We start from the raw sequence: 576,716 nt of genomic DNA, 5'->3' as shown, positions 1-576,716 counted from the left end.
TATATCTCGAAAACTACGCTTCTGACCAAAAAATATCATAGAAAATAAATTGTACGAAACATAATTCTCTACAAAAAAGGTCTCTTAACATTTTGCCATAGCTCGCTTCGTTTCCGAGATATTTGCAGATATATCTCAAGGGAAGGGGCCTGACGGACATATTTCGAGATATTTCTTCTTCTTGTTGTTCTTCTTCTGCACAGCTCAGCTGGAAGTGGCATTTGCGGCTCGCACTAGTGCAGAGTTATCTCAACGAAAGGGGCCACGGTGTTTCTGTATCTCTATTATGTTGGTGCGGCTTCGGAACTTTTAAATATCTCGATATATCTCGAAAACTACGCTTCTGATCAAAAAATATCATAGAACATAAATTGTAGGAAACATAATTCTCTACAAAAAAGGTCTCTTAACATTTTGCCATAGCTCGCTTCGTTTCCGAGATATTTGCAGATATATCTCAAGGGAAGGGGCCTGACGGACATATTTCGAGATATTTCTTCTTCTTGTTGTTCTTCTTCTGCACAGCTAAGCTGGAAGTGGCATTTGCGGCTCGCACTAGTGCAGAGTTATCTCAACGAAAGGGGCCACGGTGTTTCTGTATCTCTATTATGTTGGTGCGGCTTCGGAACTTTTAAATATCTCGATATATCTCGAAAACTACGCTTCTGATCAAAAAATATCATAGAACATAAATTGTAGGAAACATAATTCTCTACAAAAAAGGTCTCTTAACATTTTGCCATAGCTCGCTTCGTTTCCGAGATATTTGCAGATATATCTCAAGGGAAGGGGCCTGACGGACATATTTCGAGATATTTCTTCTTCTTGTTGTTCTTCTTCTGCACAGCTAAGCTGGAAGTGGCATTTACAGCTCGCAATAGTGCAGAGTTATCTCAAAGAAAGGGGCCACGGTGTTTCTGTATCTCTATTATGTTGGTGCGGCTTTGGAACTTTTAAATATCTCGATATATCTCGAAAACTACGCTTCTGATCAAAAAATATCATAGAACATAAATTGTAGGAAACATAATTCTCTACAAAAAAGGTCTCTTAATATTTTGCCATAGCTCGCTTCGTTTCCGAGATATTTGCAGATATATCTCAAGGGAAGGGGCCTGACGGACATATTTCGAGATATTTCTTCTTCTTGTTGTTCTTCTTCTGCACAGCTAAGCTGGAAGTGGCATTTACAGCTCGCAATAGTGCAGAGTTATCTCAAAGAAAGGGGCCACGGTGTTTCTGTATCTCTATTATGTTGGTGCGGCTTCGGAACTTTTAAATATCTTGATATATCTCGAGAACTACGCATCTGATCAAAAAATATCATAGAACATGAAAAGTAGGAAACTTAATTCTCTACAAAAAAGGTCTCTTAACATTTTGCCATAGCTCTCTTCGTTTCCGAGATATTTGCAGATTTATCTCAAGGGAAGGGGCCTGACGGACATATTTCGAGATATTTCTTCTTCTTGTTGTTCTTCTTCTGCACAGCTAAGCTGGAAGTGGCATTTGCGGCTCGCACTAGTGCAGAGTTATCTCAAAGAAAGGGGCCACGGTGTTTCTGTATCTCTATTATGTTGGTGCGGCTTTGGAACTTTTAAATATCTCGATATATCTCGAAAACTACGCTTCTGACCAAAAAATATCATAGAACATAAATTGTACGAAACATAATTCTCTACAAAAAAGGTCTCTTAACATTTTGCCATAGCTCGCTTCGTTTCCGAGATATTTGCAGATATATCTCAAGGGAAGGGGCCTGACGGCCATATTTCGAGATATTTCTTCTTCTTGTTGTTCTTCTTCTGCACAGCTAAGCTGGAAGTGGCATTTACAGCTCGCAATAGTGCAGAGTTATCTCAAAGAAAGGGGCCACGGTGTTTCTGTATCTCTATTATGTTGGTGCGGCTTCGGAACTTTTAAATATCTTGATATATCTCGAGAACTACGCATCTGATCAAAAAATATCATAGAACATAAAAAGTAGGAAACTTAATTCTCTACAAAAAAGGTCTCTTAACATTTTGCCATAGCTCGCTTCGTTTCCGAGATATTTGCAGATATATCTCAAGGGAAGGGGCCTGACGGACATATTTCGAGATATTTCTTCTTCTTGTTGTTCTTCTTCTGCACAGCTAAGCTGGAAGTGGCATTTGCGGCTCGCACTAGTGCAGAGTTATCTCAACGAAAGGGGCCACGGTGTTTCTGTATCTCTATTATGTTGGTGCGGCTTCGGAACTTTTAAATATCTCGATATATCTCGAAAACTACGCTTCTGATCAAAAAATATCATAGAACATAAATTGTAGGAAATATAATTCTCTACAAAAAAGGTCTCTTAACATTTTGCCATAGCTCGCTTCGTTTCCGAGATATTTGCAGATATATCTCAAGGGAAGGGGCCTGACGGACATATTTCGAGATATTTCTTCTTCTTGTTGTTCTTCTTCTGCACAGCTAAGCTGGAAGTGGCATTTACAGCTCGCAATAGTGCAGAGTTATCTCAAAGAAAGGGGCCACGGTGTTTCTGTATCTCTATTATGTTGGTGCGGCTTCGGAACTTTTAAATATCTTGATATATCTCGAGAACTACGCATCAGATCAAAAAATATCATAGGACATAAAAAGTAGGAAACTTAATTCTCTACACAAAAGGTCTCTTAACATTTTGCCATAGCTCTCTTCGTTTCCGCGATATTTGCAGATTTATCTCAAGGGAAGGGGCCTGACGGACATATTTCGAGATATTTCTTCTTCTTGTTGTTCTTCTTCTGCACAGCTAAGCTGGAAGTGGCATTTGCGGCTCGCACTAGTGCAGAGTTATCTCAACGAAAGGGGCCACGGTGTTTCTGTATCTCTATTATGTTGGTGCGGCTTCGGAACTTTTAAATATCTTGATATATCTCGAGAACTACGCATCAGATCAAAAAATATCATAGAACATAAAAAGTAGGAAACTTAATTCTCTACAAAAAAGGTCTCTTAACATTTTGCCATAGCTCTCTTCGTTTCCGAGATATTTGCAGATATATCTCAAGGGAAGGGGCCTGACGGACATATTTCGAGATATTTCTTCTTCTTGTTGTTCTTCTTCTGCACAGCTAAGCTGGAAGTGGCATTTGCGGCTCGCACTAGTGCAGAGTTATCTCAACGAAAGGGGCCACGGTGTTTCTGTATCTCTATTATGTTGGTGCGGCTTCGGAACTTTTAAATATCTCGATATATCTCGAAAACTACGCTTCTGATCAAAAAATATCATAGAACATAAATTGTAGGAAATATAATTCTCTACAAAAAAGGTCTCTTAACATTTTGCCATAGCTCGCTTCGTTTCCGAGATATTTGCAGATATATCTCAAGGGAAGGGGCCTGACGGACATATTTCGAGATATTTCTTCTTCTTGTTGTTCTTCTTCTGCACAGCTAAGCTGGAAGTGGCATTTACAGCTCGCAATAGTGCAGAGTTATCTCAAAGAAAGGGGCCACGGTGTTTCTGTATCTCTATTATGTTGGTGCGGCTTCGGAACTTTTAAATATCTTGATATATCTCGAGAACTACGCATCAGATCAAAAAATATCATAGGACATAAAAAGTAGGAAACTTAATTCTCTACACAAAAGGTCTCTTAACATTTTGCCATAGCTCTCTTCGTTTCCGCGATATTTGCAGATTTATCTCAAGGGAAGGGGCCTGACGGACATATTTCGAGATATTTCTTCTTCTTGTTGTTCTTCTTCTGCACAGCTAAGCTGGAAGTGGCATTTGCGGCTCGCACTAGTGCAGAGTTATCTCAACGAAAGGGGCCACGGTGTTTCTGTATCTCTATTATGTTGGTGCGGCTTCGGAACTTTTAAATATCTTGATATATCTCGAGAACTACGCATCAGATCAAAAAATATCATAGAACATAAAAAGTAGGAAACTTAATTCTCTACAAAAAAGGTCTCTTAACATTTTGCCATAGCTCTCTTCGTTTCCGAGATATTTGCAGATATATCTCAAGGGAAGGGGCCTGACGGACATATTTCGAGATATTTCTTCTTCTTGTTGTTCTTCTTCTGCACAGCTAAGCTGGAAGTGGCATTTACAGCTCGCAATAGTGCAGAGTTATCTCAAAGAAAGGGGCCACGGTGTTTCTGTATCTCTATTATGTTGGTGCGGCTTCGGAACTTTTAAATATCTTGATATATCTCGAGAACTACGCATCTGATCAAAAAATATCATAGAACATAAAAAGTAGGAAACTTAATTCTCTACAAAAAAGGTCTCTTAACATTTTGCCATAGCTCTCTTCGTTTCCGAGATATTTGCAGATATATCTCAAGGGAAGGGGCCTGACGGACATATTTCGAGATATTTCTCCTTCTTGTTGTTCTTCTCCTGCACAGCTAAGCTGGAAGTGGCATTTACAGCTCGCAATGCTGCAGAGTTATCTCAAAGATAGGGGCCACGGTGTTTCTGTATCTCTATTATGTTGGTGCGGCTTCGGAACTTTTAAACATCTTGATATATCTCGAGAACTACGCATCTGATCAAAAAATATCATAGAACGTAAAAAGTAGGAAACTTAATTCTCTACAAAAAAGGTCTCTTAACATTTTGCCATAGCTCGCTTCGTTTCCGAGATATTTGCAGATTTATCTCAAGGGAAGGGGCCTGACGGACATATTTCGAGATATTTCTTCTTCTTGTTGTTCTTCTTCTGCACAGCTAAGCTGGAAGTGGCATTTGCGGCTCGCACTAGTGCAGAGTTATCTCAAAGAAAGGGGCCACGGTGTTTCTGTATCCCTATTATGTTGGTGCGGCTTCGGAACTTTTAAATATCTCGATATATCTCGAAAACTACGCTTCTGATCAAAAAATATCATAGAACATAAATTGTAGGAAACATAATTCTCTACAAAAAACGTCTCTTAACATTTTGCCATAGCTCGCTTCGTTTCCGAGATATTTGCAGATTTATCTCAAGGGAAGGGGCCTAACGGACATATTTCGAGATATTTCTTCTTCTTGTTGTTCTTCTTCTGCACAGCTAAACTGGAAGTGGCATTTCCAGCTCGCAATAGTGCAGAGTTATCTCAAAGAGAGGGGCCACGGTGTTTCTGTATCTCTATTATGTTGGTGCGGCTTCGGAACTTTTAAATATCTTGATATATCTCGAGAACTACGCATCTGATCAAAAAATATCATACAACATAAAAAGTAGGAAACTCAATTCTCTACAAAAAGGGTCTCTTAACATTTTGCAATAACTCGCTTCGTTTCCGAGATATTTGCAGATGTATCTCAAGGGAAGGGGCCTGACGGACATATTTCGAGATATTTCTTCTTCTTGTTGTTCTTCTTCTGCACAGCTAAGCTGGAAGTGGCATTTGCAGCTCGCAATTGTGCAGAGTTATCTCAAAGAGAGGGGCCACGGTGTTTCTGTATCTCTATTATGTTGGTGCGGCTTCGGAACTTTTAAATATCTTGATATATCTCGAGAACTACGAATCTGATCAGAAAATATCATAGAAGATAAAAAGTAGGAAACTTAATTCTCTACAAAAAAGGTCTCTTAACATTTTGCCATAGCTCGCTTCGTTTCCGAGATATTTGCAGATTTATCTCAAGGGAAGGGGCCTGACGGACATATTTCGAGATATTTCTTCTTCTTGTTGTTCTTCTTCTGCACAGCTAAGCTGGAAGTGGCATTTGCGGCTCGCACTAGTGCAGAGTTATCTCAAAGAAAGGGGCCACGGTGTTTCTGTATCTCTATTATGTTGGTGCAGCTTCGGAACTTTTGAATATCTTGATATATCTCGAGAACTACGCATCTGATCAAAAAATATCATAGAACATAAAAAGTAGGAAACTTAATTCGCTACAAAAACGTCTGTTAACATTTTGCCATAGCTCGCTTCGTTTCCGAGATATTTGCAGATTTATCTCAAGGGAAGGGGCCTAACGGACATATTTCGTGATATTTCTTCTTCTTGTTGTTCTTCTTCTGCACAGCTAAGATGGAAGTGGCTTTTGCAGCTCGCATTAGTGCAGAGTTATCTCAAAGAAAGGGGCCACGGTGTTTCTGTATCTCTATTATGTTGGTGCGGCTTCTTAACTTTTAAATATCTTGATATATCTCGAGAACTACGCATCTGATCAAAAAATATCATAGAACATAAAAAGTAGGAAACTCAATCCTCTACAAAAAAGGTCTCTTAACATTTTGCAATAGCTCGCTTCGTTTCCGAGATATTTGCAGATTTATCTCAAGGGAAGGGGCCTGACGGACATATTTCGAGATATTTCTTCTTCTTGTTGTTCTTCTTCTGCACAGCTAAGCTGGAAGTGGCATTTGCAGCTCGCAATAGTGCAGAGTTATCGCAAAGAAAGGGGCCACGGTGTTTCTGTATCTCTATTATGTTGGTGCGGCTTCTTAACTTTTAAATATCTTGATATACCTCGAGAACTACGCATCTGATCAAAAAATATCATAGAACATAAAAAGTAGGAAACTCAATCCTCTACAAAAAAGGTCTCCTAACATTTTGCAATAGCTCGCTTCGTTTCCGAGATATTTGCAGATTTATCTCAAGGGAAGGGGCCTGACGGACATATTTCGAGATATTTCTTCTTCTTGTTGTTCTTCTTCTGCACAGCTAAGCTGGAAGTGGCATTTGCAGCTCGCAATAGTGCAGAGTTATCGCAAAGAAAGGGGCCACGGTGTTTCTGTATCTCTATTATGTTGGTGCGGCTTCGGAACTTTTAAATATCTTGATATATCTCGAGAACTACGCATCTGATCAAAAAATATCATAGAACATAAAAAGTAGGAAACCTAATTTTCTACAAAAAAGGTCTCTGAACATTTTGCCGTAGCTCGCTTCGTTTCCGAGATATTTGCAGATTTATCTCAAGGGAAGGGGTCTGACGGACATATTTCCAGATATTTCTTCTTCTTGTTGTTCTTCTTCTGCACAGCTAAGCTGGAAGTGGCATTTGCAGCTCGCAATAGTGCAGAGTTATCTCAAAGAAAGGGGCCACGGTGTTTCTGTATCACTATTATGTTGGTGCAGCTTCGGATCTTTTAAATATCTCGATATATCTCGAAAACTACGCTTCTGATCAAAAAATATCATAGAACATAAATTGTAGGAAACATAATTCTCTACAAAAAAGGTCTCTTAACATTTTGCCATAGCTCGTTTCGTTTCCGAGATATTTGCAGATATATCTCAAGGGAAGGGGCCTGACGGACATATTTCGAGATCTTTCCTCTTCTTGTTGTTCTTCTTCTGCACAGCTAAACTGGAAGTGGCATTTCCAGCTCGCAATAGCGCAGAGTTATCTCAAAGAAAGGGGCCACGGTGTTTCTGTATCTCTATTATGTTGGTGCGGCTTCGGAACTTTTAAATATCTTGATATATCTCTAGAACTACGCATCTGATCAAAAAATATCATAGAACATAAAAAGTAGGAAACTTAATTCTCCACAAATAAGGTCTCTTAACATTTTGCCATAGCTCGCTTCGTTTCCGAGATATTTGCAGATTTATCTCAAGGGAAGGGGCCTGACGGACATATTTCGAGATATTTCTTCTTCTTGTTGTTCTTCTTCTGCACAGCTAAGCTGGAAGCGGCATTTGCGGCTCGCACTAGTGCAGAGTTATCTCAAAGAGAGGGGCCACGGTTTTTCTGTATCTCTATTATGTTGGTGCGGCTTCGGAACTTTTAAATATCTTGATATATCTCGAGAGCTACGCGTCTGATCAAAAAATATCATAGAACATAAAAAGTAGGAAACATAATTCTCTACAAAAAAGGTCTCTTAACATTTTGCCATAGCTCGCTTCGTTTCCGAGATATTTGCAGATTTATCTCAAGGGAAGTGGCCTGACGGACATATTTCGAGATATTTCTTCTTCTTGTTGTTCTTCTGCTGCACAGCTAAGCTGGAAGTGGCATTTGCGGCTCGCACTAGTGCAGAGTTATCTCAAAGAAAGGGGCCACGGTGTTTCTGTATCCCTATTATGTTGTTGCGGCTTCGGAACTTTTAAATATCTTGATATATCTCGAGATCTACGCATCTGATCAAAAAATATCATAGAACATAAAAAGTAGGAAACTTAATTCTCTACAAAAAAGGTCTCTCAACATTTTGCCAAAGCTCGCTTCGTTTCCGAGATACTTGCCGATTTATCTCAAGGGAAGGGGCCTGACGGACATATTTCGAGATATTTCTTCTTCTTGTTGTTCTTCTTCTGCACAGCTAAGCTGGAAGTGGCATTTGCAGCTCGCAATTGTGCAGAGTTATCTCAAAGAGAGGGGCCACGGTGTTTCTGTATCTCTATTATGTTGGTGCGGCTTCGGAACTTTTAAATATCTTGATATATCTCGAGAACTACGAATCTGATCAGAAAATATCATAGAAGATAAAAAGTAGGAAACTTAATTCTCTACAAAAAAGGTCTCTTAACATTTTGCCATAGCTCGCTTCGTTTCCGAGATATTTGCAGATTTATCTCAAGGGAAGGGGCCTGACGGACATATTTCGAGATATTTCTTCTTCTTGTTGTTCTTCTTCTGCACAGCTAAGCTGGAAGTGGCATTTACGGCTCGCACTAGTGCAGAGTTATCTCAAAGAAAGGGGCCACGGTGTTTCTGTATCTCTATTATGTTGGTGCGGCTTCGGAACTTTTGAATATCTTGATATATCTCGAGAACTACGCATCTGATCAAAAAATATCATAGAACATAAAAAGTAGGAAACTTAATTCGCTACAAAAACGTCTGTTAAGATTTTGCCATAGCTCGCTTCGTTTCCGAGATATTTGCAGATTTATCTCAAGGGAAGGGGCCTGACGGACATATTTCGAGATATTTCTTCTTCTTGTTGTTCTTCTTCTGCACAGCTAAGCTGGAAGTGGCATTTGCAGCTCGCAATTGTGCAGAGTTATCTCAAAGAGAGGGGCCACGGTGTTTCTGTATCTCTATTATGTTGGTGCGGCTTCGGAACTTTTAAATATCTTGATATATCTCGAGAACTACGCATCTGATCAAAAAATATCATACAACATAAAAAGTAGGAAACTCAATTCTCTACAAAAAAGGTCTCTTAACATTTTGCAATAGCTCGCTTCGTTTCCGAGATATTTGCAGATGTATCTCAAGGGAAGGGGCCTGACGGACATATTTCGAGATATTTCTTCTTCTTGTTGTTCTTCTTCTGCACAGCTAAGCTGGAAGTGGCATTTGCAGCTCGCAATTGTGCAGAGTTATCTCAAAGAGAGGGGCCACGGTGTTTCTGTATCTCTATTATGTTGGTGCGGCTTCGGAACTTTTAAATATCTTGATATATCTCGAGAACTACGAATCTGATCAGAAAATATCATAGAAGATAAAAAGTAGGAAACTTAATTCTCTACAAAAAAGGTCTCTTAACATTTTGCCATAGCTCGCTTCGTTTCCGAGATATTTGCAGATTTATCTCAAGGGAAGGGGCCTGACGGACATATTTCGAGATATTTCTTCTTCTTGTTGTTCTTCTTCTGCACAGCTAAGCTGGAAGTGGCATTTGCGGCTCGCACTAGTGCAGAGTTATCTCAAAGAAAGGGGCCACGGTGTTTCTGTATCTCTATTATGTTGGTGCGGCTTCGGAACTTCTGAATATCTTGATATATCTCGAGAACTACGCATCTGATCAAAAAATATCATAGAACATAAAAAGTAGGAAACTTAATTCGCTACAAAAACGTCTGTTAACATTTTGCCATAGCTCGCTTCGTTTCCGAGATATTTGCAGATTTATCTCAAGGGAAGGGGCCTGACGGACATATTTCGAGATATTTCTTCTTCTTGTTGTTCTTCTTCTGCACAGCTAAGCTGGAAGTGGCATTTGCAGCTCGCAATAGTGCAGAGTTATCGCAAAGAAAGGGGCCACGGTGTTTCTGTATCTCTATTATGTTGGTGCGGCTTCTTAACTTTTAAATATCTTGATATACCTCGAGAACTACGCATCTGATCAAAAAATATCATAGAACATAAAAAGTAGGAAACTCAATCCTCTACAAAAAAGGTCTCCTAACATTTTGCAATAGCTCGCTTCGTTTCCGAGATATTTGCAGATTTATCTCAAGGGAAGGGGCCTGACGGACATATTTCGAGATATTTCTTCTTCTTGTTGTTCTTCTTCTGCACAGCTAAGCTGGAAGTGGCATTTGCAGCTCGCAATAGTGCAGAGTTATCGCAAAGAAAGGGGCCACGGTGTTTCTGTATCTCTATTATGTTGGTGCGGCTTCGGAACTTTTAAATATCTTGATATATCTCGAGACCTACGCCTCTGATCGAAAAATATCATAGAACATAAAAAGTAGGAAACTTAATTCTCTACAAAAAAGGTCTCTTAACATTTTGCCATAGCTCGCTTCGTTTCCGAGATATTTGCAGATTTATCTCAAGGGAAGGGGCCTGACGGACATATTTCGAGATATTTCTTCTTCTTGTTGTTCTTCTTCTGCACAGCTAAGCTGGAAGTGGCATTTGCAGCTCGCAATAGTGCAGAGTTATCGCAAAGAAAGGGGCCACGGTGTTTCTGTATCTCTATTATGTTGGTGCGGCTTCGGAACTTTTAAATATCTTGATATATCTCGAGAACTACGCATCTGATCAAAAAATATCATAGAACATAAAAAGTAGGAAACCTAATTTTCTACAAAAAAGGTCTCTTAACATTTTGCCGTAGCTCGCTTCGTTTCCGAGATATTTGCAGATTTATCTCAAGGGAAGGGGTCTGACGGACATATTTCGAGATATTTCTTCTTCTTGTTGTTCTTCTTCTGCACAGCTAAGCTGGAAGTGGCATTTGCAGCTCGCAATAGTGCAGAGTTATCTCAAAGAAAGGGGCCACGGTGTTTCTGTATCACTATTATGTTGGTGCAGCTTCGGATCTTTTAAATATCTCGATATATCTCGAAAACGACGCTTCTGATCAAAAAATATCATAGAACATAAATTGTAGGAAACATAATTCTCTACAAAAAAGGTCTCTTAACATTTTGCCATAGCTCGTTTCGTTTCCGAGATATTTGCAGATATATCTCAAGGGAAGGGGCCTGACGGACATATTTCGAGATCTTTCCTCTTCTTGTTGTTCTTCTTCTGCACAGCTAAACTGGAAGTGGCATTTCCAGCTCGCAATAGCGCAGAGTTATCTCAAAGAAAGGGGCCACGGTGTTTCTGTATCTCTATTATGTTGGTGCGGCTTCGGAACTTTTAAATATCTTGATATATCTCTAGAACTACGCATCTGATCAAAAAATATCATAGAACATAAAAAGTAGGAAACTTAATTCTCCACAAATAAGGTCTCTTAACATTTTGCCATAGCTCGCTTCGTTTCCGAGATATTTGCAGATTTATCTCAAGGGAAGGGGCCTGACGGACATATTTCGAGATATTTCTTCTTCTTGTTGTTCTTCTTCTGCACAGCTAAGCTGGAAGCGGCATTTGCGGCTCGCACTAGTGCAGAGTTATCTCAAAGAGAGGGGCCACGGTTTTTCTGTATCTCTATTATGTTGGTGCGGCTTCGGAACTTTTAAATATCTTGATATATCTCGAGAGCTACGCGTCTGATCAAAAAATATCATAGAACATAAAAAGTAGGAAACATAATTCTCTACAAAAAAGGTCTCTTAACATTTTGCCATAGCTCGCTTCGTTTCCGAGATATTTGCAGATTTATCTCAAGGGAAGTGGCCTGACGGACATATTTCGAGATATTTCTTCTTCTTGTTGTTCTTCTGCTGCACAGCTAAGCTGGAAGTGGCATTTGCGGCTCGCACTAGTGCAGAGTTATCTCAAAGAAAGGGGCCACGGTGTTTCTGTATCCCTATTATGTTGTTGCGGCTTCGGAACTTTTAAATATCTTGATATATCTCGAGATCTACGCATCTGATCAAAAAATATCATAGAACATAAAAAGTAGGAAACTTAATTCTCTACAAAAAAGGTCTCTCAACATTTTGCCAAAGCTCGCTTCGTTTCCGAGATACTTGCCGATTTATCTCAAGGGAAGGGGCCTGACGGACATATTTCGAGATATTTCTTCTTCTTGTTGTTCTTCTTCTGCACAGCTAAGCTGGAAGTGGCATTTGCAGCTCGCAATTGTGCAGAGTTATCTCAAAGAAAGGGGCCACGGTGTTTCTGTATCTCTATTATGTTGGTGCGGCTTCTTAACTTTTAAATATCTTGATATATCTCGAGAACTACGCATCTGATCAAAAAATATCATAGAACATAAAAAGTAGGAAACTCAATCCTCTACAAAAAAGGTCTCCTAACATTTTGCAATAGCTCGCTTCGTTTCCGAGATATTTGCAGATTTATCTCAAGGGAAGGGGCCTGACGGACATATTTCGAGATATTTCTTCTTTTTGTTGTTCTTCTTCTGCACAGCTAAGCTGGAAGTGGCATTTGCAGCTCGCAATAGTGCAGAGTTATCGCAAAGAAAGGGGCCACGGTGTTTCTGTATCTCTATTATGTTGGTGCGGCTTCGGAACTTTTAAATATCTTGATATATCTCGAGACGTGCGCCTCTGATCGAAAAATATCATAGAACATAAAAAGTAGGAAACTTAATTCTCTACAAAAAAGGTCTCTTAACATTTTGCCATAGCTCGCTTCGTTTCCGAGATATTTGCAGATTTATCTCAAGGGAAGGGGCCTGACGGACATATTTCGAGATATTTCTTCTTCTTGTTGTTCTTCTTCTGCACAGCTAAGCTGGAAGTGGCATTTGCAGCTCGCAATAGTGCAGAGTTATCGCAAAGAAAGGGGCCACGGTGTTTCTGTATCTCTATTATGTTGGTGCGGCTTCGGAACTTTTAAATATCTTGATATATCTCGAGACCTACGCCTCTGATCGAAAAATATCATAGAACATAAAAAGTAGGAAACTTAATTCTCTACAAAAAAGGTCTCTTAACATTTTGCCATAGCTCGCTTCGTTTCCGAGATATTTGCAGATTTATCTCAAGGGAAGGGGCCTGACGGACATATTTCGAGATATTTCTTCTTCTTGTTGTTCTTCTTCTGCACAGCTAAGCTGGAAGTGGCATTTGCAGCTCGCAATAGTGCAGAGTTATCGCAAAGAAAGGGGCCACGGTGTTTCTGTATCTCTATTATGTTGGTGCGGCTTCGGAACTTTTAAATATCTTGATATATCTCGAGAACTACGCATCTGATCAAAAAATATCATAGAACATAAAAAGTAGAAAACCTAATTTTCTACAAAAAAGGTCTCTTAACATTTTGCCGTAGCTCGCTTCGTTTCCGAGATATTTGCAGATTTATCTCAAGGGAAGGGGTCTGACGGACATATTTCGAGATATTTCTTCTTCTTGTTGTTCTTCTTCTGCACAGCTAAGCTGGAAGTGGCATTTGCAGCTCGCAATAGTGCAGAGTTATCTCAAAGAAAGGGGCCACGGTGTTTCTGTATCTCTATTATGTTGGTGCAGCTTCGGATCTTTTAAATATCTCGATATATCTCGAAAACTACGCTTCTGATCAAAAAATATCATAGAACATAAATTGTAGGAAACATAATTCTCTACAAAAAAGGTCTCTTAACATTTTGCCATAGCTCGTTTCGTTTCCGAGATATTTGCAGATATATCTCAAGGGAAGGGGCCTGACGGACATATTTCGAGATCTTTCCTCTTCTTGTTGTTCTTCTTCTGCACAGCTAAACTGGAAGTGGCATTTCCAGCTCGCAATAGCGCAGAGTTATCTCAAAGAAAGGGGCCACGGTGTTTCTGTATCTCTATTATGTTGGTGCGGCTTCGGAACTTTTAAATATCTTGATATATCTCTAGAACTACGCATCTGATCAAAAAATATCATAGAACATAAAAAGTAGGAAACTTAATTCTCCACAAATAAGGTCTCTTAACATTTTGCCATAGCTCGCTTCGTTTCCGAGATATTTGCAGATTTATCTCAAGGGAAGGGGCCTGACGGACATATTTCGAGATATTTCTTCTTCTTGTTGTTCTTCTTCTGCACAGCTAAGCTGGAAGCGGCATTTGCGGCTCGCACTAGTGCAGAGTTATCTCAAAGAGAGGGGCCACGGTGTTTCTGTATCTCTATTATGTTGGTGCGGCTTCGGAACTTTTAAATATCTTGATATATCTCGAGAGCTACGCGTCTGATCAAAAAATATCATAGAACATAAAAAGTAGGAAACATAATTCTCTACAAAAAAGGTCTCTTAACATTTTGCCATAGCTCGCTTCGTTTCCGAGATATTTGCAGATTTATCTCAAGGGAAGTGGCCTGACGGACATATTTCGAGATATTTCTTCTTCTTGTTGTTCTTCTGCTGCACAGCTAAGCTGGAAGTGGCATTTGCGGCTCGCACTAGTGCAGAGTTATCTCAAAGAAAGGGGCCACGGTGTTTCTGTATCCCTATTATGTTGTTGCGGCTTCGGAACTTTTAAATATCTTGATATATCTCGAGATCTACGCATCTGATCAAAAAATATCATAGAACATAAAAAGTAGGAAACTTAATTCTCTACAAAAAAGGTCTCTCAACATTTTGCCAAAGCTCGCTTCGTTTCCGAGATACTTGCCGATTTATCTCAAGGGAAGGGGCCTGACGGACATATTTCGAGATATTTCTTCTTCTTGTTGTTCTTCTTCTGCACAGCTAAGCTGGAAGTGGCATTTGCAGCTCGCAATTGTGCAGAGTTATCTCAAAGAGAGGGGCCACGGTGTTTCTGTATCTCTATTATGTTGGTGCGGCTTCGGAACTTTTAAATATCTTGATATATCTCGAGAACTACGAATCTGATCAGAAAATATCATAGAACATAAAAAGTAGGAAACCTAATTTCCTACAAAAAAGGTCTCTTAACTTTTTGCCGTAGCTCGCTTAGTTTCCGAGATATTTGCAGATTTATCTCAAGGGAAGGGGCCTGACGGACATATTTCGAAATATTTCTTATTCTTGTTGTTCTTCTTCTCCACAGCTAAGCTGGAAGTGGCATTTGCAGCTCGCAATAGTGCAGAGTTATCTCAAAGAAAGGGGCCACGGTGTTTCTGTACCTCTATTATGTTGGTGCAGCTTCGGAGCTTTTAAATATCTTGATATATCTCGAGAACTACGCATCTGATCAAAAAATATCATAGAACATAAAAGGTAGGAAACTTAATTCTCTACAAAAAAGGTCTCTTAACGTTTTGCAATAGCTCGCTTCGTTTCCGAGATATTTGCAGATTTATCTGAAGGGAAGGGTCCTGATGGACATATTTCGAGATATTTCTCCTTCTTGTTGTTCTTCTTCTGCACAGCTAAACTGGAAGTGGCATTTCCAGCTCGCAATCGTGCAGAGTTATCTCAAAGAAAGGGGCCACGGTGTTTCTGTATCTCTATTATGTTGGTGCGGCTTCGGAACTTTTAAATATCTTGATATATCTCGAGAACTACGCCTCTGATCGAAAAATATCATAGAACATAAAAAGTAGGAAACTTAATTCTCTACAAAAAAGGTCTCTTAACATTTTGCCATAGCTCGCTTCGTTTCCGAGATATTTGCAGATTTATCTCAAGGGAAGGGGCCTGACGGACATATTTCGAGATATTTCTTCTTCTTGTTGTTCTTCTTCTGCACAGCTAAGCCGGAAGTGGCATTTGCAGCTCGCAATAGTGCAGAGTGATCGCAAAGAAAGGGGCCACGGTGTTTCTGTATCTCTATTATGTTGGTGCGGCTTCGGAACTTTTAAATATCTTGATATATCTCGAGAACTACGCATCTGATCGAAAAATATCATAGAACATAAAAAGTAGGAAACCTAATTTTCTACAAAAAAGGTCTCTTAACATTTTGCCGTAGCTCGCTTCGTTTCCGAGATATTTGCAGATTTATCTCAAGGGAAGGGGTCTGACGGACATATTTCGAGATATTTCTTCTTCTTGTTGTTCTTCTTCTGCACAGCTAAGCTGGAAGTGGCATTTGCAGCTCGCAATAGTGCAGAGTTATCTCAAAGAAAGGGGCCACGGTGTTTCTGTATCTCTATTATGTTGGTGCAGCTTCGGATCTTTTAAATATCTCGATATATCTCGAAAACTACGCTTCTGATCAAAAAATATCATAGAACATAAATTGTAGGAAACATAATTCTCTACAAAAAAGGTCTCTCAACATTTTGCCATAGCTCGCTTCGTTTCCGAGATATATGCAGATTTATCTCAAGGGAAGGGGCCTGACGGACATATTTCGAGATATTTCTTCTTCTTGTTGTTCTTCTTCTGCACAGCTAAACTGGAAGTGGCATTTCCAGCTCGCAATAGTGCAGAGTTATCTGAAAGAAAGGGGCCACGGTGTTTCTGTATCTCTATTATGTTGGTGCGGCTTCGGAACTTTTAAATATCTTGATATATCTCGAAAACTACGCTTCTGATCAAAAAATATCATAGAACATAAATTGTAGGAAACATAATTCTCTACAAAAAAGGTCTCTTAACATTTTGCCATAGCTCGCTTCGCTTCCGAGATATATGCAGATTTATCTCAAGGGAAGGGGCCTGACGGACATATTTCGAGATATTTCTTCTTCTTGTTGTTCTTCTTCTGCACAGCTAAGCTGGAAGTGGCATTTGCAGCTCGCAATAGTGCAGAGTTATCTCAAAGAAAGGGGCCACGGTGTTTCTGTATCTCTATTATGTTGGTGCGGCTTCGGAACTTTTAAATATCTTGATATATCTCGAGAGCTACGCATCCGATCAAAAAATATCATAGAACATAAAAAGTAGGAAACTTAATTCTCTACAAAAAAGGTCTCTTAACATTTTGCCATAGCTCGCTTCGTTTCCGAGATATTTGCAGATTTATCTCGAGGGAAGGGGCCTGACGGACATATTTCGAGATATTTCTTCTTCTTGTTGTTCTTCTTCTGCACAGCTAAGCTGGACGTGGCATTTACAGCTCGCAATAGTGCAGAGTTATCTCAAAGAAAGGTGCCACGTTGTTTCTGTATCTCTATTATGTTGGTGCGGCTTCGGAACTTTTAAATATCTTGATATATCTCGAGAACTACGCATCTGATCAAAAAATATCATAGAACATAGAAAGTAGGAAACTTAATTCTCTACAAATAAGGTCTCTAAACATTTTGCCATAGCTCGCTTCGTTTCCGAGATATTTGCAGATTTATCTCAAGGGAAGGGGCCTGACGGACATTTTTCGAGATATTTCTTCTTCTTGTTGTTCTTCTTCTGCACAGCTAAGCTGGAAGTGGCATTTGCAGCTCGCAATAGTGCAGAGTTATCTCGAAGAAAGGGGCCACGGTGTTTCTGTATCTCTATTATGTTGGTGCGGCTTCGGAACTTTAAAATATCTTTATATATCTCGAGAACTACGCATCTGATCAAAAAATATCATAGAACATAAAAAGTAGGAAACGTAATTCTCTACAAATAAGGTCGCTTAACATTTTGCCATAGCTCGCTTCGTGTCCGAGATATTTGCAGATTTATCTCAAGGGAAGGGGCCTGACGGACATTTTTCGAGATATTTCTTCTTCTTGTTGTTCTTCTTCTGCACAGCTAAGCTGGAAGTGGCATTTGCAGCTCGCAATAGTGCAGAGTTATCTCGAAGAAAGGGGCCACGGTGTTTCTGTATCTCTATTATGTTGGTGCGGCTTCGGAACTTTAAAATATCTTTATATATCTCGAGAACTACGCATCTGATCAAAAAATATCATAGAACATAAAAAGTAGGAAACGTAATTCTCTACAAATAAGGTCGCTTAACATTTTGCCATAGCTCGCTTCGTGTCCGAGATATTTGCAGATTTATCTCAAGGGAAGGGGCCTGACGGACATTTTTCGAGATATTTCTTCTTCTTGTTGTTCTTCTTCTGCACAGCTAAGCTGGAAGTGGCATTTGCAGCTCGCAATAGTGCAGAGTTATCTCGAAGAAAGGGGCCACGGTGTTTCTGTATCTCTATTATGTTGGTGCGGCTTCGGAACTTTAAAATGTCTTTATATATCTCGAGAACTACGCATCTGATCAAAAAATATCATAGAACATAAAAAGTAGGAAACTTAATTCTCTACAAAAAAGGTCTCTTAACATTTTGCCATAGCTCGCTTCGTTTCCAAGATACTTGCAGATTTATCTCAAGGGAAGGGGCCTGACGGACATATTTCGAGATATTTCTTCTTCTTGTTGGTCTTCTTCTGCACAGCTAAGCTGGAAGTGGCATTTGCAGCTCGCAATAGTGCAGAGTTATCTCAAAGAAAGGGGCCACGGTGTTTCTGTATCTCTATTATGTTGGTGCAGCTTCGGATCTTTTAAATATCTCGATATATCTCGAAAACTACGCTTCTGATCAAAAAATATCATAGAACATAAATTGTAGGAAACATAATTCTCTACAAAAAAGGTCTCTTAACATTTTGCCATAGCTCGTTTCGTTTCCGAGATATTTGCAGATATATCTCAAGGGAAGGGGCCTGACGGACATATTTCGAGATATTTCTTCTTCTTGTTGGGCTTCTTCTGCACAGCTAAGCTGGAAGTGGCATTTGCAGCTCGCAATAGTGCAGAGTTATCTCGAAGAAAGGGGCCACGGTGTTTCTGTATCTCTATTATGTTGGTGCGGCTTCGGAACTTTTAGATATCTTGATATATCTCGAGAACTACGCATCTGATCAAAAAATATCATAGAACATAAAAAGTAGGAAACTTAATTCTCTACAAAAAAGGTCTCTTAACATTTTGCCATAGCTCGCTTCGTTTCCGAGATATTTGCAGATTTATCTCAAGGGAAGGGGCCTGACGGACATATTTCGAGATATTTCTTCTTCTTGTTGTTCTTCTTCTGCACAGCTAAGCTGGAAGTGGCATTTGCAGCTCGCAGTAGTGCAGAGTTATCTCAAAGAAAGGGGCCACGGTGTTTCTGTATCTCTATTATGTTGGTGCGGCTTCGGATCTTTTAAATATCTCGATATATCTCGAAAACTACGCTTCTGATCAAAAAATATCATAGAACCTAAATTGTGGGAAATATAATTCTCTACAAAAAAGGTCTCTTAACATTTTGCCATAGCTCGCTTCGTTTCCGAGATATTTGCAGATTTATCTCGAGGGAAGGGGCCTGACGGACATATTTCGAGATATTTCTTCTTCTTGTTGTTCTTCTTCTGCACAGCTAAGCTGGAAGCGGCATTTGCGGCTCGCACTAGTGCAGAGTTATCTCAAAGAAAGGGGCCACGGTGTTTCTGTATCTCTATTATGTTGGTGCGGCTTCGGAACTTTTAAATATCTTGATATATCTCGAGAACTACGCATCTGATCAAAAAATATCATAGAACATAAAAAGTCGGAAACTTAATTCTCTACAAAAAAGGTCTCTTAACATTTTGCCATAGCTCGCTTCGTTTCCGAGATATTTGCAGATGTATCTCAAGGGAAGGGGCCTGACGGACATATTTCGAGATATTTCTTCTTCTTGTTGTTCTTCTTCTGCACAGCTAAGCTGGAAGTGGCATTTGCAGCTCGCAATAGTGCAGAGTTATCTCAAAGAAAGGGGCCACGGTGTTTCTGTATCTCTATTATGTTGGTGCGGCTTCGGATCTTTTAAATATCTCGATATATCTCGAAAACTACGCTTCTGATCAAAAAATATCATAGAACCTAGATTGTGGGAAATATAATTCTCTACAAAAAAGGTCTCTTAACATTTTGCCATAGCTCGCTTCGTTTCCGAGATATTTGCAGATTTATCTCGAGGGAAGGGGCCTGACGGACATATTTCGAGATATTTCTTCTTCTTGTTGTTCTTCTTCTGCACAGCTAAGCTGGAAGCGGCATTTGCGGCTCGCACTAGTGCAGAGTTATCTCAAAGAAAGGGGCCACGGTGTTTCTGTATCTCTATTATGTTGGTGCAGCTTCGGATCTTTTAAATATCTCGATATATCTCGAAAACTACGCTTCTGATTAAAAAATATCATAGAACATAAATTGTAGGAAACATAATTCTCTACAAAAAAGGTCTCTTAACATTTTGCCATAGCTCGTTTCGTTTCCGAGATATTTGCAGATATATCTCAAGGGAAGGGGCCTGACGGACATATTTCGAGATATTTCCTCTTCTTGTTGTTCTTCTTCTGCACAGCTAAACTGGAAGTGGCATTTCCAGCTCGCAATAGCGCAGAGTTATCTCAAAGAAAGGGGCCACGGTGTTTCTGTATCTCTATTATGTTGGTGCGGCTTCGGAACTTTTAAATATCTTGATATATCTCGAGAACTACGCATCTGATCAAAAAATATCATAGAACATAAAAAGTAGGAAACTTAATTCTCTACAAATAAGGTCTCTTAACATTTTGCCATAGCTCGCTTCGTTTCCGAGATATTTGCAGATTTATCTCAAGGGAAGGGGCCTGACGGACATTTTTCGAGATATTTCTTCTTCTTGTTGTTCTTCTTCTGCACAGCTAAGCTGGAAGTGGCATTTGCAGCTCGCAATAGTGCAGAGTTATCTCGAAGAAAGGGGCCACGGTGTTTCTGTATCTCTATTATGTTGGTGCGGCTTCGGAACTTTTAGATATCTTGATATATCTCGAGAACTACGCATCTCATCAAAAAATATCATAGAACATAAAAAGTAGGAAACTTAATTCTCTACAAAAAAGGTCTCTTAACATTTTGCCATAGCTCGCTTCGTTTCCGAGATATTTGCAGATTTATCTCAAGAGAAGGGGCCTGACGGACATATTTCGAGATATTTCTTCTTCTTGTTGTTCTTCTTCTGCACAGCTAAGCTGGAAGTGGCATTTGCAGCTCGCAATAGTGCAGAGTTATCTCAAAGAAAGGGGCCACGGTGTTTCTGTATCTCTATTATGTTGGTGCGTCTTCGGAACTTTTAAATATCTCGATATATCTCGAAAACTACGCTTCTGATCAAAAAATATCATAGAACCTAAATTGTAGGAAACATAATTCTCTACAAAAAAGGTCTCTTAACACTTTGCCATAGCTCGCTTCGTTTCCGAGATATTTGCAGATTTATCTCAAGGGAAGGGGCCTAACGGACATATTTCGAGATATTTCTTCTTCTTGTTGTTCTTCTTCTGCACAGCTAAACTGGAAGTGGCATTTCCAGCTCGCAATCGTGCAGAGTTATCTCAAAGAAAGGGGCCACGGTGTTTCTGTATCTCTATTATGTTGGTGCGGCTTCGGAACTTTTAAATATCTCGATATATCTCGAAAACTACGCTTCTGATCAAAAAATATCATAGAACATAAAAAGTAGGAAACTTAATTCTCTACAAAAACGGTCTCTTAACATTTTGCCATAGCTCGCTTCGTTTCCGAGATATTTGCACATATATCTCAAGGGAAGGGGCCTGACGGACATATTTCGAGATATTTCTTCTTCTTGTTGTTCTTCTTCTGCACAGCTAAGCTGGAAGTGGCATTTGCAGCTCGCAATAGTGCAGAGTTATCTCAAAGAAAGGGGCCACGGTGTTTCTGTATCTCTATTATGTTGGTGCGGCTTCGGAACTTTTAAATATCTTGATATATCCCGAGAACTACCCATCTGATCAAAGAATATCATAGAACATAAAAAGTAGGAAACATAATTCTCTACAAAAAACGTCTCTTAACATTTTGCCATAGCTCGCTTCGTTTCCGAGATATTTGCAGATTCAGCACAAAGGAACTGGCCTGACGGACATATTTCGAGATATTTCTTCTTCTTGTTGTTCTTCCTCTGCACAGCTAAGCTGGAAGTGGCATTTGCAGCTCGGAATAGTGCAGAGTTATCTCAAAGAAAGGGGCCACGGTGTTCCTGTATCTCTATTATGTTGGTGCGGCTTCGGAACTTTTAAATATCTTGATATATCTCGAGAACTACGCATCTGATCAAAAAATATCATAGAACCTAAATTGTAGGAAACATAATTCTCTACAAAAAAGGTCTCTTAACATTTTGCCATAGCTCGCTTCGTTTCCGAGATATTTGCAGATATATCTCAAGGGAAGGGGCCTGACGGACATATTTCGAGATATTTATTCTTCTTGTTGTTCTTCTTCTGCACAGCTAAGCTGGAAGTGGCATTTACAGCTCGCAATAGTGCAGAGTTATCTCAAAGAAAGGGGCCACGGTGTTTCTGTATCTCTATTATGTTGGTGCGGGTTCGGAACTTTTAAATATCTTGATATATCTCGAGAACTACGCATCTGATCAAAAAATATCATAGAACATGAAAAGTAGGAAACTTAATTCTCTACAAAAAAGGTCTCTTAACATTTTGCCATAGCTCTCTTCGTTTCCGAGATATTTGCAGATTTTTCTGAAGGGAAGGGGCCTGACGGACATATTTCGAGATATTTCTTCTTCTTGTTGTTCTTCTTCTGCACAGCTAAGCTGGAAGTGGCATTTGCGGCTCGCACTAGTGCACAGTTATCTCAAAGAAAGGGGCCACGGTGTTTCTGTATCTCTATTATGTAGGTGCGGCTTCGGAACTTTTAAATATCTCGATATATCTCGAAAACTACGCTTCTGATCAAAAAATATCATAGAACCTAAATTGTAGGAAACATAATTCTCTACAAAAAAGGTCTCTTAACATTTTGCCATAGCTCGCTTCGTTTCCGAGATATTTGCAGATTCATCTCAAGGGAAGGGGTCTGACGGGCATATTTCGAGATATTTCTTCTTCTTGTTGTTCTTCTTCTGCACAGCTAAGCTGGAAGTGGCATTTGCAGCTCGCAATAGTGCAGAGTTATCCCAAAGAAAGGGGCCACGGTGTTTCTGTATCTCTATTATGTTGGTGCGGCTTCGGAACTTTTAAATATCTCGATATATCTCGAAAACTACGCTTCTGATCAAAAAATATCATAGAACATAAATTGTAGGAAACATAATTCTCTACAAAAAAGGTCTCTCAACATTTTGCCATAGCTCGCTTCGTTTCCGAGATATTTGCAGATTTATCTCAAGGGAAGGGGCCTAACGGACATATTTCGAGATATTTCTTCTTCTTGTTGTTCTTCTTCTGCACAGCTAAACTGGAAGTGGCATTTCCAGCTCGCAATCGTGCAGAGTTATCTCAAAGAAAGGGGCCACGGTGTTTCTGTATCTCTATTATGTTGGTGCGGCTTCGGAACTTTTAAATATCTCGATATATCTCGAAAACTACGCTTCTGATCAAAAAATATCATAGAACATAAAAAGTAGGAAACTTAATTCTCTACAAAAACGGTCTCTTAACATTTTGCCATAGCTCGCTTCGTTTCCGAGATATTTGCACATATATCTCAAGGGAAGGGGCCTGACGGACATATTTCGAGATATTTCTTCTTCTTGTTGTTCTTCTTCTGCACAGCTAAGCTGGAAGTGGCATTTGCGGCTCGCACTAGTGCACAGTTATCTCAAAGAAAGGGGCCACGGTGTTTCTGTATCTCTATTATGTTGGTGCGTCTTCGGAACTTTTAAATATCTCGATATATCTCGAAAACTACGCTTCTGATCAAAAAATATCATAGAACATAAATTGTAGGAAACATAATTGTCTACAAAAAACGTCTCTTAACATTTTGCCATAGCTCGCTTCGTTTCCGAGATATTTGCAGATTCATCTCAAGGGAAGGGGTCTGACGGGCATATTTCGAGATATTTCTTCTTCTTGTTGTTCTTCTTCTGCACAGCTAAGCTGGAAGTGGCATTTGCAGCTCGCAATAGTGCAGAGTTATCCCAAAGAAAGGGGCCACGGTGTTTCTGTATCTCTATTATGTTGGTGCGGCTTCGGAACTTTTAAATATCTCGATATATCTCGAAAACTACGCTTCTGATCAAAAAATATCATACAACATAAATTGTAGGAAACATAATTCTCTACAAAAAAGGTCTCTTAACATTTTGCCATAGCTCGCTTCGTTTCCGAGATATTTGCAGATTTATCTCAAGGGAAGGGGCCTAACGGACATATTTCGAGATATTTCTTCTTCTTGTTGTTCTTCTTCTGCACAGCTAAACTGGAAGTGGCATTTCCAGCTCGCAATCGTGCAGAGTTATCTCAAAGAAAGGGGCCACGGTGTTTCTGTATCTCTATTATGTTGGTGCGGCTTCGGAACTTTTAAATATCTCGATATATCTCGAAAACTACGCTTCTGATCAAAAAATATCATAGAACATAAAAAGTAGGAAACTTAATTCTCTACAAAAACGGTCTCTTAACATTTTGCCATAGCTCGCTTCGTTTCCGAGATATTTGCACATATATCTCAAGGGAAGGGGCCTGACGGACATATTTCGAGATATTTCTTCTTCTTGTTGTTCTTCTTCTGCACAGCTAAGCTGGAAGTGGCATTTGCAGCTCGCAATATTGCAGAGTTATCTCACAGAAAGGGGCCACGGTGTTTCTGTATCTCTATTATGTTGGTGCGGTTTCGGAACTTTTAAATATCTTGATATATCTCGAGAACTAAGCATCTGATCAAAAAATATCATAGAACATAAAAAGTAGGAAACTTAATTCTCTACAAAAAAGGTCTCTTAACATTTTGCCATAGCTCGCTTCGTTTCCGAGATATTTGCAGATATATCTCAAGGGAAGGGGCCTGACGGACATATTTCGAGATATTTCTTCTTCTTGTTGTTCTTCTTCTGCACAGCTAAGCTGGAAGTGGCATTTGCGGCTCGCACTAGTGCAGAGTTATCTCAAAGAAAGGGGCCACGGTGTTTCTGTATCTCTATTATGTTGGTGCGGCTTCGGAACTTTTAAATATCTCGATATATCTCGAAAACTACGCTTCTGATCAAAAAATATCATACAACATAAATTGTAGGAAACATAATTCTCTACAAAAAAGGTCTCTTAACATTTTGCCATAGCTCTCTTCGTTTCCGAGATATTTGCAGATTTATCTCAAGGGAAGGGGCCTGACGGACATATTTCGAGATATTTCTTCTTCTTGTTGTTCTTCTTCTGCACAGCTAAGCTGGAAGTGGCATTTGCAGCTCGCAATAGTGCAGAGTTATCTCAAAGAAAGGGGCCACGGTGTTTCTGTATCTCTATTATGTTGGTGCGGCATCGGAACTTTTAAATATATTGATATATCTCGAGAACTACGCGTCTGATCAAAAAATATCATAGAACATAAAAAGTAGTAAACTTAATTCTCTACAAAAAAGGTCTCTTAACATTTTGCCATAGCTCGCTTCGTTTCCGAGATATTTGCATATTTATCTCAAGGGAAGGGGCCTGACGGACATATTTCGAGATATTTCTTCTTCTTGTTGTTCTTCTTCTGCACAGCTAAGCTGGAAGTGGCATTTGCGGCTCGCACTAGTGCAGAGTTATCTCAAAGAAAGGGGCCACGGTGTTTCTGTATCTCTATTATGTTGGTGCAGCTTCGGAACTTTTAAATATCTTGATATATCTCGAGAACTACGCATCTGATCAAAAAATATCATCGAACATAAAAAGTAGGAAACTTAATTCTCTACAAAAAAGGTCTCTTAACATTTTGCCATAGCTCGCTTCGTTTCCGAGATATTTGCAGATTCAGCTCAAAGGAACTGGCCTGACGGACATATTTCGAGATATTTCTTCTTCTTGTTGTTCTTCCTCTGCACAGCTAAGCTGGAAGTGGCATTTGCAGCTCGCAATATTGCAGAGTTATCTCACAGAAAGGGGCCACGGTGTTTCTGTATCTCTATTATGTTGGTGCGGCTTCGGAACTTTTAAATATCTTGATACATCTCGAGAACTAAGCATCTGATCAAAAAATATCATAGAACATAAAAAGTAGGAAACTTAATTCTCTACAAAAAAGGTCTCTTAACATTTTGCCATAGCTCGCTTCGTTTCCGAGATATTTGCATATTTATCTCAAGGGAAGGGGCCTGACGGACATATTTCGAGATATTTCTTCTTCTTGTTGTTCTTCTTCTGCACAGCTAAGCTGGAAGTGGCATTTGCGGCTCGCACTAGTGCAGAGTTCTCTTAAAGAAAGGGGCCACGGTGTTTCTGTATCTCTATTATGTTGGTGCGGCTTCGGAACTTTTAAATATCTCGATATATCTCGAAAACTACGCTTCTGATCAAAAAATATCATACAACAGAAATTGTAGGAAACATAATTCTCTACAAAAAAGGTCTCTTAACATCTTGCCATAGCTCGCTTCGTTTCCGAGATATTTGCAGATATATCTCAAGGGAAGGGGCCTGACGGACATATTTCGAGATATTTCTTCTTCTTGTTGTTCTTCTTCTGCACAGCTAAGCTGGAAGTGGCATTTGCGGCTCGCACTAGTGCAGAGTTATCTCAAAGAAAGGGGCCACGGTGTTTCTGTATCTCTATTATGTTGGTGCGGCTTCGGAACTTTTAAATATCTCGATATATCTCGAGAACTACGCTTCTGATCAAAAAATATCATAGAACATAAAAAGTAGGAAACTTAATTCTCTACAAAAAAGGTCTCTTAACATTTTGCCATAGCTCGCTTCGTTTCCGAGATATTTGCAGATTTATCTCAAGGGAAGGGGCCTAACGGACATATTTCGAGATATTTCTTCTTCTTGTTGTTCTTCTTCTGCACAGCTAAGCTGGAAGTGGCATTTGCGGCTCGCACTAGTGCAGAGTTATCTCAAAGAAAGGGGCCACGGTGTTTCTGTATCTCTATTATGTTGGTGCGGCATCGGAACTTTTAAATATCTTGATATATCTCGAGAACTACGCGTCTGATCAAAAAATATCATAGAACATAAATTGTAGGAAACTTAATTCTCTACAACAACGGTCTCTTAACATTTTGCCATAGCTCGCTTCGTTTCCGAGATATTTGCATATTTATCTCAAGGGAAGGGGCCTGACGGACATATTTCGAGATATTTCTTCTTCTTGTTGTTCTTCTTCTGCACAGCTAAGCTCGAAGTGGCATTTGCAGCTCGCAATAGTGCAGAGTTATCTCAAAGAAAGAGGCCACGGTGTTTCTGTACCTCTATTATGTTGGTGCAGCTTCGGAACTTTTAAATATCTTGATATATCTCGAGAACTACGCATCTGATCAAAAAATATCATCGAACATAAAAAGTAGGAAACTTAATTCTCTACAAAAAAGGGCTCTTAACATTTTGCCATAGCTCGCTTCGTTTCCGAGATATTTGCAGATTTATCTCAAGGGAAGGGGCCTGACGGACATATTTCGAGATATTTCTTCTTCTTGTTGTTCTTCTTCTGCACAGCTAAGCCGGAAGTGGCATTTGCAGCTCGCAATAGTGCAGAGTGATCGCAAAGAAAGGGGCCACGGTGTTTCTGTATCTCTATTATGTTGGTGCGGCTTCGGAACTTTTAAATATCTTGATATATCTCGAGAACTACGCATCTGATCGAAAAATATCATAGAACATAAAAAGTAGGAAACCTAATTTTCTACAAAAAAGGTCTCTTAACATTTTGCCGTAGCTCGCTTCGTTTCCGAGATATTTGCAGATTTATCTCAAGGGAAGGGGTCTGACGGACATATTTCGAGATATTTCTTCTTCTTGTTGTTCTTCTTCTGCACAGCTAAGCTGGAAGTGGCATTTGCAGCTCGCAATAGTGCAGAGTTATCTCAAAGAAAGGGGCCACGGTGTTTCTGTATCTCTATTATGTTGGTGCAGCTTCGGATCTTTTAAATATCTCGATATATCTCGAAAACTACGCTTCTGATCAAAAAATATCATAGAACATAAATTGTAGGAAACATAATTCTCTACAAAAAAGGTCTCTCAACATTTTGCCATAGCTCGCTTCGTTTCCGAGATATATGCAGATTTATCTCAAGGGAAGGGGCCTGACGGACATATTTCGAGATATTTCTTCTTCTTGTTGTTCTTCTTCTGCACAGCTAAACTGGAAGTGGCATTTCCAGCTCGCAATAGTGCAGAGTTATCTGAAAGAAAGGGGCCACGGTGTTTCTGTATCTCTATTATGTTGGTGCGGCTTCGGAACTTTTAAATATCTTGATATATCTCGAAAACTACGCTTCTGATCAAAAAATATCATAGAACATAAATTGTAGGAAACATAATTCTCTACAAAAAAGGTCTCTTAACATTTTGCCATAGCTCGCTTCGCTTCCGAGATATATGCAGATTTATCTCAAGGGAAGGGGCCTGACGGACATATTTCGAGATATTTCTTCTTCTTGTTGTTCTTCTTCTGCACAGCTAAGCTGGAAGTGGCATTTGCAGCTCGCAATAGTGCAGAGTTATCTCAAAGAAAGGGGCCACGGTGTTTCTGTATCTCTATTATGTTGGTGCGGCTTCGGAACTTTTAAATATCTTGATATATCTCGAGAGCTACGCATCTGATTAAAAAATATCATAGAACGTAAAAAGTAGGAAACTTAATTCTCTACAAATAAAGTCGCTTAACTTTTTGCCATAGCTCGCTTCGTTTCCGAGATATTTGCAGATTTATCTCAAGGGAAGGGGCCTGACGGACATATTTCGAGATATTTCTTCTTCTTGTTGTTCTTCTTCTGCACAGCTAAGCTGGAAGTGGCATTTGCAGCTCGCAATAGTGCAGAGTTATCTCAAAGAAAGGGGCCACGGTGTTTCTGTATCTCTATTATGTTGGTGCGGCTTCGGAACTTTTAAATATCTTGATATATCTCGAGAACTACGCATCTGATCAAAAAATATCATAGAACATAAAAAGTAGGAAACTTAATTCTCTACAAAAAAGGTCTCTCAACATTTTGCCATAGCTCGCTTCGTTTCCGAGATATATGCAGATTTATCTCAAGGGAAGGGGCCTGACGGACATATTTCGAGATACTTCTTCTTCTTGTTGTTCTTCTTCTGCACAGCTAAACTGGAAGTGGCATTTCCAGCTCGCAATAGTGCAGAGTTATCTGAAAGAAAGGGGCCACGGTGTTTCTGTATCTCTATTATGTTGGTGCGGCTTCGGAACTTTTAAATATCTTGATATATCTCGAAAACTACGCTTCTGATCAAAAAATATCATAGAACATAAATTGTAGGAAACATAATTCTCTACAAAAAAGGTCTCCTAACATTTTGCCATAGCTCGCTTCGCTTCCGAGATATATGCAGATTTATCTCAAGGGAAGGGGCCTGACGGACATATTTCGAGATATTTCTTCTTCTTGTTGTTCTGCTTCTGCACAGCTAAGCTGGAAGTGGCATTTGCAGCTCGCAATAGTGCAGAGTTATCTCAAAGAAAGGGGCCACGGTGTTTCTGTATCTCTATTATGTTGGTGCGGCTTCGGAAATTTTAAATATCTTGATATATCTCGAGAACTACGCATCTGATCAAATAATATCATAGAACATAAAAAGTAGGAAACTTAATTCTCCACAAATAAGGTCTCTTAACATTTTGCCATAGCTCGCTTCGTTTCCGAGATATTTGCAGATTTATCTCAAGGGAAGGGGCCTGACGGACATATTTCGAGATATTTCTTCTTCTTGTTGGTCTTCTTCTGCACAGCTAAGCTGGAAGTGGCATTTGCAGCTCGCAATAGTGCAGAGTTATCTCAAAGAAAGGGGCCACGGTGTTTCTGTATCTCTATTATGTTGGTGCGGCTTCGGAACTTTTAAATATCTTGATATATCTCGAGAGCTACGCATCCGATCAAAAAATATCATAGAACATAAAAAGTAGGAAACCTAATTCTCTACAAAAAAGGTCTCTTAACATTTTGCCATAGCTCGCTTCGTTTCCGAGATATTTGCAGATTTATCTCGAGGGAAGGGGCCTGACGGACATATTTCGAGATATTTCTTCTTCTTGTTGGTCTTCTTCTGCACAGCTAAGCTGGAAGTGGCATTTGCAGCTCGCAATAGTGCAGAGTTATCTCAAAGAAAGGGGCCACGGTGTTTCTGTATCTCTATTATGTTGGTGCAGCTTCGGATCTTTTAAATATCTCAATATATCTCGAAAACTACGCTTCTGATCAAAAAATATCATAGAACATAAATTGTAGGAAACATAATTCTCTACAAAAAAGGTCTCTTAACATTTTGCCATAGCTCGTTTCGTTTCCGAGATATTTGCAGATATATCTCAAGGGAAGGGGCCTGACGGACATATTTCGAGATATTTCTTCTTCTTGTTGGTCTTCTTCTGCACAGCTAAGCTGGAAGTGGCATTTGCAGCTCGCAATAGTGCAGAGTTATCTCGAAGAAAGGGGCCACGGTGTTTCTGTATCTCTATTATGTTGGTGCGGCTTCGGAACTTTTAGATATCTTGATATATCTCGAGAACTACGCATCTGATCAAAAAATATCATAGAACATAAAAAGTAGGAAACTTAATTCTCTACAAAAAAGGTCTCTTAACATTTTGCCATAGCTCGCTTCGTTTCCGAGATATTTGCAGATTTATCTCAAGGGAAGGGGCCTGACGGACATATTTCGAGATATTTCTTCTTCTTGTTGTTCTTCTTCTGCACAGCTAAGCTGGAAGTGGCATTTGCAGCTCGCAATAGTGCAGAGTTATCTCAAAGAAAGGGGCCACGGTGTTTCTGTATCTCTATTATGTTGGTGCGGCTTCGGATCTTTTAAATATCTCGATATATCTCGAAAACTACGCTTCTGATCAAAAAATATCATAGAACCTAAATTGTGGGAAATATAATTCTCTACAAAAAAGGTCTCTTAACATTTTGCCATAGCTCGCTTCGTTTCCGAGATATTTGCAGATTTATCTCGAGGGAAGGGGCCTGACGGACATATTTCGAGATATTTCTTCTTCTTGTTGTTCTTCTTCTGCACAGCTAAGCTGGAAGCGGCATTTGCGGCTCGCACTAGTGCAGAGTTATCTCAAAGAAAGGGGCCACGGTGTTTCTGTATCTCTATTATGTTGGTGCGGCTTCGGAACTTTTAAATATCTTGATATATCTCGAGAACTACGCATCTGATCAAAAAATATCATAGAACATAAAAAGTCGGAAACTTAATTCTCTACAAAAAAGGTCTCTTAACATTTTGCCATAGCTCGCTTCGTTTCCGAGATATTTGCAGATTTATCTCAAGGGAAGGGGCCTGACGGACATATTTCGAGATATTTCTTCTTCTTGTTGTTCTTCTTCTGCACAGCTAAGCTGGAAGTGGCATTTGCAGCTCGCAATAGTGCAGAGTTATCTCAAAGAAAGGGGCCACGGTGTTTCTGTATCTCTATTATGTTGGTGCGGCTTCGGATCTTTTAAATATCTCGATATATCTCGAAAACTACGCTTCTGATCAAAAAATATCATAGAACCTAGATTGTGGGAAATATAATTCTCTACAAAAAAGGTCTCTTAACATTTTGCCATAGCTCGCTTCGTTTCCGAGATATTTGCAGATTTATCTCGAGGGAAGGGGCCTGACGGACATATTTCGAGATATTTCTTCTTCTTGTTGTTCTTCTTCTGCACAGCTAAGCTGGAAGCGGCATTTGCGGCTCGCACTAGTGCAGAGTTATCTCAAAGAAAGGGGCCACGGTGTTTCTGTATCTCTATTATGTTGGTGCAGCTTCGGATCTTTTAAATATCTCGATATATCTCGAAAACTACGCTTCTGATTAAAAAATATCATAGAACATAAATTGTAGGAAACATAATTCTCTACAAAAAAGGTCTCTTAACATTTTGCCATAGCTCGTTTCGTTTCCGAGATATTTGCAGATATATCTCAAGGGAAGGGGCCTGACGGACATATTTCGAGATATTTCCTCTTCTTGTTGTTCTTCTTCTGCACAGCTAAACTGGAAGTGGCATTTCCAGCTCGCAATAGCGCAGAGTTATCTCAAAGAAAGGGGCCACGGTGTTTCTGTATCTCTATTATGTTGGTGCGGCTTCGGAACTTTTAAATATCTTGATATATCTCGAGAACTACGCATCTGATCAAAAAATATCATAGAACATAAAAAGTAGGAAACTTAATTCTCTACAAATAAGGTCTCTTAACATTTTGCCATAGCTCGCTTCGTTTCCGAGATATTTGCAGATTTATCTCAAGGGAAGGGGCCTGACGGACATTTTTCGAGATATTTCTTCTTCTTGTTGTTCTTCTTCTGCACAGCTAAGCTGGAAGTGGCATTTGCAGCTCGCAATAGTGCAGAGTTATCTCGAAGAAAGGGGCCACGGTGTTTCTGTATCTCTATTATGTTGGTGCGGCTTCGGAACTTTTAGATATCTTGATATATCTCGAGAACTACGCATCTCATCAAAAAATATCATAGAACATAAAAAGTAGGAAACTTAATTCTCTACAAAAAAGGTCTCTTAACATTTTGCCATAGCTCGCTTCGTTTCCGAGATATTTGCAGATTTATCTCAAGGGAAGGGGCCTGACGGACATATTTCGAGATATTTCTTCTTCTTGTTGTTCTTCTTCTGCACAGCTAAGCTGGAAGTGGCATTTGCAGCTCGCAATAGTGCAGAGTTATCTCAAAGAAAGGGGCCACGGTGTTTCTGTATCTCTATTATGTTGGTGCGGCTTCGGATCTTTTAAATATCTCGATATATCTCGAAAACTACGCTTCTGATCAAAAAATATCATAGAACATAAATTGTAGGAAACATAATTCTCTACAAAAAACGTCTCTTAACATTTTGCCATAGCTCGCTTCGTTTCCGAGATATTTGCAGATTCAGCTCAAAGGAACGGGCCTGACGGACATATTTCGAGATACTTCTTCTTCTTGTTGTTCTTCTTCTGCACAGCTAAGCTGGAAGTGGCATTTGCGCCTCGCACTAGTGCAGAGTTATCTCAAAGAAAGGGGCCACGGTGTTTCTGTATCTCTATTATGTTGGTGCGGCTTCGGAACTTTTAAATATCTCGATATATCTCGAAAACTACGCTTCTGATCAAAAAATATCATAGAACATAAATTGTAGGAAACATAATTCTCTACAAAAAAGGTCTCTTAACATTTTGCCATAGCTCACTTCGTTTCCGAGATATTTGCAGATATATCTCAAGGGAAGGGGCCTGACGGACATATTTCGAGATATTTCTTCTTCTTGTTGTTCTTCTTCTGCACAGCTAAGCTGGAAGTGGCATTTACAGCTCGCAATAGTGCAGAGTTATCTCAAAGAGAGGGGCCACGGTGTTTCTGTATCTCTATTATGTTGGTGCGGCTTCGGAACTTTTAAATATCTTGATATATCTCGAGAACTACGCATCTGATCAAAAAATATCATAGAAGATAAAAAGTAGGAAACTTAATTCTCTACACAAAAGGTCTCTTGACATTTTGCCATAGCTCGCTTCGTTTCCGAGATATGTGCAGATTTATCTCAAGGGAAGGGGCCTGACGGACATATTTCGAGATATTTCTTCTTCTTGTTGTTCTTCTTCTGCACAGCTAAGCTGGAAGTGGCATTTGCGGCTCGCACTAGTGCAGAGTTATCTCAAAGAAAGGGGCCACGGTGTTTCTGTATCTCTATTATGTTGGTGCGGCTTCGGAACTTTTATATATCTCGATATATCTCGAAAACTACGCTTCTGATCAAAAAATATCATAGAACATAAATTGTAGGAAACATAATTCTCTACAAAAAAGGTCTCTTAACATTTTGCCATAGCTCGCTTCGTTTCCGAGATATTTGCAGATTCAACTCAAAGGAACTGGCCTGACGGACATATTTCGAGATATTTCTTCTTCTTGTTGTTCTTCCTCTGCACAGCTAAGCTGGAGGTGGCATTTGCAGCTCGCAATAGTGCAGAGTTATCTCAAAGAAAGGGGCCACGGTGTTTCTGTATCTCTATTATGTTGGTGCCGCTTCGGAACTTTTAAATATCTTGATATATCTCGAGAACTACGCATCTGATCAAAAAATATCATAGAACATAAAAAGTAGGAAACTTAATTCTCTACAAAAAAGGTCTCTTAACATTTTGCCATAGCTCGCTTCGTTTCCGAGATATTTGCATATTTATCTCAAGGGAAGGGGCCTGACGGACATATTTCGAGATATTTCTTCTTCTTGTTGTTCTTCTTCTGCACAGCTAAGCTGGAAGTGGCATTTGCGCCTCGCACTAGTGCAGAGTTATCTCAAAGAAAGGGGCCACGGTGTTTCTGTATCTCTATTATGTTGGTGCGGCTTCGGAACTTTTAAATATCTTGATATATCTCGAGAACTACGCATCTGATCAAAAAATATCATAGAACATAAAAAGTAGGAAACTTAATTCTCTACAAATAAGGTCTCTTAACATTTTGCCATAGCTCGCTTCGTTTCCGAGATATTTGCAGATTTATCTCAAGGGAAGGGGCCTGACGGACATTTTTCGAGATATTTCTTCTTCTTGTTGTTCTTCTTCTGCACAGCTAAGCTGGAAGTGGCATTTGCAGCTCGCAATAGTGCAGAGTTATCTCGAAGAAAGGGGCCACGGTGTTTCTGTATCTCTATTATGTTGGTGCGGCTTCGGAACTTTTAGATATCTTGATATATCTCGAGAACTACGCATCTCATCAAAAAATATCATAGAACATAAAAAGTAGGAAACTTAATTCTCTACAAAAAAGGTCTCTTAACATTTTGCCATAGCTCGCTTCGTTTCCGAGATATTTGCAGATTTATCTCAAGGGAAGGGGCCTGACGGACATATTTCGAGATATTTCTTCTTCTTGTTGTTCTTCTTCTGCACAGCTAAGCTGGAAGTGGCATTTGCAGCTCGCAATAGTGCAGAGTTATCTCAAAGAAAGGGGCCACGGTGTTTCTGTATCTCTATTATGTTGGTGCGGCTTCGGATCTTTTAAATATCTCGATATATCTCGAAAACTACGCTTCTGATCAAAAAATATCATAGAACATAAATTGTAGGAAACATAATTCTCTACAAAAAACGTCTCTTAACATTTTGCCATAGCTCGCTTCGTTTCCGAGATATTTGCAGATTCAGCTCAAAGGAACGGGCCTGACGGACATATTTCGAGATACTTCTTCTTCTTGTTGTTCTTCTTCTGCACAGCTAAGCTGGAAGTGGCATTTGCGCCTCGCACTAGTGCAGAGTTATCTCAAAGAAAGGGGCCACGGTGTTTCTGTATCTCTATTATGTTGGTGCGGCTTCGGAACTTTTAAATATCTCGATATATCTCGAAAACTACGCTTCTGATCAAAAAATATCATAGAACATAAATTGTAGGAAACATAATTCTCTACAAAAAAGGTCTCTTAACATTTTGCCATAGCTCACTTCGTTTCCGAGATATTTGCAGATATATCTCAAGGGAAGGGGCCTGACGGACATATTTCGAGATATTTCTTCTTCTTGTTGTTCTTCTTCTGCACAGCTAAGCTGGAAGTGGCATTTACAGCTCGCAATAGTGCAGAGTTATCTCAAAGAGAGGGGCCACGGTGTTTCTGTATCTCTATTATGTTGGTGCGGCTTCGGAACTTTTAAATATCTTGATATATCTCGAGAACTACGCATCTGATCAAAAAATATCATAGAAGATAAAAAGTAGGAAACTTAATTCTCTACACAAAAGGTCTCTTGACATTTTGCCATAGCTCGCTTCGTTTCCGAGATATGTGCAGATTTATCTCAAGGGAAGGGGCCTGACGGACATATTTCGAGATATTTCTTCTTCTTGTTGTTCTTCTTCTGCACAGCTAAGCTGGAAGTGGCATTTGCGGCTCGCACTAGTGCAGAGTTATCTCAAAGAAAGGGGCCACGGTGTTTCTGTATCTCTATTATGTTGGTGCGGCTTCGGAACTTTTATATATCTCGATATATCTCGAAAACTACGCTTCTGATCAAAAAATATCATAGAACATAAATTGTAGGAAACATAATTCTCTACAAAAAAGGTCTCTTAACATTTTGCCATAGCTCGCTTCGTTTCCGAGATATTTGCAGATTCAACTCAAAGGAACTGGCCTGACGGACATATTTCGAGATATTTCTTCTTCTTGTTGTTCTTCCTCTGCACAGCTAAGCTGGAAGTGGCATTTGCAGCTCGCAATAGTGCAGAGTTATCTCAAAGAAAGGGGCCACGGTGTTTCTGTATCTCTATTATGTTGGTGCCGCTTCGGAACTTTTAAATATCTTGATATATCTCGAGAACTACGCATCTGATCAAAAAATATCATAGAACATAAAAAGTAGGAAACTTAATTCTCTACAAAAAAGGTCTCTTAACATTTTGCCATAGCTCGCTTCGTTTCCGAGATATTTGCATATTTATCTCAAGGGAAGGGGCCTGACGGACATATTTCGAGATATTTCTTCTTCTTGTTGTTCTTCTTCTGCACAGCTAAGCTGGAAGTGGCATTTGCGGCTCGCACTAGTGCAGAGTTATCTCAAAGAAAGGGGCCACGGTGTTTCTGTATCTCTATTATGTTGGTGCGGGTTCGGAACTTTTAAATATCTTGATATATCTCGAGAACTACGCATCTGATCAAAAAATATCATAGAACATGAAAAGTAGGAAACTTAATTCTCTACAAAAAAGGTCTCTTAACATTTTGCCATAGCTCTCTTCGTTTCCGAGATATTTGCAGATTTTTCTGAAGGGAAGGGGCCTGACGGACATATTTCGAGATATTTCTTCTTCTTGTTGTTCTTCTTCTGCACAGCTAAGCTGGAAGTGGCATTTGCGGCTCGCACTAGTGCACAGTTATCTCAAAGAAAGGGGCCACGGTGTTTCTGTATCTCTATTATGTTGGTGCGTCTTCGGAACTTTTAAATATCTCGATATATCTCGAAAACTACGCTTCTGATCAAAAAATATCATAGAACATAAAAAGTAGGAAACTTAATTCTCTACAAAAAAGGTCTCTTAACATTTTGCCATAGCTCGCTTCGTTTCCGAGATATTTGCATATTTATCTCAAGGGAAGGGGCCTGACGGACATATTTCGAGATATTTCTTCTTCTTGTTGTTCTTCTTCTGCACAGCTAAGCTGGAAGTGGCATTTGCAGCTCGCAATAGTGCAGAGTTATCTCAAAGAAAGGGGCCACGGTGTTTCTGTATCTCTATTATGTTGGTGCGGCTTCGGATCTTTTAAATATCTCGATATATCTCGAAAACTACGCTTCTGATCAAAAAATATCATAGAACATAAATTGTAGGAAACATAATTCTCTACAAAAAACGTCTCTTAACATTTTGCCATAGCTCGCTTCGTTTCCGAGATATTTGCAGATTCAGCTCAAAGGAACGGGCCTGACGGACATATTTCGAGATACTTCTTCTTCTTGTTGTTCTTCTTCTGCACAGCTAAGCTGGAAGTGGCATTTGCGCCTCGCACTAGTGCAGAGTTATCTCAAAGAAAGGGGCCACGGTGTTTCTGTATCTCTATTATGTTGGTGCGGCTTCGGAACTTTTAAATATCTCGATATATCTCGAAAACTACGCTTCTGATCAAAAAATATCATAGAACATAAATTGTAGGAAACATAATTCTCTACAAAAAAGGTCTCTTAACATTTTGCCATAGCTCACTTCGTTTCCGAGATATTTGCAGATATATCTCAAGGGAAGGGGCCTGACGGACATATTTCGAGATATTTCTTCTTCTTGTTGTTCTTCTTCTGCACAGCTAAGCTGGAAGTGGCATTTACAGCTCGCAATAGTGCAGAGTTATCTCAAAGAGAGGGGCCACGGTGTTTCTGTATCTCTATTATGTTGGTGCGGCTTCGGAACTTTTAAATATCTTGATATATCTCGAGAACTACGCATCTGATCAAAAAATATCATAGAAGATAAAAAGTAGGAAACTTAATTCTCTACACAAAAGGTCTCTTGACATTTTGCCATAGCTCGCTTCGTTTCCGAGATATGTGCAGATTTATCTCAAGGGAAGGGGCCTGACGGACATATTTCGAGATATTTCTTCTTCTTGTTGTTCTTCTTCTGCACAGCTAAGCTGGAAGTGGCATTTGCGGCTCGCACTAGTGCAGAGTTATCTCAAAGAAAGGGGCCACGGTGTTTCTGTATCTCTATTATGTTGGTGCGGCTTCGGAACTTTTATATATCTCGATATATCTCGAAAACTACGCTTCTGATCAAAAAATATCATAGAACATAAATTGTAGGAAACATAATTCTCTACAAAAAAGGTCTCTTAACATTTTGCCATAGCTCGCTTCGTTTCCGAGATATTTGCAGATTCAACTCAAAGGAACTGGCCTGACGGACATATTTCGAGATATTTCTTCTTCTTGTTGTTCTTCCTCTGCACAGCTAAGCTGGAAGTGGCATTTGCAGCTCGCAATAGTGCAGAGTTATCTCAAAGAAAGGGGCCACGGTGTTTCTGTATCTCTATTATGTTGGTGCCGCTTCGGAACTTTTAAATATCTTGATATATCTCGAGAACTACGCATCTGATCAAAAAATATCATAGAACATAAAAAGTAGGAAACTTAATTCTCTACAAAAAAGGTCTCTTAACATTTTGCCATAGCTCGCTTCGTTTCCGAGATATTTGCATATTTATCTCAAGGGAAGGGGCCTGACGGACATATTTCGAGATATTTCTTCTTCTTGTTGTTCTTCTTCTGCACAGCTAAGCTGGAAGTGGCATTTGCGGCTCGCACTAGTGCAGAGTTATCTCAAAGAAAGGGGCCACGGTGTTTCTGTATCTCTATTATGTTGGTGCGGGTTCGGAACTTTTAAATATCTTGATATATCTCGAGAACTACGCATCTGATCAAAAAATATCATAGAACATGAAAAGTAGGAAACTTAATTCTCTACAAAAAAGGTCTCTTAACATTTTGCCATAGCTCTCTTCGTTTCCGAGATATTTGCAGATTTTTCTGAAGGGAAGGGGCCTGACGGACATATTTCGAGATATTTCTTCTTCTTGTTGTTCTTCTTCTGCACAGCTAAGCTGGAAGTGGCATTTGCGGCTCGCACTAGTGCACAGTTATCTCAAAGAAAGGGGCCACGGTGTTTCTGTATCTCTATTATGTTGGTGCGTCTTCGGAACTTTTAAATATCTCGATATATCTCGAAAACTACGCTTCTGATCAAAAAATATCATAGAACCTAAATTGTAGGAAACATAATTCTCTACAAAAAAGGTCTCTTAACACTTTGCCATAGCTCGCTTCGTTTCCGAGATATTTGCAGATTTATCTCAAGGGAAGGGGCCTAACGGACATATTTCGAGATATTTCTTCTTCTTGTTGTTCTTCTTCTGCACAGCTAAACTGGAAGTGGCATTTCCAGCTCGCAATAGTGCAGAGTTATCTCAAAGAAAGGGGCCACGGTGTTTCTGTATCTCTATTATGTAGGTGCGGCTTCGGAACTTTTAAATATCTCGATATATCTCGAAAACTACGCTTCTGATCAAAAAATATCATAGAACGTAAATTGTAGGAAACATTATTCTCTACAAAAAAGGTCTCTTAACATTTTGCCATAGCTCGCTTCGTTTCCGAGATATTTGCAGATTCATCTCAAGGGAAGGGGTCTGACGGGCATATTTCGAGATATTTCTTCTTCTTGTTGTTCTTCTTCTGCACAGCTAAGCTGGAAGTGGCATTTGCAGCTCGCAATAGTGCAGAGTTATCCCAAAGAAAGGGGCCACGGTGTTTCTGTATCTCTATTATGTTGGTGCGGCTTCGGAACTTTTAAATATCTCGATATATCTCGAAAACTACGCTTCTGATCAAAAAATATCATAGAACATAAATTGTAGGAAACATAATTCTCTACAAAAAAGGTCTCTTAACATTTTGCCATAGCTCGCTTCGTTTCCGAGATATTTGCATATTTATCTCAAGGGAAGGGGCCTGACGGACATATTTCGAGATATTTCTTCTTCTTGTTGTTCTTCTTCTGCACAGCTAAGCTGGAAGTGGCATTTGCGGCTCGCACTAGTGCAGAGTTATCTCAAAGAAAGGGGCCACGGTGTTTCTGTATCTCTATTATGTTGGTGCAGCTTCGGAACTTTTAAATATCTTGATATATCTCGAGAACTACGCATCTGATCAAAAAATATCATCGAACATAAAAAGTAGGAAACTTAATTCTCTACAAAAAAGGTCTCTTAACATTTTGCCATAGCTCGCTTCGTTTCCGAGATATTTGCAGATTCAGCTCAAAGGAACTGGCCTGACGGACATATTTCGAGATATTTCTTCTTCTTGTTGTTCTTCCTCTGCACAGCTAAGCTGGAAGTGGCATTTGCAGCTCGCAATATTGCAGAGTTATCTCACAGAAAGGGGCCACGGTGTTTCTGTATCTCTATTATGTTGGTGCGGCTTCGGAACTTTTAAATATCTTGATACATCTCGAGAACTAAGCATCTGATCAAAAAATATCATAGAACATAAAAAGTAGGAAACTTAATTCTCTACAAAAAAGGTCTCTTCACATTTTGCCATAGCTCGCTTCGTTTCCGAGATATTTGCAGATTTATCTCAAGGGAAGTGGCCTGACGGACATATTTCGAGATATTTCTTCTTCTTGTTGTTCTTCTTCTGCACAGCTAAGCTGGAAGTGGCATTTGCCGCTCGCACTAGTGCAGAGTTATCTCAAAGAAAGGGGCCACGGTGTTTCTGTATCTCTATTATGTTGGTGCGGCTTCGGAACTTTTAAATATCTTGATATAACTCGAGAACTACGCATCTGATCAAAAAATATCATAGAACATAAAAAGTAGGAGACTTAATTCTCTACAAAAAAGGTCTCTTAACATTTTGCCATAGCTCGCTTCGTTTCCGAGATATTTGCATATTTATCTCAAGGGAAGGGGCCTGACGGACATATTTCGAGATATTTCTTCTTCTTGTTGTTCTTCTTCTGCACAGCTAAGCTGGAAGTGGCATTTGCGGCTCGCACTAGTGCAGAGTTATCTCAAAGAAAGGGGCCACGGTGTTTCTGTATCTCTATTATGTTGGTGCGGCTTCGGAACTTTTAAATATCTCGATATATCTCGAAAACTACGCTTCTGATCAAAAAATATCATACAACATAAATTGTAGGAAACATAATTCTCTACAAAAAAGGTCTCTTAACATTTTGCCATAGCTCGCTTCGTTTCCGAGATATTTGCAGATATATCTCAAGGGAAGGGGCCTGACGGACATATTTCGAGATATTTCTTCTTCTTGTTGTTCTTCTTCTGCACAGCTAAGCTGGAAGTGGCATTTGCGGCTCGCACTAGTGCAGAGTTATCTCAAAGAAAGGGGCCACGTTGTTTCTGTATCTCTATTATGTTGGTGCGGCTTCGGAACTTTTAAATATCTCGATATATCTCGAAAACTACGCTTCTGATCAAAAAATATCATATAACATAAATTGTAGGAAACATAATTCTCTACAAAAAAGGTCTCTTAACATTTTGCCATAGCTCGCTTCGTTTCCGAGATATTTGCAGATATATCTCAAGGGAAGGGGCCTGACGGACATATTTCGAGATATTTCTTCTTCTTGTTGTTCTTCCTCTGCACAGCTAAGCTGGAAGTGGCATTTGCAGCTCGCAATAGTGCAGAGTTATCTCAAAGAAAGGGGCCACGGTGTTTCTGTATCTCTATTATGTTGGTGCGGCTTCGGAACTTTTAAATATCTTGATATAACTCGAGAACTACGCATCTGATCAAAAAATATCATAGAACATAAAAAGTAGGAGACTTAATTCTCTACAAAAAAGGTCTCTTAACGTTTTTTGCCATAGCTCGCTTCGTTTCCGAGATATTTGCATATTTATCTCAAGGGAAGGGGCCTGACGGACATATTTCGAGATATTTCTTCTTCTTGTTGTTCTTCTTCTGCACAGCTAAGCTGGAAGTGGCATTTGCGGCTCGCACTAGTGCAGAGTTATCTCAAAGAAAGGGGCCACGGTGTTTCTGTATCTCTATTATGTTGGTGCGGCTTCGGAACTTTTAAATATCTCGATATATCTCGAAAACTACGCTTCTGATCAAAAAATATCATACAACATAAATTGTAGGAAACATAATTCTCTACAAAAAAGGTCTCTTAACATTTTGCCATAGCTCGCTTCGTTTCCGAGATATTTGCAGATATATCTCAAGGGAAGGGGCCTGACGGACATATTTCGAGATATTTCTTCTTCTTGTTGTTCTTCTTCTGCACAGCTAAGCTGGAAGTGGCATTTGCGGCTCGCACTAGTGCAGAGTTATCTCAAAGAAAGGGGCCACGTTGTTTCTGTATCTCTATTATGTTGGTGCGGCTTCGGAACTTTTAAATATCTCGATATATCTCGAAAACTACGCTTCTGATCAAAAAATATCATAGAACATAAAAAGTAGGAAACTTAATTCTCTACAAAAAAGGTCTCTTAACATTTTGCCATAGCTCGCTTCGTTTCCGAGATATTTGCATATTTATCTCAAGGGAAGGGGCCTGACGGACATATTTCGAGATATTTCTTCTTCTTGTTGTTTTTCTTCTGCACAGCTAAGCTGGAAGTGGCATTTGCGGCTCGCACTAGTGCAGAGTTATCTCAAAGAAAGGGGCCACGGTGTTTCTGTATCTCTATTATGTTGGTGCGGCTTCGGAACTTTTAAATATCTCGATATATCTCGAAAACTACGCTTCTGATCAAAAAATATCATAGAACATAAATTGTAGGAAACATAATTCTCTACAAAAAAGGTCTCTTAACATTTTGCCATAGCTCGCTTCGTTTCCGAGATATTTGCAGATATATCTCAAGGGAAGGGGCCTGACGGACATATTTCGAGATATTTCTTCTTCTTGTTGTTCTTCTTCTGCACAGCTAAGCTGGAAGTGGCATTTGCAGCTCGCAATAGTGCAGAGTTATCTCAAAGAAAGGGGCCACGGTGTTTCTGTATCTCTATTATGTTGGTGCGGCATCGGAACTTTTAAATATCTTGATATATCTCGAGAACTACGCGTCTGATCAAAAAATATCATAGAACATAAAAAGTAGGAAACTTAATTCTCTACAACAACGGTCTCTTAACATTTTGCCATAGCTCGCTTCGTTTCCGAGATATTTGCATATTTATCTCAAGGGAAGGGGCCTGACGGACATATTTCGAGATATTTCTTCTTCTTGTTGTTCTTCTTCTGCACAGCTAAGCTGGAAGTGGCATTTGCGGCTCGCACTAGTGCAGAGTTATCTCAAAGAAAGGGGCCACGGTGTTTCTGTATCTCTATTATGTTGGTGCGGCTTCGGAACTTTTAAATATCTCGATATATCTCGAAAACTACGCTTCTGATCAAAAAATATCATATAACATAAATTGTAGGAAACATAATTCTCTACAAAAAAGGTCTCTTAACATTTTGCCATAGCTCGCTTCGTTTCCGAGATATTTGCAGATATATCTCAAGGGAAGGGGCCTGACGGACATATTTCGAGATATTTCTTCTTCTTGTTGTTCTTCCTCTGCACAGCTAAGCTGGAAGTGGCATTTGCAGCTCGCAATAGTGCAGAGTTATCTCAAAGAAAGGGGCCACGGTGTTTCTGTATCTCTATTATGTTGGTGCGGCTTCGGAACTTTTAAATATCTTGATATAACTCGAGAACTACGCATCTGATCAAAAAATATCATAGAACATAAAAAGTAGGAGACTTAATTCTCTACAAAAAAGGTCTCTTAACATTTTGCCATAGCTCGCTTCGTTTCCGAGATATTTGCATATTTATCTCAAGGGAAGGGGCCTGACGGACATATTTCGAGATATTTCTTCTTCTTGTTGTTCTTCTTCTGCACAGCTAAGCTGGAAGTGGCATTTGCGGCTCGCACTAGTGCAGAGTTATCTCAAAGAAAGGGGCCACGGTGTTTCTGTATCTCTATTATGTTGGTGCGGCTTCGGAACTTTTAAATATCTCGATATATCTCGAAAACTACGCTTCTGATCAAAAAATATCATACAACATAAATTGTAGGAAACATAATTCTCTACAAAAAAGGTCTCTTAACATTTTGCCATAGCTCGCTTCGTTTCCGAGATATTTGCAGATATATCTCAAGGGAAGGGGCCTGACGGACATATTTCGAGATATTTCTTCTTCTTGTTGTTCTTCTTCTGCACAGCTAAGCTGGAAGTGGCATTTGCGGCTCGCACTAGTGCAGAGTTATCTCAAAGAAAGGGGCCACGTTGTTTCTGTATCTCTATTATGTTGGTGCGGCTTCGGAACTTTTAAATATCTCGATATATCTCGAAAACTACGCTTCTGATCAAAAAATATCATAGAACATAAAAAGTAGGAAACTTAATTCTCTACAAAAAAGGTCTCTTAACATTTTGCCATAGCTCGCTTCGTTTCCGAGATATTTGCATATTTATCTCAAGGGAAGGGGCCTGACGGACATATTTCGAGATATTTCTTCTTCTTGTTGTTTTTCTTCTGCACAGCTAAGCTGGAAGTGGCATTTGCGGCTCGCACTAGTGCAGAGTTATCTCAAAGAAAGGGGCCACGGTGTTTCTGTATCTCTATTATGTTGGTGCGGCTTCGGAACTTTTAAATATCTCGATATATCTCGAAAACTACGCTTCTGATCAAAAAATATCATAGAACATAAATTGTAGGAAACATAATTCTCTACAAAAAAGGTCTCTTAACATTTTGCCATAGCTCGCTTCGTTTCCGAGATATTTGCAGATATATCTCAAGGGAAGGGGCCTGACGGACATATTTCGAGATATTTCTTCTTCTTGTTGTTCTTCCTCTGCACAGCTAAGCTGGAAGTGGCATTTGCAGCTCGCAATAGTGCAGAGTTATCTCAAAGAAAGGGGCCACGGTGTTTCTGTATCTCTATTATGTTGGTGCGGCTTCGGAACTTTTAAATATCTTGATATAACTCGAGAACTACGCATCTGATCAAAAAATATCATAGAACACAAAAAGTAGGAAACTTAATTCTCTACAAAAAAGGTCTCTTAACATTTTGCCATAGCTCGCTTCGTTTCCGAGATATTTGCAGATATATCTCATGGGAAGGGGCCTGACGGACATATTTCGAGATATTTCTTCTTCTTGTTGTTCTTCTTCTGCACAGCTAAGCTGGAAGTGGCATTTGCGGCTCGCACTAGTGCAGAGTTATCTCAAAGAAAGGGGCCACGGTGTTTCTGTATCTCTATTATGTTGGTGCGGCTTCGGAACTTTTAAATATCTCGATATATCTCGAAAACTACGCTTCTGATCAAAAAATATCATAGAACATAAAAAGTAGGAAACTTAATTCTCTACAAAAAAGGTCTCTTAACATTTTGCCATAGCTCGCTTCGTTTCCGAGATATTTGCAGATTTATCTCAAGGGAAGGGGCCTAACGGACATATTTCGAGATATTTCTTCTTCTTGTTGTTCTTCTTCTGCACAGCTAAGCTGGAAGTGGCATTTGCGGCTCGCACTAGTGCAGAGTTATCTCAAAGAAAGGGGCCACGGTGTTTCTGTATCTCTATTATGTTGGTGCGGCTTCGGAACTTTTAAATATCTCGATATATCTCGAAAACTACGCTTCTGATCAAAAAATATCATAGAACATAAAAAGTAGGAAACTTAATTCTCTACAAAAAAGGTCTCTTAACATTTTGCCATAGCTCGCTTCGTTTCCGAGATATTTGCATATTTATCTCAAGGGAAGGGGCCTGACGGACATATTTCGAGATATTTCTTCTTCTTGTTGTTCTTCTTCTGCACAGCTAAGCTGGAAGTGGCATTTGCGGCTCGCACTAGTGCAGAGTTATCTAAAAGAAAGGGGCCACGGTGTTTCTGTATCTCTATTATGTTGGTGCGGCTTCGGAACTTTTAAATATCTCGATATATCTCGAAAACTACGCTTCTGATCAAAAAATATCATAGAACATAAATTGTAGGAAACATAATTCTCTACAAAAAAGGTCTCTTAACATTTTGCCATAGCTCGCTTCGTTTCCGAGATATTTGCAGATATATCTCAAGGGAAGGGGCCTGACGGACATATTTCGAGATATTTCTTCTTCTTGTTGTTCTTCCTCTGCACAGCTAAGCTGGAAGTGGCATTTGCAGCTCGCAATAGTGCAGAGTTATCTCAAAGAAAGGGGCCACGGTGTTTCTGCATCTCTATTATGTTGGTGCGGCTTCGGAACTTTTAAATATCTTGATATAACTCGAGAACTACGCATCTGATCAAAAAATATCATAGAACACAAAAAGTAGGAAACTTAATTCTCTACAAAAAAGGTCTCTTAACATTTTGCCATAGCTCGCTTCGTTTCCGAGATATTTGCAGATATATCTCATGGGAAGGGGCCTGACGGACATATTTCGAGATATTTCTTCTTCTTGTTGTTCTTCTTCTGCACAGCTAAGCTGGAAGTGGCATTTGCGGCTCGCACTAGTGCAGAGTTATCTCAAAGAAAGGGGCCACGGTGTTTCTGTATCTCTATTATGTTGGTGCGGCTTCGGAACTTTTAAATATCTCGATATATCTCGAAAACTACGCTTCTTATCAAAAAATATCATAGAACATAAAAAGTAGGAAACTTAATTCTCTACAAAAAAGGTCTCTTAACATTTTGCCATAGCTCGCTTCGTTTCCGAGATATTTGCAGATTCAGCTCAAAGGAACTGGCCTGACGGACATATTTCGAGATATTTCTTCTTCTTGTTGTTCTTCCTCTGCACAGCTAAGCTGGAAGTGGCATTTGCAGCTCGCAATATTGCAGAGTTATCTCACAGAAAGGGGCCACGGTGTTTCTGTATCTCTATTATGTTGGTGCGGCTTCGGAACTTTTAAATATCTTGATACATCTCGAGAACTAAGCATCTGATCAAAAAATATCATAGAACATAAAAAGTAGGAAACTTAATTCTCTACAAAAAAGGTCTCTTCACATTTTGCCATAGCTCGCTTCGTTTCCGAGATATTTGCAGATTTATCTCAAGGGAAGTGGCCTGACGGACATATTTCGAGATATTTCTTCTTCTTGTTGTTCTTCTTCTGCACAGCTAAGCTGGAAGTGGCATTTGCCGCTCGCACTAGTGCAGAGTTATCTCAAAGAAAGGGGCCACGGTGTTTCTGTATCTCTATTATGTTGGTGCGGCTTCGGAACTTTTATATATCTTGATATATCTCGAGAACTACGCATCTGATCAAAAAATATCATAGAACATAAAAAGTAGGAAACTTAATTCTCTACAAAAAAGGTCTCTTAACATTTTGCCATAGCTCGCTTCGTTTCCGAGATATTTGCATATTTATCTCAAGGGAAGGGGCCTGACGGACATATTTCGAGATATTTCTTCTTCTTGTTGTTCTTCTTCTGCACAGCTAAGCTGGAAGTGGCATTTGCGGCTCGCACTAGTGCAGAGTTCTCTTAAAGAAAGGGGCCACGGTGTTTCTGTATCTCTATTATGTTGGTGCGGCTTCGGAACTTTTAAATATCTCGATATATCTCGAAAACTACGCTTCTGATCAAAAAATATCATACAACAGAAATTGTAGGAAACATAATTCTCTACAAAAAAGGTCTCTTAACATTTTGCCATAGCTCGCTTCGTTTCCGAGATATTTGCAGATATATCTCAAGGGAAGGGGCCTGACGGACATATTTCGAGATATTTCTTCTTCTTGTTGTTCTTCTTCTGCACAGCTAAGCTGGAAGTGGCATTTGCGGCTCGCACTAGTGCAGAGTTATCTCAAAGAAAGGGGCCACGGTGTTTCTGTATCTCTATTATGTTGGTGCGGCTTCGGAACTTTTAAATATCTCGATATATCTCGAAAACTACGCTTCTGATCAAAAAATATCATAGAACATAAAAAGTAGGAAACTTAATTCTCTACAAAAAAGGTCTCTTAACATTTTGCCATAGCTCGCTTCGTTTCCGAGATATTTGCAGATTTATCTCAAGGGAAGGGGCCTAACGGACATATTTCGAGATATTTCTTCTTCTTGTTGTTCTTCTTCTGCACAGCTAAGCTGGAAGTGGCATTTGCGGCTCGCACTAGTGCAGAGTTATCTCAAAGAAAGGGGCCACGGTGTTTCTGTATCTCTATTATGTTGGTGCGGCTTCGGAACTTTTAAATATCTCGATATATCTCGAAAACTACGCTTCTTATCAAAAAATATCATAGAACATAAAAAGTAGGAAACTTAATTCTCTACAAAAAAGGTCTCTTAACATTTTGCCATAGCTCGCTTCGTTTCCGAGATATTTGCAGATTCAGCTCAAAGGAACTGGCCTGACGGACATATTTCGAGATATTTCTTCTTCTTGTTGTTCTTCCTCTGCACAGCTAAGCTGGAAGTGGCATTTGCAGCTCGCAATAGTGCAGAGTTATCTCAAAGAAAGAGGCCACGGTGTTTCTGTACCTCTATTATGTTGGTGCAGCTTCGGAACTTTTAAATATCTTGATATATCTCGAGAACTACGCATCTGATCAAAAAATATCATCGAACATAAAAAGTAGGAAACTTAATTCTCTACAAAAAAGGTCTCTTAACATTTTGCCATAGCTCGCTTCGTTTCCGAGATATTTGCAGATTTATCTCAAGGGAAGTGGCCTGACGGACATATATCGAGATATTTCTTCTTCTTGTTGTTCTTCTTCTGCACAGCTAAGCTGGAAGTGGCATTTGCCGCTCGCACTAGTGCAGAGTTATCTCAAAGAAAGGGGCCACGGTGTTTCTGTATCTCTATTATGTTGGTGCGGCTTCGGAACTTTTAAATATCTTGATATATCTCGAGAACTACGCATCTGATCAAAAAATATCATAGAACATAAAAAGTAGGAAACTTAATTCTCTACAAAAAAGGTCTCTTAACATTTTGCCATAGCTCGCTTCGTTTCCGAGATATTTGCATATTTATCTCAAGGGAAGGGGCCTGACGGACATATTTCGAGATATTTCTTCTTCTTGTTGTTCTTCTTCTGCACAGCTAAGCTGGAAGTGGCATTTGCGGCTCGCACTAGTGCAGAGTTATCTCAAAGAAAGGGGCCACGGTGTTTCTGTATCTCTATTATGTTGGTGCGGCTTCGGAACTTTTAAATATCTCGATATATCTCGAAAACTACGCTTCTGATCAAAAAATATCATACAACATAAATTGTAGGAAACATAATTCTCTACAAAAAAGGTCTCTTAACATTTTGCCATAGCTCGCTTCGTTTCCGAGATATTTGCAGATATATCTCACGGGAAGGGGCCTGACGGACATATTTCGAGATATTTCTTCTTCTTGTTGTTCTTCTTCTGCACAGCTAAGCTGGAAGTGGCATTTGCGGCTCGCACTAGTGCAGAGTTATCTCAAAGAAAGGGGCCACGGTGTTTCTGTATCTCTATTATGTTGGTGCGGCTTCGGAACTTTTAAATATCTCGATATATCTCGAAAACTACGCTTCTGATCAAAAAATATCATATAACATAAATTGTAGGAAACATAATTCTCTACAAAAAAGGTCTCTTAACATTTTGCCATAGCTCGCTTCGTTTCCGAGATATTTGCAGATATATCTCAAGGGAAGGGGCCTGACGGACATATTTCGAGATATTTCTTCTTCTTGTTGTTCTTCCTCTGCACAGCTAAGCTGGAAGTGGCATTTGCAGCTCGCAATAGTGCAGAGTTATCTCAAAGAAAGGGGCCACGGTGTTTCTGTATCTCTATTATGTTGGTGCGGCTTCGGAACTTTTAAATATCTTGATATAACTCGAGAACTACGCATCTGATCAAAAAATATCATAGAACATAAAAAGTAGGAGACTTAATTCTCTACAAAAAAGGTCTCTTAACATTTTGCCATAGCTCGCTTCGTTTCCGAGATATTTGCATATTTATCTCAAGGGAAGGGGCCTGACGGACATATTTCGAGATATTTCTTCTTCTTGTTGTTCTTCTTCTGCACAGCTAAGCTGGAAGTGGCATTTGCGGCTCGCACTAGTGCAGAGTTATCTCAAAGAAAGGGGCCACGGTGTTTCTGTATCTCTATTATGTTGGTGCGGCTTCGGAACTTTTAAATATCTCGATATATCTCGAAAACTACGCTTCTGATCAAAAAATATCATACAACATAAATTGTAGGAAACATAATTCTCTACAAAAAAGGTCTCTTAACATTTTGCCATAGCTCGCTTCGTTTCCGAGATATTTGCATATTTATCTCAAGGGAAGGGGCCTGACGGACATATTTCGAGATATTTCTTCTTCTTGTTGTTCTTCTTCTGCACAGCTAAGCTGGAAGTGGCATTTGCGGCTCGCACTAGTGCAGAGTTATCTCAAAGAAAGGGGCCACGGTGTTTCTGTATCTCTATTATGTTGGTGCGGCTTCGGAACTTTTAAATATCTCGATATATCTCGAAAACTACGCTTCTGATCAAAAAATATCATAGAACATAAATTGTAGGAAACTTAATTCTCTACAAAAAAGGTCTCTTAACATTTTGCCATAGCTCGCTTCGTTTCCGAGATATTTGCATATTTATCTCAAGGGAAGGGGCCTGACGGACATATTTCGAGATATTTCTTCTTCTTGTTGTTCTTCTTCTGCACAGCTAAGCTGGAAGTGGCATTTGCGGCTCGCACTAGTGCAGAGTTATCTCAAAGAAAGGGGCCACGGTGTTTCTGTATCTCTATTATGTTGGTGCGGCTTCGGAACTTTTAAATATCTTGATATATCTCGAGAACTACGCATCTGATCAAAAAATATCATAGAACATAAAAAGTAGGAAACTTAATTCTCTACAAAAAAGGTCTCTTAACATTTTGCCATAGCTCGCTTCGTTTCCGAGATATTTGCAGATTTATCTCAAGGGAAGGGGCCTGACGGACATATTTCGAGATATTTCTTCTTCTTGTTGTTCTTCTTCTGCACAGCTAAGCTGGAAGTGGCATTTGCGGCTCGCACTAGTGCAGAGTTATCTCAAAGAAAGGGGCCACGGTGTTTCTGTATCTCTATTATGTTGGTGCGGCTTCGGAACTTTTAAATATCTCGATATATCTCGAAAACTACGCTTCTGATCAAAAAATATCATAGAACATAAAAAGTAGGAAACTTAATTCTCTACAAAAAAGGTCTCTTAACATTTTGCCATAGCTCGCTTCGTTTCCGAGATATTTGCATATTTATCTCAAGGGAAGGGGCCTGACGGACATATTTCGAGATATTTCTTCTTCTTGTTGTTCTTCTTCTGCACAGCTAAGCTGGAAGTGGCATTTGCGGCTCGCACTAGTGCAGAGTTATCTCAAAGAAAGGGGCCACGGTGTTTCTGTATCTCTATTATGTTGGTGCGGCTTCGGAACTTTTAAATATCTCGATATATCTCGAAAACTACGCTTCTGATCAAAAAATATCATATAACATAAATTGTAGGAAACATAATTCTCTACAAAAAAGGTCTCTTAACATTTTGCCATAGCTCGCTTCGTTTCCGAGATATTTGCAGATATATCTCAAGGGAAGGGGCCTGACGGACATATTTCGAGATATTTCTTCTTCTTGTTGTTCTTCCTCTGCACAGCTAAGCTGGAAGTGGCATTTGCAGCTCGCAATAGTGCAGAGTTATCTCAAAGAAAGGGGCCACGGTGTTTCTGTATCTCTATTATGTTGGTGCGGCTTCGGAACTTTTAAATATCTTGATATAACTCGAGAACTACGCATCTGATCAAAAAATATCATAGAACATAAAAAGTAGGAGGCTTAATTCTCTACAAAAAAAGGTCTCTTAACATTTTGCCATAGCTCGCTTCGTTTCCGAGATATTTGCATATTTATCTCAAGGGAAGGGGCCTGACGGACATATTTCGAGATATTTCTTCTTCTTGTTGTTCTTCTTCTGCACAGCTAAGCTGGAAGTGGCATTTGCGGCTCGCACTAGTGCAGAGTTATCTCAAAGAAAGGGGCCACGGTGTTTCTGTATCTCTATTATGTTGGTGCGGCTTCGGAACTTTTAAATATCTCGATATATCTCGAAAACTACGCTTCTGATCAAAAAATATCATACAACATAAATTGTAGGAAACATAATTCTCTACAAAAAAGGTCTCTTAACATTTTGCCATAGCTCGCTTCGTTTCCGAGATATTTGCATATTTATCTCAAGGGAAGGGGCCTGACGGACATATTTCGAGATATTTCTTCTTCTTGTTGTTCTTCTTCTGCACAGCTAAGCTGGAAGTGGCATTTGCGGCTCGCACTAGTGCAGAGTTATCTCAAAGAAAGGGGCCACGGTGTTTCTGTATCTCTATTATGTTGGTGCGGCTTCGGAACTTTTAAATATCTCGATATATCTCGAAAACTACGCTTCTGATCAAAAAATATCATAGAACATAAATTGTAGGAAACTTAATTCTCTACAAAAAAGGTCTCTTAACATTTTGCCATAGCTCGCTTCGTTTCCGAGATATTTGCATATTTATCTCAAGGGAAGGGGCCTGACGGACATATTTCGAGATATTTCTTCTTCTTGTTGTTCTTCTTCTGCACAGCTAAGCTGGAAGTGGCATTTGCGGCTCGCACTAGTGCAGAGTTATCTCAAAGAAAGGGGCCACGGTGTTTCTGTATCTATATTATGTTGGTGCGGCTTCGGAACTTTTAAATATCTCGATATATCTCGAAAACTACGCTTCTGATCAAAAAATATCATAGAACATAAAAAGTAGGAAACTTAATTCTCTACAAAAAAGGTCTCTTAACATTTTGCCATAGCTCGCTTCGTTTCCGAGATATTTGCAGATTCAGCTCAAAGGAACTGGCCTGACGGACATATTTCGAGATATTTCTTCTTCTTGTTGTTCTTCCTCTGCACAGCTAAGCTGGAAGTGGCATTTGCAGCTCGCAATATTGCAGAGTTATCTCACAGAAAGGGGCCACGGTGTTTCTGTATCTCTATTATGTTGGTGCGGCTTCGGAACTTTTAAATATCTTGATACATCTCGAGAACTAAGCATCTGATCAAAAAATATCATAGAACATAAAAAGTAGGAAACTTAATTCTCTACAAAAAAGGTCTCTTCACATTTTGCCATAGCTCGCTTCGTTTCCGAGATATTTGCAGATTTATCTCAAGGGAAGTGGCCTGACGGACATATTTCGAGATATTTCTTCTTCTTGTTGTTCTTCTTCTGCACAGCTAAGCTGGAAGTGGCATTTGCCGCTCGCACTAGTGCAGAGTTATCTCAAAGAAAGGGGCCACGGTGTTTCTGTATCTCTATTATGTTGGTGCGGCTTCGGAACTTTTAAATATCTTGATATATCTCGAGAACTACGCATCTGATCAAAAAATATCATAGAACATAAAAAGTAGGAAACTTAATTCTCTACAAAAAAGGTCTCTTAACATTTTGCCATAGCTCGCTTCGTTTCCGAGATATTTGCAGATTTATCTCAAGGGAAGGGGCCTGACGGACATATTTCGAGATATTTCTTCTTCTTGTTGTTCTTCTTCTGCACAGCTAAGCTGGAAGTGGCATTTGCGGCTCGCACTAGTGCAGAGTTATCTCAAAGAAAGGGGCCACGGTGTTTCTGTATCTCTATTATGTTGGTGCGGCTTCGGAACTTTTAAATATCTTGATATATCTCGAGAACTACGCATCTGATCAAAAAATATCATAGAACATAAAAAGTAGGAAACTTAATTCTCTACAAAAAAGGTCTCTTAACATTTTGCCATAGCTCGCTTCGTTTCCGAGATATTTGCATATTTATCTCAAGGGAAGGGGCCTGACGGACATATTTCGAGATATTTCTTCTTCTTGTTGTTCTTCTTCTGCACAGCTAAGCTGGAAGTGGCATTTGCGGCTCGCAATAGTGCAGAGTTCTCTTAAAGAAAGGGGCCACGGTGTTTCTGTATCTCTATTATGTTGGTGCGGCTTCGGAACTTTTAAATATCTCGAAATATCTCGAAAACTACGCTTCTGATCAAAAAATATCATACAACAGAAATTGTAGGAAACATAATTCTCTACAAAAAAGGTCTCTTAACATTTTGCCATAGCTCGCTTCGTTTCCGAGATATTTGCAGATATATCTCAAGGGAAGGGGCCTGACGGACATATTTCGAGATATTTCTTCTTCTTGTTGTTCTTCTTCTGCACAGCTAAGCTGGAAGTGGCATTTGCGGCTCGCACTATTGCAGAGTTATCTCAAAGAAAGGGGCCACGGTGTTTCTGTATCTCTATTATGTTGGTGCGGCTTCGGAACTTTTAAATATCTCGATATATCTCGAAAACTACGCTTCTGATCAAAAAATATCATAGAACATAAAAAGTAGGAAACTTAATTCTCTACAAAAAAGGTCTCTTAACATTTTGCCATAGCTCGCTTCGTTTCCGAGATATTTGCAGATTTATCTCAAGGGAAGGGGCCTAACGGACATATTTCGAGATATTTCTTCTTCTTGTTGTTCTTCTTCTGCACAGCTAAGCTGGAAGTGGCATTTGCGGCTCGCACTAGTGCAGAGTTATCTCAAAGAAAGGGGCCACGGTGTTTCTGTATCTCTATTATGTTGGTGCGGCATCGGAACTTTTAAATATCTTGATATATCTCGAGAACTACGCGTCTGATCAAAAAATATCATAGAACATAAATTGTAGGAAACTTAATTCTCTACAACAACGGTCTCTTAACATTTTGCCATAGCTCGCTTCGTTTCCGAGATATTTGCATATTTATCTCAAGGGAAGTGGCCTGACGGACATATTTCGAGATATTTCTTCTTCTTGTTGTTCTTCTTCTGCACAGCTAAGCTGGAAGTGGCATTTGCGGCTCGCACTAGTGCAGAGTTATCTCAAAGAAAGGGGCCACGGTGTTTCTGTATCTATATTATGTTGGTGCGGCTTCGGAACTTTTAAATATCTCGATATATCTCGAAAACTACGCTTCTGATCAAAAAATATCATAGAACATAAAAAGTAGGAAACTTAATTCTCTACAAAAAAGGTCTCTTAACATTTTGCCATAGCTCGCTTCGTTTCCGAGATATTTGCAGATTCAGCTCAAAGGAACTGGCCTGACGGACATATTTCGAGATATTTCTTCTTCTTGTTGTTCTTCCTCTGCACAGCTAAGCTGGAAGTGGCATTTGCAGCTCGCAATATTGCAGAGTTATCTCACAGAAAGGGGCCACGGTGTTTCTGTATCTCTATTATGTTGGTGCGGCTTCGGAACTTTTAAATATCTTGATACATCTCGAGAACTAAGCATCTGATCAAAAAATATCATAGAACATAAAAAGTAGGAAACTTAATTCTCTACAAAAAAGGTCTCTTCACATTTTGCCATAGCTCGCTTCGTTTCCGAGATATTTGCAGATTTATCTCAAGGGAAGTGGCCTGACGGACATATTTCGAGATATTTCTTCTTCTTGTTGTTCTTCTTCTGCACAGCTAAGCTGGAAGTGGCATTTGCCGCTCGCACTAGTGCAGAGTTATCTCAAAGAAAGGGGCCACGGTGTTTCTGTATCTCTATTATGTTGGTGCGGCTTCGGAACTTTTAAATATCTTGATATATCTCGAGAACTACGCATCTGATCAAAAAATATCATAGAACATAAAAAGTAGGAAACTTAATTCTCTACAAAAAAGGTCTCTTAACATTTTGCCATAGCTCGCTTCGTTTCCGAGATATTTGCAGATTTATCTCAAGGGAAGGGGCCTGACGGACATATTTCGAGATATTTCTTCTTCTTGTTGTTCTTCTTCTGCACAGCTAAGCTGGAAGTGGCATTTGCGGCTCGCACTAGTGCAGAGTTATCTCAAAGAAAGGGGCCACGGTGTTTCTGTATCTCTATTATGTTGGTGCGGCTTCGGAACTTTTAAATATCTTGATATATCTCGAGAACTACGCATCTGATCAAAAAATATCATAGAACATAAAAAGTAGGAAACTTAATTCTCTACAAAAAAGGTCTCTTAACATTTTGCCATAGCTCGCTTCGTTTCCGAGATATTTGCATATTTATCTCAAGGGAAGGGGCCTGACGGACATATTTCGAGATATTTCTTCTTCTTGTTGTTCTTCTTCTGCACAGCTAAGCTGGAAGTGGCATTTGCGGCTCGCAATAGTGCAGAGTTCTCTTAAAGAAAGGGGCCACGGTGTTTCTGTATCTCTATTATGTTGGTGCGGCTTCGGAACTTTTAAATATCTCGATATATCTCGAAAACTACGCTTCTGATCAAAAAATATCATACAACAGAAATTGTAGGAAACATAATTCTCTACAAAAAAGGTCTCTTAACATTTTGCCATAGCTCGCTTCGTTTCCGAGATATTTGCAGATATATCTCAAGGGAAGGGGCCTGACGGACATATTTCGAGATATTTCTTCTTCTTGTTGTTCTTCTTCTGCACAGCTAAGCTGGAAGTGGCATTTGCGGCTCGCACTAGTGCAGAGTTATCTCAAAGAAAGGGGCCACGGTGTTTCTGTATCTCTATTATGTTGGTGCGGCTTCGGAACTTTTAAATATTTCGATATATCTCGAAAACTACGCTTCTGATCAAAAAATATCATACAACATAAATTGTAGGAAACATAATTCTCTACAAAAAAGGTCTCTTAACATTTTGCCATAGCTCGCTTCGTTTCCGAGATATTTGCAGATGTATCTCAAGGGAAGGGGCCTGACGGACATATTTCGAGATATTTCTTCTTCTTGTTGTTCTTCTTCTGCACAGCTAAGCTGGAAGTGGCATTTGCGGCTCGCACTAGTGCAGAGTTATCTCAAAGAAAGGGGCCACGGTGTTTCTGTATCTCTATTATGTTGGTGCGGCTTCGGAACTTTTAAATATCTCGATATATCTCGAAAACTACGCTTCTGATCAAAAAATATCATAGAACATAAATTGTAGGAAACATAATTCTCTACAAAAAAGGTCTCTTAACATTTTGCCATAGCTCGCTTCGTTTCCGAGATATTTGCAGATATATCCCAAGGGAAGGGGCCTGACGGACATATTTCGAGATATTTCTTCTTCTTGTTGTTCTTCCTCTGCACAGCTAAGCTGGAAGTGGCATTTGCAGCTCGCAATAGTGCAGAGTTATCTCAAAGAAAGGGGCCACGGTGTTTCTGTATCTCTATTATGTTGGTGCGGCTTCGGAACTTTTAAATATCTTGATATAACTCGAGAACTACGCATCTGATCAAAAAATATCATAGAACACAAAAAGTAGGAAACTTAATTCTCTACAAAAAAGGTCTCTTAACATTTTGCCATAGCTCGCTTCGTTTCCGAGATATTTGCAGATATATCTCATGGGAAGGGGCCTGACGGACATATTTCGAGATATTTCTTCTTCTTGTTGTTCTTCTTCTGCACAGCTAAGCTGGAAGTGGCATTTGCGGCTCGCACTAGTGCAGAGTTATCTCAAAGAAAGGGGCCACGGTGTTTCTGTATCTCTATTATGTTGGTGCGGCTTCGGAACTTTTAAATATCTCGATATATCTCGAAAACTACGCTTCTGATCAAAAAATATCATAGAACATAAAAAATAGGAAACTTAATTCTCTACAAAAAAGGTCTCTTAACATTTTGCCATAGCTCGCTTCGTTTCCGAGATATTTGCAGATTTATCTCAAGGGAAGGGGCCTAACGGACATATTTCGAGATATTTCTTCTTCTTGTTGTTCTTCTTCTGCACAGCTAAACTGGAAGTGGCATTTCCAGCTCGCAATAGTGCAGAGTTATCTCAAAGAAAGGGGCCACGGTGTTTCTGTATCTCTATTATGTTGGTGCGGCTTCGGAACTTTTAAATATCTTGATATATCTCGAGAACTACGCATCTGATCAAAAAATATCATAGAACATAAAAAGTAGGAAACTTAATTCTCTACAAAAAAGGTCTCTTAACATTTCGCCATAGCTCGCTTCGTTTCCGAGATATTTGCAGATTTATCTCAAGGGAAGGGGCCTGACGGACATATTTCGAGATATTTCTTCTTCTTGTTGTTCTTCTTCTGCACAGCTAAGCTGGAAGTGGCATTTGCGGCTCGCACTAGTGCAGAGTTATCTCAAAGAAAGGGGCCACGGTGTTTCTGTATCTCTATTATGTTGGTGCGGCTTCGGAACTTTTAAATATCTTGATATATCTCGAGAACTACGCATCTGATCAAAAAATATCATAGAACATAAAAAGTAGGAAACTTAATTCTCTACAAAAAAGGTCTCTTAACATTTTGCCATAGCTCGCTTCGTTTCCGAGATATTTGCATATTTATCTCAAGGGAAGGGGCCTGACGGATATATTTCGAGATATTTCTTCTTCTTGTTGTTCTTCTTCTGCACAGCTAAGCTGGAAGTGGCATTTGCGGCTCGCACTAGTGCAGAGTTATCTCAAAGAAAGGGGCCACGGTGTTTCTGTATCTCTATTATGTTGGTGCGGCTTCGGAACTTTTAAATATCTCGATATATCTCGAAAACTACGCTTCTGATCAAAAAATATCATATAACATAAATTGTAGGAAACTTAATTCTCTACAAAAAAGGTCTCTTAACATTTTGCCATAGCTCGCTTCGTTTCCGAGATATTTGCATATTTATCTCAAGGGAAGGGGCCTGACGGACATATTTCGAGATATTTCTTCTTCTTGTTGTTCTTCTTCTGCACAGCTAAGCTGGAAGTGGCATTTGCGGCTCGCACTAGTGCAGAGTTATCTCAAAGAAAGGGGCCACGGTGTTTCTGTATCTATATTATGTTGGTGCGGCTTCGGAACTTTTAAATATCTCGATATATCTCGAAAACTACGCTTCTGATCAAAAAATATCATAGAACATAAAAAGTAGGAAACTTAATTCTCTACAAAAAAGGTCTCTTAACATTTTGCCATAGCTCGCTTCGTTTCCGAGATATTTGCAGATTTATCTCAAGGGAAGGGGCCTGACGGACATATTTCGAGATATTTCTTCTTCTTGTTGTTCTTCTTCTGCACAGCTAAGCTGGAAGTGGCATTTGCGGCTCGCACTAGTGCAGAGTTATCTCAAAGAAAGGGGCCACGGTGTTTCTGTATCTCTATTATGTTGGTGCGGCTTCGGAACTTTTAAATATCTTGATATATCTCGAGAACTACGCATCTGATCAAAAAATATCATAGAACATAAAAAGTAGGAAACTTAATTCTCTACAAAAAAGGTCTCTTAACATTTTGCCATAGCTCGCTTCGTTTCCGAGATATTTGCATATTTATCTCAAGGGAAGGGGCCTGACGGACATATTTCGAGATATTTCTTCTTCTTGTTGTTCTTCTTCTGCACAGCTAAGCTGGAAGTGGCATTTGCGGCTCGCACTAGTGCAGAGTTATCTCAAAGAAAGGGGCCACGGTGTTTCTGTATCTCTATTATGTTGGTGCGGCTTCGGAACTTTTAAATATCTCGATATATCTCGAAAACTGCGCTTCTGATCAAAAAATATCATACAACATAAAAAGTAGGAAACTTAATTCTCTACAAAAAAGGTCTCTTAACATTTTGCCATAGCTCGCTTCGTTTCCGAGATATTTGCAGATTTATCTCAAGGGAAGGGGCCTGACGGACATATTTCGAGATATTTCTTCTTCTTGTTGTTCTTCTTCTGCACAGCTAAGCTGGAAGTGGCATTTGCGGCTCGCACTAGTGCAGAGTTATCTCAAAGAAAGGGGCCACGGTGTTTCTGTATCTCTATTATGTTGGTGCGGCTTCGGAACTTTTAAATATCTTGATATATCTCGAGAACTACGCATCTGATCAAAAAATATCATAGAACATAAAAAGTAGGAAACTTAATTCTCTACAAAAAAGGTCTCTTAACATTTTGCCATAGCTCGCTTCGTTTCCGAGATATTTGCATATTTATCTCAAGGGAAGGGGCCTGACGGACTTATTTCGAGATATTTCTTCTTCTTGTTGTTCTTCTTCTGCACAGCTAAGCTGGAAGTGGCATTTGCGGCTCGCACTAGTGCAGAGTTATCTCAAAGAAAGGGGCCACGGTGTTTCTGTATCTCTATTATGTTGGTGCGGCTTCGGAACTTTTAAATATCTTGATATATCTCGAGAACTACGCTTCTGATCAAAAAATATCATAGAACATAAAAAGTAGGAAACTTAATTCTCTACAAAAAAGGTCTCTTAACATTTTGCCATAGCTCGCTTCGTTTCCGAGATATTTGCAGATTCATCTCAAGGGAAGGGGTCTGACGGACATATTTCGAGATATTTCTTCTTCTTGTTGTTCTTCTTCTGCACAGCTAAGCTCGAAGTGGCATTTGCAGCTCGCAATAGTGCAGAGTTATCTCAAAGAAAGAGGCCACGGTGTTTCTGTACCTCTATTATGTTGGTGCAGCTTCGGAACTTTTAAATATCTTGATATATCTCGAGAACTACGCATCTGATCAAAAAATATCATCGAACATAAAAAGTAGGAAACTTAATTCTCTACAAAAAAGGTCTCTTAACATTTTGCCATAGCTCGCTTCGTTTCCGAGATATTTGCAGATTCAGCTCAAAGGAACTGGCCTGACGGACATATTTCGAGATATTTCTTCTTCTTGTTGTTCTTCCTCTGCACAGCTAAGCTGGAAGTGGCATTTGCAGCTCGCAATATTGCAGAGTTATCTCACAGAAAGGGGCCACGGTGTTTCTGTATCTCTATTATGTTGGTGCGGCTTCGGAACTTTTAAATATCTTGATATATCTCGAGAACTAAGCATCTGATCGAAAAATATCATAGAACATAAAAAGTAGGAAACTTAATTCTCTACAAAAAAGGTCGCTTAACATTTTGCCATAGCTCGCTTCGTTTCCGAGATATTTGCATATCTATCTCAAGGGAAGGGGCCTGACGGACATATTTCGAGATATTTCTTCTTCTTGTTGTTCTTCTTCTGCACAGCTAAGCTGGAAGTGGCATTTGCGGCTCGCACTAGTGCAGAGTTATCTCAAAGAAAGGGGCCACGGTGTTTCTGTATCTCTATTATGTTGGTGCGGCTTCGGAACTTTTAAATATCTCGATATATCTCGAAAACTGCGCTTCTGATCAAAAAATATCATAGAACATAAATTGTAGGAAACATAATTCTCTACAAAAAAGGTCTCTTAATATTTTGCCATAGCTCTCTTCGTTTCCGAGATATTTGCAGATTTATCTCAAGGGAAGGGGCCTGACGGACATATTTCGAGATATTTCTTCTTCTTGTTGTTCTTCTTCTGCACAGCTAAGCTGGAAGTGGCATTTGCAGCTCGCAATAGTGCAGAGTTATCTCAAAGAAAGGGGCCACGGTGTTTCTGTATCTCTATTATGTTGGTGCGGCTTCGGAACTTTTAAATATCTCGATATATCTCGAAAACTACGCTTCTGATCAAAAAATATCATAGAACATAAATTGTAGGAAACATAATTCTCTACAAAAAAGGTCTCTTAACATTTTGCCATAGCTCGCTTCGTTTCCGAGATATTTGCAGATTTATCTCAAGGGAAGGTGCCTGACGGACATATTTCGAGATATTTCTTCTTCTTGTTGTTCTTCTTCTGCACAGCTAAGCTGGAAGTGGCATTTGCGGCTCGCACTAGTGCAGAGTTATCTCAAAGAAAGGGGCCACGGTGTTTCTGTATCTCTATTATGTTGGTGCGGCTTCGGAACTTTTAAATATCTCGATATATCTCGAAAACTACGCTTCTGATCAAAAAATATTATAGAACATAAAAAGTAGGAAACTTAATTCTCTACAAAAAAGGTCTCTTAACATTTTGCCATAGCTCGCTTCGTTTCCGAGATATTTGCAGATTCATCTCAAGGGAAGGGGTCTGACGGACATATTTCGAGATATTTCTTCTTCTTGTTGTTCTTCTTCTGCACAGCTAAGCTCAAAGTGGCATTTGCAGCTCGCAATAGTGCAGAGTTATCTCAAAGAAAGAGGCCACGGTGTTTCTGTACCTCTATTATGTTGGTGTAGCTTCGGAACTTTTAAATATCTTGATATATCTCGAGAACTACGCATCTGATCAAAAAATATCATCGAACATAAAAAGTAGGAAACTTAATTCTCTACAAAAAAGGTCTCTCAACATTTTGCCATAGCTCGCTTCGTTTCCGAGATATTTGCAGATTCAGCTCAAAGGAACTGGCCTGACGGACATATTTCGAGATATTTCTTCTTCTTGTTGTTCTTCCTCTGCACAGCTAAGCTGGAAGTGGCATTTGCAGCTCGCAATATTGCAGAGTTATCTCACAGAAAGGGGCCACGGTGTTTCTGTATCTCTATTATGTTGGTGCGGCTTCGGAACTTTTAAATATCTTGATATATCTCGAGAACTAAGCATCTGATCGAAAAATATCATAGAACATAAAAAGTAGGAAACTTAATTCTCTACAAAAAAGGTCGCTTAACATTTTGCCATAGCTCGCTTCGTTTCCGAGATATTTGCATATGTATCTCAAGGGAAGGGGCCTGACGGACATATTTCGAGATATTTCTTCTTCTTGTTGTTCTTCTTCTGCACAGCTAAGCTGGAAGTGGCATTTGCGGCTCGCACTAGTGCAGAGTTATCTCAAAGAAAGGGGCCACGGTGTTTCTGTATCTCTATTATGTTGGTGCGGCTTCGGAACTTTTAAATATCTCGATATATCTCGAAAACTACGCTTCTGATCAAAAAATATCATAGAACATAAATTGTAGGAAACATAATTCTCTACAAAAAAGGTCTCTTAATATTTTGCCATAGCTCTCTTCGTTTCCGAGATATTTGCAGATTTATCTCAAGGGAAGGGGCCTGACGGACATATTTCGAGATATTTCTTCTTCTTGTTGTTCTTCTTCTGCACAGCTAAGCTGGAAGTGGCATTTGCAGCTCGCAATAGTGCAGAGTTATCTCAAAGAAAGGGGCCACGGTGTTTCTGTATCTCTATTATGTTGGTGCGGCATCGGAACTTTTAAATATCTTGATATATCTCGAGAACTACGCATCTGATCAAAAAATATCATAGAACATAAAAAGTAGGAAACTTAATTCTCTACAAAAAAGGTCTCTTAACATTTTGCCATAGCTCGCTTCGTTTCCGAGATATTTGCATATTTATCTCAAGGGAAGGGGCCTGACGGACATATTTCGAGATATTTCTTCTTCTTGTTGTTCTTCTTCTGCACAGCTAAGCTGGAAGTCGCATTTGCGGCTCGCACTAGTGCAGAGTTATCTCAACGAAAGGGGCCACGGTGTTTCTGTATCTCTATTATGTTGGTGCGGCTTCGGAACTTTTAAATATCTCGATATATCTCGAAAACTACGCTTCTGATCAAAAAATATCATAGAACATAAATTGTAGGAAACATAATTCTCTACAAAAAAGGTCTCTTAACATTTTGCCATAGCTCGCTTCGTTTCCGAGATATTTGCAGATTTATCTCAAGGGAAGGGGCCTGACGGACATATTTCGAGATATTTCTTCTTCTTGTTGTTCTTCTTCTGCACAGCTAAGCTGGAAGTGGCATTTGCGGCTCGCACTAGTGCAGAGTTATCTCAAAGAAAGGGGCCACGGTGTTTCTGTATCTCTATTATGTTGGTGCGGCTTCGGAACTTTTAAATATCTCGATATATCTCGAAAACTACGCTTCTGATCAAAAAATATTATAGAACATAAAAAGTAGGAAACTCAATTCTCTACAAAAAAGGTCTCTTAACATTTTGCCATAGCTCGCTTCGTTTCCGAGATATTTGCAGATTCATCTCAAGGGAAGGGGTCTGACGGACATATTTCGAGATATTTCTTCTTCTTGTTGTTCTTCCTCTGCACAGCTAAGCTGGAAGTGGCATTTGCAGCTCGCAATATTGCAGAGTTATCTCACAGAAAGGGGCCACGGTGTTTCTGTATCTCTATTATGTTGGTGCGGCTTCGGAACTTTTAAATATCTTGATATATCTCGAGAACTAAGCATCTGATCAAAAAATATCATAGAACATAAAAAGTAGGAAACTTAATTCTCTACAAAAAAGGTCGCTTAACATTTTGCCATAGCTCGCTTCGTTTCCGAGATATTTGCATATGTATCTCAAGGGAAGGGGCCTGACGGACATATTTCGAGATATTTCTTCTTCTTGTTGTTCTTCTTCTGCACAGCTAAGCTGGAAGTGGCATTTGCGGCTCGCACTAGTGCAGAGTTATCTCAAAGAAAGGGGCCACGGTGTTTCTGTATCTCTATTATGTTGGTGCGGCTTCGGAACTTTTAAATATCTCGATATATCTCGAAAACTACGCTTCTGATCAAAAAATATCATAGAACATAAATTGTAGGAAACATAATTCTCTACAAAAAAGGTCTCTTAATATTTGGCCATAGCTCTCTTCGTTTCCGAGATATTTGCAGATTTATCTCAAGGGAAGGGGCCTGACGGACATATTTCGAGATATTTCTTCTTCTTGTTGTTCTTCTTCTGCACAGCTAAGCTGGAAGTGGCATTTGCAGCTCGCAATAGTGCAGAGTTATCTCAAAGAAAGGGGCCACGGTGTTTCTGTATCTCTATTATGTTGGTGCGGCTTCGGAACTTTTAAATATCTCGATATATCTCGAAAACTACGCTTCTGATCAAAAAATATTATAGAACATAAAAAGTAGGAAACTTAATTCTCTACAAAAAAGGTCTCTTAACATTTTGCCATAGCTCGCTTCGTTTCCGAGATATTTGCAGATTCATCTCAAGGGAAGGGGTCTGACGGACATATTTCGAGATATTTCTTCTTCTTGTTGTTCTTCTTCTGCACAGCTAAGCTCGACGTGGCATTTGCAGCTCGCAATAGTGCAGAGTTATCTCAAAGAAAGAGGCCACGGTGTTTCTGTACCTCTATTATGTTGGTGCAGCTTCGGAACTTTTAAATATCTTGATATATCTCGAGAACTACGCATCTGATCAAAAAATATCATCGAACATAAAAAGTAGGAAACTTAATTCTCTACAAAAAAGGTCTCTTAACATTTTGCCATAGCTCGCTTCGTTTCCGAGATATTTGCAGATTCAGCTCAAAGGAACTGGCCTGACGGACATATTTCGAGATATTTCTTCTTCTTGTTGTTCTTCCTCTGCACAGCTAAGCTGGAAGTGGCATTTGCAGCTCGCAATATTGCAGAGTTATCTCACAGAAAGGGGCCACGGTGTTTCTGTATCTCTATTATGTTGGTGCGGCTTCGGAACTTTTAAATATCTTGATATATCTCGAGAACTAAGCATCTGATCAAAAAATATCATAGAACATAAAAAGTAGGAAACTTAATTCTCTACAAAAAAGGTCGCTTAACATTTTGCCATAGCTCGCTTCGTTTCCGAGATATTTGCATATGTATCTCAAGGGAAGGGGCCTGACGGACATATTTCGAGATATTTCTTCTTCTTGTTGTTCTTCTTCTGCACAGCTAAGCTGGAAGTGGCATTTGCGGCTCGCACTAGTGCAGAGTTATCTCAAAGAAAGGGGCCACGGTGTTTCTGTATCTCTATTATGTTGGTGCGGCTTCGGAACTTTTAAATATCTCGATATATCTCGAAAACTACGCTTCTGATCAAAAAATATCATAGAACATAAATTGTAGGAAACATAATTCTTTACAAAAAAGGTCTCTTAACATTTTGCCATAGCTCTCTTCGTTTCCGAGATATTTGCAGATTTATCTCAAGGGAAGGGGCCTGGCGGACATATTTCGAGATATTTCTTCTTCTTGTTGTTCTTCTTCTGCACAGCTAAGCTGGAAGTGGCATTTGCAGCTCGCAATAGTTCAGAGTTATCTCAAAGAAAGGGGCCACGGTGTTTCTGTATCTCTATTATGTTGGTGCGGCTTCGGAACTTTTAAATATCTTGATATATCTCGAGAACTACGCATCTGATCACAAAATATCATAGAACATAAAAAGTAGGAAACTTAATTCTCTACAAAAACGGTCTCTTAACATTTTGCCATAGCTCGCTTCGTTTCCGAGATATTTGCAGATTTATCTCAAGGGAAGGGGCCTGACGGACATATTTCGAGATATTTCTTCTTCTTGTTGTTCTTCTTCTGCACAGCTAAGCTGGAAGTGGCATTTGCGGCTCGCACTAGTGCAGAGTTAGCTCAAAGAAAGGGGCCACGGTGTTTCTGTATCCCTATTATGTTGGTGCGGCTTCGGAACTTTTAAATATCTCGATATATCTCGAAAACTACGCTTCTGATCAAAAAATATCATAGAACATAAATTGTAGGAAACATAATTTTCTACAAAAAACGTCTCTTAACATTTTGCCATAGCTCGCTTCGTTTCCGAGATATTTGCAGATTCAGCTCAAAGGAACTGGCCTGACGGACATATTTCGAGATATTCCTTCTTCTTGTTGTTCTTCTGCACAGCTAAGCTGGAAGTGGCATTTGCAGCTCGCAATAGTGCAGAGTTATCTCAAAGAAAGGGGCCACGGTGTTTCTGTATCTCTATTATGTTGGTGCGGCTTCGGAACTTTTAAATATCTTGATATATCTCGAGAACTACGCTTCTGATCAAAAAATATCATAGAACATAAAAAGTAGGAAACTTAATTCTCTACAAAAACGGTTTCTTAACATTTTGCCATAGCTCGCTTCGTTTCCGAGATATTTGCAGATTTATCTCAAGGGAAGGGGCCTGACGGACATATTTCGAGATATTTCTTCTTCTTGTTGTTCTTCTTCTACGCAGCTAAGCTGGAAGTGGCATTTGCAGCTCGCAATAGTGCAGAGATATCTCAAAGAAAGGGGCCACGGTGTTTCTGTATCTCTATTATGTTGGTGCGGCTTCGGAACTTTTAAATATCTTGATATATCTCGAGAACTACGCGTCTGATCAAAAAATATCATAGAACATAAAAAGTAGGAAACATAATTCTCTACAAAAAAGGTCTCTTAACATTTTGCCATAGCTCGCTTCGTTTCCGACATATTTGCAGATTTATCTCAAGGGAAGGGGCCTAACGGACATATTTCCAGATATTTCTTCTTCTTGTTGTTCTTCTTCTGCACAGCTAAGCTGGAAGTGGCATTTGCGGCTCGCACTAGTGCAGAGTTATCTCAAAGAAAGGGGCCACGGTGTTTCTGTATCTCTATTAAGTTGGTGCAGCTTCAGGACTTTTAAATATCTTGATATATCTCGAGAACTACGCATCTGATCAAAAAATATCATGGAACATAAAAAGTAGAAAACTTAATTCTCTACAGAAAAGGTCTCTTAACATTTTGCCATAGCTCGCTGCGTTTCCGAGATATTTGCAGATTTATCTCAAGGGAAGGGGCCTGACGGACATATTTCGAGATATTTCTTCTTCTTGTTGTTCTTCTTCTGCACAGCTAAGCTGGAAGTGGCATTTGCAGCTCGCAATAGTGCAGAGTTATCTCAAAGAAAGGGGCCACGGTGTTTCTGTATCTCTATTATGTTGGTGCGGCTTCGGAACTTTTAAATATCTTGATATATCTCGAGAACTACGCATCTGATCAAAAAATATCATGGAACATAAAAACTAGAAAACTTAATTCTCTACAGAAAAGGTCTCTTAACATTTTGCCATAGCTCGCTTCGTTTCCGAGATACTTGCCGATTTATCTCAAGGGAAGGGGCCTGACGGACATATTTCGAGATATTTCTTCTTCTTGTTGTTCTTCTTCTGCACAGCTAAGCTGGAAGTGGCATTTGCAGCTCGCAATTGTGCAGAGTTATCTCAAAGAAAGGGGCCACGGTGTTTCTGTATCTCTATTATGTTGGTGCGGCTTCGGAACTTTTAAATATCTCGATATATCTCGAAAACTACGCATCTGATCAAAAAATATCATAGAACATAAAAAGTAGGAAACTTAATTCTCTACAAATAAGGTCTGTTAACATTTTGGCATAGCTCGCTTCGTTTCCGAGGTATTTGCAGATTTATCTCAAGGGAAGGGGCCTGACGGACATATTTCGAGATATTTCTTCTTCTTGTTGTTCTTCTTCTGCGCAGCTAAGCTGGAAGTGGCATTTGCAGCTCGCAATAGTGCAGAGATATCTCAAAGAAAGGGGCCACGGTGTTTCTGTATCTCTATTATGTTGGTGCGGCTTCGGAACTTTTAAATATCTTGATATATCTCGAGAACTACGCGTCTGATCAAAAAATATCATAGAACATAAAAAGTAGGAAACATAATTCTCTACAAAAAAGGTCTCTTAACATTTTGCCATAGCTCGCTTCGTTTCCGAGATATTTGCAGATTTATCTCAAGGGAAGGGGCCTAACGGACATATTTCCAGATATTTCTTCTTCTTGTTGTTCTTCTTCTGCACAGCTAAGCTGGAAGTGGCATTTGCGGCTCGCACTAGTGCAGAGTTATCTCAAAGAAAGGGGCCACGGTGTTTCTGTATCTCTATTATGTTGGTGCGGCTTCGGAACTTTTAAATATCTTGATATATCTCGAGAACTACGCATCTGATCAAAAAATATCATAGAACATAAAAAGTAGGAAACCTAATTTTCTACAAAAAAGGTCTCTGAACATTTTGCCGTAGCTCGCTTCGTTTCCGAGATATTTGCAGATTTATCTCAAGGGAAGGGGCCTGACGGACATATTTCGAGATATTTCTTCTTCTTGTTGTTCTTCTTCTGCACAGCTAAGCTGGAAGTGGCATTTGCGGCTCGCACTAGTGCAGAGTTATCTCAAAGAAAGGGGCCACGGTGTTTCTGTACCTCTATTATGTTGGTGCAGCTTCGGAGCTTTTAAATATCTTGATATATCTCGAGAACTACGCATCTGATCAAAAAATATCATAGAACATAAAAAGTAGGAAACCTAATTCTCTACAAAAAAGGTCTCTTAACGTTTTGCAATAGCTCGCTTCGTTTCCGAGATATTTGCAGATTTATCTCAAGGGAGGGGTCCTGACGGACATATTTCGAGATGTTTCTTCTTCTTGTTGTTCTTCTTCTGCACAGCTAAACTGGAAGTGGCATTTCCAGCTCGCAATAGTGCAGAGTTATCCCAAAGAAAGGGGCCACGCTGTTTCTGTATCTCTATTATGTTGGTGCGGCTTCGGAACTTTCAAATATCTCGATATATCTCGAAAACTACGCTTCTGATCAAAAAATATCATAGAACATAAATTGTAGGAAACATAATTCTCTACAAAAAAGGTCTCTTAACATTTTGCCATAGCTCGCTTCGTTTCCGAGATATTTGCAGATTTATCTCAAGGGAAGGGTCCTGATGGACATATTTCGAGATATTTCTTCTTCTTGTTGTTCTTCTTCTGCACAGCTAAACTGGAAGTGGCATTTCCAGCTCGCAATCGTGCAGAGTTATCTCAAAGAAAGGGGCCACGGTGTTTCTGTATCTCTATTATGTTGGTGCGGCTTCGGAACTTTTAAATATCTTGATATATCTCGAGAACTACGCCTCTGATCGAAAAATATCATAGAACATAAAAAGTAGGAAACTTAATTCTCTACAAAAAAGGTCTCTTAACATTTTGCCATAGCTCGCTTGGTTTCCGAGATATTTGCAGATTTATCTCAAGGGAAGGGGCCTGACGGACATATTTCGAGATATTTCTTCTTCTTGTTGTTCTTCTTCTGCACAGCTAAGCTGGAAGTGGCATTTGCAGCTCGCAATAGTGCAGAGTTACCTCAAAGAAAGGGGCCACGGTGTTTCTGTATCTCTATTATGTTGGTGCCGCTTCGGAACTTTTAAATATCTGGATATATCTCGAGAACTACGCATCTGATCAAAAAATATCATAGAACATAAAAAGTAGGAAACTTAATTCTCTACAAAAAAGGTCTCTTAACATTTTGCCATAGCTCGCTTCGTTTCCGAGATATTTGCAGATTTATCTCAAGGGAAGGGGTCTGACGGACATATTTCGAGATATTTCTTCTTCTTGTTGTTCTTCTTCTGCACAGCTAAGCTGGAAGTGGCATTTGCAGCTCGCAGTAGTGCAGAGTTATCTCAAAGAAAGGGGCCACGGTGTTTCTGTATCTCTATTATGTTGGTGCGGCTTCGGAATTTTTAAATATCTTGATATATCTCGAGAACTACGCATCTGATCAAAAAATATCATAGAACATAAAAAGTAGGAAACTTAATTGTCTACAAAAAAGGTCTCTTAACATTTTGCCATAGCTCGCTTCGTTTCCGAGATATTTGCAGATTTATCTCAATGGAAGGGGCCTGACGGGCATATTTCGAGATATTTCTTCTTCTTGTTGTTCTTCTTCTGCACAGCTAAGCTGGAAGTGGCATTTGCAGCTCGCAATAGTGCAGAGTTATCTCAAAGAAAGGGGCCACGGTGTTTCTGTCTCTCTATTATGTTGGTGCGGCTTCGGAACTTTTAAATATCTTGATATATCTCGAGAACAACGCATCCGATCAAAAAATATCATAGAACATAAAAAGTAGGAAACTTAATTCTCTACAAAAAAGGTCTCTTAACATTTTGCCATAGCTCGCTTCGTTTCCGAGATATTTGCATATTTATCTCAATGGAAGGGGCCTGACGGACATATTTCGAGATATTTCTTCTTCTTGTTGTTCTTCTTCTGCACAGCTAAGCTGGAAGTGGCATTTGCGGCTCGCACTAGTGCAGAGTTATCTCAAAGAAAGGGCCCACGGTGCTTCTGTATCTCTATTATGATGCTGCAGCTTCGGAACTTTTAAATATCTCGATATATCTCGAGAACTACGCATCTGATCAAAAAATATCATAGAACATAAAAAGTAGGAAACTTAATTCTCTACAAACAAGGTCTCTTAACATTTTGCCATAGCTCGCTTCGTTTCCGAGATATTTGCATATTTATCTCAAGGGAAGGGGCCTGACGGACATATTTCGAGATATTTCTTCTTCTTGTTGTTCTTCTTCTGCACAGCTAAGCTGGAAGTGGCATTTGCGGCTCGCACTAGTGCAGAGTTATCTCAAAGAAAGGGCCCACGTTGCTTCTGTATCTCTATTATGTTGGTGCGGCTTCGGAACTTTTAAATATCTCGATATATCTCGAGAACTACGCATCTGATCAAAAAATATCATAGAACATAAAAAGTAGGAAACTTAATTCTCTACAAAAAATGTCTCTTAACATTTTGCCATAGCTCGCTTCGTTTCCGAGATATTTGCAGATTTATCTCAAGGGAAGGGGCCTGACGGACATATTTCGAGATATTTCTTCTTCTTGTTGTTCTTCTTCTGCACAGCTAAGCTGGAAGTGGCATTTGCGGCTCGCACTAGTGCAGAGTTATCTCAACGAAAGGGGCCACGGTGTTTCTGTATCTCTATTATGTTGGTGCGGCTTCGGAACTTTTAAATATCTTGATATATCTCGAGAACTACGCGTCTGATAAAAAAATATCATAGAACATAAAAAGTAGGAAACTTAATTCTCTACAAAAACGGTCTCTTAACATTTTGCCATACCTCGCTTCGTTTCCGAGATATTTGCAGATATATTTCAAGGGAAGGGGCCTGACGGGCATATTTCGAGATATTTCTTCTTCTTGTTGTTCTTCTTCTGCACAGCTAAGCTGGAAGTGGCATTTGCGGCTCGCACTAGTGCACAGTTATCTCAAAGAAAGGGGCCACGGTGTTTCTGTATCTCTATTATGTTGGTGCGTCTTCGGAACTTTTAAATATCTCGATATATCTCGAAAACTACGCTTCTGATCAAAAAATATCATAGAACATAAATTGTAGGAAACATAATTCTCTACAAAAAACGTCTCTTAACATTTTGCCATAGCTCGCTTCGTTTCCGAGATATTTGCAGATTCAGCTCAAAGGAACTGGCCTGACGGACATATTTCGAGATATTTCTTCTTCTTGTTGTTCTTCTGCACAGCTAAGCTGGAAGTGGCATTTGCAGCTCGCAATAGTGCAGAGTTATCTCAAAGAAAGGGGCCACGGTGTTTCTGTATCTCTATTATGTTGGTGCGGCTTCGGAACTTTTAAATATCTTGATATATCTCGAGAACTACGCGTCTGATCAAAAAATATCATAGAACATAAAAAGTAGGAAACTTAATCCTCTACAACAACGGTCTCTTAACATTTTGCCATAGCTCGCTTCGTTTCCGAGATATTTGCATATTTATCTCAAGGGAAGGGGCCTGACGGACATATTTCGAGATATTTCTTCTTCTTGTTGTTCTTCTTCTGCACAGCTAAGCTGGAAGTGGCATTTGCGGCTCGCAATAGTGCAGAGTTATCTCAAAGAAAGAGGCCACGGTGTTTCTGTACCTCTATTATGTTGGTGCAGCTTCGGAACTTTTAAATATCTTGATATATCTCGAGAACTACGCATCTGATCAAAAAATATCATCGAACATAAAAAGTAGGAAACTTAATTCTCTACAAAAAAGGTCTCTTAACATTTTGCCATAGCTCGCTTCGTTTCCGAGATATTTGCAGATTTATCTCAAGGGAAATGGCCTGACGGACATATTTCGAGATATTTCTTCTTCTTGTTGTTCTTCTTCTGCACAGCTAAGCTGGAAGTGGCATTTGCAGCTCGCAATAGTGCAGAGTTATCCCAAAGAAAGGGGCCACGGTGTTTCTGTATCTCTATTATGTTGGTGCGGCTTCGGAACTTTTAAATATCTCGATATATCTCGAAAACTACGCTTCTGATCAAAAAATATCATAGAACATAAATTGTAGGAAACATAATTCTTTACAAAAAAGGTCTCTTAACATTTTGCCATAGCTCTCTTCGTTTCCGAGATATTTGCAGATTTATCTCAAGGGAAGGGGCCTGGCGGACATATTTCGAGATATTTCTTCTTCTTGTTGTTCTTCTTCTGCACAGCTAAGCTGGAAGTGGCATTTGCAGCTCGCAATAGTTCAGAGTTATCTCAAAGAAAGGGGCCACGGTGTTTCTGTATCTCTATTATGTTGGTGCGGCTTCGGAACTTTTAAATATCTTGATATATCTCGAGAACTACGCATCTGATCAAAAAATATCATAGAACATGAAAAGTAGGAAACTTAATTCTCTACAAAAAAGGTCTCTTAACATTTTGCCATAGCTCTCTTCGTTTCCGAGATATTTGCAGATTTATCTCAAGGGAAGGGGCCTGACGGACATATTTCGAGACATTTCTTCTTCTTGTTGTTCTTCTTCTGCACAGCTAAGCTGGAAGTGGCATTTGCGGCTCGCACTAGTGCAGAGTTATCTCAAAGAAAGGGGCCACGGTGTTTCTGTATCCCTATTATGTTGGTGCGGCTTCGGAACTTTTAAATATCTCGATATATCTCGAAAACTACGCTTCTGATCAAAAAATATCATAGAACATAAATTGTAGGAAGCATAATTCTCTACAAAAAAGGTCTCTTAACATTTTGCCATAGCTCGCTTCGTTTCCGAGATATTTGCAGATATATCTCAAGGGAAGGGGCCTGACGGACATATTTCGAGATATTTCTTCTTCTTGTTGTTCTTCTTCTGCACAGCTAAGCTGGAAGTGGCATTTACAGCTCGCAACAGTGCAGAGTTATCTCAAAGAAAGGGGCCACGGTGTTTCTGTATCTCTATTATGTTGGTGCGGCTTCGGAACTTTCAAATATCTTGATATATCTCGAGAACTACGCATCTGATCAAAAAATATCATAGAACATGAAAAGTAGGAAACTTAATTCTCTACAAAACAGGTCTCTTAACATTTTGCCATAGCTCTCTTCGTTTCCGAGATATTTGCAGATTTATCTCAAGGGAAGGGGCCTGGCGGATATATTTCGAGATATTTCTTCTTCTTGTTGTTCTTCTTCTGCACAGCTAAGCTGGAAGTGGCATTTGCGGCTCGCACTAGTGCAGAGTTATCTCAACGAAAGGGGCCACGGTGTTTCTGTATCTCTATTATGTTGGTGCGTCTTCGGAACTTTTAAATATCTTGATATATCTCGAGAACTACGCGTCTGATCAAAAAATATCATAGAACATAAAAAGTAGGAAACTTAATTCTCTACAAAAACGGTCTCTTAACATTTTGCCATAGCCCGCTTCGTTTCCGAGATATTTGCTGATATATTTCAAGGGAAGGGGCCTGACGGGCATATTTCGAGATATTTCTTCTTCTTGTTGTTCTTCTTCTGCACAGCTAAGCTGGAAGTGGCATTTGCGGCTCGCACTAGTGCACAGTTATCTCAAAGAAAGGGGCCACGGTGTTTCTGTATCTCTATTATGTTGGTGCGTCTTCGGATCTTTTAAATATCTCGATATATCTCGAAAACTACGCTTCTGATCAAAAAATATCATAGAACATAAATTGTAGGAAACATAATTCTCTACAAAAAACGTCTCTTAACATTTTGCCATAGCTCGCTTCGTTTCCGAGATATTTGCAGATTCAGCTCAAAGGAACTGGCCTGACGGACATATTTCGAGATATTTCTTCTTCTTGTTGTTCTTCTTCTGCACAGCTAAGCTGGAAGTGGCATTTGCAGCTCGCAATAGTGCAGAGTTATCTCAAAGAAAGGGGCCACGGTGTTTCTGTATCTCTATTATGTTGGTGCGGCTTCAGAACTTTTAAATATCTTGATATATCACGAGAACTACGCGTCTGATCAAAAAATGTCATTGAACATAAAAAGTAGGAAACTTAATTCTCTACAAAAACGGTCTCTTAACATTTTGCCATAGCTCACTTCGTTTCCGAGATATTTGCAGATATATCTCAAGGGAAGGGGCCTGACGGACATATTTCGAGATATTTCTTCTTCTTGTTGGTCTTCTTCTGCACAGCTAAGCTGGAAGTGGCATTTGCGGCTCGCACTAGCGCACAGTTATCTCAAAGAAAGAGGCCACGGTGTTTCTGTACCTCTATTATGTTGGTGCAGCTTCGGAACTTTTAAATATCTTGATATATCTCGAGAACTACGCATCTGATCAAAAAATATCATCGAACATAAAAAGTAGGAAACTTAATTCTCTACAAAAAAGGTCTCTTAACATTTTGCCATAGCTCGCTTCGTTTCCGAGATATTTGCAGATTTATCTCAAGGGAAGTGGCCTGACGGACATATTTCGAGATATTTCTTCTTCTTGTTGTTCTTCTTCTGCACAGCTAAGCTGGAAGTGGCATTTGCGGCTCGCACTAGTGCACAGTTATCTCAAAGAAAGGGGCCACGGTGTTTCTGTATCTCTATTATGTTGGTGCGGCTTCGGAACTTTTAAGTATCTCGATATATCTCGAAAACTACGCTTCTGATCAAAAAATATCATAGAACATAAAAAGTAGGAAACTTAATTCTCTACAAAAACGGTTTCTTAACATTTTGCCATAGCTCGCTTCGTTTCCGAGATATTTGCAGATTTATCTCAAGGGAAGTGGCCTGACGGACATATTTCGAGATATTTCTTCTTCTTGTTGTTCTTCTTCTGCACAGCTAAGCTGGAAGTGGCATTTGCGGCTCGCACTAGTGCACAGTTATCTCAAAGAAAGGGGCCACGGTGTTTCTGTATCTCTATTATGTTGGTGCGGCTTCGGAACTTTTAAGTATCTCGATATATCTCGAAAACTACGCTTCTGATCAAAAAATATCATAGAACATAAAAAGTAGGAAACTTAATTCTCTACAAAAACGGTTTCTTAACATTTTGCCATAGCTCGCTTCGTTTCCGAGATATTTGCAGATTTATCTCAAGGGAAGGGGCCTGACGGACATATTTCGAGATATTTCTTCTTCTTGTTGTTCTTCTTCTGCGCAGCTAAGCTGGAAGTGGCATTTGCAGCTCGCAATAGTGCAGAGATATCTCAAAGAAAGGGGCCACGGTGTTTCTGTATCTCTATTATGTTGGTGCGGCTTCGGAACTTTTAAATATCTTGATATATCTCGAGAACTACGCGTCTGATCAAAAAATATCATAGAACATAAAAAGTAGGAAACATAATTCTCTACAAAAAAGGTCTCTTAACATTTTGCCATAGCTCGCTTCGTTTCCGAGATATTTGCAGATTTATCTCAAGGGAAGGGGCCTGACGGACATATTTCGAGATATTTCTTCTTCTTGTTGTTCTTCTTCTGCGCAGCTAACCTAGAAGTGGCATTTGCAGCTCGCAATAGTGCAGAGATATCTCAAAGAAAGGGGCCACGGTGTTTCTGTATCTCTATTATGTTGGTGCGGCTTCGGAACTTTTAAATATCTTGATATATCTCGAGAACTACGCGTCTGATCAAAAAATATCATAGAACATAAAAAGTAGGAAACATAATTCTCTACAAAAAAGGTCTCTTAACATTTTGCCATAGCTCGCTTCGTTTCCGACATATTTGCAGATTTATCTCAAGGGAAGGGGCCTAACGGACATATTTCCAGATATTTCTTCTTCTTGTTGTTCTTCTTCTGCACAGCTAAGCTGGAAGTGGCATTTGCGGCTCGCACTAGTGCAGAGTTATCTCAAAGAAAGGGGCCACGGTGTTTCTGTATCTCTATTAAGTTGGTGCAGCTTCAGGACTTTTAAATATCTTGATATATCTCGAGAACTACGCATCTGATCAAAAAATATCATGGAACATAAAAAGTAGAAAACTTAATTCTCTACAGAAAAGGTCTCTTAACATTTTGCCATAGCTCGCTGCGTTTCCGAGATATTTGCAGATTTATCTCAAGGGAAGGGGCCTGACGGACATATTTCGAGATATTTCTTCTTCTTGTTGTTCTTCTTCTGCACAGCTAAGCTGGAAGTGGCATTTGCAGCTCGCAATAGTGCAGAGTTATCTCAAAGAAAGGGGCCACGGTGTTTCTGTATCTCTATTATGTTGGTGCGGCTTCGGAACTTTTAAATATCTTGATATATCTCGAGAACTACGCATCTGATCAAAAAATATCATGGAACATAAAAACTAGAAAACTTAATTCTCTACAGAAAAGGTCTCTTAACATTTTGCCATAGCTCGCTTCGTTTCCGAGATACTTGCCGATTTATCTCAAGGGAAGGGGCCTGACGGACATATTTCGAGATATTTCTTCTTCTTGTTGTTCTTCTTCTGCACAGCTAAGCTGGAAGTGGCATTTGCAGCTCGCAATTGTGCAGAGTTATCTCAAAGAAAGGGGCCACGGTGTTTCTGTATCTCTATTATGTTGGTGCGGCTTCGGAACTTTTAAATATCTCGATATATCTCGAAAACTACGCATCTGATCAAAAAATATCATAGAACATAAAAAGTAGGAAACTTAATTCTCTACAAATAAGGTCTGTTAACATTTTGGCATAGCTCGCTTCGTTTCCGAGATATTTGCAGATTTATCTCAAGGGAAGGGGCCTGACGGACATATTTCGAGATATTTCTTCTTCTTGTTGTTCTTCTTCTGCGCAGCTAAGCTGGAAGTGGCATTTGCAGCTCGCAATAGTGCAGAGATATCTCAAAGAAAGGGGCCACGGTGTTTCTGTATCTCTATTATGTTGGTGCGGCTTCGGAACTTTTAAATATCTTGATATATCTCGAGAACTACGCGTCTGATCAAAAAATATCATAGAACATAAAAAGTAGGAAACATAATTCTCTACAAAAAAGGTCTCTTAACATTTTGCCATAGCTCGCTTCGTTTCCGAGATATTTGCAGATATATCTCAAGGGAAGGGGCCTGACGGACATATTTCGAGATATTTCTTCTTCTTGTTGTTCTTCTTCTGCACAGCTAAGCTGGAAGTGGCATTTACAGCTCGCAACAGTGCAGAGTTATCTCAAAGAAAGGGGCCACGGTGTTTCTGTATCTCTATTATGTTGGTGCGGCTTCGGAACTTTCAAATATCTTGATATATCTCGAGAACTACGCATCTGATCAAAAAATATCATAGAACATGAAAAGTAGGAAACTTAATTCTCTACAAAACAGGTCTCTTAACATTTTGCCATAGCTCTCTTCGTTTCCGAGATATTTGCAGATTTATCTCAAGGGAAGGGGCCTGGCGGATATATTTCGAGATATTTCTTCTTCTTGTTGTTCTTCTTCTGCACAGCTAAGCTGGAAGTGGCATTTGCGGCTCGCACTAGTGCAGAGTTATCTCAACGAAAGGGGCCACGGTGTTTCTGTATCTCTATTATGTTGGTGCGTCTTCGGAACTTTTAAATATCTTGATATATCTCGAGAACTACGCGTCTGATCAAAAAATATCATAGAACATAAAAAGTAGGAAACTTAATTCTCTACAAAAACGGTCTCTTAACATTTTGCCATAGCCCGCTTCGTTTCCGAGATATTTGCTGATATATTTCAAGGGAAGGGGCCTGACGGGCATATTTCGAGATATTTCTTCTTCTTGTTGTTCTTCTTCTGCACAGCTAAGCTGGAAGTGGCATCTGCGGCTCGCACTAGTGCACAGTTATCTCAAAGAAAGGGGCCACGGTGTTTCTGTATCTCTATTATGTTGGTGCGTCTTCGGAACTTTTAAATATCTCGATATATCTCGAAAACTACGCTTCTGATCAAAAAATATCATAGAACATAAATTGTAGGAAACATAATTCTCTACAAAAAACGTCTCTTAACATTTTGCCATAGCTCGCTTCGTTTCCGAGATATTTGCAGATTCAGCTCAAAGGAACTGGCCTGACGGACATATTTCGAGATATTTCTTCTTCTTGTTGTTCTTCTTCTGCACAGCTAAGCTGGAAGTGGCATTTGCAGCTCGCAATAGTGCAGAGTTATCTCAAAGAAAGGGGCCACGGTGTTTCTGTATCTCTATTATGTTGGTGCGGCTTCAGAACTTTTAAATATCTTGACATATCTCGAGAACTACGCGTCTGATCAAAAAATGTCATTGAACATAAAAAGTAGGAAACTTAATTCTCTACAAAAACGGTCTCTTAACATTTTGCCATAGCTCACTTCGTTTCCGAGATATTTGCAGATATATCTCAAGGGAAGGGGCCTGACGGACATATTTCGAGATATTTCTTCTTCTTGTTGGTCTTCTTCTGCACAGCTAAGCTGGAAGTGGCATTTGCGGCTCGCACTAGCGCACAGTTATCTCAAAGAAAGAGGCCACGGTGTTTCTGTACCTCTATTATGTTGGTGCAGCTTCGGAACTTTTAAATATCTTGATATATCTCGAGAACTACGCATCTGATCAAAAAATATCATCGAACATAAAAAGTAGGAAACTTAATTCTCTACAAAAAAGGTCTCTTAACATTTTGCCATAGCTCGCTTCGTTTCCGAGATATTTGCAGATTTATCTCAAGGGAAGTGGCCTGACGGACATATTTCGAGATATTTCTTCTTCTTGTTGTTCTTCTTCTGCACAGCTAAGCTGGAAGTGGCATTTGCGGCTCGCACTAGTGCACAGTTATCTCAAAGAAAGGGGCCACGGTGTTTCTGTATCTCTATTATGTTGGTGCGGCTTCGGAACTTTTAAGTATCTCGATATATCTCGAAAACTACGCTTCTGATCAAAAAATATCATAGAACATAAAAAGTAGGAAACTTAATTCTCTACAAAAACGGTTTCTTAACATTTTGCCATAGCTCGCTTCGTTTCCGAGATATTTGCAGATTTATCTCAAGGGAAGGGGCCTGACGGACATATTTCGAGATATTTCTTCTTCTTGTTGTTCTTCTTCTGCGCAGCTAAGCTGGAAGTGGCATTTGCAGCTCGCAATAGTGCAGAGATATCTCAAAGAAAGGGGCCACGGTGTTTCTGTATCTCTATTATGTTGGTGCGGCTTCGGAACTTTTAAATATCTTGATATATCTCGAGAACTACGCGTCTGATCAAAAAATATCATAGAACATAAAAAGTAGGAAACATAATTCTCTACAAAAAAGGTCTCTTAACATTTTGCCATAGCTCGCTTCGTTTCCGAGATATTTGCAGATTTATCTCAAGGGAAGGGGCCTGACGGACATATTTCGAGATATTTCTTCTTCTTGTTGTTCTTCTTCTGCGCAGCTAACCTGGAAGTGGCATTTGCAGCTCGCAATAGTGCAGAGATATCTCAAAGAAAGGGGCCACGGTGTTTCTGTATCTCTATTATGTTGGTGCGGCTTCGGAACTTTTAAATATCTTGATATATCTCGAGAACTACGCGTCTGATCAAAAAATATCATAGAACATAAAAAGTAGGAAACATAATTCTCTACAAAAAAGGTCTCTTAACATTTTGCCATAGCTCGCTTCGTTTCCGACATATTTGCAGATTTATCTCAAGGGAAGGGGCCTAACGGACATATTTCCAGATATTTCTTCTTCTTGTTGTTCTTCTTCTGCACAGCTAAGCTGGAAGTGGCATTTGCGGCTCGCACTAGTGCAGAGTTATCTCAAAGAAAGGGGCCACGGTGTTTCTGTATCTCTATTAAGTTGGTGCAGCTTCAGGACTTTTAAATATCTTGATATATCTCGAGAACTACGCATCTGATCAAAAAATATCATGGAACATAAAAAGTAGAAAACTTAATTCTCTACAGAAAAGGTCTCTTAACATTTTGCCATAGCTCGCTGCGTTTCCGAGATATTTGCAGATTTATCTCAAGGGAAGGGGCCTGACGGACATATTTCGAGATATTTCTTCTTCTTGTTGTTCTTCTTCTGCACAGCTAAGCTGGAAGTGGCATTTTCAGCTCGCAATAGTGCAGAGTTATCTCAAAGAAAGGGGCCACGGTGTTTCTGTATCTCTATTATGTTGGTGCGGCTTCGGAACTTTTAAATATCTTGATATATCTCGAGAACTACGCATCTGATCAAAAAATATCATGGAACATAAAAACTAGAAAACTTAATTCTCTACAGAAAAGGTCTCTTAACATTTTGCCATAGCTCGCTTCGTTTCCGAGATACTTGCCGATTTATCTCAAGGGAAGGGGCCTGACGGACATATTTCGAGATATTTCTTCTTCTTGTTGTTCTTCTTCTGCACAGCTAAGCTGGAAGTGGCATTTGCAGCTCGCAATTGTGCAGAGTTATCTCAAAGAAAGGGGCCACGGTGTTTCTGTATCTCTATTATGTTGGTGCGGCTTCGGAACTTTTAAATATCTCGATATATCTCGAAAACTACGCATCTGATCAAAAAATATCATAGAACATAAAAAGTAGGAAACTTAATTCTCTACAAATAAGGTCTGTTAACATTTTGGCATAGCTCGCTTCGTTTCCGAGATATTTGCAGATTTATCTCAAGGGAAGGGGCCTGACGGACATATTTCGAGATATTTCTTCTTCTTGTTGTTCTTCTTCTGCGCAGCTAAGCTGGAAGTGGCATTTGCAGCTCGCAATAGTGCAGAGATATCTCAAAGAAAGGGGCCACGGTGTTTCTGTATCTCTATTATGTTGGTGCGGCTTCGGAACTTTTAAATATCTTGATATATCTCGAGAACTACGCGTCTGATCAAAAAATATCATAGAACATAAAAAGTAGGAAACATAATTCTCTACAAAAAAGGTCTCTTAACATTTTGCCATAGCTCGCTTCGTTTCCGAGATATTTGCAGATTTATCTCAAGGGAAGGGGCCTAACGGACATATTTCCAGATATTTCTTCTTCTTGTTGTTCTTCTTCTGCACAGCTAAGCTGGAAGTGGCATTTGCGGCTCGCACTAGTGCAGAGTTATCTCAAAGAAAGGGGCCACGGTGTTTCTGTATCTCTATTATGTTGGTGCGGCTTCGGAACTTTTAAATATCTTGATATATCTCGAGAACTACGCCTCTGATCGAAAAATATCATAGAACATAAAAAGTAGGAAACTTAATTCTCTACAAAAAAGGTCTCTTAACATTTTGCCATAGCTCGCTTGGTTTCCGAGATATTTGCAGATTTATCTCAAGGGAAGGGGCCTGACGGACATATTTCGAGATATTTCTTCTTCTTGTTGTTCTTCTTCTGCACAGCTAAGCTGGAAGTGGCATTTGCAGCTCGCAATAGTGCAGAGTTACCTCAAAGAAAGGGGCCACGGTGTTTCTGTATCTCTATTATGTTGGTGCCGCTTCGGAACTTTTAAATATCTGGATATATCTCGAGAACTACGCATCTGATCAAAAAATATCATAGAACATAAAAAGTAGGAAACTTAATTCTCTACAAAAAAGGTCTCTTAACATTTTGCCATAGCTCGCTTCGTTTCCGAGATATTTGCAGATTTATCTCAAGGGAAGGGGTCTGACGGACATATTTCGAGATATTTCTTCTTCTTGTTGTTCTTCTTCTGCACAGCTAAGCTGGAAGTGGCATTTGCAGCTCGCAGTAGTGCAGAGTTATCTCAAAGAAAGGGGCCACGGTGTTTCTGTATCTCTATTATGTTGGTGCGGCTTCGGAATTTTTAAATATCTTGATATATCTCGAGAACTACGCATCTGATCAAAAAATATCATAGAACATAAAAAGTAGGAAACTTAATTGTCTACAAAAAAGGTCTCTTAACATTTTGCCATAGCTCGCTTCGTTTCCGAGATATTTGCAGATTTATCTCAATGGAAGGGGCCTGACGGGCATATTTCGAGATATTTCTTCTTCTTGTTGTTCTTCTTCTGCACAGCTAAGCTGGAAGTGGCATTTGCAGCTCGCAATAGTGCAGAGTTATCTCAAAGAAAGGGGCCACGGTGTTTCTGTCTCTCTATTATGTTGGTGCGGCTTCGGAACTTTTAAATATCTTGATATATCTCGAGAACAACGCATCTGATCAAAAAATATCATAGAACATAAAAAGTAGGAAACTTAATTCTCTACAAAAAAGGTCTCTTAACATTTTGCCATAGCTCGCTTCGTTTCCGAGATATTTGCATATTTATCTCAATGGAAGGGGCCTGACGGACATATTTCGAGATATTTCTTCTTCTTGTTGTTCTTCTTCTGCACAGCTAAGCTGGAAGTGGCATTTGCGGCTCGCACTAGTGCAGAGTTATCTCAAAGAAAGGGCCCACGGTGCTTCTGTATCTCTATTATGTTGCTGCAGCTTCGGAACTTTTAAATATCTCGATATATCTCGAGAACTACGCATCTGATCAAAAAATATCATAGAACATAAAAAGTAGGAAACTTAATTCTCCACAAAAAAGGTCTCTTAACATTTTGCCATAGCTCGCTTCGTTTCCGAGATATTTGCATATTTATCTCAAGGGAAGGGGCCTGACGGACATATTTCGAGATATTTCTTCTTCTTGTTGTTCTTCTTCTGCACAGCTAAGCTGGAAGTGGCATTTGCGGCTCGCACTAGTGCAGAGTTATCTCGAAGAAAGGGCCCACGGTGCTTCTGTATCTCTATTATGTTGGTGCGGCTTCGGAACTTTTAAATATCTCGATATATCTCGAAAACTACGCTTCTGATCAAAAAATAACATAGAACATAAATTGTAGGAAACATAATTCTCTACAAAAAAGGTCTCTTAACATTTTGCCATAGCTCGCTTCGTTTCCGAGATATTTGCAGATATATCTCAAGGGAAGGGGCCTGACGGACATATTTCGAGATATTTCTTCTTCTTGTTGTTCTTCTTCTGCACAGCTAAGCTGGAAGTGGCATTTGCGGCTCGCACTAGTGCAGAGTTATCTCAAAGAAAGGGCCCACGGTGCTTCTGTATCTCTATTATGTTGGTGCGGCTTTGGAACTTTTAAATATCTCGATATATCTCGAGAACTACGCATCTGATCAAAAAATATCATAGAACATAAAAAGTAGGAAACTTAATTCTCTACAAGAAATGTCTGTTAACATTTTGCCATAGCTCGCTTCGTTTCCGAGATATTTACAGATTTATCTCAAGGGAAGGGGCCTGACGGACATATTTCGAGATATTTCTTCTTCTTGTTGTTCTTCTTCTGCACAGCTAAGCTGGAAGTGGCATTTACAGCTCGCAATAGTGCAGAGTTATCTCAAAGAAAGGGGCCACGGTGTTTCTGTATCTCTATTATGTTGGTGCGGCTTCGGAACTTTTAAATATCTTGATATATCTCGAGAACTACGCCTCTGATCGAAAAATATCATAGAACATAAAAAGTAGGAAACTTAATTCTCTACAAAAAACGTCTCTTAACATTTTGCCATAGCTCGCTTCGTTTCCGAGATATTTGCAGATTTATCTCAAGGGAAGGGGCCTGACGGACATATTTCGAGATATTTCTTCTTCTTGTTGTTCTTCTTCTGCACAGCTAAGCTGGAAGTGGCATTTGCAGCGCGCAATAGTGCAGAGTTATCTCAAAGAAAGGGGCCACGGTGTTTCTGTATCTCTATTATGTTGGTGCGGCTTCGGAACTTTTAAATATCTTGATATATCTCGAGAACTACGCCTCTGATCGAAAAATATCATAGAACATAAAAAGTAGGAAACTTAATTCTCTACAAAAAACGTCTCTTAACATTTTGCCATAGCTCGCTTCGTTTCCGAGATATTTGCAGATTTATCTCAAGGGAAGGGGCCTGACGGACATATTTCGAGATATTTCTTCTTCTTGTTGTTCTTCTTCTGCACAGCTAAGCTGGAAGTGGCATTTGCAGCGCGCAATAGTGCAGAGTTATCTCAAAGAAAGGGGCCACGGTGTTTCTGTATCTCTATTATGTTGGTGCGGCTTCGGAACTTTTAAATATCTTGATATATCTCGAGAACTACGCATCTGATCAAAAAATATCATACTACATAAAAAGTAGGAAACTTAATTCTCTACAAGAAAGGTCTCTAAACATTTTGCCATAGCTCGCTTCGTTTCCGAGATATTTGCAGATTTATCTCAAGGGAAGGGGCCTGACGGACATATTTCGAGATGTTTCTTCTTCTTGTTGTTCTTCTTCTGCACAGCTAAGCTGGAAGTGGCATTTGCAGCTCGCAATAGTGCAGAGTTATCTCAAAGAAAGAGGCCACGGTGTTTCTGTAGCTCTATTATGTGGGTGCAGCTTCGGAACTTTTAAATATCTTGATATATCTCGAGAACTACGCATCTGATCAAAAAATATCATCGAACATAAAAAGTAGGAAACTTAATTCTCTACAAAAAAGGTCTCTTAACATTTTGCCATAGCTCGCTTCGTTTCCGAGATATTTGCAGATTTATCTCAATGGAAGGGGCCGGACGGGCATATTTCGAGATATTTCTTCTTCTTGTTGTTCTTCTTCTGCACAGCTAAGCTGGAAGTGGCATTTGCAGCGCGCAATAGTGCAGAGTTGTCTCAAAGAAAGGGGCCACGGTGTTTCTGTATCTATATTATGTTGGTGCGGCTTCGGAACTTTTAAATATCTTGATATATCTCGAGAACTACGCATCCGATCAAAAAATATTATAGAACATAAAAAGTAGGAAACTTAATTCTCTACAAAAAAGGTCTCTCAACATTTTGCCATAGCTCGTTTCGTTTCCGAGATATTTGCAGATATATCTCAAGGGAAGGGGTCTGACGGACATATTTCGAGATATTTCTTCTTCTTGTTGTTCTTCTTCTGCACAGCTAAGCTGGAAGTGGCATTTACAGCTCGCAATAGTGCAGAGTTATCTCAAAGAAAGGGGCCACGGTGTTTCTGTATCTCTATTATGTTGGTGCGGCTTCGGAACTTTTAAATATCTTGATATATCTCGAGAACTACGCCTCTGATCGAAAAATATCATAGAACATAAAAAGTAGGAAACTTAATTCTCTACAAAAAACGTCTCTTAACATTTTGCCATAGCTCGCTTCGTTTCCGAGATATTTGCAGATTTATCTCAAGGGAAGGGGCCTGACGGACATATTTCGAGATATTTCTTCTTCTTGTTGTTCTTCTTCTGCACAGCTAAGCTGGAAGTGGCATTTGCAGCGCGCAATAGTGCAGAGTTATCTCAAAGAAAGGGGCCACGGTGTTTCTGTATCTCTATTATGTTGGTGCGGCTTCGGAACTTTTAAATATCTTGATATATCTCGAGAACTACGCCTCTGATCGAAAAATATCATAGAACATAAAAAGTAGGAAACTTAATTCTCTACAAAAAACGTCTCTTAACATTTTGCCATAGCTCGCTTCGTTTCCGAGATATTTGCAGATTTATCTCAAGGGAAGAGGCCTGACGGACATATTTCGAGATATTTCTTCTTCTTGTTGTTCTTCTTCTGCACAGCTAAGCTGGAAGTGGCATTTGCAGCGCGCAATAGTGCAGAGTTATCTCAAAGAAAGGGGCCACGGTGTTTCTGTATCTCTATTATGTTGGTGCGGCTTCGGAACTTTTAAATATCTTGATATATCTCGAGAACTACGCATCTGATCAAAAAATATCATACTACATAAAAAGTAGGAAACTTAATTCTCTACAAGAAAGGTCTCTAAACATTTTGCCATAGCTCGCTTCGTTTCCGAGATATTTGCAGATTTATCTCAAGGGAAGGGGCCTGACGGACATATTTCGAGATGTTTCTTCTTCTTGTTGTTCTTCTTCTGCACAGCTAAGCTGGAAGTGGCATTTGCAGCTCGCAATAGTGCAGAGTTATCTCAAAGAAAGAGGCCACGGTGTTTCTGTAGCTCTATTATGTGGGTGCAGCTTCGGAACTTTTAAATATCTTGATATATCTCGAGAACTACGCATCTGATCAAAAAATATCATCGAACATAAAAAGTAGGAAACTTAATTCTCTACAAAAAAGGTCTCTTAACATTTTGCCATAGCTCGCTTCGTTTCCGAGATATTTGCAGATTTATCTCAATGGAAGGGGCCTGACGGGCATATTTCGAGATATTTCTTCTTCTTGTTGTTCTTCTTCTGCACAGCTAAGCTGGAAGTGGCATTTGCAGCGCGCAATAGTGCAGAGTTGTCTCAAAGAAAGGGGCCACGGTGTTTCTGTATCTATATTATGTTGGTGCGGCTTCGGAACTTTTAAATATCTTGATATATCTCGAGAACTACGCATCCGATCAAAAAATATCATAGAACATAAAAAGTAGGAAACTTAATTCTCTACAAAAAAGGTCTCTCAACATTTTGCCATAGCTCGTTTCGTTTCCGAGATATTTGCAGATATATCTCAAGGGAAGGGGTCTGACGGACATATTTCGAGATATTTCTTCTTCTTGTTGTTCTTCTTCTGCACAGCTAAGCTGGAAGTGGCATTTGCAGCTCGCAATAGTGCAGAGTTATCTCAAAGAAAGGGGCCACGGTGTTTCTGTATCTCTATTATGTTGGTGCGGCTTCGGAACTTTTAAATATCTTGATATATCTCGAGAACAACGCATCTGATCAAAAAATATCATAGAACATAAAAAGTAGGAAACTTAATTCTCTACAAAAAAGGTCTCTTAACATTTTGCCATAGCTCGCTTCGTTTCCGAGATATTTGCATATTTATCTCAAGGGAAGGGGTCTGACGGACATATTTCGAGATATTTCTTCTTCTTGTTGTTCTTCTTCTGCACAGCTAAGCTGGAAGTGGCATTTGCAGCTCGCAGTAGTGCAGAGTTATCTCAAAGAAAGGGGCCACGGTGTTTCTGTATCTCTATTATGTTGGTGCGGCTTCGGAACTTTTAAATATCTTTATATATCTCGAGAACTACGCATCTGATCAAAAAATATCATAGAACATAAAAAGTAGGAAACTTAATTCTCTACAAAAAACGTCTCTAAACATTTTGCCATAGCTCGCTTCGCTTCCGAGATATTTGCAGATTTATCTCAATGGAAGGGGCCTGACGGGCATATTTCGAGATATTTCTTCTTCTTGTTGTTCTTCTTCTGCACAGCTAAGCTGGAAGTGGCATTTGCAGCGCGCAATAGTGCAGAGTTATCTCAAAGAAAGGGGCCACGGTGTTTCTGTATCTCTATTATGTTGGTGCGGCTTCGGAACTTTTAAATATCTTGATATATCTCGAGAACTACGCATCCGATCAAAAAATATCATAGAACATAAAAAGTAGGAAACTTAATTCTCTACAAAAAAGGTCTCTTAACATTTTGCCATAGCTCGCTTCGTTTCCGAGATATTTGCAGATATATCTCAAGGGAAGGGGCCTGACGGACATATTTCAAGATATTTCTTCTTCTTGTTGATCTTCTTCTGCACAGCTAAGCTGGGAGTGGCGTTTGCAGCTCGCAATAGTGCAGAGTTATCTCAAAGAAAGGGGCCACGGTGTTTCTGTATCTCTATTATGTTGGTGCGGCTTCGGAACTTTTAAATATCTTGATATATCTCGAGAACAACGCATCTGATCAAAAAATATCATAGAACATAAAAAGTAGGAAACTTAATTCTCTACAAAAAAGGTCTCTTAACATTTTGCCATAGCTCGCTTCGTTTCCGAGATATTTGCATATTTATCTCAAGGGAAGGGGCCTGACGGACATATTTCGAGATATTTCTTCTTCTTGTTGTTCTTCTTCTGCACAGCTAACCTGGAAGTGGCATTTGCGGCTCGCACTAGTGCAGAGTTATCTCAAAGAAAGGGGCCACGGTGTTTCTGTATCTCTATTATGTTGGTGCGGCTTCGGAACTTTTAAATATCTCGATATATCTCGAAAACTACGCTTCTGATCAAAAAATAACATAGAACATAAATTGTAGGAAACATAATTCTCTACAAAAAAGGTCTCTTAACATTTTGCCATAGCTCGCTTCGTTTCCGAGATATTTGCAGATATATCTCAAGGGAAGGGGCCTGACGGACATATTTCGAGATATTTCTTCTTCTTGTTGTTCTTCTTCTGCACAGCTAAGCTGGAAGTGGCATTTGCGGCTCGCACTAGTGCAGAGTTATCTCAAAGAAAGGGCCCACGGTGCTTCTGTATCTCTATTATGTTGGTGCGGCTTTGGAACTTTTAAATATCTCGATATATCTCGAGAACTACGCATCTGATCAAAAAATATCATAGAACATAAAAAGTAGGAAACTTAATTCTCTACAAGAAATGTCTGTTAACATTTTGCCATAGCTCGCTTCGTTTCCGAGATATTTGCAGATTTATCTCAAGGGAAGGGGCCTGACGGACATATTTCGAGATATTTCTTCTTCTTGTTGTTCTTCTTCTGCACAGCTAAGCTGGAAGTGGCATTTACAGCTCGCAATAGTGCAGAGTTATCTCAAAGAAAGGGGCCACGGTGTTTCTGTATCTCTATTATGTTGGTGCGGCTTCGGAACTTTTAAATATCTTGATATATCTCGAGAACTACGCCTCTGATCGAAAAATATCATAGAACATAAAAAGTAGGAAACTTAATTCTCTACAAAAAACGTCTCTTAACATTTTGCCATAGCTCGCTTCGTTTCCGAGATATTTGCAGATTTATCTCAAGGGAAGGGGCCTGACGGACATATTTCGAGATATTTCTTCTTCTTGTTGTTCTTCTTCTGCACAGCTAAGCTGGAAGTGGCATTTGCAGCGCGCAATAGTGCAGAGTTATCTCAAAGAAAGGGGCCACGGTGTTTCTGTATCTCTATTATGTTGGTGCGGCTTCGGAACTTTTAAATATCTTGATATATCTCGAGAACTACGCCTCTGATCGAAAAATATCATAGAACATAAAAAGTAGGAAACTTAATTCTCTACAAAAAACGTCTCTTAACATTTTGCCATAGCTCGCTTCGTTTCCGAGATACTTGCAGATTTATCTCAAGGGAAGGGGCCTGACGGACATATTTCGAGATATTTCTTCTTCTTGTTGTTCTTCTTCTGCACAGCTAAGCTGGAAGTGGCATTTGCAGCGCGCAATAGTGCAGAGTTATCTCAAAGAAAGGGGCCACGGTGTTTCTGTATCTCTATTATGTTGGTGCGGCTTCGGAACTTTTAAATATCTTGATATATCTCGAGAACTACGCCTCTGATCGAAAAATATCATAGAACATAAAAAGTAGGAAACTTAATTCTCTACAAAAAACGTCTCTTAACATTTTGCCATAGCTCGCTTCGTTTCCGAGATATTTGCAGATTTATCTCAAGGGAAGGGGCCTGACGGACATATTTCGAGATATTTCTTCTTCTTGTTGTTCTTCTTCTGCACAGCTAAGCTGGAAGTGGCATTTGCAGCGCGCAATAGTGCAGAGTTATCTCAAAGAAAGGGGCCACGGTGTTTCTGTATCTCTATTATGTTGGTGCGGCTTCGGAACTTTTAAATATCTTGATATATCTCGAGAACTACGCATCGGATCAAAAAATATCATACTACATAAAAAGTAGGAAACTTAATTCTCTACAAGAAAGGTCTCTAAACATTTTGCCATAGCTCGCTTCGTTTCCGAGATATTTGCAGATTTATCTCAAGGGAAGGGGCCTGACGGACATATTTCGAGATGTTTCTTCTTCTTGTTGTTCTTCTTCTGCACAGCTAAGCTGGAAGTGGCATTTGCAGCGCGCAATAGTGCAGAGTTATCTCAAAGAAAGGGGCCACGGTGTTTCTGTATCTCTATTATGTTGGTGCGGCTTCGGAACTTTTAAATATCTTGATATATCTCGAGAACTACGCCTCTGATCGAAAAATATCATAGAACATAAAAAGTAGGAAACTTAATTCTCTACAAAAACGGTCTCTTAACATTTTGCCATAGCTCGCTTCGTTTCCGAGATATTTGCAGATTTATCTCAAGGGAAGGGGCCTGACGGACATATTTCGAGATATTTCTTCTTCTTGTTGTTCTTCTTCTGCACAGCTAAGCTGGAAGTGGCATTTGCAGCGCGCAATAGTGCAGAGTTATCTCAAAGAAAGGGGCCACGGTGTTTCTGTATCTCTATTATGTTGGTGCGGCTTCGGAACTTTTAAATATCTTGATATATCTCGAGAACTACGCATCTGATCAAAAAATATCATACTACATAAAAAGTGGGAAACTTAATTCTCTACAAGAAAGGTCTCTAAACATTTTGCCATAGCTCGCTTCGTTTCCGAGATATTTGCAGATTTATCTCAAGGGAAGGGGCCTGACGGACATATTTCGAGATGTTTCTTCTTCTTGTTGTTCTTCTTCTGCACAGCTAAGCTGGAAGTGGCATTTGCAGCTCGCAATAGTGCAGAGTTATCTCAAAGAGAGGGGCCACGGTATTTCTGTATCTCTATTATGTTGGTGCGGCTTCGGAACTTTTAAATATCTTGATATATCTCGAGAACTACGCATCTGATCAAAAAATATCATAGAAGATAAAACGTAGGAAACTTGATTCTCTACAAAAAAGGTCTCTTAACATTTCGCCATAGCTCGCTTCGTTTCCGAGATATTTGCAGATTTATCTCAAGGGAAGGGGCCTGTCGGACATATTTCGAGATATTTCTTCTTCTTGTTGTTCTTCTTCTGCACAGCTAAACTGGAAGTGGTATTTCCAGCTCGCAATCGTGCAGAGTTATCTCAAAGAAAGGGGCCACGGTGTTTCTGTATCTCTATTATGTTGGTGCGGCTTCGGAACTTTTAAATATCTTGATATATCTCGAGAACTACGCCTCTGATCGAAAAATATCATAGAACATAAAAAGTACGAAACTTAATTCTCTACAAAAAAGGTCTCTTAACATTTTGCCATAGCTCGCTTCGTTTCCGAGATATTTGCAGATTTATCTCAAGGGAAGAGGCCTGACGGACATATTTCGAGATATTTCTTCTTCTTGTTGTTCTTCTTCTGCACAGCTAAGCTGGAAGTGGCATTTCCAGCTCGCAATCGTGCAGAGTTATCTCAAAGAAAGGGGCCACGGTGTTTCTGTATCTCTATTATGTTGGTGCGGCTTCGGAACTTTTAAATATCTTGATATATCTCGAGAACTACGCCTCTGATCGAAAAATATCATAGAACATAAAAAGTAGGAAACTTAATTCTCTACAAAAAAGGTCTCTTAACATTTTGCCATAGCTCGCTTCGTTTCCGAGATATTTGCAGATATAACTCAAGGGAAGGGGCCTGACGGACATATTTCGAGATATTTCTTCTTCTTGTTGTTCTTCTTCTGCACAGCTAAGCTGGAAGTGGCATTTGCAGCGCGCAATAGTGCAGAGTTATCTCAAAGAAAGGGGCCACGGTGTTTCTGTATCTCTATTATGTTGGTGCGGCTTCGGAACTTTTAAATATCTTGATATATCTCGAGAACTACGCATCTGATCAAAAAATATCATAGAACATAAAAAGTAGGAAACTTAATTCTCTACAAAAAAGGTCTCTTAACATTTTGCCATAGCTCGCTTCGTTTCCGAGATATTTGCAGATTTATCTCAAGGGAAGGGGCCTAACGGACATATTTCGAGATATTTCTTCTTCTTGTTGTTCTTCTTCTGCACAGCTAAACTGGAAGTGACATTTCCAGCTCGCAATCGTGCAGAGTTATCTCAAAGAAAGGGGCCACGGTGTTTCTGTATCTCTATTATGTTGGTGCGGCTTCGGAACTTTTAAATATCTTGATATATCTCGAGAACTACGCCTCTGATCGAAAAATATCATACAACATAAAAAGTAGGAAACTTCATTCTCTACAAAAAAGGTCTCTTAACATTTTGCCATAGCTCGCTTCGTTTCCGAGATATTTGCAGATATATCTCAAGGGAAGGGGCCTGACGGACATATTTCGAGATATTTCTTCTTCTTGTTATTCTTCTTCTGCACAGCTAAGCTGGAAGTGGCATTTACAGCTCGCAATAGTGCAGAGTTATCTCAAAGAAAGGGGCCACGGTGTTTCTGTATCTCTATTATGTTGGTGCGGCTTCGGAACTTTTAAATATCTTGATATATCTCGAGAACTACGCATCTGATCAAAAAATATCATACTACATAAAAAGTAGGAAACTTAATTCTCTACAAGAAAGGTCTCTAAACATTTTGCCATAGCTCGCTTCGTTTCCGAGATATTTGCAGATTTATCTCAAGGGAAGGGGCCTGACGGACATATTTCGAAATATTTCTTATTCTTGTTGTTCTTCTTCTGCACAGCTAAGCTGGAAGTGGCATTTGCAGCTCGCAATAGTGCAGAGTTATCTCAAAGAAAGGGGCCACGGTATTTCTGTACCTCTATTATGTTGGTGCAGCTTCGGAGCTTTTAAATATCTTGATATATCTCGAGAACTACGCATCTGATCAAAAAATATCATAGAACATAAAAAGTAGGAAACCTAATTCTTTACAAAAAAGGTCTCTTAACGTTTTGCAATAGCTCGCTTCGTTTCCGAGATATTTGCAGATTTATCTCAAGGGAGGGGTCCTGACGGACATACTTCGAGATATTTCTTCTTCTTGTTGTTCTTCTTCTGCACAGCGAAACTGGAAGTGGCATTTCCAGCTCGCAATAGTGCAGAGTTATCCCAAAGAAAGGGGCCACGCTGTTTCTGTATCTCTATTATGTTGGTGCGGCTTCGGAACTTTTAAATATCTCGATATATCTCGAAAACTACGCTTCTGATCAAAAAATATCATAGAACATAAATTGTAGGAAACATAATTCTCTACAAAAAAGGTCTCTTAACATTTTGCCATAGCTCGCTTCGTTTCCGAGATATTTGCAGATTTATCTCAAGGGAAGGGTCCTGATGGACATATTTCGAGATATTTCTTCTTCTTGTTGTTCTTCTTCTGCACAGCTAAACTGGAAGTGGCATTTCCAGCTCGCAATCGTGCAGAGTTATCTCAAAGAAAGGGGCCACGGTGTTTCTGTATCTCTATTATGTTGGTGCGGCTTCGGAACTTTTAAATATCTTGATATATCTCGAGAACTACGCCTCTGATCGAAAAATATCATAGAACATAAAAAGTAGGAAACTTAATTCTCTACAAAAAAGGTCTCTTAACATTTTGCCATAGCTCGCTTCGTTTCCGAGATATTTGCAGATTTATCTCAAGGGAAGGGGCCTGACGGACATATTTCGAGATATTTCTTCTTCTTGTTGTTCTTCTTCTGCACAGCTAAGCTGGAAGTGGCATTTGCAGGTCGCAATAGTGCAGAGTTATCTCAAAGAAAGGGGCCACGGTGTTTCTGTATCTCTATTATGTTGGCGCGGCTTCGGAACTTTTAAATATCTCGATATATCTCGAAAACTACGCTTCTGATCAAAAAATATCGGAGAACGTAAATTGTAGGAAAGATAATTCTGTACAAAAAAGGTCTCTTAACATTTTGCCATAGCTCGCTTCGTTTCCGAGATATTTGCAGATTTCTCTCAAGGGAACGGGCCTGACGGACATATTTCGAGATATTTCTTCTTCTTGTTGTTCTTCTTCTGCACAGCTAAGCTGGAAGTGGCATTTGCAGGTCGCAATAGTGCAGAGTTATCTCAAAGAAAGGGGCCACGGTGTTTCTGTATCTCTATTATGTTGGTGCGGCTTCGGAACTTTTAAATATCTTGATATATCTCGAGAACTACGCATCCGATCAAAAAATATCATAAAACATAAAAAGTAGGAAACTTAATTCTCTACAAAAAAGGTCTCTTAACATTTTGCCATAGCTCGCTTCGTTTCCGAGATATTTGCAGATTTATCTCGAGGGAAGGGGCCTGACGGACATATTTCGAGATATTTCTTCTTCTTGTTGTTCTTCTTCTGCACAGCTAAGCTGGAAGTGGCATTTGCGGCTCGCACTAGTGCACAGTTATCTCAAAGAAAGGGGCCACGGTGTTTCTGTATCTCTATTATGTTGGTGCGGCTTCGGAACTTTTAAATATCTCGATATATCTCGAAAACTACGCTTCTGATCAAAAAATATCATAGAACGTAAATTGTAGGAAACATTATTCTCTACAAAAAAGGTCTCTTAACATTTTGCCATAGCTCGCTTCGTTTCCGAGATATTTGCAGATTCATCTCAAGGGAAGGGGTCTGACGGACATATTTCGAGATATTTCTTCTTCTTGTTGTTCTTCTTCTGCACAGCTAAACTGGAAGTGGCATTTCCAGCTCGCAATCGTGCAGAGTTATCTCAAAGAAAGGGGCCACGGTGTTTCTGTATCTCTATTATGTTGGTGCGGCTTCGGAACTTTTAAATATCTTGATATATCTCGAGAACTACGCCTCTGATCGAAAAATATCATAGAACATAAAAAGTAGGAAACTTAATTCTCTACAAAAACGGTCTCTTAACATTTTGCCATAGCTCGCTTCGTTTCCGAGATATTTGCAGATTTATCTCAAGGGAAGGGGCCTGACGGACATATTTCGAGATATTTCTTCTTCTTGTTGTTCTTCTTCTGCACAGCTAAGCTGGAAGTGGCATTTGCAGCGCGCAATAGTGCAGAGTTATCTCAAAGAAAGGGGCCACGGTGTTTCTGTATCTCTATTATGTTGGTGCGGCTTCGGAACTTTTAAATATCTTGATATATCTCGAGAACTACGCATCTGATCAAAAAATATCATACTACATAAAAAGTGGGAAACTTAATTCTCTACAAGAAAGGTCTCTAAACATTTTGCCATAGCTCGCTTCGTTTCCGAGATATTTGCAGATTTATCTCAAGGGAAGGGGCCTGACGGACATATTTCGAGATGTTTCTTCTTCTTGTTGTTCTTCTTCTGCACAGCTAAGCTGGAAGTGGCATTTGCAGCTCGCAATAGTGCAGAGTTATCTCAAAGAGAGGGGCCACGGTATTTCTGTATCTCTATTATGTTGGTGCGGCTTCGGAACTTTTAAATATCTTGATATATCTCGAGAACTACGCATCTGATCAAAAAATATCATAGAAGATAAAACGTAGGAAACTTGATTCTCTACAAAAAAGGTCTCTTAACATTTCGCCATAGCTCGCTTCGTTTCCGAGATATTTGCAGATTTATCTCAAGGGAAGGGGCCTGTCGGACATATTTCGAGATATTTCTTCTTCTTGTTGTTCTTCTTCTGCACAGCTAACCTGGAAGTGGTATTTCCAGCTCGCAATCGTGCAGAGTTATCTCAAAGAAAGGGGCCACGGTGTTTCTGTATCTCTATTATGTTGGTGCGGCTTCGGAACTTTTAAATATCTTGATATATCTCGAGAACTACGCCTCTGATCGAAAAATATCATAGAACATAAAAAGTACGAAACTTAATTCTCTACAAAAAAGGTCTCTTAACATTTTGCCATAGCTCGCTTCGTTTCCGAGATATTTGCAGATTTATCTCAAGGGAAGAGGCCTGACGGACATATTTCGAGATATTTCTTCTTCTTGTTGTTCTTCTTCTGCACAGCTAAGCTGGAAGTGGCATTTGCAGCGCGCAATAGTGCAGAGTTATCTCAAAGAAAGGGGCCACGGTGTTTCTGTATCTCTATTATGTTGGTGCGGCTTCGGAACTTTTAAGTATCTTGATATATCTCGAGAACTACGCATCTGATCAAAAAATATCATACTACATAAAAAGTAGGAAACTTAATTCTCTACAAGAAAGGTCTCTAAACATTTTGCCATAGCTCGCTTCGTTTCCGAGATATTTGCAGATTTATCTCAAGGGAAGGGGCCTGACGGACATATTTCGAGATGTTTCTTCTTCTTGTTGTTCTTCTTCTGCACAGCTAAGCTGGAAGTGGCATTTGCGGCTCGCACTAGTGCAGAGTTATCTCAAAGAAAGGGGCCACGGTGTTTCTGTATCTCTATTATGTTGGTGCGGCTTCGGAACTTTTAAATATCTCGATATATCGCGAAAACTACGCTTCTGATCAGAAAATATCATAGAACATAAATTGTAGGAAACATAATTCTCGACAAAAAACGTCTCTTCACATTTTGCCATAGCTCGCTTCGTTTCCGAGATATTTGCAGATTTATCTCAAGGGAAGGGGCCTGACGGACATATTTCGAGATATTTCTTCTTCTTGTTGTTCTTCTTCTGCACAGCTAAGCTGGAAGTGGCATTTGCGGCTCGCACTAGTGCAGAGTTATCTCAAAGAAAGGGGCCACGGTGTTTCTGTATCCCTATTATGTTGGTGCGGCTTCGGAACTTTTAAATATCTTGATATATCTCGAGAACTACGCATCTGATCAAAAAATATCATAGAACATAAAAAGTAGGAAAATTAATTCTCTACAAAAAAGGTCTCTTAACATTTTGCGATAGCTCGCTTCGTTTCCGAGATATTTGCAGATTTATCTCAAGGGAAGGGGCCTGACGGACATATTTCGAGATATTTCTTCTTCTTGTTGGTCTTCTTCTGCACAGCTAAGCTGGAAGTGGCATTTACAGCTCGGAATAGTGCAGAGTTATCTCAAAGAGAGGGGCCACGCTGTTTCTGTATCTCTATTATGTTGGTGCGGCTTCGGAACTTTTAAATATCTTGATATATCTCGAGAACTACGCATCTGATCAAAAAATATCATAGAACATAAAAAGTAGGAAACTTAATTCTCTACAAAAAAGGTCTCTTAACATTTTGCCATAGCTCGCTTCGTTTCCGAGATATTTGCAGATTTATCTCAAGGGAAGGGGCCTAACGGACATATTTCGAGATATTTCTTCTTCTTGTTGTTCTTCTTCTGCACAGCTAAACTGGAAGTGGCATTTCCAGCTCGCAATAGTGCAGAGTTATCTCAAAGAAAGGGGCCACGGTGTTTCTGTATCTCTATTATGTTGATGCGGCTTCGGAACTTTTAAATATCTTGATATATCTCGAGAACTACGCATCTGATCAAAAAATATCATAGAACGTAAAAAGTAGCAAACTTAATTCTCTACAAAAAAGGTCTCTTAACATTTTGCCATAGCTCGCTTCGTTTCCGAGATATTTGCAGATTTATCTCAAGGGAAGGGGCCTGACGGACATATTTCGAGATATTTCTTCTTCTTGTTGTTCTTCTTCTGCACAGCTGAGCTGGAAGTGGCATTTGCAGGTCGCAATAGTGCAGAATTATCTCAAAGAAAGGGGCCACGGTGTTTCTGTATCTCTATTATGTTGGTGCGGCTTCGGAACTTTTAAATATCTCGATATATCTCGAAAACTACGCTTCTGATCAAAAAATATCATAGAACGTAAATTGTAGGAAACATTATTCTCTACAAAAAAGGTCCCTTAACATTTTGCCATAGCTCGCTTCGTTTCCGAGATATTTGCAGATTTATCTCAAGGGAAGGGTCCTGATGGACATATTTCGAGATATTTCTTCTTCTTGTTGTTCTTCTTCTGCACAGCTAAACTGGAAGTGACATTTCCAGCTCGCAATCGTGCAGAGTTATCTCAAAGAAAGGGGCCACGGTGTTTCTGTATCTCTATTATGTTGGTGCGGCTTCGGAACTTTTAAATATCTTGATATATCTCGAGAACTACGCCTCTGATCGAAAAATATCATACAACATAAAAAGTAGGAAACTTCATTCTCTACAAAAAAGGTCTCTTAACATTTTGCCATAGCTCGCTTCGTTTCCGAGATATTTGCAGATATATCTCAAGGGAAGGGGCCTGACGGACATATTTCGAGATATTTCTTCTTCTTGTTATTCTTCTTCTGCACAGCTAAGCTGGAAGTGGCATTTACAGCTCGCAATAGTGCAGAGTTATCTCAAAGAAAGGGGCCACGGTGTTTCTGTATCTCTATTATGTTGGTGCGGCTTCGGAACTTTTAAATATCTCGATATATCTCGAAAACTACGCTTCTGATCAAAAAATATCATAGAACATAAATTGTAGGAAACAGAATTCTCTACAAAAAAGGTCTCTTAACATTTTGCCATAGCTCGCTTCGTTTCCGAGATATTTGCAGATATATCTCAAGGGAAGGGGCCTGACGGACATATTTCGAGATATTTCTTCTTCTTGTTGTTCTTCTTCTGCACAGCTAAGCTGGAAGTGGCATTTGCGGCTCGCACTAGTGCAGAGTTATCTCAAAGAAAGGGGCCACGGTGTTTCTGTATCTCTATTATGTTGGTGCGGCTTCGGAACTTTTAAATATCTCGATACATCTCGAAAACTACGCTTCTGATCAAAAAATATCATAGAACCTAAATTGTAGGAAACATAATTCTCTACAAAAAAGGTCTCTTAACATTTTGCCATAGCTCGCTTCGTTTCCGAGATATTTGCAGATATATCTCAAGGGAAGGGGCCTGACGGACATATTTCGAGATATTTCTTCTTCTTGTTATTCTTCTTCTGCACAGCTAAGCTGGAAGTGGCATTTGCGGCTCGCACTAGTGCAGAGTTATCTCAAAGAAAGGGGCCACGGTGTTTCTGTATCCCTATTATGTTGGTGCGGCTTCGGAACTTTTAAATGTCTCGATATATCTCGAAAACTACGCTTCTGATCAAAAAATATCATAGAACATAAATTGTAGGAAACATAATTCTCTATAAACAACGTCTCTTAACATTTTGCCATAGCTCGCTTCGTTTCCGAGATATTTGCAGATTCATCTCAAAGGAACTGGCCTGACGGACCTATTTCGAGATATTTCTTCTTCTTGTTGTTCTTCCTCTGCACAGCTAAGCTGGAACTGGCATTTGCAGCTCGCAATAGTGCAGAGTTATCTCAAAGAACGGGGCCACGGTGTTTCTGTATCTCTATTATGTTGGTGCGGCTTCGGAACTTTTAAATATCTTGATATATTTCGAGAACTACGCATCTGATCAAAAAATATCATAGAACATAAAAAGTAGGAAACTTAATTCTCTACAAAAAAGGTCTCTTAACATTTTGCCATAGCTCGCTTCGTTTCCGAGATATTTGCAGATATAACTCAAGGGAAGGGGCCTGACGGACATATTTCGAGATATTTCTTCTTCTTGTTGTTCTTCTTCTGCACAGCTAAGCTGGAAGTGGCATTTGCAGCGCGCAATAGTGCAGAGTTATCTCAAAGAAACGGGCCACGGTGTTTCTGTATCTCTATTATGTTGGTGCGGCTTCGGAACTTTTAAATATCTTGATATATCTCGAGAACTACGCATCTGATCAAAAAATATCATACTACATAAAAAGTAGGAAACTTAATTCTCTACAGGAAAGGTCTCTAAACATTTTGCCATAGCTCGCTTCGTTTCCGAGATATTTGCAGATTTATCTCAAGGGAAGGGGCCTGACGGACATATTTCGAGATATTTCTTCTTCTTGTTGTTCTTCTTCTGCACAGCTGAGCTGGAAGTGGCATTTGCAGGTCGCAATAGTGCAGAGTTATCTCAAAGAAAGGGGCCACGGTGGTTCTGTATCTCTATTATGTTGGTGCGGCTTCGGAACTTTTAAATATCTTGATATATCTCGAGAACTACGCATCTGATCAAAAAATTTCATAGAACATAAATTGTAGCAAACAGAATTCTCTACAAAAAAGGTCTCTTAACATTTTGCCATAGCTCGCTTCGTTTCCGAGATATTTGCAGATATATCTCAAGGGAAGGGGCCTGACGGACATATTTCGAGATATTTCTTCTTCTTGTTGTTCTTCTTCTGCACAGCTAAACTGGAAGTGACATTTCCAGCTCGCAATCGTGCAGAGTTATCTCAAAGAAAGGGGCCACGGTGTTTCTGTATCTCTATTATGTTGGTGCGGCTTCGGAACTTTTAAATATCTTGATATATCTCGAGAACTACGCCTCTGATCGAAAAATATCATACAACATAAAAAGTAGGAAACTTAATTCTCTACAAAAAAGGTCTCTTAACATTTTGCCATAGCTCGCTTCGTTTCCGAGATATTTGCAGATATATCTCAAGGGAAGGGGCCTGACGGACATATTTCGAGATATTTCTTCTTCTTGTTATTCTTCTTCTGCACAGCTAAGCTGGAAGTGGCATTTACAGCTCGCAATAGTGCAGAGTTATCTCAAAGAAAGGGGCCACGGTGTTTCTGTATCTCTATTATGTTGGTGCGGCTTCGGAACTTTTAAATATCTCGATATATCTCGAAAACTACGCTTCTGATCAAAAAATATCATAGAACATAAATTGTAGGAAACAGAATTCTCTACAAAAAAGGTCTCTTAACATTTTGCCATAGCTCGCTTCGTTTCCGAGATATTTGCAGATATATCTCAAGGGAAGGGGCCTGACGGACATATTTCGAGATATTTCTTCTTCTTGTTGTTCTTCTTCTGCACAGCTAAGCTGGAAGTGGCATTTGCGGCTCGCACTAGTGCAGAGTTATCTCAAAGAAAGGGGCCACGGTGTTTCTGTATCTCTATTATGTTGGTGCGGCTTCGGAACTTTTAAATATCTCGATACATCTCGAAAACTACGCTTCTGATCAAAAAATATCATAGAACCTAAATTGTAGGAAACATAATTCTCTACAAAAAAGGTCTCTTAACATTTTGCCATAGCTCGCTTCGTTTCCGAGATATTTGCAGATATATATCAAGGGAAGGGGCCTGACGGACATATTTCGAGATATTTCTTCTTCTTGTTATTCTTCTTCTGCACAGCTAAGCTGGAAGTGGCATTTACAGCTCGCAACAGTGCAGAGTTATCTCAAAGAAAGGGGCCACGGTGTTTCTGTATCTCTATTATGTTGGTGCGGCTTCGGAACTTTTAAATATCTTGATATATCTCGAGAACTACGCATCTGATCAAAAAATATCATAGAACATAAAAAGTAGGAAACTTAATTCTCTACAAAAAAGGTCTCTTAACATTTTGCCATAGCTCGCTTCGTTTCCGAGATATTTGCAGATTTATCTCAAGGGAAGGGGCCTAACGGACATATTTCGAGATATTTCTTCTTCTTGTTGTTCTTCTTCTGCACAGCTAAACTGGAAGTGGCATTTCCAGCTCGCAATAGTGCAGAGTTATCTCAAAGAGAGGGGCCACGGTGTTTCTGTATCTCTATTATGTTGGTGCGGCTTCGGAACTTTTAAATATCTTGATATATCTCGAGAACTACGCATCTGATCAAAAAATATCATACTACATAAAAAGTAGGAAACTTAATTCTCTACAGGAAAGGTCTCTAAACATTTTGCCATAGCTCGCTTCGTTTCCGAGATATTTGCAGATTTATCTCAAGGGAAGGGGCCTGACGGACATATTTCGAGATATTTCTTCTTCTTGTTGTTCTTCTTCTGCACAGCTGAGCTGGAAGTGGCATTTGCAGGTCGCAATAGTGCAGAGTTATCTCAAAGAAAGGGGCCACGGTGTTTCTGTATCTCTATTATGTTGGTGCGGCTTCGGAACTTTTAAATATCTTGATATATCTCGAGAACTACGCATCTGATCAAAAAATTTCATAGAACATAAATTGTAGCAAACAGAATTCTCTACAAAAAAGGTCTCTTAACATTTTGCCATAGCTCGCTTCGTTTCCGAGATATTTGCAGATATATCTCAAGGGAAGGGGCCTGACGGACATATTTCGAGATATTTCTTCTTCTTGTTGTTCTTCTTCTGCACAGCTAAACTGGAAGTGACATTTCCAGCTCGCAATCGTGCAGAGTTATCTCAAAGAAAGGGGCCACGGTGTTTCTGTATCTCTATTATGTTGGTGCGGCTTCGGAACTTTTAAATATCTTGATATATCTCGAGAACTACGCCTCTGATCGAAAAATATCATACAACATAAAAAGTAGGAAACTTAATTCTCTACAAAAAAGGTCTCTTAACATTTTGCCATAGCTCGCTTCGTTTCCGAGATATTTGCAGATATATCTCAAGGGAAGGGGCCTGACGGACATATTTCGAGATATTTCTTCTTCTTGTTATTCTTCTTCTGCACAGCTAAGCTGGAAGTGGCATTTACAGCTCGCAATAGTGCAGAGTTATCTCAAAGAAAGGGGCCACGGTGTTTCTGTATCTCTATTATGTTGGTGCGGCTTCGGAACTTTTAAATATCTCGATATATCTCGAAAACTACGCTTCTGATCAAAAAATATCATAGAACATAAATTGTAGGAAACAGAATTCTCTACAAAAAAGGTCTCTTAACATTTTGCCATAGCTCGCTTCGTTTCCGAGATATTTGCAGATATATCTCAAGGGAAGGGGCCTGACGGACATATTTCGAGATATTTCTTCTTCTTGTTGTTCTTCTTCTGCACAGCTAAGCTGGAAGTGGCATTTGCGGCTCGCACTAGTGCAGAGTTATCTCAAAGAAAGGGGCCACGGTGTTTCTGTATCTCTATTATGTTGGTGCGGCTTCGGAACTTTTAAATATCTCGATACATCTCGAAAACTACGCTTCTGATCAAAAAATATCATAGAACCTAAATTGTAGGAAACATAATTCTCTAGAAAAAAGGTCTCTTAACATTTTGCCATAGCTCGCTTCGTTTCCGAGATATTTGCAGATATATCTCAAGGGAAGGGGCCTGACGGACATATTTCGAGATATTTCTTCATCTTGTTATTCTTCTTCTGCACAGCTAAGCTGGAAGTGGCATTTACAGCTCGCAACAGTGCAGAGTTATCTCAAAGAAAGGGGCCACGGTGTTTCTGTATCTCTATTATGTTGGTGCGGCTTCGGAACTTTTAAATATCTTGATATATCTCGAGAACTACGCATCTGATCAAAAAATATCATAGAACATAAAAAGTAGGAAACTTAATTCTCTACAAAAAAGGTCTCTTAACATTTTGCCATAGCTCGCTTCGTTTCCGAGATATTTGCAGATTTATCTCAAGGGAAGGGGCCTAACGGACATATTTCGAGATATTTCTTCTTCTTGTTGTTCTTCTTCTGCACAGCTAAACTGGAAGTGGCATTTCCAGCTCGCAATAGTGCAGAGTTATCTCAAAGAGAGGGGCCACGGTGTTTCTGTATCTCTATTATGTTGGTGCGGCTTCGGAACTTTTAAATATCTTGATATATCTCGAGAACTACGCATCTGATCAAAAAATATCATAGAAGATAAAAAGTAGGAAACTCAATTCTCTACAAAATAGGTCTCTTAACATTTTGCCATAGCTCGCTTCGTTTCCGAGATATTTGCAGATTCAGCTCAAAGGAACTGGCCTGACGGACATATTTCGAGATATTTCTTCTTCTTGTTGTTCTTCCTCTGCACAGCTAAGCTGGAAGTGGCATTTGCAGCTCGCAATAGTGCAGAGTTATCTCAAAGAAAGGGGCCACGGTGTTTCTGTATCTCTATTATGTTGGTGCGGGTTCGGAACTTTTAAATATCTTGATATATCTCGAGAACTACGCATCTGATCAAAAAATATCATAGAACATAAAAAGTAGGAAACTTAATTCTCTACAAAAAAGGTCTCTTAACATTTTGCCATAGCTCGCTTCGTTTCCGAGATATTTGCAGATTTATCTCAAGGGAAGGGGCCTGACGGACATATTTCGAGATATTTCTTCTTCTTGTTGTTCTTCTTCTGCACAGCTAAGCTGGAAGTGGCATTTGCGGCTCGCAATAGTGCAGAGTTATCTCAAAGAAAGGGGCCACGGTGTTTCTGTATCTCTATTATGTTGGTGCGGCTTCGGAACTTTTAAATATCTTGATATATCTCGAGAACTACGCATCTGATCAAAAAATATCATAGATAATAAAAAGTAGGAAACTTAATTCTCTACAAAAAAGGTCTCTTAACATTTTGCCATAGCTCGCTTCGTTTCCGAGATATTTGCAGATATATCTCAAGGGAAGGGGCCTGACGGACATATTTCGAGATATTTCTTCTTCTTGTTATTCTTCTTCTGCGCAGCTAAGCTGGAAGTGGCATTTACAGCTCGCAATAGTGCAGAGTTATCTCAAAGAAAGGGGCCACGGTGTTTCTGTATCTCTATTATGTTGGTGCGGCTTCGGAACTTTTAAATATCTCGATATATCTCGAAAACTACGCTTCTGATCAAAAAATATCATAGAACATAAATTGTAGGAAACAGAATTCTCTACAAAAAAGGTCTCTTAACATTTTGCCATAGCTCGCTTCGTTTCCGAGATATTTGCAGATATATCTCAAGGGAAGGGGCCTGACGGACATATTTCGAGATATTTCTTCTTCTTGTTGTTCTTCTTCTGCACAGCTAAGCTGGAAGTGGCATTTGCGGCTCGCACTAGTGCAGAGTTATCTCAAAGAAAGGGGCCACGGTGTTTCTGTATCTCTATTATGTTGGTGCGGCTTCGGAACTTTTAAATATCTCGATACATCTCGAAAACTACGCTTCTGATCAAAAAATATCATAGAACCTAAATTGTAGGAAACATAATTCTCTACAAAAAAGGTCTCTTAACATTTTGCCATAGCTCGCTTCGTTTCCGAGATATTTGCAGATATATCTCAAGGGCAGGGGCCTGACGGACATATTTCGAGATATTTCTTCTTCTTGTTATTCTTCTTCTGCACAGCTAAGCTGGAAGTGGCATTTACAGCTCGCAACAGTGCAGAGTGATCTCAAAGAAAGGGGCCACGGTGTTTCTGTATCTCTATTATGTTGGTGCGGCTTCGGAACTTTTAAATATCTTGATATATCTCGAGAACTACGCATCTGATCAAAAAATATCATACAAGATAAAAAGTAGGAAACTCAATTCTCTACAAAAAAGGTCTCTTAACATTTTGCCATAGCTCGCTTCGTTTCCGAGATATTTGCAGATTTATCTCAAGGGAAGGGGCCTGACGGACATATTTCGAGATATTTCTTCTTCTTGTTGTTCTTCTTCTGCACAGCTAAGCTGGAAGTGGCATTTGCGGCTCGCACTAGTGCAGAGTTATCTCAAAGAAAGGGGCCACGGTGTTTCTGTATCCCTATTATGTTGGTGCGGCTTCGGAACTTTTAAATATCTCGATATATCTCGAAAACTACGCTTCGGATCAAAAAATATCATACAACATAAATTGTAGGAAACATAATTCTCTACAAAAAACGTCTCTTAACATTTTGCCATAGCTCGCTTCGTTTCCGAGATATTTGCAGATTCAGCTCAAAGGAACTGGCCTGACGGACATGTTTCGAGATATTTCTTCTTCTTGTTGTTCTTCCTCTGCACAGCTAAGCTGGAAGTGGCATTTGCAGCTCGCAATAGTGCAGAGTTATCTCAAAGAAAGGGGCCACGGTGTTTCTGTATCTCTATTATGTTGGTGCGGCTTCGGAACTTTTAAATATCTTGATATATCTCGAGAACTACGCATCTGATCAAAAAATATCATAGAACATAAAAAGTAGGAAACTTAATTCTCTACAAAAAAGGTCTCTTAACATTTTGCCATAGCTCGCTTGGTTTCCGAGATATTTGCAGATTTATCTCAAGGGAAGGGGCCTGACGGACATATTTCGAGATATTTCTTCTTCTTGTTGTTCTTCTTCTGCACAGCTAAGCTGGAAGTGGCATTTGCGGCTCGCACTAGTGCAGAGTTATCTCAAAGAAAGGGGCCACGGTGTTTCTGTATCTCTATTATGTTGGTGCGGCTTCGGAACTTTTAAATATCTCGATATATCTCGAAAACTACGCTTCTGATCAAAAAATATCATAGAACATAAATTGTAGGAAACATAATTCTCTACAAAAAAGGTCTCTTAACATTTTGCCATAGCTCGGTTCGTTTCCGAGAGATTTGCAGATATATCTCAAGGGAAGGGGCCTGACGGACATATTTCGAGATATTTCTTCTTCTTGTTGTTCTTCTTCTGCACAGCTAAGCTGGAAGTGGCATTTGCGGCTCGCACTAGTGCAGAGTTATCTCAAAGAAAGGGGCCACGGTGTTTCTGTATCCCTATTATGTTGGTGCGGCTTCGGAACTTTTAAATATCTCGATATATCTCGAAAACTACGCTTCTGATCAAAAAATATCATAGAACATAAATTGTAGGAAACATAATTCTCTATAAACAACGTCTCTTAACATTTTGCCATAGCTCGCTTCGTTTCCGAGATATTTGCAGATTCAGCTCAAAGGAACTGGCCTGACGGACATATTTCGAGATATTTCTTCTTCTTGTTGTTCTTCCTCTGCACAGCTAAGCTGGAAGTGGCATTTGCAGCTCGCAATAGTGCAGAGTTATCTCAAAGAAAGGGGCCACGGTGTTTCTGTATCTCTATTATGTTGGTGCGGGTTCGGAACTTTTAAATATCTTGATATATCTCGAGAACTACGCATCTGATCAAAAAATATCATAGAACATAAAAAGTAGGAAACTTAATTCTCTACAAAAAAGGTCTCTTAACATTTTGCCATAGCTCGCTTCGTTTCCGAGATATTTGCAGATTTATCTCAAGGGAAGGGGCCTGACGGACATATTTCGAGATATTTCTTCTTCTTGTTGTTCTTCTTCTGCACAGCTAAGCTGGAAGTGGCATTTGCGGCTCGCACTAGTGCAGAGTTATCTCAAAGAAAGGGGCCACGGTGTTTCTGTATCCCTATTATGTTGGTGCGGCTTCGGAACTTTTAAATATCTCGATATATCTCGAAAACTACGCTTCTGATCAAAAAATATCATAGAACATAAATTGTAGGAAACAGAATTCTCTACAAAAAAGGTCTCTTAACATTTTGCCATAGCTCGCTTCGTTTCCGAGATATTTGCAGATATATCTCAAGGGAAGGGGCCTGACGGACATATTTCGAGATATTTCTTCTTCTTGTTGTTCTTCTTCTGCACAGCTAAGCTGGAAGTGGCATTCGCGGCTCGCACTAGTGCAGAGTTATCTCAAACAAAGGGGCCACGGTGTTTCTGTATCTCTATTATGTTGGTGCGGCTTCGGAACTTTTAAATATCTCGATACATCTCGAAAACTACGCTTCTGATCAAAAAATATCATAGAACCTAAATTGTAGGAAACATAATTCTCTACAAAAAAGGTCTCTTAACATTTTGCCATAGCTCGCTTCGTTTCCGAGATATTTGCAGATATATCTCAAGGGCAGGGGCCTGACGGACATATTTCGAGATATTTCTTCTTCTTGTTATTCTTGTTCTGCACAGCTAAGCTGGAAGTGGCATTTACAGCTCGCAACAGTGCAGAGTTATCTCAAAGAAAGGGGCCACGGTGTTTCTGTATCTCTATTATGTTGGTGCGGCTTCGGAACTTTTAAATATCTTGATATATCTCGAGAACTACGCATCTGATCAAAAAATATCATACAAGATAGAAAGTAGGAAACTCAATTCTCTACAAAAAAGGTCTCTTAACATTTTGCCATAGCTCGCTTCGTTTCCGAGATATTTGCAGATTTATCTCAAGGGAAGGGGCCTGACGGACATATTTCGAGATATTTCTTCTTCTTGTTGTTCTTCTTCTGCACAGCTAAGCTGGAAGTGGCATTTGCGGCTCGCACTAGTGCAGAGTTATCTCAAAGAAAGGGGCCACGGTGTTTCTGTATCCCTATTATGTTGGTGCGGCTTCGGAACTTTTAAATATCTCGATATATCTCGAAAACTACGCTTCTGATCAAAAACTATCATAGAACATAAATTGTAGGAAACATAATTCTCTATAAACAACGTCTCTTAACATTTTGCCATAGCTCGTTTCGTTTCCGAGATATTTGCAGATTCAGCTCAAAGGAACTGGCCTGACGGACATATTTCGAGATATTTCTTCTTCTTGTTGTTCTTCCTCTGCACAGCTAAGCTGGAAGTGGCATTTGCAGCTCGCAATAGTGCAGAGTTATCTCAAAGAAAGGGGCCACGGTGTTTCTGTATCTCTATTATGTTGGTGCGGGTTCGGAACTTTTAAATATCTTGATATATCTCGAGAACTACGCATCTGATCAAAAAATATCATAGAACATAAAAAGTAGGAAACTTAATTCTCTACAAAAAAGGTCTCTTAACATTTTGCCATAGCTCGCTTCGTTTCCGAGATATTTGCAGATTTATCTCAAGGGAAGGGGCCTGACGGACATATTTCGAGATATTTCTTCTTCTTGTTGTTCTTCTTCTGCACAGCTAAGCTGGAAGTGGCATTTGCGGCTCGCACTAGTGCAGAGTTATCTCAAAGAAAGGGGCCACGGTGTTTCTGTATCCCTATTATGTTGGTGCGGCTTCGGAACTTTTAAATATCTCGATATATCTCGAAAACTACGCTTCTGATCAAAAAATATCATAGAACATAAATTGTAGGAAACAGAATTCTCTACAAAAAAGGTCTCTTAACATTTTGCCATAGCTCGCTTCGTTTCCGAGATATTTGCAGATATATCTCAAGGGAAGGGGCCTGACGGACATATTTCGAGATATTTCTTCTTCTTGTTGTCCTTCTTCTGCACAGCTAAGCTGGAAGTGGCATTTGCGGCTCGCACTAGTGCAGAGTTATCTCAAAGAAAGGGGCCACGGTGTTTCTGTATCCCTATTATGTTGGTGCGGCTTCGGAACTTTTAAATATCTCGATATATCTCGAAAACTACGCTTCTGATCAAAAAATATCATAGAACATAAATTGTAGGAAACATAATTCTCTACAAAAAAGATCTCTTAACATTTTGCCATAGCTCGCTTCGTTTCCGAGATATTTGCAGATATATCTCAAGGGAAGGGCCTGACGGACATATTTCGAGATATTTCTTCTTCTTGTTGTTCTTCTTCTGCACAGCTAAGCTGGAAGTGGCATTTGCGGCTCGCACTAGTGCAGAGTTATCTCAAAGAAAGGGGCCACGGTGTTTCTGTATCCCTATTATGTTGGTGCGGCTTCGGAACTTTTAAATATCTCGATATATCTCGAAAACTACGCTACTCATCAAAAAATATCATAGAACATAAAATGTAGGAAACTTAATTCTCTACAAAAAACGTATCTTAACATTTTGCCATAGCTCGCTTCGTTTCCGAGATATTTGCAGATTCAGCTCAAAGGAACGGGCCTGACGGACATATTTCGAGATACTTCTTCTTCTTGTTGTTCTTCCTCTGCACAGCTAAGCTGGAAGTGGCATTTGCAGCTCGCAATAGTGCAGAGTTATCTCAAAGAAAGGGGCCACAGTGTTTCTGTATCTCTATTATGTTGGTGCGGCTTCGGAACTTTTAAATATCTTGATATATCTCGAGAACTACGCATCTGATCAAAAAATATCATAGAACATAAAAAGTAGGAAACTTAATTCTCTACAAAAAAGGTCTCTTAATATTTTGCCATAGCTCGCTTCGTTTCCGAGATATTTGCAGATTTATCTCAAGGGAAGGGGCCTGACGGACATATTTCGAGATATTTCTTCTTCTTGTTGTTCTTCTTCTGCACAGCTAAGCTGGAAGTGGCATTTGCAGCTCGCACTAGTGCAGAGTTATCTCAAAGAAAGGGGCCACGGTGTTTCTGTATCTCTATTATGTTGGTGCGGCTTCGGAACTTTTAAATATCTCGATATATCTCGAAAACTACGCTTCTGATCAAAAAATATCATAGAACATAAAAAGTAGGAAACTTAATTCTCTACAAGAAAGGTCTCTAAACATTTTGCCATAGCTCGCTTCGTTTCCGAGATATTTGCATATTTATCTCAAGGGAAGGGGCCTGACGGACATATTTCGAGATATTTCTTCTTCTTGTTGTTCTTCTTCTGCACAGCTAAGCTGGAAGTGGCATTTGCGGCTCGCACTAGTGCAGAGTTATCTCAAAGAAAGGGGCGACGGTGTTTCTGTATCTCTATTATGTTGGTGCGGGTTCGGAACTTTTAAATATCTCGATATATCTCGAAAACTACGCTTCTGATCAAAAAATATCATAGAACATAAAAAGTAGGAAACTTAATTCTCTACAAAAAAGGTCTCTTAACATTTTGCCATAGCTCGCTTCGTTTCCGAGATATTTGCAGATTTATCTCAAGGGAAGGGGCCTGACGGACATATTTCGAGATATTTCTTCTTCTTGTTGTTCTTCTTCTGCACAGCTAAGCTGGAAGTGGCATTTGCAGCTCGCAATAGCGCAGAGTTATCTCAAAGAAAGGGGCCACGGTGTTTCTGTATCTCTATTATGTTGGTGCGGCTTCGGAACTTTTAAATATCTCGATATATCTTGAAAACTACGCTTCTGATCAAAAAATATCATAGAACATAAATTGTAGGAAACATAATTCTCTACAAAAAAGGTCTCTTAACATTTTGCCATAGCTCGCTTCGTTTCCGAGATATTTGCAGATATATCTCAAGGGAAGGGGCGTGACGGACATATTTCGAGATATTTCTTCTTCTTGTTGTTCTTCGTCTGCACAGCTAAGCTGGAAGTGGCATTTACAGCTCGCAATAGTGCAGAGTTATCTCAAAGAAAGGGGCCACGGTGTTTCTGTATCTCTATTATGTTGGTGCGGCTTCGGAACTTTTAAATATCTTGATATATCTCGAGAACTACGCTTCTGATCAAAAAATATCATACAACATAAATTGTAGGAAACATAATTCTCTACAAAAAAGGTCTCTTAACATTTTGCCATAGCTCGCTTCGTTTCCGAGATATTTGCAGATATATCTCAAGGGAAGGGGCGTGACGGACATATTTCGAGATATTTCTTCTTCTTGTTGTTCTTCGTCTGCACAGCTAAGCTGGAAGTGGCATTTACAGCTCGCAATAGTGCAGAGTTATCTCAAAGAAAGGGGCCACGGTGTTTCTGTATCTCTATTATGTTGGTGCGGCTTCGGAACTTTTAAATATCTTGATATATCTCGAGAACTACGCATCTGATCAAAAAATATCATAGAACATGAAAAGTAGGAAACTTAATTCTCTACAAAAAAGGTCTCTTAACATTTTGCCATAGCTCGCTTCGTTTCCGAGATATTTGCAGATTTATCTGAAGGGAAGGGGCCTAACGGACATATTTCGAGATATTTCTTCTTCTTGTTGTTCTTCTTCTGCACAGCTAAGCTCGAAGCGGCATTTGCAGCTCGCAATAGTGCAGAGTTATCTCAAAGAAAGAGGCCACGGTGTTTCTGTACCTCTATTATGTTGGTGCAGCTTCGGAACTTTTAAATATCTTGATATATCTCGAGAACTACGCATCTGATCAAAAAATATCATCGAACATAAAAAGTAGGAAACTTAATTCTCTACAAAAAAGGTCTCTTAACATTTTGCCATAGCTCGCTTCGTTTCCGAGATATTTGCAGATTTATCTCAAGGGAAGTGACCTGACGGACATATTTCGAGATATTTCTTCTTCTTGTTGTTCTTCTTCTGCACAGCTAAGCTGGAAGTGGCATTTACAGCTCGCAATAGTGCAGAGTTATCTCAAAGAAAGGGGCCACGGTGTTTCTGTATCTCTATTATGTTGGTGCGGCTTCGGAACTTTTAAATATCTTGATATATCTCGAGAACTACGCATCTGATCAAAAAATATCATAGAACATGAAAAGTAGGAAACTTAATTTTCTACAAAAAAGTTCTCTTAACATTTTGCCATAGCTCGCTTCGTTTCCGAGATATTTGCAGATTTATCTGAAGGGAAGGCGCCTAACGGACATATTTCGAGATATTTCTTCTTCTTGTTGTTCTTCTTCTGCACAGCTAAGCTGGAAGTGGCATTTGCGGCTCGCACTAGTGCAGAGTTATCTCAAAGAAAGGGGCCACGGTGTTTCTGTATCTCTATTATGTTGGTGCGGCTTCGGAACTTTTAAATATCTCGATATATCTCGAAAACTACGCTTCTGATCAAAAAATATCATAGAACATAAATTGTAGGAAACATAATTCTCTACAAAAAAGGTCTCTTAACATTTTGCCATAGCTCGCTTCGTTTCCGAGATATTTGCAGATTTATCTCAAGGGAAGGGGCCTGACGGACATATTTCGAGATATTTCTTCTTCTTGTTGTTCTTCTTCTGCACAGCTGAGCTGGAAGTGGCATTTGCAGGTCGCAATAGTGCAGAGTTATCTCAAAGAAAGGGGCCACGGTGTTTCTGTATCTCTATTATGTTGGTGCGGCTTCGGAATTTTTAAATATCTCGATATATCTCGAAAACTACGCTTCTGATCAAAAAATATCATAGAACGTAAATTGTAGGAAACATTATTCTCTACAAAAAAGGTCTCTTAACATTTTGCCATAGCTCGGTTCGTTTCCGAGATATTTGCAGATTCATCTCAAGGGAAGGGGTCTGACGGACATATTTCGAGATATTTCTTCTTCTTGTTGTTCTTCTTCTGCACAGCTGAGCTGGAGGTGGCATTTGCAGGTCGCAATAGTGCAGAGTTATCTCAAAGAAAGGGGCCACGGTGTTTCTGTATCTCTATTATGTTGGTGCGGCTTCGGAACTTTTAAATATCTCGATATATCTCGAAAACTACGCTTCTGATCAAAAAATATCATAGAACATAAATTGTAGGAAACATAATTCTCTACAAAAAAGGTCTCTTAACATTTTGCCATAGCTCGCTTCGTTTCCGAGATATTTGCAGATTTATCTCAAGGGAAGGGGCCTGACGGACATATTTCGAGATATTTCTTCTTCTTGTTGTTCTTCTTCTGCACAGCTAAGCTGGAAGTGGCATTTGCGGCTCGCACTAGTGCAGAGTTATCTCAAAGAAAGGGGCCACGGTGTTTCTGTATCCCTATTATGTTGGTGCGGCTTCGGAACTTTTAAATATCTCGATATATCTCGAAAACTACGCTTCTGATCAAAAAATATCATAGAACGTAAATTGTAGGAAACATTATTCTCTACAAAAAAGGTCTCTTAACATCTTACCATAGCTCGCTTCGTTTCCGAGATATTTGCAGATTCATCTCAAGGGAAGGGGTCTGACGGACATATTTCGAGATATTTCTTCTTCTTGTTGTTCTTCTTCTGCACAGCTAAGCTGGAAGTGGCATTTGCAGCTCGCAATAGTGCAGAGTTATCTCAAAGAAAGGGGCCACGGTGTTTCTGTATCTCTATTATGTTGGTGCGGCTTCGGAACTTTTAAATATCTTGATATATCTCGAGAACTACGCATCTGATCAAAAAATATCATAGAACATAAAAAGTAGGAAACTTAATTCTCTACAAAAAAGGTCTCTTAACATTTTGCCATAGCTCGCTTCGTTTCCGAGATATTTGCAGATTTATCTCAAGGGAAGGGGCCTGACGGACATATTTCGAGATATTTCTTCTTCTTGTTGTTCTTCTTCTGCACAGCTGAGCTGGAAGTGGCATTTGCAGGTCGCAATAGTGCAGAGTTATCTCAAAGAAAGGGGCCACGGTGTTTCTGTATCTCTATTATGTTGGTGCGGCTTCGGAACTTTTAAATATCTCGATATATCTCGAAAACTACGCATCTGATCAAAAAATATCATAGAACATAAATTGTAGGAAACACAATTCTCTACAAAAAAGGTCTCTTAACATTTTGCCATAGCTCGCTTCGTTTCCGAGATATTTGCAGATTTATCTCAAGGGAAGGGGCCTGACGGACATATTTCGAGATATTTCTTCTTCTTGTTGTTCTTCTTCTGCACAGCTAAGCTGGAAGTGGCATTTGCGGCTCGCACTAGTGCAGAGTTATCTCAAAGAAAGGGGCCACGGTGTTTCTGTATCTCTATTATGTTGGTGCGGCTTCGGAACTTTTAAATATCTCGATATATCTCGAAAACTACGCTTCTGATCAAAAAATATCATAGAACATAAATTGTAGGAACCATAATTCTCTACAAAAAACGTATCTTAACATTTTGCCATAGCTCGCTTCGTTTCCGAGATATTTGCAGATTCAGCTCAAAGGAACGGGCCTGACGGACATATTTCGAGATACTTCTTCTTCTTGTTGTTCTTCCTCTGCACAGCTAAGCTGGAAGTGGCATCTGCAGCTCGCAATAGTGCAGAGTTATCTCAAAGAAAGGGGCCACGGTGTTTCTGTATCTCTATTATGTTGGTGCGGCTTCGGAACTTTTAAATATCTTGATATATCTCGAGAACTACGCATCTGATCAAAAAATATCATAAAACATAAAAAGTAGGAAACTTAATTCTCTACAAAAAAGGTCTCTTAACATTTTGCCATAGCTCGCTTCGTTTCCGAGATATTTGCAGATTTATCTCAAGGGAAGGGGCCTGACGAACATATTTCGAGATATTTCTTCTTCTTGTTGTTCTTCTTCTGCACAGCTAAGCTGGAAGTGGCATTTGCAGCTCGCACTAGTGCAGAGTTATCTCAAAGAAAGGGGCCACGGTGTTTCTGTATCTCTATTATGTTGGTGCGGCTTCGGAACTTTTAAATATCTCGATATATCTCGAAAACTACGCTTCTGATCAAAAAATATCATAGAACATAAAAAGTAGGAAACTTAATTCTCTACAAAAAAGGTCTCTTAACATTTTGCCATAGCTCGCTTCGTTTCCGAGATATTTGCAGATTCATCTCAAGGGAAGGGGCCTGACGGACATATTTCGAGATATTTCTTCTTCTTGTTGTTCTTCTTCTGCACAGCTAAGCTGGAAGTGGCATTTACAGCTCGCAATAGTGCAGAGTTATCTCAAAGAAAGGGGCCACGGTGTTTCTGTATCTCTATTATGTTGGTGTGGCTTCGGAACTTTTAAATATCTTGATATATCTCGAGAACTACGCATCTGATCAAAAAATATCATAGAACATAAATTGTAGGAAACATAATTCTCTACAAAAAAGGTCTCTTAACATTTTGCCATAGCTCGCTTCGTTTCCGAGATATTTGCAGATTTATCTCAAGGGAAGGGGCCTGACGGACATATTTCGAGATATTTCTTCTTCTTGTTGTTCTTCTTCTGCACAGCTAAGCTGGAAGTGGCATTTGCGGTTCGCACTAGTGCAGAGTTATCTCAAAGAAAGGGGCCACGGTGTTTCTGTATCCCTATTATGTTGGTGCGGCTTCGGAACTTTTAAATATCTCGATATATCTCGAAAACTACGCTTCGGATCAAAAAATATCATAGAACGTAAATTGTAGGAAACATTATTCTCTACAAAAAAGGTCTCTTAACATCTTGCCATAGCTCGCTTCGTTTCCGAGATATTTGCAGATTCATCTCAAGGGAAGGGGTCTGACGGACATATTTCGAGATATTTCTTCTTCTTGTTGTTCTTCTTCTGCACAGCTAAGCTGGAAGTGGCATTTGCAGCTCGCAATAGTGCAGAGTTATCTCAAAGAAAGGGGCCACGGTGTTTCTGTATCTCTATTATGTTGGTGCGGCTTCGGAACTTTTAAATATCTTGATATATCTCGAGAACTACGCTTCTGATCAAAAAATATCATAGAACGTAAATTGTAGGAAACATTATTCTCTACAAAAAAGGTCTCTTAACATCTTACCATAGCTCGCTTCGTTTCCGAGATATTTGCAGATTCATCTCAAGGGAAGGGGTCTGACGGACATATTTCGAGATATTTCTTCTTCTTGTTGTTCTTCTTCTGCACAGCTAAGCTGGAAGTGGCATTTGCAGCTCGCAATAGTGCAGAGTTATCTCAAAGAAAGGGGCCACGGTGTTTCTGTATCTCTATTATGTTGGTGCGGCTTCGGAACTTTTAAATATCTTGATATATCTCGAGAACTACGCATCTGATCAAAAAATATCATAGAACATAAAAAGTAGGAAACTTAATTCTCTACAAAAAAGGTCTCTTAACATTTTGCCATAGCTCGCTTCGTTTCCGAGATATTTGCAGATTTATCTCAAGGGAAGGGGCCTGACGGACATATTTCGAGATATTTCTTCTTCTTGTTGTTCTTCTTCTGCACAGCTGAGCTGGAAGTGGCATTTGCAGGTCGCAATAGTGCAGAGTTATCTCAAAGAAAGGGGCCACGGTGTTTCTGTATCTCTATTATGTTGGTGCGGCTTCGGAACTTTTAAATATCTCGATATATCTCGAAAACTACGCATCTGATCAAAAAATATCATAGAACATAAATTGTAGGAAACACAATTCTCTACAAAAAAGGTCTCTTAACATTTTGCCATAGCTCGCTTCGTTTCCGAGATATTTGCAGATTTATCTCAACGGAAGGGGCCTGACGGACATATTTCGAGATATTTCTTCTTCTTGTTGTTCTTCTTCTGCACAGCTAAGCTGGAAGTGGCATTTGCGGCTCGCACTAGTGCAGAGTTATCTCAAAGAAAGGGGCCACGGTGTTTCTGTATCTCTATTATGTTGGTGCGGCTTCGGAACTTTTAAATATCTCGATATATCTCGAAAACTACGCTTCTGATCAAAAAATATCATAGAACATAAATTGTAGGAACCATAATTCTCTACAAAAAACGTATCTTAACATTTTGCCATAGCTCGCTTCGTTTCCGAGATATTTGCAGATTCAGCTCAAAGGAACGGGCCTGACGGACATATTTCGAGATACTTCTTCTTCTTGTTGTTCTTCCTCTGCACAGCTAAGCTGGAAGTGGCATCTGCAGCTCGCAATAGTGCAGAGTTATCTCAAAGAAAGGGGCCACGGTGTTTCTGTATCTCTATTATGTTGGTGCGGCTTCGGAACTTTTAAATATCTTGATATATCTCGAAAACTACGCATTTGATCAAAAAATATCATAGAACATAAATTGTAGGAAACACAATTCTCTACAAAAAAGGTCTCTTAACATTTTGTCATAGCTCGCTTCGTTTCCGAGATATTTGCAGATTTATCTCAAGGGAAGGGGCCTGACGGACATATTTCGAGATATTTCTTCTTCTTGTTGTTCTTCTTCTGCACAGCTAAGCTGGAAGTGGCATTTGCGGCTCGCACTAGTGCAGAGTTATCTCAAAGAAAGGGGCCACGGTGTTTCTGTATCTCTATTATGTTGGTGCGGCTTCGGAACTTTTAAATATCTCGATATATCTCGAAAACTACGCTTCTGATCAAAAAATATCATAGAACATAAATTGTAGGAACCATAATTCTCTACAAAAAACGTATCTTAACATTTTGCCATAGCTCGCTTCGTTTCCGAGATGTTTGCAGATTCAGCTCAAAGGAACGGGCCTGACGGACATATTTCGAGATACTTCTTCTTCTTGTTGTTCTTCCTCTGCACAGCTAAGCTGGAAGTGGCATCTGCAGCTCGCAATAGTGCAGAGTTATCTCAAAGAAAGGGGCCACGGTGTTTCTGTATCTCTATTATGTTGGTGCGGCTTCGGAACTTTTAAATATCTTGATATATCTCGAGAACTACGCATCTGATCAAAAAATATCATAAAACATAAAAAGTAGGAAACTTAATTCTCTACAAAAAAGGTCTCTTAACATTTTGCCATAGCTCGCTTCGTTTCCGAGATATTTGCAGATTTATCTCAAGGGAAGGGGCCTGACGGACATATTTCGAGATATTTCTTCTTCTTGTTGTTCTTCTTCTGCACAGCTAAGCTGGAAGTGGCATTTGCAGCTCGCACTAGTGCAGAGTTATCTCAAAGAAAGGGGCCACGGTGTTTCTGTATCTCTATTATGTTGGTGCGGCTTCGGAACTTTTAAATATCTCGATATATCTCGAAAACTACGCTTCTGATCAAAAAATATCATAGAACATAAAAAGTAGGAAACTTAATTCTCTACAAAAAAGGTCTCTTAACATTTTGCCATAGCTCGCTTCGTTTCCGAGATATTTGCAGATTCATCTCAAGGGAAGGGGCCTGACGGACATATTTCGAGATATTTCTTCTTCTTGTTGTTCTTCTTCTGCACAGCTAAGCTGGAAGTGGCATTTACAGCTCGCAATAGTGCAGAGTTATCTCAAAGAAAGGGGCCACGGTGTTTCTGTATCTCTATTATGTTGGTGTGGCTTCGGAACTTTTAAATATCTTGATATATCTCGAGAACTACGCATCTGATCAAAAAATATCATAGAACATAAATTGTAGGAAACATAATTCTCTACAAAAAAGGTCTCTTAACATTTTGCCATAGCTCGCTTCGTTTCCGAGATATTTGCAGATTTATCTCAAGGGAAGGGGCCTGACGGACATATTTCGAGATATTTCTTCTTCTTGTTGTTCTTCTTCTGCACAGCTAAGCTGGAAGTGGCATTTGCGGTTCGCACTAGTGCAGAGTTATCTCAAAGAAAGGGGCCACGGTGTTTCTGTATCCCTATTATGTTGGTGCGGCTTCGGAACTTTTAAATATCTCGATATATCTCGAAAACTACGCTTCGGATCAAAAAATATCATAGAACGTAAATTGTAGGAAACATTATTCTCTACAAAAAAGGTCTCTTAACATCTTGCCATAGCTCGCTTCGTTTCCGAGATATTTGCAGATTCATCTCAAGGGAAGGGGTCTGACGGACATATTTCGAGATATTTCTTCTTCTTGTTGTTCTTCTTCTGCACAGCTAAGCTGGAAGTGGCATTTGCAGCTCGCAATAGTGCAGAGTTATCTCAAAGAAAGGGGCCACGGTGTTTCTGTATCTCTATTATGTTGGTGCGGCTTCGGAACTTTTAAATATCTTGATATATCTCGAGAACTACGCATCTGATCAAAAAATATCATAGAACATAAAAAGTAGGAAACTTAATGCTCTACAAAAAAGGTCTCTTAACATTTTGCCATAGCTCGCTTCGTTTCCGAGATATTTGCAGATTTATCTCAAGGGAAGGGGCCTGACGGACATATTTCGAGATATTTCTTCTTCTTGTTGTTCTTCTTCTGCACAGCTGAGCTGGAAGTGGCATTTGCAGGTCGCAATAGTGCAGAGTTATCTCAAAGAAAGGGGCCACGGTGTTTCTGTATCTCTATTATGTTGGTGCGGCTTCGGAACTTTCAAATATCTCGATATATCTCGAAAACTACGCATCTGATCAAAAAATATCATAGAACATAAAAAGTAGGAAACTTAATTCTCTACAAAAAAGGTCTCTTAACATTTTGCCATAGCTCGCTTCGTTTCCGAGATATTTGCATATTTATCTCAAGGGAAGGGGCCTGACGGACATATTTCGAGATATTTCTTCTTCTTGTTGTTCTTCTTCTGCACAGCTAAGCTGGAAGTGGCATTTGCGGCTCTCACTAGTGCAGAGTTATCTCAAAGAAAGGGGCCACGGTGTTTCTGTATCTCTATTATGTTGGTGCGGCTTCGGAACTTTTAAATATCTCGATATATCTCGAAAACTACGCTTCTGATCAAAAAATATCATCGAACATAAATTGTAGGAAACATAATTCTCTACAAAAAAGGTCTCTGAACATTTTGCCATAGCTCGCTTCCTTTCCGAGATATTTGCAGATATATCTCAAGGGAAGGGGCCTGACGGACATATTTCGAGATATTTCTTCTTCTTGTTGTTCTTCTTCTGCACAGCTAAGCTGGAAGTGGCATTTACAGCTCGCAATAGTGCAGAGTTATCTCAAAGAAAGAGGCCACGGTGTTTCTGTACCTCTATTATGTTGGTGCAGCTTCGGAACTTTTAAATATCTTGATATATCTCGAGAACTACGCATCTGATCAAAAAATATCATCGAACATAAAAAGTAGGAAACTTAATTCTCTACAAAAAAGGTCTCTCAACATTTTGCCATAGCTCGCTTCGTTTCCGAGATATTTGCAGATTTATCTCAAGGGAAGTGGCCTGACGGACATATTTCGAGATATTTCTTCTTCTTGTTGTTCTTCTTCTGCACAGCTAAGCTGGAAGTGGCATTTGCAGCTCGCACTAGTGCAGAGTTATCTCAAAGAAAGGGGCCACGGTGTTTCTGTATCTCTATTATGTTGGTGCGGCTTCGGAACTTTTAAATATCTCGATATATCTCGAAAACTACGCTTCTGATCAAAAAATATCATAGAACATAAAAAGTAGGAAACTTAATTCTCTACAAAAAAGGTCTCTTAACATTTTGCCATAGCTCGTTTCGTTTCCGAGATATCTGCAGATTTATCTCAAGGGAAGGGGCCTGACGGACATATTTCGAGATATTTCTTCTTCTTGTTGTTCTTCTTCTGCACAGCTAAGCTGGAAGTGGCATTTACAGCTCGCAATAGTGCAGAGTTATCTCAAAGAAAGGGGCCACGGTGTTTCTGTATCTCTATTATGTTGGTGCGGCTTCGGAACTTTTAAATATCTCGATATATCTCGAAAACTACGCTTCTGATCAAAAAATATCATAGAACATAAATTGTAGGAACCATAATTCTCTACAAAAAACGTATCTTAACATTTTGCCATAGCTCGCTTCGTTTCCGAGATATTTGCAGATTCAGCTCAAAGGAACGGGCCTGACGGACATATTTCGAGATACTTCTTCTTCTTGTTGTTCTTCCTCTGCACAGCTAAGCTGGAAGTGGCATCTGCAGCTCGCAATAGTGCAGAGTTATCTCAAAGAAAGGGGCCACGGTGTTTCTGTATCTCTATTATGTTGGTGCGGCTTCGGAACTTTTAAATATCTTGATATATCTCGAAAACTACGCATCTGATCAAAAAATATCATAGAACATAAATTGTAGGAAACACAATTCTCTAGAAAAAAGGTCTCTTAACATTTTGTCATAGCTCGCTTCGTTTCCGAGATATTTGCAGATTTATCTCAAGGGAAGGGGCCTGACGGACATATTTCGAGATATTTCTTCTTCTTGTTGTTCTTCTTCTGCACAGCTAAGCTGGAAGTGGCATTTGCGGCTCGCACTAGTGCAGAGTTATCTCAAAGAAAGGGGCCACGGTGTTTCTGTATCTCTATTATGTTGGTGCGGCTTCGGAACTTTTAAATATCTCGATATATCTCGAAAACTACGCTTCTGATCAAAAAATATCATAGAACATAAATTGTAGGAACCATAATTCTCTACAAAAAACGTATCTTAACATTTTGCCATAGCTCGCTTCGTTTCCGAGATGTTTGCAGATTCAGCTCAAAGGAACGGGCCTGACGGACATATTTCGAGATACTTCTTCTTCTTGTTGTTCTTCCTCTGCACAGCTAAGCTGGAAGTGGCATCTGCAGCTCGCAATAGTGCAGAGTTATCTCAAAGAAAGGGGCCACGGTGTTTCTGTATCTCTATTATGTTGGTGCGGCTTCGGAACTTTTAAATATCTTGATATATCTCGAGAACTACGCATCTGATCAAAAAATATCATAAAACATAAAAAGTAGGAAACTTAATTCTCTACAAAAAAGGTCTCTTAACATTTTGCCATAGCTCGCTTCGTTTCCGAGATATTTGCAGATTTATCTCAAGGGAAGGGGCCTGACGGACATATTTCGAGATATTTCTTCTTCTTGTTGTTCTTCTTCTGCACAGCTAAGCTGGAAGTGGCATTTGCAGCTCGCACTAGTGCAGAGTTATCTCAAAGAAAGGGGCCACGGTGTTTCTGTATCTCTATTATGTTGGTGCGGCTTCGGAACTTTTAAATATCTCGATATATCTCGAAAACTACGCTTCTGATCAAAAAATATCATAGAACATAAAAAGTAGGAAACTTAATTCTCTACAAAAAAGGTCTCTTAACATTTTGCCATAGCTCGCTTCGTTTCCGAGATATTTGCAGATTCATCTCAAGGGAAGGGGCCTGACGGACATATTTCGAGATATTTCTTCTTCTTGTTGTTCTTCTTCTGCACAGCTAAGCTGGAAGTGGCATTTACAGCTCGCAATAGTGCAGAGTTATCTCAAAGAAAGGGGCCACGGTGTTTCTGTATCTCTATTATGTTGGTGTGGCTTCGGAACTTTTAAATATCTTGATATATCTCGAGAACTACGCATCTGATCAAAAAATATCATAGAACATAAATTGTAGGAAACATAATTCTCTACAAAAAAGGTCTCTTAACATTTTGCCATAGCTCGCTTCGTTTCCGAGATATTTGCAGATTTATCTCAAGGGAAGGGGCCTGACGGACATATTTCGAGATATTTCTTCTTCTTGTTGTTCTTCTTCTGCACAGCTAAGCTGGAAGTGGCATTTGCGGTTCGCACTAGTGCAGAGTTATCTCAAAGAAAGGGGCCACGGTGTTTCTGTATCCCTATTATGTTGGTGCGGCTTCGGAACTTTTAAATATCTCGATATATCTCGAAAACTACGCTTCGGATCAAAAAATATCATAGAACGTAAATTGTAGGAAACATTATTCTCTACAAAAAAGGTCTCTTAACATCTTGCCATAGCTCGCTTCGTTTCCGAGATATTTGCAGATTCATCTCAAGGGAAGGGGTCTGACGGACATATTTCGAGATATTTCTTCTTCTTGTTGTTCTTCTTCTGCACAGCTAAGCTGGAAGTGGCATTTGCAGCTCGCAATAGTGCAGAGTTATCTCAAAGAAAGGGGCCACGGTGTTTCTGTATCTCTATTATGTTGGTGCGGCTTCGGAACTTTTAAATATCTTGATATATCTCGAGAACTACGCATCTGATCAAAAAATATCATAGAACATAAAAAGTAGGAAACTTAATGCTCTACAAAAAAGGTCTCTTAACATTTTGCCATAGCTCGCTTCGTTTCCGAGATATTTGCAGATTTATCTCAAGGGAAGGGGCCTGACGGACATATTTCGAGATATTTCTTCTTCTTGTTGTTCTTCTTCTGCACAGCTGAGCTGGAAGTGGCATTTGCAGGTCGCAATAGTGCAGAGTTATCTCAAAGAAAGGGGCCACGGTGTTTCTGTATCTCTATTATGTTGGTGCGGCTTCGGAACTTTCAAATATCTCGATATATCTCGAAAACTACGCATCTGATCAAAAAATATCATAGAACATAAAAAGTAGGAAACTTAATTCTCTACAAAAAAGGTCTCTTAACATTTTGCCATAGCTCGCTTCGTTTCCGAGATATTTGCATATTTATCTCAAGGGAAGGGGCCTGACGGACATATTTCGAGATATTTCTTCTTCTTGTTGTTCTTCTTCTGCACAGCTAAGCTGGAAGTGGCATTTGCGGCTCTCACTAGTGCAGAGTTATCTCAAAGAAAGGGGCCACGGTGTTTCTGTATCTCTATTATGTTGGTGCGGCTTCGGAACTTTTAAATATCTCGATATATCTCGAAAACTACGCTTCTGATCAAAAAATATCATCGAACATAAATTGTAGGAAACATAATTCTCTACAAAAAAGGTCTCTGAACATTTTGCCATAGCTCGCTTCCTTTCCGAGATATTTGCAGATATATCTCAAGGGAAGGGGCCTGACGGACATATTTCGAGATATTTCTTCTTCTTGTTGTTCTTCTTCTGCACAGCTAAGCTGGAAGTGGCATTTACAGCTCGCAATAGTGCAGAGTTATCTCAAAGAAAGAGGCCACGGTGTTTCTGTACCTCTATTATGTTGGTGCAGCTTCGGAACTTTTAAATATCTTGATATATCTCGAGAACTACGCATCTGATCAAAAAATATCATCGAACATAAAAAGTAGGAAACTTAATTCTCTACAAAAAAGGTCTCTCAACATTTTGCCATAGCTCGCTTCGTTTCCGAGATATTTGCAGATTTATCTCAAGGGAAGTGGCCTGACGGACATATTTCGAGATATTTCTTCTTCTTGTTGTTCTTCTTCTGCACAGCTAAGCTGGAAGTGGCATTTGCAGCTCGCACTAGTGCAGAGTTATCTCAAAGAAAGGGGCCACGGTGTTTCTGTATCTCTATTATGTTGGTGCGGCTTCGGAACTTTTAAATATCTCGATATATCTCGAAAACTACGCTTCTGATCAAAAAATATCATAGAACATAAAAAGTAGGAAACTTAATTCTCTACAAAAAAGGTCTCTTAACATTTTGCCATAGCTCGTTTCGTTTCCGAGATATCTGCAGATTTATCTCAAGGGAAGGGGCCTGACGGACATATTTCGAGATATTTCTTCTTCTTGTTGTTCTTCTTCTGCACAGCTAAGCTGGAAGTGGCATTTACAGCTCGCAATAGTGCAGAGTTATCTCAAAGAAAGGGGCCACGGTGTTTCTGTATCTCTATTATGTTGGTGCGGCTTCGGAACTTTTAAATATCTCGATATATCTCGAAAACTACGCTTCTGATCAAAAAATATCATAGAACATAAATTGTAGGAAACATAATTCTCTACAAAAAACGTCTCTTAACATTTTGCCATAGATCGCTTCGTTTCCGAGATATTTGCAGATTCAGCTCAAAGGAACTGGCCTGACGGACATATTTCGAGATATTTCTTCTTCTTGTTGTTCTTCCTCTGCACAGCTAAGCTGGAAGTGGCATTTGCAGCTCGCAATAGTGCAGAGTTATCTCAAAGAAAGGGGCCACGGTGTTTCTGTATCTCTATTATGTTGGTGCGGCTTCGGAACTTTTAAATATCTTGATATATCTCGAGAACTACGCATCTGATCAAAAAATATCATAGAACATAAAAAGTAGGAAACTTAATTCTCTACAAAAAAGGTCTCTTAACATTTTGCCATAGCTCGCTTTGTTTCCGAGACATTTGCAGATTTATCTCAAGGGAAGGGGCCTGACGGACATATTTCGAGATATTTCTTCTTCTTGTTGTTCTTCTTCTGCACAGCTAAGCTGGAAGTTGCATTTGCGGCTCGCACTAGTGCACAGTTATCTCAAAGAAAGGGGCCACGGTGTTTCTGTATCTCTATTATGTTGGTGCGTCTTCGGAACTTTTAAATATCTCGATATATCTCGAAAACTACGCTTCTGATCAAAAAATATCATAGAACATAAATTGTAGGAAACATAATTCTCTACAAAAAACGTCTCTTAACATTTTGCCATAGCTCGCTTCGTTTCCGAGATATTTGCAGATTCAGCTCAAAGGAACTGGCCTAACGGACATATTTCGAGATATTTCTTCTTCTTGTTGTTCTTCCTCTGCACAGCTAAGCTGGAAGTGGCATTTGCAGCTCGCAATAGTGCAGAGTTATCTCAAAGAAAGAGGCCACGGTGTTTCTGTACCTCTATTATGTTGGTGCAGCTTCGGAACTTTTAAATATCTTGATATATCTCGAGAACTACGCTTCTGATCAAAAAATATCATAGAACATAAATTGTAGGAAACATAATTCTCTACAAAAAACGTCTCTTAACATTTTGCCATAGATCGCTTCGTTTCCGAGATATTTGCAGATTCAGCTCAAAGGAACTGGCCTGACGGACATATTTCGAGATATTTCTTCTTCTTGTTGTTCTTCCTCTGCACAGCTAAGCTGGAAGTGGCATTTGCAGCTCGCAATAGTGCAGAGTTATCTCAAAGAAAGGGGCCACGGTGTTTCTGTATCTCTATTATGTTGGTGCGGCTTCGGAACTTTTAAATATCTTGATATATCTCGAGAACTACGCATCTGATCAAAAAATATCATAGAACATAAAAAGTAGGAAACTTAATTCTCTACAAAAAAGGTCTCTTAACATTTTGCCATAGCTCGCTTTGTTTCCGAGACATTTGCAGATTTATCTCAAGGGAAGGGGCCTGACGGACATATTTCGAGATATTTCTTCTTCTTGTTGTTCTTCTTCTGCACAGCTAAGCTGGAAGTTGCATTTGCGGCTCGCACTAGTGCACAGTTATCTCAAAGAAAGGGGCCACGGTGTTTCTGTATCTCTATTATGTTGGTGCGTCTTCGGAACTTTTAAATATCTCGATATATCTCGAAAACTACGCTTCTGATCAAAAAATATCATAGAACATAAATTGTAGGAAACATAATTCTCTACAAAAAACGTCTCTTAACATTTTGCCATAGCTCGCTTCGTTTCCGAGATATTTGCAGATTCAGCTCAAAGGAACTGGCCTAACGGACATATTTCGAGATATTTCTTCTTCTTGTTGTTCTTCCTCTGCACAGCTAAGCTGGAAGTGGCATTTGCAGCTCGCAATAGTGCAGAGTTATCTCAAAGAAAGAGGCCACGGTGTTTCTGTACCTCTATTATGTTGGTGCAGCTTCGGAACTTTTAAATATCTTGATATATCTCGAGAACTACGCATCTGATCAAAAAATATCATCGAACATAAAAAGTAGGAAACTTAATTCTCTACAAAAAAGGTCTCTCAACATTTTGCCATAGCTCGCTTCGTTTCCGAGATATTTGCAGATTTATCTCAAGGGAAGTGGCCTGACGGACATATTTCGAGATATTTCTTCTTCTTGTTGTTCTTGTTCTGCACAGCTAAGCTGGAAGTGGCATTTGCAGCTCGCAATAGTGCAGAGTTATCCCAAAGAAAGGGGCCACGGTGTTTCTGTATCTCTATTATGTTGGTGCGGCTTCGGAACTTTTAAATATCTTGATATATCTCGAGAACTACGCATCTGATCAAAAAATATCATAGAAGATAAAAAGTAGGAAACTTAATTCTCTACAAAAAAGGTCTCTTAACATTTTGCCATAGCTCGCTTCGTTTCCGAGATATTTGCAGATTTATCTCAAGGGAAGGGGCCTAACGGACATATTTCGAGATATTTCTTCTTCTTGTTGTTCTTCTTCTGCACAGCTAAACTGGAAGTGGCATTTCCAGCTCGCAATAGTGCAGAGTTATCTCAAAGAAAGGGGCCACGGTGTTTCTGTATCTCTATTATGTTGGTGCGGCTTCGGAACTTTTAAATATCTTGATATATCTCGAGAACTACGCATCTGATCAAAAAATATCATAGAACATAAAAAGTAGGAAACTTAATTCTCTACAAAAAAGGTCTCTTAACATTTTGCCATAGCTCGCTTCGTTTCCGAGATATTTGCAGATTTATCTCAAGGGAAGGGGCCTGACGGACATATTTCGAGATATTTCTTCTTCTTGTTGTTCTTCTTCTGCACAGCTGAGCTGGAAGTGGCATTTGCAGGTCGCAATAGTGCAGAGTTATCTCAAAGAAAGGGGCCACGGTGTTTCTGTATCTCTATTATGTTGGTGCGGCTTCGGAACTTTTAAATATCTCGATATATCTCGAAAACTACGCTTCTGATCAAAAAATATCATAGAACGTAAATTGTAGGAAACATTATTCTCTACAAAAAAGGTCTCTTAACATTTTGCCATAGCTCGCTTCGTTTCCGAGATATTTGCAGATTTATCTCAAGGGAAGGGGTCTAACGGACATATTTCGAGATATTTCTTCTTCTTGTTGTTCTTCTTCTGCACAGCTAAACTGGAAGTGGCATTTCCAGCTCGCAATAGTGCAGAGGTATCTCAAAGAAAGGGGCCACGGTGTTTCTGTATCTCTATTATGTTGGTGCGGCTTCGGAACTTTTAAATATCTTGATATATCTCGAGAACTACGCATCTGATCAAAAAATATCATAGAACATAAAAAGTAGAAAACTTAATTCTCTACAAAAAAGGTCTCTTAACATTTTGCCATAGCTCGCTTCGTTTCCGAGATATTTGCAGATTTATCTCAAGGGAAGGGGCCTGACGGACATATTTCGAGATATTTCTTCTTCTTGTTGTTCTTCTTCTGCACAGCTGAGCTGGAAGTGGCATTTGCAGGTCGCAATAGTGCAGAGTTATCTCAAAGAAAGGGGCCACGGTGTTTCTGTATCTCTATTATGTTGGTGCGGCTTCGGAACTTTTAAATATCTCGATATATCTCGAAAACTACGCTTCTGATCAAAAAATATCATAGAACGTAAATTGTAGGAAACATTATTCTCTACAAAAAAGGTCTCTTAACATTTTGCCATAGCTCGCTTCGTTTCCGAGATATTTGCATATTTATCTCAAGGGAAGGGGCCTGACGGACATATTTCGAGATATTTCTTCTTCTTGTTGTTCTTCTTCTGCACAGCTAAGCTGGAAGTGGCATTTGCGGCTCTCACTAGTGCAGAGTTATCTCAAAGAAAGGGGCCACGGTGTTTCTGTATCTCTATTATGTTGGTGCGGCTTCGGAACTTTTAAATATCTCGATATATCTCGAAAACTACGCTTCTGATCAAAAAATATCGTCGAACATAAATTGTAGGAAACATAATTCTCTACAAAAAAGGTCTCTGAACATTTTGCCATAGCTCGCTTCCTTTCCGAGATATTTGCAGATATATCTCAAGGGAAGGGGCCTGACGGACATATTTCGAGATATTTCTTCTTCTTGTTGTTCTTCTTCTGCACAGCTAAGCTGGAAGTGGCATTTACAGCTCGCAATAGTGCAGAGTTATCTCAAAGAAAGAGGCCACGGTGTTTCTGTACCTCTATTATGTTGGTGCAGCTTCGGAACTTTTAAATATCTTGATATATCTCGAGAACTACGCATCTGATCAAAAAATATCATCGAACATAAAAAGTAGGAAACTTAATTCTCTACAAAAAAGGTCTCTCAACATTTTGCCATAGCTCGCTTCGTTTCCGAGATATTTGCAGATTTATCTCAAGGGAAGTGGCCTGACGGACATATTTCGAGATATTTCTTCTTCTTGTTGTTCTTCTTCTGCACAGCTAAGCTGGAAGTGGCATTTGCAGCTCGCACTAGTGCAGAGTTATCTCAAAGAAAGGGGCCACGGTGTTTCTGTATCTCTATTATGTTGGTGCGGCTTCGGAACTTTTAAATATCTCGATATATCTCGAAAACTACGCTTCTGATCAAAAAATATCATAGAACATAAATTGTAGGAAACATAATTCTCTACAAAAAACGTCTCTTAACATTTTGCCATAGCTCGCTTCGTTTCCGAGATATTTGCAGATTCAGCTCAAAGGAACTGGCCTGACGGACATATTTCGAGATATTTCTTCTTCTTGTTGTTCTTCCTCTGCACAGCTAAGCTGGAAGTGGCATTTGCAGCTCGCAATAGTGCAGAGTTATCTCAAAGAAAGAGGCCACGGTGTTTCTGTACCTCTATTATGTTGGTGCAGCTTCGGAACTTTTAAATATCTTGATATATCTCGAGAACTACGCATCTGATCAAAAAATATCATCGAACATAAAAAGTAGGAAACTTAATTCTCTACAAAAAAGGTCTCTCAACATTTTGCCATAGCTCGCTTCGTTTCCGAGATATTTGCAGATTTATCTCAAGGGAAGTGGCCTGACGGACATATTTCGAGATATTTCTTCTTCTTGTTGTTCTTCTTCTGCACAGCTAAGCTGGAAGTGGCATTTGCAGCTCGCACTAGTGCAGAGTTATCTCAAAGAAAGGGGCCACGGTGTTTCTGTATCTCTATTATGTTGGTGCGGCTTCGGAGATTTTAAATATCTCGATATATCTCGAAAACTACGCTTCTGATCAAAAAATATCATAGAACATAAAAAGTAGGAAACTTAATTCTCTACAAAAAAGGTCTCTTAACATTTTGCCATAGCTCGTTTCGTTTCCGAGATATCTGCAGATTTATCTCAAGGGAAGGGGCCTGACGGACATATTTCGAGATATTTCTTCTTCTTGTTGTTCTTCTTCTGCACAGCTAAGCTGGAAGTGGCATTTACAGCTCGCAATAGTGCAGAGTTATCTCAAAGCAAGGGGCCACGGTGTTTCTGTATCTCTATTATGTTGGTGTGGCTTCGGAACTTTTAAATATCTTGATATATCTCGAGAACTACGCATCTGATCAAAAAATATCATAGAACATAAATTATAGGAAACATAATTCTCTACAAAAAAGGTCTCTTAACATTTTGCCATAGCTCGCTTCGTTTCCGAGATATTTGCAGATTTATCTCAAGGGAAGGGGCCTGACGGACATATTTCGAGATATTTCTTCTTCTTGTTGTTCTTCTTCTGCACAGCTAAGCTGGAAGTGGCATTTGCGGCTCGCACTAGTGCAGAGTTATCTCAAAGAAAGGGGTCACGGTGTTTCTGTATCTCTATTATGCTGGTGCGGCTTCGGAACTTTTAAATATCTCGATATATCTCGAAAACTACGCTTCTGATCAAAAATATCATACAACATAAATTGTAGGAAACATAATTCTCTACAAAAAAGGTGTCTTAACATTTTGCCATAGCTCGCTTCGTTTCCGAGATATTTGCAGATTCAGCTCAAAGGAACTGGCCTGACGGACATATTTCGAGATATTTCTTCTTCTTGTTGTTCTTCCTCTGCACAGCTAAGCTGGAAGTGGCATTTGCAGCTCGCAATAGTGCAGAGTTATCTCAAAGAAAGGTGCCACGGTGTTTCTGTATCTCTATTATGTTGGTGCGGCTTCGGAACTTTTAAATATCTTGATATATCTCGAGAACTACGCATCTGATCAAAAAATATCATAGAACATAAAAAGTAGGAAACTTAATTCTCTACAAAAAAGGTCTCTTAACATTTTGCCATAGCTCGCTTCGTTTCCGAGATATTTGCATATTTATCTCAAGGGAAGGGGCCTGACGGACATATTTCGAGATATTTCTTCTTCTTGTTGTTCTTCTTCTGCACAGCTAAGCTGGAAGTGGCATTTGCGGCTCGCACTAGTGCAGAGTTATCTCAAAGAAAGGGGCCACGGTGTTTCTGTATCTCTATTATGTTGGTGCGGCTTCGGAACTTTTAAATATCTCGATATATCTCGAAAACTACGCTTCTGATCAAAAAATGTCATACAACATAGAAAGTAGGAAACTTAATTCTCTACAAAAAAGGTCTCTTAACATTTTGCCATAGCTCGCTTCGTTTCCGAGATATTTGCAGATTTATCTCAAGGGAAGGGGCCTAACGGACATATTTCGAGATATTTCTTCTTCTTGTTGTTCTTCTTCTGCACAGCTAAGCTGGAAGTGGCATTTGCAGCTCGCAATAGTGCAGAGTTATCTCAAAGAAAGGGGCCACGGTGTTTCTGTATCTCTATTATGTTGGTGCGGCTTCGGAACTTTTAAATATCTTGATATATCTCGAGAACTACGCATCTGATCAAAAAATATCATAGAACATAAAAAGTAGGAAACTTAATTCTCTACAAAAAAGGTCTCTTAACATTTTGCCATAGCTCGCTTCGTTTCCGAGATATTTGCAGATTTATCTCAAGGGAAGGGGCCTGACGGACATATTTCGAGATATTTCTTCTTCTTGTTGTTCTTCTTCTGCACAGCTGAGCTGGAAGTGGCATTTGCGGCTCGCACTAGTGCAGAGTTATCTCAAAGAAAGGGGTCACGGTGTTTCTGTATCTCTATTATGCTGGTGCGGCTTCGGAACTTTTAAATATCTCGATATATCTCGAAAACTACGCTTCTGATCAAAAAATATCATAGAACATAAATTGTAGGAAACATAATTCTCTACAAAAAAGGTCTCTTAACATTTTGCCATAGCTCGCTTCGTTTCCGAGATATTTGCAGATATATCTCAGGGCAAGGGGCCTGACGGACATATTTCGAGATATTTCTTCTTCTTGTTGTTCTTCTTCTGCACAGCTAAGCTGGAAGTGGCATTTGCGGCTCGCACTAGTGCAGAGTTATCTCAAAGAAAGGGGCCACGGTGTTTCTGTATCCATATTATGTTGGTGCGGCTTCGGAACTTTTAAATATCTCGATATATCTCGAAAACTACGCTTCTGATCAAAAAATATCATAGAACATAAATTGTAGGAAACATAATTCTCTACAAGAAACGTCTCTTAACATTTTGCCATAGCTCTCTTCGTTTCCGAGATATTTGCAGATTTATCTCAAGGGAAGGGGCCTGACGGACATATTTCGAGATATTTCTTCTTCTTGTTGTTCTTCTTCTGCACAGCTAAGCTGGAAGTGGCATTTGCAGCTCGCAATAGTGCAGAGTTATCTCAAAGAAAGGGGCCACGGTGTTTCTGTATCTCTATTATGTTGGTGCGGCTTCGGAACTTTTAAATATCTTGATATATCTCGAGAACTACGCATCTGATCAAAAAATATCATAGAACATAAAAAGTAGGAAACTTAATTCTCTACAAAAAAGGTCTCTTAACATTTTGCCATAGCTCGCTTCGTTTCCGAGACATTTGCAGATTTATCTCAAGGGAAGGGGCCTGACGGACATATTTCGAGATATTTCTTCTTCTTGTTGTTCTTCTTCTGCACAGCTAAGCTGGAAGTGGCATTTGCGGCTCGCACTAGTGCAGAGTTATCTCAAAGAAAGGGGTCACGGTGTTTCTGTATCTCTATTATGCTGGTGCGGCTTCGGAACTTTTAAATATCTCGATATATCTCGAAAACTACGCTTCTGATCAAAAATATCATACAACATAAATTGTAGGAAACATAATTCTCTACAAAAAAGGTCTCTTAACATTTTGCCATAGCTCGCTTCGTTTCCGAGATATTTGCAGATTCAGCTCAAAGGAACTGGCCTGACGGACATATTTCGAGATATTTCTTCTTCTTGTTGTTCTTCCTCTGCACAGCTAAGCTGGAAGTGGCATTTGCAGCTCGCAATAGTGCAGAGTTATCTCAAAGAAAGGGGCCACGGTGTTTCTGTATCTCTATTATGTTGGTGCGGCTTCGGAACTTTTAAATATCTTGATATATCTCGAGAACTACGCATCTGATCAAAAAATATCATAGAACATAAAAAGTAGGAAACTTAATTCTCTACAAAAAAGGTCTCTTAACATTTTGCCATAGCTCGCTTCGTTTCCGAGATATTTGCATATTTATCTCAAGGGAAGGGGCCTGACGGACATATTTCGAGATATTTCTTCTTCTTGTTGTTCTTCTTCTGCACAGCTAAGCTGGAAGTGGCATTTGCGGCTCGCACTAGTGCAGAGTTATCTCAAAGAAAGGGGTCACGGTGTTTCTGTATCTCTATTATGCTGGTGCGGCTTCGGAACTTTTAAATATCTCGATATATCTCGAAAACTACGCTTCTGATCAAAAATATCATAGAACATAAATTGTAGGAAACATAATTCTCTACAAAAAAGGTGTCTTAACATTTTGCCATAGCTCGCTTCGTTTCCGAGATATTTGCAGATTCAGCTCAAAGGAACTGGCCTGACGGACATATTTCGAGATATTTCTTCTTCTTGTTGTTCTTCCTCTGCACAGCTAAGCTGGAAGTGGCATTTGCAGCTCGCAATAGTGCAGAGTTATCTCAAAGAAAGGGGCCACGGTGTTTCTGTATCTCTATTATGTTGGTGCGGCTTCGGAACTTTTAAATATCTTGATATATCTCGAGAACTACGCATCTGATCAAAAAATATCATAGAACATAAAAAGTAGGAAACTTAATTCTCTACAAAAAAGGTCTCTTAACATTTTGCCATAGCTCGCTTCGTTTCCGAGATATTTGCATATTTATCTCAAGGGAAGGGGCCTGACGGACATATTTCGAGATATTTCTTCTTCTTGTTGTTCTTCTTCTGCACAGCTAAGCTGGAAGTGGCATTTGCGGCTCGCACTAGTGCAGAGTTATCTCAAAGAAAGGGGCCACGGTGTTTCTGTATCCCTATTATGTTGGTGCGGCTTCGGAACTTTTAAATATCGCGATATATCTCGAAAACTACGCTTCTGATCAAAAAATATCATAGAACATAAATTGTAGGAAACTTAATTCTCTACAAAAAAGGTCTCTTAACATTTTGCCATAGCTCTCTTCGTTTCCGAGATATTTGCAGATTTATCTCAAGGGAAGGGGCCTGACGGACATATTTCGAGATATTTCTTCTTCTTGTTGTTCTTCTTCTGCACAGCTAAGCTGGAAGTGGCATTTGCGGCTCGCACTAGTGCAGAGTTATCTCAAAGAAAGGGGCCACAGTGTTTCTGTATCCCTATTATGTTGGTGCGGCTTCGGAACTTTTAAATATCTCGATATATCTCGAAAACTACGCTTCTGATCAAAAAATATCATAGAACATAAATTGTAGGAAACATAATTCTCTATAAACAACGTCTCTTAACATTTTGCCATAGCTCGCTTCGTTTCCGAGATATTTGCAGATTCAGCTCAAAGGAACTGGCCTGACGGACATATTTCGAGATATTTCTTCTTCTTGTTGTTCTTCCTCTGCACAGCTAAGCTGGAAGTGGCATTTGCAGCTCGCAATAGTGCAGAGTTATCTCAAAGAAAGGGGCCACGGTGGTTCTGTATCTCTATTATGTTGGTGCGGCTTCGGAACTTTTAAATATCTTGATATATCTCGAGAACTACGCATCTGATCAAAAAATATCATAGAACATAAAAAGTAGGAAACTTAATTATCTACAAAAAAGGTCTCTTAACATTTTGCCATAGCTCGCTTCGTTTCCGAGATATTTGCAGATTTATCTCAAGGGAAGGGGCCTGACGGACATATTTCGAGATATTTCTTCTTCTTGTTGTTCTTCTTCTGCACAGCTAAGCTGGAAGTGGCATTTGCGGCTCGCACTAGTGCAGAGTTATCTCAAAGAAAGGGGCCACGGTGTTTCTGTATCTCTATTATGTTGGTGCGGCTTCGGAACTTTTAAATATCTCGATATATCTCGAAAACTACGCTTCTGATCAAAAAATATCATAGAACATAAATTGTAGGAAACATAATTCTCTACAAAAAACGTCTCTTAACATTTTGCCATAGCTCGCTTCGTTTCCGAGATATTTGCAGATTCAGCTCAAAGGAACTGGCCTGACGGACATATTTCGAGATATTTCTTCTTCTTGTTGTTCTTCCTCTGCACAGCTAAGCTGGAAGTGGCATTTGCAGCTCGCAATAGTGCAGAGTTATCTCAAAGAAAGGGGCCACGGTGTTTCTGTATCTCTATTATGTTGGTGCGGCTTCGGAACTTTTAAATATCTTGATATATCTCGAGAACTACGCATCTGATCAAAAAATATCATAGAACATAAAAAGTAGGAAACTTAATTCTCTACAAAAAAGGTCTCTTATCATTTTGCCATAGCTCTCTTCGTTTCCGAGATATTTGCAGATTTATCTCAAGGGAAGGGGCCTGACGGACATATTTCGAGATATTTCTTCTTGTTGTTGTTCTTCTTCTGCACAGCTAAGCTGGAAGTGGCATTTGCAGCTCGCAATAGTGCAGAGTTATCTCAAAGAAAGGGGCCACGGTGTTTCTGTATCTCTATTATGTTGGTGCGGCTTCGGAACTTTTAAATATCTTGATATATCTCGAGAACTACGCATCTGATCAAAAAATATCATAGAACATAAAAAGTAGGAAACTTAATTCTCTACAAAAAAGGTCTCTTAACATTTTGCCATAGCTCGCTTCGTTTCCGAGATATTTGCAGATTTATCTCAAGGGAAGGGGCCTGACGGACATATTTCGAGATATTTCTTCTTCTTGTTGTTCTTCTTCTGCACAGCTAAGCTGGAAGTGGCATTTGCGGCTCGCACTAGTGCAGAGTTATCTCAAAGAAAGGTGTCACGGTGTTTCTGTATCTCTATTATGCTGGTGCGGCTTCGGAACTTTTAAATATCTCGATATATCTCGAAAACTACGCTTCTGATCAAAAAATATCATAGAACATAAATTGTAGGAAACATAATTCTCTACAAAAAAGGTCTCTTAACATTTTGCCATAGCTCGCTTCGTTTCCGAGATATTTGCAGATATATCTCAGGGGAAGGGGCCTGACGGACATATTTCGAGATATTTCTTCTTCTTGTTGTTCTTCTTCTGCACAGCTAAGCTGGAAGTGGCATTTGCGGCTCGCACTAGTGCAGAGTTATCTCAAAGAAAGGGGCCACGGTGTTTCTGTATCCCTATTATGTTGGTGCGGCTTCGGAACTTTTAAATATCTCGATATATCTCGAAAACTACGCTTCTGATCAAAAAATATCATAGAACATAAATTGTAGGAAACTTAATTCTCTACAAAAAAGGTCTCTTAACATTTTGCCATAGCTCTCTTCGTTTCCGAGATATTTGCAGATTTATCTCAAGGGAAGGGGCCTGACGGACATATTTCGAGATATTTCTTCTTCTTGTTGTTCTTCTTCTGCACAGCTAAGCTGGAAGTGGCATTTGCGGCTCGCACTAGTGCAGAGTTATCTCAAAGAAAGGGGCCACAGTGTTTCTGTATCCCTATTATGTTGGTGCGGCTTCGGAACTTTTAAATATCTCGATATATCTCGAAAACTACGCTTCTGATCAAAAAATATCATAGAACATAAATTGTAGGAAACATAATTCTCTATAAACAACGTCTCTTAACATTTTGCCATAGCTCGCTTCGTTTCCGAGATATTTGCAGATTCAGCTCAAAGGAACTGGCCTGACGGACATATTTCGAGATATTTCTTCTTCTTGTTGTTCTTCCTCTGCACAGCTAAGCTGGAAGTGGCATTTGCAGCTCGCAATAGTGCAGAGTTATCTCAAAGAAAGGGGCCACGGTGTTTCTGTATCTCTATTATGTTGGTGCGGCTTCGGAACTTTTAAATATCTTGATATATCTCGAGAACTACGCATCTGATCAAAAAATATCATAGAACATAAAAAGTAGGAAACTTAATTCTCTACAAAAAAGGTCTCTTAACATTTTGCCATAGCTCGCGTCGTTTCCGAGATATTTGCAGATTTATCTCAAGGGAAGGGGCCTGACGGACATATTTCGAGATATTTCTTCTTCTTGTTGTTCTTCTTCTGCACAGCTAAGCTGGAAGTGGCATTTGCGGCTCGCACTAGTGCAGAGTTATCTCAAAGAAAGGGGCCACGATGTTTCTGTATCCCTATTATGTTGGTGCGGCTTCGGAACTTTTAAATATCTCGATATATCTCGAAAACTACGCTTCTGATCAAAAAATATCATAGAACATAAATTGTAGGAAACAGAATTCTCTACAAAAAAGGTCTCTTAACATTTTGCTATAGTTCGCTTCGTTTCCGAGATATTTGCAGATACATCTCAAGGGAAGGGGCCTGACGGACATATTTCGAGATATTTCTTCTTCTTATTGTTCTTCTTCTGCACAGCTAAGCTGGAAGTGGCATTTGCGGCTCGCACTAGTGCAGAGTTATCTCAAAGAAAGGGGCCACGGTGTTTCTGTATCTCTATTATGTTGGTGCGGCTTCGGAACTTTTAAATATCTCGATACATCTCGAAAACTACGCTTCTGATCAAAAAATATCATAGAACCTAAATTGTAGGAAACATAATTCTCTACAAAAAAGGTCTCTTAACATTTTGCCATAGCTCGCTTCGTTTCCGAGATATTTGCAGATATATCTCAAGGGAAGGGGCCTGACGGACATATTTCGAGATATTTCTTCTTCTTGTTATTCTTCTTCTGCACAGCTAAGCTGGAAGTGGCATTTACAGCTCGCAATAGTGCAGAGTTATCTCAAAGAAAGGGGCCACGGTGTTTCTGTATCTCTATTATGTTGGTGCGGCTTCGGAACTTTTAAATATCTTGATATATCTCGAGAACTACGCATCTGATCAAAAAATATCATAGAACATAAAAAGTAGGAAACTTAATTCTGTACAAAAAAGGTCTCTTAACATTTTGCCATAGCTCGCTCCGTTTCCGAGATATTTGCAGATTTATCTCAAGGGAAGGGGCCTGACGGACATATTTCGAGATATTTCTTCTTCTTGTTGTTCTTCCTCTGCACAGCTAAGCTGGAAGTGGCATTTGCAGCTCGCAATAGTGCAGAGTTATCTCAAAGAAAGGGGCCACGGTGTTTCTGTATCTCTATTATGTTGGTGCGGCTTCGGAACTTTTAAATATCTTGATATATCTCGAGAACTACGCATCTGATCAAAAAATATCATAGATCATAAAAAGTAGGAAACTTAATTCTCTACAAAAAAGGTTTCTTCACATTTTGCCATAGCTCGCTTCGTTTCCGAGATATTTGCAGATTTATCTCAAGGGAAGGGGCCTGACGGACATATTTCGAGATATTTCTTCTTCTTGTTGTTCTTCTTCTGCACAGCTAAGCTGGAAGTGGCATTTGCGGCTCGCACTAGTGCAGAGTTATCTCAAAGAAAGGGGCCACGGTGTTTCTGTATCTCTATTATGTTGGTGCGGCTTCGGAACTTTTAAATATCTTGATATATCTCGGGAACTACGCATCTGATCAAAAAATATCATAGAACATAAAAAGTAGGAAACTTAATTCTCTACAAAAAAGGTCTCTTAACATTTTGCCATAGCTCGCTTCGTTTCCGAGATATTTGCAGATTTATCTCAAGGGAAGGGGCCTGACGGACATATTTCGAGATATTTCTTCTTCTTGTTGTTCTTCTTCTGCACAGCTAAGCTGGAAGTGGCATTTGCGGCTCGCACTAGTGCAGAGTTATCTCAAAGAAAGGGGCCACGGTGTTTCTGTATCTCTATTATGTTGGTGCGGCTTCGGAACTTTTAAATATCTTGATATATCTCGGGAACTACGCATCTGATCAAAAAATATCATAGAACATAAAAAGTAGGAAACTTAATTCTCTACAAAAAAGGTCTCTTAACATTTTGCCATAGCTCGCTTCGTTTCCGAGATATTTGCAGATTTATCTCAAGGGAAGGGGCCTGACGGACATATTTCGAGATATTTCTTCTTCTTGTTGTTCTTCTTCTGCACAGCTAAGCTGGAAGTGGCATTTGCGGTTCGCACTAGTGCAGAGTTATCTCAAAGAGAGGGGCCACGGTGTTTCTGTATCTCTATTATGTTGGTGCGGCTTCGGAACTTTTAAATATCTTGATATATCTCGAGAACTACGCATCTGATCAGAAAATATCAGACAAGATAAAAAGTAGGAAACTTAATTCTCTACAAAAAAGGTCTCTTAACATTTTGCCATAGCTCGCTTCGTTTCCGAGATATTTGCAGATTTATCTCAAGGTAAGGGGCCTGACGGACATATTTCGAGATATTTCTTCTTCTTGTTGTTCTTCTTCTGCACAGCTAAGCTGGAAGTGGCATTTGCAGCTCGCAATAGTGCATAGCTATCTGAAAGAAAGGGGCCACGGTGTTTCTGTATCTCTATTATGTTGGTGCGGCTTCGGAACTTTTAAATATCTTGATATATCTCGAGAACTACGCATCTGATCAAAAAATATCATAGAACATAAAAAGTAGGAAACTTAATTCGCTACAAAAAAGGTCTCTTAACATTTTGCCATAGCTCGCTTCGTTTCCGAGATATTTGCAGATTTATCTCAAGGGAAGGGGCCTAACGGACATATTTCGTGATATTTCTTCTTCTTGTTGTTCTTCTTCTGCACAGCTAAGCTGGAAGTGGCATTTGCAGCTCGCAATAGTGCAGAGTTATCTCAAAGAAAGGGGCCACGATGTTTCTGTATCTCTATTATGTTGGTGCGGCTTCTTAACTTTTAAATATCTTGATATATCTCGAGAACTACGCATCTGATCAAAAAATTTCATAGAACATAAAAAGTAGGAAACTCAATTCTCTACAAAAAAGGTCTCTTAACATTTTGCAATAGCTCGCTTCGTTTCCGAGATATTTGCAGATTTATCTCAAGGGAAGGGGCCTGACGGACATATTTCGAGATATTTCTTCTTCTTGTTGTTCTTCTTCTGCACAGCTAAGCTGGAAGTGGCATTTGCGGCTCGCACTAGTGCAGAGTTATCTCAAAGAAAGGGGCCACGGTGTTTCTGTATCTCTATTATGTTGGTGCGGCTTCGGAACTTTTAAATATCTCGATATATCTCGAAAACTACGCTTCTGATCAAAAAATATCATAGAACATAAATTGTAGGAAACATAATTCTCTACAAAAAACGTCTCTTAACATTTTGCCATAGCTCGCTTCGTTTCCGAGATATTTGCAGATTCAGCTCAAAGGAACTGGCCTGACGGACATATTTCGAGATATTTCTTCTTCTTGTTGTTCTTCCTCTGCACAGCTAAGCTGGAAGTGGCATTTGCAGCTCGCAATAGTGCAGAGTTATCTCAAAGAAAGGGGCCACGGTGTTTCTGTATCTCTATTATGTTGGTGCGGCTTCGGAACTTTTAAATATCTTGATATATCTCGAGAACTACGCATCTGATCAAAAAATATCATAGAACATAAAAAGTAGGAAACTTAATTCTCTACAAAAAAGGTCTCTTATCATTTTGCCATAGCTCTCTTCGTTTCCGAGATATTTGCAGATTTATCTCAAGGGAAGGGGCCTGACGGACATATTTCGAGATATTTCTTCTTGTTGTTGTTCTTCTTCTGCACAGCTAAGCTGGAAGTGGCATTTGCAGCTCGCAATAGTGCAGAGTTATCTCAAAGAAAGGGGCCACGGTGTTTCTGTATCTCTATTATGTTGGTGCGGCTTCGGAACTTTTAAATATCTTGATATATCTCGAGAACTACGCATCTGATCAAAAAATATCATAGAACATAAAAAGTAGGAAACTTAATTCTGTACAAAAAAGGTCTCTTAACATTTTGCCATAGCTCGCTCCGTTTCCGAGATATTTGCAGATTTATCTCAAGGGAAGGGGCCTGACGGACATATTTCGAGATATTTCTTCTTCTTGTTGTTCTTCCTCTGCACAGCTAAGCTGGAAGTGGCATTTGCAGCTCGCAATAGTGCAGAGTTATCTCAAAGAAAGGGGCCACGGTGTTTCTGTATCTCTATTATGTTGGTGCGGCTTCGGAACTTTTAAATATCTTGATATATCTCGAGAACTACGCATCTGATCAAAAAATATCATAGATCATAAAAAGTAGGAAACTTAATTCTCTACAAAAAAGGTTTCTTCACATTTTGCCATAGCTCGCTTCGTTTCCGAGATATTTGCAGATTTATCTCAAGGGAAGGGGCCTGACGGACATATTTCGAGATATTTCTTCTTCTTGTTGTTCTTCTTCTGCACAGCTAAGCTGGAAGTGGCATTTGCGGCTCGCACTAGTGCAGAGTTATCTCAAAGAAAGGGGCCACGGTGTTTCTGTATCTCTATTATGTTGGTGCGGCTTCGGAACTTTTAAATATCTTGATATATCTCGGGAACTACGCATCTGATCAAAAAATATCATAGAACATAAAAAGTAGGAAACTTAATTCTCTACAAAAAAGGTCTCTTAACATTTTGCCATAGCTCGCTTCGTTTCCGAGATATTTGCAGATTTATCTCAAGGGAAGGGGCCTGACGGACATATTTCGAGATATTTCTTCTTCTTGTTGTTCTTCTTCTGCACAGCTAAGCTGGAAGTGGCATTTGCGGCTCGCACTAGTGCAGAGTTATCTCAAAGAAAGGGGCCACGGTGTTTCTGTATCTCTATTATGTTGGTGCGGCTTCGGAACTTTTAAATATCTTGATATATCTCGGGAACTACGCATCTGATCAAAAAATATCATAGAACATAAAAAGTAGGAAACTTAATTCTCTACAAAAAAGGTCTCTTAACATTTTGCCATAGCTCGCTTCGTTTCCGAGATATTTGCAGATTTATCTCAAGGGAAGGGGCCTGACGGACATATTTCGAGATATTTCTTCTTCTTGTTGTTCTTCTTCTGCACAGCTAAGCTGGAAGTGGCATTTGCGGTTCGCACTAGTGCAGAGTTATCTCAAAGAGAGGGGCCACGGTGTTTCTGTATCTCTATTATGTTGGTGCGGCTTCGGAACTTTTAAATATCTTGATATATCTCGAGAACTACGCATCTGATCAGAAAATATCAGACAAGATAAAAAGTAGGAAACTTAATTCTCTACAAAAAAGGTCTCTTAACATTTTGCCATAGCTCGCTTCGTTTCCGAGATATTTGCAGATTTATCTCAAGGTAAGGGGCCTGACGGACATATTTCGAGATATTTCTTCTTCTTGTTGTTCTTCTTCTGCACAGCTAAGCTGGAAGTGGCATTTGCAGCTCGCAATAGTGCATAGCTATCTGAAAGAAAGGGGCCACGGTGTTTCTGTATCTCTATTATGTTGGTGCGGCTTCGGAACTTTTAAATATCTTGATATATCTCGAGAACTACGCATCTGATCAAAAAATATCATAGAACATAAAAAGTAGGAAACTTAATTCGCTACAAAAAAGGTCTCTTAACATTTTGCCATAGCTTGCTTCGTTTCCGAGATATTTGCAGATTTATCTCAAGGGAAGGGGCCTAACGGACATATTTCGTGATATTTCTTCTTCTTGTTGTTCTTCTTCTGCACAGCTAAGCTGGAAGTGGCATTTGCAGCTCGCAATAGTGCAGAGTTATCTCAAAGAAAGGGGCCACGATGTTTCTGTATCTCTATTATGTTGGTGCGGCTTCTTAACTTTTAAATATCTTGATATATCTCGAGAACTACGCATCTGATCAAAAAATTTCATAGAACATAAAAAGTAGGAAACTCAATTCTCTACAAAAAAGGTCTCTTAACATTTTGCAATAGCTCGCTTCGTTTCCGAGATATTTGCAGATTTATCTCAAGGGAAGGGGCCTGACGGACATATTTCGAGATATTTCTTCTTCTTGTTGTTCTTCTTCTGCACAGCTAAGCTGGAAGTGGCATTTGCGGCTCGCACTAGTGCAGAGTTATCTCAAAGAAAGGGGCCACGGTGTTTCTGTATCTCTATTATGTTGGTGCGGCTTCGGAACTTTTAAATATCTCGATATATCTCGAAAACTACGCTTCTGATCAAAAAATATCATAGAACATAAATTGTAGGAAACATAATTCTCTACAAAAAACGTCTCTTAACATTTTGCCATAGCTCGCTTCGTTTCCGAGATATTTGCAGATTCAGCTCAAAGGAACTGGCCTGACGGACATATTTCGAGATATTTCTTCTTCTTGTTGTTCTTCCTCTGCACAGCTAAGCTGGAAGTGGCATTTGCAGCTCGCAATAGTGCAGAGTTATCTCAAAGAAAGGGGCCACGGTGTTTCTGTATCTCTATTATGTTGGTGCGGCCTCGGAACTTTTAAATATCTTGATATATCTCGAGAACTACGCATCTGCTCAAAAAATATCATAGAACATAAAAAGTAGGAAACTTAATTCTCTACAAAAAAGGTCTCTTATCATTTTGCCATAGCTCTCTTCGTCTCCGAGATATTTGCAGATTTATCTCAAGGGAAGGGGCCTGACGGACATATTTCGAGATATTTCTTCTTCTTGTTGTTCTTCTTCTGCACAGCTAAACTGGAAGTGGCATTTCCAGCTCGCAATAGTGCAGAGTTATCTCAAAGAGAGGGGCCACGGTGTTTCTGTATCTCTATTATGTTGGTGCGGCTTCGGAACTTTTAAATATCTTGATATATCTCGAGAACTACGCCTCTGATCGAAAAATATCATAAAACATAAAAAGTAGGAAACTTAATTCTCTACAAAAAATGTCTCTTAACATTTTGCCATAGCTCGCTTCGTTTCCGAGATATTTGCAGATTCAGCTCAAAGGAACTGGCCTGACGGACATATTTCGAGATATTTCTTCTTCTTGTTGTTCTTCCTCTGCACAGCTAAGCTGGAAGTGGCATTTGCAGCTCGCAATAGTGCAGAGTTATCTCAAAGAGAGGGGCCACGGTGTTTCTGTATCTCTATTATGTTGGTGCGGCTTCGGAACTTTTAAATATCTTGATATATCTCGAGAACTACGCATCTGATCAAAAAATATCATAGAACATAAAAAGTAGGAAACTTAATTCGCTACAAAAAAGGTCTCTTAACATTTTGCCATAGCTCGCTTCGTTTCCGAGATATTTGCAGATTTATCTCAAGGGAAGGGGCCTAACGGACATATTTCGTGATATTTCTTCTTCTTGTTGTTCTTCTTCTGCACAGCTAAGCTGGAAGTGGCATTTGCAGCTCGCAATAGTGCAGAGTTATCTCAAAGAAAGGGGCCACGGTGTTTCTGTATCTCTATTATGTTGGTGCGGCTTCGGAACTTTTAAATATCTTGATATATCTCGAGAACTACGCATCTGATCAAAAAATATCATAGAACATAAAAAGTAGGAAACTTAATTCTCTACAAAAAAGGTCTCTTAACATTTTGCCATAGCTCGCTTCGTTTCCTTGATATTTGCAGATTTAGCTCAAGGGAAGGGGCCTGACGGACATATTCCGAGATATTTCTTCTTCTTGTTGTTCCTCTTCTGCACAGCTAAGCTGGAAGTGGCATCTGCAGGTCGCAATAGTGCAGAGTTATCTCAAAGAAAGGAGCCACGGTGTTTCTGTATCTCTATTATGTTGGTGCGGCTTTGGAACTTTTAAATATCTCGATATATCTCGAAAACTACGCTTCTGATCAAAAAATATCAGAGAACGTAAATTGTAGGAAACATAATTCTCTACAAAAAAGGTCTCTTAACATTTTGCCATAGCTCGCTTCGCTTCCGAGATATTTGCAGATTTATCTCAAGGGAAGGGGCCTGACGGACATATTTCGAGATATTTCTTCTTCTTGTTGTTCTTCTTCTGCACAGCTAAGCTGGAAGTGGCATTTGCAGCTCGCAATAGTGCAGAGTTATCTCAAAGAAAGGGGCCACGGTGTTTCTGTATCTCTATTATGTTGGTGCGGCTTCGGAACTTTTAAATATCTCGATATATCTCGAAAACTACGCTTCTGATCAAAAAATATCTGAGAACGTAAATTGTAGGAAACATAATTCTCTACAAAAAAGGTCTCTTAACATTTTGCCATAGCTCGCTTCGTTTCCGAGATATTTGCAGATTTATCTCAAGGGAAGGGGCCTGACGGACATATTTCGAGATATTTCTTCTTCTTGTTGTTCTTCTTCTTCACAGCTAAGCTGGAAGTGGCATTTGCAGCTCGCAATAGTGCAGAGTTATCTCAAAGAAAGGGGCCACGGTGTTTCTGTATCTCTATTATGTTGGTGCGGCTTCGGAACTTTTAAATATCTTGATATATCTCGAGAACTACGCATCTGATCAAAAAATACCATATAAGATAAAAAGTAGGAAACTTAATTCTCTACAAATAAGGTCTCTTAACATTTTGCCATAGCTCGCTTCGTTTCCGAGATATTTGCAGATTTATCTCAAGGGAAGGGGCCTGACGGACATATTTCGAGATATTTCTTCTTCTTGTTGTTCTTCTTCTGCACAGCTAAGCTGGAAGTGGCATTTGCAGCTCGCAATAGTGCAGAGTTATCTCAAAGAAAGGGGCCACGGTGTTTCTGTATCTCTATTATGTTGGTGCGGCTTCGGAACTTTTAAATATCTTGATATATCTCGAGAACTACGCATCTGATCAAAAAATATCATAGAACATAAATTGTAGGAAACATAATTCTCTACAAAAAACGTCTCTTAACATTTTGCCATAGCTCGCTTCGTTTCCGAGATATTTGCAGATTCAGCTCAAAGGAACGGGCCTGACGGACATATTTCGAGATACTTCTTCTTCTTGTTGTTCTTCCTCTGCACAGCTAAGCTGGAAGTGGCATTTGCAGCTCGCAATAGTGCAGAGTTATCTCAAAGAAAGGGGCCACGGTGTTTCTGTATCTCTATTATGTTGGTGCGGCTTCGGAACTTTTAAATATCTTGATATATCTCGAGAACTACGCATCTGATCAAAAAATATCATAGAACATAAAAAGTAGGAAACTTAATTTTCTACAAAAACGGTCTCTTAACATTTTGCCATAGCTCGCTTCGTTTCCGAGATATTTGCAGATTTATCTCAAGGGAAGGGTCCTGATGGACATATTTCGAGATATCTCTTCTTCTTGTTGTTCTTCTTCTGCACAGCTAAGCTGGAAGTGGCATTTGCGGCTCGCACTAGTGCAGTGTTATCTCAAAGAAAGGGGCCACGGTGTTTCTGTATCTCTATTATGTTGGTGCGGCTTCGGAACTTTTAAATATCTCGATATATCTCGAAAACTACGCTTCTGATCAAAAAATATCATAGAACATAAATTGTAGGAAACATAATTCTCTACAAAAAACGTCTCTTAACATTTTGCCATAGCTCGCTTCGTTTCCGAGATATTTGCAGATATATCTCAAGGGAAGGGGCCTGACGGACATATTTCGAGATATTTCTTCTTCTTGTTGTTCTTCTTCTGCACAGCTAAGCTGGAAGTGGCATTTGCAGCTCGCAATAGTGCAGAGTTATCTCCAAGAAAGGGGCCACGGTGTATCTGTATCTCTATTATGTTGGTGCGGCTTCGGAACTTTTAAATATCTTGATATATCTCGAGAACCACGCATCTGATCAAAAAATATCATAGAACATAAAAAGTAGGAAACTTAATTCTCTACAAAAACGGTCTCTTAACATTTTGCCATAGCTCGCTTCGTTTCCGAGATATTTGCAGATTTATCTCAAGGGAAGGGGCCTGACGGACATATTTCGAGATATTTCTTCTTCTTGTTGTTCTTCTTCTGCACAGCTGAGCTGGAAGTGGCATTTGCAGGTCGCAATAGTGCAGAGTTATCTCAAAGAAAGGGGCCACGGTGTTTCTGTATCTCTATTATGTTGGTGCGGCTTCGGAACTTTTAAATATCTCGATATATCTCGAAAACTACGCTTCTGATCAAAAAATATCATACAACGTAAATTGTAGGAAACATTATTCTCTACAAAAAAGGTCTCTCAACATTTTGCCATAGCTCGCTTCGTTTCCGAGATATTTGCAGATTTATCTCAAGGGAAGGGGCCTGACGGACATATTTCGAGATATTTCTTCTTCTTGTTGTTCTTCTTCTGCACAGCTGAGCTGGAAGTGGCATTTGCAGGTCGCAATAGTGCAGTGTTATCTCAAAGAAAGGGGCCACGGTGTTTCTGTATCTCTATTATGTTGGTGCGGCTTCGGAACTTTTAAATATCTTGATATATCTCGAGAACTACGCATCTGATCAAAAAATATCATAGAACATAAATTATAGGAAACATAATTCTCTACAAAAAAGGTATCTTAACATTTTGCCATAGCTCGCTTCGTTTCCGAGATATTTGCAGATATATCTCAAGGGAAGGGGCCTGCCGGACATATTTCGAGATATTTCTTCTTCTTGTTGTTCTTCTTCTGCACAGCTAAGCTGGAAGTGGCATTTACAGCTCGCAATAGTGCAGAGTTATCTCAAAGAATCCGGCCACGGTGTTTCTGTATCTCTATTATGTTGGTGCGGCTTCGGAACTTTTAAATATCTTGATATATCTCGAGAACTACGCCTCTGATCAAAAAATATCATAGAACATAAAAAGTAGGAAACCTAATTTTCTACAAAAAAGGTCTCTTAACATTTTGCCGTAGCTCGCTTCGTTTCCGAGATATTTGCAGATTTATCTCAAGGGAAGGGGCCTGACGGACATATTTCGAAATATTTCTTATTCTTGTTGTTCTTCTTCTGCACAGCTAAGCTGGAAGTGGCATTTGCAGCTCGCAATAGTGCAGAGTTATCTCAAAGAAAGGGGCCACGGTGTTTCTGTATCTCTATTATGTTGGTGCGGCTTCGGAACTTTTAAATATTTTGATATATCTCGAGAACTACGCCTCTGATCGAAAAATATCATAGAACATAAAAAGTAGGAAACTTAATTCTCTACAAAAAAGGTCTCTTAACATTTTGCCATAGCTCGCTTCGTTTCCGAGATATTTGCAGATTTATCTCAAGGGAAGGGGCCTGACGGACATATTTCGAGATATTTCTTCTTCTTGTTGTTCTTCTTCAGCACAGCTAAGCTGGAAGTGGCATTTGCAGCGCGCAATAGTGCAGAGTTATCTCAAAGAACGGGGCCACGGTGTTTCTGTATCTCTATTATGTTGGTGCGGCTTCGGAACTTTTAAATATCTTGATATATCTCGAGAACTACGCATCTGATCAAAAAATATCATAGAACATAAAAAGTAGGAAACTTAATTCTCTACAAAAACGGTCTCTTAACATTTTGCCATAGCTCGCTTCGTTTCCGAGATATTTGCAGATTTATCTCAAGGGAAGGGGCCTGTCGGACATATTTCGAGATATTTCTTCTTCTTGTTGTTCTTCTTCTGCACAGCTAAGCTGGAAGTGGCATTTGCGGCTCGCACTAGTGCAGAGTTATCTCAAAGAAAGGGGCCACGGTGTTTCTGTATCTCTATTATGTTGGTGCGGCTTCGGAACTTTTAAATATCTCGATATATCTCGAAAACTACGCTTCTGATCAAAAAATATCATAGAACATAAATTGTAGGAAACATAATTCTCTACAAAAAACGTCTCTTAACATTTTGCCATAGCTCGCTTCGTTTCCGAGATATTTGCAGATATATCTCAAGAGAAGGGGCCTGACGGACATATTTCGAGATATTTCTTCTTCTTGCTGTTCTTCTTCTGCACAGCTAAGCTGGAAGTGGCATTTGCAGCTCGCAATAGTGCAGAGTTATCTCTAAGAAAGGGGCCACGGTGTATCTGTATCTCTATTATGTTGGTGCGGCTTCGGAACTTTTAAATATCTTGATATATCTCGAGAACGACGCATCTGATCAAAAAATATCATAGAACATAAAAAGTAGGAAACTTAATTCTCTACAAAAACGGTCTCTTAACATTTTGCCATAGCTCGCTTCGTTTCCGAGATATTTGCAGATTCAGCTCAAAGGAACGGGCCTGTCGGACATATTTCGAGATATTTCTTCTTCTTGTTGTTCTTCTTCTGCACAGCTAAGCTGGAAGTGGCATTTGCGGCTCGCACTAGTGCAGAGTTATCTCAAAGAAAGGGGCCACGGTGTTTCTGTATCTCTATTATGTTGGTGCGGCTTCGGAACTTTTAAATATCTCGATATATCTCGAAAACTACGCTTCTGATCAAAAAATATCATAGAACATAAATTGTAGGAAACATAATTCTCTACAAAAAACGTCTCTTAACATTTTGCCATAGCTCGCTTCGTTTCCGAGATATTTGCAGATATATCTCAAGGGAAGGGGCCTGACGGACATATTTCGAGATATTTCTTCTTCTTGTTGTTCTTCTTCTGCACAGCTAAGCTGGAAGTGGCATTTGCAGCTCGCAATAGTGCAGAGTTATCTCCAAGAAAGGGGCCACGGTGTATCTGTATCTCTATTATGTTGGTGCGGCTTCGGAACTTTTAAATATCTTGATATATCTCGAGAACCACGCATCTGATCAAAAAATATCATAGAGCATAAAAAGTAGGAAACTTAATTCTCTACAAAAACGGTCTCTTAACATTTTGCCATAGCTCGCTTCGTTTCCGAGATATTTGCAGATTTATCTCAAGGGAAGGGGCCTGACGGACATGTTTCGAGATATTTCTTCTTCTTGTTGTTCTTCTTCTGCACAGCTGAGCTGGAAGTGGCATTTGCAGGTCGCAATAGTGCAGGGTTATCTCAAAGAAAGGGGCCACGGTGTTTCTGTATCTCTATTATGTTGGTGCGGCTTCGGAACTTTTAAATATCTCGATACATCTCGAAAACTACGCTTCTGATCAAAAAATATCATAGAACGTAAATTGTAGGAAACATTATTCTCTACAAAAAAGGTCTCTCAACATTTTGCCATAGCTCGCTTCGTTTCCGAGATATTTGCAGATATATCTCAAGGGAAGGGGCCTGCCGGACATATTTCGAGATATTTCTTCTTCTTGTTGTTCTTCTTCTGCACAGCTAAGCTGGAAGTGGCATTTACAGCTCGCAATAGTGCAGAGTTATCTCAAAGAAACCGGCCACGGTGTTTCTGTATCTCTATTATGTTGGTGCGGCTTCGGAACTTTTAAATATCTTGATATATCTCGAGAACTACGCCTCTGTTCGAAAAATATCATAGAACATAAAAAGTAGGAAACTTAATTCTCTACAAAAAAGGTCTCTTAACATTTTGCCATAGCTCGCTTCGTTTCCGAGATATTTGCAGATTTATCTCAAGGGAAGGGGCCTGACGGACATATTTCGAGATATTTCTTCTTCTTGTTGTTCTTCTTCTGCACAGCTAAGCTGGAAGTGGCATTTGCGGCTCGCACTAGTGTAGAGTTATCTCAAAGAAAGGGGCCACGGTGTTTCTGTATCTCTATTATGTTGGTGCGGCTTCGGAACTTTTAAATATCTCGATATATCTCGAAAACTACGCTTCTGATCAAAAAATATCATAGAACATAAATTGTAGGAAACATAATTCTCTACAAAAAAGGTCTCTCAACATTTTGCCATAGCTCGCTTCGTTTCCGAGATATTTGCAGATATATCTCAAGGGAAGGGGCCTGCCGGACATATTTCGAGATATTTCTTCTTCTTGTTGTTCTTCTTCTGCACAGCTAAGCTGGAAGTGGCATTTACAGCTCGCAATAGTGCAGAGTTATCTCAAAGAAACCGGCCACGGTGTTTCTGTATCTCTATTATGTTGGTGCGGCTTCGGAACTTTTAAATATCTTGATATATCTCGAGAACTACGCCTCTGTTCGAAAAATATCATAGAACATAAAAAGTAGGAAACTTAATTCTCTACAAAAAAGGTCTCTTAACATTTTGCCATAGCTCGCTTCGTTTCCGAGATATTTGCAGATTTATCTCAAGGGAAGGGGCCTGACGGACATATTTCGAGATATTTCTTCTTCTTGTTGTTCTTCTTCTGCACAGCTAAGCTGGAAGTGGCATTTGCGGCTCGCACTAGTGTAGAGTTATCTCAAAGAAAGGGGCCACGGTGTTTCTGTATCTCTATTATGTTGGTGCGGCTTCGGAACTTTTAAATATCTCGATATATCTCGAAAACTACGCTTCTGATCAAAAAATATCATAGGACATAAATTGTAGGAAACATAATTCTCTACAAAAAACGTCTCTTAACATTTTGCCATAGCTCGCTTCGTTTCCGAGATATTTGCAGATTCAGCTCAAAGGAACGGGCCTGACGGACATATTTCGAGATACTTCTTCTTCTTGTTGTTCTTCCTCTGCACAGCTAAGCTGGAAGTGGCATTTGCAGCTCGCAATAGTGCAGAGTTATCTCAAAGAAAGGGGCCACGGTGTTTCTGTATCTCTATTATGTTGGTGCGGCTTCGGAACTTTTAAATATCTCGATATATCTCGAAAACTACGCTTCTGATCAAAAAATATCATAGAACATAAATTGTAGGAAACATAATTCTCTACAAAAAACGTCTCTTAACATTTTGCCATAGCTCGCTTCGTTTCCGAGATATTTGCAGATTCAGCTCAAAGGAACGGGCCTGACGGACATATTTCGAGATACTTCTTCTTCTTGTTGTTCTTCCTCTGCACAGCTAAGCTGGAAGTGGCATTTGCAGCTCGCAATAGTGCAGAGTTATCTCAAAGAAAGGGGCCACGGTGTTTCTGTATCTCTATTATGTTGGTGCGGCTTCGGAACTTTTAAATATCTTGATATATCTCGAGAACTACGCATCTGATCAAAAAATATCATAGAACATAAAAAGTAGGAAACTTAATTCTCTACAAAAACGGTCTCTTAACATTTTGCCATAGCTCGCTTCGTTTCCGAGATATTTGCAGATTTATCTCAAGGGAAGGGTCCTGATGGACATATTTCGAGATATTTCTTCTTCTTGTTGTTCTTCTTCTGCACAGCTAAGCTGGAAGTGGCATTTGCAGCTCGCAATAGTGCAGAGTTATCTCAAAGAAAGGGGCCACGGTGTTTCTGTATCTCTATTATGTTGGTGCGGCTTCGGAACTTTTAAATATCTCGATATATCTCGAAAACTACGCTTCTGATCAAAAAATATGATAGAACATAAATTGTAGGAAACATAATTCTCTACAAAAAACGTCTCTTAACATTTTGCCATAGCTCGCTTCGTTTCCGAGATATTTGCAGATATATCTCAAGGGAAGGGGCCTGACGGACATATTTCGAGATATTTCTTCTTCTTGTTGTTCTTCTTCTGCACAGCTAAGCTGGAAGTGGCATTTGCGGCTCGCACTAGTGCAGAGTTATCTCAAAGAAAGGGGCCACGGTGTTTCTGTATCTCTATTATGTTGGTGCGGCTTCGGAACTTTTAAATATCTCGATATATCTCGAAAACTACGCTTCTGATCAAAAAATATCATAGAACATAAATTGTAGGAAACATAATTCTCTACAAAAAACGTCTCTTAACATTTTGCCATAGCTCGCTTCGTTTCCGAGATATTTGCAGATATATCTCAAGAGAAGGGGCCTGACGGACATATTTCGAGATATTTCTTCTTCTTGTTGTTCTTCTTCTGCACAGCTAAGCTGGAAGTGGCATTTGCAGCTCGCAATAGTGCAGAGTTATCTCTAAGAAAGGGGCCACGGTGTATCTGTATCTCTATTATGTTGGTGCGGCTTCGGAACTTTTAAATATCTTGATATATCTCGAGAACGACGCATCTGATCAAAAAATATCATAGAACATAAAAAGTAGGAAACTTAATTCTCTACAAAAACGGTCTCTTAACATTTTGCCATAGCTCGCTTCGTTTCCGAGATATTTGCAGATTTATCTCAAGGGAAGGGGCCTGGCGGACATATTTCGAGATATTTCTTCTTCTTGTTGTTCTTCTTCTGCACAGCTGAGCTGGAAGTGGCATTTGCAGGTCGCAATAGTGCAGAGTTATCTCAAAGAAAGGGGCCACGGTGTTTCTGTATCTCTATTATGTTGGTGCGGCTTCGGAACTTTTAAATATCTCGATATATCTCGAAAACTACGCTTCTGATCAAAAAATATCATACAACGTAAATTGTAGGAAACATTATTCTCTACAAAAAAGGTCTCTTAACATTTTGCCATAGCTCGCTTCGTTTCCGAGATATTTGCAGATTCAGCTCAAAGGAACGGGCCTGTCGGACATATTTCGAGATATTTCTTCTTCTTGTTGTTCTTCTTCTGCACAGCTAAGCTGGAAGTGGCATTTGCGGCTCGCACTAGTGCAGAGTTATCTCAAAGAAAGGGGCCACGGTGTTTCTGTATCTCTATTATGTTGGTGCGGCTTCGGAACTTTTAAATATCTCGATATATCTCGAAAACTACGCTTCTGATCAAAAAATATCATAGAACATAAATTGTAGGAAACATAATTCTCTACAAAAAACGTCTCTTAACATTTTGCCATAGCTCGCTTCGTTTCCGAGATATTTGCAGATATATCTCAAGGGAAGGGGCCTGACGGACATATTTCGAGATATTTCTTCTTCTTGTTGTTCTTCTTCTGCACAGCTAAGCTGGAAGTGGCATTTGCAGCTCGCAATAGTGCAGAGTTATCTCCAAGAAAGGGGCCACGGTGTATCTGTATCTCTATTATGTTGGTGCGGCTTCGGAACTTTTAAATATCTTGATATATCTCGAGAACCACGCATCTGATCAAAAAATATCATAGAACATCAAAAGTAGGAAACTTAATTCTCTACAAAAACGGTCTCTTAACATTTTGCCATAGCTCGCTTCGTTTCCGAGATATTTGCAGATTTATCTCAAGGGAAGGGGCCTGACGGACATATTTCGAGATATTTCTTCTTCTTGTTGTTCTTCTTCTGCACAGCTGAGCTGGAAGTGGCATTTGCAGGTCGCAATAGTGCAGGGTTATCTCAAAGAAAGGGGCCACGGTGTTTCTGTATCTCTATTATGTTGGTGCGGCTTCGGAACTTTTAAATATCTCGATATATCTCGAAAACTACGCTTCTGATCAAAAAATATCATAGAACGTAAATTGTAGGAAACATTATTCTCTACAAAAAAGGTCTCTCAACATTTTGCCATAGCTCGCTTCGTTTCCGAGATATTTGCAGATTTATCTCAAGGGAAGGGGCCTGACGGACATATTTCGAGATATTTCTTCTTCTTGTTGTTCTTCTTCTGCACAGCTGAGCTGGAAGTGGCATTTGCAGGTCGCAATAGTGCAGAGTTATCTCAAAGAAAGGGGCCACGGTGTTTCTGTATCTCTATTATGTTGGTGCGGCTTCGGAACTTTTAAATATCTTGATATATCTCGAGAACTACGCATCTGATCAAAAAATATCATAGAACATAAATTATAGGAAACATAATTCTCTACAAAAAAGGTATCCTAACATTTTGCCATAGCTCGCTTCGTTTCCGAGATATTTGCAGATATATCTCAAGGGAAGGGGCCTGCCGGACATATTTCGAGATATTTCTTCTTCTTGTTGTTCTTCTTCTGCACAGCTAAGCTGGAAGTGGCATTTACAGCTCGCAATAGTGCAGAGTTATCTCAAAGAAACCGGCCACGGTGTTTCTGTATCTCTATTATGTTGGTGCGGCTTCGGAACTTTTAAATATCTTGATATATCTCGAGAACTACGCCTCTGATCAAAAAATATCATAGAACATAAAAAGTAGGAAACCTAATTTTCTACAAAAAAGGTCTCTTAACATTTTGCCGTAGCTCGCTTCGTTTCCGAGATATTTGCAGATTTATCTCAAGGGAAGGGGCCTGACGGACATATTTCGAAATATTTCTTATTCTTGTTGTTCTTCTTCTGCACAGCTAAGCTGGAAGTGGCATTTGCAGCTCGCAATAGTGCAGAGTTATCTCAAAGAAAGGGGCCACGGTGTTTCTGTATCTCTATTATGTTGGTGCGGCTTCGGAACTTTTAAATATCTCGATATATCTCGAAAACTACGCTTCTGATCAAAAAATATCTGAGAAAGTAAATTGTAGGAAACATAATTCTCTACAAAAAAGGTCTCTTAACATTTTGCCATAGCTCGCTTCGTTTCCGAGATATTTGCAGATTTATCTCAAGGGAAGGGGCCTGACGGACATATTTCGAGATATTTCTTCTTCTTGTTGTTCTTCTTCTTCACAGCTAAGCTGGAAGTGGCATTTGCAGCTCGCAATAGTGCAGAGTTATCTCAAAGAAAGGGGCCACGGTGTTTCTGTATCTCTATTATGTTGGTGCGGCTTCGGAACTTTTAAATATCTTGATATATCTCGAGAACTACGCATCTGATCAAAAAATACCATAGAAGATAAAAAGTAGGAAACTTAATTCTCTACAAATAAGGTCTCTTAACATTTTGCCATAGCTCGCTTCGTTTCCGAGATATTTGCAGATTTATCTCAAGGGAAGGGGCCTGACGGACATATTTCGAGATATTTCTTCTTCTTGTTGTTCTTCTTCTGCACAGCTAAGCTGGAAGTGGCATTTGCAGCTCGCAATAGTGCAGAGTTATGTCAAAGAAAGGGGCCACGGTGTTTCTGTATCTCTATTATGTTGGTGCGGCTTCGGAACTTTTAAATATCTTGATATATCTCGAGAACTACGCATCTGATCGAAAAATATCATAGAACATCAAAAGTAGGAAACATAATTCTCTACAAAAAAGGTCTCTAAACATTTTGCCATAGCTCTCTTCGTTTCCGAGATATTTGCAGATTTATCTCGAGGGAAGGGGTCTGACGGACATATTTCGAGATATTTCTTCTTCTTGTTGTTCTTCTTCTGCACAGCTAAGCTGGAAGTGGCATTTGCAGCTCGCAATAGTGCAGAGTTATCTCAAAGAAAGGGGCCACGGTGTTTCTGTATCTCTATTATGTTGGTGCGGCTTCGGAACTTTTAAATATTTTGATATATCTCGAGAACTACGCCTCTGATCGAAAAATATCATAGAACATAAAAAGTAGGAAACTTAATTCTCTACAAAAAAGGTCTCTTAACATTTTGCCATAGCTCGCTTCGTTTCCGAGATATTTGCAGATTTATCTCAAGGGAAGGGGCCTGACGGACATATTTCGAGATATTTCTTCTTCTTGTTGTTCTTCTTCAGCACAGCTAAGCTGGAAGTGGCATTTGCAGCGCGCAATAGTGCAGAGTTATCTCAAAGAACGGGGCCACGGTGTTTCTGTATCTCTATTATGTTGGTGCGGCTTCTGAACTTTTAAATATCTTGATATATCTCGAGAACTACGCATCTGATCAAAAAATATCATAGAACATAAAAAGTAGGAAACTTAATTCTCTACAAAAACGGTCTCTTAACATTTTGCCATAGCTCGCTTCGTTTCCGAGATATTTGCAGATTTATCTCAAGGGAAGGGGCCTGTCGGACATATTTCGAGATATTTCTTCTTCTTGTTGTTCTTCTTCTGCACAGCTAAGCTGGAAGTGGCATTTGGGGCTCGCACTAGTGCAGAGTTATCTCAAAGAAAGGGGCCACGGTGTTTCTGTATCTCTATTATGTTGGTGCGGCTTCGGAACTTTTAAATATCTCGATATATCTCGAAAACTACGCTTCTGATCAAAAAATATCATAGAACATAAATTGTAGGAAACATAATTCTCTACAAAAAACGTCTCTTAACATTTTGCCATAGCTCGCTTCGTTTCCGAGATATTTGCAGATATATCTCAAGAGAAGGGGCCTGACGGACATATTTCAAGATATTTCTTCTTCTTGTTGTTCTTCTTCTGCACAGCTAAGCTGGAAGTGGCATTTGCAGCTCGCAATAGTGCAGAGTTATCTCTAAGAAAGGGGCCACGGTGTATCTGTATCTCTATTATGTTGGTGCGGCTTCGGAACTTTTAAATATCTTGATATATCTCGAGAACGACGCATCTGATCAAAAAATATCATAGAACATAAAAAGTAGGAAACTTAATTCTCTACAAAAACGGTCTCTTAACATTTTGCCATAGCTCGCTTCGTTTCCGAGATATTTGCAGATTTATCTCAAGGGAAGGGGCCTGACGGACATATTTCGAGATATTTCTTCTTCTTGTTGTTCTTCTTCTGCACAGCTGAGCTGGAAGTGGCATTTGCAGGTCGCAATAGTGCAGAGTTATCTCAAAGAAAGGGGCCACGGTGTTTCTGTATCTCTATTATGTTGGTGCGGCTTCGGAACTTTTAAATATCTCGATATATCTCGAAAACTACGCTTCTGATCAAAAAATATCATACAACGTAAATTGTAGGAAACATTATTCTCTACAAAAAAGGTCTCTTAACATTTTGCCATAGCTCGCTTCGTTTCCGAGATATTTGCAGATTCAGCTCAAAGGAACGGGCCTGTCGGACATATTTCGAGATATTTCTTCTTCTTGTTGTTCTTCTTCTGCACAGCTAAGCTGGAAGTGGCATTTGCGGCTCGCACTAGTGCAGAGTTATCTCAAAGAAAGGGGCCACGGTGTTTCTGTATCTCTATTATGTTGGTGCGGCTTCGGAACTTTTAAATATCTCGATATATCTCGAAAACTACGCTTCTGATCAAAAAATATCATAGATCATAAATTGTAGGAAACATAATTCTCTACAAAAAACGTCTCTTAACATTTTGCCATAGCTCGCTTCGTTTCCGAGATATTTGCAGATATATCTCAAGGGAAGGGGCCTGACGGACATATTTCGAGATATTTCTTCTTCTTGTTGTTCTTCTTCTGCACAGCTAAGCTGGAAGTGGCATTTGCAGCTCGCAATAGTGCAGAGTTATCTCCAAGAAAGGGGCCACGGTGTATCTGTATCTCTATTATGTTGGTGCGGCTTCGGAACTTTTAAATATCTTGATATATCTCGAGAACCACGCATCTGATCAAAAAATATCATAGAGCATAAAAAGTAGGAAACTTAATTCTCTACAAAAACGGTCTCTTAACATTTTGCCATAGCTCGCTTCGTTTCCGAGATATTTGCAGATTTATCTCAAGGGAAGGGGCCTGACGGACATATTTCGAGATATTTCTTCTTCTTGTTGTTCTTCTTCTGCACAGCTGAGCTGGAAGTGGCATTTGCAGGTCGCAATAGTGCAGAGTTATCTCAAAGAAAGGGGCCACGGTGTTTCTGTATCTCTATTATGTTGGTGCGGCTTCGGAACTTTTAAATATCTTGATATATCTCGAGAACTACGCCTCTGATCGAAAAATATCATAGAATGTAAAATGTAGGAAACTTAATTCTCTACAAAAAAGGTCTCTTAACATTTTGCCATAGCTCGCTTGGTTTCCGAGATATTTGCAGATTTATCTCAAGGGAAGGGGCCTGACGGACATATTTCGAGATATTTCTTCTTCTTGTTGTTCTTCTTCTGCACAGCTAAGCTGGAAGTGGCATTTGCGGCTCGCACTAGTGTAGAGTTATCTCAAAGAAAGGGGCCACGGTGTTTCTGTATCTCTATTATGTTGGTGCGGCTTCGGAACTTTTAAATATCTCGATATATCTCGAAAACTACGCTTCTGATCAAAAAATATCATAGAACATAAATTGTAGGAAACATAATTCCCTACAAAAAACGTCTCTTAACATTTTGCCATAGCTCGCTTCGTTTCCGAGATATTTGCAGATTCAGCTCAAAGGAACGGGCCTGACGGACATATTTCGAGATACTTCTTCTTCTTGTTGTTCTTCCTCTGCACAGCTAAGCTGGATGTGGCATTTGCAGCTCGCAATAGTGCAGAGTTATCTCAAAGAAAGGGGCCACGGTGTTTCTGTATCTCTATTATGTTGGTGCGGCTTCGGAACTTTTAAATATCTTGATATATCTCGAGAACTACGCATCTGATCAAAAAATATCATAGAACATAAAAAGTAGGAAACTTAATTCTCTACAAAAACGGTCTCTTAACATTTTGCCATAGCTCGCTTCGTTTCCGAGATATTTGCAGATTTATCTCAAGGGAAGGGTCCTGATGGACATATTTCGAGATATTTCTTCTTCTTGTTGTTCTTCTTCTGCACAGCTAAGCTGGAAGTGGCATTTGCAGCTCGCAATAGTGCAGAGTTATCTCAAAGAAAGGGGCCACGGTGTTTCTGTATCTCTATTATGTTGGTGCGGCTTCGGAACTTTTAAATATCTCGATATATCTCGAAAACTACGCTTCTGATCAAAAAATATGATAGAACATAAATTGTAGGAAACATAATTCTCTACAAAAAACGTCTCTTAACATTTTGCCATAGCTCGCTTCGTTTCCGAGATATTTGCAGATATATCTCAAGGGAAGGGGCCTGACGGACATATTTCGAGATATTTCTTCTTCTTGTTGTTCTTCTTCTGCACAGCTAAGCTGGAAGTGGCATTTGCAGCTCGCAATAGTGCAGAGTTATCTCCAAGAAAGGGGCCACGGTGTATCTGTATCTCTATTATTATTGGTGCGGCTTCGGAACTTTTAAATATCTTGATATATCTCGAGAACCACGCATCTGATCAAAAAATATCATAGAGCATAAAAAGTAGGAAACTTAATTCTCTACAAAAACGGTCTCTTAACATTTTGCCATAGCTCGCTTCGTTTCCGAGATATTTGCAGATTTATCTCAAGGGAAGGGGCCTGACGGACATATTTCGAGATATTTCTTCTTCTTGTTGTTCTTCTTCTGCACAGCTGAGCTGGAAGTGGCATTTGCAGGTCGCAATAGTGCAGAGTTATCTCCAAGAAAGGGGCCACGGTGTTTCTGTATCTCTATTATGTTGGTGCGGCTTCGGAACTTTTAAATATCTCGATATATCTCGAAAACTACGCTTCTGATCAAAAAATATCATAGAACGTAAATTGTAGGAAACATTATTCTCTACAAAAAAGGTCTCTCAACATTTTGCCATAGCTCGCTTCGTTTCCGAGATATTTGCAGATTTATCTCAAGGGAAGGGGCCTGACGGACATATTTCGAGGTATTTCTTCTTCTTGTTGTTCTTCTTCTGCACAGCTGAGCTGGAAGTGGCATTTGCAGGTCGCAATAGTGCAGAGTTATCTCAAAGAAAGGGGCCACGGTGTTTCTGTATCTCTATTATGTTGGTGCGGCTTCGGAACTTTTAAATATCTTGATATATCTCGAGAACTACGCATCTGATCAAAAAATATCATAGAACATAAATTATAGGAAACATAATTCTCTACAAAAAAGGTGTCTTAACATTTTGCCATAGCTCGCTTCGTTTCCGAGATATTTGCAGATATATCTCAAGGGAAGGGGCCTGCCGGACATATTTCGAGATATTTCTTCTTCTTGTTGTTCTTCTTCTGCACAGCTAAGCTGGAAGTGGCATTTACAGCTCGCAATAGTGCAGAGTTATTTCAAAGAAACCGGCCACGGTGTTTCTGTATCTCTATTATGTTGGTGCGGCTTCGGAACTTTTAAATATCTTGATATATCTCGAGAACTACGCCTCTGATCGAAAAATATCATAGAACATAAAAAGTAGGAAACTTAATTCTCTACAAAAAAGGTCTCTTAACATTTTGCCATAGCTCGCTTGGTTTCCGAGATATTTGCAGATTTATCTCAAGGGAAGGGGCCTGACGGACATATTTCGAGATATTTCTTCTTCTTGTTGTTCTTCTTCTGCACAGCTAAGCTGGAAGTGGCATTTGCGGCTCGCACTAGTGTAGAGTTATCTCAAAGAAAGGGGCCACGGTGTTTCTGTATCTCTATTATGTTGGTGCGGCTTCGGAACTTTTAAATATCTCGATATATCTCGAAAACTACGCTTCTGATCAAAAAATATCATAGAACATAAATTGTAGGAAACATAATTCTCTACAAAAAACGTCTCTTAACATTTTGCCATAGCTCGCTTCGTTTCCGAGATATTTGCAGATTCAGCTCAAAGGAACGGGCCTGACGGACATATTTCGAGATACTTCTTCTTCTTGTTGTTCTTCCTCTGCACAGCTAAGCTGGAAGTGGCATTTGCAGCTCGCAATAGTGCAGAGTTATCTCAAAGAAAGGGGCCACGGTGTTTCTGTATCTCTATTATGTTGGTGCGGCTTCGGAACTTTTAAATATCTTGATATATCTCGAGAACTACGCATCTGATCAAAAAATATCATAGAACATAAAAAGTAGGAAACTTAATTCTCTACAAAAACGGTCTCTTAACATTTTGCCATAGCTCGCTTCGTTTCCGAGATATTTGCAGATTTATCTCAAGGGAAGGGTCCTGATGGACATATTTCGAGATATTTCTTCTTCTTGTTGTTCTGCTTCTGCACAGCTAAGCTGGAAGTGGCATTTGCAGCTCGCAATAGTGCAGAGTTATCTCAAAGAAAGGGGCCACGGTGTTTCTGTATCTCTATTATGTTGGTGCGGCTTCGGAACTTTTAAATATCTCGATATATCTCGAAAACTACGCTTCTGATCAAAAAATATGATAGAACATAAATTGTAGGAAACATAATTCTCTACAAAAAACGTCTCTTAACATTTTGCCATAGCTCGCTTCGTTTCCGAGATATTTGCAGATATATCTCAAGGGAAGGGGCCTGACGGACATATTTCGAGATATTTCTTCTTCTTGTTGTTCTTCTTCTGCACAGCTAAGCTGGAAGTGGCATTTGCAGCTCGCAATAGTGCAGAGTTATCTCCAAGAAAGGGGCCACGGTGTATCTGTATCTCTATTATGTTGGTGCGGCTTCGGAACTTTTAAATATCTTGATATATCTCGAGAACCACGCATCTGATCAAAAAATATCATAGAGCATAAAAAGTAGGAAACTTAATTCTCTACAAAAACGGTCTCTTAACATTTTGCCATAGCTCGCTTCGTTTCCGAGATATTTGCAGATTTATCTCAAGGGAAGGGGCCTGACGGACATATTTCGAGATATTTCTTCTTCTTGTTGTTCTTCTTCTGCACAGCTGAGCTGGAAGTGGCATTTGCAGGTCGCAATAGTGCAGAGTTATCTCAAAGAAAGGGGCCACGGTGTTTCTGTATCTCTATTATGTTGGTGCGGCTTCGGAACTTTTAAATATCTCGATATATCTCGAAAACTACGCTTCTGATCAAAAAATATCATACAACGTAAATTGTAGGAAACATTATTCTCTACAAAAAAGGTCTCTCAACATTTTGCCATAGCTCGCTTCGTTTCCGAGATATTTGCAGATTTATCTCAAGGGAAGGGGCCTGACGGACATATTTCGAGGTATTTCTTCTTCTTGTTGTTCTTCTTCTGCACAGCTGAGCTGGAAGTGGCATTTGCAGGTCGCAATAGTGCAGAGTTATCTCAAAGAAAGGGGCCACGGTGTTTCTGTATCTCTATTATGTTGGTGCGGCTTCGGAACTTTTAAATATCTTGATATATCTCGAGAACTACGCATCTGATCAAAAAATATCATAGAACATAAATTATAGGAAACATAATTCTCTACAAAAAAGGTATCTTAACATTTTGCCATAGCTCGCTTCGTTTCCGAGATATTTGCAGATATATCTCAAGGGAAGGGGCCTGCCGGACATATTTCGAGATATTTCTTCTTCTTGTTGTTCTTCTTCTGCACAGCTAAGCTGGAAGTGGCATTTACAGCTCGCAATAGTGCAGAGTTATCTCAAAGAAACCGGCCACGGTGTTTCTGTATCTCTATTATGTTGGTGCGGCTTCGGAACTTTTAAATATCTTGATATATCTCGAGAACTACGCCTCTGATCGAAAAATATCATAGAACATAAAAAGTAGGAAACTTAATTCTCTACAAAAAAGGTCTCTTAACATTTTGCCATAGCTCGCTTCGTTTCCGAGATATTTGCAGATTTATCTCAAGGGAAGGGGCCTGACGGACATATTTCGAGATATTTCTTCTTCTTGTTGTTCTTCTTCTGCACAGCTAAGCTGGAAGTGGCATTTGCGGCTCGCACTAGTGTAGAGTTATCTCAAAGAAAGGGGCCACGGTGTTTCTGTATCTCTATTATGTTGGTGCGGCTTCGGAACTTTTAAATATCTCGATATATCTCGAAAACTACGCTTCTGATCAAAAAATATCATAGAACATAAATTGTAGGAAACATAATTCTCTACAAAAAACGTCTCTTAACATTTTGCCATAGCTCGCTTCGTTTCCGAGATATTTGCAGATTCAGCTCAAAGGAACGGGCCTGACGGACATATTTCGAGATACTTCTTCTTCTTGTTGTTCTTCCTCTGCACAGCTAAGCTGGAAGTGGCATTTGCAGCTCGCAATAGTGCAGAGTTATCTCAAAGAAAGGGGCCACGGTGTTTCTGTATCTCTATTATGTTGGTGCGGCTTCGGAACTTTTAAATATCTTGATATATCTCGAGAACTACGCATCTGATCAAAAAATATCATAGAACATAAAAAGTAGGAAACTTAATTCTCTACAAAAACGGTCTCTTAACATTTTGCCATAGCTCGCTTCGTTTCCGAGATATTTGCAGATTTATCTCAAGGGAAGGGTCCTGATGGACATATTTCGAGATATTTCTTCTTCTTGTTGTTCTTCTTCTGCACAGCTAAGCTGGAAGTGGCATTTGCAGCTCGCAATAGTGCAGAGTTATCTCAAAGAAAGGGGCCACGGTGTTTCTGTATCTCTATTATGTTGGTGCGGCTTCGGAACTTTTAAATATCTTGATATATCTCGAGAACTACGCATCTGATCAAAAAATATCATAGAACATAAAAAGTAGGAAACTTAATTCTCTACAAAAACGGTCTCTTAACATTTTGCCATAGCTCGCTTCGTTTCCGAGATATTTGCAGATTTATCTCAAGGGAAGGGGCCTGACGGACATATTTCGAGATATTTCTTCTTCTTGTTGTTCTTCTTCTGCACAGCTGAGCTGGAAGTGGCATTTGCAGGTCGCAATAGTGCAGAGTTATCTCAAAGAAAGGGGCCACGGTGTTTCTGTATCTCTATTATGTTGGTGCGGCTTCGGAACTTTTAAATATCTCGATATATCTCGAAAACTACGCTTCTGATCAAAAAATATGATAGAACATAAATTGTAGGAAACATAATTCTCTACAAAAAACGTCTCTTAACATTTTGCCATAGCTCGCTTCGTTTCCGAGATATTTGCAGATTCAGCTCAAAGGAACGGGCCTGACGGACATATTTCGAGATACTTCTTCTTCTTGTTGTTCTTCCTCTGCACAGCTAAGCTGGAAGTGGCATTTGCAGCTCGCAATAGTGCAGAGTTATCTCAAAGAAAGGGGCCACGGTGTTTCTGTATCTCTATTATGTTGGTGCGGCTTCGGAACTTTTAAATATCTTGATATATCTCGAGAACTACGCATCTGATCAAAAAATATCATAGAACATAAAAAGTAGGAAACTTAATTCTCTACAAAAACGGTCTCTTAACATTTTGCCATAGCTCGCTTCGTTTCCGAGATATTTGCAGATTTATCTCAAGGGAAGGGGCCTGACGGACATATTTCGAGATATTTCTTCTTCTTGTTGTTCTTCTTCTGCACAGCTAAGCTGGAAGTGGCATTTGCGGCTCGCACTAGTGCAGAGCTATCTCAAAGAAAGGGGCCACGGTGTTTCTGTATCTCTATTATGTTGGTGCGGCTTCGGAACTTTTAAATATCTCGATATATCTCGAAAACTACGCTTCTGATCAAAAAATATCATAGAACATAAATTGTAGGAAACATAATTCTCTACAAAAAACGTCTCTTAACATTTTGCCATAGCTCGCTTCGTTTCCGAGATATTTGCAGATTCAGCTCAAAGGAACGGGCCTGACGGACATATTTCGAGATACTTCTTCTTCTTGTTGTTCTTCCTCTGCACAGCTAAGCTGGAAGTGGCATTTGCAGCTCGCAATAGTGCAGAGTTATCTCAAAGAAAGGGGCCACGGTGTTTCTGTATCTCTATTATGTTGGTGCGGCTTCGGAACTTTTAAATATCTTGATATATCTCGAGAACTACGCATCTGATCAAAAAATATCATAGAACATAAAAAGTAGGAAACTTAATTCTCTACAAAAACGGTCTCTTAACATTTTGCCATAGCTCGCTTCGTTTCCGAGATATTTGCAGATTTATCTCAAGGGAAGGGGCCTGACGGACATATTTCGAGATATTTCTTCTTCTTGTTGTTCTTCTTCTGCACAGCTGAGCTGGAAGTGGCATTTGCAGGTCGCAATAGTGCAGAGTTATCTCAAAGAAAGGGGCCACGGTGTTTCTGTATCTCTATTATGTTGGTGCGGCTTCGGAACTTTTAAATATCTCGATATATCTCGAAAACTACGCTTCTGATCAAAAAATATCATAGAACGTAAATTGTAGGAAACATTATTCTCTACAAAAAAGGTCTCTTAACATTTTGCCATAGCTCGCTTCGTTTCCGAGATATTTGCAGATTTATCTCAAGGGAAGGGTCCTGATGGACATATTTCGAGATATTTCTTCTTCTTGTTGTTCTTCTTCTGCACAGCTAAACTGGAAGTGGCATTTCCAGCTCGCAATCGTGCAGAGTTATCTCAAAGAAAGGGGCCACGGTGTTTCTGTATCTCTATTATGTTGGTGCGTCTTCGGAACTTTTAAATATCTTGATATATCTCGAGAACTACGCATCTGATCAAAAAATATCATACTACATAAAAAGTAGGAAACTTAATTCTCTACAAGAAAGGTCTGTAAACATTTTGCCATAGCTCGCTTCGTTTCCGAGATATTTGCAGATTCAGCTCAAAGGAACTGGCGTGACGGACATATTTCGAGATATTTCTTCTTCTTGTTGTTCTTCCTCTGCACAGCTAAGCTGGAAGTGGCATTTGCAGCTCGCAATAGTGCAGAGTTATCTCAAAGAAAGGGGCCACGGTGTTTCTGTATCTCTATTATGTTGGTGCGGCTTCGGAACTTTTAAATATCTCGATATATCTCGAAAACTACGCTTCTGATCAAAAAATATCATAGAACATAAATTGTAGGAAACATAATTCTCTACAAAAAACGTCTCTTAACATTTTGCCATAGCTCGCTTCGTTTCCGAGATATTTGCAGATATATCTCAAGGGAAGGGGCCTGACGGACATATTTCGAGATATTTCTTCTTCTTGTTGTTCTTCTTCTGCACAGCTAAGCTGGAAGTGGCATTTGCAGCTCGCAATAGTGCAGAGTTATCTCTAAGAAAGGGGCCACGGTGTATCTGTATCTCTATTATGTTGGTGCGGCTTCGGAACTTTTAAATATCTTGATATATCTCGAGAACCACGCATCTGATCAAAAAATATCATAGAACATAAAAAGTAGGAAACTTAATTCTCTACAAAAACGGTCTCTTAACATTTTGCCATAGCTCGCTTCGTTTCCGAGATATTTGCAGATTTATCTCAAGGGAAGGGGCCTGACGGACATATTTCGAGATATTTCTTCTTCTTGTTGTTCTTCTTCTGCACAGCTGAGCTGGAAGTGGCATTTGCAGGTCGCAATAGTGCAGAGTTATCTCAAAGAAAGGGGCCACGGTGTTTCTGTATCTCTATTATGGTGGTGCGGCTTCGGAACTTTTAAATATCTCGATATATCTCGAAAACTACGCTTCTGATCAAAAAATATCATAGAACATGAAAAGTAGGAAACTTAATTCTCTACAAAAAAGGTCTCTTAACATTTTGCCTTAGCTCTCTTCGTTTCCGAGATATTTGCAGATTTATCTCAAGGGAAGGGTCCTGACGGACATATTTCGAGATACTTCTTCTTCTTGTTGTTCTTCCTCTGCACAGCTAAGCTGGAAGTGGCATTTGCAGCTCGCAATAGTGCAGAGTTATCTCAAAGAAAGGGGCCACGGTGTTTCTGTATCTCTATTATGTTGGTGCGGCTTCGGAACTTTTAAATATCTTGATATATCTCGAGAACTACGCATCTGATCAAAAAATATCATAGAACATAAATTGTAGGAAACATAATTCTCTACAAAAAACGTCTCTTAGCATTTTGCCAAAGCTCGCTTCGTTTCCGAGATATTTGCAGATTCAGCTCAAAGGAACGGGCCTGACGGACATATTTCGAGATACTTCTTCTTCTTGTTGTTCTTCCTCTGCACAGCTAAGCTGGAAGTGGCATTTGCAGCTCGCAATAGTGCAGAGTTATCTCAAAGAAAGGGGCCACGGTGTTTCTGTATCTCTATTATGTTGGTGCGGCTTCGGAACTTTTAAATATCTTGATATATCTCGAGAACTACGCATCTGATCAAAAAATATCATAGAACATAAAAAGTAGGAAACTTAATTCTCTACAAAAACGGTCTCTTAACATTTTGCCATAGCTCGCTTCGTTTCCGAGATATTTGCAGATTTATCTCAAGGGAAGGGTCCTGATGGACATATTTCGAGATATTTCTTCTTCTTGTTGTTCTTCTTCTGCACAGCTAAGCTGGAAGTGGCATTTGCAGCTCGCAATAGTGCAGAGTTATCTCAAAGAAAGGGGCCACGGTGTTTCTGTATCTCTATTATGTTGGTGCGGCTTCGGAACTTTTAAATATCTCGATATATCTCGAAAACTACGCTTCTGATCAAAAAATATGATAGAACATAAATTGTAGGAAACATAATTCTCTACAAAAAACGTCTCTTAACATTTTGCCATAGCTCGCTTCGTTTCCGAGATATTTGCAGATTCAGCTCAAAGGAACGGGCCTGACGGACATATTTCGAGATACTTCTTCTTCTTGTTGTTCTTCCTCTGCACAGCTAAGCTGGAAGTGGCATTTGCAGCTCGCAATAGTGCAGAGTTATCTCAAAGAAAGGGGCCACGGTGTTTCTGTATCTCTATTATGTTGGTGCGGCTTCGGAACTTTTAAATATCTTGATATATCTCGAGAACTACGCATCTGATCAAAAAATATCATAGAACATAAAAAGTAGGAAACTTAATTCTCTACAAAAACGGTCTCTTAACATTTTGCCATAGCTCGCTTCGTTTCCGAGATATTTGCAGATTTATCTCAAGGGAAGGGGCCTGACGGACATATTTCGAGATATTTCTTCTTCTTGTTGTTCTTCTTCTGCACAGCTAAGCTGGAAGTGGCATTTGCGGCTCGCACTAGTGCAGAGCTATCTCAAAGAAAGGGGCCACGGTGTTTCTGTATCTCTATTATGTTGGTGCGGCTTCGGAACTTTTAAATATCTCGATATATCTCGAAAACTACGCTTCTGATCAAAAAATATCATAGAACATAAATTGTAGGAAACATAATTCTCTACAAAAAACGTCTCTGAACATTTTGCCATAGCACGCTTCGTTTCCGAGATATTTGCAGATTTATCTCAAGGGAAGGGGCCTGTCGGACATATTTCGAGATATTTCTTCTTCTTGTTGTTCTTCTTCTGCACAGCTAAGCTGGAAGTGGCATTTGCGGCTCGCACTAGTGCAGAGTTATCTCAAAGAAAGGGGCCACGGTGTTTCTGTATCTCTATTATGTTGGTGCGGCTTCAGAACTTTTAAATATCTCGATATATCTCGAAAACTACGCTTCTGATCAAAAAATATCATAGAACATAAATTGTAGGAAACGTAATTCTCTACAAAAAACGTCTCTTAACATTTTGCCATAGCTCGCTTCGTTTCCGAGATATTTGCAGATATATCTCAAGAGAAGGGGCCTGACGGACATATTTCGAGATATTTCTTCTTCTTGTTGTTCTTCTTCTGCACAGCTAAGCTGGAAGTGGCATTTGCAGCTCGCAATAGTGCAGAGTTATCTCAAAGAAAGGGGCCACGGTGTTTCTGTATCTCTATTATGTTGGTGCGGCTTCGGAACTTTTAAATATCTTGATATATCTCGAGAACTACGCATCTGATCAAAAAATATCATAGAACATAAAAAGTAGGAAACTTAATTCTCTACAAAAACGGTCTCTTAACATTTTGCCATAGCTCGCTTCGTTTCCGAGATATTTGCAGATTTATCTCAAGGGAAGGGGCCTGACGGACATATTTCGAGATATTTCTTCTTCTTGTTGTTCTTCTTCTGCACAGCTGAGCTGGAAGTGGCATTTGCAGGTCGCAATAGTGCAGAGTTATCTCAAAGAAAGGGGCCACGGTGTTTCTGTATCTCTATTATGTTGGTGCGGCTTCGGAACTTTTAAATATCTCGATATATCTCGAAAACTACGCTTCTGATCATAAAATATCATAGAACGTAAATTGTAGGAAACATTATTCTCTACAAAAAAGGTCTCTTAACATTTTGCCATAGCTCGCTTCGTTTCCGAGATATTTGCAGATTTATCTCAAGGGAAGGGTCCTGATGGACATATTTCGAGATATTTCTTCTTCTTGTTGTTCTTCTTCTGCACAGCTAAACTGGAAGTAGCATTTCCAGCTCGCAATCGTGCAGAGTTATCTCAAAGAAAGGGGCCACGGTGTTTCTGTATCTCTATTATGTTGGTGCGGCTTCGGAACTTTTAAATATCTTGATATATCTCGAGAACTACGCATCTGATCAAAAAATATCATACTACATAAAAAGTAGGAAACTTAATTCTCTACAAGAAAGGTCTGTAAACATTTTGCCATAGCTCGCTTCGTTTCCGAGATATTTGCAGATTCAGCTCAAAGGAACTGGCGTGACGGACATATTTCGAGATATTTCTTCTTCTTGTTGTTCTTCCTCTGCACAGCTAAGCTGGAAGTGGCATTTGCAGCTCGCAATAGTGCAGAGTTATCTCAAAGAAAGGGGCCACGGTGTTTCTGTATCTCTATTATGTTGGTGCGGCTTCGGAACTTTTAAATATCTCGATATATCTCGAAAACTACGCTTCTGATCAAAAAATATCATAGAACATAAATTGTAGGAAACATAATTCTCTACAAAAAACCTCTTAACATTTTGCCATAGCTCGCTTCGTTTCCGAGATATTTGCAGATATATCTCAAGGGAAGGGGCCTGACGGACATATTTCGAGATATTTCTTCTTCTTGTTGTTCTTCTTCTGCACAGCTAAGCTGGAAGTGGCATTTGCAGCTCGCAATAGTGCAGAGTTATCTCTAAGAAAGGGGCCACGGTGTATCTGTATCTCTATTATGTTGGTGCGGCTTCGGAACTTTTAAATATCTTGATATATCTCGAGAACCACGCATCTGATCAAAAAATATCATAGAACATAAAAAGTAGGAAACTTAATTCTCTACAAAAACGGTCTCTTAACATTTTGCCATAGCTCGCTTCGTTTCCGAGATATTTGCAGATTTATCTCAAGGGAAGGGGCCTGACGGACATATTTCGAGATATTTCTTCTTCTTGTTGTTCTTCTTCTGCACAGCTGAGCTGGAAGTGGCATTTGCAGGTCGCAATAGTGCAGAGTTATCTCAAAGAAAGGGGCCACGGTGTTTCTGTATCTCTATTATGTTGGTGCGGCTTCGGAACTTTTAAATATCTCGATATATCTCGAAAACTACGCTTCTGATCAAAAAATATCATAGAACGTAAATTGTAGGAAACATTATTCTCTACAAAAAAGGTCTCTTAACATTTTGCGATAGCTCGCTTCGTTTCCGAGATATTTGCAGATTTATCTCAAGGGAAGGGGCCTGTCGGACATATTTCGAGATATTTCTTCTTCTTGTTGTTCTTCTTCTGCACAGCTAAGCTGGAAGTGGCATTTGCGGCTCGCACTAGTGCAGAGTTATCTCAAAGAAAGGGGCCACGGTGTTTCTGTATCTCTATTATGTTGGTGCGGCTTCGGAACTTTTAAATATCTCGATATATCTCGAAAACTACGCGTCTGATCAAAAAATATCATAGAACATAAATTGTAGGAAACATAATTCTCTACAAAAAACGTCTCTTAACATTTTGCCATAGCTCGCTTCGTTTCCGAGATATTTGCAGATTCAGCTCAAAGGAACGGGCCTGACGGACATATTTCGAGATACTTCTTCTTCTTGTTGTTCTTCCTCTGCACAGCTAAGCTGGAAGTGGCATTTGCAGCTCGCAATAGTGCAGAGTTATCTCAAAGAAAGGGGCCACGGTGTTTCTGTATCTCTATTATGTTGGTGCGGCTTCGGAACTTTTAAATATCTTGATATATCTCGAGAACTACGCATCTGATCAAAAAATATCATAGAACATAAAAAGTAGGAAACTTAATTCTCTACAAAAAGGTCTGTTGACATTTTGCCATAGCTCGCTTCGTTTCCGAGATATTTGCAGATTCACCTCAAAGGAACGGGCCTGACGGACATATTTCGAGATACTTCTTCTTCTTGTTGTTCTTCCTCTGCACAGCTAAGCTGGAAGTGGCATTTGCAGCTCGCAATAGTGCAGAGTTATCTCAAAGAAAGGGGCCACGGTGTTTCTGTATCTCTATTATGTTGGTGCGGCTTCGGAACTTTTAAATATCTTGATATATCTCGAGAACTACGCATCTGATCAAAAAATATCATAGAACATAAAAAGTAGGAAGCTTAATTCTCTACAAAAACGGTCTCTTAACATTTTGCCATAGCTCGCTTCGTTTCCGAGATATTTGCAGATTTATCTCAAGGGAAGGGTCCTGATGGACATATTTCGAGATATTTCTTCTTCTTGTTGTTCTTCTTCTGCACAGCTAAGCTGGAAGTGGCATTTGCAGCTCGCAATAGTGCAGAGTTATCTCAAAGAAAGGGGCCACGGTGTTTCTGTATCTCTATTATGTTGGTGCGGCTTCGGAACTTTTAAATATGTTGATATATCTCGAGAACTACGCATCTGATCAAAAAATATCATAGAACATAAAAAGTAGGAAACTTAATTCTCTACAAAAACGGTCTCTTAACATTTTGCCATAGCTCGCTTCGTTTCCGAGATATTTGCAGATTTATCTCAAGGGAAGGGGCCTGACGGACATATTTCGAGATATTTCTTCTTCTTGTTGTTCTTCTTCTGCACAGCTGAGCTGGAAGTGGCATTTGCAGGTCGCAATAGTGCAGAGTTATCTCAAAGAAAGGGGCCACGGTGTTTCTGTATCTCTATTATGTTGGTGCGGCTTCGGAACTTTTAAATATCTCGATATATCTCGAAAACTACGCTTCTGATCAAAAAATATCATAGAACGTAAATTGTAGGAAACATAATTCTCTACAAAAAACGTCTCTTAACATTTTGCCATAGCTCGCTTCGTTTCCGAGATATTTGCAGATTCAGCTCAAAGGAACGGGCCTGACGGACATATTTCGAGATACTTCTTCTTCTTGTTGTTCTTCCTCTGCACAGCTAAGCTGGAAGTGGCATTTGCAGCTCGCAATAGTGCAGAGTTATCTCAAAGAAAGGGGCCACGGTGTTTCTGTATCTCTATTATGTTGGTGCGGCTTCGGAACTTTTAAATATCTTGATATATCTCGAGAACTACGCATCTGATCAAAAAATATCATAGAACATAAAAAGTAGGAAACTTAATTCTCTACAAAAACGGTCTCTTAACATTTTGCCATAGCTCGCTTCGTTTCCGAGATATTTGCAGATTTATCTCAAGGGAAGGGTCCTGATGGACATATTTCGAGATATTTCTTCTTGTTGTTCTTCTTCTGCACAGCTAAGCTGGAAGTGGCATTTGCAGCTCGCAATAGTGCAGAGTTATCTCAAAGAAAGGGGCCACGGTGTTTCTGTATCTCTATTATGTTGGTGCGGCTTCGGAACTTTTAAATATCTTGATATATCTCGAGAACTACGCATCTGATCAAAAAATATCATAGAACATAAAAAGTAGGAAACTTAATTCTCTACAAAAACGGTGTCTTAACATTTTGCCATAGCTCGCTTCGTTTCAGAGATATTTGCAGATTTATCTCAAGGGAAGGGGCCTGACGGACATATTTCGAGATATTTCTTCTTCTTGTTGTTCTTCTTCTGCACAGCTGAGCTGGAAGTGGCATTTGCAGGTCGCAATAGTGCAGAGTTATCTCAAAGAAAGGGGCCACGGTGTTTCTGTATCTCTATTATGTTGGTGCGGCTTCGGAACTTTTAAATATCTCGATATATCTCGAAAACTACGCTTCTGATCAAAAAATATGATAGAACATAAATTGTAGGAAACATAATTCTCTACAAAAAACGTCTCTTAACATTTTGCCATAGCTCGCTTCGTTTCCGAGATATTTGCAGATTCAGCTCAAAGGAACGGGCCTGCCGGACATATTTCGAGATACTTCTTCTTCTTGTTGTTCTTCCTCTGCACAGCTAAGCTGGAAGTGGCATTTGCAGCTCGCAATAGTGCAGAGTTGTCTCAAAGAAAGGGGCCACGGTGTTTCTGTATCTCTATTATGTTGGTGCGGCTTCGGAACTTTTAAATATCTTGATATATCTCGAGAACTACGCATCTGATCAAAAAATATCATAGAACATAGAAAGTAGGAAACTTAATTCTCTACAAAAAAGGTCTCTTAACATTTTGCCATAGCTCGCTTCGTTTCCGAGATATTTGCAGATTTATCTCAAGGGAAGGGGCCTGACGGACATATTTCGGGATATTTCTTCTTCTTGTTGTTCTTCTTCTGCACAGCTGAGCTGGAAGTGGCATTTGCAGGTCGCAATAGTGCAGAGTTATCTCAAAGAAAGGGGCCACGGTGTTTCTGTATCTCTATTATGTTGGTGCGGCTTCGGAACTTTTAAATATCTCGATATATCTCGAAAACTACGCTTCTGATCAAAAAATATCATAGAACGTAAATTGTAGGAAACATTATTCTCTACAAAAAAGGTCTCTTAACATTTTGCCATAGCTCGCTTCGTTTCCGAGATATTTGCAGATTTATCTCAAGGGAAGGGTCCTGATGGACATATTTCGAGATATTTCTTCTTCTTGTTGTTCTTCTTCTGCACAGCTGAGCTGGAAGTGGCATTTGCAGGTCGCAATAGTGCAGAGTTATCTCAAAGAAAGGGGCCACGGTGTTTCTGTATCTCTATTATGTTGGTGCGGCTTCGGAACTTTTAAAAATCTCGATATATCTCGAAAACTACGCTTCTGATCAAAAAATATCATAGAACGTAAATTGTAGGAAACATAATTCTCTACAAAAAACGTCTCTTAACATTTTGCCATAGCTCGCTTCGTTTCCGAGATATTTGCAGATTCAGCTCAAAGGAACGGGCCTGACGGACATATTTCGAGATACTTCTTCTTCTTGTTGTTCTTCCTCTGCACAGCTAAGCTGGAAGTGGCATTTGCAGCTCGCAATAGTGCAGAGTTATCTCAAAGAAAGGGGCCACGGTGTTTCTGTATCTCTATTATGTTGGTGCGGCTTCGGAACTTTTAAATATCTTGATATATCTCGAGAACTACGCATCTGATCAAAAAATATCATAGAACATAAAAAGTAGGAAACTTAATTCTCTACAAAAACGGTCTCTTAACATTTTGCCATAGCTCGCTTCGTTTCCGAGATATTTGCAGATTTATCTCAAGGGAAGGGTCCTGATGGACATATTTCGAGATATTTCTTCTTGTTGTTCTTCTTCTGCACAGCTAAGCTGGAAGTGGCATTTGCAGCTCGCAATAGTGCAGAGTTATCTCAAAGAAAGGGGCCACGGTGTTTCTGTATCTCTGTTATGTTGGTGCGGCTTCGGAACTTTTAAATATCTTGATATATCTCGAGAACTACGCATCTGATCAAAAAATATCATAGAACATAAAAAGTAGGAAACTTAATTTTCTACAAAAACGGTCTCTTAACATTTTGCCATAGCTCGCTTCGTTTCAGAGATATTTGCAGATTTATCTCAAGGGAAGGGGCCTGACGGACATATTTCGAGATATTTCTTCTTCATGTTGTTCTTCTTCTGCACAGCTGAGCTGGAAGTGGCATTTGCAGGTCGCAATAGTGCAGAGTTATCTCAAAGAAAGGGGCCACGGTGTTTCTGTATCTCTATTATGTTGGTGCGGCTTCGGAACTTTTAAATATCTCGATATATCTCGAAAACTACGCATCTGATCAAAAAATATCGTAGAAGATAAAAAGTAGGAAACTTAATTCTCTACAAAAAAGGTCTCTTAACATTTCGCCATAGCTCGCTTCGTTTCCGAGATATTTGCAGATTTTTCTCAAGGGAAGGGGCCTGTCGGACATATTTCGAGATATTTCTTCTTCTTGTTGTTCTTCTTCTGCACAGCTAAGCTGGAAGTGGCATTTGCGGCTCGCACTAGTGCAGAGTTATCTCAAAGAAAGGGGCCACTGTGTTTCTGTATCTCTATTATGTTGGTGCGGCTTCGGAACTTTTAAATATCTTGATATATCTCGAGAACTACGCATCTGATCAAAAAATATCATAGAACATAAAAAGTAGGAAACTTAATTCTCTACAAAAAAGGTCTCTTAACATTTTGCCATAGCTCGCTTCGTTTCCGAGATATTTGCAGATTTATCTCAAGGGAAGGGGCCTGACGGACATATTTCGAGATATTTCTTCTTCTTGTTGTTCTTCTTCTGCACAGCTAAGCTGGAAGTGGCATTTGCGGCTCGCACTAGTGCAGAGTTATCTCAAAGAAAGGGCCCACGGTGTTTCTGTATCCCTATTATGTTGGTGCGGCTTCGGAACTTTTAAATATCTCGATATATCTCGAAAACTACGCTTCTGATCAAAAAATATCATACAACATAAATTGTAGGAAACATAATTCTCTACAAAAAACGTCTCTTAACATTTTGCCATAGCTCGCTTCGTTTCCGAGATATTTGCAGATTCAGCTCAAAGGAACTGGCGTGACGGACATATTTCGAGATATTTCTTCTTCTTGTTGTTCTTCCTGTGCACAGCTAAGCTGGAAGTGGCATTTGCAGCTCGCAATAGTGCAGAGTTATCTCAAAGAGAGGGGCCACGGTGTTTCTGTATCTCTATTATGTTGGTGCGGCTTCGGAACTTTTAAATATCTTGATATATCTCGAGAACTACGCATCTCATCAAAAAATATCATAGAACATAAAAAGTAGGAAACTTAATTCTCTACAAAAAAGGTCTCTTAACATTTTGCCATAGCTCGCTTCGTTTCCGAGATATTTGCAGATTTATCTCAAGGGAAGGGGCCTAACGGACATATTTCGAGATATTTCTTCTTCTTGTTGTTCTTCTTCTGCACAGCTAAGCTGGAAGTGGCATTTGCGGCTCGCACTAGTGCAGAGTTATCTCAAAGAAAGGGGCCACGGTGTTTCTGTATCCCTATTATGTTGGTGCGGCTTCGGAACTTTTAAATATCTCGATATATCTCGAAAACTACGCTTCTGATCAAAAAATATCATAGAACATAAATTGTAGGAAATATAATTCTCTACAAAAAACGTCTCTTAACATTTTGCCATAGCTCGCTTCGTTTCCGAGATATTTGCAGATTCAGCTCAAAGGAACTGGCCTGACGGACATATTTCGAGATATTTCTTCTTCTTGTTGTTCCTCCTCTGCACAGCTAAGCTGGATGTGGCATTAGCAGCTCGCAATAGTGCAGAGTTATCTCAAAGAAAGGGGCCACGGTGTTTCTGTATCTCTATTATGTTGGTGCGGCTTCGGAACTTTTAAATATCTTGATATATCTCGAGAACTACGCATCTGATCAAAAAATATCATAGAACATAAAAAGTAGGAAACTTAATTCTCTACAAAAAAGGTCTCTTAACATTTCGCCATAGCTCGCTTCGTTTCCGAGATATTTGCAGATTTATCTCAAGGGAAGGGGCCTGACGGACATATTTCGAGATATTTCTTCTTCTTGTTGTTCTTCTTCTGCACAGCTAAGCTGGAAGTGGCATTTGCGGCTCGCAATAGTGCAGAGTTATCTCAAAGAAAGGGGCCACGGTGTTTCTGTATCTCTATTATGTTGGTGCGGCTTCGGAACTTTTAAATATCTCGATATATCTCGAAAACTACGCTTCTGATCAAAAAATATCATAGAACATAAATTGTAGGAAACATAATTCTCTATAAAAAACGTCTCTTAACATTTTGCCATAGCTCGCTTCGTTTCCGAGATATTTGCAGATTCAGCTCAAAGGAACTGGCCTGACGGACATATTTCGAGATATTTCTTCTTCTTGTTGTTCTTCCTCTGCACAGCTAAGCTGGAAGTGGCATTTGCAGCTCGCAATAGTGCAGAGTTATCTCAAAGAAAGGGGCCACGGTGTTTCTGTATCTCTATTATGTTGGTGCGGCTTCGGAACTTTTAAATATCTCGATATATCTCGAAAACTACGCTTCTGATCAAAAAATATCATAGAACATAAATTGTAGGAAACATAATTCTCTATAAAAAACGTCTCTTAACATTTTGCCATAGCTCGCTTCGTTTCCGAGATATTTGCAGATTCAACTCAAAGGAACTGGCCTGACGGACATATTTCGAGATATTTCTTCTTCTTGTTGTTCTTCCTCTGCACAGCTAAGCTGGAAGTGGCATTTGCAGCTCGCAATAGTGCAGAGTTATCTCAAAGAAAGGGGCCACGGTGTTTCTGTATCTCTATTATGTTGGTGCGGCTTCGGAACTTTTAAATATCTTGATATATCTCGAGAACTACGCATCTGATCAAAAAATATCATAGAACATAAAAAGTAGGAAACTTAATTCTCTACAAAAAAGGTCTCTGAACATTTTGCCATAGCTCGCTTCGTTTCCGAGATATTTGCAGATTTATCTCAAGGGAAGGGGCCTGACGGACATATTTCGAGATATTTCTTCTTCTTGTTGTTCTTCTTCTGCACAGCTAAGCTGGAAGTGGCATTTGCGGCTCGCACTAGTGCAGAGTTATCTCAAAGAAAGGGGCCACGGTGTTTCTGTATCTCTATTATGTTGGTGCGGCTTCGGAACTTTTAAATATCTCGATATATCTCGAAAACTACGCTTCTGATCAAAAAATATCATAGAACATAAATTGTAGGAAACAGAATTCTCTACAAAAAAGGTCTCTTAACATTTTGCCATAGCTCGCTTCGTTTCCGAGATATTTGCAGATTTATCTCAAGGGAAGGGGCCTAACGGACATATTTCGAGATATTTCTTCTTCTTGTTGTTCTTCTTCTGCACAGCTAAGCTGTAAGTGGCATTTGCGGCTCGCAATAGTGCAGAGTTATCTCAAAGAAAGGGGCCACGGTGTTTCTGTATCTCTATTATGTTGGTGCGGCTTCGGAACTTTTAAATATCTCGATATATCTCGAAAACTACGCTTCTGATCAAAAAATATCATAGAACATAAATTGTAGGAAACATAATTCTCTATAAAAAACGTCTCTTAACATTTTGCCATAGCTCGCTTCGTTTCCGAGATATTTGCAGATTCAGCTCAAAGGAACTGGCCTGACGGACATATTTCGAGATATTTCTTCTTCTTGTTGTTCTTCCTCTGCACAGCTAAGCTGGAAGTGGCATTTGCAGCTCGCAATAGTGCAGAGTTATCTCAAAGAAAGGGGCCACGGTGTTTCTGTATCTCTATTATGTTGGTGCGGCTTCGGAACTTTTAAATATATTGATATATCTCGAGAACTACGCATCTGATCAAAAAATATCATAGAACATAAAAAGTAGGAAACTTAATTCTCTACAAAAAAGGTCTCTGAACATTTTGCCATAGCTCGCTTCGTTTCCGAGATATTTGCAGATTTATCTCAAGGGAAGGGGCCTGACGGACATATTTCGAGATATTTCTTCTTCTTGTTGTTCTTCTTCTGCACAGCTAAGCTGGAAGTGGCATTTGCGGCTCGCACTAGTGCAGAGTTATCTCAAAGAAAGGGGCCACGGTGTTTCTGTATCTCTATTATGTTGGTGCGGCTTCGGAACTTTTAAATATCTTGATATATCTCGAGAACTACGCATCTGATCAAAAAATATCATAGAACATAAAAAGTAGGAAACTTAATTCTCTACAAAAAAGGTCTCTGAACATTTTGCCATACCTCGCTTCGTTTCCGAGATATTTGCAGATTTATCTCAAGGGAAGGGGCCTGACGGACATATTTCGAGATATTTCTTCTTCTTGTTGTTCTTCTTCTGCACAGCTAAGCTGGAAGTGGCATTTGCGGCTCGCACTAGTGCAGAGTTATCTCAAAGAAAGGGGCCACGGTGTTTCTGTATCTCTATTATGTTGGTGCGGCTTCGGAACTTTTAAATATCTCGATATATCTCGAAAACTACGCATCTGATCAAAAAATATCATAGAACATAAAAAGTAGGAAACTTAATTCTCTACAAAAAAGGTCTCTTAACATTTTGCCATAGCTCGCTTCGTTTCCGAGATATTTGCAGATTTATCTCAAGGGAAGGGGCCTGACGGACATATTTCGAGATATTTCTTCTTCTTGTTGTTCTTCTTCTGCACAGCTAAGCTGGAAGTGGCATTTGCGGCTCGCACTAGTGCAGAGTTATCTCAAAGAAAGGGGCCACGGTGTTTCTGTATCCCTATTATGTTGGTGCGGCTTCGGAACTTTTAAATATCTCGATATATCTCGAACACTACGCTTCTGATCAAAAAATATCATAGAACATAAATTGTAGGAAACATAATTCTCTACAAAAAACGTCTCTTAACATTTTGCCATAGCTCGCTTCGTTTCCGAGATATTTGCAGATTCAGCTCAAAGGAACTGGCCTGACGGACATATTTCGAGATATTTCTTTTCTTGTTGTTCTTCCTCTGCACAGCTAAGCTGGAAGTGGCATTTGCAGCTCGCAATAGTGCAGAGTTATCTCAAAGAAAGGGGCCACGGTGTTTCTGTATCTCTATTATGTTGGTGCGGCTTCGGAACTTTTAAATATCTTGATATATCTCGAGAACTACGCATCTGATCAAAAAATATCATACAACATAAAAACTAGGAAACTTAATTCTCTACAAAAAAGGTCTCTTAACATTTTGCCATAGCTCGCTTCGTTTCCGAGATATTTGCAGATTTATCTCAAGGGAAGGGGCCTGACGGACATATTTCGAGATATTTCTTCTTCTTGTTGTTCTTCTTCTGCACAGCTAAGCTGGAACTGGCATTTGCGGCTCGCGCTAGTGCAGAGTTATCTCAAAGAAAGGGGCCACGGTGTTTCTGTATCTCTATTATGTTGGCGCGGCTTCGGAACTTATAAATATCTCGATGTATCTCGAAAACTACGCTTCTGATCAAAAAATATCATAGAACATAAATTGTAGGAAGCATAATTCTCTACAAAAAAGGTCTCTTAACATTTTGCCATAGCTCGCTTCGTTTCCGAGATATTTGCAGATTTATCTCAAGGGAAGGGGCCTGACGGACATATTTCGAGATATTTCTTCTTCTTGTTGTCCTTCTTCTGCACAGCTAAGCTGGAAGTGGCATTTACAGCTCGCAATCGTGCAGAGTTATCTCAAAGAAAGGGGCCACGGTGTTTCTGTATCTCTATTATGTTGGTGCGGCTTCGGAACTTTTAAATATCTTGATATATCTCGAGAACTACGCATCTGATCAAAAAATATCATAGAACAGGAAAAGTAGGAAACTTAATTCTCTACAAAAAAGGTCTCTTAACATTTCGCCATAGCTCGCTTCGTTTCCGAGATATTTGCAGATTCAGCTCAAAGGAACTGGCCTGACGGACATATTTCGAGATATTTCTTCTTCTTGTTGTTCTTCCTCTGCACAGCTAAGCTGGAAGTGGCATTTGCAGCTCGCAATAGTGCAGAGTTATCTCAAAGAAAGGGGCCACGGTGTTTCTGTATCCCTATTATGTTGGTGCGGCTTCGGAACTTTTAAATATCTCGATATATCTCGAAAACTACGCTTCTGATCAAAAAATATCATAGAACATAAATTGTAGGAAACATAATTCTCTATAAAAAACGTCTCTTAACATTTTGCCATAGCTCGCTTCGTTTCCGAGATATTTGCAGATTCAGCTCAAAGGAACTGGCCTGACGGACATATTTCGAGATATTTCTTCTTCTTGTTGTTCTTCCTCTGCACAGCTAAGCTGGAAGTGGCATTTGCAGCTCGCAATAGTGCAGAGTTATCTCAAAGAAAGGGGCCACGGTGTTTCTGTATCTCTATTATGTTGGTGCGGCTTCGGAACTTTTAAATATCTTGATATATCTCGAGAACTACGCATCTGATCAAAAAATATCATAGAACATAAAAAGTAGGAAACTTAATTCTCTACAAAAAAGGTCTCTTAACATTTTGCCATAGCTCGCTTCGTTTCCGAGATATTTGCAGATTTATCTCAAGGGAAGGGGCCTGACGGACATATTTCGAGATATTTCTTCTTCTTGTTGTTCTTCTTCTGCACAGCTAAGCTGGAAGTGGCATTTGCGGCTCGCACTAGTGCAGAGTTATCTCAAAGAAAGGGGCCACGGTGTTTCTGTATCTCTATTATGTTGGTGCGGCTTCGGAACTTTTAAATATCTCGATATATCTCGAAAACTACGCTTCTGATCAAAAAATATCATAGAACATAAATTGTAGGAAACATAATTCTCTACAAAAAACGTCTCTTAAGATTTTGCCATAGCTCGCTTCGTTTCCGAGATATTTGCAGATTCAGCTCAAAGGAACTGGCCTGACGGACATATTTCGAGATATTTCTTCTTCTTGTTGTTCTTCCTCTGCACAGCTAAGCTGGAAGTGGCATTTGCAGCTCGCAATAGTGCAGAGTTATCTCAAAGAAAGGGGCCACGGTGTTTCTGTATCTCTATTATGTTGGTGCGGCTTCGGAACTTTTAAATATCTTGATATATCTCGAGAACTACGCATCTGATCAAAAAATATCATACAACATAAAAAGTAGGAAACTTAATTCTCTACAAAAAAGGTCTCTTAACATTTTGCCATAGCTCGCTTCGTTTCCGAGATATTTGCAGATTTATCTCAAGGGAAGGGGCCTGACGGACATATTTCGAGATATTTCTTCTTCTTGTTGTTCTTCTTCTGCACAGCTAAGCTGGAACTGGCATTTGCGGCTCGCACTAGTGCAGAGTTATCTCAAAGAAAGGGGCCACGGTGTTTCTGTATCTCTATTATGTTGGTGCGGCTTCGGAACTTATAAATATCTCGATGTATCTCGAAAACTACGCTTCTGATCAAAAAATATCATAGAACATAAATTGTAGGAAGCATAATTCTCTACAAAAAAGGTCTCTTAACATTTTGCCATAGCTCGCTTCGTTTCCGAGATATTTGCAGATTTATCTCAAGGGAAGGGGCCTGACGGACATATTTCGAGATATTTCTTCTTCTTGTTGTCCTTCTGCTGCACAGCTAAGCTGGAAGTGGCATTTACAGCTCGCAATCGTGCAGAGTTATCTCAAAGAAAGGGGCCACGGTGTTTCTGTATCTCTATTATGTTGGTGCGGCTTCGGAACTTTTAAATATCTTGATATATCTCGAGAACTACGCATCTGATCAAAAAATATCATAGAACATGAAAAGTAGGAAACTTAATTCTCTACAAAAAAGGTCTCTTAACATTTCGCCATAGCTCGCTTCGTTTCCGAGATATTTGCAGATTCAGCTCAAAGGAACTGGCCTGACGGACATATTTCGAGATATTTCTTCTTCTTGTTGTTCTTACTCTGCACAGCTAAGCTGGAAGTGGCATTTGCAGCTCGCAATAGTGCAGAGTTATCTCAAAGAAAGGGGCCACGGTGTTTCTGTATCTCTATTATGTTTGTGCGGCTTCGGAACTTTTAAATATCTCGATGTATCTCGAAAACTACGCTTCTGATCAAAAAATATCATAGAACATAAATTATAGGAAACAGAATTCTCTACAAAAGAGGTCTCTTAACATTTTGCCATAGCTCGCTTCGTTTCCGAGATATTTGCAGATATATCTCAAGGGAAGGGGCCTGACGGACATATTTCGAGATATTTCTTCTTCTTGTTGTTCTTCTTCTGCACAGCTAAGCTGGAAGTGGCATTTACAGCGCGCAATAGTGCAGAGTTATCTCAAAGAAAGGGGCCACGGTGTTTCTGTATCTCTATTATGTTGGTGCGGCTTCGGAACTTTTAAATATCTTGATATATCTCGAGAACTACGCATCTGATCAAAAAATATCATAGAACATAAAAAGTAGGAAACATAATTCTCTACAAAAAAGGTCTCTTAACATTTTGCCATAGCTCGCTTCGTTTCCGAGATATTTGCAGATTTATCTCAAGGGAAGGGGCCTGACGGACATATTTCGAGATATTTCTTCTTCTTGTTGTTCTTACTCTGCACAGCTAAGCTGGAAGTGGCATTTGCAGCTCGCAATAGTGCAGAGTTATCTCAAAGAAAGGGGCCACGGTGTTTCTGTATCTCTATTATGTTTGTGCGGCTTCGGAACTTTTAAATATCTCGATGTATCTCGAAAACTACGCTTCTGATCAAAAAATATCATAGAACATAAATTATAGGAAACAGAATTCTCTACAAAAAAGGTCTCTTAATATTTTGCCATAGCTCGCTTCGTTTCCGAGATATTTGCAGATATATCTCAAGGGAAGGGGCCTGACGGACATATTTCGAGATATTTCTTCTTCTTGTTGTTCTTCTTCTGCACAGCTAAGCTGGAAGTGGCATTTACAGCTCGCAATAGTGCAGAGTTATCTCAAAGAAAGGGGCCACGGTGTTTCTGTATCTCTATTATGTTGGTGCGGCTTCGGAACTTTTAAATATCTTGATATATCTCGAGAACTACGCATCTGATCAAAAAATATCATAGAACATAAAAAGTAGGAAACTTAATTCTCTACAAAAAAGGTCTCTTAACATTTTGCCATAGCTCGCTTCGTTTCCGAGATATTTGCAGATTTATCTCAAGGGAAGGGGCCTGACGGACATATTTCGAGATATTTCTTCTTCTTGTTGTTCTTCTTCTGCACAGCTAAGCTGGAAGTGGCATTTGCGGCTCGCACTAGTGCAGAGTTATCTCAAAGAAAGGGGCCACGGTGTTTCTGTATCCCTATTATGTTGGTGCGGCTTCGGAACTTTTAAATATCTCGATATATCTCGAAAACTACGCTTCTGATCAAAAAATATCATAGAACATAAATTGTAGGAAACATAATTCTCTATAAAAAACGTCTCTTAACATTTTGCCATAGCTCGCTTCGTTTCCGAGATATTTGCAGATTCAGCTCAAAGGAACTGGCCTGACGGACATATTTCGAGATATTTCTTCTTCTTGTTGTTCTTCCTCTGCACAGCTAAGCTGGAAGTGGCATTTGCAGCTCGCAATAGTGCAGAGTTATCTCAAAGAAAGGGGCCACGGTGTTTCTGTATCTCTATTATGTTGGTGCGGCTTCGGAACTTTTAAATATCTTGATATATCTCGAGAACTACGCATCTGATCAAAAAATATCATAGAACATAAAAAGTAGGAAACTTAATTCTCTACAAAAAAGGTCTCTTAACATTTTGCCATAGCTCGCTTCGTTTCCGAGATATTTGCAGATTTATCTCAAGGGAAGGGGCCTGACGGACATATTTCGAGATATTTCTTCTTCTTGTTGTTCTTCTTCTGCACAGCTAAGCTGGAAGTGACATTTGCGGCTCGCACTAGTGCAGAGTTATCTCAAAGAAAGGGGCCACGGTGTTTCTGTATCCCTATTATGTTGGTGCGGCTTCGGAACTTTTAAATATCTCGATATATCTCGAAAACTACGCTTCTGATCAAAAAATATCATAGAACATGAATTGTAGGAAACATAATTCTCTACAAAAAACGTCTCTTAACATTTTGCCATAGCTCGCTTCGTTTCCGAGATATTTGCAGATTCAGCTCAAAGGAACTGGCCTGACGGACATATTTCGAGATATTTCTTCTTCTTGTTGTTCTTCCTCTGCACAGCTAAGCTGGAAGTGGCATTTGCAGCTCGCAATAGTGCAGAGTTATCTCAAAGAAAGGGGCCACGGTGTTTCTGTATCTCTATTATGTTGGTGCGGCTTCGGAACTTTTAAAAATCTTGATATATCTCGAGAACTACGCATCTGATCAAAAAATATCATAGAACATGAAAAGTAGGAAACTTAATTCTCTACAAAAAAGGTCTCTTAACATTTCGCCATAGCTCGCTTCGTTTCCGAGATATTTGCAGATTTATCTCAAGGGAAGGGGCCTGACGGACATATTTCGAGATATTTCTTCTTCTTGTTGTTCTTCTTCTGCACAGCTAAGCTGGAAGTGGCATCTGCGGCTCGCACTAGTGCAGAGTTATCTCAAAGAAAGGGGCCACGGTGTTTCTGTATCCCTATTATGTTGGTGCGGCTTCGGAACTTTTAAATACCTCGATATATCTCGAAAACTACGCTTCTGATCAAAAAATATCATAGAACATAAATTGTAGGAAACATAATTCTCTACAAAAAACGTCTCTGAACATTTTGCCATAGCTCGCTTCGTTTCCGAGATATTTGCAGATTTATCTCAAGGGAAGGGGCCTGACGGACATATTTCGAGATATTTCTTCTTCTTGTTGTTCTTCTTCTGCACAGCTAAGCTGGAAGTGGCATTTGCGGCTCGCACTAGTGCAGAGTTATCTCAAAGAAAGGGGCCACGGTGTTTCTGTATCCCTATTATGTTGGTGCGGCTTCGGAACTTTTAAATATCTCGATATATCTCGAAAACTACGCTTCTGATCAAAAAATATCATACAACATAAAAAGTAGGAAACTTAATTCTCTACAAAAAGGTCTCTTAACATTTCGCCATAGCTCGCTTCGTTTCCGAGATATTTGCAGATTTATCTCAAGGGAAGGGGCCTGACGGACATATTTCGAGATATTTCTTCTTCTTGTTGTTCTTCCTCTGCACAGCTATGCTGGAAGTGGCATTTGCAGCTCGCAATAGTGCAGAGTTATCTCAAAGAAAGGGGCCACGGTGTTTCTGTATCTCTATTATGTTGGTGCGGCTTCGGAACTATTAAATATCTTGATATATCTCGAGAACTACGCATCTGATCAAAAAATATCATAAAACATGAAAAGTAGGAAACTTAATTCTCTACAAAAAAGGTCTCTTAACATTTCGCCATAGCTCGCTTCGTTTCCGAGATATTTGCAGATTTATCTCAAGGGAAGGGGCCTGACGGACATATTTCGAGATATTTCTTCTTCTTGTTGTTCTTCTTCTGCACAGCTAAGCTGGAAGTGGCATTTGCGGCTCGCACTAGTGCAGAGTTATCTCAAAGAAAGGGGCCACGGTGTTTCTGTATCCCTACTATGTTGGTGCGGCTTCGGAACTTTTAAATACCTCGATATATCTCGAAAACTACGCTTCTGATCAAAAAATATCATAGAACATAAATTGTAGGAAACATAATTCTCTACAAAAAACGTCTCTTAACATTTTGCCATAGCTCGCTTCGTTTCCGAGATATTTGCAGATTCAGCTCAAAGGAACTGGCCTGACGGACATATTTCGAGATATTTCTTCTTCTTGTTGTTCTTCCTCTGCACAGCTAAGCTGGAAGTGGCATTTGCAGCTCGCAATAGTGCAGAGTTATCTCAAAGAAAGGGGCCACGGTGTTTCTGCATCTCTATTATGTTGGTGCGGCTTCGGAACTTTTAAATATCTCGATGTATCTCGAAAACTACGCTTCTGATCAAAAAATATCATAGAACATAAATTGTAGGAAGCATAATTCTCTACAAAAAAGGTCTCTTAACATTTTGCCATAGCTCGCTTCGTTTCCGAGATATTTGCAGATATATCTCAAGGGAAGGGGCCTGACCGACATATTTCGAGATATTTCTTCTTCTTGTTGCTCTTCTTCTGCACAGCTAAGCTGGAAGTGGCATTTGCGGCTCGCACTAGTGCAGAGTTATCTCAAAGAAAGGGGCCACGGTGTTTCTGTATCCCTATTATGTTGGTGCGGCTTCGGAACTTTTAAATATCTCGATGTATCTCGAAAACTACGCTTCTGATCAAAAAATATCATAGAACATAAATTGTAGGAAACATAATTCTCTATAAAAAACGTCTCTTAACATTTTGCCATAGCTCGCTTCGTTTCCGAGATATTTGCAGATTCAGCTCAAAGGAACTGGCCTGACGGACATATTTCGAGATATTTCTTCTTCTTGTTGTTCTTCTTCTGCACAGCTAAGCTGGAAGTGGCATTTACAGCTCGCAATAGTGCAGAGTTATCTCAAAGAAAGGGGCCACGGTGTTTCTGTATCTCTATTATGTTGGTGCGGCTTCGGAACTTTTAAATATCTTAATATATCTCGAGAACTACGCATCTGATCAAAAAATATCATAGAAGATAAAAAGTAGGAAACTTAATTCTCTACAAAAAAGGTCTCTTAACATTTTGCCATAGCTCGCTTCGATTCCGAGATATTTGCAGATTTATCTCAAGGGAAGGGGCCTGACGGACATGTTTCGAGATATTTCTTCTTCTTGTTGTTCTTCTTCTGCACAGCTAAGCTGGAAGTGGCATTTGCGGCTCGCACTAGTGCAGAGTTATCTCAAAGAAAGGGGCCACCGTGTTTCTGTATCTCTATTATGTTGGTGCGGTTTCGGAACTTTTAAATATCTTGATATATCTCGAGAACTACGCATCTGATCAAAAAATATCATAGAACATAAAAAGTAGGAAACTTAATTCTCTGCAAATAAGGTCTCTTAACATTTTGCCATAGCTCGCTTCGTTTCCGAGATATTTGCAGATTTATCTCAAGGGAAGGGGCCTGACGGACATATTTCGAGATATTTCTTCTTCTTGTTGTCCTTCTTCTGCACAGCTAAGCTGGAAGTGGCATTTACAGCTCGCAATCGTGCAGAGTTATCTCAAAGAAAGGGGCCACGGTGTTTCTGTATCTCTATTATGTTGGTGCGGCTTCGGAACTTTTAAATATCTTGATATATCTCGAGAACTACGCATCTGATCAAAAAATATCATAGAACATGAAAAGTAGGAAACTTAATTCTCTACAAAAAAGGTCTCTTAACATTTCGCCATAGCTCGCTTCGTTTCCGAGATATTTGCAGATTTTTCTCAAGGGAAGGGGCCTGACGGACATATTTCGAGATATTTCTTCTTCTTGTTGTTCTTCTTCTGCACAGCTAAGCTGGAAGTGGCATTTGCGGCTCGCACTAGTGCAGAGTTATCTCAAAGAAAGGGGCCACGGTGTTTCTGTATCCCTATTATGTTGGTGCGGCTTCGGAACTTTTAAATACCTCGATATATCTCGAAAACTACGCTTCTGATCAAAAAATATCATAGAACATAAATTGTAGGAAACATAATTCTCTACAAAAAATGTCTCTTAACATTTTGCCATAGCTCGCTTCGTTTCCGAGATATTTGCAGATTCAGCTCAAAGGAACTGGCCTGACGGACATATTTCGAGATATTTCTTCTTCTTGTTGTTCTTCCTCTGCACAGCTAAGCTGGAAGTGGCATTTGCAGCTCGCAATAGTGCAGAGTTATCTCAAAGAAAGGGGCCACGGTGTTTCTGTATCTCTATTATGTTGGTGCGGCTTCGGAGCTTTTAAATATCTTGATATATCTCGAGAACTACGCATCTGATCAAAAAATATCATAGAACATAAAAAGTAGGAAACCTAATTCTCTACAAAAAAGGTCTCTTAACATTTCGCCATGGCTCGCTTCGTTTCCGAGATATTTGCAGATTTATCTCAAGGGAAGGGGCCTGACGGACATATTTCGAGATATTTCTTCTTCTTGTTGTCCTTCTGCTGCACAGCTAAGCTGGAAGTGGCATTTACAGCTCGCAATCGTGCAGAGTTATCTCAAAGAAAGGGGCCACGGTGTTTCTGTATCTCTATTATGTTGGTGCGGCTTCGGAACTTTTAAATATCTTGATATATCTCGAGAACTACGCATCTGATCAAAAAATATCATAGAACATAAAAAGTAGGAAACTTAATTCTCTACAAAAAAGGTCTCTCAACATTTTGCCATAGCTCGCTTCGTTTCCGAGATATTTGCAGATATATCTCAAGGGAAGGGGCCTGACGGACATATTTCGAGATATTTCTTCTTCTTGTTGTTCTTCTTCTGCACAGCTAAGCTGGAAGTGGCGTTTACAGCTCGCAATAGTGCAGAGTTATCTCAAAGAAAGGGGCCACGGTGTTTCTGTATCTCTATTATGTTGGTGCGGCTTCGGAACTTTTAAATATCTTAATATATCTCGAGAACTACGCATCTGATCAAAAAATATCATAGAAGATAAAAAGTAGGAAACTTAATTCTCTACAAAAAAGGTCTCTTAACATTTTGCCATAGCTCGCTTCGTTTCCGAGATATTTGCAGATTTATCTCAAGGGAAGGGGCCTGACGGACATATTTCGAGATATTTCTTCTTCTTGTTGTTCTTCTTCTGCACAGCTAAGCTGGAAGTGGCATTTGCGGCTCGCACTAGTGCAGAGTTATCTCAAAGAAAGGGGACACCGTGTTTCTGTATCTCTATTATGTTGGTGCGGTTTCGGAACTTTTAAATATCTTGATATATCTCGAGAACTACGCATCTGATCAAAAAATATCATAGAACATAAATTGTAGGAAACATAATTCTCTACAAAAAACGTCTCTTAACATTTTGCCATAGCTCGCTTCGTTTCCGAGATATTTGCAGATTCAGCTCAAAGGAACTGGCCTGACGGACATATTTCGAGATATTTCTTCTTCTTATTGTTCTTCCTCTGCACAGCTAAGCTGGAAGTGGCATTTGCAGCTCGCAATAGTGCAGAGTTATCTCAAAGAAAGGGGCCACGGTGTTTCTGTATCTCTATTATGTTGGTGCGGCTTTGGAACTTTTAAATATCTCGATATATCTCGAAAACTACGCTTCTGATCAAAAAATATCATAGAACATAAAAAGTAGGAAACTTAATTCTCTACAAAAAAGGTCTCTTAACATTTTGCCATAGCTCTCTTCGTTTCCGAGATATTTGCAGATTTATCTCAAGGGAAGGGGCCTGACGGACATATTTCGAGATATTTCTTCTTCTTGTTGTTCTTCTTCTGCACAGCTAAGCTGGAAGTGGCATTTGCGGCTCGCACTAGTGCAGAGTTATCTCAAAGAAAGGGGCCACGGTGTTTCTGTATCCCTATTATGTTGGTGCGGCTTCGGAACTTTTAAATATCTTGATATATCTCGAGAACTACGCATCTGATCAAAAAATATCATAGAACATAAAAAGTAGGAAACTTAATTCTCTACAAAAAAGGTCTCTTAACAATTGGCCATAGCTCGCTTCGTTTCCGAGATATTTGCAGATTTATCTCAAGGGAAGGGGCCTGACGGACATATTTCGAGATATTTCTTCTTCTTGTTGTTCTTCTTCTGCACAGCTAAGCTGGAAGTGGCATTTGCGGCTCGCACTAGTGCAGAGTTATCTCAAAGAAAGGGGCCACGGTGTTTCTGTATCCCTATTATGTTGGTGCGGCTTCGGAACTTTTAAATATCTCGATATATCTCGAAAACTACGCTTCTGATCAAAAAATATCATAGAACATAAATTGTAGGAAACATAATTCTCTACAAAAAACGTCTCTTAACATTTTGCCATAGCTCGCTTCGTTTCCGAGATCTTTGCAGATTCAGCTCAAAGGAACTGGCCTGACGGACATATTTCGAGATATTTCTTCTTCTTGTTGTTCTTCTTCTGCACAGCTAAGCTGGAAGTGGCATTTGCGGCTCGCACTAGTGCAGAGTTATCTCAACGAAAGGGGCCACGGTGTTTCTGTATCTCTATTATGTTGGTGCGGCTTCGGAACTTTTAAATATCTCGATATATCTCGAAAACTACGCTTCTGATCAAAAAATATCATAGAACATAAATTGTAGGAAACATAATTCTCTACAAAAAAGGTCTCTTAACATTTTGCCATAGCTCGCTTCGTTTCTGAGATATTTGCAGATTTATCTCAAGGGAAGGGGCCTGACGGACATATTTCGAGATATTTCTTCTTCTTGTTGTTCTTCTTCTGCACAGCTAAGCTGGAAGTGGCATTTGCGGCTCGCAATAGTGCAGAGTTATCTCAAAGAAAGGGGCCACGGTGTTTCTGTATCTCTATTATGTTGGTGCGGCTTCGGAACTTTTAAATATCTCGATATATCTCGAAAACTACGCTTCTGATCAAAAAATATCATAGAACATAAATTGTAGGAAACATAATTCTCTACAAAAAAGGTCTCTTAACATTTTGCCATAGCTCGCTTCGTTTCCGAGATATTTGCAGATATATCTCAAGGGAAGGGGCCTGACGGACATATTTCGAGATATGTCTTCTTCTTGTTGTTCTTCTTCTGCACAGCTAAGCTGGAAGTGGCATTTACAGCTCGCAATAGTGCAGAGTTATCTCAAAGAAAGGGGCCACGGTGTTTCTGTATCTCTATTATGTTGGTGCGGCTTCGGAACTTTTAAATATCTTGATATATCTCGAGAACTACGCATCAGATCAAAAAATATCATAGAACATAAAAAGTAGGAAACTTAATTCTCTACAAAAAAGTTCTCTTAACATTTTGCCATAGCTCGCTTCGTTTCCGAGATATTTGCAGATTTATCTCAAGGGAAGGGGCCTAACGGACTTATTTCGAGATATTTCTTCTTCTTGTTGTTCTTCTTCTGCACAGCTAAACTGGAAGTGGCATTGCCAGGTCGCAATAGTGCAGAGTTATCTAAAAGAAAGGAGCCACGGTGTTTCTGTATCTCTATTATGTTGGTGCGGCTTCGGAACTTTTAAATATCTTGATATATCTCGAGAACTACGCGTCTGATCAAAAAATATCATAGAACATAAAAAGTAGGAAACATAATTCCATACAAAAAAGGTCTCTTAACATTTTGCCATAGCTCGCTTCGTTTCCGAGATATTTGCAGATTTATCTCAAGGGAAGGGGCCTGACGGACATATTTCGAGATATTTCTTCTTCTTGTTGTTCTTCTTCTGCACAGCTAAGCTGGAAGTGGCATTTGCAGCTCGCAATAGTGCAGAGTTATCTCAAAGAAAGGGGCCACGGTGTTTCTGTATCTCTATTATGTTGGTGCGGCTTCGGAACTTTTAAATATCTTGATATATCTCGAGATCTACGCATCTGATCAAAAAATATCATAGAACATAAAAAGTAGGAAACTTAATTCTCTACAAAAAAGGTCTCTCAACATTTTGCCATAGCTCGCTTCGTTTCCGAGATACTTGCCGATTTATCTCAAGGGAAGGGGCCTGACGGACATATTTCGAGATATTTCTTCTTCTTGTTGTTCTTCTTCTGCACAGCTAAGCTGGAAGTGGCATTTGCAGCTCGCAATTGGGCAGAGTTATCTCAAAGAGAGGGGCCACGGTGTTTCTGTATCTCTATTATGTTGGTGCGGCTTCGGAACTTTTAAATATCTTGATATATCTCGAGAACTACGAATCTGATCAGAAAATATCGTAGAAGATAAAAAGTAGGAAACTTAATTCTCTACAAAAAAGGTCTCTTAACATTTTGCCATAGCTCGCTTCGTTTCCGAGATATTTGCAGATTTATCTCAAGGGAAGGGGTCTGACGGACATATTTCGAGATATTTCTTCTTCTTGTTGTTCTTCTTCTGCACAGCTAAGCTGGAAGTGGCATTTGCAGCTCGCAATAATGCAGAGTTATCTCAAAGAAAGGGGCCACGGTGTTTCTGTATCTCTATTATGTTGGTGCGGCTTCGGAACTTTTAAATATCTTGATATATCTCGAGAGCTACGCATCCGATCAAAAAATATCATAGAACATAAAAAGTAGGAAACTTAATTCTCTACAAAAAAGGTCTCTTAACATTTTGCCATAGCTCGCTTCGTTTCCGAGATATTTGCAGATTTATATCGAGGGAAGGGGCCTGACGGACATATTTCGAGATATTTCTTCTTCTTGTTGTTCTTCTTCTGCACAGCTAAGCTGGACGTGGCATTTACAGCTCGCAATAGTGCAGAGTTATCTCAAAGAAAGGGGCCACGGTGTTTCTGTATCTCTATTATGTTGGTGCGGCTTCGGAACTTTTAAATATCTTGATATATCTCGAGAACTACGCATCTGATCAAAAAATATCATAGACCATAAAAAGTAGGAAACTTAATTCTCTACGAATAAGGTCTCTTAACATTTTGCCATAGCTCGCTTCGTTTCCGAGATATTTGCAGATTTATCTCAAGGGAAGGGGCCTGACGGACATTTTTCGAGATATTTCTTCTTCTTGTTGTTCTTCTTCTGCACAGCTAAGCTGGAAGTGGCATTTGCAGCTCGCAATAGTGCAGAGTTATCTCGAAGAACGGGGCCACGGTGTTTCTGTATCTCTATTATGTTGGTGCGGCTTCGGAACTTTAAAATATCTTTATATATCTCGAGAACTACGCATCTGATTAAAAAATATCATAGAACGTAAAAAGTAGGAAACTTAATTCTCTACAAATAAAGTCGCTTAACATTTTGCCATAGCTCGCTTCGTTTCCGAGATATTTGCAGATTTATCTCAAGGGAAGGGGCCTGACGGACATATTTCGAGATATTTCTTCTTCTTGTTGTTCTTCTTCTGCACAGCTAAGCTGGAAGTGGCATTTGCAGCTCGCAATAGTGCAGAGTTATCTCAAAGAAAGGGGCCACGGTGTTTCTGTATCCCTATTATGTTGGTGCGGCTTCGGAACTTTTAAATATCTCGATATATCTCGAAAACTACGCATCTGATCAAATAATATCATAGAACATAAAAAGTAGGAAACTTAATTCTCCACAAATAAGGTCTCTTAACATTTTGCCATAGCTCGCTTCGTTTCCGAGATATTTGCAGATTTATCTCAAGGGAAGGGGCCTGACGGACATATTTCGAGATATTTCTTCTTCTTGTTGGTCTTCTTCTGCACAGCTAAGCTGGAAGTGGCATTTGCAGCTCGCAATAGTGCAGAGTTATCTCGAAGAAAGGGGCCACGGTGTTTCTGTATCTCTATTATGTTGGTGCGGCTTCGGATCTTTTAAATATCTCGATATATCTCGAAAACTACGCTTCTGGTCAAAAAATATCATAGAACGTAAATTGTGGGAAACATAATTCTCTACAAAAAAGGTCTCTTAACATTTTGCCATAGCTCGCTTCGTTTCCGAGATATTTGCAGATTTATCTCAAGGGAAGGGGTCTGACGGACATATTTCGAGATATTTCTTCTTCTTGTTGTTCTTCTTCTGCACAGCTAAGCTGGAAGTGGCATTTGCAGCTCGCAATAGTGCAGAGTTATCTCAAAGAAAGGGGCCACGGTGTTTCTGTATCTCTATTATGTTGGTGCGGCTTCGGAACTTTTAAATATCTTGATATATCTCGAGAGCTACGCATCCGATCAAAAAATATCATAGAACATAAAAAGTAGGAAACATAATTCTCTACAAAAAAGGTCTCTTAACATTTTGCCATAGCTCGCTTCGTTTCCGAGATATTTGCAGATTTATCTCGAGGGAAGGGGCCTGACGGACATATTTCGAGATATTTCTTCTTCTTGTTGTTCTTCTTCTGCACAGCTAAGCTGGACGTGGCATTTACAGCTCGCAATCGTGCAGAGTTATCTCGAAGAAAGGGGCCACGGTGTTTCTGTATCTCTATTATGTTGGTGCGGCTTCGGAACTTTAAAATATCTTTATATATCTCGAGAACTACGCATCTGATTAAAAAATATCATAGAACGTAAAAAGTAGGAAACTTAATTCTCTACAAATAAAGTCGCTTAACATTTTGCCATAGCTCGCTTCGTTTCCGAGATATTTGCAGATTTATCTCAAGGGAAGGGGCCTGACGGACATATTTCGAGATATTTCTTCTTCTTGTTGTTCTTCTTCTGCACAGCTAAGCTGGAAGTGGCATTTGCAGCTCGCAATAGTGCAGAGTTATCTCAAAGAAAGGGGCCACGGTGTTTCTGTATCTCTATTATGTTGGTGCGGCTTCGGAACTTTTAAATATCTTGATATTTCTCGAGAACTACGCATCTGATCAAAAAATATCATAGAACGTAAATTGTGGGAAACATAATTCTCTACAAAAAAGGTCTCTTAACATTTTGCCATAGCTCGCTTCGTTTCCGAGATATTTGCAGATTTATCTCATGGGAAGGGGTCTGACGGACATATTTCGAGATATTTCTTCTTCTTGTTGTTCTTCTTCTGCACAGCTAAGCTGGAAGTGGCATTTGCAGCTCGCAATAGTGCAGAGTTATCTCAAAGAAAGGGGCCACGGTGTTTCTGTATCTCTATTATGTTGGTGCGGCTTCGGAACTTTTAAATATCTTGATATATCTCGAGAACTACGCATCTAATCAAAAAATATCATAGAACATAAAAAGTAGGAAACTTAATTCTCTACAAAAAAGGTCTCTTAACATTTTGCCATAGCTCGCTTCGTTTCCGAGATATTTGCAGATTTATCTCGAGGGAAGGGGCCTGACGGACATATTTCGAGATATTTCTTCTTCTTGTAGTTCTTCTTCTGCACAGCTAAGCTGGACGTGGCATTTACAGCTCGCAATAGTGCAGAGTTATCTCAAAGAAAGGGGCCACGGTGTTTCTGTATCTCTATTATGTTGGTGCGGCTTCGGAACTTTTAAATATCTTGATATATCTCGAGAACTACGCATCTGATCAAAAAATATCATAGAACATAAAAAGTAAGAAACTTAATTCTCTACAAATAAGGTCTCTTAACATTTTGCCATAGCTCGCTTCGTTTCCGAGATATTTGCAGATTTATCTCAAGGGAAGGGGCCTGACGGACATTTTTCGAGATATTTCTTCTTCTTGTTGTTCTTCTTCTGCACAGCTAAGCTGGAAGTGGCATTTGCAGCTCGCAATAGTGCAGAGTTATCTCAAAGAAAGGGGCCACGGTGTTTCTATATCTCTATTATGTTGGTGCGGCTTCGGAACTTTTAAATATCTTGATATATCTCGAGAACTACGCATCTGATCAAATAATATCATAGAACATAAAAAGTAGGAAACTTAATTCTCCACAAATCAGGTCTCTTAACATTTTGCCATAGCTCGCTTCGTTTCCGAGATATTTGCAGATTTATCTCAAGGGAAGGGGCCTGACGGACATATTTCGAGATATTTCTTCTTCTTGTTGGTCTTCTTCTGCACAGCTAAGCTGGAAGTGGCATTTGCAGCTCGCAATAGTGCAGAGTTATCTCAAAGAAAGGGGCCACGGTGTTTCTGTATCTCTATTATGTTGGTGCGGCTTCGGAACTTTTAAATATCTTGATATATCTCGAGAACTACGCATCTGATCAAATAATATCATAGAACATAAAAAGTAGGAAACTTAATTCTCCACAAATAAGGTCTCTTAACATTTTGCCATAGCTCGCTTCGTTTCCGAGATATTTGCAGATTTATCTCAAGGGAAGGGGCCTGACGGACATATTTCGAGATATTTCTTCTTCTTGTTGGTCTTCTTCTGCACAGCTAAGCTGGAAGTGGCCTTTGCAGCTCGCAATAGTGCAGAGTTATCTCAAAGAAAGGGGCCACGGTGTTTCTGTATCTCTATTATGTTGGTGCGGCTTCGGAACTTTTAAATATCTTGATATATCTCGAGAGCTACGCATCCGATCAAAAAATATCATAGAACATAAAAAGTAGGAAACTTAATTCTCTACAAAAAAGGTCTCTTAACATTTTGCCATAGCTCGCTTCGTTTCCGAGATATTTGCAGATTTATCTCGAGGGAAGGGGCCTGACGGACATATTTCGAGATATTTCTTCTTCTTGTTGATCTTCTTCTGCACAGCTAAGCTGGACGTGGCATTTACAGCTCGCAATAGTGCAGAGTTATCTCAAAGAAAGGGGCCACGGTGTTTCTGTATCTCTATTATGTTGGTGCGGCTTCGGAACTTTTAAATATCTTGATATATCTCGAGAACTACGCATCTGATCAAAAAATATCATAGAACATAAAAAGTAGGAAACTTAATTCTCTACAAATAAGGTCTCTTAACATTTTGCCATAGCTCGCTTCGTTTCCGAGATATTTGCAGATTTATCTCAAGGGAAGGGGCCTGACGGACATTTTTCGAGATATTTCTTCTTCTTGTTGTTCTTCTTCTGCACAGCTAAGCTGGAAGTGGCATTTGCAGCTCGCAATAGTGCAGAGTTATCTCAAAGAAAGGGGCCACGGTGTTTCTGTATCTCTATTATGTTGGTGCGGCTTCGGAACTTTTAAATATCTTGATATATCTCGAGAACTACGCATCTGATCAAATAATATCATAGAACATAAAAAGTAGGAAACTTAATTCTCCACAAATAAGGTCTCTTAACATTTTGCCATAGCTCGCTTCGTTTCCGAGATATTTGCAGATTTATCTCAAGGGAAGGGGCCTGACGGACATATTTCGAGATTTTCTTCTTCTTGTTGGTCTTCTTCTGCACAGCTAAGCTGGAAGTGGCATTTGCAGCTCGCAATAGTGCAGAGTTATCTCGAAGAAAGGGGCCACGGTGTTTCTGTATCTCTATTATGTTGGTGCGGCTTCGGATCTTTTAAATATCTCGATATATCTCGAAAACTACGCTTCTGATCAAAAAATATCATAGAACGTAAATTGTGGGAAACATAATTCTCTACAAAAAAGGTCTCTTAACATTTTGCCATAGCTCGCTTCGTTTCCGAGATATTTGCAGATTTATCTCATGGGAAGGGGTCTGACGGACATATTTCGAGATATTTCTTCTTCTTGTTGTTCTTCTTCTGCACAGCTAAGCTGGAAGTGGCATTTGCAGCTCGCAATAGTGCAGAGTTATCTCAAAGAAAGGGGCCACGGTGTTTCTGTATCTCTATTATGTTGGTGCGGCTTCGGAACTTTTAAATATCTTGATATATCTCGAGAACTACGCATCCGATCAAAAAATATCATAGAACATAAAAAGTAGGAAACTTAATTCTCTACAAAAAAGGTCTCTTAACATTTTGCCATAGCTCGCTTCGTTTCCGAGATATTTGCAGATTTATCTCGAGGGAAGGGGCCTGACGGACATATTTCGAGATATTTCTTCTTCTTGTTGTTCTTCTTCTGCACAGCTAAGCTGGACGTGGCATTTACAGCTCGCAATAGTGCAGAGTTATCTCAAAGAAAGGGGCCACGGTGTTTCTGTATCTCTATTATGTTGGTGCGGCTTCGGAACTTTTAAATATCTTGATATATCTCGAGAACTACGCATCTGATCAAAAAATATCATAGAACATAAAAAGTAAGGAACTTAATTCTCTACAAATAAGGTCTCTTAACATTTTGCCATAGCTCGCTTCGTTTCCGAGATATTTGCAGATTTATCTCAAGGGAAGGGGCCTGACGGACATTTTTCGAGATATTTTTTCTTCTTGTTGTTCTTCTTCTGCACAGCTAAGCTGGAAGTGGCATTTGCAGCTCGCAATAGTGCAGAGTTAACTCAAAGAAAGGGGCCACGGTGTTTCTGTATCTCTATTATGTTGGTGCGGCTTCGGAACTTTTAAATATCTTGATATATCTCGAGAACTACGCATCTGATCAAATAATATCATAGAACATAAAAAGTAGGAAACTTAATTCTCCACAAATAAGGTCTCTTAACATTTTGCCATAGCTCGCTTCGTTTCCGAGATATTTGCAGATTTATCTCAAGGGAAGGGGCCTGACGGACATATTTCGAGATATTTCTTCTTCTTGTTGGTCTTCTTCTGCACAGCTAAGCTGGAAGTGGCATTTGCAGCTCGCAATAGTGCAGAGTTATCTCGAAGAAAGGGGCCACGGTGTTTCTGTATCTCTATTATGTTGGTGCGGCTTCGGATCTTTTAAATATCTCGATATATCTCGAAAACTACGCTTCTGATCAAAAAATATCATAGAACGTAAATTGTGGGAAACATAATTCTCTACAAAAAAGGTCTCTTAACATTTTGCCATAGCTCGCTTCGTTTCCGAGATATTTGCAGATTTATCTCGAGGGAAGGGGCCTGACGGACATATTTCGAGATATTTCTTCTTCTTGTTGTTCTTCTTCTGCACAGCTAAGCTGGACGTGGCATTTACCGCTCGCAATAGTGCAGAGTTATCTCAAAGAAAGGGGCCACGGTGTTTCTGTATCTCTATTATGTTGGTGCGGCTTCGGAACTTTTAAATATCTTGATATATCTCGAGAACTACGCATCTGATCAAAAAATATCATAGAACATAAAAAGTAAGAAACTTAATTCTCTACAAATAAGGTCTCTTAACATTTTGCCATAGCTCGCTTCGTTTCCGAGATATTTGCAGATTTATCTCAAGGGAAGGGGCCTGACGGACATTTTTCGAGATATTTCTTCTTCTTGTTGTTCTTCTTCTGCACAGCTAAGCTGGAAGTGGCATTTGCAGCTCGCAATAGTGCAGAGTTATCTCAAAGAAAGGGGCCACGGTGTTTCTGTATCTCTATTATGTTGGTGCGGCTTCGGAACTTTTAAATATCTTGATATATCTCGAGAACTACGCATCTGATCAAGTAATATCATAGAACATAAAAAGTAGGAAACTTAATTCTCCACAAATAAGGTCTCTTAACATTTTGCCATAGCTCGCTTCGTTTCCGAGATATTTGCAGATTTATCTCAAGGGAAGGGGCCTGACGGACATATTTCGAGATATTTCTTCTTCTTGTTGTTCTTCTTCTGCACAGCTAAGCTGGAAGTGGCATTTGCAGCTCGCAATAGTGCAGAGTTATCTCAAAGAAAGGGGCCACGGTGTTTCTGTATCTCTATTATGTTGGTGCGGCTTCGGAACTTTTAAATATCTTGATATATCTCGAGAACTACGCATCTGATCAAAAAATATCATAGAACATAAAAAGTAGGAAACTTCATTCCCTACCAAAAAAGTCTCTTAACATTTTGCCATAGCTCGCTTTGTTTCCGAGATATTTGCAGATTTATCTCGAGGGAAGGGGCCTGACGGACATATTTCGAGATATTTCTTCTTCTTGTTGGTCTTCTTCTGCACAGCTAAGCTGGAAGTGGCATTTGCAGCTCGCAATGGTGCAGAGTTATCCCAAAGAAAGGGGCCACGGTGTTTCTGTATCTCTATTATGTTGGTGCGGCTTCGGATCTTTTAAATATCTCGATATATCTCGAAAACTACGCTTCTGATCAAAAAATATCATACAACCTAAATTGTGGGAAACTTAATTCTCTACAAAAAAGGTCTCTTAACATTTTGCCATAGCTCGCTTCGTTTCCGAGATATTTGCAGATTTATCTCGAGGGAAGGGGCCTGACGGACATATTTCGAGATACTTCTTCTTCTTGTTGTTCTTCTTCTGCACAGCTAAGCTGGAAGCGGCATTTGCGGCTCGCACTAGTGCAGAGTTATCTCAAAGAAAGGGGCCACGGTGCTTCTGTATCCCTATTATGTTGGTGCAGCTTCGGATCTGTTAAATATCTCGATATATCTCGAAAACTACGCTTCTGATCAAAAAATATCATAGAACATAAATTGTAGGAAACATAATTCTCTACAAAAAAGGTCTCTTAACATTTTGCCATAGCTCGTTTCGTTTCCGAGATATTTGCAGATATATCTCAAGGGAAGGGGCCTGACGGACATATTTCGAGATATTTCCTCTTCTTGTTGTTCTTCTTCTGCACAGCTAAACTGGAAGTGGCATTTCCAGCTCGCAATAGCGCAGAGTTATCTCAAAGAAAGGGGCCACGGTGTTTCTGTATCTCTATTATGTTGGTGCGGCTTCGGAACTTTTAAATATCTTGATATATCTCGAGAACTACGCATCTGATCAAATAATATCATAGAACATAAGAAGTAGGAAACTTAATTCTCTACAAATAAGGTCTCTTAACATTTTGCCATAGCTCGCTTCGTTTCCAAGATATTTGCAGATTTATCTCAAGGGAAGGGGCCTGACGGACATATTTCGAGATATTTCTTCTTCTTGTTGGTCTTCTTCTGCACAGCTAAGCTGGAAGTGGCATTTGCAGCTCGCAATAGTGCAGAGTTATCTCAAAGAAAGGGGCCACGGTGTTTCTGTATCTCTATTATGTTGGTGCGGCTTCGGAACTTTTAAATATCTTGATATATCTCGAGAACTACGCATCTGATCAAAAAATATCATAGAACATAAAAAGTAGGAAACTTCATTCTCTACCAAAAAGGTCTCTTAACCTTTTGCCATAGCTCGCTTCGTTTCCGAGATATATGCAGATTTATCTCAAGGGAAGGGGCCTGACGGACATATTTCGGGATATTTCTTCTTCTTGTTGTTCTTCTTCTGCACAGCTAAACAGGAAGTGGCATTTCCAGCTCGCAATAGTGCAGAGTTATCTGAAACAAAGGGGCCACGGTGTTTCTGTATCTCTATTATGTTGGTGCGGCTTCGGAACTTTTAAATATCTTGATATATCTCGAGAACTACGCATCTGATCAAATAATATCATAGAACATAAAAAGTAGGAAACTTAATTCTCTACAAATAAGGTCTCTTAACATTTTGCCATAGCTCGCTTCGTTTCCGAGATATTTGCAGATTTATCTCAAGGGAAGGGGCCTGACGGACATATTTCGAGATATTTCTTCTTCTTGTTGGTCTTCTTCTGCACAGCTAAGCTGGAAGTGGCATTTGCAGCTCGCAATGGTGCAGAGTTATCTCAAAGAAAGGGGCCACGGTGTTTCTGTATCTCTATTATGTTGGTGCGGCTTCGGATCTTTTAAATATCTCGATATATCTCGAAAACTACGCTTCTGATCAAAAAATATCATAGAACCTAAATTGTGGGAAATATAATTCTCTACAAAAAAGGTCTCTTAGCATTTTGCCGTAGCTCGCTTCGTTTCCGAGATATTTGCAGATTTATCTCAAGGGAAGGGGCCTGACGGACATATTTCCAGATATTTCTTCTTCTTGTTGTTCTTCTTCTGCACAGCTAAGCTGGAAGTGGCATTTGCAGCTCGCAATAGTGCAGAGTTATCTCAAAGAAAGGGGCCACGGTGTTTCTGTATCTCTATTATGTTGGTGCGGCTTCGGAACTTTTAAATATCTTGATATATCTCGAGAACTGCGCATCCGATCAAAAAATATCATAGAACATAAAAAGTAGGAAACTTAGTTCTCTACAAAAAAGGTCTCTTAACATTTTGCCATAGCTGGCTTCGTTTCCGAGATATTTGCAGATTTATCTCGAGGGAAGGGGCCTGACGGACATATTTCGAGATATTTCTTCTTCTTGTTGGTCTTCTTCTGCACAGCTAAGCTGGAAGTGGCATTTGCAGCTCGCAATGGTGCAGAGTTATCTCAAAGAAAGGGGCCACGGTGTTTCTGTATCTCTATTATGTTGGTGCGGCTTCGGAACTTTTAAATATCTTGATATATCTCGAGAACTACGCATCCGATCAAAAAATATCATAGAACATAAAAAGTAGGAAACTTAGTTGTCTACAAAAAAGGTCTCTTAACATTTTGCCATAGCTCGCTTCGTTTCCGAGATATTTGCAGATTTATCTCGAGGGAAGGGGCCTGACGGACATATTTCGAGATATTTCTTCTTCTTGTTGGTCTTCTTCTGCACAGCTAAGCTGGAAGTGGCATTTGCAGCTCGCAATGGTGCAGAGTTATCTCAAAGAAAGGGGCCACGGTGTTTCTGTATCTCTATTATGTTGGTGCGGCTTCGGATCTTTTAAATATCTCGATATATCTCGAAAACTACGCTTCTGATCAAAAAATATCATAGAACCTAAATTGTGGGAAACTTAATTCTCTACAAAAAAGGTCTCTTAACATTTTGCCATAGCTCGCTTCGTTTCCGAGATATTTGCAGATTTATCTCGAAGGAAGGGGCCTGACGGACATATTTCGAGATATTTCTTCTTCTTGTTGTTCTTCTTCTGCACAGCTAAGCTGGAAGCGGCATTTGCGGCTCGCACTAGTGCAGAGTTATCTCAAAGAAAGGGGCCACGGTGTTTCTGTATCCCTATTATGTTGGTGCAGCTTCGGATCTGTTAAATATCTCGATATATCTCGAAAACTACGCTTCTGATCAAAAAATATCATAGAACATAAATTGTAGGAAACATAATTCTCTACAAAAAAGGTCTCTTAACATTTTGCCATAGCTCGCTTCGTTTCCGAGATATTTGCAGATTTATCTCAAGGGAAGGGGCCTGACGGACATATTTCGAGATATTTCTTCTTCTTGTTGTTCTTCTTCTGCACAGCTTAGCTGGAAGTGGCATTTGCAGCTCGCAATAGTGCAGAGTTATCTCAAAGAAAGGGGACTCGGTGTTTCTGTATCTCTATTATGTTGGTGCGGCTTCGGAACTTTTAAATATCTTGATATATCTCGAGAACTACGCGTCTGATCAAAAAATATCATAGAACATAAAAAGTAGGAAACTTAATTCTCTACAAAAACGGTCTCTTAACATTTTCCCATGGCTCGCTTCGTTTCCGAGATATTTGCAGATATATCTCAAGGGAAGGGGCCTGACGGACATATATCGAGATATTTCTTCTTCTTGTTGTTCTTCTTCTGCACAGCTAAGCTGGAAGTGGCATTTACAGCTCGCAATAGTGCAGAGTTATCTCAAAGAAAGGGGCCACGGTGTTTCTGTATCTCTATTATGTTGGTGCGGCTTCGGAACTTTTAAATATCTTGATATATCTCGAGAACTACGCATCTGATCAAAAAATATCATAGAACATGAAAAGTAGGAAACTTAATTCTCTACAAAAAAGGTCTCTCAACATTTTGCCAGAGCTCGCTTCGTTTCCGAGATATTTGCAGATTTATCTCAAGGGAAGGGGCCTGACGGACATTTTTCGAGATATTTCTTCTTCTTGTTGTTCTTCTTCTGCACAGCTAAGCTGGAAGTGGCATTTGCAGCTCGCAATAGTGCAGAGTTATCTCGAAGAAAGGGGCCACGGTGTTTCTGTATCTCTATTATGTTGGTGCGGCTTCGGAACTTTTAGATATCTTGATATATCTCGAGAACTACGCATCTGATCAAAAAATATCATAGAACATAAAAAGTAGGAAACTTAATTCTCTACAAAAAAGGTCTCTTAACATTTTGCCATAGCTCGCTTCGTTTCCGAGATATTTGCAGATTTATCTCAAGGGAAGGGGCCTGACGGACATATTTCGAGATATTTCTTCTTCTTGTTGTTCTTCTTCTGCACAGCTAAGCTGGAAGTGGCATTTGCAGCTCGCAATAGTGCAGAGTTATCTCAAAGAAAGGGGCCACGGTGTTTCTGTATCTCTATTATGTTGGTGCGGCTTCGGAACTTTTAAATATCTCGATATATCTCGAGAACTACGCATCTGATCGAAAAATATCATAGAACATAAAAAGTAGGAAACTTAATTCTCTACAAAAGAGGTCTCTTAACATTTTGCCATAGCTCGTTTCGTTTCCGAGATATTTGCAGATATATCTCAAGGGAAGGGGCCTGACGGACATATTTCGAGATATTTCCTCTTCTTGTTGTTCTTCTTCTGCACAGCTAAACTGGAAGTGGCATTTCCAGCTCGCAATAGCGCAGAGTTATCTCAAAGAAAGGGGCCACGGTGTTTCTATATCTCTATTATGTTGGTGCGTCTTCGGAACTTTTAAATATCTCGATATATCTCGAAAACTACGCTTCTGATCAAAAAATATCATAGAACATAAATTGTAGGAAACATAATTCTCTACAAAAAACGTCTCTTAACATTTTGCCATAGCTCGCTTCGTTTCCGAGATATTTGCAGATTCAGCTCAAAGGAACGGGCCTGACGGACATATTTCGAGATACTTCTTCTTCTTGTTGTTCTTCTTCTGCACAGCTAAGCTGGAAGTGGCATTTGCGGCTCGCACTAGTGCAGAGTTATCTCAAAGAAAGGGGCCACGGTGTTTCTGTATCTCTATTATGTTGGTGCGGCTTCGGAACTTTTAAATATCTCGATATATCTCGAAAACTACGCTTCTGATCAAAAAATATCATAGAACATAAATTGTAGGAAACATAATTCTCTACAAAAAACGTCTCTTAACATTTTGCCATAGCTCGCTTCGTTTCCGAGATATTTGCAGATTCAGCTCAAAGGAACGGGCCTGACGGACATATTTCGAGATACTTCTTCTTCTTGTTGTTCTTCTTCTGCACAGCTAAGCTGGAAGTGGCATTTGCGGCTCGCACTAGTGCAGAGTTATCTCAAAGAAAGGGGCCACGGTGTTTCTGTATCTCTATTATGTTGGTGCGGCTTCGGAACTTTTAAATATCTCGATATATCTCGAAAACTACGCTTCTGATCAAAAAATATCATAGAACATAAATTGTAGGAAACATAATTCTCTACAAAAAAGGTCTCTTAACATTTTGCCATAGCTCGCTTCGTTTCCGAGATATTTGCAGATTTATCTCAAGGGAAGGGGCCTGACGGACATATTTCGAGATATTTCTTCTTCTTGTTGTTCTTCTTCTGCACAGCTAAGCTGGAAGTGGCATTTACAGCTCGCACTAGTGCAGAGTTATCTCAAAGAAAGGGGCCACGGTGTTTCTGTATCTCTATTATGTTGGTGCGGCTTCGGATCTTTTAAATATCTCGATTTATCTCGAAAACTACGCTTCTGATCAAAAAATATCATAGAACCTAAATTGTGGGAAATATAATTCTCTACAAAAAAGGTCTCTTAACATTTTGCAGTAGCTCGCTTCGTTTCCGAGATATTTGCAGATTTATCTCAAGGGAAGGGGCCTGACGGACATATTTCCAGATATTTCTTCTTCTTGTTGTTCTTCTTCTGCACAGCTAAGCTGGAAGTGGCATTTGCAGCTCGCAATAGTGCAGAGTTATCTCAAAGAAAGGGGCCACGGTGTTTCTGTATCTCTATTATGTTGGTGCGGCTCCGGATCTTTTAAATATCTCGATTTATCTCGAAAACTACGCTTCTGATCAAAAAATATCATAGAACCTAAATTGTGGGAAATATAATTCTCTACAAAAAAGGTCTCTTAACATTTTGCCGTAGCTCGCTTCGTTTCCGAGATATTTGCAGATTTATCTCAAGGGAAGGGGCCTGACGGACATATTTCCAGATATTTCTTCTTCTTGTTGTTCTTCTTCTGCACAGCTAAGCTGGAAGTGGCATTTGCAGCTCGCAATAGTGCAGAGTTATCTCAAAGAAAGGGGCCACGGTGTTTCTGTATCTCTATTATGTTGGTGCGGCTTCGGAACTTTTAAATATCTTGATATATCTCGAGAACTACGCCTCTGATCGGAAAATATCATAGAACATAAAAAGTAGGAAACTTAATTCTCTACAAAAAAGGTCTCTTAACATTTTGCCATAGCTCGCTTCGTTTCCGAGATATTTGCAGATTTATCTCAAGGGAAGGGGCCTGACGGACATATTTCGAGATATTTCTTCTTCTTGTTGTTCTTCTTCTGCACAGCTAAGCTGGAAGTGGCATTTGCAGCTCGCAATAGTGCAGAGTTATCGCAAAGAAAGGGGCTACGGTGTTTCTGTATCTCTATTATGTTGGTGCGGCTTCGGAACTTTTAAATATCTTGATATATCTCAAGAACTACGCATCTGATCAAAAAATATCATAGAACATAAAAAGTAGGAAACTTAATTCTCTACAAAAAAGGTCTCTTAACGTTTTGCAATAGCTCGCTTCGTTTCCGAGATATTTGCAGATTTATCTCAAGGGAAGGGTCCTGACGGACATATTTCGAGATATTTCTTCTTCTTGTTGTTCTTCTTCTGCACAGCTAAGCTGGAAGTGGCATTTGCAGCTCGCAATAGTGCAGAGTTATCTCAAAGAAAGGGGCCACGGTGTTTCTGTACCTCTATTATGTTGGTGCAGCTTCGGAGCTTTTAAATATCTTGATATATCTCGAGAACTACGCATCTGATCAAAAAATATCATACAACATAAAAAGTAGGAAACTTAATTCTCTACAAAAAAGGTCTCTTAACATTTTGCCATAGCTCGCTTCGTTTCCGAGATATTTGCAGATTTATCTCAAGGGAAGGGGCCTGACGGACATATTTCGAGATATTTCTTCTTCTTGTTGTTCTTCTTTTGCACAGCTAAGCTGGAAGTGGCATTTGCAGCGCGCAATAGTGCAGAGTTATCTCAAAGAAAGGGGCCACGGTGTTTCTGTATCTCTATTATGTTGGTGCGGCTTCGGAACTTTTAAATATCTTGATATATCTCGAGAACTACGCATCTGTTCAAAAAATATCATAGAACATAAAAAGTAGGAATCCTAATTTTCTACAAAAAAGGTCTCTTAACATTTTGCCGTAGCTCGCTTCGTTTCCGAGATATTTGCAGATTTATCTCAAGGGAAGGGGCCTGACGGACATATTTCCAGATATTTCTTCTTCTTGTTGTTGTTCTTCTGCACAGCTAAGCTGGAAGTGGCATTTGCCGCTCGCAATAGTGCAGAGTTATCTCAAAGAAAGGGGCCACGGTGTTTCTGTATCTCTATTATGTTGGTGCGGCTTCGGAACTTTCAAATATCTTGATGTATCTCGAGAACTACGCATCTGATCAAAAAATATCATAGAACATAAAAGGTAGGAAACTAAATTCTCTACAAAAAAGGTCTCTTAACGTTTTGCAATACCTCGCTTCGTTTCCGAGATATTTGCAGATTTATCTCAAGGGAAGGATCCTGACGGACATATTTCGAGATATTTCTTCTTCTTGTTGTTCTTCTTCTGCACAGCTAAACTGGAAGTGGCATTTCCAGCTCGCAATAGTGCAGAGTTATCCCAAAGAAAGGGGCCACGGTGTTTCTGTATCTCTATTATGTTGGTGCGGCTTCGGAACTTTTAAATATCTTGATATATCTCGAGAACTACGCCTCTGATCGAAAAATATCATAGAACATAAAAAGTAGGAAACTTAATTCTCTACAAAAAAGGTCCCTTAACATTTTCCCATAGCTGGCATCGTTTCCGAGATATTTGCAGAGTTAGCTCAAGGGAAGGGGCCTGACGGACATGTTCCGAGATATTTCTTCTTCTTGTTGTTCCTCTTCTGCACAGCTAAGCTGGAAGTGCCATTTGCAGGTCGCAATAGTGCAGAGTTATCTCAAAGAAAGGGGCCACGGTGTTTCTGTATCTCTATTATGTTGGTGCGGCTTCGGAACTTTTAAATATCTCGATATATCTAGAAAACTACGCTTCTGATCAAAAAATATCAGAGAACGTAAATTGTAGGAAACATAATTCTCTACAAAAAAGGTCTCTTAACATTTTGCCATAGCTCGCTTCGTTTCCGAGATATTTGCAGATTTATCTCAAGGGAAGGGGCCTGACGGATATATTTCGAGATATTTCTTCGTCTTGTTGTTCTTCTTCTGCACAGCTAAGCTGGAAGTGGCATTTGCAGCTCGCAATAGTGCAGAGTTATCTCAAAGAAAGGGGCCACGGTGTTTCTGTACCTCTATTATGCTGGTGCAGCTTCGGAGGTTTTAAATATCTTGATATATCTCGAGAACTACGCATCTGATCAAAAAATATCATAGAACATGAAAAGTAGGAAACTTAATTCTCTACAAAAAAGGTCTCTTAACATTTTGCCATAGCTCGCTTCGTTTCCGAGATATTTGCAGATTTATCTCAAGGGAAGGGGCCTGACGGACATATTTCGAGATATTTCTTCTTCTTGTTGTTCTTCTTCTGCACAGCTAAGCTGGAAGTGGCATTTGCAGCTCGCAATAGTGCAGAGTTATCGCAAAGAAAGGGGCCACGGTGTTTCTGTATCTCTATTATGTTGGTGCGGCTTCGGAACTTTTAAATATCTTGATATATCTCGAGAACTACGCATCTGATCAAAAAATATCATAGAACATAAAAAGTAGGAAACTTAATTCTCTACAAAAAAGGTCTCTTAACGTTTTGCAATAGCTCGCTTCGTTTCCGAGATATTTGCAGATTTATCTCAAGGGAAGGGGCCTGACGGACATATTTCGAGATATTTCTTCTTCTTGTTGTTCTTCTTCTGCACAGCTAAACTGGAAGTGGCATTTCCAGCTCGCAATCGTGCAGAGTTATCTCAAAGAGAGGGGCCACGGTGTTTCTGTATCTCTATTATGTTGGTGCGGCTTCAGAACTTTTAAATATCTTGATATATCTCGAGAACTACGCCTCTGATCGAAAAATATCATAGAACATAAAAAGTAGGAAACTTAATTCTCTACAAAAAAGGTCTCTTAACATTTTCCCATAGCTGGCATCGTTTCCGAGATATTTGCAGATTTAGCTCAAGGGAAGGGGCCTGACGGACATATTCCGAGATATTTCTTCTTCTTGTTGTTCCCCTTCTGCACAGCTAAGCTGGAAGTGGCATTTGCAGCTCGCAATAGTGCAGAGTTATCTCAAAGAATGGGGCCACGGTGTTTCTGTACCTCTATTATGTTGGTGCAGCTTCGGAGCTTTTAAATATCTTGATATATCTCGAGAACTACGCATCTGATCAAAAAATATCATAGAACATGAAAAGTAGGAAACTTAATTCTCTACAACAAAGGTCTCTTAACATTTTCCCATAGCTGGCATCGTTTCCGAGATATTTGCAGATTTAGCTCAAGGGAAGGGGCCTGACGGACATATTCCGAGATATTTCTTCTTCTTGTTGTTCCTCTTCTGCACAGCTAAGCTGGAAGTGGCATTTGCAGGTCGCAATAGTGCAGAGTTATCTCAAAGAAAGGGGCCACGGTGTTTCTGTACCTCTATTATGTTGGTGCAGCTTCGGAGCTTTTAAATATCTTGATATATCTCGAGAACTACGCATCTGATCAAAAAATATCATAGAACTTAAAAAGTAGGAAACTTAATTCTCTACAAAAAAGGTCTTTTATCGTTTTGCAATAGCTCGCTTCGTTTCCGAGATATTTGCAGATTTATCTCAAGGGAAGGGTCCTGACGGACATATTTCGAGGTATTTCTTCTTCTTGTTGTTCTTCTTCTGCACAGCTAAACTGGAAGTGGCATTTCCAGCTCGCAATCATGCAGAGTTATCTCAAAGAGAGGGGCCACGGTGTTTCTGTATCTCTATTATGTTGGTGCGGCTTCGGAACTTTTAAATATCTTGATATATCTCGAGAACTACGCCTCTGATCGAAAAATATCATAGAACATAAAAAGTAGGAAACTTAATTCTCTACAAAAAAGGTCTCTTAATATTTTGCCATAGCTCGCTTCGTTTCCGAGATATTTGCAGATTTATCTCAAGGGAAGGGGCCTGACGGACATATTTCGAGATATTTCTTCTTCTTGTTGTTCTTCTTCTGCACAGCTAAACTGGAAGTGGCATTTCCAGCTCGCAATCGTGCAGAGTTATCTCAAAGAGAGGGGCCACGGTGTTTCTGTATCTCTATTATGTTGGTGCGGCTTCAGAACTTTTAAATATCTTGATATATCTCGAGAACTACGCCTCTGATCGAAAAATATCATAGAACATAAAAAGTAGGAAACTTAATTCTCTACAAAAAAGGTCTCTTAACATTTTCCCATAGCTGGCATCGTTTCCGAGATATTTGCAGATTTAGCTCAAGGGAAGGGGCCTGACGGACATATTCCGAGATATTTCTTCTTCTTGTTGTTCCCCTTCTGCACAGCTAAGCTGGAAGTGGCATTTGCAGCTCGCAATAGTGCAGAGTTATCTCAAAGAATGGGGCCACGGTGTTTCTGTACCTCTATTATGTTGGTGCAGCTTCGGAGCTTTTAAATATCTTGATATATCTCGAGAACTACGCATCTGATCAAAAAATATCATAGAACATGAAAAGTAGGAAACTTAATTCTCTACAACAAAGGTCTCTTAACATTTTCCCATAGCTGGCATCGTTTCCGAGATATTTGCAGATTTAGCTCAAGGGAAGGGGCCTGACGGACATATTCCGAGATATTTCTTCTTCTTGTTGTTCCTCTTCTGCACAGTTAAGCTGGAAGTGGCATTTGCAGGTCGCAATAGTGCAGAGTTATCTCAAAGAAAGGGGCCACGGTGTTTCTGTATCTCTATTATGTTGGTGCGGCTTCGGAACTTTTAAATATCTCGATATATCTCGAAAACTACGCTTCTGATCAAAAAATATCATAGAACATAAAAAGTAGGAAAGTTAATTCTCTACAAATAAGGTCTCTTAACATTTTGCGATAGCTCGCTTGGTTTCCGAGATATTTGCAGATTTATCTCAAGGGAAGGGGCCTGACGGACATATTTCGAGATATTTCTTCTTCTTGTTGTTCTTCTTCTGCACAGCTAAGCTGGAAGTGGCATTTGCAGCTCGCAATAGTGCAGAGTTACCTCAAAGAAAGGGGCCACGGTGTTTCTGTATCTCTATTATGTTGGTGCGGCTTCGGAACTTTTAAATATCTTGATATATCTCGAGAACTACGCATCGGATCAAAAAATATCATAGAACATAAAAAGTAGGAAACTTAATTCTCTACAAAAAAGGTCTCTTAACATTTTGCCATAGCTCTCTTCGTTTCCGAGATATTTGCAGATTTATCTCAAGGGAAGGGGCCTGACGGACATATTTCGAGATACTTCTTCTTCTTGTTGTTCTTCTTCTGCACAGCTAAGCTGGAAGTGGCATTTGCAGCTCGCAATAGTGCAGAGTTATCTCAAAGAAAGGGGCCACGGTGTTTCTGTATCTCTATTATGTTGGTGCGGCTTCGGAACTTTTAAATATCTTAATATATCTCGAGAACTACGCATCTGATCAAAAAATATCATACAACATAAAAAGTAGGAAACTTAATTCTCTACAAAAAAGGTCTCTTAACATTTTGCCATAGCTCGCTTCCTTTCCGAGATATTTGCAGATTTATCTCAAGGAAGGGGCCTAACGGACATATTTCGAGATATTTCTGCTTCTTGTTGTTCTTCTTCTGCACAGCTAAGCTGGAAGTGGCATTTGCGGCTCGCACTAGTGCAGAGTTATCTCAAAGAAAGGGGCCACGGTGTTTCTGTATCTCTATTATGTTGGTGCGGTTTCGGAACTTTTAAATATCTTGATATATCTCGAGAACTACGCATCTGATCAAAAAATATCATAGAACATAAAAAGTAGGAAACATAATTCTGTACAAAAAAGGTCTCTTAACATTTTGCCATAGCTCGCTTCGTTTCCGAGATATTTGCAGATTTATCTCAAGGGAAGGGGCCTGACGGACATATTTCGAGATGTTTCTTCTTCTTGTTGTTCTTCTTCTGCACAGCTAAGCTGGAAGTGGCATTTGCGGCTCGCACTAGTGCACAGTTATCTCAAAGAAAGGGGCCACGGTGTTTCTGTATCTCTATTATGTTGGTGCGTCTTCGGAACTTTTAAATATCTCGATATATCTCGAAAACTACGCTTCTGATCAAAAAATATCATAGAATATAAATTGTAGGAAACATAATTCTCTACAAAAAAGGTCTCTTAACATTTTGCCATAGCTCGCTTCGTTTCCGAGATATTTGCAGATATATCTCAAGGGCAGGGGCCTGACGGACATATTTCGAGATATTTCTTCTTCTTGTTGTTCTTCTTCTGCACAGCTAAGCTGGAAGTGGCATTTACAGCTCGCAATAGTGCAGAGTTATCTCAAAGAAAGGGGCCACGGTGTTTCTGTATCTCTATTATGTTGGTGCGGCTTCGGAACTTTTAAATATCTTGATATATCTCGAGAACTACGCATCTGATCAAAAAATATCATAGAACATAAAAAGTAGGAAACTTAATTCTCTACAAAAAAGGTCTCTTAACATTTTGCCATAGCTCGCTTCGTTTCCGAGATATTTGCAGATATATCTCAAGGGAAGGGGCCTAACGGGCATATTTCGAGATATTTCTTCTTCTTGTTGTTCTTCTTCTGCACAGCTAAGCTGGAAGTGGCATTTACAGCTCGCAATAGTGCAGAGTTATCTCAAAGAAAGGCGCCACGGTGTTTCTGTATCTCTATTATGTTGGTGCGGCTTCGGAACTTTTAAATATCTTGATATATCTCGAGAACTACGCATCCGATCAAAAAATATCATAGAACATGAAAAGTAGGAAACTTAATTCTCTACAAAAAAGGTCTCTTAACATTTTGCCATAGCTCTCTTCGTTTCCGAGATATTTGCAGATATATGTCAAGGGAAGGGGCCTGAAGGACATATTTCGAGATATTTCTTCTTCTTGTTGTTCTTCTTCTGCACAGCTAAGCTGGAAGTGGCATTTGCGGCTCGCACTAGTGCAGAGTTATCTCAAAGAAAGGGGCCACGGTGTTTCTGTATCTCTATTATGTTGTGCGTCTTCGGAACTTTTAAATATCTCGATATATCTCGAAAACTACGCTTCTGATCAAAAAATATCATACAACATAAATTGTAGGAAACATAATTCTCTACAAAAAACGTCTCTTAACATTTTGCCATAGCTCGTTTCGTTTCCGAGATATTTGCAGATTCAGCTCAAAGGAACTGGCCTGACGGACATATTTCGAGATATTTCTTCTTCTTGTTGTTCTTCCTCTGCACAGCTAAGCTGGAAGTGGCATTTGCAGCTCGCAATAGTGCAGAGTTATCTCAAAGAAAGGGGCCACGGTGTTTCTGTATCTCTATTATGTTGGTGCGGCTTCGGAACTTTTAAATATCTTGATATATCTCGAGAACTACGCATCTGATCAAAAAATATCATAGAACATAAAAAGTAGGAAACTTAGTTCTCTACAAAAAAGGTCTCTTAACATTTTGCCATAGCTCGCTTCGTTTCCGAGACATTTGCAGATTTATCTCAAAGGAAGTGGCCTGACGGACATATTTCGAGATATTTCTTCTTCTTGTTGTTCTTCTTCTGCACAGCTAAGCTGGAAGTGGCATTTGCAGCTCGCAAGAGTGCAGAGTTATCCCAAAGAAAGGGGCCACGGTGTTTCTGTATCTCTATTATGTTGGTGCGGCTTCGGAACTTTTACATATCTCGATATATCTCGAAAACTACGCTTCTGATCAAAAAATATCATAGAACATAAATTGTAGGAAGCATAATTCTCTACAAAAAAGGTCTCTTAACATTTTGCCATAGCTCGCTTCGTTTCCGAGATATTTGCAGATTCAGCTCAAAGGAACGGGCCTGACGGACATATTTCGAGATACTTCTTCTTCTTGTTGTTCTTCCTCTGCACAGCTAAGCTGGAAGTGGCATTTGCAGCTCGCAATAGTGCAGAGTTATCTCAAAGAAAGGGGCCACGGTGTTTCTGTATCTCTATTATGTTGGTGCGGCTTCGGAACTTTTAAATATCTTGATATATCTCGAGAACTACGCATCTGATCAAAAAATATCATAGAACATAAATTGTAGGAAGCATAATTCTCTACAAAAAAGGTCTCTTAACATTTTGCCATAGCTCGCTTCGTTTCCGAGATATTTGCAGATATATCTCAAAGGAAGGGGCCTGACGGACATATTTCGAGATATTTCTTCTTCTTGTTGTTCTTCTTCTGCACAGCTAAGCTGGAAGTGGCATTTACAGCTCGCAATAGTGCAGAGTTATCTCAAAGAAAGGGGCCACGGTGTTTCTGTATCTCTATTATGTTGGTGCGTCTTCGGAACTTTTAAATATCTCGATATATCTCGAAAACTACGCTTCTGATCAAAAAATATTATAGAACATAAAAAGTAGGAAACTTAATTCTCTACAAAAAAGGTCTCTTAACATTTTGCCATAGCTCGCTTGGTTTCCGAGATATTTGCAGATTTATCTCAAGGGAAGGGGCCTGACGGACATATTTCGAGATATTTCTTCTTCTTGTTGTTCTTCTTCTGCACAGCTAAGCTGGAAGTGGCATTTGCGGCTCGCACTAGTGCAGAGTTATCTCAAAGAAAGGGGCCACGGTGTTTCTGTATCTCTATTATGTTGGTGCGGCTTCGGAACTTTTAAATATCTCGATATATCTCGAAAACTACGCTTCTGATCAAAAAATATCATAGAACATAAATTGTAGCAAGCATAATTCTCTACAAAAAAGGTCTCTTAACATTTTGCCATAGCTCGCTTCGTTTCCGAGATATTTGCAGATATATCTCAAAGGAAGGGGCCTGACGGACATATTTCGAGATATTTCTTCTTCTTGTTGTTCTTCTTCTGCACAGCTAAGCTGGAAGTGGCATTTACAGCTCGCAATAGTGCAGAGTTATCTCAAAGAAAGGGGCCACGGTGTTTCTGTATCTCTATTATGTTGGTGCGTCTTCGGAACTTTTAAATATCTCGATATATCTCGAAAACTACGCTTCTGATCAAAAAATATCATAGAACATAAATTGTAGAAAACATAATTCTCTACAAAAAAGGTCTGTTAACATTTTGCCATAGCTCGCTTCGTTTCCGAGATATTTGCAGATATATCTCAAGGGAAGGGGCCTGACGGACATATTTCGAGATATTTCTTCTTCTTGTTGTTCTTCTTCTGCACAGCTAAGCTGGAAGTGGCATTTACAGCTCGCAATAGTGCAGAGTTATCTCAAAGAAAGGGGCCACGGTGTTTCTGTATCTCTATTATGTTGGTGCGGCTTCGGAACTTTTAAATATCTTGATATATCTCGAGAACTACGCATCTGATCAAAAAATATCATAGAACACAAAAAGTAGGAAACTTAATTCTCTACAAAAAAGGTCTCTTAACATTTTGCCATAGCTCGCTTGGTTTCCGAGATATTTGCAGATTTATCTCAAGGGAAGGGGCCTGACGGACATATTTCGAGATATTTCTTCTTCTTGTTGTTCTTCTTCTGCACAGCTAAGCTGGAAGTGGCATTTGCGGCTCGCACTAGTGCAGAGTTGTCTCAACGAAAGGGGCCACGGTGTTTCTGTATCTCTATTATGTTGGTGCGGCTTCGGAACTTTTAAATATCTCGATATATCTCGAAAACTACGCTTCTGATCAAAAAATATCATAGAACATAAATTGTAGGAAGCATAATTCTCTACAAAAAAGGTCTCTTAACATTTTGCCATAGCTCGCTTCGTTTCCGAGATATTTGCAGATATATCTCAAGGGAAGGGGCCTGACGGACATATTTCGAGATATTTCTTCTTGTTGTTGTTCTTCTTCTGCACAGCTAAGCTGGAAGTGGCATTTACAGCTCGCAATAGTGCAGAGTTATCTCAAAGAAAGGGGCCACGGTGTTTCTGTATCTCTATTATGTTGGTGCGTCTTCGGAACTTTTAAATATCTCGATATATCTCGAAAACTACGCTTCTGATCAAAAAATATCATAGAACATAAATTGTAGGAAACATAGTTCTCTACAAAAAACGTCTCTTAACATTTTGCCATAGCTCGCTTCGTTTCCGAGATATTTGCAGATTCAGCTCAAAGGAACTGGCCTGACGGACATATTTCGAGATATTTCTTCTTCTTGTTGTTCTTCTTCTGCACAGCTAAGCTGGAAGTGGCATTTGCAGCTCGCAATAGTGCAGAGTTATCTCAAAGAGAGGGGCCACGGTGTTTCTGTATCTCTATTATGTTGGTGCGGCTTCGGAACTTTTAAATATCTTGATATATCTCGAGAACTACGCATCTGATCAAAAAATATCATAGAAGGTAAGAAGTAGGATACTTAATTCTCTACAAAAAAGGTCTCTTAACATTTCGCCATAGCTCGCTTCGTTTCCGAGATATTTGCAGATTTATCTCAAGGGAAGGGGCCTGTCGGACATATTTCGAGATATTTCTTCTTCTTGTTGTTCTTCTTCTGCACAGCTAAGCTGGAAGTGGCATTTGCGGCTCGCACCAGTGCAGAGTTATCTCAATGAAAGGGGCCACGGTGTTTCTGTATCTCTATTATGTTGGTGCGGCTTCGGAACTTTTAAATATCTCGATATATCTCGAAAACTACGCTTCTGATCAAAAAATATCATAGAACATAAATTGTAGGAAACATAATTCTCTACAAAAAACGTCTCTTAACATTTTGCCATAGCTCGCTTCGTTTCCGAGATATTTGCAGATTCAGCTCAAAGGAACGGGCCTGACGGACATATTTCGAGATACTTCTTCTTCTTGTTGTTCTTCTTCTGCACAGCTAAGCTGGAAGTGGCATTTGCAGCTCGCACTAGTGCAGAGTTGTCTCAACGAAAGGGGCCACGGTGTTTCTGTATCTCTATTATGTTGGTGCGGCTTCGGAACTTTTAAATATCTCGATATATCTCGAAAACTACGCTTCTGATCAAAAAATATCATAGAACATAAATTGTAGGAAGCATAATTCTCTACAAAAAAGGTCTCCTAACATTTTGCCATAGCTCGCTTCGTTTCCGAGATATTTGCAGATATATCTCAAGGGAAGGGGCCTGACGGACATATTTCGAGATATTTCTTCTTCTTGTTGTTCTTCTTCTGCACAGCTAAGCTGGAAGTGGCATTTACAGCTCGCAATAGTGCAGAGTTATCTCAAAGAAAGGGGCCACGGTGTTTCTGTATCTCTATTATGTTGGTGCGTCTTCGGAACTTTTAAATATCTCGATATATCTCGAAAACTACGCTTCTGATCGTAAAATATCATAGAACATAAATTGTAGGAAACATAATTCTCTACAAAAAACGTCTCTTAACATTTTGCCATAGCTCGCTTCGTTTCCGAGATATTAGCAGATTCAGCTCAAAGGAACTGGCCTGACGGACATATTTCGAGATATTTCTTCTTCTTGTTGTTCTTCTTCTGCACAGCTAAGCTGGAAGTGGCATTTGCGGCTCGCACTAGTGCACAGTTATCTCAAAGAAGGGGGCCGCGGTGTTTCTGTATCTCTATTATGTTGGTGCGTCTTCGGAACTTTTAAATATCTCGATATATCTCGAAAACTACGCTTCTGATCAAAAAATATCATAGAACATAAAAAGTAGGAAACTTAATTCTCTACAAAAAAGGTCTCTTAACATTTTGCCATAGCTCGCTTCGTTTCCGAGATATTTGCAGATTCAGCTCAAAGGAACTGGCCTGACGGACATATTTCGAGATATTTCTTCTTCTTGTTGTTCTTCTTCTGCACAGCTAAGCTGGAAGTGGCATTTGCAGCTCGCAATAGTGCAGAGTTATCTCAAAGAGAGGGGCCACGGTGTTTCTGTATCTCTATTATGTTGGTGCGGCTTCGGAACTTTTAAATATCTTGATATATCTCGAGAACTACGCATCTGATCAAAAAATATCATAGAAGGTAAAAAGTAGGAAACTTAATTCTCTACAAAAAAGGTCTCTTAACATTTCGCCATAGCTCGCTTCGTTTCCGAGATATTTGCAGATTTATCTCAAGGGAAGGGGCCTGTCGGACATATTTCGAGATATTTCTTCTTCTTGTTGTTCTTCTTCTGCACAGCTAAGCTGGAAGTGGCATTTGCGGCTCGCACTAGTGCAGAGTTATCTCAAAGAAAGGGGCCACGGTGTTTCTGTATCTGTATTATGTTGGTGCGGCTTCGGAACTTTTAAATATCTCGATATATCTCGAAAACTACGCTTCTGATCAAAAAATATCATAGAACATAAATTGTAGGAAACATAATTCTCTACAAAAAAGGTCTCTTAACATTTTGCCATAGCTCGCTTCGTTTCCGAGATATTTGCAGAATTATCTCAAGGGAAGGGGCCTGACGGACATATTTCGAGATATTTCTTCTTCTTGTTGTTCTTCTTCTGCACAGCTAAGCTGGAAGTGGCATTTACAGCTCGCAATAGTGCAGAGTTATCTCAAAGAAAGGGGCCACGGTGTTTCTGTATCTCTATTATGTTGGTGCGGCTTCGGAACTTTTAAATATCTCGATATATCTCGAAAACTACGCTTCTGATCAAAAAATATCATACAACATAAATTGTAGAAAACATAATTCTCTACAAAAAAGGTCTGTTAACATTTTGCCATAGCTCGCTTCGTTTCCGAGATATTTGCAGATATATCTCAAGGGAAGGGGCCTGACGGACATATTTCGAGATATTTCTTCTTCGTGTTGTTCTTCTTCTGCACAGCTAAGCTGGAAGTGGCATTTACAGCTCGCAATAGTGCAGAGTTATCTCAAAGAAAGGGGCCACGGTGTTTCTGTATCTCTATTATGTTGGTGCGGCTTCGGAACTTTTAAATATCTTGATATATCTCGAGAACTACGCATCTGATCAAAAAATATCATAGAACATAAAAAGTAGGAAACTTAATTCTCTACAAAAAAGGTATCTTAACATTTTGCCATAGCTCGCTTCGTTTCAGAGATATTTGCAGATTCAGCTCAAAGGAACGGGCCTGACGGACATATTTCGAGATACTTCTTCTTCTTGTTGTTCTTCCTCTGCACAGCTAAGCTGGAAGTGGCATTTGCAGCTCGCAATAGTGCAGAGTTATCTCAAAGAAAGGGGCCACGGTGTTTCTGTATCTCTATTATGTTGGTGCGGCTTCGGAACTTTTGAATATCTTGATATATCTCGAGAACTACGCATCTGATCAAAAAATATCATAGAACATAAAAAGTAGGAAACTTAATTCTCTACAAAAAAGGTCTCTTAACATTTTGCCATAGGTCGCTTCGTTTCCGAGATATTTGCAGATTTATCTCAAGGGAAGGGGCCTAACGGACATATTTCGAGATATTTCTTCTTCTTGTTGTCCTTCTTCTGCACAGCTAAACTGGAAGTGGCATTTCCAGCTCGCAATAGTGCAGAATTATCTCAAAGAGAGGGGCCACGGTGTTTCTGTATCTCTATTATGTTGGTGCGGCTTCGGAACTTTTAAATATCTCGATATATCTCGAAAACTACGCTTCTGATCAAAAAATATCATAGAACATAAATTGTAGAAAACATAATTCTCTACAATAAAGGTCTATTAACATTTTGCCATAGCTCGCTTCGTTTCCGAGATATTTGCAGATATATCTCAAGGGAAGGGGCCTGACGGACATATTTCGAGATATTTCTTCTTCTTGTTGTTCTTCTTCTGCACAGCTAAGCTGGAAGTGGCATTTACAGCTCGCAATAGTGCAGAGTTATCTCAAAGAAAGGGGCCACGGTGTTTCTGTATCTCTATTATGTTGGTGCGGCTTCGGAACTTTTAAATATCTCGATATATCTCGAAAACTACGCTTCTGATCAAAAAATATCATAGAACATAAATTGTAGGAAACATAATTCTCTACAAAAAACGTCTCTTAACATTTTGCCATAGCTCGCTTCGTTTCCGAGATATTTGCAGATTCAGCTCAAAGGAACGGGCCTGACGGACATATTTCGAGATACTTCTTCTTCTTGTTGTTCTTCTTCTGCACAGCTAAGCTGGAAGTGGCATTTGCAGCTCGCACTAGTGCAGAGTTGTCTCAACGAAAGGGGCCACGGTGTTTCTGTATCTCTATTATGTTGGTGCGGCTTCGGAACTTTTAAATATCTCGATATATCTCGAAAACTACGCTTCTGATCAAAAAATATGATAGAACATAAATTGTAGGAAGCATAATTCTCTACAAAAAAGGTCTCCTAACATTTTGCCATAGCTCGCTTCGTTTCCGAGATATTTGCAGATATATCTCAAGGGAAGGGGCCTGACGGACATATTTCGAGATATTTCTTCTTCTTGTTGTTCTTCTTCTGCACAGCTAAGCTGGAAGTGGCATTTACAGCTCGCAATAGTGCAGAGTTATCTCAAAGAAAGGGGCCACGGTGTTTCTGTATCTCTATTATGTTGGTGCGTCTTCGGAACTTTTAAATATCTCGATATATCTCGAAAACTACGCTTCTGATCGTAAAATATCATAGAACATGAATTGTAGGAAACATAATTCTCTACAAAAAACGTCTCTTAACATTTTGCCATAGCTCGCTTCGTTTCCGAGATATTAGCAGATTCAGCTCAAAGGAACTGGCCTGACGGACATATTTCGAGATATTTCTTCTTCTTGTTGTTCTTCTTCTGCACAGCTAAGCTGGAAGTGGCATTTGCGGCTCGCACTAGTGCACAGTTATCTCAAAGAAGGGGGCCACGGTGTTTCTGTATCTCTATTATGTTGGTGCGTCTTCGGAACTTTTAAATATCTCGATATATCTCGAAAACTACGCTTCTGATCAAAAAATATCATAGAACATAAAAAGTAGGAAACTTAATTCTCTACAAAAAAGGTCTCTTAACATTTTGCCATAGCTCGCTTCGTTTCCGAGATATTTGCAGATTCAGCTCAAAGGAACTGGCCTGACGGACATATTTCGAGATATTTCTTCTTCTTGTTGTTCTTCTTCTGCACAGCTAAGCTGGAAGTGGCATTTGCAGCTCGCAATAGTGCAGAGTTATCTCAAAGAGAGGGGCCACGGTGTTTCTGTATCTCTATTATGTTGGTGCGGCTTCGGAACTTTTAAATATCTTGATATATCTCGAGAACTACGCATCTGATCAAAAAATATCATAGAAGGTAAAAAGTAGGAAACTTAATTCTCTACAAAAAAGGTCTCTTAACATTTCGCCATAGCTCGCTTCGTTTCCGAGATATTTGCAGATTTATCTCAAGGGAAGGGGCCTGTTGGACATATTTCGAGATATTTCTTCTTCTTGTTGTTCTTCTTCTGCACAGCTAAGCTGGAAGTGGCATTTGCGGCTCGCACTAGTGCAGAGTTATCTCAAAGAAAGGGGCCACGGTGTTTCTGTATCTCTATTATGTTGGTGCGGCTTCGGAACTTTTAAATATCTCGATATATCTCGAAAACTACGCTTCTGATCAAAAAATATCATAGAACATAAATTGTAGGAAACATAATTCTCTACAAAAAACGTCTCTTAACATTTTGCCATAGCTCGCTTCGTTTCCGAGATATTTGCAGATTCAGCTCAAAGGAACGGGCCTGACGGACATATTTCGAGATACTTCTTCTTCTTGTTGTTCTTCTTCTGCACAGCTAAGCTGGAAGTGGCATTTGCAGCTCGCACTAGTGCAGAGTTATCTCAAAGAAAGGGGCCACGGTGTTTCTGTATCTGTATTATGTTGGTGCGGCTTCGGAACTTTTAAATATCTCGATATATCTCGAAAACTACGCTTCTGATCAAAAAATATCATAGAACATAAATTGTAGGAAACATAATTCTCTACAAAAAAGGTCTCTTAACATTTTGCCATAGCTCGCTTCGTTTCCGAGATATTTGCAGAATTATCTCAAGGGAAGGGGCCTGACGGACATATTTCGAGATATTTCTTCTTCTTGTTGTTCTTCTTCTGCACAGCTAAGCTGGAAGTGGCATTTACAGCTCGCAATAGTGCAGAGTTATCTCAAAGAAAGGGGCCACGGTGTTTCTGTATCTCTATTATGTTGGTGCGGCTTCGGAACTTTTAAATATCTCGATATATCTCGAAAACTACGCTTCTGATCAAAAAATATCATACAACATAAATTGTAGAAAACATAATTCTCTACAAAAAAGGTCTGTTAACATTTTGCCATAGCTCGCTTCGTTTCCGAGATATTTGCAGATATATCTCAAGGGAAGGGGCCTGACGGACATATTTCGAGATATTTCTTCTTCTTGTTGTTCTTCTTCTGCACAGCTAAGCTGGAAGTGGCATTTGCGGCTCGCACTAGTGCAGAGTTATCTCAAAGAAAGGGGCCACGGTGTTTCTGTATCTCTATTATGTTGGTGCGGCTTCGGAACTTTTAAATATCTCGATATATCTCGAAAACTACGCTTCTGATCAAAAAATATCATAGAACATAAATTGTAGAAAACATAATTCTCTACAAAAAAGGTCTGTTAACATTTTGCCATAGCTCGCTTCGTTTCCGAGATATTTGCAGATATATCTCAAGGGAAGGGGCCTGACGGACATATTTCGAGATATTTCTTCTTCTTGTTGTTCTTCTTCTGCACAGCTAAGCTGGAAGTGGCATTTACGGCTCGCAATAGTGCAGAGATATCTCAAAGAAAGGGGCCACGGTGTTTCTGTATCTCTATTATGTTGGTGCGGCTTCGGAACTTTTAAATATCTTGATATATCTCGAGAACTACGCGTCTGATCAAAAAATATCATAGAACATAAAAAGTAGGAAACATAATTCTCTACAAAAAAGGTCTCTCAACATTTTGCCATAGCTCGCTTCGTTTCCGAGATATTTGCAGATTTATCTCAAGGGAAGGGGCCTGACGGACATATTTCGAGATATTTCTTCTTCTTGTTGTTCTTCTTCTGCACAGCAAAGCTGGAAGTGGCATTTGCGGCTCGCACTAGTGCACAGTTATCTCAAAGAAAGGGGCCACGGTGTTTCTGTATCTCTATTATGTTGGTGCGGCTTCGGAACTTTTAAGTATCTCGATATATCTCGAAAACTACGCTTCTGATCAAAAAATATCATAGAACATAAATTGTAGGAAACATAATTCTCTACAAAAAACGTCTCTTAACATTTTGCCATAGCTCGCTTCGTTTCCGAGATATTTGCAGATTCAGCTCAAAGGAACTGGCCTGACGGACATATTTCGAGATATTTCTTCTTCTTGTTGTTCTTCCTCTGCACACCTAAGCTGGAAGTGGCATTTGCAGCTCGCAATAGTGCAGAGTTATCTCAAAGAAAGGGGCCACGGTGTTTCTGTATCTCTATTATGATGGTGCGGCTTCGGAACTTTTAAATATCTTGATATATCTCGAGAACTACGCATCTGATCAAAAAATATCATAGAACATAAAAAGTAGGAAACTTAATTCTCTACAAAAAAGGTTTCTTAACATTTTGCCATAGCTCGCTTCGTTTCCGAGATATTTGCATATTTATCTCAAGGGAAGGGGCCTGACGGACATATTTCGAGATATTTCTTCTTCTTGTTGTTCTTCTTCTGCACAGCTAAGCTGGAAGTGGCATTTACAGCTCGCAATAGTGCAGAGTTATCTCAAAGAAAGGGGCCACGGTGTTTCTGTATCTCTATTATGTTGGTGCGGCTTCGGAACTTTTAAATATCTTGATATATCTCGAGAACTACGCATCTGATCAAAAAATATCATAGAACATGAAAAGTAGGAAACTTAATTCTCTACAAAAAAGGTCTCTTAACATTTTGCCATAGCTCTCTTCGTTTCCGAGATATTTGCAGATTTATCTCAAGGGAAGGGGCCTGACGGACATATTTCGAGATATTTCTTCTTCTTGTTGTTCTTCTTCTGCACAGCTAAGCTGGAAGTGGCATTTGCAGCTCGCAATAGTGCAGGGTTATCTCAAAGAAAGGGGCCACGGTGTTTCTGTATCTCTATTATGTTGGTGCGGCTTCGGAACTTTTAAATATCTTGATATATCTCGAGAACTACGCGTCTGGTCAAAAAATATCATAGAACATAAAAAGTAGGAAACATAATTCTCTACAAAAACGGTCTCTTAACATTTTGTCATAGCTCGCTTCGTTTCCGAGATATTTGCAGATATATCTCAAGGGAAGGGGCCTGACGGACATATTTCGAGATATTTCTTTTTCTTGTTGTTCTTCTTCTGCACAGCTAAGCTGGAAGTGGCATTTGCGGCTCGCACTGGTGCACAGTTATCTCAAAGAAAGGGGCCACGGTGTTTCTGTATCTCTATTATGTTGGTGCGGCTTCGGAACTTTTAAATATCTCGATATATCTCGAAAACTACGCTTCTGATCAAAAAATATCATAGAACCTAAATTGTAGGAAACATAATTCTCTACAAGAAAGGTCTCTTAACATTTTGCCATAGCTCGCTTCGTTTCCGAGATATTTGCAGATATATCTCAAGGGAAGGGGCCTGACGGACATATTTCGAGATATTTCTTCTTCTTGCTGTTCTTCTTCTGCACAGCTAAGCTGGAAGTGGCATTTGCAGCTCGCAATAGTGCAGAGTTATCTCAAAGAAAGGGGCCACGGTGTTTCTGTATCTCTATTATGTTGGTGCGGCTTCGGGACTTTTAAATATCTTGATATATCTCGAGAACTACGCATCTGATCAAAAAATATCATAGAACATAAAAAGTAGGAAACATAATTCTCTACAAAAAAGGTCTCTTAACATTTTGCCATAGCTCGCTTCGTTTCCGAGATATTTGCAGATTTATCTCAAGGGAAGGGGCCTGACGGACATATTTCGAGATATTTCTTCTTCTTGTTGTTCTTCTTCTGCACAGCTAAGCTGGAAGTGGCATTTGCGGCTCGCACTAGTGCAGAGTTATCTCAAAGAAAGGGGCCACGGTGTTTCTGTATCTCTATTATGTTGGTGCGGCTTCGGAACTTTTAAATATCTCGATATATCTCGAAAACTACGCTTCTGATCAAAAAATATCATACAACATAAATTGTAGGAAACATAATTCTCTACAAAAAACGTCTCTTACCATTTTGCCATAGCTCGCTTCGTTTCCGAGATATTTGCAGATTCAGCTCAAAGGAACGGGCCTGACGGACATATTTCGAGATACTTCTTCTTCTTGTTGTTCTTCCTCTGCACAGCTAAGCGGGAAGTGGCATTTGCAGCTCGCAATAGTGCAGAGTTATCTCAAAGAAAGGGGCCACGGTGTTTCTGTATCTCTATTATGTTGGTGCGGCTTCGGAACTTTTAAATATCTCGATATATCTCGAAAACTACGCTTCTGATCAAAAAATATCATAGAACATAAATTGTAGGAAACATAATTCTCTACAAAAAACGTCTCTTAACATTTTGCCATAGCTAGCTTCGTTTCCGAGATATCTGCAGATTCAGCTCAAAGGAACGGGCCTGACGGACATATTTCGAGATACTTCTTCTTCTTGTTGTTCTTCCTCTGCACAGCTAAGCTGGAAGTGGCATTTACAGCTCGCAATAGTGCAGAGTTATCTCAAAGAAAGGGGCCACGGTGTTTCTGTATCTCTATTATGTTGGTGCGGCTTCGGAACTTTTAAATATCTTGATATATCTCGAGAACTACGCATCTGATCAAAAAATATCATAGAACATAAAAAGTAGGAAACTTAATTCTCTACAAAAAAGGTCTCTTAACATTTTGCCATAGCTCGCTTCGTTTCCGAGATATTTGCAGATTTATCTCAAGGGAAGGGGCCTGACGGACATATTTCGAGATATTTCTTCTTCTTGTTGTTCTTCTTCTGCACAACTAAGCTGGAAGTGGCATTTGCAGCTCGCAATAGTGCAAGGTTATCTCAAAGAAAGGGGCCACGGTGTTTCTGTATCTCTATTATGTTGGTGCGGCTTCGGAACTTTTAAATATCTTGATATATCTCGAGAACTACGCGTCTGGTCAAAAAATATCATAGAACATAAAAAGTAGGAAACATAATTCTCTACAAAAACGGTCTCTTAACATTTTGTCATAGCTCGCTTCGTTTCCGAGATATTTGCAGATATATCTCAAGGGAAGGGGCCTGACGGACATATTTCGAGATATTTCTTTTTCTTGTTGTTCTTCTTCTGCACAGCTAAGCTGGAAGTGGCATTTGCGGCTCGCACTGGTGCACAGTTATCTCAAAGAAAGGGGCCACGGTGTTTCTGTATCTCTATTATGTTGGTGCGGCTTCGGAACTTTTAAATATCTCGATATATCTCGAAAACTACGCTTCTGATCAAAAAATATCATAGAACCTAAATTGTAGGAAACATAATTCTCTACAAGAAAGGTCTCTTAACATTTTGCCATAGCTCGCTTCGTTTCCGAGATATTTGCAGATATATCTCAAGGGAAGGGGCCTGACGGACATATTTCGAGATATTTCTTCTTCTTGTTGTTCTTCTTCTGCACAGCTAAGCTGGAAGTGGCATTTGCAGCTCGCAATAGTGCAGAGTTATCTCAAAGAAAGGGGCCACGGTGTTTCTGTATCTCTATTATGTTGGTGCGGCTTCGGGACTTTTAAATATCTTGATATATCTCGAGAACTACGCATCTGATCAAAAAATATCATAGAACATAAAAAGTAGGAAACATAATTCTCTACAAAAAAGGTCTCTTAACATTTTGCCATAGCTCGCTTCGTTTCCGAGATATTTGCAGATTTATCTCAAGGGAAGGGGCCTGACGGACATATTTCGAGATATTTCTTCTTCTTGTTGTTCTTCTTCTGCACAGCTAAGCTGGAAGTGGCATTTGCGGCTCGCACTAGTGCAGAGTTATCTCAAAGAAAGGGGCCACGGTGTTTCTGTATCTCTATTATGTTGGTGCGGCTTCGGAACTTTTAAATATCTCGATATATCTCGAAAACTACGCTTCTGATCAAAAAATATCATAGAACATAAATTGTAGGAAACATAATTCTCTACAAAAAACGTCTCTTACCATTTTGCCATAGCTCGCTTCGTTTCCGAGATATTTGCAGATTCAGCTCAAAGGAACGGGCCTGACGGACATATTTCGAGATACTTCTTCTTCTTGTTGTTCTTCCTCTGCACAGCTAAGCGGGAAGTGGCATTTGCAGCTCGCAATAGTGCAGAGTTATCTCAAAGAAAGGGGCCACGGTGTTTCTGTATCTCTATTATGTTGGTGCGGCTTCGGAACTTTTAAATATCTCGATATATCTCGAAAACTACGCTTCTGATCAAAAAATATCATAGAACATAAATTGTAGGAAACATAATTCTCTACAAAAAACGTCTCTTAACATTTTGCCATAGCTCGCTTCGTTTCCGAGATATCTGCAGATTCAGCTCAAAGGAACGGGCCTGACGGACATATTTCGAGATACTTCTTCTTCTTGTTGTTCTTCCTCTGCACAGCTAAGCTGGAAGTGGCATTTACAGCTCGCAATAGTGCAGAGTTATCTCAAAGAAAGGGGCCACGGTGTTTCTGTATCTCTATTATGTTGGTGCGGCTTCGGAACTTTTAAATATCTTGATATATCTCGAGAACTACGCATCTGATCAAAAAATATCATAGAACATAAAAAGTAGGAAACTTAATTCTCTACAAAAAAGGTCTCTTAACATTTTGCCATAGCTCGCTTCGTTTCCGAGATATTTGCAGATTTATCTCAAGGGAAGGGGCCTGACGGACATATTTCGAGATATTTCTTCTTCTTGTTGTTCTTCTTCTGCACAACTAAGCTGGAAGTGGCATTTGCGGCTCGCACTAGTGCAGAGTTATCTCAACGAAAGGGGCCACGGTGTTTCTGTATCTCTATTATGTTGGTGCGGCTTCGGAACTTTTAAATATCTCGATATATCTCGAAAACTACGCTTCTGATCAAAAAATATCATAGAACATAAATTGTAGGAAGCATAATTCTCTACAAAAAAGGTCTCTTAACATTTTGCCATAGCTCGCTTCGTTTCCGAGATATTTGCAGATATATCTCAAGGGAAGGGGCCTGACGGACATATTTCGAGATATTTCTTCTTCTTGTTGTTCTTCTTCTGCACAGCTAAGCTGGAAGTGGCATTTACAGCTCGCAATAGTGCAGAGTTATCTCAAAGAAAGGGGCCACGGTGTTTCTGTATCTCTATTATGTTGGTGCGGCTTCGGAACTTTTAAATATCTTGATATATCTCGAGAACTACGCATCTGATCAAAAAATATCGTAGAACATGAAAAGTAGGAAACTTAATTCTCTACAAAAAAGGTCTCTTAACATTTTGCCATAGCTCTCTTCGTTTCCGAGATATTTGCAGATTTATCTCAAGGGAAGGGGCCTGACGGACATATTTCGAGATATTTCTTCATCTTGTTGTTCTTCTTCTGCACAGCTAAGCTGGAAGTGGCATTTACAGCTCGCAATAGTGCAGAGTTATCTCAAAGAAAGGGGCCACGGTGTTTCTGTATCTCTATTATGTTGGTGCGGCTTCGGAACTTTTAAATATCTTGATATATCTCGAGAACTACGCATCTGATCAAAAAATATCGTAGAACATGAAAAGTAGGAAACTTAATTCTCTACAAAAAAGGTCTCTTAACATTTTGCCATAGCTCTCTTCGTTTCCGAGATATTTGCAGATTTATCTCAAGGGAAGGGGCCTGACGGACATATTTCGAGATATTTCTTCTTCTTGTTGTTCTTCTTCTGCACAGCTAAGCTGGAAGTGGCATTTACAGCTCGCAATAGTGCAGAGTTATCTCAAAGAAAGGGGCCACGGTGTTTCTGTATCTCTATTATGTTGGTGCGGCTTCGGAACTTTTAAATATCTCGATATATCTCGAAAACTACGCTTCTGATCAAAAAATATCATACAACATAAATTGTAGGGAACATAATTCTCTACAAAAAACGTCGCATAACATTTTGCCATAGCTCGCTTCGTTTCCGAGATATTTGCAGATTCAGTTCAAAGGAACTGGCCTGACGGACATATTTCGAGATATTTCTTCTTCTTGTTGTTCTTCCTCTGCACAGCTAAGCTGGAAGTGGCATTTGCAGCTCGCAATAGTGCAGAGTTATCTCAAAGAAAGGGGCCACGGTGTTTCTGTATCTCTATCATGTTGGTGCGGCTTCGGAACTTTTAAATATCTTGATATATCTCGAGAACTACGCATCTGATCAAAAAATATCATAGAACATAAAAAGTAGGAAACTTAATTCTCTACAAAAAAGGTCTCTCAACATTTTGCCATAGCTCGCTTCGTTTCCGAGATATTTGCATATTTATCTCAAGGGAAGGGGCCTGACGGACATATTTCGAGATATTTCTTCTTCTTGTTGTTCTTCTTCTGCACAGCTAAGCTGGAAGTGGCATTTGCGGCTCGCACTAGTGCAGAGTTATCTCAACGAAACAGGCCACGGTGTTTCTGTATCTCTATTATGTTGGTGCGGCTTCGGAACTTTTAAATATCTCGATATATCTCGAAAACTACGCTTCTGATCAAAAAATATCATAGAACATAAATTGTAGGAAGCATAATTCTCTACAAATAAGGTCTCTTAACATTTTGCCATAGCTCGCTTCGTTTCCGAGATATTTGCAGATATATCTCAAGGGAAGGGGCCTGACGGACATATTTCGAGATATTTCTTCTTCTTGTTGTTCTTCTTCTGCACAGCTAAGCTGGAAGTGGCATTTACAGCTCGCAATAGTGCAGAGTTATCTCAAAGAAAGGGGCCACGGTGTTTCTGTATCTCTATTATGTTGGTGCGTCTTCGGAACTTTTAAATATCTCGATATATCTCGAAAACTACGCTTCTGATCAAAAAATATCATAGAACATAAATTGTAGGGAACATAATTCTCTACAAAAAACGTCGCATAACATTTTGCCATAGCTCGCTTCGTTTCCGAGATATTTGCAGATTCAGTTCAAAGGAACTGGCCTGACGGACATATTTCGAGATATTTCTTCTTCTTGTTGTTCTTCCTCTGCACAGCTAAGCTGGAAGTGGCATTTGCAGCTCGCAATAGTGCAGAGTTATCTCAAAGAAAGGGGCCACGGTGTTTCTGTATCTCTATTATGTTGGTGCGGCTTCGGAACTTTTAAATATCTTGATATATCTCGAGAACTACGCATCTGATCAAAAAATATCATAGAACATAAAAAGTAGGAAACTTAATTCTCTACAAAAAAGGTCTCTTAACATTTTGCCATAGCTCGCTTCGTTTCCGAGATATTTGCATATTTATCTCAAGGGAAGGGGCCTGACGGACATATTTCGAGATATTTCTTCTTCTTGTTGTTCTTCTTCTGCACAGCTAAGCTGGAAGTGGCATTTGCGGCTCGCACTAGTGCAGAGTTATCTCAAAGAAAGGGGCCACGGTGTTTCTGTATCTCTATTATGTTGGTGCGGCTTCGGAACTTTTAAATATCTCGATATATCTCGAAAACTACGCATCTGATCAAAAAATATCATCGAACATAAAAAGTAGGAAACTTAATTCTCTACAAAAAAGGTCTCTTAACATTTTGCCATAGCTCGCTTCGTTTCCGAGATATTTGCAGATTTATCTCAAGGGAAGTGGCCTGACGGACATATTTCGAGATATTTCTTCTTCTTGTTGTTCTTCTTCTGCACAGCTAAGCTGGAAGTGGCATTTGCGGCTCGCACTAGTGCAGAGTTATCTCAACGAAAGGGGCCACGGTGTTTCTGTATCTCTATTATGTTGGTGCGGCTTCGGAACTTTTAAATATCTTGATATATCTCGAGAACTACGCATCTGATCAAAAAATATCATAGAACATAAAAAGTAGGAAACTTAATTCTCTACAAAAAAGGTCTCTTAACATTTTGCCATAGCTCGCTTCGTTTCCGAGATATTTGCATATTTATCTCAAGGGAAGGGGCCTGACGGACATATTTCGAGATATTTCTTCTTCTTGTTGTTCTTCTTCTGCACAGCTAAGCTGGAAGTGGCATTTGCGGCTCGCACTAGTGCAGAGTTATCTCAAAGAAAGGGGCCACGGTGTTTCTGTATCTCTATTATGTTGGTGCGGCTTCGGAACTTTTAAATATCTCGATATATCTCGAAAACTACGCATCTGATCAAAAAATATCATCGAACATAAAAAGTAGGAAACTTAATTCTCTACAAAAAAGGTCTCTTAACATTTTGCCATAGCTCGCTTCGTTTCCGAGATATTTGCAGATTTATCTCAAGGGAAGTGGCCTGACGGACATATTTCGAGATATTTCTTCTTCTTGTTGTTCTTCTTCTGCACAGCTAAGCTGGAAGTGGCATTTGCGGCTCGCACTAGTGCAGAGTTATCTCAACGAAAGGGGCCACGGTGTTTCTGTATCTCTATTATGTTGGTGCGGCTTCGGAACTTTTAAATATCTCGATATATCTCGAAAACTACGCTTCTGATCAAAAAATATCATAGAACATAAATTGTAGGAAGCATAATTCTCTACAAAAAAGGTCTCTTGACATTTTGCCATAGCTCGCTTCGTTTCCGAGATATTTGCAGATATATCTCAAGGGAAGGGGCCTGACGGACATATTTCGAGATATTTCTTCTTCTTGTTGTTCTTCTTCTGCACAGCTAAGCTGGAAGTGGCATTTACAGCTCGCAATAGTGCAGAGTTATCTCAAAGAAAGGGGCCACGGTGTTTCTGTATCTCTATTATGTTGGTGCGGCTTCGGAACTTTTAAATATCTTGATATATCTCGAGAACTACGCATCTGATCAAAAAATATCGTAGAACATGAAAAGTAGGAAACTTCATTCTCTACAAAAAAGGTCTCTTAACATTTTGCCATAGCTCTCTTCGTTTCCGAGATATTTGCAGATTTATCTCAAGGGAAGGGGCCTGACGGACATATTTCGAGATATTTCTTCTTCTTGTTGTTCTTCTTCTGCACAGCTAAGCTGGAAGTGGCATTTGCAGCTCGGAATAGTGCAGAGTTATCTCAAAGAAAGGGGCCACGGTGTTTCTGTATCTCTATTATGTTGGTGCGGCTTCGGAACTTTTAAATATCTTGATATATCTCGAGAACTACGCATCTGATCAAAAAATATCATAGAACATGAAAAGTAGGAAACTTAATTCTCTACAAAAAAGGTCTCTTAACATTTTGCCATAGCTCGCTTCGTTTCCGAGATATTTGCAGATTTATCTCAAGGGAAGGGGCCTGACGGACATATTTCGAGATATTTCTTCTTCTTGTTGTTCTTCTTCTGCACAGCTAAGCTGGAAGTGGCATTTGCAGCGCGCAATAGTGCAGAGTTATCTCAAAGAAAGGGGCCACGGTGTTTCTGTATCTCTATTATGTTGGTGCGGCTTCGGAACTTTTAAATATCTTGATATATCTCGAGAACTACGTGTCTGATCAAAAAATATCATAGAACATAAAAAGTAGGAAACATAATTCTCTACAAAAACGGTCTCTTAACATTTTGCCATAGCTCGCTTCGTTTCCGAGATATTTGCAGATTTATCTCAAGGGAAGGGGCCTAACGGACATATTTCGAGATATTTCTTCTTCTTGTTGTTCTTCTTCTGCACAGTTAAGCTGGAAGTGGCATTTGCGGCTCGCAATAGTGCAGAGATATCTCAAAGAAAGGGGCCACGGTGTTTCTGTATCTCTATTATGTTGGTGCGGCTTCGGAACTTTTAAATATCTTGATATATCTCGAGAACTACGCGTCTGATCAAAAAATATCATAGAACATAAAAAGTAGGAAACATAATTCTCTACAAAAAAGGTCTCTCAACATTTTGCCATAGCTCGCTTCGTTTCCGAGATATTTGCAGATTTATCTCAAGGGAAGGGGCCTGACGGACATATTTCGAGATATTTCTTCTTCTTGTTGTTCTTCTTCTGCACAGCAAAGCTGGAAGTGGCATTTGCGGCTCGCAATAGTGCAGAGATATCTCAAAGAAAGGGGCCACGGTGTTTCTGTATCTCTATTATGTTGGTGCGGCTTCGGAACTTTTAAATATCTTGATATATCTCGAGAACTACGCGTCTGATCAAAAAATATCATAGAACATAAAAAGTAGGAAACATAATTCTCTACAAAAAAGGTCTCTCAACATTTTGCCATAGCTCGCTTCGTTTCCGAGATATTTGCAGATTTATCTCAAGGGAAGGGGCCTGACGGACATATTTCGAGATATTTCTTCTTCTTGTTGTTCTTCTTCTGCACAGCTAAGCTGGAAGTGGCATTTGCGGCTCGCACTAGTGCACAGTTATCTCAAAGAAAGGGGCCACGGTGTTTCTGTATCTCTATTATGTTGGTGCGGCTTCGGAACTTTTAAGTATCTCGATATATCTCGAAAACTACGCTTCTGATCAAAAAATATCATAGAACATAAATTGTAGGAAACATAATTCTCTACAAAAAACGTCTCTTAACATTTTGCCATAGCTCGCTTCGTTTCCGAGATATTTGCAGATTTATCTCAAGGGAAGGGGCCTGACGGACATATTTCGAGATATTTCTTCTTCTTGTTGTTCTTCTTCTGCACAGCTAAGCTGGAAGTGGCATTTGCAGCTCGCAATAGTGCAGAGTTATCTCAAAGAAAGGGGCCACGGTGTTTCTGTATCTCTATTATGTTGGTGCGGCTTCGGAACTTTTAACTATCTTGATATATCTCGAGAACTACGCGTCTGATCAAAAAATATCATAGAACATAAAAAGTAGGAAACATAATTCTCTACAAAAACGGTCTCTTAACATTTTGCCATAGCTCGCTTCGTTTCCGAGATATTTGCAGATATATCTCAAGGGAAGGGGCCTGACGGACATATTTCGAGATATTTCTTTTTCTTGTTGTTCTTCTTCTGCACAGCTAAGCTGGAAGTGGCATTTGCGGCTCGCACTGGTGCACAGTTATCTCAAAGAAAGGGGCCACGGTGTTTCTGTATCTCTATTATGTTGGTGCGGCTTCGGAACTTTTAAATATCTCGATATATCTCGAAAACTACGGTTCTGATCAAAAAATATCATAGAACCTAAATTGTAGGAAACATAATTCTCTACAAGAAAGGTCTCTTAACATTTTGCCATAGCTCGCTTCGTTTCCGAGATATTTGCAGATATATCTCAAGGGAAGGGGCCTGACGGACATATTTCGAGATATTTCTTCTTCTTGTTGTTCTTCTTCTGCACAGCTAAGCTGGAAGTGGCATTTGCAGCTCGCAATAGTGCAGAGTTATCTCAAAGAAAGGGGCCACGGTGTTTCTGTATCTCTATTATGTTGGTGCGGCTTCGAAACTTTTAAATATCTTGATATATCTCGAGAACTACGCCTCTGATCGAAAAATATCATAGAACATAAAAAGTAGGAAACTTAATTCTCTACAAAAAAGGTCTCTTAACATTTTGCCATAGCTCGCTTCGTTTCCGAGATATTTGCAGATTTATCTCAAGGGAAGGGGCCTGACGGACATATTTCGAGATATTTCTTCTTCTTGTTGTTCTTCTTCTGCACAGCTAAGCTGGAAGTGGCATTTGCAGCTCGCAATAGTGCAGAGTTATCGCAAAGAATGGGGCCACGGTGTTTCTGTATCTCTATTATGTTGGTGCAGCTTTGGAGCTTTTAAATATCTTGATATATCTCGAGAACTACGCATCTGATCAAAAAATATCATAGAACATAAAAAGTAGGAAACTTAATTCTCTACAAAAAAGGTCTCTTAACATTTTGCCATAGCTCGCTTCGTTTCCGAGATATTTGCAGATTTATCTCAAGGGAAGGGGCCTGACGGACATATTTCGAGATATTTCTTCTTCTTGTTGTTCTTCTTCTGCACAGCTAAGCTGGAAGTGGCATTTGCAGCTCGCAATAGTGCAGAGTTATCTCAAAGAAAGGGGCCACGGTGATTCTGTATCTCTATTATGTTGGTGCGGCTTCGGAACTTTTAAATATCTTGATATATCTCGAGAACTACGCATCTGATCAAGAAATATCATAAAACATAAAAAGTAGAAAACTTAATTCTCTACAAAAAAGGTCTCTCAACATTTTCCCATAGCTGGCATCGTTTCCGAGATATTTGCAGATTTAGCTCAAGGGAAGGGGCCTGACGGACATATTCCGAGATATTTCTTCTTCTTGTTGTTCCTCTTCTGGACAGCTAAGCTGGAAGTGGCATTTGCAGCTCGCAATAGTGCAGAGTTATCGCAAAGAAAGGGGCCACGGTGTTTCTGTATCTCTATTATGTTGGTGCGGCTTCGGAACTTTTAAATATCTTGATATATCTCGGGAACTACGCATCTGATCAAAAAATATCATAGAACATAAAAAGTAGGAATCCTAATTTTCTACAAAAAAGGTCTCTTAACATTTTGCCGTAGCTCGCTTTGTTTCCGAGATATTTGCAGATTTATCTCAAGAGAAGGGGCCTGACGGCCATATTTCCAGATATTTCTTCTTTTTGTTGTTCTTCTTCTGCACAGCTAAGCTGGAAGTGGCATTTGCAGCTCGCAATAGTGCAGAGTTATCTCAAAGAAAGGGGCCACGGTGTTTCTGTACCTCTATTATGTTGGTGCGGCTTCGGAACTTTTAAATATCTTGATATATCTCGAGAACTACGCATCCGATCAAAAAATATCATAGAACATAAAAAGTAGGAAACTTAATTCTCTACAAAAAAGGTCTCTTAACATTTTGCCATAGCTCGCATCGTTTCCGAGATATTTGCAGATTTATCTCGAGGGAAGGGGCCTGACGGACATATTTCGAGATATTTCTTCTTCTTGTTGTTCTTCTTCTGCACAGCTAAGCTGGAAGCGGCATTTGCGGCTCGCACTAGTGCAGAGTTATCTCAAAGAAAGGGGCCACGGTGTTTCTGTATCTCTATTATGTTGGTGCGGCTTCGGATCTTTTAAATATCTCGCTATATCTCGAAAACTACGCTTCTGATCAAAAAATATCATAGAACATAAATTGTAGGAAACATAATTCTCTACAAAAAAGGTCTCTTAACATTTTGCCATAGCTCGCTTCGTTTCCGAGATATTTGCAGATATATCTCAAGGGAAGGGGCCTGACGGACATATTTCGAGATACTTCTTCTTCTTGTTGTTCTTCTTCTGCACAGCTAAGCTGGAAGTGGCATTTACAGCTCGCAATAGTGCAGAGTTATCTCAAAGAAAGGGGCCACGGTGTTTCTGTATCTCTATTATGTTGGTGCGGCTTCGGAACTTTTAAATATCTTGATATATCTCGAGAACTACGCATCTGATCAAAAAATATCATAGAACATGAAAAGTAGGAAACTTAATTCTCTACAAAAAAGGTCTCTTAACATTTTGCCATAGCTCGCTTCGTTTCCGAGATATTTGCAGATTTATCTCAAGGGAAGGGTCCTGACGGACATATTTCGAGATATTTCTTCTTCTTGTTGTTCTTCTTCTGCACAGCTAAACTGGAAGTGGCATTTTCAGCTCGCAATAGTGGAGAGTTATCCCAAAGAAAGGGGCCACGGTGTTTCTGTATCTCTATTATGTTGGTGCGGCTTCGGCACTTTTAAATATCTCGATATATCTCGAAAACTACGCTTCTGATCAAAAAATATGATACAACATAAATTGTAGGAAACATAATTCTCTACAAAAAAGGTCTCTTAACATTTTGCCATAGCTCGCTTCGTTTCCGAGATATTTGCAGATTTATCTCAAGGGAAGGGTCCTGATGGACATATTTCGAGATATTTCTTCTTCTTGTTGTTCTTCTTCTGCACAGCTAAACTGGAAGTGGCATTTCCAGCTCGCAATCGTGCAGAGTTATCTCAAAGAAAGGGGCCACGGTGTTTCTGTATCTCTATTATGTTGGTGCGGCTTCGGACCTTTTAAATATCTTGATATATCTCGAGAACTACGCATCTGATCAAAAAATGTCATAGAACATAAAAAGTAGGAAACTTAATTCTCTACAAATAAGGTCTCTTAACATTTTGCCATAGCTCGCTTCGTTTCCGAGATATTTGCAGATTTATCTCAAGGGAAGGGGGCCTCACGGACATATTTCGAGATATTTCTTCTTCTTGTTGTTCTTCTTCTGCACAGCTAAGCTGGAAGTGGCATTTGCAGCTCGCAATAGTGCAGAGATATCTCAAAGAAAGGGGCCACGGTGTTTCTGTATCTCTATTATGTTGGTGCGGCTTCGGAACTTTTAAATATCTTGATATATCTCGAGAACTACGCGTCTGATCAAAAAATATCATAGAATATAAAAAGTAGGAAACATAATTCTGTACAAAAAAGGTCTCTTAACATTTTGCCATAGCTCGCTTCGTTTCCGAGATATTTGCAGATTCAGCTCAAAGGAACTGGCCTGACGGACATATTTCGAGATATTTCTTCTTCTTGTTGTTCTTCCTCTGCACAGCTAAGCTGGAAGTGGCATTTGCAGCTCGCAATAGTGCAGAGTTATCTCAAAGAAAGGGGCCACGGTGTTTCTGTATCTCTATTATGTTGGTGGGGCTTCGGAACTTTTAAATATCTTGATATATCTCGAGAACTACGCATCTGATCAAAAAATATCATAGAACATAAAAAGTAGGAAACTTAATTCTCTACAAAAAAGGTCGCTTAACATTTTGCCATAGCTCGGTTCGTTTCCGAGATATTTGCATATTTATCTCAAGGGAAGGGGCCTGACGGACATATTTCGAGATATTTCTTCTTCTTGTTGTTCTTCTTCTGCACAGCTAAGCTGGAAGTGGCATTTGCGGCTCGCACTAGTGCAGAGTTATCTCAAAGAAAGGGGCCACGGTGTTTCTGTATCTCTATTATGTTGGTGCGGCTACGGAACTTTTAAATATCTCGATATATCTCGAAAACTACGCTTCTGATCAAAAAATATCATAGAACATAAATTGTAGGAAACATAATTCTCTACAGAAAAGGTCTCTTAACATTTTGCCATAGCTCGCTTTGTTTCCGAGATATTTGCAGATATATCTCAAGGGAAGGGGCCTCACGGACATATTTCGAGATATTTCTTCTTCTTGTTGTTCTTCCTCTGCACAGCTAAGCTGGAAGTGGCATTTGCAGCTCGCAATAGTGCAGAGTTATCTCAAAGAAAGGGGCCACGGTGTTTCTGTATCTCTATTATGTTGGTGCGGCTTCGGAACTTTTATATATCTTGATATATCTCGAGAACTACGCATCTGATCAAAAAATATCATAGAACATAAAAAGTAGGAAACTTAATTCTCTACAAAAAAGGTCTCTTAACATTTTGCCATAGCTCGCTTCGTTTCCGAGATATTTGCAGATTTATCTCAAGGGAAGGGTCCTGATGGACATATTTCGAGATATTTCTTCTTCTTGTTGTTCTTTTTCTGCACAGCTAAACTGGAAGTGGCATTTCCAGCTCGCAATCGTGCAGAGTTATCTCAAAGAAAGGGGCCACGGTGTTTCTGTATCTCTATTATGTTGGTGCGGCTTCGGAACTTTTAAATATCTTGATATATCTCGATAACCCCGCCTCTGATCGAAAAATATCATAGAACATAAAAAGTAGGAAACTTAATTCTCTACAAAAAAAGTCTCTTAACATTTTGCCATAGCACGCTTCGTTTCCGAGATATTTGCAGATTTATCTCAAGGGAAGGGGCCTGACGGACATATTTCGAGATATTTCTTCTTCTTGTTGTTCTTCTTCTGCACAGCTAAGCTGGAAGTGGCATTTGCGGCTCGCACTAGTGCAGAGTTATCTCAAAGAAAGGAGCCACGGTGTTTCTGTATCTCTATTATGTTGGTGCGGCTTCGGAACTTTTAAATATCTCGATATATCTCGAAAACTACGCTTCTGATCAAAAAATATCATAGAAGATAAATTGTAGGAAACATAATTCTCTACAAGAAACCTCTCTTAGCATTTTGCCATAGCTCGCTTCGTTTCCGAGATATTTGCAGATTCAGCTCAAAGGAACGGGCCTGACGGACATATTTCGAGATGCTTCTTCTTCTTGTTGTTCTTCCTCTGCACAGCTAAGCTGGAAGTGGCATTTGCAGCTCGCAATAGTGCAGACGTATCTCAAAGAAAGGGGCCACGGTGTTTCTGTATCTCTATTATGTTGGTGCGGCTTCGGAACTTTTAAATATCTTGATATATCTCGAGAACTACGCATCTGATCAAAAAATATCATAGAACATAAAAAGTAGGAAACTTAATTGTCTACAAAAAAGGTCTCTTAACATTTTGCCATAGCTCGCTTCGTTTCCGAGATATTTGCAGATTTATCTCAAGGGAAGGGGCCTGACGGACATATTTCGAGATATTTCTTCTTCTTGTTGTTCTTCTTCTGCACAGCTAAGCTGGAAGTGGCATTGGCAGCTCGCACTAGTGCAGAGTTATCTCAAAGAAAGGGGCCACGGTGTTTCTGTATCTCTATTATGTTGGTGCGGCTTCGGAACTTTTAAATATCTCGATATATCTCGAGAACTACGCATCTGATCAAAAAATATCATAGAACATAAAAAGTAGGAAACTTAATTCTCTACAAAAAAGGTCTCTTAACATTTTGCCATAGCTCGCTTCGTTTCCGAGATATTTGCAGATTTATCTCAAGGGAAGGGGCCTGACGGACATATTTCGAGATATTTCTTCTTCTTGTTGTTCTTCTTCTGCACAGCTAAGCTGGAAGTGGCATTTGCGGCTCGCACTTGTGCAGAGTTATCTCAACGAAAGGGGCCACGGTGTTTCTGTATCTCCATTATGTTGGTGCGGCTTCGGAACTTTTAAATATCTCGATATATCCCGAAAACTACGCTTCTGATCAAAAAATATCATAGAACATAAATTGTAGGAAACGTAATTCTCTACAAAAAAGGTCTCTTAACATTTTGCCATAGTTCGCTTCGTTTCCGAGATATTTGCAGATATATCTCAAGGGCAGGGGCCTGACGGACATATTTCGAGATATTTCTTCTTCTTGTTGTTCTTCTTCTGCACAGCTAAGCTGGAAGTGGCATTTGCGGCTCGCACTAGTGCAGAGTTATCTCAAAGAAAGGGGCCACGGTGTTTCTGTATCTCTATTATGTTGGTGCGGCTTCGGAACTTTTAAATATCTTGATATATCTCGAGAACTACGCATCTGATCAAAAAATATCATAGAACATAAAAAGTAGGAAACTTAATTCGCTACAAAAAAGGTCTCTTAACATTTTGCCATAGCTCGCTTCGTTTCCGAGATATTTGCAGATTTATCTCAAGGGAAGGGGCCTGACGGACATATTTCGAGATATTTCTTCTTCTTGTTGTTCTTCTTCTGCACAGCTAAGCTGGAAGTGGCATTTGCGGCTCGCACTTGTGCAGAGTTATCTCAACGAAACGGGCCACGGTGTTTCTGTATCTCCATTATGTTGGTGCGGCTTCGGAACTTTTAAATATCTCGATATATCTCGAAAACTACGCTTCTGATCAAAAAATATCATAGAATATAAATTGTAGGAAACATAATTCTCTACAAAAAAGGTCTCTTAACATTTTGCCATAGCTCGCTTCGTTTCCGAGATATTTGCAGATATATCTCAAGGGCAGGGGCCTGACGGACATATTTCGAGATATTTCTTCTTCTTGTTGTTCTTCTTCTGCACAGCTAAGCTGGAAGTGGCATTTACAGCTCGCAATAGTGCAGAGTTATCTCAAAGAAAGGGGCCACGGTGTTTCTGTATCTCTATTATGTTGGTGCGGCTTCGGAACTTTTAAATATCTTGATATATCTCGAGAACTACGCATCTGATCAAAAAATATCATAGAACATAAAAAGTAGGAAACTTAATTCTCTACAAAAAAGGTCGCTTAACATTTTGCCATAGCTCGCTTCGTTTCCGAGATATTTGCAGATATATCTCAAGGGCAGGGGCCTGACGGACATATTTCGAGATATTTCTTCTTCTTGTGGTTCTTCTTCTGCACAGCTAAGCTGGAAGTGGCATTTACAGCTAGCAATAGTGCAGAGTTATCTCAAAGAAAGGGGCCACGGTGTTTCTGTATCTCTATTATGTTGGTGCGGCTACGGAACTTTTAAATATCTCGATATATCTCGAAAACTACGCTTCTGATCAAAAAATATCATAGAACATAAATTGTAGGAAACATAATTCTCTACAAAAAAGGTCTCTCAACATTTTGCCATAGCTCGCTTCGTTTCCGAGATATTTGCAGATATATCTCAAGGGCAGGGGCCTGACGGACATATTTCGAGATATTTCTTCTTCTTGTTGTTCTTCTTCTGCACAGCTAAACTGGAAGTGGCATTTCCAGCTCGCAATAGTGCAGAGTTATCTCAAAGAAAGGGGCCACGGTGTTTCTGTATCTCTATTATGTTGGTGCGGCTTCGGAACTTTTAAATATCTTGATATATCTCGAGAAGTACGCATCTGATCAAAAAATGTCATAGAACATAAAAAGTAGGAAACTTAATTCTCTACAAATAAGGTCTCTTAACATTTTGCCATAGCTCGCTTCGTTTCCGAGATATTTGCAGATTTATCTCAAGGGAAGGGGGCCTCACGGACATATTTCGAGATATTTCTTCTTCTTGTTGTTCTTCTTCTGCACAGCTAAGCTGGAAGTGGCATTTGCAGCTCGCAATAGTGCAGAGATATCTCAAAGAAAGGGGCCACGGTGTTTCTGTATCTCTATTATGTTGGTGCGGCTTCGGAAGTTTTAAATATCTTGATATATCTCGAGAACTACGCGTCTGATCAAAAAATATCATAGAATATAAAAAGTAGGAAACATAATTCTGTACAAAAAAGGTCTCTTAACATTTTGCCATAGCTCGCTTCGTTTCCGAGATATTTGCAGATTCAGCTCAAAGGAACTGGCCTGACGGACATATTTCGAGATATTTCTTCTTCTTGTTGTTCTTCCTCTGCACAGCTAAGCTGGAAGTGGCATTTGCAGCTCGCAATAGTGCAGAGTTATCTCAAAGAAAGGGGCCACGGTGTTTCTGTATCTCTATTATGTTGGTGGGGCTTCGGAACTTTTAAATATCTTGATATATCTCGAGAACTACGCATCTGATCAAAAAATATCATAGAACATAAAAAGTAGGAAACTTAATTCTCTACAAAAAAGGTCGCTTAACATTTTGCCATAGCTCGGTTCGTTTCCGAGATATTTGCATATTTATCTCAAGGGAAGGGGCCTGACGGACATATTTCGAGATATTTCTTCTTCTTGTTGTTCTTCTTCTGCACAGCTAAGCTGGAAGTGGCATTTGCGGCTCGCACTAGTGCAGAGTTATCTCAAAGAAAGGGGCCACGGTGTTTCTGTATCTCTATTATGTTGGTGCGGCTACGGAACTTTTAAATATCTCGATATATCTCGAAAACTACGCTTCTGATCAAAAAATATCATAGAACATAAATTGTAGGAAACATAATTCTCTACAAAAAAGGTCTCTTAACATTTTGCCATAGCTCGCTTTGTTTCCGAGATATTTGCAGATATATCTCAAGGGAAGGGGCCTCACGGACATATTTCGAGATATTTCTTCTTCTTGTTGTTCTTCCTCTGCACAGCTAAGCTGGAAGTGGCATTTGCAGCTCGCAATAGTGCAGAGTTATCTCAAAGAAAGGGGCCACGGTGTTTCTGTATCTCTATTATGTTGGTGCGGCTTCGGAACTTTTAAATATCTTGATATATCTCGAGAACTACGCATCTGATCAAAAAATATCATAGAACATAAAAAGTAGGAAACTTAATTCTCTACAAAAAAGGTCTCTTAACATTTTGCCATAGCTCGCTTCGTTTCCGAGATATTTGCAGATTTATCTCAAGGGAAGGGTCCTGATGGACATATTTCGAGATATTTCTTCTTCTTGTTGTTCTTTTTCTGCACAGCTAAACTGGAAGTGGCATTTCCAGCTCGCAATCGTGCAGAGTTATCTCAAAGAAAGGGGCCACGGTGTTTCTGTATCTCTATTATGTTGGTGCGGCTTCGGAACTTTTAGATATATTGATATATCTCGATAACTCCGCCTCTGATCGAAAAATATCATAGAACATAAAAAGTAGCAAACTTAATTCTCTACAAAAAAAGTCTCTTAACATTTTGCCATAGCACGCTTCGTTTCCGAGATATTTGCAGATTTATCTCAAGGGAAGGGGCCTGACGGACATATTTCGAGATATTTCTTCTTCTTGTTGTTCTTCTTCTGCACAGCTAAGCTGGAAGTGGCATTTGCGGCTCGCACTAGTGCAGAGTTATCTCAAAGAAAGGAGCCACGGTGTTTCTGTATCTCTATTATGTTGGTGCGGCTTCGGAACTTTTAAATATCTCGATATATCTCGAAAACTACGCTTCTGATCAAAAAATATCATAGAACATAAATTGTAGGAAACATAATTCTCTACAAGAAACCTCTCTTAGCATTTTGCCATAGCTCGCTTCGTTTCCGAGATATTTGCAGATTCAGCTCAAAGGAACGGGCCTGACGGACATATTTCGAGATGCTTCTTCTTCTTGTTGTTCTTCCTCTGCACAGCTAAGCTGGAAGTGGCATTTGCAGCTCGCAATAGTGCAGACGTATCTCAAAGAAAGGGGCCACGGTGTTTCTGTATCTCTATTATGTTGGTGCGGCTTCGGAACTTTTAAATATCTTGATATATCTCGAGAACTACGCATCTGATCAAAAAATATCATAGAACATAAAAAGTAGGAAACTTAATTGTCTACAAAAAAGGTCTCTTAGCATTTTGCCATAGCACGCTTCGTTTCCGAGATATTTGCAGATTTATCTCAAGGGAAGGGGCCTGACGGACATATTTCGAGATATTTCTTCTTCTTGTTGTTCTTCTTCTGCACAGCTAAGCTGGAAGTGGCATTGGCAGCTCGCACTAGTGCAGAGTTATCTCAAAGAAAGGGGCCACGGTGTTTCTGTATCTCTATTATGTTGGTGCGGCTTCGGAACTTTTAAATATCTCGATATATCTCGAAAACTACGCTTCTGATCAAAAAATATCATAGAACATAAATTGTAGGAAACATAATTCTCTACAAAAAAGGTCTCTTAACATTTTGCCATAGCTCGCTTCGTTTCCGAGATATTTGCAGATATATCTCAAGGGAAGGGGCCTGACGGACATATTTAGAGATATTTCTTCTTCTTGTTGTTCTTCTTCTGCACAGCTAAGCTGGAAGTGGCATTCACAGCTCGCAATAGTGCAGAGTTATCTCAAAGAAAGGGGCCACGGTGTTTCTGTATCTCTATTATGTTGGTGCGGCTTCGGAACTTTTAAATATCTTGATATATCTCGAGAACTACGCATCTGATCAAAAAATATCATAGAACATAAAAAGTTGGAAACCTAATTTTCTACAAAAAAGGTCTCTTAACATTTTGCCATAGCTCGCTTCGTTTCCGAGATATTTGGAGATTTATCTCAAGGGAAGGCGCCTGACGGACATATTTCGAGATATTTCTTCTTCTTGTTGTTCTTCTTCTGCACAGCTAAGCTGGAAGTGGCATTTGCGGCTCGCACTAGTGCAGAGTTATCTCAACGAAAGGGGCCACGGTGTTTCTGTATCTCTATTATGTTGGTGCGGCTTCGGCACTTTTAAATATCTTGATATATCTCGAGAACTACGCATCTGATCAAAAAATATCATAGAACATAAAAAGTAGGAAACTTAATTCTCTACAAAAAAGGTCTCTTAACATTTTGCCATAGCTCTCTTCGTTTCCGAGATATTTGCAGATTTATCTCAAGGGAAGGGGCCTGACGGACATATTTCGAGATATTTCTTCTTCTTGTTGTTCTTCTTCTGCACAGCTAAGCTGGAAGTGGCATTCACAGCTCGCAATAGTGCAGAGTTATCTCAAAGAAAGGGGCCACGGTGTTTCTGTATCTCTATTATGTTGGTGCGGCTTCGGAACTTTTAAATATCTTGATATATCTCGAGAACTACGCATCTGATCAAAAAATATCATAGAACATAAAAAGTTGGAAACCTAATTTTCTACAAAAAAGGTCTCTTAACATTTTGCCATAGCTCGCTTCGTTTCCGAGATATTTGGAGATTTATCTCAAGGGAAGGCGCCTGACGGACATATTTCGAGATATTTCTTCTTCTTGTTGTTCTTCTTCTGCACAGCTAAGCTGGAAGTGGCATTTGCGGCTCGCACTAGTGCAGAGTTATCTCAACGAAAGGGGCCACGGTGTTTCTGTATCTCTATTATGTTGGTGCGGCTTCGGCACTTTTAAATATCTTGATATATCTCGAGAACTACGCATCTGATCAAAAAATATCATAGAACATAAAAAGTAGGAAACTTAATTCTCTACAAAAAAGGTCTCTTAACATTTTGCCATAGCTCTCTTCGTTTCCGAGATATTTGCAGATTTATCTCAAGGGAAGGGGCCTGACGGACATATTTCGAGATATTTCTTCTTCTTGTTGTTCTTCTTCTGCACAGCTAAGCTGGAAGTGGCATTTGCAGCTCGCAATAGTGCAGAGTTATCTCAAAGAAAGGGGCCACGGTGTTTCTGTATCTCTATTATGTTGGTGCGGCTTCGGAACTTTTAAATATCTTGATATATCCCGAGAACTACGCATCTGATCAAAAAATATCATAGAACATAAAAAGTAGGAAACTTAATTCTCTACAAAAAAGGTCTCTTAACATTTTGCCATAGCTCGCTTCGTTTCCGAGATATTTGCAGATTTATCTCAAGGGAAGGGGCCTGACGGACATATTTCGAGATATTTCTTCTTCTTGTTGTTCTTCTTCTGCACAGCTAAGCTGGAAGTGGCATTTGCGGCTCGGACTAGTGCAGAGTTATCTCAAAGAAAGGGGCCACGGCGTTTCTGTATCTCTATTATGTTGGTGCGGCTTCGGAACTTTTAAATATCTTGATATATCTCGAGAACTACGCATCTGATCAAAAAATATCATAGAACATAAAAAGTAGGAAACTTAATTCTCTACAAAAAAGGTCTCTTAACATTTTGCCATAGCTCGCTTCGTTTCCGAGATATTTGCAGATTTATCTCAAGGGAAGGGGCCTGACGGACATATTTCGAGATATTTCTTCTTCTTGTTGTTCTTCTTCTGCACAGCTAAGCTGGAAGTGGCATTTGCGGCTCGCACTAGTGCAGAGTTATCTCAAAGAAAGGAGCCACGGTGTTTCTGTATCTCTATTATGTTGGTGCGGCTTCGGAACTTTTAAATATCTCGATATATCTCGAAAACTACGCTTCTGATCAAAAAATATCATAGAACATAAATTGTAGGAAACATAATTCTCTACAAGAAACCTCTCTTAGCATTTTGCCATAGCTCGCTTCGTTTCCGAGATATTTGCAGATTCAGCTCAAAGGAACGGGCCTGACGGACATATTTCGAGATGCTTCTTCTTCTTGTTGTTCTTCCTCTGCACAGCTAAGCTGGAAGTGGCATTTGCAGCTCGCAATAGTGCAGACGTATCTCAAAGAAAGGGGCCACGGTGTTTCTGTATCTCTATTATGTTGGTGCGGCTTCGGAACTTTTAAATATCTTGATATATCTCGAGAACTACGCATCTGATCAAAAAATATCATAGAACATAAAAAGTAGGAAACTTAATTGTCTACAAAAAAGGTCTCTTAGCATTTTGCCATAGCACGCTTCGTTTCCGAGATATTTGCAGATTTATCTCAAGGGAAGGGGCCTGACGGACATATTTCGAGATATTTCTTCTTCTTGTTGTTCTTCTTCTGCACAGCTAAGCTGGAAGTGGCATTGGCAGCTCGCACTAGTGCAGAGTTATCTCAAAGAAAGGGGCCACGGTGTTTCTGTATCTCTATTATGTTGGTGCGGCTTCGGAACTTTTAAATATCTTGATATATCTCGAGAACTACGCGTCTGATCAAAAAATATCATAGAATATAAAAAGTAGGAAACATAATTCTGTACAAAAAAGGTCTCTTAACATTTTGCCATAGCTCGCTTCGTTTCCGAGATATTTGCAGATTCAGCTCAAAGGAACTGGCCTGACGGACATATTTCGAGATATTTCTTCTTCTTGTTGTTCTTCCTCTGCACAGCTAAGCTGGAAGTGGCATTTGCAGCTCGCAATAGTGCAGAGTTATCTCAAAGAAAGGGGCCACGGTGTTTCTGTATCTCTATTATGTTGGTGGGGCTTCGGAACTTTTAAATATCTTGATATATCTCGAGAACTACGCATCTGATCAAAAAATATCATAGAACATAAAAAGTAGGAAACTTAATTCTCTACAAAAAAGGTCGCTTAACATTTTGCCATAGCTCGGTTCGTTTCCGAGATATTTGCATATTTATCTCAAGGGAAGGGGCCTGACGGACATATTTCGAGATATTTCTTCTTCTTGTTGTTCTTCTTCTGCACAGCTAAGCTGGAAGTGGCATTTGCGGCTCGCACTAGTGCAGAGTTATCTCAAAGAAAGGGGCCACGGTGTTTCTGTATCTCTATTATGTTGGTGCGGCTACGGAACTTTTAAATATCTCGATATATCTCGAAAACTACGCTTCTGATCAAAAAATATCATAGAACATAAATTGTAGGAAACATAATTCTCTACAAAAAAGGTCTCTTAACATTTTGCCATAGCTCGCTTTGTTTCCGAGATATTTGCAGATATATCTCAAGGGAAGGGGCCTCACGGACATATTTCGAGATATTTCTTCTTCTTGTTGTTCTTCCTCTGCACAGCTAAGCTGGAAGTGGCATTTGCAGCTCGCAATAGTGCAGAGTTATCTCAAAGAAAGGGGCCACGGTGTTTCTGTATCTCTATTATGTTGGTGCGGCTTCGGAACTTTTAAATATCTTGATATATCTCGAGAACTACGCATCTGATCAAAAAATATCATAGAACATAAAAAGTAGGAAACTTAATTCTCTACAAAAAAGGTCTCTTAACATTTTGCCATAGCTCGCTTCGTTTCCGAGATATTTGCAGATTTATCTCAAGGGAAGGGTCCTGATGGACATATTTCGAGATATTTCTTCTTCTTGTTGTTCTTTTTCTGCACAGCTAAACTGGAAGTGGCATTTCCAGCTCGCAATCGTGCAGAGTTATCTCAAAGAAAGGGGCCACGGTGTTTCTGTATCTCTATTATGTTGGTGCGGCTTCGGAACTTTTAGATATATTGATATATCTCGATAACTCCGCCTCTGATCGAAAAATATCATAGAACATAAAAAGTAGCAAACTTAATTCTCTACAAAAAAAGTCTCTTAACATTTTGCCATAGCACGCTTCGTTTCCGAGATATTTGCAGATTTATCTCAAGGGAAGGGGCCTGACGGACATATTTCGAGATATTTCTTCTTCTTGTTGTTCTTCTTCTGCACAGCTAAGCTGGAAGTGGCATTTGCGGCTCGCACTAGTGCAGAGTTATCTCAAAGAAAGGAGCCACGGTGTTTCTGTATCTCTATTATGTTGGTGCGGCTTCGGAACTTTTAAATATCTCGATATATCTCGAAAACTACGCTTCTGATCAAAAAATATCATAGAACATAAATTGTAGGAAACATAATTCTCTACAAGAAACCTCTCTTAGCATTTTGCCATAGCTCGCTTCGTTTCCGAGATATTTGCAGATTCAGCTCAAAGGAACGGGCCTGACGGACATATTTCGAGATGCTTCTTCTTCTTGTTGTTCTTCCTCTGCACAGCTAAGCTGGAAGTGGCATTTGCAGCTCGCAATAGTGCAGACGTATCTCAAAGAAAGGGGCCACGGTGTTTCTGTATCTCTATTATGTTGGTGCGGCTTCGGAACTTTTAAATATCTTGATATATCTCGAGAACTACGCATCTGATCAAAAAATATCATAGAACATAAAAAGTAGGAAACTTAATTGTCTACAAAAAAGGTCTCTTAGCATTTTGCCATAGCACGCTTCGTTTCCGAGATATTTGCAGATTTATCTCAAGGGAAGGGGCCTGACGGACATATTTCGAGATATTTCTTCTTCTTGTTGTTCTTCTTCTGCACAGCTAAGCTGGAAGTGGCATTGGCAGCTCGCACTAGTGCAGAGTTATCTCAAAGAAAGGGGCCACGGTGTTTCTGTATCTCTATTATGTTGGTGCGGCTTCGGAACTTTTAAATATCTCGATATATCTCGAAAACTACGCTTCTGATCAAAAAATATCATAGAACATAAATTGTAGGAAACATAATTCTCTACAAAAAAGGTCTCTTAACATTTTGCCATAGCTCGCTTCGTTTCCGAGATATTTGCAGATATATCTCAAGGGAAGGGGCCTGACGGACATATTTAGAGATATTTCTTCTTCTTGTTGTTCTTCTTCTGCACAGCTAAGCTGGAAGTGGCATTCACAGCTCGCAATAGTGCAGAGTTATCTCAAAGAAAGGGGCCACGGTGTTTCTGTATCTCTATTATGTTGGTGCGGCTTCGGAACTTTTAAATATCTTGATATATCTCGAGAACTACGCATCTGATCAAAAAATATCATAGAACATAAAAAGTTGGAAACCTAATTTTCTACAAAAAAGGTCTCTTAACATTTTGCCATAGCTCGCTTCGTTTCCGAGATATTTGGAGATTTATCTCAAGGGAAGGCGCCTGACGGACATATTTCGAGATATTTCTTCTTCTTGTTGTTCTTCTTCTGCACAGCTAAGCTGGAAGTGGCATTTGCGGCTCGCACTAGTGCAGAGTTATCTCAACGAAAGGGGCCACGGTGTTTCTGTATCTCTATTATGTTGGTGCGGCTTCGGCACTTTTAAATATCTTGATATATCTCGAGAACTACGCATCTGATCAAAAAATATCATAGAACATAAAAAGTAGGAAACTTAATTCTCTACAAAAAAGGTCTCTTAACATTTTGCCATAGCTCTCTTCGTTTCCGAGATATTTGCAGATTTATCTCAAGGGAAGGGGCCTGACGGACATATTTCGAGATATTTCTTCTTCTTGTTGTTCTTCTTCTGCACAGCTAAGCTGGAAGTGGCATTTGCAGCTCGCAATAGTGCAGAGTTATCTCAAAGAAAGGGGCCACGGTGTTTCTGTATCTCTATTATGTTGGTGCGGCTTCGGAACTTTTAAATATCTTGATATATCCCGAGAACTACGCATCTGATCAAAAAATATCATAGAACATAAAAAGTAGGAAACTTAATTCTCTACAAAAAAGGTCTCTTAACATTTTGCCATAGCTCGCTTCGTTTCCGAGATATTTGCAGATTTATCTCAAGGGAAGGGGCCTGACGGACATATTTCGAGATATTTCTTCTTCTTGTTGTTCTTCTTCTGCACAGCTAAGCTGGAAGTGGCATTTGCGGCTCGGACTAGTGCAGAGTTATCTCAAAGAAAGGGGCCACGGCGTTTCTGTATCTCTATTATGTTGGTGCGGCTTCGGAACTTTTAAATATCTTGATATATCTCGAGAACTACGCATCTGATCAAAAAATATCATAGAACATAAAAAGTAGGAAACTTAATTCTCTACAAAAAAGGTCTCTTAACATTTTGCCATAGCTCGCTTCGTTTCCGAGATATTTGCAGATTTATCTCAAGGGAAGGGGCCTGACGGACATATTTCGAGATATTTCTTCTTCTTGTTGTTCTTCTTCTGCACAGCTAAGCTGGAAGTGGCATTTGCGGCTCGCACTAGTGCAGAGTTATCTCAAAGAAAGGAGCCACGGTGTTTCTGTATCTCTATTATGTTGGTGCGGCTTCGGAACTTTTAAATATCTCGATATATCTCGAAAACTACGCTTCTGATCAAAAAATATCATAGAACATAAATTGTAGGAAACATAATTCTCTACAAGAAACCTCTCTTAGCATTTTGCCATAGCTCGCTTCGTTTCCGAGATATTTGCAGATTCAGCTCAAAGGAACGGGCCTGACGGACATATTTCGAGATGCTTCTTCTTCTTGTTGTTCTTCCTCTGCACAGCTAAGCTGGAAGTGGCATTTGCAGCTCGCAATAGTGCAGACGTATCTCAAAGAAAGGGGCCACGGTGTTTCTGTATCTCTATTATGTTGGTGCGGCTTCGGAACTTTTAAATATCTTGATATATCTCGAGAACTACGCATCTGATCAAAAAATATCGTAGAACATAAAAAGTAGGAAACTTAATTGTCTACAAAAAAGGTCTCTTAGCATTTTGCCATAGCACGCTTCGTTTCCGAGATATTTGCAGATTTATCTCAAGGGAAGGGGCCTGACGGACATATTTCGAGATATTTCTTCTTCTTGTTGTTCTTCTTCTGCACAGCTAAGCTGGAAGTGGCATTTGCGGCTCGCACTAGTGCAGAGTTATCTCAACGAAAGGGGCCACGGTGTTTCTGTATCTCTATTATGTTGGTGCGGCTTCGGCACTTTTAAATATCTTGATATATCTCGAGAACTACGCATCTGATCAAAAAATATCATAGAACATAAAAAGTAGGAAACTTAATTCTCTACAAAAAAGGTCTCTTAACATTTTGCCATAGCTCTCTTCGTTTCCGAGATATTTGCAGATTTATCTCAAGGGAAGGGGCCTGACGGACATATTTCGAGATATTTCTTCTTCTTGTTGTTCTTCTTCTGCACAGCTAAGCTGGAAGTGGCATTCACAGCTCGCAATAGTGCAGAGTTATCTCAAAGAAAGGGGCCACGGTGTTTCTGTATCTCTATTATGTTGGTGCGGCTTCGGAACTTTTAAATATCTTGATATATCTCGAGAACTACGCATCTGATCAAAAAATATCATAGAACATAAAAAGTTGGAAACCTAATTTTCTACAAAAAAGGTCTCTTAACATTTTGCCATAGCTCGCTTCGTTTCCGAGATATTTGGAGATTTATCTCAAGGGAAGGCGCCTGACGGACATATTTCGAGATATTTCTTCTTCTTGTTGTTCTTCTTCTGCACAGCTAAGCTGGAAGTGGCATTTGCGGCTCGCACTAGTGCAGAGTTATCTCAACGAAAGGGGCCACGGTGTTTCTGTATCTCTATTATGTTGGTGCGGCTTCGGCACTTTTAAATATCTTGATATATCTCGAGAACTACGCATCTGATCAAAAAATATCATAGAACATAAAAAGTAGGAAACTTAATTCTCTACAAAAAAGGTCTCTTAACATTTTGCCATAGCTCTCTTCGTTTCCGAGATATTTGCAGATTTATCTCAAGGGAAGGGGCCTGACGGACATATTTCGAGATATTTCTTCTTCTTGTTGTTCTTCTTCTGCACAGCTAAGCTGGAAGTGGCATTTGCAGCTCGCAATAGTGCAGAGTTATCTCAAAGAAAGGGGCCACGGTGTTTCTGTATCTCTATTATGTTGGTGCGGCTTCGGAACTTTTAAATATCTTGATATATCCCGAGAACTACGCATCTGATCAAAAAATATCATAGAACATAAAAAGTAGGAAACTTAATTCTCTACAAAAAAGGTCTCTTAACATTTTGCCATAGCTCGCTTCGTTTCCGAGATATTTGCAGATTTATCTCAAGGGAAGGGGCCTGACGGACATATTTCGAGATATTTCTTCTTCTTGTTGTTCTTCTTCTGCACAGCTAAGCTGGAAGTGGCATTTGCGGCTCGCACTAGTGCAGAGTTATCTCAAAGAAAGGGGCCACGGCGTTTCTGTATCTCTATTATGTTGGTGCGGCTTCGGAACTTTTAAATATCTTGATATATCTCGAGAACTACGCATCTGATCAAAAAATATCATAGAACATAAAAAGTAGGAAACTTAATTCTCTACAAAAAAGGTCTCTTAACATTTTGCCATAGCTCGCTTCGTTTCCGAGATATTTGCAGATTTATCTCAAGGGAAGGGGCCTGACGGACATATTTCGAGATATTTCTTCTTCTTGTTGTTCTTCTTCTGCACAGCTAAGCTGGAAGTGGCATTTGCGGCTCGCACTAGTGCAGAGTTATCTCAAAGAAAGGGGCCACGGTGTTTCTGTATCTCTATTATGTTGGTGCGGCTTCGGAACTTTTAAATATCTCGATATATCTCGAAAACTACGCTTCTGATCAAAAAATATCATAGAACATAAATTGTAGGAAACATAATTCTCTACAAAAAAGGTCTCTTAACATTTTGCCATAGCTCGCTTCGTTTCCGAGATATTTGCAGATATATCTCAAAGGAACTGGCCTGACGGACATATTTCGAGATATTTCTTCTTCTTGTTGTTCTTCCTCTGCACAGCTAAGCTGGAAGTGGCATTTGCAGCTCGCAATAGTGCAGAGTTATCTCAAAGAAAGGGGCCACGGCGTTTCTGTATCTCTATTATGTTGGTGCGGCTTCGGAACTTTTAAATATCTTGATATATCTCGAGAACTACGCATCTGATCAAAAAATATCATAGAACATAAAAAGTAGGAAACTTAATTCTCTACAAAAAAGGTCTCTTAACATTTTGCCATAGCTCGCTTCGTTTCCGAGATATTTGCAGATTTATCTCAAGGGAAGGGGCCTGACGGACATATTTCGAGATATTTCTTCTTCTTGTTGTTCTTCTTCTGCACAGCTAAGCTGGAAGTGGCATTTGAGGCTCGCACTAGTGCAGTTTTCTCAAAGAAAGGGGCCACGGTGTTTCAGTATCTCTATTATGTTGGTGCGGCTTCGGAACTTTTAAATATCTTGATATATCTCGAGAACTACGCATCTGATCAAAAAATATCATAGAACATAAAAAGTAGGAAACTTAATTCTCTACAAAAAAGGTCTCTTAACATTTTGCCATAGCTCGCTTCGTTTCCGAGATATTTGCAGATTTATCTCAAGGGAAGGGGCCTGACGGACATATTTCGAGATATTTCTTCTTCTTGTTGTTCTTCTTCTGCACAGCTAAGCTGGAAGTGGCATTTGCGGCTCGCACTAGTGCAGAGTTTTCTCAAAGAAAGGGGCCACGGTGTTTCAGTATCTCTATTATGTTGGTGCGGCTTCGGAACTTTTAAATATCTTGATATATCTCGAGAACTACGCATCTGATCAAAAAATATCATAGAACATAAAAAGTAGGAAACTTAATTCTCTACAAAAAAGGTCTCTTAACATTTTGCCATAGCTCGCTTCGTTTCCGAGATATTTGCAGATTTATCTCAAGGGAAGGGGCCTGACGGACATATTTCGAGATATTTCTTCTTCTTGTTGTTCTTCTTCTGCACAGCTAAGCTGGAAGTGGCATTTGCGGCTCGCACTAGTGCAGAGTTATCTCAAAGAAAGGGGCCACGGTGTTTCTGTATCTCTATTATGTTGGTGCGGCTTCGGAACTTTTAAATATCTCGATATATCTCGAAAACTACGCTTCTGATCAAAAAATATCATAGAACATAAATTGTAGGAAACAGAATTCTCTACAAAAAAGGTCTCTTAACATTTTGCCATAGCTCGCTTCGTTTCCGAGATATTTGCAGATATATCTCAAGGGAAGGGGCCTGCCGGACATATTTCGAGATATTTCTTCTTCTTGTTGTTCTTCTTCTGCACAACTAAGCTGGAAGTGGCATTTGTGGCTCGCACTAGTGCAGAGTTATCTCAAAGAAAGGGGCCACGGTGTTTCTGTATCTCTATTATGTTGGTGCGGCTTCGGAACTTTTAAATATCTCGATATATCTCGAAAACTACGCTTCTGATCAAAAAATATCATAGAACATAAATTGTAGGAAACATAATTCTCTACAAAAAACGTCTCTTAAGATTTTGCCATAGCTCGCTTCGTTTCCGAGATATTTGCAGATTCAACTCAAAGGAACGGGCCTGACGGACATATTTCGAGATACTTCTTCTTCTTGTTGTTCTTCTTCTGCACAGCTAAGCTGGAAGTGGCATTTGCAGCTCGCACTAGCGCAGAGTTATCTCAAAGAAAGGGGCCACGGTGTTTCTGTATCTCTATTATGTTGGTGCGGCTTCGGAACTTTTAAATATCTTGATATATCTCGAGAACTACGCATCTGATCAAAAAATATCATAGAACATAAAAAGTAGGAAACTTAATTCTCTACAAAAAAGGTCTCTGAACATTTTGCCATAGGTCGCTTCGTTTCCGAGATATTTGCAGATTTATCTCAAGGGAAGGGGCCTGGCGGACATATTTCGAGATATTTCTTCTTCTTGTTGTTCTTCTTCTGCACAGCTAAGCTGGAAGTGGCATTTACAGCTCGCAATAGTGCAGAGTTATCTCAAAGAAAGGGGCCACGGTGTTTCTGTATCTCTATTATGTTGGTGCGGCTTCGGAACTTTTAAATATCTCGATATATCTCGAAAACTACGCTTCTGATCAAAAAATATCATAGAACATAAATTGTAGGAAACATAATTCTCTACAAAAAACGTCTGTTAAGATTTTGCCATAGCTCGCTTCGTTTCCGAGATATTTGCAGATTCATCTCAAAGGAACTGGCCTGACGGACATATTTCGAGATATTTCTTCTTCTTGTTGTTCTTCCTCTGCACAGCTAAGCTGGAAGTGGCATTTGCAGCTCGCAATAGTGCAGAGTTATCTCAAAGAAAGGGGCCACGGCGTTTCTGTATCTCTATTATGTTGGTGCGGCTTCGGAACTTTTAAATATCTCGATATATCTCGAAAACTACGCTTCTGATCAAAAAATATCATAGAACATAAATTGTAGGAAACAGAATTCTCTACAAAAAAGGTCTCTTAACATTTTGCCATAGCTCGCTTCGTTTCCGAGATATTTGCAGATTCATCTCAAAGGAACTGGCCTGACGGACATATTTCGAGATATTTCTTCTTCTTGTTGTTCTTCCTCTGCACAGCTAAGCTGGAAGTGGCATTTGCAGCTCGCAATAGTGCAGAGTTATCTCAAAGAAAGGGGCCACGGCGTTTCTGTATCTCTATTATGTTGGTGCGGCTTCGGAACTTTTAAATATCTCGATATATCTCGAAAACTACGCTTCTGATCAAAAAATATCATAGAACATAAATTGTAGGAAACAGAATTCTCTACAAAAAAGGTCTCTTAACATTTTGCCATAGCTCGCTTTGTTTCCGAGATATTTGCAGATATATCTCAAGGGAAGGGGCCTGACGGACATATTTCGAGATATTTCTTCTTCTTGTTGTTCTTCTTCTGCACAGCTAAGCTGGAAGTGGCATTTGTGGCTCGCACTAGTGCAGAGTTATCTCAAAGAAAGGGGCCACGGTGTTTCTGTATCTCTATTATGTTGGTGCGGCTTCGGAACTTTTAAATATCTCGATATATCTCGAAAACTACGCTTCTGATCAAAAAATATCATAGAACATAAATTGTAGGAAACATAATTCTCTACAAAAAAGGTCTCTTAACATTTTGCCATAGCTCGCTTCGTTTCCGAGATATTTGCAGATATATCTCAAGGGAAGGGGCCTGACGGAAATATTTCGAGATATTTCTTCTTCTTGTTGTTCTTCTTCTGCACAGCTAAGCTGGAAGTGGCATTTACAGCTCGCAATAGTGCAGAGTTATCTCAAAGAAAGGGGCCACGGTGTTTCTGTATCTCTATTATGTTGGTGCGGCTTCGGAACTTTTAAATATCTTGATATATCTCAAGAACTACGCATCTGATCAAAAAATATCATAGAACATAAAAAGTAGGAAACTTAATTCTCTACAAAAAAGGTCTCTGAACATTGTGCCATAGGTCGCTTCGTTTCCGAGATATTTGCAGATTTATCTCAAGGGAAGGGGCCTGACGGACATATTTCGAGATATTTCTTCTTCTTGTTGTTCTTCTTCTGCACAGCTAAGCTGGAAGTGGCATTTACAGCTCGCAATAGTGCAGAGTTATCTCAAAGAAAGGGGCCACGGTGTTTCTGTATCTCTATTATGTTGGTGCGGCTTCGGAACTTTTAAATATCTCGATATATCTCGAAAACTACGCTTCTGATCAAAAAATATCATAGAACATAAATTGTAGGAAACATAATTCTCTACAAAAAAGGTCTCTTAACATTTTGCCATAGCTCGCTTCGTTTCCGAGATATTTGCAGATATATCTCAAAGGAACTGGCCTGACGGACATATTTCGAGATATTTCTTCTTCTTGTTGTTCTTCCTCTGCACAGCTAAGCTGGAAGTGGCATTTGCAGCTCGCAATAGTGCAGAGTTATCTCAAAGAAAGGGGCCACGGCGTTTCTGTATCTCTATTATGTTGGTGCGGCTTCGGAACTTTTAAATATCTTGATATATCTCGAGAACTACGCATCTGATCAAAAAATATCATAGAACATAAAAAGTAGGAAACTTAATTCTCTACAAAAAAGGTCTCTTAACATTTTGCCATAGCTCGCTTCGTTTCCGAGATATTTGCAGATTTATCTCAAGGGAAGGGGCCTGACGGACATATTTCGAGATATTTCTTCTTCTTGTTGTTCTTCTTCTGCACAGCTAAGCTGGAAGTGGCATTTGAGGCTCGCACTAGTGCAGTTTTCTCAAAGAAAGGGGCCACGGTGTTTCAGTATCTCTATTATGTTGGTGCGGCTTCGGAACTTTTAAATATCTTGATATATCTCGAGAACTACGCATCTGATCAAAAAATATCATAGAACATAAAAAGTAGGAAACTTAATTCTCTACAAAAAAGGTCTCTTAACATTTTGCCATAGCTCGCTTCGTTTCCGAGATATTTGCAGATTTATCTCAAGGGAAGGGGCCTGACGGACATATTTCGAGATATTTCTTCTTCTTGTTGTTCTTCTTCTGCACAGCTAAGCTGGAAGTGGCATTTGCGGCTCGCACTAGTGCAGAGTTTTCTCAAAGAAAGGGGCCACGGTGTTTCAGTATCTCTATTATGTTGGTGCGGCTTCGGAACTTTTAAATATCTTGATATATCTCGAGAACTACGCATCTGATCAAAAAATATCATAGAACATAAAAAGTAGGAAACTTAATTCTCTACAAAAAAGGTCTCTTAACATTTTGCCATAGCTCGCTTCGTTTCCGAGATATTTGCAGATTTATCTCAAGGGAAGGGGCCTGACGGACATATTTCGAGATATTTCTTCTTCTTGTTGTTCTTCTTCTGCACAGCTAAGCTGGAAGTGGCATTTGCGGCTCGCACTAGTGCAGAGTTATCTCAAAGAAAGGGGCCACGGTGTTTCTGTATCTCTATTATGTTGGTGCGGCTTCGGAACTTTTAAATATCTCGATATATCTCGAAAACTACGCTTCTGATCAAAAAATATCATAGAACATAAATTGTAGGAAACAGAATTCTCTACAAAAAAGGTCTCTTAACATTTTGCCATAGCTCGCTTCGTTTCCGAGATATTTGCAGATATATCTCAAGGGAAGGGGCCTGCCGGACATATTTCGAGATATTTCTTCTTCTTGTTGTTCTTCTTCTGCACAACTAAGCTGGAAGTGGCATTTGTGGCTCGCACTAGTGCAGAGTTATCTCAAAGAAAGGGGCCACGGTGTTTCTGTATCTCTATTATGTTGGTGCGGCTTCGGAACTTTTAAATATCTCGATATATCTCGAAAACTACGCTTCTGATCAAAAAATATCATAGAACATAAATTGTAGGAAACATAATTCTCTACAAAAAACGTCTCTTAAGATTTTGCCATAGCTCGCTTCGTTTCCGAGATATTTGCAGATTCAACTCAAAGGAACGGGCCTGACGGACATATTTCGAGATACTTCTTCTTCTTGTTGTTCTTCTTCTGCACAGCTAAGCTGGAAGTGGCATTTGCAGCTCGCACTAGCGCAGAGTTATCTCAAAGAAAGGGGCCACGGTGTTTCTGTATCTCTATTATGTTGGTGCGGCTTCGGAACTTTTAAATATCTTGATATATCTCGAGAACTACGCATCTGATCAAAAAATATCATAGAACATAAAAAGTAGGAAACTTAATTCTCTACAAAAAAGGTCTCTGAACATTTTGCCATAGGTCGCTTCGTTTCCGAGATATTTGCAGATTTATCTCAAGGGAAGGGGCCTGGCGGACATATTTCGAGATATTTCTTCTTCTTGTTGTTCTTCTTCTGCACAGCTAAGCTGGAAGTGGCATTTACAGCTCGCAATAGTGCAGAGTTATCTCAAAGAAAGGGGCCACGGTGTTTCTGTATCTCTATTATGTTGGTGCGGCTTCGGAACTTTTAAATATCTCGATATATCTCGAAAACTACGCTTCTGATCAAAAAATATCATAGAACATAAATTGTAGGAAACATAATTCTCTACAAAAAACGTCTGTTAAGATTTTGCCATAGCTCGCTTCGTTTCCGAGATATTTGCAGATTCATCTCAAAGGAACTGGCCTGACGGACATATTTCGAGATATTTCTTCTTCTTGTTGTTCTTCCTCTGCACAGCTAAGCTGGAAGTGGCATTTGCAGCTCGCAATAGTGCAGAGTTATCTCAAAGAAAGGGGCCACGGCGTTTCTGTATCTCTATTATGTTGGTGCGGCTTCGGAACTTTTAAATATCTCGATATATCTCGAAAACTACGCTTCTGATCAAAAAATATCATAGAACATAAATTGTAGGAAACAGAATTCTCTACAAAAAAGGTCTCTTAACATTTTGCCATAGCTCGCTTCGTTTCCGAGATATTTGCAGATTCATCTCAAAGGAACTGGCCTGACGGACATATTTCGAGATATTTCTTCTTCTTGTTGTTCTTCCTCTGCACAGCTAAGCTGGAAGTGGCATTTGCAGCTCGCAATAGTGCAGAGTTATCTCAAAGAAAGGGGCCACGGCGTTTCTGTATCTCTATTATGTTGGTGCGGCTTCGGAACTTTTAAATATCTCGATATATCTCGAAAACTACGCTTCTGATCAAAAAATATCATAGAACATAAATTGTAGGAAACAGAATTCTCTACAAAAAAGGTCTCTTAACATTTTGCCATAGCTCGCTTTGTTTCCGAGATATTTGCAGATATATCTCAAGGGAAGGGGCCTGACGGACATATTTCGAGATATTTCTTCTTCTTGTTGTTCTTCTTCTGCACAGCTAAGCTGGAAGTGGCATTTGTGGCTCGCACTAGTGCAGAGTTATCTCAAAGAAAGGGGCCACGGTGTTTCTGTATCTCTATTATGTTGGTGCGGCTTCGGAACTTTTAAATATCTCGATATATCTCGAAAACTACGCTTCTGATCAAAAAATATCATAGAACATAAATTGTAGGAAACATAATTCTCTACAAAAAAGGTCTCTTAACATTTTGCCATAGCTCGCTTCGTTTCCGAGATATTTGCAGATATATCTCAAGGGAAGGGGCCTGACGGAAATATTTCGAGATATTTCTTCTTCTTGTTGTTCTTCTTCTGCACAGCTAAGCTGGAAGTGGCATTTACAGCTCGCAATAGTGCAGAGTTATCTCAAAGAAAGGGGCCACGGTGTTTCTGTATCTCTATTATGTTGGTGCGGCTTCGGAACTTTTAAATATCTTGATATATCTCAAGAACTACGCATCTGATCAAAAAATATCATAGAACATAAAAAGTAGGAAACTTAATTCTCTACAAAAAAGGTCTCTGAACATTGTGCCATAGGTCGCTTCGTTTCCGAGATATTTGCAGATTTATCTCAAGGGAAGGGGCCTGACGGACATATTTCGAGATATTTCTTCTTCTTGTTGTTCTTCTTCTGCACAGCTAAGCTGGAAGTGGCATTTACAGCTCGCAATAGTGCAGAGTTATCTCAAAGAAAGGGGCCACGGTGTTTCTGTATCTCTATTATGTTGGTGCGGCTTCGGAACTTTTAAATATCTCGATATATCTCGAAAACTACGCTTCTGATCAAAAAATATCATAGAACATAAATTGTAGGAAACATAATTCTCTACAAAAAACGTCTGTTAATATTTTGCCATAGCTCGCTTCGTTTCCGAGATATTTGCAGATATATCTCAAGGGAAGGGGCCTGACGGACATATTTCGAGATATTTCTTCTTCTTGTTGTTCTTCTTCTGCACAGCTAAGCTGGAAGTGGCATTTGCGGCTCGCACTAGTGCAGAGTTATCTCAAAGAAAGGGGCCACGGTGTTTCTGTATCTCTATTATGTTGGTGCGGCTTCGGAACTTTTAAATATCTCGATGTATCTCGAAAACTACGCTTCTGATCAAAAAATATCATAGAACATAAATTGTAGGAAACATAATTCTCTATAAAAAACGTCTCTTAACATTTTGCCATAGCTCGCTTCGTTTCCGAGATATTTGCAGATTCAACTCAAAGGAACTGGCCTGACGGACATATTTCGAGATATTTCTTCTTCTTGTTGTTCTTCCTCTGCACAGCTAAGCTGGAAGTGGCATTTGCAGCTCGCAATAGTGCAGAGTTATCTCAAAGAAAGGGGCCACGGCGTTTCTGTATCTCTATTATGTTGGTGCGGCTTCGGAACTTTTAAATATCTCGATATATCTCGAAAACTACGCTTCTGATCAAAAAATATCATAGAACATAAATTGTAGGAAACAGAATTCTCTACAAAAAAGGTCTCTTAACATTTTGCCATAGCTCGCTTCGTTTCCGAGATATTTGCAGATTCATCTCAAAGGAACTGGCCTGACGGGCATATTTCGAGATATTTCTTCTTCTTGTTGTTCTTCCTCTGCACAGCTAAGCTGGAAGTGGCATTTGCAGCTCGCAATAGTGCAGAGTTATCTCAAAGAAAGGGGCCACGGCGTTTCTGTATCTCTATTATGTTGGTGCGGCTTCGGAACTTTTAAATATCTCGATATATCTCGAAAACTACGCTTCTGATCAAAAAATATCATAGAACATAAATTGTAGGAAACATAAATCTCTACAAAAAAGGTCTCTTAACATTTTGCCATAGCTCGCTTCGTTTCCGAGATATTTGCAGATATATCTCAAGGGAAGGGGCCTGACGGAAATATTTCGAGATATTTCTTCTTCTTGTTGTTCTTCTTCTGCACAGCTAAGCTGGAAGTGGCATTTACAGCTCGCAATAGTGCAGAGTTATCTCAAAGAAAGGGGCCACGGTGTTTCTGTATCTCTATTATGTTGGTGCGGCTTCGGAACTTTTAAATATCTTGATATATCTCGAGAACTACGCATCTGATCAAAAAATATCATAGAACATAAAAAGTAGGAAACTTAATTCTCTACAAAAAAGGTCTCTGAACATTGTGCCATAGGTCGCTTCGTTTCCGAGATATTTGCAGATTTATCTCAAGGGAAGGGGCCTGACGGACATATTTCGAGATATTTCTTCTTCTTGTTGTTCTTCTTCTGCACAGCTAAGCTGGAAGTGGCATTTACAGCTCGCAATAGTGCAGAGTTATCTCAAAGAAAGGGGCCACGGTGTTTCTGTATCTCTATTATGTTGGTGCGGCTTCGGAACTTTTAAATATCTCGATATATCTCGAAAACTACGCTTCAGATCAAAAAATATCATAGAACATAAATTGTAGGAAACATAATTCTCTACAAAAAACGTCTGTTAAGATTTTGCCATAGCTCGCTTCGTTTCCGAGATATTTGCAGATTCAGCTCAAAGGAACGGGCCTGACGGACATATTTCGAGATACTTCTTCTTCTTGTTGTTCTTCTTCTGCACAGCTAAGCTGGAAGTGGCATTTGCAGCTCGCACTAGTGCAGAGTTATCTCAAAGAAAGGGGCCACGGTGTTTCTGTATCTCTATTATGTTGGTGCGGCTTCGGAACTTTTAAATATCTCGATATATCTCGAAAACTACGCTTCTGATCAAAAAATATCATAGAACATAAATTGTAGGAAACATAATTCTCTACAAAAAAGGTCTCTTATTATTTTGCCATAGCTCGCTTCGTTTCCGAGATATTTGCAGATATATCTCAAGGGAAGGGGCCTGACGGACATATTTCGAGATACTTCTTCTTCTTGCTGTTCTTCTTCTGCACAGCTAAGCTGGAAGTGGCATTTGCGGCTCGCACTAGTGCAGAGTTATCTCAAAGAAAGGGGCCACGGTGTTTCTGTATCTCTATTATGTTGGTGCGGCTTCGGAACTTTTAAATATCTCGATGTATCTCGAAAACTACGCTTCTGATCAAAAAATATCATAGAACATAAATTGTAGGAAACATAATTCTCTATAAAAAACGTCTCTTAACATTTTGCCATAGCTCGCTTCGTTTCCGAGATATTTGCAGATTCATCTCAAAGGAACTGGCCTGACGGACATATTTCGAGATATTTCTTCTTCTTGTTGTTCTTCCTCTGCACAGCTAAGCTGGAAGTGGCATTTGCAGCTCGCAATAGTGCAGAGTTATCTCAAAGAAAGGGGCCACGGCGTTTCTGTATCTCTATTATGTTGGTGCGGCTTCGGAACTTTTAAATATCTCGATATATCTCGAAAACTACGCTTCTGATCAAAAAATATCATAGAACATAAATTGTAGGAAACAGAATTCTCTACAAAAAAGGTCTCTTAACATTTTGCCATAGCTCGCTTCGTTTCCGAGATATTTGCAGATTCATCTCAAAGGAACTGGCCTGACGGACATATTTCGAGATATTTCTTCTTCTTGTTGTTCTTACTCTGCACAGCTAAGCTGGAAGTGGCATTTGCAGCTCGCAATAGTGCAGAGTTATCTCAAAGAAAGGGGCCACGGCGTGTCTGTATCTCTATTATGTTGGTGCGGCTTCGGAACTTTTAAATATCTCGATATATCTCGAAAACTACGCTTCTGATCAAAAAATATCATAGAACATAAATTGTAGGAAACATAATTCTCTACAAAAAAGGTCTCTTAACATTTTGCCACAGCTCGCTTCGTTTCCGAGATATTTGCAGATATATCTCAAGGGAAGGGGCCTGACGGAAATATTTCGAGATATTTCTTCTTCTTGTTGTTCTTCTTCTGCACAGCTAAGCTGGAAGTGGCATTTACAGCTCGCAATAGTGCAGAGTTATCTCAAAGAAAGGGGCCACGGTGTTTCTGTATCTCTATTATGTTGGTGCGGCTTCGGAACTTTTAAATATCTTGATATATCTCGAGAACTACGCATCTGATCAAAAAATATCATAGAACATAAAAAGTAGGAAACTTAATTCTCTACAAAAAAGGTCTCTTAACATTTTGCCATAGCTCGCTTCGTTTCCGAGATATTTGCAGATATATCTCAAGGGAAGGGGCCTGACGGACATATTTCGAGATATTTCTTCTTCTTGTTGTTCTTCTTCTGCACAGCTAAGCTGGAAGTGGCATTTACAGCTCGCAATAGTGCAGAGTTATCTCAAAGAAAGGGGCCACGGTGTTTCTGTATCTCTATTATGTTGGTGCGGCTTCGGAACTTTTAAATATCTTGATATATCTCGAGAACTACGCATCTGATCAAAAAATATCATAGAACATAAAAAGTAGGAAACTTAATTCTCTACAAAAAAGGTCTCTTAACATTTTGCCATAGCTCGCTTCGTTTCCGAGATATTTGCAGATTTATCTCAAGGGAAGGGGCCTGACGGACATATTTCGAGATATTTCTTCTTCTTGTTGTTCTTCTTCTGCACAGCTAAGCTGGAAGTGGCATTTGCGGCTCGCACTAGTGCAGAGTTATCTCAGAGAAAGGGGCCACGGTGTTTCTGTATCCCTATTAGGTTGGTGCGGCTTCGGAACTTTTAAATATCTCGATGTATCTCGAAAACTCCGCTTCTGATCAAAAAATATCATAGAACATAAATTGTAGGAAACATAATTCTCTACAAAAAACGTCTCTTAAGATTTTGCCATAGCTCGCTTCGTTTCCGAGATATTTGCAGATTCAGCTCAAAGGAACGGGCCTGACGGACATATTTCGAGATACTTCTTCTTCTTGTTGTTCTTCTTCTGCACAGCTAAGCTGGAAGTGGCATTTGCAGCTCGCACTAGTGCAGAGTTATCTCAAGGAAAGGGGCCACGGTGTTTCTGTATCTCTATTATGTTGGTGCGGCTTCGGAACTTTTAAATATCTCGATATATCTCGAAAACTACGCTTCTGATCAAAAAATATCATAGAACATAAATTGTAGGAAACATAATTCTCTACAAAAAAGGTCTCTTAACATTTTGCCATAGCTCGCTTCCTTTCCGAGATATTTGCAGATATATCTCAAGGGAAGGGGCCTGACGGACATATTTCGAGATATTTCTTCTTCTTGTTGTTCTTCTTCTGCACAGCTAAGCTGGAAGTGGCATTTACAGCTCGCAATAGTGCAGAGTTATCTCAAAGAAAGGGGCCACGGTGTTTCTGTATCTCTATTATGTTGGTGCGGCTTCGGAACTTTTAAATATCTTGATATATCTCGAGAACTACGCATCTGATCAAAAAATATCATAGAACATAAAAAGTAGGAAACTTAATTCTCTACAAAAAAGGTCTCTGAACATTTTGCCATAGGTCGCTTGGTTTCCGAGATATTTGCAGATTTATCTCAAGGGAAGGGGCCTGACGGACATATTTCGAGATATTTCTTCTTCTTGTTGTTCTTCTTCTGCACAGCTAAGATGGAAGTGGCATTTACAGCTCGCAATAGTGCAGAGTTATCTCAAAGAAAGGGGCCACGGTGTTTCTGTATCTCTATTATGTTGGTGCGGCTTCGGAACTTTTAAATATCTCGATATATCTCGAAAACTACGCTTCTGATCAAAAAATATCATAGAACATAAATTGTAGGAAACATAATTCTCTACAAAAAACGTCTGTTAAGATTTTGCCATAGCTCGCTTCGTTTCCGAGATATTTGCAGATTCAGCTCAAAGGAACGGGCCTGACGGACATATTTCGAGATACTTCTTCTTCTTGTTGTTCTTCTTCTGCACAGCTAAGCTGGAAGTGGCATTTGCAGCTCGCACTAGTGCAGAGTTATCTCAAAGAAAGGGGCCACGGTGTTTCTGTATCTCTATTATGTTGGTGCGGCTTCGGAACTTTTAAATATCTCGATATAACTCGAAAACTACGCTTCTGATCAAAAAATATCATAGAACATAAATTGTAGGAAACATAATTCTCTACAAAAAAGGTCTCTTAATATTTTGCCATAGCTCGCTTCGTTTCCGAGATATTTGCAGATATATCTCAAGGGAAGGGGCCTGACGGACATATTTCGAGATATTTCTTCTTCTTGTTGTTCTTCTTCTGCACAGCTAAGCTGGAAGTGGCATTTGCGGCTCGCACTAGTGCAGAGTTATCTCAAAGAAAGGGGCCACGGTGTTTCTGTATCTCTATTATGTTGGTGCGGCTTCGGAACTTTTAAATATCTCGATGTATCTCGAAAACTACGCTTCTGATCGAAAAATATCATAGAACATAAATTGTAGGAAACATAATTCTCTATAAAAAACGTCTCTTAACATTTTGCCATAGCTCGCTTCGTTTCCGAGATATTTGCAGATTCATCTCAAAGGAACTGGCCTGACGGACATATTTCGAGATATTTCTTCTTCTTGTTGTTCTTACTCTGCACAGCTAAGCTGGAAGTGGCATTTGCAGCTCGCAATAGTGCAGAGTTATCTCAAAGAAAGGGGCCACGGCGTGTCTGTATCTCTATTATGTTGGTGCGGCTTCGGAACTTTTAAATATCTCGATATATCTCGAAAACTACGCTTCTGATCAAAAAATATCATAGAACATAAATTGTAGGAAACATAATTCTCTACAAAAAAGGTCTCTTAACATTTTGCCACAGCTCGCTTCGTTTCCGAGATATTTGCAGATATATCTCAAGGGAAGGGGCCTGACGGAAATATTTCGAGATATTTCTTCTTCTTGTTGTTCTTCTTCTGCACAGCTAAGCTGGAAGTGGCATTTACAGCTCGCAATAGTGCAGAGTTATCTCAAAGAAAGGGGCCACGGTGTTTCTGTATCTCTATTATGTTGGTGCGGCTTCGGAACTTTTAAATATCTTGATATATCTCGAGAACTACGCATCTGATCAAAAAATATCATAGAACATAAAAAGTAGGAAACTTAATTCTCTACAAAAAAGGTCTCTTAACATTTTGCCATAGCTCGCTTCGTTTCCGAGATATTTGCAGATATATCTCAAGGGAAGGGGCCTGACGGACATATTTCGAGATATTTCTTCTTCTTGTTGTTCTTCTTCTGCACAGCTAAGCTGGAAGTGGCATTTACAGCTCGCAATAGTGCAGAGTTATCTCAAAGAAAGGGGCCACGGTGTTTCTGTATCTCTATTATGTTGGTGCGGCTTCGGAACTTTTAAATATCTTGATATATCTCGAGAACTACGCATCTGATCAAAAAATATCATAGAACATAAAAAGTAGGAAACTTAATTCTCTACAAAAAAGGTCTCTTAACATTTTGCCATAGCTCGCTTCGTTTCCGAGATATTTGCAGATTTATCTCAAGGGAAGGGGCCTGACGGACATATTTCGAGATATTTCTTCTTCTTGTTGTTCTTCTTCTGCACAGCTAAGCTGGAAGTGGCATTTGCGGCTCGCACTAGTGCAGAGTTATCTCAGAGAAAGGGGCCACGGTGTTTCTGTATCCCTATTAGGTTGGTGCGGCTTCGGAACTTTTAAATATCTCGATGTATCTCGAAAACTCCGCTTCTGATCAAAAAATATCATAGAACATAAATTGTAGGAAACATAATTCTCTACAAAAAACGTCTCTTAAGATTTTGCCATAGCTCGCTTCGTTTCCGAGATATTTGCAGATTCAGCTCAAAGGAACGGGCCTGACGGACATATTTCGAGATACTTCTTCTTCTTGTTGTTCTTCTTCTGCACAGCTAAGCTGGAAGTGGCATTTGCAGCTCGCACTAGTGCAGAGTTATCTCAAGGAAAGGGGCCACGGTGTTTCTGTATCTCTATTATGTTGGTGCGGCTTCGGAACTTTTAAATATCTCGATATATCTCGAAAACTACGCTTCTGATCAAAAAATATCATAGAACATAAATTGTAGGAAACATAATTCTCTACAAAAAAGGTCTCTTAACATTTTGCCATAGCTCGCTTCCTTTCCGAGATATTTGCAGATATATCTCAAGGGAAGGGGCCTGACGGACATATTTCGAGATATTTCTTCTTCTTGTTGTTCTTCTTCTGCACAGCTAAGCTGGAAGTGGCATTTACAGCTCGCAATAGTGCAGAGTTATCTCAAAGAAAGGGGCCACGGTGTTTCTGTATCTCTATTATGTTGGTGCGGCTTCGGAACTTTTAAATATCTTGATATATCTCGAGAACTACGCATCTGATCAAAAAATATCATAGAACATAAAAAGTAGGAAACTTAATTCTCTACAAAAAAGGTCTCTGAACATTTTGCCATAGGTCGCTTGGTTTCCGAGATATTTGCAGATTTATCTCAAGGGAAGGGGCCTGACGGACATATTTCGAGATATTTCTTCTTCTTGTTGTTCTTCTTCTGCACAGCTAAGATGGAAGTGGCATTTACAGCTCGCAATAGTGCAGAGTTATCTCAAAGAAAGGGGCCACGGTGTTTCTGTATCTCTATTATGTTGGTGCGGCTTCGGAACTTTTAAATATCTCGATATATCTCGAAAACTACGCTTCTGATCAAAAAATATCATAGAACATAAATTGTAGGAAACATAATTCTCTACAAAAAACGTCTGTTAAGATTTTGCCATAGCTCGCTTCGTTTCCGAGATATTTGCAGATTCAGCTCAAAGGAACGGGCCTGACGGACATATTTCGAGATACTTCTTCTTCTTGTTGTTCTTCTTCTGCACAGCTAAGCTGGAAGTGGCATTTGCAGCTCGCACTAGTGCAGAGTTATCTCAAAGAAAGGGGCCACGGTGTTTCTGTATCTCTATTATGTTGGTGCGGCTTCGGAACTTTTAAATATCTCGATATAACTCGAAAACTACGCTTCTGATCAAAAAATATCATAGAACATAAATTGTAGGAAACATAATTCTCTACAAAAAAGGTCTCTTAATATTTTGCCATAGCTCGCTTCGTTTCCGAGATATTTGCAGATATATCTCAAGGGAAGGGGCCTGACGGACATATTTCGAGATATTTCTTCTTCTTGTTGTTCTTCTTCTGCACAGCTAAGCTGGAAGTGGCATTTGCGGCTCGCACTAGTGCAGAGTTATCTCAAAGAAAGGGGCCACGGTGTTTCTGTATCTCTATTATGTTGGTGCGGCTTCGGAACTTTTAAATATCTCGATGTATCTCGAAAACTACGCTTCTGATCGAAAAATATCATAGAACATAAATTGTAGGAAACATAATTCTCTACAAAAAACGTGTCTTAAGATTTTGCCATAGCTCGCTTCGTTTCCGAGATATTTGCAGATTCAGCTCAAAGGAACGGGCCTGACGGACATATATCGAGATACTTCTTCTTCTTGTTGTTCTTCTTCTGCACAGCTAAGCTGGAAGTGGCATTTGCGGCTCGCACTAGTGCAGAGTTATCTCAGAGAAAGGGGCCACGGTGTTTCTGTATCCCTATTATGTTGGTGCGGCTTCGGAACTTTTAAATATCTCGATGTATCTCGAAAACTACGCTTCTGATCAAAAAATATCATAGAACATAAATTGTAGGAAACATAATTCTCTACAAAAAACGTCTCTTAAGATTTTGCCATAGCTCGCTTCGTTTCCGAGATATTTGCAGATTCAGCTCAAAGGAACGGGCCTGACGGACATATTTCGAGATACTTCTTCTTCTTGTTGTTCTTCTTCTGCACAGCTAAGCTGGAAGTGGCATTTACAGCTCGCAATAGTGCAGAGTTATCTCAAAGAAAGGGGCCACGGTGTTTCTGTATCTCTATTATGTTGGTGCGGCTTCGGAACTTTTAAATATCTTGATATATCTCGAGAACTACGCATCTGATCAAAAAATATCATAGAACATAAAAAGTAGGAAACTTAATTCTCTACAAAAAAGGTCTCTGAACATTTTGCCATAGGTCGCTTCGTTTCCGAGATATTTGCAGATTTATCTCAAGGGAAGGGGCCTGACGGACATATTTCGAGATATTTCTTCTTCTTGTTGTTCTTCTTCTGCACAGCTAAGCTGGAAGTGGCATTTACAGCTCGCAATAGTGCAGAGTTATCTCAAAGAAAGGGGCCACGGTGTTTCTGTATCTCTATTATGTTGGTGCGGCTTCGGAACTTTTAAATATCTTGATATATCTCGAGAACTACGCATCTGATCAAAAAATATCATAGAACATAAAAAGTAGGAAACTTAATTCTCTACAAAAAAGGTCTCTTAACATTTTGCCATAGGTCGCTTCGTTTCCGAGATATTTGCAGATTTATCTCAAGGGAAGGGGCCTAACGGACATATTTCGAGATATTTCTTCTTCTTGTTGTCCTTCTTCTGCACAGCTAAACTGGAAGTGGCATTTCCAGCTCGCAATAGTGCAGAGTTATCTCAAAGAGAGGGGCCACGGTGTTTCTGTATCTCTATTATGTTGGTGCGGCTTCGGAACTTTTAAATATCTTGATATATCTCGAGAACTACGCATCTGATCAAAAAATATCATAGAAGATAAAAAGTAGGAAACTTAATTCTCTACAAAAAAGGTCTCTTAACATTTTGCCATAGCTCGCTTCGTTTCCGAGATATTTGCAGATTTATCTCAAGGGAAGGGGCCTGACGGACATATTTCGAGATACTTCTTCTTCTTGTTGTTCTTCTTCTGCACAGCTAAGCTGGAAGTGGCATTTGCGGCTCGCACTAGTGCAGAGTTATCTCAGAGAAAGGGGCCACGGTGTTTCTGTATCCCTATTATGTTGGTGCGGCTTCGGAACTTTTAAATATCTCGATGTATCTCGAAAACTACGCTTCTGATCAAAAAATATCATAGAACATAAATTGTAGGAAACATAATTCTCTACAAAAAACGTCTCTTAAGATTTTGCCATAGCTCGCTTCGTTTCCGAGATATTTGCAGATTCAGCTCAAAGGAACGGGCCTGACGGACATATTTCGAGATACTTCTTCTTCTTGTTGTTCTTCTTCTGCACAGCTAAGCTGGAAGTGGCATTTACAGCTCGCAATAGTGCAGAGTTATCTCAAAGAAAGGGGCCACGGTGTTTCTGTATCTGTATTATGTTGGTGCGGCTTCGGAACTTTTAAATATCTTGATATATCTCGAGAACTACGCATCTGATCAAAAAATATCATAGAACATAAAAAGTAGGAAACTTAATTCTCTACAAAAAAGGTCTCTGAACATTTTGCCATAGGTCGCTTCGTTTCCGAGATATTTGCAGATTTATCTCAAGGGAAGGGGCCTGACGGACATATTTCGAGATATTTCTTCTTCTTGTTGTTCTTCTTCTGCACAGCTAAGCTGGAAGTGGCATTTACAGCTCGCAATAGTGCAGAGTTATCTCAAAGAAAGGGGCCACGGTGTTTCTGTATCTCTATTATGTTGGTGCGGCTTCGGAACTTTTAAATATCTTGATATATCTCGAGAACTACGCATCTGATCAAAAAATATCATAGAACATAAAAAGTAGGAAACTTAATTCTCTACAAAAAAGGTCTCTTAACATTTTGCCATAGGTCGCTTCGTTTCCGAGATATTTGCAGATTTATCTCAAGGGAAGGGGCCTAACGGACATATTTCGAGATATTTCTTCTTCTTGTTGTCCTTCTTCTGCACAGCTAAACTGGAAGTGGCATTTCCAGCTCGCAATAGTGCAGAGTTATCTCAAAGAGAGGGGCCACGGTGTTTCTGTATCTCTATTATGTTGGTGCGGCTTCGGAACTTTTAAATATCTTGATATATCTCGAGAACTACGCATCTGATCAAAAAATATCATAGAAGATAAAAAGTAGGAAACTTAATTCTCTACAAAAAAGGTCTCTTAACATTTTGCCATAGCTCGCTTCGTTTCCGAGATATTTGCAGATTTATCTCAAGGGAAGGGGCCTGACGGACATATTTCGAGATATTTCTTCTTCTTGTTGTTCTTCTTCTGCACAGCTAAGCTGGAAGTGGCATTTGCGGCTCGCACTAGTGCAGAATTATCTCAAAGAAAGGGGCCACGGTGTTTCTGTATCCCTATTATGTTGGTGCGGCTTCGGAACTTTTAAATATCTCGATATATCTCGAAAACTACGCTTCGGATCAAAAAATATCATAGAACATAAATTGTAGGAAACATAATTCTCTACAAAAAAGGTCTCTTAACATTTTGCCATAGCTCGCTTCGTTTCCGAGATATTTGCAGATATATCTCAAGGGAAGGGGCCTGACGGACATATTTCGAGATATTTCTTCTTCTTGTTGTTCTTCTTCTGCACAGCTAAGCTGGAAGTGGCATTTACAGCTCGCAATAGTGCAGAGTTATCTCAAAGAAAGGGGCCACGGTGTTTCTGTATCTCTATTATGTTGGTGCGGCTTCGGAACTTTTAAATATCTTGATATATCTCGAGAACTACGCATCTGATCAAAAAATATCATAGAACATAAAAAGTAGGAAACTTAATTCTCTACAAAAAAGGTCTCTGAACATTTTGCCATAGCTCGCTTCGTTTCCGAGATATTTGCAGATTTATCTCAAGGGAAGGGGCCTGACGGACATATTTCGAGATATTTCTTCTTCTTGTTGTTCTTCTTCTGCACAGCTAAGCTGGAAGTGGCATTTACAGCTCGCAATAGTGCAGAGTTATCTCAAAGAAAGGGGCCACGGTGTTTCTGTATCTCTATTATGTTGGTGCCGCTTCGGAACTTTTAAATATCTTGATATATCTCGAGAACTACGCATCTGATCAAAAAATATCATAGAACATAAAAAGTAGGAAACTTAATTCTCTACAAAAAAGGTCTCTTAACATTTTGCCATAGGTCGCTTCGTTTCCGAGATATTTGCAGATTTATCTCAAGGGAAGGGGCCTAACGGACATATTTCTAGATATTTCTTCTTCTTGTTGTCCTTCTTCTGCACAGCTAAACTGGAAGTGGCATTTCCAGCTCGCAATAGTGCAGAGTTATCTCAAAGAGAGGGGCCACGGTGTTTCTGTATCTCTATTATGTTGGTGCGGCTTCGGAACTTTTAAATATCTTGATATATCTCGAGAACTACGCATCTGATCAAAAAATATCATAGAAGATAAAAAGTAGGAAACTTAATTCTCTACAAAAAAGGTCTCTTAACATTTTGCCATAGCTCGCTTCGTTTCCGAGATATTTGCAGATTTATCTCAAGGGAAGGGGCCTGACGGACATATTTCGAGATATTTCTTCTTCTTGTTGTTCTTCTTCTGCACAGCTAAGCTGGAAGTGGCATTTGCGGCTCGCACTAGTGCAGAATTATCTCAAAGAAAGGGGCCACGGTGTTTCTGTATCCCTATTATGTTGGTGCGGCTTCGGAACTTTTAAATATCTCGATATATCTCGAAAACTACGCTTCGGATCAAAAAATATCATAGAACATAAATAGTAGGAAACATAATTCTCTACAAAAAACGTCTCTTAACATTTTGCCATAGCTCGCTTCGTTTCCGAGATATGTGCAGATTTATCTCAAGGGAAGGGGCCTGACGGACATATTTCGAGATATTTCTTCTTCTTGTTGTTCTTCTTCTCCACAGCTAAGCTGGAAGTGGCATTTACAGCTCGCAATAGTGCAGAGTTATCTCAAAGAAAGGGGCCACGGTGTTTCTGTATCTCTATTATGTTGGTGCGGCTTCGGAACTTTTAAATATCTTGATATATCTCGAGAACTACGCATCTGATCAAAAAATATCATAGAACATAAAAAGTAGGAAACTTAATTCTCTACAAAAAAGGTCTCTTAACATTTTGCCATAGCTCGCTTCGTTTCCGAGATATTTGCAGATTTATCTCAAGGGAAGGGGCCTGACGGACATATTTCGAGATATTTCTTCTTCTTGTTGTTCTTCTTCTGCACAGCTAAGCTGGAAGTGGCATTTGCGGCTCGCACTAGTGCAGAGTTATCTCAAAGAAAGGGGCCACGGTGTTTCTGTATCTCTATTATGTTGGTGCGGCTTCGGAACTTTTAAATATCTCGATGTATCTCGAAAACTACGCTTCTGATCAAAAAATATCATAGAACATAAAAAGTAGGAAACTTAATTCTCTACAAAAAAGGTCTCTTAACATTTTGCCATAGCTCGCTTCGTTTCCGAGATATTTGCAGATTTATCTCAAGGGAAGGGGCCTGACGGACATATTTCGAGATATTTCTTCTTCTTGTTGTTCTTCTTCTGCACAGCTAAGCTGGAAGTGGCATTTGCGGCTCGCACTAGTGCAGAGTTATCTCAGAGAAAGGGGCCACGGTGTTTCTGTATCCCTATTATGTTGGTGCGGCTTCGGAACTTTTAAATATCTCGATGTATCTCGAAAACTACGCTTCTGATCAAAAAATATCATAGAACATAAATTGTAGGAAACATAATTCTCTACAAAAAACGTCTCTTAAGATTTTGCCATAGCTCGCTTCGTTTCCGAGATATTTGCAGATTCAGCTCAAAGGAACGGGCCTGACGGACATATTTCGAGATACTTCTTCTTCTTGTTGTTCTTCTTCTGCACAGCTAAGCTGGAAGTGGCATTTACAGCTCGCAATAGTGCAGAGTTATCTCAAAGAAAGGGGCCACGGTGTTTCTGTATCTCTATTATGTTGGTGCGGCTTCGGAACTTTTAAATATCTTGATATATCTCGAGAACTACGCATCTGATCAAAAAATATCATAGAACATAAAAAGTAGGAAACTTAATTCTCTACAAAAAAGGTCTCTGAACATTTTGCCATAGGTCGCTTCGTTTCCGAGATATTTGCAGATTTATCTCAAGGGAAGGGGCCTGACGGACATATTTCGAGATATTTCTTCTTCTTGTTGTTCTTCTTCTGCACAGCTAAGCTGGAAGTGGCATTTACAGCTCGCAATAGTGCAGAGTTATCTCAAAGAAAGGGGCCACGGTGTTTCTGTATCTCTATTATGTTGGTGCGGCTTCGGAACTTTTAAATATCTCGATATATCTCGAAAACTACGCTTCTGATCAAAAAATATCATAGAACGTAAATTGTAGGAAACATAATTCTCTACAAAAAAGGTCTCTTAATATTTTGCCATAGCTCGCTTCGTTTCCGAGATATTTGCAGATATATCTCAAGGGAAGGGGCCTGACGGACATATTTCGAGATATTTCTTCTTCTTGTTGTTCTTCTTCTGCACAGCTAAGCTGGAAGTGGCATTTGCGGCTCGCACTAGTGCAGAGTTATCTCAAAGAAAGGGGCCACGGTGTTTCTGTATCTCTATTATGTTGGTGCGGCTTCGGAACTTTTCAATATCTCGATGTATCTCGAAAACTACGCTTCTGATCAAAAAATATCATAGAACATAAATTGTAGGAAACATAATTCTCTACAAAAAACGTCTCTTAAGATTTTGCCATAGCTCGCTTCGTTTCCGAGATATTTGCAGATTCATCTCAAAGGAACGGGCCTGACGGACATATTTCGAGATACTTCTTCTTCTTGTTGTTCTTCTTCTGCACAGCTAAGCTGGAAGTGGCATTTGCAGCTCGCACTAGTGCAGAGTTATCTCAAAGAAAGGGGCCACGGTGTTTCTGTATCTCTATTATGTTGGTGCGGCTTCGGAACTCTTAAATATCTCGATATATCTCGAAAACTACGCTTCTGATCAAAAAATATCATACAACATAAATTGTAGGAAACATAATTCTCTACAAAAAAGGTCTCTTAACATTTTGCCATAGCTCGCTTCGTTTCCGAGATATTTGCAGATATATCTCAAGGGAAGGGGCCTGACGGACATATTTCGAGATATTTCTTCTTCTTGTTGTTCTTCTTCTGCACAGCTAAGCTGGAAGTGGCATTTACAGCTCGCAATAGTGCAGAGTTATCTCAAAAAAAGGGGCCACGGTGCTTCTGTATCTCTATTATGTTGGTGCGGCTTCGGAACTTTTAAATATCTCGATGTATCCCGAAAACTACGCTTCTGATCAAAAAATATCATACAACATAAATTGTAGGAAACATAATTCTCTACAAAAAAGGTCTCTTAACATTTTGCCATAGCTCGCTTCGTTTCCGAGATATTTGCAGATATATCTCAAGGGAAGGGGCCTGACGGACATATTTCGAGATATTTCTTCTTCTTGTTGTTCTTCTTCTGCACAGCTAAGCTGGAAGTGGCATTTACAGCTCGCCATAGTGCAGAGTTATCTCAAAGAAAGGGGCCACGGTGTTTCTGTATCTCTATTATGTTGGTGCGGCTTCGGAACTTTTAAATATCTTGATATATCTCGAGAACTACGCATCTGATCAAAAAATATCATAGAACATAAATAGTAGGAAACATAATTCTCTACAAAAAACGTCTCTTAACATTTTGCCATAGGTCGCTTCGTTTCCGAGATATTTGCAGATTTATCTCAAGGGAAGGGGCCTGACGGACATATTTCGAGATATTTCTTCTTCTTGTTGTTCTTCTTCTGCACAGCTAAGCTGGAAGTGGCATTTACAGCTCGCAATAGTGCAGAGTTATCTCAAAGAAAGGGGCCACGGTGTTTCTGTATCTCTATTATGTTGGTGCGGCTTCGGAACTTTTAAATATCTCGATATATCTCGAAAACTACGCTTCTGATCAAAAAATATCATAGAACATAAATTGTAGGAAACATAATTCTCTACAAAAAACGTCTCTTAAGATTTTGCCATAGCTCGCTTCGTTTCCGAGATATTTGCAGATTCAGCTCAAAGGAACGGGCCTGACGGACATATTTCGAGATACTTCTTCTTCTTGTTGTTCTTCTTCTGCACAGCTAAGCTGGAAGTGGCATTTGCAGCTCGCACTAGTGCAGAGTTATCTCAAAGAAAGGGGCCACGGTGTTTCTGTATCTCTATTATGTTGGTGCGGCTTCGGAACTTTTAAATATCTCGATATATCTCGAAAACTACGCTTCGGATCAAAAAATATCATAGAACATAAATAGTAGGAAACATAATTCTCTACAAAAAACGTCTCTTAACATTTTGCCATAGGTCGCTTCGTTTCCGAGATATTTGCAGATTTATCTCAAGGGAAGGGGCCTGACGGACATATTTCGAGATATTTCTTCTTCTTGTTGTTCTTCTTCTCCACAGCTAAGCTGGAAGTGGCATTTACAGCTCGCAATAGTGCAGAGTTATCTCAAAGAAAGGGGCCACGGTGTTTCTGTATCTCTATTATGTTGGTGCGGCTTCGGAACTTTTAAATATCTCGATATATCTCGAAAACTACGCTTCTGATCAAAAAATATCATAGAACATAAATTGTAGGAAACATAATTCTCTACAAAAAACGTCTCTTAAGATTTTGCCATAGCTCGCTTCGTTTCCGAGATATTTGCAGATTCAGCTCAAAGGAACGGGCCTGACGGACATATTTCGAGATACTTCTTCTTCTTGTTGTTCTTCTTCTGCACAGCTAAGCTGGAAGTGGCATTTGCAGCTCGCACTAGTGCAGAGTTATCTCAAAGAAAGGGGCCACGGTGTTTCTGTATCTCTATTATGTTGGTGCGGCTTCGGAACTTTTAAATATCTCGATATATCTCGAAAACTACGCTTCTGATCAAAAAATATCATAGAACATAAATTGTAGGAAACATAATTCTCTACAAAAAAGGTCTCTTAACATTTTGCCATAGCTCGCTTCGTTTCCGAGATATTTGCAGATATATCTCAAGGGAAGGGGCCTGACGGACATATTTCGAGATATTTCTTCTTCTTGTTGTTCTTCTTCTGCACAGCTAAGCTGGAAGTGGCATTTACAGCTCGCAATAGTGCAGAGTTATCTCAAAGAAAGGGGCCACGGTGTTTCTGTATCTCTATTATGTTGGTGCGGCTTCGGAACTTTTAAATATCTCGATGTATCTCGAAAACTACGCTTCTGATCGAAAAATATCATAGAACATAAATTGTAGGAAACATAATTCTCTATAAAAAACGTCTCTTAACATTTTGCCATAGCTCGCTTCGTTTCCGAGATATTTGCAGATTCATCTCAAAGGAACTGGCCTGACGGACATATTTCGAGATATTTCTTCTTCTTGTTGTCCTTCTTCTGCACAGCTAAACTGGAAGTGGCATTTCCAGCTCGCAATAGTGCTGAGTTATCTCAAAGAGAGGGGCCACGGTGTTTCTGTATCTCTATTATGTTGGTGCGGCTTCGGAACTTTTAAATATCTTGATATATCTCGAGAACTACGCATCTGATCAAAAAATATCATAGAAGATAAAAAGTAGGAAACTTAATTCTCTACAAAAAAGGTCTCTTAACATTTTGCCATAGCTCGCTTCGTTTCCGAGATATTTGCAGATTTATCTCAAGGGAAGGGGCCTGACGGACATATTTCGAGATATTTCTTCTTCTTGTTGTTCTTCTTCTGCACAGCTAAGCTGGAAGTGGCATTTGCGGCTCGCACTAGTGCAGAGTTATCTCAGAGAAAGGGGCCACGGTGTTTCTGTATCCCTATTATGTTGGTGCGGCTTCGGAACTTTTAAATATCTCGATGTATCTCGAAAACTACGCTTCTGATCAAAAAATATCATAGAACATAAATTGTAGGAAACAATTCTCTACAAAAAACGTCTCTTAAGATTTTGCCATAGCTCGCTTCGTTTCCGAGATATTTGCAGATTCAGCTCAAAGGAACGGGCCTGACGGACATATTTCGAGATACTTCTTCTTCTTGTTGTTCTTCTTCTGCACAGCTAAGCTGGAAGTGGCATTTGCAGCTCGCACTAGTGCAGAGTTATCTCAAGGAAAGTGGCCACGGTGTTTCTGTATCTCTATTATGTTGGTGCGGCTTCGGAACTTTTAAATATCTCGATATATCTCGAAAACTACGCTTCTGATCAAAAAATATCATAGAACATAAATTGTAGGAAACATAATTCTCTACAAAAAAGGTCTCTTAACATTTTGCCATAGCTCGCTTCGTTTCCGAGATATTTGCAGATATATCTCAAGGGAAGGGGCCTGACGGACATATTTCGAGATATTTCTTCTTCTTGTTGTTCTTCTGCACAGCTAAGCTGGAAGTGGCATTTGCGGCTCGCACTAGTGCAGAGTTATCTCAAAGAAAGGGGCCACGGTGTTTCTGTATCCCTATTATGTTGGTGCGGCTTCGGAACTTTTAAATATCTCGATATATCTCGAAAACTACGCTTCGGATCAAAAAATATCATAGAACATAAATAGTAGGAAACATAATTCTCTACAAAAAAGGTCTCTGAACATTTTGCCATAGGTCGCTTCGTTTCCGAGATATTTGCAGATTTATCTCAAGGGAAGGGGCCTGACGGACATATTTCGAGATATTTCTTCTTCTTGTTGTTCTTCTTCTGCACAGCTAAGCTGGAAGTGGCATTTACAGCTCGCAATAGTGCAGAGTTATCTCAAAGAAAGGGGCCACGGTGTTTCTGTATCTCTATTATGTTGGTGCGGCTTCGGAACTTTTAAATATCTTGATATATCTCGAGAACTACGCATCTGATCAAAAAATATCATAGAACATAAAAAGTAGGAAACTTAATTCTCTACGAAAAACGTCTCTTAACATTTTGCCATAGCTCGCTTCGTTTCCGAGATATTTGCAGATTTATGTCAAGGGAAGGGGCCTGACGGACATATTTCGAGATATTTCTTCTTCTTGTTGTTCTTCTTCTGCACAGCTAAGCTGGAAGTGGCATTTGCGGCTCGCACTAGTGCAGAGTTATCTCAAAGAAAGGGGCCACGGTGTTTCTGTATCCCTATTATGTTGGTGCGGCTTCGGAACTTTTAAATATCTCGATATATCTCGAAAACTACGCTTCGGATCAAAAAATATCATAGAACATAAATAGTAGGAAACATAATTCTCTACAAAAAACGTCTCTTAAGATTTTGCCATAGCTCGCTTCGTTTCCGAGATATTTGCAGATTCAGCTCAAAGGAACGGGCCTGACGGACATATTTCGAGATACTTCTTCTTCTTGTTGTTCTTCTTCTGCACAGCTAAGCTGGAAGTGGCATTTGCAGCTCGCACTAGTGCAGAGTTATCTCAAGGAAAGGGGCCACGGTGTTTCTGTATCTCTATTATGTTGGTGCGGCTTCGGAACTTTTAAATATCTCGATATATCTCGAAAACTACGCATCTGATCAAAAAATATCATAGAACATAAAAAGTAGGAAACTTAATTCTCTACAAAAAAGGTCTCTAAACATTTTGCCATAGGTCGCTTCGTTTCCGAGATATTTGCAGATTTATCTCAAGGGAAGGGGCCTGACGGACATATTTCGAGATATTTCTTCTTCTTGTTGTTCTTCTTCTGCACAGCTAAGCTGGAAGTGGCATTTACAGCTCGCAATAGTGCAGAGTTATCTCAAAGAAAGGGGCCACGGTGTTTCTGTATCTCTATTATGTTGGTGCGGCTTCGGAACTTTTAAATATCTTGATATATCTCGAGAACTACGCATCTGATCAAAAAATATCATAGAACATAAAAAGTAGGAAACTTAATTCTCTACAAAAAAGGTCTCTTAACATTTTGCCATAGGTCGCTTCGTTTCCGAGATATTTGCAGATTTATCTCAAGGGAAGGGGCCTAACGGACATATTTCGAGATATTTCTTCTTCTTGTTGTCCTTCTTCTGCACAGCTAAACTGGAAGTGGCATTTCCAGCTCGCAATAGTGCAGAGTTATCTCAAAGAGAGGGGCCACGGTGTTTCTGTATCTCTATTATGTTGGTGCGGCTTCGGAACTTTTAAATATCTTGATATATCTCGAGAACTACGCATCTGATCAAAAAATATCATAGAAGATAAAAAGTAGGAAACTTAATTCTCTACAAAAAAGGTCTCTTAACATTTTGCCATAGCTCGCTTCGTTTCCGAGATATTTGCAGATTTATCTCAAGGGAAGGGGCCTGACGGACATATTTCGAGATATTTCTTCTTCTTGTTGTTCTTCTTCTGCACAGCTAAGCTGGAAGTGGCATTTGCGGCTCGCACTAGTGCAGAATTATCTCAAAGAAAGGGGCCACGGTGTTTCTGTATCCCTATTATGTTGGTGCGGCTTCGGAACTTTTAAATATCTCGATATATCTCGAAAACTACGCTTCGGATCAAAAAATATCATAGAACATAAATAGTAGGAAACATAATTCTCTACAAAAAAGGTCTCTGAACATTTTGCCATAGGTCGCTTCGTTTCCGAGATATTTGCAGATTTATCTCAAGGGAAGGGGCCTGACGGACATATTTCGAGATATTTCTTCTTCTTGTTGTTCTTCTTCTGCACAGCTAAGCTGGAAGTGGCATTTACAGCTCGCAATAATGCAGAGTTATCTCAAAGAAAGGGGCCACGGTGTTTCTGTATCTCTATTATGTTGGTGCGGCTTCGGAACTTTTAAATATCTCGATGTATCTCGAAAACTACGCTTCTGATCAAAAAATATCATAGAACATAAATTGTAGGAAACATAATTCTCTACAAAAAACGTCTCTTAAGATTTTGCCATAGCTCGCTTTGTTTCCGAGATATTTGCAGATTCAGCTCAAAGGAACGGGCCTGACGGACATATTTCGAGATACTTCTTCTTCTTGTTGTTCTTCTTCTGCACAGCTAAGCTGGAAGTGGCATTTGCAGCTCGCACTAGTGCAGAGTTATCTCAAAGAAAGGGGCCACGGTGTTTCTGTATCTCTATTATGTTGGTGCGGCTTCGGAACTTTTAAATATCTTGATATATCTCGAGAACTACGCATCTGATCAAAAAATATCATAGAACATAAAAAGTAGGAAACTTAATTCTCTACAAAAAAGGTCTCTGAACATTTTGCCATAGGTCGCTTCGTTTCCGAGATATTTGCAGATTTATCTCAAGGGAAGGGGCCTGACGGACATATTTCGAGATATTTCTTCTTCTTGTTGTTCTTCGTCAGCACAGCTAAGCTGGAAGTGGCATTTACAGCTCGCAATAGTGCAGAGTTATCTCAAAGAAAGGGGCCACGGTGTTTCTGTATCTCTATTATGTTGGTGCGGCTTCGGAACTTTTAAATATCTTGATATATCTCGAGAACTACGCATCTGATCAAAAAATATCATAGAACATAAAAAGTAGGAAACTTAATTCTCTACAAAAAAGGTCTCTTAACATTTTGCCATAGCTCGCTTCGTTTCCGAGATATTTGCAGATTTATCTCAAGGGAAGGGGCCTGACGGACATATTTCGAGATATTTCTTCTTCTTGTTGTTCTTCTTCTGCACAGCTAAGCTGGAAGTGGCATTTGCGGCTCGCACTAGTGCAGAGTTATCTCAGAGAAAGGGGCCACGGTGTTTCTGTATCCCTATTATGTTGGTGCGGCTTCGGAACTTTTAAATATCTCGATATATCTCGAAAACCACGCTTCTGATCAAAAAATATCATAGAACATAAATTGTAGGAAACATAATTCTCTACAAAAAACGTCTCTTAACATTTTGCCACAGCTCGCTTCGTTTCCGAGATATTTGCAGATTCAGCTCAAAGGAACTGGCCTGACGGACATATTTCGAGATATTTCTTCTTCTTGTTGTTCTTCTTCTGCACAGCTAAGCTGGAAGTGGCATTTGCGGCTCGCACTAGTGCAGAGTTATCTCAAAGAAAGGGGCCACGGTGTTTCTGTATCTCTATTATGTTGGTGCGGCTTCGGAACTTTTAAATATCTTGATATATCTCGAGAACTACGCATCTGATCAAAAAATATCATAGAACATAAAAAGTAGGAAACTTAATTCTCTACAAAAAGGGTCTCTGAACATTTTGCCATAGGTCGCTTCGTTTCCGAGATATTTGCAGATTTATCTCAAGGGAAGGGGCCTGACGGACATATTTCGAGATATTTCTTCTTCTTGTTGTTCTTCTTCTGCACAGCTAAGCTGGAAGTGGCATTTACAGCTCGCACTAGTGCAGAGTTATCTCAAAGAAAGGGGCCACGGTGTTTCTGTATCCCTATTATGTTGGTGCGGCTTCGGAACTTTTAAATATCTCGATATATCTCGAAAACTACGCTTCGGATCAAAAAATATCATAGAACATAAATAGTAGGAAACATAATTCTCTACAAAAAACGTCTCTTAACATTTTGCCATAGCTCGCTTCGTTTCCGAGATATTTGCAGATTCATCTCAAAGGAACTGGCCTGACGGACATATTTCGAGATATTTCTTCTTCTTGTTGTTCTTCCTCTGCACAGCTAAGCTGGAAGTGGCATTTGCGGCTCGCACTAGTGCAGAGTTATCTCAGAGAAAGGGGCCACGGTGTTTCTGTATCCCTATTATGTTGGTGCGGCTTCGGAACTTTTAAATATCTCGATGTATCTCGAAAACTACGCTTCTGATCAAAAAATATCATAGAAAATAAATTGTAGGAAACATAATTCTCTACAAAAAACGTCTCTTAAGATTTTGCCATAGCTCGCTTCGTTTCCGAGATATTTGCAGATTCAGCTCAAAGGAACGGGCCTGACGGACATATTTCGAGATACTTCTTCTTCTTGTTGTTCTTCTTCTGCACAGCTAAGCTGGAAGTGGCATTTGCAGCTCGCACTAGTGCAGAGTTATCTCAAGGAAAGGGGCCACGGTGTTTCTGTATCTCTATTATGTTGGTGCGGCTTCGGAACTTTTAAATATCTCGATATATCTCGAAAACTACGCTACTGATCAAAAAATATCATAGAACATAAATAGTAGGAAACATAATTCTCTACAAAAAAGGTCTCTGAACATTTTGCCATAGGTCGCTTCGTTTCCGAGATATTTGCAGATTTATCTCAAGGGAAGGGGCCTGACGGACATATTTCGAGATATTTCTTCTTCTTGTTGTTCTTCTTCTGCACAGCTAAGCTGGAAGTGGCATTTACAGCTCGCAATAGTGCAGAGTTATCTCAAAGAAAGGGGCCACGGTGTTTCTGTATCTCTATTATGTTGGTGCGGCTTCGGAACTTTTAAATATCTTGATATATCTCGAGAACTACGCATCTGATCAAAAAATATAATAGACCATAAAAAGTAGGAAACTTAATTCTCTACAAAAAACGTCTCTTAACATTTTGCCATAGCTCGCTTCGTTTCCGAGATATTTGCAGATTTATGTCAAGGGAAGGGGCCTGACGGACATATTTCGAGATATTTCTTCTTCTTGTTGTTCTTCTTCTGCACAGCTAAGCTGGAAGTGGCATTTGCGGCTCGCACTAGTGCAGAGTTATCTCAGAGAAAGGGGCCACGGTGTTTCTGTATCCCTATTATGTTGGTGCGGCTTCGGAACTTTTAAATATCTCGATGTATCTCGAAAACTACGCTTCTGATCAAAAAATATCATAGAAAATAAATTGTAGGAAACATAATTCTCTACAAAAAACGTCTCTTAAGATTTTGCCATAGCTCGCTTCGTTTCCGAGATATTTGCAGATTCAGCTCAAAGGAACGGGCCTGACGGACATATTTCGAGATACTTCTTCTTCTTGTTGTTCTTCTTCTGCACAGCTAAGCTGGAAGTGGCATTTGCAGCTCGCACTAGTGCAGAGTTATCTCAAGGAAAGGGGCCACGGTGTTTCTGTATCTCTATTATGTTGGTGCGGCTTCGGAACTTTTAAATATCTCGATATATCTCGAAAACTACGCTACTGATCAAAAAATATCATAGAACATAAATTGTAGGAAACATAATTCTCTACAAAAAAGGTCTCTTAACATTTTGCCATAGCTCGCTTCGTTTCCGAGATATTTGCAGATATATCTCAAGGGAAGGGGCCTGACGGACATATTTCGAGATATTTCTTCTTCTTGTTGTTCTTCTTCTGCACAGCTAAGCTGGAAGTGGCATTTGCGGCTCGCACTAGTGCAGAGTTATCTCAGAGAAAGGGGCCACGGTGTTTCTGTATCCCTATTATGTTGGTGCGGCTTCGGAACTTTTAAATATCTCGATATATCTCGAAAACCACGCTTCTGATCAAAAAATATCATAGAACATAAATTGTAGGAAATATAATTCTCTACAAAAAACGTCTCTTAACATTTTGCCACAGCTCGCTTCGTTTCCGAGATATTTGCAGATTCAGCTCAAAGGAACTGGCCTGACGGACATATTTCGAGATATTTCTTCTTCTTGTTGTTCTTCTTCTGCACAGCTAAGCTGGAAGTGGCATTTGCGGCTCGCACTAGTGCAGAGTTATCTCAAAGAAAGGGGCCACGGTGTTTCTGTATCTCTATTATGTTGGTGCGGCTTCGGAACTTTTAAATATCTTGATATATCTCGAGAACTACGCATCTGATCAAAAAATATCATAGAACATAAAAAGTAGGAAACTTAATTCTCTACAAAAAAGGTCTCTGAACATTTTGCCATAGGTCGCTTCGTTTCCGAGATATTTGCAGATTTATCTCAAGGGAAGGGGCCTGACGGACATATTTCGAGATATTTCTTCTTCTTGTTGTTCTTCTTCTGCACAGCTAAGCTGGAAGTGGCATTTACAGCTCGCACTAGTGCAGAGTTATCTCAAAGAAAGGGGCCACGGTGTTTCTGTATCCCTATTATGTTGGTGCGGCTTCGGAACTTTTAAATATCTCGATATATCTCGAAAACTACGCTTCGGATCAAAAAATATCATAGAACATAAATAGTAGGAAACATAATTCTCTACAAAAAACGTCTCTTAACATTTTGCCATAGCTCGCTTCGTTTCCGAGATATTTGCAGATTCATCTCAGAGGAACTGGCCTGACGGACATATTTCGAGATATTTCTTCTTCTTGTTGTTCTTCCTCTGCACAGCTAAGCTGGAAGTGGCATTTGCGGCTCGCACTAGTGCAGAGTTATCTCAGAGAAAGGGGCCACGGTGTTTCTGTATCCCTATTATGTTGGTGCGGCTTCGGAACTTTTGAATATCTCGATGTATCTCGAAAACTACGCTTCTGATCAAAAAATATCATAGAACATAAATTGTAGGAAATATAATTCTCTACAAAAAACGTCTCTTAAGATTTTGCCATAGCTCGCTTCGTTTCCGAGATATTTGCAGATTCAGCTCAAAGGAACGGGCCTGACGGACATATTTCGAGATACTTCTTCTTCTTGTTGTTCTTCTTCTGCACAGCTAAGCTGGAAGTGGCATTTGCAGCTCGCACTAGTGCAGAGTTATCTCAAGGAAAGGGGCCACGGTGTATCTGTATCTCTATTATGTTGGTGCGGCTTCGGAACTTTTAAATATCTCGATATATCTCGAAAACTAAGCTACTGATCAAAAAATATCATAGAACATAAATTGTAGGAAACATAATTCTCTACAAAAAAGGTCTCTAAACATTTTGCCATAGCTCGCTTCGTTTCCGAGATATTTGCAGATATATCTCAAGGGAAGGGGCCTGACGGACATATTTCGAGATATTTCTTCTTCTTGTTGTTCTTCTTCTGCACAGCTAAGCTGGAAGTGGCATTTACAGCTCGCAATAGTGCAGAGTTATCTCAAAGAAAGGGGCCACGGTGTTTCTGTATCTCTATTATGTTGGTGCGGCTTCGGAACTTTTAAATATCTTGATATATCTCGAGAACTACGCATCTGATCAAAAAATATCATAGAACATAAAAAGTAGGAAACTTAATTCTCTACAAAAAAGGTCTCTGAACATTTTGCCATAGGTCGCTTCGTTTCCGAGATATTTGCAGATTTATCTCAAGGGAAGGGGCCTGACGGACATATTTCGAGATATTTCTTCTTCTTGTTGTTCTTCTTCTGCACAGCTAAACTGGAAGTGGCATTTCCAGCTCGCAATAGTGCAGAGTTATCTCAAAGAGAGGGGCCACGGTGTTTCTGTATCTCTATTATGTTGGTGCGGCTTCGGAACTTTTAAATATCTTGATATATCTCGAGAACTACGCATCTGATCAAAAAATATCATAGAAGATAAAAAGTAGGAAACTTAATTCTCTACAAAAAAGGTCTCTTAACATTTTGCCATAGCTCGCTTCGTTTCCGAGATATTTGCAGATTTATGTCAAGGGAAGGGGCCTGACGGACATATTTCGAGATATTTCTTCTTCTTGTTGTTCTTCTTCTGCACAGCTAAGCTGGAAGTGGCATTTGCGGCTCGCACTAGTGCAGAGTTATCTCAAAGAAAGGGGCCACGGTGTTTCTGTATCCCTATTATGTTGGTGCGGCTTCGGAACTTTTAAATATCTCGATATATCTCGAAAACTACGCTTCGGATCAAAAAATATCATAGAACATAAATAGTAGGAAACATAATTCTCTACAAAAAACGTCTCTTAAGATTTTGCCATAGCTCGCTTCGTTTCCGAGATATTTGCAGATTCAGCTCAAAGGAACGGGCCTGACGGACATATTTCGAGATACTTCTTCTTCTTGTTGTTCTTCTTCTGCACAGCTAAGCTGGAAGTGGCATTTGCAGCTCGCACTAGTGCAGAGTTATCTCAAGGAAAGGGGCCACGGTGTTTCTGTATCTCTATTATGTTGGTGCGGCTTCGGAACTTTTAAATATCTCGATATATCTCGAAAACTACGCTACTGATCAAAAAATATCATAGAACATAAATTGTAGGAAACATAATTCTCTACAAAAAAGGTCTCTGAACATTTTGCCATAGGTCGCTTCGTTTCCGAGATATTTGCAGATTTATGTCAAGGGAAGGGGCCTGACGGACATATTTCGAGATATTTCTTCTTCTTGTTGTTCTTCTTCTGCACAGCTAAGCTGGAAGTGGCATTTGCGGCTCGCACTAGTGCAGAGTTATCTCAAAGAAAGGGGCCACGGTGTTTCTGTATCCCTATTATGTTGGTGCGGCTTCGGAACTTTTAAATATCTCGATATATCTCGAAAACTACGCTTCGGATCAAAAAATATCATAGAACATAAATAGTAGGAAACATAATTGTCTACAAAAAACGTCTCTTAACATTTTGCCATAGCTCGCTTCGTTTCCGAGATATGTGCAGATTTATCTCAAGGGAAGGGGCCTGACGGACATATTTCGAGATATTTCTTCTTCTTGTTGTTCTTCTTCTCCACAGCTAAGCTGGAAGTGGCATTTACAGCTCGCAATAGTGCAGAGTTATCTCAAAGAAAGGGGCCACGGTGTTTCTGTATCTCTATTATGTTGGTGCGGCTTCGGAACTTTTAAATATCTTGATATATCTCGAGAACTACGCATCTGATCAAAAAATATCGTAGAACATAAAAAGTAGTAAACTTAATTCTCTACAAAAAAGGTCTCTTAACATTTTGCCATAGCTCGCTTCGTTTCCGAGATATTTGCAGATTTATCTCAAGGGAAGGGGCCTGACGGACATATTTCGAGATATTTCTTCTTCTTGTTGTTCTTCTTCTGCACAGCTAAGCTGGAAGTGGCATTTGCGGCTCGCACTAGTGCAGAGTTATCTCAAAGAAAGGGGCCACGGTGTTTCTGTATCTCTATTATGTTGGTGCGGCTTCGGAACTTTTAAATATCTCGATGTATCTCGAAAACTACGCTTCTGATCAAAAAATATCATAGAACATAAATTGTAGGAAACGTAATTCTCTACAAAAAACCTCTCTTAAGATTTTGCCATAGCTCGCTTTGTTTCCGAGATATTTGCAGATTCAGCTCAAAGGAACGGGCCTGACGGACATATTTCGAGATACTTCTTCTTCTTGTTGTTCTTCTTCTGCACAGCTAAGCTGGAAGTGGCATTTGCAGCTCGCACTAGTGCAGAGTTATCTCAAGGAAAGGGGCCACGGTGTTTCTGTATCTCTATTATGTTGGTGCGGCTTCGGAACTTTTAAATATCTCGATATATCTCGAAAACTACGCTACTGATCAAAAAATATCATAGAACATAAATTGTAGGAAACATAATTCTCTACAAAAAAGGTCTCTTAACATTTTGCCATAGGTCGCTTCGTTTCCGAGATATTTGCAGATATATCTCAAGGGAAGGGGCCTGACGGACATATTTCGAGATATTTCTTCGTCTTGTTGTTCTTCTTCTGCACAGCTAAGCTGGAAGTGGCATTTGCAGCTCGCAATAGTGCAGAGTTATCTCAAAGAAAGGGGCCACGGTGTTTCTGTATCTCTATTATGTTGGTGCGGCTTCGGAACTTTTAAATATCTTGATATATCTCGAGAACTACGCATCTGATCAAAAAATATCATAGAACATAAAAAGTAGGAAACTTAATTCTCTACAAAAAAGGTCTCTGAACATTTTGCCATAGGTCGCTTCGTTTCCGAGATATTTGCAGATTTATGTCAAGGGAAGGGGCCTGACGGACATATTTCGAGATATTTCTTCTTCTTGTTGTTCTTCTTCTGCACAGCTAAGCTGGAAGTGGCATTTGCGGCTCGCACTAGTGCAGAGTTATCTCAAAGAAAGGGGCCACGGTGTTTCTGTATCCCTATTATATTGGTGCGGCTTCGGAACTTTTAAATATCTCGATATATCTCGAAAACTACGCTTCGGATCAAAAAATATCATAGAACATAAATAGTAGGAAACATAATTCTCTACAAAAAACGTCTCTTAACATTTTGCCATAGCTCGCTTCGTTTCCGAGATATGTGCAGATTTATCTCAAGGGAAGGGGCCTGACGGACATATTTCGAGATATTTCTTCTTCTTGTTGTTCTTCTTCTCCACAGCTAAGCTGGAAGTGGCATTTACAGCTCGCAATAGTGCAGAGTTATCTCAAAGAAAGGGGCCACGGTGTTTCTGTATCTCTATTATGTTGGTGCGGATTCGGAACTTTTAAATATCTTGATATATCTCGAGAACTACGCATCTGATCAAAAAATATCGTAGAACATAAAAAGTAGTAAACTTAATTCTCTACAAAAAAGGTCTCTTAACATTTTGCCATAGCTCGCTTCGTTTCCGAGATATTTGCAGATTTATCTCAAGGGAAGGGGCCTGACGGACATATTTCGAGATATTTCTTCTTCTTGTTGTTCTTCTTCTGCACAGCTAAGCTGGAAGTGGCATTTGCGGCTCGCACTAGTGCAGAGTTATCTCAAAGAAAGGGGCCACGGTGTTTCTGTATCTCTATTATGTTGGTGCGGCTTCGGAACTTTTAAATATCTCGATGTATCTCGAAAACTACGCTTCTGATCAAAAAATATCATAGAACATAAATTGTAGGAAACGTAATTCTCTACAAAAAACGTCTCTTAAGATTTTGCCATAGCTCGCTTTGTTTCCGAGATATTTGCAGATTCAGCTCAAAGGAACGGGCCTGACGGACATATTTCGAGATACTTCTTCTTCTTGTTGTCCTTCTTCTGCACAGCTAAGCTGGAAGTGGCATTTGCAGCTCGCACTAGTGCAGAGTTATCTCAAAGAAAGGGGCCACGGTGTTTCTGTATCTCTATTATGTTGGTGCGGCTTCGGAACTTTTAAATATCTTGATATATCTCGAGAACTACGCATCTGATCGAAAAATATCATAGAACGTAAAAAGTAGGAAACTTAATTCTCTACAAAAAAGGTCTCTGAACATTTTGCCATAGGTCGCTTCGTTTTCGAGATATTTGCAGATTTATCTCAAGGGAAGGGGCCTGACGGACATATTTCGAGATATTTCTTCTTCTTGTTGTTCTTCTTCTGCACAGCTAAGCTGGAAGTGGCATTTACAGCTCGCAATAGTGCAGAGTTATCTCAAAGAAAGGGGCCACGGTGTTTCTGTATCTCTATTATGTTGGTGCGGCTTCGGAACTTTTAAATATCTTGATATATCTCGAGAACTACGCATCTGATCAAAAAATATCATAGAACATAAAAAGTAGGAAACTTAATTCTCTACAAAAACTGTCTCTTAACATTTTGCCATAGCTCGCTTCGTTTCCGAGATATTTGCAGATATATCTCAAGGGAAGGGGCCTGACGGACATATTTCGAGATATTTCTTCGTCTTGTGGTTCTTCTTCAGCACAGCTAAGCTGGAAGTGGCATTTACAGCTCGCAATAGTGCAGAGTTATCTCAAAGGAAGGGGCCACGGTGTTTCTGTATCTCTATTATGTTGGTGCGGCTTCGGAACTTTTAAATATCTTGATATATCTCGAGAACTACGCATCTGATCAAAAAATATCATAGAACATAAAAAGTAGGAAACTTAATTCTCTACAAAAAAGGTCTCTTAACATTTTGCCATAGCTCGCTTCGTTTCCGAGATATTTGCAGATTTATCTCAAGGGAAGGGGCCTGACGGACATATTTCGAGATATTTCTTCTTCTTGTTGTTCTTCTTCTGCACAGCTAAGCTGGAAGTGGCATTTGCGGCTCGCACTAGTGCAGAGTTATCTCAGAGAAAGGGGCCACGGTGTTTCTGTATCCCTATTATGTTGGTGCGGCTTCGGAACTTTTAAATATCTCGATATATCTCGAAAACCACGCTTCTGATCAAAAAATATCATAGAACATAAATTGTAGGAAACATAATTCTCTACAAAAAACGTCTCTTAACATTTTGCCACAGCTCGCTTCGTTTCCGAGATATTTGCAGATTCAGCTCAAAGGAACTGGCCTGACGGACATATTTCGAGATATTTCTTCTTCTTGTTGTTCTTCTTCTGCACAGCTAAGCTGGAAGTGGCATTTGCGGCTCGCACTAGTGCAGAGTTATCTCAAAGAAAGGGGCCACGGTGTTTCTGTATCTCTATTATGTTGGTGCGGCTTCGGAACTTTTAAATATCTTGATATATCTCGAGAACTACGCATCTGATCGAAAAATATCATAGAACATAAAAAGTAGGAAACTTAATTCTCTACAAAAAAGGTCTCTGAACATTTTGCCATAGGTCGCTTCGTTTCCGAGATATTTGCAGATTTATCTCAAGGGAAGGGGCCTGACGGACATATTTCGAGATATTTCTTCTTCTTGTTGTTCTTCTTCTGCACAGCTAAGCTGGAAGTGGCATTTACAGCTCGCAATAGTGCAGAGTTATCTCAAAGAAAGGGGCCACGGTGTTTCTGTATCTCTATTATGTTGGTGCGGCTTCGGAACTTTTAAATATCTTGATATATCTCGAGAACTACGCATCTGATCAAAAAATATCATAGAACATAAAAAGTAGGAAACTTAATTCTCTACAAAAAAGGTCTCTTAACATTTTGCCATAGCTCGCTTCGTTTCCGAGATATTTGCAGATATATCTCAAGGGAAGGGGCCTGACGGACATATTTCGAGATATTTCTTCTTCTTGTTGTTCTTCTTCTGCACAGCTAAGCTGGAAGTGGCATTTACAGCTCGCAATAGTGCAGAGTTATCTCAAAGAAAGGGGCCACGGTGTTTCTGTATCTCTATTATGTTGGTGCGGCTTCGGAACTTTTAAATATCTTGATATATCTCGAGAACTACGCATCTGATCAAAAAATATCATAGAACATAAATTGTAGGAAACATAATTCTCTATAAAAAACGTCTCTTAACATTTTGCCATAGCTCGCTTCGTTTCCGAGATATTTGCAGATTCAGCTCAAAGGAACGGGCCTGACGGACATATTTCGAGATACTTCTTCTTCTTGTTGTTCTTCTTCTGCACAGCTAAGCTGGAAGTGGCATTTGCAGCTCGCAATAGTGCAGAGTTATCTCAAAGAAAGGGGCCACGGTGTTTCTGTATCTCTATTATGTTGGTGCGGCTTCGGAACTTTTAAATATCTTGATATATCTCGAGAACTACGCATCTGATCAAAAAATATCATAGAACATAAATTGTAGGAAACATAATTCTCTATAAAAAACGTCTCTTAACATTTTGCCATAGCTCGCTTCGTTTCCGAGATATTTGCAGATTCAGCTCAAAGGAACGGGCCTGACGGACATATTTCGAGATACTTCTTCTTCTTGTTGTTCTTCTTCTGCACAGCTAAGCTGGAAGTGGCATTTGCAGCTCGCACTAGTGCAGAGTTATCTCAAAGAAAGGGGCCACGGTGTTTCTGTATCTCTATTATGTTGGTGCGGCTTCGGAACTTTTAAATATCTCGATATATCTCGAAAACTACGCTTCTGATCAAAAAATATCATAGAACATAAATTGTAGGAAACATAATTCTCTACAAAAAAGGTCTCTTAACATTTTGCCATAGCTCGCTTCGTTTCCGAGATATTTGCAGATATATCTCAAGGGAAGGGGCCTGACGGACATATTTCGAGATATTTCTTCTTCTTGTTGTTCTTCTTCTGCACAGCTAAGCTGGAAGTGGCATTTACAGCTCGCAATAGTGCAGAGTTATCTCAAAGAAAGGGGCCACGGTGTTTCTGTATCTCTATTATGTTGGTGCGGCTTCGGAACTTTTAAATATCTTGATATATCTCGAGAACTACGCATCTGATCAAAAAATATCATAGAACATAAAAAGTAGGAAACTTAATTCTCTACAAAAAAGGTCTCTTAACATTTTGCCATAGCTCGCTTCGTTTCCGAGATATTTGCAGATATATCTCAAGGGAAGGGGCCTGACGGACATATTTCGAGATATTTCTTCTTCTTGTTGTTCTTCTTCTGCACAGCTAAGCTGGAAGTGGCATTTGCAGCTCGCACTAGTGCAGAGTTATCTCAAAGAAAGGGGCCACGGTGTTTCTGTATCTCTATTATGTTGGTGCGGCTTCGGAACTTTTAAATATCTCGATATATCTCGAAAACTACGCTTCTGATCAAAAAATATCATAGAACATAAATTGTAGGAAACATAATTCTCTACAAAAAAGGTCTCTTAACATTTTGCCATAGCTCGCTTCGTTTCCGAGATATTTGCAGATATATCTCAAGGGAAGGGGCCTGACGGACATATTTCGAGATATTTCTTCTTCTTGTTGTTCTTCTTCTGCACAGCTAAGCTGGAAGTGGCATTTACAGCTCGCAATAGTGCAGAGTTATCTCAAAGAAAGGGGCCACGGTGTTTCTGTATCTCTATTATGTTGGTGCGGCTTCGGAACTTTTAAATATCTTGATATATCTCGAGAACTACGCATCTGATCAAAAAATATCATAGAACATAAAAAGTAGGAAACTTAATTCTCTACAAAAAAGGTCTCTTAACATTTTGCCATAGCTCGCTTCGTTTCCGAGATATTTGCAGATATATCTCAAGGGAAGGGGCCTGACGGACATATTTCGAGATATTTCTTCTTCTTGTTGTTCTTCTTCTGCACAGCTAAGCTGGAAGTGGCATTTACAGCTCGCAATAGTGCAGAGTTATCTCAAAGAAAGGGGCCACGGTGTTTCTGTATCTCTATTATGTTGGTGCGGCTTCGGAACTTTTAAATATCTTGATATATCTCGAGAACTACGCATCTGATCAAAAAATATCATAGAACATAAAAAGTAGGAAACTTAATTCTCTACAAAAAAGGTCTCTTAACATTTTGCCATAGCTCGCTTCGTTTCCGAGATATTTGCAGATTTATCTCAAGGGAAGGGGCCTGACGGACATATTTCGAGATATTTCTTCTTCTTGTTGTTCTTCTTCTGCACAGCTAAGCTGGAAGTGGCATTTGCGGCTCGCACTAGTGCAGAGTTATCTCAGAGAAAGGGGCCACGGTGTTTCTGTATCCCTATTATGTTGGTGCGGCTTCGGAACTTTTAAATATCTCGATATATCTCGAAAACTACGCTTCTGATCAAAAAATATCATAGAACATAAATTGTAGGAAACATAATTCTCTACAAAAAACGTCTCTTAACATTTTGCCACAGCTCGCTTCGTTTCCGAGATATTTGCAGATTCAGCTCAAAGGAACTGGCCTGACGGACATATTTCGAGATATTTCTTCTTCTTGTTGTTCTTCCTCTGCACAGCTAAGCTGGAAGTGGCATTTGCAGCTCGCAATAGTGCAGAGTTATCTCAAAGAAAGGGGCCACGGTGTTTCTGTATCTCTATTATGTTGGTGCGGCTTCGGAACTTTTAAATATCTTGATATATCTCGAGAACTACGCATCTGATCAAAAAATATCATAGAACATAAAAAGTAGGAAACTTAATTCTCTACAAAAAAGGTCTCTTAACATTTTGCCATAGCTCGCTTCGTTTCCGAGATATTTGCAGATTTATCTCAAGGGAAGGGGCCTGACGGACATATTTCGAGATATTTCTTCTTCTTGTTGTTCTTCTTCTGCACAGCTAAGCTGGAAGTGGCATTTGCGGCTCGCACTAGTGCAGAGTTATCTCAAAGAAAGGGGCCACGGTGTTTCTGTACCTCTATTATGTTGGTGCGGCTTCGGAACTTTTAAATATCTCGATATATCTCGAAAACTACGCTTCTGATCAAAAAATATCATACAACATAAATTGTAGGAAACATAATTCTCTACAAAAAAGGTCTCTTAACATTTTGCCATAGCTCGCTTCGTTTCCGAGATATTTGCAGATTCAGCTCAAAGGAACTGGCCTGACGGACATATTTCGAGATATTTCTTCTTCTTGTTGTTCTTCCTCTGCACAGCTAAGCTGGAAGTGGCATTTGCAGCTCGCAATAGTGCAGAGTTATCTCAAAGAAAGGGGCCACGGTGTTTCTGTATCTCTATTATGTTGGTGCGGCTTCGGAACTTTTAAATATCTTGATATATCTCGAGAACTACGCATCTGATCAAAAAATATCATAGAACATGAAAAGTAGGAAACTTAATTCTCTACAAAAAAGGTCTCTTAACATTTTGCCATAGCTCGCTTCGTTTCCGAGATATTTGCAGATTTATCTCAAGGGAAGGGGCCTGACGGACATATTTCGAGATATTTCTTCTTCTTGTTGTTCTTCTTCTGCACAGCTAAGCTGGAAGTGGCATTTGCGGCTCGCACTAGTGCAGAGTTATCTCAAAGAAAGGGGCCACGGTGTTTCTGTACCTCTATTATGTTGGTGCGGCTTCGGAACTTTTCAATATCTCGATATATCTCGAAAACTACGCTTCTGATCAAAAAATATCATAGAACATAAATTGTAGGAAACAGAATTCTCTACAAAAAAGGTCTCTTAACATTTTGCCATAGCTCGCTTCGTTTCCGAGATATTTGCAGATATATCTCAAGGGAAGGGGCCTGACGGACATATTTCGAGATATTTCTTCTTCTTGTTGTTCTTCTTCTGCACAGCTAAGCTGGAAGTGGCATTTGCGGCTCGCACTAGTGCAGAGTTATCTCAAAAAAAGGGGCCACGGTGCTTCTGTATCTCTATTATGTTGGTGCGGCTTCGGAACTTTTAAATATCTCGATGTATCTCGAAAACTACGCTTCTGATCAAAAAATATCATACAACATAAATTGTAGGAAACATAATTCTCTACAAAAAAGGTCTCTTAACATTTTGCCATAGCTCGCTTCGTTTCCGAGATATTTGCATATATATCTCAAGGGAAGGGGCCTGACGGACATATTTCGAGATATTTCTTCTTCTTGTTGTTCTTCTTCTGCACAGCTAAGCTGGAAGTGGCATTTACAGCTCGCAATAGTGCAGAGTTATCTCAAAGAAAGGGGCCACGGTGTTTCTGTATCTCTATTATGTTGGTGCGGCTTCGGAACTTTTAAATATCTTGATATATCTCGAGAACTACGCATCTGATCAAAAAATATCATAGAACATAAAAAGTAGGAAACTTAATTCTCTACAAAAAAGGTCTCTTAACATTTTGCCATAGCTCGCTTCGTTTCCGAGATATTTGCAGATTTATCTCAAGGGAAGGGGCCTGACGGACATATTTCGAGATATTTCTTCTTCTTGTTGTTCTTCTTCTGCACAGCTAAGCTGGAAGTGGCATTTGCGGCTCGCACTAGTGCAGAGTTATCTCAGAGAAAGGGGCCACGGTGTTTCTGTATCCCTATTATGTTGGTGCGGCTTCGGAACTTTTAAATATCTCGATATATCTCGAAAACTACGCTTCTGATCAAAAAATATCATAGAACATAAATTGTAGGAAACATAATTCTCTACAAAAAACGTCTCTTAACATTTTGCCACAGCTCGCTTCGTTTCCGAGATATTTGCAGATTCAGCTCAAAGGAACTGGCCTGACGGACATATTTCGAGATATTTCTTCTTCTTGTTGTTCTTCCTCTGCGCAGCTAAGCTGGAAGTGGCATTTGCAGCTCGCAATAGTGCAGAGTTATCTCAAAGAAAGGGGCCACGGTGTTTCTGTATCTCTATTATGTTGGTGCGGCTTCGGAACTTTTAAATATCTTGATATATCTCGAGAACTACGCATCTGATCAAAAAATATCATAGAAAATAAAAAGTAGGAAACTTAATTCTCTACAAAAAAGGTCTCTTAACATTTTGCCATAGCTCGCTTCGTTTCCGAGATATTTGCAGATTTATCTCAAGGGAAGGGGCCTGACGGACATATTACGAGATATTTCTTCTTCTTGTTGTTCTTCTTCTGCACAGCTAAGCTGGAAGTGGCATTTGCGGCTCGCACTAGTGCAGAGTTATCTCAAAGAAAGGGGCCACGGTGTTTCTGTACCTCTATTATGTTGGTGCGGCTTCGGAACTTTTAAATATCTCGATATATCTCGAAAACTACGCTTCTGATCAAAAAATATCATAGAACATAAATTGTAGGAAACAGAATTCTCTACAAAAAAGGTCTCTTAACATTTTGCCATAGCTCGCTTCGTTTCCGAGATATTTGCAGATATATCTCAAGGGAAGGGGCCTGACGGACATATTTCGAGATATTTCTTCTTCTTGTTGTTCTTCTTCTGCACAGCTAAGCTGGAAGTGGGATTTGCGGCTCGCACTGGTGCAGAGTTATCTCAAAAAAAGGGGCCACGGTGCTTCTGTATCTCTATTATGTTGGTGCGGCTTCGGAACTTTTAAATATCTTGATATATCTCGAGAACTACGCATCTGATCAAAAAATATCATAGAACATAAAAAGTAGGAAAGTTAATTCTCTACAAAAAAGGTCTCTTAACATTTTGCCATAGCTCGCTTCGTTTCCGAGATATTTGCAGATTTATCTCAAGGGAAGGGGCCTGACGGACATATTTCGAGATATTTCTTCTTCTTGTTGTTCTTCTTCTGCACAGCTAAGCTGGAAGTGGCATTTGCGGCTCGCACTAGTGCAGAGTTATCTCAGAGAAAGGGGCCACGGTGTTTCTGTATCCCTATTATGTTGGTGCGGCTTCGGAACTTTTAAATATCTCGATATATCTCGAAAACTACGCTTCTGATCAAAAAATATCATAGAACATAAATTGTAGGAAACATAATTCTCTACAAAAAACGTCTCTTAACATTTTGCCACAGCTCGCTTCGTTTCCGAGATATTTGCAGATTCAGCTCAAAGGAACTGGCCTGACGGACATATTTCGAGATATTTCTTCTTCTTGTTGTTCTTCCTCTGCACAGCTAAGCTGGAAGTGGCATTTGCAGCTCGCAATAGTGCAGAGTTATCTCAAAGAAAGGGGCCACGGTGTTTCTGTATCTCTATTATGTTGGTGCGGCTTCGGAACTTTTAAATATCTTGATATATCTCGAGAACTACGCATCTGATCAAAAAATATCATCGAACATAAAAAGTAGGAAACTTAATTCTCTACAAAAAAGGTCTCTTAACATTTTGCCATAGCTCGCTTCGTTTCCGAGATATTTGCAGATTTATCTCAAGGGAAGGGGCCTGACGGACATATTTCGAGATATTTCTTCTTCTTGTTGTTCTTCTTCTGCACAGCTAAGCTGGAAGTGGCATTTGCGGCTCGCACTAGTGCAGAGTTATCTCAAAGAAAGGGGCCACGGTGTTTCTGTACCTCTATTATGTTGGTGCGGCTTCGGAACTTTTAAATATCTCGAAAGATCTCGAAAACTACGCTTCTGATCAAAAAATATCATACAACATAAATTGTAGGAAACATAATTCTCTACAAAAAAGGTCTCTTAACATTTTGCCATAGCTCGCTTCGTTTCCGAGATATTTGCAGATTCAGCTCAAAGGAACTGGCCTGACGGACATATTTCGAGATATTTCTTCTTCTTGTTGTTCTTCCTCTGCACAGCTAAGCTGGAAGTGGCATTTGCAGCTCGCAATAGTGCAGAGTTATCTCAAAGAAAGGGGCCACGGTGTTTCTGTATCTCTATTATGTTGGCGCGGCTTCGGAACTTTTAAATATCTTGATATATCTCGAGAACTACGCATCTGATCAAAAAATATCATAGAACATAAAAAGTAGGAAACTTAATTCTCTACAAAAAAGGTCTCTTAACATTTTGCCATAGCTCGCTTCGTTTCCGAGATATTTGCAGATTTATCTCAAGGGAACTGGCCTGACGGACATATTTCGAGATATTTCTTCTTCTTGTTGTTCTTCTTCTGCACAGCTAAGCTGGAAGTGGCATTTGCGGCTCGCACTAGTGCAGAGTTATCTCAAAAAAAGGGGCCACGGTGCTTCTGTATCTCTATTATGTTGGTGCGGCTTCGGAACTTTTAAATATCTCGATGTATCTCGAGAACTACGCATCTGATCAAAAAATATCATAGAACATAAAAAGTAGGAAACTTAATTCTCTACAAAAAAGGTCTCTTAACATTTTGCCATAGCTCGCTTCGTTTCCGAGATATTTGCAGATTTATCTCAAGGGAAGGGGCCTGACGGACATATTTCGAGATATTTCTTCTTCTTGTTGTTCTTCTTCTGCACAGCTAAGCTGGAAGTGGCATTTGCGGCTCGCACTAGTGCAGAGTTATCTCAAAGAAAGGGGCCACGGTGTTTCTGTATCTCTATTATGTTGGTGCGGCTTCGGAACTTTTAAATATCTCGATATATCTCGAAAACTACGCGTCTGATCAAAAAATATCATAGAACATAAATTGTAGGAAACAGAATTCTCTACAAAAAAGGTCTCTTAACATTTTGCCATAGCTCGCTTCGTTTCCGAGATATTTGCAGATATATCTCAAGGGAAGGGGCCTGCCGGACATATTTCGAGATATTTCTTCTTCTTGTTGTTCTTCTTCTGCACAGCTAAGCTGGAAGTGGCATTTGCGGCTCGCACTAGTGCAGCGTTATCTCAAAGAAAGGGGCCACGGTGTTTCTGTATCTCTATTATGTTGGTGCGGCTTCGGAACTTTTAAATATCTCGATGTATCTCGAAAACTACGCTTCTGATCAAAAAATATCATAGAACATAAATTGTAGGAAACATAATTCTCTACAAAAAAGGTCTCTTAACATTTTGCCATAGCTCGCTTCGTTTCCGAGATATTTGCAGATTCAGCTCAAAGGAACTGGCCTGACGGACATATTTCGAGATATTTCTTCTTCTTGTTGTTCTTCCTCTGCACAGCTAAGCTGGAAGTGGCATTTGCAGCTCGCAATAGTGCAGAGTTATCTCAAAGAAAGGGGCCACGGTGTTTCTGTATCTCTATTATGTTGGTGCGGCTTCGGAACTTTTAAATATCTTGATATATCTCGAGAACTACGCATCTGATCAAAAAATATCATAGAACATAAAAAGTAGGAAACTTAATTCTCTACAAAAAAGGTCTCTTAACATTTTGCCATAGCTCGCTTCGTTTCCGAGATATTTGCAGATATATCTCAAGGGAAGGGGCCTGACGGACATATTTCGAGATATTTCTTCTTCTTGTTGTTCTTCTTCTGCACAGCTAAGCTGGAAGTGGCATTTACAGCTCGCAATAGTGCAGAGTTATCTCAAAGAAAGGGGCCACGGTGTTTCTGTATCTCTATTATGTTGGTGCGGCTTCGGAACTTTTAAATATCTTGATATATCTCGAGAACTACGCATCTGATCAAAAAATATCATAGAACATAAAAAGTAGGAAACTTAATTCTCTACAAAAGAGGTCTCTTAACATTTTGCCATAGCTCGCTTCGTTTCCGAGATATGTGCAGATTTATCTCAAGGGAAGGGGCCTGACGGACATATTTCGAGATATTTCTTCTTCTTGTTGTTCTTCTTCTGCACAGCTAAGCTGGAAGTGGCATTTGCGGCTCGCTCTAGTGCAGAGTTATCTCAACGAAAGGGGCCACGGTGTTTCTGTATCTCTATTATGTTGGTGCGGCTTCGGAACTTTTAAATATCTCGATATATCTCGAAAACTACGCTTCTGATCAAAAAATATCATAGAACATAAATTGTAGGAAACATAATTCTCTACAAAAAACGTCTCTTAACATTTTGCCACAGCTCGCTTCGTTTCCGAGATATTTGCAGATTCAGCTCAAAGGAACTGGCCTGACGGACATATTTCGAGATATTTCTTCTTCTTGTTGTTCTTCCTCTGCACAGCTAAGCTGGAAGTGGCATTTGCAGCTCGCAATAGTGCAGAGTTATCTCAAAGAAAGGGGCCACGGTGTTTCTGTATCTCTATTATGTTGGTGCGGCTTCGGAACTTTTAAATATCTTGATATATCTCGAGAACTACGCATCTGATCAAAAAATATCATCGAACATAAAAAGTAGGAAACTTAATTCTCTACAAAAAAGGTCTCTTAACATTTTGCCATAGCTCGCTTCGTTTCCGAGATATTTGCAGATTTATCTCAAGGGAAGGGGCCTGACGGACATATTTCGAGATATTTCTTCTTCTTGTTGTTCTTCTTCTGCACAGCTAAGCTGGAAGTGGCATTTGCGGCTCGCACTAGTGCAGAGTTATCTCAAAGAAAGGGGCCACGGTGTTTCTGTACCTCTATTATGTTGGTGCGGCTTCGGAACTTTTAAATATCTCGAAAGATCTCGAAAACTACGCTTCTGATCAAAAAATATCATACAACATAAATTGTAGGAAACATAATTCTCTACAAAAAAGGTCTCTTAACATTTTGCCATAGCTCGCTTCGTTTCCGAGATATTTGCAGATTCAGCTCAAAGGAACTGGCCTGACGGACATATTTCGAGATATTTCTTCTTCTTGTTGTTCTTCCTCTGCACAGCTAAGCTGGAAGTGGCATTTGCAGCTCGCAATAGTGCAGAGTTATCTCAAAGAAAGGGGCCACGGTGTTTCTGTATCTCTATTATGTTGGCGCGGCTTCGGAACTTTTAAATATCTTGATATATCTCGAGAACTACGCATCTGATCAAAAAATATCATAGAACATAAAAAGTAGGAAACTTAATTCTCTACAAAAAAGGTCTCTTAACATTTTGCCATAGCTCGCTTCGTTTCCGAGATATTTGCAGATTTATCTCAAGGGAACTGGCCTGACGGACATATTTCGAGATATTTCTTCTTCTTGTTGTTCTTCTTCTGCACAGCTAAGCTGGAAGTGGCATTTGCGGCTCGCACTAGTGCAGAGTTATCTCAAAAAAAGGGGCCACGGTGCTTCTGTATCTCTATTATGTTGGTGCGGCTTCGGAACTTTTAAATATCTCGATGTATCTCGAGAACTACGCATCTGATCAAAAAATATCATAGAACATAAAAAGTAGGAAACTTAATTCTCTACAAAAAAGGTCTCTTAACATTTTGCCATAGCTCGCTTCGTTTCCGAGATATTTGCAGATTTATCTCAAGGGAAGGGGCCTGACGGACATATTTCGAGATATTTCTTCTTCTTGTTGTTCTTCTTCTGCACAGCTAAGCTGGAAGTGGCATTTGCGGCTCGCACTAGTGCAGAGTTATCTCAAAGAAAGGGGCCACGGTGTTTCTGTATCTCTATTATGTTGGTGCGGCTTCGGAACTTTTAAATATCTCGATATATCTCGAAAACTACGCGTCTGATCAAAAAATATCATAGAACATAAATTGTAGGAAACAGAATTCTCTACAAAAAAGGTCTCTTAACATTTTGCCATAGCTCGCTTCGTTTCCGAGATATTTACAGATATATCTCAAGGGAAGGGGCCTGCCGGACATATTTCGAGATATTTCTTCTTCTTGTTGTTCTTCTTCTGCACAGCTAAGCTGGAAGTGGCATTTGCGGCTCGCACTAGTGCAGCGTTATCTCAAAGAAAGGGGCCACGGTGTTTCTGTATCTCTATTATGTTGGTGCGGCTTCGGAACTTTTAAATATCTCGATGTATCTCGAAAACTACGCTTCTGATCAAAAAATATCATAGAACATAAATTGTAGGAAACATAATTCTCTACAAAAAAGGTCTCTTAACATTTTGCCATAGCTCGCTTCGTTTCCGAGATATTTGCAGATTCAGCTCAAAGGAACTGGCCTGACGGACATATTTCGAGATATTTCTTCTTCTTGTTGTTCTTCCTCTGCACAGCTAAGCTGGAAGTGGCATTTGCAGCTCGCAATAGTGCAGAGTTATCTCAAAGAAAGGGGCCACGGTGTTTCTGTATCTCTATTATGTTGGTGCGGCTTCGGAACTTTTAAATATCTTGATATATCTCGAGAACTACGCATCTGATCAAAAAATATCATAGAACATAAAAAGTAGGAAACTTAATTCTCTACAAAAAAGGTCTCTTAACATTTTGCCATAGCTCGCTTCGTTTCCGAGATATTTGCAGATATATCTCAAGGGAAGGGGCCTGACGGACATATTTCGAGATATTTCTTCTTCTTGTTGTTCTTCTTCTGCACAGCTAAGCTGGAAGTGGCATTTACAGCTCGCAATAGTGCAGAGTTATCTCAAAGAAAGGGGCCACGGTGTTTCTGTATCTCTATTATGTTGGTGCGGCTTCGGAACTTTTAAATATCTTGATATATCTCGAGAACTACGCATCTGATCAAAAAATATCATAGAACATAAAAAGTAGGAAACTTAATTCTCTACAAAAGAGGTCTCTTAACATTTTGCCATAGCTCGCTTCGTTTCCGAGATATGTGCAGATTTATCTCAAGGGAAGGGGCCTGACGGACATATTTCGAGATATTTCTTCTTCTTGTTGTTCTTCTTCTGCACAGCTAAGCTGGAAGTGGCATTTGCGGCTCGCTCTAGTGCAGAGTTATCTCAACGAAAGGGGCCACGGTGTTTCTGTATCTCTATTATGTTGGTGCGGCTTCGGAACTTTTAAATATCTCGATATATCTCGAAAACTACGCTTCTGATCAAAAAATATCATAGAACATAAATTGTAGGAAACATAATTCTCTACAAAAAAGGTCTCTTAACATTTTGCCATAGCTCGCTTCGTTTCCGAGATATTTGCAGATATATCTCAAGGGAAGGGGCCTGACGGACATATTTCGAGATATTTCTTCTTCTTGTTGTTCTTCTTCTGCACAGCTAAGCTGGAAGTGGCATTTACAGCTCGCAATAGTGCAGAGTTATCTCAAAGAAAGGGGCCACGGTGTTTCTGTATCTCTATTATGTTGGTGCGGCTTCGGAACTTTTAAATATCTTGATATATCTCGAGAACTACGCATCTGATCAAAAAATATCATAGAACATAAAAAGTAGGAAACTTAATTCTCTACAAAAGAGGTCTCTTAACATTTTGCCATAGCTCGCTTCGTTTCCGAGATATTTGCAGATATATCTCAAGGGAAGGGGCCTGACGGACATATTTCCAGATATTTCTTCTTCTTGTTGTTCTTCTTCTGCACAGCTAAGCTGGAAGTGGCATTTGCGGCTCGCACTAGTGCAGAGTTATCTCAAAGAAAGGGGCCACGGTGTTTCTGTATATCTATTATGTTGGTTCGGCTTCGGAACTTTTAAATATCTCGATGCATCTCGAGAACTACGCATCTGATCAAAAAATATCATACAACATAAATTGTAGGAAACATAATTCTCTACAAAAAAGGTCTGTTAACATTTTGCCATAGCTCGCTTCGTTTCCGAGATATTTGCAGATTTATCTCAAGGGAAGGGGCCTGACGGACATATTTCGAGATATTTCTGCTTCTTGTTGTTCTTCTTCTGCACAGCTAAACTGGAAGTGGCATTCACAGCTCGCAATAGTGCAGAGTTATCTCAAAGAAAGGGGCCACGGTGTTTCTGTATCTCTATTATGTTGGTGCGGCTTCGGAACTTTTAAATATCTTGATATATCTCGAGAACTACGCATCTGATCAAAAAATATCATAGAACATAAAAAGTGGGAAACTTAATTCTCTACAAAAGAGGTCTCTTAACATTTTGCAATAGCTCGCTTCGTTTCCGAGATATTTGCTGATTTATCTCAAGGGAAGGGGCCTAACGGACATATTTCGGGATATTTCTTCTTCTTGTTGTTCTTCTTCTGCACAGCTAAACTGGAAGTGGCATTTCCAGCTCGCAATAGTGCAGAGTTATCTCAAAGAGAGGGGCCACGGTGTTTCTGTATCTCTATTATGTTGGTGCGGCTTCGGAACTTTTAAATATCTTGATATATCTCGAGAACTACGCATCTGATCAAAAAATATCATAGAAGATAAAAAGTAGGAAGCTTAATTCTCTACAAAAAAGGTCTCTTAACATTTTGCCATAGCTCGCTTCGTTTCCGAGATATTTGCAGATTTATCTCAAGGGAAGGGGCCTGACGGACATATTTCGAGATATTTCTTCTTCTTGTTGTTCTTCTTCTGCACAGCTAAGCTGGAAGTGGCATTTGCGGCTCGCACTAGTGCAGAGTTATCTCAAAGAAAGGGGCCACGGTGTTTCTGTATCCCTATTATGTTGGTGCGGCTTCGGAACTTTTAAATATCTCGATGTATCTCGAAAACTACGCTTCTGATCAAAAAATATCATAGAACGTAAATTGTAGGAAACATAATTCTCTACAAAAAAGGTCTCTTAACATTTTGCCATAGCTCGCTTCGTTTCCGAGATATTTGCAGATATATCTCAAGGGAAGGGGCCTGACGGACATATTTCGAGATACTTCTTCTTCTTGTTGTTCTTCTTCTGCACAGCTAAGCTGGAAGTGGCATTTGCGGCTCGCACTAGTGCAGAGTTATCTCAAAGAAAGGGGCCACGGTGTTTCTGTATCTCTATTATGTTGGTGCGGCTTCGGAACTTTTAAGTATCTCGATGTATCTCGATAACTACGCTTCTGATCAAAAAATATCATAGAACATAAATTGTAGGAAACATAATTCTCTACAAAAAATGTCTCTTAACATTTTGCCATAGCTCGCTTCGTTTCCGCGATATTTGCAGATTCAGCTCAAAGGAACTGGCCTGACGGACATATTTCGAGATATTTCTTCTTCTTGTTGTTCTTCTTCTGCACAGCTAAGCTGGAAGTGGCATTTACAGCTCGCAATAGTGCAGAGTTATCTCAAAGAAAGGGGCCACGGTGTTTCTGTATCTCTATTATGTTGGTGCGGCTTCGGAACTTTTAAATATCTTGATATATCTCGAGAACTACGCATCTGATCAAAAAATATCATAGAACATAAAAAGTAGGAAACTTAATTCTCTACAAAAGAGGTCTCTTAACATTTTGCCATAGCTCGCTTCGTTTCCGAGATATTTGCAGATATATCTCAAGGGAAGGGGCCTGACGGACATATTTCCAGATATTTCTTCTTCTTGTTGTTCTTCTTCTGCACAGCTAAGCTGGAAGTGGCATTTGCGGCTCGCACTAGTGCAGAGTTATCTCAAAGAAAGGGGCCACGGTGTTTCTGTATATCTATTATGTTGGTTCGGCTTCGGAACTTTTAAATATCTCGATGCATCTCGAGAACTACGCATCTGATCAAAAAATATCATACAACATAAATTGTAGGAAACATAATTCTCTACAAAAAAGGTCTGTTAACATTTTGCCATAGCTCGCTTCGTTTCCGAGATATTTGCAGATTTATCTCAAGGGAAGGGGCCTGACGGACATATTTCGAGATATTTCTGCTTCTTGTTGTTCTTCTTCTGCACAGCTAAACTGGAAGTGGCATTCACAGCTCGCAATAGTGCAGAGTTATCTCAAAGAAAGGGGCCACGGTGTTTCTGTATCTCTATTATGTTGGTGCGGCTTCGGAACTTTTAAATATCTTGATATATCTCGAGAACTACGCATCTGATCAAAAAATATCATAGAACATAAAAAGTGGGAAACTTAATTCTCTACAAAAGAGGTCTCTTAACATTTTGCAATAGCTCGCTTCGTTTCCGAGATATTTGCAGATTTATCTCAAGGGAAGGGGCCTAACGGACATATTTCGGGATATTTCTTCTTCTTGTTGTTCTTCTTCTGCACAGCTAAACTGGAAGTGGCATTTCCAGCTCGCAATAGTGCAGAGTTATCTCAAAGAGAGGGGCCACGGTGTTTCTGTATCTCTATTATGTTGGTGCGGCTTCGGAACTTTTAAATATCTTGATATATCTCGAGAACTACGCATCTGATCAAAAAATATCATAGAAGATAAAAAGTAGGAAGCTTAATTCTCTACAAAAAAGGTCTCTTAACATTTTGCCATAGCTCGCTTCGTTTCCGAGATATTTGCAGATTTATCTCAAGGGAAGGGGCCTGACGGACATATTTCGAGATATTTCTTCTTCTTGTTGTTCTTCTTCTGCACAGCTAAGCTGGAAGTGGCATTTGCGGCTCGCACTAGTGCAGAGTTATCTCAAAGAAAGGGGCCACGGTGTTTCTGTATCCATATTATGTTGGTGCGGCTTCGGAACTTTTAAATATCTCGATGTATCTCGAAAACTACGCTTCTGATCAAAAAATATCATAGAACGTAAATTGTAGGAAACATAATTCTCTACAAAAAAGGTCTCTTAACATTTTGCCATAGCTCGCTTCGTTTCCGAGATATTTGCAGATATATCTCAAGGGAAGGGGCCTGACGGACATATTTCGAGATACTTCTTCTTCTTGTTGTTCTTCTTCTGCACAGCTAAGCTGGAAGTGGCATTTGCGGCTCGCACTAGTGCAGAGTTATCTCAAAGAAAGGGGCCACGGTGTTTCTGTATCTCTATTATGTTGGTGCGGCTTCGGAACTTTTAAGTATCTCGATGTATCTCGATAACTACGCTTCTGATCAAAAAATATCATAGAACATAAATTGTAGGAAACATAATTCTCTACAAAAAATGTCTCTTAACATTTTGCCATAGCTCGCTTCGTTTCCGCGATATTTGCAGATTCAGCTCAAAGGAACTGGCCTGACGGACATATTTCGAGATATTTCTTCTTCTTGTTGTTCTTCTTCTGCACAGCTAAGCTGGGAGTGGCATTTACAGCTCGCAATAGAGCAGAGTTATCTCAAAGAAAGGGGCCACGGTGTTTCTGTATCTCTATTATGTTGGTGCGGCTTCGGAACTTTTAAATATCTTGATATATCTCGAGAACTACGCATCTGATCAAAAAATATCATAGAACATAAAAAGTAGGAAACTTAATTCTCTACAAAAAAGGTCTCTTAACATTTTGCCATAGCTCGCTTCGTTTCCGAGATATTTGCAGATTTATCTCAAGGGAAGGGGCCTGACGGACATATTTCGAGATATTTCTTCTTCTTGTTGTTCTTCTTCTGCACAGCTAAGCTGGAAGTGGCATTTACAGCTCGCAATAGGGGAAGAGTTATCTCAAAGAAAGGGGCCACGGTGTTTCTGTATCTCTATTATGTTGGTGCGGCTTCGGAACTTTCAAATATCTTGATATATCTCGAGAACTACGCATCTGATCAAAAAATATCATAGAACATAAAAAGTAGGAAACTTAATTCTCTACAAAAAAGGTCTCTTAACATTTTGCCATAGCTCGCTTCGTTTCCGAGATATTTGCAGATTTATCTCAAGGGAAGGGGCCTGACGGACATATTTCGAGATATTTCTTCTTCTTGTTGTTCTTCTTCTGCACAGCTAAGCTGGAAGTGGCATTTGCGGCTCGCACTAGTGCAGAGTTATCTCAAAGAAAGGGGCCACGGTGTTTCTGTATCTCTATTATGTTGGTGCGGCTTCGGAACTTTTAAATATCTCGATGTATCTCGAAAACTACGCTTCTGATCAAAAAATATCATAGAACATAAATTGTAGGAAACATAATTCTCTACAAAAAAGGTCTCTTAACATTTTGCCATAGCTCGCTTCGTTTCCGAGATATTTGCAGATTCAGCTCAAAGGAACTGGCCTGACGGACATATTTCGAGATATTTCTTCTTCTTGTTGGTCTTCCTCTGCACAGCTAAGCTGGAAGTGGCATTTGCAGCTCGCAATAGTGCAGAGTTATCTCAAAGAAAGGGGCCACGGTGTTTCTGTATCTCTATTATGTTGGTGCGGCTTCGGAACTTTTAAATAACTTGATATATCTCGAGAACTACGCATCTGATCAAAAAATATCATAGAACATAAAAAGTAGGAAACTTAATTCTCTACAAGAAAGGTCTCTTAACATTTTGCCATAGCTCGCTTCGTTTCCGAGATATGTGCAGATTTATCTCAAGGGAAGGGGCCTGACGGACATATTTCGAGATATTTCTTCTTCTTGTTGTTCTTCTTCTGCACAGCTAAGCTGGAAGTGGCATTTGCGGCTCGCACTAGTGCAGAGTTATCTCAACGAAAGGGGCCACGGTGTTTCTGTATCTCTATTATGTTGGTGCGGCTTCGGAACTTTTAAATATCTCGATATATCTCGAAAACTACGCTTCTGATCAAAAAATATCATAGAACATAAATTGTAGGAAACATAATTCGCTACAAAAAAGGTCTCTTAACATTTTGCCATAGCTCGCTTCGTTTCCGAGATATTTGCAGATATATCTCAAGGGAAGGGGCCTGACGGACATATTTCGAGATATTTCTTCTTCTTGTTGTTCTTCTTCTGCACAGCTAAGCTGGAAGTGGCATTTACAGCTCGCAATAGTGCAGAGTTATCTCAAAGAAAGGGGCCACGGTGTTTCTGTATCTCTATTATGTTGGTGCGGCTTCGGAACTTTTAAATATCTTGATATATCTCGAGAACTACGCATCTGATCAAAAAATATCATAGAACATAAAAAGTAGGAAACTTAATTCTCTACAAAAGAGGTCTCTTAACATTTTGCCATAGCTCGCTTCGTTTCCGAGATATGTGCAGATTTATCTCAAGGGAAGGGGCCTGACGGACATATTTCGAGATATTTCTTCTTCTTGTTGTTCTTCTTCTGCACAGCTAAGCTGGAAGTGGCATTTGCGGCTCGCACTAGTGCAGAGTTATCTCAACGAAAGGGGCCACGGTGTTTCTGTATCTCTATTATGTTGGTGCGGCTTCGGAACTTTTAAATATCTCGATATATCTCGAAAACTACGCTTCTGATCAAAAAATATCATAGAACATAAATTGTAGGAAACATAATTCTCTACAAAAAAGGTCTCTTAACATTTTGCCATAGCTCGCTTCGTTTCCGAGATATTTGCAGATATATCTCAAGGGAAGGGGCCTGACGGACATATTTCGAGATATTTCTTCTTCTTGTTGTTCTTCTTCTGCACAGCTAAGCTGGAAGGGGCATTTACAGCTCGCAATAGTGCAGAGTTATCTCAAAGAAAGGGGCCACGGTGTTTCTGTATCTCTATTATGTTGGTGCGGCTTCGGAACTTTTAAATATCTTGATATATCTCGAGAACTACGCATCTGATCAAAAAATATCATAGAACATAAAAAGTAGGAAACTTAATTCTCTACAAAAGAGGTCTCTTAACATTTTGCCATAGCTCGCTTCGTTTCCGAGATATTCGCAGATTTATCTCAAGGGAAGGGGCCTAACGGACATATTTCGAGATATTTCTTCTTCTTGTTGTTCTTCTTCTGCACAGCTAAACTGGAAGTGGCATTGCCAGCTCGCAATAGTGCAGAGTTATCTCAAAGAGAGGGGCCACGGTGTTTCTGTATCTCTATTATGTTGGTGCGGCTTCGGAACTTTTAAATATCTTGATATATCTCGAGAACTACGCATCTGATCAAAAAATATCATAGAAGATAAAAAGTAGGAAACTTAATTCTCTACTAAAAAGGTCTCTTAACATTTTGCCATAGCTCGCTTCGTTTCCGAGATATTTGAAGATTTATCTCAAGGGAAGGGGCCTGACGGACATATTTCGAGATATTTCTTCTTCTTGTTGTTCTTCTTCTGCACAGCTAAGCTGGAAGTGGCATTTGCGGCTCGCACTAGTGCAGAGTTATCTCAAAGAAAGGGGCCACGGTATTTCTGTATCCCTATTATGTTGGTGCGGCTTCGGAACTTTTAAATATCTCGATGTATCTCGAAAACTACGCTTCTGATCAAAAAATATCATAGAACGTAAATTGTAGGAAACATAATTCTCTACAAAAAAGGTCTCTTAACATTTTGCCATAGCTCGCTTCGTTTCCGAGATATTTGCAGATTTATCTCAAGGGAAGGGGCCTGACGGACATATTTCGAGATATTTCTTCTTCTTGTTGTTCTTCTTCTGCACAGCTAAGCTGGAAGTGGCATTTGCGGCTCGCACTAGTGCAGAGTTATCTCAGAGAAAGGGGCCACGGTGTTTCTGTATCCCTATTATGTTGGTGCGGCTTCGGAACTTTTAAATATCTCGATATATCTCGAAAACTACGCTTCTGATCAAAAAATATCATAGAACATAAATTGTAGGAAACATAATTCTCTACAAAAAACGTCTCTTAACATTTTGCCACAGCTCGCTTCGTTTCCGAGATATTTGCAGATTCAGCTCAAAGGAACTGGCCTGACGGACATATTTCGAGATATTTCTTCTTCTTGTTGTTCTTCTGCACAGCTAAGCTGGAAGTGGCATTTGCAGCTCGCAATAGTGCATAGTTATCTGAAAGAAAGGGGCCACGGTGTTTCTGTATCTCTATTATGTTGGTGCGGCTTCGGAACTTTTAAATATCTTGATATATCTCGAGAACTACGCATCTGATCAAAAAATATCATAGAACATAAAAAGTAGGAAACTTAATTCTCGACAAAAAAGGTCTCTTAACATTTTGCCATAGCTCTCTTCGTTTCCGAGATATTTGCAGATTTATCTCAAGGGAAGGGGCCTGACGGACATATTTCGAGATATTTCTTCTTCTTGTTGTTCTTCTTCTGCACAGCTAAGCTGGAAGTGGCATTTGCAGCTCGCAATAGTGCAGAGTTATCTCAAAGAAAGGGGCCACGGTGTTTCTGTATCTCTATTATGTTGGTGCGGCTTCGGAACTTTTAAATATCTTGATATATCTCGAGAACTACGCATCTGATCAAAAAATATCATAGAACATAAAAAGTAGGAAACTTAATTCTCTACAAAAAAGGTCTCTTAACATTTTGCCATAGCTCGCTTCGTTTCCGAGATATTTGCAGATTTATCTCAAGGGAAGGGGCCTGACGGACATATTTCGAGATATTTCTTTTTCTTGTTGTTCTTCTTCTGCACAGCTAAGCTGGAAGTGGCATTTGCAGCTCGCACTAGTGCAGAGTTATCTCAAAGAAAGGGGCCACGGTGTTTCTGTATCTCTATTATGTTGGTGCGGCTTCGGAACTTTTAAATATCTCGATATATCTCGAAAACTACGCTTCTGATCAAAAAATATCATAGAACATAAATTGTAGGAAACATAATTCTCTACAAAAAAGGTCTCTTAACATTTTGTCATAGCTCGCTTCGTTTCCGAGATATTTGCAGATATATCTCAAGGGAAGGGGCCTGACGGACATATTTCGAGATATTTCTTCTTCTTGTTGTTCTTCTTCTGCACAGCTAAGCTGGAAGTGGCATTTGCAGCTCGCAATAGTGCAGAGTTATCTCAAAGAAAGGGGCCACGGTGTTTCTGTATCTCTATTATGTTGGTGCGGCTTCGGAACTTTTAAATATCTTGATATATCTCGAGAACTACGCATCTGATCAAAAAATATCATAGAACATAAAAAGTAGGAAACTTAATTCTCTACAAAAAAGGTCTCTTAACATTTTGCCATAGCTCTCTTCGTTTCCGAGATATTTGCAGATTTATCTCAAGGGAAGGGGCCTGACGGACATATTTCGAGATATTTCTTCTTCTTGTTGTTCTTCTTCTGCACAGCTAAGCTGGAAGCGGCATTTGCGGCTCGCACTAGTGCAGAGTTATCTCAAAGAAAGGGGCCACGGTGTTTCTGTATCTCTATTATGTTGGTGCGGCTTCGGATCTTTTAAATATCTCGATATATCTCGAAAACTACGCTTCTGATCAAAAAATATCATAGAACATAAATTGTAAGAAACATAATTCTCTACAAAAAAGGTCTCTTAACCTTTTGCCATAGCTCGTTTGGTTTCCGAGATATTTGCAGATATATCTCAAGGGAAGGGGCCTGACGGACATATTTCGAGATATTTCCTCTTCTTGTTGTTCTTCTTCTGCACAGCTAAACTGGAAGTGGCATTTCCAGCTCGCAATAGCGCAGAGTTATCTCAAAGAAAGGGGCCACGGTGTTTCTGTATCTCTATTATGTTGGTGCGGCTTCGGAACTTTTAAATATCTTGATATATCTCGAGAACTACGCATCTGATCAAAAAATATCATAGAACATAAAAAGTAGGAAACTTTATTCTCTACAAATAAGGTCTCTTAACATTTTGCCATAGCTCGCTTCGGTTCCGAGATATTTGCAGATTTATCTCAAGGGAAGGGGCCTGACGGACATTTTTCGAGATATTTCTTCTTCTTGTTGTTCTTCTTCTGCACAGCTAAGCTGGAAGTGGCATCTGCAGCTCGCAATAGTGCAGAGTTATCTCGAAGAAAGGGGCCACGGTGTTTCTGTATCTCTATTATGTTGGTGCGGCTTCGGAACTTTTAAATATCTTGATATATCTAGAGAACTACGCATCTGATCGAAAAATATCATAGAACATAAAAGGTAGGAAACTTAATTCTCTACAAAAGAGGTCTCTTAACATTTTGCCATAGCTCGCTTCGTTTCCGAGATATTTGCAGATTTATCTCGAGGGAAGGGGCCTGAGGGACATATTTCGAGATATTTCTTCTTCTTGTTGTTCTTCTTCTGCACAGCTAAGCTGGAAGCGGCATTTGCGGCTCGCACTAGTGCAGAGTTATCTCAAAGAAAGGGGCCACGGTGTTTCTGTATCTCTATTATGTTGGTGCGGCTTCGGATCTTTTAAATATCTCGATATATCTCGAAAACTACGCTTCTGATCAAAAAATATCATAGAACATAAATTGTAAGAAACATAATTCTCTACAAAAAAGGTCTCTTAACATTTTGCCATAGCTCGCTTCGTTTCCGAGATATTTGCAGATTTATCTCAAGGGAAGGGGCCTCACGGACATATTTCGAGATATTTCCTCTTCTTGTTGTTCTTCTTCTGCACAGCTAAACTGGAAGTGGCATTTCCAGCTCGCAATAGCGCAGAGTTATCTCAAAGAAAGGGGCCACGGTGTTTCTGTATCTCTTTTATGTTGGTGCGGCTTCGGAACTTTTAAATATCTTGATATATCTCGAGAACTACGCATCTGATCAAAAAATATCATAGAACATAAAAAGTAGGAAACTTAATTCTCTACAAATAAGGTCTCTTAACATTTTGCCATAGCTCGCTTCGTTTCCGAGATATTTGCAGATTTATCTCAAGGGAAGTGGCCTGACGGACATATTTCGAGATATTTCTTCTTCTTGTTGTTCTTCTTCTGCACAGCTAAGCTGGAAGTGGCATTTGCAGCTCGCAATAGTGCATAGTTATGTGAAAGAAAGGGGCCACGGTGTTTCTGTATCTCTATTATGTTGGTGCGGCTTCGGATCTTTTAAATATCTCGATATATCTCGAGAACTACGCATCTGATCAAAAAATATCATAGAACATAAAAAGTAGGAAACTTAATTCTCTACAAAAAAGGTCTCTTAACATTTTGCCATAGCTCGCTTCGTTTCCGAGATATTTGCAGATTTATCGCAAGGGAAGGGGCCTGACGGACATATTTCGAGATATTTCCTCTTCTTGTTGTTCTTCTTCTGCACAGCTAAACTGGAAGTGGCATTTCCAGCTCGCAATAGCGCAGAGTTATCTCAAAGAAAGGGGCCACGGTGTTTCTGTATCTCTATTATGTTGGTGCGGCTTCGGAACTTTTAAATATCTTGATATATCTCGAGAACTACGCATCTGATCAAAAAATATCATAGAACATAAAAAGTAGGAAACTTAATTCTCTACAAATAAGGTCTCTTAACATTTTGCCATAGCTCGCTTCGGTTCCGAGATATTTGCAGATTTATCTCAAGGGAAGGGGCCTGACGGACATATTTCGAGATATTTCTTCTTCTTGTTGTTCTTCTTCTGCACAGCTAACCTGGAAGTGGCATTTGCAGCGCGCAATAGTGCAGAGTTATCTCAAAGAAAGGGGCCACGGTGTTTCTGTATCTCAATTATGTTGGTGCGGCTTCGGAACTTTTAAATATCTTGATATATCTCGAGAACTACGCATCTGATCAAAAAATATCATAGAACATAAAAAGTAGGAAAGTTAATTCTCTACAAAAAAGGTCTCTTAACATTTTGCCATAGCTCGCTTCGTTTCCGAGATATTTGCAGATTTATCTCAAGGGAAGGGGCCTAACGGACATATTTCGAGATATTTCTTCTTCTTGTTGTTCTTCTTCTGCACAGCTAAGCTGGAAGTGGCATTTACAGCTCACAATAGTGCAGAGTTATCTCAAAGAAAGGGGCCACGGTGTTTCTGTATCTCTATTATGTTGGTGCGGCTTCGGAACTTTTAAATATCTTGATATATCTCGAGAACTACGCATCTGATCAAAAAATATTATAGAACATAAAAAGTAGGAATCTTAATTCTCTACAAAAAAGGTCTCTTAACATTTTGCCATAGCTCGCTTCGTTTCCGAGATATTTGCAGATTTATCGCAAGGGAAGGGGCCTGACGGACATATTTCGAGATATTTCCTCTTCTTGTTGTTCTTCTTCTGCACAGCTAAACTGGAAGTGGCATTTCCAGCTCGCAATAGCGCAGAGTTATCTCAAAGAAAGGGGCCACGGTGTTTCTGTATCTCTATTATGTTGGTGCGGCTTCGGAACTTTTAAATATCTTGATATATCTCGAGAACTACGCATCTGATCAAAAAATATCATAGAACATAAAAAGTAGGAAACTTAATTCTCTACAAATAAGGTCTCTTAACATTTTGCCATAGCTCGCTTCGGTTCCGAGATATTTGCAGATTTATCTCAAGGGAAGGGGCCTGACGGACATATTTCGAGATATTTCTTCTTCTTGTTGTTCTTCTTCTGCACAGCTAAGCTGGAAGTGGCATTTACAGCTCGCAATAGTGCAGAGTTATCTCAAAGAAAGGGGCCACGGTGTTTCTGTATCTCTATTATGTTGGTGCGGCTTCGGAACTTTTAAATATCTTGATATATCTCGAGAACTACGCATCTGATCAAAAAATATCATAGAACATAAAAAGTAGGAAACTTAATTCTCTACAAAAGAGGTCTCTTAACATTTTGCCATAGCTCGCTTCGTTTCCGAGATATTTGCAGATATATCTCAAGGGAAGGGGCCTGACGGACATATTTCCAGATATTTCTTCTTCTTGTTGTTCTTCTTCTGCACAGCTAAGCTGGAAGTGGCATTTGCGGCTCGCACTAGTGCAGAGTTATCTCAAAGAAAGGGGCCACGGTGTTTCTGTATATCTATTATGTTGGTTCGGCTTCGGAACTTTTAAATATCTCGATGCATCTCGAGAACTACGCATCTGATCAAAAAATATCATACAACATAAATTGTAGGAAACATAATTCTCTACAAAAAAGGTCTGTTAACATTTTGCCATAGCTCGCTTCGTTTCCGAGATATTTGCAGATTTATCTCAAGGGAAGGGGCCTGACGGACATATTTCGAGATATTTCTGCTTCTTGTTGTTCTTCTTCTGCACAGCTAAACTGGAAGTGGCATTCACAGCTCGCAATAGTGCAGAGTTATCTCAAAGAAAGGGGCCACGGTGTTTCTGTATCTCTATTATGTTGGTGCGGCTTCGGAACTTTTAAATATCTTGATATATCTCGAGAACTACGCATCTGATCAAAAAATATCATAGAACATAAAAAGTGGGAAACTTAATTCTCTACAAAAGAGGTCTCTTAACATTTTGCAATAGCTCGCTTCGTTTCCGAGATATTTGCTGATTTATCTCAAGGGAAGGGGCCTAACGGACATATTTCGGGATATTTCTTCTTCTTGTTGTTCTTCTTCTGCACAGCTAAACTGGAAGTGGCATTTCCAGCTCGCAATAGTGCAGAGTTATCTCAAAGAGAGGGGCCACGGTGTTTCTGTATCTCTATTATGTTGGTGCGGCTTCGGAACTTTTAAATATCTTGATATATCTCGAGAACTACGCATCTGATCAAAAAATATCATAGAAGATAAAAAGTAGGAAGCTTAATTCTCTACAAAAAAGGTCTCTTAACATTTTGCCATAGCTCGCTTCGTTTCCGAGATATTTGCAGATTTATCTCAAGGGAAGGGGCCTGACGGACATATTTCGAGATATTTCTTCTTCTTGTTGTTCTTCTTCTGCACAGCTAAGCTGGAAGTGGCATTTGCGGCTCGCACTAGTGCAGAGTTATCTCAAAGAAAGGGGCCACGGTGTTTCTGTATCCCTATTATGTTGGTGCGGCTTCGGAACTTTTAAATATCTCGATGTATCTCGAAAACTACGCTTCTGATCAAAAAATATCATAGAACGTAAATTGTAGGAAACATAATTCTCTACAAAAAAGGTCTCTTAACATTTTGCCATAGCTCGCTTCGTTTCCGAGATATTTGCAGATATATCTCAAGGGAAGGGGCCTGACGGACATATTTCGAGATACTTCTTCTTCTTGTTGTTCTTCTTCTGCACAGCTAAGCTGGAAGTGGCATTTGCGGCTCGCACTAGTGCAGAGTTATCTCAAAGAAAGGGGCCACGGTGTTTCTGTATCTCTATTATGTTGGTGCGGCTTCGGAACTTTTAAGTATCTCGATGTATCTCGATAACTACGCTTCTGATCAAAAAATATCATAGAACATAAATTGTAGGAAACATAATTCTCTACAAAAAATGTCTCTTAACATTTTGCCATAGCTCGCTTCGTTTCCGCGATATTTGCAGATTCAGCTCAAAGGAACTGGCCTGACGGACATATTTCGAGATATTTCTTCTTCTTGTTGTTCTTCTTCTGCACAGCTAAGCTGGAAGTGGCATTTACAGCTCGCAATAGTGCAGAGTTATCTCAAAGAAAGGGGCCACGGTGTTTCTGTATCTCTATTATGTTGGTGCGGCTTCGGAACTTTTAAATATCTTGATATATCTCGAGAACTACGCATCTGATCAAAAAATATCATAGAACATAAAAAGTAGGAAACTTAATTCTCTACAAAAGAGGTCTCTTAACATTTTGCCATAGCTCGCTTCGTTTCCGAGATATTTGCAGATATATCTCAAGGGAAGGGGCCTGACGGACATATTTCCAGATATTTCTTCTTCTTGTTGTTCTTCTTCTGCACAGCTAAGCTGGAAGTGGCATTTGCGGCTCGCACTAGTGCAGAGTTATCTCAAAGAAAGGGGCCACGGTGTTTCTGTATATCTATTATGTTGGTTCGGCTTCGGAACTTTTAAATATCTCGATGCATCTCGAGAACTACGCATCTGATCAAAAAATATCATACAACATAAATTGTAGGAAACATAATTCTCTACAAAAAAGGTCTGTTAACATTTTGCCATAGCTCGCTTCGTTTCCGAGATATTTGCAGATTTATCTCAAGGGAAGGGGCCTGACGGACATATTTCGAGATATTTCTGCTTCTTGTTGTTCTTCTTCTGCACAGCTAAACTGGAAGTGGCATTCACAGCTCGCAATAGTGCAGAGTTATCTCAAAGAAAGGGGCCACGGTGTTTCTGTATCTCTATTATGTTGGTGCGGCTTCGGAACTTTTAAATATCTTGATATATCTCGAGAACTACGCATCTGATCAAAAAATATCATAGAACATAAAAAGTGGGAAACTTAATTCTCTACAAAAGAGGTCTCTTAACATTTTGCAATAGCTCGCTTCGTTTCCGAGATATTTGCAGATTTATCTCAAGGGAAGGGGCCTAACGGACATATTTCGGGATATTTCTTCTTCTTGTTGTTCTTCTTCTGCACAGCTAAACTGGAAGTGGCATTTCCAGCTCGCAATAGTGCAGAGTTATCTCAAAGAGAGGGGCCACGGTGTTTCTGTATCTCTATTATGTTGGTGCGGCTTCGGAACTTTTAAATATCTTGATATATCTCGAGAACTACGCATCTGATCAAAAAATATCATAGAAGATAAAAAGTAGGAAGCTTAATTCTCTACAAAAAAGGTCTCTTAACATTTTGCCATAGCTCGCTTCGTTTCCGAGATATTTGCAGATTTATCTCAAGGGAAGGGGCCTGACGGACATATTTCGAGATATTTCTTCTTCTTGTTGTTCTTCTTCTGCACAGCTAAGCTGGAAGTGGCATTTGCGGCTCGCACTAGTGCAGAGTTATCTCAAAGAAAGGGGCCACGGTGTTTCTGTATCCCTATTATGTTGGTGCGGCTTCGGAACTTTTAAATATCTCGATGTATCTCGAAAACTACGCTTCTGATCAAAAAATATCATAGAACGTAAATTGTAGGAAACATAATTCTCTACAAAAAAGGTCTCTTAACATTTTGCCATAGCTCGCTTCGTTTCCGAGATATTTGCAGATATATCTCAAGGGAAGGGGCCTGACGGACATATTTCGAGATACTTCTTCTTCTTGTTGTTCTTCTTCTGCACAGCTAAGCTGGAAGTGGCATTTGCGGCTCGCACTAGTGCAGAGTTATCTCAAAGAAAGGGGCCACGGTGTTTCTGTATCTCTATTATGTTGGTGCGGCTTCGGAACTTTTAAATATCTTGATATATCTCGAGAACTACGCATCTGATCAAAAAATATCATAGAACATAAAAAGTAGGAAACTTAATTCTCTACAAAAAAGGTCTCTTAACATTTTGCCATAGCTCGCTTCGTTTCCGAGATATTTGCAGATTTATCTCAAGGGAAGGGGCCTGACGGACATATTTCGAGATATTTCTTCTTCTTGTTGTTCTTCTTCTGCACAGCTAAGCTGGAAGTGGCATTTACAGCTCGCAATAGAGCAGAGTTATCTCAAAGAAAGGGGCCACGGTGTTTCTGTATCTCTATTATGTTGGTGCGGCTTCGGAACTTTCAAATATCTTGATATATCTCGAGAACTACGCATCTGATCAAAAAATATCATAGAACATAAAAAGTAGGAAACTTAATTCTCTACAAAAAAGGTCTCTTAACATTTTGCCATAGCTCGCTTCGTTTCCGAGATATTTGCAGATTTATCTCAAGGGAAGGGGCCTGACGGACATATTTCGAGATATTTCTTCTTCTTGTTGTTCTTCTTCTGCACAGCTAAGCTGGAAGTGGCATTTGCGGCTCGCACTAGTGCAGAGTTATCTCAAAGAAAGGGGCCACGGTGTTTCTGTATCTCTATTATGTTGGTGCGGCTTCGGAACTTTTAAATATCTCGATGTATCTCGAAAACTACGCTTCTGATCAAAAAATATCATAGAACATAAATTGTAGGAAACATAATTCTCTACAAAAAAGGTCTCTTAACATTTTGCCATAGCTCGCTTCGTTTCCGAGATATTTGCAGATTCAGCTCAAAGGAACTGGCCTGACGGACATATTTCGAGATATTTCTTCTTCTTGTTGGTCTTCCTCTGCACAGCTAAGCTGGAAGTGGCATTTGCAGCTCGCAATAGTGCAGAGTTATCTCAAAGAAAGGGGCCACGGTGTTTCTGTATCTCTATTATGTTGGTGCGGCTTCGGAACTTTTAAATAACTTGATATATCTCGAGAACTACGCATCTGATCAAAAAATATCATAGAACATAAAAAGTAGGAAACTTAATTCTCTACAAGAAAGGTCTCTTAACATTTTGCCATAGCTCGCTTCGTTTCCGAGATATGTGCAGATTTATCTCAAGGGAAGGGGCCTGACGGACATATTTCGAGATATTTCTTCTTCTTGTTGTTCTTCTTCTGCACAGCTAAGCTGGAAGTGGCATTTGCGGCTCGCACTAGTGCAGAGTTATCTCAACGAAAGGGGCCACGGTGTTTCTGTATCTCTATTATGTTGGTGCGGCTTCGGAACTTTTAAATATCTCGATATATCTCGAAAACTACGCTTCTGATCAAAAAATATCATAGAACATAAATTGTATGAAACATAATTCGCTACAAAAAAGGTCTCTTAACATTTTGCCATAGCTCGCTTCGTTTCCGAGATATTTGCAGATATATCTCAAGGGAAGGGGCCTGACGGACATATTTCGAGATATTTCTTCTTCTTGTTGTTCTTCTTCTGCACAGCTAAGCTGGAAGTGGCATTTACAGCTCGCAATAGTGCAGAGTTATCTCAAAGAAAGGGGCCACGGTGTTTCTGTATCTCTATTATGTTGGTGCGGCTTCGGAACTTTTAAATATCTTGATATATCTCGAGAACTACGCATCTGATCAAAAAATATCATAGAACATAAAAAGTAGGAAACTTAATTCTCTACAAAAGAGGTCTCTTAACATTTTGCCATAGCTCGCTTCGTTTCCGAGATATGTGCAGATTTATCTCAAGGGAAGGGGCCTGACGGACATATTTCGAGATATTTCTTCTTCTTGTTGTTCTTCTTCTGCACAGCTAAGCTGGAAGTGGCATTTGCGGCTCGCACTAGTGCAGAGTTATCTCAACGAAAGGGGCCACGGTGTTTCTGTATCTCTATTATGTTGGTGCGGCTTCGGAACTTTTAAATATCTCGATATATCTCGAAAACTACGCTTCTGATCAAAAAATATCATAGAACATAAATTGTAGGAAACATAAATCTCTACAAAAAAGGTCTCTTAACATTTTGCCATAGCTCGCTTCGTTTCCGAGATATTTGCAGATATATCTCAAGGGAAGGGGCCTGACGGACATATTTCGAGATATTTCTTCTTCTTGTTGTTCTTCTTCTGCACAGCTAAGCTGGAAGGGGCATTTACAGCTCGCAATAGTGCAGAGTTATCTCAAAGAAAGGGGCCACGGTGTTTCTGTATCTCTATTATGTTGGTGCGGCTTCGGAACTTTTAAATATCTTGATATATCTCGAGAACTACGCATCTGATCAAAAAATATCATAGAACATAAAAAGTAGGAAACTTAATTCTCTACAAAAGAGGTCTCTTAACATTTTGCCATAGCTCGCTTCGTTTCCGAGATATTCGCAGATTTATCTCAAGGGAAGGGGCCTAACGGACATATTTCGAGATATTTCTTCTTCTTGTTGTTCTTCTTCTGCACAGCTAAACTGGAAGTGGCATTTCCAGCTCGCAATAGTGCAGAGTTATCTCAAAGAGAGGGGCCACGGTGTTTCTGTATCTCTATTATGTTGGTGCGGCTTCGGAACTTTTAAATATCTTGATATATCTCGAGAACTACGCATCTGATCAAAAAATATCATAGAAGGTAAAAAGTAGGAAACTTAATTCTCTACTAAAAAGGTCTCTTAACATTTTGCCATAGCTCGCTTCGTTTCCGAGATATTTGAAGATTTATCTCAAGGGAAGGGGCCTGACGGACATATTTCGAGATATTTCTTCTTCTTGTTGTTCTTCTTCTGCACAGCTAAGCTGGAAGTGGCATTTGCGGCTCGCACTAGTGCAGAGTTATCTCAAAGAAAGGGGCCACGGTGTTTCTGTATCCCTATTATGTTGGTGCGGCTTCGGAACTTTTAAATATCTCGATGTATCTCGAAAACTACGCTTCTGATCAAAAAATATCATAGAACGTAAATTGTAGGAAACATAATTCTCTACAAAAAAGGTCTCTTAACATTTTGCCATAGCTCGCTTCGTTTCCGAGATATTTGCAGATTTATCTCAAGGGAAGGGGCCTGACGGACATATTTCGAGATATTTCTTCTTCTTGTTGTTCTTCTTCTGCACAGCTAAGCTGGAAGTGGCATTTGCGGCTCGCACTAGTGCAGAGTTATCTCAGAGAAAGGGGCCACGGTGTTTCTGTATCCCTATTATGTTGGTGCGGCTTCGGAACTTTTAAATATCTCGATATATCTCGAAAACTACGCTTCTGATCAAAAAATATCATAGAACATAAATTGTAGGAAACATAATTCTCTACAAAAAACGTCTCTTAACATTTTGCCACAGCTCGCTTCGTTTCCGAGATATTTGCAGATTCAGCTCAAAGGAACTGGCCTGACGGACATATTTCGAGATATTTCTTCTTCTTGTTGTTCTTCTGCACAGCTAAGCTGGAAGTGGCATTTGCAGCTCGCAATAGTGCATAGTTATCTGAAAGAAAGGGGCCACGGTGTTTCTGTATCTCTATTATGTTGGTGCGGCTTCGGAACTTTTAAATATCTTGATATATCTCGAGAACTACGCATCTGATCAAAAAATATCATAGAACATAAAAAGTAGGAAACTTAATTCTCGACAAAAAAGGTCTCTTAACATTTTGCCATAGCTCTCTTCGTTTCCGAGATATTTGCAGATTTATCTCAAGGGAAGGGGCCTGACGGACATATTTCGAGATATTTCTTCTTCTTGTTGTTCTTCTTCTGCACAGCTAAGCTGGAAGTGGCATTTGCAGCTCGCAATAGTGCAGAGTTATCTCAAAGAAAGGGGCCACGGTGTTTCTGTATCTCTATTATGTTGGTGCGGCTTCGGAACTTTTAAATATCTTGATATATCTCGAGAACTACGCATCTGATCAAAAAATATCATAGAACATAAAAAGTAGGAAACTTAATTCTCTACAAAAAAGGTCTCTTAACATTTTGCCATAGCTCGCTTCGTTTCCGAGATATTTGCAGATTTATCTCAAGGGAAGGGGCCTGACGGACATATTTCGAGATATTTCTTTTTCTTGTTGTTCTTCTTCTGCACAGCTAAGCTGGAAGTGGCATTTGCAGCTCGCACTAGTGCAGAGTTATCTCAAAGAAAGGGGCCACGGTGTTTCTGTATCTCTATTATGTTGGTGCGGCTTCGGAACTTTTAAATATCTCGATATATCTCGAAAACTACGCTTCTGATCAAAAAATATCATAGAACATAAATTGTAAGAAACATAATTCTCTACAAAAAAGGTCTCTTAACCTTTTGCCATAGCTCGTTTGGTTTCCGAGATATTTGCAGATATATCTCAAGGGAAGGGGCCTGACGGACATATTTCGAGATATTTCCTCTTCTTGTTGTTCTTCTTCTGCACAGCTAAACTGGAAGTGGCATTTCCAGCTCGCAATAGCGCAGAGTTATCTCAAAGAAAGGGGCCACGGTGTTTCTGTATCTCTATTATGTTGGTGCGGCTTCGGAACTTTTAAATATCTTGATATATCTCGAGAACTACGCATCTGATCAAAAAATATCATAGAACATAAAAAGTAGGAAACTTTATTCTCTACAAATAAGGTCTCTTAACATTTTGCCATAGCTCGCTTCGGTTCCGAGATATTTGCAGATTTATCTCAAGGGAAGGGGCCTGACGGACATTTTTCGAGATATTTCTTCTTCTTGTTGTTCTTCTTCTGCACAGCTAAGCTGGAAGTGGCATCTGCAGCTCGCAATAGTGCAGAGTTATCTCGAAGAAAGGGGCCACGGTGTTTCTGTATCTCTATTATGTTGGTGCGGCTTCGGAACTTTTAAATATCTTGATATATCTCGAGAACTACGCATCTGATCGAAAAATATCATAGAACATAAAAGGTAGGAAACTTAATTCTCTACAAAAGAGGTCTCTTAACATTTTGCCATAGCTCGCTTCGTTTCCGAGATATTTGCAGATTTATCTCGAGGGAAGGGGCCTGAGGGACATATTTCGAGATATTTCTTCTTCTTGTTGTTCTTCTTCTGCACAGCTAAGCTGGAAGCGGCATTTGCGGCTCGCACTAGTGCAGAGTTATCTCAAAGAAAGGGGCCACGGTGTTTCTGTATCTCTATTATGTTGGTGCGGCTTCGGATCTTTTAAATATCTCGATATATCTCGAAAACTACGCTTCTGATCAAAAAATATCATAGAACATAAATTGTAAGAAACATAATTCTCTACAAAAAAGGTCTCTTAACATTTTGCCATAGCTCGCTTCGTTTCCGAGATATTTGCAGATTTATCTCAAGGGAAGGGGCCTCACGGACATATTTCGAGATATTTCTTCTTCTTGTTGTTCTTCTTCTGCACAGCTAAACTGGAAGTGGCATTTCGAGCTCGCAATAGTGCAGAGTTATCTCAAAGAGAGGGGTCACGGTGTTTCTGTATCTCTATTAAGTTGGTGCGGCTTCGGAACTTTTAAATATCTTGATATATCTCGAAAACTACGCTTCTGATCAAAAAATATCATAGAACATAAATTGTAGGAAACATAATTCTCTACAAAAAAGGTCTCTTAACCTTTTGCCATAGCTCGTTTCGTTTCCGAGATATTTGCAGATATATCTCAAGGGAAGGGGCCTGACGGACATATTTCGAGATATTTCTTCTTCTTGTTGTTCTTCTTCTGCACAGCTAAGCTGGAAGCGGCATTTGCGGCTCGCACTAGTGCAGAGTTATCTCAAAGAAAGGGGCCACGGTGTTTCTGTATCTCTATTATGTTGGTGCGGCTTCGGATCTTTTAAATATCTCGATATATCTCGAAAACTACGCTTCTGATCAAAAAATATCATAGAACATAAATTGTAAGAAACATAATTCTCTACAAAAAAGGTCTCTTAACCTTTTGCCATAGCTCGTTTGGTTTCCGAGATATTTGCAGATATATCTCAAGGGAAGGGGCCTGACGGACATATTTCGAGATATTTCCTCTTCTTGTTGTTCTTCTTCTGCACAGCTAAACTGGAAGTGGCATTTCCAGCTCGCAATAGCGCAGAGTTATCTCAAAGAAAGGGGCCACGGTGTTTCTGTATCTCTATTATGTTGGTGCGGCTTCGGAACTTTTAAATATCTTGATATATCTCGAGAACTACGCATCTGATCAAAAAATATCATAGAACATAAAAAGTAGGAAACTTTATTCTCTACAAATAAGGTCTCTTAACATTTTGCCATAGCTCGCTTCGGTTCCGAGATATTTGCAGATTTATCTCAAGGGAAGGGGCCTGACGGACATTTTTCGAGATATTTCTTCTTCTTGTTGTTCTTCTTCTGCACAGCTAAGCTGGAAGTGGCATCTGCAGCTCGCAATAGTGCAGAGTTATCTCGAAGAAAGGGGCCACGGTGTTTCTGTATCTCTATTATGTTGGTGCGGCTTCGGAACTTTTAAATATCTTGATATATCTCGAGAACTACGCATCTGATCGAAAAATATCATAGAACATAAAAGGTAGGAAACTTAATTCTCTACAAAAGAGGTCTCTTAACATTTTGCCATAGCTCGCTTCGTTTCCGAGATATTTGCAGATTTATCTCGAGGGAAGGGGCCTGAGGGACATATTTCGAGATATTTCTTCTTCTTGTTGTTCTTCTTCTGCACAGCTAAGCTGGAAGCGGCATTTGCGGCTCGCACTAGTGCAGAGTTATCTCAAAGAAAGGGGCCACGGTGTTTCTGTATCTCTATTATGTTGGTGCGGCTTCGGATCTTTTAAATATCTCGATATATCTCGAAAACTACGCTTCTGATCAAAAAATATCATAGAACATAAATTGTAGGAAACATAATTCGCTACAAAAAAGGTCTCTTAACATTTTGCCATAGCTCGCTTCGTTTCCGAGATATTTGCAGATACATCTCAAGGGAAGGGGCCTGACGGACATATTTCGAGATATTTCTTCTTCTTGTTGTTCTTCTTCTTCACAGCTAAGCTGGAAGTGGCATTTGCGGCTCGCACTAGTGCAGAGTTATCTCAAAGAAAGGGGCCACGGTGTTTCTGTATCTCTATTATGTTGGTGCGGCTTCGGAACTTTTAAATATCTTGATATATCTCGAGAACTACGCATCTGATCAAAAAATATCATAGAACATAAAAAGTAGGAAACTTAATTCTCTCCAAAAAGGTTTCTTAAGGTTTTGCCATAGCTCGCTTCGTTTCCGAGATATTTGCAGATTTATCTCAAGGGAAGGGGCCTGTCGGACAGATTTCGAGATATTTCTTCTTCTTGTTGTTCTTCTTCTGCACAGCTAAGCTGGAAGTGGCATTTACAGCTCACAATAGTGCAGAGTTATCTCCAAGAAAGGGGCCACGGTGTTTCTGTATCTCTATTATGTTGGTGCGGCTTCGGAACTTTTAAATATCTTGATATATCTCGAGACCTACGCATCTGATCAAAAAATATTATAGAACATAAAAAGTAGGAAACTTAATGCTCTACAAAAAAGGTCTCTGAACATTTTGCCATAGCTCGCTTCGTTTCCGAGATATTTGCAGATATATCTCAAGGGAAGGGGCCTGACGGACATATTTCGAGATATTTCTTCTTCTTGTTGTTCTTCTTCTGCACAGCTAAGCTGGAAGTGGCATTTGCGGCTCGCAATAGTGCAGAGTTCTCTCAAAGAAAGGGGCCACGGTGTTTGTGTATCTCTATTATGTTGGTGCGGCTTCGGAACTTTTAAATATCTCGATATATCTCGAAAACTACGCTTCTGATCAAAAAATATCATAGAACATAAATTGCAGGAAACATAATTCTCTACAAAAAAGGTCTCTTAAGATTTTGCCATAGCTAGCTTCGTTTCCGAGATATTTGCAGATATATCTCAAGGGAAGGGGCCTGACGGACATATTTCGAGATATTTCTTCTTCTTGTTGTTCTTCTTCTGCACAGCTAAGCTGGAAGTGGCATTTACAGCACGCAATAATGCAGAGTTATCCCAAAGAAAGGGGCCACGGTGTTTCTGTATCTCTATTATGTTGGTGCGGCTTCGGAACTTTTAAATATCTTGATATATCTCGAGAACTACGCATCAGATAAAAAAATATCATAGACCATAAAAAGTAGGAAACTTAATTCTCTACAAAAAAGGTCTCTTAACATTTTGCCATAGCCCTCTTCGTTTCCGAGATATTTGCAGATTTATCTCAAGGGAAGGGGCCTGACGGACATTAATCGAGATATTTCTTCTTCTTGATGTTCTTCTTCTGCACAGCTAAGCTGGAAGTGGCATTTGCAGCTCGCAATAGTGCAGAGTTATCTCAAAGAAAGGGGCCACGGTGTTTCTGTATCTCTATTATGTTGGTGCGGCTTCGGAACTTTTAAATATCTTGATATATCTCGAGAACTACGCATCTGATCAAAAAATATCATAGAACATAAATTGTAGGAAACATAATTCTCTACAAAAAAGGTCTCTCAACATTTTGCCATAGCTCGCTTCGTTTCCGAGATATTTGCAGATATATCTCAAGGGAAGGGGCCTGACGGACATATTTCGAGATATTTCTTCTTCTTGTTGTTCTTCTTCTGCACAGCTAAGCTGGAAGTGGCATTTACAGCTCGCAATAGTGCAGAGTTATCTCAAAGAAAGGGGCCACGGTGTTTCTGTATCTCTATTATGTTGGTGCGGCTTCGGAACTTTTAAATATCTTGATATATCTCGAGAACTACGCATCTAATCAAAAAATATCATAGAACATAAAAAGTAGGAAACTTAATTCTCTACAAAAAAGGTCTCTTAACATTTTGCCATAGCTCGCTTCGTTTCCGAGATATTTGCAGATTTATCTCAAGGGAAGGGGCCTAACGGACATATTTCGAGATATTTCTTCTTCTTGTTGTTCTTCTTCTGCACAGCTAAACTGGAAGTGGCATTTCCAGCTCGCAATAGTGCAGAGTTATCTCAAAGAGAGGGGCCACGGTGTTTCTGTATCTCTATTATGTTGGTGCGGCTTCGGAACTTTTAAATATCTTGATATATCTCGAGAACTACGCATCTGATCAAAAAATATCATAGAAGATAAAAAGTAGGAAACTTAATTCTCTACAAAAAAGGTCTCTTAACATTTTGCCATAGCTCGCTTCGTTTCCGAGATATTTGCAGATTTATCTCAAGGGAAGGGGCCTGACGGACATATTTCGAGATATTTCTTCTTCTTGTTGTTCTTCTGCACAGCTAAGCTGGAAGTGGCATTTGCAGCTCGCAATAGTGCATAGTTATCTGAAAGAAAGGGGCCACGGTGTTTCTGTATCTCTATTATGTTGGTGCGGCTTCGGAACTTTTAAATATCTTGATATATCTCGAGAACTACGCATCTGATCAAAAAATATCATAGAACATAAAAAGTAGGAAACTTAATTCTCTACAAAAAAGGTCTCTTAACATTTTGCCATAGCTCTCTTCGTTTCCGAGATATTTGCAGATTTATCTCAAGGGAAGGGGCCTGACGGACATATTTCGAGATATTTCTTCTTCTTGTTGTTCTTCTTCTGCGCAGCTAAGCTGGAAGTGGCATTTGCAGCTCGCAATAGTGCAGAGATATCTCAAAGAAAGGGGCCACGCTGTTTCTGTATCTCTATTATGTTGATGCGGCTTCGGAACTTTTAAATATCTTGATATATCTCGAGAGCTACGCATCTGATCAAAAAATATCATAGAATATAAAAAGTAGGAAACTTAATTCGCTACAAAAAAGGTCTCTTAACATTTTGCCATAGCTCGCTTCGTTTCCGAGATATTTGCAGATTTATCTCAAGGGAAGTGGCCTGACGGACATATTTCGAGATATTTCTTCTTCTTGTTGTTCTTCTTCTGCACAGCTAAGCTGGAAGTGGCATTTGCGGCTCGCACTAGTGCAGAGTTATCTCAAAGAAAGGGGCCACGGTGTTTCTGTATCTCTATTATGTTGGTGCGGCTTCGGAACTTTTAAATATCTTGATATATCTCGAGAACTACGCATCTGATCAGAAAATATCATAGAAGATAAAAAGTAGGAAACTTAATTCTCTACAAAAAAGGTCTCTTAACATTTTGCCATAGCTCGCTTCGTTTCCGAGATATTTGCAGATTTATCTCAAGGTAAGGGGCCTGACGGACATATTTCGAGATATTTCTTCTTCTTGTTGTTCTTCTTCTGCACAGCTAAGCTGGAAGTGGCATTTGCAGCTCGCAATAGTGCATATTTATCTGAAAGGAAGGGGCCACGGTGTTTCTGTATCTCTATTATGTTGGTGCGGCTTCGGAACTTTTAAATATCTTGATATATCTCGAGAACTACGCATCTGATCAAAAAATATCATAGAACATAAAAAGTAGGAAACTTAATTCGCTACAAAAAAGGTCTCTTAACATTTTGCCATAGCTCGCTTCGTTTCCGAGATATTTGCAGATTTATCTCAAGGGAAGGGGCCTAACGGACATATTTCCAGATATTTCTTCTTCTTGTTGTTCTTCTTCTGCACAGCTAAGCTGGAAGTGGCATTTGCAGCTCGCAATAGTGCAGAGTTATCTCAAAGAAAGGGGCCACGGTGTTTCTGTATCTCTATTATGTTGGTGCGGCTTCGGAACTTTTAAATATCTTGATATATATCGAGAACTACGCATCTGATCGAAAAATATCATAGAACATAAAAAGTAGGAAACTTAATTCTCTACAAAAGAGGTCTCTTAACATTTTGCCATAGCTCGCTTCGTTTCCGAGATATTTGCAGATTTATCTCGAGGGAAGGGGCCTGACGGACATATTTCGAGATATTTCTTCTTCTTGTTGTTCTTCTTCTGCACAGCTAAGCTGGAAGCGGCATTTGCGGCTCGCACTAGTGCAGAGTTATCTCAAAGAAAGGGGCCACGGTGTTTCTGTATCTCTATTATGTTGGTGCGGCTTCGTATCTTTTAAATATCTCGATATATCTCGAAAACTACGCTTCTGATCAAAAAATATCATAGAACATAAATTGTAGGAAACATAATTCTCTACAAAAAAGGTCTCTTAACATTTTGCCATAGCTCGTTTCGTTTCCGAGATATTTGCAGATTTATCTCAAGGGAAGGGGCCTGACGGACATATTTCGAGATATTTCCTCTTCTTGTTGTTCTTCTTCTGCACAGCTAAACTGGAAGTGGCATTTCCAGCTCGCAATAGCGCAGAGTTATCTCAAAGAAAGGGGCCACGGTGTTTCTGTATCTCTATTATGTTGGTGCGGCTTCGGAACTTTTAAATATCTTGATATATCTCGAGAACTACGCATCTGATCAAAAAATATCATAGAACATAAAAAGTAGGAAACTTAATTCTCTACAAATAAGGTCTCTTAACATTTTGCCATAGCTCGCTTCGGTTCCGAGATATTTGCATATTTATCTCAAGGGAAGGGGCCTGACGGACATTTTTCGAGATATTTCTTCTTCTTGTTGTTCTTCTTCTGCACAGCTAAGCTGGAAGTGGCATCTGCACCTCGCAATAGTGCAGAGTTATCTCGAAGAAAGGGGCCACGGTGTTTCTGTATCTCTATTATGTTGGTGCGGCTTCGGAACTTTTAAATATCTTGATATATCTCGAGAACTACGCATCTGATCGAAAAATATCATAGAACATAAAAAGTAGGAAACTTAATTCTCTACAAAAGAGGTCTCTTAACATTTTGCCATAGCTCGCTTCGTTTCCGAGATATTTGCAGATTTATCTCGAGGGAAGGGGCCTGAGGGACATATTTCGAGATATTTCTTCTTCTTGTTGTTCTTCTTCTGCACAGCTAAGCTGGAAGCGGCATTTGCGGCTCGCACTAGTGCAGAGATATCTCAAAGAAAGGGGCCACGGTGTTTCTGTATCTCTATTATGTTGGTGCGGCTTCGGATCTTTTAAATATCTCGATATATCTCGAAAACTACGCTTCTGATCAAAAAATATCATAGAACATAAATTGTAAGAAACATAATTCTCTACAAAAAAGGTCTCTTAACATTTTGCCATAGCTCGTTTCGTTTCCGAGATATTTGCAGATATATCTCAAGGGAAGGGGCCTGACGGACATATTTCGAGATATTTCCTCTTCTTGTTGTTCTTCTTCTGCACAGCTAAACTGGAAGTGGCATTTCCAGCTCGCAATAGCGCAGAGTTATCTCAAAGAAAGGGGCCACGGTGTTTCTGTATCTCTATTATGTTGGTGCGGCTTCGGAACTTTTAAATATCTTGATATATCTCGAGAACTACGCATCTGATCAAAAAATATCATAGAAAATAAAAAGTAGGAAACTTAATTCTCTACAAATAAGGTCTCTTAACATTTTGCCATAGCTCGCTTCGTTTCCGAGATATTTGCAGATTTATCTCAAGGGAAGTGGCCTGACGGACATATTTCGAGATATTTCTTCTTCTTGTTGTTCTTCTTCTGCACAGCTAAGCTGGAAGTGGCATTTGCAGCTCGCAATAGTGCATAGTTATGTGAAAGAAAGGGGCCACGGTGTTTCTGTATCTCTATTATGTTGGTGCGGCTTCGGAACTTTTAAATATCTTGATATATCTCGAGAACTACGCATCTGATCAAAAAATATCATAGAACATAAAAAGTAGGAAAGTAATTCTCTACAAAAAAGGTCTCTTAACATTTTGCCATAGCTCGCTTCGTTTCCGAGATATTTGCAGATTTATCGCAAGGGAAGGGGCCTGACGGACATATTTCGAGATATTTCTTCTTCTTGTTGTTCTTCTTCTGCACAGCTAAGCTGGAAGTGGCACTTGCAGCTCGCAGTAGTGCAGAGTTATCTCAAAGAAAGGGGCCACGGTGTTTCTGTATCTCTATTATGTTGGTGCGGCTTCGGAACTTTTAAATATCTTGATATATCTCGAGAACTACGCATCTGATCGAAAAATATCATAGAACATAAAAAGTAGGAAACTTAATTCTCTACAAAAAAGGTCTCTTAACATTTTGCCATAGCTCGCTTCGTTTCCGAGATATTTGCAGATTTATCTCAAGGGAAGGGGCCTGACGGACATATTTCGAGACATTTCTTCTTCTTGTTGTTCTTCTTCTGCACAGCTAAGCTGGAAGTGGCATTTGCGGCTCGCACTAAACGCAGAGTTATCTCAAAGAAAGGGGCCATGGTGTTTCTGTATCTCTATTATGTTGGTGCGGCTTCGGAACTTTTAAATATCTTGATATATCTCGAGAACTACGCATCTGATCAGAAAATATCATAGAAGATAAAAAGTAGGAAACTTAATTCTCTACAAAAAAGGTCTCTTAACATTTTGCCATAGCTCGCTTCGTTTCCGAGATATTTGCAGATTTATCTCAAGGTAAGGGGCCTGACGGACATATTTCGAGATATTTCTTCTTCTTGTTGTTCTTCTTCTGCACAGCTAAGCTGGAAGTGGCATTTGCAGCTCGCAATAGTGCATAGTTATCTGAAAGAAAGGGGCCACGGTGTTTCTGTATCTCTATTATGTTGGTGCGGCTTCGGAACTTTTAAATATCTTGATATATCTCGAGAACTACGCATCTGATCAAAAAATATCATAGAACATAAAAAGTAGGAAACTTAATTCGCTACAAAAAAGGTCTCTTAACATTTTGCCATAGCTCGCTTCGTTTCCGAGATATTTGCAGATTTATCTCAAGGGAAGGGGCCTAACGGACATATTTCGTGATATTTCTTCTTCTTGTTGTTCTTCTTCTGCACAGCTAAGCTGGAAGTGGCATTTGCAGCTCGCATTAGTGCAGAGTTATCTCAAAGAAAGGGGCCACGGTGTTTCTGTATCTCTATTATGTTGGTGCGGCTTCTTAACTTTTAAATATCTTGATATATCTCGAGAACTACGCATCTGATCAGAAAATATCATAGAAGATAAAAAGTAGGAAACTTAATTCTCTACAAAAAAGGTCTCTTAACATTTTGCCATAGCTCGCTTCGTTTCCGAGATATTTGCAGATTTATCTCAAGGTAAGGGGCCTGACGGACATACTTCGAGATATTTCTTCTTCTTGTTGTTCTTCTTCTGCACAGCTAAGCTGGAAGTGGCATTTGCAGCTCGCAATAGTGCATAGTTATGTGAAAGAAAGGGGCCACGGTGTTTCTGTATCACTATTATGTTGGTGCGGCTTCGGAACTTTTAAATATCTTGATATATCTCGAGAACTACGCATCTGATCAAAAAATATCATAGAGCATAAAAAGTAGGAAACTTAATTCGCTACAAAAAAGGTCTCTTAGCATTTTGCCATAGCTCGCTTCGTTTCCGAGATATTTGCAGATTTATCTCAAGGGAAGGGGCCTAACGGACATATTTCGTGATATTTCTTCTTCTTGTTGTTCTTCTTCTGCACAGCTAAGCTGGAAGTGGCATTTGCAGCTCGCATTAGTGCAGAGTTATCTCAAAGAAAGGGGCCACGGTGTTTCTGTATCTCTATTATGTTGGTGCGGCTTCGGAACTTTTAAATATCTTGATATATCTCGAAAACTACGCTTCTGATCAAAAAATATCATAGAACATAAATTGTAGGAAACATAATTCTCTACAAAAAACGTCTCTTAACATTTTGCCATAGCTCGCTTCGTTTCCGAGATATTTGCCGATTCAGCTCAAAGGAACTGGCCTGACGGACATATTTCGAGATATTTCTTCTTCTTGTTGTTCTTCCTCTGCACAGCTAAGCTGGAAGTGGCATTTGCAGCTCGCAATAGTGCAGAGTTATCTCAAAGAAAGGGGCCACGGTGTTTCTGTATCTCTATTATGTTGGTGCGGCTTCGGAACTTTTAAATATCTTGATATATCTCGAGAACTACGCATCTGATCAGAAAATATCATAGAAGATAAAAAGTAGGAAACTTAATTCTCTACAAAAAAGGTCTCTTAACATTTTGCCATAGCTCGCTTCGTTTCCGAGATATTTGCAGATTTATCTCAAGGTAGGGGCCTGACGGACATACTTCGAGATATTTCTTCTTCTTGTTGTTCTTCTTCTGCACAGCTAAGCTGGAAGTGGCATTTGCAGCTCGCAATAGTGCATAGTTATGTGAAAGAAAGGGGCCACGGTGTTTCTGTATCACTATTATGTTGGTGCGGCTTCGGAACTTTTAAATATCTTGATATATCTCGAGAACTACGCATCTGATCAAAAAATATCATAGAGCATAAAAAGTAGGAAACTTAATTCGCTACAAAAAAGGTCTCTTAACATTTTGCCATAGCTCGCTTCATTTCCGAGATATTTGCAGATTTATCTCAAGGGAAGGGGCCTGACGGACATATTTCGAGATATTTCTTCTTCTTGTTGTTCTTCTTCTGCACAGCTAAGCTGGAAGTGGCATTTGCAGCTCGCAGTAGTGCAGAGTTATCTCAAAGAAAGGGGCCACGGTGTTTCTGTATCTCTATTATGTTGGTGCGGCTTCGGAACTTTTAAATATCTTGATATATCTCGAAAACTACGCTTCTGATCAAAAAATATCATAGAACATAAATTGTAGGAAACATAATTCTCTACCAAAAACGTCTCTTAACATTTTGCCATAGCTCGCTTCGTTTCCGAGATATTTGCCGATTCAGCTCAAAGGAACTGGCCTGACGGACATATTTCGAGATATTTCTTCTTCTTGTTGTTCTTCCTCTGCACAGCTAAGCTGGAAGTGGCATTTGCAGCTCGCAATAGTGCAGAGTTATCTCAAAGAAAGGGGCCACGGTGTTTCTGTATCTCTATTATGTTGGTGCGGCTTCGGAACTTTTAAATATCTCGATATATCTCGAAAACTACGCTTCTGATCAAAAAATATCATAGAACATAAATTGTAGGAAACATAATTCTCTACAAAAAACGTCTCTTAACATTTTGCCATAGCTCGCTTCGTTTCCGAGATATTTGCCGATTCAGCTCAAAGGAACTGGCCTGACGGACATATTTCGAGATATTTCTTCTTCTTGTTGTTCTTCTTCTGCACAGCTAAACTGGAAGTGGCATTTCCAGCTCGCAATAGTGCAGAGTTATCTCAAAGAGAGGGGCCACCGTGTTTCTGTATCTCTATTATGTTGATGCGGCTTCGGAACTTTTAAATATCTTGATATATCTCGAGAGCTACGCATCTGATCAAAAAATATCATAGAACATAAAAAGTAGGAAACTTAATTCGCTACAAAAAAGGTCTCTCAACATTTTGCCATAGCTCGCTTCGTTTCCGAGATATTTGCAGATTTATCTCAAGGGAAGTGGCCTGACGGACATATTTCGAGATATTTCTTCTTCTTGTTGTTCTTCTTCTGCACAGCTAAGCTGGAAGTGGCATTTGCGGCTCGCACTAGTGCAGAGTTATCTCAAAGAAAGGGGCCACGGTGTTTCTGTATCTCTATTATGTTGGTGCGGCTTCGGAACTTTTAAATATCTTGATATATCTCGAGAACTACGCATCTGATCAGAAAATATCATAGAAGATAAAAAGTAGGAAACTTAATTCTCTACAAAAAAGGTCTCTTAACATTTTGCCATAGCTCGCTTCGTTTCCGAGATATTTGCAGATTTATCTCAAGGTAAGGGGCCTGACGGACATATTTCGAGATATTTCTTCTTCTTGTTGTTCTTCTTCTGCACAGCTAAGCTGGAAGTGGCATTTGCAGCTCGCAATAGTGCATAGTTATCTGAAAGAAAGGGGCCACGGTGTTTCTGTATCTCTATTATGTTGGTGCGGCTTCGGAACTTTTAAATATCTTGATATATCTCGAGAACTACGCATCTGATCAAAAAATATCATAGAACATAAAAAGTAGGAAACTTAATTCGCTACAAAAAAGGTCTCTTAACATTTTGCCATAGCTCGCTTCGTTTCCGAGATATTTGCAGATTTATCTCAAGGGAAGGGGCCTAACGGACATATTTCGAGATATTTCTTCTTCTTGTTGTTCTTCTTCTGCACAGCTAAGCTGGAAGTGGCATTTGCAGCTCGCAATAGTGCATAGTTATCTGAAAGAAAGGGGCCACGGTGTTTCTGTATCTCTATTATGTTGGTGCGGCTTCGGAACTTTTAAATATCTTGATATATCTCGAGAACTACGCATCTGATCAAAAAATATCATAGAACATAAAAAGTAGGAAACTTAATTCGCTACAAAAAAGGTCTCTTAACATTTTGCCATAGCTCGCTTCGTTTCCGAGATATTTGCAGATTTATCTCAAGGGAAGGGGCCTAACGGACATATTTCGTGATATTTCTTCTTCTTGTTGTTCTTCTTCTGCACAGCTAAGCTGGAAGTGGCATTTGCAGCTCGCATTAGTGCAGAGTTATCTCAAAGAAAGGGGCCACGGTGTTTCTGTATCTCTATTATGTTGGTGCGGCTTCTTAACTTTTAAATATCTTGATATATCTCGAGAACTACGCATCTGATCAAAAAATATCATAGAACATAAAAAGTAGGAAACTCAATTCTCTACAAAAAAGGTCTCTTAATATTTTGCAATAGCTCGCTTCGTTTCCGAGATATTTGCAGATTTATCTCAAGGGAAGGGGCCTGACGGACATATTTCGAGATACTTCTTCTTCTTGTTGTTCTTCTTCTGCACAGCTAAGCTGGAAGTGGCATTTGCAGCTCGCAATTGTGCAGAGTTATCTCAAAGAAAGGGGCCACGGTGTTTCTGTATCTCTATTATGTTGGTGCGGCTTCTTAACTTTTAAATATCTTGATATATCTCGAGAACTACGCATCTGATCAGAACATATCATAGAAGATAAAAAGTAGGAAACTTAATTCTCTACAAAAAAGGTCTCTTAACATTTTGCCATAGCTCGCTTCGTTTCCGAGATATTTGCAGATTTATCTCAAGGTAAGGGGCCTGACGGACATACTTCGAGATATTTCTTCTTCTTGTTGTTCTTCTTCTGCACAGCTAAGCTGGAAGTGGCATTTGCAGGTCGCAATAGTGCAGAGTTATCTCAAAGAAAGGGGCCACGGTGTTTCTGTATCTCTATTATGTTGGTGCCGCTTCGGAACTTTTAAATATCTGGATATATCTCGAGAACTACGCATCTGATCAAAAAATATCATAGAACATAAAAAGTAGGAAACTTAATTCTCTACAAAAAAGGTCTCTTAACATTTTGCCATAGCGCGCTTCGTTTCCGAGATATTTGCAGATTTATCTCAAGGGAAGGGGCCTGACGGACATATTTCGAGATATTTCTTCTTCTTGTTGTTCTTCTTCTGCACAGCTAAGCTGGAAGTGGCATTTGCAGCTCGCAGTAGTGCAGAGTTATCTCAAAGAAAGGGGCCACGGTGTTTCTGTATCTCTATTATGTTGGTGCGGCTTCGGAACTTTTAAATATCTCGATATATCTCGAAAACTACGCTTCTGATCAAAAAATATCACAGAACATAAATTGTAGGAAACATAATTCTCTACAAAAAACGTCTCTTAACATTTTGCCATAGCTCGCTTCGTTTCCGAGATATTTGCCGATTCAGCTCAAAGGAACTGGCCTGACGGACATATTTCGAGATATTTCTTCTTCTTGTTGTTCTTCTTCTGCACAGCTAAACTGGAAGTGGCATTTCCAGCTCGCAATAGTGCAGAGTTATCTCAAAGAGAGGGGCCACCGTGTTTCTGTATCTCTATTATGTTGATGCGGCTTCGGAACTTTTAAATATCTTGATATATCTCGAGAGCTACGCATCTGATCAAAAAATATCATAGAACATAAAAAGTAGGAAACTTAATTCGCTACAGAAAAGGTCTCTCAACATTTTGCCATAGCTCGCTTCGTTTCCGAGATATTTGCAGATTTATCTCAAGGGAAGTGGCCTGACGGACATATTTCGAGATATTTCTTCTTCTTGTTGTTCTTCTTCTGCACAGCTAAGCTGGAAGTGGCATTTGCGGCTCGCACTAGTGCAGAGTTATCTCAAAGAAAGGGGCCACGGTGTTTCTGTATCTCTATTATGTTGGTGCGGCTTCGGAACTTTTAAATATCTTGATATATCTCGAGAACTACGCATCTGATCAGAAAATATCATAGAAGATAAAAAGTAGGAAACTTAATTCTCTACAAAAAAGGTCTCTTAACATTTTGCCATAGCTCGCTTCGTTTCCGAGATATTTGCAGATTTATCTCAAGGTAAGGGGCCTGACGGACATATTTCGAGATATTTCTTCTTCTTGTTGTTCTTCTTCTGCACAGCTAAGCTGGAAGTGGCATTTGCAGCTCGCAATAGTGCATAGTTATCTGAAAGAAAGGGGCCACGGTGTTTCTGTATCTCTATTATGTTGGTGCGGCTTCGGAACTTTTAAATATCTTGATATATCTCGAGAACTACGCATCTGATCAAAAAATATCATAGAACATAAAAAGTAGGAAACTTAATTCGCTACAAAAAAGGTCTCTTAACATTTTGCCATAGCTCGCTTCGTTTCCGAGATATTTGCAGATTTATCTCAAGGGAAGGGGCCTAACGGACATATTTCGAGATATTTCTTCTTCTTGTTGTTCTTCTTCTGCACAGCTAAGCTGGAAGTGGCATTTGCAGCTCGCAATAGTGCATAGTTATCTGAAAGAAAGGGGCCACGGTGTTTCTGTATCTCTATTATGTTGGTGCGGCTTCGGAACTTTTAAATATCTTGATATATCTCGAGAACTACGCATCTGATCAAAAAATATCATAGAACATAAAAAGTAGGAAACTTAATTCGCTACAAAAAAGGTCTCTTAACATTTTGCCATAGCTCGCTTCGTTTCCGAGATATTTGCAGATTTATCTCAAGGGAAGGGGCCTAACGGACATATTTCGTGATATTTCTTCTTCTTGTTGTTCTTCTTCTGCACAGCTAAGCTGGAAGTGGCATTTGCAGCTCGCATTAGTGCAGAGTTATCTCAAAGAAAGGGGCCACGGTGTTTCTGTATCTCTATTATGTTGGTGCGGCTTCTTAACTTTTAAATATCTTGATATATCTCGAGAACTACGCATCTGATCAAAAAATATCATAGAACATAAAAAGTAGGAAACTCAATTCTCTACAAAAAAGGTCTCTTAATATTTTGCAATAGCTCGCTTCGTTTCCGAGATATTTGCAGATTTATCTCAAGGGAAGGGGCCTGACGGACATATTTCGAGATACTTCTTCTTCTTGTTGTTCTTCTTCTGCACAGCTAAGCTGGAAGTGGCATTTGCAGCTCGCAATTGTGCAGAGTTATCTCAAAGAAAGGGGCCACGGTGTTTCTGTATCTCTATTATGTTGGTGCGGCTTCTTAACTTTTAAATATCTTGATATATCTCGAGAACTACGCATCTGATCAGAACATATCATAGAAGATAAAAAGTAGGAAACTTAATTCTCTACAAAAAAGGTCTCTTAACATTTTGCCATAGCTCGCTTCGTTTCCGAGATATTTGCAGATTTATCTCAAGGTAAGGGGCCTGACGGACATACTTCGAGATATTTCTTCTTCTTGTTGTTCTTCTTCTGCACAGCTAAGCTGGAAGTGGCATTTGCAGGTCGCAATAGTGCAGAGTTATCTCAAAGAAAGGGGCCACGGTGTTTCTGTATCTCTATTATGTTGGTGCCGCTTCGGAACTTTTAAATATCTGGATATATCTCGAGAACTACGCATCTGATCAAAAAATATCATAGAACATAAAAAGTAGGAAACTTAATTCTCTACAAAAAAGGTCTCTTAACATTTTGCCATAGCGCGCTTCGTTTCCGAGATATTTGCAGATTTATCTCAAGGGAAGGGGCCTGACGGACATATTTCGAGATATTTCTTCTTCTTGTTGTTCTTCTTCTGCACAGCTAAGCTGGAAGTGGCATTTGCAGCTCGCAGTAGTGCAGAGTTATCTCAAAGAAAGGGGCCACGGTGTTTCTGTATCTCTATTATGTTGGTGCGGCTTCGGAACTTTTAAATATCTCGATATATCTCGAAAACTACGCTTCTGATCAAAAAATATCACAGAACATAAATTGTAGGAAACATAATTCTCTACAAAAAACGTCTCTTAACATTTTGCCATAGCTCGCTTCGTTTCCGAGATATTTGCCGATTCAGCTCAAAGGAACTGGCCTGACGGACATATTTCGAGATATTTCTTCTTCTTGTTGTTCTTCTTCTGCACAGCTAAACTGGAAGTGGCATTTCCAGCTCGCAATAGTGCAGAGTTATCTCAAAGAGAGGGGCCACCGTGTTTCTGTATCTCTATTATGTTGATGCGGCTTCGGAACTTTTAAATATCTTGATATATCTCGAGAGCTACGCATCTGATCAAAAAATATCATAGAACATAAAAAGTAGGAAACTTAATTCGCTACAGAAAAGGTCTCTCAACATTTTGCCATAGCTCGCTTCGTTTCCGAGATATTTGCAGATTTATCTCAAGGGAAGTGGCCTGACGGACATATTTCGAGATATTTCTTCTTCTTGTTGTTCTTCTTCTGCACAGCTAAGCTGGAAGTGGCATTTGCGGCTCGCACTAGTGCAGAGTTATCTCAAAGAAGGGGGCCACGGTGTTTCTGTATCTCTATTATGTTGGTGCGGCTTCGGAACTTTTAAATATCTTGATATATCTCGAGAACTACGCATCTGATCAAAAAATATCATAGAACATAAAAAGTAGGAAACTTAATTCGCTACAAAAAAGGTCTCTTAACATTTTGCCATAGCTCGCTTCGTTTCCGAGATATTTGCAGATTTATCTCAAGGGAAGGGGCCTAACGGACATATTTCGAGATATTTCTTCTTCTTGTTGTTCTTCTTCTGCACAGCTAAGCTGGAAGTGGCATTTGCAGCTCGCAATAGTGCATAGTTATCTGAAAGGAAGGGGCCACGGTGTTTCTGTATCTCTATTATGTTGGTGCGGCTTCGGAACTTTTAAATATCTTGATATATCTCGAGAACTACGCATCTGATCAAAAAATATCATAGAACATAAAAAGTAGGAAACTTAATTCGCTACAAAAAAGGTCTCTTAACATTTTGCCATAGCTCGCTTCGTTTCCGAGATATTTGCAGATTTATCTCAAGGGAAGGGGCCTAACGGACATATTTCGTGATATTTCTTCTTCTTGTTGTTCTTCTTCTGCACAGCTAAGCTGGAAGTGGCATTTGCAGCTCGCATTAGTGCAGAGTTATCTCAAAGAAAGGGGCCACGGTGTTTCTGTATCTCTATTATGTTGGTGCGGCTTCTTAACTTTTAAATATCTTGATATATCTCGAGAACTACGCATCTGATCAAAAAATATCATAGAACATAAAAAGTAGGAAACTCAATTCTCTACAAAAAAGGTCTCTTAATATTTTGCAATAGCTCGCTTCGTTTCCGAGATATTTGCAGATTTATCTCAAGGGAAGGGGCCTGACGGACATATTTCGAGATACTTCTTCTTCTTGTTGTTCTTCTTCTGCACAGCTAAGCTGGAAGTGGCATTTGCAGCTCGCAATTGTGCAGAGTTATCTCAAAGAAAGGGGCCACGGTGTTTCTGTATCTCTATTATGTTGGTGCGGCTTCTTAACTTTTAAATATCTTGATATATCTCGAGAACTACGCATCTGATCAGAAAATATCATAGAAGATAAAAAGTAGGAAACTTAATTCTCTACAAAAAAGGTCTCTTAACATTTTGCCATAGCTCGCTTCGTTTCCGAGATATTTGCAGATTTATCTCAAGGTAAGGGGCCTGACGGACATACTTCGAGATATTTCTTCTTCTTGTTGTTCTTCTTCTGCACAGCTAAGCTGGAAGTGGCATTTGCAGGTCGCAATAGTGCAGAGTTATCTCAAAGAAAGGGGCCACGGTGTTTCTGTATCTCTATTATGTTGGTGCCGCTTCGGAACTTTTAAATATCTGGATATATCTCGAGAACTACGCATCTGATCAAAAAATATCATAGAACATAAAAAGTAGGAAACTTAATTCTCTACAAAAAAGGTCTCTTAACATTTTGCCATAGCTCGCTTCGTTTCCGAGATATTTGCAGATTTATCTCAAGGGAAGGGGCCTGACGGACATATTTCGAGATATTTCTTCTTCTTGTTGTTCTTCTTCTGCACAGCTAAGCTGGAAGTGGCATTTGCAGCTCGCAGTAGTGCAGAGTTATCTCAAAGAAAGGGGCCACGGTGTTTCTGTATCTCTATTATGTTGGTGCGGCTTCGGAACTTTTAAATATCTTGATATATCTCGAAAACTACGCTTCTGATCAAAAAATATCATAGAACATAAATTGTAGGAAACATAATTCTCTACAAAAAACGTCTCTTAACATTTTGCTAGAGCTCGCTTCGTTTCCGAGATATTTGCCGATTCAGCTCAAAGGAACTGGCCTGACGGACATATTTCGAGATATTTCTTCTTCTTGTTGTTCTTCTTCTGCACAGCTAAGCTGGAAGCGGCATTTGCGGCTCGCACTAGTGCAGAGTAATCTCAAAGAAAGGGGCCACGGTGTTTCTGTATCTCTATTATGTTGGTGCGGCTTCGGATCTTTTAAATATCTCGATATATCTCGAAAACTACGCTTCTGATCAAAAAATATCATAGAACATAAATTGTAAGAAACATAATTCTCTACAAAAAAGGTCTCTTAACATTTTGCCATAGCTCGTTTCGTTTCCGAGATATTTGCAGATATATCTCAAGGGAAGGGGCCTGACGGACATATTTCGAGATATTTCCTCTTCTTGTTGTTCTTCTTCTGCACAGCTAAACTGGAAGTGGCATTTCCAGCTCGCAATAGCGCAGAGTTATCTCAAAGAAAGGGGCCACGGTGTTTCTGTATCTCTATTATGTTGGTGCGGCTTCGGAACTTTTAAATATCTTGATATATCTCGAGAACTACGCATCTGATCAAAAAATATCATAGAACATAAAAAGTAGGAAACTTAATTCTCTACAAATAAGGTCTCTTAACATTTTGCCATAGCTCGCTTCGTTTCCGAGATATTTGCAGATTTATCTCAAGGGAAGTGGCCTCACGGACATATTTCGAGATATTTCTTCTTCTTGTTGTTCTTCTTCTGCACAGCTAAGCTGGAAGTGGCATTTGCAGCTCGCAATAGTGCATAGTTATGTGGAAGAAAGGGGCCACGGTGTTTCTGTATCTCTATTATGTTGGTGCGGCTTCGGAACTTTTAAATATCTTGATATATCTCGAGAACTACGCATCTGATCAAAAAATATCATAGAACATAAAAAGTAGGAAACTTAATTCTCTACAAAAAAGGTCTCTTAACATTTTGCCATAGCTCGCTTCGTTTCCGAGATATTTGCAGATTTATCTCAAGGGAAGGGGCCTGACGGACATATTTCGAGATATTTCTTCTTCTCGTTGTTCTTCTTCTGCACAGCTAAGCTGGAAGTGGCATTTGCAGCGCGCAATAGTGCAGAGTTATCTCAAAGAAAGGGGCCACGGTGTTTCTGTATCTCTATTATGTTGGTGCGGCTTCGGAACTTTTAAATATCTTGATATATCTCGAGAACTACGCATCTGATCAAAAAATATCATAGAACATAAAAAGTAGGAATCCTAATTTTCTACAAAAAAGGTCTCTTAACATTTTGCCGTAGCTCGCTTCGTTTCCGAGATATTTGCAGATTTACCTCAAGGGAAGGGGCCTGACGGACATATTTCCAGATATTTCTTCTTCTTGTTGTTCTTCTTCTGCACAGCTAAGCTGGAAGCGGCATTTGCGGCTCGCACTAGTGCAGAGTTATCTCAAAGAAAGGGGCCACGGTGTTTCTGTATCTCTATTATGTTGGTGCGGCTTCGGAACTTTAAAATATCTTGATATATCTCGAGAACTACGCATCTGATCAAAAAATATCATAGAACGTAAAAAGTAGGAAACTTAATTCTCTACAAATAAAGTCGCTTAACATTTTGCCATAGCTCGTTTTGTTTCCGAGATATTTGCAGATTTATCTCAAGGGAAGGGGCCTGACGGACATATTTCGAGATATTTCTTCTTCTTGTTGTTCTTCTTCTGCACAGCTAAGCTGGAAGTGGCATTTGCAGCTCGCAATAGTGCAGAGTTATCTCGAAGAAAGGGGCCACGGTGTTTCTGTATCTCTATTATGTTGGTGCGGCTTCGGAACTTTTAGATATCTTGATATATCTCGAGAACTACGCATCTGATCAAAAAATATCATAGAACATAAAAAGTAGGAAACTTAATTCTCTACAAAAAAGGTCTCTTAACATTTTGCAATAGCTCGCTTCGTTTCCGTGATATTTGCAGATTTATCTCAAGGGAAGGGGCCTGACGGACATATTTCGAGATATTTCTTCTTCTTGTTGTTCTTCTTCTGCACAGCTAAGCTGGAAGTGGCATTTGCAGCGCGCAATAGTGCAGAGTTATCTCAAAGAAAGGGGCCACGGTGTTTCTGTATCTCTATTATGTTGGTGCGGCTTCCGAACTTTTAAATATCTTGATATATCTCGAGAACTACGCATCTGATCAAAAAATATCATAGAACATAAAAAGTAGGAATCCTAATTTTCTACAAAAAAGGTCTCTTAACATTTTGCCGTAGCTCGCTTCGTTTCCGAGATATTTGCAGATTTATCTCAAGGGAAGGGGCCTGACGGACATATTTCCAGATATTTCTTCTTCTTGTTGTTCTTCTTCTGCACAGCTAAGCTGGAAGTGGCATTTGCAGCTCGCAATAGTGCAGAGTTATCTCAAAGAAAGGGGCCACGGTGTTTCTGTATCTCCATTATGTTGGTGCGGCTTCGGAACTTTTAAATATCTTGATATATCTCGAGAACTACGCATCTGATCGAAAAATATCATAGAATATAAAAAGTAGGAAACTTAATTCTCTACAAAAGAGGTCTCTTAACATTTTGCCATAGCTCGCTTCGTTTCCGAGATATTTGCAGATTTATCTCGAGGGAAGGGGCCTGAGGGACATATTTCGAGATATTTCTTCTTCTTGTTGTTCTTCTTCTGCACAGCTAAGCTGGAAGCGGCATTTGCGGCTCGCACTAGTGCAGAGTTATCTCAAAGAAAGGGGCCACGGTGTTTCTGTATCTCTATTATGTTGGTGCGGCTTCGGAACTTTAAAATATCTTGATATATCTCGAGAACTACGCATCTGATCAAAAAATATCATAGAACATAAAAAGTAGGAAACTTAATTCTCTACAAAAAAGGTCTCTTAACATTTTGCCATAGCTCGCTTCGTTTCCGAGATATTTGCAGATTTATCTCAAGGGAAGGGGCCTGACGGACATATTTCGAGATATTTCTTCTTCTTGTTGTTCTTCTTCTGCACAGCTAAGCTGGAAGTGGCATTTGCAGCTCGCAATAGTGCAGAGTTATCTCAAAGAAAGGGGCCACGGTGTTTCTGTATCTCTATTATGTTGGTGCGGCTTCGGAACTTTTAAATATCTCGATATATCTCGAAAACTACGCATCTGATCAAAGATTATCATAGAACATAACAAGTAGGAAACTTAATTCTCTACAAAAAAGGCCTCTTAACATTTTGCCATAGCTCGCTTCGTTTCCGAGATATTTGCAGATTTATCTCAAGGGAAGGGGCCTGACGGACATATTTCGAGATATTTCTTCTTCTTGTTGTTCTTCTTCTGCACAGCTAAACTGGAAGTGGCACTTGCAGCTCGCAGTAGTGCAGAGTTATCTCAAAGAAAGGGGCCACGGTGTTTCTGTATCTCTATTATGTTGGTGCGGCTTCGGATCTTTTAAATATCTCGATATATCTCGAAAACTACGCTTCTGATCAAAAAATATCATAGAACATAAATTGTAGGAAACATAATTCTCTACAAAAAAGGTCTCTTAACATTTTGCCATAGCTCGTTTCGTTTCCGAGATATTTGCAGATATATCTCAAGGGAAGGGGCCTGACGGACATATTTCGAGATATTTCCTCTTCTTGTTGTTCTTCTTCTGCACAGCTAAACTGGAAGTGGCATTTCCAGCTCGCAATAGCGCAGAGTTATCTCAAAGAAAGGGGCCACGGTGTTTCTGTATCTCTATTATGTTGGTGCGGCTTCGGAACTTTTAGATATCTTGATATATCTCGAGAACTACGCATCTGATCAAAAAATATCATAGAACATAAAAAGTAGGAAACTTAATTCTCTACAAAAAAGGTCTCTTAACATTTTGCAATAGCTCGCTTCGTTTCCGTGATATTTGCAGATTTATCTCAAGGGAAGGGGCCTGACGGACATATTTCGAGATATTTCTTCTTCTTGTTGTTCTTCTTCTGCACAGCTAAGCTGGAAGTGGCATTTGCAGCGCGCAATAGTGCAGAGTTATCTCAAAGAAAGGGGCCACGGTGTTTCTGTATCTCTATTATGTTGGTGCGGCTTCCGAACTTTTAAATATCTTGATATATCTCGAGAACTACGCATCTGATCAAAAAATATCATAGAACATAAAAAGTAGGAATCCTAATTTTCTACAAAAAAGGTCTCTTAACATTTTGCCGTAGCTCGCTTCGTTTCCGAGATATTTGCAGATTTATCTCTAGGGAAGGGGCCTGACGGACATATTTCCAGATATTTCTTCTTCTTGTTGTTCTTCTTCTGCACAGCTAAGCTGGAAGTGGCATTTGCAGCTCGCAATAGTGCAGAGTTATCTCAAAGAAAGGGGCCACGGTGTTTCTGTATCTCCATTATGTTGGTGCGGCTTCGGAACTTTTAAATATCTTGATATATCTCGAGAACTACGCATCTGATCGAAAAATTTCATAGAATATAAAAAGTAGGAAACTTAATTCTCTACAAAAGAGGTCTCTTAACATTTTGCCATAGCTCGCTTCGTTTCCGAGATATTTGCAGATTTATCTCGAGGGAAGGGGCCTGAGGGACATATTTCGAGATATTTCTTCTTCTTGTTGTTCTTCTTCTGCACAGCTAAGCTGGAAGCGGCATTTGCGGCTCGCACTAGTGCAGAGTTATCTCAAAGAAAGGGGCCACGGTGTTTCTGTATCTCTATTATGTTGGTGCGGCTTCGGAACTTTAAAATATCTTGATATATCTCGAGAACTACGCATCTGATCAAAAAATATCATAGAACATAAAAAGTAGGAAACTTAATTCTCTACAAAAAAGGTCTCTTAACATTTTGCCATAGCTCGCTTCGTTTCCGAGATATTTGCAGATTTATCTCAAGGGAAGGGGCCTGACGGACATATTTCGAGATATTTCCTCTTCTTGTTGTTCTTCTTCTGCACAGCTAAACTGGAAGTGGCATTTCCAGCTCGCAATAGCGCAGAGTTATCTCAAAGAAAGGGGCCACGGTGTTTCTGTATCTCTATTATGTTGGTGCGGCTTCGGAACTTTTAAATATCTTGATATATCTCGAGAACTACGCATCTGATCAAAAAATATCATAGAACATAAAAAGTAGGAAACTTAATTCTCTACAAATAAGGTCTCTTAACATTTTGCCATAGCTCGCTTCGTTTCCGAGATATTTGCAGATTTATCTCAAGGGAAGGGGCCTGACGGACATTTTTCGAGATATTTCTTCTTCTTGTTGTTCTTCTTCTGCACAGCTAAGCTGGAAGTGGCATCTGCTGCTCGCAATAGTGCAGAGTTATCTCGAAGAAAGGGGCCACGGTGTTTCTGTATCTCTATTATGTTGGTGCGGCTTCGGAACTTTTAGATATCTTGATATATCTCGAGAACTACGCATCTGATCAAAAAATATCATAGAACATAAAAAGTAGGAAACTTAATTCTCTACAAAAAAGGTCTCTCAACATTTTGCAATAGCTCGCTTCGTTTCCGAGATATTTGCAGATTTATCTCAAGGGAAGGGGCCTGACGGACATATTTCGAGATATTTCTTCTTCTTGTTGTTCTTCTTCTGCACAGCTAAGCTGGAAGTGGCATTTGCAGCGCGCAATAGTGCAGAGTTATCTCAAAGAAAGGGGCCACGGTGTTTCTGTATCTCTATTATGTTGGTGCGGCTTCCGAACTTTTAAATATCTTGATATATCTCGAGAACTACGCATCTGATCAAAAAATATCATAGAACATAAAAAGTAGGAATCCTAATTTTCTACAAAAAAGGTCTCTTAACATTTTGCCGTAGCTCGCTTCGTTTCCGAGATATTTGCAGATTTATCTCAAGGGAAGGGGCCTGACGGACATATTTCCAGATATTTCTTCTTCTTGTTGTTCTTCTTCTGCACAGCTAAGCTGGAAGTGGCATTTGCAGCTCGCAATAGTGCAGAGTTATCTCAAAGAAAGGGGCCACGGTGTTTCTGTATCTCCATTATGTTGGTGCGGCTTCGGAACTTTTAAATATCTTGATATATCTCGAGAACTACGCATCTGATCGAAAAATATCATAGAATATAAAAAGTAGGAAACTTAATTCTCTACAAAAGAGGTCTCTTAACATTTTGCCATAGCTCGCTTCGTTTCCGAGATATTTGCAGATTTATCTCGAGTGAAGGGGCCTGAGGGACATATTTCGAGATATTTCTTCTTCTTGTTGTTCTTCTTCTGCACAGCTAAGCTGGAAGCGGCATTTGCGGCTCGCACTAGTGCAGAGTTATCTCAAAGAAAGGGGCCACGGTGTTTCTGTATCTCTATTATGTTGGTGCGGCTTCGGAACTTTAAAATATCTTGATATATCTCGAGAACTACGCATCTGATCAAAAAATATCATAGAACGTAAAAAGTAGGACACTTAATTCTCTACAAATAAAGTCGCTTAACATTTTGCCATTGCTCGTTTTGTTTCCGAGATATTTGCAGATTTATCTCAAGGGAAGGGGCCTGACGGACATATTTCGAGATATTTCTTCTTCTTGTTGTTCTTCTTCTGCACAGCTAAGCTGGAAGTGGCATTTGCAGCTCGCAATAGTGCAGAGTTATCTCAAAGAAAGGGGCCACGGTGTTTCTGTATCTCTATTATGTTGGTGCGGCTTCGGAACTTTTAAATATCTTGATATATTTCGAGAACTGCGCATCTGATCAAAAAATATCATAGAACATAAAAAGTGGGAAACTTAATTCTCTACAAAAAAGGTCTCTTACCATTTTGCCATAGCTCGCTTCGTTTCCAGGATATTTGCAGATTTATCTCAAGGGAAGGGGCCTGACGGACATATTTCGAGATATTTCTTCTTCTTGTTGTTCTTCTTCTGCACAGCTAAACTGGAAGTGGCATTTCCAGCTCGCAGTAGTGCAGAGTTATCTCAAAGAAAGGGGCCACGGTGTTTCTGTATCTCTATTATGTTGGTGCGGCTTCGGAACTTTAAAATATCTTGATATATCTCGAGAACTACGCATCTGATCAAAAAATATCATAGAACGTAAAAAGTAGGAAACCTAATTCTCTACAAATAAAGTCGCTGAACATTTTGCCATAGCTCGTTTCGTTTCCGAGATATTTGCAGATTTATCTCAAGAGACGGGGCCTGACGGACATATTTCGAGATATTTCTTCTTCTTGTTGTTCTTCTTCTGCACAGCTAAGCTGGAAGTGGCATTTGCAGCTCGCAGTAGTGCAGAGTTATCTCAAAGAAACGGGCCACGGTGTTTCTGTATCTCTATTATGTTGGTGCGGCTTCGGAACCTTTAAATATCTTGATATATCTCGAGAACTACGCATCTGATCAAATAATATCATAGAACATAAAAAGTAGGAAACTTAATTCTCTACAAATAAGGTCTCTTAACATTTTGCCATAGCTCGCTTCGTTTCCGAGATATTTGCAGATTTATCTCAAGGGAAGGGGTCTGACGGACATATTTCGAGATATTTCTTCTTCTTGTTGTTCTTCTTCTGCACAGCTAAGCTGGAAGTGGCATTTGCAGCTCGCAGTAGTGCAGAGTTACCTCAAAGAAAGGGGCCACGGTGTTTCTGTATCTCTATTATGTTGGTGCCGCTTCGGAACTTTTAAATATCTGGATATATCTCGAGAACTACGCATCTGATCAAAAAATATCATAGAACATAAAAAGTAGGAAACTTAATTCTTTACAAAAAAGGTCTCTTAACATTTTGCCATAGCTCGCTTCGTTTCCGAGATATTTGCAGATTTATCTCAAGGGAAGGGGCCTGACGGACATATTTCGAGATATTTCTTCTTCTTGTTGGTCTTCTTCTGCACAGCTAAGCTGGAAGTGGCATTTACAGCTCGCAACAGTGCAGAGTTATCTCAAAGAAAGGGGCCACGGTGTTTCTGTATCTCTATTATGTTGGTGCGGCTTCGGAACTTTTAAATATCTTGATATATCTCGAGAACTACGCATCTGATCAAAAAATATCATAGAACATAAAAAGTGGGAAACTTAATTCTCTACAAAAAAGGTCTCTCAACATTTTGCCATAGCTCGCTTCGTTTCCGAGATATTTGCAGATTTATCTCAAGGGAAGGGGCCTGACGGACATATTTCGAGATATTTCTTCTTCTTGTTGTTCTTCTTCTGCACAGCTAAGCTGGAAGTGGCACTTGCAGCTCGCAGTAGTGCAGAGTTATCTCAAAGAAAGGGGCCACGGTGTTTCTGTATCTCTATTATGTTGGTGCGGCTTCGGAACTTTTAAATATCTTGATATATCTCGAGAACTACGCATCTGATCAAAAAATATCAAAGAACATAAAAAGTAGGAAACTTAATTCTCTACAAAAAAGGTCTCTTAACATTTTGCCATAGCTCGCTTCGTTTCCGAGATATTTGCAGATTTATCTCAAGGGAAGGGGCCTGACGGACATATTTCGAGATATTTCTTCTTCTTGTTGTTCTTCTTCTGCACAGCTAAGCTGGAAGTGGCATTTGCAGCTCGCAATAGTGCAGAGTTATCTCAAAGAAAGGGGCCACGGTGTTTCTGTATCTCTATTATGTTGGTGCGGCTTCGGAACTTTTAAATATCTCGATATATCTCGAAAACTACGCATCTGATCAAAGATTATCATAGAACATAAAAATTAGGAAACTTAATTCTCTACAAAAAAGGCCTCTTAACATTTTGCCATAGCTCGCTTCGTTTCCGAGATATTTGCAGATTTATCTCAAGGGAAGGGGCCTGACGGACATATTTCGAGATATTTCTTCTTCTTGTTGTTCTTCTTCTGCACAGCTAAACTGGAAGTGGCATTTCCAGCTCGCAATAGTGCAGAGTTATCTCAAAGAAAGGGGACACGGTGTTTCTGTATCTCTATTATGTTGGTGCGGCTTCGGAACTTTTAAATATCTTGATATATCTCGAGAACTACGCATCTGATCAAAAAATATCATAGAACATAAAAAGTAGGAAACTTAATCCTCTACAAAAAAGGTCTCTTAACATTTTGCCATAGCTCGCTTCGTTTCCGAGATATTTGCAGATTTATCTCAAGGGAAGGGGCCTGACGGACATATTTCGAGATATTTCTTCTTCTTGTTGTTCTTCTTCTGCACAGCTAAGCTGGAAGTGGCATTTGCGGCTCGCACTAAACGCAGAGTTATCTCAAAGAAAGGGGCCACGGTGTTTCTGTATCTCTATTATGTTGGTGCGGCTTCGGAACTTTTAAATATCTCGATATATCTCGAAAACTACGCTTCTGATCAAAAAATATCATAGAACATAAATTGTAGGAAACATAATTCTCTACAAAAAAGGTCTCTTAACATTTTGCCATAGCTCGCTTCGTTTCCGAGATATTTGCAGATACATCTCAAGGGAAGGGGCCTGACGGACATATTTCGAGATATTTCTTCTTCTTGTTGTTCTTCCTCTGCACAGCTAAGCTGGAAGTGGCATTTGCAGCTCGGAATAGTGCAGAGTTATCTCAAAGAAAGGGGCCACGGTGTTTCTGTATCTCTATTATGTTGGTGCGGCTTCGGAACTTTTAAATATCTTGATATATCTCGGGAACTACGCATCTGATCAAAAAATATCATAGAACATAAAAAGTAGGAAACTTAATTGTCTACAAAAAAGGTCTCTTAACATTTTGCCATAGCTCTCTTCGTTTCCGAGATATTTGCAGATTTATCTCAAGGGAAGGGGCCTGACGGACATATTTCGAGATATTTCTTCTTCTTGTTGTTCTTCTTCTGCACAGCTAAGGTGGAAGTGGCATTTGCGGCTCGCACTAAACGCAGAGTTATCTCAAAGAAAGGGGCCACGGTGTTTCTGAATCTCTATTATGTTGGTGCGGCTTCGGAACTTTTAAATATCTCGATATATCTCGAAAACTACGCTTCTGATCAAAAAATATCATAGAACATAAATTGTAGGAAACACAATTCTCTACAAAAAACGTCTCTTAACATTTTGCCATAGCTCGCTTCGTTTCCGAGATAATTGCAGATTCAGCTCAAAGGAACGGGCCTGACGGACATATTTCGAGATATTTCTTCTTCTTGTTGTTCTTCTTCTGCACAGCTAAGCTGGAAGTGGCATTTACAGCTCGCAATAGTGCAGAGTTATCTCAAAGAAAGGGGCCACGGTGTTTCTGTATCTCTATGATGTTGGTGCGGCTTCGGAACTTTTAAATATCTCGATATATCTCGAAAACTACGCTTCTGATCAAAAAATATCATAGAACATAAATTGTAGGAAACATAATTCTCTACAAAAAACGTCTCTTAACATTTTGCCATAGCTCGCTTCGTTTCCGAGATAATTGCAGATTCAGCTCAAAGGAACGGGCCTGACGGACATATTTCGAGATATTTCTTCTTCTTGTTGTTCTTCTTCTGCACAGCTAAGCTGGAAGTGGCATTTGCGGCTCGCACTAGTGCAGAGTTATCTCAAACAAAGGGGCAACGGTGTTTCTGAATCTCTATTATGTTGGTGCGGCTTCGGAACTTTTAAATATCTGGATATATCTCGAAAACTACGCTTCTGATCAAAAAATATCATAGAACATAAATTGTAGGAAACATAATTCTCTACAAAAAAGGTCTCTTAACATTTTGCCATAGCTCGCTTCGTTTCCGAGATGTTTGCAGATTTATCTCAAGGGAAGGGGCCTGACGGACATATTTCGAGATATTTCTTCTTCTTGTTGTTCTTCTTCTGCACAGCTAAGCTGGAAGTGGCATTTGCAGCTCGCAGTAGTGCAGAGTTACCTCAAAGAAAGGGGCCACGGTGTTTCTGTATCTCTATTATGTTGGTGCCGCTTCGGAACTTTTAAATATCTGGATATATCTCGAGAACTACGCATCTGATCAAAAAATATCATAGAACATAAAAAGTAGGAAACTTAATTCTTTACAAAAAAGGTCTCTTAACATTTTGCCATAGCTCGCTTCGTTTCCGAGATATTTGCAGATTTATCTCAAGGGAAGGGGCCTGACGGACATATTTCGAGATATTTCTTCTTCTTGTTGGTCTTCTTCTGCACAGCTAAGCTGGAAGTGGCATTTACAGCTCGCAATAGTGCAGAGTTATCTCAAAGAAAGGGGCCACGGTGTTTCTGTATCTCTATTATGTTGGTGCGGCTTCGGAACTTTTAAATATCTTGATATATCTCGAGAACTACGCATCTGATCAAAAAATATCATAGAACATAAAAAGTAGGAAACTTAATTCTCTACAAAAAAGGTCTCTAAACATTTTGCCATAGCTCGCTTCGTTTCCGAGATATTTGCAGATTTATCTCAAGGGAAGGGGCCTGACGGACATATTTCGAGATATTTCTTCTTCTTGTTGTTCTTCTTCTGCACAGCTAAGCTGGAAGTGGCATTTGCAGCTCGCAATAGTGCAGAGTTATCTCAAAGAAAGGGGCCACGGTGTTTCTGTATCTCTATTATGTTGGTGCGGCTTCGGAACTTTTAAATATCTTGATATATCTCGAGAACTACGCATCTGATCAAAAAATATCATAGAACATAAAAAGTAGGAAACTTAATTCTCTAGAAAAAAGGTCTCTTAACATTTTGCCATAGCTCGCTTCGTTTCCAAGATATTTGCAGATTTATCTCAAGGGAAGGGGCCTGACGGACATATTTCGAGATATTTCTTCTTCTTGTTGTTCTTCTTCTGCACAGCTAAACTGGAAGTGGCATTTCCAGCTCGCAGTAGTGCAGAGTTATCTCAAAGAAAGGGGCCACGGTGTTTCTGTATCTCTATTATGTTGGTGCGGCTTCGGAACCTTTAAATATCTTGATATATCTCGAGAACTACGCATCTGATCAAAAAATATCATAGAACGTAAATTGTGGGAAACATAATTCTCTACAAAAAAGGTCTCTTAACATTTTGCCATAGCTCGCTTCGTTTCCGAGATATTTGCAGATTTATCTCAAGGGAAGGGGTCTGACGGACATATTTCGAGATATTTCTTCTTCTTGTTGTTCTTCTTATGCACAGCTAAGCTGGAAGTGGCATTTGCAGCTCGCAGTAGTGCAGAGTTACCTCAAAGAAAGGGGCCACGGTGTTTCTGTATCTCTATTATGTTGGTGCCGCTTCGGAACTTTTAAATATCTGGATATATCTCGAGAACTACGCATCTGATCAAAAAATATCATAGAACATAAAAAGTAGGAAACTTAATTCTTTACAAAAAAGGTCTCTTAACATTTTGCCATAGCTCGCTTCGTTTCCGAGATATTTGCAGATTTATCTCAAGGGAAGGGGCCTGACGGACATATTTCGAGATATTTCTTCTTCTTGTTGTTCTTCTTCTGCACAGCTAAGCTGGAAGTGGCATTTACAGCTCGCAATAGTGCAGAGTTATCTCAAAGAAAGGGGCCACGGTGTTTCTGTATCTCTATTATGTTGGTGCGGCTTCGGATCTTTTAAATATCTCGATATATCTCGAAAACTACGCTTCTGATCAAAAAATGTCATAGAACATAAATTGTAGGAAACATAATTCTCTACAAAAAAGGTCTCTTAACATTTTGCCGTAGCTCGCTTCGTTTCCGAGATATTTGCAGATTTATCTCAAGGGAAGGGGCCTGACGGACATATTTCCAGATATTTCTTCTTCTTGTTGTTCTTCTTCTGCACAGCTAAGCTGGAAGTGGCATTTGCAGCTCGCAATAGTGCAGAGTTATCTCAAAGAAAGGGGCCACGGTGTTTCTGTATCTCTATTATGTTGGTGCGGCTTCGGAACTTTTAAATATCTTGATATATCTCGAGAACTACGCATCTGATCGAAAAATATCATAGAACATAAAAAGTAGGAAACTTAATTCTCTACAAAAGAGGTCTCTTAACATTTTGCCATAGCTCGCTTCGTTTCCGAGATATTTGCAGATTTATCTCAAGGGAAGGGGCCTGACGGACATATTTCGAGATATTTCTTCTTTTTGTTGTTCTTCTTCTGCACAGCTAAGCTGGAAGTGGCATTTGCAGCACGCAATAGTGCAGAGTTATCTCAAAGAAAGGGGCCACGGTGTTTCTGTATCTCTATTATGTTGGTGCGGCTTCGGAACTTTTAAATATCTTGATATATCTCGAGAACTACGCATCTGATCGAAAAATATCATAGAACATAAAAAGTAGGAAACTTAATTCTCTACAAAAGAGGTCTCTTAACATTTTGCCATAGCTCGCTTCGTTTCCGAGATATTTGCAGATTTATCTCGAGGGAAGGGGCCTGACGGACATATTTCGAGATATTTCTTCTTCTTGTTGTTCTTCTTCTGCACAGCTAAGCTGGAAGTGGCATTTGCAGCGCGCAATAGTGCAGAGTTATCTCAAAGAAAGGGGCCACGGTGTTTCTGTATCTCTACTATGTTGGTGCGGCTTCGGAACTTTTAAATATCTTGATATATCTCGAGAACTACGCATCCGATCAAAAAATATCATAGAACATAAAAAGTAGGAAACATAATTCTGTACAAAAAAGGTCTCTTAACATTTTGCCATAGCTCGCTTCGTTTCCGAGATATTTGCAGATTTATCTCAAGGGAAGGGGCCTGACGGACATATTTCGAGATATTTCTTCTTCTTGTTGTTCTTCTTCTGCACAGCTAAGCTGGAAGTGGCATTTGCAGCTCGCAATAGTGCAGAGTTATCTCAAAGAAAGGGGCCACGGTGTTTCTGTATCTCTATTATGTTGGTGCGGCTACGGAACTTTTAAATATCTCGACATATCTCGAAAACTACGCTTCTGATCAAAAAATATCATAGAACATAAATTGTAGGAAACATAATTCTCTACAAAAAAGGTCTCTCAACATTTTGCCATAGCTCGCTTCGTTTCCGAGATATTTGCACATATATCTCAAGGGCAGGGGCCTGACGGACATATTTCGAGATATTTCTTCTTCTTGTTGTTCTTCTTCTGCACAGCTAAGCTGGAAGTGGCATTTGCAGCTCGCAATAGTGCAGAGATATCTCAAAGAAAGGGGCCACGGTGTTTCTGTATCTCTATTATGTTGGTGCGGCTTCGGAACTTTTAAATATCTTGATATATCTCGAGAACTACGCATCTGATCAAAAAATATCATAGAACATGAAAAGTAGGAAACTTAATTCTCTAGAAAAAAGGTCTCTTAACATTTTGCCGTAGCTCTCTTCGTTTCCGAGATATTTGCAGATATATCTCAAGGGAAGGGGCCTGACGGACATATTTCGAGATATTTCTTCTTCTTGTTGTTCTTCTTCTGCACAGCTAAGCTGGAAGTGGCATTTGCAGCTCGCAATAGTGCAGAGTTATCTCAAAGAAAGGGGCCACGGTGTTTCTGTATCTCTATTATGTTGGTGCGGCTTCGGAACTTTTAAATATCTTGATATATCTCGAGAACTACGCATCTGATCAAAAAATATCATAGAACATAAAAAGTAGGAAACTTAATTCTCTACAAAAAAGGTCGCTTAACATTTTGCCATAGCTCGCTTCGTTTCCGAGATATTTGCATATTTATCTCAAGGGAAGGGGCCTGACGGACATATTTCGAGATATTTCTTCTTCTTGTTGTTCTTCTTCTGCACAGCTAAGCTGGAAGTGGCATTTGCGGCTCGCACTAGTGCAGAGTTATCTCAAAGAAAGGGGCCACGGTGTTTCTGTATCTCTATTATGTTGGTGCGGCTTCGGAACTTTTAAATATCTCGATATATCTCGAAAACTACGCTTCTGATCAAAAAATATCACAGAACATAAATTGTAGCAAACATAATTCTCTACAAAAAAGGTCTCTTAACATTTTGCCATAGCTCGCTTCGTTTCCGAGATATTTGCAGATATATCTCAAGGGCAGGGGCCTGACGGGCATATTTCGAGATATTTCTTCTTCTTGTTGTTCTTCTTCTGCACAGCGAAGCTGGAAGTGGCATTTACAGCTCGCAATAGTGCAGAGATATCTCAAAGAAAGGGGCCACGGTGTTTCTGTATCTCTATTATGTTGGTGCGGCTTCGGAACTTTTAAATATCTTGATATATCTCGAGAACTACGCGTCTGATCAAAAAATATCATAGAACATGAAAAGTAGGAAACTTAATTCTCTACAAAAAAGGTCTCTTAACATTTTGCCGTAGCTCTCTTCGTTTCCGAGATATTTGCAGATATATCTCAAGGGAAGGGGCCTGACGGACATATTTCGAGATATTTCTTCTTCTTGTTGTTCTTCTTCTGCACAGCTAAGCTGGAAGTGGCATTTACAGCTCGCAATAGTGCAGAGTTATCTCAAAGAAAGGGGCCACGGTGTTTCTGTATCTCTATTATGTTGGTGCTGCTTCGGAACTTTTAAATATCTTGATATATCTCGAGAACTACGCATCTGATCAAAAAATATCATAGAACATGAAAAGTAGGAAACTTAATTCTCTACAAAAAAGGTCTCTTAACATTTTGCCATAGCTCTCTTCGTTTCCGAGATATTTGCAGATTTATCTCAAGGGAAGGGGCCTGACGGACATATTTCGAGATATTTCTTCTTCTTGTTGTTCTTCTTCTGCACAGCTAAGCTGGAAGTGGCATTTGCAGCGCGCAATAGTGCAGAGTTATCTCAAAGAAAGGGGCCACGGTGTTTCTGTATCCCTATTATGTTGGTGCGGCTTCGGAACTTTTAAATATCTCGATATATCTCGAGAACTACGCTTCTGATCAAAAAATATCATAGAACATAAATTGTAGGAAACATAATTCTCTACAAAAAACGTCTCTTAACATTTTGCCATAGCTCGCTTCGTTTCCGAGATATTTGCAGATTCAGCTCAAAGGAACTGGCCTGACGGACATATTTCGAGATACTTCTTCTTCTTGTTGTTCTTCCTCTCCACAGCTAAGCTGGAAGTGGCATTTGCAGCTCGCAATAGTGCAGAGTTATCTCAAAGAAAGGGGCCACGGTGTTTCTGTATCTCTATTATGTTGGTGCGGCTTCGGAACTTTTAAATATCTTGATATATCTCGAGAACTACGCATCTGATCAAAAAATATCATAGAACATAAAAAGTAGGAAACTTAATTCTCTACAAAAAAGGTCGCTTAACATTTTGCCATAGCTCGCTTCGTTTCCGAGATATTTGCATATTTATCTCAAGGGAAGGGGCCTGACGGACATATTTCGAGATATTTCTTCTTCTTGTTGTTCTTCTTCTGCACAGCTAAGCTGGAAGTGGCATTTGCGGCTCGCACTAGTGCAGAGTTATCTCAAAGAAAGGGGCCACGGTGTTTCTGTATCTCTATTATGTTGGTGCGGCTTCGGAACTTTTAAATATCTCGATATATCTCGAAAACTACGCTTCTGATCAAAAAATATCATAGAACATAAATTGTAGCAAACATAATTCTCTACAAAAAAGGTCACTTAACATTTTGCCATAGCTCGCTTCGTTTCCGAGATATTTGCAGATATATCTCAAGGGCAGGGGCCTGACGGGCATATTTCGAGATATTTCTTCTTCTTGTTGTTCTTCTTCTGCACAGCTAAGCTGGAAGTGGCATTTACAGCTCGCAATAGTGCAGAGATATCTCAAAGAAAGGGGCCACGGTGTTTCTGTATCTCTATTATGTTGGTGCGGCTTCGGAACTTTTAAATATCTTGATATATCTCGAGAACTACGCGTCTGATCAAAAAATATCATAGAACGTAAAAAGTAGGAAACATAATTCTGTACAAAAAAGGTCTCTTAACATTTTGCCATAGCTCGCTTCGTTTCCGAGATATTTGCAGATTTATCTCAAGGGAAGGGGCCTGACGGACATATTTCGAGATATTTCTTCTTCTTGTTGTTCTTCTTCTGCACAGCTAAGCTGGAAGTGGCATTTGCGGCTCGCACTAGTGCAGAGTTATCTCAAAGAAAGGGGCCACGGTGTTTCTGTATCTCTATTATGTTGGTGCGGCTTCGGATCTTTTAAATATCTCGATATATCTCGAAAACTACGCTTCTGATCAAAAAATGTCATAGAACATAAATTGTAGGAAACATAATTCTCTACAAAAAAGGTCTCTTAACATTTTGCCGTAGCTCGCTTCGTTTCCGAGATATTTGCAGATTTATCTCAAGGGAAGGGGCCTGACGGACATATTTCCAGATATTTCTTCTTCTTGTTGTTCTTCTTCTGCACAGCTAAGCTGGAAGTGGCATTTGCAGCTCGCAATAGTGCAGAGTTATCTCAAAGAAAGGGGCCACGGTGTTTCTGTATCTCTATTATGTTGGTGCGGCTTCGGAACTTTTAAATATCTTGATATATCTCGAGAACTACGCATCTGATCGAAAAATATCATAGAACATAAAAAGTAGGAAACTTAATTCTCTACAAAAGAGGTCTCTTAACATTTTGCCATAGCTCGCTTCGTTTCCGAGATATTTGCAGATTTATCTCAAGGGAAGGGGCCTGACGGACATATTTCGAGATATTTCTTCTTTTTGTTGTTCTTCTTCTGCACAGCTAAGCTGGAAGTGGCATTTGCAGCACGCAATAGTGCAGAGTTATCTCAAAGAAAGGGGCCACGGTGTTTCTGTATCTCTATTATGTTGGTGCGGCTTCGGAACTTTTAAATATCTTGATATATCTCGAGAACTACGCATCTGATCGAAAAATATCATAGAACATAAAAAGTAGGAAACTTAATTCTCTACAAAAGAGGTCTCTTAACATTTTGCCATAGCTCGCTTCGTTTCCGAGATATTTGCAGATTTATCTCGAGGGAAGGGGCCTGACGGACATATTTCGAGATATTTCTTCTTCTTGTTGTTCTTCTTCTGCACAGCTAAGCTGGAAGTGGCATTTGCAGCGCGCAATAGTGCAGAGTTATCTCAAAGAAAGGGGCCACGGTGTTTCTGTATCTCTACTATGTTGGTGCGGCTTCGGAACTTTTAAATATCTTGATATATCTCGAGAACTACGCATCCGATCAAAAAATATCATAGAACATAAAAAGTAGGAAACATAATTCTGTACAAAAAAGGTCTCTTAACATTTTGCCATAGCTCGCTTCGTTTCCGAGATATTTGCAGATTTATCTCAAGGGAAGGGGCCTGACGGACATATTTCGAGATATTTCTTCTTCTTGTTGTTCTTCTTCTGCACAGCTAAGCTGGAAGTGGCATTTGCAGCTCGCAATAGTGCAGAGTTATCTCAAAGAAAGGGGCCACGGTGTTTCTGTATCTCTATTATGTTGGTGCGGCTACGGAACTTTTAAATATCTCGACATATCTCGAAAACTACGCTTCTGATCAGAAAATATCATAGAACATAAATTGTAGGAAACATAATTCTCTACAAAAAAGGTCTCTCAACATTTTGCCATAGCTCGCTTCGTTTCCGAGATATTTGCACATATATCTCAAGGGCAGGGGCCTGACGGACATATTTCGAGATATTTCTTCTTCTTGTTGTTCTTCTTCTGCACAGCTAAGCTGGAAGTGGCATTTGCAGCTCGCAATAGTGCAGAGATATCTCAAAGAAAGGGGCCACGGTGTTTCTGTATCTCTATTATGTTGGTGCGGCTTCGGAACTTTTAAATATCTTGATATATCTCGAGAACTACGCGTCTGATCAAAAAATATCATAGAACGTAAAAAGTAGGAAACATAATTCTGTACAAAAAAGGTCTCTTAACATTTTGCCATAGCTCGCTTCGTTTCCGAGATATTTGCAGATTTATCTCAAGGGAAGGGGCCTGACGGACATATTTCGAGATATTTCTTCTTCTTGTTGTTCTTCTTCTGCACAGCTAAGCTGGAAGTGGCATTTGCGGCTCGCACTAGTGCAGAGTTATCTCAAAGAAAGGGGCCACGGTGTTTCTGTATCTCTATTATGTTGGTGCGGCTTCGGATCTTTTAAATATCTCGATATATCTCGAAAACTACGCTTCTGATCAAAAAATGTCATACAACATAAATTGTAGGAAACATAATTCTCTACAAAAAAGGTCTCTTAACATTTTGCCGTAGCTCGCTTCGTTTCCGAGATATTTGCAGATTTATCTCAAGGGAAGGGGCCTGACGGACATATTTCCAGATATTTCTTCTTCTTGTTGTTCTTCTTCTGCACAGCTAAGCTGGAAGTGGCATTTGCAGCACGCAATAGTGCAGAGTTATCTCAAAGAAAGGGGCCACGGTGTTTCTGTATCTCTATTATGTTGGTGCGGCTTCGGAACTTTTAAATATCTTGATATATCTCGAGAACTACGCATCTGATCGAAAAATATCATAGAACATAAAAAGTAGGAAACTTAATTCTCTACAAAAGAGGTCTCTTAACATTTTGCCATAGCTCGCTTCGTTTCCGAGATATTTGCAGATTTATCTCGAGGGAAGGGGCCTGACGGACATATTTCGAGATATTTCTTCTTCTTGTTGTTCTTCTTCTGCACAGCTAAGCTGGAAGTGGCATTTGCAGCGCGCAATAGTGCAGAGTTATCTCAAAGAAAGGGGCCACGGTGTTTCTGTATCTCTACTATGTTGGTGCGGCTTCGGAACTTTTAAATATCTTGATATATCTCGAGAACTACGCATCCGATCAAAAAATATCATAGAACATGAAAAGTAGGAAACTTAATTCTCTACAAAAAAGGTCTCTTAACATTTTGCCGTAGCTCTCTTCGTTTCCGAGATATTTGCAGATATATCTCAAGGGAAGGGGCCTGACGGACATATTTCGAGATATTTCTTCTTCTTGTTGTTCTTCTTCTGCACAGCTAAGCTGGAAGTGGCATTTGCAGCTCGCAATAGTGCAGAGTTATCTCAAAGAAAGGGGCCACGGTGTTTCTGTATCTCTATTATGTTGGTGCGGCTTCGGAACTTTTAAATATCTTGATATATCTCGAGAACTACGCATCTGATCAAAAAATATCATAGAACATAAAAAGTAGGAAACTTAATTCTCTACAAAAAAGGTCGCTTAACATTTTGCCATAGCTCGCTTCGTTTCCGAGATATTTGCATATTTATCTCAAGGGAAGGGGCCTGACGGACATATTTCGAGATATTTCTTCTTCTTGTTGTTCTTCTTCTGCACAGCTAAGCTGGAAGTGGCATTTGCGGCTCGCACTAGTGCAGAGTTATCTCAAAGAAAGGGGCCACGGTGTTTCTGTATCTCTATTATGTTGGTGCGGCTTCGGAACTTTTAAATATCTCGATATATCTCGAAAACTACGCTTCTGATCAAAAAATATCATAGAACATAAATTGTAGCAAACATAATTCTCTACAAAAAAGGTCTCTTAACATTTTGCCATAGCTCGCTTCGTTTCCGAGATATTTGCAGATATATCTCAAGGGCAGGGGCCTGACGGGCATATTTCGAGATATTTCTTCTTCTTGTTGTTCTTCTTCTGCACAGCGAAGCTGGAAGTGGCATTTACAGCTCGCAATAGTGCAGAGATATCTCAAAGAAAGGGGCCACGGTGTTTCTGTATCTCTATTATGTTGGTGCGGCTTCGGAACTTTTAAATATCTTGATATATCTCGAGAACTACGCGTCTGATCAAAAAATATCATAGAACATGAAAAGTAGGAAACTTAATTCTCTACAAAAAAGGTCTCTTAACATTTTGCCGTAGCTCTCTTCGTTTCCGAGATATTTGCAGATATATCTCAAGGGAAGGGGCCTGACGGACATATTTCGAGATATTTCTTCTTCTTGTTGTTCTTCTTCTGCACAGCTAAGCTGGAAGTGGCATTTACAGCTCGCAATAGTGCAGAGTTATCTCAAAGAAAGGGGCCACGGTGTTTCTGTATCTCTATTATGTTGGTGCTGCTTCGGAACTTTTAAATATCTTGATATATCTCGAGAACTACGCATCTGATCAAAAAATATCATAGAACATGAAAAGTAGGAAACTTAATTCTCTACAAAAAAGGTCTCTTAACATTTTGCCATAGCTCTCTTCGTTTCCGAGATATTTGCAGATTTATCTCAAGGGAAGGGGCCTGACGGACATATTTCGAGATATTTCTTCTTCTTGTTGTTCTTCTTCTGCACAGCTAAGCTGGAAGTGGCATTTGCAGCGCGCAATAGTGCAGAGTTATCTCAAAGAAAGGGGCCACGGTGTTTCTGTATCCCTATTATGTTGGTGCGGCTTCGGAACTTTTAAATATCTCGATATATCTCGAGAACTACGCTTCTGATCAAAAAATATCATAGAACATAAATTGTAGGAAACATAATTCTCTACAAAAAACGTCTCTTAACATTTTGCCATAGCTCGCTTCGTTTCCGAGATATTTGCAGATTCAGCTCAAAGGAACTGGCCTGACGGACATATTTCGAGATATTTCTTCTTCTTGTTGTTCTTCCTCTCCACAGCTAAGCTGGAAGTGGCATTTGCAGCTCGCAATAGTGCAGAGTTATCTCAAAGAAAGGGGCCACGGTGTTTCTGTATCTCTATTATGTTGGTGCGGCTTCGGAACTTTTAAATATCTTGATATATCTCGAGAACTACGCATCTGATCAAAAAATATCATAGAACATAAAAAGTAGGAAACTTAATTCTCTACAAAAAAGGTCGCTTAACATTTTGCCATAGCTCGCTTCGTTTCCGAGATATTTGCATATTTATCTCAAGGGAAGGGGCCTGACGGACATATTTCGAGATATTTCTTCTTCTTGTTGTTCTTCTTCTGCACAGCTAAGCTGGAAGTGGCATTTGCGGCTCGCACTAGTGCAGAGTTATCTCAAAGAAAGGGGCCACGGTGTTTCTGTATCTCTATTATGTTGGTGCGGCTTCGGAACTTTTAAATATCTCGATATATCTCGAAAACTACGCTTCTGATCAAAAAATATCATAGAACATAAATTGTAGCAAACATAATTCTCTACAAAAAAGGTCACTTAACATTTTGCCATAGCTCGCTTCGTTTCCGAGATATTTGCAGATATATCTCAAGGGCAGGGGCCTGACGGGCATATTTCGAGATATTTCTTCTTCTTGTTGTTCTTCTTCTGCACAGCTAAGCTGGAAGTGGCATTTACAGCTCGCAATAGTGCAGAGATATCTCAAAGAAAGGGGCCACGGTGTTTCTGTATCTCTATTATGTTGGTGCGGCTTCGGAACTTTTAAATATCTTGATATATCTCGAGAACTACGCGTCTGATCAAAAAATGTCATAGAACGTAAAAAGTAGGAAACATAATTCTGTACAAAAAAGGTCTCTTAACATTTTGCCATAGCTCGCTTCGTTTCCGAGATATTTGCAGATTTATCTCAAGGGAAGGGGCCTGACGGACATATTTCGAGATATTTCTTCTTCTTGTTGTTCTTCTTCTGCACAGCTAAGCTGGAAGTGGCATTTGCGGCTCGCACTAGTGCAGAGTTATCTCAAAGAAAGGGGCCACGGTGTTTCTGTATCTCTATTATGTTGGTGCGGCTTCGGATCTTTTAAATATCTCGATATATCTCGAAAACTACGCTTCTGATCAAAAAATGTCATAGAACATAAATTGTAGGAAACATAATTCTCTACAAAAAAGGTCTCTTAACATTTTGCCGTAGCTCGCTTCGTTTCCGAGATATTTGCAGATTTATCTCAAGGGAAGGGGCCTGACGGACATATTTCCAGATATTTCTTCTTCTTGTTGTTCTTCTTCTGCACCGCTAAGCTGGAAGTGGCATTTGCAGCTCGCAATAGTGCAGAGTTATCTCAAAGAAAGGGGCCACGGTGTTTCTGTATCTCTATTATGTTGGTGCGGCTTCGGAACTTTTAAATATCTTGATATATCTCGAGAACTACGCATCTGATCGAAAAATATCATAGAACATAAAAAGTAGGAAACTTAATTCTCTACAAAAGAGGTCTCTTAACATTTTGCCATAGCTCGCGTCGTTTCCGAGATATTTGCAGATTTATCTCAAGGGAAGGGGCCTGACGGACATATTTCGAGATATTTCTTCTTTTTGTTGTTCTTCTTCTGCACAGCTAAGCTGGAAGTGGCATTTGCAGCACGCAATAGTGCAGAGTTATCTCAAAGAAAGGGGCCACGGTGTTTCTGTATCTCTATTATGTTGGTGCGGCTTCGGAACTTTTAAATATCTTGATATATCTCGAGAACTACGCATCTGATCGAAAAATATCATAGAACATAAAAAGTAGGAAACTTAATTCTCTACAAAAGAGGTCTCTTAACATTTTGCCATAGCTCGCTTCGTTTCCGAGATATTTGCAGATTTATCTCGAGGGAAGGGGCCTGACGGACATATTTCGAGATATTTCTTCTTCTTGTTGTTCTTCTTCTGCACAGCTAAGCTGGAAGTGGCATTTGCAGCGCGCAATAGTGCAGAGTTATCTCAAAGAAAGGGGCCACGGTGTTTCTGTATCTCTACTATGTTGGTGCGGCTTCGGAACTTTTAAATATCTTGATATATCTCGAGAACTACGCATCCGATCAAAAAATATCATAGAACATAAAAAGTAGGAAACATAATTCTGTACAAAAAAGGTCTCTTAACATTTTGCCATAGCTCGCTTCGTTTCCGAGATATTTGCAGATTTATCTCAAGGGAAGGGGCCTGACGGACATATTTCGAGATATTTCTTCTTCTTGTTGTTCTTCTTCTGCACAGCTAAGCTGGAAGTGGCATTTGCAGCTCGCAATAGTGCAGAGTTATCTCAAAGAAAGGGGCCACGGTGTTTCTGTATCTCTATTATGTTGGTGCGGCTACGGAACTTTTAAATATCTCGACATATCTCGAAAACTACGCTTCTGATCAAAAAATATCATAGAACATAAATTGTAGGAAACATAATTCTCTACAAAAAAGGTCTCTCAACATTTTGCCATAGCTCGCTTCGTTTCCGAGATATTTGCACATATATCTCAAGGGCAGGGGCCTGACGGACATATTTCGAGATATTTCTTCTTCTTGTTGTTCTTCTTCTGCACAGCTAAGCTGGAAGTGGCATTTGCAGCTCGCAATAGTGCAGAGATATCTCAAAGAAAGGGGCCACGGTGTTTCTGTATCTCTATTATGTTGGTGCGGCTTCGGAACTTTTAAATATCTTGATATATCTCGAGAACTACGCATCTGATCAAAAAATATCATAGAACATAAAAAGTAGGAAACTTAATTCTCTACAAAAAAGGTCGCTTAACATTTTGCCATAGCTCGCTTCGTTTCCGAGATATTTGCATATTTATCTCAAGGGAAGGGGCCTGACGGACATATTTCGAGATATTTCTTCTTCTTGTTGTTCTTCTTCTGCACAGCTAAGCTGGAAGTGGCATTTGCGGCTCGCACTAGTGCAGAGTTATCTCAAAGAAAGGGGCCACGGTGTTTCTGTATCTCTATTATGTTGGTGCGGCTTCGGAACTTTTAAATATCTCGATATATCTCGAAAACTACGCTTCTGATCAAAAAATATCATAGAACATAAATTGTAGCAAACATAATTCTCTACAAAAAAGGTCTCTTAACATTTTGCCATAGCTCGCTTCGTTTCCGAGATATTTGCAGATATATCTCAAGGGCAGGGGCCTGACGGGCATATTTCGAGATATTTCTTCTTCTTGTTGTTCTTCTTCTGCACAGCGAAGCTGGAAGTGGCATTTACAGCTCGCAATAGTGCAGAGATATCTCAAAGAAAGGGGCCACGGTGTTTCTGTATCTCTATTATGTTGGTGCGGCTTCGGAACTTTTAAATATCTTGATATATCTCGAGAACTACGCGTCTGATCAAAAAATATCATAGAACATGAAAAGTAGGAAACTTAATTCTCTACAAAAAAGGTCTCTTAACATTTTGCCGTAGCTCTCTTCGTTTCCGAGATATTTGCAGATATATCTCAAGGGAAGGGGCCTGACGGACATATTTCGAGATATTTCTTCTTCTTGTTGTTCTTCTTCTGCACAGCTAAGCTGGAAGTGGCATTTACAGCTCGCAATAGTGCAGAGTTATCTCAAAGAAAGGGGCCACGGTGTTTCTGTATCTCTATTATGTTGGTGCTGCTTCGGAACTTTTAAATATCTTGATATATCTCGAGAACTACGCATCTGATCAAAAAATATCATAGAACATGAAAAGTAGGAAACTTAATTCTCTACAAAAAAGGTCTCTTAACATTTTGCCATAGCTCTCTTCGTTTCCGAGATATTTGCAGATTTATCTCAAGGGAAGGGGCCTGACGGACATATTTCGAGATATTTCTTCTTCTTGTTGTTCTTCTTCTGCACAGCTAAGCTGGAAGTGGCATTTGCAGCGCGCAATAGTGCAGAGTTATCTCAAAGAAAGGGGCCACGGTGTTTCTGTATCCCTATTATGTTGGTGCGGCTTCGGAACTTTTAAATATCTCGATATATCTCGAGAACTACGCTTCTGATCAAAAAATATCATAGAACATAAATTGTAGGAAACATAATTCTCTACAAAAAACGTCTCTTAACATTTTGCCATAGCTCGCTTCGTTTCCGAGATATTTGCAGATTCAGCTCAAAGGAACTGGCCTGACGGACATATTTCGAGATATTTCTTCTTCTTGTTGTTCTTCCTCTCCACAGCTAAGCTGGAAGTGGCATTTGCAGCTCGCAATAGTGCAGAGTTATCTCAAAGAAAGGGGCCACGGTGTTTCTGTATCTCTATTATGTTGGTGCGGCTTCGGAACTTTTAAATATCTTGATATATCTCGAGAACTACGCATCTGATCAAAAAATATCATAGAACATAAAAAGTAGGAAACTTAATTCTCTACAAAAAAGGTCTCTTAACATTTTGCCATAGCTCGCTTCGTTTCCGAGATATTTGCAGATTTATCTCAAGGGAAGGGGCCTGACGGACATATTTCGAGATATTTCTACTTCTTGTTGTTCTTCTTCTGCACAGCTAAGCTGGAAGTGGCATTTGCGGCTCGCACTAGTGCAGACTTATCTCAAAGAAAGGGGCCACGGTGTTTCTGTATCTCTATTATGTTGGTGCGGCTTCGGAACTTTTAAATATCTTGATATATCTCGAGAACTACGCATCTGATCAAAAAATATCATAGAACGTAAAAAGTAGGAAACGTAATTCTCTACAAAAAAGGTCTCTTAACATTTTGCCATAGCTCGCTTCGTTTCCGAGATATTTGCAGATTTATCTCAAGGGAAGGGGCCTGACGGACATATTTCGAGATATTTCTTCTTCTTGTTGTTCTTCTTCTGCACAGCTAAGCTGGAAGTGGCATTTGCAGCGCGCAATAGTGCAGAGTTATCTCAAAGAAAGGGGCCACGGTGTTTCTGTATCTCTATTATGTTGGTGCGGCTTCGGAACTTTTAAATATCTTGATATATCTCGAGAACTACGCCTCTGATCGAAAAATATCATAGAACATAAAAAGTAGGAAACTTAATTCTCTACAAAAAAGGTCTCTTAACATTTTGCCATAGCTCGCTTCGTTTCCGAGACATTTGCAGATTTATCTCAAGGGAAGGGGCCTGACGGACATATTTCGAGATATTTCTTCTTCTTGTTGTTCTTCTTCTGCACAGCTAAGCTGGAAGTGGCATTTCCAGCTCGCAATAGTGCAGAGTTATCTCAAAGAGAGGGGCCACGGTGTTTCTGTATCTCTATTATGTTGGTGCGGCTTCGGAACTTTTAAATATCTTGATATATCTCGAGAACTACGCATCTGATCAAAAAATATCATACTACATAAAAAGTAGGAAACTTATTTCTCTACAAGAAAGGTCTCTAAACATTTTGCCATAGCTCGCTTCGGTTCCGAGATATTTGCAGATTTATCTCAAGGGAAGGGGCCTGACGGACATATTTCGAGATATTTCTTCTTCTTGTTGTTCTTCTTCTGCACAGCTAAGCTGGAAGTGGCATTTGCAGCTCGCAATAGTGCAGATTTATCTCAAAGAAAGGGGCCACGGTGTTTCTGTATCTCTATTATGTTGGTGCGGCTTCGGAACTTTTAAATATCTCGATATATCTCGAAAACAACGCTTCTGATCAAAAAATATCATAGAACGTAAATTGTAGGAAACATAATTCTCTACAAAAAAGGTCCCTTAACATTTTGCCATAGCTCGCTTCGTTTCCGAGATATTTGCAGATTTATCTCAAGGGAAGGGTCCTGATGGACATATTTCGAGATATTTCTTCTTCTTGTTGTTCTTCTTCTGCACAGCTAAACTGGAAGTGGCATTTCCAGCTCGCAATCGTGCAGAGTTATCTCAAAGAAAGGGGCCACGGTGTTTCTGTATCCCTATTATGTTGGTGCGGCTTCGGAACTTTTAAATATCTCGATATATCTCGAGAACTACGCTTCTGATCAAAAAATATCATAGAACATAAATTGTAGGAAACATAATTCTCTACAAAAAACGTCTCTTAACATTTTGCCATAGCTCGCTTCGTTTCCGAGATATTTGCAGATTCAGCTCAAAGGAACTGGCCTGACGGACATATTTCGAGATATTTCTTCATCTTGTTGTTCTTCCTCTCCACAGCTAAGCTGGAAGTGGCATTTGAAGCTCGCAATAGTGCAGAGTTATCTCAAAGAAAGGGGCCACGGTGTTTCTGTATCTCTATTATGTTGGTGCGGCTTCGGAACTTTTAAATATCTTGATATATCTCGAGAACTACGCATCTGATCAAAAAATATCATAGAACATAAAAAGTAGGAAACTTAATTCTCTACAAAAAAGGTCTCTTAACATTTTGCCATAGCTCGCTTCGTTTCCGAGATATTTGCAGATTTATCTCAAGGGAAGGGGCCTGACGGACATATTTCGAGATATTTCTACTTCTTGTTGTTCTTCTTCTGCACAGCTAAGCTGGAAGTGGCATTTGCGGCTCGCACTAGTGCAGACTTATCTCAAAGAAAGGGGCCACGGTGTTTCTGTATCTCTATTATGTTGGTGCGGCTTCGGAACTTTTAAATATCTTGATATATCTCGAGAACTACGCCTCTGATCGAAAAATATCATAGAACATAAAAAGTAGGAAACTTAATTCTCTACAAAAAAGGTCTCTTAACATTTTGCCATAGCTCGCTTCGTTTCCGAGACATTTGCAGATTTACCTCAAGGGAAGGGGCCTGACGGACATATTTCGAGATATTTCTTCTTCTTGTTGTTCTTCTTCTGCACAGCTAAGCTGGAAGTGGCATTAGCAGCGCGCAATAGTGCAGAGTTATCTCAAAGAAAGGGGCCACGGTGTTTCTGTATCCCTATTATGTTGGTGCGGCTTCGGAACTTTTAAATATCTCGATATATCTCGAGAACTACGCTTCTGATCAAAAAATATCATAGAACATAAATTGTAGGAAACATAATTCTCTACAAAAAACGTCTCTTAACATTTTGCCATAGCTCGCTTCGTTTCCGAGATATTTGCAGATTCAGCTCAAAGGAACTGGCCTGACGGACATATTTCGAGATATTTCTTCTTCTTGTTGTTCTTCCTCTCCACAGCTAAGCTGGAAGTGGCATTTGCAGCTCGCAATAGTGCAGAGTTATCTCAAAGAAAGGGGCCACGGTGTTTCTGTATCTCTATTATGTTGGTGCGGCTTCGGAACTTTTAAATATCTTGATATATCTCGAGAACTACGCATCTGATCAAAAAATATCATAGAACATAAAAAGTAGGAAACTTAATTCTCTACAAAAAAGGTCTCTTAACATTTTGCCATAGCTCGCTTCGTTTCCGAGATATTTGCAGATTTATCTCAAGGGAAGGGGCCTGACGGACATATTTCGAGATATTTCTACTTCTTGTTGTTCTTCTTCTGCACAGCTAAGCTGGAAGTGGCATTTGCGGCTCGCACTAGTGCAGACTTATCTCAAAGAAAGGGGCCACGGTGTTTCTGTATCTCTATTATGTTGGTGCGGCTTCGGAACTTTTAAATATCTTGATATATCTCGAGAACTACGCATCTGATCAAAAAATATCATAGAACGTAAAAAGTAGGAAACGTAATTCTCTACAAAAAAGGTCTCTTAACATTTTGCCATAGCTCGCTTCGTTTCCGAGATATTTGCAGATTTATCTCAAGGGAAGGGGCCTGACGGACATATTTCGAGATATTTCTTCTTCTTGTTGTTCTTCTTCTGCACAGCTAAGCTGGAAGTGGCATTTGCAGCGCGCAATAGTGCAGAGTTATCTCAAAGAAAGGGGCCACGGTGTTTCTGTATCTCTATTATGTTGGTGCGGCTTCGGAACTTTTAAATATCTTGATATATCTCGAGAACTACGCCTCTGATCGAAAAATATCATAGAACATAAAAAGTAGGAAACTTAATTCTCTACAAAAAAGGTCTCTTAACATTTTGCCATAGCTCGCTTCGTTTCCGAGACATTTGCAGATTTATCTCAAGGGAAGGGGCCTGACGGACATATTTCGAGATATTTCTTCTTCTTGTTGTTCTTCTTCTGCACAGCTAAGCTGGAAGTGGCATTTGCAGCGCGCAATAGTGCAGAGTTATCTCAAAGAAAGGGGCCACGGTGTTTCTGTATCTCTATTATGTTGGTGCGGCTTCGGAACTTTTAAATATCTCGATATATCTCGAAAACTACGCTTCTGATCAAAAAATATCAGAGAACGTAAATTGTAGGAAACATAATTCTCTACAAAAAAGGTCTCTTAACATTTTGCCATAGCTCGCGTCGTTTCCGAGATATTTGCAGATTTATCTCAAGGGAAGGGGCCTAACGGACATATTTCGAGATATTTCTTCTTCTTGTTGTTCTTCTTCTGCACAGCTAAACTGGAAGTGGCATTTCCAGCTCGCAATAGTGCAGAGTTATCTCAAAGAGAGGGGCCACGGTGTTTCTGTATCTCTATTATGTTGGTGCGGCTTCGGAACTTTTAAATATCTTGATATATCTCGAGAACTACGCATCTGATCGAAAAATATCATAGAACATAAAAAGTAGGAAACTTAATTCGCTACAAAAAAGGTCTCTTAGCATTTTGCCATAGCTCGCTTCGTTTCCGAGACATTTGCAGATTTATCTCAAGGGAAGGGGCCTGACGGACATATTTCGAGATATTTCTTCTTCTTGTTGTTCTTCTTCTGCACAGCTAAGCTGGAAGTGGCATTTGCGGCTCGCACTAGTGCACAGTTATCTCAAAGAAAGGGGCCACGGTGTTTCTGTATCTCTATTATGTTGGTGCGGCTTCGGAACTTTTAAATATCTCGATATATCTCGAAAACTACGCTTCTGATCAAAAAATATCAGAGAACGTAAATTGTAGGAAACATAATTCTCTACAAAAAAGGTCTCTTAACATTTTGCCATAGCTCGCTTCGTTTCCGAGATATTTGCAGATTTATCTCAAGGGAAGGGGCCTAACGGACATATTTCGAGATATTTCTTCTTCTTGTTGTTCTTCTTCTGCACAGCTAAACTGGAAGTGGCATTTCCAGCTCGCAATAGTGCAGAGTTATCTCAAAGAGAGGGGCCACGGTGTTTCTGTATCTCTATTATGTTGGTGCGGCTTCGGAACTTTTAAATATCTTGATATATCTCGAGAACTACGCATCTGATCGAAAAATATCATAGAACATAAAAAGTAGGAAACTTAATTCTCTACAAAAAAGGTCTCTTAACATTTTGCCATAGCTCGCTTCGTTTCCGAGACATTTGCAGATTTATCTCAAGGGAAGGGGCCTGACGGACATATTTCGAGATATTTCTTCTTCTTGTTGTTCTTCTTCTGCACAGCTAAGCTGGAAGTGGCATTTGCGGCTCGCACTAGTGCACAGTTATCTCAAAGAAAGGGGCCGCGGTGTTTCTGTATCTCTATTATGTTGGTGCGGCTTCGGAACTTTTAAATATCTTGATATATCTCGAGAACTACGCATCTGATCAAAAAATATCATACAACATAAAAAGTAGGAAACTTAATTCTCTACAAAAAAGGTCTCTTAACATTTTGCCATAGCTCGCTTCGTTTCCGAGATATTTGCAGATTTATCTCAAGGGAAGGGGCCTGACGGACATATTTCGAGATATTTCTTCTTCTTGTTGTTCTTCTTCTGCACAGCTAAGCTGGAAGTGGCATTTGCGGCTCGCACTAGTGCAGAGTTATCTCAAAGAAAGGGGCCACGGTGTTTCTGTATCCCTATTATGTTGGTGCGGCTTCGGAACTTTTAAATATCTCGATATATCTCGAGAACTACGCTTCTGATCAAAAAATATCATAGAACATAAATTGTAGGAAACATAATTCTCTACAAAAAAGGTCTCTTAACATTTTGCCATAGCTCGCTTCGTTTCCGAGATATTTGCAGATTTATCTCAAGGGAAGGGGCCTGACGGACATATTTCGAGATATTTCTTCTTCTTGTTGTTCTTCTTCTGCACAGCTAAGCTGGAAGTGGCATTTGCAGCGCGCAATAGTGCAGAGTTATCTCAAAGAAAGGGGCCACGGTGTTTCTGTATCTCTATTATGTTGGTGCGGCTTCGGAACTTTTAAATATCTTGATATATCTCGAGAACTACGCTTCTGATCAAAAAATATCATACTACATAAAAAGTAGGAAACTTATTTCTCTACAAGAAAGGTCTCTAAACATTTTGCCATAGCTCGCTTCGTTTCCGAGATATTTGCAGATTTATCTCAAGGGAAGGGGTCTGACGGACATATTTCGAGATATTTCTTCTTCTTGTTGTTCTTCTTCTGCACAGCTAAGCTGGAAGTGGCATTTGCAGCTCGCAATAGTGCAGAGTTATCTCAAAGAAAGGGGCCACGGTGTTTCTGTATCTCTATTATGTTGGTGCGGCTTCGGAACTTTTAAATATCTCGATATATCTCGAAAACTACGCTTCTGATCAAAAAATATCATAGAGCGTAAATTGTAGGAAACATTATTCTCTACAAAAAAGGTCCCTTAACATTTTGCCATAGCTCGCTTCGTTTCCGAGATATTTGCAGATTTATCTCAAGGGAAGGGGCCTGACGGACATATTTCGAGATATTTCTACTTCTTGTTGTTCTTCTTCTGCACAGCTAAGCTGGAAGTGGCATTTGCGGCTCGCACTAGTGCAGACTTATCTCAAAGAAAGGGGCCACGGTGTTTCTGTATCTCTATTATGTTGGTGCGGCTTCGGAACTTTTAAATATCTTGATATATCTCGAGAACTACGCCTCTGATCGAAAAATATCATAGAACATAAAAAGTAGGAAACTTAATTCTCTACAAAAAAGGTCTCTTAACATTTTGCCATAGCTCGCTTCGTTTCCGAGACATTTGCAGATTTACCTCAAGGGAAGGGGCCTGACGGACATATTTCGAGATATTTCTTCTTCTTGTTGTTCTTCTTCTGCACAGCTAAGCTGGAAGTGGCATTAGCAGCGCGCAATAGTGCAGAGTTATCTCAAAGAAAGGGGCCACGGTGTTTCTGTATCCCTATTATGTTGGTGCGGCTTCGGAACTTTTAAATATCTCGATATATCTCGAGAACTACGCTTCTGATCAAAAAATATCATAGAACATAAATTGTAGGAAACATAATTCTCTACAAAAAACGTCTCTTAACATTTTGCCATAGCTCGCTTCGTTTCCGAGATATTTGCAGATTCAGCTCAAAGGAACTGGCCTGACGGACATATTTCGAGATATTTCTTCTTCTTGTTGTTCTTCCTCTCCACAGCTAAGCTGGAAGTGGCATTTGCAGCTCGCAATAGTGCAGAGTTATCTCAAAGAAAGGGGCCACGGTGTTTCTGTATCTCTATTATGTTGGTGCGGCTTCGGAACTTTTAAATATCTTGATATATCTCGAGACCTACGCATCTGATCAAAAAATATCATAGAACATAAAAAGTAGGAAACTTAATTCTCTACAAAAAAGGTCTCTTAACATTTTGCCATAGCTCGCTTCGTTTCCGAGATATTTGCAGATTTATCTCAAGGGAAGGGGCCTGACGGACATATTTCGAGATATTTCTACTTCTTGTTGTTCTTCTTCTGCACAGCTAAGCTGGAAGTGACATTTGCGGCTCGCACTAGTGCAGACTTATCTCAAAGAAAGGGGCCACGGTGTTTCTGTATCTCTATTATGTTGGTGCGGCTTCGGAACTTTTAAATATCTTGATATATCTCGAGAACTACGCATCTGATCAAAAAATATCATAGAACGTAAAAAGTAGGAAACGTAATTCTCTACAAAAAAGGTCTCTTAACATTTTGCCATAGCTCGCTTCGTTTCCGAGATATTTGCAGATTTATCTCAAGGGAAGGGGCCTGACGGACATATTTCGAGATATTTCTTCTTCTTGTTGTTCTTCTTCTGCACAGCTAAGCTGGAAGTGGCATTTGCAGCGCGCAATAGTGCAGAGTTATCTCAAAGAAAGGGGCCACGGTGTTTCTGTATCTCTATTATGTTGGTGCGGCTTCGGAACTTTTAAATATCTTGATATATCTCGAGAACTACGCCTCTGATCGAAAAATATCATAGAACATAAAAAGTAGGAAACTTAATTCTCTACAAAAAAGGTCTCTTAACATTTTGCCATAGCTCGCTTCGTTTCCGAGACATTTGCAGATTTATCTCAAGGGAAGGGGCCTGACGGACATATTTCGAGATATTTCTTCTTCTTGTTGTTCTTCTTCTGCACAGCTAAGCTGGAAGTGGCATTTGCAGCGCGCAATAGTGCAGAGTTATCTCAAAGAAAGGGGCCACGGTGTTTCTGTATCTCTATTATGTTGGTGCGGCTTCGGAACTTTTAAATATCTCGATATATCTCGAAAACTACGCTTCTGATCAAAAAATATCAGAGAACGTAAATTGTAGGAAACATAATTCTCTACAAAAAAGGTCTCTTAACATTTTGCCATAGCTCGCGTCGTTTCCGAGATATTTGCAGATTTATCTCAAGGGAAGGGGCCTAACGGACATATTTCGAGATATTTCTTCTTCTTGTTGTTCTTCTTCTGCACAGCTAAACTGGAAGTGGCATTTCCAGCTCGCAATAGTGCAGAGTTATCTCAAAGAGAGGGGCCACGGTGTTTCTGTATCTCTATTATGTTGGTGCGGCTTCGGAACTTTTAAATATCTTGATATATCTCGAGAACTACGCATCTGATCGAAAAATATCATAGAACATAAAAAGTAGGAAACTTAATTCGCTACAAAAAAGGTCTCTTAGCATTTTGCCATAGCTCGCTTCGTTTCCGAGACATTTGCAGATTTATCTCAAGGGAAGGGGCCTGACGGACATATTTCGAGATATTTCTTCTTCTTGTTGTTCTTCTTCTGCACAGCTAAGCTGGAAGTGGCATTTGCGGCTCGCACTAGTGCACAGTTATCTCAAAGAAAGGGGCCACGGTGTTTCTGTATCTCTATTATGTTGGTGCGGCTTCGGAACTTTTAAATATCTCGATATATCTCGAAAACTACGCTTCTGATCAAAAAATATCAGAGAACGTAAATTGTAGGAAACATAATTCTCTACAAAAAAGGTCTCTTAACATTTTGCCATAGCTCGCTTCGTTTCCGAGATATTTGCAGATTTATCTCAAGGGAAGGGGCCTAACGGACATATTTCGAGATATTTCTTCTTCTTGTTGTTCTTCTTCTGCACAGCTAAACTGGAAGTGGCATTTCCAGCTCGCAATAGTGCAGAGTTATCTCAAAGAGAGGGGCCACGGTGTTTCTGTATCTCTATTATGTTGGTGCGGCTTCGGAACTTTTAAATATCTTGATATATCTCGAGAACTACGCATCTGATCGAAAAATATCATAGAACATAAAAAGTAGGAAACTTAATTCTCTACAAAAAAGGTCTCTTAACATTTTGCCATAGCTCGCTTCGTTTCCGAGACATTTGCAGATTTATCTCAAGGGAAGGGGCCTGACGGACATATTTCGAGATATTTCTTCTTCTTGTTGTTCTTCTTCTGCACAGCTAAGCTGGAAGTGGCATTTGCGGCTCGCACTAGTGCACAGTTATCTCAAAGAAAGGGGCCGCGGTGTTTCTGTATCTCTATTATGTTGGTGCGGCTTCGGAACTTTTAAATATCTTGATATATCTCGAGAACTACGCATCTGATCAAAAAATATCATACAACATAAAAAGTAGGAAACTTAATTCTCTACAAAAAAGGTCTCTTAACATTTTGCCATAGCTCGCTTCGTTTCCGAGATATTTGCAGATTTATCTCAAGGGAAGGGGCCTGACGGACATATTTCGAGATATTTCTTCTTCTTGTTGTTCTTCTTCTGCACAGCTAAGCTGGAAGTGGCATTTGCGGCTCGCACTAGTGCAGAGTTATCTCAAAGAAAGGGGCCACGGTGTTTCTGTATCCCTATTATGTTGGTGCGGCTTCGGAACTTTTAAATATCTCGATATATCTCGAGAACTACGCTTCTGATCAAAAAATATCATAGAACATAAATTGTAGGAAACATAATTCTCTACAAAAAAGGTCTCTTAACATTTTGCCATAGCTCGCTTCGTTTCCGAGATATTTGCAGATTTATCTCAAGGGAAGGGGCCTGACGGACATATTTCGAGATATTTCTTCTTCTTGTTGTTCTTCTTCTGCACAGCTAAGCTGGAAGTGGCATTTGCAGCGCGCAATAGTGCAGAGTTATCTCAAAGAAAGGGGCCACGGTGTTTCTGTATCTCTATTATGTTGGTGCGGCTTCGGAACTTTTAAATATCTTGATATATCTCGAGAACTACGCTTCTGATCAAAAAATATCATACTACATAAAAAGTAGGAAACTTATTTCTCTACAAGAAAGGTCTCTAAACATTTTGCCATAGCTCGCTTCGTTTCCGAGATATTTGCAGATTTATCTCAAGGGAAGGGGTCTGACGGACATATTTCGAGATATTTCTTCTTCTTGTTGTTCTTCTTCTGCACAGCTAAGCTGGAAGTGGCATTTGCAGCTCGCAATAGTGCAGAGTTATCTCAAAGAAAGGGGCCACGGTGTTTCTGTATCTCTATTATGTTGGTGCGGCTTCGGAACTTTTAAATATCTCGATATATCTCGAAAACTACGCTTCTGATCAAAAAATATCATAGAACGTAAATTGTAGGAAACATTATTCTCTACAAAAAAGGTCCCTTAACATTTTGCCATAGCTCGCTTCGTTTCCGAGATATTTGCAGATTTATCTCAAGGGAAGGGTCCTGATGGACATATTTCGAGATATTTCTTCTTCTTGTTGTTCTTCTTCTGCACAGCTAAACTGGAAGTGGCATTTCCAGCTCGCAATCGTGCAGAGTTATCTCAAAGAAAGGGGCCACGGTGTTTCTGTATCTCTATTATGTTGGTGCGGCTTCGGAACTTTTAAATATCTTGATATATCTCGAGAACTACGCATCTGATCAAAAAATATCATACTACATAAAAAGTAGGAAACTTATTTCTCTACAAGAAAGGTCTCTAAATATTTTGCCATAGCTCGCTTCGTTTCCGAGATATTTGCAGATTTATCTCAAGGGAAGGGGCCTGACGGACATATTTCGAGATATTTCTTCTTCTTGTTGTTCTTCTTCTGCACAGCTAAGCTGGAAGTGGCATTTGCAGCTCGCAATAGTGCAGAGTTATCTCAAAGAAAGGGGCCACGGTGTTTCTGTATCTCTATTATGTTGGTGCGGCTTCGGAACTTTTAAATATCTCGATATATCTCGAAAACTACGCTTCTGATCAAAAAATATCATAGAACATAAAAAGTAGGAAACTTAATTCTCTACAAAAAAGGTCTCTTAACATTTTGCCATAGCTCGCTTCGTTTCCGAGACATTTGCAGATTTATCTCAAGGGAAGGGGCCTGACGGACATATTTCGAGATATTTCTTCTTCTTGTTGTTCTTCTTCTGCACAGCTAAGCTGGAAGTGGCATTTGCGGCTCGCACTAGTGCACAGTTATCTCAAAGAAAGGGGCCACGGTGTTTCTGTATCTCTATTATGTTGGTGCGGCTTCGGAACTTTTAAATATCTTGATATATCTCGAGAACTACGCATCTGATCAAAAAATATCATAGAACATGAAAAGTAGGAAACTTAATTCTCTACAAAAAAGGTCTCTTAACATTTTGCCATAGCTCTCTTCGTTTCCGAGATATTTGCAGATTTATCTCAAGGGAAGGGGCCTGACGGACATATTTCGAGATATTTCTTCTTCTTGTTCTTCTTCTGCACAGCTGAGCTGAAAGTGGCATTTGCAGGTCGCAATAGTGCAGAATTATCTCAAAGAAAGGGGCCACGGTGTTTCTGTATCTCTATTATGTTGGTGCGTCTTCGGAACTTTTAAATATCTCGGTATATCTCGAAAACTACGCTTCTGATCAAAAAATATCATAGAACATAAATTGTAGGAAACATAATTCTCTACAAAAAATGTCTCTTAACATTTTGCCATAGCTCGCTTCGTTTCCGAGACATTTGCAGATTTATCTCAAGGGAAGGGGCCTGACGGACATATTTCGAGATATTTCTTCTTCTTGTTGTTCTTCTTCTGCACAGCTAAGCTGGAAGTGGCATTTGCGGCTCGCACTAGTGCACAGTTATCTCAAAGAAAGGGGCCACGGTGTTTCTGTATCTCTATTATGTTGGTGCGGCTTCGGAACTTTTAAATATCTTGATATATCTCGAGAACTACGCATCTGATCAAAAAATATCATAGAACATGAAAAGTAGGAAACTTAATTCTCTACAAAAAAGGTCTCTTAACATTTTGCCATAGCTCTCTTCGTTTCCGAGATATTTGCAGATTTATCTCAAGGGAAGGGGCCTGACGGACATATTTCGAGATATTTCTCCTTCTTGTTGTTCTTCTTCTGCACAGCTAAGCTGGAAGTGGCATTTGCGGCTCGCACTAGTGCAGACTTATCTCAAAGAAAGGGGCCACGGTGTTTCTGTATCTCTATTATGTTGGTGCGGCTTCGGAACTTTTAAATATCTCGATATATCTCGAGAACTACGCATCTGATCAAAAAATATCATAGAACGTAAAAAGTAGGAAACGTAACTCTCTACAAAAAAGGTCTCTTAAGATTTTGCCATAGCTCGCTTCGTTTCCGATATATTTGCAGATTTATCTCAAGGGAAGGGGCCTGACGGACATATTTCGAGATATTTCTTCTTCTTGTTGTTCTTCTTCTGCACAGCTAAGCTGGAAGTGGCATTTGCAGCGCGCAATAGTGCAGAGTTATCTCAAAGAAAGGGGCCACGGTGTTTCTGTACCTCTATTATGTTGGTGCGGCTTCGGAACTTTTAAATATCTTGATATATCTCGAGAACTACGCTTCTGATCCAAAAATATCATACTACATAAAAAGTAGGAAACTTATTTCTCTACAAGAAAGGTCTCTAAACATTTTGCCATAGCTCGCTTCGTTTCCGAGATATTTGCAGATTTATCTCAAGGGAAGGGGCCTGACGGACATATTTCGAGATATTTCTTCTTCTTGTTGTTCTTCTTCTGCACAGCTAAGCTGGAAGTGGCATTTGCGGCTCGCACTAGTGCAGACTTATCTCAAAGAAAGGGGCCACGGTGTTTCTGTATCTCTATTATGTTGGTGCGGCTTCGGAACTTTTAAATATCTTGATATATCTCGAGAACTACGCATCTGATCAAAAAATATGATAGAACGTGAAAAGTAGGAAACATTATTCTCTACAAAAAAGGTCTCTTAACATTTTGCCATAGCTCGCTTCGTTTCCGAGATATTTGCAGATTTATCTCAAGGGAAGGGTCCTGATGGACATATTTCGAGATATTTCTTCTTCTTGTTGTTCTTCTTCTGCACAGCTAAACTGGAAGTGGCATTTGCAGCGCGCAATAGTGCAGAGTTATCTCAAAGAAAGGGGCCACGGTGTTTCTGTATCTCTATTATGTTGGTGCGGCTTCGGAACTTTTAAATATCTTGATATATCTCGAGAACTACGCTTCTGATCAAAAAATATCATAGAATATAAATTGTAGGAAACATAATTCTCTACAAAAAATGTCTCTTAACATTTTGCCATAGCTCGCTTCGTTTCCGAGACATTTGCAGATTTATCTCAAGGGAAGGGGCCTGACGGACATATTTCGAGATATTTCTTCTTCTTGTTGTTCTTCTTCTGCACAGCTAAGCTGGAAGTGGCATTTGCGGCTCGCACTAGTGCACAGTTATCTCAAAGAAAGGGGCCACGGTGTTTCTGTATCTCTATTATGTTGGTGCGGCTTCGGAACTTTTAAATATCTTGATATATCTCGAGAACTACGCATCTGATCAAAAAATATCATAGAACATGAAAAGTAGGAAACTTAATTCTCTACAAAAAAGGTCTCTTAACATTTTGCCATAGCTCTCTTCGTTTCCGAGATATTTGCAGATTTATCTCAAGGGAAGGGGCCTGACGGACATATTTCGAGATATTTCTCCTTCTTGTTGTTCTTCTTCTGCACAGCTAAGCTGGAAGTGGCATTTGCGGCTCGCACTAGTGCAGACTTATCTTAAAGAAAGGGGCCACGGTGTTTCTGTATCTCTATTATGTTGGTGCGGCTTCGGAACTTTTAAATATCTTGATATATCTCGAGAACTACGCATCTGATCAAAAAATATCATACTACATAAAAAGTAGGAAACTTATTTCTCTACAAGAAAGGTCTCTAAATATTTTGCCATAGCTCGCTTCGTTTCCGAGATATTTGCAGATTTATCTCAAGGGAAGGGGCCTGACGGACATATTTCGAGATATTTCTTCTTCTTGTTGTTCTTCTTCTGCACAGCTAAGCTGGAAGTGGCATTTGCAGCTCGCAATAGTGCAGAGTTATCTCAAAGAAAGGGGCCACGGTGTTTCTGTATCTCTATTATGTTGGTGCGGCTTCGGAACTTTTAAATATCTCGATATATCTCGAAAACTACGCTTCTGATCAAAAAATATCATAGAACATAAAAAGTAGGAAACTTAATTCTCTACAAAAAAGGTCTCTTAACATTTTGCCATAGCTCGCTTCGTTTCCGAGACATTTGCAGATTTATCTCAAGGGAAGGGGCCTGACGGACATATTTCGAGATATTTCTTCTTCTTGTTGTTCTTCTTCTGCACAGCTAAGCTGGAAGTGGCATTTGCGGCTCGCACTAGTGCACAGTTATCTCAAAGAAAGGGGCCACGGTGTTTCTGTATCTCTATTATGTTGGTGCGGCTTCGGAACTTTTAAATATCTTGATATATCTCGAGAACTACGCATCTGATCAAAAAATATCATAGAACATGAAAAGTAGGAAACTTAATTCTCTACAAAAAAGGTCTCTTAACATTTTGCCATAGCTCTCTTCGTTTCCGAGATATTTGCAGATTTATCTCAAGGGAAGGGGCCTGACGGACATATTTCGAGATATTTCTTCTTCTTGTTGTTCTTCTTCTGCACAGCTGAGCTGAAAGTGGCATTTGCAGGTCGCAATAGTGCAGAATTATCTCAAAGAAAGGGGCCACGGTGTTTCTGTATCTCTATTATGTTGGTGCGTCTTCGGAACTTTTAAATATCTCGGTATATCTCGAAAACTACGCTTCTGATCAAAAAATATCATAGAACATAAATTGTAGGAAACATAATTCTCTACAAAAAATGTCTCTTAACATTTTGCCATAGCTCGCTTCGTTTCCGAGACATTTGCAGATTTATCTCAAGGGAAGGGGCCTGACGGACATATTTCGAGATATTTCTTCTTCTTGTTGTTCTTCTTCTGCACAGCTAAGCTGGAAGTGGCATTTGCGGCTCGCACTAGTGCACAGTTATCTCAAAGAAAGGGGCCACGGTGTTTCTGTATCTCTATTATGTTGGTGCGGCTTCGGAACTTTTAAATATCTTGATATATCTCGAGAACTACGCATCTGATCAAAAAATATCATAGAACATGAAAAGTAGGAAACTTAATTCTCTACAAAAAAGGTCTCTTAACATTTTGCCATAGCTCTCTTCGTTTCCGAGATATTTGCAGATTTATCTCAAGGGAAGGGGCCTGACGGACATATTTCGAGATATTTCTCCTTCTTGTTGTTCTTCTTCTGCACAGCTAAGCTGGAAGTGGCATTTGCGGCTCGCACTAGTGCAGACTTATCTCAAAGAAAGGGGCCACGGTGTTTCTGTATCTCTATTATGTTGGTGCGGCTTCGGAACTTTTAAATATCTTGATATATCTCGAGAACTACGCATCTGATCAAAAAATATCATAGAACGTAAAAAGTAGGAAACGTAATTCTCTACAAAAAAGGTCTCTTAAGATTTTGCCATAGCTCGCTTCGTTTCCGATATATTTGCAGATTTATCTCAAGGGAAGGGGCCTGACGGACATATTTCGAGATATTTCTTCTTCTTGTTGTTCTTCTTCTGCACAGCTAAGCTGGAAGTGGCATTTGCAGCGCGCAATAGTGCAGAGTTATCTCAAAGAAAGGGGCCACGGTGTTTCTGTACCTCTATTATGTTGGTGCGGCTTCGGAACTTTTAAATATCTTGATATATCTCGAGAACTACGCTTCTGATCCAAAAATATCATACTACATAAAAAGTAGGAAACTTATTTCTCTACAAGAAAGGTCTCTAAACATTTTGCCATAGCTCGCTTCGTTTCCGAGATATTTGCAGATTTATCTCAAGGGAAGGGGCCTGACGGACATATTTCGAGATATTTCTTCTTCTTGTTGTTCTTCTTCTGCACAGCTAAGCTGGAAGTGGCATTTGCGGCTCGCACTAGTGCAGACTTATCTCAAAGAAAGGGGCCACGGTGTTTCTGTATCTCTATTATGTTGGTGCGGCTTCGGAACTTTTAAATATCTTGATATATCTCGAGAACTACGCATCTGATCAAAAAATATGATAGAACGTGAAAAGTAGGAAACATTATTCTCTACAAAAAAGGTCTCTTAACATTTTGCCATAGCTCGCTTCGTTTCCGAGATATTTGCAGATTTATCTCAAGGGAAGGGTCCTGATGGACATATTTCGAGATATTTCTTCTTCTTGTTGTTCTTCTTCTGCACAGCTAAACTGGAAGTGGCATTTGCAGCGCGCAATAGTGCAGAGTTATCTCAAAGAAAGGGGCCACGGTGTTTCTGTATCTCTATTATGTTGGTGCGGCTTCGGAACTTTTAAATATCTTGATATATCTCGAGAACTACGCTTCTGATCAAAAAATATCATAGAACATAAATTGTAGGAAACATAATTCTCTACAAAAAATGTCTCTTAACATTTTGCCATAGCTCGCTTCGTTTCCGAGACATTTGCAGATTTATCTCAAGGGAAGGGGCCTGACGGACATATTTCGAGATATTTCTTCTTCTTGTTGTTCTTCTTCTGCACAGCTAAGCTGGAAGTGGCATTTGCGGCTCGCACTAGTGCACAGTTATCTCAAAGAAAGGGGCCACGGTGTTTCTGTATCTCTATTATGTTGGTGCGGCTTCGGAACTTTTAAATATCTTGATATATCTCGAGAACTACGCATCTGATCAAAAAATATCATAGAACATGAAAAGTAGGAAACTTAATTCTCTACAAAAAAGGTCTCTTAACATTTTGCCATAGCTCTCTTCGTTTCCGAGATATTTGCAGATTTATCTCAAGGGAAGGGGCCTGACGGACATATTTCGAGATATTTCTCCTTCTTGTTGTTCTTCTTCTGCACAGCTAAGCTGGAAGTGGCATTTGCGGCTCGCACTAGTGCAGACTTATCTTAAAGAAAGGGGCCACGGTGTTTCTGTATCTCTATTATGTTGGTGCGGCTTCGGAACTTTTAAATATCTTGATATATCTCGAGAACTACGCATCTGATCAAAAAATATCATAGAACGTAAAAAGTAGGAAACGTAATTCTCTACAAAAAAGGTCTCTTAACATTTTGCCATAGCTCGCTTCGTTTCCGATATATTTGCAGATTTATCTCAAGGGAAGGGGCCTGACGGACATATTTCGAGATATTTCTTCTTCTTGTTGTTCTTCTTCTGCACAGCTAAGCTGGAAGTGGCATTTGCAGCGCGCAATAGTGCAGAGTTATCTCAAAGAAAGGGGCCACGGTGTTTCTGTACCTCTATTATGTTGGTGCGGCTTCGGAACTTTTAAATATCTTGATATATCTCGAGAACTACGCTTCTGATCCAAAAATATCATACTACATAAAAAGTAGGAAACTTATTTCTCTACAAGAAAGGTCTCTTAACATTTTGCCATAGCTCGCTTCGTTTCCGATATATTTGCAGATTTATCTCAAGGGAAGGGGCCTGACGGACATATTTCGAGATATTTCTTCTTCTTGTTGTTCTTCTTCTGCACAGCTGAGCTGGAAGTGGCATTTGCAGGTCGCAATAGTGCAGAATTATCTCAAAGAAAGGGGCCACGGTGTTTCTGTATCTCTATTATGTTGGTGCGGCTTCGGAACTTTTAAATATCTTGATATATCTCGAGAACTACGCTTCTGATCCAAAAATATCATACTACATAAAAAGTAGGAAACTTATTTCTCTACAAGAAAGGTCTCTAAACATTTTGCCATAGCTCGCTTCGTTTCCGAGATATTTGCAGATTTATCTCAAGGGAAGGGGCCTGACGGACATATTTCGAGATATTTCTTCTTCTTGTTGTTCTTCTTCTGCACAGCTAAGCTGGAAGTGGCATTTGCGGCTCGCACTAGTGCAGACTTATCTCAAAGAAAGGGGCCACGGTGTTTCTGTATCTCTATTATGTTGGTGCGGCTTCGGAACTTTTAAATATCTTGATATATCTCGAGAACTACGCATCTGATCAAAAAATATGATAGAACGTGAAAAGTAGGAAACATTATTCTCTACAAAAAAGGTCTCTTAACATTTTGCCATAGCTCGCTTCGTTTCCGAGATATTTGCAGATTTATCTCAAGGGAAGGGTCCTGATGGACATATTTCGAGATATTTCTTCTTCTTGTTGTTCTTCTTCTGCACAGCTAAACTGGAAGTGGCATTTGCAGCGCGCAATAGTGCAGAGTTATCTCAAAGAAAGGGGCCACGGTGTTTCTGTATCTCTATTATGTTGGTGCGGCTTCGGAACTTTTAAATATCTTGATATATCTCGAGAACTACGCCTCTGATCGAAAAATATCATAGAACATAAAAAGTAGGAAACTTAATTCTCTACAAAAAAGGTCTCTTAACATTTTGCCATAGCTCGCTTCGTTTCCGAGACATTTGCAGATTTATCTCAAGGGAAGGGGCCTGACGGACATATTTCGAGATATTTCTTCTTCTTGTTGTTCTTCTTCTGCACAGCTAAGCTGGAAGTGGCATTTGCGGCTCGCACTAGTGCACAGTTATCTCAAAGAAAGGGGCCACGGTGTTTCTGTATCTCTATTATGTTGGTGCGGCTTCGGAACTTTTAAATATCTTGATATATCTCGAGAACTACGCATCTGATCAAAAAATATCATAGAACATGAAAAGTAGGAAACTTAATTCTCTACAAAAAAGGTCTCTTAACATTTTGCCATAGCTCTCTTCGTTTCCGAGATATTTGCAGATTTATCTCAAGGGAAGGGGCCTGACGGACATATTTCGAGATATTTCTTCTTCTTGTTGTTCTTCTTCTGCACAGCTGAGCTGAAAGTGGCATTTGCAGGTCGCAATAGTGCAGAATTATCTCAAAGAAAGGGGCCACGGTGTTTCTGTATCTCTATTATGTTGGTGCGTCTTCGGAACTTTTAAATATCTCGATATATCTCGAAAACTACGCTTCTGATCAAAAAATATCATAGAACATAAATTGTAGGAAACATAATTCTCTACAAAAAAGGTCTCTTAACATTTTGGAATAGCTCGCTTCGTTTCCGAGATATTTGCAGATTTATCTCAAGGGAAGGGGCCTAACGGACATATTTCGAGATATTTCTTCTTCTTGTTGTTCTTCTTCTGCACAGCTAAACTGGAAGTGGCATCTCCAGCTCGCAATAGCGCAGAGTTATCTCAAAGAAAGGGGCCACGGTGTTTCTGTATCTCTATTATGTTGGTGCGGCTTCGGAACTTTTAAATATTTTGATATATCTCGAGAACTACGCCTCTGATCAAAAAATATCATAGAACGCAAAAGGTAGGAAACTTAATTCTCTACAAAAAAGGTCTCTTAACATTTTGCCATAGCTCGCTTCGTTTCCGAGATATTTGCAGATTTATCTCAAGGGAAGGGGCCTGACGGACATATTTCGAGATATTTCTTCTTCTTGTTGTTCTTCTTCTGCACAGCTGAGCTGGAAGTGGCATTTGCAGGTCGCAATAGTGCAGAATTATCTCAAAGAAAGGGGCCACGGTGTTTCTGTATCTCTATTATGTTGGTGCGGCTTCGGAACTTTTAAATATCTTGATATATCTCGAGAACTACGCTTCTGATCCAAAAATATCATACTACATAAAAAGTAGGAAACTTATTTCTCTACAAGAAAGGTCTCTAAACATTTTGCCATAGCTCGCTTCGTTTCCGAGATATTTGCAGATTTATCTCAAGGGAAGGGGCCTGACGGACATATTTCGAGATATTTCTTCTTCTTGTTGTTCTTCTTCTGCACAGCTAAGCTGGAAGTGGCATTTGCGGCTCGCACTAGTGCAGACTTATCTCAAAGAAAGGGGCCACGGTGTTTCTGTATCTCTATTATGTTGGTGCGGCTTCGGAACTTTTAAATATCTTGATATATCTCGAGAACTACGCATCTGATCAAAAAATATGATAGAACGTGAAAAGTAGGAAACATTATTCTCTACAAAAAAGGTCTCTTAACATTTTGCCATAGCTCGCTTCGTTTCCGAGATATTTGCAGATTTATCTCAAGGGAAGGGTCCTGATGGACATATTTCGAGATATTTCTTCTTCTTGTTGTTCTTCTTCTGCACAGCTAAACTGGAAGTGGCATTTGCAGCGCGCAATAGTGCAGAGTTATCTCAAAGAAAGGGGCCACGGTGTTTCTGTATCTCTATTATGTTGGTGCGGCTTCGGAACTTTTAAATATCTTGATATATCTCGAGAACTACGCCTCTGATCGAAAAATATCATAGAACATAAAAAGTAGGAAACTTAATTCTCTACAAAAAAGGTCTCTTAACATTTTGCCATAGCTCGCTTCGTTTCCGAGACATTTGCAGATTTATCTCAAGGGAAGGGGCCTGACGGACATATTTCGAGATATTTCTTCTTCTTGTTGTTCTTCTTCTGCACAGCTAAGCTGGAAGTGGCATTTGCGGCTCGCACTAGTGCACAGTTATCTCAAAGAAAGGGGCCACGGTGTTTCTGTATCTCTATTATGTTGGTGCGGCTTCGGAACTTTTAAATATCTTGATATATCTCGAGAACTACGCATCTGATCAAAAAATATCATAGAACATGAAAAGTAGGAAACTTAATTCTCTACAAAAAAGGTCTCTTAACATTTTGCCATAGCTCTCTTCGTTTCCGAGATATTTGCAGATTTATCTCAAGGGAAGGGGCCTGACGGACATATTTCGAGATATTTCTTCTTCTTGTTGTTCTTCTTCTGCACAGCTGAGCTGAAAGTGGCATTTGCAGGTCGCAATAGTGCAGAATTATCTCAAAGAAAGGGGCCACGGTGTTTCTGTATCTCTATTATGTTGGTGCGTCTTCGGAACTTTTAAATATCTCGATATATCTCGAAAACTACGCTTCTGATCAAAAAATATCATAGAACATAAATTGTAGGAAACATAATTCTCTACAAAAAAGGTCTCTTAACATTTTGGAATAGCTCGCTTCGTTTCCGAGATATTTGCAGATTTATCTCAAGGGAAGGGGCCTAACGGACATATTTCGAGATATTTCTTCTTCTTGTTGTTCTTCTTCTGCACAGCTAAACTGGAAGTGGCATCTCCAGCTCGCAATAGCGCAGAGTTATCTCAAAGAAAGGGGCCACGGTGTTTCTGTATCTCTATTATGTTGGTGCGGCTTCGGAACTTTTAAATATTTTGATATATCTCGAGAACTACGCCACTGATCAAAAAATATCATAGAACGCAAAAGGTAGGAAACTTAATTCTCTACAAAAAAGGTCTCTTAACATTTTGCCATAGCTCGCTTCGTTTCCGAGATATTTGCAGATTTATCTCAAGGGAAGGGGCCTGACGGACATATTTCGAGATATTTCTTCTTCTTGTTGTTCTTCTTCTGCACAGCTGAGCTGGAAGTGGCATTTGCAGGTCGCAATAGTGCAGAATTATCTCAAAGAAAGGGGCCACGGTGTTTCTGTATCTCTATTATGTTGGTGCGGCTTCGGAACTTTTAAATATCTCGATATATCTCGAAAACTACGCTTCTGATCAAAAAATATCATAGAACGTAAATTGCAGGAAACATTATTCTCTACAAAAAAGGTCCCTTAACATTTTGCCATAGCTCGCTTCGTTTCCGAGATATTTGCAGATTTATCTCAAGGGAAGGGTCCTGATGGACATATTTCGAGATATTTCTTCTTCCTGTTGTTCTTCTTCTGCACAGCTAAACTGGAAGTGGCATTTGCAGCGCGCAATAGTGCAGAGTTATCTCAAAGAAAGGGGCCACGGTGTTTCTGTATCTCTATTATGTTGGTGCGGCTTCGGAACTTTTAAATATCTTGATATATCTCGAGAACTACGCCTCTGATCGAAAAATATCATAGAACATAAAAAGTAGGAAACTTAATTCTCTACAAAAAAGGTCTCTTAACATTTTGCCATAGCTCGCTTCGTTTCCGAGACATTTGCAGATTTATCTCAAGGGAAGGGGCCTGACGGACATATTTCGAGATATTTCTTCTTCTTGTTGTTCTTCTTCTGCACAGCTAAGCTGGAAGTGGCATTTGCGGCTCGCACTAGTGCACAGTTATCTCAAAGAAAGGGGCCACGGTGTTTCTGTATCTCTATTATGTTGGTGCGGCTTCGGAACTTTTAAATATCTTGATATATCTCGAGAACTACGCATCTGATCAAAAAATATCATAGAACATGAAAAGTAGGAAACTTAATTCTCTACAAAAAAGGTCTCTTAACATTTTGCCATAGCTCTCTTCGTTTCCGAGATATTTGCAGATTTATCTCAAGGGAAGGGGCCTGACGGACATATTTCGAGATATTTCTTCTTCTTGTTGTTCTTCTTCTGCACAGCTGAGCTGAAAGTGGCATTTGCAGGTCGCAATAGTGCAGAATTATCTCAAAGAAAGGGGCCACGGTGTTTCTGTATCTCTATTATGTTGGTGCGTCTTCGGAACTTTAAATATCTCGATATATCTCGAAAACTACGCTTCTGATCAAAAAATATCATAGAACATAAATTGTAGGAAACATAATTCTCTACAAAAAAGGTCTCTTAACATTTTGGAATAGCTCGCTTCGTTTCCGAGATATTTGCAGATTTATCTCAAGGGAAGGGGCCTAACGGACATATTTCGAGATATTTCTTCTTCTTGTTGTTCTTCTTCTGCACAGCTAAACTGGAAGTGGCATCTCCAGCTCGCAATAGCGCAGAGTTATCTCAAAGAAAGGGGCCACGGTGTTTCTGTATCTCTATTATGTTGGTGCGGCTTCGGAACTTTTAAATATTTTGATATATCTCGAGAACTACGCCTCTGATCAAAAAATATCATAGAACGCAAAAGGTAGGAAACTTAATTCTCTACAAAAAAGGTCTCTTAACATTTTGCCATAGCTCGCTTCGTTTCCGAGATATTTGCAGATTTATCTCAAGGGAAGGGGCCTGACGGACATATTTCGAGATATTTCTTCTTCTTGTTGTTCTTCTTCTGCACAGCTGAGCTGGAAGTGGCATTTGCAGGTCGCAATAGTGCAGAATTATCTCAAAGAAAGGGGCCACGGTGTTTCTGTATCTCTATTATGTTGGTGCGGCTTCGGAACTTTTAAATATCTCGATATATCTCGAAAACTACGCTTCTGATCAAAAAATATCATAGAACGTAAATTGCAGGAAACATTATTCTCTACAAAAAAGGTCCCTTAACATTTTGCCATAGCTCGCTTCGTTTCCGAGATATTTGCAGATTTATCTCAAGGGAAGGGTCCTGATGGACATATTTCGAGATATTTCTTCTTCCTGTTGTTCTTCTTCTGCACAGCTAAGCTGGAAGTGGCATTTGCAGCGCGCAATAGTGCAGAGTTATCTCAAAGAAAGGGGCCACGGTGTTTCTGTATCTCTATTATGTTGGTGCGGCTTCGGAACTTTTAAATATCTTGATATATCTCGAGAACTACGCATCTGATCAAAAAATATCATTCTACATAAAAAGTAGGAAACTTAATTCTCTACAAGAAAGGTCTCTAAACATTTTGCCATAGCTCGCTTCGTTTCCGAGATATTTGCAGATTTATCTCAAGGGAAGGGGCCTGACGGACATATTTTGAGATATTTCTTCTTCTTGTTGTTCTTCTTCTGCACAGCTAAGCTGGAAGTGGCATTTGCAGCTCGCAATAGTGCAGAGTTATCTCAAAGAAAGGGGCCACGGTGTTTCTGTATCTCTATTATGTTGGTGCGGCTTCGGAACTTTTAAATATCTTGATATATCTCGAGAACTACGCGTCTGATCAAAAAATATCATAGAAGATAAAAAGTAGGAAACTTAATTCTCTACAAAAACGGTCTCTTAACATTTTGCCATAGCTCGCTTCGTTTCCGAGATATTTGCAGATATATCTCAAGGGAAGGGGCCTGACGGACATATTTCGAGATATTTCTTCTTCTTGTTGTTCTTCTTCTGCACAGCTAAGCTGGGAGTGACATTCGCGGCTCGCACTAGTGCACAGTTATCTCAAAGAAAGGGGCCACGGTGTTTCTGTATCTCTATTATGTTGGTGCGGCTTCGGAACTTTTAAATATCTTGATATATCTCGAGAACTACGCTTCTGATCAAAAAATATCATACTACATAAAAAGTAGGAAACTTATTTCTCTACAAGAAAGGTCTCTAAACATTTTGCCATAGCTCGCTTCGTTTCCGAGATATTTGCAGATTTATCTCAAGGGAAGGGGTCTGACGGACATATTTCGAGATATTTCTTCTTCTTGTTGTTCTTCTTCTGCACAGCTAAGCTGGAAGTGGCATTTGCAGCTCGCAATAGTGCAGAGTTATCTCAAAGAAAGGGGCCACGGTGTTTCTGTATCTCTATTATGTTGGTGCGGCTTCGGAACTTTTAAATATCTCGATATATCTCGAAAACTACGCTTCTGATCAAAAAATATCATAGAACGTAAATTGTAGGAAACATTATTCTCTACAAAAAAGGTCCCTTAACATTTTGCCATAGCTCGCTTCGTTTCCGAGATATTTGCAGATTTATCTCAAGGGAAGGGTCCTGATGGACATATTTCGAGATATTTCTTCTTCTTGTTATTCTTCTTCTGCACAGCTAAACTGGAAGTGGCATTTCCAGCTCGCAATCGTGCAGAGTTATCTCAAAGAAAGGGGCCACGGTGTTTCTGTATCTCTATTATGTTGGTGCGGCTTCGGAACTTTTAAATATCTTGATATATCTCGAGAACTACGCATCTGATCAAAAAATATCATACTACATAAAAAGTAGGAAACTTATTTCTCTACAAGAAAGGTCTCTAAATATTTTGCCATAGCTCGCTTCGTTTCCGAGATATTTGCAGATTTATCTCAAGGGAAGGGGCCTGACGGACATATTTCGAGATATTTCTTCTTCTTGTTGTTCTTCTTCTGCACAGCTAAGCTGGAAGTGGCATTTGCAGCTCGCAATAGTGCAGAGTTATCTCAAAGAAAGGGGCCACGGTGTTTCTGTATCTCTATTATGTTGGTGCGGCTTCGGAACTTTTAAATATCTCGATATATCTCGAAAACTACGCTTCTGATCAAAAAATATCATAGAACATAAAAAGTAGGAAACTTAATTCTCTACAAAAAAGGTCTCTTAACATTTTGCCATAGCTCGCTTCGTTTCCGAGACATTTGCAGATTTATCTCAAGGGAAGGGGCCTGACGGACATATTTCGAGATATTTCTTCTTCTTGTTGTTCTTCTTCTGCACAGCTAAGCTGGAAGTGGCATTTGCGGCTCGCACTAGTGCACAGTTATCTCAAAGAAAGGGGCCACGGTGTTTCTGTATCTCTATTATGTTGGTGCGGCTTCGGAACTTTTAAATATCTTGATATATCTCGAGAACTACGCATCTGATCAAAAAATATCATAGAACATGAAAAGTAGGAAACTTAATTCTCTACAAAAAAGGTCTCTTAACATTTTGCCATAGCTCTCTTCGTTTCCGAGATATTTGCAGATTTATCTCAAGGGAAGGGGCCTGACGGACATATTTCGAGATATTTCTTCTTCTTGTTGTTCTTCTTCTGCACAGCTGAGCTGAAAGTGGCATTTGCAGGTCGCAATAGTGCAGAATTATCTCAAAGAAAGGGGCCACGGTGTTTCTGTATCTCTATTATGTTGGTGCGTCTTCGGAACTTTTAAATATCTCGATATATCTCGAAAACTACGCTTCTGATCAAAAAATATCATAGAACATAAATTGTAGGAAACATAATTCTCTACAAAAAACGTCTCTTAACATTTTGCCATAGCTCGCTTCGTTTCCGAGACATTTGCAGATGTATCTCAAGGGAAGGGGCCTGACGGACATATTTCGAGATATTTCTTCTTCTTGTTGTTCTTCTTCTGCACAGCTAAGCTGGAAGTGGCATTTGCGGCTCGCACTAGTGCACAGTTATCTCAAAGAAAGGGGCCACGGTGTTTCTGTATCTCTATTATGTTGGTGCGGCTTCGGAACTTTTAAATATCTTGATATATCTCGAGAACTACGCATCTGATCAAAAAATATCATAGAACATGAAAAGTAGGAAACTTAATTCTCTACAAAAAAGGTCTCTTAACATTTTGCCATAGCTCTCTTCGTTTCCGAGATATTTGCAGATTTATCTCAAGGGAAGGGGCCTGACGGACATATTTCGAGATATTTCTTCTTCTTGTTGTTCTTCTTCTGCACAGCTAAGCTGGAAGTGGCATTTGCGGCTCGCACTAGTGCAGAGTTATCTCAAAGAAAGGGGCCACGGTGTTTCTGTATCCCTATTATGTTGGTGCGGCTTCGGAACTTTTAAATATCTCGATATATCTCGAGAACTACGCTTCTGATCAAAAAATATCATAGAACATAAATTGTAGGAAACACAATTCTCTACAAAAAACGTCTCTTAACATTTTGCCATAGCTCGCTTCGTTTCCGAGATATTTGCAGATTCAGCTCAAAGGAACTGGCCTGACGGACATATTTCGAGATATTTCTTCTTCTTGTTGTTCTTCCTCTCCACAGCTAAGCTGGAAGTGGTATTTGCAGCTCGCAATAGTGCAGAGTTATCTCAAAGAAAGGGGCCACGGTGTTTCTGTATCTCTATTATGTTGGTGCGGCTTCGGAACTTTTAAATATCTTGATATATCTCGAGAACTACGCATCTGATCAAAAAATATCATAGAACATAAAAAGTAGGAAACTTAATTCTCTACAAAAAAGGTCTCTTAACATTTTGCCATAGCTCGCTTCGTTTCCGAGATATTTGCAGATTTATCTCAATGGAAGGGGCCTGACGGACATATTTGGAGATATTTCTTCTTCTTGTTGTTCTTCTTCTGCACAGCTAAGCTGGAAGTGGCATTTGCGGCTCGCACTAGTGCAGACTTATCTGAAAGAAAGGGGCCACGGTGTTTCTGTATCTCTATTATGTTGGTGCGGCTTCGGAACTTTTAAATATCTTGATATATCTCGAGAACTACGCATCTGATCAAAAAATATCATAGAACGTAAAAAGTAGGAAACGTAATTCTCTACAAAAAAGGTCTCTTAACATTTTGCCATAGCTCGCTTCGTTTCCGAGATATTTGCAGATTTATCTCAAGGGAAGGGGCCTGACGGACATATTTCGAGATATTTCTTCTTCTTGTTGTTCTTCTTCTGCACAGCTAAGCTGGAAGTGGCATTTGCAGCGCGCAATAGTGCAGAGTTATCTCAAAGAAAGGGGCCACGGTGTTTCTGTACCTCTATTATGTTGGTGCGGCTTCGGAACTTTTAAATATCTTGATATATCTCGAGAACTACGCTTCTGATCCAAAAATATCATACTACATAAAAAGTAGGAAACTTATTTCTCTACAAGAAAGGTCTCTAAACATTTTGCCATAGCTCGCTTCGTTTCCGAGATATTTGCAGATTTATCTCAAGGGAAGGGGCCTGACGGACATATTTCGAGATATTTCTTCTTCTTGTTGTTCTTCTTCTGCACAGCTAAGCTGGAAGTGGCATTTGCAGCTCGCAATAGTGCAGAGTTATCTCAAAGAATGGGGCCACGGTGTTTCTGTATCTCTATTATGTTGGTGCGGCTTCGGAACTTTTAAATATCTCGATATATCTCGAAAACTACGCTTCTGATCAAAAAATATCATAGAACGTAAATTGTAGGAAACATTATTCTCTACAAAAAAGGTCCCTTAACATTTTGCCATAGCTCGCTTCGTTTCCGAGATATTTGCAGATTTATCTCAAGGGAAGGGTCCTGATGGACATATTTCGAGATATTTCTTCTTCTTGTTGTTCTTCTTCTGCACAGCTAAACTGGAAGTGGCATTTCCAGCTCGCAATCGTGCAGAGTTATCTCAAAGAAAGGGGCCACGGTGTTTCTGTATCTCTATTATGTTGGTGCGGCTTCGGAACTTTTAAATATCTTGATATATCTCGAGAACTACGCATCTGATCAAAAAATATCATAGAACATAAAAAGTAGGAAACTTAATTCTCTACAAAAAAGGTCTCTTAACATTTTGCCATAGCTCGCTTCGTTTCCGAGATATTTGCAGATTTATCTCAAGGGAAGGGGCCTGACGGACATATTTCGAGATATTTCTTCTTCTTGTTGTTCTTCTTCTGCACAGCTAAGCTGGAAGTGGCATTTGCGGCTCGCACTAGTGCAGACTTATCTCAAAGAAAGGGGCCACGGTGTTTCTGTATCTCTATTATGTTGGTGCGGCTTCGGAACTTTTAAATATCTTGATATATCTCGAGAACTACGCATCTGATCAAAAAATATCATAGAACGTAAAAAGTAGGAAACGTAATTCTCTACAAAAAAGGTCTCTTAACATTTTGCCATAGCTCGCTTCGTTTCCGAGATATTTGCAGATTTATCTCAAGGGAAGGGTCCTGATGGACATATTTCGAGATATTTCTTCTTCTTGTTGTTCTTCTTCTGCACAGCTAAGCTGGAAGTCGCATTTGCAGCGCGCAATAGTGCAGAGTTATCTCAAAGAAAGGGGCCACGGTGTTTCTGTATCTGTATTATGTTGGTGCGGCTTCGGAACTTTTAAATATCTTGATGTATCTCGAGAACTACGCCTCTGATCGAAAAATATCATAGAACATAAAAAGTAGGAAACTTAATTCTCTACAAGAAAGGTCTCTTAACATTTTGCCATAGCTCGCTTCGTTTCCGAGATATTTGCATATTTATCTCAAGGGAAGGGGCCTGACGGACATATTTCGAGATACTTCTTCTTCTTCTAGTTCTTCTTCTGCACAGCTAAGCTGGAAGTGGCATTTGCGGCTCGCACTAGTGCAGAGTTATCTCAAAGAAAGGGGCCACGGTGTTTCTGTATCTCTATTATGTTGGTGCGGCTTCGGAACTTTTAAATATCTCGATATATCTCGAGAACTACGCCTCTGATCGAAAAATATCATAGAACATAAAAAGTAGGAAACTGAATCCTCTACAAAAAAGGTCTCTTAACATTTTGCCATAGCTCGCTTCGTTTCCGAGATATTTGCAGATTTATCTCAAGGGAAGGGGCCTGACGGACATATTTCGAGATATTTCTTCTTCTTGTTGGTCTTCTTCTGCACAGCTAAGCTGGAAGTGGCATTTGCAGCGCGCAATAGTGCAGAGTTATCTCAAAGAAAGGGGCCACGGTGTTTCTGTATCTCTATTATGTTGGTGCGGCTTCGGAACTTTTAAATATCTTGATATATCTCGAGAACTACGCATCTGATCAGAAAATATCATACTACATAAAAAGTAGGAAACTTAATTCTCTACAAGAAAGGTCTCTAAACATTTTGCCATAGCTCGCTTCGTTTCCGAGATATTTGCAGATTTATCTCAAGGGAAGGGGCCTGACGGACATATTTCGAGATATTTCTTCTTCTTGTTGTTCTTCTTCTGCACAGCTAAGCTGGAAGTGGCATTTGCAGCTCGCAATAGTGCAGAGTTATCTCAAAGAAAGGGGCCACGGTGTTTCTGTATCTCTATTATCTTGGTGCGGCTTCGGAACTTTTAAATATCTTGATATATCTCGAGAACTACGCATCTGATCAAAAAATATCATAGAACATAAAAAGTAGGAAACTTAATTCTCTACAAAAAAGGTCTCTTAACATTTTGCCATAGCTCGCTTCGTTTCCGAGATATTTGCAGATTTATCTCAAGGGAAGGGGCCTGACGGACATATTTCGAGATATTTCTTCTTCTTGTTGTTCTTCTTCTGCACAGCTGAGCTGGAAGTGGCATTTGCAGGTCGGAATAGTGCAGAGTTATCTCAAAGAAAGGGGCCACGGTGTTTCTGTATCTCTATTATGTTGGTGCGGCTTCGGAACTTTTAAATATCTCGATATATCTTGAAAACTACGCTTCTGATCAAAAAATATCATACAACGTAAATTGTAGGAAACATTATTCTCTACAAAAAAGGTCTCTTAACATTTTGCCATAGCTCGCTTCGTTTCCGAGATATTTGCAGATTTATCTCAAGGGAAGGGGCCTGACGGACATATTTCGAGATATTTCTTCTTGTTGTTGTTCTTCTTCTGCACAGCTAAGCTGGAAGTGGCATTTGCAGCGCGCAATAGTGCAGAGTTATCTCAAAGAAAGGGGCCACGGTGTTTCTGTATCTCTATTATGTTGGTGCGGCTTCGGAACTTTTAAATATCTTGATACATCTCGAGAACTACGCATCTGATCAAAAAATATCATACTACATAAAAAGTAGGAAACTTAATTCTCTACAAGAAAGGTCTCTAAACATTTTGCCATAGCTCGCTTCATTTCCGAGATATTTGCAGATTTATCTCAAGGGAAGGGGCCTGACGGACATATTTCGAGATATTTCTTCTTCTTGTTGTTCTTCTCCTGCACAGCTAAGCTGGAAGTGGCATTTGCAGCTCGCAATAGTGCAGAGTTATCTCAAAGAGAGGGGCCACGGTGTTTCTGTATCTCTATTATGTTGGTGCGGCTTCGGAACTTTTAAATATCTTGATATATCTCGAGAACTACGCATCTGATCAAAAAATATCATAGAAGATAAAAAGTAGGAAACTTAATTCTCTACAAAAAAGGTCTCTTAACATTTCGCCATAGCTCGCTTCGTTTCCGAGATATTTGCAGATTTATCTCAAGGGAAGGGGCCTGACGGACATATTTCGAGATATTTCTTCTTCTTGTTGTTCTTCTTCTGCACAGCTGAGCTGGAAGTGGCATTTGCAGGTCGCAATAGTGCAGAATTATCTCAAAGAAAGGGGCCACGGTGTTTCTGTATCTCTATTATGTTGGTGCGGCTTCGGAACTTTTAAATATCTCGATATATCTCGAAAACTACGCTTCTGATCAAAAAATTTCATAGAACATAAATTGTAGCAAACAGAATTCTCTACAAAAAAGGTCTCTTAACATTTTGCCATAGCTCGCTTCGTTTCCGAGATATTTGCAGATTTATCTCAAGGGAAGGGTCCTGATGGACATATTTCGAGATATTTCTTCTTCTTGTTGTTCTTCTTCTGCACAGCTAAGCTGGAAGTGGCATTTGCGGCTCGCACTAGTGCAGAGTTATCTCAAAGAAAGGGGCCACGGTGTTTCTGTACCTCTATTATGTTGGTGCAGCTTCGGAGCTTTTAAATATCTTGATATATCTCGAGAACTACGCATCTGATCAAAAAATATCATAGAACATAAAAAGTAGGAAACCTAATTCTCTACAAAAAAGGTCTCTTAACGTTTTGCAATAGCTCGCTTCGTTTCCGAGATATTTGCAGATTTATCTCAAGGGAGGGGTCCTGACGGACATATTTCGAGATATTTCTTCTTCTTGTTGTTCTTCTTCTGCACAGCTAAGCTGGAAGTGGCATTTGCAGCTCGCAGTAGTGCAGAGTTATCTCAAAGAAAGGGGCCACGGTGTTTCTGTATCTCTATTATGTTGGTGCGGCTTCGGAACTTTTAAATATCTTGATATATCTCGAGAACTACGCATCTGATCAAAAAATATCAGAGAACATAAAAAGTAGGAAACTTAATTCTCTACAAGAAAGGTCTCTAAACATTTTGCCATAGCTCGCTTCGTTTCCGAGATATTTGCAGATTTATCTCAAGGGAAGGGGCCTGACGGACATATTTCGAGATATTTCTTCTTCTTGTTGTTCTTCTTCTGCACAGCTAAGCTGGAAGTGGCATTTGCAGCTCGCAATAGTGCAGAGTTATCTCAAAGAAAGGGGCCACGGTGTTTCTGTATCTCTATTATGTTGGTGCGGCTTCGGAACTTTTAAATATCTCGATATATCTCGAAAACTACGCTTCTGATCAAAAAATATCATAGAACGTAAATTGTAGGAAACATTATTCTCTACAAAAAAGGTCCCTTAACATTTTGCCATAGCTCGCTTCGTTTCCGAGATATTTGCAGATTTATCTCAAGGGAAGGGTCCTGATGGACATATTTCGAGATATTTCTTCTTCTTGTTGTTCTTCTTCTGCACAGCTAAACTGGAAGTGGCATTTCCAGCTCGCAATCGTGCAGAGTTATCTCAAAGAAAGGGGCCACGGTGTTTCTGTATCTCTATTATGTTGGTGCGGCTTCGGAATTTTTAAATATCTTGATATATCTCGAGAACTACGCATCTGATCAAAAAATATCATAGAACATAAAAAGTAGGAAACTTAATTCTCTACAAAAAAGGTCTCTTAACATTTTGCCATAGCTCGCTTCGTTTCCGAGATATTTGCAGATTTATCTCAAGGGAAGGGGCCTGACGGACATATTTCGAGATATTTCTTCTTCTTGTTGTTCTTCTTCTGCACAGCTAAGCTGGAAGTGGCATTTGCGGCTCGCACTAGTGCAGACTTATCTCAAAGAAAGGGGCCACGGTGTTTCTGTATCTCTATTATGTTGGTGCGGCTTCGGAACTTTTAAATATCTTGATATATCTCGAGAACTACGCATCTGATCAAAAAATATCATAGAACGTAAAAAGTAGGAAACGTAATTCTCTACAAAAAAGGTCTCTTAACATTTTGCCATAGCTCGCTTCGTTTCCGAGATATTTGCAGATTTATCTCAAGGGAAGGGTCCTGATGGACATATTTCGAGATATTTCTTCTTCTTGTTGTTCTTCTTCTGCACAGCTAAGCTGGAAGTCGCATTTGCAGCGCGCAATAGTGCAGAGTTATCTCAAAGAAAGGGGCCACGGTGTTTCTGTATCTGTATTATGTTGGTGCGGCTTCGGAACTTTTAAATATCTCGATGTATCTCGAGAACTACGCCTCTGATCGAAAAATATCATAGAACATAAAAAGTAGGAAACTTAATTCTCTACAAGAAAGGTCTCTTAACATTTTGCCATAGCTCGCTTCGTTTCCGAGATATTTGCATATTTATCTCAAGGGAAGGGGCCTGACGGACATATTTCGAGATACTTCTTCTTCTTCTTGTTCTTCTTCTGCACAGCTAAGCTGGAAGTGGCATTTGCGGCTCGCACTAGTGCAGAGTTATCTCAAAGAAAGGGGCCACGGTGTTTCTGTATCTCTATTATGTTGGTGCGGCTTCGGAACTTTTAAATATCTCGATATATCTCGAGAACTACGCCTCTGATCGAAAAATATCATAGAACATAAAAAGTAGGAAACTGAATCCTCTACAAAAAAGGTCTCTTAACATTTTGCCATAGCTCGCTTCGTTTCCGAGATATTTGCAGATTTATCTCAAGGGAAGGGGCCTGACGGACATATTTCGAGATATTTCTTCTTCTTGTTGGTCTTCTTCTGCACAGCTAAGCTGGAAGTGGCATTTGCAGCGCGCAATAGTGCAGAGTTATCTCAAAGAAAGGGGCCACGGTGTTTCTGTATCTCTATTATGTTGGTGCGGCTTCGGAACTTTTAAATATCTTGATATATCTCGAGAACTACGCATCTGATCAGAAAATATCATACTACATAAAAAGTAGGAAACTTAATTCTCTACAAGAAAGGTCTCTAAACATTTTGCCATAGCTCGCTTCGTTTCCGAGATATTTGCAGATTTATCTCAAGGGAAGGGGCCTGACGGACATATTTCGAGATATTTCTTCTTCTTGTTGTTCTTCTTCTGCACAGCTAAGCTGGAAGTGGCATTTGCAGCTCGCAATAGTGCAGAGTTATCTCAAAGAAAGGGGCCACGGTGTTTCTGTATCTCTATTATCTTGGTGCGGCTTCGGAACTTTTAAATATCTTGATATATCTCGAGAACTACGCATCTGATCAAAAAATATCATAGAACATAAAAAGTAGGAAACTTAATTCTCTACAAAAAAGGTCTCTTAACATTTTGCCATAGCTCGCTTCGTTTCCGAGATATTTGCAGATTTATCTCAAGGGAAGGGGCCTGACGGACATATTTCGAGATATTTCTTCTTCTTGTTGTTCTTCTTCTGCACAGCTGAGCTGGAAGTGGCATTTGCAGGTCGGAATAGTGCAGAGTTATCTCAAAGAAAGGGGCCACGGTGTTTCTGTATCTCTATTATGTTGGTGCGGCTTCGGAACTTTTAAATATCTCGATATATCTTGAAAACTACGCTTCTGATCAAAAAATATCATACAACGTAAATTGTAGGAAACATTATTCTCTACAAAAAAGGTCTCTTAACATTTTGCCATAGCTCGCTTCGTTTCCGAGATATTTGCAGATTTATCTCAAGGGAAGGGGCGTGACGGACATATTTCGAGATATTTCTTCTTGTTGTTGTTCTTCTTCTGCACAGCTAAGCTGGAAGTGGCATTTGCAGCGCGCAATAGTGCAGAGTTATCTCAAAGAAAGGGGCCACGGTGTTTCTGTATCTCTATTATGTTGGTGCGGCTTCGGAACTTTTAAATATCTTGATACATCTCGAGAACTACGCATCTGATCAAAAAATATCATACTACATAAAAAGTAGGAAACTTAATTCTCTACAAGAAAGGTCTCTAAACATTTTGCCATAGCTCGCTTCATTTCCGAGATATTTGCAGATTTATCTCAAGGGAAGGGGCCTGACGGACATATTTCGAGATATTTCTTCTTCTTGTTGTTCTTCTTCTGCACAGCTAAGCTGGAAGTGGCATTTGCAGCTCGCAATAGTGCAGAGTTATCTCAAAGAGAGGGGCCACGGTGTTTCTGTATCTCTATTATGTTGGTGCGGCTTCGGAACTTTTAAATATCTTGATATATCTCGAGAACTACGCATCTGATCAAAAAATATCATAGAAGATAAAAAGTAGGAAACTTAATTCTCTACAAAAAAGGTCTCTTAACATTTCGCCATAGCTCGCTTCGTTTCCGAGATATTTGCAGATTTATCTCAAGGGAAGGGGCCTGACGGACATATTTCGAGATATTTCTTCTTCTTGTTGTTCTTCTTCTGCACAGCTGAGCTGGAAGTGGCATTTGCAGGTCGCAATAGTGCAGAGTTATCTCAAAGAAAGTGTCACGATGTTTCTGTATCTCTATTATGTTGGTGCGGCTTCGGAACTTTTAAATATCTTGATATATCTCGAGAACTACGCATCTGATCAAAAAATATCATAGAACGTAAAAAGTAGGAAACTTAATTCTCTACAAAAAAGGTCTCTTAACATTTTGCCATAGCTCGCTTCGTTTCCGAGATATTAGCAGATTTATCTCAAGGGAAGGGGCCTGACGGACATATTTCGAGATATTTCTTCTTCTTGTTGTTCTTCTTCTGCACAGCTGAGCTGGAAGTGGCATTTGCAGGTCGCAATAGTGCAGAATTATCTCAAAGAAAGGGGCCACGGTGTTTCTGTATCTCTATTATGTTGGTGCGGCTTCGGAACTTTTAAATATCTCGATATATCTCGAAAACTACGCTTCTGATCAAAAAATTTCATAGAACATAAATTGTAGCAAACAGAATTCTCTACAAAAAAGGTCTCTTAACATTTTGCCATAGCTCGCTTCGTTTCCGAGATATTTGCAGATTTATCTCAAGGGAAGGGTCCTGATGGACATATTTCGAGATATTTCTTCTTCTTGTTGTTCTTCTTCTGCACAGCTAAGCTGGAAGTGGCATTTGCGGCTCGCACTAGTGCAGAGTTATCTCAAAGAAAGGGGCCACGGTGTTTCTGTACCTCTATTATGTTGGTGCAGCTTCGGAGCTTTTAAATATCTTGATATATCTCGAGAACTACGCATCTGATCAAAAAATATCATAGAACATAAAAAGTAGGAAACCTAATTCTCTACAAAAAAGGTCTCTTAACGTTTTGCAATAGCTCGCTTCGTTTCCGAGATATTTGCAGATTTATCTCAAGGGAGGGGTCCTGACGGACATATTTCGAGATATTTCTTCTTCTTGTTGTTCTTCTTCTGCACAGCTAAGCTGGAAGTGGCATTTGCAGCTCGCAGTAGTGCAGAGTTATCTCAAAGAAAGGGGCCACGGTGTTTCTGTATCTCTATTATGTTGGTGCGGCTTCGGAACTTTTAAATATCTTGATATATCTCGAGAACTACGCATCTGATCAAAAAATATCAGAGAACATAAAAAGTAGGAAACTTAATTCTCTACAAAAAAGGTCTCTTAACATTTTGCCATAGCTCGCTTCGTTTCCGAGATATTTGCAGATTTATCTCAAGGGAGGGGTCCTGACGGACATATTTCGAGATATTTCTTCTTCTTGTTCTTCTTCTTCTGCACAGCTAAACTGGAAGTGGCATTTCCAGCTCGCAATAGTGCAGAGTTATCCCAAAGAAAGGGGCCACGCTGTTTCTGTATCTCTATTATGTTGGTGCGGCTTCGGAACTTTTAAATATCTCGATATATCTCGAAAACTACGCTTCTGATCAAAAAATATCATAGAACATAAAAAGTAGGAAACTTAATTCTCTACAAAAAAGGTCTCTTAACATTTTGCCATAGCTCGCTTCGTCTCCGAGATATTTGCAGATTTATCTCAAGGGAAGGGGCCTGACGGACATATTTCGAGATATTTCTTCTTCTTGTTGTTCTTCTTCTGCACAGCTAAGCTGGAAGTGGCATTTGCCCCTCGCACTAGTGCAGAGTTATCTCAAAGAAAGGGGCCACGGTGTTTCTGTATCTCTATCATGTTGGTGCGGCTTCGGAACTTTTAAATATCTCGATATATCTCGAAAACTACGCTTCTGATCAAAAAATATCATAGAACATAAATTGTAGGAAACATAATTCTCTACAAAAAAGGTCTCTTAACATTTTGCCATAGCTCGCTTCGTTTCCGAGATATGTGCAGATTTATCTCAAGGGAAGGGGCCTGACGGACATATTTCGAGATATTTCTTCTTCTTGTTGTTCTTCTTCTGCACAGCTAAGCTGTAAGTGGCATTTGCGGCTCGCACTAGTGCAGAGTTATCTCAAAGAAAGGGGCCACGGTGTTTCTGTATCTCTATTATGTTGGTGCGGCTTCGGAACTTTTAAATATCTCGATATATCTCGAAAACTACGCTTCTGATCAAAAAATATCATAGAACGTAAATTGTAGGAAACATAATTCTCTACAAAAAACGTCTCTTAACATTTTGCCATAGCTCGCTTCGTTTCCGAGATATTTGCAGATTCAGCTCAAAGGAACTGGCCTGACGGACATATTTCGAGATATTTCTTCTTCTTGTTGTTCTTCCTCTGCACAGCTAAGCTGGAAGTGGCATTTGCAGCTCGCAGTAGTGCAGAGTTATCTCAAAGGAAGGGGCCACGGTGTTTCTGTATCTCTATTATGTTGGTGCGGCTTCGGAACTTTTAAATATCTTGATATATCTCGAGAACTACGCATCTGATCAAAAAATATCATAGAACATAAAAAGTAGGAAACTTAATTCTCTACAAAAAAGGTCTCTTAACATTTTGCCATAGCTCGCTTCGTTTCCGAGATATTTGCAGATTTATCTCAATGGAAGGGGCCTGACGGGCATATTTCGAGATATTTCTTCTTCTTGTTGTTCTTCTTCTGCACAGCTAAGCTGGAAGTGGCATTTGCAGCGCGCAATAGTGCAGAGTTATCTCAAAGAAAGGGGCCACGGTGTTTCTGTATCTCTATTATGTTGGTGCGGCTTCGGAACTTTTAAATATCTTGATATATCTCGAGAACTACGCATCCGATCAAAAAATATCATAGAACATAAAAAGTAGGAAACTTAATTCTCTACAAAAAAGGTCTCTCAACATTTTGCCATAGCTCGCTTCGTTTCCGAGATATTTGCAGATATATCTCAAGGGAAGGGGCCTGACAGACATATTTCGAGATATTTCTTCTTCTTGTTGTTCTTCTTCTGCACAGCTAAGCTGGAAGTGGCATTTGCAGCTCGCAATAGTGCAGAGTTATCTCAAAGAAAGGGGCCACGGTGTTTCTGTATCTCTATTATGTTGGTGCGGCTTCGGAACTTTTAAATATCTTGATATATCTCGAGAACAACGCATCTGATCAAAAAATATCATAGAACATAAAAAGTAGGAAACTTAATTCTCTACAAAAACGGTCTCTTAACATTTTGCCATAGCTCACTTCGTTTCCGAGATATTTGCATATTTATCTCAAGGGAAGGGGCCTGACGGACATATTTCGAGATATTTCTTCTTCTTGTTGTTCTTCTTCTGCACAGCTAAGCTGGAAGTGGCATTTGCGGCTCGCACTAGTGCAGAGTTATCTCAAAGAAAGGGGCCACGGTGTTTCTGTACCTCTATTATGTTGGTGCAGCTTCGGAGCTTTTAAATATCTTGATATATCTCGAGAACTACGCATCTGATCAAAAAATATCATAGAACATAAAAAGTAGGAAACCTAATTCTCTACAAAAAAGGTCTCTTAACGTTTTGCAATAGCTCGCTTCGTTTCCGAGATATTTGCAGATTTATCTCAAGGGAGGGGTCCTGACGGACATATTTCGAGATATTTCTTCTTCTTGTTCTTCTTCTTCTGCACAGCTAAACTGGAAGTGGCATTTCCAGCTCGCAATAGTGCAGAGTTATCCCAAAGAAAGGGGCCACGCTGTTTCTGTATCTCTATTATGTTGGTGCGGCTTCGGAACTTTTAAATATCTCGATATATCTCGAAAACTACGCTTCTGATCAAAAAATATCATAGAACATAAATTGTAGGAAACATAATTCTCTACAAAAAAGGTCTCTTAACATTTTGCCCTAGCTCGCTTCGTTTCCGAGATATTTGCAGATTTATCTCAAGGGAAGGGTCCTGATGGACATATTTCGAGATATTTCTTCTTCTTGTTCTTCTTCTTCTGCACAGCTAAACTGGAAGTGGCATTTCCAGCTCGCAATAGTGCAGAGTTATCCCAAAGAAAGGGGCCACGCTGTTTCTGTATCTCTATTATGTTGGTGCGGCTTCGGAACTTTTAAATATCTCGATATATCTCGAAAACTACGCTTCTGATCAAAAAATATCATAGAACATAAATTGTAGGAAACATAATTCTCTACAAAAAAGGTCTCTTAACATTTTGCCATAGCTCGCTTCGTTTCCGAGATATTTGCAGATTTATCTCAAGGGAAGGGTCCTGATGGACATATTTCGAGATATTTCTTCTTCTTGTTGTTCTTCTTCTGCACAGCTAAGCTGGAAGTGGCATTTGCGGCTCGCACTAGTGCAGAGTTATCTCAAAGAAAGGGGCCACGGTGTTTCTGTACCTCTATTATGTTGGTGCAGCTTCGGAGCTTTTAAATATCTTGATATATCTCGAGAACTACGCATCTGATCAAAAAATATCATAGAACATAAAAAGTAGGAAACCTAATTCTCTACAAAAAAGGTCTCTTAACGTTTTGCAATAGCTCGCTTCGTTTCCGAGATATTTGCAGATTTATCTCAAGGGAGGGGTCCTGACGGACATATTTCGAGATATTTCTTCTTCTTGTTGTTCTTCTTCTGCACAGCTAAGCTGGAAGTGGCATTTGCAGCTCGCAGTAGTGCAGAGTTATCTCAAAGAAAGGGGCCACGGTGTTTCTGTATCTCTATTATGTTGGTGCGGCTTCGGAACTTTTAAATATCTTGATATATCTCGAGAACTACGCATCTGATCAAAAAATATCAGAGAACATAAAAAGTAGGAAACTTAATTCTCTACAAAAAAGGTCTCTTAACATTTTGCCATAGCTCGCTTCGTTTCCGAGATATTTGCAGATTTATCTCAAGGGAGGGGTCCTGACGGACATATTTCGAGATATTTCTTCTTCTTGTTCTTCTTCTTCTGCACAGCTAAACTGGAAGTGGCATTTCCAGCTCGCAATAGTGCAGAGTTATCCCAAAGAAAGGGGCCACGCTGTTTCTGTATCTCTATTATGTTGGTGCGGCTTCGGAACTTTTAAATATCACGATATATCTCGAAAACTACGCTTCTGATCAAAAAATATCATAGAACATAAATTGTAGGAAACATAATTCTCTACAAAAAAGGTCTCTTAACATTTTGCCATAGCTCGCTTCGTTTCCGAGATATTTGCAGATTTATCTCAAGGGAAGGGTCCTGATGGACATATTTCGAGATATTTCTTCTTCTTGTTGTTCTTCTTCTGCACAGCTAAGCTGGAAGTGGCATTTGCGGCTCGCACTAGTGCAGAGTTATCCCAAAGAAAGGGGCCACGCTGTTTCTGTATCTCTATTATGTTGGTGCGGCTTCGGAACTTTTAAATATCTCGATATATCTCGAAAACTACGCTTCTGATCAAAAAATATCATAGAACATAAATTGTAGGAAACATAATTCTCTACAAAAAAGGTCTCTTAACATTTTGCCATAGCTCGCTTCGTTTCCGAGATATTTGCAGATTTATCTCAAGGGAAGGGTCCTGATGGACATATTTCGAGATATTTCTTCTTCTTGTTGTTCTTCTTCTGCACAGCTAAGCTGGAAGTGGCATTTGCAGTTCGCAATAGTGCAGAGTTATCTCAAAGAAAGGGGCCACGGTGTTTCTGTATCTCTATTATGTTGGTGCGGCTTCGGAACTTTTAAATATCTTGATATATCTCGAGAACTACGCATCTGATCAAAAAATATCGTAGAACATAAAAAGTAGGAAACTTAATTCTCTACAAACAAGGTCTCTTAACATTTTGCCATAGCTCGCTTCGTTTCCGAGATATTTGCAGATTTATCTCAAGGGAAGGGGTCTGACGGACATATTTCGAGATATTTCTTCTTCTTGTTGTTCTTCTTCTGCACAGCTAAGCTGGAAGTGGCATTTGCAGCTCGCAGTAGTGCAGAGTTATCTCAAAGAAAGGGGCCACGGTGTTTCTGTATCTCTATTATGTTGGTGCGGCTTCGGAACTTTTAAATATCTTGATATATCTCGAGAACTACGCATCTGATCAAAAAATATCAGAGAACATAAAAAGTAGGAAACTTAATTCTCTACAAAAAAGGTCTCTTAACATTTTGCCATAGCTCGCTTCGTTTCCGAGATATTTGCAGATTTATCTCAAGGGAAGGGGTCTGACGGACATATTTCGAGATATTTCTTCTTCTTGTTGTTCTTGTTCTGCACAGCTAAGCTGGAAGTGGCATTTGCAGCTCGCAGTAGTGCAGAGTTATCTCAAAGAAAGGGGCCACGGTGTTTCTGTATCTCTATTATGTTGGTGCGGCTTCGGAACTTTTAAATATCTTGATATATCTCGAGAACTACGCATCTGATCAAAAAATATCAGAGAACATAAAAAGTAGGAAACTTAATTCTCTACAAAAAGGTCTCTTAACATTTTGCCATAGCTCGCTTCGTTTCCGAGATATTTGCAGATTTATCTCAAGGGAGGGGTCCTGACGGACATATTTCGAGATATTTCTTCTTCTTGTTCTTCTTCTTCTGCACAGCTAAACTGGAAGTGGCATTTCCAGCTCGCAATAGTGCAGAGTTATCCCAAAGAAAGGGGCCACGCTGTTTCTGTATCTCTATTATGTTGGTGCGGCTTCGGAACTTTTAAATATCTCGATATATCTCGAAAACTACGCTTCTGATCAAAAAATATCATAGAACATAAATTGTAGGAAACTTAATTCTCTACAAAAAAGGTCTCTTAACATTTTGCCATAGCTCGCTTCGTTTCCGAGATATTTGCAGATATATCTCAAGGGAAGGGGCCTGACGGACATATTTCGAGATATTTCTTCTTCTTGTTGTTCTTCTTCTGCACAGCTAAGCTGGAAGTGGCATTTCCAGTTCGCAATAGTGCAGAGTTATCTCAAAGAAAGGGGCCACGGTGTTTCTGTATCTCTATTATGTTGGTGCGGCTTCGGAACTTTTAAATATCTTGATATATCTCGAGAACTACGCATCTGATCAAAAAATATCGTAGAACATAAAAAGTAGGAAACCTAATTCTCTACAAAAAAGGTCTCTTAACGTTTTGCAATAGCTCGCTTCGTTTCCGAGATATTTGCAGATTTATCTCAAGGGAGGGGTCCTGACGGACATATTTCGAGATATTTCTTCTTCTTGTTCTTCTTCTTCTGCACAGCTAAACTGGAAGTGGCATTTCCAGCTCGCAATAGTGCAGAGTTATCCCAAAGAAAGGGGCCACGCTGTTTCTGTATCTCTATTATGTTGGTGCGGCTTCGGAACTTTTAAATATCTCGATATATCTCGAAAACTACGCTTCTGATCAAAAAATATCATAGAACATAAATTGTAGGAAATATAATTCTCTACAAAAAAGGTCTCTTAACATTTTGCCATAGCTCGCTTCGTTTCCGAGATATTTGCAGATTTATCTCAAGGGGAGGGTCCTGATGGACATATTTCGAGATATTTCTTCTTCTTGTTGTTCTTCTTCTGCACAGCTAAGCTGGAAGTGGCATTTGCAGTTCGCAATAGTGCAGAGTTATCTCAAAGAAAGGGGCCACGGTGTTTCTGTATCTCTATTATGTTGGTGCGGCTTCGGAACTTTTAAATATCTTGATATATCTCGAGAACTACGCATCTGATCAAAAAATATCATAGAACATAAAAAGTAGGAAACTTAATTCTCTACAAACAAGGTCTCTTAACATTTTGCCATAGCTCGCTTCGTTTCCGAGATATTTGCAGATTTATCTCAAGGGAAGGGGTCTGACGGACATATTTCGAGATATTTCTTCTTCTTGTTGTTCTTCTTCTGCACAGCTAAGCTGGAAGTGGCATTTGCAGCTCGCAGTAGTGCAGAGTTATCTCAAAGAAAGGGGCAACGGTGTTTCTGTATCTCTATTATGTTGGTGCGGCTTCGGAACTTTTAAATATCTCGATATATCTCGAGAACTACGCATCTGATCAAAAAATATCATAGAACATAAAAAGTAGGAAACTTAATTCTCTACAAAAAAGGTCTCTTAACATTTTGCCATAGCTCGCTTCGTTTCCGAGATATTTGCAGATTTATCTCAAGGGAAGGGGTCTGACGGACATATTTCGAGATATTTCTTCTTCTTGTTGTTCTTCTTCTGCACAGCTAAGCTGGAAGTGGCATTTGCAGCTCGCAGTAGTGCAGAGTTATCTCAAAGAAAGGGGCCACGGTGTTTCTGTATCTCTATTATGTTGGTGCGGCTTCGGAACTTTTAAATATCTTGATATATCTCGAGAACTACGCATCTGATCAAAAAATATCATAGAACATAAAAAGTAGGAAACTTAATTCTCTACAAAAAAGGTTTCTTAACATTTTGCCATAGCTCGCTTCGTTTCCGAGATATGTGCAGATTTATCTCAATGGAAGGGGCCTGACGGGCATATTTCGAGATATTTCTTCTTCTTGTTGTTCTTCTTCTGCACAGCTAAGCTGGAAGTGGCATTTGCAGCGCGCAATAGTGCAGAGTTATCTCAAAGAAAGGGGCCACGGTGTTTCTGTATCTCTATTATGTTGGTGCGGCTTCGGAACTTTTAAATATCTTGATATATCTCGAGAACTACGCATCCGATCAAAAAATATCATAGAACATAAAAAGTAGGAAACTTAATTCTCTACAAAAAAGGTCTCTTAACATTTTGCCATACCTCGCTTCGTTTCCGAGATACTTGCCGATTTATGTCAAGGGAAGGGGCCCGACGGACATATTTCGAGATATTTCTTCTTCTTGTTGTTCTTCTTCTGCACAGCTAAGCTGGAAGTGGCATTTGCAGCTCGCAATTGTGCAGAGTTATCTCAAAGAAAGGGGCCACGGTGTTTCTGTATCTCTATTATGTTGGTGCGGCTTCGGAACTTTTAAATATCTCGATATATCCCGAGAACTACGCATCTGATCAAAAAATATCATAGAACATAAAAAGTAGGAAACTTAATTCTCTACAAATAAGGTCTCTTAACATTTTGGCATAGCTCGCTTCGTTTCCGAGATATTTGCAGATTTATCTCAAGGGAAGGGGCCTGACGGACATATTTCGAGATATTTCTTCTTCTTGTTGTTCTTCTCCTGCACAGCTAAGCTGGAAGTCGCATTTGCAGCTCGCAACAGTGCAGAGTTATCGCAAAGAAAGGGGCCACGGTGTTTCTGTATCTCTATTATGTTGGTGCGGCTTCGGAACTTTTAAATATCTTGATATATCTCGAGAACTACGCATCTGATCAAAAAATATCATAGAACATAAAAAGTAGGAAACCTAATTTTCTACAAAAAAGGTCTCTGAACATTTTGCCGTAGCTCGCTTCGTTTCCGAGATATTTGCAGATTTATCTCAAGGGAAGGGGCCTGACGGACATATTTCGAGATATTTCTTCTTCTTGTTGTTCTTCTTCTGCACAGCTAAGCTGGAAGTGGCATTTGCGGCTCGCACTAGTGCAGAGTTATCTCAAAGAAAGGGGCCACGGTGTTTCTGTACCTCTAATATGTTGGTGCAGCTTCGGAGCTTTTAAATATCTTGATATATCTCGAGAACTACGCATCTGATCAAAAAATATCATTGAACATAAAAAGTAGGAAACCTAATTCTCTACAAAAAAGGTCTCTTAACGTTTTGCAATAGCTCGCTTCGTTTCCGAGATATTTGCAGATTTATCTCAAGGGAGGGGTCCTGACGGACATATTTCGAGATATTTCTTCTTCTTGTTCTTCTTCTTCTGCACAGCTAAACTGGAAGTGGCATTTCCAGCTCGCAATAGTGCAGAGTTATCCCAAAGAAAGGGGCCACGCTGTTTCTGTATCTCTATTATGTTGGTGCGGCTTCGGAACTTTTAAATATCTCGATATATCTCGAAAACTACGCTTCTGATCAAAAAATATCATAGAACGTAAATTGTAGGAAACATAATTCTCTACAAAAAAGGTCTCTTAACATTTTGCCATAGCTCGCTTCGTTTCCGAGATATTTGCAGATTTATCTCAAGGGAAGGGTCCTGATGGACATATTTCGAGATATTTCTTCTTCTTGTTGTTCTTCTTCTTCACAGCTAAGCTGGAAGTGGCATTTGCAGTTCGCAATAGTGCAGAGTTATCTCAAAGAAAGGGGCCACGGTGTTTCTGTATCTCAATTATGTTGGTGCGGCTTCGGAACTTTTAAATATCTTGATATATCTCGAGAACTACGCATCTGATCAAAAAATATCGTAGAACATAAAAAGTAGGAAACTTAATTCTCTACAAATAAGGTCTCTTAACATTTTGCCATAGCTCGCTTGGTTTCCGAGATATTTGCAGATTTATCTCAAGGGAAGGGGCCTGACGGACATATTTCGAGATATTTCTCCTTCTTGTTGTTCTTCTTCTGCACAGCTAAGCTGGAAGTGGCATTTGCAGCTCGCAATAGTGCAGAGTTACCTCAAAGAAAGGGGCCACGGTGTTTCTGTATCTCTATTATGTTGGTGCCGCTTCGGAGCTTTTAAATATCTGGATATATCTCGAGAACTACGCATCTGATCAAAAAATATCATAGAACATAAAAAGTAGGAAACTTAATTCGCTACAAAAAAGGTCTCTTAACATTTTGCCATAGCTCGCTTCGTTTCCGAGATATTTGCAGATTTATCTCAAGGGAAGGGGTCTGACGGACATATTTCGAGATATTTCTTCTTCTTGTTGTTCTTCTTCTGCACAGCTAAGCTGGAAGTGGCATTTGCAGCTCGCAGTAGTGCAGAGTTATCTCAAAGGAAGGGGCCACGGTGTTTCTGTATCTCTATTATGTTGGTGCGGCTTCGGAACTTTTAAATATCTTGATATATCTCGAGAACTACGCATCTGATCAAAAAATATCATAGAACATAAAAAGTAGGAAACTTAATTCTCTACAAAAAAGGTCTCTTAACATTTTGCCATAGCTCGCTTCGTTTCCGAGATATTTGCAGATTTATCTCAATGGAAGGGGCCTGACGGGCATATTTCGAGATATTTCTTCTTCTTGTTGTTCTTCTTCTGCACAGCTAAGCTGGAAGTGGCATTTGCAGCGCGCAATAGTGCAGAGTTATCTCAAAGAAAGGGGCCACGGTGTTTCTGTATCTCTATTATGTTGGTGCGGCTTCGGAACTTTTAAATATCTTGATATATCTCGAGAACTACGCATCCGATCAAAAAATATCATAGAACATAAAAAGTAGGAAACTTAATTCTCTACAAAAAAGGTCTCTCAACATTTTGCCATAGCTCGCTTCGTTTCCGAGATATTTGCAGATATATCTCAAGGGAAGGGGCCTGACAGACATATTTCGAGATATTTCTTCTTCTTGTTGTTCTTCTTCTGCACAGCTAAGCTGGAAGTGGCATTTGCAGCTCGCAATAGTGCAGAGTTATCTCAAAGAAAGGGGCCACGGTGTTTCTGTATCTCTATTATGTTGGTGCGGCTTCGGAACTTTTAAATATCTTGATATATCTCGAGAACAACGCATCTGATCAAAAAATATCATAGAACATAAAAAGTAGGAAACTTAATTCTCTACAAAAAAGGTCTCTTAACATTTTGCCATAGCTCGCTTCGTTTCCGAGATATTTGCAGATTTATCTCAAGGGAAGGGGTCTGACGGACATATTTCGAGATATTTCTTCTTCTTGTTGTTCTTCTTCTGCACAGCTAAGCTGGAAGTGGCATTTGCAGCTCGCAGTAGTGCAGAGTTATCTCAAAGAAAGGGGCCACGGTGTTTCTGTATCTCTATTATGTTGGTGCGGCTTCGGAGCTTTTAAATATCTTGATATATCTCGAGAACTACGCATCTGATCAAAGAATATCATAGAACATAAAAAGTAGGAAACCTAATTCTCTACAAAAAAGGTCTCTTAACGTTTTGCAATAGCTCGCTTCGTTTCCGAGATATTTGCAGATTTATCTCAAGGGAGGGGTCCTGACGGACATATTTCGAGATATTTCTTCTTCTTGTTCTTCTTCTTCTGCACAGCTAAACTGGAAGTGGCATTTCCAGCTCGCAATAGTGCAGAGTTATCCCAAAGAAAGGGGCCACGCTGTTTCTGTATCTCTATTATGTTGGTGCGGCTTCGGAACTTTTAAATATCTTGATATATCTCGAGAACTACGCATCTGATCAAAAAATATCATAGAACATAAAAAGTAGGAAACTTAATTCTCTACAAAAAAGGTCTCTTAACATTTTGCCATAGCTCGCTTCGTTTCCGAGATATTTGCAGATTTATCTCAATGGAAGGGGCCTGACGGGCATATTTCGAGATATTTCTTCTTCTTGTTGTTCTTCTTCTGCACAGCTAAGCTGGAAGTGGCATTTGCAGCGCGCAATAGTGCAGAGTTATCTCAAAGAAAGGGGCCACGGTGTTTCTGTATCTCTATTATGTTGGTGCGGCTTCGGAACTTTTAAATATCTTGATATATCTCGAGAACTACGCATCCGATCAAAAAATATCATAGAACATAAAAAGTAGGAAACTTAATTCTCTACAAAAAAGGTCTCTTAACATTTTGCCATAGCTCGCTTCGTTTCCGAGATATTTGCAGATATACCTCAAGGGAAGGGGCCTGACGGACATATTTCGAGATATTTCTTCTTCTTGTTGTTCTTCTTCTGCACAGCTAAGCTGGGAGTGGCATTTGCAGCTCGCAATAGTGCAGAGTTATCTCAAAGAAAGGGGCCACGGTGTTTCTGTATCTGTATTATGTTGGTGCGGCTTCGGAACTTTTAAATATCTTGATATATCTCGAGAACAACGCATCTGATCAAAAAATATCATGGAAGATAAAAAGTAGGAAACTTAATTCTCTACAAAAAAGGTCTCTTAACATTTTGCCATAGCTCGCTTCGTTTCCGAGATACTTGCCGATTTATGTCAAGGGAAGGGGCCCGACGGACATATTTCGAGATATTTCTTCTTCTTGTTGTTCTTCTTCTGCACAGCTAAGCTGGAAGTGGCATTTGCAGCTCGCAATTGTGCAGAGTTATCTCAAAGAAAGGGGCCACGGTGTTTCTGTATCTCTATTATGTTGGTGCGGCTTCGGAACTTTTAAATATCTCGATATATCCCGAGAACTACGCATCTGATCAAAAAATATCATAGAACATAAAAAGTAGGAAACTTAATTCTCTACAAATAAGGTCTCTTAACATTTTGGCATAGCTCGCTTCGTTTCCGAGATATTTGCAGATTTATCTCAAGGGAAGGGGCCTGACGGACATATTTCGAGATATTTCTTCTTCTTGTTGTTCTTCTCCTGCACAGCTAAGCTGGAAGTCGCATTTGCAGCTCGCAATAGTGCAGAGTTATCGCAAAGAAAGGGGCCACGGTGTTTCTGTATCTCTATTATGTTGGTGCGGCTTCGGAACTTTTAAATATCTTGATATATCTCGAGAACTACGCATCTGATCAAAAAATATCATTGAACATAAAAAGTAGGAAACTTAATTCTCTACAAAAAAGGTCTCTTAACATTTTGCCATAGCTCGCTTCGTTTCCGAGATATTTGCAGATTTATCTCAATGGAAGGGGCCTGACGGGCATATTTCGAGATATTTCTTCTTCTTGTTGTTCTTCTTCTGCACAGCTAAGCTGGAAGTGGCATTTGCAGCGCGCAATAGTGCAGAGTTATCTCAAAGAAAGGGGCCACGGTGTTTCTGTATCTCTATTATGTTGGTGCGGCTTCGGAACTTTTAAATATCTTGATATATCTCGAGAACTACGCATCCGATCAAAAAATATCATAGAACATAAAAAGTAGGAAACTTAATTCTCTACAAAAAAGGTCTCTTAACATTTTGCCATAGCTCGCTTCGTTTCCGAGATATTTGCAGATATACCTCAAGGGAAGGGGCCTGACGGACATATTTCGAGATATTTCTTCTTCTTGTTGTTCTTCTTCTGCACAGCTAAGCTGGGAGTGGCATTTGCAGCTCGCAATAGTGCAGAGTTATCTCAAAGAAAGGGGCCACGGTGTTTCTGTATCTCTATTATGTTGGTGCGGCTTCGGAACTTTTAAATATCTTGATATATCTCGAGAACAACGCATCTGATCAAAAAATATCATGGAAGATAAAAAGTAGGAAACTTAATTCTCTACAAAAAAGGTCTCTTAACATTTTGCCATAGCTCGCTTCGTTTCCGAGATACTTGCCGATTTATGTCAAGGGAAGGGGCCCGACGGACATATTTCGAGATATTTCTTCTTCTTGTTGTTCTTCTTCTGCACAGCTAAGCTGGAAGTGGCATTTGCAGCTCGCAATTGTGCAGAGTTATCTCAAAGAAAGGGGCCACGGTGTTTCTGTATCTCTATTATGTTGGTGCGGCTTCGGAACTTTTAAATATCTCGATATATCCCGAGAACTACGCATCTGATCAAAAAATATCATAGAACATAAAAAGTAGGAAACTTAATTCTCTACAAATAAGGTCTCTTAACATTTTGGCATAGCTCGCTTCGTTTCCGAGATATTTGCAGATTTATCTCAAGGGAAGGGGCCTGACGGACATATTTCGAGATATTTCTTCTTCTTGTTGTTCTTCTCCTGCACAGCTAAGCTGGAAGTCGCATTTGCAGCTCGCAATAGTGCAGAGTTATCGCAAAGAAAGGGGCCACGGTGTTTCTGTATCTCTATTATGTTGGTGCGGCTTCGGAACTTTTAAATATCTTGATATATCTCGAGAACTACGCATCTGATCAAAAAATATCATTGAACATAAAAAGTAGGAAACTTAATTCTCTACAAAAAAGGTCTCTTAACATTTTGCCATAGCTCGCTTCGTTTCCGAGATATTTGCAGATTTATCTCAATGGAAGGGGCCTGACGGGCATATTTCGAGATATTTCTTCTTCTTGTTGTTCTTCTTCTGCACAGCTAAGCTGGAAGTGGCATTTGCAGCGCGCAATAGTGCAGAGTTATCTCAAAGAAAGGGGCCACGGTGTTTCTGTATCTCTATTATGTTGGTGCGGCTTCGGAACTTTTAAATATCTTGATATATCTCGAGAACTACGCATCCGATCAAAAAATATCATAGAACATAAAAAGTAGGAAACTTAATTCTCTACAAAAAAGGTCTCTCAACATTTTGCCATAGCTCGCTTCGTTTCCGAGATATTTGCAGATATATCTCAAGGGAAGGGGCCTGACAGACATATTTCGAGATATTTCTTCTTCTTGTTGTTCTTCTTCTGCACAGCTAAGCTGGAAGTGGCATTTGCAGCTCGCAATAGTGCAGAGTCATCTCAAAGAAAGGGGCCACGGTGTTTCTGTATCTCTATTATGTTGGTGCGGCTTCGGAACTTTTAAATATCTTGATATATCTCGAGAACAACGCATCTGATCAAAAAATATCATAGAACATAAAAAGTAGGAAACTTAATTCTCTACAAAAAAGGTCTCTTAGCATTTTGCCATAGCTCGCTTCGTTTCCGAGATATTTGCATATTTATCTCAAGGGAAGGGGCCTGACGGACATATTTCGAGATATTTCTTCTTCTTGTTGTTCTTCTTCTGCACAGCTAAGCTGGAAGTGGCATTTGCGGCTCGCACTAGTGCAGAGTTATCTCAAAGAAAGGGGCCACGGTGTTTCGGTATCTCTATTATGTTGGTGCGGCTTCGGAACTTTTAAATATCTCGATATATCTCGAGAACTACGCATCTGATCAAAAAATATCATAGAACATAAAAAGTAGGAAACTTAATTCTCTACAAAAAAGGTCTCTTAACATTTTGCCATAGCTCGCTTCGTTTCCGAGATATTTGCATATTTATCTCAAGGGAAGGGGCCTGACGGACATATTTCGAGATATTTCTTCTTCTTGTTGTTCTTCTTCTGCACAGCTAAGCTGGAAGTGGCATTTGCGGCTCGCACTAGTGCAGAGTTATCTCAAAGAAAGGGGCCACGGTGTTTCTGTATCTCTATTATGTTGATGCGGCTTCGGAACTTTTAAATATCTCGATATATCTCGAGAACTACGCATCTGATCAAAAAATATCATAGAACATAAAAAGTAGGAAACTTAATTCTCTACAAAAAAGGTCTCTTAACATTTTGCCATAGCTCGCTTCGTTTCCGAGATATTTGCAGATTTATCTCAAGGGAAGGGGCCTGACGGACATATTTCGAGATATTTCTTCTTCTTGTTGTTCTTCTTCTGCACAGCTAAGCTGGAAGTGGCATTTGCGGCTCGCACTAGTGCAGAGTTATCTCAAAGAAAGGGGCCACGGTGTTTCTGTATCTCTATTATGTTGGTGCGGCTTCGGAACTTTTAAATATCTCGATATATCTCGAGAACTACGCATCTGATCAAAAAATATCATAGAACATAAAAAGTAGGAAACTTAATTCTCTACAAAAAAAGTCTCTTAACATTTTGCCATAGCTCGCTTCGTTTCCGAGATATTTGCAGATTTATCTCAAGGGAAGGGGTCTGACGGACATATTTCGAGATATTTCTTCTTCTTGTTGTTCTTCTTCTGCACAGCTAAGCTGGAAGTGGCATTTGCAGCTCGCAGTAGTGCAGAGTTATCTCAAAGAAAGGGGCCACGGTGTTTCTGTATCTCTATTATGTTGGTGCGGCTTCGGAACTTTTAAATATCTTGATATATCTCGAGAACTACGCATCTGATCAAAAAATATCATAGAACATAAAAAGTAGGAAACTTAATTCTCTACAAAAAAGGTCTCTTAACATTTTGCCATAGCTCGCTTTGTTTCCGAGATATTTGCAGATTTATCTCAATGGAAGGGGCCTGACGGGCATATTTCGAGATATTTCTTCTTCTTGTTGTTCTTCTTCTGCACAGCTAAGCTGGAAGTGGCATTTGCAGCGCGCAATAGTGCAGAGTAATCTCAAAGAAAGGGGCCACGGTGTTTCTGTATCTCTATTATGTTGGTGCGGCTTCGGAACTTTTAAATATCTTGATATATCTCGAGAACTACGCATCTGATCAAAAAATATCATCGAACATAAAAAGTAGGAAACTTAATTCTCTACAAAAAAGGTCTCTTAACATTTTGCCATAGCTCGCTTCGTTTCCGAGATATTTGCAGATTTATCTCAATGGAAGGGGCCTGACGGGCATATTTCGAGATATTTCTTCTTCTTGTTGTTCTTCTTCTGCACAGCTAAGCTGGAAGTGGCATTTGCAGCGCGCAATAGTGCAGAGTTATCTCAAAGAAAGGGGCTACGGTGTTTCTGTATCTCTATTATGTTGGTGCGGCTTCGGAACTTTTAAATATCTTGATATATCTCGAGAACTACGCATCCGATCAAAAAATATCATAGAACATAAAAAGTAGGAAACTTAATTCTCTACAAAAAAGGTCTCTTAACATTTTGCCATAGCTCGCTTCGTTTCCGAGATATTTGCAGATTTATCTCAATGGAAGGGGCCTGACGGGCATATTTCGAGATATTTCTTCTTCTTGTTGTTCTTCTTCTGCACAGCTAAGCTGGAAGTGGCATTTGCGGCTCGCACTAGTGCAGAGTTATCTCAAAGAAAGGGGCCACGGTGTTTCTGTATCTCTATTATGTTGGTGCGGCTTCGGAACTTTTAAATATCTCGATATATCTCGAAAACTACGCTTCTGATCAAAAAATATCATAGAACATATATTGTAGGAAACATAATTCTCTACAAAAAAGGTCTCTTAACATTTTGCCATAGCTCGCTTCGTTTCCGAGATATTTGCAGATATATCTCAAGGGAAGGGGCCTGACGGACATATTTCGAGATATTTCTTCTTCTTGTTGTTCTTCTTCTGCACAGCTAAGCTGGAAGTGGCATTTGCAGCTCGCAATAGTGCAGAGTTATCTCAAAGAAAGGGGCCACGGTGTTTCTGTATCTCTATTATGTTGGTGCGGCTTCGGAACTTTTAAATATCTTGATATATCTCGAGAACTACGCATCTGATCAAAAAATATCGTAGAACATAAAAAGTAGGAAACTTAATTCTCTACAAATAAGGTCTCTTAACATTTTGCCATAGCTCGCTTGGTTTCCGAGATATTTGCAGATTTATCTCAAGGGAAGGGGCCTGACGGACATATTTCGAGATATTTCTTCTTCTTGTTGTTCTTCTTCTGCACAGCTAAGCTGGAAGTGGCATTTGCAGCTCGCAATAGTGCAGAGTTACCTCAAAGAAAGGGGCCACGGTGTTTCTGTATCTCTATTATCTTGGTGCCGCTTCGGAACTTTTAAATATCTGGATATATCTCGAGAACTACGCATCTGATCAAAAAATATCATAGAACATAAAAAGTAGGAAACATAATTCTCTACAAAAAAGGTCTCTTAACATTTTGCCATAGCTCGCTTCGTTTCCGAGATATTTGCAGATTTATCTCAAGGGAAGGGTCCTGATGGACATATTTCGAGATATTTCTTCTTCTTGCTGTTCTTCTTCTGCACAGCTAAGCTGGAAGTGGCATTTGCGGCTCGCACTAGTGCAGAGTTATCTCAAAGAAAGGGGCCACGGTGTTTCTGTACCTCTATTATGTTGGTGCAGCTTCGGAGCTTTTAAATATCTTGATATATCTCGAGAACTACGCATCTGATCAAAAAATATCATAGAACATAAAAAGTAGGAAACCTAATTCTCTACAAAAAAGGTCTCTTAACGTTTTGCAATAGCTCGCTTCGTTTCCGAGATATTTGCAGATTTATCTCAAGGGAGGGGTCCTGACGGACATATTTCAAGATATTTCTTCTTCTTGTTCTTCTTCTTCTGCACAGCTAAACTGGAAGTGGCATTTCCAGCTCGCAATAGTGCAGAGTTATCCCAAAGAAAGGGGCCACGCTGTTTCTGTATCTCTATTATGTTGGTGCGGCTTCGGAACTTTTAAATATCTCGATATATCTCGAAAACTACGCTTCTGATCAAAAAATATCATAGAACATAAATTGTAGGAAACATAATTCTCTACAAAAAAGGTCTCTTAACATTTTGCGATAGCTCGCTTCGTTTCCGAGATATTTGCAGATTTATCTCAAGGGAAGGGTCCTGATGGACATATTTCGAGATATTTCTTCTTCTTGTTGTTCTTCTTCTGCACAGCTAAGCTGGAAGTGGCATTTGCAGCGCGCAATAGTGCAGAGTAATCTCAAAGAAAGGGGCCACGGTGTTTCTGTATCTCTATTATGTTGGTGCGGCTTCGGAACTTTTAAATATCTTGATATATCTCGAGAACTACGCATCTGATCAAAAAATATCATCGAACATAAAAAGTAGGAAACTTAATTCTCTACAAAAAAGGTCTCTTAACATTTTGCCATAGCTCGCTTCGTTTCCGAGATATTTGCAGATTTATCTCAATGGAAGGGGCCTGACGGGCATATTTCGAGATATTTCTTCTTCTTGTTGTTCTTCTTCTGCACAGCTAAGCTGGAAGTGGCATTTGCAGCGCGCAATAGTGCAGAGTTATCTCAAAGAAAGGGGCTACGGTGTTTCTGTATCTCTATTATGTTGGTGCGGCTTCGGAACTTTTAAATATCTTGATATATCTCGAGAACTACGCATCCGATCAAAAAATATCATAGAACATAAAAAGTAGGAAACTTAATTCTCTACAAAAAAGGTCTCTTAACATTTTGCCATAGCTCGCTTCGTTTCCGAGATATTTGCAGATTTATCTCAATGGAAGGGGCCTGACGGGCATATTTCGAGATATTTCTTCTTCTTGTTGTTCTTCTTCTGCACAGCTAAGCTGGAAGTGGCATTTGCGGCTCGCACTAGTGCAGAGTTATCTCAAAGAAAGGGGCCACGGTGTTTCTGTATCTCTATTATGTTGGTGCGGCTTCGGAACTTTTAAATATCTCGATATATCTCGAAAACTACGCTTCTGATCAAAAAATATCATAGAACATAAATTGTAGGAAACATAATTCTCTACAAAAAAGGTCTCTTAACATTTTGCCATAGCTCGCTTCGTTTCCGAGATATTTGCAGATATATCTCAAGGGAAGGGGCCTGACGGACATATTTCGAGATATTTCTTCTTCTTGTTGTTCTTCTTCTGCACAGCTAAGCTGGAAGTGGCATTTGCAGCTCGCAATAGTGCAGAGTTATCTCAAAGAAAGGGGCCACGGTGTTTCTGTATCTCTATTATGTTGGTGCGGCTTCGGAACTTTTAAATATCTTGATATATCTCGAGAACTACGCATCTGATCAAAAAATATCGTAGAACATAAAAAGTAGGAAACTTAATTCTCTACAAATAAGGTCTCTTAACATTTTGCCATAGCTCGCTTGGTTTCCGAGATATTTGCAGATTTATCTCAAGGGAAGGGGCCTGACGGACATATTTCGAGATATTTCTTCTTCTTGTTGTTCTTCTTCTGCACAGCTAAGCTGGAAGTGGCATTTGCAGCTCGCAATAGTGCAGAGTTACCTCAAAGAAAGGGGCCACGGTGTTTCTGTATCTCTATTATCTTGGTGCCGCTTCGGAACTTTTAAATATCTGGATATATCTCGAGAACTACGCATCTGATCAAAAAATATCATAGAACATAAAAAGTAGGAAACATAATTCTCTACAAAAAAGGTCTCTTAACATTTTGCCATAGCTCGCTTCGTTTCCGAGATATTTGCAGATTTATCTCAAGGGAAGGGTCCTGATGGACATATTTCGAGATATTTCTTCTTCTTGCTGTTCTTCTTCTGCACAGCTAAGCTGGAAGTGGCATTTGCGGCTCGCACTAGTGCAGAGTTATCTCAAAGAAAGGGGCCACGGTGTTTCTGTACCTCTATTATGTTGGTGCAGCTTCGGAGCTTTTAAATATCTTGATATATCTCGAGAACTACGCATCTGATCAAAAAATATCATAGAACATAAAAAGTAGGAAACCTAATTCTCTACAAAAAAGGTCTCTTAACGTTTTGCAATAGCTCGCTTCGTTTCCGAGATATTTGCAGATTTATCTCAAGGGAGGGGTCCTGACGGACATATTTCAAGATATTTCTTCTTCTTGTTCTTCTTCTTCTGCACAGCTAAACTGGAAGTGGCATTTCCAGCTCGCAATAGTGCAGAGTTATCCCAAAGAAAGGGGCCACGCTGTTTCTGTATCTCTATTATGTTGGTGCGGCTTCGGAACTTTTAAATATCTCGATATATCTCGAAAACTACGCTTCTGATCAAAAAATATCATAGAACATAAATTGTAGGAAACATAATTCTCTACAAAAAAGGTCTCTTAACATTTTGCGATAGCTCGCTTCGTTTCCGAGATATTTGCAGATTTATCTCAAGGGAAGGGTCCTGATGGACATATTTCGAGATATTTCTTCTTCTTGTTGTTCTTCTTCTGCACAGCTAAGCTGGAAGTGGCATTTGCAGTTCGCAATAGTGCAGAGTTATCTCAAAGAAAGGGGCCACGGTGTTTCTGTATCTCTATTATGTTGGTGCGGCTTCGGAACTTTTAAATATCTTGATATATCTCGAGAACTACGCATCTGATCAAAAAATATCATAGAACATAAAAAGTAGGAAACTTAATTCTCTACAAAAAAGGTCTCTTAACATTTTGCCATAGCTCGCTTCGTTTCCGAGATATTTGCAGATTTATCTCAAGGGAAGGGTCCTGATGGACATATTTCGAGATATTTCTTCTTCTTGTTGTTCTTCTTCTGCACAGCTAAGCTGGAAGTGGCATTTGCAGTTCGCAATAGTGCAGAGTTATCTCAAAGAAAGGGGCCACGGTGTTTCTGTATCTCTATTATGTTGGTGCGGCTTCGGAACTTTTAAATATCTTGATATATCTCGAGAACTACGCATCTGATCAAAAAATATCATAGAACATAAAAAGTAGGAAACTTAATTCTCTACAAAAAAGGTCTCTTAACATTTTGCCATAGCTCGCTTCGTTTCCGAGATATTTGCAGATTTATCTCAAGGGAAGGGGCCTGACAGACATATTTCGAGATATTTCTTCTTCTTGTTGTTCTTCTTCTGCACAGCTAAGCTGGAAGTGGCATTTGCAGCTCGCAATAGTGCAGAGTTATCTCAAGGAAAGGGGCCACGGTGTTTCTGTATCTCTATTTTGTTGGTGCGGCTTCGGAACTTTTAAATATCTTGATATATCTCGAGAACTACGCATCTGATCAAAAAATATCATAGAACATAAAAAGTAGGAAACTTAATTCTCTACAAAAAAGGTCTCTTAACATTTTGCCATAGCTCGTTTCGTTTCCGAGATATTTGCAGATATATCTCAAGGGAAGGGGCCTGACGGACATATTTCGAGATATTTCTTCTTCTTGTTGTTCTTCTTCTGCACAGCTAAGCTGGAAGTAGCATTTGCAGCTCGCAATAGTGCAGAGTTATCTCAAAGAAAGGGGCCACGGTGTTTCTGTATCTCTATTATGTTGGTGCGGCTTCGGAACTTTTAAATATCTCGATATATCTCGAAAACTACGCTTCTGATCTAAAAATATCATAGAACATAAATTGTAGGAAACATAATTCTCTACAAAAAAGGTCTCTCAAGATTTTGCCATAGCTCGTTTCGTTTCCGAGATATTTGCAGATATATCTCAAGGGAAGGGGCCTGACGGACATATTTCGAGATATTTCTTCTTCTTGTTGTTCTTCTGTTGCACAGCTAAGCTGGAAGTGGCATTTGCTGCCCGAACTAGTGCAGAGTTATCTCAAAGAAAGGGGCCACGGTGTTTCTGTATCTCTATTATGTTGGTGCGGCTTCGGAACTTTTAAATATCTTGATATATCTCGAGAACAGCGCATCTGATCAAAAAATATCATACAACATAAAAAGTAGAAAACTTAATTGTCTACAAAAAAGGTCTCTTAACATTTTGCCATAGCTCGCTTCGTTTCCGAGATATATGCAGATTTATCTCAAGGGAAGGGGCCTGACGGACATATTTCGAGATATTTCTTCTTCTTGTTGTTCTTCTTCTGCACAGCTAAGCTGGAAGTGGCATTTGCGGCTCGCACTAGTGCAGAGTTATCTCAAAGAAAGGGGCCACGGTGTTTCTGTATCTCTATTATGTTGGTGCGGCTTCGGAACTTTTAAATATCTCGATATATCTCGAGAACTACGCATCTGATCAAAAAATATCATAGAACATAAAAAGTAGGAAACTTAATTCTCTACAAAAAAAGTCTCTTAACATTTTGCCATAGCTCGCTTCGTTTCCGAGATATTTGCAGATTTATCTCAAGGGAAGAGGTCTGACGGACATATTTCGAGATATTTCTTCTTCTTGTTGTTCTTCTTCTGCACAGCTAAGCTGGAAGTGGCATTTGCAGCTCGCAGTAGTGCAGAGTTATCTCAAAGAAAGGGGCCACGGTGTTTCTGTATCTCTATTATGTTGGTGCGGCTTCGGAACTTTTAAATATCTTGATATATCTCGAGAACTACGCATCTGATCAAAAAATATCATAGAACATAAAAAGTAGGAAACTTAATTCTCTACAAAAAAGGTCTCTTAACATTTTGCCATAGCTCGCTTTGTTTCCGAGATATTTGCAGATTTATCTCAATGGAAGGGGCCTGACGGGCATATTTCGAGATATTTCTTCTTCTTGTTGTTCTTCTTCTGCACAGCTAAGCTGGAAGTGGCATTTGCAGCGCGCAATAGTGCAGAGTTATCTCAAAGAAAGGGGCCACGGTGTTTCTGTATCTCTATTATGTTGGTGCGGCTTCGGAACTTTTAAATATCTTGATATATCTCGAGAACTACGCATCTGATCAAAAAATATCATCGAACATAAAAAGTAGGAAACTTAATTCTCTACAAAAAAGGTCTCTTAACATTTTGCCATAGCTCGCTTCGTTTCCGAGATATTTGCAGATTTATCTCAATGGAAGGGGCCTGACGGGCATATTTCGAGATATTTCTTCTTCTTGTTGTTCTTCTTCTGCACAGCTAAGCTGGAAGTGGCATTTGCAGCGCGCAATAGTGCAGAGTTATCTCAAAGAAAGGGGCTACGGTGTTTCTGTATCTCTATTATGTTGGTGCGGCTTCGGAACTTTTAAATATCTTGATATATCTCGAGAACTACGCATCCGATCAAAAAATATCATAGAACATAAAAAGTAGGAAACTTAATTCTCTACAAAAAAGGTCTCTTAACATTTTGCCATAGCTCGCTTCGTTTCCGAGATATTTGCAGATTTATCTCAATGGAAGGGGCCTGACGGGCATATTTCGAGATATTTCTTCTTCTTGTTGTTCTTCTTCTGCACAGCTAAGCTGGAAGTGGCATTTGCGGCTCGCACTAGTGCAGAGTTATCTCAAAGAAAGGGGCCACGGTGTTTCTGTATCTCTATTATGTTGGTGCGGCTTCGGAACTTTTAAATATCTTGATATATCTCGAGAACTACGCATCTGATCAAAAAATATCGTAGAACATAAAAAGTAGGAAACTTAATTCTCTACAAATAAGGTCTCTTAACATTTTGCCATAGCTCGCTTGGTTTCCGAGATATTTGCAGATTTATCTCAAGGGAAGGGGCCTGACGGACATATTTCGAGATATTTCTTCTTCTTGTTGTTCTTCTTCTGCACAGCTAAGCTGGAAGTGGCATTTGCAGCTCGCAATAGTGCAGAGTTACCTCAAAGAAAGGGGCCACGGTGTTTCTGTATCTCTATTATCTTGGTGCCGCTTCGGAACTTTTAAATATCTGGATATATCTCGAGAACTACGCATCTGATCAAAAAATATCATAGAACATAAAAAGTAGGAAACATAATTCTCTACAAAAAAGGTCTCTTAACATTTTGCCATAGCTCGCTTCGTTTCCGAGATATTTGCAGATTTATCTCAAGGGAAGGGTCCTGATGGACATATTTCGAGATATTTCTTCTTCTTGTTGTTCTTCTTCTGCACAGCTAAGCTGGAAGTGGCATTTGCGGCTCGCACTAGTGCAGAGTTATCTCAAAGAAAGGGGCCACGGTGTTTCTGTACCTCTATTATGTTGGTGCAGCTTCGGAGCTTTTAAATATCTTGATATATCTCGAGAACTACGCATCTGATCAAAAAATATCATAGAACATAAAAAGTAGGAAACCTAATTCTCTACAAAAAAGGTCTCTTAACGTTTTGCAATAGCTCGCTTCGTTTCCGAGATATTTGCAGATTTATCTCAAGGGAGGGGTCCTGACGGACATATTTCAAGATATTTCTTCTTCTTGTTCTTCTTCTTCTGCACAGCTAAACTGGAAGTGGCATTTCCAGCTCGCAATAGTGCAGAGTTATCCCAAAGAAAGGGGCCACGCTGTTTCTGTATCTCTATTATGTTGGTGCGGCTTCGGAACTTTTAAATATCTCGATATATCTCGAAAACTACGCTTCTGATCAAAAAATATCATAGAACATAAATTGTAGGAAACATAATTCTCTACAAAAAAGGTCTCTTAACATTTTGCGATAGCTCGCTTCGTTTCCGAGATATTTGCAGATTTATCTCAAGGGAAGGGTCCTGATGGACATATTTCGAGATATTTCTTCTTCTTGTTGTTCTTCTTCTGCACAGCTAAGCTGGAAGTGGCATTTGCAGTTCGCAATAGTGCAGAGTTATCTCAAAGAAAGGGGCCACGGTGTTTCTGTATCTCTATTATGTTGGTGCGGCTTCGGAACTTTTAAATATCTTGATATATCTCGAGAACTACGCATCTGATCAAAAAATATCATAGAACATAAAAAGTAGGAAACTTAATTCTCTACAAAAAAGGTCTCTTAACATTTTGCCATAGCTCGCTTCGTTTCCGAGATATTTGCAGATTTATCTCAAGGGAAGGGTCCTGATGGACATATTTCGAGATATTTCTTCTTCTTGTTGTTCTTCTTCTGCACAGCTAAGCTGGAAGTGGCATTTGCGGTTCGCAATAGTGCAGAGTTATCTCAAAGAAAGGGGCCACGGTGTTTCTGTATCTCTATTATGTTGGTGCGGCTTCGGAACTTTTAAATATCTTGATATATCTCGAGAACTACGCATCTGATCAAAAAATATCATAGAACATAAAAAGTAGGAAACTTAATTCTCTACAAAAAAGGTCTCTTAACATTTTGCCATAGCTCGCTTCGTTTCCGAGATATTTGCAGATTTATCTCAAGGGAAGGGGCCTGACAGACATATTTCGAGATATTTCTTCTTCTTGTTGTTCTTCTTCTGCACAGCTAAGCTGGAAGTGGCATTTGCAGCTCGCAATAGTGCAGAGTTATCTCAAGGAAAGGGGCCACGGTGTTTCTGTATCTCTATTTTGTTGGTGCGGCTTCGGAACTTTTAAATATCTTGATATATCTCGAGAACTACGCATCTGATCAAAAAATATCATAGAACATAAAAAGTAGGAAACTTAATTCTCTACAAAAAAGGTCTCTTAACATTTTGCCATAGCTCGCTTCGTTTCCGAGATATTTGCAGATTTATCTCAATGGAAGGGGCCTGACGGGCATATTTCGAGATATTTCTTCTTCTTGTTGTTCTTCTTCTGCACAGCTAAGCTGGAAGTGGCATTTGCAGCGCGCAATAGTGCAGAGTTATCTCAAAGAAAGGGGCCACGGTGTTTCTGTATCTCTATTATGTTGGTGCGGCTTCGGAACTTTTAAATATCTTGATATATCTCGAGAACTACGCATCCGATCAAAAAATATCATAGAACATAAAAAGTAGGAAACTTAATTCTCTACAAAAAAGGTCTCTTAACATTTTGCCATAGCTCGCTTCGTTTCCGAGATATTTGCAGATATACCTCAAGGGAAGGGGCCTGACGGACATATTTCGAGATATTTCTTCTTCTTGTTGTTCTTCTTCTGCACAGCTAAGCTGGGAGTGGCATTTGCAGCTCGCAATAGTGCAGAGTTATCTCAAAGAAAGGGGCCACGGTGTTTCTGTATCTCTATTATGTTGGTGCGGCTTCGGAACTTTTAAATATCTTGATATATCTCGAGAACAACGCATCTGATCAAAAAATATCATGGAAGATAAAAAGTAGGAAACTTAATTCTCTACAAAAAAGGTCTCTTAACATTTTGCCATAGCTCGCTTCGTTTCCGAGATACTTGCCGATTTATGTCAAGGGAAGGGGCCCGACGGACATATTTCGAGATATTTCTTCTTCTTGTTGTTCTTCTTCTGCACAGCTAAGCTGGAAGTGGCATTTGCAGCTCGCAATAGTGCAGAGTTATCTCAAAGAAAGGGGCCACGGTGTTTCTGTATCTCTATTATGTTGGTGCGGCTTCGGAACTTTTAAATATCTTGATATATCTCGAGAACTACGCATCTGATCAAAAAATATCGTAGAACATAAAAAGTAGGAAACTTAATTCTCTACAAATAAGGTCTCTTAACATTTTGCCATAGCTCGCTTGGTTTCCGAGATATTTGCAGATTTATCTCAAGGGAAGGGGCCTGACGGACATATTTCGAGATATTTCTTCTTCTTGTTGTTCTTCTTCTGCACAGCTAAGCTGGAAGTGGCATTTGCAGCTCGCAATAGTGCAGAGTTACCTCAAAGAAAGGGGCCACGGTGTTTCTGTATCTCTATTATCTTGGTGCCGCTTCGGAACTTTTAAATATCTGGATATATCTCGAGAACTACGCATCTGATCAAAAAATATCATAGAACATAAAAAGTAGGAAACTTAATTCTCTACAAAAAAGGTCTCTTAACATTTTGCCATAGCTCGCTTCGTTTCCGAGATATTTGCCGATTTATCTCAATGGAAGGGGCCTGACGGGCATATTTCGAGATATTTCTTCTTCTTGTTGTTCTTCTTCTGCACAGCTAAGCTGGAAGCGGCATTTGCGGCTCGCACTAGTGCAGAGTTATCTCAAAGAAAGGGGCCACGGTGTTTCTGTATCTCTATTATGTTGGTGCGGCTTCGGAACTTTTAAATATCTTGATATATCTCGAGAACTACGCCTCTGATCGAAAAATATCATAGACCGTAAAAAGTAGGAAACTTAATTCTCTACAAAAAAGGTCTCTTAACATTTTGCCATAGCTCGCTTCGTTTCCGAGATATTTGCAGATTTATCTCAAGGGAAGGGGCCTGACAGACATATTTCGAGATATTTCTTCTTCTTGTTGTTCTTCTTCTGCACAGCTAAGCTGGAAGTGGCATTTGCAGCTCGCAATAGTGCAGAGTTATCTCAAGGAAAGGGGCCACGGTGTTTCTGTATCTCTATTATGTTGGTGCGGCTTCGGAACTTTTAAATATCTTGATATATCTCGAGAACTACGCATCTGATCAAAAAATATCATAGAACATAAAAAGTAGGAAACTTAATTCTCTACAAAAAAGGTCTCTTAACATTTTGCCATAGCTCGCTTCGTTTCCGAGATATTTGCAGATTTATCTCAATGGAAGGGGCCTGACGGGCATATTTCGAGATATTTCTTCTTCTTGTTGTTCTTCTTCTGCACAGCTAAGCTGGAAGTGGCATTTGCAGCGCGCAATAGTGCAGAGTTATCTCAAAGAAAGGGGCCACGGTGTTTCTGTATCTCTATTATGTTGGTGCGGCTTCGGAACTTTTAAATATCTTGATATATCTCGAGAACTACGCATCCGATCAAAAAATATCATAGAACATAAAAAGTAGGAAACTTAATTCTCTACAAAAAAGGTCTCTTAACATTTTGCCATAGCTCGCTTCGTTTCCGAGATATTTGCAGATATACCTCAAGGGAAGGGGCCTGACGGACATATTTCGAGATATTTCTTCTTCTTGTTGTTCTTCTTCTGCACAGCTAAGCTGGGAGTGGCATTTGCAGCTCGCAATAGTGCAGAGTTATCTCAAAGAAAGGGGCCACGGTGTTTCTGTATCTCTATTATGTTGGTGCGGCTTCGGAACTTTTAAATATCTTGATATATCTCGAGAACAACGCATCTGATCAAAAAATATCATGGAAGATAAAAAGTAGGAAACTTAATTCTCTACAAAAAAGGTCTCTTAACATTTTGCCATAGCTCGCTTCGTTTCCGAGATACTTGCCGATTTATGTCAAGGGAAGGGGCCCGACGGACATATTTCGAGATATTTCTTCTTCTTGTTGTTCTTCTTCTGCACAGCTAAGCTGGAAGTGGCATTTGCAGCTCGCAATAGTGCAGAGTTATCTCAAAGAAAGGGGCCACGGTGTTTCTGTATCTCTATTATGTTGGTGCGGCTTCGGAACTTTTAAATATCTTGATATATCTCGAGAACTACGCATCTGATCAAAAAATATCGTAGAACATAAAAAGTAGGAAACTTAATTCTCTACAAATAAGGTCTCTTAACATTTTGCCATAGCTCGCTTGGTTTCCGAGATATTTGCAGATTTATCTCAAGGGAAGGGGCCTGACGGACATATTTCGAGATATTTCTTCTTCTTGTTGTTCTTCTTCTGCACAGCTAAGCTGGAAGTGGCATTTGCAGCTCGCAATAGTGCAGAGTTACCTCAAAGAAAGGGGCCACGGTGTTTCTGTATCTCTATTATCTTGGTGCCGCTTCGGAACTTTTAAATATCTGGATATATCTCGAGAACTACGCATCTGATCAAAAAATATCATAGAACATAAAAAGTAGGAAACTTAATTCTCTACAAAAAAGGTCTCTTAAGATTTTGCCATAGCTCGCTTCGTTTCCGAGATATTTGCCGATTTATCTCAATGGAAGGGGCCTGACGGGCATATTTCGAGATATTTCTTCTTCTTGTTGTTCTTCTTTTGCACAGCTAAGCTGGAAGCGGCATTTGCGGCTCGCACTAGTGCAGAGTTATCTCAAAGAAAGGGGCCACGGTGTTTCTGTATCTCTATTATGTTGGTGCGGCTTCGGAACTTTTAAATATCTTGATATATCTCGAGAACTACGCCTCTGATCGAAAAATATCATAGATCGTAAAAAGTAGGAAACTTAATTCTCTACAAAAAAGGTCTCTTAACATTTTGCCATAGCTCGCTTCGTTTCCGAGATATTTGCAGATTTATCTCAAGGGAAGGGGCCTGACGGACATATTTCGAGATATTTCTTCTTCTTGTTGTTCTTCTTCTGCACAGCTAAGCTGGAAGTGGCATTTGCAGCGCGCAATAGTGCAGAGTTATCTCAAAGAAAGGGGCCACGGTGTTTCTGTATCTCTATTATGTTGGTGCGGCTTCGGAACTTTTAAATATCTTGATATATCTCGAGAACTACGCCTCTGATGGAAAAATATCATAGAACATAAAAAGTAGGAAACTTAATTCTCTACAAAAAAGGTCTCTTAAGATTTTCCCATAGCTGGCATCGTTTGCGAGATATTTGCAGATTTAGCTCAAGGGAAGGGGCCTGACGGACATATTCCGAGATATTTCTTCTTCTTGTTGTTCCTCTTCTGCACAGCTAAGCTGGAAGTGGCATTTGCAGGTCGCAATAGTGCAGAGTTATCTCAAAGAAAGGGGCCACGGTGTTTCTGTATCTCTATTATGTTGGTGCGGCTTCGGAACTTTTAAATATCTCGATATATCTCGAAAACTACGCTTCTGATCAAAAAATATCAGAGAACGTAAATTGTAGGAAACATAATTCTCTACAAAAAAGGTCTCTTAACATTTTGCCATAGCTCGCTTGGTTTCCGAGATATTTGCAGATTTATCTCAAGGGAAGGGGCCTGACGGACATATTTCGAGATATTTCTTCTTCTTGTTGTTCTTCTTCTGCACAGCTAAGCTGGAAGTGGCATTTGCAGCTCGCAATAGTGCAGAGTTATCTCAAAGAAAGGGGCCACGGTGTTTCTGTATCTCTATTATGTTGGTGCGGCTTCGGAACTTTTAAATATCTTGATATATCTCGAGAACTACGCATCCGATCAAAAAATATCATAGAACATAAAAAGTAGGAAACTTAATTCTCTACAAAAAAGGTCTCTTAACATTTTGCCATAGCTCGCTTCGTTTCCGAGATATTTGCAGATTTATCTCGAGGGAAGGGGCCTGACGGACATATTTCGAGATGTTTCTTCTTCTTGTTGTTCTTCTTCTGCACAGCTAAGCTGGAAGTGGCATTTGCAGCGCGCAATAGTGCAGAGTTATCTCAAAGAAAGGGGCCACGGTGTTTCTGTATCTCTATTATGTTGGTGCGGCTTCGGAACTTTTAAATATCTTGATATATCTCGAGAACTACGCATCCGATCAAAAAATATCATAGAACATAAAAAGTAGGAAACTTAATTCTCTACAAAAAAGGTCTCTTAACATTTTGCCATAGCTCGCTTCGTTTCCGAGATATTTGCAGATTTATCTCGAGGGAAGGGGCCTGACGGACATATTTCGAGATATTTCTTCTTCTTGTTGTTCTTCTTCTGCACAGCTAAGCTGGAAGCGGCATTTGCGGCTCGCACTAGTGCAGAGTTATCTCAAAGAAAGGGGCCACGGTGTTTCTGTATCTCTATTATGTTGGTGCGGCTTCGGAACTTTTAAATATCTCGATATATCTCGAGAACTACGCCTCTGATCGAAAAATATCATAGACCGTAAAAAGTAGGAAACTTAATTCTCTACAAAAAAGGTCTCTTAACATTTTCCCATAGCTGGCATCGTTTCCGAGATATTTGCAGATTTAGCTCAAGGGAAGGGGCCTGACGGACATATTCCGAGATATTTCTTCTTCTTGTTGTTCCTCTTCTGCACAGCTAAGCTGGAAGTGGCATTTGCAGGTCGCAATAGTGCAGAGTTATCTCAAAGAAAGGGGCCACGGTGTTTCTGTATCTCTATTATGTTGGTGCGGCTTCGGAACTTTTAAATATCTCGATATATCTCGAAAACTACGCTTCTGATCAAAAAATATCAGAGAACGTAAATTGTAGGAAACATAATTCTCTACAAAAAAGGTCTCTTAACATTTTGCCATAGCTCGCTTGGTTTCCGAGATATTTGCAGATTTATCTCAAGGGAAGGGGCCTGACGGACATATTCCGAGATATTTCTTCTTCTTGTTGTTCCTCTTCTGCACAGCTAAGCTGGAAGTGGCATTTGCAGGTCGCAATAGTGCAGAGTTATCTCAAAGAAAGGGGCCACGGTGTTTCTGTATCTCTATTATGTTGGTGCGGCTTCGGAACTTTTAAATATCTCGATATATCTCGAAAACTACGCTTCTGATCAAAAAATATCAGAGAACGTAAATTGTAGGAAACATAATTCTCTACAAAAAAGGTCTCTTAACATTTTGCCATAGCTCGCTTCGTTTCCGAGATATTTGCAGATTTATCTCAAGGGAAGGGGCCTGACGGACATATTTCGAGATATTTCTTCTTCTTGTTGTTCTTCTTCTGCACAGCTAAGCTGGAAGTGGCATTTGCAGCGCGCAATAGTGCAGAGTTATCTCAAAGAAAGGGGCCACGGTGTTTCTGTATCTCTATTATGTTGGTGCGGCTTCGGAACTTTTAAATATCTTGATATATCTCGAGAACTACGCATCCGATCAAAAAATATCATAGAACATAAAAAGTAGGAAACTTCATTCTCTACAAAAAAGGTCTCTTAACATTTTGCCATAGCTCGCTTCGTTTCCGAGATATTTGCAGATTTATCTCGAGGGAAGGGGCCTGACGGACATATTTCGAGATATTTCTTCTTCTTGTTGTTCTTCTTCTGCACAGCTAAGCTGGAAGCGGCATTTGCGGCTCGCACTAGTGCAGAGTTATCTCAAAGAAAGGGGCCACGGTGTTTCTGTATCTCTATTATGTTGGTGCGGCTTCGGAACTTTTAAATATCTCGATATATCTCGAGAACTACGCCTCTGATCGAAAAATATCATAGACCGTAAAAAGTAGGAAACTTAATTCTCTACAAAAAAGGTCTCTTAACATTTTCCCATAGCTGGCATCGTTTCCGAGATATTTGCAGATTTAGCTCAAGGGAAGGGGCCTGACGGACATATTCCGAGATATTTCTTCTTCTTGTTGTTCCTCTTCTGCACAGCTAAGCTGGAAGTGGCATTTGCAGGTCGCAATAGTGCAGAGTTATCTCAAAGAAAGGGGCCACGGTGTTTCTGTATCTCTATTATGTTGGTGCGGCTTCGGAACTTTTAAATATCTCGATATATCTCGAAAACTACGCTTCTGATCAAAAAATATCAGAGAACGTAAATTGTAGGAAACATAATTCTCTACAAAAAAGGTCTCTTAACATTTTGCCATAGCTCGCTTCGTTTCCGAGATATTTGCAGATTTATCTCAAGGGAAGGGGCCTGACGGACATATTTCGAGATATTTCTTCTTCTTGTTGTTCTTCTTCTGCACAGCTAAGCTGGAAGTGGCATTTGCAGCTCGCAATAGTGCAGAGTTACCTCAAAGAAAGGGGCCACGGTGTTTCTGCATCTCTATTATCTTGGTGCCGCTTCGGAACTTTTAAATATCTGGATATATCTCGAGAACTACGCATCTGATCAAAAAATATCATAGAACATAAAAAGTAGGAAACTTAATTCTCTACAAAAAAGGTCTCTAAACATTTTGCCATAGCTCGCTTCGTTTCCGAGATATTTGCCGATTTATCTCAATGGAAGGGGCCTGACGGGCATATTTCGAGATATTTCTTCTTCTTGTTGTTCTTCTTCTGCACAGCTAAGCTGGAAGTGGCATTTGCAGCGCGCAATAGTGCAGAGTTATCTCAAAGAAAGGGGCCACGGTGTTTCTGTATCTCTATTATGTTGGTGCGGCTTCGGAACTTTTAAATATCTTGATATATCTCGAGAACTACGCATCCGATCAAAAAATATCATAGAACATAAAAAGTAGGAAACTTAATTCTCTACAAAAAAGGTCTCTTAACATTTTGCCATAGCTCGCTTCGTTTCCGAGATATTTGCAGATTTATCTCGAGGGAAGGGGCCTGACGGACATATTTCGAGATATTTCTTCTTCTTGTTGTTCTTCTTCTGCACAGCTAAGCTGGAAGCGGCATTTGCGGCTCGCACTAGTGCAGAGTTATCTCAAAGAAAGGGGCCACGGTGTTTCTGTATCTCTATTATGTTGGTGCGGCTTCGGAACTTTTAAATATCTTGATATATCTCGAGAACTACGCCTCTGATCGAAAAATATCATAGACCGTAAAAAGTAGGAAACTTAAGTCTCTACAAAAAAGGTCTCTTAACATTTTGCCATAGCTCGCTTCGTTTCCGAGATATTTGCAGATTTATCGCAAGGGAAGGGGCCTGACGGACATATTTCGAGATATTTCTTCTTCTTGTTGTTCTTCTTCTGCACAGCTAAGCTGGAAGTGGCATTTGTAGCGCGCAATAGTGCAGAGTTATCTCAAAGAAAGGGGCCACGGTGTTTCTGTATCTCTATTATGTTGGTGCGGCTTCGGAACTTTTAAATATCTTGATATATCTCGAGAACTACGCCTCTGATCGAAAAATATCATAGAACATAAAAAGTAGGAAACTTAATTCTCTACAAAAAAGGTCTCTTAACATTTTCCCATAGCTGGCATCGTTTCCGAGATATTTGCAGATTTAGCTCAAGGGAAGGGGCCTGACGGACATATTCCGAGATATTTCTTCTTCTTGTTGTTCCTCTTCTGCACAGCTAAGCTGGAAGTGGCATTTGCAGGTCGCAATAGTGCAGAGTTATCTCAAAGAAAGGGGCCACGGTGTTTCTGTATCTCTATTATGTTGGTGCGGCTTCGGAACTTTTAAATATCTCGATATATCTCGAAAACTACGCTTCTGATCAAAAAATATCAGAGAACGTAAATTGTAGGAAACATAATTGTCTACAAAAAAGGTCTCTTAACATTTTGCCATAGCTCGCTTGGTTTCCGAGATATTTGCAGATTTATCTCAAGGGAAGGGGCCTGACGGACATATTCCGAGATATTTCTTCTTCTTGTTGTTCCTCTTCTGCACAGCTAAGCTGGAAGTGGCATTTGCAGGTCGCAATAGTGCAGAGTTATCTCAAAGAAAGGGGCCACGGTGTTTCTGTATCTCTATTATGTTGGTGCGGCTTCGGAACTTTTAAGTATCTCGATATATCTCGAAAACTACGCTTCTGAACAAAAAATATCAGAGAACGTAAATTGTAGGAAACATAATTCTCTACAAAAAAGGTCTCTTAACATTTTGCCATAGCTCGCTTCGTTTCCGAGATATTTGCAGATTTATCTCAAGGGAAGGGGCCTGACGGACATATTTCGAGATATTTCTTCTTCTTGTTGTTCTTCTTCTGCACAGCTAAGCTGGAAGTGGCATTTGCAGCTCGCAATAGTGCAGAGTTACCTCAAAGAAAGGGGCCACGGTGTTTCTGTATCTCTATTATCTTGGTGCCGCTTCGGAACTTTTAAATATCTGGATATATCTCGAGAACTACGCATCTGATCAAAAAATATCATAGAACATAAAAAGTAGGAAACTTAATTCTCTACAAAAAAGGTCTCTTAACATTTTGCCATAGCTCGCTTCGTTTCCGAGATATTTGCCGATTTATCTCAATGGAAGGGGCCTGACGGGCATATTTCGAGATATTTCTTCTTCTTGTTGTTCTTCTTCTGCACAGCTAAGCTGGAAGTGGCATTTGCAGCGCGCAATAGTGCAGAGTTATCTCAAAGAAAGGGGCCACGGTGTTTCTGTATCTCTATTATGTTGGTGCGGCTTCGGAACTTTTAAATATCTTGATATATCTCGAGAACTACGCATCCGATCAAAAAATATCATAGAACATAAAAAGTAGGAAACTTAATTCTCTACAAAAAAGGTCTCTTAACATTTTGCCATAGCTCGCTTCGTTTCCGAGATATTTGCAGATTTATCTCGAGGGAAGGGGCCTGACGGACATATTTCGAGATATTTCTTCTTCTTGTTGTTCTTCTTCTGCACAGCTAAGCTGGAAGCGGCATTTGCGGCTCGCACTAGTGCAGAGTTCTCTCAAAGAAAGGGGCCACGGTGTTTCTGTATCTCTATTATGTTGGTGCGGCTTCGGAACTTTTAAATATCTTGATATATCTCGAGAACTACGCCTCTGATCGAAAAATATCATAGACCGTAAAAAGTAGGAAACTTAAGTCTCTAGAAAAAAGGTCTCTTAACATTTTGCCATAGCTCGCTTCGTTTCCGAGATATTTGCAGATTTATCTCAAGGGAAGGGGCCTGACGGACATATTTCGAGATATTTCTTCTTCTTGTTGTTCTTCTTCTGCACAGCTAAGCTGGAAGTGGCATTTGCAGGTCGCAATAGTGCAGAGTTATCTCAAAGAAAGGGGCCACGGTGTTTCTGTATCTCTATTATGTTGGTGCGGCTTCGGAACTTTTAAATATCTCGATATATCTCGAAAACTACGCTTCTGATCAAAAAATATCAGAGAACGTAAATTGTAGGAAACATAATTCTCTACAAAAAAGGTCTCTTAACATTTTGCCATAGCTCGCTTGGTTTCCGAGATATTTGCAGATTTATCTCAAGGGAAGGGGCCTGACGGACATATTCCGAGATATTTCTTCTTCTTGTTGTTCCTCTTCTGCACAGCTAAGCTGGAAGTGGCATTTGCAGGTCGCAATAGTGCAGAGTTATCTCAAAGAAAGGGGCCACGGTGTTTCTGTATCTCTATTATGTTGGTGCGGCTTCGGAACTTTTAAATATCTCGATATATCTCGAAAACTACGCTTCTGATCAAAAAATATCAGAGAACGTAAATTGTAGGAAACATAATTCTCTACAAAAAAGGTCTCTTAACATTTTGCCATAGCTCGCTTCGTTTCCGAGATATTTGCAGATTTATCTCAAGGGAAGGGGCCTGACGGACATATTTCGAGATATTTCTTCTTCTTGTTGTTCTTCTTCTGCACAGCTAAGCTGGAAGTGGCATTTGCAGCTCGCAATAGTGCAGAGTTACCTCAAAGAAAGGGGCCACGGTGTTTCTGTATCTCTATTATCTTGGTGCCGCTTCGGAACTTTTAAATATCTGGATATATCTCGAGAACTACGCATCTGATCAAAAAATATCATAGAACATAAAAAGTAGGAAACTTAATTCTCTACAAAAAAGGTCTCTTAACATTTTGCCATAGCTCGCTTCGTTTCCGAGATATTTGCCGATTTATCTCAATGGAAGGGGCCTGACGGGCATATTTCGAGATATTTCTTCTTCTTGTTGTTCTTCTTCTGCACAGCTAAGCTGGAAGTGGCATTTGCAGCGCGCAATAGTGCAGAGTTATCTCATAGAAAGGGGCCACGGTGTTTCTGTATCTCTATTATGTTGGTGCGGCTTCGGAACTTTTAAATATCTTGATATATCTCGAGAACTACGCATCCGATCAAAAAATATCATAGAACATAAAAAGTAGGAAACTTAATTCTCTACAAAAAAGGTCTCTTAACATTTTGCCATAGCTCGCTTCGTTTCCGAGATATTTGCAGATTTATCTCGAGGGAAGGGGCCTGACGGACATATTCCGAGATATTTCTTCTTCTTGTTGTTCCTCTTCTGCACAGCTAAGCTGGAAGTGGCATTTGCAGGTCGCAATAGTGCAGAGTTATCTCAAAGAAAGGGGCCACGGTGTTTCTGTATCTCTATTATGTTGGTGCGGCTTCGGAACTTTTAAATATCTCGATATATCTCGAAAACTACGCTTCTGATCAGAAAATATCAGAGAACGTAAATTGTAGGAAACATAATTCTCTACAAAAAAGGTCTCTTAACATTTTGCCATAGCTCGCTTCGTTTCCGAGATATTTGCAGATTTATCTCAAGGGAAGGGGCCTGACGGACATATTTCGAGATATTTCTTCTTCTTGTTGTTCTTCTTCTGCACAGCTAAGCTGGAAGTGGCATTTGCAGCGCGCAATAGTGCAGAGTTATCTCAAAGAAAGGGGCCACGGTGTTTCTGTATCTCTATTATGTTGGTGCGGCTTCGGAACTTTTAAATATCTTGATATATCTCGAGAACTACGCATCTGATCAAAAAATATCATACTACATAAAAAGTAGGAAACTTAATTCTCTACAAGAAAGGTCTCTAAACATTTTGCCATAGCTCGCTTCGTTTCCGAGATATTTGCAGATTTATCTCAAGGGAAGGGGCCTGACGGACATATTTCGAGATGTTTCTTCTTCTTGTTGTTCTTCTTCTGCACAGCTAAGCTGGAAGTGGCATTTGCAGCTCGCAATAGTGCAGAGTTATCTCAAAGAAAGAGGCCACGGTGTTTCTGTACCACTATTATGTGGGTGCAGCTTCGGAACGTTTAAATATCTTGATATATCTCGAGAACTACGCATCTGATCAAAAAATATCATCGAACATAAAAAGTAGGAAACTTAATTCTCTACGAAAAAGGTCTCTTAACATTTTGCCATAGCTCGCTTCGTTTCCGAGATATTTGCAGATTTATCTCAATGGAAGGGGCCTGACGGGCATATTTCGAGATATTTCTTCTTCTTGTTGTTCTTCTTCTGCACAGCTAAGCTGGAAGTGGCATTTGCAGCGCGCAATAGTGCAGAGTTATCTCAAAGAAAGGGGCCACGGTGTTTCTGTATCTCTATTATGTTGGTGCGGCTTCGGAACTTTTAAATATCTTGATATATCTCGAGAACTACGCATCCGATCAAAAAATATCATAGAACATAAAAAGTAGGAAACTTAATTCTCTACAAAAAAGGTCTCTCAACATTTTGCCATAGCTCGCTTCGTTTCCGAGATATTTGCAGATATATCTCAAGGGAAGGGGCCTGACAGACATATTTCGAGATATTTCTTCTTCTTGTTGTTCTTCTTCTGCACAGCTAAGCTGGAAGTGGCATTTGCAGCTCGCAATAGTGCAGAGTTATCTCAAAGAAAGGGGCCACGGTGTTTCTGTATCTCTATTATGTTGGTGCGTCTTCGGAACTTTTAAATATCTCGATATATCTCGAAAACTACGCTTCTGATCAAAAAATATCATAGAACGTAAATTGTAGGAAACTTAATTCTCTACAAAAAAGGTCTCTTAACTTTTTGCCATAGCTCGCTTCGTTTCTGAGATATTTGCAGATTTATCTCAAGGGAAGTGGCCTGACGGACATATTTCGAGATATTTCTTCTTCTTGTTGTTCTTCTTCTGCACAGCTAAGCTGGAAGTGGCATTTGCAGCTCGCAATAGTGCAGAGTTATCCCAAAGAAAGGGGCCACGGTGTTTCTGTATCTCTATTATGTTGGTGCGGCTTCGGAACTTTTAAATATCTCGATATATCTCGAGAACTACGCATCTGATCAAAAAATATCGTAGAACATAAAAAGTAGGAAACTTAATTCTCTACAAATAAGGTCTCTTAACATTTTCCCATAGCTGGCATCGTTTCCGAGATATTTGCAGATTTAGCTCAAGGGAAGGGGCCTGACGGACATATTCCGAGATATTTCTTCTTCTTGTTGTTCCTCTTCTGCACAGCTAAGCTGGAAGTGGCATTTGCAGCTCGCAATAGTGCAGAGTTATCTCAAAGAAAGGGGCCACGGTGTGTCTGTATCTCTATTATGTTGGTGCGGCTTCGGAACTTTTAAATATCTCGATATATCTCGAAAACTACGCTTCTGATCAAAAAATATCATAGAACATAAATTGTAGGAAACATAATTCTCGACAAAAAAGGTCTCTTAACATTTTGCCATAGCTCGCTTCGTTTCCGAGATATTTGCAGATATATCTCAAGGGAAGGGGCCTGACGGACATATTTCGAGATATTTCTTCTTCTTGTTGTTCTTCTTCTGCACAGCTAAGCTGGAAGTGGCATTTGCAGCTCGCAGTAGTGCAGAGTTATCTCAAAGAAAGGGGCCACGGTGTTTCTGTATCTCTATTATGTTGGTGCCGCTTCGGAGCTTTTAAATATCTGGATATATCTCGAGAACTACGCATCTGATCAAAAAATATCATAGAACATAAAAAGTAGGAAACTTAATTCTCTACAAAAAAGGTCTCTCAACATTTTGCCATAGCTCGCTTCGTTTCCGAGATATTTGCAGATTTATCTCAAGGGAAGGGGTCTGACGGACATATTTCGAGATATTTCTTCTTCTTGTTGTTCTTCTTCTGCACAGCTAAGCTGGAAGTGGCATTTGCAGCTCGCAGTAGTGCAGAGTTATCTCAAAGAAAGGGGCCACGGTGTTTCTGTATCTCTATTATGTTGGTGCGGCTTCGGAACTTTTAAATATCTTGATATATCTCGAGAGCTACGCATCTGATCAAAAAATATCATAGAACATAAAAAGTAGGAAACTTAATTCTCTACAAAAAAGGTCTCTTAACATTTTGCCATAGCTCGCTTCGTTTCCGAGATATTTGCAGATTTATCTCAAGGGAAGGGGTCTGACGGACATATTTCGAGATATTTCTTCTTCTTGTTGTTCTTCTTCTGCACAGCTAAGCTGGTAGTGGCATTTGCAGCTCGCAGTAGTGCAGAGTTATCTCAAAGAAAGGGGCCACGGTGTTTCTGTATCTCTATTATGTTGGTGCGGCTTCGGAACTTTTAAATATCCTGATATATCTCGAGAACTACGCATCTGATCAAAAAATATCATAGAGCATAAAAAGTAGGAAACTTAATTCTCTACAAAAAAGGTCTCTTAACATTTTGCCATAGCTCGCTTCGTTTCCGAGATATTTGCAGATCTATCTCAATGGAAGGGGCCTGACGGGCATATTTCGAGATATTTCTTCTTCTTGTTGTTCTTCTTCTGCACAGCTAAGCTGGAAGTGGCATTTGCAGCGCGCAATAGTGCAGAGTTATCTCAAAGAAAGGGGCCACGGTGTTTCTGTATCTCTATTATGTTGGTGCGGCTTCGGAACTTTTAAATATCTTGATATATCTCGAGAACTACGCATCCGATCAAAAAATATCATAGAACATAAAAAGTAGGAAACTTAATTCTCTACAAAAAAGGTCTCTCAACATTTTGCCATAGCTCGCTTCGTTTCCGAGATATTTGCAGATATATCTCAAGGGAAGGGGCCTGACAGACATATTTCGAGATATTTCTTCTTCTTGTTGTTCTTCTTCTGCACAGCTAAGCTGGAAGTGGCATTTGCAGCTCGCAATAGTGCAGAGTTATCTCAAAGAAAGGGGCCACGGTGTTTCTGTATCTCTATTATGTTGGTGCGGCTTCGGAACTTTTAAATATCTTGATATATCTCGAGAACAACGCATCTGATCAAAAAATATCATAGAACATAAAAAGTAGGAAACTTAATTCTCTACAAAAAAGGTCTCTTAACATTTTGCCATAGCTCGCTTCGTTTCCGAGATATTTGCATATTTATCTCAAGGGAAGGGGCCTGACGGAAATATTTCGAGATATTTCTTCTTCTTGTTGTTCTTCTTCTGCACAGCTAAGCTGGAAGTGGCATTTGCGGCTCGCACTAGTGCAGAGTTATCTCAAAGAAAGGGGCCACGGTGTTTCGGTATCTCTATTATGTTGGTGCGGCTTCGGAACTTTTAAATATCTCGATATATCTCGAGAACTACGCATCTGATCAAAAAATATCATAGAACATAAAAAGTAGGAAACTTAATTCTCTACAAAAAAGGTCTCTCAACATTTTGCCATAGCTTGCTTCGTTTCCGAGATATTTGCAGATATATCTCAAGGGAAGGGGCCTGACAGACATATTTCGAGATATTTCTTCTTCTTGTTGTTCTTCTTCTGCACAGCTAAGCTGGAAGTGGCATTTGCAGCTCGCAATAGTGCAGAGTTATCTCAAAGAAAGGGGCCACGGTGTTTCTGTATCTCTATTATGTTGGTGCGGCTTCGGAACTTTTAAATATCTTGATATATCTCGAGAACAACGCATCTGATCAAAAAATATCATAGAACATAAAAAGTAGGAAACTTAATTCTCTACAAAAAAGGTCTCTTAACATTTTGCCATAGCTCGCTTCGTTTCCGAGATATTTGCATATTTATCTCAAGGGAAGGGGCCTGACGGAAATATTTCGAGATATTTCTTCTTCTTGTTGTTCTTCTTCTGCACAGCTAAGCTGGAAGTGGCATTTGCGGCTCGCACTAGTGCAGAGTTATCTCAAAGAAAGGGGCCACGGTGTTTCGGTATCTCTATTATGTTGGTGCGGCTTCGGAACTTTTAAATATCTCGATATATCTCGAGAACTACGCATCTGATCAAAAAATATCATAGAACATAAAAAGTAGGAAACTTAATTCTCTACAAAAAAGGTCTCTCAACATTTTACCATAGCTTGCTTCGTTTCCGAGATATTTGCAGATATATCTCAAGGGAAGGGGCCTGACAGACATATTTCGAGATATTTCTTCTTCTTGTTGTTCTTCTTCTGCACAGCTAAGCTGGAAGTGGCATTTGCAGCTCGCAATAGTGCAGAGTTATCTCAAAGAAAGGGGCCACGGTGTTTCTGTATCTCTATTATGTTGGTGCGGCTTCGGAACTTTTAAATATCTTGATATATCTCGAGAACAACGCATCTGATCAAAAAATATCATAGAACATAAAAAGTAGGAAACTTAATTCTCTACAAAAAAGGTCTCTTAACATTTTGCCATAGCTCGCTTCGTTTCCGAGATATCTGCATATTTATCTCAAGGGAAGGGGCCTGACGGAAATATTTCGAGATATTTCTACTTCTTGTTGTTCTTCTTCTGCACAGCTAAGCTGGAAGTGGCATTTGCGGCTCGCACTAGTGCAGAGTTATCTCAAAGAAAGGGGCCACGGTGTTTCGGTATCTCTATTATGTTGGTGCGGCTTCGGAACTTTTAAATATCTCGATATATCTCGAGAACTACGCATCTGATCAAAAAATATCATAGAACATAAAAAGTAGGAAACTTAATTCTCTACAAAAAAGGTCTCTTAACATTTTGCAATAGCTCGCTTCGTATCCGAGATATTTGCAGATTTATCTCAAGGGAAGGGGTCTGACGGACATATTTCGAGATATTTCTTCTTCTTGTTGTTCTTCTTCTGCACAGCTAAGCTGGAAGTGGCATTTGCAGCTCGCAGTAGTGCAGAGTTATCTCAAAGAAAGGGGCCACGGTGTTTCTGTATCTCTATTATGTTGGTGCGGCTTCGGAACTTTTAAATATCTTGATATATCTCGAGAACTACGCATCCGATCAAAAAATATCATAGAACATAAAAAGTAGGAAACTTAATTCTCTACAAAAAAGGTCTCTTAACATTTTGCCATAGCTCGCTTCGTTTCCGAGATATTTGCAGATATATCTCAAGGGAAGGGGCCTGACGGACATATTTCGAGATATTTCTTCTTCTTGTTGTTCTTCTTCTGCACAGCTAAGCTGGAAGTGGCATTTGCGGCTCGCACTAGTGCAGAGTTATCTCAAAGAAAGGGGCCACGGTGTTTCTGTATCTCTATTATGTTGGTGCGGCTTCGGAACTTTTAAATATCTCGATATATCTCGAGAACTACGCATCTGATCAAAAAATATCATAGAACATAAAAAGTAGGAAACTTAATTCTCTACAAAAAAGGTCTCTTAACATTTTGCCATAGCTCGCTTCGTTTCCGAGATATTTGCAGATTTATCTCAAGGGAAGGGGTCTGACGGACATATTTCGAGATATTTCTTCTTCTTGTTGTTCTTCTTCTGCACAGCTAAGCTGGAAGTGGCATTTGCAGCTCGCAGTAGTGCAGAGTTATCTCAAAGAAAGGGGCCACGGTGTTTCTGTATCTCTATTATGTTGGTGCGGCTTCGGAACTTTTAAATATCTTGATATATCTCGAGAACTACGCATCTGATCAAAAAATATCATAGAACATAAAAAGTAGGAAACTTAATTCTCTACAAAAAACGTCTCTTAACATTTTGCCATAGCTCGCTTCGTTTCCGAGATATTTGCAGATTTATCTCAAGGGAAGGGGCCTGACGGACATATTTCGAGATATTTCTTCTTCTTGTTGTTCTTCTTCTGCACAGCTAAGCTGGAAGTGGCATTTGCAGCGCGCAATAGTGCAGAGTTATCTCAAAGAAAGGGGCCACGGTGTTTCTGTATCTCTATTATGTTGGTGCGGCTTCGGAACTTTTAAATATCTTGATATATCTCGAGAACTACGCATCTGATCAAAAAATATCATAGAACATAAAAAGTAGGAAACTTAATTCTCTACAAAAAAGGTCTCTTAACATTTTGCCATAGCTCGCTTCGTTTCCGAGATATTTGCAGATTTATCTCAATGGAAGGGGCCTGACGGGCATATTTCGAGATATTTCTTCTTCTTGTTGTTCTTCTTCTGCACAGCTAAGCTGGAAGTGGCATTTGCAGCGCGCAATAGTGCAGAGTTATCTCAAAGAAAGAGGCCACGGTGTTTCTGTATCTCTATTATGTTGGTGCGGCTTCGGAACTTTTAAATATCTTGATATATCTCGAGAACTACGCATCCGATCAAAAAATATCATAGAACATAAAAAGTAGGAAACTTAATTCTCTACAAAAAAGGTCTCTTAACATTTTGCCATAGCTCGCTTCGTTTCCGAGATATTTGCAGATATATCTCAAGGGAATGGGCCTGACGGACATATTTCGAGATATTTCTTCTTCTTGTTGTTCTTCTTCTGCACAGCTAAGCTGGGAGTGGCATTTGCAGCTCGCAATAGTGCAGAGTTATCTCAAAGAAAGGGGCCACGGTGTTTCTGTATCTCTATTATGTTGGTGCGGCTTCGGAACTTTTAAATATCTTGATATATCTCGAGAACAACGCATCTGATCAAAAAATATCATAGAACATAAAAAGTAGGAAACTTAATTCTCTACAAAAAAGGTCTCTTAACATTTTGCCATAGCTCGCTTCGTTTCCGAGATATTTGCACATTTATCTCAAGGGAAGGGGCCTGACGGACATATTTCGAGATATTTCTTCTTCTTGTTGTTCTTCTTCTGCACAGCTAAGCTGGAAGTGGCATTTGCGGCTCGCACTAGTGCAGAGTTATCTCAAAGAAAGGGGCCACGGTGTTTCTGTATCTCTATTATGTTGGTGCGGCTTCGGAACTTTTAAATATCTCGATATATCTCGAGAACTACGCATCTGATCAAAAAATATCATAGAACATAAAAAGTAGGAAATTTAATTCTCTACAAAAAAGGTCTCTTAACATTTTGCCATAGCTCGCTTCGTTTCCGAGATATTTGCAGATATATCTCAAGGGAAGGGGCCTGACGGACATATTTCGAGATATTTCTTCTTCTTGTTGTTCTTCTTCTGCACAGCTAAGCTGGAAGTGGCATTTGCAGCTCGCAGTAGTGCAGAGTTATCTCAAAGAAAGGGGCCACGGTGTTTCTGTATCTCTATTATGTTGGTGCCGCTTCGGAGCTTTTAAATATCTGGATATATCTCGAGAACTACGCATCTGATCAAAAAATATCATAGAACATAAAAAGTAGGAAACTTAATTCTCTACAAAAAAGGTCTCTCAACATTTTGCCATAGCTCGCTTCGTTTCCGAGATATTTGCAGATTTATCTCAAGGGAAGGGGTCTGACGGACATATTTCGAGATATTTCTTCTTCTTGTTGTTCTTCTTCTGCACAGCTAAGCTGGAAGTGGCATTTGCAGCTCGCAGTAGTGCAGAGTTATCTCAAAGAAAGGGGCCACGGTGTTTCTGTATCTCTATTATGTTGGTGCGGCTTCGGAACTTTTAAATATCTTGATATATCTCGAGAACTACGCATCTGATCAAAAAATATCATAGAACATAAAAAGTAGGAAACTTAATTCTCTACAAAAAAGGTCTCTTACCATTTTGCCATAGCTCGCTTCGTTTCCGAGATATTTGCAGATTTATCTCAATGGAAGGGGCCTGACGGGCATATTTCGAGATATTTCTTCTTCTTGTTGTCCTTCTTCTGCACAGCTAAGCTGGAAGTGGCATTTGCGGCTCGCACTAGTGCAGAGTTATCTCAAAGAAAGGGGCCACGGTGTTTCTGTATCTCTATTATGTTGGTGCGGCTTCGGAACTTTTAAATATCTCGATATATCTCGAAAACTACGCTTCTGATCAAAAAATATCATAGAACATAAATCGTAGGAAACATAATTCTCTACAAAAAAGGTCTCTCAACATTTTGCCATAGCCTGCGTCGTTTCCGAGATATTTGCAGATATATCTCAAGGGAAGGGGCCTGACGGACATATTTCGAGATATTTCTTCTTCTTGTTGTTCTTCTTCTGCACAGCTAAGCTGGAAGTGGCATTTACAGCTCGCAATAGTGCAGAGTTATCTCAAAGAAAGGGGCCACGGTGTTTCTGTATCTCTATTATGTTGGTGCGGCTTCGGAACTTTTAAATATCTTGATATATCTCGAGAACTACGCGTCTGATCAAAAAATATCATAGAACATAAAAAGTAGGAAACTTAATTCTCTACAAAAACGGTCTCTTAACATTTTGCCATAGCTCACTTCGTTTCCGAGATATTTGCAGATATATCTCAAGGGAAGGGGCCTGACGGACATATTTCGAGATATTTCTTCTTCTTGTTGTTCTTCTTCTGCACAGCTAAGCTGGAAGTGGCATTTGCAGCACGCAATAGTGCAGAGTTATCTCAAAGAAAGGGGCCACGGTGTTTCTGTATCTCTATTATGTTGGTGCGGCTTCGGAACTTTTAAATATCTTGATATATCTCGAGAACAACGCATCTGATCAAAAAATATCATAGAACATAAAAAGTAGGAAACTTAATTCTCTACAAGAAAGGTCTCTTAACATTTTGCCATAGCTCGCTTCGTTTCCGAGATATTTGCATATTTATCTCAAGGGAAGGGGCCTGACGGACATATTTCGTGATAATTCTTCTTCTTGTTGTTCTTCTTCTGCACAGCTAAGCTGGAAGTGGCATTTGCGGCTCGCACTAGTGCAGAGTTATCTCAAAGAAAGGGGCCACGGTGTTTCTGTATCTCTATTATGTTGGTGCGGCTTCGGAACTTTTAAATATCTTGATATATCTCGAGAACAACGCATCTGATCAAAAAATATCATAGAACATAAAAAGTAGGAAACTTAATTCTCTACAAAAAAGGTCTCTTAACATTTTGCCATAGCTCGCTTCGTTTCCGAGATATTTGCATATTTATCTCAAGGGAAGGGGCCTGACGGACATATTTCGAGATATTTCTTCTTCTTGTTGTTCTTCTTCTGCACAGCTAAGCTGGAAGTGGCATTTGCGGCTCGCACTAGTGCAGAGTTATCTCAAAGAAAGGGGCCACGGTGTTTCTGTATCTCTATTATGTTGGTGCGGCTTCGGAACTTTTAAATATCTCGATATATCTCGAGAACTACGCATCTGATCAAAAAATATCATAGAACATAAAAAGTAGGAAATTTAATTCTCTACAAAAAAGGTCTCTTAACATTTTGCCATAGCTCGCTTCGTTTCCGAGATATTTGCAGATATATCTCAAGGGAAGGGGCCTGACGGACATATTTCGAGATATTTCTTCTTCTTGTTGTTCTTCTTCTGCACAGCTAAGCTGGAAGTGGCATTTGCAGCTCGCAGTAGTGCAGAGTTATCTCAAAGAAAGGGGCCACGGTGTTTCTGTATCTCTATTATGTTGGTGCCGCTTCGGAGCTTTTAAATATCTGGATATATCTCGAGAACTACGCATCTGATCAAAAAATATCATAGAACATAAAAAGTAGGAAACTTAATTCTCTACAAAAAAGGTCTCTCAACATTTTGCCATAGCTCGCTTCGTTTCCGAGATATTTGCAGATTTATCTCAAGGGAAGGGGTCTGACGGACATATTTCGAGATATTTCTTCTTCTTGTTGTTCTTCTTCTGCACAGCTAAGCTGGAAGTGGCATTTGCAGCTCGCAGTAGTGCAGAGTTATCTCAAAGAAAGGGGCCACGGTGTTTCTGTATCTCTATTATGTTGGTGCGGCTTCGGAACTTTTAAATATCTTGATATATCTCGAGAACTACGCATCTGATCAAAAAATATCATAGAACATAAAAAGTAGGAAACTTAATTCTCTACAAAAAAGGTCTCTTAACATTTTGCCATAGCTCGCTTCGTTTCCGAGATATTTGCAGATTTATCTCAAGGGAAGGGGTCTGACGGACATATTTCGAGATATTTCTTCTTCTTGTTGTTCTTCTTCTGCACAGCCAAGCTGGAAGTGGCATTTGCAGCTCGCAGTAGTGCAGAGTTATCTCAAAGAAAGGGGCCACGGTGTTTCTGTATCTCTATTATGTTGGTGCGGCTTCGGAACTTTTAAATATCCTGATATATCTCGAGAACTACGCATCTGATCAAAAAATATCATAGAGCATAAAAAGTAGGAAACTTAATTCTCTACAAAAAAGGTCTCTTAACATTTTGCCATAGCTCGCTTCGTTTCCGAGATATTTGCAGATTTATCTCAAGGGAAGGGGTCTGACGGACATATTTCGAGATATTTCTTCTTCTTGTTGTTCTTCTTCTGCACAGCCAAGCTGGAAGTGGCATTTGCAGCTCGCAGTAGTGCAGAGTTATCTCAAAGAAAGGGGCCACGGTGTTTCTGTATCTCTATTATGTTGGTGCGGCTTCGGAACTTTTAAATATCCTGATATATCTCGAGAACTACGCATCTGATCAAAAAATATCATAGAGCATAAAAAGTAGGAAACTTAATTCTCTACAAAAAAGGTCTCTTAACATTTTGCCATAGCTCGCTTCGTTTCCGAGATATTTGCAGATTTATCTCAATGGAAGGGGCCTGACGGGCATATTTCGAGATATTTCTTCTTCTTGTTGTTCTTCTTCTGCACAGCTAAGCTGGAAGTGGCATTTGCAGCGCGCAATAGTGCAGAGTTATCTCAAAGAAAGGGGCCACGGTGTTTCTGTATCTCTATTATGTTGGTGCGGCTTCGGAACTTTTAAATATCTTGATATATCTCGAGAACTACGCATCCGATCAAAAAATATCATAGAACATAAAAAGTAGGAAACTTAATTCTCTACAAAAAAGGTCTCTCAACATTTTGCCATAGCTCGCTTCGTTTCCGAGATATTTGCAGATATATCTCAAGGGAAGGGGCCTGACAGACATATTTCGAGATATTTCTTCTTCTTGTTGTTCTTCTTCTGCACAGCTAAGCTGGAAGTGGCATTTGCAGCTCGCAATAGTGCAGAGTTATCTCAAAGAAAGGGGCCACGGTGTTTCTGTATCTCTATTATGTTGGTGCGGCTTCGGAACTTTTAAATATCTTGATATATCTCGAGAACAACGCATCTGATCAAAAAATATCATAGAACATAAAAAGTAGGAAACTTAATTCTCTACAAAAAAGGTCTCTTAACATTTTGCCATAGCTCGCTTCGTTTCCGAGATATTTGCATATTTATCTCAAGGGAAGGGGCCTGACGGAAATATTTCGAGATATTTCTTCTTCTTGTTGTTCTTCTTCTGCACAGCTAAGCTGGAAGTGGCATTTGCGGCTCGCACTAGTGCAGAGTTATCTCAAAGAAAGGGGCCACGGTGTTTCGGTATCTCTATTATGTTGGTGCGGCTTCGGAACTTTTAAATATCTCGATATATCTCGAGAACTACGCATCTGATCAAAAAATATCATAGAACATAAAAAGTAGGAAACTTAATTCTCTACAAAAAAGGTCTCTCAACATTTTGCCATAGCTCGCTTCGTTTCCGAGATATTTGCAGATATATCTCAAGGGAAGGGGCCTGACAGACATATTTCGAGATATTTCTTCTTCTTGTTGTTCTTCTTCTGCACAGCTAAGCTGGAAGTGGCATTTGCAGCTCGCAATAGTGCAGAGTTATCTCAAAGAAAGGGGCCACGGTGTTTCTGTATCTCTATTATGTTGGTGCGGCTTCGGAACTTTTAAATATCTTGATATATCTCGAGAACAACGCATCTGATCAAAAAATATCATAGAACATAAAAAGTAGGAAACTTAATTCTCTACAAAAAAGGTCTCTTAACATTTTGCCATAGCTCGCTTCGTTTCCGAGATATTTGCATATTTATCTCAAGGGAAGGGGCCTGACGGACATATTTCGAGATAATTCTTCTTCTTGTTGTTCTTCTTCTGCACAGCTAAGCTGGAAGTGGCATTTGCGGCTCGCACTAGTGCAGAGTTATCTCAAAGAAAGGGGCCACGGTGTTTCTGTATCTCTATTATGTTGGTGCGGCTTCGGAACTCTTAAATATCTCGATATATCTCGAGAACTACGCATCTGATCAAAAAATATCATAGAACATAAAAAGTAGGAAACTTAATTCTCTACAAAAAAGGTCTCTTAACATTTTGCCATAGCTCGCTTCGTTTCCGAGATATTTGCAGATTTATCTCAAGGGAAGGGGTCTGACGGACATATTTCGAGATATTTCTTCTTCTTGTTGTTCTTCTTCTGCACAGCTAAGCTGGAAGTGGCATTTGCAGCTCGCAGTAGTGCAGAGTTATCTCAAAGAAAGGGGCCACGGTGTTTCTGTATCTCTATTATGTTGGTGCGGCTTCGGAACTTTTAAATATCTTGATATATCTCGAGAACTACGCATCTGATCAAAAAATATCATAGAACATAAGAAGTAGGAAACTTAATTCTCTACAAAAAAGGTCTCTTAACATTTTGCCATAGCTCGCTTCGTTTCCGAGATATTTGCAGATTTATCTCAACGGAAGGGGCCTGACGGGCATATTTCGAGATATTTCTTCTTCTTGTTGTTCTTCTTCTGCACAGCTAAGCTGGAAGTGGCATTTGCAGCGCGCAATAGTGCAGAGTTATCTCAAAGAAAGGGGCCACGGTGTTTCTGTATCTCTATTATGTTGGTGCGGCTTCGGAACTTTTAAATATCTTGATATATCTCGAGAACTACGCATCCGATCAAAAAATATCATAGAACATAAAAAGTAGGAAACTTAATTCTCTACAAAAAAGGTCTCTTAACATTTTGCCATAGCTCGCTTCGTTTCCGAGATATTTGCAGATATATCTCAAGGGAAGGGGCCTGACGGACATATTTCGAGATATTTCTTCTTCTTGTTGTTCTTCTTCTGCACAGCTAAGCTGGAAGTGGCATTTGCGGCTCGCACTGGTGCAGAGTTATCTCAAAGAAAGGGGCCACGGTGTTTCTGTATCTCTATTATGTTGGTGCGGCTTCGGAACTTTTAAATATCTCGATATATCTCGAGAACTACGCATCTGATCAAAAAATATCATAGAACATAAAAAGTAGGAAACTTAATTCTCTACAAAAAAGGTCTCTTAACATTTTGCCATAGCTCGCTTCGTTTCCGAGATATTTGCAGATTTATCTCAAGGGAAGGGGCCTGACAGACATATTTCGAGATATTTCTTCTTCTTGTTGTTCTTCTTCTGCACAGCTAAGCTGGAAGTGGCATTTGCAGCTCGCAATAGTGCAGAGTTATCTCAAGCAAAGGGGCCACGGTGTTTCTGTATCTCTATTATGTTGGTGCGGCTTCGGAACTTTTAAATATCTTGATATATCTCGAGAACAACGCATCTGATCAAAAAATATCATAGAACATAAAAAGTAGGAAACTTAATTCTCTACAAAAAAGGTCTCTTAACATTTTGCCATAGCTCGCTTCGTTTCCGAGATATTTGCATATTTATCTCAAGGGAAGGGGCCTGACGGACATATTTCGAGATAATTCTTCTTCTTGTTGTTCTTCTTCTGCACAGCTAAGCTGGAAGTGGCATTTGCGGCTCGCACTAGTGCAGAGTTATCTCAAAGAAAGGGGCCACGGTGTTTCTGTATCTCTATTATGTTGGTGCGGCTTCGGAACTCTTAAATATCTCGATATATCTCGAGAACTACGCATCTGATCAAAAAATATCATAGAACATAAAAAGTAGGAAACTTAATTCTCTACAAAAAAGGTCTCTTAACATTTTGCCATAGCTCGCTTCGTTTCCGAGATATTTGCAGATTTATCTCAAGGGAAGGGGTCTGACGGACATATTTCGAGATATTTCTTCTTCTTGTTGTTCTTCTTCTGCACAGCTAAGCTGGAAGTGGCATTTGCAGCTCGCAGTAGTGCAGAGTTATCTCAAAGAAAGGGGCCACGGTGTTTCTGTATCTCTATTATGTTGGTGCGGCTTCGGAACTTTTAAATATCTTGATATATCTCGAGAACTACGCATCTGATCAAAAAATATCATAGAACATAAGAAGTAGGAAACTTAATTCTCTACAAAAAAGGTCTCTTAACATTTTGCCATAGCTCGCTTCGTTTCCGAGATATTTGCAGATTTATCTCAACGGAAGGGGCCTGACGGGCATATTTCGAGATATTTCTTCTTCTTGTTGTTCTTCTTCTGCACAGCTAAGCTGGAAGTGGCATTTGCAGCGCGCAATAGTGCAGAGTTATCTCAAAGAAAGGGGCCACGGTGTTTCTGTATCTCTATTATGTTGGTGCGGCTTCGGAACTTTTAAATATCTTGATATATCTCGAGAACTACGCATCCGATCAAAAAATATCATAGAACATAAAAAGTAGGAAACTTAATTCTCTACAAAAAAGGTCTCTTAACATTTTGCCATAGCTCGCTTCGTTTCCGAGATATTTGCAGATATATCTCAAGGGAAGGGGCCTGACGGACATATTTCGAGATATTTCTTCTTCTTGTTGTTCTTCTTCTGCACAGCTAAGCTGGAAGTGGCATTTGCGGCTCGCACTGGTGCAGAGTTATCTCAAAGAAAGGGGCCACGGTGTTTCTGTATCTCTATTATGTTGGTGCGGCTTCGGAACTTTTAAATATCTCGATATATCTCGAGAACTACGCATCTGATCAAAAAATATCATAGAACATAAAAAGTAGGAAACTTAATTCTCTACAAAAAAGGTCTCTTAACATTTTGCCATAGCTCGCTTCGTTTCCGAGATATTTGCAGATTTATCTCAAGGGAAGGGGCCTGACAGACATATTTCGAGATATTTCTTCTTCTTGTTGTTCTTCTTCTGCACAGCTAAGCTGGAAGTGGCATTTGCAGCTCGCAATAGTGCAGAGTTATCTCAAGCAAAGGGGCCACGGTGTTTCTGTATCTCTATTATGTTGGTGCGGCTTCGGAACTTTTAAATATCTTGATATATCTCGAGAACAACGCATCTGATCAAAAAATATCATAGAACATAAAAAGTAGGAAACTTAATTCTCTACAAAAAAGGTCTCTTAACATTTTGCCATAGCTCGCTTCGTTTCCGAGATATTTGCATATTTATCTCAAGGGAAGGGGCCTGACGGACATATTTCGAGATAATTCTTCTTCTTGTTGTTCTTCTTCTGCACAGCTAAGCTGGAAGTGGCATTTGCGGCTCGCACTAGTGCAGAGTTATCTCAAAGAAAGGGGCCACGGTGTTTCTGTATCTCTATTATGTTGGTGCGGCTTCGGAACTCTTAAATATCTCGATATATCTCGAGAACTACGCATCTGATCAAAAAATATCATAGAACATAAAAAGTAGGAAACTTAATTCTCTACAAAAAAGGTCTCTTAACATTTTGCCATAGCTCGCTTCGTTTCCGAGATATTTGCAGATTTATCTCAAGGGAAGGGGTCTGACGGACATATTTCGAGATATTTCTTCTTCTTGTTGTTCTTCTTCTGCACAGCTAAGCTGGAAGTGGCATTTGCAGCTCGCAGTAGTGCAGAGTTATCTCAAAGAAAGGGGCCACGGTGTTTCTGTATCTCTATTATGTTGGTGCGGCTTCGGAACTTTTAAATATCCTGATATATCTCGAGAACTACGCATCTGATCAAAAAATATCATAGAACATAAGAAGTAGGAAACTTAATTCTCTACAAAAAAGGTCTCTTAACATTTTGCCATAGCTCGCTTCGTTTCCGAGATATTTGCAGATTTATCTCAACGGAAGGGGCCTGACGGGCATATTTCGAGATATTTCTTCTTCTTGTTGTTCTTCTTCTGCACAGCTAAGCTGGAAGTGGCATTTGCAGCGCGCAATAGTGCAGAGTTATCTCAAAGAAAGGGGCCACGGTGTTTCTGTATCTCTATTATGTTGGTGCGGCTTCGGAACTTTTAAATATCTTGATATATCTCGAGAACTACGCATCCGATCAAAAAATATCATAGAACATAAAAAGTAGGAAACTTAATTCTCTACAAAAAAGGTCTCTTAACATTTTGCCATAGCTCGCTTCGTTTCCGAGATATTTGCAGATATATCTCAAGGGAAGGGGCCTGACGGACATATTTCGAGATATTTCTTCTTCTTGTTGTTCTTCTTCTGCACAGCTAAGCTGGAAGTGGCATTTGCGGCTCGCACTAGTGCAGAGTTATCTCAAAGAAAGGGGCCACGGCGTTTCTGTATCTCTATTATGTTGGTGCGGCTTCGGAACTTTTAAATATCTCGATATATCTCGAGAACTACGCATCTGATCAAAAAATATCATAGAACATAAAAAGTAGGAAACTTAATTCTCTACAAAAAAGGTCTCTTAACATTTTGCCATAGCTCGCTTCGTTTCCGAGATATTTGCAGATATATCTCAAGGGAAGGGGCCTGACGGACATATTTCGAGATATTTCTTCTTCTTGTTGTTCTTCTTCTGCACAGCTAAGCTGGAAGTGGCATTTGCGGCTCGCACTGGTGCAGAGTTATCTCAAAGAAAGGGGCCACGGTGTTTCTGTATCTCTATTATGTTGGTGCGGCTTCGGAACTTTTAAATATCTCGATATATCTCGAGAACTACGCATCTGATCAAAAAATATCATAGAACATAAAAAGTAGGAAACTTAATTCTCTACAAAAAAGGTCTCTTAACATTTTGCCATAGCTCGCTTCGTTTCCGAGATATTTGCAGATTTATCTCAAGGGAAGGGGCCTGACAGACATATTTCGAGATATTTCTTCTTCTTGTTGTTCTTCTTCTGCACAGCTAAGCTGGAAGTGGCATTTGCAGCTCGCAATAGTGCAGAGTTATCTCAAGCAAAGGGGCCACGGTGTTTCTGTATCTCTATTATGTTGGTGCGGCTTCGGAACTTTTAAATATCTTGATATATCTCGAGAACAACGCATCTGATCAAAAAATATCATAGAACATAAAAAGTAGGAAACTTAATTCTCTACAAAAAAGGTCTCTTAACATTTTGCCATAGCTCGCTTCGTTTCCGAGATATTTGCATATTTATCTCAAGGGAAGGGGCCTGACGGACATATTTCGAGATAATTCTTCTTCTTGTTGTTCTTCTTCTGCACAGCTAAGCTGGAAGTGGCATTTGCGGCTCGCACTAGTGCAGAGTTATCTCAAAGAAAGGGGCCACGGTGTTTCTGTATCTCTATTATGTTGGTGCGGCTTCGGAACTCTTAAATATCTCGATATATCTCGAGAACTACGCATCTGATCAAAAAATATCATAGAACATAAAAAGTAGGAAACTTAATTCTCTACAAAAAAGGTCTCCTAACATTTTGCCATAGCTCGCTTCGTTTCCGAGATATTTGCAGATTTATCTCAAGGGAAGGGGTCTGACGGACATATTTCGAGATATTTCTTCTTCTTGTTGTTCTTCTTCTGCACAGCTAAGCTGGAAGTGGCATTTGCAGCTCGCAGTAGTGCAGAGTTATCTCAAAGAAAGGGGCCACGGTGTTTCTGTATCTCTATTATGTTGGTGCGGCTTCGGAACTTTTAAATATCCTGATATATCTCGAGAACTACGCATCTGATCAAAAAATATCATAGAACATAAGAAGTAGGAAACTTAATTCTCTACAAAAAAGGTCTCTTAACATTTTGCCATAGCTCGCTTCGTTTCCGAGATATTTGCAGATTTATCTCAACGGAAGGGGCCTGACGGGCATATTTCGAGATATTTCTTCTTCTTGTTGTTCTTCTTCTGCACAGCTAAGCTGGAAGTGGCATTTGCAGCGCGCAATAGTGCAGAGTTATCTCAAAGAAAGGGGCCACGGTGTTTCTGTATCTCTATTATGTTGGTGCGGCTTCGGAACTTTTAAATATCTTGATATATCTCGAGAACTACGCATCCGATCAAAAAATATCATAGAACATAAAAAGTAGGAAACTTAATTCTCTACAAAAAAGGTCTCTTAACATTTTGCCATAGCTCGCTTCGTTTCCGAGATATTTGCAGATATATCTCAAGGGAAGGGGCCTGACGGACATATTTCGAGATATTTCTTCTTCTTGTTGTTCTTCTTCTGCACAGCTAAGCTGGAAGTGGCATTTGCGGCTCGCACTAGTGCAGAGTTATCTCAAAGAAAGGGGCCACGGTGTTTCTGTATCTCTATTATGTTGGTGCGGCTTCGGAACTTTTAAATATCTCGATATATCTCGAGAACTACGCATCTGATCAAAAAATATCATAGAACATAAAAAGTAGGAAACTTAATTCTCTACAAAAAAGGTCTCTTAACATTTTGCCATAGCTCGCTTCGTTTCCGAGATATTTGCAGATTTATCTCAAGGGAAGGGGCCTGACGGACATATTTCGAGATATTTCTTCTTCTTGTTGTTCTTCTTCTGCACAGCTAAGCTGGAAGTGGCATTTGCAGCGCGCAATAGTGCAGAGTTATCTCAAAGAAAGGGGCCACGGTGTTTCAGTATCTCTATTATGTTGGTGCGGCTTCGGAACTTTTAAATATCTTGATATATCTCGAGAACTACGCATCTGATCAAAAAATATCATACTACATAAAAAGTAGGAAACTTAATTCTCTACAAGAAAGGTCTCTAAACATTTTGCCATAGCTCGCTTCGTTTCCGAGATATTTGCAGATTTATCTCAAGGGAAGGGGCCTGACGGACATATTTCGAGATGTTTCTTCTTCTTGTTGTTCTTCTTCTGCACAGCTAAGCTGGAAGTGGCATTTGCAGCTCGCAATAGTGCAGAGTTATCTCAAAGAAAGGGGCCACGGTGTTTCTGTATCTCTATTATGTTGGTGCGGCTTCGGAACTTTTAAATATCTTGATATATCTCGAGAACTACGCATCTGATCAAAAAATATCATAGAACATAAAAAGTAGGAAACTTAATTCTCTACAAAAAAGGTCTCTTACCATTTTGCCATAGCTCGCTTCGTTTCCGAGATATTTGCAGATTTATCTCAATGGAAGGGGCCTGACGGGCATATTTCGAGATATTTCTTCTTCTTGTTGTTCTTCTTCTGCACAGCTAAGCTGGAAGTGGCATTTGCGGCTCGCACTAGTGCAGAGTTATCTCAAAGAAAGGGGCCACGGTGTTTCTGTACCTCTATTATGTTGGTGCGGCTTCGGAACTTTTAAATATCTCGATATATCTCGAAAACTACGCTTCTGATCAAAAAATATCATAGAACATAAATTGTAGGAAACATAATTCTCTACAAAAAAGGTCTCTTAACATTTTGCCATAGCCTGCTTCGTTTCCGAGATATTTGCAGATATATCTCAAGGGAAGGGGCCTGACGGACATATTTCGAGATATTTCTTCTTCTTGTTGTTCTTCTTCTGCACAGCTAAGCTGGAAGTGGCATTTACAGCTCGCAATAGTGCAGAGTTATCTCAAAGAAAGGGGCCACGGTGTTTCTGTATCTCTATTATGTTGGTGCGGCTTCGGAACTTTTAAATATCTCGATATATCTCGAGAACTACGCATCTGATCAAAAAATATCATAGAACATAAAAAGTAGGAAATTTAATTCTCTACAAAAAAGGTCTCTTAACATTTTGCCATAGCTCGCTTCGTTTCCGAGATATTTGCAGATTTATCTCAAGGGAAGGGGTCTGACGGACATATTTCGAGATATTTCTTCTTCTTGTTGTTCTTCTTCTGCACAGCTAAGCTGGAAGTGGCATTTGCAGCTCGCAGTAGTGCAGAGTTATCTCAAAGAAAGGGGCCACGGTGTTTCTGTATCTCTATTATGTTGGTGCGGCTTCGGAACTTTTAAATATCTTGATATATCTCGAGAACTACGCATCTGATCAAAAAATATCATAGAACATAAAAAGTAGGAAACTTAATTCTCTACAAAAAAGGTCTCTTAACATTTTGCCATAGCTCGCTTCGTTTCCGAGATATTTGCAGATTTATCTCAATGGAAGGGGCCTGACGGGCATATTTCGAGATATTTCTTCTTCTTGTTGTTCTTCTTCTGCACAGCTAAGCTGGAAGTGGCATTTGCAGCGCGCAATAGTGCAGAGTTATCTCAAAGAAAGGGGCCACGGTGTTTCTGTATCTCTATTATGTTGGTGCGGCTTCGGAACTTTTAAATATCTTGATATATCTCGAGAACAACGCCTCTGATCAAAAAATATCATAGAACATAAAAAGTAGGAAACTTAATTCTCTACAAAAAAGGTCTCTTAACATTTTGCCATAGCTCGCTTCGTTTCCGAGATATTTGCAGATTTATCTCAATGGAAGGGGCCTGACGGGCATATTTCGAGATATTTCTTCTTCTTGTTGTTCTTCTTCTGCACAGCTAAGCTGGAAGTGGCATTTGCAGCGCGCAATAGTGCAGAGTTATCTCAAAGAAAGGGGCCACGGTGTTTCTGTATCTCTATTATGTTGGTGCGGCTTCGGAACTTTTAAATATCTCGATATATCTCGAGAACTACGCATCCGATCAAAAAATATCATAGAACATAAAAAGTAGGAAACTTAATTCTCTACAAAAAAGGTCTCTTAACATTTTGCCATAGCTCGCTTCGTTTCCGAGATATTTGCAGATTTATCTCAAGGGAAGGGGTCTGACGGACATATTTCGAGATATTTCTTCTTCTTGTTGTTCTTCTTCTGCACAGCTAAGCTGGAAGTGGCATTTGCAGCTCGCAGTAGTGCAGAGTTATCTCAAAGAAAGGGGCCACGGTGTTTCTGTATCTCTATTATGTTGGTGCGGCTTCGGAACTTTTAAATATCCTGATATATCTCGAGAACTACGCATCTGATCAAAAAATATCATAGAACATAAGAAGTAGGAAACTTAATTCTCTACAAAAAAGGTCTCTTAACATTTTGCCATAGCTCGCTTCGTTTCCGAGATATTTGCAGATTTATCTCAACGGAAGGGGCCTGACGGGCATATTTCGAGATATTTCTTCTTCTTGTTGTTCTTCTTCTGCACAGCTAAGCTGGAAGTGGCATTTGCAGCGCGCAATAGTGCAGAGTTATCTCAAAGAAAGGGGCCACGGTGTTTCTGTATCTCTATTATGTTGGTGCGGCTTCGGAACTTTTAAATATCTTGATATATCTCGAGAACTACGCATCCGATCAAAAAATATCATAGAACATAAAAAGTAGGAAACTTAATTCTCTACAAAAAAGGTCTCTTAACATTTTGCCATAGCTCGCTTCGTTTCCGAGATATTTGCAGATATATCTCAAGGGAAGGGGCCTGACGGACATATTTCGAGATATTTCTTCTTCTTGTTGTTCTTCTTCTGCACAGCTAAGCTGGAAGTGGCATTTGCGGCTCGCACTAGTGCAGAGTTATCTCAAAGAAAGGGGCCACGGTGTTTCTGTATCTCTATTATGTTGGTGCGGCTTCGGAACTTTTAAATATCTCGATATATCTCGAGAACTACGCATCTGATCAAAAAATATCATAGAACATAAAAAGTAGGAAACTTAATTCTCTACAAAAAAGGTCTCTTAACATTTTGCCATAGCTCGCTTCGTTTCCGAGATATTTGCAGATTTATCTCAAGGGAAGGGGCCTGACGGACATATTTCGAGATATTTCTTCTTCTTGTTGTTCTTCTTCTGCACAGCTAAGCTGGAAGTGGCATTTGCAGCGCGCAATAGTGCAGAGTTATCTCAAAGAAAGGGGCCACGGTGTTTCAGTATCTCTATTATGTTGGTGCGGCTTCGGAACTTTTAAATATCTTGATATATCTCGAGAACTACGCATCTGATCAAAAAATATCATACTACATAAAAAGTAGGAAACTTAATTCTCTACAAGAAAGGTCTCTAAACATTTTGCCATAGCTCGCTTCGTTTCCGAGATATTTGCAGATTTATCTCAAGGGAAGGGGCCTGACGGACATATTTCGAGATGTTTCTTCTTCTTGTTGTTCTTCTTCTGCACAGCTAAGCTGGAAGTGGCATTTGCAGCTCGCAATAGTGCAGAGTTATCTCAAAGAAAGGGGCCACGGTGTTTCTGTATCTCTATTATGTTGGTGCGGCTTCGGAACTTTTAAATATCTTGATATATCTCGAGAACTACGCATCTGATCAAAAAATATCATAGAACATAAAAAGTAGGAAACTTAATTCTCTACAAAAAAGGTCTCTTACCATTTTGCCATAGCTCGCTTCGTTTCCGAGATATTTGCAGATTTATCTCAATGGAAGGGGCCTGACGGGCATATTTCGAGATATTTCTTCTTCTTGTTGTTCTTCTTCTGCACAGCTAAGCTGGAAGTGGCATTTGCGGCTCGCACTAGTGCAGAGTTATCTCAAAGAAAGGGGCCACGGTGTTTCTGTACCTCTATTATGTTGGTGCGGCTTCGGAACTTTTAAATATCTCGATATATCTCGAAAACTACGCTTCTGATCAAAAAATATCATAGAACATAAATTGTAGGAAACATAATTCTCTACAAAAAAGGTCTCTTAACATTTTGCCATAGCCTGCTTCGTTTCCGAGATATTTGCAGATATATCTCAAGGGAAGGGGCCTGACGGACATATTTCGAGATATTTCTTCTTCTTGTTGTTCTTCTTCTGCACAGCTAAGCTGGAAGTGGCATTTACAGCTCGCAATAGTGCAGAGTTATCTCAAAGAAAGGGGCCACGGTGTTTCTGTATCTCTATTATGTTGGTGCGGCTTCGGAACTTTTAAATATCTCGATATATCTCGAGAACTACGCATCTGATCAAAAAATATCATAGAACATAAAAAGTAGGAAATTTAATTCTCTACAAAAAAGGTCTCTTAACATTTTGCCATAGCTCGCTTCGTTTCCGAGATATTTGCAGATTTATCTCAAGGGAAGGGGTCTGACGGACATATTTCGAGATATTTCTTCTTCTTGTTGTTCTTCTTCTGCACAGCTAAGCTGGAAGTGGCATTTGCAGCTCGCAGTAGTGCAGAGTTATCTCAAAGAAAGGGGCCACGGTGTTTCTGTATCTCTATTATGTTGGTGCGGCTTCGGAACTTTTAAATATCTTGATATATCTCGAGAACTACGCATCTGATCAAAAAATATCATAGAACATAAAAAGTAGGAAACTTAATTCTCTACAAAAAAGGTCTCTTAACATTTTGCCATAGCTCGCTTCGTTTCCGAGATATTTGCAGATTTATCTCAATGGAAGGGGCCTGACGGGCATATTTCGAGATATTTCTTCTTCTTGTTGTTCTTCTTCTGCACAGCTAAGCTGGAAGTGGCATTTGCAGCGCGCAATAGTGCAGAGTTATCTCAAAGAAAGGGGCCACGGTGTTTCTGTATCTCTATTATGTTGGTGCGGCTTCGGAACTTTTAAATATCTTGATATATCTCGAGAACAACGCCTCTGATCAAAAAATATCATAGAACATAAAAAGTAGGAAACTTAATTCTCTACAAAAAAGGTCTCTTAACATTTTGCCATAGCTCGCTTCGTTTCCGAGATATTTGCAGATTTATCTCAATGGAAGGGGCCTGACGGGCATATTTCGAGATATTTCTTCTTCTTGTTGTTCTTCTTCTGCACAGCTAAGCTGGAAGTGGCATTTGCAGCGCGCAATAGTGCAGAGTTATCTCAAAGAAAGGGGCCACGGTGTTTCTGTATCTCTATTATGTTGGTGCGGCTTCGGAACTTTTAAATATCTCGATATATCTCGAGAACTACGCATCCGATCAAAAAATATCATAGAACATAAAAAGTAGGAAACTTAATTCTCTACAAAAAAGGTCTCTTAACATTTTGCCATAGCTCGCTTCGTTTCCGAGATATTTGCAGATTTATCTCAAGGGAAGGGGTCTGACGGACATATTTCGAGATATTTCTTCTTCTTGTTGTTCTTCTTCTGCACAGCTAAGCTGGAAGTGGCATTTGCAGCTCGCAGTAGTGCAGAGTTATCTCAAAGAAAGGGGCCACGGTGTTTCTGTATCTCTATTATGTTGGTGCGGCTTCGGAACTTTTAAATATCTTGATATATCTCGAGAACTACGCATCTGATCAAAAAATATCATAGAACATAAAAAGTAGGAAACTTAATTCTCTACAAAAAAGGTCTCTTAACATTTTGCCATAGCTCGCTTCGTTTCCGAGATATTTGCAGATTTATCTCAATGGAAGGGGCCTGACGGGCATATTTCGAGATATTTCTTCTTCTTGTTGTTCTTCTTCTGCACAGCTAAGCTGGAAGTGGCATTTGCAGCGCGCAATAGTGCAGAGTTATCTCAAAGAAAGGGGCCACGGTGTTTCTGTATCTCTATTATGTTGGTGCGGCTTCGGAACTGTTAAATATCTTGATATATCTCGAGAACTACGCATCTGATCAAAAAATATCATACTACATAAAAAGTAGGAAACTTAATTCTCTACAAGAAAGGTCTCTAAACATTTTGCCATAGCTCGCTTCGTTTCCGAGATATTTGCAGATTTATCTCAAGGGAAGGGGCCTGACGGACATATTTCGAGATGTTTCTTCTTCTTGTTGTTCTTCTTCTGCACAGCTAAGCTGGAAGTGGCATTTGCAGCTCGCAATAGTGCAGAGTTATCTCAAAGAAAGAGGCCACGGTGTTTCTGTACCTCTATTATGTGGGTGCAGCTTCGGAACTTTTAAATATCTTGATATATCTCGAGAACTACGCATCTGATCAAAAAATATCATGGAACATAAAAAGTAGGAAACTTAATTCTCTACAAAAAAGGTCTCTTAACATTTTGCCATAGCTCGCTTCGTTTCCGAGATATTTGCATATTTATCTCAAGGGAAGGGGCCTGACGGACATATTTCGAGATATTTCTTCTTCTTGTTGTTCTTCTTCTGCACAGCTAAGCTGGATGTGGCATTTGCGGCTCGCACTAGTGCAGAGTTATCTCAAAGAAAGGGGCCACGGTGTTTCTGTATCTCTATTATGTTGGTGCGGCTTCGGAACTTTTAAATATCTCGATATATCTCGAGAACTACGCATCTGATCAAAAAATATCATAGAACATAAAAAGTAGGAAACCTAATTCTCTACAAAAAAGGTCTCTTAACATTTTGCCATAGCTCGCTTCGTTTCCGAGATATTTGCAGATTTATCTCAAGGGAAGGGGTCTGACGGACATATTTCGAGATATTTCTTCTTCTTGTTGTTCTTCTTCTGCACAGCTAAGCTGGAAGTGGCATTTGCAGCTCGCAGTAGTGCAGAGTTATCTCAAAGAAAGGGGCCACGGTGTTTCTGTATCTCTATTATGTTGGTGCGGCTTCGGAACTTTTAAATATCTTGATATATCTCGAGAACTACGCATCTGATCAAAAAATATCATAGAACATAAAAAGTAGGAAACTTAATTCTCTACAAAAAAGGTCTCTTACCATTTTGCCATAGCTCGCTTCGTTTCCGAGATATTTGCAGATTTATCTCAATGGAAGGGGCCTGACGGGCATATTTCGAGATATTTCTTCTTCTTGTTGTTCTTCTTCTGCACAGCTAAGCTGGAAGTGGCATTTGCGGCTCGCACTAGTGCAGAGTTATCTCAAAGAAAGGGGCCACGGTGTTTCTGTATCTCCATTATGTAGGTGCGGCTTCGGAACTTTTAAATATCTCGATATATCTCGAAAACTACGCTTCTGATCAAAAAATATCATAGAACATAAATTGTAGGAAACATAATTCTCTACAAAAAAGGTCTCTTAACATTTTGCCATAGCCTGCTTCGTTTCCGAGATATTTGCAGATATATCTCAAGGGAAGGGGCCTGACGGACATATTTCGAGATATTCCTTCTTCTTGTTGTTCTTCTTCTGCACAGCTAAGCTGGAAGTGGCATTTGCGGCTCGCACTAGTGCACAGTTATCTCAAAGAAAGGGGCCACGGTGTTTCTGTATCTCTATTATGTTGGTGCGTCTTCGGAACTTTTAAATATCTCGATATATCTCGAAAACTACGATTCTGATCAAAAAATATCATAGAACGTAAATTGTAGGAAACATTATTCTCTACAAAAAAGGTCTCTTAACATTTTGCCATAGCTCGCTTCGTTTCCGAGATATTTGCAGATTTATGTCAAGGGAAGGGGCCTGACGGACATATTTCGAGATATTTCTTCTTCTTGTTGTTCTTCTTCTGCACAGCTAAGCTGGAAGTGGCATTTGCAGGTCGCAATAGTGCAGAGTTATCTCAAAGAAAGGGGCCACGGTGTTTCTGTATCTCTATTATGTTGGTGCGGCTTCGGAACTTTTAAATATCTCGATATATCTCGAAAACTACGCTTCTGATCAAAAAATATCGTAGATCATAAATTGTAGGAAACATAATTCTCTACAAAAAAGGTCTCTTAACATTTTGCCATAGCTCGCTTCGTTTCCGAGATATTTGCAGATTTATCTCAAGGGAAGGGGCCTGACGGACATATTTCGAGATATTTCTTCTTCTTGTTGTTCTTCTTCTGCACAGCTAAGCTGCAAGTGGCATTTGCAGGTCGCAATAGTGCAGAGTTATCTCAAAGAAAGGGGCTACGGTGTTTCTGTATCTCTATTATGTTGGTGCGGCTTCGGAACTTTTAAATATCTTGATATATCTCGAGAACTACGCATCTGATCAAAAAATATCATAGAACATAAAAAGTAGGAAACTTAATTCGCTACAAAAAAGGTCTCTTAACATTTTGCCATAGCTCGCTTCGTTTCCGAGATATTTGCAGATTTATCTCAAGGGAAGGGGCCTAACGGACATATTTCGTGATATTTCTTCTTCTTGTTGTTCTTCTTCTGCACAGCTAAGCTGGAAGTGGCATTTGCAGCTCGCAATAGTGCAGAGTTATCTCAAAGAAAGGGGCCACGGTGTTTCTGTATCTCTATTATGTTGGTGCGGCTTCGGAACTTTTAAATATCTTGATATATCTCGAGAACTACGCATCTGATCAAAAAATATCATAGAACATAAAAAGTAGGCAACTTAATTCTCTACAAAAAAGGTCTCTTATCATTTTGCCATAGCTCTCTTCGTTTCCGAGATATTTGCAGATTTATCTCAAGGGAAGGGGCCTGACGGACATATTTCGAGATATTTCTTCTTCTTGTTGTTCTTCTTCTGCACAGCTAAGCTGGAAGTGGCATTTGCAGCTCGCAAGGTGCAGAGTTATCTCAAAGAAAGGGGCCACGGTGTTTCTGTATCTCTATTATGTTGGTGCGGCTTCGGAACTTTTAAATATCTTGATATATCTCGAGAACTACGCGTCTGATCAAAAAATATCATAGAACATAAAAAGTAGGAAACTTAATTCTCTACAAAAAAGTCTGTTAACATTTTGCCATAGCTCGCTTCGTTTCCGAGATATTTGCAGATTTATCTCAAGGGAAGGGGCCTAACGGACATATTTCGAGATATTTCTTCTTCTTGCTGTTCTTCTTCTGCACAGCTAAACTGGAAGTGGCATTTCCAGCTCGCAATAGTGCAGAGTTATCTCAAAGAGAGGGGCCACGGTGTTTCTGTATCTCTATTATGTTGGTGCGGCTTCGGAACTTTTAAATATCTATATATATCTCGAGAACTACGCCTCTGATCGAAAAATATCATAGAACATAAAAAGTAGGAAACTTAATTCTCTACAAAAAAGGTCTCTTAACGTTTTGCAATAGCTCGCTTCGTTTCCGAGATATTTGCAGATTTATCTCAAGGGAAGGGGCCTGACGGACATATTTCGAGATATTTCTTCTTCTTGTTGTTCTTCTTCTGCACAGCTAAGCAGGAAGTGGCATTTGCAGCTCGCAATTGTGCAGAGTTATCTCAAAGAGAGGGGCCACGGTGTTCCTGTATCTCTACTATGTTGGTGCGGCTTCGGAACTTTTAAATATCTTGATATATCTCGAGAACTACGCATCTGATCAAAAAATATCAGAGAACGTAAATTGTAGGAAACATAATTCTCTACAAAAAAGGTCTCTCAACATTTTGCCATAGCTCGCTTCGTTTCCGAGATATTTGCAGATTTATCTCATGGGAAGGGGCCTGACGGACATATTTCGAGATATTTCTTCTTCTTGTTGTTCTTCTTCTGCACAGCTAAGCTGGAAGTGGCATTTGCAGCTCGCAATTGTGCAGAGTTATCTCAAAGAGAGGGGCCACGGTGTTTCTGTATCTCTATTATGTTGGTGCGGCTTCGGAACTTTTAAATATCTTGATATATCTCGAGAACTACGCATCTGTTCAAAAAATATCATAGAACATAAAAAGTAGGAATCCTAATTTTCTACAAAAAAGGTCTCTTAACATTTTGCCGTAGCTCGCTTCGTTTCCGAGATATTTGCAGATTTATCTCAAGGGAAGGGGCCTGACGGACATATTTCCAGATATTTCTTCTTCTTGTTGTTCTTCTTCTGCACAGCTAAGCTGGAAGTGGCATTTGCAGCTCGCAATAGTGCAGAGTTACCTCAAAGAAAGGGGCCACGGTGTTTCTGTATCTCTATTATGTTGGTGCCGCTTCGGAACTTTTAAATATCTTGATATATCTCGAAAACTACGCTTCTGATCAAAAAATATCAGAGAACGTAAATTGTAGGAAACATAATTCTCTACAAAAAAGGTCTCTTAAGATTTTGCCATAGTTCGCTTCGTTTCCGAGATATTTGCAGATTTATCTCAAGGGAAGGGGCCTGAGGGACATATTTCGAGATATTTCTTCTTCTTGTTGTTCTTCTTCTGCACAGCTAAGCTGGAAGTGGCATTTGCAGCTCGCAATAGTGCAGAGTTACCTCAAAGAAAGGGGCCACGGTGTTTCTGTATCTCTATTATGTTGGTGCGGTTTCGGAACTTTTAAATATCTTGATATATCTCGAGAAATACGCATCTGATCAAAAAATATCATAGAACATAAAAAGTAGGAAACTTAATTCTCTACAAAAAAGGTCTCTTAACATTTTGCCATAGCTCGCTTCGTTTCCGCGATATTTGCAGATTTATCTCAAGGGAAGGGGCCTGACGGACATATTTCGAGATATTTCGTCTTCTTGTTGTTCTTCTTCTGCACAGCTAAGCTGGAAGTGGCATTTGCAGCTCGCAATAGTGCATAGCTATCTGAAAGAAAGGGGCCACGGTGTTTCTGTATCTCTATTATGTTGGTGCGGCTTCGGAACTTTTAAATATCTTGATATATCTCGAGAACTACGCATCTGATCAAAAAATATCATAGAACATAAAAAGTAGGAAACTTAATTCGCTACAAAAAAGGTCTCTTAACATTTTGCCATAGCTCGCTTCGTTTCCGAGATATTTGCAGATTTATCTCAAGGGAAGGGGCCTAACGGACATATTTCGTGATATTTCTTCTTCTTGTTGTTCTTCTTCTGCACAGCTAAGCTGGAAGTGGCATTTGCAGCTCGCAATAGTGCAGAGTTATCTCAAAGAAAGGGGCCACGGTGTTTCTGTATCTCTATTATGTTGGTGCGGCTTCGGAACTTTTAAATATCTTGATATATCTCGAGAACTACGCATCTGTTCAAAAAATATCATAGAACATAAAAAGTAGGAAACTTAATTCTCTACAAATAAGGTCTCTTAACATTTTGCCATAGCTCGCTTGTTTTCCGAGATATTTGCAGATTTATCTCAAGGGAAGGGGCCTGAGGGACATATTTCGAGATATTTCTTCTTCTTGTTGTTCTTCTTCTGCACAGCTAAGCTGCAAGTGGCATTTGCAGGTCGCAATAGTGCAGAGTTATCTCAAAGAAAGGGGCTACGGTGTTTCTGTATCTCTATTATGTTGGTGCGGCTTCGGAACTTTTAAATATCTCGATATATCTCGAAAACTACGCTTCTGATCAAAAAATATCAGAGAACGTAAATTGTAGGAAACATAATTCTCTATAAAAAAGGTCTCTTAACATTTTGCCATAGCTCGCTTCGTTTCCGAGATATTTGCAGATTTATCTCATGGGAAGGGGCCTGACGGACATATTTCGAGATATTTCTTCTTCTTGTTGTTCTTCTTCTGCACAGCTAAGCTGGAAGTGGCATTTGCAGCTCGCAATTGTGCAGAGTTATCTCGAAGAGAGGGGCTACGGTGTTTCTGTATCTCTATTATGTTGGTGCGGCTTCGGAACTTTTAAATATCTTGATATATCTCGAGAACTACGCCTCTGATCGAAAAATATCATAGAACATAAAAAGTAGGAAACTTAATTCTCTACAAAAAAGGTCTCTTAACATTTTGCCGTAGCTCGCTTCGTTTCCGAGATATTTGCAGATTTATCTCAAGGGAAGGGGCCTGACGGACATATTTCGAGATATTTCTTCTTCTTGTTGTTCTTCTTCTGCACAGCTAAGCTGGAAGTGGCATTTGCAGGTCGCAATAGTGCAGAGTTATCTCAAAGAAAGGGGCCACGGTGTTTCTGTATCTCTATTATGTTGGTGCGGCTTCGGAACTTTTAAATATCTCGATATATCTCGAAAACTACGCTTCTGATCAAAAAATATCAGAGAACGTAAATTGTAGGAAACATAATTCTCTACAAAAAAGGTCTCTTAACATTTTGCCATAGCTCGCTTCGTTTCCGAGATATTTGCAGATTTATCTCAAGGGAAGGGGCCTGACGGACATATTTCCAGATATTTCTTCTTCTTGTTGTTCTTCTTCTGCACAGCTAAGCTGGAAGTGGCATTTGCAGCTCGCAGTAGTGCAGAGTTATCTCAAAGAAAGGGGCCACGGTGTTTCTGTATCTCTATTATGTTGGTGCGGCTTCGGAACTTTTAAATATCTTGATATATCTCGAGAACTGCGCATCTGATCAAAAAATATCATAGAACATAAAAAGTAGGAAACTTAATTCTCTACAAAAAAGGTCTCTTAACATTTTGCCATAGCTCGCTTCGTTTCCGAGATATTTGCAGATTTATCTCAAGGGAAGGGGCCTGACGGACATATTTCCAGATATTTCTTCTTCTTGTTGTTCTTCTTCTGCACAGCTAAGCTGGAAGTGGCATTTGCAGCTCGCAATAGTGCAGAGTTATCTCAAAGAAAGGGGCCACGGTGTTTCTGTATCTCTATTATGTTGGTGCGGCTTCGGAACTTTTAAATATCTCGATATATCTCGAAAACTACGCTTCTGATCAAAAAATATCAGAGAACGTAAATTGTAGGAAACATAATTCTCTACAAAAAAGGTCTCTTAACATTTTGCCATAGCTCGCTTCGTTTCCGAGATATTTGCAGATTTATCTCAAGGGAAGGGGCCTGACGGACATATTTCGAGATATTTCTTCTTCTTGTTGTTCTTCTTCTGCACAGCTAAGCTGGAAGTGGCATTTGCAGCTCGCAGTAGTGCAGAGTTATCTCAAAGAAAGGGGCCACGGTGTTTCTGTATCTCTATTATGTTGGTGCGGCTTCGGAACTTTTAAATATCTTGATATATCTCGAGAACTGCGCATCTGATCAAAAAATATCATAGAACATAAAAAGTAGGAAACTTAATTCTCTACAAAAAAGGTCTCTTAACATTTTGCCATAGCTCGCTTCGTTTCCGAGATATTTGCAGATTTATCTCAAGGGAAGGGGCCTGACGGACATATTTCCAGATATTTCTTCTTCTTGTTGTTCTTCTTCTGCACAGCTAAGCTGGAAGTGGCATTTGCAGCTCGCAGTAGTGCAGAGTTATCTCAAAGAAAGGGGCCACGGTGTTTCTGTATCTCTATTATGTTGGTGCGGCTTCGGAACTTTTAAATATCTTGATATATCTCGAGAACTGCGCATCTGATCAAAAAATATCATAGAACATAAAAAGTAGGAAACTTAATTCTCTACAAAAAAGGTCTCTTAACATTTTGCCATAGCTCGCTTCGTTTCCGAGATATTTGCAGATTTATCTCAAGGGAAGGGGCCTGACGGACATATTTCCAGATATTTCTTCTTCTTGTTGTTCTTCTTCTGCACAGCTAAGCTGGAAGTGGCATTTGCAGCTCGCAATAGTGCAGAGTTATCTCAAAGAAAGGGGCCACGGTGTTTCTGTATCTCTATTATGTTGGTGCGGCTTCGGAACTTTTAAATATCTCGATATATCTCGAAAACTACGCTTCTGATCAAAAAATATCAGAGAACGTAAATTGTAGGAAACATAATTCTCTACAAAAAAGGTCTCTTAAGATTTTGCCATAGTTCGCTTCGTTTCCGAGATATTTGCAGATTTATCTCAAGGGAAGGGGCCTGACGGACATATTTCGAGATATTTCTTCTTCTTGTTGTTCTTCTTCTGCACAGCTAAGCTGGAAGTGGCATTTGCAGCTCGCAATAGTGCAGAGTTATCTCAAAGAAAGAGGCCACGGTGTTTCTGTATCTCTATTATGTTGGTGCGGCTTCGGAACTTTTAAATATCTTGATATATCTCGAGAACTACGCATCTGATCAAAAAATATCGTAGAACATAAAAAGTAGGAAACTTAATTCTCTACAAATAAGGTCTCTTAACATTTTGCCATAGCTCGCTTGGTTTCCGAGATATTTGCAGATTTATCTCAAGGGAAGGGGCCTGAGGGACATATTTCGAGATATTTCTTCTTCTTGTTGTTCTTCTTCTGCACAGCTAAGCTGGAAGTGGCATTTGCAGCTCGCAATAGTGCAGAGTTACCTCAAAGAAAGGGGCCACGGTGTTTCTGTATCTCTATTATGTTGGTGCGGCTTCGGAACTTTTAAATATCTTGATATATCTCGAGAACTACGCATCTGATCAAAAAATATCGTTGAACATAAAAAGTAGGAAACTTAATTCTCTACAAAAAAGGTCTCTTAACATTTTGCCATAGCTCGCTTGGTTTCCGAGATATTTGCAGATTTATCTCAAGGGAAGGGGCCTGACGGACATATTTCGAGATATTTCTTCTTCTTGTTGTTCTTCTTCTGCACAGCTAAGCTGGAAGTGCCATTTGCAGCGCGCAATAGTGCAGAGTTATCTCAAAGAAAGGGGCCACGGTGTTTCTGTATCTCTATTATGTTGGTGCGGCTTCGGAACTTTTAAATATCTTGATATATCTCGAGAACTACGCATCTGTTCAAAAAATATCATAGAACATAAAAAGTAGGAATCCTAATTTTCTACAAAAAAGGTCTCTTAACATTTTGCCGTAGCTCGCTTCGTTTCCGAGATATTTGCAGATTTATCTCAAGGGAAGGGGCCTGACGGACATATTTCGAGATATTTCTTCTTCTTGTTGTTCTTCTTCTGCACAGCTAAGCTGGAAGTGGCATTTGCAGCTCGCAATAGTGCAGAGTTATCTCAAAGAAAGGGGCCACGGTGTTTCTGTATCTCTATTATGTTGGTGCGGCTTCGGAACTTTTAAATATCTTGATATATCTCGAGAACTGCGCATCTGATCAAAAAATATCATAGAACATAAAAAGTAGGAAACTTAGTTCTCTACAAAAAAGGTCTCTTAACATTTTGCCATAGCTCGCTTCGTTTCCGAGATATTTGCAGATTTATCTCAAGGGAAGGGGCCTGACGGACATATTTCCAGATATTTCTTCTTCTTGTTGTTCTTCTTCTGCACAGCTAAGCTGGAAGTGGCATTTGCAGCTCGCAATAGTGCAGAGTTATCTCAAAGAAAGGGGCCACGGTGTTTCTGTATCTCTATTATGTTGGTGCGGCTTCGGAACTTTTAAATATCTCGATATATCTCGAAAACTACGCTTCTGATCAAAAAATATCAGAGAACGTAAATTGTAGGAAACATAATTCTCTACAAAAAAGGTCTCTTAAGATTTTGCCATAGTTCGCTTCGTTTCCGAGATATTTGCAGATTTATCTCAAGGGAAGGGGCCTGACGGACATATTTCGGGATATTTCTGCTTCTTGTTGTTCTTCTTCTGCACAGCTAAGCTGGAAGTGGCATTTGCAGCTCGCAATAGTGCAGAGTTATCTCAAAGAAAGAGGCCACGGTGTTTCTGTATCTCTATTATGTTGGTGCGGCTTCGGAACTTTTAAATATCTTGATATATCTCGAGAACTACGCATCTGATCAAAAAATATCGTAGAACATAAAAAGTAGGAAACTTAATTCTCTACAAATAAGGTCTCTTAACATTTTGCCATAGCTCGCTTGGTTTCCGAGATATTTGCAGATTTATCTCAAGGGAAGGGGCCTGAGGGACATATTTCGAGATATTTCTTCTTCTTGTTGTTCTTCTTCTGCACAGCTAAGCTGGAAGTGGCATTTGCAGCTCGCAATAGTGCAGAGTTACCTCAAAGAAAGGGGCCACGGTGTTTCTGTATCTCTATTATGTTGGTGCGGCTTCGGAACTTTTAAATATCTTGATATATCTCGAGAACTACGCATCTGATCAAAAAATATCATAGAACATAAAAAGTAGGAAACTTAATTCTCTACAAAAAAGGTCTCTTAACATTTTGCCATAGCTCGCTTCGTTTCCGCGATATTTGCAGATTTATCTCAAGGGAAGGGGCCTGACGGACATATTTCGAGATATTTCTTCTTGTTGTTGTTCTTCTTCTGCACAGCTAAGCTGGAAGTGGCATTTGCAGCGCGCAATAGTGCAGAGTTATCTCAAAGAAAGGGGCCACGGTGTTTCTGTATCTCTATTATGTTAGTGCGGCTTCGGAACTTTTAAATATCTTGATATATCTCGAGAACTACGCATCTGTTCAAAAAATATCATAGAACATAAAAAGTAGGAATCCTAATTTTCTACAAAAAAGGTCTCTTAACATTTTGCCGTAGCTCGCTTCGTTTCCGAGATATTTGCAGATTTATCTCAAGGGAAGGGGCCTGACGGACATATTTCCAGATATTTCTTCTTCTTGTTGTTCTTCTTCTGCACAGCTAAGCTGGAAGTGGCATTTGCAGCTCGCAGTAGTGCAGAGTTATCTCAAAGAAAGGGGCCACGGTGTTTCTGTATCTCTATTATGTTGGTGCGGCTTCGGAACTTTTAAATATCTTGATATATCTCGAGAACTGCGCATCTGATCAAAAAATATCATAGAACATAAAAAGTAGGAAACTTAATTCTCTACAAAAAAGGTCTCTTAACATTTTGCCATAGCTCGCTTCGTTTCCGAGATATTTGCAGATTTATCTCAAGGGAAGGGGCCTGACGGACATATTTCCAGATATTTCTTCTTCTTGTTGTTCTTCTTCTGCACAGCTAAGCTGGAAGTGGCATTTGCAGCTCGCAATAGTGCAGAGTTATCTCAAAGAAAGGGGCCACGGTGTTTCTGTATCTCTATTATGTTGGTGCGGCTTCGGAACTTTTAAATATCTCGATATATCTCGAAAACTACGCTCCTGATCAAAAAATATCAGAGAACGTAAATTGTAGGAAACATAATTCTCTACAAAAAAGGTCTCTTAAGATTTTGCCATAGTTCGCTTCGTTTCCGAGATATTTGCAGATTTATCTCAAGGGAAGGGGCCTGACGGACATATTTCGAGATATTTCTTCTTCTTGTTGTTCTTCTTCTGCACAGCTAAGCTGGAAGTGGCATTTGCAGCTCGCAATAGTGCAGAGTTATCTCAAAGAAAGAGGCCACGGTGTTTCTGTATCTCTATTATGTTGGTGCGGCTTCGGAACTTTTAAATATCTTGATATATCTCGAGAACTACGCATCTGATCAAAAAATATCGTAGAACATAAAAAGTAGGAAACTTAATTCTCTACAAATAAGGTCTCTTAACATTTTGCCATAGCTCGCTTGGTTTCCGAGATATTTGCAGATTTATCTCAAGGGAAGGGGCCTGAGGGACATATTTCGAGATATTTCTTCTTCTTGTTGTTCTTCTTCTGCACAGCTAAGCTGGAAGTGGCATTTGCAGCTGGCAATAGTGCAGAGTTACCTCAAAGAAAGGGGCCACGGTGTTTCTGTATCTCTATTATGTTGGTGCGGCTTCGGAACTTTTAAATATCTTGATATATCTCGAGAACTACGCATCTGATCAAAAAATATCGTAGAACATAAAAAGTAGGAAACTTAATTCTCTACAAAAAAGGTCTCTTAACATTTTGCCATAGCTCGCTTGGTTTCCGAGATATTTGCAGATTTATCTCAAGGGAAGGGGCCTGACGGACATATTTCGAGATATTTCTTCTTCTTGTTGTTCTTCTTCTGCACAGCTAAGCTGGAAGTGCCATTTGCAGCGCGCAATAGTGCAGAGTTATCTCAAAGAAAGGGGCCACGGTGTTTCTGTATCTCTATTATGTTGGTGCGGCTTCGGAACTTTTAAATATCTTGATATATCTCGAGAACTACGCATCTGTTCAAAAAATATCATAGAACATAAAAAGTAGGAATCCTAATTTTCTACAAAAAAGGTCTCTTAACATTTTGCCGTAGCTCGCTTCGTTTCCGAGATATTTGCAGATTTATCTCAAGGGAAGGGGCCTGACGGACATATTTCGAGATATTTCTTCTTCTTGTTGTTCTTCTTCTGCACAGCTAAGCTGGAAGTGGCATTTGCAGCTCGCAATAGTGCAGAGTTATCTCAAAGAAAGGGGCCACGGTGTTTCTGTATCTCTATTATGTTGGTGCGGCTTCGGAACTTTTAAATATCTTGATATATCTCGAGAACTACGCATCTGATCAAAAAATATCGTAGAACATAAAAAGTAGGAAACTTAATTCTCTACAAATAAGGTCTCTTAACATTTTGCCATAGCTCGCTTGGTTTCCGAGATATTCGCAGATTTATCTCAAGGGAAGGGGCCTGAGGGACATATTTCGAGATATTTCTTCTTCTTGTTGTTCTTCTTCTGCACAGCTAAGCTGGAAGTGGCATTTGCAGCTCGCAATAGTGCAGAGTTACCTCAAAGAAAGGGGCCACGGTGTTTCTGTATCTCTATTATGTTGGTGCGGCTTCGGAACTTTTAAATATCTCGATATATCTCGAGAACTACGCATCTGATCAAAAAATATCATAGAACATAAAAAGTAGGAAACTTAATTCTCTACAAAAAAGGTCTCTTAACGTTTTGCAATAGCACGCTTCGTTTCCGAGATATTTGCAGATTTAGCTCAAGGGAAGGGGCCTGACGGACATATTCCGAGATATTTCTTCTTCTTGTTGTTCCTCTTCTGCACAGCTAAGCTGGAAGTGGCATTTGCAGGTCGCAATAGTGCAGAGTTATCTCAAAGAAAGGGGCCACGGTGTTGCTGTATCTCTATTATGTTGGTGCGGCTTCGGAACTTTTAAATATCTCGATATATCTCGAAAACTACGCTTCTGATCAAAAAATATCAGAGAACGTAAATTGTAGGAAACATAATTCTCTACAAAAAAGGTCTCTTAACATTTTGCCATAGCTCGCTTCGTTTCCGAGATATTTGCAGAATTACCTCAAGGGAAGGGGCCTGACGGACATATTTCGAGATATTTCTTCTTCTTGTTGTTCTTCTTCTTCACAGCTAAGCTGGAAGTGGCATTTGCAGCTCGCAATAGTGCAGAGTTATCTCAAAGAAAGGGGCCACGGTGTTTCTGTATCTCTATTATGTTGGTGCGGCTTCGGAACTTTTAAATATCTTGATATATCTCGAGAACTACGCATCTGATCAAAAAATACCATAGAACATAAAAAGTAGGAAACTTAATTCTCTACAAATAAGGTCTCTTAACATTTTGCCATAGCTCGCTTCGTTTCCGAGATATTTGCAGATTTATCTCACGGGAAGGGGCCTGACGGACATATTTCGAGATATTTCTTCTTCTTGTTGTTCTTCTTCTGCACAGCTAAGCTGGAAGTGGCATTTGCAGCTCGCAATAGTGCAGAGTTATCTCAAAGAAAGGGGCCACGGTGTTTCTGTATCTCTATTATGTTGGTGCGGCTTCGGAACTTTTAAATATCTTGATATATCTCGAGAACTACGCATCTGATCAAAAAATACCATAGAACCTAAAAAGTAGGAAACTTAATTCTCTACAAATAAGGTCTCTTAACATTTTGCCATAGCTCGCTTCGTTTCCGAGATATTTGCAGATTTATCTCAAGGGAAGGGGCCTGACGGACATATTTCGAGATATTTCTTCTTCTTGTTGTTCTTCTTCTGCACAGCTAAGCTGGAAGTGGCATTTGCAGCTCGCAATAGTGCAGAGTTATCTCAAAGAAAGGGGCCACGGTGTTTCTGTATCTCTATTATGTTGGTGCGGCTTCGGAACTTTTAATATCTTGATATATCTCGAGAACTACGCATCTGTTCAAAAAATATCATAGAACATAAAAAGTAGGAATCCTAATTTTCTACAAAAAAGGTCTCTTAACATTTTGCCATAGCTCGCTTCGTTTCCGAGATATTTGCAGATATATCTCAAGGGAAGGGGCCTGACGGACATATTTCGAGATATTTCTTCTTCTTGTTGTTCTTCTTCTGCACAGCTAAGCTGGAAGTGGCATTTGCAGCGCGCAATAGTGCAGAGTTATCTCAAAGAAAGGGGCCACGGTGTTTCTGTATCTCTATTATGTTCGTGCGGCTTCGGAACTTTTAAATATCTTGATATGACCTCGAGAACTACGCATCTGATCAAAAAATATCATAGAACATGAAAAGTAGGAAACCTAATTCTCTACAAAAAAGGTCTCTTAACATTTTGCCATAGCTCTCTTCGTTTCCGAGATATTTCCAGATTTATCTCAAGGGAAGGGGCCTGACGGACATATTTCGAGATATTTCTTCTTCTTGTTGTTCCTCTTCTGCACAGCTAAGCTGGAAGTGGCATTTGCAGCTCGCAATAGTGCAGAGTTATCTCAAAGAAAGGGGCCACGGTGTTTCTGTATCTCTATTATGTTGGTGCGGCTTCGGAACTTTTAAATATCTTGATATATCTCGAGAACTACGCATCTGATCAAAAAATATCATAGAACATGAAAAGTAGGAAACTTAATTCTCTACAAAAAAGGTCTCTTAACATTTTGCCATAGCTCGCTTCGTTTCCGAGATATTTGCAGATTTAGCTCAAGGGAAGGGGCCTGACGGACATATTCCGAGATATTTCTTCTTCTTGTTGTTCCTCTTCTGCACAGCTAAGCTGGAAGTGGCATTTGCAGGTCGCAATAGTGCAGAGTTATCTCAAAGAAAGGGGCCACGGTGTTTCTGTATCTCTATTATGTTGGTGCGGCTTCGGAACTTTTAAATATCTCGATATATCTCGAAAACTACGCTTCTGATCAAAAAATATCAGAGAACGTAAATTGTAGGAAACATAATCCTCTACAAAAAAGGTCTCTTAACATTTTGCCATAGCTCGCTTCGTTTCCGAGATATTTGCAGATTTAACTCAAGGGAAGGGGCCTGACGGACATATTTCGAGATATTTCTTCTTCTTGTTGTTCTTCTTCTTCACAGCTAAGCTGGAAGTGGCATTTGCAGCTCGCAATAGTGCAGAGTTATCTCAAAGAAAGGGGCCACGGTGTTTCTGTATCTCTATTATGTTGGTGCGGCTTCGGAACTTTTAATATCTTGATATATCTCGAGAACTACGCATCTGTTCAAAAAATATCATAGAACATAAAAAGTAGGAATCCTAATTTTCTACAAAAAAGGTCTCTTAACATTTTGCCATAGCTCTCTTCGTTTCCGAGATATTTCCAGATATATCTCAAGGGAAGGGGCCTGACGGACATATTTCGAGATATTTCTTCTTCTTGTTGTTCCTCTTCTGCACAGCTAAGCTGGAAGTGGCATTTGCAGCTCGCAATAGTGCAGAGTTATCTCAAAGAAAGGGGCCACGGTGTTTCTGTATCTCTATTATGTTGGTGCGGCTTCGGAACTTTTAAATATCTTGATATATCTCGAGAACTACGCATCTGATCAAAAAATATCATAGAACATGAAAAGTAGGAAACTTAATTCTCTACAAAAAAGGTCTCTTAACATTTTGCCATAGCTCGCTTCGTTTCCGAGATATTTGCAGATTTAGCTCAAGGGAAGGGGCCTGACGGACATATTCCGAGATATTTCTTCTTCTTGTTGTTCCTCTTCTGCACAGCTAAGCTGGAAGTGGCATTTGCAGGTCGCAATAGTGCAGAGTTATCTCAAAGAAAGGGGCCACGGTGTTTCTGTATCTCTATTATGTTGGTGCGGCTTCGGAACTTTTAAATATCTCGATATATCTCGAAAACTACGCTTCTGATCAAAAAATATCAGAGAACGTAAATTGTAGGAAACATAATTCTCTACAAAAAAGGTCTCTTAACATTTTGCCATAGCTCGCTTCGTTTCCGAGATATTTGCAGATTTATCTCAAGGGAAGGGGCCTGACGGACATATTTCGAGATATTTCTTCTTCTTGTTGTTCTTCTTCTTCACAGCTAAGCTGGAAGTGGCATTTGCAGCTCGCAATAGTGCAGAGTTATCTCAAAGAAAGGGGCCACGGTGTTTCTGTATCTCTATTATGTTGGTGCGGCTTCGGAACTTTTAATATCTTGATATATCTCGAGAACTACGCATCTGTTCAAAAAATATCATAGAACATAAAAAGTAGGAATCCTAATTTTCTACAAAAAAGGTCTCTTAACATTTTGCCATAGCTCGCTTCGTTTCCGAGATATTTGCAGATATATCTCAAGGGAAGGGGCCTGACGGACATATTTCGAGATATTTCTTCTTCTTGTTGTTCTTCTTCTGCACAGCTAAGCTGGAAGTGGCATTTGCAGCGCGCAATAGTGCAGAGTTATCTCAAAGAAAGGGGCCACGGTGTTTCTGTATCTCTATTATGTTCGTGCGGCTTCGGAACTTTTAAATATCTTGATATATCTCGAGAACTACGCATCTGATCAAAAAATATCATAGAACATGAAAAGTAGGAAACCTAATTCTCTACAAAAAAGGTCTCTTAACATTTTGCCATAGCTCTCTTCGTTTCCGAGATATTTCCAGATTTATCTCAAGGGAAGGGGCCTGACGGACATATTTCGAGATATTTCTTCTTCTTGTTGTTCCTCTTCTGCACAGCTAAGCTGGAAGTGGCATTTGCAGCTCGCAATAGTGCAGAGTTATCTCAAAGAAAGGGGCCACGGTGTTTCTGTATCTCTATTATGTTGGTGCGGCTTCGGAACTTTTAAATATCTTGATATATCTCGAGAACTACGCATCTGATCAAAAAATATCATAGAACATGAAAAGTAGGAAACTTAATTCTCTACAAAAAAGGTCTCTTAACATTTTGCCATAGCTCGCTTCGTTTCCGAGATATTTGCAGATTTAGCTCAAGGGAAGGGGCCTGACGGACATATTCCGAGATATTTCTTCTTCTTGTTGTTCCTCTTCTGCACAGCTAAGCTGGAAGTGGCATTTGCAGGTCGCAATAGTGCAGAGTTATCTCAAAGAAAGGGGCCACGGTGTTTCTGTATCTCTATTATGTTGGTGCGGCTTCGGAACTTTTAAATATCTCGATATATCTCGAGAACTACGCATCTGATCAAAAAATATCATAGAACATGAAAAGTAGGAAACTTAATTCTCTACAAAAAAGGTCTCTTAACATTTTGCCATAGCTCGCTTCGTTTCCGAGATATTTGCAGATTTAGCTCAAGGGAAGGGGCCTGACGGACATATTCCGAGATATTTCTTCTTCTTGTTGTTCCTCTTCTGCACAGCTAAGCTGGAAGTGGCATTTGCAGGTCGCAATAGTGCAGAGTTATCTCAAAGAAAGGGGCCACGGTGTTTCTGTATCTCTATTATGTTGGTGCGGCTTCGGAACTTTTAAATATCTCGATATATCTCGAAAACTACGCTTCTGATCAAAAAATATCAGAGAACGTAAATTGTAGGAAACATAATTCTCTACAAAAAAGGTCTCTTAACATTTTGCCATAGCTCGCTTCGTTTCCGAGATATTTGCAGATTTATCTCAAGGGAAGGGGCCTGACGGACATATTTCGAGATATTTCTTCTTCTTGTTGTTCTTCTTCTTCACAGCTAAGCTGGAAGTGGCATTTGCAGCTCGCAATAGTGCAGAGTTATCTCAAAGAAAGGGGCCACGGTGTTTCTGTATCTCTATTATGTTGGTGCGGCTTCGGAACTTTTAAATATCTTGATATATCTCGAGAACTACGCATCTGATCAAAAAATACCATAGCACATAAAAAGTAGGAAACTTAATTCTCTACAAATAAGGTCTCTTAACATTTTGCCATAGCTCGCTTCGTTTCCGAGATATTTGCAGATTTATCTCAAGGGAAGGGGCCTGACGGACATATTTCGAGATATTTCTTCTTCTTGTTGTTCTTCTTCTGCACAGCTAAGCTGGAAGTGGCATTTGCAGCTCGCAATAGTGCAGAGTTATCTCAAAGAAAGGGGCCACGGTGTTTCTGTATCTCTATTATGTTGGTGCGGCTTCGGAACTTTTAAATATCTTGATATATCTCGAGAACTACGCATCTGTTCAAAAAATATCATAGAACATAAAAAGTAGGAATCCTAATTTTCTACAAAAAAGGTCTCTTAACATTTTGCCATAGCTCGCTTCGTTTCCGAGATATTTGCAGATATATCTCAAGGGAAGGGGCCTGACGGACATATTTCGAGATATTTCTTCTTCTTGTTGTTCTTCTTCTGCACAGCTAAGCTGGAAGTGGCATTTGCAGCTCGCAATAGTGCAGAGTTATCTCAAAGAAAGGGGCCACGGTGTTTCTGTATCTCTATTATGTTGGTGCGGCTTCGGAACTTTTAAATATCTTGATATATCTCGAGAACTACGCATCTGTTCAAAAAATATCACAGAACATAAAAAGTAGGAATCCTAATTTTCTACAAAAAAGGTCTCTTAACATTTTGCCATAGCTCGCTTCGTTTCCGAGATATTTGCAGATTTATCTCAAGGGAAGGGGCCTGACGGACATATTCCGAGATATTTCTTCTTCTTGTTGTTCTTCTTCTGCACAGCTAAGCTGGAAGTGGCATTTGCGGCTCGCACTAGTGCAGAGTTATCTCAAAGAAAGGGGCCACGGTGTTTCTGTATCTCTATTATGTTGGTGCGGCTTCGGAACTTTTAAATATCTCGATATATCTCGAAAACTACGCTTCTGATCAAAAAATATCATAGAACATAAATTGTAGGAAACATAATTCTCGACAAAAAAGGTCTCTTAACATTTTGCCATAGCTCGCTTTGTTTCCGAGATATTTGCAGATATATCTCAACGGAAGGGGCCTGACGGACATATTTCGAGATATTTCTTCTTCTTGTTGTTCTTCTTCTGCACAGCTAAGCTGGAAGTGGCATTTACAGCTCGCAATAGTGCAGAGTTATCTCAAAGAAAGGGGCCACGGTGTTTCTGTATCTCTATTATGTTGGTGCGGCTTCGGAACTTTTAAATATCTTGATATATCTCGAGAACTACGCATCTGATCAAAAAATACCATAGAACATAAAAAGTAGGAAACTTAATTCTCTACAAATAAGGTCTCTTAACATTTTGCCATAGCTCGCTTCGTTTCCGAGATATTTGCAGATTTATCTCAAGGGAAGGGGCCTGACGGACATATTTCGAGATATTTCTTCTTCTTGTTGTTCTTCTTCTGCACAGCTAAGCTGGAAGTGGCATTTGCAGCTCGCAATAGTGCAGAGTTATCTCAAAGAAAGGGGCCACGGTGTTTCTGTATCTCTATTATGTTGGTGCGGCTTCGGAACTTTTAATATCTTGATATATCTCGAGAACTACGCATCTGTTCAAAAAATATCACAGAACATAAAAAGTAGGAATCCTAATTTTCTACAAAAAAGGTCTCTTAACATTTTGCCATAGCTCGCTTCGTTTCCGAGATATTTGCAGATATATCTCAAGGGAAGGGGCCTGACGGACATATTTCGAGATATTTCTTCTTCTTGTTGTTCTTCTTCTGCACAGCTAAGCTGGAAGTGGCATTTGCAGCGCGCAATAGTGCAGACTTATCTCAAAGAAAGGGGCCACGGTGTTTCTGTATCTCTATTATGTTCGTGCGGCTTCGGAACTTTTAAATATCTTGATATATCTCGAGAACTACGCATCTGATCAAAAAATATCATAGAACATGAAAAGTAGGAAACCTAATTCTCTACAAAAAAGGTCTCTTAACATTTTGCCATAGCTCTCTTCGTTTCCGAGATATTTCCAGATTTATCTCAAGGGAAGGGGCCTGACGGACATATTTCGAGATATTTCTTCTTCTTGTTGTTCCTCTTCTGCACAGCTAAGCTGGAAGTGGCATTTGCAGCTCGCAATAGTGCAGAGTTATCTCAAAGAAAGGGGCCACGGTGTTTCTGTATCTCTATTATGTTGGTGCGGCTTCGGAACTTTTAAATATCTTGATATATCTCGAGAACTACGCATCTGATCAAAAAATATCATAGAACATGAAAAGTAGGAAACTTAATTCTCTACAAAAAAGGTCTCTTAACATTTTGCCATAGCTCGCTTCGTTTCCGAGATATTTGCAGATTTATCTCAAGGGAAGGGGCCTAACGGACATATTTCGAGATATTTCTTCTTCTTGTTGTTCTTCTTCTGCACAGCTAAACTGGAAGTGGCATTTCCAGCTCGCAATAGTGCAGAGTCATCTCAAAGAAAGGGGCCACGGTGTTTCTGTATCTCTATTATGTTGGTGCGGCTTCGGAACTTTTAAATATCTCGATATATCTCGAAAACTACGCTTCTGATCAAAAAATATCATAGAACATAAATTGTAGGAAACATAATTCTCGACAAAAAAGGTCTCTTAACATTTTGCCATAGCTCTCTTTGTTTCCGAGATATTTGCAGATATATCTCAACGGAAGGGGCCTGACGGACATATTTCGAGATATTTCTTCTTCTTGTTGTTCTTCTTCTGCACAGCTAAGCTGGAAGTGGCATTTACAGCTCGCAATAGTGCAGAGTTATCTCAAAGAAAGGGGCCACGGTGTTTCTGTATCTCTATAATGTTGGTGCGGCTTCGGAACTTTTAAATATCTTGATATATCTCGAGAACTACGCATCTGATCAAAAAATGTCATAGAACGTAAAAAGTAGGAAACTAAATTCTCTACAAAAAAGGTCTCTTAACATTTTGCCATAGCTCTCTTCGTTTCCGAGATATTTCCAGATTTATCTCAAGGGAAGGGGCCTGACGGACATACTTCGAGATATTTCTTCTTCTTGTTGTTCTTCTTCTGCACAGCTAAGCTGGAAGTGGCATTTGCAGCTCGCAATAGTGCAGAGATATCTCAAAGAAAGGGGCCACGGTGTTTCTGTATCTCTATTATGTTGGTGCGGCTTCGGAACTTTTAAATATCTTGATATATCTCGAGAACTGCGCATCTGATCAAAAAATATCGTAGAACATAAAAAGTAGGAAACTTAATTCTCTACAAAAAAGGTCTCTTAACGTTTTGCCATAGCTCGCTTCGTTTCCGAGATATTTGCAGATTTATCTCAAGGGAAGGGGCCTGACGGACATATTTCGAGATATTTCTTCTTCTTGTTGTTCTTCTTCTGCACAGCTAAGCTGGAAGTGGCATTTGCGGCTCGCACTAGTGCAGAGTTAGCTCAAAGAAAGGGGCCACGGTGTTTCTGTATCTCTATTATGTTGGTGCGGCTTCGGAACTTTTAAATATCTTGATATATCTCGAGAACTACGCATCTGATCAAAAAATATCATAGAACATAAAAAGTAGGAAACATAATTCTCTACAAAAAAGGTCTCTTAACATTTTGCCATAGCTCGCTTCGTTTCCGAGATATTTGCAGATATATCTCAAGGGCAGGGGCCTGACGGACATATTTCGAGATATTTCTTCTTCTTGTTGTTCTTCTTCTGCACAGCTAAGCTGGAAGTGGCATTTGCGGCTCGCACTAGTGCAGAGTTATCTCAAAGAAAGGGGCCACGGTGTTTCTGTATCTCTATTATGTTGGTGCGTCTTCGGAACTTTTAAATATCTCGATATATCTCGAAAACTACGCTTCTGATCAAAAAATATCATAGAACATAAATTGTAGGAAACATAATTCTCTACAAAAAAGGTCTCTCAACATTTTCCCATAGCTGGCATCGTTTCCGAGATATTTGCAGATTTAGCTCAAGGGAAGGGGCCTGACGGACATATTCCGAGATATTTCTTCTTCTTGTTGTTCCTCTTCTGCACAGCTAAGCTGGAAGTGGCATTTGCAGGTCGCAATAGTGCAGAGTTATCTCAAAGAAAGGGGCCACGGTGTTTCTGTATCTCTATTATGTTGGTGCGGCTTCGGAACTTTTAAATATCTCGATATATCTCGAAAACTACGCTTCTGATCAAAAATTATCAGAGAACATAAATTGTAGGAAACATAATTCTCTACAAAAAAGGTCTCTTAACATTTTGCCATAGCTCGCTTCGTTTCCGAGATATTTGCAGATTTATCTCAAGGGAAGGGGCCTGACGGACATATTTCGAGATATTTCTTCTTCTTGTTGTTCTTCTTCTTCACAGCTAAGCTGGAAGTGGCATTTGCAGCTCGCAATAGTGCAGAGTTACCTCAAAGAAAGGGGCCACGGTGTTTCTGTATCTCTATTATGTTGGTGCGGCTTCGGAACTTTTAAATATCTTGATATATCTCGAGAACTACGCATCTGATCAAAAAATATCGTAGAACATAAAAAGTAGGAAACTTAATTCTCTACAAATAAGGTCTCTTAACATTTTGCCATAGCTCGCTTGGTTTCCGAGATATTTGCAGATTTATCTCAAGGGAAGGGGCCTGACGGACATATTTCGAGATATTTCTTCTTCTTGTTGTTCTTCTTCTGCACAGCTAAGCTGGAAGTGGCATTTGCAGCTCGCAATAGTGCAGAGTTATCTCAAAGAAAGGGGCCACGGTGTTTCTGTATCTCTATTATGTTGGTGCGGCTTCGGAACTTTTAAATATCTTGATATATCTCGAGAACTACGCATCTGATCAAAAAATATCGTAGAACATAAAAAGTAGGAAACTTAATTCTGTACAAATAAGGTCTCTTAACATTTTGCCATAGCTCGCTTGGTTTCCGAGATATTCGCAGATTTATCTCAAGGGAAGGGGCCTGAGGGACATATTTCGAGATATTTCTTCTTCTTGTTGTTCTTCTTCTGCACAGCTAAGCTGGAAGTGGCATTTGCAGCTCGCAATAGTGCAGAGTTACCTCAAAGAAAGGGGCCACGGTGTTTCTGTATCTCTATTATGTTGGTGCGGCTTCGGAACTTTTAAATATCTCGATATATCTCGAAAACTACGCTTCTGATCAAAAAATATCAGAGAACGTAAATTGTAGGAAACATAATTCTCTACAAAAAAGGTCTCTTAACATTTTGCCATAGCTCGCTTCGTTTCCGAGATATTTGCAGATTTATCTCAAGGGAAGGGGCCTGACGGACATATTTCGAGATATTTCTTCTTCTTGTTGTTCTTCTTCTGCACAGCTAAGCTGGAAGTGGCATTTGCAGCTCGCAGTAGTGCAGAGTTATCTCAAAGAAAGGGGCCACGGTGTTTCTGTATCTCTATTATGTTGGTGCGGCTTCGGAACTTTTAAATATCTTGATATATCTCGAGAACTGCGCATCTGATCAAAAAATATCATAGAACATAAAAAGTAGGAAACTTAGTTCTCTACAAAAAAGGTCTCTTAACATTTTGCCATAGCTCGCTTCGTTTCCGAGATATTTGCAGATTTATCTCAAGGGAAGGGGCCTGAGGGACATATTTCGAGATATTTCTTCTTCTTGTTGTTCTTCTTCTGCACAGCTAAGCTGGAAGTGGCATTTGCAGCTCGCAATAGTGCAGAGTTACCTCAAAGAAAGGGGCCACGGTGTTTCTGTATCTCTATTATGTTGGTGCGGCTTCGGAACTTTTAAATATCTTGATATATCTCGAGAACTACGCATCTGATCAAAAAATATCATAGAACATAAAAAGTAGGAAACTTAATTCTCTACAAAAAAGGTCTCTTAACATTTTGCCATAGCTCGCTTCGTTTCCGCGATATTTGCAGATTTATCTCAAGGGAAGGGGCCTGACGGACATATTTCGAGATATTTCTTCTTGTTGTTGTTCTTCTTCTGCACAGCTAAGCTGGAAGTGGCATTTGCAGCGCGCAATAGTGCAGAGTTATCTCAAAGAAAGGGGCCACGGTGTTTCTGTATCTCTATTATGTTAGTGCGGCTTCGGAACTTTTAAATATCTTGATATATCTCGAGAACTACGCATCTGTTCAAAAAATATCATAGAACATAAAAAGTAGGAATCCTAATTTTCTACAAAAAAGGTCTCTTAACATTTTGCCGTAGCTCGCTTCGTTTCCGAGATATTTGCAGATTTATCTCAAGGGAAGGGGCCTGACGGACATATTTCCAGATATTTCTTCTTCTTGTTGTTCTTCTTCTGCACAGCTAAGCTGGAAGTGGCATCTGCAGCTCGCAATAGTGCAGAGTTATCTCAAAGAAAGGGGCCACGGTGTTTCTGTACCTCTATTATGTTGGTGCAGCTTCGGAGCTTTTAAATATCTTGATATATCTCGAGAACTACGCATCTGATCAAAAAATATCATAGAACATAAAAAGTAGGAAACTTAATTCTCTACAAAAAAGGTCTCTAACGTTTTGCAATAGCTCGCTTCGTTTCCGAGATATTTGCAGATTTATCTCAAGGGAAGGGTCCTGACGGACATATTTCGAGATATTTCTTCTTCTTGTTGTTCTTCTTCTGCACAGCTAAACTGGAAGTGGCATTTCCAGCTCGCAATAGTGCAGAGTTATCCCAAAGAAAGGGGCCACGGTGTTTCCGTATCTCTATTATGTTGGTGCGGCTTCGGAACTTTTAAATATCTCGATATATCTCGAAAACTACGCTTCTGATCAAAAAATATCATAGAACATAAATTGTAGGAAACATAATTCTCTACAAAAAAGGTCTCTTAACATTTTCCCATAGCTGGCATCGTTTCCGAGATATTTGCAGATTTATCTCAAGGGAAGGGGCCTGACGGACATATTCCGAGATATTTCTTCTTCTTGTTGTTCTTCTTCTGCACAGCTAAGCTGGAAGTGGCATTTGCGGCTCGCACTAGTGCAGAGTTATCTCAAAGAAAGGGGCCACGGTGTTTCTGTATCTCTATTATGTTGGTGCGGCTTCGGAACTTTTAAATATCTTGATATATCTCGAGAACTACGCATCCGATCAAAAAATATCATAGAACATAAAAAGTAGGAAACTTAATTCTCTACAAAAAAGGTCTCTTAACATTTTGCCATAGCTCGCTTCGTTTCCGAGATATTTGCAGATTTATCTCGAGGGAAGGGGCCTGACGGACATATTTCGAGATATTTCTTCTTCTTGTTGTTCTTCTTCTGCACAGCTAAGCTGGAAGCGGCATTTGCGGCACGCACTAGTGCAGAGTTATATCAAAGAAAGGGGCCACGGTGTTTCTGTATCTCTATTATGTTGGTGCGGCTTCGGAACTTTTAAATATCTCGATATATCTCGAAAACTACGCTTCTGATCAAAAAATATCATAGAACATAAATTGTAGGAAACATAATTCTCGACAAAAAAGGTCTCTTAACATTTTGCCACAGCTCGCTTTGTTTCCGAGATATTTGCAGATATATCTCAACGGAAGGGGCCTGACGGACATATTTCGAGATATTTCTTCTTCTTGTTGTTCTTCTTCTGCACAGCTAAGCTGGAAGTGGCATTTACAGCTCGCAATAGTGCAGAGTTATCTCAAAGAAAGGGGCCACGGTGTTTCTGTATCTCTATTATGTTGGTGCGGCTTCGGAACTTTTAAATATCTTGATATATCTCGAGAACTACGCATCTGATCAAAAAATGTCATAGAACGTAAAAAGTAGGAAACTAAATTCTCTACAAAAAAGGTCTCTTAACATTTTGCCATAGCTCTCTTCGTTTCCGAGATATTTCCAGATTTATCTCAAGGGAAGGGGCCTGACGGACATACTTCGAGATATTTCTTCTTCTTGTTGTTCTTCTTCTGCACAGCTAAGCTGGAAGTGGCATTTGCAGCTCGCAATAGTGCAGAGATATCTCAAAGAAAGGGGCCACGGTGTTTCTGTATCTCTATTATGTTGGTGCGGCTTCGGAACTTTTAAATATCTTGATATATCTCGAGAACTGCGCATCTGATCAAAAAATATCGTAGAACATAAAAAGTAGGAAACTTAATTCTCTACAAAAAAGGTCTCTTAACATTTTGCCATAGCTCGCTTCGTTTCCGAGATATTTGCAGATTTATCTCAAGGGAAGGGGCCTGACGGACATATTTCGAGATATTTCTTCTTCTTGTTGTTCTTCTTCTGCACAGCTAAGCTGGAAGTGGCATTTGCGGCTCGCACTAGTGCAGAGTTAGCTCAAAGAAAGGGGCCACGGTGTTTCTGTATCTCTATTATGTTGGTGCGGCTTCGGAACTTTTAAATATCTTGATATATCTCGAGAACTACGCATCTGATCAAAAAATATCATAGAACATAAAAAGTAGGAAACATAATTCTCTACAAAAAAGGTCTCTTAACATTTTGCCATAGCTCGCTTCGTTTCCGAGATATTTGCAGATATATCTCAAGGGCAGGGGCCTGACGGACATATTTCGAGATATTTCTTCTTCTTGTTGTTCTTCTTCTGCACAGCTAAGCTGGAAGTGGCATTTGCGGCTCGCACTAGTGCAGAGTTATCTCAAAGAAAGGGGCCACGGTGTTTCTGTATCTCTATTATGTTGGTGCGGCTTCGGAACTTTTAAATATCTCGATATATCTCGAAAACTACGCTTCTGATCAAAAAATATCAGAGAACGTAAATTGTAGGAAACATAATTCTCTACAAAAAAGGTCTCTTAACATTTTGCCATAGCTCGCTTCGTTTCCGCGATATTTGCAGATTTATCTCAAGGGAAGGGGCCTGACGGACATATTTCGAGATATTTCTTCTTGTTGTTGTTCTTCTTCTGCACAGCTAAGCTGGAAGTGGCATTTGCAGCGCGCAATAGTGCAGAGTTATCTCAAAGAAAGGGGCCACGGTGTTTCTGTATCTCTATTATGTTAGTGCGGCTTCGGAACTTTTAAATATCTTGATATATCTCGAGAACTACGCATCTGTTCAAAAAATATCATAGAACATAAAAAGTAGGAATCCTAATTTTCTACAAAAAAGGTCTCTTAACATTTTGCCGTAGCTCGCTTCGTTTCCGAGATATTTGCAGATTTATCTCAAGGGAAGGGGCCTGACGGACATATTTCCAGATATTTCTTCTTCTTGTTGTTCTTCTTCTGCACAGCTAAGCTGGAAGTGGCATCTGCAGCTCGCAATAGTGCAGAGTTATCTCAAAGAAAGGGGCCACGGTGTTTCTGTACCTCTATTATGTTGGTGCAGCTTCGGAGCTTTTAAATATCTTGATATATCTCGAGAACTACGCATCTGATCAAAAAATATCATAGAACATAAAAAGTAGGAAACTTAATTCTCTACAAAAAAGGTCTCTTAACGTTTTGCAATAGCTCGCTTCGTTTCCGAGATATTTGCAGATTTATCTCAAGGGAAGGGTCCTGACGGACATATTTCGAGATATTTCTTCTTCTTGTTGTTCTTCTTCTGCACAGCTAAACTGGAAGTGGCATTTCCAGCTCGCAATAGTGCAGAGTTATCCCAAAGAAAGGGGCCACGGTGTTTCCGTATCTCTATTATGTTGGTGCGGCTTCGGAACTTTTAAATATCTCGATATATCTCGAAAACTACGCTTCTGATCAAAAAATATCATAGAACATAAATTGTAGGAAACATAATTCTCTACAAAAAAGGTCTCTTAACATTTTCCCATAGCTGGCATCGTTTCCGAGATATTTGCAGATTTAGCTCAAGGGAAGGGGCCTGACGGACATATTCCGAGATATTTCTTCTTCTTGTTGTTCCTCTTCTGCACAGCTAAGCTGGAAGTGGCATTTGCAGGTCGCAATAGTGCAGAGTTATCTCAAAGAAAGGGGCCACGGTGTTTCTGTATCTCTATTATGTTGGTGCGGCTTCGGAACTTTTAAATATCTCGATATATCTCGAAAACTACGCTTCTGATCAAAAAATATCAGAGAACGTAAATTGTAGGAAACATAATTCTCTACAAAAAAGGTCTCTTAACATTTTGCCATAGCTCGCTTCGTTTCCGAGATATTTGCAGATTTAACTCAAGGGAAGGGGCCTGACGGACATATTTCGAGATATTTCTTCTTCTTGTTGTTCTTCTTCTTCACAGCTAAGCTGGAAGTGGCATTTGCAGCTCGCAATAGTGCAGAGTTATCTCAAAGAAAGGGGCCACGGTGTTTCTGTATCTCTATTATGTTGGTGCGGCTTCGGAACTTTTAAATATCTTGATATATCTCGAGAACTACGCATCTGATCAAAAAATACCATAGAACATAAAAAGTAGGAAACTTAATTCTCTACAAATAAGGTCTCTTAACATTTTGCCATAGCTCGCTTCGTTTCCGAGATATTTGCAGATTTATCTCAAGGGAAGGGGCCTGACGGACATATTTCGAGATATTTCTTCTTCTTGTTGTTCTTCTTCTGCACAGCTAAGCTGGAAGTGGCATTTGCAGCGCGCAATAGTGCAGAGTTATCTCAAAGAAAGGGGCCACGGTGTTTCTGTATCTCTATTATGTTGGTGCGGCTTCGGAACTTTTAAATATCTCGATATATCTCGAAAACTACGCTTCTGATCAAAAAATATCAGAGAACGTAAATTGTAGGAAACATAATTCTCTACAAAAAAGGTCTCTTAACATTTTGCCATAGCTCGCTTCGTTTCCGAGATATTTGCAGATTTAACTCAAGGGAAGGGGCCTGACGGACATATTTCGAGATATTTCTTCTTCTTGTTGTTCTTCTTCTTCACAGCTAAGCTGGAAGTGGCATTTGCAGCTCGCAATAGTGCAGAGTTATCTCAAAGAAAGGGGCCACGGTGTTTCTGTATCTCTATTATGTTGGTGCGGCTTCGGAACTTTTAAATATCTTGATATATCTCGAGAACTACGCATCTGATCAAAAAATACCATAGAACATAAAAAGTAGGAAACTTAATTCTCTACAAATAAGGTCTCTTAACATTTTGCCATAGCTCGCTTCGTTTCCGAGATATTTGCAGATTTATCTCAAGGGAAGGGGCCTGACGGACATATTTCGAGATATTTCTTCTTCTTGTTGTTCTTCTTCTGCACAGCTAAGCTGGAAGTGGCATTTGCAGCGCGCAATAGTGCAGAGTTATCTCAAAGAAAGGGGCCACGGTGTTTCTGTATCTCTATTATGTTGGTGCGGCTTCGGAACTTTTAAATATCTCGATATATCTCGAAAACTACGCTTCTGATCAAAAAATATCAGAGAACGTAAATTGTAGGAAACATAATTCTCTACAAAAAAGGTCTCTTAACATTTTGCCATAGCTCGCTTCGTTTCCGAGATATTTGCAGATTTAACTCAAGGGAAGGGGCCTGACGGACATATTTCGAGATATTTCTTCTTCTTGTTGTTCTTCTTCTTCACAGCTAAGCTGGAAGTGGCATTTGCAGCTCGCAATAGTGCAGAGTTATCTCAAAGAAAGGGGCCACGGTGTTTCTGTATCTCTATTATGTTGGTGCGGCTTCGGAACTTTTAAATATCTTGATATATCTCGAGAACTACGCATCTGATCAAAAAATACCATAGAACATAAAAAGTAGGAAACTTAATTCTCTACAAATAAGGTCTCTTAACATTTTGCCATAGCTCGCTTCGTTTCCGAGATATTTGCAGATTTATCTCAAGGGAAGGGGCCTGACGGACATATTTCGAGATATTTCTTCTTCTTGTTGTTCTTCTTCTGCACAGCTAAGCTGGAAGTGGCATTTGCAGCGCGCAATAGTGCAGAGTTATCTCAAAGAAAGGGGCCACGGTGTTTCTGTATCTCTATTATGTTGGTGCGGCTTCGGAACTTTTAAATATCTCGATATATCTCGAAAACTACGCTTCTGATCAAAAAATATCAGAGAACGTAAATTGTAGGAAACATAATTCTCTACAAAAAAGGTCTCTTAACATTTTGCCATAGCTCGCTTCGTTTCCGAGATATTTGCAGATTTAACTCAAGGGAAGGGGCCTGACGGACATATTTCGAGATATTTCTTCTTCTTGTTGTTCTTCTTCTTCACAGCTAAGCTGGAAGTGGCATTTGCAGCTCGCAATAGTGCAGAGTTATCTCAAAGAAAGGGGCCACGGTGTTTCTGTATCTCTATTATGTTGGTGCGGCTTCGGAACTTTTAAATATCTTGATATATCTCGAGAACTACGCATCTGATCAAAAAATACCATAGAACATAAAAAGTAGGAAACTTAATTCTCTACAAATAAGGTCTCTTAACATTTTGCCATAGCTCGCTTCGTTTCCGAGATATTTGCAGATTTATCTCAAGGGAAGGGGCCTGACGGACATATTTCGAGATATTTCTTCTTCTTGTTGTTCTTCTTCTGCACAGCTAAGCTGGAAGTGGCATTTGCAGCGCGCAATAGTGCAGAGTTATCTCAAAGAAAGGGGCCACGGTGTTTCTGTATCTCTATTATGTTGGTGCGGCTTCGGAACTTTTAAATATCTCGATATATCTCGAAAACTACGCTTCTGATCAAAAAATATCAGAGAACGTAAATTGTAGGAAACATAATTCTCTACAAAAAAGGTCTCTTAACATTTTGCCATAGCTCGCTTCGTTTCCGAGATATTTGCAGATTTAACTCAAGGGAAGGGGCCTGACGGACATATTTCGAGATATTTCTTCTTCTTGTTGTTCTTCTTCTTCACAGCTAAGCTGGAAGTGGCATTTGCAGCTCGCAATAGTGCAGAGTTATCTCAAAGAAAGGGGCCACGGTGTTTCTGTATCTCTATTATGTTAGTGCGGCTTCGGAACTTTTAAATATCTTGATATATCTCGAGAACTACGCATCTGTTCAAAAAATATCATAGAACATAAAAAGTAGGAATCCTAATTTTCTACAAAAAAGGTCTCTTAACATTTTGCCGTAGCTCGCTTCGTTTCCGAGATATTTGCAGATTTATCTCAAGGGAAGGGGCCTGACGGACATATTTCCAGATATTTCGTCTTCTTGTTGTTCTTCTTCTGCACAGCTAAGCTGGAAGTGGCATCTGCAGCTCGCAATAGTGCAGAGTTATCTCAAAGAAAGGGGCCACGGTGTTTCTGTACCTCTATTATGTTGGTGCAGCTTCGGAGCTTTTAAATATCTTGATATATCTCGAGAACTACGCATCTGATCAAAAAATATCATAGAACATAAAAAGTAGGAAACTTAATTCTCTACAAAAAAGGTCTCTTAACGTTTTGCAATAGCTCGCTTCGTTTCCGAGATATTTGCAGATTTATCTCAAGGGAAGGGTCCTGACGGACATATTTCGAGATATTTCTTCTTCTTGTTGTTCTTCTTCTGCACAGCTAAACTGGAAGTGGCATTTCCGGCTCGCAATAGTGCAGAGTTATCCCAAAGAAAGGGGCCACGGTGTTTCCGTATCTCTATTATGTTGGTGCGGCTTCGGAACTTTTAAATATCTCGATATATCTCGAAAACTACGCTTCTGATCAAAAAATATCATAGAACATAAATTGTAGGAAACATAATTCTCTACAAAAAAGGTCTCTTAACATTTTCCCATAGCTGGCATCGTTTCCGAGATATTTGCAGATTTAGCTCAAGGGAAGGGGCCTGACGGACATATTCCGAGATATTTCTTCTTCTTGTTGTTCCTCTTCTGCACAGCTAAGCTGGAAGTGGCATTTGCAGGTCGCAATAGTGCAGAGTTATCTCAAAGAAACGGGCCACGGTGTTTCTGTATCTCTATTATGTTGGTGCGGCTTCGGAACTTTTAAATATCTCGATATATCTCGAAAACTACGCTTCTGATCAAAAAATATCAGAGAACGTAAATTGTAGGAAACATAATTCTCTACAAAAAAGGTCTCTTAACATTTTGCCATAGCTCGCTTCGTTTCCGAGATATTTGCAGATTTAACTCAAGGGAAGGGGCCTGACGGACATATTTCGAGATATTTCTTCTTCTTGTTGTTCTTCTTCTTCACAGCTAAGCTGGAAGTGGCATTTGCAGCTCGCAATAGTGCAGAGTTATCTCAAAGAAAGGGGCCACGGTGTTTCTGTATCTCTATTATGTTGGTGCGGCTTCGGAACTTTTAAATATCTTGATATATCTCGAGAACTACGCATCTGATCAAAAAATACCATAGAACATAAAAAGTAGGAAACTTAATTCTCTACAAATAAGGTCTCTTAACATTTTGCCATAGCTCGCTTCGTTTCCGAGATATTTGCAGATTTATCTCAAGGGAAGGGGCCTGACGGACATATTTCGAGATATTTCTTCTTCTTGTTGTTCTTCTTCTGCACAGCTAAGCTGGAAGTGGCATTTGCAGCTCGCAATAGTGCAGAGTTATCTCAAAGAAAGGGGCCACGGTGTTTCTGTATCTCTATTATGTTGGTGCGGCTTCGGAACTTTTAAATATCTTGATATATCTCGAGAACTACGCATCTGATCAAAAAATACCATAGAACATAAAAAGTAGGAAACTTAATTCTCTACAAATAAGGTCTCTTAACATTTTGCCATAGCTCGCTTCGTTTCCGAGATATTTGCAGATTTATCTCAAGGGAAGGGGCCTGACGGACATATTTCGAGATATTTCTTCTTCTTGTTGTTCTTCTTCTGCACAGCTAAGCTGGAAGTGGCATTTGCAGCTCGCAATAGTGCAGAGTTATCTCAAAGAAAGGGGCCACGGTGTTTCTGTATCTCTATTATGTTGGTGCGGCTTCGGAACTTTTAATATCTTGATATATCTCGAGAACTACGCATCTGTTCAAAAAATATCATAGAACATAAAAAGTAGGAATCATAATTTTCTACAAAAAAGGTCTCTTAACATTTTGCCATAGCTCGCTTCGTTTCCGAGATATTTGCAGATTTATCTCAAGGGAAGGGGCCTGACGGACATATTTCGAGATATTTCTTCTTCTTGTTGTTCTTCTTCTGCACAGCTAAGCTGGAAGTGGCATTTGCAGCTCGCAATAGTGCAGAGTTATCTCAAAGAAAGGGGCCACGGTGTTTCTGTATCTCTATTATGTTGGTGCGGCTTCGGAACTTTTAATATCTTGATATATCTCGAGAACTACGCATCTGTTCAAAAAATATCATAGAAAAACATAAAAAGTAGGAATCCTAATTTTCTACAAAAAAGGTCTCTTAACATTTTGCCATAGCTCGCTTCGTTTCCGAGATATTTGCAGATTTAGCTCAAGGGAAGGGGCCTGACGGACATATTCCGAGATATTTCTTCTTCTTGTTGTTCCTCTTCTGCACAGCTAAGCTGGAAGTGGCATTTGCAGGTCGCAATAGTGCAGAGTTATCTCAAAGAAAGGGGCCACGGTGTTTCTGTATCTCTATTATGTTGGTGCGGCTTCGGAACTTTTAAATATCTCGATATATCTCGAAAACTACGCTTCTGATCAAAAAATATCAGAGAACGTAAATTGTAGGAAACATAATTGTCTACAAAAAAGGTCTCTTAACATTTTGCCATAGCTCGCTTCGTTTCCGAGATATTTGCAGATTTATCTCAAGGGAAGGGGCCTGACGGACATATTTCGAGATATTTCTTCTTCTTGTTGTTCTTCTTCTGCACAGCTAAGCTGGAAGTGGCATTTGCAGCTCGCAATAGTGCAGAGTTATCTCAAAGAAAGGGGCCACGGTGTTTCTGTATCTCTATTATGTTGGTGCGGCTTCGGAACTTTTAAATATCTTGATATATCTCGAGAACTACGCATCTGATCAAAAAATACCATAGAACATAAAAAGTAGGAAACTTAATTCTCTACAAATAAGGTCTCTTAACATTTTGCCATAGCTCGCTTCGTTTCCGAGATATTTGCAGATTTATCTCAAGGGAAGGGGCCTGACGGACATATTTCGAGATATTTCTTCTTCTTGTTGTTCTTCTTCTGCACAGCTAAGCTGGAAGTGGCATTTGCAGCTCGCAATAGTGCAGAGTTATCTCAAAGAAAGGGGCCACGGTGTTTCTGTATCTCTATTATGTTGGTGCGGCTTCGGAACTTTTAATATCTTGATATATCTCGAGAACTACGCATCTGTTCAAAAAATATCATAGAACATAAAAAGTAGGAATCCTAATTTTCTACAAAAAAGGTCTCTTAACATTTTGCCATAGCTCGCTTCGTTTCCGAGATATTTGCAGATATATCTCAAGGGAAGGGGCCTGACGGACATATTTCGAGATATTTCTTCTTCTTGTTGTTCTTCTTCTGCACAGCTAAGCTGGAAGTGGCATTTGCAGCGCGCAATAGTGCAGACTTATCTCAAAGAAAGGGGCCACGGTGTTTCTGTATCTCTATTATGTTCGTGCGGCTTCGGAACTTTTAAATATCTTGATATATCTCGAGAACTACGCATCTGATCAAAAAATATCATAGAACATGAAAAGTAGGAAACCTAATTCTCTACAAAAAAGGTCTCTTAACATTTTGCCATAGCTCTCTTCGTTTCCGAGATATTTCCAGATTTATCTCAAGGGAAGGGGCCTGACGGACATATTTCGAGATATTTCTTCTTCTTGTTGTTCCTCTTCTGCACAGCTAAGCTGGAAGTGGCATTTGCAGCTCGCAATAGTGCAGAGTTATCTCAAAGAAAGGGGCCACGGTGTTTCTGTATCTCTATTATGTTGGTGCGGCTTCGGAACTTTTAAATATCTTGATATATCTCGAGAACTACGCATCTGATCAAAAAATATCATAGAACATGAAAAGTAGGAAACTTAATTCTCTACAAAAAAGGTCTCTTAACATTTTGCCATAGCTCGCTTCGTTTCCGAGATATTTGCAGATTTATCTCAAGGGAAGGGGCCTAACGGACATATTTCGAGATATTTCTTCTTCTTGTTGTTCTTCTTCTGCACAGCTAAACTGGAAGTGGCATTTCCAGCTCGCAATAGTGCAGAGTCATCTCAAAGAAAGGGGCCACGGTGTTTCTGTATCTCTATTATGTTGGTGCGGCTTCGGAACTTTTAAATATCTCGATATATCTCGAAAACTACGCTTCTGATCAAAAAATATCATAGAACATAAATTGTAGGAAACATAATTCTCGACAAAAAAGGTCTCTTAACATTTTGCCATAGCTCTCTTTGTTTCCGAGATATTTGCAGATATATCTCAACGGAAGGGGCCTGACGGACATATTTCGAGATATTTCTTCTTCTTGTTGTTCTTCTTCTGCACAGCTAAGCTGGAAGTGGCATTTACAGCTCGCAATAGTGCAGAGTTATCTCAAAGAAAGGGGCCACGGTGTTTCTGTATCTCTATTATGTTGGTGCGGCTTCGGAACTTTTAAATATCTTGATATATCTCGAGAACTACGCATCTGATCAAAAAATGTCATAGAACGTAAAAAGTAGGAAACTAAATTCTCTACAAAAAAGGTCTCTTAACATTTTGCCATAGCTCTCTTCGTTTCCGAGATATTTCCAGATTTATCTCAAGGGAAGGGGCCTGACGGACATACTTCGAGATATTTCTTCTTCTTGTTGTTCTTCTTCTGCACAGCTAAGCTGGAAGTGGCATTTGCAGCTCGCAATAGTGCAGAGATATCTCAAAGAAAGGGGCCACGGTGTTTCTGTATCTCTATTATGTTGGTGCGGCTTCGGAACTTTTAAATATCTTGATATATCTCGAGAACTGCGCATCTGATCAAAAAATATCGTAGAACATAAAAAGTAGGAAACTTAATTCTCTACAAAAAAGGTCTCTTAACATTTTGCCATAGCTCGCTTCGTTTCCGAGATATTTGCAGATTTATCTCAAGGGAAGGGGCCTGACGGACATATTTCGAGATATTTCTTCTTCTTGTTGTTCTTCTTCTGCACAGCTAAGCTGGAAGTGGCATTTGCGGCTCGCACTAGTGCAGAGTTAGCTCAAAGAAAGGGGCCACGGTGTTTCTGTATCTCTATTATGTTGGTGCGGCTTCGGAACTTTTAAATATCTTGATATATCTCGAGAACTACGCATCTGATCAAAAAATATCATAGAACATAAAAAGTAGGAAACATAATTCTCTACAAAAAAGGTCTCTTAACATTTTGCCATAGCTCGCTTCGTTTCCGAGATATTTGCAGATATATCTCAAGGGCAGGGGCCTGACGGACATATTTCGAGATATTTCTTCTTCTTGTTGTTCTTCTTCTGCACAGCTAAGCTGGAAGTGGCATTTGCGGCTCGCACTAGTGCAGAGTTCTCTCAAAGAAAGGGGCCACGGTGTTTCTGTATCTCTATTATGTTGGTGCGGCTTCGGAACTTTTAAATATCTCGATATATCTCGAAAACTACGCTTCTGATCAAAAAATATCATAGAACATAAATTGTAGGAAACATAATTCTCTACAAAAAAGGTCTCTTAAGATTTTCCCATAGCTGGCATCGTTTCCGAGATATTTGCAGATTTAGCTCAAGGGAAGGGGCCTGACGGACATATTCCGAGATATTTCTTCTTCTTGTTGTTCCTCTTCTGCACAGCTAAGCTGGAAGTGGCATTTGCAGGTCGCAATAGTGCAGAGTTATCTCAAAGAAAGGGGCCACGGTGTTTCTGTATCTCTATTATGTTGGTGCGGCTTCGGAACTTTTAAATATCTCGATATATCTCGAAAACTACGCTTCTGATCAAAAAATATCAGAGAACGTAAATTGTAGGAAACATAATTCTCTACAAAAAAGGTCTCTTAACATTTTGCCATAGCTCGCTTCGTTTCCGAGATATTTGCAGATTTATCTCAAGGGAAGGGGCCTGACGGACATATTTCGAGATATTTCTTCTTCTTGTTGTTCTTCTTCTTCACAGCTAAGCTGGAAGTGGCATTTGCAGCTCGCAATAGTGCAGAGTTATCTCAAAGAAAGGGGCCACGGTGTTTCTGTATCTCTATTATGTTGGTGCGGCTTCGGAACTTTTAAATATCTTGATATATCTCGAGAACTACGCATCTGATCAAAAAATACCATAGCACATAAAAAGTAGGAAACTTAATTCTCTACAAATAAGGTCTCTTAACATTTTGCCATAGCTCGCTTCGTTTCCGAGATATTTGCAGATTTATCTCAAGGGAAGGGGCCTGACGGACATATTTCGAGATATTTCTTCTTCTTGTTGTTCTTCTTCTGCACAGCTAAGCTGGAAGTGGCATTTGCAGCTCGCAATAGTGCAGAGTTATCTCAAAGAAAGGGGCCACGGTGTTTCTGTATCTCTATTATGTTGGTGCGGCTTCGGAACTTTTAAATATCTTGATATATCTCGAGAACTACGCATCTGTTCAAAAAATATCATAGAACATAAAAAGTAGGAATCCTAATTTTCTACAAAAAAGGTCTCTTAACATTTTGCCATAGCTCGCTTCGTTTCCGAGATATTTGCAGATATATCTCAAGGGAAGGGGCCTGACGGACATATTTCGAGATATTTCTTCTTCTTGTTGTTCTTCTTCTGCACAGCTAAGCTGGAAGTGGCATTTGCAGCTCGCAATAGTGCAGAGTTATCTCAAAGAAAGGGGCCACGGTGTTTCTGTATCTCTATTATGTTGGTGCGGCTTCGGAACTTTTAAATATCTTGATATATCTCGAGAACTACGCATCTGATCAAAAAATATCATAGAACATGAAAAGTAGGAAACTTAATTCTCTACAAAAAAGGTCTCTTAACATTTTGCCATAGCTCGCTTCGTTTCCGAGATATTTGCAGATTTATCTCAAGGGAAGGGGCCTAACGGACATATTTCGAGATATTTCATCTTCTTGTTGTTCTTCTTCTGCACAGCTAAACTGGAAGTGGCATTTCCAGCTCGCAATAGTGCAGAGTTATCTCAAAGAAAGGAGCCACGGTGTTTCTGTATCTCTATTATGTTGGTGCGGCTTCGGAACTTTTAAATATCTTGATATATCTCGAGAACTACGCATCTGATCAAAAAATATCATAGAACATAAAATGTAGGAAACTTAATTCTCTACAAAAAAGGTCTCTTAACATTTTGCCATAGCTCGCTTCGTTTCCGAGATATTTGCAGATTTATCTCAAGGGAAGGGGCCTGACGGACATATTTCGAGATATTTCTTCTTCTCGTTGTTCTTCTTCTGCACAGCTAAGCTGGAAGTGGCATTTGCAGCTCGCAATAGTGCGGAGTTATCGCAAAGAAAGGGGCCACGGTGTTTCTGTATCTCTATTATGTTGGTGCGGCTTCGGAACTTTTAAATATCTTGATATATCTCGAGAACTACGCATCTGATCAAAAAATATCATAGAACATAAAAATTAGGAAACTTAATTCTCTACAAATAAGGTCTCTTAACATTTTGCCATAGCTCGCTTCGTTTCCGAGATATTTGCAGATTTATCTCAAGGGAAGGGGCCTGACGGACATTTTTCGAGATATTTCTTCTTCTTGTTGTTCTTCTTCTGCACAGCTAAGCTGGAAGTGGCATTTGCAGCTCGCAATAGTGCAGAGATATCTCAAAGAAAGGGGCCACGGTGTTTCTGTATCTCTATTATGTTGGTGCGGCTTCGGAACTTTTAAATATCTTGATATATCTCGAGAACTGCGCATCTGATCAAAAAATATCGTAGAACATAAAAAGTAGGAAACTTAATTCTCTACAAAAAAGGTCTCTTAACATTTTGCCATAGCTCGCTTCGTTTCCGAGATATTTGCAGATTTATCTCAAGGGAAGGGGCCTGACGGACATATTTCGAGATATTTCTTCTTCTTGTTGTTCTTCTTCTGCACAGCTAAGCTGGAAGTGGCATTTGCGGCTCGCACTAGTGCAGAGTTAGCTCAAAGAAAGGGGCCACGGTGTTTCTGTATCTCTATTATGTTGGTGCGGCTTCGGAACTTTTAAATATCTTGATATATCTCGAGAACTACGCATCTGGTCAAAAAATATCATAGAACATAAAAAGTAGGAAACATAATTCTCTACAAAAAAGGTCTCTTAACATTTTGCCATAGCTCGCTTCGTTTCCGAGATATTTGCAGATATATCTCAAGGACCGGGGCCTGACGGACATATTTCGAGATATTTCTTCTTCTTGTTGTTCTTCTTCTGCACAGCTAAGCTGGAAGTGGCATTTGCGGCTCGCACTAGTGCAGAGTTATCTCAAAGAAAGGGGCCACGGTGTTTCTGTATCTCTATTATGTTGGTGCGGCTTCGGAACCTTTAAATATCTCGATATATCTCGAAAACTACGCTTCTGATCAAAAAATATCATAGAACATAAATTGTAGGAAACACAATTCTGTACAAAAAAGGTCTCTTAACATTTTGCCATAGCTCGCTTCGTTTCCGAGATATTTGCAGATTTATCTCAAGGGAAGGGGCCTGACGGACATATTTCGAGATATTTCTTCTTCTCGTTGTTCTTCTTCTGCACAGCTAAGCTGGAAGTGGCATTTGCGGCTCGCACTAGTGCACAGTTATCTCAAAGAAAGGGGCCACGGTGTTTCTGTATCTCTATTATGTTGGTGCGGCTTCGGAACTTTTAAATATTTTGATATATCTCGAGAACTACGCATCTGATCAAAAAATATCATAGAAGATGAAAAGTAGGAAACTTAATTCTCTACAAAAAAGGTCTCTTAACATTTTGCCATAGCTCTCTTCGTTTCCGAGATATTTCCAGATTTATCTCAAGGGAAGGGGCCTGACGGACATATTTCGAGATATTTCTTCTTCTTGTTGTTCTTCTTCTGCACAGCTAAACTGGAAGTGGCATTTCCAGCTCGCAATAGTGCAGAGTCATCTCAAAGAAAGGGGCCACGGTGTTTCTGTATCTCTATTATGTTGGTGCGGCTTCGGAACTTTTAAATATCTTGATATATCTCGAGAACTACGCATCTGATCAAAAAATGTCATAGAACGTAAAAAGTAGGAAACTAAATTCTCTACAAAAAAGGTCTCTTAACATTTTGCCATAGCTCTCTTCGTTTCCGAGATATTTCCAGATTTATCTTAAGGGAAGGGGCCTGACGGACATATTTCGAGATATTTCTTCTTCTCGTTGTTCTTCTTCTGCACAGCTAAGCTGTAAGTGGCATTTGCGGCTCGCGCTAGTGCAGAGTTATCTCAAAGAAAGGGGCCACGGTGTTTCTGTATCTCTATTATGTTGGTGCGGCTTCGGAACTTTTAAATATCTTGATATATCTCGAGAACTACGCATCTGATCAAAAAATATCATAGAACATAAAAAGTAGGAAACTTAATTCTCTACAAAAAAGATCTCTTAACATTTTGCCATAGCTCGCTTCGTTTCCGAGATATTTGCAGATTTATCTCAAGGGAAGGGGCCTGACGGACATATTTCGAGATACTTCTTCTTCTTGTTGTTCTTCTTCTGCACAGCTAAGCTGGAAGTGGCATTTGCAGCTCGCAATAGTGCAGAGTTATCTCAAAGAAAGGGGCCACGGTGTTTCTGTATCTCTATTATGTTGGTGCGGCTTCGGAACTTTTAGATATCTTAATATATCTCGAGAACTACGCATCTGATCAAAAAATATCATAGAACATAAAAAGTAGGAAACTTAATTCTCTACAAAAAAGGTCTCTTAACATTTTGCCATAGCTCGCTTCGTTTCCGAGATATTTGCAGATTTATCTAAAGGGAAGGGGCCTCACGGACATATTTCGAGATATTTCTTCTTCTTGTTGTTCTTCTTCTGCACAGCTAAGCTGGAAGTGGCATTTGCGGCTCGCACTAGTGCACAGTTATCTCAAAGAAAGGGGCCACGGTGTTTCTGTATCTCTATTATGTTGGTGCGGCTTCGGAACTTTTAAGTATCTCGATATATCTCGAAAACTACGCTTCTGATCAAAAAATATCATAGAACATAAATTGTAGGAAACATAATTCTCTACAAAAAACGTCTCTTAACATTTTGCCATAGCTCGCTTCGTTTCCGAGATATTTGCAGATTCAGCTCAAAGGAACTGGCCTGACGGACATATTTCGAGATATTTCTTCTTCTTGTTGTTCTTCCTCTGCACAGCTAAGCTGGAAGTGGCATTTGCAGCTCGCAATAGTGCAGAGTTATCTCAAAGAAAGGAGCCACGGTGTTTCTGTATCTCTATTATGTTGGTGCGGCTTCGGAACTTTTAAATATCTTGATATATCTCGAGAACTACGCATCTGATCAAAAAATATCATAGAACATAAAATGTAGGAAACTTAATTCTCTACAAAAAAGGTCTCTTAACATTTTGCCATAGCTCGCTTCGTTTCCGAGATATTTGCAGATTTATCTCAAGGGAAGGGGCCTGACGGACATATTTCGAGATATTTCTTCTTCTCGTTGTTCTTCTTCTGCACAGCTAAGCTGGAAGTGGCATTTGCAGCTCGCAATAGTGCGGAGTTATCGCAAAGAAAGGGGCCACGGTGTTTCTGTATCTCTATTATGTTGGTGCGGCTTCGGAACTTTTAAATATCTTGATATATCTCGAGAACTACGCATCTGATCAAAAAATATCATAGAACATAAAAATTAGGAAACTTAATTCTCTACAAATAAGGTCTCTTAACATTTTGCCATAGCTCGCTTCGTTTCCGAGATATTTGCAGATTTATCTCAAGGGAAGGGGCCTGACGGACATTTTTCGAGATATTTCTTCTTCTTGTTGTTCTTCTTCTGCACAGCTAAGCTGGAAGTGGCATTTGCAGCTCGCAATAGTGCAGAGTTATCTCGAAGAAAGGGGCCACGGTGTTTCTGTATCTCTATTATGTCGGTGCGGCTTCGGAACTTTTAGATATCTTGATATATCTCGAGAACTACGCATCTGATCAAAAAATATCATAGAACGTAAAAAGTAGGAAACTTAATTCTCTACAAAAAAGGGCTCTTAACATTTTGCCATAGCTCGCTTCGTTTCCGAGATATTTGCAGATTTATCTCAAGGGAAGGGGCCTGACGGACATATTTCGAGATATTTCTTCTTCTTGTTGTTCTTCCTCTGCACAGCTAAGCTGGAAGTGGCATTTGCAGCTCGCAATAGTGCAGACTTATCTCAAAGAAAGGGGCCACGGTGTTTCTGTATCTCTATTATGTTGGTGCGGCTTCGGAACTTTTAAATATCTCGATATATCTCGAGAACTACGCATCTGATCGAAAAATATCATAGAACATAAAAAGTAGGAAACTTAATTCTCTACAAAAGAGGTCTCTTAACATTTTGCCATAGCTCGCTTCGTTTCCGAGATATTTGCAGATTTATCTCAAGGGAAGGGGCCTGACGGACATATTTCGAGATATTTCTTCTTCTCGTTGTTCTTCTTCTGCACAGCTAAGCTGGAAGTGGCATTTGCGGCTCGCACTAGTGCACAGTTATCTCAAAGAAAGGGGCCACGGTGTTTCTGTATCTCTATTATGTTGGTGCGGCTTCGGAACTTTTAAATATTTTGATATATCTCGAGAACTACGCATCTGATCAAAAAATATCATAGAACATGAAAAGTAGGAAACTTAATTCTCTACAAAAAAGGTCTCTTAACATTTTGCCATAGCTCTCTTCGTTTCCGAGATATTTCCAGATTTATCTCAAGGGAAGGGGCCTGACGGACATATTTCGAGATATTTCTTCTTCTTGTTGTTCTTCTTCTGCACAGCTAAACTGGAAGTGGCATTTCCAGCTCGCAATAGTGCAGAGTCATCTCAAAGAAAGGGGCCACGGTGTTTCTGTATCTCTATTATGTTGGTGCGGCTTCGGAACTTTTAAATATCTTGATATATCTCGAGAACTACGCATCTGATCAAAAAATGTCATAGAACGTAAAAAGTAGGAAACTAAATTCTCTACAAAAAAGGTCTCCTAACATTTTGCCATAGCTCTCTTCGTTTCCGAGATATTTCCAGATTTATCTCAAGGGAAGGGGCCTGACGGACATATTTCGAGATATTTCTTCTTCTTGTTGTTCTTCTTCTGCACAGCTAAGCTGGAAGTGGCATTTGCAGCTCGCAATAGTGCAGAGTTATCTCAAAGAAAGGGGCGACGGTGTTTCTGTATCTCTATTATGTTGGTGCGGCTTCGGATCTTTTAAATATCTCGATATATCTCGAAAACTACGCTTCTGATCAAAAAATATCATAGAACATAAATTGTAGGAAACATAATTCTCTACAAAAAAGGTCTCTTAACATTTTGCCATAGCTCGCTTCGTTTCCGAGATATTTGCAGATTTATCTCAAGGGAAGGGGCCTGACGGACATTTTTCGAGATATTTCTTCTTCTTGTTGTTCTTCTTCTGCACAGCTAAGCTGGAAGTGGCATTTGCAGCTCGCAATAGTGCAGAGTTATCGCAAAGAAAGGGGCCACGGTGTTTCTGTATCTCTATTATGTTGGTGCGGCTTCGGAACTTTTAGATATCTTGATATATCTCGAGAACTACGCATCTGATCAAAAAATATCATAGAACATAAAAAGTAGGAAACTTAATTCTCTACAAAAAAGGTCTCTTAACATTTTGCCATAGCTCGCTTCGTTTCCGAGATATTTGCAGATTTATCTCAAGGGAAGGGGCCTGACGGACATATTTCGAGATATTTCTTCTTCTTGTTGTTCTTCTTCTGCACAGCTAAGCTGGAAGTGGCATTTGCAGCTCGCAATAGTGCAGAGTTATCTCAAAGAAAGGGGCGACGGTGTTTCTGTATCTCTATTATGTTGGTGCGGCTTCGGATCTTTTAAATATCTCGATATATCTCGAAAACTACGCTTCTGATCAAAAAATATCATAGAACATAAATTGTAGGAAACATAATTCTCTACAAAAAAGGTCTCTTAACATTTTGCCACAGCTCGTTTCGTTTCCGAGATATTTGCAGATATATCTCAAGGGAAGGGGCCTGACGGACATATTTCGAGATATTTCCTCTTCTTGTTGTTCTTCTTCTGCACAGCTAAACTGGAAGTGGCATTTCCAGCTCGCAATAGCGCCGAGTTATCTCAAAGAAAGGGGCGACGGTGTTTCTGTATCTCTATTATGTTGGTGCGGCTTCGGAACTTTTAAATATCTTGATATATCTCGAGAACTACGCATCTGATCAAAAAATATCATAGAACATAAAAAGTAGGAAACTTAATTCTCTACAAATAAGGTCTCTTAACATTTTGCCATAGCTCGCTTCGTTTCCGAGATATTTGCAGATTTATCTCAAGGGAAGGGGCCTGACGGACATTTTTCGAGATATTTCTTCTTCTTGTTGTTCTTCTTCTGCACAGCTAAGCTGGAAGTGGCATTTGCAGCTCGCAATAGTGCAGAGTTATCTCGAAGAAAGGGGCCACGGTGTTTCTGTATCTCTATTATGTCGGTGCGGCTTCGGAACTTTTAGATATCTTGATATATCTCGAGAACTACGCATCTGATCAAAAAATATCATAGAACATAAAAAGTAGGAAACTTAATTCTCTACAAAAAAGGTCTTTTAACATTTTGCCATAGCTCGTTTCGTTTCCGAGATATTTGCAGATATATCTCAAGGGAAGGGGCCTGACGGACATATTTCGAGATATTTCCTCTTCTTGTTGTTCTTCTTCTGCACAGCTAAACTGGAAGTGGCATTTCCAGCTCGCAATAGCGCCGAGTTATCTCAAAGAAAGGGGCGACGGTGTTTCTGTATCTCTATTATGTTGGTGCGGCTTCGGAACTTTTAAATATCTTGATATATCTCGAGAACTACGCATCTGATCAAAAAATATCATAGAACATAAAAAGTAGGAAACTTAATTCTCTACAAATAAGGTCTCTTAACATTTTGCCATAGCTCGCTTCGTTTCCGAGATATTTGCAGATTTATCTCAAGGGAAGGGGCCTGACGGACATTTTTCGAGATATTTCTTCTTCTCGTTGTTCTTCTTCTGCACAGCTAAGCTGGAAGTGGCATTTCCAGGTCGCAATAGTGCAGAGTTATCTGAAAGAAAGGGGCCACGGTGTTTCTGTATCTCTATTATGTTGGTGCGGCTTTGGAACTTTTAAATATCTTGATATATCTCGAGAACTACGCATCTGATCAAATAATATCATAGAACATAAAAAGTAGGAAACTTAATTCTCTACAAAAAAGGTCGCTTAACATTTTGCCATAGCTCGCTTCGTTTCCGAGATATTTGCAGATTTATCTCAAGGGAAGGGGCCTGACGGACATATTTCGAGATATTTCTTCTTCTTGTTGGTCTTCTTCTGCACAGCTAAGCTGGAAGTGGCATTTGCAGCTCGCAATAGTGCAGAGTTATCTCAAAGAAAGGGGCCACGGTGTTTCTGTATCTCTATTATGTTGGTGCGGCTTCGGAACTTTTAAATATCTCGATATATCTCGAAAACTACGCTTCTGATCAAAAAATATCATAGAACGTAGATTGTAGGAAATATTATTCTCTACAAAAAAGGTCTCTTAACATTTTGCCATAGCTCGCTTCGTTTCCGAGATATTTGCAGATTTATCTCAAGGGAAGTGGCCTGACGGACATATTTCGAGATATTTCTTCTTCTTGTTGTTCTTCTTCTGCACAGCTAAGCTGGAAGTGGCATTTCCAGCTCGCAATAGTGCAGAGTTATCTCAATGAAAGGGGCCACGGTGTTTCTGTATCTCTATTATGTTGGTGCGGCTTCGGAACTTTTAAATATCTTGATATATCTCGAGAACTACGCATCTGATCAAAAAATATCATAGAACATAAAAAGTAGGAAACTTGATTCTCTACAAAAAAGGTCTCTTAACATTTTGCCATAGCTCGCTTCGTTTCCGAGATATTTGCATATTTATCTCAAGGGAAGGGGCCTGACGGACATATTTCGAGATATTTCTTCTTCTTGTTGTTCTTCTTCTGCACAGCTAAGCTGGAAGTGGCATTTGCAGCTCGCAATAGTGCAGAGTTATCTCAAAGAAAGGGGCCGCGGTGTTTCTGTATCTCTATTATGTTGGTGCGGCTTCGGAACTTTTAAATATCTCGATATATCTCGAGAACTACGCTTCTGATCAAAGAATATCATAGAACATAAAAAGTAGGAAACTTAATTCTCTACAAAAAAGGTCTCTTAACATTTTGCCATAGCTCGCTTCGTTTCCGAGATATTTGCAGATTTATCTCAAGGGAAGTGGCCTGACGGACATATTTCGAGATATTTCTTCTTCTTGTTGTTCTTCTTCTGCACAGCTAAGCTGGAAGTGGCATTTACAGCTCGCAATAGTGCAGAGTTATCTCAAAGAAAGGGGCCACGGTGTTTCTGTATCTCTATTATGTTGGTGCGGTTTCGGAACTTTTAAATATCTGGATATATCTCGAGAACTACGCATCTGATCAAAAAATATCATAGAATATAAAAGGTAGGAAACTTAATTCTCTACAAAAAAGGTCTCTTAACATTTTGCCATAGCTCGCTTCGTTTCCGAGATATTTGCAGATTCAGCTCAAAGGAACTCGCCTGACGGACATATTTCGAGATATTTCTTCTTCTTGTTGTTCTTCCTCTGCACAGCTAAGCTGGAAGTGGCATTTGCGGCTCGCACTAGTGCAGAGTTATGTCAAAGAAAGGGGCCACGGTGTTTCTGTATCTCTATTATGTTGGTGCGGCTTCGGAACTTTTAAATATCTCGATATATCTCGAAAACTACGCTTCTGATCAAAAAATATCATAGAGCGTAAATTGTAGGAAACATTATTCTCTACAGAAAAGGTCTCTTAACATTTTGCCATAGCTCGCTTCGTTTCCGAGATATTTGCAGATTCATCTCAAGTGAAGTGGCCTGACGGACATATTTCGAGATATTTCTTCTTCTTGTTGTTCTTCTTCTGCACAGCTAAGCTGGAAGTGGCATTTGCAGCTCGCAATAGTGCAGAGTTATCCCAAAGAAAGGGGCCACGGTGTTTCTGTATCTCTATTATATTGGTGCGGCTTCGGAACTTTTAAATATCTTGATATATCTCGAGAACTACGCATCTGATCAAAAAATATCATACTACATAAAAAGTAGGAAACTTAATTCTCTACAAGAACGTCTCTAAACATTTTGCCATAGCTCGCTTCGTTTCCGAGATATTTGCAGATTTATCTCAAGGGAAGGGGCCTGACGGACATATTTCGAGATATTTCTTCTTCTTGTTGTTCTTCTTCTGCACAGCTAAGCTGGAAGTGGCATTTGCGGCTCGCACTAGTGCAGAGTTATCTCAAAGAAAGGGGCCACGGTGTTTCTGTATCTCTATTATGTTGGTGCGGCTTCGGAACTTTTAAATATCTTGATATATCTCGAGAACTACGCATCTGATTAAAAAAATATCATAGAACATGAAAAGTAGGAAACTTAATTCTCTACAGAAAAGGTCTCTTAACATTTTGCCATAGCTCTCTTCGTTTCCGAGATATTTCCAGATTTATCTCAAGGGAAGGGGCCTGACGGACATATTTCGAGATATTTCTTCTTCTTGTTGTTCTTCTTCTGCACAGCTAAGCTCGAAGTGGCATTTGCAGCTCGCAATAGTGCAGAGTTATCTCAAAGAAAGAGGCCACGGTGTTTCTGTACCTCTATTATGTTGGTGCAGCTTCGGAACTTTTAAATATCTTGATATATCTCGAGAACTACGCATCTAATCAAAAAATATCATCGAACATAAAAAGAAGGAAACTTAATTCTCTACAAAAAAGGTCTCTTAACATTTTGCCATAGCTCGCTTCGTTTCCGAGATATTTGCAGATTCAGCTCAAAGGAACTGGCCTGACGGACATATTTCGAGATATTTCTTCTTCTTGTTGTTCTTCCTCTGCACAGCTAAGCTGGAAGTGGCATTTGCAGCTCGCAATAGTGCAGAGTTATCTTAAAGAAAGGGGCCACGGTGTTTCTGTATCTCTATTATGTTGGTGCGGCTTCGGAACTTTTAAATATCTTGATATATCTCGAGAACTACGCATCTGATCAAAAAATGTCATAGAACATAAAAAGTAGGAAACTTAATTCTCTACAAAAAAGGTCTCTTAACATTTTGCCATAGCTCGCTTCGTTTCCGAGATATTTGCATATTTATCTCAAGGGAAGGGGCCTAACGGACATATTTCGAGATATTTCTTCTTCTTGTTGTTCTTCTTCTGCACAGCTAAGCTGGAAGTGGCATTTGCAGCTCGCAATAGTGCAGAGTTATCTCAAAGAAAGGGGCGACGGTGTTTCTGTATCTCTATTATGTTGGTGCGGCTTCGGATCTTTTAAATATCTCGATATATCTCGAAAACTACGCTTCTGATCAAAAAATATATAAGAACATAAATTGTAGGAAACATAATTCTCTACAAAAAAGGTCTCTTAACATTTTGCCATAGCTCGCTTCGTTTCCGAGATATTTGCAGATTTATCTCAAGGGAAGGGGCCTGACGGACATTTTTCGAGATATTTCTTCTTCTTGTTGTTCTTCTTCTGCACAGCTAAGCTGGAAGTGGCATTTGCAGCTCGCAATAGTGCAGAGTTATCGCAAAGAAAGGGGCCACGGTGTTTCTGTATCTCTATTATGTTGGTGCGGCTTCGGAACTTTTAGATATCTTGATATATCTCGAGAACTACGCATCTGATCAAAAAATATCATAGAACATAAAAAGTAGGAAACTTAATTCTCTACAAAAAAGGTCTCTTAACATTTTGCCATAGCTCGCTTCGTTTCCGAGATATTTGCAGATTTATCTCAAGGGAAGGGGCCTGACGGACATATTTCGAGATATTTCTTCTTCTTGTTGTTCTTCTTCTGCACAGCTAAGCTGGAAGTGGCATTTGCAGCTCGCAATAGTGCAGAGTTATCTCAAAGAAAGGGGCGACGGTGTTTCTGTATCTCTATTATGTTGGTGCGGCTTCGGATCTTTTAAATATCTCGATATATCTCGAAAACTACGCTTCTGATCAAAAAATATCATAGAACATAAATTGTAGGAAACATAATTCTCTACAAAAAAGGTCTCTTAACATTTTGCCACAGCTCGTTTCGTTTCCGAGATATTTGCAGATATATCTCAAGGGAAGGGGCCTGACGGACATATTTCGAGATATTTCCTCTTCTTGTTGTTCTTCTTCTGCACAGCTAAACTGGAAGTGGCATTTCCAGCTCGCAATAGCGCCGAGTTATCTCAAAGAAAGGGGCGACGGTGTTTCTGTATCTCTATTATGTTGGTGCGGCTTCGGAACTTTTAAATATCTTGATATATCTCGAGAACTACGCATCTGATCAAAAAATATCATAGAACATAAAAAGTAGGAAACTTAATTCTCTACAAATAAGGTCTCTTAACATTTTGCCATAGCTCGCGTCGTTTCCGAGATATTTGCAGATTTATCTCAAGGGAAGGGGCCTGACGGACATTTTTCGAGATATTTCTTCTTCTTGTTGTTCTTCTTCTGCACAGCTAAGCTGGAAGTGGCATTTGCAGCTCGCAATAGTGCAGAGTTATCTCGAAGAAAGGGGCCACGGTGTTTCTGTATCTCTATTATGTCGGTGCGGCTTCGGAACTTTTAGATATCTTGATATATCTCGAGAACTACGCATCTGATCAAAAAATATCATAGAACATAAAAAGTAGGAAACTTAATTCTCTACAAAAAAGGTCTTTTAACATTTTGCCATAGCTCGTTTCGTTTCCGAGATATTTGCAGATATATCTCAAGGGAAGGGGCCTGACGGACATATTTCGAGATATTTCCTCTTCTTGTTGTTCTTCTTCTGCACAGCTAAACTGGAAGTGGCATTTCCAGCTCGCAATAGCGCCGAGTTATCTCAAAGAAAGGGGCGACGGTGTTTCTGTATCTCTATTATGTTGGTGCGGCTTCGGAACTTTTAAATATCTTGATATATCTCGAGAACTACGCATCTGATCAAAAAATATCATAGAACATAAAAAGTAGGAAACTTAATTCTCTACAAATAAGGTCTCTTAACATTTTGCCATAGCTCGCTTCGTTTCCGAGATATTTGCAGATTTATCTCAAGGGAAGGGGCCTGACGGACATTTTTCGAGATATTTCTTCTTCTCGTTGTTCTTCTTCTGCACAGCTAAGCTGGAAGTGGCATTTCCAGGTCGCAATAGTGCAGAGTTATCTGAAAGAAAGGGGCCACGGTGTTTCTGTATCTCTATTATGTTGGTGCGGCTTTGGAACTTTTAAATATCTTGATATATCTCGAGAACTACGCATCTGATCAAATAATATCATAGAACATAAAAAGTAGGAAACTTAATTCTCTACAAAAAAGGTCGCTTAACATTTTGCCATAGCTCGCTTCGTTTCCGAGATATTTGCAGATTTATCTCAAGGGAAGGGGCCTGACGGACATATTTCGAGATATTTCTTCTTCTTGTTGGTCTTCTTCTGCACAGCTAAGCTGGAAGTGGCATTTGCAGCTCGCAATAGTGCAGAGTTATCTCAAAGAAAGGGGCCACGGTGTTTCTGTATCTCTATTATGTTGGTGCGGCTTCGGAACTTTTAAATATCTCGATATATCTCGAAAACTACGCTTCTGATCAAAAAATATCATAGAACGTAAATTGTAGGAAATATTATTCTCTACAAAAAAGGTCTCTTAACATTTTGCCATAGCTCGCTTCGTTTCCGAGATATTTGCAGATTTATCTCAAGGGAAGTGGCCTGACGGACATATTTCGAGATATTTCTTCTTCTTGTTGTTCTTCTTCTGCACAGCTAAGCTGGAAGTGGCATTTCCAGCTCACAATAGTGCAGAGTTATCTCAATGAAAGGGGCCACGGTGTTTCTGTATCTCTATTATGTTGGTGCGGCTTCGGAACTTTTAAATATCTTGATATATCTCGAGAACTACGCATCTGCTCAAAAAATATCATAGAACATAAAAAGTAGGAAACTTGATTCTCTACAAAAAAGGTCTCTTAACATTTTGCCATAGCTCGCTTCGTTTCCGAGATATTTCCAGATTTATCTCAAGGGAAGGGGCCTGACGGACATATTTCGAGATATTTCTTCTTCTTGTTGTTCTTCTTCTGCACAGCTAAGCTCGAAGTGGCATTTGCAGCTCGCAATAGTGCAGAGTTATCTCAAAGAAAGAGGCCACGGTGTTTCTGTACCTCTATTATGTTGGTGCAGCTTCGGAACTTTTAAATATCTTGATATATCTCGAGAACTACGCATCTAATCAAAAAATATCATCGAACATAAAAAGAAGGAAACTTAATTCTCTACAAAAAAGGTCTCTTAACATTTTGCCATAGCTCGCTTCGTTTCCGAGATATTTGCAGATTCAGCTCAAAGGAACTGGCCTGACGGACATATTTCGAGATATTTCTTCTTCTTGTTGTTCTTCCTCTGCACAGCTAAGCTGGAAGTGGCATTTGCAGCTCGCAATAGTGCAGAGTTATCTTAAAGAAAGGGGCCACGGTGTTTCTGTATCTCTATTATGTTGGTGCGGCTTCGGAACTTTTAAATATCTTGATATATCTCGAGAACTACGCATCTGATCAAAAAATGTCATAGAACATAAAAAGTAGGAAACTTAATTCTCTACAAAAAAGGTCTCTTAACATTTTGCCATAGCTCGCTTCGTTTCCGAGATATTTGCATATTTATCTCAAGGGAAGGGGCCTAACGGACATATTTCGAGATATTTCTTCTTCTTGTTGTTCTTCTTCTGCACAGCTAAGCTGGAAGTGGCATTTGCGGCTCGCACTAGTGCAGAGTTATCTCAAAGAAAGGGGCCACCGTGTTTCTGTATCTCTATTATGTTGGTGCGGCTTCGGAACTTTTAAATATCTCGATATATCTCGACAACTACGCTTCTGATCAAAAAATATCATAGAACATAAAAAGTAGGAAACTTAATTCTCTACAAAAAAGGTCTCTCAACATTTTGCCATAGCTCGCTTCGTTTCCGAGATATTTGCAGATTTATCTCAAGGGAAGGGGCCTAACGGACATATTTCGAGATATTTCTTCTTCTTGTTGTTCTTCTTCTGCACAGCTAAGCTCGAAGCGGCATTTGCAGCTCGCAATAGTGCAGAGTTATCCCAAAGAAAGGGGCCACGGTGTTTCTGTATCTCTATTATGTTGGTGCGGCTTCGGAACTTTTAAATATCTTGATATATCTCGAGAACTACGCATCTGATCAAAAAATATCATACTACATAAAAAGTAGGAAACTTAATTCTCTACAAGAAAGGTCTCTAAACATTTTGCCATAGCTCGCTTCGTTTCCGAGATATTTGCAGATTTATCTCAAGGGAAGGGGCCTGACGGACATATTTCGAGATATTTCTTCTTCTTGTTGTTCTTCTTCTGCACAGCTAAACTGGAAGTGGCATTTCCAGCTCGCAATAGTGCAGAGTTATCTCAAAGAAAGAGGCCACGGTGTTTCTGTACCTCTATTATGTTGGTGCAGCTTCGGAACTTTTAAATATCTTGATATATCTCGAGAACTACGTATCTGATCAAAAAATATCATCGAACATAAAAAGTAGGAAACTTAATTCTCTACAAAAAAGGTCTCTTAACATTTTGCCATAGCTCGCTTCGTTTCCGAGATATTTGCAGATTTATCTCAAGGGAAGGGGCCTAACGGACATATTTCGAGATATTTCTTCTTCTTGCTGTTCTTCTTCTGCACAGCTAAACTGGAAGTGGCATTTCCAGCTCGCAATAGTGCAGAGTTATCTCAAAGAAAGGGGCCACGGTGTTTCTGTATCTCTATTATGTTGGTGCGGCTTCGGAACTTTTAAATATCTTGATATATCTCGAAAACTACGCTTCTGATCAAAAAATATCATAGAACGTAAATTGTAGGAAACATTATTCTCCACAAAAAAGGTCTCTTAACATTTTGCCATAGCTCGCTTCGTTTCCGAGATATTTGCAGATTCATCTCAAGGGAAGGGGTCTGACGGACATATTTCGAGATATTTCTTCTTCTTGTTGTTGTTCTTCTGCACAGCTAAGCTCGAAGCGGCATTTGCAGCTCGCAATAGTGCAGAGTTATCTCAAAGAAAGAGGCCACGGTGTTTCTGTACCTCTATTATGTTGGTGCAGCTTCGGAACTTTTAAATATCTTGATATATCTCGAGAACTACGTATCTGATCAAAAAATATCATCGAACATAAAAAGTAGGAAACTTAATTCTCTACAAAAAAGGTCTCTTAACATTTTGCCATAGCTCTCTTCGTTTCCGAGATATTTGCAGATTCAGCTCAAAGGAACTGGCCTGACGGACATATTTCGAGATATTTCTTCTTCTTGTTGTTCTTCTTCTGCACAGCTAAGCTGGAAGTGGCATTTCCAGCTCGCAATAGTGCAGAGTTATCTCAATGAAAGGGGCCACGGTGTTTCTGTATCTCTATTATGTTGGTGCGGCTTCGGAACTTTTAAATATCTTGATATATCTCGAGAACTACGCATCTGATCAAAAAATATCATAGAACATAAAAAGTAGGAAACCTAATTCTCTACAAAAAAGGTCTCTTAACATTTTGCCATAGCTCGCTTCGTTTCCGAGATATTTGCATATTTATCTCAAGGGAAGGGGCCTGACGGACATATTTCGAGATATTTCTTCTTCTTGTTGTTCTTCTTCTGCACAGCTAAGCTGGAAGTGGCATTTGCAGCTCGCAATAGTGCAGAGTTATCTCAAAGAAAGGGGCCGCGGTGTTTCTGTATCTCTATTATGTTGGTGCGGCTTCGGAACTTTTAAATATCTCGATATATCTCGAAAACTACGCTTCTGATCCAAGAATATCATACAACATAAAAAGTAGGAAACTTAATTCTCTACAAAAAAGGTCTCTTAACATTTTGCCATAGCTCGCTTCGTTTCCGAGATATTTGCAGATTCATCTCAAGGGAAGGGGTCTGACGGAAATATTTCGAGATATTTCTTCTTCTTGTTGTTCTTCTTCTGCACAGCTAAGCTCGAAGCGGCATTTGCAGCTCGCTATAGTGCAGAGTTATCTCAAAGAGAGAGGCCACGGTGTTTCTGTACCTCTATTATGTTGGTGCAGCTTCGGAACTTTTAAATATCTTGATATATCTCGAGAACTACGCATCTGATCAAAAAATATCATCGAACATAAAAAGTAGGAAACCTAATTCTCTACAAAAAAGGTCTCTTAACATTTTGCCATAGCTCGCTTCGTTTCCGAGATATTTGCAGATTTATCTCAAGGGAAGTGGCCTGACGGACATATTTCGAGATATTTCTTCTTCTTGTTGTTCTTCTTCTGCACAGCTAAGCTGGAAGTGGCATTTCCAGCTCGCAATAGTGCAGAGTTATCTCAATGAAAGGGGCCACGGTGTTTCTGTATCTCTATTATGTTGGTGCGGCTTCGGAACTTTTAAATATCTTGATATATCTCGAGAACTACGCATCTGATCAAAAAATATCATAGAACATAAAAAGTAGGAAACTTAATTCTCTATAAATAAGGTCTCTTAACATTTTGCCATAGCTCGCTTCGTTTCCGAGATATTTGCAGATTTATCTCAAGTGAAGGGGCCTCGTGGACATATTTCGAGATATTTCTTCTTCTTGTTGTTCTTCTTCTGCACAGCTAAACTGGAAGTGGCATTTCCAGCTCGCAATAGTGCAGAGTTATCTCAAAGAAAGGGGCCACGGTGTTTCTGTATCTCTATTATGTTGGTGCGGCTTCGGAACTTTTAAATATCTTGATATATCTCGAGAACTACGCATCTGATCAAAAAATATCATAGAACATGAAAAGTAGGAAACTTAATTCTCTACAAAAAAGGTCTCTTAACATTTTGCCATAGCTCGCTTCGTTTCCGAGATATTTGCAGATTTATCTCAAGGGAAGGGGCCTGACGGACATATTTCGAGATATTTCTTCTTCTTGTTGTTCTTCTTCTGCACAGCTAAGCTGGAAGTGGCATTTGCGGCTCTCACTAGTGCAGAGTTATCTCAAAGAAAGGGGCCACGGTGTTTCTGTATCTCTATTATGTTGGTGCGGCTTCGGAACTTTTAAATATCTCGATATATCTCGAAAACTACGCTTCTGATCAAAAAATATCATAGAACATAAATTGTAGGAAACATAATTCTCTACAAAAAAGGTCTCTTAACATTTTGCCATAGCTCGCTTGGTTTCCGAGATATTTGCAGATATATCTCAAGGGAAGGGGCCTGACGGACATATTTCGAGATATTTCTTCTTCTTGTTGTTCTTCTTCTGCACAGCTAAGCTGGAAGTGGCATTTACAGCTCGCAATAGTGCAGAGTTATCTCAAAGAAAGGGGCCACGGTGTTTCTGTATCTCTATTATGTTGGTGCGGCTTCGGAACTTTTAAATATCTTGATATATCTCGAGAACTACGCATCTGATCAAAAAATATCATAGAACATGAAAAGTAGGAAACTTAATTCTCTACAAAAAAGGTCTCTTAACATTTTGCCATAGCTCGCTTCGTTTCCGAGATATTTGCAGATTTATCTCAAGGGAAGGGGCCTGACGGACATATTTCAAGATATTTCTTCTTCTTGTTGTTCTTCTTCTGCACAGCTAAGCTGGAAGTGGCATTTGCGGCTCGCACTAGTGCAGAGTTATCTCAAAGAAAGGGGCCACGGTGTTTCTGTATCTCTATTATGTTGGTGCGGCTTCGGAACTTTTAAATATCTGGATATATCTCGAAAACTACGCTTCTGATCAAAAAATATCATAGAACATAAAAAGTAGGAAACTTAATTCTCTACAAAAAAGGTCTCTTAACATTTTCCCATAGCTCGCATCGTTTCCGAGATATTTGCAGATATATCTCAAGGGAAGGGGCCTGACGGACATATTCCGAGATATTTCTTCTTCTTGTTGTTCCTCTTCTGCACAGCTAAGCTGGAAGTGGCATTTGCAGCTCGCAATAGTGCAGAGTTATCTCAAAGAAAGAGGCCACGGTGTTTCTGCACCTCTATTATGTTGGTGCAGCTTCGGAACTTTTAAATATCTTGATATATCTCGAGAACTACGCATCTGATCAAAAAATATCATAGAACATAAAAAGTAGGAAACTTAATTCTCTACAAAAAAGGTCTCTTAACGTTTTGCAATAGCTCGCTTTGTTTCCGAGATATTTGCGGATTTATCTCAAGGGAAGGGTCCTGACGGACATATTTCGAGATATTTCTTCTTCTTGTTGTTCTTCTTCTGCACAGCTAAACTGGAAGTGGCATTTCCAGCTCGCAATAGTGCAGAGTTATCCCAAAGAAAGGGGCCACGGTGTTTCTGTATCTCTATTATGTTGGTGCGGCTTCGGAACTTTTAAATATCTCGATATATCTCGAAAACTACGCTTCTGATCAAAAAATATCATAGAACATAAATTGTAGGAAACATAATTCTCTACAAAAAAGGTCTCTTAACAGTTTGCCATAGCTCGCTTCGTTTCCGAGATATTTGCAGATATATCTCAAGGGAAGGGGCCTGACGGACATATTTCGAGATATTTCTTCTTCTTCTTGTTCTTCTTCTGCACAGCTAAGCTGGAAGTGGCATTTACAGCTCGCAATAGTGCATAGTTATCTGAAAGAAAGGGGCCACGGTGTTTCTGTATCTCTATTATGTTGGTGCGGCTTCGGAACTTTTAAATATCTCGATATATCTCGAAAACTACGCTTCTGATCAAAAAATATCATAGAACATAAATTGTAGGAAACATAATTCTCTACAAAAAAGGTCTCTTAACATTTTGCAATAGCTCGCTTCGTTTCCGAGATATTTGCAGATTTATCTCAAGGGAAGGGTCCTGATGGACATATTTCGAGATATTTCTTCTTCTTGTTGTTCTTCTTCTGCACAGCTAAACTGGAAGTGGCATTTCCAGCTCGCAATAGTGCAGAGTTATCTCAAAGAGAGGGGCCACGGTGTTTCTGTATCTCTATTATGTTGGTGCGGCTTCGGAACTTTTAAATATCTTGATATATCTCGAGAACTACGCATCTGATCAAAAAATATCATAGAACATAAATTGTAGGAAACATAATTCTCTACAAAAAAGGTCTCTTAACATTTTGCCATAGCTCGCTTCGTTTCCGAGATACTTGCCGATTTATCTCAAGGGAAGGGGCCTGACGGACATATTTCGAGATATTTCTTCTTATTGTTGTTCTTCTTCTGCACAGCTAAGCTGGAAGTGGCATTTGCAGCTCGCAATTGTGCAGAGTTATCTCAAAGAGAGGGGCCACGGTGTTTCTGTATCTCTATTATGTTGGTGCGGCTTCGGAACTTTTAAATATCTTGATATATCTCGAGAACTACGAATCTGGTCAGAAAATATCATAGAAGATAAAAAGTAGGAAACTTAATTCTCTACAAAAAAGGTCTCTTAACATTTTGCCATAGCTCGCTTCGTTTCCGAGATATTTGCAGATTTATCTCAAGGTAAGGGGCCTGACGGACATATTTCGAGATATTTCTTCTTCTTGTTGTTCTTCTTCTGCACAGCTAAGCTGGAAGTGGCATTTGCAGCTCGCAATAGTGCAGAGTTATCGCAAAGAAAGGGGCCACGGTGTTTCTGTACCTCTATTATGTTGGTGCGGCTTCGGAACTTTTAAATATCTTGATATATCTCGAGAACTACGCATCTGATCGAAAAATATCATAGAACATAAAAAGTAGGAAACTGAATTCTCTACAAAAAAGGTCTCTTAACATTTTGCCATAGCTCGCTTCGTTTCCGAGATATTTGCAGATTTATCTCAAGGGAAGGGTCCTGATGGACATATTTCGAGATATTTCTTCTTCTTGTTGTTCTTCTTCTGCACAGCTAAACTGGAAGTGGCATTTCCAGCTCGCAATAGTGCAGAGTTATCTCAAAGAGAGGGGCCACGGTGTTTCTGTATCTCTATTATGTGGGTGCGGCTTCGGAACTTTTAAATATCTTGATATATCTCGAGAACTACGCATCTGATCAAAAAATATCATAGAACATAAATTGTAAGAAACATAATTCTCTACAAAAAAGGTCTCTTAACATTTTGCCATAGCTCGCTTCGTTTCCGAGATACTTGCCGATTTATCTCAAGGGAAGGGGCCTGACGGACATATTTCGAGATATTTCTTCTTCTTGTTGTTCTTCTTCTGCACAGCTAAGCTGGAAGTGGCATTTGCAGCTCGCAATTGTGCAGAGTTATCTCAAAGAGAGGGGCCACGGTGTTTCTGTATCTCTATTATGTTGGTGCGGCTTCGGAACTTTTAAATATCTTGATATATCTCGAGAACTACGAATCTGGTCAGAAAATATCATAGAAGATAAAAAGTAGGAAACTTAATTCTCTACAAAAAACGTCTCTTAACATTTTGCCATAGCTCGCTTCGTTTCCGAGATATTTGCAGATTTATCTCAAGGTAAGGGGCCTGACGGACATATTTCGAGATATTTCTTCTTCTTGTTGTTCTTCTTCTGCACAGCTAAGCTGGAAGTGGCATTTGCAGCTCGCAATAGTGCATAGTTATCTGAAAGAAAGGGGCCACGGTGTTTCTGTATCTCTATTATGTTGGTGCGGCTTCGGAACTTTTAAATATCTCGATATATCTCGAAAACTACGCTTCTAATCAAAAAATATCATAGAGCATAAATTGTAGGAAACATAATTCTCTACAAAAAAGGTCTCTTAACATTTTGCCATAGCTCGCTTCGTTTCCGAGATATTTGCAGATTTATCTCAAGGGAAGGGTCCTGATGGACATATTTCGAGATATTTCTTCTTCTTGTTGTTCTTCTTCTGCACAGCTAAACTGGAAGTGGCATTTCCAGCTCGCAATAGTGCAGAGTTATCTCAAAGAGAGGGGCCACGGTGTTTCTGTATCTCTATTATGTTGGTGCGGCTTCGGAACTTTTAAATATCTTGATATATCTCGAGAACTACGCATCTAATCAAAAAATATCATAGAACATAAATTGTAGGGAACATAATTCTCTACAAAAAAGGTCTCTTAACATTTTGCCATAGCTCGCTTCGTTTCCGAGATATTTGCAGATTTATCTCAAGGGAAGGGTCCTGATGGACATATTTCGAGATATTTCTTCTTCTCGTTGTTCTTCTTCTGCACAGCTAAACTGGAAGTGGCATTTCCAGCTCGCAATCGTGCAGAGTTATCTCAAAGAAAGGGGCCACGGTGTTTCTGTATCTCTATTATGTTGGTGCGGCTTCGGAACTTTTAAATATCTTGATATATCTCGAGAACTACGCCTCTGATCGAAAAATATCATAGAACATAAAAAGTAGGAAACTTAATTCTCTACAAAAAAGGTCTCTTAACATTTTGCCATAGCTCGCTTGGTTTCCGAGGTATTTGCAGATTTATCTCAAGGGAAGGGGCCTGACGGACATATTTCGAGATATTTCTTCTTCTTGTTGTTCTTCTTCTGCACAGCTAAGCTGGAAGTGGCATTTGCAGCTCGCAATAGTGCAGAGTTATCGCAAAGAAAGGGGCCACGGTGTTTCTGTACCTCTATTATGTTGGTGCGGCTTCGGAACTTTTAAATATCTTGATATATCTCGAGAACTACGCATCTGATCAAAAAATATCCTACAACATAAAAAGTAGGAAACCTAATTTTCTACAAAAAAGGTCTCTTAACGTTTTGCCGTAGCTCGCTTCGTTTCCGAGATATTTGCAGATTTGTCTCAAGGGAAGGGTCCTGACGGACATATTTCGAGATATTTCTTCTTCTTGTTGTTCTTCTTCTGCACAGCTAAACTGGAAGTGGCATTTCCAGCTCGCAATAGTGCAGAGTTATCCCAAAGAAAGGGGCCACGGTGTTTCTGTATCTCTATTATGTTGGTGCGGCTTCGGAACTTTTAAATATCTTGATATATCTCGAGAACTACGCATCTGATCAAAAAATATCGTAGAACATAAAAAGTAGGAAACTTAATTCTCTACAAATAAGGTCTCTTAACATTTTGCCATAGCTCGCTTGGTTTCCGAGATATTTGCAGATTTATCTCAAGGGAAGGGGCCTGAGGGACATATTTCGAGATATTTCTTCTTCTTGTTGTTCTTCTTCTGCACAGCTAAGCTGGAAGTGGCATTTGCAGCTCGCAATAGTGCAGAGTTACCTCAAAGAAAGGGGCCACGGTGTTTCTGTATCTCTATTATGTTGGTGCCGCTTCGGAACTTTTAAATATCTTGATATATCTCGAGAACTACGAATCTGGTCAGAAAATATCATAGAAGATAAAAAGTAGGAAACTTAATTCTCTACAAAAAACGTCTCTTAACATTTTGCCATAGCTCGCTTCGTTTCCGAGATATTTGCAGATTTATCTCAAGGTAAGGGGCCTGACGGACATATTTCGAGATATTTCTTCTTCTTGTTGTTCTTCTTCTGCACAGCTAAGCTGGAAGTGGCATTTGCAGCTCGCAATAGTGCATAGTTATCTGAAAGAAAGGGGCCACGGTGTTTCTGTATCTCTATTATGTTGGTGCGGCTTCGGAACTTTTAAATATCTCGATATATCTCGAAAACTACGCTTCTAATCAAAAAATATCATAGAGCATAAATTGTAGGAAACATAATTCTCTACAAAAAAGGTCTCTTAACATTTTGCCATAGCTCGCTTCGTTTCCGAGATATTTGCAGATTTATCTCAAGGGAAGGGTCCTGATGGACATATTTCGAGATATTTCTTCTTCTTGTTGTTCTTCTTCTGCACAGCTAAACTGGAAGTGGCATTTCCAGCTCGCAATAGTGCAGAGTTATCTCAAAGAGAGGGGCCACGGTGTTTCTGTATCTCTATTATGTTGGTGCGGCTTCGGAACTTTTAAATATCTTGATATATCTCGAGAACTACGCATCTAATCAAAAAATATCATAGAACATAAATTGTAGGGAACATAATTCTCTACAAAAAAGGTCTCTTAACATTTTGCCATAGCTCGCTTCGTTTCCGAGATATTTGCAGATTTATCTCAAGGGAAGGGTCCTGATGGACATATTTCGAGATATTTCTTCTTCTCGTTGTTCTTCTTCTGCACAGCTAAACTGGAAGTGGCATTTCCAGCTCGCAATCGTGCAGAGTTATCTCAAAGAAAGGGGCCACGGTGTTTCTGTATCTCTATTATGTTGGTGCGGCTTCGGAACTTTTAAATATCTTGATATATCTCGAGAACTACGCCTCTGATCGAAAAATATCATAGAACATAAAAAGTAGGAAACTTAATTCTCTACAAAAAAGGTCTCTTAACATTTTGCCATAGCTCGCTTGGTTTCCGAGGTATTTGCAGATTTATCTCAAGGGAAGGGGCCTGACGGACATATTTCGAGATATTTCTTCTTCTTGTTGTTCTTCTTCTGCACAGCTAAGCTGGAAGTGGCATTTGCAGCTCGCAATAGTGCAGAGTTATCGCAAAGAAAGGGGCCACGGTGTTTCTGTACCTCTATTATGTTGGTGCGGCTTCGGAACTTTTAAATATCTTGATATATCTCGAGAACTACGCATCTGATCAAAAAATATCCTACAACATAAAAAGTAGGAAACCTAATTTTCTACAAAAAAGGTCTCTTAACGTTTTGCCGTAGCTCGCTTCGTTTCCGAGATATTTGCAGATTTGTCTCAAGGGAAGGGTCCTGACGGACATATTTCGAGATATTTCTTCTTCTTGTTGTTCTTCTTCTGCACAGCTAAACTGGAAGTGGCATTTCCAGCTCGCAATAGTGCAGAGTTATCCCAAAGAAAGGGGCCACGGTGTTTCTGTATCTCTATTATGTTGGTGCGGCTTCGGAACTTTTAAATATCTTGATATATCTCGAGAACTACGCATCTGATCAAAAAATATCGTAGAACATAAAAAGTAGGAAACTTAATTCTCTACAAATAAGGTCTCTTAACATTTTGCCATAGCTCGCTTGGTTTCCGAGATATTTGCAGATTTATCTCAAGGGAAGGGGCCTGAGGGACATATTTCGAGATATTTCTTCTTCTTGTTGTTCTTCTTCTGCACAGCTAAGCTGGAAGTGGCATTTGCAGCTCGCAATAGTGCAGAGTTACCTCAAAGAAAGGGGCCACGGTGTTTCTGTATCTCTATTATGTTGGTGCCGCTTCGGAACTTTTAAATATCTGGATATATCTCGAGAACTACGCATCTGATCAAAAAATATCATAGATCATAAAAAGTAGGAAACTTAATTCTCTACAAAAAAGGTCTCTTAACGTTTTGCAATAGCTCGCTTTGTTTCCGAGATATTTGCGGATTTATCTCAAGGGAAGGGTCCTGACGGACATATTTCGAGATATTTCTTCTTCTTGTTGTTCTTCTTCTGCACAGCTAAACTGGAAGTGGCATTTCCAGCTCGCAATAGTGCAGAGTTATCCCAAAGAAAGGGGCCACGGTGTTTCTGTATCTCTATTATGTTGGTGCGGCTTCGGAACTTTTAAATATCTCGATATATCTCGAAAACTACGCTTCTGATCAAAAAATGTCATAGAACATAAATTGTAGGAAACATAATTCTCTACAAAAAAGGTCTCTTAACAGTTTGCCATAGCTCGCTTCGTTTCCGAGATATTTGCAGATATATCTCAAGGGAAGGGGCCTGACGGACATATTTCGAGATATTTCTTCTTCTTGTTGTTCTTCTTCTGCACAGCTAAGCTGGAAGTGGCATTTACAGCTCGCAATAGTGCATAGTTATCTGAAAGAAAGGGGCCACGGTGTTTCTGTATCTCTATTATGTTGGTGCGGCTTCGGAACTTTTAAATATCTCGATATATCTCGAAAACTACGCTTCTGATCAAAAAATATCATAGAACATAAATTGTAGGAAACATAATTCTCTACAAAAAAGGTCTCTTAACATTTTGCAATAGCTCGCTTCGTTTCCGAGATATTTGCAGATTTATCTCAAGGGAAGGGTCCTGATGGACATATTTCGAGATATTTCTTCTTCTTGTTGTTCTTCTTCTGCACAGCTAAACTGGAAGTGGCATTTCCAGCTCGCAATAGTGCAGAGTTATCCCAAAGAAAGGGGCCACGGTGTTTCTGTATCTCTATTATGTTGGTGCGGCTTCGGAACTTTTAAATATCTTGATATATCTCGAGAACTACGCATCTGATCAAAAAATATCATAGAACATAAATTGTAGGAAACATAATTCTCTACAAAAAAGGTCTCTTAACATTTTGCCATAGCTCGCTTCGTTTCCGAGATACTTGCCGATTTATCTCAAGGGAAGGGGCCTGACGGACATATTTCGAGATATTTCTTCTTATTGTTGTTCTTCTTCTGCACAGCTAAGCTGGAAGTGGCATTTGCAGCTCGCAATTGTGCAGAGTTATCTCAAAGAGAGGGGCCACGGTGTTTCTGTATCTCTATTATGTTGGTGCGGCTTCGGAACTTTTAAATATCTTGATATATCTCGAGAACTACGAATCTGGTCAGAAAATATCATAGAAGATAAAAAGTAGGAAACTTAATTCTCTACAAAAAAGGTCTCTTAACATTTTGCCATAGCTCGCTTCGTTTCCGAGATATTTGCAGATTTATCTCAAGGTAAGGGGCCTGACGGACATATTTCGAGATATTTCTTCTTCTTGTTGTTCTTCTTCTGCACAGCTAAGCTGGAAGTGGCATTTGCAGCTCGCAATAGTGCAGAGTTATCGCAAAGAAAGGGGCCACGGTGTTTCTGTACCTCTATTATGTTGGTGCGGCTTCGGAACTTTTAAATATCTTGATATATCTCGAGAACTACGCATCTGATCGAAAAATATCATAGAACATAAAAAGTAGGAAACTGAATTCTCTACAAAAAAGGTCTCTTAACATTTTGCCATAGCTCGCTTCGTTTCCGAGATATTTGCAGATTTATCTCAAGGGAAGGGTCCTGATGGACATATTTCGAGATATTTCTTCTTCTTGTTGTTCTTCTTCTGCACAGCTAAACTGGAAGTGGCATTTCCAGCTCGCAATAGTGCAGAGTTATCTCAAAGAGAGGGGCCACGGTGTTTCTGTATCTCTATTATGTTGGTGCGGCTTCGGAACTTTTAAATATCTTGATATATCTCGAGAACTACGCATCTGATCAAAAAATATCATAGAACATAAATTGTAAGAAACATAATTCTCTACAAAAAAGGTCTCTTAACATTTTGCCATAGCTCGCTTCGTTTCCGAGATACTTGCCGATTTATCTCAAGGGAAGGGGCCTGACGGACATATTTCGAGATATTTCTTCTTCTTGTTGTTCTTCTTCTGCACAGCTAAGCTGGAAGTGGCATTTGCAGCTCGCAATTGTGCAGAGTTATCTCAAAGAGAGGGGCCACGGTGTTTCTGTATCTCTATTATGTTGGTGCGGCTTCGGAACTTTTAAATATCTTGATATATCTCGAGAACTACGAATCTGGTCAGAAAATATCATAGAAGATAAAAAGTAGGAAACTTAATTCTCTACAAAAAACGTCTCTTAACATTTTGCCATAGCTCGCTTCGTTTCCGAGATATTTGCAGATTTATCTCAAGGTAAGGGGCCTGACGGACATATTTCGAGATATTTCTTCTTCTTGTTGTTCTTCTTCTGCACAGCTAAGCTGGAAGTGGCATTTGCAGCTCGCAATAGTGCATAGTTATCTGAAAGAAAGGGGCCACGGTGTTTCTGTATCTCTATTATGTTGGTGTGGCTTCGGAACTTTTAAATATCTCGATATATCTCGAAAACTACGCTTCTGATCAAAAAATATCATAGAACATAAATTGTAGGAAACATAATTCTCTACAAAAAAGTTCTCTTAACATTTTGCCATAGCTCGCTTCGTTTCCGAGATATTTGCAGATTTATCTCAAGGGAAGGGGCCTGACGGACATATTTCGAAATATTTCTTATTCTTGTTGTTCTTCTTCTGCACAGCTAAGCTGGAAGTGGCATTTGCAGCTCGCAATCGTGCAGAGTTATCTCAAAGAAAGGGGCCACGGTGTTTCTGTATCTCTATTATGTTGGTGCGGCTTCGGAACTTTTAAATATCTTGATATATCTCGAGAACTACGCCTCTGATCGAAAAATATCATAGAACATAAAAAGTAGGAAACTTAATTCTCTACAAAAAAGGTCTCTTAACATTTTGCCATAGCTCGCTTGGTTTCCGAGGTATTTGCAGATTTATCTCAAGGGAAGGGGCCTGACGGACATATTTCGAGATATTTCTTCTTCTTGTTGTTCTTCTTCTGCACAGCTAAGCTGGAAGTGGCATTTGCAGCTCGCAATAGTGCAGAGTTATCGCAAAGAAAGGGGCCACGGTGTTTCTGTACCTCTATTATGTTGGTGCGGCTTCGGAACTTTTAAATATCTTGATATATCTCGAGAACTACGCATCTGATCAAAAAATATCCTACAACATAAAAAGTAGGAAACCTAATTTTCTACAAAAAAGGTCTCTTAACGTTTTGCCGTAGCTCGCTTCGTTTCCGAGATATTTGCAGATTTGTCTCAAGGGAAGGGTCCTGACGGACATATTTCGAGATATTTCTTCTTCTTGTTGTTCTTCTTCTGCACAGCTAAACTGGAAGTGGCATTTCCAGCTCGCAATAGTGCAGAGTTATCCCAAAGAAAGGGGCCACGGTGTTTCTGTATCTCTATTATGTTGGTGCGGCTTCGGAACTTTTAAATATCTCGATATATCTCGAAAACTACGCTTCTGATCAAAAAATATCAGAGAACGTAAATTGTAGGAAACATAATTCTCTACAAAAAAGGTCTCTTAAGATTTTGCCATAGCTCGCTTCGTTTCCGAGATATTTGCAGATTTATCTCAAGGGAAGGGGCCTGACGGACATATTTCGAGATATTTCTTCTTCTTGTTGTTCTTCTTCTGCACAGCTAAGCTGGAAGTGGCATTTCCAGCTCGCAATAGTGCAGAGTTATCTCAAAGAAAGGGGCCACGGTGTTTCTGTATCTCTATTATGTTGGTGCGGCTTCGGAACTTTTAAATATCTTGATATATCTCGAGAACTACGCATCTGATCAAAAAATATCGTAGAACATAAAAAGTAGGAAACTTAATTCTCTACAAATAAGGTCTCTTAACATTTTGCCATAGCTCGCTTGGTTTCCGAGATATTTGCAGATTTATCTCAAGGGAAGGGGCCTGAGGGACATATTTCGAGATATTTCTTCTTCTTGTTGTTCTTCTTCTGCACAGCTAAGCTGGAAGTGGCATTTGCAGCTCGCAATAGTGCAGAGTTACCTCAAAGAAAGGGGCCACGGTGTTTCTGTATCTCTATTATGTTGGTGCCGCTTCGGAACTTTTAAATATCTGGATATATCTCGAGAACTACGCATCTGATCAAAAAATATCATAGATCATAAAAAGTAGGAAACTTAATTCTCTACAAAAAAGGTCTCTTAACATTTTGCCATAGCTCGCTTCGTTTCCGAGATATTTGCAGATTTATCTCAAGGGAACGGGCCTGACGGACATATTTCGAGATATTTCTTCTTCTTGTTGTTCTTCTTCTGCACAGCTAAGCTGGAAGTGGCATTTGCAGCTCGCAATTGTGCAGAGTTATCTCAAAGAGAGGGGCCACGGTGGTTCTGTATCTCTATTATGTTGGTGCGGCTTCGGAACTTTTAAATATCTTGATATATCTCGAGAACTACGCATCTGATCAAAAAATATCGTAGAACATAAAAAGTAGGAAACTTAATTCTCTACAAATAAGGTCTCTTAACATTTTGCCATAGCTCGCTTGGTTTCCGAGATATTTGCAGATTTATCTCAAGGGAAGGGGCCTGAGGGACATATTTCGAGATATTTCTTCTTCTTGTTGTTCTTCTTCTGCACAGCTAAGCTGGAAGTGGCATTTGCAGGTCGCAATAGTGCAGAGTTACCTCAAAGAAAGGGGCCACGGTGTTTCTGTATCTCTATTATGTTGGTGCCGCTTCGGAACTTTTAAATATCTGGATATATCTCGAGAACTAGGCATCTGATCAAAAAATATCATAGAACATAAAAAGTAGGAAACTTAATTCTCTACAAAAAAGGTCTCTTAAGATTTTGCCATAGCTCGCTTCGTTTCCGAGATATTTGCAGATTTATCCCAAGGGAAGGGGCCTGACGGACATATTTCGAGATATTTCTTCTTCTTGTTGTTCTTCTTCTGCACAGCTAAGCTGGAAGTGGCATTTGCAGCTCGCAGTAGTGCAGAGTTATCTCAAAGAAAGGGGCCACGGTGTTTCTGTATCTCTATTATGTTGGTGCGGCTTCGGAACTTTTAAATATCTTGATATATCTCGAGAACTACGCATCTGATCAAAAAATATCATAGAACATAAAAAGTAGGAAACTTAATTCTCTACAAAAAAGGTCTCTTAACGTTTTGCAATAGCTCGCTTCGTTTCCGAGATATTTGCAGATTTATCTCAAGGGAAGGGTCCTGACGGACATATTTCGAGATATTTCTTCTTCTTGTTGTTCTTCTTCTGCACAGCTAAACTGGAAGTGGCATTTCCAGCTCGCAATAGTGCAGAGTTATCCCAAAGAATGGGGCCACGATGTTTCTGTATCTCTATTATGTTGGTGCGGCTTCGGAACTTTTAAATATCTCGATATATCTCGAAAACTACGCTTCTGATCAAAAAATATCATAGAACATAAATTGTAGGAACCATAATTCTCTACAAAAAAGGTCTCTTAACATTTTGCCATAGCTCGCTTCGTTTCCGAGATATTTGCAGATTTATCTCCAGGGAAGGGGCCTGACGGACATATTTCCAGATATTTCTTCTTCTTGTTGTTCTTCTTCTGCACAGCTAAGCTGGAAGTGGCATTTGGAGCTCGCAATAGTGCAGAGTTATCTCAAAGAAAGGGGCCACGGTGTTTCTGTATCTCTATTATGTTGGTGCGGCTTCGGAACTTTTAAATATCTCGATATATCTCGAAAACTACGCTTCTGATCAAAAAATATCAGAGAACGTAAATTGTAGGAAACATAATTCTCTACAAAAAAGGTCTCTTAAGATTTTGCCATAGTTCGCTTCGTTTCCGAGATATTTGCAGATTTATCTCAAGGGAAGGGGCCTGACGGACATATTTCGAGATATTTCTTCTTCTTGTTGTTCTTCCTCTGCACAGCTAAGCTGGAAGTGGCATTTGCAGCTCGCAATAGTGCAGAGTTATCTCAAAGAAAGGGGCCACGGTGTTTCTGTATCTCTATTATGTTGGTGCGGCTTCGGAACTTTTAAATATCTTGATATATCTCGAGAACTACGCATCTGATCAAAAAATATCGTAGAACATAAAAAGTAGGAAACTTAATTCTCTACAAATAAGGTCTCTTAACATTTTGCCATAGCTCGCTTGGTTTCCGAGATATTTGCAGATTTATCTCAAGGGAAGGGGCCTGAGGGACATATTTCGAGATATTTCTTCTTCTTGTTGTTCTTCTTCTGCACAGCTAAGCTGGAAGTGGCATTTGCAGCTCGCAATAGTGCAGAGTTACCTCAAAGAAAGGGGCCACGGTGTTTCTGTATCTCTATTATGTTGGTGCCGCTTCGGAACTTTTAAATATCTGGATATATCTCGAGAACTACGCATCTGATCAAAAAATATCATAGAACATAAAAAGTAGGAAACTTAATTCTCTACAAAAAAGGTGTCTTAACATTTTGCCATAGCTCGCTTCGTTTCCGAGATATTTGCAGATTTATCTCAAGGGAAGGGGCCTGACGGACATATTTCGAGATATTTCTTCTTCTTGTTGTTCTTCTTCTGCACAGCTAAGCTGGAAGTGGCATTTGCAGCTCGCAGTAGTGCAGAGTTATCTCAAAGAAAGGGGCCACGGTGTTTCTGTATCTCTATTATGTTGGTGCGGCTTCGGAACTTTTAAATATCTTGATATATCTCGAGAACTACGCATCTGATCAAAAAATATCATAGAACGTAAAAAGTAGGAAACTTAATTCTCTACAAAAAAGGTCTCTTAACATTTTGCCATAGCTCGCTTCGTTTCCGAGATATTTGCAGATTTATCTCAAGGGAAGGGGCCTGACGGACATATTTCGAGATATTTCTTCTTCTTGTTGTTCTTCTTCTGCACAGCTAAGCCGGAAGTGGCATTTGCAGCGCGCAATAGTGCAGAGTTATCTCAAAGAAAGGGGCCACGGTGTTTCTGTATCTCTATTATGTTGGTGCGGCTTCGGAACTCTTAAATATCTCGATATATCTCGAAAACTACGCATCTGATCAAAAAATATCATAGAACATAAAAAGTAGGAAACTTAATTCTCTACAAAAAAGGTCTCTTAACATTTTCCGATAGCTGGCATCGTTTCCGAGATATTTGCAGATTTAGCTCAAGGGAAGGGGCCTGACGACATATTCCGAGATATTTCTTCTTCTTGTTGTTCCTCTTCTGCACAGCTAAGCTGGAAGTGGCATTTGCAGGTCGCAATAGTGCAGAGTTATCTCAAAGAAAGGGGCCACGGTGTTTCTGTATCTCTATTATGTTGGTGCGGCTTCGGAACTTTTAAATATCTCGATATATCTCGAAAACTACGCTTCTGATCAAAAAATATCACAGAACGTAAATTGTAGGAAACATAATTCTCTACAAAAAAGGTCTCTTAACATTTTGCCATAGCTCGCTTCGTTTCCGAGATATTTGCATATTTATCTCAAGGGAAAGGGCCTGACGGACATATTTCGAGATATTTCTTGTTCTTGTTGTTCTTCTTCTGCACAGCTAAGCTGGAAGTGGCATTTGCAGCTCGCAATAGTGCAGAGTTATCTCAAAGAAAGGGGCCACGGTGTTTCTGTATCTCTATTATGTTGGTGCAGCTTCGGAGCTTTTAAATATCTTGATACATCTCGAGAACTACGCATCTGATCAAAAAATATCATAGAACATATAAAGTAGGAAACTTAATTCTCTACAAAAAAGGTCTCTTAACGTTTTGCAATAGCTCGCTTCGTTTCCGAGATATTTGCAGATTTATCTCAAGGGAAGGGTCCTGACGGACATATTTCGAGATATTTCTTCTTCTTGTTGTTCTTCTACTGCACAGCTAAACTGGAAGTGGCATTTCCAGCTCGCAATAGTGCAGAGTTATCCCAAAGAAAGGGGTCACGGTGTTTCCGTATCTCTATTATGTTGGTGCGGCTTCGGAACTTTTAAATATCTCGATATATCTCGAAAACTACGCTTCTGATCAAAAAATATCATAGAACATAAATTGTAGGAAACATAATTCTCTACAAAAAAGTTCTCCCAACATTTTGCCATAGCTCGCTTCGTTTCCGAGATATTTGCAGATTTATCTCAAGGGAAGGGTCCTGATGGACATATTTCGAGATATTTCTTCTTCTTGTTGTTCTTCTTCTGCACAGCTAAACTGGAAGTGGCATTTCCAGCTCGCAATCGTGCAGAGTTATATCAAAGAAAGGGGCCACGGTGTTTCTGTATCTCTATTATGTTGGTGCGGCTTCGGAACTTTTAAATATCTTGATATATCTCGAGAACTACGCCTCTGATCGAAAAATATCATAGAACATAAAAAGTAGGAAACCTAATTTTCTACAAAAAAGGTCTCTTAACATTTTGCCGTAGCTCGCTTCGTTTCCGAGATATTTGCAGATTTATCTCAAGGGAAGGGGCCTGACGGACATATTTCGAGATATTTCTTCTTCTTGTTGTTCTTCTTCTGCACAGCTAAGCTGGAAGTGGCATTTGCAGCGCGCAATAGTGCAGAGTTATCTCAAAGAAAGGGGCCACGGTGTTTCTGTATCTCTATTATGTTGGTGCAGCTTCGGAGCTTTTAAATATCTTGATATATCTCGAGAACTACGCCTCTGATCGAAAAATATCATACAACATAAAAAGTAGGAAACCTAATTTTCTACAAAAAAGGTCTCTTAACATTTTGCCGTAGCTCGCTTCGTTTCCGAAATATTTGCAGATTTATCTCAAGGGAAGGGGCCTGACGGACATATTTCGAAATATTTCTTATTCTTGTTGTTCTTCTTCTGCACAGCTAAGCTGGAAGTGGCATTTGCAGCTCGCAATAGTGCAGAGTTATCTCAAAGAAAGGGGCCACGGTGTTTCTGTACCTCTATTATGTTGGTGCAGCTTCGGAGCTTTTAAATATCTTGATATATCTCGAGAACTACGCATCTGATCAAAAAATATCATAGAACATAAAAAGTAGGAAACTTAATTCTCTACAAAAAAGGTCTTTTAACATTTTGCCATAGCTCGCTTCGTTTCCGAGATATTTGCAGATTTATCTCAAGGGAAGGGGCCTGACGGACATATTTCGAGATATTTCTTCTTCTTGTTGTTCTTCTTCTGCACAGCTAAGCTGGAAGTGGCATTTGCAGCGCGCAATAGTGCAGAGTTATCTCAAAGAAAGGGGCCACGTTGTTTCTGTATCTCTATTATGTTGGTGCGGCTTCGGAACTTTTAAATATCTTGATATATCTCGAGAACTACGCATCTGATCAAAAAATATCATAGAACATAAAAAGTAGGAAACTTAATTCTCTACAAAAAAGGTCTCTTAACATTTTCCCATAGCTGGCATCGTTTCCGAGATATTTGCAGATTTAGCTCAAGGGAAGGGGCCTGACGGACATATTCCGAGATATTTCTTCTTCTTGTTGTTCCTCTTCTGCACAGCTAAGCTGGAAATGGCATTTGCAGGTCGCAATAGTGCAGAGTTATCTCAAAGAAAGGGGCCACGGTGTTTCTGTATCTCTATTATGTTGGTGCGGCTTCGGAACTTTTAAATATCTCGATATATCTCGAAAACTACGCTTCTGATCAAAAAATATCAGAGAACCTAAAATGTAGGAAACATAATTCTCTACAAAAAAGGTCTCTTAACATTTTGCCATAGCTCGCTTCGTTTCCGAGATATTTACAGATTTATCTCAAGGGAAGGGGCCTGACGGACATATTTCGAGATATTTCTTCTTCTTGTTGTTCTTCTTCTGTACAGCTAAGCTGGAAGTGGCATTTGCAGCTCGCAATAGTGCAGAGTTATCGCAAAGAAAGGGGCCACGGTGTTTCTGTATCTCTATTATGTTGGTGCGGCTTCGGAACTTTTAAATATCTTGATATATCTCGAGAACTACGCATCTGATCAAAAAATATCATAGAACATAAAAAGTAGGAAACCTAATTTTCTACAAAAAAGGTCTCTTAACATTTTGCCGTAGCTCGCTTCGTTTCCGAGATATTTGCAGATTTATCTCAAGGGAAGGGGCCTGACGGACATATTTCGAAATATTTCTTATTCTTGTTGTTCTTCTTCTGCACAGCTAAGCTGGAAGTGGCATTTGCAGCTCGCAATAGTGCAGAGTTATCTCAAAGAAAGGGGCCACGGTGTTTCTGTACCTCTATTATGTTGGTGCCGCTTCGGAACTTTTAAATATCTGGATATATCTCGAGAACTACGCATCTGACCAAAAAATATCATAGAACATAAAAAGTAGGAAACTTAATTCTCTACAAAAAAGGTCTCTTAACATTTTGCCATAGCTCGCTTGGTTTCCGAGATATTTGCAGATTTATCTCAAGGGAAGGGGCCTGACGGACATATTTCCAGATATTTCTTCTTCTTGTTGTTCTTCTTCTGCACAGCTAAGCTGGAAGTGGCATTTGCAGCTCGCAATAGTGCAGAGTTATCTCAAAGAAAGGGGCCACGGTGTTTCTGTATCTCTATTATGTTGGTGCGGCTTCGGAACTTTTAAATATCTTGATATATCTCGAGAACTACGCATCTGATCAAAAAATATCGTAGAACATAAAAAGTAGGAAACTTAATTCTCTACAAATAAGGTCTCTTAACATTTTGCCATAGCTCGCTTGGTTTCCGAGATATTTGCAGATTTATCTCAAGGGAAGGGGCCTGACGGACATATTTCCAGATATTTCTTCTTCTTGTTGTTCTTCTTCTGCACAGCTAAGCTGGAAGTGGCATTTGCAGCTCGCAATAGTGCAGAGTTATCTCAAAGAAAGGGGCCACGGTGTTTCTGTATCTCTATTATGTTGGTGCGGCTTCGGAACTTTTAAATATCTTGATATATCTCGAGAACTACGCATCTGATCAAAAAATATCATAGAACATAAAAAGTAGGAAACCTAATTTTCTACAAAAAAGGTCGCTTAACATTTTGCCGTAGCTCGCTTCGTTTCCGAGATATTTGCAGATTTATCTCAAGGGAAGGGGCCTGACGGATATATTTCGAAATATTTCTTATTCTTGTTGTTCTTCTTCTGCACAGCTAAGCTGGAAGTGGCATTTGCAGCTCGCAATAGTGCAGAGTTATCTCAAAGAGAGGGGCCACGGTGTTTCTGTATCTCTATTATGTTGGTGCGGCTTCGGAACTTTTAAATATCTTGATATATCTCGAGAACTACGCGTCTGATCAAAAAATGTCATAGAACGTAAAAAGTAGGAAACTTAATTCTCTACAAAAAAGGTCTCTTAAAATTTTGCCATAGCTCGCTTCGTTTCCGAGATATTTGCAGATTTATCTCAAGGGAAGGGGCCTAACGGACATATTTCGAGATATTTCTTCTTCTTGTTGTTCTTCTTCTGCACAGATAAACTGGAAGTGGCATTTCCAGCTCGCAATAGTGCAGAGTCATCTCAAAGAAAGGGGCCACGGTGTTTCTGTATCTCTATTATGTTGGTGCGGCTTCGGAACTTTTAAATATCTCGATATATCTCGAAAACTACGCTTCTGATCAAAAAACATCATAGAACATAAAAAGTAGGAAACTTAATTCTCTACAAAAAAGGTCTCTTAACATTTTGCCATAGCTCGCTTCGTTTCCGAGATATTTGCAGATTTATCTCAAGGGAAGGGGCCTAACGGACATATTTCGAGATATTTCTTCTTCTTGTTGTTCTTCTTCTGCACAGCTAAACTGGAAGTGGCATTTCCAGCTCGCAATAGTGCAGAGTCATCTCAAAGAAAGGGGCCACGGTGTTTCTGTATCTCTATTATGTTGGTGCGGCTTCGGAACTTTTAAATATCTCGATATATCTCGAAAACTACGCTTCTGATCAAAAAATATCATAGAACATAAATTGTAGGAAACATAATTCTCGACAAAAAAGGTCTCTTAACATTTTGCCATAGCTCGCTTCGTTTCCGAGATATTTGCAGATATATCTCAAGGGAAGGGGCCTGACGGACATATTTCGAGATATTTCTTCTTCTTGTTGTTCTTCTTCTGCACAGCTAAGCTGGAACTGGCATTTACAGCTCGCAATAGTGCAGAGTTATCTCAAAGAAAGGGGCCACGGTGTTTCTGTATCTCTATTATGTTGGTGCGGCTTCGGAACTTTTAAATATCTTGATATATCTCGAGAACTACGCATCTGATCAAAAAATATCATAGAACATGAAAAGTAGGAAACTTAATTCTCTACAAAAAAGGTCTCTTAACATTTTGCCATAGCTCTCTTCGTTTCCGAGATATTTGCAGATTTATCTCAAGGGAAGGGGCCTGACGGACATATTTCGAGATATTTCTTCTTCTTGTTGTTCTTCTTCTGCACAGCTAAGCTGGAAGTGGCATTTGCAGCTCACAATAGTGCAGAGTTATCTCAAAGAAAGGGGCCACGGTGTTTCTGTATCTCTATTATGTTGGTGCGGCTTCGGAACTTTTAAATATCTTGATATATCTCGAGAACTACGCATCTGATCAAAAAATATCATAGAACATGAAAAGTAGGAAACTTAATTCTCTACAAAAAACGTCTCTTAACATTTTGCCATAGCTCTCTTCGTTTCCGAGATATTTGCAGATTTATCTCAAGGGAAGGGGCCTGACGGACATATTTCGAGATATTTCTTCTTCTTGTTGTTCTTCTTCTGCACAGCTAAGCTGGAAGTGGCATTTGCAGCTCGCAATAGTGCAGAGTTATCTCAAAGAAAGGGGCCACGGTGTTTCTGTATCTCTCTTATGTTGGTGCGGCTTCGGAACTTTTAAATATCTTGATATATCTCGAGAACTACGCATCTGATCAAAAAATATCATAGAACATAAAAAGTAGGAAACTTAATTCTCTACAAAAAAGGTCTCTTAACATTTTGCCATAGCTCGCTTCGTTTCCGAGATATTTGCAGATTTATCTCAAGGGAAGGGGCCTAACGGACATATTTCGAGATATTTCTTCTTCTTGTTGTTCTTCTTCTGCACAGCTAAACTGGAAGTGGCATTTCCAGCTCGCAATAGTGCAGAGTCATCTCAAAGAAAGGGGCCACGGTGTTTCTGTATCTCTATTATGTTGGTGCGGCTTCGGAACTTTTAAATATCTCGATATATCTCGAAAACTACGCTTCTGATCAAAAAATGTCATAGAACGTAAAAAGTAGGAAACTTAATTCTCTACAAAAAAGGTCTCTTAACATTTTGCCATAGCTCTCTTCGTTTCCCAGATATTTCCAGATTTATCTCAAGGGAAGGGGCCTGACGGACATATTTCGAGATATTTCTTCTTCTTGTTGTTCTTCTTCTGCACAGCTAAGCTGGAAGTGGCATTTGCAGCTCGCAATAGTGCAGAGTTATCTCAAAGAAAGGGGCCACGGTGTTTCTGTATCTCTATTATGTTGGTGCGGCTTCGGAACTTTTAAATATCTCGATATATCTCGAGAACTACGCATCTGATCAAAAAATATCATAGAACATAAAAAGTAGGAAACTTAATTCTCTACAAAAAAGGTCTCTTAACATTTTGCCATAGCTCGCTTCGTTTCCGAGATATTTGCAGATTTATCTCAAGGGAAGGGGCCTAACGGACATATTTCGAGATATTTCTTCTTCTTGTTGTTCTTCTTCTGCACAGCTAAACTGGAAGTGGCATTTCCAGCTCGCAATAGTGCAGAGTCATCTCAAAGAAAGGGGCCACGGTGTTTCTGTATCTCTATTATGTTGGTGCGGCTTCGGAACTTTTAAATATCTCGATATATCTCGAAAACTACGCTTCTGATCAAAAAATGTCATAGAACGTAAAAAGTAGGAAACTTAATTCTCTACAAAAAAGGTCTCTTAACATTTTGCCATAGCTCTCTTCGTTTCCGAGATATTTCCAGATTTATCTCAAGGGAAGGGGCCTGACGGACATATTTCGAGATATTTCTTCTTCTTGTCGTTCTTCTTCTGCACAGCTAAGCTGGAAGTGGCATTTGCAGCTCGCAATAGTGCAGAGTTATCTCAAAGAAAGGGGCCACGGTGTTTCTGTATCTCTATTATGTTGGTGCGGCTTCGGAACTTTTAAATATCTCGATATATCTCGAAAACTACGCTTCTGATCAAAAAATATCATAGAACATAAATTGTAGGAAACATAATTCTCGACAAAAAAGGTCTCTTAACATTTTGCCATAGCTCGCTTCGTTTCCGAGATATTTGCAGATATATCTCAAGGGAAGGGGCCTGACGGACATATTTCGAGATATTTCTTCTTCTTGTTGTTCTTCTTCTGCACAGCTAAGCTGGAAGTGGCATTTACAGCTCGCAATAGTGCAGAGTTATCTCAAAGAAAGGGGCCACGGGGTTTCTGTATCTCTATTATGTTGGTGCGGCTTCGGAACTTTTAAATATCTTGATATATCTCGAGAACTACGCATCTGATCAGAAAATATCATAGAACATGAAAAGTAGGAAAATTAATTCTCTACAAAAAAGGTCTCTTAACATTTTGCCATAGCTCGCTTCGTTTCCGAGATATTTGCAGATTTATCTCAAGGGAAGGGGCCTAACGGACATATTTCGAGATATTTCTTCTTCTTGTTGTTCTTCTTCTGCACAGCTAAACTGGAAGTGGCATTTCCAGCTCGCAATAGTGCAGAGTCATCTCAAAGAAAGGGGCCACGGTGTTTCTGTATCTCTATTATGTTGGTGCGGCTTCGGAACTTTTAAATATCTCGATATATCTCGAAAACTACGCTTCTGATCAAAAAATATCATAGAACATAAAAAGTAGGAAACTTAATTCTCTACAAAAAAGGTCTCTTAACATTTTGCCATAGCTCGCTTCGTTTCCGAGATATTTGCAGATATATCTCAAGGGAAGGGGCCTGACGGACATATTTCGAGATATTTCTTCTTCTTGTTGTTCTTCTTCTGCACAGCTAAGCTGGAAGTGGCATTTACAGCTCGCAATAGTGCAGAGTTATCTCAAAGAAAGGGGCCACGGTGTTTCTGTATCTCTATTATGTTGGTGCGGCTTCGGAACTTTTAAATATCTTGATATATCTCGAGAACTACGCATCCGATCAAAAAATATCATAGAACATAAAAAGTAGGAACCTTAATTCTCTACAAAAAAGGTCTCTTAACATTTTGCCATAGCTCGCTTCGTTTCCGAGATATTTGCAGATATATCTCAAGGGCAGGGGCCTGACGGACATATTTCGAGATATTTCTTCTTCTTGTTGTTCTTCTTCTGCACAGCTAAGCTGGAAGTGGCATTTACAGCTCGGAATAGTGCAGAGTTATCTCAAAGAAAGGGGCCACGGTGTTTCTGTATCTCTATTATGTTGGTGCGGCTTCGGAACTTTTAAATATCATGATATATCTCGAGAACTACGCATCTGATCAAAAAATATCATAGAACATAAAAAGTAGGAAACTTAATTCTCTACAAAAAAGGTCTCTTAACATTTTGCCATAGCTCTCTTCGTTTCCGAGATATTTGCAGATTTATCTCAAGGGAAGGGACCTGACGGACATATTTCGAGATACTTCTTCTTCTTGTTGTTGTTCTTCTGCACAGCTAAGCTGGAAGTGGCAGTTGCAGCTCGCAATAGTGCAGAGTTATCTCAAAGAAAGGGGCCACGGTGTTTCTGTATCTCTATTATGTTGGTGCGGCTGCGGAACTGTTAAATATCTTAATATATCTCGAGAACTACGCATCTGCTCAAAAAATATCATAGAACATAAAAAGTAGGAAACTTAATTCTCTACAAAAAAGGTCTCTTAACATTTTGCCATAGCTCGCTTCGTTTCCGAGATATTTGCAGATTTATCTCAAGGGAAGGGGCCTAACGGACATATTTCGAGATATTTCTTCTTCTTGTTGTTCTTCTTCTGCACAGCTAAGCTGTAAGTGGCATTTGCGGCTCGCACTAGTGCAGAGTTATCTCAAAGAAAGGGGCCACGGTGTTTCTGTATCTCTATTATGTTGGTGCGGCTTCGGAACTTTTAAATATCTCGATATATCTCGAAAACTACGCTTCTGATCAAAAAATATCATAGAACATAAATTGTAGGAAACATAATTCTCGACAAAAAAGGTCTCTTAACATTTTGCCATAGCTCGCTTCGTTTCCGAGATATTTGCAGATATATCTCAAGGGAAGGGGCCTGACGGACATATTTCGAGATATTTCTTCTTCTTGTTGTTCTTCTTCTGCACAGCTAAGCTGGAAGTGGCATTTACAGCTCGCAATAGTGCAGAGTTATCTCAAAGAAAGGGGCCACGGTGTTTCTGTATCTCTATTATGTTGGTGCGGCTTCGGAACTTTTAAATATCTTGATATATCTCGAGAACTACGCATCTGATCAAAAAATATCATAGAACATGAAAAGTAGGAAACTTAATTCTCTACAAGAAAGGTCTCTTAACATTTTGCCATAGCTCTCTTCGTTTCCGAGATATTTGCAGATTTATCTCAAGGGAAGGGGCCTGACGGACATATTTCGAGATATTTCTTCTTCTTGTTGTTCTTCTTCTGCACAGCTAAGCTGGAAGTGGCATTTGCAGCTCGCAATAGTGCAGAGTTATCCCAAAGAAAGGGGCCACGGTGTTTCTGTATCTCTATTATGTTGGTGCGGCTTCGGAACTTTTAAATATCTTGATATATCTCGAGAACTACGCATCTGATCAAAAAATATCATAGAACATGAAAAGTAGGAAACTTAATTCTCTACAAAAAAGGTCTCTTAACATTTTGCCATAGCTCTCTTCGTTTCCGAGATATTTGCAGATTTATCTCAAGGGAAGGGGCCTGACGGACATATTTCGAAATATTTCTTATTCTTGTTGTTCTTCTTCTGCACAGCTAAGCTGGAAGTGGCATTTGCAGCTCGCAATAGTGCAGAGTTATCTCAAAGAAAGGGGCCACGGTGTTTCTGTATCTCTATTATGTTGGTGCGGCTTCGGAACTTTTAAATATCTTGATATATCTCGAGAACTACGCATCCGATCAAAAAATATCATAGAACATAAAAAGTAGGAAACTTAATTCTCTACAAAAAAGGTCTCTTAACATTTTGCCATAGCTCGCTTCGTTTCCGAGATATTTGCAGATATATCTCAAGGGCAGGGGCCTGACGGACATATTTCGAGATATTTCTTCTTCTTGTTGTTCTTCTTCTGCACAGCTAAGCTGGAAGTGGCATTTACAGCTCGCAATAGTGCAGAGTTATCTCAAAGAAAGGGGCCACGGTGTTTCTGTATCTCTATTATGTTGGTGCGGCTTCGGAACTTTTAAATATCTTGATATATCTCGAGAACTACGCATCTGATCAAAAAATGTCATAGAACGTAAAAAGTAGGAAACTTAATTCTCTACAAAAAAGGTCTCTTAACATTTTGCCATAGCTCTCTTCGTTTCCGAGATATTTCCAGATTTATCTCAAGGGAAGGGGCCTCACGGACATATTTCGAGATATTTCTTCTTCTTGTTGTTCTTCTTCTGCACAGCTAAACTGGAAGTGGCATTTCCAGCTCGCAATAGTGCAGAGTTATCTCAAAGAAAGGAGCCACGGTGTTTCTGTATCTCTATTATGTTGGTGCGGCTTCGGAACTTTTAAATATCTTGATATATCTCGAGAACTACGCATCTGATCAAAAAATATCATAGAACATAAAAAGTAGGAAACTTAATTCTCTACAAAAAAGGTCTCTTAACATTTTGCCATAGCTCGCTTCGTTTCCGAGATATTTGCAGATTTATCTCGAGGGAAGGGGCCTGACGGACATATTTCGAGATATTTCTTCTTCTTGTTGTTCTTCTTCTACACAGCTAAGCTGGAAGCGGCATTTGCGGCTCGCACTAGTGCAGAGTTATATCAAAGAAAGGGGCCACGGTGTTTCTGTATCTCTATTATGTTGGTGCGGCTTCGGATCTTTTAAATATCTCGATATATCTCGAAAACTACGCATCTGATCAAAAAATATCATAGAACATAAATTGTAGGAAACATAATTGTCTACAAAAAAGGTCTCTTAACATTTTGCCATAGCTCGCTTCGTTTCCGAGATATTTGCAGATATATCTCAAGGGAAGGGGCCTGACGGACATATTTCGAGATATTTCTTCTTCTTGTTGTTCTTCTTCTGCACAGCTAAGCTGGAAGTGGCATTTGCAGCTCGCAATAGTGCAGAGTTATCTCAAAGAAAGGGGCCACGGTGTTTCTGTATCTCTATTATGTTGGTGCGGCTTCGGAACTTTTAAATATCTTGATATATCTCGAGAACTACGCGTCTGATCAAAAAATATCATAGAACATAAAAAGTGGGAAACTTAATTCTCTACAAAAAGGGTCTCTTAACATTTTGCCATAGCTCGCTTCGTTTCCGAGATATTTGCAGATTTATCTCAAGGGAAGGGGCCTGACGGACATATTTCGAGATATTTCTTCTTCTTGTTGTTCTTCTTCTGCACAGCTAAGCTGGAAGTGGCATTTGCAGCTCGCAATAGTGCAGAGTTATCCCAAAGAAAGGGGCCACGGTGTTTCTGAATCTCTATTATGTTGGTGCGGCTTCGGAACTTTTAAATATCTTGATATATCTCGAGAACTGCGCATCTGATCAAAAAATATCATAGAACATGAAAAGTAGGAAACTTAATTCTCTACAAAAAAGGTCTCTTAACATTTTGCCATAGCTCTCTTCGTTTCCGAGATATTTGCAGATTTATCTCAAGGGAAGGGGCCTGACGGACATATTTCGAAATATTTCTTATTCTTGTTGTTCTTCTTCTGCACAGCTAAGCTGGAAGTGGCATGTGCAGCTCGCAATAGTGCAGAGTTATCTCAAAGAAAGGGGCCACGGTGTTTCTGTATCTCTATTATGTTGGTGCGGCTTCGGAACTTTTAAATATCTTGATATATCTCGAGAACTACGCATCTGATCAAAAAATATCATAGAACATAAAAAGTAGGAAACTTAATTCTCTACAAAAAAGGTCTCTTAACATTTTGCCATAGCTCGCTTCGTTTCCGAGATATTTGCAGATTTATCTCAAGGGAAGGGGCCTGACGGACATATTTCGAGATACTTCTTCTTCTTGTTGTTCTTCTTCTGCACAGCTAAGCTGGAAGTGGCAGTTGCAGCTCGCAATAGTGCAGAGTTATCTCAAAGAAAGGGGCCACGGTGTTTCTGTATCTCTATTATGTTGGTGCGGCTGCGGAACTTTTAAATATCTTAATATATCTCGAGAACTACGCATCTGCTCAAAAAATATCATAGAACATAAAAAGTAGGAAACTTAATTCTCTACAAAAAAGGTCTCTTAACATTTTGCCATAGCTCGCTTCGTTTCCGAGATATTTGCAGATTTATCTCAAGGGAAGGGGCCTAACGGACATATTTCGAGATATTTCTTCTTCTTGTTGTTCTTCTTCTGCACAGCTAAGCTGTAAGTGGCATTTGCGGCTCGCACTAGTGCAGAGTTATCTCAAAGAAAGGGGCCACGGTGTTTCTGTATCTCTATTATGTTGGTGCGGCTTCGGAACTTTTAAATATCTTGATATATCTCGAGAACTACGCATCTGATCAAAAAATGTCATAGAACGTAAAAAGTAGGAAACTTAATTCTCTACAAAAAAGGTCTCTTAACATTTTGCCATAGCTCTCTTCGTTTCCGAGATATTTCCAGATTTATCTCAAGGGAAGGGGCCTCACGGACATATTTCGAGATATTTCTTCTTCTTGTTGTTCTTCTTCTGCACAGCTAAACTGGAAGTGGCATTTCCAGCTCGCAATAGTGCAGAGTTATCTCAAAGAAAGGAGCCACGGTGTTTCTGTATCTCTATTATGTTGGTGCGGCTTCGGAACTTTTAAATATCTTGATATATCTCGAGAACTACGCATCTGATCAAAAAATATCATAGAACATAAAAAGTAGGAAACTTAATTCTCTACAAAAAAGGTCTCTTAACATTTTGCCATAGCTCGCTTCGTTTCCGAGATATTTGCAGATTTATCTCGAGGGAAGGGGCCTGACGGACATATTTCGAGATATTTCTTCTTCTTGTTGTTCTTCTTCTGCACAGCTAAGCTGGAAGCGGCATTTGCGGTTCGCAATAGTGCAGAGTTATCTCAAAGAAAGGGGCCACGGTGTTTCTGTATCTCTATTATGTTGGTGCGGCTTGGGAACTTTTAAATATCTTGATATATCTCGAGAACTACGCGTCTGATCAAAAAATATCATAGAACATAAAAAGTGGGAAACTTAATTCTCTACAAAAAGGGTCTCTTAACATTTTGCCATAGCTCGCTTCGTTTCCGAGATATTTGCAGATTTATCTCAAGGGAAGGGGCCTGACGGACATATTTCGAGATATTTCTTCTTCTTGTTGTTCTTCTTCTGCACAGCTAAGCTGGAAGTGGCATTTGCGGCTCGCACTAGTGCACAGTTATCTCAAAGAAAGGGGCCACGGTGTTTCTGTATCTCTATTATGTTGGTGCGGCTTCGGAACTTTTAAATATCTTGATATATCTCTAGAACTACGCATCTGATCAAAAAATATCATAGACGATAAAAAGTAGGAAACTTAATTCTCTACAAAAAAGGTCTCTTAACATTTTCCCATAGCTGGCATCGTTTCCGAGATATTTGCAGATTTATCTCAAGGGAAGGGGCCTGACGGACATATTCCGAGATATTTCTTCTTCTTGTTGTTCCTCTTCTGCACAGCTAAGCTGGAAGTGGCATTTGCAGCTCGCAATAGTGCAGAGTTATCTCAAAGAAAGGGGCCACGGTGTTTCTGTATCTCTATTATGTTGGTGCGGCTTCGGAACTTTTAAATATCTTGATATATCTCGAGAACTACGCATCTGATCAAAAAATATCATAGAACATGAAAAGTAGGAAACTTAATTCTCTACAAAAAAGGTCTCTTAACATTTTGCCATAGCTCTCTTCGTTTCCGAGATATTTGCAGATTTATCTCAAGGGAAGGGGCCTGACGGACATATTTCGAGATATTTCTTCTTCTTGTTGTTCTTCTTCTGCACAGCTAAACTGGAAGTGGCATTTACAGCTCGCAATAGTGCAGAGTTATCTCAAAGAAAGGGGCCACGGTGTTTCTGTATCTCTATTATGTTGGTGCGGCTTCGGAACTTTTAAATATCTTGATATATCTCGAGAACTACGCATCTGATCAAAAAATGTCATAGAACGTAAAAAGTAGGAAACTTAATTCTCTACAAAAAAGGTCTCTTAACATTTTGCCATAGCTCTCTTCGTTTCCGAGATATTTCCAGATTTATCTCAAGGGAAGGGGCCTGACGGACATATTTCGATATATTTCTTCTTCTTGTTGTTCTTCTTCTGCACAGCTAAGCTGGAAGTGGCATTTGCAGCTCGCAATAGTGCAGAGTTATCTCAAAGAAAGGGGCCAGGGTGTTTCTGTATCTCTATTATGTTGGTGCGGCTTCGGAACTTTTAAATATCTTGATATATCTCGAGAACTACGCATCTGATCAAAAAATGTCATAGAACATAAAAAGTAGGAAACTTAATTCTCTAGAAAAAAGGTCTCTTAATATTTTGCCATAGCTCGCTTCGTTTCCGAGATATTTGCAGATTTATCTCAAGGGAAGGGGCCTAACGGACATATTTCGAGATATTTCTTCTTCTTGTTGTTCTTCTTCTGCACAGCTAAGCTGGAAGTGGCATTTGCAGCTCGCAATAGTGCAGAGTTATCTCAAAGAAAGGGGCCACGGTGTTTCTGTATCTCTATTATGTTGGTGCGGCTTCGGAACTTTTAAATATCTTGATATATCTCGAGAACTACGCATCTGATCAAAAAATATCATAGAACATGAAAAGTAGGAAACTTAATTCTCTACAAAAAAGGTCTCTTAACATTTTGCCATAGCTCTCTTCGTTTCCGAGATATTTGCAGATTTATCTCAAGGGAAGGGGCCTGACGGACATATTTCGAGATATTTCTTCTTCTTGTTGTTCTTCTTCTGCACAGCTAAGCTGGAAGTGGCATTTGCAGCTCGCAATAGTGCAGAGTTATCTCAAAGAAAGGGGCCACGGTGTTTCTGTATCTCTATTATGTTGGTGCGGCTTCGGAACTTTTAAATATCTTGATATATCTCGAGAACTACGCATCTGATCAAAAAATATCATAGAACATAAAAAGTAGGAAACTTAATTCTCTAGAAAAAAGGTACCTTAATATTTTGCCATAGCTCGCTTCGTTTCCGAGATATTTGCAGATATATCTCAAGGGAAGGGGCCTGACGGACATATTTCGAGATATTTCTTCTTCTTGTTGTTCTTCTTCTGCACAGCTAAACTGGAAGTGGCATTTCCAGCTCGCAATCATGCAGAGTTATCTCAAAGAGAGGGGCCACGGTGTTTCTGTATCTCTATTATGTTGGTGCGGCTTCGAAACTTTTAAATATCTTGATATATCTCGAGAACTACGCCTCTGATCGAAAAATATCATAGAACATAAAAAGTAGGAAACTTAATTCTCTACAAAAAAGGTCTCTCAACATTTTGCGATAGCTCGCTTCGTTTCCGAGATATTTGCAGATTTATCTCAAGGGAAGGGGCCTGACGGACATATTCCGAGATATTTCTTCTTCTTGTTGTTCCTCTTCTGCACAGCTAAGCTGGAAGTGGCATTTGCAGCTCGCAATAGTGCAGAGTTATCGCAAAGAAAGGGGCCACGGTGTTTCTGTATCGCTATTATGTTGGTGCGGCTTCGGAACTTTTAAATATCTTGATATATCTCGAGAACTACGCATCTGATCAAAAAATATCATAGAACATAAAAAGTAGGAAACTTAATTCTCTACAAAAAAGGTCTCTTAACGTTTTGCAATAGCTCGCTTCGTTTCCGAGATATTTGCAGATTTATCTCAAGGGAAGGGTCCTGACGGACATATTTCGAGATATTTCTTCTTCTTGTTGTTCTTCTTCTGCACAGCTAACCTGGAAGTGGCATTTCCAGCTCGCAATCATGCAGAGTTATCTCAAAGAGAGGGGCCACGGTGTTTCTGTATCTCTATTATGTTGGTGCCGCTTCGGAACTTTTAAATATCAGGATATATCTCGAGAACTACGCATCTGATCAAAAAATATCATAGAACATAAAAAGTAGGAAACTTAATTCTCTACAAAAATGGTCTCTTAACATTTTGCCATAGCTCGCTTCGTTTCCGAGATATTTGCAGATTTATCTCAAGGGAAGGGGCCTGACGGACATATTTCGAGATATTTCTTCTTCTTGTTGTTCTTCTTCTGCACAGCTAAGCTGGAAGTGGCATTTGCAGCTCGCAGTAGTGCAGAGTTATCTCAAAGAAAGGGGCCACGGTGTTTCTGTATCTCTATTATGTTGGTGCGGCTTCGGAACTTTTAAATATCTTGATATATCTCGAGAACTACGCATCTGATCGAAAAATATCATAGAACATAAAAAGTAGGAAACTTAATTCTCTACAAAAGAGGTCTCTTAACATTTTGCCATCGCTCGCTTCGTTTCCGAGATATTTGCAGATTTATCTCAAGGGAAGGGGCCTGGCGGACATATTTCGAGATATTTCTTCTTCTTGTTGTTCTTCTTCTGCACAGCTAAGGTGGAAGTGGCATTTGCAGCGCGCAATAGTGCAGAGTTATCTCAAAGAAAGGGGCCACGGTGTTTCTGTATCTCTATTATGTTGGTGCGGCTTCGGAACTTTTAAATATCTTGATATATCTCGAGAACTACGCATCTGATCGAAAAATATCATAGAACATAAAAAGTAGGAAACTTAATTCTCTACAAAAGAGGTCTCTTAACATTTTGCCATAGCTCGCTTCGTTTCCGAGATATTTGCAGATTTATCTCAAGGGAAGGGGCCTGACGGACATATTTCGAGATATTTCTTCTTTTTGTTGTTCTTCTTCTGCACAGCTAAGCTGGAAGTGGCATTTGCAGCTCGCAATAGTGCAGAGTTATCTCAAAGAAAGGGGCCACGGTGTTTCTGTATCTCTATTACGTTGGTGCGGCTTCGGAACTTTTAAATATCTTGATATATCTCGAGAACTACGCATCCGATCAAAATATATCATACAACAAAGAAAGTAGGAAACTTAATTCTCTACAAAAAAGGTCTCTTAACATTTTGCCATAGCTCGCTTCGTTTCCGAGATATTTGCAGATTTATCTCGAGGGAAGGGGCCTGACGGACATATTTCGAGATATTTCTTCTTCTTGTTGTTCTTCTTCTGCACAGCTAAGCTGGAAGTGGCATTTGCAGCGCGCAATAGTGTAGAGTTATCTCAAAGAAAGGGGCCACGGTGTTTCTGTATCTCTATTATGTTGGTGCGGCTTCGGAACTTTTAAATATCTTGATATATCTCGAGAACTACGCATCTGATCAAAAAATATCATAGAACATAAAAAGTAGGAATCCTAATTTTCTACAAAAAAGGTCTCTTAACATTTTGCCGTAGCTCGCTTTGTTTCCGAGATATTTGCAGATTTATCTCAAGGGAAGGGGCCTGACGGACATATTTCGAGATATTTCTTCTTCTTGTTGTTCTTCTTCTGCACAGCTAAGCTGGAAGCGGCATTTGCGGCTCGCACTAGTGCAGAGTTATCTCAAAGAAAGGGGCCACGGTGTTTCTGTATCTCTATTATGTTGGTGCGGCTTCGGATCTTTTAAATATCTCGATATATCTCGAAAACTACGCTTCTGATCAAAAAATATCATAGAACATAAATTGTAGGAAACATAATTCTCTACAAAAAAGGTCTCTTAACATTTTGCCGTAGCTCGCTTCGTTTCCGAGATATTTGCAGATTTATCTCAAGGGAAGGGGCCTGACGGACATATTTCCAGATATTTCTTCTTTTTGTTGTTCTTCTTCTGCACAGCTAAGCTGGAAGTGGCATTTGCAGCTCGCAATAGTGCAGAGTTATCTCAAAGAAAGGGGCCACGGTGTTTCTGTACCTCTATTATGTTGGTGCGGCTTCGGAACTTTTAAATATCTTGATATATCTCGAGAACTACGCATCCGATCAAAAAATATCATAGAACATAAAAAGTAGGAAACTTAATTCTCTACAAAAAAGGTCTCTTAACATTTTGCCATAGCTCGCTTCGTTTCCGAGATATTTGCAGATTTATCTCGAGGGAAGGGGCCTGACGGACATATTTCGAGATATTTCTTCTTCTTGTTGTTCTTCTTCTGCACAGCTAAGCTGGAAGTGGCATTTGCGGCTCGCACTTGTGCAGAGTTATCTCAAAGAAAGGGGCCACGGTGTTTCTGTATCTCCATTATGTTGGTGCGGCTTCGGAACTTTTAAATATCTCGATATATCTCGAAAACTACGCTTCTGATCAAAAAATATCATGGAACATAAATTGTAGGAAACATAATTCTCTACAAAAAAGGTCTCTTAACATTTTGCCATAGCTCGCTTCGTTTCCGAGATATTTGCAGATATATCTCAGGGGCAGGGGCCTGACGGACATATTTCGAGATATTTCTTCTTCTTGTTGTTCTTCTTCTGCACAGCTAAGCTGGAAGTGGCATTTACAGCTCGCAATAGTGCAGAGTTATCTCAAAGAAAGGGGCCACGGTGTTTCTGTATCTCTATTATGTTGGTGCGGCTTCGGAACTTTTAAATATCTTGATATATCTCGAGAACTACGCATCTGATCAAAAAATATCATAGAACATAAAAAGTAGGAAACTTAATTCTCTACAAAAAAGGTCGCTTAACATTTTGCCATAGCTCGCTTCGTTTCCGAGATATTTGCAGATATATCTCAAGGGCAGGGACCTGACGGACATATTTCGAGATATTTCTTCTTCTTGTTGTTCTTCTTCTGCACAGCTAAGCTGGAAGTGGCATTTACAGCTCGCAATAGTGCAGAGTTATCTCAAAGAAAGGGGCCACGGTGTTTCTGTATCTCTATTATGTTGGTGCGGCTACGGAACTTTTAAATATCTCGATATATCTCGAAAACTACGCTTCTGATCAAAAAATATCATAGAACATAAATTGTAGGAAACATAATTCTCTACAAAAAAGGTCTCTCAACATTTTGCCATAGCTCGCTTCGTTTCCGAGATATTTGCAGATTCAGCTCAAAGGAACTGGCCTGACGGACATATTTCGAGATATTTCTTCTTCTTGTTGTTCTTCTTCTGCACAGCTAAGCTGGAAGTGGCATTTGCCGCTCGCACTAGTGCAGAGTTATCTCAAAGAAAGGGGCCACGGTGTTTCTGTATCTCTATTATGTTGGTGCGGCTTCGGAACTTTTAAATATCTTGATATATCTCGAGAACTACGCACCCGATCAAAAAATATCATAGAACATGAAAAGTAGGAAACTTAATTCTCTACAAAAAAGGTCTCTTAACATTTTGCCATAGCTCTCTTCGTTTCCGAGATATTTGCAGATATATCTCAAGGGAAGGGGCCTGACGGACATATTTCGAGATATTTCTTCTTCTTGTTGTTCTTCTTCTGCACAGCTAAGCTGGAAGTGGCATTTGCGGCTCGCACTAGTGCAGAGTTATCTCAAAGAAAGGGGCCACGGTGTTTCTGTATCTCTATTATGTTGGTGCGTCTTCGGAACTTTTAAATATCTCGATATATCTCGAAAACTACGCTTCTGATCAAAAAATATCATAGAACATAAATTGTAGGAAACATAATTCTCTACAAAAAACGTCTCTTAACATTTTGCCATAGCTCGTTTCGTTTCCGAGATATTTGCAGATTCAGCTCAAAGGAACTGGCCTGACGGACATATTTCGAGATATTTCTTCTTCTTGTTGTTCTTCTTCTGCACAGCTAAGCTGGAAGTGGCATTTGCGGCTCGCACTAGTGCAGAGTTATCTCAAAGAAAGGGGCCACGGTGTTTCTGTATCTCTATTATGTTGGTGCGGCTTCGGAACTTTTAAATATCTCGATGTATCTCGAAAACTACGCTTCTGATCAAAAAATATCATAGAACATAAATTGTAGGAAACATAATTCTCTACAAAAAACGTCTCTTAACATTTTGCCATAGCTCGCTTCGTTTCCGAGATATTTGCAGATTCATCTCAAAGGAACTGGCCTGACGGACATATTTCGAGATATTTCTTCTTCTTGTTGTTCTTCCTCTGCACAGCTAAGCTGGAAGTGGCATTTGCAGCTCGCAATAGTGCAGAGTTATCGCAAAGGAAGGGGCCACGGCGTTTCTGTATCTCTATTATGTTGGTGCGGCTTCGGAACTTTTAAATATCTTGATATATCTCGAGAACTACACATCTGATCAAAAAATATCATAGAACATAAAAAGTAGGAAACTTAATTCTCTACAAAAAAGGTCTCTTAACATTTTGCCATAGCTCTCTTCGTTTCCGAGATATTTGCAGATTTATCTCAAGGGAAGGGGCCTGACGGACATATTTCGAGATATTTCTTCTTCTTGTTGTTCTTCTTCTGCACAGCTAAGCTGGAAGTGGCATTTGCGGCTCGCACTAGTGCAGAGTTATCTCAAAGAAAGGGGCCACGGTGTTTCTGTATCTCTATTATGTTGGTGCGGCTTCGGAACTTTTAAATATCTCGATGTATCTCGAAAACTACGCTTCTGATCAAAAAATATCATAGAACATAAATTGTAGGAAACATAATTCTCTACAAAAAACGTCTCTTAACATTTTGCCATAGCTCGCTTCGTTTCCGAGATATTTGCAGATTCATCTCAAAGGAACTGGCCTGACGGACATATTTCGAGATATTTCTTCTTCTTGTTGTTCTTCCTCTGCACAGCTAAGCTGGAAGTGGCATTTGCAGCTCGCAATAGTGCAGAGTTATCGCAAAGGAAGGGGCCACGGCGTTTCTGTATCTCTATTATGTTGGTGCGGCTTCGGAACTTTTAAATATCTTGATATATCTCGAGAACTACACATCTGATCAAAAAATATCATAGAACATAAAAAGTAGGAAACTTAATTCTCTACAAAAAAGGTCTCTTAACATTTTGCCATAGCTCTCTTCGTTTCCGAGATATTTGCAGATTTATCTCAAGGGAAGGGGCCTGACGGACATATTTCGAGATATTTCTTCTTCTTGTTGTTCTTCTTCTGCACAGCTAAGCTGGAAGTGGCATTTGCGGCTCGCACTAGTGCAGAGTTATCTCAAAGAAAGGGGCCACGGTGTTTCTGTATCTCTATTATGTTGGTGCGGCTTCGGAACTTTTAAATATCTCGATATATCTCGAAAACTACGCTTCTGATCAAAAAATATCATAGAACATAAATTGTAGGAAACAGAATTCTCTACAAAAAAGGTCTCTTAACATTTTGCCATAGCTCGCTTCGTTTCCGAGATATTTGCAGATATATCTCAAGGGAAGGGGCCTGCCGGACATATTTCGAGATATTTCTTCTTCTTGTTGTTCTTCTTCTGCACAGCTAAGCTGGAAGTGGCATTTGTGGCTCGCACTAGTGCAGAGTTATCTCAAAGAAAGGGGCCACGGTGTTTCTGTATCTCTATTATGTTGGTGCGGCTTCGGAACTTTTAAATATCTCGATATATCTCGAAAACTACGCTTCTGATCAAAAAATATCATAGAACATAAATTGTAGGAAACATAATTCTCTACAAAAAACGTCTGTTAAGATTTTGCCATAGCTCGCTTCGTTTCCGAGATATTTGCAGATTCAGCTCAAAGGAACGGGCCTGACGGACATATTTCGAGATACTTCTTCTTCTTGTTGTTCTTCTTCTGCACAGCTAAGCTGGAAGTGGCATTTGCAGCTCGCACTAGTGCAGAGTTATCTCGAAGAAAGGGGCCACGGTGTTTCTGTATCTCTATTATGTTGGTGCGGCTTCGGAACTTTTAAATATCTCGATATATCTCGAAAACTACGCTTCTGATCAAAAAATATCATAGAACATAAATTGTAGGAAACATAATTCTCTACAAAAAAGGTCTCTTAACATTTTGCCATAGCTCGCTTCGTTTCCGAGATATTTGCAGATATATCTCAAGGGAAGGGGCCTGACGGACATATTTCGAGATATTTCTTCTTCTTGTTGTTCTTCTTCTGCACAGCTAAGCTGGAAGTGGCATTTACAGCTCGCAATAGTGCAGAGTTATCTCAAAGAAAGGGGCCACGGTGTTTCTGTATCTCTATTATGTTGGTGCGGCTTCGGAACTTTTAAATATCTCGATATATCTCGAAAACTACGCTTCTGATCAAAAAATATCATAGAACATAAATTGTAGGAAACATAATTCTCTACAAAAAAGGTCTCTGAACATTTTGCCATAGGTCGCTTCGTTTCCGAGATATTTGCAGATTTATCTCAAGGGAAGGGGCCTGACGGACATATTTCGAGATATTTCTTCTTCTTGTTGTTCTTCTTCTGCACAGCTAAGCTGGAAGTGGCATTTACAGCTCGCAATAGTGCAGAGTTATCTCAAAGAAAGGGGCCACGGTGTTTCTGTATCTCTATTATGTTGGTGCGGCTTCGGAACTTTTAAATATCTCGATATATCTCGAAAACTACGCTTCTGATCAAAAAATATCATAGAACATAAATTGTAGGAAACATAATGCTCTACAAAAAAGGTCTCTTAAGATTTTGCCATAGCTCGCTTCGTTTCCGAGATATTTGCAGATTCAGCTCAAAGGAACGGGCCTGACGGACATATTTCGAGATACTTCTTCTTCTTGTTGTTCTTCTTCTGCACAGCTAAGCTGGAAGTGGCATTTGCAGCTCGCACTAGTGCAGAGTTATCTCAAAGAAAGGGGCCACGGTGTTTCTGTATCTCTATTATGTTGGTGCGGCTTCGGAACTTTTAAATATCTCGATATATCTCGAAAACTACGCTTCTGATCAAAAAATATCATAGAACATAAATTGTAGGAAACATAATTCTCTACAAAAAAGGTCTCTTAACATTTTGCCATAGCTCGCTTCGTTTCCGAGATATTTGCAGATATATCTCAAGGGAAGGGGCCTGACGGACATATTTCGAGATATTTCTTCTTCTTGTTGTTCTTCTTCTGCACAGCTAAGCTGGAAGTGGCATTTACAGCTCGCAATAGTGCAGAGTTATCTCAAAGAAAGGGGCCACGGTGTTTCTGTATCTCTATTATGTTGGTGCGGCTTCGGAACTTTTAAATATCTCGATATATCTCGAAAACTACGCTTCTGATCAAAAAATATCATAGAACATAAATTGTAGGAAACATAATTCTCTACAAAAAACGTCTCTTAAGATTTTGCCATAGCTCGCTTCGTTTCCGAGATATTTGCAGATTCAGCTCAAAGGAACGGGCCTGACGGACATATTTCGAGATACTTCTTCTTCTTGTTGTTCTTCTTCTGCACAGCTAAGCTGGAAGTGGCATTTGCAGCTCGCACTAGTGCAGAGTTATCTCAAAGAAAGGGGCCACGGTGTTTCTGTATCTCTATTATGTTGGTGCGGCTTCGGAACTTTTAAGTATCTCGATATATCTCGAAAACTACGCTTCTGATCAAAAAATATCATAGAACATAAATTGTAGGAAACATAATGCTCTACAAAAAAGGTCTCTTAACATTTTGCCATAGCTCGCTTCGTTTCCGAGATATTTGCAGATATATCTCAAGGGAAGGGGCCTGACGGACATATTTCGAGATATTTCTTCTTCTTGTTGTTCTTCTTCTGCACAGCTAAGCTGGAAGTGGCATTTACAGCTCGCAATAGTGCAGAGTTATCTCAAAGAAAGGGGCCACGGTGTTTCTGTATCTCTATTATGTTGGTGCGGCTTCGGAACTTTTAAATATCTTGATATATCTCGAGAACTACGCATCTGATCAAAAAATATCATAGAACATAAAAAGTAGGAAACTTAATTCTCTACAAAAAAGGTCTCTTAACATTTTGCCATAGCTCGCTTCGTTTCCGAGATATTTGCAGATATATCTCAAGGGAAGGGGCCTGACGGACATATTTCGAGATATTTCTTCTTCTTGTTGTTCTTCTTCTGCACAGCTAAGCTGGAAGTGGCATTTACAGCTCGCAATAGTGCAGAGTTATCTCAAAGAGAGGGGCCACGGTGTTTCTGTATCTCTATTATGTTGGTGCGGCTTCGGAACTTTTAAATATCTCGATATATCTCGAAAACTACGCTTCTGATCAAAAAATATCATAGAACATAAATTGTAGGAAACATAATTCTCTACAAAAAACGTCTCTTAAGATTTTGCCATAGCTCGCTTCGTTTCCGAGATATTTGCAGATTCAGCTCAAAGGAACGGGCCTGACGGACATATTTCGAGATACTTCTTCTTCTTGTCGTTCTTCTTCTGCACAGCTAAGCTGGAAGTGGCATTTGCAGCTCGCACTAGTGCAGAGTTATCTCAAAGAAAGGGGCCACGGTGTTTCTGTATCTCTATTATGTTGGTGCGGCTTCGGAACTTTTAAATATCTCGATATATCTCGAAAACTACGCTTCTGATCAAAAAATATCATAGAACATAATTTGTAGGAAACATAATGCTCTACAAAAAAGGTCTCTTAACATTTTGCCATAGCTCGCTTCGTTTCCGAGATATTTGCAGATATATCTCAAGGGAAGGGGCCTGACGGACATATTTCGAGATATTTCTTCTTCTTGTTGTTCTTCTTCTGCACAGCTAAGCTGGAAGTGGCATTTACAGCTCGCAATAGCGCAGAGTTATCTCAAAGAAAGGGGCCACGGTGTTTCTGTATCTCTATTATGTTGGTGCGGCTTCGGAACTTTTAAATATCTTCATATATCTCGAGAACTACGCATCTGATCAAAAAATATCATAGAACATAAAAAGTAGGAAACTTAATTCTCTACAAAAAAGGTCTCTTAACATTTTGCCATAGCTCGCTTCGTTTCCGAGATATTTGCAGATATATCTCAAGGGAAGGGGCCTGACGGACATATTTCGAGATATTTCTTCTTCTTGTTGTTCTTCTTCTGCACAGCTAAGCTGGAAGTGGCATTTACAGCTCGCAATAGTGCAGAGTTATCTCAAAGAAAGGGGCCACGGTGTTTCTGTATCTCTATTATGTTGGTGCGGCTTCGGAACTTTTAAATATCTTGATATATCTCGAGAACTACGCATCTGATCAAAAAATATCATAGAACATAAAAAGTAGGAAACTTAATTCTCTACAAAAAAGGTCTCTGAACATTTTGCCATAGGTTGCTTCGTTTCCGAGATATTTGCAGATTTATCTCAAGGGAAGGGGCCTGACGGACATATTTCGAGATATTTCTTCTTCTTGTTGTTCTTCTTCTGCACAGCTAAACTGGAAGTGGCATTTACAGCTCGCAATAGTGCAGAGTTATCTCAAAGAAAGGGGCCACGGTGTTTCTGTATCTCTATTATGTTGGTGCGGCTTCGGAACTTTTAAATATCTCGATATATCTCGAAAACTACGCTTCTGATCAAAAAATATCATAGAACATAAATTGTAGGAAACATAATTCTCTACAAAAAACGTCTCTTAAGATTTTGCCATAGCTCGCATCGTTTCCGAGATATTTGCAGATTCATCTCAAAGGAACGGGCCTGACGGACATATTTCGAGATACTTCTTCTTCTTGTTGTTCTTCTTCTGCACAGCTAAGCTGGAAGTGGCATTTGCAGCTCGCACTAGTGCAGAGTTATCTCAAAGAAAGGGGCCACGGTGTTTCTGTATCTCTATTATGTTGGTGCGGCTTCGGAACTTTTAAATATCTTGATATATCTCGAGAACTACGCATCTGATCAAAAAATATCATAGAACATAAAAAGTAGGAAACTTAATTCTCTACAAAAAAGGTCTCTTAACATTTTGCCATAGCTCGCTTCGTTTCCGAGATATTTGCAGATTTATCTCAAGGGAAGAGGCCTGACGGACATATTTCGAGATATTTCTTCTTCTTGTTGTTCTTCTTCTGCACAGCTAAGCTGGAAGTGGCATTTGCGGCTCGCACTAGTGCAGAGTTATCTCAAAGAAAGGGGCCACGGTGTTTCTGTATCTCTATTATGTTGGTGCGGCTTCGGAACTTTTAAATATCTCGATGTATCTCGAAAACTACGCTTCTGATCAAAAAATATCATAGAACATAAATTGTAGGAAACATAATTCTCTATAAAAAACGTCTCTTAACATTTTGCCATAGCTCGCTTCGTTTCAGAGATATTTGCAGATTCATCTCAAAGGAACTGGCCTGACGGACATATTTCGAGATATTTCTTCTTCTTGTTGTTCTTCCTCTGCACAGCTAAGCTGGAAGTGGCATTTGCAGCTCGCAATAGTGCAGAGTTATCTCAAAGAAAGGGGCCACGGCGTTTCTGTATCTCTATTATGTTGGTGCGGCTTCGGAACTTTTAAATATCTCGATGTATCTCGAAAACTACGCTTCTGATCAAAAAATATCATAGAACATAAATTGTAGGAAACATAATTCTCTATAAAAAACGTCTCTTAACATTTTGCCATAGCTCGCTTCGTTTCAGAGATATTTGCAGATTCATCTCAAAGGAACTGGCCTGACGGACATATTTCGAGATATTTCTTCTTCTTGTTGTTCTTCCTCTGCACAGCTAAGCTGGAAGTGGCATTTGCAGCTCGCAATAGTGCAGAGTTATCTCAAAGAAAGGGGCCACGGCGTTTCTGTATCTCTATTATGTTGGTGCGGCTTCGGAACTTTTAAATATCTTGATATATCTCGAGAAGTACGCATCTGATCAAAAAATATCATAGAACATAAAAAGTAGGAAACTTAATTCTCTACAAAAAAGGTCTCTTAACATTTTGCCATAGCTCGCTTCGTTTCCGAGATATTTGCAGATTTATCTCAAGGGAAGGGGCCTGACGGACATATTTCGAGATATTTCTTCTTCTTGTTGTTCTTCTTCTCCACAGCTAAGCTGGAAGTGGCATTTGCGGCTCGCACTAGTGCAGAGTTATCTCAACGAAAGGGGCCACGGTGCTTCTGTATCTCTATTATGTTGGTGCGGCTTCGGAACTTTTAAATATCTCGATATATCTCGAAAACTACGCTTCTGATCAAAGAATATCATAGAACATAAATTGTAGGAAGCATAATTCTCTACAAAAAAGGTCTCTTAACATTTTGCCATAGCTCGCTTCGTTTCCGAGATATTTGCAGATATATCTCAAGGGAAGAGGCCTGACGGACATATTTCGAGATATTTCTTCTTCTTGTTGTTCTTCTTCTGCACAGCTAAGCTGGAAGTGGCATTTACAGCTCGCAATAGTGCAGAGTTATCTCAAAGAAAGGGGCCACGGTGTTTCTGTATCTCTATTATGTTGGTGCGGCTTCGGAACTTTTAAATATCTCGATATATCTCGAGAACTACGCATCTGATCAAAAAATATCATAGAACATAAAAAGTAGGAAACTTAATTCTCTACAAAAAAGGTCTCTTAACATTTTGCCATAGCTCGCTTCGTTTCCGAGATATTTGCAGATTTATCTCAAGGGAAGGGGCCTGACGGACATATTTCGAGATATTTCTTCTTCTTGTTGTTCTTCTTCTGCACAGCTAAGCTGGAAGTGGCATTTGCGGCTCGCACTAGTGCAGAGTTATCTCAAAGAAAGGGGCCACGGTGTTTCTGTATCTCTATTATGTTGGTGCGGCTTCGGAACTTTTAAATATCTCGATATATCTCGAAACCTACGCTTCTGATCGAAGAATATCATAGAACATAAATTGTAGGAAACAGAATTCTCTACAAAAAAGGTCTCTTAACATTTTGCCATAGCTCGCTTCGTTTCCGAGATATTTGCAGATATATCTCAGGGGAAGGGGCCTGACGGACATATTTCGAGATATTTCTTCTTCTTGTTGTTCTTCTTCTGCACAGTTAAGCTGGAAGTGGCATTTACAGCTCGCAATAGTGCAGAGTTATCTCAAAGAAAGGGGCCACGGTGTTTCTGTATCTCTATTATGTTGGTGCGGCTTCGGAACTTTTAAATATCTTGATATATCTCGAGAACTACGCATCTGATCAAAAAATATCATAGAACATAAAAAGTGGGAAACTTAATTCTCTACAAAAGAGGTCTCTTAACATTTTGCCATAGCTCGCTTCGTTTCCGAGATATTTGCAGATTTATCTCAAGGGAAGGGGCCTAACGGACATATTTCGAGATATTTCTTCTTCTTGTTGTTCTTCTTCTGCACAGCTAAACTGGAATTGGCATTTCCAGCTCGCAATAGTGCAGAGTTATCTCAAAGAAAGGGGCCACGGTGTTTCTGTATCTCTATTATGTTGGTGCGGCTTCGGAACTTTTAAATATCTTGATATATCTCGAGAACTACGCATCTGATCAAAAAATATCATAGAACATAAAAAGTAGGAAACTTAATTCTCTACAAAAAAGGTCTCTTAACATTTTGCCATAGCTCGCTTCGTTTCCGAGATATTTGCAGATATATCTCAAGGGAAGGGGCCTGACGGACATATTTCGAGATATTTCTTCTTCTTGTTGTTCTTCTTCTGCACAGCTAAGCTGGAAGTGGCATTTACAGCTCGCTATAGTGCAGAGTTATCTCAAAGAGAGGGGCCACGGTGTTTCTGTATCTCTATTATGTTGGTGCGGCTTCGGAACTTTTAAATATCTCGATATATCTCGAAAACTACGCTTCTGATCAAAAAATATCATAGAACATAAATTGTAGGAAACATAATTCTCTACAAAAAACGTCTCTTAAGATTTTGCCATAGCTCGCTTCGTTTCCGAGATATTTGCAGATTCAGCTCAAAGGAACGGGCCTGACGGACATATTTCGAGATACTTCTTCTTCTTGTCGTTCTTCTTCTGCACAGCTAAGCTGGAAGTGGCATTTGCAGCTCGCACTAGTGCAGAGTTATCTCAAAGAAAGGGGCCACGGTGTTTCTGTATCTCTATTATGTTGGTGCGGCTTCGGAACTTTTAAATATCTCGATATATCTCGAAAACTACGCTTCTGATCAAAAAATATCATAGAACATAATTTGTAGGAAACATAATGCTCTACAAAAAAGGTCTCTTAACATTTTGCCATAGCTCGCTTCGTTTCCGAGATATTTGCAGATATATCTCAAGGGAAGGGGCCTGACGGACATATTTCGAGATATTTCTTCTTCTTGTTGTTCTTCTTCTGCACAGCTAAGCTGGAAGTGGCATTTACAGCTCGCAATAGCGCAGAGTTATCTCAAAGAAAGGGGCCACGGTGTTTCTGTATCTCTATTATGTTGGTGCGGCTTCGGAACTTTTAAATATCTTCATATATCTCGAGAACTACGCATCTGATCAAAAAATATCATAGAACATAAAAAGTAGGAAACTTAATTCTCTACAAAAAAGGTCTCTTAACATTTTGCCATAGCTCGCTTCGTTTCCGAGATATTTGCAGATATATCTCAAGGGAAGGGGCCTGACGGACATATTTCGAGATATTTCTTCTTCTTGTTGTTCTTCTTCTGCACAGCTAAGCTGGAAGTGGCATTTACAGCTCGCAATAGTGCAGAGTTATCTCAAAGAAAGGGGCCACGGTGTTTCTGTATCTCTATTATGTTGGTGCGGCTTCGGAACTTTTAAATATCTTGATATATCTCGAGAACTACGCATCTGATCAAAAAATATCATAGAACATAAAAAGTAGGAAACTTAATTCTCTACAAAAAAGGTCTCTGAACATTTTGCCATAGGTTGCTTCGTTTCCGAGATATTTGCAGATTTATCTCAAGGGAAGGGGCCTGACGGACATATTTCGAGATATTTCTTCTTCTTGTTGTTCTTCTTCTGCACAGCTAAACTGGAAGTGGCATTTACAGCTCGCAATAGTGCAGAGTTATCTCAAAGAAAGGGGCCACGGTGTTTCTGTATCTCTATTATGTTGGTGCGGCTTCGGAACTTTTAAATATCTCGATATATCTCGAAAACTACGCTTCTGATCAAAAAATATCATAGAACATAAATTGTAGGAAACATAATTCTCTACAAAAAACGTCTCTTAAGATTTTGCCATAGCTCGCTTCGTTTCCGAGATATTTGCAGATTCAGCTCAAAGGAACGGGCCTGACGGACATATTTCGAGATACTTCTTCTTCTTGTTGTTCTTCTTCTGCACAGCTAAGCTGGAAGTGGCATTTGCAGCTCGCACTAGTGCAGAGTTATCTCAAAGAAAGGGGCCACGGTGTTTCTGTATCTCTATTATGTTGGTGCGGCTTCGGAACTTTTAAATATCTTGATATATCTCGAGAACTACGCATCTGATCAAAAAATATCATAGAACATAAAAAGTAGGAAACTTAATTCTCTACAAAAAAGGTCTCTTAACATTTTGCCATAGCTCGCTTCGTTTCCGAGATATTTGCAGATTTATCTCAAGGGAAGAGGCCTGACGGACATATTTCGAGATATTTCTTCTTCTTGTTGTTCTTCTTCTGCACAGCTAAGCTGGAAGTGGCATTTGCGGCTCGCACTAGTGCAGAGTTATCTCAAAGAAAGGGGCCACGGTGTTTCTGTATCTCTATTATGTTGGTGCGGCTTCGGAACTTTTAAATATCTCGATGTATCTCGAAAACTACGCTTCTGATCAAAAAATATCATAGAACATAAATTGTAGGAAACATAATTCTCTATAAAAAACGTCTCTTAACATTTTGCCATAGCTCGCTTCGTTTCAGAGATATTTGCAGATTCATCTCAAAGGAACTGGCCTGACGGACATATTTCGAGATATTTCTTCTTCTTGTTGTTCTTCCTCTGCACAGCTAAGCTGGAAGTGGCATTTGCAGCTCGCAATAGTGCAGAGTTATCTCAAAGAAAGGGGCCACGGCGTTTCTGTATCTCTATTATGTTGGTGCGGCTTCGGAACTTTTAAATATCTTGATATATCTCGAGAAGTACGCATCTGATCAAAAAATATCATAGAACATAAAAAGTAGGAAACTTAATTCTCTACAAAAAAGGTCTCTTAACATTTTGCCATAGCTCGCTTCGTTTCCGAGATATTTGCAGATTTATCTCAAGGGAAGGGGCCTGACGGACATATTTCGAGATATTTCTTCTTCTTGTTGTTCTTCTTCTCCACAGCTAAGCTGGAAGTGGCATTTGCGGCTCGCACTAGTGCAGAGTTATCTCAACGAAAGGGGCCACGGTGCTTCTGTATCTCTATTATGTTGGTGCGGCTTCGGAACTTTTAAATATCTCGATATATCTCGAAAACTACGCTTCTGATCAAAGAATATCATAGAACATAAATTGTAGGAAGCATAATTCTCTACAAAAAAGGTCTCTTAACATTTTGCCATAGCTCGCTTCGTTTCCGAGATATTTGCAGATATATCTCAAGGGAAGAGGCCTGACGGACATATTTCGAGATATTTCTTCTTCTTGTTGTTCTTCTTCTGCACAGCTAAGCTGGAAGTGGCATTTACAGCTCGCAATAGTGCAGAGTTATCTCAAAGAAAGGGGCCACGGTGTTTCTGTATCTCTATTATGTTGGTGCGGCTTCGGAACTTTTAAATATCTCGATATATCTCGAGAACTACGCATCTGATCAAAAAATATCATAGAACATAAAAAGTAGGAAACTTAATTCTCTACAAAAAAGGTCTCTTAACATTTTGCCATAGCTCGCTTCGTTTCCGAGATATTTGCAGATTTATCTCAAGGGAAGGGGCCTGACGGACATATTTCGAGATATTTCTTCTTCTTGTTGTTCTTCTTCTGCACAGCTAAGCTGGAAGTGGCATTTGCGGCTCGCACTAGTGCAGAGTTATCTCAAAGAAAGGGGCCACGGTGTTTCTGTATCTCTATTATGTTGGTGCGGCTTCGGAACTTTTAAATATCTCGATATATCTCGAAAACTACGCTTCTGATCGAAGAATATCATAGAACATAAATTGTAGGAAACAGAATTCTCTACAAAAAAGGTCTCTTAACATTTTGCCATAGCTCGCTTCGTTTCCGAGATATTTGCAGATATATCTCAGGGGAAGGGGCCTGACGGACATATTTCGAGATATTTCTTCTTCTTGTTGTTCTTCTTCTGCACAGTTAAGCTGGAAGTGGCATTTACAGCTCGCAATAGTGCAGAGTTATCTCAAAGAAAGGGGCCACGGTGTTTCTGTATCTCTATTATGTTGGTGCGGCTTCGGAACTTTTAAATATCTTGATATATCTCGAGAACTACGCATCTGATCAAAAAATATCATAGAACATAAAAAGTGGGAAACTTAATTCTCTACAAAAGAGGTCTCTTAACATTTTGCCATAGCTCGCTTCGTTTCCGAGATATTTGCAGATTTATCTCAAGGGAAGGGGCCTAACGGACATATTTCGAGATATTTCTTCTTCTTGTTGTTCTTCTTCTGCACAGCTAAACTGGAATTGGCATTTCCAGCTCGCAATAGTGCAGAGTTATCTCAAAGAGAGGGGCCACGGTGTTTCTGTATCTCTATTATGTTGGTGCGGCTTCGGAACTTTTAAATATCTTGATATATCTCGAGAACTACGCATCTGATCAAAAAATATCATAGAAGATAAAAAGTAGGAAACTTAATTCTCTACAAAAAAGGTCTCTTAACATTTTGCCATAGCTCGCTTCGTTTCCGAGATATTTGCAGATTTATCTCAAGGGAAGGGGCCTGACGGACATATTTCGAGATAGTTCTTCTTCTTGTTGTTCTTCTTCTGCACAGCTAAGCTGGAAGTGGCATTTGCGGCTCGCACTAGTGCAGAGTTATCTCAAAGAAAGGGGCCACGGTGTTTCTGTATCCCTATTATGTTGGTGCGGCTTCGGAACTTTTAAATATCTCGATATATCTCGAAAACTACGCTTCTGATCAAAAAATATCATAGAACATAAATTGTAGGAAACATAATTCTCTACAAAAAATGTCTCTTAACATTTTGCCATAGCTCGCTTCGTTTCCGAGATATTTGCAGATTCAGCTCAAAGGAACTGGCCTGACGGACATATTTCGAGATATTTCTTCTTCTTGTTGTTCTTCCTCTGCACAGCTAAGCTGGAAGTGGCATTTGCAGCTCGCAATAGTGCAGAGTTATCTCAAAGAAAGGGGCCACGGTGTTTCTGTATCTCTATTATGTTGGTGCGGCTTCGGAACTTTTAAATATCTTGATATATCTCGAGAACTACGCATCTGATCAACAAATATCATAGAACATAAAAAGTAGGAAACTTAATTCTCTACAAAAAAGGTCTCTTAACATTTTGCCATAGCTCGCTTCGTTTCCGAGATATTTGCAGATTTATCTCAAAGGATGGGGCCTGACGGACATATTTCGAGATATTTCTTCTTCTTGTTGTTCTTCTTCTGCACAGCTAAGCTGGAAGTGGCATTTGCGGCTCGCACTAGTGCAGAGTTATCTCAAAGAAAGGGGCCACGGTGTTTCTGTATCTCTATTATGTTGGTGCGGTTTCGGAACTTTTAAATATCTTGATATATCTCGAGAACTACGCATCTGATCAAAAAATATCATAGAACATAAAAAGTAGGAAACTTAATTCTCTACAAATGAGGTCTCTTAACATTTTGCCATAGTTCGCTTCGTTTCCGAGATATTTGCAGATTTATCTCAAGGGAAGGGGCCTGACGGACATATTTCGAGATATTTCTTCTTCTTGTTGTTCTTCTTCTGCACAGCTAAGCTGGAAGTGGCATTTGCAGCGCGCAATAGTGCAGAGTTATCTCAAAGAAAGGGGCCACGGTGTTTCTGTATCTCTATTATGTTGGTGCGGCTTCCGAACTTTTAAATATCTTGATATATCTCGAGAACTACGCATCTGATCAAAAAATATCATAGAACATAAAAAGTAGGAAACTTAATTCTCTACAAAAGAGGTCTCTTAACATTTTGCCATAGCTCGCTTCGTTTCCGAGATATTTGCAGATTTATCTCGAGGGAAGGGGCCTGACGGACATATTTCGAGATATTTCTTCTTCTTGTTGTTCTTCTTCTGCACAGCTAAGCTGGAAGCGGCATTTGCGGCTCGCACTAGTGCAGAGTTATCTCAAAGAAAGGGGCCACGGTGTTTCTGTATCTCTATTATGTTGGTGCGGCTTCGGATCTTTTAAATATCTCGATATATCTCGAAAACTACGCTTCTGATCAAAAAATATCATAGAACATAAAAAGTAGGAATCCTAATTTTCTACAAAAAAGGTCTCTTAACATTTTGCCGTAGCTCGCTTCGTTTCCGAGATATTTGCAGATTTATCTCAAGGGAAGGGGCCTGACGGACATATTTCCAGATATTTCTTCTTCTTGTTGTTCTTCTTCTGCACAGCTAAGCTGGAAGTGGCATTTGCAGCTCGCAATAGTGCAGAGTTATCTCAAAGAAAGGGGCCACGGTGTTTCTGTATCTCTATTATGTTGGTGCGGCTTCGGAACTTTTAAATATCTTGATATATCTCGAGAACTACGCATCTGATCAAAAAATATCATAGAACATAAAAAGTAGGAAACTTAATTCTCTACAAATAAGGTCTCTTAACATTTTGCCATAGCTCGCTTCGGTTCCGAGATATTTGCAGATTTATCTCAAGGGAAGGGGCCTGACGGACATTTTTCGAGATATTTCTTCTTCTTGTTGTTCTTCTTCTGCACAGCTAAGCTGGAAGTGGCATCTGCAGCTCGCAATAGTGCAGAGTTATCTCAAAGAAAGGGGCCACGGTGTTTCTGTATCTCTATTATGTTGGTGCGGCTTCCGAACTTTTAAATATCTTGATATATCTCGAGAACTACGCATCTGATCAAAAAATATCATAGAACATAAAAAGTAGGAATCCTAATTTTCTACAAAAAAGGTCTCTTAACATTTTGCCGTAGCTCGCTTCGTTTCCGAGATATTTGCAGATTTATCTCAAGGGAAGGGGCCTGACGGACATATCTCCAGATATTTCTTCTTCTTGTTGTTCTTCTTCTGCACAGCTAAGCTGGAAGTGGCATTTGCAGCTCGCAATAGTGCAGAGTTATCTCAAAGAAAGGGGCCACGGTGTTTCTGTATCTCCATTATGTTGGTGCGGCTTCGGAACTTTTAAATATCTTGATATATCTCGAGAACTACGCATCTGATCGAAAAATATCATAGAACATAAAAAGTAGGAAACTTAATTCTCTACAAAAGAGGTCTCTTAACATTTTGCCATAGCTCGCTTCGTTTCCGAGATATTTGCAGATTTATCTCGAGGGAAGGGGCCTGAGGGACATATTTCGAGATATTTCTTCTTCTTGTTGTTCTTCTTCTGCACAGCTAAGCTGGAAGCGGCATTTGCGGCTCGCACTAGTGCAGAGTTATCTCAAAGAAAGGGGCCACGGTGTTTATGTGTCTCTATTATGTTGGTGCGGCTTCGGATCTTTTAAATATCTCGATATATCTCGAAAACTACGCTTCTGATCAAAAAATATCATAGAACATAAATTGTAAGAAACATAATTCTCTACAAAAAAGGTCTCTTAACATTTTGCCATAGCTCGTTTCGTTTTCGAGATATTTGCAGATATATCTCAAGGGAAGGGGCCTGACGGACATATTTCGAGATATTTCCTCTTCTTGTTGTTCTTCTTCTGCACAGCTAAACTGGAAGTGGCATTTCCAGCTCGCAATAGCGCAGAGTTATCTCAAAGAAAGGGGCCACGGTGTTTCTGTATCTCTATTATGTTGGTGCGGCTTCGGAACTTTTAAATATCTTGATATATCTCGAGAACTACGCATCTGATCAAAAAATATCATAGAACATAAAAAGTAGGAAACTTAATTCTCTACAAAAAAGGGCTCTTAACATTTTGCCATAGCTCGCTTCGTTTCCGAGATATTTGCAGATTTATCTCAAGGGAGGGGGCCTGACGGACATATTTCGAGATATTTCTTCTTCTTGTTGTTCTTCTTCTGCACAGCTAAACTGGAAGTGGCATTTCCAGCTCGCAATAGCGCAGAGTTATCTCAAAGAAAGGGGCCACGGTGTTTCTGTATCTCTATTATGTTGGTGCGGCTTCGGAACTTTTAAATATCTTGATATATCTCGAGAACTACGCATCTGATCAAAAAATATCATAGAACATAAAAAGTAGGAAACTTAATTCTCTACAAATAAGGGCTCTTAACATTTTGCCATAGCTCGCTTCGTTTCCGAGATATTTGCAGATTTATCTCAAGGGAAGGGGCCTGACGGACATTTTTCGAGATATTTCTTCTTCTTGTTGTTCTTCTTCTGCACAGCTAAGCTGGAAGTGGCATCTGCAGCTCGCAATAGTGCAGAGTTATCTCGAAGAAAGGGGCCACGGTGTTTCTGTATCTCTATTATGTTGGTGCGGCTTCGGAACTTTTAGATATCTTGATATATCTCGAGAACTACGCATCTGATCAAAAAATATCATAGAACATAAAAAGTAGGAAACTTAATTCTCTACAAAAAAGGTCTCTTAACATTTTGCCATAGCTCGCTTCGTTTCCGAGATATTTGCAGATTTATCTCAAGGGAGGGGGCCTGACGGACATATTTCGAGATATTTCTTCTTCTTGTTGTTCTTCTTCTGCACAGCTAAACTGGAAGTGGCATTTCCAGCTCGCAATAGCGCAGAGTTATCTCAAAGAAAGGGGCCACGGTGTTTCTGTATCTCTATTATGTTGGTGCGGCTTCGGAACTTTTAAATATCTTGATATATCTCGAGAACTACATATCTGATCAAAAAATATCATAGAACATAAAAAGTAGGAAACTTAATTCTCTACAAATAAGGTCTCTTAACATTTTGCCATAGCTCGCTTCGTTTCCGAGATATTTGCAGATTTATCTCAAGGGAAGGGGCCTGACGGACATTTTTCGAGATATTTCTTCTTCTTGTTGTTCTTCTTCTGCACAGCTAAGCTGGAAGTGGCATCTGCAGCTCGCAATAGTGCAGAGTTATCTCGAAGAAAGGGGCCACGGTGTTTCTGTATCTCTATTATGTTGGTGCGGCTTCGGAACTTTTAGATATCTTGATATATCTCGAGAACTACGCATCTGATCAAAAAATATCATAGAACATAAAAAGTAGGAAACTTAATTCTCTACAAAAAAGGTCTCTTAACATTTTGCAATAGCTCGCTTCGTTTCCGAGATATTTGCAGATTTATCTCAAGGGAAGGGGCCTGACGGACATATTTCGAGATATTTCTTCTTCTTGTTGTTCTTCTTCTGCACAGCTAAGCTGGAAGTGGCATTTGCAGCTCGCAATAGTGCAGAGTTATCTCAAAGAAAGGGGCCACGGTGTTTCTGTATCTCTATTATGTTGGTGCGGCTTCGGAACTTTTAAATATCTCGATATATCTCGAAAACTACGCTTCTGATCAAAAAATATCATAGAACGTAAATTGTAGGAAACATAATTCTCTACAAAAAAGGTCTCTTAACATTTTGCCATAGCTCGCTTCGTTTCCGAGATATTTGCAGATTCAGCTCAAAGGAACTGGCCTGACGGACATATTTCGAGATATTTCTTCTTCTTGTTGTTCTTCCTCTGCACAGCTAAGCTGGAAGTGGCATTTGCAGCGCGCAATAGTGCAGAGTTATCTCAAAGAAACGGGCCACGGTGTTTCTGTATCTCTATTATGTTGGTGCGGCTTCGGAACCTTTAAATATCTTGATATATCTCGAGAACTACGCATCTGATCAAATAATATCATAGAACATAAAAAGTAGGAAACTTAATTCTCTACAAATAGGGTCTCTTAACATTTTGCCATAGCTCGCTTCGTTTCCGAGATATTTGCAGATTTATCTCAAGGGAAGGGGTCTGACGGACATATTTCGAGATATTTCTTCTTCTTGTTGTTCTTCTTCTGCACAGCTAAGCTGGAAGTGGCATTTGCAGCTCGCAGTAGTGCAGAGTTACCTCAAAGAAAGGGGCCACAGTGTTTCTGTATCTCTATTATGTTGGTGCCGCTTCGGAACTTTTAAATATCTGGATATATCTCGAGAACTACGCATCTGATCAAAAAATATCATAGAACATAAAAAGTAGGAAACTTAATTCTTTACAAAAAAGGTCTCTTATCATTTTGCAATAGCTCGCTTCGTTTCCGAGATATTTGCAGATTTATCTCAAGGGAAGGGGCCTGACGGACATATTTCGAGATATTTCTTCTTCTTGTTGGTCTTCTTCTGCACAGCTAAGCTGGAAGTGGCATTTACAGCTCGCAATAGTGCAGAGTTATCTCAAAGAAAGGGGCCACGGTGTTTCTGTATCTCTATTATGTTGGTGCGGCTTCGGAACTTTTAAATATCTTGATATATCTCGAGAACTACGCATCTGATCAAAAAATATCATAGAACATAAAAAGTAGGAAACTTAATTCTCTACAAAAAAGGTCTCTAAACATTTTGCCATAGCTCGCTTCGTTTCCGAGATATTTGCAGATTTATCTCAAGGGAAGGGGCCTGACGGACATATTTCGAGATATTTCTTCTTCTTGTTGTTCTTCTTCTGCACAGCTAAGCTGGAAGTGGCATTTACAGCTCGCAATAGTGCAGAGTTATCTCAAAGAAAGGGGCCACGGTGTTTCTGTATCTCTATTATGTTGGTGCGGCTTCGGAACTTTTAAATATCTTGATATATCTCGAGAACTACGCATCTGATCAAAAAATATCATAGAACATAAAAAGTAGGAAACTTAATTCTCTACAAAAAAGGTCTCTTAACATTTTGCCATAGCTCGCTTCGTTTCCAAGATATTTGCAGATTTATCTCAAGGGAAGGGGCCTGACGGACATATTTCGAGATATTTCTTCTTCTTGTTGTTCTTCTTCTGCACAGCTAAACTGGAAGTGGCATTTCCAGCTCGCAGTAGTGCAGAGTTATCTCAAAGAAAGGGGCCACGGTGTTTCTGTATCTCTATTATGTTGGTGCGGCTTCGGAACTTTAAAATATCTTGATATATCTCGAGAACTACGCATCTGATCAAAAAATATCATAGAACGTAAAAAGTAGGAAACTTAATTCTCTACAAATAAAGTCGCTGAACATTTTGCCATAGCTCGTTTCGTTTCCGAGATATTTGCAGATTTATCTCAAGAGACGGGGCCTGACGGACATATTTCGAGATATTTCTTCTTCTTGTTGTTCTTCTTCTGCACAGCTAAGCTGGAAGTGGCATTTGCAGCTCGCAATAGTGCAGAGTTATCTCAAAGAAAGGGGCCACGGTGTTTCTGTATCTCTATTATGTTGGTGCGGCTTCGGAACTTTTAAATATCTCGATATATCTCGAAAACTACGCTTCTGATCAAAAAATATCATAGAACATAAATTGTAGGAAACATAATTCTCTACAAAAAAGGTCTCTTAACATTTTGCCATAGCTCGCTTCGTTTCCGAGATATTTGCAGATTCAGCTCAAAGGAACTGGCCTGACGGACATATTTCGAGATATTTCTTCTTCTTGTTGTTCTTCCTCTGCACAGCTAAGCTGGAAGTGGCATTTGCGGCTCGCACTAAACGCAGAGTTATCTCAAAGAAAGGGGCCACGGTGTTTCTGTATCTCTATTATGTTGGTGCGGCTTCGGAACTTTTAAATATCTCGATATATCTCGAAAACTACGCTTCTGATCAAAAAATATCATAGAACATAAATTGTAGGAAACATAATTCTCTACAAAAAAGGTCTCTTAACATTTTGCCATAGCTCGCTTCGTTTCCGAGATATTTGCAGATACATCTCAAGGGAAGGGGCCTGACGGACATATTTCGAGATATTTCTTCTTCTTGTTGTTCTTCTTCTGCACAGCTAAACTGGAAGTGGCATTTCCAGCTCGCAGTAGTGCAGAGTTATCTCAAAGAAAGGGGCCACGGTGTTTCTGTATCTCTATTATGTTGGTGCGGCTTCGGAACTTTAAAATATCTTGATATATCTCGAGAACTACGCATCTGATCAAAAAATATCATAGAACGTAAAAAGTAGGAAACTTAATTCTCTACAAATAAAGTCGCTGAACATTTTGCCATAGCTCGTTTCGTTTCCGAGATATTTGCAGATTTATCTCAAGAGACGGGGCCTGACGGACATATTTCGAGATATTTCTTCTTCTTGTTGTTCTTCTTCTGCACAGCTAAGCTGGAAGTGGCATTTGCAGCTCGCAATAGTGCAGAGTTATCTCAAAGAAAGGGGCCACGGTGTTTCTGTATCTCTATTATGTTGGTGCGGCTTCGGAACTTTTAAATATCTCGATATATCTCGAAAACTACGCTTCTGATCAAAAAATATCATAGAACATAAATTGTAGGAAACATAATTCTCTACAAAAAAGGTCTCTTAACATTTTGCCATAGCTCGCTTCGTTTCCGAGATATTTGCAGATTCAGCTCAAAGGAACTGGCCTGACGGACATATTTCGAGATATTTCTTCTTCTTGTTGTTCTTCCTCTGCACAGCTAAGCTGGAAGTGGCATTTGCGGCTCGCACTAAACGCAGAGTTATCTCAAAGAAAGGGGCCACGGTGTTTCTGTATCTCTATTATGTTGGTGCGGCTTCGGAACTTTTAAATATCTCGATATATCTCGAAAACTACGCTTCTGATCAAAAAATATCATAGAACATAAATTGTAGGAAACATAATTCTCTACAAAAAAGGTCTCTTAACATTTTGCCATAGCTCGCTTCGTTTCCGAGATATTTGCAGATACATCTCAAGGGAAGGGGCCTGACAGACATATTTCGAGATATTTCTTCTTCTTGTTGTTCTTCTTCTGCACAGCTAAACTGGAAGTGGCATTTGCGGCTCGCACTAAACGCAGAGTTATCTCAAAGAAAGGGGCCACGGTGTTTCTGTATCTCTATTATGTTGGTGCGGCTTCGGAACTTTTAAATATCTCGATATATCTCGAAAACTACGCTTCTGATCAAAAAATATCATAGAACATAAATTGTAGGAAACATAATTGTCTACAAAAAAGGTCTCTTAACATTTTGCCATAGCTCGCTTCGTTTCCGAGATATTTGCAGATTTATCTCAAGGGAAGGGGCCTGACGGACATATTTCGAGATATTTCTTCTTCTTGTTGGTCTTCTTCTGCACAGCTAAGCTGGAAGTGGCATTTACAGCTCGCAATAGTGCAGAGTTATCTCAAAGAAAGGGGCCACAGTGTTTCTGTATCTCTATTATGTTGGTGCGGCTTCGGAACTTTTAAATATCTTGATATATCTCGAGAACTACGCATCTGATCAAAAAATATCATAGAACATAAAAAGTAGGAAACTTAATTCTCTACAAAAAAGGTCTCTAAACATTTTGCCATAGCTCGCTTCGTTTCCGAGATATTTGCAGATTTATCTCAAGGGAAGGGGCCTGACGGACATATTTCGAGATATTTCTTCTTCTTGTTGTTCTTCTTCTGCACAGCTAAACTGGAAGTGGCATTTCCAGCTCGCAGTAGTGCAGAGTTATCTCAAAGAAAGGGGCCACGGTGTTTCTGTATCTCTATTATGTTGGTGCGGCTTCGGAACTTTAAAATATCTTGATATATCTCGAGAACTACGCATCTGATCAAAAAATATCATAGAACGTAAAAAGTAGGAAACTTAATTCTCTACAAATAAAGTCGCTGAACATTTTGCCATAGCTCGTTTCGTTTCCGAGATATTTGCAGATTTATCTCAAGAGACGGGGCCTGACGGACATATTTCGAGATATTTCTTCTTCTTGTTGTTCTTCTTCTGCACAGCTAAGCTGGAAGTGGCATTTGCAGCTCGCAATAGTGCAGAGTTATCTCAAAGAAAGGGGCCACGGTGTTTCTGTATCTCTATTATGTTGGTGCGGCTTCGGAACTTTTAAATATCTCGATATATCTCGAAAACTACGCTTCTGATCAAAAAATATCATAGAACATAAATTGTAGGAAACATAATTCTCTACAAAAAAGGTCTCTTAACATTTTGCCATAGCTCGCTTCGTTTCCGAGATATTTGCAGATTCAGCTCAAAGGAACTGGCCTGACGGACATATTTCGAGATATTTCTTCTTCTTGTTGTTCTTCCTCTGCACAGCTAAGCTGGAAGTGGCATTTGCGGCTCGCACTAAACGCAGAGTTATCTCAAAGAAAGGGGCCACGGTGTTTCTGTATCTCTATTATGTTGGTGCGGCTTCGGAACTTTTAAATATCTCGATATATCTCGAAAACTACGCTTCTGATCAAAAAATATCATAGAACATAAATTGTAGGAAACA

The sequence above is a fragment of the Osmia lignaria genome, unplaced genomic scaffold (genome assembly GCF_051020975.1).
Source record: "Osmia lignaria lignaria isolate PbOS001 unplaced genomic scaffold, iyOsmLign1 scaffold0003, whole genome shotgun sequence".
Taxonomy (NCBI): Eukaryota; Metazoa; Arthropoda; class Insecta; order Hymenoptera; family Megachilidae; genus Osmia; species Osmia lignaria.
The sequence above is the reverse complement of the archived record's forward strand: the minus strand, read 5'-3'. Positions refer to the sequence as shown.